Source organism: Brassica napus, chromosome A9 (genome assembly GCF_020379485.1).
Source record: "Brassica napus cultivar Da-Ae chromosome A9, Da-Ae, whole genome shotgun sequence".
NCBI lineage: Eukaryota > Viridiplantae > Streptophyta > Magnoliopsida > Brassicales > Brassicaceae > Brassica > Brassica napus.
In genome coordinates, this window is record NC_063442.1 from 4,139,375 (window position 1) to 4,615,840 (window position 476,466).

Here is a 476,466-nt window from a genome sequence, read left to right on the forward strand (position 1 = left end):
AGTCATCAGCTTTTTGTCTTTTTTTTTTTGAACACATCAGCTTTTTGTCTCTTTTGCAAATTCTCATAAAGAAGTTTTGAAACCTGTTCTTTAACGTTGATAGAAAAAAGCAAAAGTAAGAAAACACGTTCCTTGAGTATTGTGCAGTGTAATCTTACTCGGATCTGTGCTTTGTGAATGTATAAACGCCTGCTTTTTCTGGGGAAAGACAAAGTTTGGTATGGAAACAATTACTATATATGAGTATTTTGTTTTATGAGTTGTAACCAAGTTTTACTTTCAATTAGTTTGAATATACAATGAAAATAAGAACAAAGCAGAAGCTCCTCGACATTAAAATACTAGTATAGAGTTTGGTATGTCATTTGTATACCTAATCCCTCAGTATGTGTGGAAGCTGATCCTCCCGAATTTAATAGATTGACCCACCCACATAGCGGAATATCTCAAAAAAATAAATGTAATGCGTCGTTATATTGGATACGACTATTTCTTTATAATATATGGTCCAAAATTCCATTGGTCCATACCATTAAATTCTAATATTACTATTCTTGGATCAGAGAGAACCAATGATGATTTCTCACTTTTAATCATAGTTTAGTGACCAAAATGCTAATGGAAATGTGAAACAAATCAAGACTTTAATCATTATGATTCTACAGCCTGGGTGCCTCCATGATAACTTAAAAACATTTTAGAAACAACAAAAAGATTACACATTTAAAAAAAAAGTGAAATTTATACATTTACATATTCCATATACCAAATTTTAAAGCCTCCTAAACCCACCTCCCCAAAAGAAAACAAACTTGCTCTTAACACATCATCCATCCATCGATCACATTGTCATCTAAACCGAATTGCATTAATAGACATCACTACTTTAATTCTCACTTAACCGACAGTTTAAAGTAACTAAACCGGACAATCTTCCTTAACCGATAAACCTCTTCCTGGACTAGAGGCTTTGGTATGATCATCTTCTGGAAAGTAATCTAAAACGCCCCGGTTAGAAAAAAACTATTCTATCTACCCTACTCTTTTTCTCACTACCCCATCTTTTTCCCCTTTCCTCTATTACCCTTTTTCTTAATAATATTTTTATGTTATCTGTGGACCCCACTCATCATACTCGCGGACCCCGCTATATTCTAATATTTTAATATTTTGCGGACCCCTCCCCTTTTTTTATAAAATTGATATAGTAAATCTAAATTACATGTGGTCCCCATTTTTAGAAGCTCACTCTCCTTCCGTGTCTTTTTTTTATTCTCCAACCAAATTTATATTTTAATTATTTAATGATTAATTTAACTAAAAATTTAGAAATAAAAAAAATCATTTATTTTAACATAATATTTTTGTAAAAAATAAAATAACAAAATAAAACTCAAAACTAGATTTAATATATAAACGAAAATTTATATTTTAATCAAATATTAATTTCAAAAATATTTGTATATTTTAAAAAATTTCGAAAATACAAATATAATAAAAATGTATTTAAATAATATTTTAATCAAAAACTAATTTTTAAAATAATTTATAAAATATTTATAAAAAATTATAAAAAAATATTTCAAAAAACAAAAAATTAATAAAATATGTATTTCAATTATATTTTAATGAACAATTAGTTACAAAATAAATTTAATAAAATACTTATATAAATTATTGTTGTTTAAACTAAATTTTATCTCTTTTATATAAAAATTATCAAATTTAAAATAAATTATTTAATATTTATTCAAAAATTAATTTCAGAAATATCTATAAATATTATGAGAATAATATTTCAAAAATACAAATTTAATAAAATGTATTTCAATAATACTTTAACCAAGAATTAGTTTCAAAAATAAATTAAATAAAGTACGTATATAAATTATTTTTTATACTAAAATTATAAGAATAGTGGAATTTTTAAAGAAATATATAAATAAAGCTTAAAAAGAAAATTATGTATATTTCCCTAAATTTAACATTGTTTTGAGGAAAAAACATTAAAATGGTGTTAGACAATAATTTGGATTGTGTAACACGTTTTTGGTCGTTTAAAAACACCTAAACTGATGAAAACTAAAGTTTTTCTGTGTATTGGTATAAAACAAATAGGAAAATGATGTTTAAAGACGATTTTGTACATTTATGCTTATGTGCACTCTTTGGAAGCAAAATAATACACTACAGTGGTGGGAATAACACCTTCGTGATGGGTTAAAAATGTTAAATCAATGAAAATTAAAATTTTAGGAATTACTGGAATTACTAGTACGACTAAATGAACGACTAGGTACTATTGTGAACTACCTTAAACTACCTTAAAATACTTTGAATTACTATGTATTATGCATGTTTATAAGAATCTTAATTTTCGTCTTATTGTTTATTTTTAGAAGATGTATATCATATATTACGTGATAATATGTCCATATAAATGTTTATTTGTCAAATTAGACTAAAATACTCTTAATTTCTCAGTTTGATTGATAACTTCTCATTTTCATAGAAAACATTCTTATAATTCCATACTAATGTCTTGTTGAGAATGTCATAACGAGATGAATAACAGAAAATACATATTTTTTGAAATTTTTTTCTGCCAATGTGTTATATACAATCTAAAACTGTCTAAATACATAAGTATTACTAATAAATTTGTTTTTTTGATGTTGTATTACTAAAAAATGTTGTATTTTGCAAAAATATTACTATGAAGAATGAAATATTACTACTACCTTGAGTACTACTAAGTGCAAATATTCAAACATGTATTATCTCCTTTTCAACATGTTTTAGACATGCTTTTTTTATTGAAAATTTTTAACACGTTTTAGACAAATTTTTTGTCTTCTTAATCGAACCTAATAGTTCAAAATTTTGTTTTTAGCACACAATAATACCTAGTATTCTAGTAATCCAAACCTGCAACAACACAAGCAATAGTCTTATATATCATCCTACATGGATTCAACACAAGCAAAACTTACATATCATCCTACATAAGTTCAAAAGAAAAACCGAGATACATAATAAACATCCAAAATATGTTAACCCACAAATCTTTTAAGCCTTAGCCCTTGTTTTATGCCTCTTCTTTGGCTCTTTGATCTCATCGGTCTTCCTGTCGGTGAAAGGAATTTGCACCCACTGTGATGCATCAAAGACCATATAGCCAAGCTGAGCAAAAAAAAAAAGTTGGTTTAAGAATTTAGAAACAAAAGAAAGCTCTTCTGTTCGTTCCACTAAAATAACTCAGGAACATGACCAAATAAATACACAGTTAGAGAGCTTCCACCAGTAGCAAAATACGCCAAGTACATGTAACAATGTCTCTTCTCACGACATGCACTAAACATTACTGAAAACCCACAACAAAATGTTCGCAATACATGTAATCAATCTTCCATGCTTCCATAACCTCAGGACCAATTGAGAAACAAACAAGACTACTTAAACCACACTTACACAAGCATTACCTATGTTGATCACTGATCTCAATTCCCTTCACTTGTTTAGCTCGAGTGAAGAAATCTGTTATACCAAGATCAAAAATCACTCAGTAAACCAACAAAACAACACTAACAATTAATAAAAATGAAAACTTTAGGTCAACAAAGAAGGAGACTACATACTCGGGTGAGAAGAGAACGAATCAGTAATGGGAGTATCTCTATCGAGCGAAACAGAACATCTCACGCCAAGCCTTCGACTTGATAGAAATCCTCTTAACTGCCGATTGGAATGGATAAGTGAGCTAAAACTCCGATGAGCTTCTAGTTCTACACACCCATCGTTTCTCTCGTCGAATTTCAGCAACAAGTGAAGTAAGCCGCCGCCGACACTTGTTCCCCTGCTATAAGGAGAGGCCCTATGCCTCCTTCCGCGATGATAAGCTTAGTGTAGCGATCGCTATCGCGGGCAAGAGAAACGAGGGAAGTGGCAGCATTTGAGCGGTCTTCAAGGGGTCCGGTGTGGAGAAGAGCAATATGCTCCCAGATGAGGCAGATGATGGGCTCATTGGCGGCGATAGGAGGAAGACCAAGGTAACCAGCGTCACCGTGATCCCCAACGGGAGCAGAGACACAGAGGAGCCAAGAAACGTCACTGATAGAGTTCTTCAATTGAGCAGACATTTTGCGGAAGCGGCGGAGGAGATGATGGTGAAGACGTGCTTCATGATGCCTTGGCTCGACACTTGAGGACGAGGGAGAAAGCCTGCTCCAGTATCTGCTCTGTGTCATCGATGATACGGTGAGTGGGACGCTCGTACGTATAGATCAGAACTAGCGCGGGAAACCTGGCGGAGAAGACCAGCAAGCTTCTCAGTCTTCGCCTTGACCAAAAGACCAACTAGCCTCATCAGCTGCTTTCATCACCTGGTCAGACAATTGGATCGGCTTCGCTAAGATTTGCTTCATGATATCAGCCATCTCAGATCAATGGTTGGTTTTTATTGAGAACCCTCGAAACTGATTGGATCTAAAACGAGAAAGGAGAATACAAGTAAATCAATCAATATGAATGAAATTGAAGAAAGAATGAATGAATTGGAGAAGGAAATATTATTGATAGAGTTCTCTAAAATGGGATTTGAAAGTTGAATTTGAAGAAAGAAGAAGATAACGAAAAAAAGGGAAGGGATTTTGTTTTTTTTTTGTTTTTGTCTTGTGGTTTTCAATTTTTTAATAAATTAATAGGATAGGATCCGTTTTAGTTGGGTTTGGGTGGGCAATCCGTTTATCCTATGGTTGGGTCCGTAAATTAGCAAATTCATTAAACCCTTTTGTGTCATTTACTTTGGTTTGGTTAAAAAAAGAAAATAAAAAAGAAATTAGATTTATGAAGGGACATATTCGAATAAAGATGGGAGATAGTAGGGCAATATAGAATAAAGTCCTCATCTTCTTCGTCAGATTCTGAGCAGATAGATACTGAGCTCCGGCGCTCCATTGCTATCAGGATTCATCATGTAGAAAGCTTCAGAGTCACGCGACCCCACGATTCTCTCGAACTTCGCCCTCATATACATTATCTCTCCTCCACCGCCACCGCCGGACGTCTCCTCCGTCTCCGGTAAAACTCCGGCGCCCATGGAGACCATCTCGAGCGCCTTCAGAACTTTCTTCTCCTTCTCACCACACTCCCTCCTCGCCGCGAACCCGCACTTCTTCCCGTTGCAGTAAGTCCTCCACACAGGCTCCTCCACCAACCGCCGTGGACGGCGGTCACCGTCTTCTTTAGCTTCCTCTTTGGCCTTGTCGCACTCCAGAGCGATCCTCACGAGTCCCGAAGCCATCTCCTTGACGAGTCCACTGATCGGAGTAGCGAGCTCGATGAGAAACGCCGGCGGGGAAGTCGGGTCTTTCTGGACGGAGAAATGCACGTGTCCGCGGCGTGATCCGAAGAGGGTGCCCACGACCCGGGACCCGAGTCCGGAGTTGTTGTTACCGGGTCGGGCTCTGCTGAGAGAGGAGATGACTGAACGGAGACGAGAGACGGCGAAAGTCTGGAGCTTTCTTTTGGAAGAGGAAGGGTTGTGTTTGGGAACGGGTTTAGTGTTGTCGGGGAGAGGGTTACGGGAAGAAACGTCGTCGTTTTCGTCTGATCCGACTTTGGTTGTCCAGTGGAAACTGTTGTGTCTCTTGGAGGCAAAGTCATGTGTGTTTGGTTTCGCCATTGAAAGAAGCTGAAGTTTAAGGAAAGAGAGAGAGAGGGTGTGTGTGTGTGTGTGTTTATGGATGTGGTTAATGATCAAAGTAGCTGGTGTGAATTTAACTTCAGGGTTTGGTCTATTTGGTGACTCTCTCTATCTCTTTACTCTTTTCTATATCTCTCTCTCTCTCTCTCTCTTGTCGTTGTGAGTGTGTTGGTGTGAGAGAGAAGATAGATAATACATTTGACAGAGATTCGACAGTAACTTGACCCACCATCTCATCTTTGTAGAAGGTTTTGGAAAATAAAGGAGAAAAAGAGAGAAATGTAATAGTTTTTGTTTTGTGTGTAGATTTGTCTTTTACTTTTTAGTTCATTATAGGTGTCAAGTGATTCGACTTGGGATTGATTTTAGCTCCGAATAGAAAATTAGTACTCTATCCTTGGGTTCAGAGATAAAAACTTCAGAGACTGTCAAGTGAGAGAAAGTTAGAGAGTATTTTTGGGTTCCGGCGGTCGGTCGGCGCGTGAGCGTCCGTGCCGCCGCCGGAGTCTTTTCTTCCTTCAGAATAAATCACCGGTCGTTGTTTCCTCTTCTTCTCCTCCGATTTCTGTCTGTCGGAGCTCTGGTCACCCAACAATCGCGTGGTTGTGGTTCTGGAGTCACGACGCGGTTTGCGGGAAGGAGGGGATAGTTAAGTTGAGTTTTTCGGTTTCCGGGAGACGGAGGCTCTCATAGATCCGTCATCGCCGGACTTTGCATCCGCGGCGGGGAAGCTTCCTTAGTTCCGTCGTCGTCGGCTCTAGTCCCCGGGGGGTGAAGGCTTTCACAGCTTCGCGTCGCCGGATCTCGTCCCCTAGTCCTTTAGGGTTTCGTCCTTTTAGTTTATTTTTTTCTCATCGCTTAGGTTTAGGTTTGTTTGTGTTATGGCCGGAGGGAGTGAGGCTCTCCGGTGGAATCGGTTCAAGTTGCATGCGTTTGTTTCTTTGGGTGGTTGCGGTGAACTGTGTTGGGGGAGCTCTTGCCATGGCGATCGATGCTCTCCGGTTTAAGAGGCCCAAAGATGTTTGAGGTGAGGTTTGGCGGAGCTGCGGTGCTCCGTTTTGGCCGAGAGATCCGAAGGCTGGATCTCCGGCGAAGATGAGAGGTGGTGGAGATGAGTCGTCCGTGTGACACGTGCCCCTCGTCGTCGAGGATGGCAACACGTGTCCTTGCTTTGGAAAAGCTGTTCATTCGACGCGGCTGCTCTCTCTCCTGGTGGGAGATTAGGGTTTCTCAAGTTGGGCCGGAAGGTTATGGGCCCAGTTGGTTTATCGGGTTTAGTTTTAGTATGGGCTTTTATTGTAATGTTTCTGGGCTTGGCCCATATCCTTTAATATATAAAATCATATTGACGGGAAAAAAAAAAGAAAATTAGTACTCTATACACTAAAGAGGAAAATAATAAATATTTTGGTTTTGTTTTGTATGATATTTTCAACTCTACTTAATCATTGTCATGATCTTTATTGTTTCTTCCATTACCCTCACTAATACCACTCTTCTGAATACTACCATTAATCTTACAGTTTATTTGATAGCTTGCAGTATTATTAACCTGGCTTTTGAGATATACTTACTTTTGTTTATTACTAAAGAATAACTAGGATTTGTGTTTTTGTTGAATACTTTGGGAGAAACACGAGAAAATGACAAAAGAAAGGAATCAGGAGACAAAGTGTGTGTTATTGTTGTTGTTTCATTTTCGATGTGGGGTAAATCACAAAGAGCCTCATTTTGTTTTGACTCCTCCCCTTTTTGACTTCAATCTTTCATACAGTAAAAAAGTGTTTAGTACACTTATCATATACTCCTCCTTTATGTTATATATCAAAATCTTTAGTCTACATACAGCCTCTCTAATCATTTAAAGATCTAAAAGAAGTTTTCTTGTGCTCAAAAAAAAAAAAAGTTTTCAAACTGTGTACATCTATACTAGTGAGGAAGTTGAAAAATTGACGCTCGACAACTCAAATTATTTGACACATACCACCAGTTCTGTGACGCTTTATAGGCTTTTTGTATGCATCAAACACCATTTGGAACTTAAATCACGCATGCTATATGCAAACAACCAACTACAAAGCACTTTGTGTAAAATTTCATGTACCAAAGTATATTCCCATCACTTAAATCACATATATCTATAATTGCAGTATAAAAAGAGTTAAGAATAACCACATGATGGTGGTTTAGTGGTAAGCGGACTTCAAAGATATTTAGATTTGAAATAACCACACGAAACAAAATATGTGTGTTTATACGGATATGAAACCATGTTTTAGGTTTTCTCTAAATATCCAGAAAAATAATTCATCCTTGGACTACACTTTTTCTTTGAAATTAATCTGAATATTTTCATAAACGAAAGAGATCACTAGATAAAAAAAAAGAAGAAGTTAAAGATATTTATCAACAAACCACAACCATTATAGTTGCCATTAATCCAACATTAACATATACAAAAACACCTCATATAGTTAGAAGATAGGTGCCTTGGTTGCTTCTTAAGTTCTTATAAAGGAACATTCATCCCAATTAATTTTCTTTTTCTACTTCTTATTCAAGAACTTGGAGTCATTGTGCCAAAGCAGATGAATTAAATCATTGTTGTCCAAATCATTATGTTTAGCACAAAAAATCATTATGTCTAATACTATTGTGTATGGTGAATGGACTTATACAGGAAAGTTTAATGTATTTAACTATTCATGAATGATGTGTGAATTCTCATTTATCAAAATTTTCAATAGTTTCGAATCATTACAAAATATTCTCATATAAAGATTGGTGTGACATGCCATTGATGGGCATACAACATTCGACAGGCTTTGTCTTATATCGAAGAATAATAACAATCCTATAATTCAAATTGTATAATAATGTAACAAAAAATGAATATGAAGTTATATATAGTTGGTTGTAGACGTCATAAATGGAGATAGCTCCGTTGTGGTTCTCGTTGTTGTCGGGTGCAGAGTAAACCGTGGCCTGTGAACTGACACGTTACTTCCGGTGATGGTCCTAGTAACCAAGTACCTTGCCCCTTCTCCAATTCATCCGAATCACACATGACACCCTATGCTTTATATGTTTCAATGATGTCATCATTCATCAGTTCTTTAAAAAAAAAAATCATTTTAGTAAGAAAGTGGTAAAACATGTCTATTCGTAAATGTAAAAAGACAAAAACATACGAACAAATAATTGAGTAAGACTACAAAGTCACTATATCATGAAATATTTAAATATACGAAAGTGGTAACATGTCTATTATTTATTTCAAACCTCGTCGATAGTTGTTTACATGTCTAAAGTTCTGGATTTACATAAAGATACATTGACCGTACTAAGATATACGATTCAACCAATCTAATCATATCTGATCAACTGTATCACATTGAATCATCAGTGTTATAAAAATCGGTTTACACATCAACAAATCATCAGTAAATGAAACTTTTCCTCAAAATGATATTTAGAAAATCAGTCTACCATCGCATACACTTACTACCGCTAACGATTTTTTTAACATTGCTTGTTAACCAAATCACTAAACACAATCATCCATAATGTATACAAATCGTGGTTTATTAGCTTCTTATTAGTGGTACAATTACACTTAATCACTAAACACCATCCAATCTAGAAACATTAGGAATTGGATAAAACTCCCTCCGTAAACTCATTAAATCGGATCCACCATATGTACTCGGGATAGAAGTAACACAAAACAAGAAAATGCTTACTAACTACATCTGAATCACAAGTGTTTCCAGATCATAAAACACTAACTTATATTATTCTAAGACTAAGAGCATATGCATTTGCACTTACAAAGGAACGTTAAAAAGGATGCTCTTTTCATTTTTATTTTTTGCCTATCGATGATGCGAAGAAAGCCTTAAGGTTCCAATTAGCTTTGCAGACTTCTCTGGTCGGTTTCGGGATGGTCAGACTCAGGATGTTCGGTTTCAGGATGTTGCGGTTGAGGAACCGGAGCACCTCCGTTCATTCTCGCACGCGCTTCAGCAAACATACGTTGCTGCTCAGCTGCAGCTTCCTCCTCAGTCATCTGAGCTCCGCTGTTGCATTTCACACTTCTCTGTGTGTCCTGCTACATAATTTACAAACGAAAGAGAAAGTTTTATATGTTAAAAGGGTTTCTACTTCATCTTCCAAGTATCAAGAGAAGTATTATTACCATGGTTTCATACTTATGTTGCTCATAAGCAGCATAGACTTCCTCTATATATTCTCCAAAACCCAGAACCTGTTTCATTTCAAAGTTCACGTCTTTGTGCTTTTTTTTTTGTTTGGTAAAGGATGCACAAAGGAGAAGACTTTTAAACCTGTAACGCCTTGAGAACATGCTCAGGAGCAATCGTTCTTCTATCCTCTTTGTTACAAACCTCATTAGATTCTGAAGACACAAGATTTATAAACTCTGCAAAACCAAAACAAAACACAATCAAAACTCTTCCTCCAAGTAGATAGTAACAAGAAGAAGTCTATAGATCTTTATACCTACACAACACTCGATAAGAAGATCTTGAGCGTCTCTAGCAACACGAACATCAGGTGGTAACATCTCCTTTATAATCTTAGTCATCGTAGCTGAAATCAAACAACACATCGAACATATATACTCATAGTTTCTCAAGCTAATCGAGCTAGATTCACAAAGCTAGTGATCGATGAGCGTAACAGTGGAATCGAAACGCTAACCTTTAGGAAGCGAAGCGTCTTCTTTGGATTTGCCGACTATATCCATCGGATCCATTGCTTAAATCTGCAGAAATCAATCGAGCTTCAAGCTAAACCTATTCGTACACGACGGATTCGCTTATGAGGATATATAGATAGGGATGATCGGACTCACCGTAACTGAGTCGACACGGAACGAATCGCTAAATAGACGAGTCGCGGCGAGATCTTATCGGAGGCGATTAGGGTAAAACGGAGAACGCAGATGCGCGTGAGTCCCACTCGAAGGCGCGTGGAGATAGTTTTAGTGATTTAATAGAAACGGGAATTAATTTTTATAAATAAAATCGAAAACCTAAATGGGCCGAGAAATCAACCCAAACTAGGCCCATATCTTCTTCATCGTCTCCGGAGAGTCTTGAGATTCTGGGATTGGTGTTTCTCCTCGGTGGTGGAAGAGAGAGCATGGGGCTAGAGGAGGATGATTTCGTGTTTCACGGGACGCCGATAGAGCGAGAGGAAGAGATCGGTAGCCGGAAGAAGAAAGCAGTCGCGGGAGCTTCGGGAAACCTGAGAACTCTCCCTGCTTGGAAGCAAGAGGTGAATTACTTTGATTCTTCTACTCGTCTGTTTAGTTGCTGATGAACTGAGGAATCAAGCAGCGCGAGTCGCTTTGTGTCCATGATCGTTGCAGCCTGTTTCTGAGATTTTAACTTACTGTATAGGGAAGAAAGATTACTCTAGACTTTCCGGTTTACTGTAGCTGGTAGAGTACTGAGAACCGGAGATTGATTTGTAGCTGAGGTTTTGGTATTTTCTGTGTGTTTCTCTCACACATTAATGTATATATAGATTGATCATCTTTAGATTTCCACCATGATATTGTTTTACTACATTACTTGTAATAACGTCAGTTTGTATATATTGTAACGTTCTGTGGGAAGCTGCTGACTTCTGAACTTGTACATGATCCAGGTGACTGATGAAGAAGGTCGGAGAAGGTTCCATGGAGCATTTACTGGTGGATATTCTGCTGGGTATTACAATACAGTGGGGTCAAAAGAGGGTAGAGTTTTAAACTACTTGGATGTGCTTAGATTAGATTTTTTATCTGTACTTTGCTGTTTACAGTCTGAGTTGAATTTCAGGCTGGGCTCCACAGTCGTTTACGTCGTCAAGGAAGAACAGAGCTGGAGCGAGAAAGCAGAATATATCAGACTTCCTTGATGAAGATGAAAAGGCGGTATGTTTTATATTGTTTTCCTTGTTAGATTCTTTAAAGCTTTATTTCAACTCATTAGTGACTAAGCTCGTTAAAGTTTGATTACCGTGTATTGCATAATCCTGCTGTGACACTTCTCAATGGTAACATGGAAAGTGGGTAATTTTATTTTTTCTCTGTGGAAGATGTTCATTGTTTGGAACGATGTTAAGCCACTCTAATTGCCTTTGTATTTCAGGAGTTGGAGGGACAATCATTGTCTGCGAGCTCACAATTTGACACATTTGGATTTACAGCAGCCGAACATTCTCGCAAGCAAGCTGAGAAAGAACATCATGAAAGGTCCCTATATACTCTTGTGTCATATTCCTTAATGCTTTTCATGCGTTGTTGTAGCCTGATCAGAATTCAAGTGTACATCGGATTTCCCGCTCTTTCTTGTACACGTTACAATCATCTGTAGATTGCTTAGGAGCTATGTTTAAGCTGTTTTTTTTTTCAAGGCTGCTTCTTTTTGCTTTGGCATGAGCAGTGATGTTTTAGACATTGTGTGATAATCTAATTTAGATAAGAATCTAGAAGTTGCTATAACTTAAGGTTCTTTTTCTTCATTTGAGTTGGCTATGAAGTTTGTAACAATTTTTTTTTACTGTATCACAGGCCATCAGCCATTCCTGGCCCAGTGCATGACGAACTTATTGCGCCAGTTTCGGAATCAATTGGTTAGTTTTGAAAGCCTCTTTAATATTTTGGAAAACTCCACCAAGCAAGGAGATCAAAACCATGATGATAGCCTTTTTTGCTTCTCTTTATCTTCTCCAATGCATTGCTGGTGATCTCACGCATATGCTTCTTTCTTTTGTTTCAGGTGTCAAACTTTTGTTGAAGATGGGATGGCGGCGTGGTCATTCAATAAAGGATGTGCGTGCTGGTTCAGGTTTGAATTTTTTTAACATTCATCGATCCATAAATTTCATTTGTGCTCTGCTTTTTGTTTTATTGATTTTACTCTACTCCTAAATCTGTACTTTGAATTTGTTAATCCATGTTTTTAACATGTCTCTCTTTTGTACGGTGCAGATGCTCGCAGGGAAGCTAGAAAAGCATTTTTAGCCTTCTCCGCTGATGAGAATACTAAGGAATCTTCGGACTCACTGGTTTTGGAGACTGAAGTGAAAACTTCTTTGGATCCACAGATTAATGAAGATACTAAATTTTCTGAAACAACCCCTGTGAGTCAACTTTCTACTTTCTAGTTTCTCTTTGCAAACGAGCTTTATGCTGTTGATTGTAATTGCTATTGCTGTTATACATCTACAATTCATATTTTCCTTGTAATTTGCAGTCTTAGTTTCGTTTCAGAATAAATGTAGGACTGTAAATACAACTACTAATCTGCTGCAGAAGTTCTTTAGATATTACCCACAGAGACATTGATTCTGATGATTTTCTTTGTTCCTTCACTATCTGTTGCAGGTATATGTTCTCAATCCGAAGCAGGACCTGCATGGTTTAGGATATGATCCTTTTAAGCATGCTCCTGAGTTTAGAGGTATCTAGTTTGGACTTTTATGATGTTTTTGCTGTCAGAGCATTCTTGTCATTGACTTGCATTTTTTTCTGAATTACAGAAAATAAAAGATCTCGCTTGTCTGCCGGTAAGGAGGCTGGCTACAGAAAACCATTGTCAATGAAGGAAAGTCTTTTCGGACCTAACAGTAAGATCTTTTCATTCTTGACTCACCATTTATTATTCTTTCCTCTTCTTTGCTTTAAGACACGTACATCCTCTACTGCATATCTCTATGCCAGCTTTTGGTCGCTTCTAATATGGCTTGAACAATCAGCAGGAAAGATCGGTCCTGGTTTTGGCATTGGCGCACTTGAGGAGCTTGATGTCGAGGATGAAGATGTCTATGCTGGTAAGGACATAATGGCTATTTCCCTAATCATGGTTGTTCTTTGTTATATAAGCATCCGTATCTTTATGGGGTTTGAACTATTTCTCTGATTCCCAAGAAAACAAACCATTGTCGGTCAAAGTAAATTATTTTGGTTATACAAAGTGTTAATGCTACAATAATCTTTGAATTCTTTCAGGTTATGACTTTAATCAGACTTATGTCATAGAAGATGAACAGCCAGTAAGACCGCACAATGATAATACACTGAGGTTAACCTCAAAAGAGCATAACGTTCTGCCAGGTTTTGGAGCTGCTTCGAATTCTGACTACAGTGTGGAGAGGTATAACAATAGTTTTAACTCAATTTCATCACACAATTCCATGTCCACTGGAGCTCTTGCTCTCGGAAATTTCTGATTACAACTGTTTAATTTCATTTGCATGATACTCTCTCTAATTCACATCATTTTGTTTTATTTTTCTATATTTTTCTAGATTTGATCCTCCGAAAATCCCAAAGGACTTTGTGGCACGGCATAAGTTTCTTGGTCCTCGGGAGGCTGAAACTAAGCCAACTGCTGTTCCTCCTCCAGACGTTCCTCCCCCTGAAGATAAGAATCTGAAACTTCTGATCGATGGCTTTGCAACATTTGTTTCCCGCTGCGGGAAACTGTACGAGGATCTTTCTAGAGAGAAGAACGAATCAAATCAGCTGTTTGATTTTCTTCGGGGAGGTAGCGGTCAGGACTACTATGTAAGAAGACTGTGGGAGGAGCAACAAAAGCGCGGTGATCAAAGTAATCTGCAATTAGATGTTAAGGTCCCTCCAAGCGTTGAGAAAATGACTGCAGAAAAGCGTGGTAGCTTATTAGGAGAAAGGCCATTGCAGAAAAGTTTGAAAGAAACTGAAACCTCTGCTTCTTCTGGAGGATCCTTCCAGTTCCCCACCAATCTCTCTGACACATTCACCAAATCTGCTTCATCTGTAAGTAAACAACTTTACACCTTAAATAATTTTAGCCTGATCAACTTGGTATATGTGTTTCAATGAAGTGATCTGCCTTTGTTTCCGTTGCACTAACATTCTAGATCTGTTTTGCTCTTTCTCTCCTTGAAATAGCAAGAGGCAGCCGATGCTGTCAAGCCCTTCAAAGATGACCCGGCAAAACAAGAAAGATTTGAGCAGTTTCTCAAGGAGAAATACAAAGGAGGGTTACGTACAACAGATTCCAATAGTTTTAACAGGATGTCGGAATCAGCTCGTGCTCAAGAGAGGCTGGACTTTGAGGCTGCAGCTGAGGCCATTGAGAAAGGGAAAGCTTACAAGGAGGTCAGACGAGCTACTGAACGGCCTGTCGACTTTCTTGCAGGAGGGCTGCAATTTACTTCTGGTGGAACAGAGGTATGTATACACTATCTTCATTGTAGTTATTCTATGCTCATACATATGTTAAAACTTTTTATTTTAACAGCAAATTAAAGACACTGGAGTAGTAGACATGAAATCAAGTAAGACATACCCTAAAAGGGAAGAGTTCCAATGGCGTCCTGCACCTCTTCTGTGCAAACGATTTGACCTTCCTGATCCTTTCATGGGAAAGGTAAATAACTGGTTCCTTGCTTCTCCTTCCTGGAATGTTATTTAAACCGTACATTCTTTTAACACCTGAAAGGATCCCTACAAGGGTACACTATTCAAATTTCAGCGTCATGTTCCTTCTTATGCCTAAAATGTAGTGCTTGAGCCAGTCTTATACATTTTCCCTTTAATTTACAGCCCGGAACTGCTCCGCGAGCAAGAAACAAAATGGATTCTCTCATATTCTTGCCAGATACAGTTAAAGCTGTATCTGATCTACAAGAACCTAAGAAAGAGACAACAGTAGTAGAGCCAGAAGTTGAGGTACAAGTGGAGAATGTGGAGAGACCTGTTGATCTTTACAAGGTAAGAAGGGTGTCTTGGTCTGAGAAATTTTATGCCAACGTAATTTGATATTTTCAGTCGATTAATATCCGGTTATGTTCACTTGTAGGCCATTTTCTCTGATGATTCTGAAGATGATGAAGAACAACAACCTATGAATGGAAAGAGACAAGAGGGTCAAGAAAAGAAGAATGAAGCAGCTGCTGCAACCACATTAAACCGACTCATAGCTGGTGATTTTCTAGAATCTCTAGGGAAAGAACTGGGTTTCGAAGTACCTTCTGATGTCACGTACCCGGAAGGAACCAAGCCAATGGAAGAAGATAACAAGTCCAAACGCAAATCCGATGCAGCTTCTGAGAGAAGACCTGCAACGAAAGAAAAACCAGAGGAGAAGACGAGCGGCCTCAAACTCAGGTCTGAAGAAGAAACTGATACAAAAAAGAGAGAGAAGTCGCCAAGAAACTGGAGTGGTGAAGAAAAGAGTACAAAAAAGAGAGAGGAGTCGCCAAGAAACGATCTATCCTCAAGTGATTCCTCAGGAGATGAACGGAGGAGAAAACGTTCCAAGAAGGATAGACATAGAAACAATGATACAGAGAGCGATTCGTCAAGTGACTACCACAGCAGAGATAAACGAAGCTCAAGATCAAGAAGAAAGAGGAGAGAATCTTCTAGAGAGAAGAGAAGTAGCCACAAGAAGCATCATACAAAGCATTACAAGACCAATGACTCTTCTTCACGGTACAGCATGGACGAAGACCGGAAAGAGTCAAGGCTGGAGAAGCGGAGACACAGAGACTGAAACCAGATGGGAGCACACTTGCATACATTTTTATTGTGAACATTGAAACACTATAGAATTGAGTTATGCAATATCTACACTGTTTTGATGGTCAGGTTATATAGCAAATGATGAGCTTAGTTTGTATGAGCTGATTCTATTAGACTTGTACTGGATAAATCTTTAATTACATTACATACATATAAGCAGGCATCGTAGGTTTCGTCGTTAAGTCGGATTATCCATATCCTTTTAATTAATTAAACTAGTAGAACATTGAATTTTCAAAACAGTTCAAACCATTTTCTTCATGTCTAAAGCCTCTAGTGCTTCTAGAGGGTTTCGAATTAGCTAGACTGCTATGTATGAATTATGAAATATACATTTTTAAATAAATAAATAAATTAATAATGTTAGATTATAAAATTTTATTAACTCATAATTTTATCAAATTTTAAAACATTTAAAGTTCTGTTTATTAAATATTTATATTTTAAAGTAAGTGAAACATTTGATTATAATGTTGTATTGATTTAATTTTATATATTTAAATTTAATCTATATATTTCATTAGATTATTTGAAAATATTTTTTTGTATGGATGATAATAGTATGAAAGTATATGAATATATCTCTAACAAAACTTGCACCTTAACTTTTTTTTTTTTGTTGCACATATTAACTTGCACTATAAAAAAAACATGAACTGCATGATGAAATGGAGACAGTACTTGAAAATGACTAAGCTATACGACATAAAATAACTATAACCAGCACATTTTGTAAACTTAAGAGAAAAAAAATCAGCATTTGTAATATTTTCTACGACACAGCATTTTTAATCTGTATATATTAGATTAATTAACTTATGTACTTGTAATTTGAAATCATTTGATTAACAAAGTCAAATACTAACAAAAAGAATAGACCTTATACCTTTTCCTATATCACTATTCCTATATCATTATATCAATGTCTTGGCTTACCACCTATTCCGTTGGCAAGACACGTCGTCCAAGACCATCCATTGCTATGTTATCGCCGAACCTATCTGTGTATACTAGTGCTGAATTGAGTTTCAAGTACAGAGACTATCATTGATGACATATATATATACAACTATACAAGTGTTGGATTGAGTTTCAAGTACAGACACACCTTTGTTGAGTCCAAATGTGGCCATTTGTGTAACGTGTAGAAACCAGCTCAACGTTAACAACTTATAATATCATCATTTTTTTTGGATACTATGTAATCTGCATTTGTACATCTGGTAAGGATCCTGACTGTGACGTGAGCTGGATAGAGCTTCAATGGGTTCAGGTTGGTTCAGACGTAACTTGCAGAAAAGAGGCCCATTGTCCATTTCTGGAAACAAGACATTGCCTCTCCGTTACGCTAATTACATTTTGGCATACCCTTTCAAGTTTCAAAGCTGTTAACCATCACAATCTCTTTTTAATGTGTTTGGTGTCTGCTTTATTTAGCCTCGAAATTCAAGTTTATCCCTCAATATCAGTCTGAAAACGATGCATTAATTAATGTCTTTTGACTTTATAGTAGTTTGTGTTTACTTTGGTCATTCTTTTCTTATTATATGATTCACAATTTTACATTTGTATTACCATTGTTCAAGTAGGTAGGCCACTTTGATTAATTCACTAATGGTACATCATCTTGAATCGATTTCCATTTTATTTTTGTATACTTTTAAAGAAACTACACCAGCCCTAGAATTTTCTAAATCGACGAATATATTTTAAAAGTAAAATTGTGAATGTAGATAGCTAAATACGTGCAAGTTAGCATCCACCAACCCTCATGGTAAAAATACTAATAACACGAAACATTGAATTTAAAAACAAAAGAAGCCATAAAAGATATTAATCCTTGACCAAGATGTTTAGATTTTGTCAAAAAGTATCACTAGAGAGAAGAAGTTAGTTAGTGGAGTGTTTCAAATGCTAAAGAGAAACCCACCAAAGATGTGAGTACAAGTTGTCTTCATGCAAGTAAATTTGTTTGCCATTAAATATCGTCTAACATCTTAATTAATTTAAGCCTACACTAATCTTTATCTCTCTCTCTCTCTCTCTCTCTCTCTCTCTCTCTCTCTCTCTCTCTCTCTCTCTCTCTCTCTCTCTCTCTCTCTCTCTCTTCCACTTTGATGATAAGACATCTAAAACCTAACATGGAGTCTAGTCCCCATCGCTCACATCATTGTTTCGATATTCTTGAAGGAATGCCACCACAGGACGATCATTTCAACTCGTCATTTCTACAAAACCCTAACTTCCATGTCCATTTGCAGTCTATATCACCAAACTTGTCGACCCGCAGCAACAACAACCGCTCTGATCACTTAGACCCAAATGGAGAACCCTTTTGCCACAGAGAGGGTCTTGATCCAGACGAAAGAAGGGCAAGAAGAGTGGTCTCTAACCGAGAATCTGCAAGAAGGTCTCGTATGCGGAAGAAGAAGCAGATAGAAGAGCTGCAGCAACAAGTGGAGCAGCTCATGGTTTTGAATCATAACTTGTCTGAGAAAGTCATTAATTTGTTGGAAAGTAACCACCAGATCATACAAGAGAACTCACACCTGAAGGAGAAAGTCAATTCCTTTCACTTGCTCATGGCAGAAATGCTAATACCTATGAGAAATGTAGACGGCAGCATCAATGACCGCGACGCGAATCATCTCAGAGGAGAGACATCGAACCGGACCAACACTTTCTTTGGCAGGTAAAGAAAGTATCATGTTCCAATCTTCTAGTTCTTAGTGTGCTATATTATACATGTAATGTTACTACACTAGCAATTACGTATATAAAAGATACAAACAATGCAAATCTACTAGTTTCACCGAAATTGCGTATCATATTCTTGGTCTATAAAGAAAATCAAACTTTTAAGCAAAAGGTTGAATAAAACACTGTTAACACCAAAAACCAAAAAAAAGGTAACTATGGTCCTTTCCTACATCAACAATTCTTCTTCTTTGTACCGATACCTCCATTGGAGATTCTACCATGGGATTGTTATCTCTCCAGTAGCTGAAACTACACTCTTCTTCTATTAGACAGAAGCCCAAAGGAAAGTTATCAAACCAATGGCTAATAGGGTTTCATTCGATAAGATTAATAAAATACTATAAATATGATTGGTATCTGAATAAATGATGTATATTTGAGGGTTGCCATAAATCAACTCTCATTCTTCATTTTAAACATATATGTGAATTGTTACATTTTCAGGTCTTGGTGACAATTCAAGTCTTGTCTTTCCTTTATTTTTAGTTGCTTATGAATAAAAATCTCATGAGTTATTTCAATTGCTATCTTTTATTTCTATAAAAATAAAGCTCATTTGAGGATAATCTAGCCTTGTTCTGAAAGTGCTTTCATCTTCTTGATTAAGGCATTGTACAGAGATAGCCGGGTCTGCATAGAAACGCGTGCAACGCACCTGAAAGTTTTAGCCAACTAAAACCCAAAGACAAAAGTATTTCTTTGATGTTTACTTGCTTGACGTTATGGTTTCACCATCTATTGTTGTTCTCTCCTCATAAATATTCACTGAGAAAAACGAAATAAAAAATAGCATCCAATAGATGAAATTAAACGTTCATGAAATTCGAGCAAAAAAAGAAGGAAGCAATTACGTATCCTACATTGATTTTAGTGTAATCATGCTCCTAAACTGACGACAGATTGAGTTGGGCCTTACGTGAATGAGTAGCTATAGTATACAGTGCAACGTTTACCACTCTTTTGAATGTAACGAATCATATAGCCATAATGTTTCCATGATTGCAAGAACTTTCATATTCTAAAGCCATCTTATAAATCTATCCAAATCACACGTACCACAATATATTATCCAGCCAATACACACACACGCACACAAATCTACTCTGCACGGTATGTATTCGTATGTATGTTAGTATGTGTGCGTTAATGTAGCAGTAGGAGAGATGAGAGCGGTGAGATGGGCCTGATGGGCCCAAGAATCACGTGACAGATGTGTGATAGTATAACGAGCTGGGGCCTATGGGCCTTACAAGACGTTTCGATCTCAACCGACCACTGACGGCTGGACACTGAGAATTGCGATCTCGATGGTGACCTACCCACTCAACTCACTGACGCCGCGTCGTTTAGTGTTTATTTTTACATACTGTTAGTAGATCATATATAGCTTTGCCACACAAAAAATTATATAGCTTTCAGTGCTTAACATAAATCGATAGTTCATTCCTATATATTTCTCATCAGTCTACGTCTTGCATCGATAACGCCAATAATAACAAAACTCATACCGTAGGTGGCATATGACTATATGAGCGATGATCACTGGATTATACATGTCACAATAGTCGTGTTTGCAGTTTGCATTTTGCACCCGACATTTGCTTACCCACATTCGTGGTCCTTTTTGCTATTTCCATTAGAACATGTGGATCAATTAATTTAAATTTTTTAAAAATATTCGTACACCATCCAAATGTTATGAACCATGAGCTATTTCAACGGAAGGTGTAAGTTCAAATTCAATCATAGCGTGAAACATATTTCTCGATTTCAGTTCACTGTAGTTAGGTGAAAAATATAGAATGTACAAAAATAGTTGCGATTACAAGTACTAGATTTTGTACACATACTCTACATTTGCATACCCAAATAGTTTATTAACTGTAGAGGAGTACGATGACGTAGCATAATAGGAACCACTGGAACAGACTGCAGAGCTCTTTGAATCAGCAGATAAAGTGGAGTGACCGACAAGTTGACAATCCCATGTATGTGGATATCAACAACTCTTCTTTCTCAGCCCTCCACATGTGATCTAATCCTTATCAACCGCCTATATTACTTCCAGTACAAAAAAACTTGCCTCACTATTATTAGGCTAAGTTTGTTAAGCTAACACAAAAGGAAATCCAAATTAAATAACGTGTTAATTAAAACTAGAACTGGATGAAGCATTGAATTTGATTGTAATATACAAAAAAAAAATTACACGGTAAAAGAGTGAAGAACAGTTATATATAGATGATATTTAGGGATAGTAAAAGTGGTTGATGCAAAATAGGTTAATTGTGATCGATATTAGTAATTTAAAATTTTAATCAATTTGTGAATTAAGAAGGTTAAGGTAAATGCACTTGCTGCTGTAGTTTTTTTTTTTGGGTTCAAAACCTCTGTAGTAACTTAAGAACAAGTCAATCAAATCAACTATAAACTACTCTGTGGATGGTTTGATTTCTATTATGGAAAGAAAAATATTGATATTATTAATGTTTTGAGCTAAAACATTTTATGAAGTAATTTATTAGCTGTGGACTGTTATACTAATATGTCAATTGTTAAAATTACCATTCAACATTGAATTATTTGTACATCTGAAAGCGATACAAACGTTTTAATTCAGTAGTCAAACCTTAAACACACAACAACAAAGTTAGATGCTAGTATAAATTAGATGTTACAAGCAACGACTTGTCGGCTTTATTTTACACTGCCTCCACTAAAATCCTAATACAAGTCTTTGAAAACAATGAAAGTAATTTCATCAAAACCTATACAAAACTTCAAATCCCCAAAGAAGCTTCGTCAGAAAACACCTGCTTATGTCATGTTTCAATTCCACACGCAAAGTAAGATTCCAATACTTTCTTAATCACATTACAACTCATGTTGGATATATTGTGTATACATCACAAATGATTCTAGCATGTTCAAGCAACATAGTTCAATTCGATCAACGTCGTGTACGTGGACTAAGTCTGAGACACATAGAAGGGATCAGTTAGTGTGTATTTATTTTTAATTTTTGCAATTGTCAGTGTCTAAGTTGAGGACCAAATAATTTATCAGGGAATTGAAACCGATGAGTAGCTCAATCCAGATTTTTTTATATGGGATGTAAACCATGACCGAATCTCTCCTGGCTGAACAAATGATAATTTAGCTCCCGGTAAAACTTGAACCCATAATTAACGAATTTATGTCTTTTTCTAAAATCTTACAACCGAGCTATCAGTTGGTTAGTGTGCATTTTTTTTCAAAATAGTAACGAGCACAAATACAAAAGGTTAAGAATGTATTTAATTGGTAAAAATTTAGTGGACTTAGAGTAATTTTAGATCTAATGTAAAATATTACTCTAGATAAATCAACCAGTTGTACCTTCAATAATATATTTTTTATATATGTATTAACATTTCTTAAGAAAAAAGTTGAGATTTGATGTGAAAATAAGAGATGTACAAGCACTAATTTATCAATCATTGAACTTCTGATGCTACTCTTTTCTTTAAATAAAAAACAAAAATCGGAAATTTAAGAAAACAAATCGTTTTGATGCGAAAGATATTAATAACATTGTTGTAATTTAATGGGGTCAAATTTGGACATGAAGCTCCTTCTGAATTATATTCCTACGTTAGAAGATGGTAATATAATTCCTTAGTTCATAAAATATAAAATTCCTATAATTTTATGCATATTAAAAATATAATAAAAATTATAATAAATATATTATTTATTTTAGTATACATGTTTATAATTATGAATCAATAATATTGAATTATTTTAATATTTTAGTTAATATTTATTAAAAGTTTACAACTTAAAATTTTTATAAGATGTTGTGAAACAAGAAAAAAAATATTAAAAAATATCTTTTCAAAACTGAGGAAGTACAAAATATCATAAGGGCATAATGGACATTTGATTAGAACAATACCTGTTCAGACATATGAAAGATTTGTTGTCAGAGTTTCAAAAGCCGTTCCCATGCTTACTTCCTCTCTCTCTCTTTCTCTATTGTAACTTTAGAAGTTTCCTTATCCTCTCTTGAAAAATGCAAGATATTCATGATTACTCGATGACCGGAGGAGGAGGAGGAGGAGGAGGAGGAGGAAGAACAGGGAGGTTTTTCGGTGGCGGAGGAGGCGGAGATCGGAGGATGAGAGTGCATCAGAACAATATCCTTAACCATCACCAATCTCTCAAGTGTCCTCGTTGCAACTCTCTCAACACAAAGTTCTGTTACTACAACAACTACAATCACTCTCAGCCTCGACACTTTTGCAAAAACTGCCGTCGTTACTGGACCAAAGGCGGCGTCCTCCGTAACGTTCCCGTCGGAGGTGGTTGCCGTAAAGCCAAACGTTCCAAGTCTAAGCAGCCTCCGTCATCATCGTCAACTTCCACCGCCGACAAACCAATGGCACAAGACGGAGAGGAGAAACCATGCAGCAGCGAGAGCTCTTCTCTCCCCGCCGGCGCCGCCACTGCCGCTGCAGCAAAAGGCGTTATGGGCGCTGATATGCATAATATTAAACTCTACGGAAACGGGATAGAATGGTCTACGTTGCTAGGACAAGGTTCATCTGACGGTGGAGTTTTCGAGATGGGTGGTTTTACCGCGTTGTCGATTGATACGACACCGTTTGGATTCGGAGGTAATACTGTACAGCAGCAGTTTGAGGATCGAACGGCTCAGGTTGATCCCACTATGGAATTTGAACCGTTGGATTGGGGAAGTGGTGGAGGTGATCAAACACTCTTTGATCTAACCAGTACCGCTGATCATGCATACTGGAGTCACCAAGATCAGAATGATCTTACCTTCCACAATTCTGACAGCTTCTCTTCTTTTTGATCCACAAATATATTATACACATATAAGGTAAAGTTTTGAAGTATTTAATGGGTTTGAAAACGGGGTGTTTGTTATACAATATATGTGACTGGTTGTAAGAATATTCCCAAAATATAAAATATACATACCTCTTGTTTCTTAGTTTTTGGAATAGCCTATGAGTGCAAATTTTTAGATGTGGCATGGTTATAATTTTGCTTCGGTTTACTTATCGTTGTATGTTTGATAAGATCTTGATTTTCTAAGATGTTTTTCATTGATGTGTCTAATAATTAATAATTAACGTTATATCTTGATTGTGCATATAACAACTTGTATTTTGTTCCTTTGACGATTATGTAATTTTTCTTGTTTAGTTATAATATGTCGACGTTTGAGAGTGTGATCACTGATCAGGTGGTTTGATATTAATCCTCAGTAAGCCATATTATCTATAATGGTTGTTATATTAGTATTTTACAAATAAAGATCAAATATACATATTATTTTATTGAATGAGTTTTTCAATTATTTTAAAATATTTTATTAGAAATATTTTGAATAAATTATTTTAATATTTAAGATACCATTTAATATTTTTTTCTTTTCAAAAAATATTTATCTGTATTTGTGAGACACTTATATTAAAAAAGACTTATGGAATGTTGTTAGCTCTTTTTGTATAAACAATACGGAAACTCTATGTCTAGTCATATCTTATCTTTGGACACTTTATAATATCGAATTTAAAACCGAATAAAAAAAACTAAAGATTCTACCTCACAGCTTACTATTAAAGTATTAACCAATTAATAAAATTTAATTTGAACTAGTAGTCTTGGGTTTGTTGATGTAAAAGGGGAAAAGAATTTTTGAGTGAGGGATATCTTGTTCTTCAGTTGCGAATAGAAATTTTTGGGAATTGTACGCATAAACTAGAGAGAGCCGTGCCGTCGCCTTTAAACAGTTCTTGGCAAATAGACTACTAGCGATTGTGCATGGGACCAACGTTGTTAAGTGCCTGGTCTCGTAGATATTCTGAATACAGTTAAATGAAATATTTAAAAATTTAAAATTGAATATAACTCTGTAATTTGTTTTTAAAAATTTTAATTAGATTTTATAATAATATTTTTTTGTATCCCTTAAAATTTTAGGGTTGGCACGGATCTCATGCTTGACATGACATGCATTCTACATGGCTGAAGTGGATCCCATTTCCATGTCGTAATGTCAATGGCTGACGTACTTAAATCAATGGTCGGCTCGTTGTTTTCTCCAACTCCAATCGTTGCTCGAAGAAGACTTCAAATATCTTAGCCGAGAGAGAAAGAAAGAGTACGGATGGATCCTTTGTGTGTTTAAATAAAAACCGACTGTGGGCCGTTGGATTAGTAAAAGCTCTTAAACGCTTAGAATCGGAACGGTGACAGCGCGAATCAATGGTGATGATGTTGATGAGGGGTCCACATTAGGTAGGTGGTGGTCACTGTAGGGAAAAACACTTGAAGGAGAGTAGGTCCATCAAGGCATGTGCGTAAGTTGTAAAATCTCACACACAACGGGAATGTTGGGTTGGGCGGTTGGGATTGTCTGTGGGTTGGTTATGATTCCACCATGTTCCCTAATGTTTTCGCTAACAGTTTCATGATTTCTATTGTAACTTTTCATTGATCGACTCGTTTGACATAATTAGAAGATCTTTGTGCTCCTAATTTTTTTTGTTTTGGCATCTTTCTTTAGTACTATAACAGTACATTTCTCTTTCACTAATTGAAGGTTTCTCCAACCCATTCCTCAAATCTTCATGACATATAAGATTTGATCATAATACCACTCAATTCTTTTGTCTATATATCCTATCGGCTAATCCCAGACTGATAGATAAACTACCTAGGTCGAAACCCAAACTGAAATTTTCCACATAACTATAATTTTGTTTAAAAAGAAACTCGAACCTCAGAAAAAAGTTTAGCACATTTTTAGGTCTTACTAACCACCTGACCATACTACTAACCATACTACTAAAGACATCATTAGTGGGAAAAACCAACGTGGGATTCTAAAAAATTAACAGTTTTAGTATATAATTATTTTTAATATAATAAAATACTTAAGCCAATAATTTTTAAACATGTGTAGAGTTGGTTTCTTTAGAATTGGAAAGAATCTTTCAAATGAGAGATCCACTATCTTCTCTCTTAATTTTCAGTTATTTAATTTTTAAATGAGAGTTCATCAAGAGCTTGCCAATGCAAGTGCTCTAAACTTTTGTCTATTTTCACTCTTTCAACATTTTCAATCTTTCCTCCCGCCAGTAATGATCTCACTCCCGGAGCATATCAACCCTCGGTTAGGTTGTTATTATATTCACTTATATACCTAAGTAACCATACACAAAAACACATGTAACGGTTTCGATAGTTCAACTAGCATATTACCTACTATCCAAAAATAGAGAGTCGGAAAGGTCCCAAGTTAGAATACGAATTTAGCTTACTATGATCTTTGTCTCAAACTAAACAAATTGTTTCCGCATCTATTAAAATAAACAATGTTGAATAACACAATATTCTATATTACGTTGTAACATTTTCCTCATAAAAACAATTTTGGAGAATGAAAAGGTTTGGAAACACTGTTTAACATAAAAATTACAAAATAATGTTTTAGCGGTAAAGATTGTGGACTTGTGCCTTGTATATGGTACTGCATACTACAAATGACGTCTATGATGGTTACTTAGCAATAAGAGTCTTATACATACACTACACTAAAGAACTTCATGTTTAATTATGTGAAAATGTAATTAGGGACCGATTTAACAAGCCTCTTGTTTTCTTCTGTCCGTCTATGATTCTGCCACATGTGAGAGAGAGCTAATGTTGATTGATTTTGTGATTTGAAGATATCGAGCAATCACAAGTGCATATTATCGAGGAGCTGTAGGAACATTGCTTGTCTATACGAACAACGTCACAAGCGTAAACCGAGTGTCCAAGCGCACTAAAACCACCATAACCCTGCCCCTGGCAACTTCATGTTGTAATCAATGGAACATCACATTATGCAGAGAAAAACAAAGATCAAGCAGAGAAGGTAATCTAGTTGCCAGGGTTTAAAGCTAGCTTACCAAGTAAAGACCATCACCTTTATGGGTTAAAGCTACAAAATGTAGCGGCGCGCTGTTACTTAACGCTGCCATCTGTTTCTTCCCTACCGAACACCGTGTTAACAGTGGTTCAATATTATTGCATTGCTTGTTGAAACGACATTGTATTCGTGTAATATGAGAATAATAGCTCCCTAGGAACCTATATTATATATTTTTTAAACTAAGACCTTGTTATGTAGTATCGTCAAAGTTCAAACTATATAGTAATATGGATTTTGAAACATATTGCAAAGTGGACAAGTGAAAAAGCATGGAGGTATAGATATGAATTGTAATAAAAAGGCTCAGGGAATCGTCTTCCAAGGATCCGATGAGAAGAGTGAGATGTCTTACTTCTAGCACCTCTAATGGAGGATTTTGGACTATAATTTTTAGCAAAATAATATTAAGATATTTGATGGGGCTCATGGTATTTTTTTAAGGATTGGGTACTTAAAACCCTTAATTAAGGACTGATTGTTAGTGAATTCTTACACTATTTGCGGGTTTCACGACACGTGGCGATCTGCGATTGGTTCCGTTTTTAATTTTGTTTTTTTTTAAACGGACAAAAAATAATAATAAAAAATTCTAAATAGTTTACCTATGAGCCACCGAGAACACCATTGAAGGTGTTCTTATGGTCCTTTTGTTAGTTTGATAAAATACATATGAGTTCAAGTCTAAATTGTAGATTATTTGGTCTTTTCATAGCGTTTCTTTTTATCATAGACAGAGTGATACAAAAGAATCTCATAAAAGCTTATAGAGTTGTATTTTTTTTTTTAGAATCTACAGCATTGGAACCCTAAAGCTATCGGTTTTTGTTTCTTAGGAGACAAGTCATCTGGTGTAGGCATCAGGACAGGGCTCCCCATCCACTCAACTCCCAATCTGCATAACATTTTCGGTTCAGGGCACTCAGTCCAAACAAAACAAACAAAAAAACGTTGAACCCATTTTTGTTGCTATTTAAACTCACATGGGAAATGCAAACGATCCCCTTCCTTCATCTGAGTGAGTAGACCCGGTAGATTTATCAGATGCATCAATATCTTCTTCTTCCTCGTTTTTCTGCAACAAATGAACAAATTTAAATTTGAAACACTAGCACCAATAAGGAGCTTGCCTAATGGATATAACTTTAAATTATCTAATAGGTATCTAAGGAGTCATATGTTCAAGTCTTGTTAGGTAGGTCTTCTCTCAATAGGAGAGTGTATTTAAAATGGTTTGGATCTTGGCCTATTAGATGTATGGACTTACTGACCTAGAACCCACTAGTCACCCAAAAAAAAGGAAAGAAAAAACAGGAACATCTTAAAAGAAAATATTACCGGATCATGAACACCACAAGAGACATTTTCAGTTTCTTGGCATGTAGTCTTATCGGCCTGATGATATTGTTCTGTCCCTATAATCTCCAGAGAGTTATTCTTCTCTCCTTTACCTACCCCTTGGTCTCCATAAATAAGCTGTTTTAAAACAAAAAGCAATACAAATTAAAAAAAATGTGTTATACATGAAATTGATGCGTTAAAAGATTTTAAGCCAATAACAATGTACCCGACAACGAACCTTACGCTGTACCGTTCTCGGTGACTTTTCAGATGACAATTCCACCTCTTTCCTCTCTTCTTTCCCTTCTTTCACAACGTCGAAACCTCCATCCTCACGGTCGAAGCAAAAGACTATGAAGCCTGCAGGTTCTTCTGAGGCCGGTGGCTGCGGCAAGCTCAACCTCCGGTTATGAGACGACGATGTCGGAGAAACGCTGCTGCTGCCTCTTAGATGATGATGATGACGTGTCCCCGGTGGGCTTAGACTGAGCTTCCTCTCTGACCTCTTCTTCTTAATCTTCCTCTTTGTCCTCTTGAACATTAGAGTGTTGTTGTTCGTTGTGTTACTGTTGTTAGCAACTCCATCCTCCTCTACGTCTGAAACATACAATCAGTGAGATAATTTACACAATAGTTATTAAAAAGTGAAAGTAGCGATTATAGAATAAAGCGGAAGACCTATAGGAATCTTGCAAGCCAAGAAACAGGAGGCCCAATCTTTGACTCTCCAAGTAACAAGTTTTGGTATTGTCCATTGTGAAGCCATGAGTGTTTTCTTTGTGTGGAAAGAGACTTTCTCTTAGATCTTTTTCACGAGAAAATGGTTTTCTTTGTGTGTGTGTTGGGCTTTACCAAGAAAATAAATTCAGAAGGAATAAAGAGGGATTTATTATGAGGGAGAAGAGAATGATTTGAAATTTGAAAATAATACTGGGAGACAATAAATATATTGCCATGAATTGGGGAAGGGGTTACAATGTGTAACACATGAATGCATTTAATACTATTGGAATAAATGGAAATAACTTATTTTTTAGGAATTATAATAATTGGGAAATAAATGCTATCATAGTTAATATACACTGCAGAAAAAAAATTCAGTATACTTCATTTTCTCATTTTAAATCTGTAGATTTATTTCATTCAATTCCCGTGGATCAAAAAGACTGCATAACGCATGGAACGGTGGCTAGAGACATGGATGAGTTTTTGAAAGAAGATATGTACTTTAGATTACTTCTTTGTATGCACTACTACAAGTACAATGGTTAATTTCATGAGCATGCAGAAAGTAAAACAAAATTCGTGAGCCACTTAGGGACCGTGGGGTCTCATATTGAAGATGTGAGGTTTGGACTAAAAATTGATGGGCTGAAAATGTTTGGATTGTTACTAGATATTGACTTGGACTGTGGAAGCTCATTTGGTCCACTGGTTTGATCAAAAATTCAGTTCATTAATGCTTTTATACCAGGAAGTCTGAGTTTCGATTTCCGGAGAAAGCAGAATTATATAAATTAATGTGAAAACGGCTTATAAAAAAATTGCAGCATGGCGTAAAAAGTACCGTCAAGGATGAATTCGATAAGGCGGTTCAGGTGATGTAGTTAGCGTGAATCTTCATAAAACATGTAGAATTGTCGGCTGTCTAATCATATGTAATATTTTTCCAAGTTTGTAATAACATAATATATCCAACGTTAAAAAAAAAAATATTGACTTGGGCTGGATAGTCCGGCCGAACGATAGACCGGCAAATTGGTAGGTTTTAGCATGGAGTTATTTAGCTAGTTACCTTGATTCTAGAAAATATTTGTTTTTTGTAAATTCGTAAGTAATTAGAAAAGCTCTTTTCGCGATTAAGTTTCATAAATATTAAATAGCATAAAATTTGTAAAAAATAGGTTCTTGTATTAAAAATATCTTGATACAAATACAATGTGTTCTCAGAAACATTAGCCTGAAACTTGGAAAAAACTATGCAACTTGTTTCCCTACCTGTAAACATTTTGCAAATACATCCCACATCAAAGTTACTTTGCAAAGTTTAGTAAAGATTTTTTTTTCTGTCCGAAAATCTTATTTCATGATTCAGATGAGAATTATAATATTATTATACAGATTCTGAAATATAGATTATTACATAAGTAAAATATGGTTCTATATATTATAAACGATAAAAAAAAATATGATGTTTTTAAGAACATTTGATTGATTAACTTTTTGTTATCTGTTTTTTTTTCTAATTCATTTCATTCGAATGCAAATGTTGGTTAATAATATAGTGATTTTGTATTTATTCCTTTTGTATACATGTTTTAAGTACAAATTTATTTATCAAAGTTTGTTGTACTTTGTTTTGTAAATATATAATTATATATATATATTAATGTAAAAAGGTGCATGTACATCACCACTTTAAAGATGGACATGCACCTTTTTACATTAATTTATATATTGAACTTTATCAGTCATGTGAGCTTTTTAGAATTCTTACTTTCTCTCTTAACGTCGAAAATAGTGATACATAAAATTTGTTAAAGCAAGTAACTTGAACTCAGGCACTTTGCTGAACACGCACGGATTTCACCGGAGAAACCAAAACTGTAATATACAATATCCAAACTTGACATTTATTACATATATTTATTACATGATATTATATATATATATATATATAAACTGATATGGGCATTTGGATACCTGTTCGAGTTCAGATCGGATATTTCAATATTAGGGGTTTATAACCCGTTTGGTTATTTTTACATATCGGGCCGGATTCTTGTATTCTTATTTCGGGTTTGTTATTTCGGATATATAAGATTTTGAAAAACGAAATTAAATTTCTCATTACTCAAGTTTCTTATACTTAAAATTTTACAATGAACTTAACAGGCTTTTAAATTTTAATAGTTGAACTATTAATAGGTTTGAAAAAAAATGTTGAAAATAAAAAAAACACTAATTTAGTTGTTGTTTTGAGAATTTGAATCTAATTTTTGTTAATGCAAGAAACAAAAAGCTTGAGATGCATTTTAAATGAATAGTAAATCATTTTGTCCGCAATTATATGTATATTATATGATTTTGAACCATATACAATATCAATATAAATATTTTGAATAAAATAAGATAAATAAACTAGAAATATAAGGTAAAGTGTACATATGTTCGTTTATCTTCGGATCCATTTGACTTCGGATATCCAATCTCTCTTAATTCAATATTACGTAAACTATAAATTAATGCCTCAACTTCTAATTTCTACCACAAACAATATAATATGAAAGTTAAAAGATTATATATCTCTACATTTGTTACTTCTATTTCATTTTTTTTGTTTAACATGAGGATATCTCAAGCGTATGGAATAGTCGGGACTAGTCCCCACGAAATTCGTTAAGTCATTAGTTTTACAAGTAACAAAATTAGAAATTAAACTTTTACAGAAAAATAGGGTAGGGTTCTTCAGTGATTAAGTGCAAAGAGCTTTCATCGGTAATGTTGATCTTCATCTGGGATAATACTCTCCTATACAAGCTGAAGTTTGTTTTTTCAGGGATTAGCAATGCCGAGATGTAATACAACAGTCACTTTGTGTTGGAGATTTAGGATTTAGAAGCATTTTAACTGTTACAAAAAGATCCTCAGCTTAATATACTCAGTATTTTGGGTTTACAACTTTATAAAAGTGATATGTTGGTGAATTCAACTATGTTGTAAATGGGTGTGTACTTGATAAGAATTCATACATGTTTTGCTTAATGTGAACGATTTTGTTACCTTCTTGTTTTAAGCTCACTAAATTGAAATATCTAAGATATATTTATACATATATGTCGCAGCAGAATTTTGTCTTTGTCAAAATTAAAGATGGGTGTAAATTTTCTTTAAAATGTCTTTAAAGTAGGTAGACAGAAATTTTGATTCGAGTAATTTAAAAATATATTATCTTGATTTATACTAGCGTATATCATGATCATTAGTCTATAATTGGATTGTATATAAAATAATATTATGATACGTATATTCTTAGCAATGTATTAGTGTTTGTTACTTTGTTATATTAAATAAATGATTTTGTTAGCCTCATTTAGCTGGTGATAACTTTAAATACTATAAGATTTTGTTCCGATTGGACCACATTCTCAATAATATGAGGTGCATAAGGTTCAGGTTAGAGGGGGCCACAGCAAAGCACATGTATCACGACCATAGCTGATTTGGACAATCATGTTTTTAGGGAAAATTATTAAAAAAAGTAAAACTATGAGTCTATTAATTTAATTTCACTCAAAAAGAATTCGAATACTATATTGGTCATAACTAGCTAATTACTAGATTACTTCTCTTGACACTATATTTCTTCCATTTATCCATTTTTATCATTACTATATATTATCCCAAACTATATTGGGATTTTTGCAAAATTGACCTACAACTTAAAGTCAAACACAAAACTAACCTCCTTTTTTTTTGAAAATTGGTTTTGCCCTATTCACCCCACAAGTTCATATAATTTACGAAAATGCCATCAATTTTTTTTTTTTTTTTTTTTCGAAAATGACATTTTTACTCTCTCACCCTCATCATCTTCAAGTAATTACAAGATTGCCATTGTCATCAATACCACAACCACCATGAACAACCAATTTGAAGCTCTTAATGCTCCCAAAATCGATTTACCCTTCTTCTTTTTCCATTCTTGTGAACTAAACACAACATATCTCTCACTTTCTCTCCACAATGAGCTAAAAAAACCCAAGATTTTGATTCTAAAATTTTTATGGTTCATAAAGTCATAGAAGCTAACGATTATGGGTGGGTGACTTTCGTTTGTGATTCTGTGTGCTTGGAGAAGCCTTATGTATGCTAAGGAACTTATCTCACCAATTTAAGGTATGACATCGAGTTTTTTTCCAGATCTGTTCGTCAGACGACTTACTTGGGAAGTCGTCTCGCTGTAGACGACTTACCTTTCAGTCGTCTGGCAGTAGACGACTTACCTGGAAGTCGTCTGGTCAACGCAGAGGTTATTTTTGCAATTGACTTTGAAATCTGTAACCTGAGACGACTGAAAGTTAAGTCGTCTACTATTGTTTGGTTTCAAAAAAAATTCCAAAGAACCTAGACGACTTACATTTCAGTCGTCATAGGTTAGTTTTGCATTTGACTGGATAATTTCAAAAGTTTGACTTCCCCAGACGACTTACATTTCAGTCGTCTGGCGAAAATTAAAATAATAATATTTTTTTTAAAGTAAACGACTTACAATTAAGTAGTCATAGGTTAGTTTTGCAATTGAAAAAAAAAACTTCAAGATTTAATTATACACAGACGACTTATAATTCAGTCGTCCACCAGACGACTTAATTGTAAGTCGTCCAGGACTTTTTTCCGAGATTCTGGTCAAACCTCGTAAATCCTGGACGACTTACATTTCAGTCGTCTCGTGGACGACTGAATTATAAGTCGTCTGTATATAATTAAATTTTGAAGTTTTTTTTTTCAATTGCAAAACTAACCTATGACGACTTAACTGTAAGTCGTCTACTTTTAAAAAAATATTATTATTTTAATTTTCACTAGACGACTGAAATGTAAGTCGTCCAAAAAGTCAAACTTCTGAAATAATCCAGTCAAATGCAAAACTAACCTCTGACGACTGAAATGTAAGTCGTCTAGCTTTTTTGGAGTTTTTTTTTTAACCAAACAATAGTAGACGACTTAACTTTCAGTCGTCCGAAATAACAGATTTCAAAGTCAATTGCAAAAATAACCTCTGCGTTGACCAGACGACATATAGTTTAGTCGTCTAGACAACTTAGATTGAAGTCGTCCGCGTCTTCTCCACTAGTTTTTAAGTCTTCTACGTTAGTTTTTGAATAACTTGTATTTTTAAGAGTGATAAGTAACTTCAAGATATGTAAAACTCATATTTACAAAATATGTTCTCTCCCTTAGTTTTACTAAATTTGACTAAGTTTTTCAATGCAAACTTATAAAAAATATGATATGCTTTGACTAGTTACTATTATTTGTTTCCATCTCTTACCAACATTCTTGTTTATTAAGATGAGAAAAAGGCCATTGGAGTTTATTATTGCATATGAGAGATCCAAAGATAAGAAAAAGGCTATTGAAGTCTATTATTTCATTGATTTGTAAATGTGTAAACACATTGTTAGCACATTTAATACATCTTGGAAAACATTATTACTGATTTTACAAAAAATTCACAACTAAAAGAGTATACATGCAATTCACAAAACAGACCACAAACAAAACTATTATAGATCATTCATCTACAAAGACAAGCTTGGATTCCACTTGAGTAGACAAGACCAGACAACTTTTAAGAAGTCCAGACGACTTCTAAGAAGTCCAGACGACTTCCAGGAAGTTCAGACGACTTTGCCAGAAGACTTTTAGGAAGTTCAGAAGACTTCCAGACGACTTTACAGGAAGTCCAGACGACTTTTAGGAAGTCCAGACGACTTCCAGACGACTTCCAGACGACTTCCAGACGACTAACAAGTAAGTCATCCCAGAAGTCTTCCAGATCTGAAAAACCTGCATATTAAATCCAGATCTGGAAAACATGCATATTCAAAAACGTTCAAATGGCTTAAAAACAGAAAAAATGAATGGAAGATTAGATAAATCTACCTTTACAGAACACACAAAAATACATATCTAAAAATAAAAGATCTACCTTTAAATTAGTGGAAGATGAGTACCATCTAATTAAAAACCTGCAAAAAAAAAAATAGATTAGTAACAAAGACATGAGACAAAATTGAAAAATTCATATAAACTTTGGTGTTTTCAAGTCAAAGAGATTAGAGTGGGTTTGGAGAGTTTTAGTTTGGGAAAAAAGTAAGAACTTTATACAACAAGAAGTTACCAAATGAAGAAAAATCAGACATAAGAACTTACCAAAACGCTCAGAAAAATCCAGACGACTTCCTAGAAGTCCAGACGACTTCCTAGAAGTCCAGACGACTTCCTGGAAGTCCAGACGACTTCCTGGAAGTCCAGACGACTTTGTCAGAAGACTTCCAAGAAGTCCAGACGACTTCCAGACGACTTCCAGACGACTAACAGGTAAGTCGTCCCAGAAGTCTTCCAGATCTGAAAAACCTGCACATCAAATCCAGATCTGAAAAACCTGCATATCCAAAAACGTTCAAATGACTTAAAAATAGAGAAAATGAGTGGAAGATTAGATAAATCTACATTTATAGAACACACAAAAATACATATCTAAAATTAATAGATCTACCTCTAAATTAGTGGAAGATGAGTACCATTTGATTAAAAATCTGCAAAAGAGATAGATTATTAAGAAATACATGAGACAAAACTGAAAAATTCATATAAAGTTTGGTGTTTTCAAGTCAAAGAGATTAGAGAGAGGTTGGAGAGTTTTAGAATGATGAACATTAGATTTTTGTTGCAGCCATTTGAGAGGAGGAGAGAGAATGTGTAAATTTTTCTTTTTATAGGGAGACAAAAAATCCAATTAGATTAAATATTTTTGACTCAGACGACTTCCTGGACGACTTACATTTCAGTCGTCTGGTGAAGAAATTAAAACAGACGACTTACATGTAAGTCGTCCAGAAGAGTTTAATATTTTTAGCGGGAAATTAAATATTTTTGGCGGAAAACTAAAATAGAAGACTTCCCAGACGACTTACAAGTCGTCTGGACGACTAAAATATACGTCGTCCGGGTAAATTATTCAACAGACGACTGAAATATAAGTCTTTCACACCCTAAACATAACCCCTAAACTTAATTATCTAATTAAACACTTCATAAAACCAAATCAAACTTGAAAAGTGTTTACTATACACAAAAATAAACACATATAGGTGAAAACTAATTTTTGAAAAAAATATTTTAGTTTTCCAAAATCTAACCCTAACAATACATACAATACTACAACATATGTTTGCCAAACTCCTAAACCAAAGTATTTCATGATTCACTACTTTCACTCATCTATCTTCAAAACAAATCAATTTTATCATATCTTAATTTATATTAGTTAAAACTGTTTATAATTACTTGATTTTTATTTTTTACGCATCAAAATATTTTTTTACAAGATTTATAAATTATTTTTAAAATAAACTGGTACCAGACGACTTACACTTCAGTCGTCCAGACGACTTCCAACATCTCAGACGACTCAGACGATTTACTGGGGCTATATTCGTAAAAATGGCTTCTGTTTTTTTGTTTGGTCACAAGGGGCTGAGCTGTAATTTCACTAGGCTTTTAGGTTAGTTTTGCATTTGATTCAAGTTTGGGTATAGGTTTGTGATTAAAATCAAGTTGTGGGTTAGTTTTGGCAAAAACCCCAACTATATTTTGTATGATATGGTTAGATTTTTTTTTAATCAAAACCAGTTAATAGACATATGGAACATAATATATGTAGTAATTATCCCTATTATTAAAAGAGAAGTACAAATATAAATTACTCCTTAGTTTTCAAAGTTATTTACATTTGAATGCCACTGAAGTATTAAATTTACATACCTTTTAGTATTTTTATCTTTTATAGTTTAATTAATGCATTTTCCTAAAATAAAGTATAATAAATTATGTTTATTTATTTAAAAATATTTTCTATAATCTGGGTAAACAATAAATTATACTTAATCAATGTCAAAAATGTAACAAGATTTTATTATTACGGGATGGTTATTTTTTATTTTGGTATATTAACTACGTCTAAAAAACATAAAAGTGCTAGAAAAATACATAATATAAACCACAAAATTTTAAATGATATATTGAATTATTTAATCGTATAAATCAAATATAAAAATAGATAACCATTTTATTTTACATTAAAATTTTGATCCATAAAAAATACATTTGCACGAACACACGAGTTATATTTTAAAAATAGGGTTGTAACAGTTGACTGATCAAAAAATAAAATAAAATTATTCATTATAAATTCTAAAATAATCGTGTTTAGAAATATATTAAATAATTATTTAATATATAGATATAGATATTTTAAAAACATATATTACCATTTATATAAGATAAATATTTTTTTTTGCAAACCGAAAATGAATATCTGCGCGGATGCGCGGATCAAACTCTAGTACTGATTTAATATACAAAAATTTAAAGAGTAGATACATGTCATAGATCAAATATATTTATTATACAACCCAAATAACTCTAAATATGTGGATGAAGTTGTAATCTTTTCAAGCTTATCTTCGAGAACAATGTGAGTTGATCAATTTTAGATTATTTTGCTGTGAATTGGGTCTATTCATCTTAATGCATCGGGATAAAAAGCAAGCCAACTCAAACCACATGAATCTTCACGGTAGTCTTTTTATTTGTATAATATTTCCCTTATAGTTTACATATGTGCATTATAATCTCTAACTATGTAATAACTTGAGCCATGTGCGGAACACAATATTTTATGAATATTTTAAATAAAATTTTTAAGGATGAAAACAAAATTTAAGTAATAATAAAACATATGCAAAATATGTTTTAATAAATTGATCAAATGGAAATTGTAAAATATTTAGTTTTTTATCAATTCAAGTATAATACATATTTCTTAAATTTTGAAATTAAATTACTTTTATATTTTAATATGGTATATAGTTTAATTTAAACAATTTTAGAATAGATATATATATTAAATATATATATATATATATATCAAATGAAATTTTATAATCATAGGATTTTATTTGTATCTTATTATAACAAAAATTTAAACCATTGACCAAAAACAATTTCAATGTAAAACTATAATTTTTTAATTTATATTCATTTTTAAAATTTTAAGAATACATTATATACAAAATTCTAATTTTAGTTATTTAATAGTTTAATTTATTATCATAATATAAATTAAAAAAAAAAGAAGAGGATACACAAATTGTTATTAAATATTTATTATTAAAAATCATTAATAGTCATATATACTTTAGTCATATTAGTAAATTTTATAGTTGCTTTTGTTAACGAAAGAAAGAATAATATTTTCTAGATTACTAATTAATTTTATGATTAGATTAATAAAAAATATAATATATATTTAGATGGACCAACCTAATTTTTTTAAAAAAATTTAAAAATCATTATAGTAATGACACATGACAACACGCAAATGTTGTAATGCTTCTCTTTTAATATATAAGAGATAACTCAGATTCAAATATACTCTATTTTATATTTGAAATATTAATTCACAAAAGAAAATTTTCTATAAGTGCTTTTAAAAAAACAAACTGTAGGTCCGTTTGAAGTAAATATTCTCACACTTAAAACTTGGGTTTTAAAATCATAACTTCTTATTTTTTTGAAAAATGCTTATATATCATTATCAAATTCAGTTTCAGAAAAAATTGTGAATAACAAGGTTTTAAGTAATATATGATATTTACATTTTATTTATATATAATTTGAAAAAAAAATCTTGAAAGGATAATGAGTCATGTATTGCTATTAAAATCCTTTTAACCAAATCATCTAAATTTAAGTCATGTACAATTAATAAGACATATGTATAATTTAGCATGTTTATAGTTTACTGATAAATAAAATGACTTATTAATTGCGCAAATTATTATATATAAATAATATAATTAATATAATATTTTGTAAAAGAGAAATAATATTCTCGCTCCATTTTTTAATATAAGTTGTTTTACATTTATGCACATAAATTAAGAAAATCATTAATTTCTTATATTTTCTAAACAAAAACATCATTAATTATTTATCTAACCACAATTCAACCAATAGAAAAATATAAGATATATTATTATTGGTCAGACAACATTAAGTATTAATAAATTTTACATAGAAAACCGGAAACGACATATCAGTTGGAACAAAAAAGTTTCTATAAAACGACTTATATTAAAAACGGAGGGAGTAATAAAAGTTATAATAGTTTGCATGAATGAATTGCATAGAATTATTGCACACCTTTATTAATTTATATTTATCTTTTTGAACATTGTTGCACACCTTTATTGACCATTATATCTCCAAGAAATCAATCAAATTTTTACCCAAATCTCAATGATCCTTTTCTCTGAAGAAACAAAATAATACGGACAGGAGAATCAGAACAGTATCATCGGTATGCAACTCTGTGTGACTAGTGACTACGATGTCTGACAGATGCTCGACCCATCCAATTTTATAAACATTGCACTACACTCCAATGACTCAGTGGACTCTGTAAAGAAAAGAAAATAAAATAAACGTGTAATTTCAAGAGTCTAATTTCAACCATTCCTCTTGAAATATAATTTTTTTATTTCCTTTTACGTCAACTAAGTCTTAATCATATGCTGTACGTCTCTTTAGCTCTCTCTCTCTCTCTCTCTCTCTCTCTCTCTCTCTCTCTCTCTCTCTCTCTCTCTTTTAGTTATACTATATAAGAGCATCTCTACATACTATAATCTGTGCGAGAGTGAGTAAAAGTAATACGGTTCTTGTTTTAGAAATCCGATATATAATGATAACAGATTCACGTGTTCCTCGTCAAAAAAGTGTCTCAGTGAGTACAATTTTCAGGTGTCTTTTGGTTTTGATCAGACGATCTATTAAATTCTCCTAGTCAACCTCTTCAATCTCCTTTCTTCTTAATTTTACTAAAGAAAACATTGTATTAAAGAGTACTTCTTCCTTTGATAGGATCTCTAGCTGGGGTTTCACTTAGTTTTCATACTAATAATAAATAAATAAAATCAAGAATCAGAGATGGTGAGAACACCATGTTGCAAAGAAGAAGGAATAAAGAAAGGAGCCTGGACTCCTGAAGAAGATCGAAAGCTTATTGCTTATATTCAACGACATGGTGAAGGTGGATGGCGGACTCTCCCGGAAAAAGCTGGTAATTAGTAGAAAAATTATATATAATTAATTATCATATGTTTGTCTCTTAATTACATATGTACATATATGTTACAATGTGGGTACAAAATGTATACAGGATTGAAGAGATGCGGAAAGAGTTGTAGACTTAGATGGGCTAATTATCTAAGACCCGATATCAAAAGAGGAGAGTTTACTCTTGAAGAAGACGACACTATTATCAAACTTCATGCTCTTAAGGGTAACAAGTAAGAATATTTTTTTTGTTTATTACTTTATATGTACTAGTTAATTAATTAGTAATTTAGAACTATATATTATACTAATATATAAGTATTTAATCCATTTATGGAGTATAATATTTCTTATGGTGTTGAATATAATTGAAGGTGGGCCGCAATCGCAACTTATTTGGCTGGACGAACTGATAACGAGATTAAAAATTATTGGAACACAAATCTTAAAAAGCGTTTAAAGCAAAAAGGTATCGATCCAACCACTCACAAACCGATCAAGTCAACCGATCAAACCGGTATCGAACCAAAAAACCTTAAACTCAGTTCTTCCGGTTCAGCACGGGTTCTTAACCGCGTCGCAAGCAAATATGCGGTCGACTTAAACCGGGATCTTGTAACCGGAATCATCATAGGAAACTCCACAATCGTCGCCGACGTTTCACAAAACTCCGTCGACGTTGAGAATTCGACCACGACATTGCTCAACAAAACGGCAGGTCTGATGACCAATACGTCGACTTCTTCCGGTTTCTCCGACAACTGTTCTTTGTCTGATGATATCACCGAGTTCTTTAGCAACGAAGAGATCTCTGATATGTATACGAATGTGGATCATGTTGGTCTTATGGAGGAGTTAAAGGGTATGTTAAGCTACGAAAATGCCGTCCCCGGAGAGATTAAGGGTTCGCCGGAGGCTAATATAGCTGATGAAATGGAGTTTCTTGATTCTTGGAATGACGATCTGGACTTGGAGAAATTTGTGAGTTCGTTGGATTCCAGCATTGGTGTCTTTGTTTGATGAGTCAAGAGCAAAATCAATTACACGTTGGTTTTCTCTTTGATCAGTGTGAACTGTGATGGACTGTTGTATCGCCAAGTGGCGCTGTAGTAACAAGTTAATAATGAAATAATTATTTCTCGTAATTAATCTAAACTCGTTTACAATTCTTATTATCTTTGAGAAAATAAAAATAAAATTTTGAAATAATGTACATGACTTTTTATTGTTTATGACATGAGCTTAGACACGAAAAATTATCAGATCCCTTGGGGCATTTTTAACCCATAATACTATTTTGGTGTAAAAACTACACTATTTTAAAATAATTTTAGCACCAAAATATTTTTCCTTCTCCAACCATCGCACCAAAATTTACACCAAACTGTATTTTTATTTAATATTAAAATTAATATTACTTAGTATATATAATAATAAACAAAACTTGTTATGAAAATTTATTGAACAAAAATATATCATACATAATTATTTTTTTTAAATAAATATTTACAATTTTAACCTATAATAATATGAAAATAATAAATTAAAATAAATTATTTCAGTATATGTAATTATTGATTTTATATATTGATTTTATTATTTTATAATATTTATTTTGTTACTAATAATTATTAAACTAATATTTTATTAATAAAAGTAAATGAATAGTGTTTAAGATTATAAATATTAGTGCATGAACAATGTTTGGTGTTGTGAACAGTAACACACCAAATATAGTGTGATAGTGTAGCTTTACACTAAAATGATATGACTTTTGTAGTTGAGTTGGAGATGTTTCTTCACTAAAACAGTATTATACAGTTGAGTTGCAAATGATCTTACAAAATGTTTCTCTGTTTATCTTAAATTTTTAAAAGTACTTTTACAAATTTCATCTAATGTTATTTATAATTAACTTAATAGAAAATATATTTTGGTCGCATAGGGTTGACAATGCCCGCACGAGGATGGGATATTCGAACCCTGGAACATTTAATAAGAAATTTGTTTGTTTCAGATAAGCCAATATATTTAGTTGATATGAAATTAAGTATCTTTCAATAAATCATTATTAGAAAAACAACTTTCTCAAACTAACTAATTAACTAACTAATTAAGTACCCATATAATATACTGTAAATTAAAAGGTGCCTTACGAATTCAATAATAATTTTAAATACTTGTTATAAATAAGTTCCAGCTGGTTAGCTTAATTTTTTTTTTTGATAAATTCTATTGTTAATTCGATTGGTCTCAAGAGGAATGCGCTCAATGCTACAGAGTGGACTCACTATCATATTGTCTGATTCGAGTTTGGAATACATTCCAACTAATGTTAGAAGGTGAACCGATCATCTATTACGATCTACTATTAAACCACTTGAACCGAAACTCAAACTGACCAAATAATGATAATTTAGTTATCAGAGAGAATCGAACCTAGAACTTATGTAGATACACATCAGATCTTGAAAAAATTGTAATTAGAGTACCACCACTTGGTTTGGTTTGGTTTGGTTTGGTCAGATTAAAGTTACACGTAACTTTTCTCAAACAGTACCATATCTTATAGAATCTACGTGTAGGCCAATTTTTTATATGAACAGCTTAAGTTATAATATTATATATTAATCTAAATGATTCTCGAATGCTGTGTTATGCAGATGCTCGTATGAATGAGTGTATAGTGCCGTAGTAAATTATGTATATGTAAAATAATCTACAAAGATCACACATTCACGTGAATCTGCACCAAAAAGCAGTGGGAGTAGACGACCACGTTGTCTTTGTCATGTACGAATATTATATATACGGAAAAGGGGATTCACGTTTCCAGGAATATAGCAGTGTAGCAAAAGAATAATAATAAAATTGCAGCATTTCGTTATTGATCTGAATAAGACAGATAACATTACAGAACATTTGTGTGTTTCAATGTATTTATACTACCAATAATTAATTAACTTTAAGAACTTAATGCTACTAGTGTGCCATGACAGATATCTCGATCTTGGAATTATGTATATCAATCAGTGATCTATGAATAATAATTTGAAGTGTTACATTTTTCACAGACGTGAATTCACATTTTACGATTCATCAACAGAATTAGAAGATAATAAAGGATCTAAGGACTCAGAGACTCCAGTTCTAAGAGAGGGTTAGGTTTTGAAGATGAGGCACGTCCAGACTACGTATGGAGACTAAAAAAAGCTATCTATGGTTTAAAACAAGCCCCTCGCGCCTGGTTTGATAAATTCAGTAACTTTCTTCTTAACTTTGGGTTCCAGTGTAGCTTCTCAGATCCTTCTTTCTTTGTGTATCATCATGGGACATATGTCATATATCTTCTCTTGTATGTCGACGATATGTTGTTAACAGGAAACAATGATACATTGATCAGTAAGCTACTACTGAGCCTCAATACAGTGTTTCACATGAAGGATATGGGTGATGTCCACTACTTTCTTGGCATTCAAGTTCACCACACTAATGAAGGGTTGTTCTTAAACCAATCAAAGTATGCTAAGGATCTGTTATTGGCTGCGGGAATGCAGGATTGTGCCCCTATACCTACTCCGCCACCTATTAAACTACATCCGCTGCAAGGAGAAGATGAGTTGTTTCCCGAGCCTAGCTACTTCCGCAGTCTGGCCGGTAAGCTTCAATATCTCACTTTGACTCGTCCAGATTTACAGTTTTCAGTGAACTATATATGCCCGAAGATGCACATGCCGAGTGTCTCAGACTTTCAGCTCCTGAAACGAATTTTGCGATATGTTAAAGGCACAGTTGAGACGGGCATTAACATCAACAAGGCTGCACATTCAACTCTGGTCTGCTATAGTGACAGTGATTGGGCTGGATGTCAAAGCACTCGAAGATCTACTGGTGGTTTCTGCACATTCCTTGGTTCAAATATCATATCTTGGTCGGCCAAAAGACATGAAACTCTCTCAAAGTCCTCCACTTAAGCAGAGTATAGGACCATGTCTTTGGCGGCTTCTGAGGTAGCTTGGCTACAGAATTTGTTAGGCGTTTTGGGACTACAACAGACAGTAACACCACTGATGCTCTGTGACAACTTATCTGCAGTCTGTCTCAGTGCAAATCCAAGATTTCATAAGCGTACGAAACACTTTGAGGTGGACTATCATTATGTTCGGGAAAGAGTGGCTTTGAAGAAGTTGGAAGTTAAGCACATCTCTGCATCACTTCAGTTAGCAGATATCTTCACGAAGTCACTTCCTCAAGAACCGTTCTTCAAGCTCAGGTCCAAACTTGGTGTGTCAGTTCCTCTCACACTAAGTTTGAGGGGGTGTAAAGGACCTAAGGACTCAGAGACTCCAGTTCTAAGAGAGTCTTCAGTTCATCTTAATGGGCCATCGGATCAGAAGGAGAATAAGCCCATTTCAGATGACTGTATAACGGTAATGAAGACCAAATATCAGAGTCTTCAAGCACGCTCAAAGTGTGGTCAGAGTACGGCAATACCAGCTCATGGTTTCAAGACATCGAACAGATTTGATGCTCTCAACCCTTGTGCAAATGTGTGCTGACGTTTGCAAGAAGATAAGATCAAGTTTTGTGTATATAACGACAATAACGTTGTAACATTTTTCTTAAGTTGAATAAACACTAAAAGTTAAAAGGTTTTCTTCTTCTTCAATCCTTTCTCCTTCTGATCTTTAGATAATACATTAAATATATGAGAAAACTTAAGTGATATATAAAGATCTGAACCAATCTATTTACCATCAATTGTTTTAAGTTATAAACTCATTTTACTTAACATGATATCGGAACCATAATCGATATTCTGATCCATTAATATGGCCTGAAAAGTAGTATAATCATTCACTAACTGATAATCCAAAGAAAACTTAATTCTGTAAATAGTTAAAAAATATATTATTTCAGATGGAATATGATGGATTATGTCGAGATTAATGGTTATATGTACTATTTTCTCGAATAAAATATTGAAAAAATATCCACTTTCGAATTCATATAAAAATACTTAAGTGATGTATAATTAATCGAATCTATTTAACACCAATTAATTTTAGGTTAGAATCACCTAATTTAACAAAACAACTAACTGCACAATACCTAATTTAACAAAATCAACCAACCAACAAACAAAACGAACAATAGATAGCAATATTTGATCACTGCTGCAAATAGGGGTGGGCGTTCGGGTACCCGTTCGGGTTCGGATCGGATATTTCGGATTTTCGGATATTTCGGTATAGAGGTCTAGAACCCGTTCGGATATTTCTGTACTTCGGGTCGGGTTCGGGTATTTTTAGTTCGGATTCGGTTATTTCGGATCGGGTTCGGATATTTAGATTTTGAAAAAAAAATTAAAATTTTCATTTCTTAAGTTTGTTGTATTTAAAAATATAACTTTCAGTTAACTATTTTTTTATTTTTAAAAGATTGAATGGTTAATAGATTTGGACACAACATTTTAAAACTAAAAAGACATTAATTTAGTTACTTTTTTTTAATTTTGGATGTAACTTTTTGTTAATTTTTGAAATAAAAAACTTGACATGCATTTTAAGTGAGTAGCAAATCATTTTTCCGTAATTGTATGTATATCATATGAACTTAAAGTATGTGTAGTATCAATATAAATATTTTATATAAAATTAGAGATATAAACTAGAAATATAAGGTTAATTATACATATATTCGGTTATCTTCGGATATCCATTCGGGTTCGGGTATTATCCGTTCGGGTTCGGGTATCCAATCTCTCCTTATTCAATACCCGTTCGGGTATTTTGCAACTTCGGTTCGGATTTCGGTTCGGATTTTTCGGATCGGGTTCGGGTGCCACTTCGGATATCGGGTAAAGTGCCCACCCCTAGCTGCAAATCGCATTTGCAAACCGCAATTGCCAACAACAAATAACAACAAATAAACGAATAGAAGTATAGAACCATAGTTGTTAAACTCCCAGCCCATAATATATCAAGTTTGGAAGAAAACATAACTTTTTATTGAAAAATTGATTAGTCTTAGAGAAACTAGGGTGATAACCTCTTTTTAAAAACATGGGTAAAATTTTCCTAAAAACTCATATTTTCATGATTAGGTTATATTATTCTCAAATCTAGAACTATTTTATTTTAGATGAGTTGTTTTTTTTCTTTATTCTTATAATAATCTATTCCGTTTTTCATATTTTTCTTTTTATGCATGAATTTTTGTCGTATTCTTTTCTCACTACCATTGTCATGATTTATCCAGGGCCGTGTCTAATTTTTTTGGGCTTAGAAGCCAAAAAATATTTTTTTGGCCCTTAGGTATAATATTGGTAAAAATATTATGTAGTAAGAATCAAATGTGTCAACAAATTTAATAAAACCTAACCAACCAATAATTTTTCAAATTGACCCTTAAAGTATATTTAACAAAATTGACCCTGAAGCACATGTTTGATGGGCTCATACTCAAACACAGCCTTAGTTTTATCCTATTCCACAAAATAATTACTAAAATTAAAAATGAATCTTACTTTTTAAATAGAATCAACAAAATATGGTTTTCACTACAAAACACTTTGTTTTAAGACACGTCAATTATGGTTTTATATAAATCTAAAAAGTTCAAAATGGTTTGTTAGAACAATCTAAGAGTAATCTCATAACATACTATTTACTCTTTTGATAGAGCCAAAACATACCACCATTGGTATCTCAATTATTTTGATTTTTGATCTGATTTTAGATATTATGCTTTCAAGCCACTCCACTTGCTTAGGTGTGAAGTCATCCTTCTCTTTTTGAATAGTAATTAAACATGAAGCATATTTAATTTTATACCCATTTTAGGGAAATTGCACTGTATGACATCCAAAAAAATTATAATTAACTCAGTGACCAATTGCCCTATTATACCAATATACTTTATGTCTATTATGTAATAATACATTTTTACCCTTGTATACAACCGGTGTAACCTGCAGAAAGAAAATAAATATAAATTATTTTTTGTTTATTCTAGAGAAGTAAATGTGTCTTTTCTTTTGACACAAATTGTAAATGATAATAATTGTGAAAGCTCAATGCTTTCTTCTCCATTTTGTCCGCCACGGAAATCACCGAGTATATCACCGGCGACGTTTGTGGAGTACCAGCCCGATTGTGACGCCTTTGTTGGAGATGGGAGACAAAGGATTCACGGCTTCTGAACTCGGACGTAACATCTCTGTGAGTAATTTCTCGCTTCGAGATTCAACACTTCGTGAAGACCATACTTAAACACTTGTAAATTTTGATTTTGGAGCTGGTAGTTGTACTGCTTTAGTTGATCGGAGAAGATAAACATTTTTTCTAACATTATGTTCTATTCTATTTATATGCATATGGAATAGAAATATAAACTAATATGTATTATAAGTGTTCTGTTCATGTTATATAATGTGAATTAGTCTGTTACTATTTTTTTTTACCATGTACCTTTTTATTTGAGCATTCATAAAGAATGTATTATTTTGTTCCCCAATTTGTACTAACCATTCTATTTGGATTTGAGGTTTATACTTGGGTTTAGTGATTAAAATTTAGAGTTTAGTATTTGGAAGTGGGGGTTGAGGTTTGGGTTTAATGACTCTATTATGTATCCATTTGCCGATTAATAAATAATATACTATTTCGTTCTCGATATGTACTATACTATATATTTTGTTTCATTCTATTTAGGTTTGGGATCTACTTGGATTTATGGTTTAATGAGTAGGATTTAGGGTTTAGTATTTGGAAGGTGGTGGTTAAGGTTTGGGTTTAGTGACCCTATCATATATCGTTCCATTTGACGATTAATAAAAAGTGTTCTATTTTGTTCACCATTATATATTATACTATGTATTTTGTTACATTCTATTTGGGTTTGGGGTATATACTTGGGTTTATGGTCTATAATTGGGTTTAAGGATTAGTGATTATGATTTAGGGTTTAGTATTTGGAAAGTGGAGGTTGAGTTTTGGATTTAGTGATAACAGTTTAAAGTTTAGCATTCAAACTTTAGATTTAGATTTAGAGTTTATATATGAGTTTATGGATTATATTTGGTTTTAAGGTTTACTGGTTAGGGTTTAGGGTTTAGTGATTATAGTTTAGGATTTATTATTTAGATGTTTGTGGATTTGAGATCAAATTTATTATTTAGGGATTATGATATAGTTAAATATTTTATACTATTTTGATGATATGGAATATAACATTCCGATTTAATTGTGAAAAGTAAATGGAATATACTATTTATTGTAAGAGTAATTTATTTTCGTGAACAGATTTACTGAACGAAGAAACATATGAAGTAGTTACGTAAATGATGTGGATGGATTTGGTGTCTTCATTTTCAACAGTGTGCAGTAAATATTGACCATACCTTATTTTCTTCAACGTCATCTACGTGACTTATTCACCGGTTACTTGTACCAGAAGAGGGTATAACCGACTAAACTTGAGCTAAATGTTATTGACTTAATAATGTCAAAATCATTGTCATATTTTTAATTATGCTTCTAAAATTGGCTATTTGGCAAATTAACCCTTAATTTTATAACCACACAAAGTAGTAGTTAGGATTTGTCTAGGACTCGTGTAATCTTGCATTCTTATAGTTTATTATTAGACGACAATGTCATTTGTACCAGTTGGATAATTTTATGCTTTCATGTTCCTCAAAACATACATACTTAGAAGAAAAATATCACAATAAGATACTAAGTCACATTATTCATAGGCATCAACACGGATATAGATCCAAATTTAAGGCCCATTTTGCATACATGAAGAAAATCTTTATTCGTGCTATGCACTTTTCACTAAAAATTAGTTTAAGTTTTTCCATTATTCCGGGATATCCTAGATTAATAAAAAAACACAATAAAATACTATTATTACGATCTTTTAGATTTCATTTATTTTTAATTCTTTTTAGAATCATAAATTTTCATTTTCAATCCAAAATTATGGAATTACACTAAAATCACACAATCCTACAATAGTCTCACACATTTCCAGTTTAGTTGTAAAATTGAGTTATAATTTCGCATTGTTATAATAAAAAAATAAATTCCCATCGTTATAATTTTGTAATTAAACCATAATGTTAATACGTTATCTTGAAATAAAAACTACGTTATGTAATTACGAGATAACAATTTTTATAACTAACAGAAATCAGACAAAATAAGCTATGCTCAACTTGTCATGATGATGTTCTTGATTTTGTGAGCTTCATACACGAAAACCATATATACCTCGATTCGCTTTCTCTTTAAAATTCTCGCCTTCCACAACAGAGATAAACATATAACTTCTGAACCTTAGTATTAGAGAGGGGCACGATATCCTGAAGTTCTAACATATCAGGATCGTGATCCAAGTTTAAGAACCTTAATGAATGTATCACTCTCACCATTCGTATCTCTAATGCCATAAGACAATGGAAACTTCTTCTTCCAACATAATTTATCTTTTCCAAGCACCACTGCTCCACAAAAACAGTCCTTGAGACAAGTTGCTTTACACCTTTCTTCATCATAATTTGAATACCTCTTGTAATCCCCTGACGGCCAATTTGTCATCCTCAAAGTCACAAACTCGTAGAGATTTGCATCCTGGTCCGCTGCTGCTGTTTGGTTACTCTCTCGTCCACAAATTTGCATCTCAAAATCAGGTTTACAATCACCATACTCGTCATCTGGATCCACCAACAAAAACCTCTTGGGGCATTCACATCTTGGCCTATTATTATCTCCTAAAATGCATATATTATTAAACCCACAAGCTAGATTCCCAAGCTCATTAGCATCAAGATACGGTCCAAACCTCTTTGCACATATATTCTCTGGTTCAGACCAAGCCAGAGACCATCCATTATCACTATTATTAACCCCTTGCCTCTTGGGATGATAGTACTGAGAGAAAACCCCGTCGAAATGTAAAACGGCACGGTGATAAAAGTCTTTGGACGGTACTGGATCTTTATTGTTGACATAGAATCTCGTTGTATTGTCGTTCATTACTACATACATGTAGCCTGTCTCGTTGAAAACCAATCGATTCCCGGGATTATGAGGGTCTTTTGTGTTACTTGAGTAGTACGAAAAGTATACATCTGTTTCTGCTAGCGTCTCGCTGTTGAGAGTAAGAAGCTGAAGATCTCCATCGTCACCTAAACGTAGCCTGAATCTTCCTTTCTGGAAGCTAGTCTCTTTGAGGCGAGATGAGAGATTCCCTCTAACTTCAATACTCTGCATCATCATCACCATACACCCGACCATATATATGTGATGTGTACTTACAATTAGACATCTGTAGAATAGCATAAACTGAATAATATAAATTTTGTACTTATCTAACTAGGCAAAGAGCCCGTGCGATATCGCACAGGAACTCATTTTATAAATAATATATTACAATCTATAATTTATAATTTTATATGCCTGATAAAAAAATTAAATCATATAAATAATTAAATTTAATTTTGATGATTAAAATATGATTTACAAAGTATTCAAATATATATATATATATATATATATTTTTTTTATAAACCTTAATGTTCCCTTTAATCTTTTATCAAAACACATATTGCATACTTGTGTCTTCATCTTTTTTAAGTTTTTTCATACATTTTTCACATGATAGTTATCTTCAACCACTTTTTGAACAAAATGCAATTTTTTTTGCATGATATATAATTTTTTTTCCTATTTAAGACATAATATTAAAATTATTAGTTTATAATTTTAAACAATTATAATTTATATGTTGGTAATTGTTATTTTGTATATTTATCTACCTGCTTTATTTATTGAAAATGAATATTCAGAAAATTGAATATTGTAATAAATATATGTTGATTTATGTTAATATGACCGTCTCATTTATAATATTTTTTTTTAATTTTTGGGAGAGTTCTTATAAAATACCAACACTTATTATATAAACTAACACATTACTTAAATAATCTCATTTATAAATTTTTTTTTTAATTTTTTGGGAGAGTTCTTATAAAATACCAACACTTATTATATAAACAAACACATTACTTAAATAAAACCAATATTTTTTAAAGCAATCCCACTTTGAGATGAAAAGATACCTTGTTTAGATGAAAAGTTGCAACTTTAACATTATTTTTTTCACCATTTTATTATTAGTAGATTAGTAAAAATTTGATTTGAAAAATGCATGGGAGAGACTATTTATAGATTTTTTTAAAGCATATTTGAATAGTCACAACCCTTCAATATGAATAGTCACATTCTTTTAATACTTACAATTTCTCACTTTTTAAAAGATATTAGTGAATAGTCACAACTTTTAGACTATTTTTAGAAAGACACAACCTTACAACATATAACTTTTAGAAAAGACATAACCCTCTGCACATATTTTTCAAATGACAACCTTTCAACACAATTGAAGTTCACAACCTTAAGAATTAATTGGAAAAGACACAACCTTACAACATAGAACTTTTAGAAAAGACACAACCCTTTACACTATTTTTTCAAAAGACACAACCTTTCAACATAAGTGGATTCACAACCTTAGAAATTAATTGGAAAAGACACAACCTTCCAACATAATATTTTTAGAAAAGACACAACCCTTTACGCTTCTTTTTCAAAAGACACAATCTTTCAACATAAGTGGATTCACAGCCTTTGGAATTAATTGTGATTGCTATTATTAGTAGATATGATTTTTCTTTACGTTATTTATATTTTCATTAAAAAAATATTTCTAAAATGCAAACACAAACACCAATCACTGCATGCAAAATATGGAAGGAGAATTTTATGTAACCAAGTAATTAACTTAAGATGGGTTACGGTAATAGGTTCGTTTATAAAGCATACTGCCGTGAGCAAACGCGAATAACAACTTAAGAGAGAAAACACGATTGAGATTGAGGTGTATATTATTCATGTGAATGAATAATTTACAATCATTTTTACCTTTGCTATACAGTTTTAAAATTAGATATTTCTTTTTTTTAGAAAACTTTCTTATCCATTTAAAATAGTTTTTCCTAATTTTAAAATGTATACCGTTGCACTGATCATCAAGTCACTTCCAAACCAAGACATGCTTATATATAAAAAGATCAAACTCAAGAGTAAGTAAAAATTTGATCTCACAGTTGAGGTCTATGAGATATTTAAACTATATGGATTCATATCTTTATAAAGACTTACTTGACTAGGTAACAGAGTGTCGGTGGGATTAGCGAAGCTAGACCATAAAGCTACATCTGAATCTTCACTTAACAGACGTAAGTTTCCGGCGTCTGTTATTAGCCCTCGAGAAACAGAGCTCCTAGTTTGAGGAAGTGAAGAGCTCCAGAGCTGCTGACCTCCAGGGTCAGTAAGGACAAGACCACGATCTGCGGTTAGCGTAACCTTCGAACCCTCAGGGACAAGACCGGTGGTTGTGTTGACGGTTTGTGCATACCACACAATCGTCTTGTCAGGAATCTTGTCGAACCATATGGAGAGAGTGAAACCATCGTTTGGTTGAATCTTGCGGAAGCCAAAAGCAAAGTCACCAGAAGGGGAAAGCCATGAACTGGAGAATTGTTGGGATTCTGAAGCGGTCAGAGATTCTCCGACAGGAACAGATCCGCTGATGATGTTCTGAGACAAAACGACAAGTACTTGTAGTTGTAAAACAAGAACAACTTGGAGTATCCAACAAGAGATAACACCCATTTTGTTCAAGCGAAGATGTAGAGATGATAAGAGTGTTTGTTTGTTTGTGTGGTGATATGTTTGTTACCAATCAAACGTAGAAGAAGGGATAAGATGACTTTAGGGCTTTTTAATTTCTTTCTAAAAAGTCAACGAAACAAACTTTGAATAGTCAGAGAAGTCTTCTCTTGATTTATTGGCACTAAATGAAAAATATTACACATACAAATGTCTATATATATATTCAAACACATGACACCGGAGCAGTAGAGAAGGTACTATAAGGAAAAGGGTTTGGAGGATCATGAACTTGAGCCACACCATCAAGCATCTGCGTAACATGTCTCATGTTAGGTCTCATTCTTGGTTCTTCTTGTATACACCATATCCCTATTTTCACATATCTCTCTACCATCTCCATGTCGTCAATGGCATCCAAATCGTCTTGGATCAGATCATCCAACCTCCTATTTTGGTAACAATAGTATGCCCAATCAATGAGAATCACTTCGTCTTCAAGATCGACGGCTTTCTTGCAGCACACGGTTTCCAAAAGCATTACTCCGTAGCTATAAACATCTACTTTGGATGTAATGGGACTGTTCCTGAACCACTCCGGTGCGACATACCCTTTCGTGCCGCGGATGTTCGTGAGTGTATGTGTTTGGTCCATCATCAGAAGCTTTGCTAGACCGAAATCCGAAATTCGAGGGTTGTAATACTCATCTAAGAGTATGTTTTGCGGTTTTATGTCACAATGTATGATCTGCTCGCTGCATTCTTCATGTAGATACAAGATTCCACGAGCAATCCCAATCGCTATTCTTCTTCTATCTTCCCAGCTCGGTCTCGGACGCCTGAAGAGAAAACCGGCTAATGTCCCGTGAGGTATGAACTCGTATACAATCATACGGCTGTGCCCTTCGTTGCAGAAGCCAATTAGCCTCACCAGGTTCTTGTGGTGGATCTGACCAATCACTTTAACCTCATTCTTGAACTCTTTCTCGTTTTCTTGAGCAACACGGTCTAGTTTCTTGACAGCCACGGTAACTTCAGAATCATTACTAAGTTTTAAAAAACCCTTGTAGACAATCCCAAATGCTCCTCTCCCAAGCTCCTCCATGAAATCTCCGGTAGCTGCTAAGAGCTCTCCGTATGTAAAGACTCTCAGATTCAACTCAACTGCAGTAGCTACACCCATATCTCCACCTTGATTAGGTTTCTTCTTTGCCGTCTTACTCCTTCCGTACAACGCAAGGAATATGAAATTCACAAAAGCTGAAGTTCCAAGCAAAACCGAACAAGCGATGATTAACCAGTCCCTGTCTTTCCCTCTATCTTTAGCACTTGGAGCATCCGCACCGCCGCCTTTTAAAACCTTAATGAGTGTATAACTATTACGTGGATCATAGTTTTCACCATTAGGAGATCTCTGACCAAAAGACAATGGAAACCTCTTGGCCCAACATACTCTATCGTTTCCATAAACAACAGCAGAACAAAAACAATCGTCAAGACAAGCTTTTCTACAACTTTCTTCATCATAATCATTGTACACCTGGTAATCCCCGTACGGCCAGTTCGTGCGGTCAACACGAATAAGCTCATAAGTATTGTTATTACTTGGTCCACAAGTCTGCATCTCGAAATCCGCCTTGCAGTCACCATACTCATCACTAGTATCCAATAATGAGAACCGCTCTGGACACTGACATCTCGGCCTTTGTGTATCTTCCAAACTGCATATACTATTAAACCCACAAGCTACATTCCCGACAGATATATCGGAGCTACTCCGACATATATTTTCCGGCACAGCCCAAACCAGCTCCCACCCGTTACTCCCTTCCCCTTTGGAATGAGAGTATTGAGCGAAAACTCCATCGAAATGTAGAACGGCACGGAGGTAAACGTCGCTAGAAGATGCGGGGACGTCGTCTTTAATACCGAATCTTGTTTTGTCGCTTAGAAGAACATACATGTAGCCTGACTGGTTGAAAACTAACCGAGTCCCAGGATTAGGTTCCTTTGTATTGGTTTCGAAGTACTGAAAGTATACATCTCTTTCGGCTAGTGTCTTGGAGTTGAGAACCAGAAGCTGAAGGTTTCCGTCATCGCCTAGACGTAATCTAAATTTTCCTTTCTTGACACTTGTCTCCGTCAGGCGAGATGAAAGATTCATTCCAATCTCTATACTCTGCATAGTATACAATAACGAATCAGTGCGAAAACCACTAACCCTTCCCTGATATAATGTGTTTTGGTTATTTGAAGTTTTGTTTTGTTTTGCATTAGTTGGGATACAAAGCTCAGATGAAAAAAAACATAAAATTATTTTTTTATAGATAGTTTTGATATACAAAACAGTTTGGATATTTGATTATATCTGAAATATCCGAAGGAACCAAAAAATACCCGAACTGATAATAGATCTCTAAAACTAAGTATTTGAAAATCTAAAATATCCGAACCTAATTCAAAAAATACCTAAATGCGTAATAAACCTTAAAATCTAAATACTCATAAATCTAAAATACCAAACCGAATCCGAGTAGATATCCAAACTCCCACCCTTACTAATTATGGTAAAACCACTACCCTTTAGCTCTTTCAGTCACCAATGAGAATATGGACTCACCTGAGTAGGCAACAGAGTGTCTGTTGGATGATCAAAGCTTGACCACAAAGCCACGCCGGAATCTTGGCTGAACAGAGTGAATTCTCCGGCGTCGTTGATGAGCCCTCGAGAAACAGAGCTACTACTCGGAGAAAGTGAAGAACTCCAATGCTGTTGACCTCGAGGGCCAGTGAGAACCAAACCGCCATCTGCGGTTAGTGTAACCTTCGAACCAGCAGGGACAAGACCGGTGGTCGTGTTGACCGCTTGTGCGTGCCAGACGATGGTTTTGTCGGGAATCTTGTCGAACCATATGGATATTTGATTATATCTGAAAACTCGTCGACAATAAACGAAAATTACTACGCTCCCAGACACAGTAATCGAGACACCCTTTATGGCTTCCTTTTCTGGCGCCGGTGAAGGCGTTTCTCGCCGGCGCCGGGACTTACCGGCTCACCTATGCCTCCTCTTCGTAGCTATGTTCTTTTCATACCTTTTGCTCTGTGTTTCACCGTTCATAAAGCTGTTATTATGCGGTGGAGTGAAGATCCGAAGCTCTACGCGACGGAGACAGATAAGAAGATTCATAGAACCACCTCAATCGGCGTCACTTGCCCTCTGGTTGGTCTTCTCATCAGCGTCGAGTCCGGAAGCTTCCTCCATTGCTGCTGTTCAATGCGTTTCGGGTAAAAGCCCCGACGTTTTCTTTGCGGGTGACTGTCGTACATCCTTGGGCGCCAGCGCTTCCTCTGTTCAAATTTCGGTGAGGACTCCATATTCTCAAAGAAGCCCTCTCTTCCTGTCTCCGGGAACCGACGAGCTATTCCATCCACCGTTTGAGACGCCCCTTACTCCATCCGACACCAGATCTGGAAACAGCTCTTGGCTTGATCTGAAGAGTTTCAGAAGCTTCTTATCCCTCTCGTTTCCCACGATGATGATGCCTGCGTTTAGTCTCCTCCGTAGCCTGGTTGGCCGTCGACAGAGCAGTCTCGGTGATAGCTCCTTCAACGGCGGCGGCAAGTTCAGCCTAGGTTACGAGTGCATCTTGGGACTTTCAGCTGTCTTTGGGCCTCATCTACTTTTCTTTGGGGCTTGGCCCACTAAACTTATGGTAAAGGTCAGCCTTTTTACTAGTCAATTAAAAAACAGAGTCGTGGTGAGAGACACGATTATAGTATGTACGGCCTTAAACTGTTTGACTAGATTTGTAAAGATTTTCGGTGGGTTCACCGACGTCTATGATTTGTGCGCATTGCCATATATCTACTTCATGAAGAAATTATTGGTGGGTTCACCAAGTCATGTTCCATGTTCGATTTCGTTCCCATACCTCCTTTCTATGAAAGGAGATGACTTCTCGGTTTCTACGGGTAAGTGTTCCAGCTTTTACACCGTCTTGTTATCTTGTGTAGCGGTCTGTACGGGGCCTGAAGATGCAAGCGAGACTACTTCGGTTTATCTCGTTGGTGAAAACTGGGTTTCAACGTCACTTGTGACTAATTTTCGGCTGTCCGACTTTGTCGTGAAGCTCTTATCGACGCATTCAAGCTTTGCTTTGAATTCGCTGTCACCTTCTCATGAAGACCTATCTATTTTAGCTTTGTTTGCTTATGTAGTTTATGCTTTTAATCAAAGAGGATGGTTGATTCCCTCTGGTTGTACGGTTGTACCCAAAAACATTGAAGTTTAATGAAAGTAAGTCGTGTTCAAAAAAAAAAAAAAAAAAAAAAATTTGATTATATCTGAAATATCCGAAGGAACCAAAAAATACCCGAACTGATAATAGATCTCTAAAACTAAGTATTTGAAAATCTAAAATATCCGAACCTAATTCAAAAAATACCTAAATGCGTAATAAACCTTAAAATCTAAATACTCATAAATCTAAAATACCAAACCGAATCCGAGTAGATATCCAAACTCCCACCCTTACTAATTATGGTAAAACCACTACCCTTTAGCTCTTTCAGTCACCAATGAGAATATGGACTCACCTGAGTAGGCAACAGAGTGTCTGTTGGATGATCAAAGCTTGACCACAAAGCCACGCCGGAATCTTGGCTGAACAGAGTGAATTCTCCGGCGTCGTTGATGAGCCCTCGAGAAACAGAGCTACTACTCGGAGAAAGTGAAGAACTCCAATGCTGTTGACCTCGAGGGCCAGTGAGAACCAAACCGCCATCTGCGGTTAGTGTAACCTTCGAACCAGCAGGGACAAGACCGGTGGTCGTGTTGACCGCTTGTGCGTGCCAGACGATGGTTTTGTCGGGAATCTTGTCGAACCATATGGAGAGAGTGAAACCATCGTTTGGTCTTATCTTGCGGAACCCTAAAGCAAAGTCACGGGAAGGGGATCTCCATGAACTAGAGAATTGTTGGGACTCTGAAGCTGTGAGGGATTCTCCGACAAGAACGGATCCGTTGATGATGTTTTGAGACAAAACGACAGGTGTTTGTAGTTGCAGAAGAAGAAAGAGATGGATTATCGACCAAGTAAGGAATCCCATTTTGCTTAACGAATGATGGTGAGATTATGTGTGTGTTTACATATAGAGTTAGGTTTAAGTTGATTAGTTCGTTACAACAGAACGTATAAAAAGGTTAAGAAGACTTATTGATTATTTTATTCTAAGTCAATAGTCAGATCTTAAAGAGTCAATAGTAGGGGTGTTCAATCCGGATATCGGTTCGGTTTCGGTTCGGTTTTTTTTGGTTTTCGGTATTTCGGTTAGTAAAATATAACTACCATTCTAAATCCATATTTACTTCGGTTCGGTTCGGTTTATATACCGTCGGTTTATTCGGTTTTATACCAAAAAACATAATTATTTTGTTTGAGATCATATTATATAAATTTTAGAGTCATATTGTCAACATAGTCATTTATTAAAAATATATTACATGTTCAAATAAATGAACAAAAAAATAAAAATACTTCTATCATCAAATAAAATAATCAAATCTACAACTAAAATCAAAGCTTGAAATTTTGAAAATAAAAATATGAAACAAAACAGAAACATGAAAGAAAAATTTTTCCACTCTACCATATATAGTGTTCATTAAAGTCATGTTTTTTCAATTAAAAATTTTCCATTAATTATTGTCCATCAAATTTATAATCTTTATATTAATTTAGTGAAAACTAAAATAAAGCAAAAAAATCAAAAAAAAACTTAGAAAATAAGATGTCTGAATTGCGATGTATTGTTATTTAGTTATAGTTCAAGTGTTTTACAAATTAAGGTTTTTTATTACTATAAAATTATGGTAATATTTATTAACACAAATTTAACTTATGTAACAAATAGATATTCATGTATTGTCATAAAATAGATACATGTTTCTACTTTTAATCGGTTTTGTTCGGTTTATTCGGTTTAATCGGTTATATACCAAACCATATCCAAATCCTACAGTTTTTATAAAGGTATATCCATTCAGTTTATATGGTATATACCAAAACCAAACCATATTGTCTATTTCGGTTCGGTTCGGTTCGATACGGTTCGGTTTTACCATATTGAACAGCCCTAGTCAATAGTCTTTTCCTCCATACAATTCTGAAAATGTGGTCTATAGTCATTCAACGGGTAATAAACAGAGTATGTGGTTGTATGTTTATTGAGATAAGACTTATCTTCCTTGGGTTTGCCTTTAGGTGGCAAAAATGAACATTGTTTTTTTTTTTTTTTTTGAAAACTGAGTCTTTTTAAAAGAATTGAAACTCAAACTAATATGCTTTGTAGTTAGTTTTGTTAGTTCAACTGAAACATTAACAAAGCAAAATATATAAATTATAGAATAAAATAATTTTAGAAGAAAAATAAAAAAAATATATTTTAGGTTTTAACTTGGAAAATTATGGGTTTGATTGTAAGAATCTACAACCGCAGTTGTCACCAATCCTTCTTTTGATAATTAATGTTTTTCTAAATATTTGATAAAAATTAATGTTTTTCTAAATACCAAATAACAATCGGTTATTTGTAAATTGTAATATGTATGCTAAAGTTTGGTTGTTTTCTATATTTATTTGTACAACCTTTTCCTTTCTCTCAAGAATCATGATAATCATCTGTGACACGCTGTACCATGCGGTGACCACTTTAAAGGGCACCATAACGAGTTTTTTTTTTTTTTTTTGGTAAAAGCACCATAACGAGTTGATTTACAAATTACAATGAAAGCAGAGTTGAGAAATTTTGGATATAAGACTTTGTAAATTCATAAACCTATTGAGAACATTTACGAACAATATAACATTGATAATTTGCTTTCACGAATTTATGCCACAGTAAAAGGAGAAGTATCAATACATCACTCATCAGAAATCATCACAACGATATGAATATTCGTTCTTAAGACACAGTGAATCTAGTAATAGCGTACGTACGTTCTTGACATTGTAATTCCGTCATTACAAACATATATATATCAGTATTAATAAAGAGTCAAGTCACCAAAAATGCTGATACATTATGAAATTATTGAACATTAATATCATACTTAGGTAATTTTACTCATTTGAACGTAGCATCCAAGCTGGAAGAAGAGAGTTTGGTTCAATCAACGACGATGCACCGCCGTTCTCTCCCACAACTCTCTCCACAAGGCCATCTCTGCCCATTAAATAATTACGAATCAGAATCTTCCATAGCTAGAGATGTATATTACACAATTAATCATAATCTAAATGTAATTAAGAATGCTACTGAGAGGGAGAGAGAGGAAACCTGGAGGCGGTTACGCAGTACTGGGGCTGAAGAACTGAAGAATTGTTGGAGCATTGGATTAATTGTCCTTCTTGCTGACCCGTGTTCTTCTCCTTTTCCTTCTCCTTAATCTATCATTATTATAGTTTTAGTCGTTGTTAATACTACAGATGTACGAATTGCATGTTCTGTTTCATATTTACTTACTATATAAATATAATTAGTATTATATGTTCTATACAGTAAAAACATAACCACTCTGAAGTTTACAAGTATAGTTGCGTATAGTTGAATATAATACCCAGAAGTTAACAAAAGCAATATATATTTGTATGTTTTATCAAGGTTCTAAATATTAGATCAATTAATGAACCAAACTGTATAATATAGTTTTACAACTAATCGGTGTTTAGTTGGCTGTATCAAAAAGTACAAACGATTGTACTGTTAGTGCCTTTATATCTATGTTTTCAACATTGGTATTTATTAGAAATACTAATAATAAATAAATAATCACTTTCTAATGCTAAAAGGGTATTAAAAACACTACTACTAATAAATAAATAAATACAAATTAACCACTTCTATTGCTAGCATATTAGTAACCATTTAAAAAAAAAAATATTGTAGGGACTACTAAGTACTAACATACAATACAATTCTTCATGTATATCAGTATTAACCACTTCTATTGCTGATATTTTTATAAAACTTGTAGAGAATTATTTAGTAAATTAATATTTTAGAGACATATGTTCATATATATATATATATATATTCTTATGCTATAGTAATATAGTTAAAATAATCTTTAGATGTAAAATTTGGTGAGATACTGATATAACATATTATTGTAAATTATTTCATTTTCAACCTTTAGTCCCGTTTTAAATTAAATATAACCATTTAATTCAAAACTAACCTTTTTGAGAAGCGTATTATTGTGATCTTGCAAGGCCTTATCCTGATACATTTAAATGAAATAAAATATTTTTATTATTATTCTTTTTTTTTGTGGAACACAAATAAAATAAGCAAGTTATATATATAAAAATAAATTGTTTTGATGATGTATCTAATTGAGACACTTTACCTTCTTCTGGAGCGCTGATATGGATTCGAACATAGCTTGGTTCTGCAAATATTACAAATTCATTAAACAAAACTATCACAGATTTCAGCTCAAACTCATAGCCAAAAACCTCACTTTTCGATCTAAATATTTACATAGACATGTAGATGTACTAACGTTCTCGTATTACGTACCTTTCTTGACCTAATGCTCTTGATAGCAGCGTCGAGCTGATGCTCCAAGCTTTGAAGCTCCTTTATGCTCAAGGAATCAAGATCTTCCCCCATAAAATTCCTGCACATTTCAGTTTTCTGATTAGTAATTACTGATGTAACCAGTGTACTTGTAATTATGTTACCTCGCTACCTATCTGATATTACGCCAAGTTTTACCATCAATTTTCCATACAGAAAATGAACATTGTGAGGATCCAAGACACAAATAGCAAGTCTAGTTTAACTTATGTGTAATGTGTTACGATTTCTTACCATTAGGACTAACAAATTGAATAAGTTTACGTTAAACTGCGATTTGATTAAAGCACAGATTGATCTACAATCTTAATTTGACATAATGCACTTGAAGACGATATGGCACTACATATGTATTTATAATATACCTTTTATTCTTTTCAAGTACCTCAACTCTTGCCTTGAGCTTAGCATGCTCTAGAACCCAATTTTCCTACAACATTAATTGATATATGATAGAAACTAGTTACTACAAAATACACATAACTGAGCAAGACTTATGAACATAAACATCTAGAAGAAACAAAGCTTAAAACTTACACTTTGTGAAATGTCTCGGCCAACAAGTTGTTTGTCTGAATATAAATAGCGATCATATCGCTCAAGTATCCTTTCCATGCTATATTTCAGAGAAAAAACAATCAAAATACACTTCATTAATTTGATCCATGTATATCAGATTAGATTTCAAACGCGTTGTAATGTGTAACATTAATTTGTCACAAAGTGTTAGCCAAGAGCTTACATTGTTTGGTATGCTGACAAAGGATCGCTAAAAGTTAGCATATAACACAAAAATGTATATAAAACCTGGCTTTGGTGAGTCCACGAGTCATCATAGAAAATATGCGTACAAATTCAATCTCAATTACCTGACTCGGTTATCTAAGCAAACGGTATGATATATATATAATGTATATGATCGTACAAACAAATATATGTACACTTTAACTCAAAAAGATATATGTACACACTCAAAAATGCATTTATATCAGTACGAACTTACATATATGTTAGTATCCAATGGATTATAGCATATCCTTGTAAATGCTTATTCCATTGTTTCAAATCAACCTTTCTTTTGCTTTCAAATGTATGTTATTGATTAACTATATTATACACGTTATATACATATATATATTATCCTACGTGTCTGTGTGCACGTCCTTGCATACATCAAAAGAGGCAATCAAATCGTGAGTCTGTGTACTAAGTATCATAATTTCATGCTATTTTCTATACATAAACAGCTTTTTCATGCGTCCGTACGTAAAATCCCCAAAAAACCCTAATTTCTCGAGCCACTTCTTAGGGAAAAAACAAATCTACAGTAGATATGCAACACAAAGGGACAAGATTTAGATCTAGATTGAGACATACGCTTATGAAACAAATCTTACTAAAAAATCAAGAAAGCAGATGGATAAGATCGATGTGAATATATAATATAATATATGGTTTACGAATGAAACCAATAGATAATAATTACCTAGAGTCAGTGGAATATTCGAAGAGTTTGCCTTTGGAAGAGAAGACAACGAGAGCAACCTCAGCATCGCAGAGAACAGAGATCTCATGAGCTTTCTTGAGCAAACCAGACCTTCTCTTTGAGAAAGTAACTTGCCTATTGATCTTGTTCTCTATCCTCTTCAGCTGAACCCTACCCCTTCCCATCTCTCTATCTTTTCTCTCTCCTTAATCTTCAAGAACATGAGAGAGAAATGACAACCCTGAAATGACCAAAGTATATATCTCTCTTTCTTTCCTATCTCTCTCTGGGTATCTTTTGTGTTAAATTAAATATTGTTATAATTTTTGTTTTTATTTATTTATTTTTTGTGGACTTTTGTTGGGTTTCGCGTGAGTTTACAGTGGCGCAAGCGTGTGAATAGTGACATAAGTGATGTGGTATAAATACGGTATGTTGATGTGAATACATAGACGATGATATTTGGGGAAATAGAGAGAAAAGCCACATAGAGAGTGGAAAAGACCAGAGTGGGGACAAAGTTAAGGGCTGTTTGGTAAATAAACCATATGATGTATTGTCGAGTTCTCATAGGTTGTTTACTTCTGTAGTAATAACTTGTTCGTTAGTTTTGTGCCGCCCCTTTGGCTAACGTTGTTTCCGTACTGTACGGCATTTTTTCTTGCCATTGCTTTTAAGGTTAAGAAAAAACAGATCAAGAACTCGAATCTATTTTTTTTTTACGACCAAGAACTCAAATCTTAATGGGTATTAAAGGAAAAAAAATGTAATTCCTTATATGTTTCCATGCAGTAAAATTTTATATGGGCCACTAATGTTTCAATTGTAAAATTTGTTTTTGTCAAAAAATGTAAATTTTGATTAGTAATTATAATTTTTTCTTTCATGGAGAAACACAGATGATTTTATCTATTTTATCAACACTTTGCGCTGAGTACAGTTGTCGCTCATGCTTTTTTCAACATTTTGGCATTGTATTTGCAAACACGGAAATATGAAATTTTCTCTAGGCTAGCGTTGATCTTTTTGATCAACATGCATATCTACTATAAATAATCCAGTTGATATATTTACAATTTCTCTTTTGACCGAAAACTAGACTATATATGGGAAGCGAATCTTAAACGTATGATACTCCCAATAGAAAACTAAACTCCATACTATTTACCATTTCATTATCCCTCCTTTAAATAGATAGGTCTGGTATCAATAGGAAGACCCATAATATATGGATATATAGATTTCCAAAAAAAGGTAAAGATCTTTAGTGATTAATTGGTAATGCATTATAGTAGTCATTTTAATTTTGTAGGATTAACATGTAACGCTAGAGTTATCTTCTCTATCTTTTGTTTTTTGTAAGCAAACACTAGATTTATCTTATTAACAAATAATTTTGTCTGAAGATTCAACTGTTTTTTTCTTGTGGTTATTGAATAGGGAACGTGTTCCGATAAGAAGTTAACAAACCAACATCCATGTCGGTCCCGTGACTAGTATATGTCTGACTTCTTCGTGATATGCACACCATAATGGATCCAATGTGATTGATAACTGAATGAATATCAAATTATGTAAGAATTGATAACTGATCCAAGGAATCACTTTAATTATTTTTACATTACTTGCAGACTTAAATTTTGCTATTTAGCTCCTTTATCGTTGGTATTTAATTTATTGTTCGATCAGAAAAATACTATTTCTGCAAAACGTCTTTAGAAAATAATATATTAATCGGCAAATGGTACCGCCTTAGGATTGGCATAGACAAATACTCGCTCAAATCAAATGTATGTAAAAGTATTATAGACTATATAGTATATACCAAAACTGGACCACATGAACAAAAAGAAATGGACCACATTTGGGTGTTGATGAGCCCTAAACATCTAAATGGGTGGGTAGTACGTAAACATATTTGCATTCTCTGAATCGTTATTAACATAAATTTGGTTCTCTCCTTCGTACGATATATGTTTGCCCTCTTAGATCAAAACTCTGAATCTTTTTCTCTTCTCATACCTTATGTTAAGTCAACATCTCAAGAGCGCATATATTATATCGCACGTTGTCTTGTCAAACCTATATACCAATATATAGTGGACATAAACCCCAAATTGTCCATAATTAATATTTATATCAAATCATCTTTTTGTGAAATTTGAAATTTTAGACATCAATCGTTAAAAGCTTGTAATTTTTTACGAATATATGTCAACTTAGGACCATTTTAACATCACGCCTTGTCTTCTTTTTTTGGTGTGTGTGTGTGTGTGACCACACTGATCAGTACATGATATTTGGTGCGCATATGGTATGGTGATAAATGAATTTTCTTGATATTAAGAAAAGTTGATTTCATCATATAGGCCTTTTATCATAATTATAACCTTCCATCCATAGGTTTACATATGTGATATTATTATAAACATGATATTCTGAAGAAAAACAAACTTCACATTATTTTCCATTCATTTCAACGCAAATAAAAACTTCACATACTTCATATATTCCTTGCTTTGATTGCTCTTATGGAGGGTTGATAATTTTAGGGTTTAGATGCAAATACAGAATCGACAACGCACACAGATTTTTCTAAAGCATCTTCTTACTTTGTCTTATTTTGGATTAGATTCTCTGCCACACAACTAATTAGGGCTGGGCAAATAAACCGAACCCGAAAATCCGAACTGAACCCGATCCGATAAAAATGAATCCGAACCGAACTCGGACCTAAATGGATATCCGATAGAACCCGAAACATTTAAAATCACAAAAAAACCTTCTACCAAATATGATCTTAATTCTTAATATGTATCCAAAATACTTTAAGATATTATTGAACTTCTAAAATAATTATCTGTTACATCAAATGAAGATTGATGGTGGAATGTGGCGGTTGATGCCTGAAGTTTTTAGATTTTGGTTTTGTTTTTATTGAATAATGTTTCTCATTTCATGAGAACTTATTTTTTGTTTTATGATTTCATTTATATGGTTTTCTTTATATCACTAACTATGTTTATCTTTCGCTTGATTTTGAATGATCACGTTTGATGTTTTTTCTTATTTTTGAATCGATTTTACTTATGTTTTGGCTATTAAAATATGTACAAATCATGTATTTTAAATTCGAAGAACCGATTTTATTTATGTTTTAGTTACAAAATAGGTACAAATCAGGTATTTTTAAACCGAAGAACCGATTGGGACCCGAACCCGAAAGTACAATGGGTTATACCGGTTCTTTGAAGATTTACTAACCCCGACCCGAACCCGATAGAACCCGAACCGGTCCCGAACCGAACTTTTATATAACCCGAATGGGGTTGAATTTGATAAACCCGAAAAACCGAAACCCGAATGGATAAAACCGAAACCTGATTGGGACCCCGAATGCCCATGCCTACAACTAATCAAAGCCCCATATTTACGAGTCCATTATCTCTTCCTATTTTTTCTTCTTCTTTAATAACATTGTGACGCCCAATAGATTCGCAATCCAATAATTATCTTTTGTAAGTTACAGCTAAGACAAAAACATTTTGTTATTTTCCTGAAAATCTGATTGAATTTATTTCATTACAAATGATACAAGGAAGAAAACCTTGTGGCATGTTACTAGCACCAGTCCTAACCGCAAATTGATCTGCTACCCGCGCGGATTTAATCTGCTTGAAACCTTTTTTCGCTAGGGCTGGGCAAATAAACCGAACCCGAAAACCCGAATCGAATCTGACCCGATAAAAATAAATCCGAACCCGACATAAAAATCGAATGGATTTTGTTTTATGGTATTTCGGGTTATGAGTATTATCCGAACCGAACCCGAACCGAACCCGAACCGAACCCGAACCGAACCCGAACCGAACCCGAACCTAAATGGATACCCGATAGAACCCGAAACATTCAAAATTTCCAAAAAGAACTTGTACCAAACATGATCTCAATTCCTAATATGTATTCAAAATATATTGAACATCTAAAATAATTATCTATCATATGAAGGTGGCGGTTGAATGTTGAAGTTTTTAGATTTGGGTTTTATTTTTCATTGAATAATGTTTTTCATTTCATGAGAACTTGATTTTCGTTTCATGCTTTCATTTATTTGGTTTTCTTTCGATCAATAACTATGTTTACCTTTCACTTGATTTTGAATGATTACATTTGATGTTCCTTTCTTTTTTTTTGAACCGATTTTATTTATGTTTTGGTTACAAAATAGGTAGAAATCAAGTATTTTAAAACCAAAGAACCGATTTTAGTTACTTTTTGGTTACAAAGTAGATATAAATCAGGTACATTTAAATCGAAGAACCGATTGGGACCCGAACCCGAAAGTACATCGGATTATACCGGTTCTTTGAAGATTTACTAAACCCGATCCGAACCCGATAGAACCCGAATCGGTCCCGAATCGAATTTTTATATAACCCGAATGGGGCTGATTTTGATAAACCCGAAAAACCGAAACCCGATTGGACTAAACCGAAACCCGATTGAGACTCCGAGTGCCCAGGCCTATTTTTCGCAATATGTTTGTTTTTTTTATCAACGCATTTTTCGCAATATGAAAAGGAGAATTAGGTGGTATGGCTACAAAAAAAACAATATTTAGATTAGTAGCCAAATACCCTAGAATACATCGATACGGAGTGTATTTTATATAATATTACACTTCTAACCTTCAATGCAACCGGCTAAACCTGCAATTTAAATGAAAAAAAAATTATTTAAGAGAGTTAAAATTAAACGTGGTCATCAGAAAGTCACACATTTCTTCTTCTTCTTCCTAACGTCGTACATGGTTTTCATTCCACATTATTGTTATACTATACAATTTATTTTACATTTATTTTGTTATCTGAATCCTAACACCTTTATCTTTCACTTTTGTTTCTCAGGTTACAAATGAAAGATTAGGCTGCCAAGTAGATTGTTCGAAACTGGATTTGAGCCATATGGTGAATATATTCTCATTTATATGTAATAATACAATGTGTATATAAGTGGAATAGATCGTGTATACGTAAAATGGAAAGACCATTCATGTGAAATGAAATATTTGATCTTTACTATTTGTTGTATTCTATTATAATTGCATAACATAGACATTTCATGATATCATAGACATTTCATGATATTATTTGGAGTTAGCATTAACTTTTTCCATGATATAATATAAATTTTAAAAATTCATCAATATGTACTATACTATTTATCTAGTTCCATTCTATTTAGGTTGAGGGTTTATATTTGGGTTTAGGGTTTATATTTGAGTTTAGGGATTAGTGATTATGGTTTAAGGTTAATTATATAGGGGTTTATGGTAAGATTGTTATATGGTTAATTATTGAGGGGTTTAGGGTGTAGTACTTCTTCTCAAATCTATTTTTCTTTCCATTTTATATAGTATAGGTGATAGTACAAAATATTATATATTATTTTCATATTTTAATTTAATCTAAAATATTTTACATTTAGATTTGGGTTTAGGAATTCAAGTTTAGGGTTTAGTATTTCAGTCTTAAGGTGTGTTGGGTTTAGGGTTAGAGGTGGGTTGGGGTTGAATTACAAGAGTAGTTTTCATTCCATGTTAGATAAAATAGAATAATAGTTCAAAATTTATATATTTATTGTTTTTTGTTGTTTTCCTTAAAATATTGTAACTTTAAATTAAATTTAACATTTGAGTTTGAATTTAGAGACTTGAGTTTATGGTTTAGTATTTAAGTGTGCAGGTTAGGTTTAGAGTTTATAATTCTGTTTCGTATGAAGATATTTTGTTTGTTCTATCTGACGTAGTACTTTTATAAATGGAATACAACACTTACGTAGAATAGTTAACCCGTACGTAGACAATATTAAATTTCAATTTCTCTTGGACATGTGCTCTCGTCGACGTTAATCCTTGGTCCCACTGTCACTGGTAACTTAGAAAGGATAAGGACATAACCGGATAAAATGTGTATGAAATGTTATCAATTTAATAACGTCAAAATCAAAGCTATTTACTTAATGTTGACTTCAAACCTGGCTAGATAGCAAATTCACCCATATGAAAACATGAGTCTGTGTTAAAAAAAAATGTTAAAAAAAAAAGAAAACATGAGTCTTACCCGTTTGTAATCCTCCTTGAGAAATTTGGGTCAACTAAAGGCCCATTAAGTATTTTTGTAAGCAAATGTTCCTGAAAGGATCAAGCCCATCTATGGATGTTGGATTCATGATTTAGACTCAATTTTCTACGTTTTATTATCATCTTCAAGAATTTGATATTAGTTTTGAAAATTAATACAAAATTTTGATATTAGTCTTCATTGCTGAACTCTATAAAATATATAAACAAATAACATTATCATCTTTTCTTATCAGTCTACAAGTACAGAACCCAACAACTACGAACATAGAGAAAATGAGAACAAAAAAGGAACACAAGGAAGTTTGAAGTTGAAAACTATATACCATAAAAGTATGAAAAGATTAATGATCTTTGGGAAACATAAAGAATCATAAATAGCGTGTACACCACTCCACCGTTCAATCAAACCAACCCTAACCAAACCGGACACAGGATCATCGTCAGTGGCAAAACCCATCAATCTCTTACGCGGAGAAGAAGAAGAAGAAAACAAGAAGAACAGGAAGGAGCACGGAGGCGAAGACAGAGACTTCCGGTCTGAAACCACCGTTGGGAAGAAAAGGGTAAGTGTCAGGAGGCGGCATAACGCAGTTATCTCCATTAAAGTAGATCCTACGAGGAAAAGCCCATCCTTTCTCAAACGAGAACGTTGCTTGATCCTTACGGAACAGAATCTCAGACTGCACATTCCCAAGAGGCCCTGCTTCCGACAAGAAGTCATTATAGAACTTCACTCCCCACAACATAGCCGTATCATCTGCAAAAGAAACATAAAAAGAATCAACCTTTATGATCACCAAGAAGAGAGGGAAGATAAGAACAAAGTTAGTAGTTTTACTTAGTCCTGCGTAAGGAGTGAGAGACTTGTAGTTGAAACTAAAGATCTGAGTGATGTTATCGAAGTTCGGATGTTGTGCCACCATGTTCCACTGTGAGTAGTTTAAACGGTAGTTAAAGTTTGTGATCGTGATCTTCACTCGCCAATACTCTTTGTAGTTCTGCTTCACGTGCCAATGCACACGGATGGGACACAAGTGTCTCGTGCATTGCACCAGTGGCGGCAAAATAGTTCCTTTCTTGGTGGGTGGTGAGACAACAGACGCCAAGTGCGGTGTATCAGGGCTGTGTACAGAGAAAAGGTTTAGACTTTGTGGTTGAAAACAGAACAAGAAGACATAAAGTTTTAGACTTTACTCACTCGAGACAGGCGCCAGATTCTGTTTTGTTGTTTTGGCATCCGCAAGCGCAAGTTGGACATCCGACAATGGTTTCGTTGTAGAAAGAAGACAAAGAGACGCAGCAAGTGGGTGTTCTTTGAGCAAGGAACTGTGAGTATGTGCATGTAATGTTCCATGTCACTGCAGTAAGTTAAAAACAAGACGGTTAATGTTTTCTAAAATAATTTGGTTTGTAAACAAAATCTAAATTGTGTTTTATTGGTTTAAAAAAAATATATAAACTGAAATCACAAATAATTATTTCTAATTTAGTTTAACGATATTTTTAATTTAACTAAGTCTTAGTTAAAATTTGTTTTGTCAATAAATATGTTTATATTTAACACTATAATTTTGATACAATGCTAACATAAATCATTATTGATTCTTACTCATAGCTTGAGTGGTTCTGCGTGTGTCGGTGGTGACAAACTTGGTTGGTCTAACAACCTTAGCTGGACCACAAGTGTAGCCAGGACCAGGGCCCATGAGAGTGAAGTTTCTCGGCACACGGACAGTTTTATTTGTGGTTCCAGCAGCACCAACACTGATCTGAAAGGAGCTAGCTGCATTGCCAGGGTCTTGAACCCATGAGTTGAGGACACCGCCTTTGCAGCAATTAGCAATCTGCTGGTTGTAAGGAGTTCCGGGGAGCAAATCTACAACTGTTGGATCTTTCTTACAACAATGTGGTATGTTTCCTTTGTACTTTGAACAATCACCTGTTAAATACATTAATGTTAGAAATTAATTCTCATTTGCAACCAGAACTTTAGATTAATGGTATATGTTCACCTTGTTCGGTTGTTTGTGCTCCGACCATACTCCATATGACTTCTTTCTTGGCCCATTTCCAACCTAATGTCCACCCTGGAGATGGAATGTGTCTGTATTTCTGGAAGTTGAACATGGTAACCACGGCCTAGATGGAACAATTAAACAGTTCAATAATCAAAACCAACAAGCAAGGCTGATTTTTTTTTTTTTGTGGTTCTTGAACTTACAACATAGCCATCAGGAGTCCAGCTCATGACATCCCATTTCATTGTAATGTTACCTTCTGGATCAAGCGCATCATATGCTTCTGCAAATAGATTTTTAAGAATTATATACAAAAAGGTTAGAACTTTGCTCAATTAATATTAGTTTGTAGAAACCAGACATGGACCAAACTGTCTGCATAATTGACAAAAGCATGCAACATCAAGTTTTGTACTTTTTCAGAAAGTTTCTATTTTTAGATCAGAGAAACTTGAAGCTTTCTTTTTATTTCCTGTTATAAACATGATTGACTGATTAAGTAAAAAACATAGGAAGGGATTAATATGGAAATTGAAGTCATAACTTCAGGATCTGAGCTTTCACTAACTGAATTTAACAGAGTATTGTAACAGAGTACTAAAAAAAGCATATTAATACACAATTGTCATTATCTCAATCAAGTTTCAGACTAGATGATTGATAAGATCTCTCTTTAAGATGAAGAAACAGAGCCAAGTAAGCAGATCAAAGTGATAAAGTTAATAAGAAGTCACCTGTTGAAGTTATATAAGACGAAGAAATCAAGAAGACGACCAACACAGCCAAGAAACTCATTTTGGAGACTACAGAGGTGGATCTGGAGACAGAAGACTCCATGTTTGTTATTGCTCTGTTGGTCAGACAAGAACCAGAGACAAAGATTGTTCCAGATCCCTTAGATGGGTCTGGTTTGAATTTAAGACCAGACAATCTCGGAGGAAGATGCTTTGCTTGAAGGATAAGTGGACTTATAGAGAGAGAGATAGCAGCAAGATTTTTCCAGCTTTGCAAATGGGGAAGGAGAAGCACTGAAGGATATGGGATCTGGCTGGCTAGTGGCTGCTGTTGTATATTTTGAGCTGAGAATAGTGATTTGACCCTTTTACCCTTCTATCATTTGGAGTAAATGACTCGAATGATTTCCCCATTTGAAGAAATACGACGAGGCATTTAAAAACTAACTAGATTTTGACCCGCGCAGGCGCGCGGGTATATATTTTGAAAAATATGTTGATATTTGTTTTTCATGTAATTATTAGGAATTGGAAAAATGAATCCGAGGAACATAACCGATACCGATCCAAAGATATAGTACCAAACCCAAACATAAATTGATTAAATATTCTAATTATTCAAAATTTTGTTATTTAGAGAACCGAATCTGATCCGAACCGAAGTATTTGGGTATCCGAATTTATCTAAAAATAGATTTATATACTTATATATATTAATTATTTTTAGATTTAACGTATATAAAACATCAAAAATGATACTTTTAAATTGGTTTAAATACTTGAAAATATATATAGATAGTCAAAAGTAAATATCTGAAATAGTTAAAGTATACTCAAATCACCAAAAATACTTAAAATAATTATTGATTTCGTATCCAAAATTTTAAATCAAGCCAATTGATATGTTAAGCTTAAGTATTATGACATATGTTATTCAAATTTATACGTAATATATTATTTTATTTATACATTTTGAGAAATTTAAAATATATAATGATTTAAGACTTTAAAAATAATTTAAATTAGTTATCCAAACCCAAACCAAACCCGCAAAGATCCAAATCGAACTGAAACCAAAATTTAGAAACATTCTAATAAGGCTGAAATCTTTGACCCCGAAAACCCAAAATACAAACCGATCAGAACTAAACCCGTATGGGTATCCAAAAGCCCATCCCTAGTCATTATTATATATCGTATTTTATCATCATATAATTAATCATATTTTATATGTACCATCATATAAGTAATCATATAATTAATAGTATTTTATACATACCATCATATAAATAATTACATATATTATATTTTTAAAACTTAATATGAAATATGAAAACCATAATTTGAGTTGGTATTTCAAATTGGGCTTTGTATTATATTTTTCTTATATATATTGACAATATTTTTTTATAATGGTTATTGAAAAATAGTTTAGTAAAAATCCATTTTTGAATATATGTATATTTTTGAATCAATTTTTGATATAAATCAAATTTGAATTATTATTTTGATTTGAAATATGTATATAAAGTTTAAATTTTGTTTTATGGTTAGTTTAGAAAAATTTTTTTTAGGGAATTAGATTGACCCATTTTGGTATATTTTAAAAGTGGCCTAGATAACTTTCAATTTTTTTAAAAAACATAAGCCCATTACTTTTTTTCTTAATACTACTATCCTTGTTTTCAAACAAAAATATTTTTTTTTAAAAGACTGCAATCCATGTTTCCAAACACTCCAAATTTTTAAAAGTCCTATTCAAGTCTCCAAACACTCTAATTTTGTACTTGAGTTTTAATAAGATAGATTGCTAAGCTAATATTAGAAAATATTGCCGTACATTTAAAATTTGCAATAATATTTTATAGACTGACAAAATTCTTCTTTGAAAGTACGATTGTTCTGTAAAGAGTGAATCACATGTAAATGTAAACGGTACAATAATTTCTTGAATTAGAACTCTTAACCGAATAAAAAGATCTGTGGAAGTTTTGTGTATTCATAATGAGAAAAGGGCTTTAGTGTAATTGTCATGGGAAGTTAGTTTAATAACAGAAGGTATTACCGAAGACGACAGCTTTAGAGGAACGTGGGCCACTGACAGTGTTTTAGGCTGTCGGTGGAGAAAACAAAAAAACATGTAATATGCAGAATTTCGATTATTCAGTTATTATAATTATATATTTATCTATGTTTTCTAAAATTTAAACCCTTATAATTGTATTGCCAACCGAGATAAAGTAATTAATTTGTAAAATGATACTTATAGGTGGTTTACAAACTTGAAATTCATATTACTTATATTATTGAAATATTGACATTTAAATAAAACGAGTCGGCCAATATATCAATTTTTAGATGTTTTCCTAACAAACAACAATATATCAATTTAGTTTTTACAGGATCAAATGATTCTAGACCTACAATTCTTTTTTTTTGTGACCGACTCTAACGATGATACACAATTGACCATTTCATATTTTCTCCAACATGATGTTCACGTTAAGGACCTTAAAGTCTCGAAATTAGCCATTCGATGTATGAGACAATATAGAGGGTTAGTAAACAATCTTTGTCAATACGTGGAAACGATGAGACTACCACTCCAAATTATTAAATTCATATTAATACGTAAATCGCTAACCCACAAAGGGGTCTCTATTACTAAGTGTTGGTTTACTTTTGTAGTATTCATTCGTTTGTTTATTGGATGACAACTTCTATTACATTTTTCTCAAAAAAAAAAAAAAAACTTCTATTAACAATAGTTTCAAGATTCAAGACCCTCCACTTCATATTTTAACACTCAATGTCATATTCTCTTTCTTATCCATCATCTTTCAACACACATTCAATTTTTATCCACTACAATGGTCTTGTTGAATAAAATTCAACACTCTATTTTATTAATTAATAATTATTATTTTTCTATATCCAAATTAAATAAACTTAATCTCTATTTATAGATAATTTAAAAAGATAAATTTTAGTATAAGAACTAAAAATAAATTATTTAATTTATAATGAAATTAATTAGTTTTAAATAACTAAGAGAATATCAAAAATCTTTAGAAATTGACATGTGTCATCGGTGGTCTCCACTTTCTTCTTATTCAACATGTTGAATCTTTTCAACACCAATTAATCCACATCATCAAATTTCAATTTTCAACACCCTCATTGTAGGGATTCAACTGTTGAATTTTTTATTCAACACCTCCATTGTACATAGTCTTACACGGAAAAGTAAAAGTTCTTATATTGCCGACACTATCACCTACCAAGAAACTACATATTATCACTTTGTTGACAAAAAAAATACTAATCAACTTTACTCCCAAAATGTACTTTACAAACTTCATTTAGTGTTTGTGGAGAACTACATTATGGAATCATTATATGTGAATTTGTTTTATAATTCACATATGTTGTAGATAATTAATCATTATACATAATAAAAATATAGATTATATAATGATATAATTAACGATTTATCAATGTTTAAAAATCATTTAGTTTGGTTTAGTTGGTTTGAAAAAGGAAGTTTAAGATGATTAGAATGATTATTGTCTACAGGTAAGCCAAATATAGATTATAAAATGATATAATTAACTATTTATCAATGTTTTTAAAAAATCATTTAGTTTGGTTTAGTTGATTTGAAAAAGGAAGTTTAAGTTGATTAGAATGATTATTTTCTACAGGTAAGCCAAATATCCGAAATAAAGTTATTAAGCCACACCGGCTAGTTGACCAAAATATTCTTAGTCTATATTCTGAATCTTTGAAACCGGATTAGTGCCTTTCTGTTCGGTTTATATTTAACCAAGCCAAAACTGAAAACCAAAACTCCAAATAGGTTAATCATAGACTTAAGGTTGCACTTGTCTACAGGACTCTCAACATAATCTCAGCTCACAACCCTAAAATAATAACTTTTTATACCTTTTTTAGAACGGAGTCCTTTTAGAACTCATAACATAATCTCCGTCACCACAATCTCTCACAGAAAATCTTTAATGACACGGAAGAGTTTATTTGTGGTTGAAGCAAACAACGAGATTGTTACGTGGAACGCACGAATCAGCCTTTGTTACTTGTGGAACAACAGATAGATCAGTTCAGTTCTGGAATGAAGCCGTCTAGAATACACTGTAAATCAATCCAAGTAGCTAGTGTTTTTTTTTTTCGCTTAAAACATAAACCATACATGAAAAATACAAAACAACATAAAATTCTGGAGATAAACTCGCTTATGAGATTTTTTCCTTTAGATATTTGAGGTGTTCATGTTGCCTTGTGGAAGACGCAAGCAATGTTCCATGTCACTACATAAGAACAAAAACAAACAAACCAAGGTGAGTTCAAAAATCAGAATTACAGGTTTGTATATGTTGGGAAACTTACTCAAGGCACTAGTGGTTCTCTTTGAGTCAGAGGTTATAAACTTAGTCCGCATAACGTTCTTGGTCGGTCCACAAATATACTGCTGTTTAGGTGCTGTGAACATGAAGTTCACAGCCATCCGAACAGTACTGTTTGAGGTACCAGCAGCACCGACGCTGATCTGGAATGAACTTGCTAAACCGGGTTTCAAAACACCGCCTTTGCAGCAGTTTGAGATCTGCTGGTTGTAAGGAGTGCCAGGAAGCAAATCAATGACTGTTGTTTACGAACACATGATTTAGGGATATTTCCTTTGTACATGAAACAATCTCCTTGCTCTGTGGTTTGAGCACCAGCCATGCTCCATATCACCTCGTAAGCGAAAGGCCGCGAGTTCGATTTTCGCCGGGGGCTTAGAACTAGAGAGGTTTTTCGGTTTTTCATTTTTATTAGACCCAATGTGGCCTCTTCATCTTCGCGTAGGAGACAAGAATACAGTCCAAATTGGTAAAACGTTTGGGATCCAAATAAGTTTTGCATTATCTGTTACTCCTTCTGTTTTATAATATAAGATTTTAGTTTTTATATGAAAAATTGGTAAAACGAATTTTTACCTCCTTCTGTTCTCACTAACAACGAAAATATATTCCCAAGTTATCTCTTAGTTTTTATATGAAAAATTGGTAAGACGAAAGGGACAAATAAGATCTCTTAGCATTTTAATGGGTCAAATGGAAGAAAGATGATTGTCCTTGATTACTGTATATAATGGGATAACTAGATACATAAAAAACCTCTGTTTCGCTTGTAACGCATGAAGCTGTTTCATCACACGATTCATGATCATTATTACTCCCACCAAAGAAATAGATTTCAGTTTAAACAGCTTCCTCTATTAATATTTCTACTAATCTGAATTACCCGAAACTGCGATAACGTAAATAAAGATTTTTTTATTATTTTTTGTTGTAAACGTACGTACGTAAATAAAGATGCTTTTTTAGTTATGCCCACAAGCCAAGAGATGGACATACGTTTATATATATATATATATATAGGAAACTCCAAAACCTAAGCAACAAGAAATGATAGTTAAACCAAAAAACTCATATCAAAATCTAAAAAAGAAAGAAAACGATTACATATAAAAATGGAAAACCAACACTAAAACGACATCTTAATAAAGAAATACACGCTGCATCGAAAGAGCTAAAAGAGTAAATGAAAGACATAGTTGAAATACTAATTAAGCATCTCGTTTATTCTCTCCTTTTGCCTTCCTCCTGCATGCAGATTACCAAAACTTGCTACGCTTTTTAAATGCAACAAGTCTCGACATGTTTTGATCACATCGTTGCTTTTCTAAGTCGCTTTGTTCTTTCCTTTTAGTTCCTGAAGCAGGTTGCTTGATTTGCACTAGACTTGGAACATAAGAGCACGCATTTGCCCCACGTGCACACTGTATGTCTATTTCTAAACATTCTACGAGTTTCAGTTTTTTTAAGTATCCAGCCTCTCCAACAATGTTAAATGTTGTTATGGAGAGGTCTGTTACAAAACCCATGGCGACTTTATTCTCCTCCTCAACGAAGAAACCATTACATGTAATCAGAGGGGCAAGATCCGGTTCCAGCACTCTCAAGAACTTGCTCCACAACACATTTTCTGCCTCAATCTTAGTAGTAATCCATATCTCAAACTCCATTGGACCTGCTTCGTTGTGCGTAAGTAAAACCGCAAGCTTCTCTTCTCTAACACATGATAAAGTCACATAGTCACAATACCCAGCGTCAAACGGCAGACGCAGAAGAGGACCAAAACTCTCACTTGTAAAATCGAAACAGATTATGTGATCGTTAAGCACGTCTCCTTCTCTCTTCCTTTGTGAAGCAGGCCAGTAAGTGTTTCCTTTGAGACACACTCCATGGCAAAATTGTATACGCCAGTGTGGAGTGACATCAAGAGTCTTCCATGAGCTAGAGTCGAAATCATAAATCTCATACCATAAAAATTCGTCTCTGGTCGCATAGTCAACGTATCGATCTATAAACCTCAAGAATTTGTAACTACGACAAGAGCCCTTGTCCTCATATCCGAGAGCATAACTGAACATGTTATATCCATATGAGGGGCATCTACATTCTATCGACCTTGTTTGACCCCAATACGGATTCCAAACGATAACTTTGGTAGCATCATCTTTCAAGACGCATAACAATAAACCGTCACAGTGGAAAACTTTAGATATCTTTATTTGTTGGTTAAGTTTACCTTTCCACTCTACGATTGGATCTATTGTCCACGAGAAGGACCCTCATGAGATATAGATCGTAATCTATCCAGGCGACCATCATAGACTCCCCTTCCCTTATTTCACTTAGTTTATCGATGTGCATCTTTGAAAAGCTCCGACTCTTGGATAAAGTGTCCCATTGTTTGCAAGTTAATCGCACTTCTCTCATATATTTAAAGGGGATCTTTGAGAGAATCTCCTCTACCAAATTTGTTGGAAGATCGAATATCTTCGTCATTGTTTCAGTCTGCAACAATAATTTTTTTTGTTTGTCACGTTTGATCCCTTGCTCCTCAGCATCTCTATATATATATAACAATTTAATACTCCAAACCCTACAAACACTAGGAACCCAAGTAACGATTCGAGAAAAACTCTAAAATTAATAATATCACGAATATTATATTTTATTAATTTATACTTTTATTATAAATTCATTGCAAGAACGCTAGAAACTAAACCTGAAGCCCATAATGGACTTGATTAGTGGGCCTAACTGAACTTTAAGTCTTAGTGGGCCGAACAGAACATAACTGAACTGAACTGAACTGAACTAAACTAAACTCCGTACTAGTAGTTATGTTCCTTCTCACACTCTCTCTCCCCGTCTGTCGCTGTCTCTCTCGTCCTTCCTCTGTTTCTCCTGCAACAACAGATCTCTTTTTGTCCTCTCTCTCCCCCTCAGATCACTGTAAGTACAAACTACACTTCCTTCCTTCCTTCCTTCTTTCGATCTCTTCCTTTTGACTCCTTCTTAGAAACCTTAATCTCCCTCTTAATTTAAGCTTGATCTGACCCATTCCTTCATTTACTTCTCTTCTCGATTAATTTATTACAACCATTAAAGAGTTTAGTGTCGTTCTTGTAAAAATGATCTCTTTATTCACTCTAGGGTTTTGTGTTTGTGTGAGAGAGAGAGAGAGCTTACTTTCATCTAGAACAGTGAAATCTTGAACAGATCGTTGACTTTTAATCATCATTTATGTTAATTAATCGAAAGAACATATTTTTTTGTTATTGAGTGTAGATGGCACAGCAGGAAGCTAGCACTTCCCCTGGTGCTGAGGTTGTAGGCCGTGCCTTTGTGGAGCAATACTATCACATTCTTCACCAATCTCCCGGTTTAGTCCACCGGTTCTATCAAGATTCCAGCTTGTTAACCCGTCCTGATGTTACCGGTACTGTGACCACTGTCACAACTATGCAAGTGAGATTCTTCTATGCTCTTAACTTTATAAAGTCTTCAACTTTGATCTAACATTGGTTTATACTTTGAGTGTTTAGGCGATCAATGATAAGATCATGTCGTTGAACTATGAAGACTACACGGCGGAGATAGACACTGCAGATGCTCAGGAGTCTCATGAGAGAGGGGTTATTGTGTTGGTAACCGGACGCTTAACCGGGAAGGATAATGTGAGGAAGAAGTTCAGCCAAACATTCTTCTTGGCTCCACAGGACAAGGGGTACTTTGTCTTAAACGATGTGTTTCGTTTCCTTGAGGAGAAAGATGTGAGTACACAAGCCAGGTCTGTCACCATCAAGGATGTTCAGGCTCCTGTTGAACCAGGTACGGTGAAAAGATCCAAGTCCTTGTTTTTTTTTTGTTTCTTACCACAGAACACTCATTTGGTGTGTTGTCAGAAAGTGTTATTGTTAGTCATGAGGCTGAGGTTGAGCCAGAGCCAGTTGCTACTATTGAGGAGGAAGATGTTGAGAATGTGGCGGAGGTGTATGATCCTTGTGAGAAAGATGAAGGAGTTGTTGTTGACGTTGAGCCAATAGACCCTCCAGCTCAAATAATTCACAGTGAGATTCTATCAGTGTCTAATGGAGATCCTCCTACCTATGCTTCAATCGTGAGTCTTTAACTGCTTAATAACTGGTTTTCTCATTATCTTTCATTTGTTTGTAGCATGGTTCTAAAAATCGGTCTAGGCAGTTCGGTCCTAACCGAAACAACTGATATAAACGATTCAAATCGGTTTAAACTGTTCTAAATCGGTTAAAATGATTTAAATAGATCTAAATTAGTCTTGATTCGTTAAATTAAGCAATAATGTTAATAAAATTTCACAAATTCGTCTTTTTTTTTTTTTTGTATATCTAACTTTGATAATGCTCCAAAATAGTCTTATATTTAAACCCAAAAACTAAAATATCTTATATAAATGTTAAATAAATAAATAAAATCAATAATGTGTCCTCCTATTGGTAGTGAATGTTGCAAGTCTTTGTGTGATACAAACAGCTCAAACTGATGAAAAGCAGTCCAGCACCACCATCACTAGTTGCTCGGAACAAACCAAGAGCAGCAGCTCCAGTCAGAACCAACCAGAAGCCAGCTCCTCCACCTGCTGGGCATGCAGCAGCTCCCAATGATTCTTCAGGTCTTGAGAATGTTCAAAACAGTAGCAATGTTGATGTGGAAGGTCGGTAACTTCTTTGCATTTTGCTGTTTGAATAACAATCCTTGGTTATTGATATCTTCTTGGCTGTTCTGTCTACTTGTTATTACAGATGATGGTCACTCGATTTATGTCCGGAACTTACCTTTTGACACCACGCCAACACAACTTGAAGAGGTGTTCAAGAGCTTTGGTGATGTTAAGCACGAGGGGATTCAAGTCAGAAGCAATAAGGTTTTGATATATATAAATTAATCTATAATCTTCTCCAAGTGTAACTTAACTGGTTACCTTCCTTACACGTTTGTTTGTGATCTCTCTCTCAGCAGCAAGGTTTCTGTTTTGGTTTTGTGGAGTTCGAAACGTCCAGCGGAAAGCAAAGCGCGCTTGAGGCCTCACCGATTACAATTGGTGATCGTCAAGTTGTTTTGGAGGAGAAGAAAACAAACAGTCGAGGTAACAAACAAACATGAGAGAGACAAGGATGGTATAGTGAAGGAGTTTTGTTGTGTATGTGAAAGATGGTTTGTAATGTTTTGTAGGAGGTAACAATGGAGGTGGTAGAGGAAGGTACTTTGGAGGAAGAGGAAGCTTCAGGAACGAGAGTTTCAAAGGAGGACGTGGTGGTGGTGTAGGAGGAGGAGGAGGAAGAGGATGGTACGGAAGAGGTGAGTTTTCAGGTAGACCAAACCCGCGGAATGGAGGAGAAGGTTACCAGAGAGTTCCTCAAAACGGAGGTGGTGGAAGAGGAGGAGGACGTGGCGGGCCTCGCGGTGGTGGTGTTTCATCTTGAATTTGCAGCTAATGTGCACCAGCATAAGAGAGTAGTTTTAATTTTTTGTTTTTGCATTGTTTTGTTCTTCTCTTTTGGCCTTACTACTTGAGTTGAGTTTGATGTTTCAAGTCGTTTTGGCTGTTTTTTGGTGGGTTTAGTTTCTTGATATTCTTTTTTTTTTTTTGTATTTTCATCGCTTTAAATCCTTCTTTGGAGACTTTATAAACATTCAATTATCATAAGAAATCATTTAAAGAGTTCTTCCCACTCTGTGGATGTAACCCTATGACAAAACTTAGAAGATGAATGTGTGTTTTCAATATCATTGATCCCAACCATGATAAACATGGCTAACCTTTGAGTGAACTTATTAAATGCTCCCAGTCTCTTTGACTGTGAATATTTGGAAGAGAATGAGTTCTTTAGAATTGGATTACATCACAAAGAGACCAGGTGTTGCAATCTATGAAACAACATAACAGACTTAGCTACTAGAATCACAATCACTCAAATGCAGACGCTCAAACAAACGACCCAAGAGGAATAGTTCGTTGCATCCTGCATGTACCTAGTCCTAACTACATCCATATTTATATTCAAACGCAATATATATCACATTAAAGTCTGAAGCAGCTGAATAATACTAAGGAATAAAGCTTTACTCAAATTAAAGGATGTTATAACAATACAAACTGCAGAAAAGCTTATTACAAGCAAAGTTCTGAGACTTTTTTAGGCAAAACAGACTCCTAACATTGTGACACTTGAGAGCTACTGAGATGCTTAGTTCTTCTTGGAGATGTCTTGGAGCAACAATCTTGCTTCAGCTGCAAAATCAACAGGAGCCACTCCTTTGACAGTCACCCTCTGCCTCTTCTCACCATTGTACTCATTCTGAGTGACACTAATCCTGAAGACATGAGACGACCACGTTGCTTCTTTCAGCTTTGTCTGAAACTCATTAACTTCACCTCCCTGGTAAAACAGTTTAAAAACATTAAACATCACATAAGATTATCTTCAACATGGTTTTTCTTATAGGGTTTGTCTCTCCTTACCTCAGATCTTAGTTTGTTGAGTTCATCAGCTGAACATCCAATAATCTTCTCTGCTTCATCGTTGAATGATGAAAACCAAGCTTCTCCTGTTGAGTCAGAGACTTTCACCACCATTATGTACCTGACAACACCCAAAGTAGACACAAGTAAGTTGTCTGAAGAGGAAGATAAATGTGGTACCTATACCAAGTTCTTAGATTCTAACCTTAAGCTGCATTCTTCATCTTTCTTCTGGCAACCTTCACACCAGTAACCAGAGTCCATTGCTTCAGTCACTTTCTTGTTACAAGTCTTACACGCTTGGTACCACATTGTCTGGTCTGGTTTGATGAAGCTTATGTAACCCCTTGTGCTGAAAAACACAGGCTGCAACAGAAACCCAGTTTCATAATTAGTTTAAATAATTTTGCTACATGAATGGAATTAAATGTTTTAGTACCTTTTCCTCTCCTAGAGATGGGTTGCTTGTGATGTGAGAGAGGAGGACTCGGTCTGTATACATAGACCAAGATCCATTCTTAGCAAGTGGGCTCATCCCTGAGCCAATGGAAGACATGGACGCCTCCTTGCCTTCAGAATCAAACCAAGATTTCAGCTTTTTCGCCTCTGGTGATTCAGGATTTATCACCACATTGCTTCTCCTGATGGTGGACAACGAAACACCTGGAGAGAGATTGGATTACGTCAGCAAACAGATTTGGAGAGAAGTGTGTTCATGACAAAACAGTTCAAGATTACCTTGAAAGTCTCCAACTTTGAGAGACTTGATTGCAATCACAGGAGACTTATCAGCCATATCCAGAAGCTCCTGACCTACGCCAGTTGCCAGGTCGTTCCACAGAGATACCACAACGGTTTTCTTTGACTCATCAGCCAAAGTTATATCCCTCTTGGGTATCATCTCATTGTCCGTTCTCCTTCTAATACTCATGGTAGGAGAAACACTTTGAACAACTCCAATAAGATCTGTAAACAACATAGTAATGAAGTTGTTATCATCCTAAACAAATGTATAAGTAACTAGCAAGATGAAAATAACGGCTCTTACCAATAAGCTCCTTCTGATTCACGTACATACCCAACTCTTCAATGGGTACAAAGTTGAATTTCGTCTCAGGAACAAACGTTTCCTCGTTGCTAGCTTCCTCCACCTCTGAGTTTTCATTCAGTGTCATCTCGTAATCATTCTGGACTGTCTTGAACTGCTTGTTAGCAAGTTTAAGTGATCCTCTAGAGATATAATAGACCTTTCCGAGATGGAACCTGTCATAAAACTTCCTTGCAGCATCATTAAACATCGTAGCTTGAATTTGTGTTCCCTGAACCACAGCACAATAAACAGTTATGAGTAACCATACCGCATAAAAAAGTCTATAAGAAACAAGGAGAGCTTTCTTACTTCTTCATCTGTTAGTTCGACGTTGAAGACACATCCTTCTCCTTTAGCGTTCTTGTAGTTTCTCATGGTTCCCTTGTTGGTGACTCGGACTTTGATGGTCCAGCTTCCTTGATAGGGGTTCAAGGACACAAGTGGATGGACTCTTCTAGTCATGGCCATTCTTGCAGCTGGTGCAGCACTGCAAAAATAAAAATAACCCAAAGAGATTAATCACATACTCCTTTTAACAGATAACATTAAAGAAGAGTATTTGCTTACTTTCCCCTCTGTTCAGTGATTATCTGAGAAGCTGACTTGGCAACAAACTCCTGTTTCGGTTTCAACGTGATACCAGTTGAAACAACATCACTCACAGGAGAGTGATCTAGCTTCTGCCTCTTGGCCGCCTCACCACCCTCCTCCTCGTCCTTCTTACCCTCCAAGTCAATCTCACAATCAAGCGCAGACGCAACAGACTCACACTTAGTCACAAGAAAATACCTGCAAAGACGACAAAGACAAAAACAAACGTTAGCTTGAGATTTGAGTATACTATGTAAACACAAGCGGTAAAAGATTCTTACTTTGTTGATTTGCTGGAGATGTCATTAACAGTGAAATCAACGAGACGGATCAAACCCAGATTCTGAATATTCCCAGAAACGATCTCAGGTGTTAACGAAGCTGTAAACATAGCTTTGACTCTCGTCTTCCCATCGTTTGCACTAAACCTGTAAACCAAAATCAGAACATGTAAACAATCAAATCAAATAAAACCCAAAAACACACAAGCCCTAATTTGAAAATGGATTCAAAAGACGAGACTTTGTTCAAAAACCCAGATCTGTACCATGGAATCATACACGATTACGAAGCTATAATCCTATAAATCGACGAAATTGATGAACCCAGAGAACGTATCAAGCGAGTATGAACGCTAATCTAGAGTTAGAGCTACGAAGCTTACGTATAACGATTGCCGATAGGCTTGAGATCGACGACTTGAACGACGATCTCAGATCGATCGGAAGACGAATCAAAGGATGGGTTTGACAATACGGCGGAGATAGCATCTGGGGTCACCGAGTTCTGCATTCTTATCGTTTGATTTGAGCTTGAATCGAAAAATGGAGAAAACCCTAAAGGTGTGTGCTGTGTGTTGGTGTGGTGGCGATGGATTAGTTTAGAGGAAGAGGAAAGGGTTTTTGTAAAGGGAGAGAGTTTGCGCGGGAGCTATTAAATTTAATTAATTACACCCCGCGCGAGTTCTTAACTTTTTTTTATTTTTTTCCTAAAATGTTATTTTCACAGCTTTTGGCGCCTCGTTGATATCTCTAACCTGCTCAGTCAGACAGAAGGTTTAGGCCGATTTATTTTATAGTAAGACTCTGTAGTGGGCTCTTTTTTTGCCTTTCTTATTGGGCCCATTAATATTGGCCCAATGAAAAAGCTTACGCGTGTGATATTTATTTATTTACCCTTTAATTAACTGAATTTTCAACGGTCAGGATTGCATCTTCACTACATAAAACCCTTCATCGAAGGGACACAACACAAGTAGGGTTTTAGCAGAAGCAAAGAATCACAAGAGGACTGAGAGGTACTTGCTCTTCACCGTCATTTCCTTCTCATGAAACCCTTAAAGTTATAATCTTGATTCTTTTAGCTGTCTTAAAAGGTATTATTGTCTCGGATTTGAGTGATCTTGGTCAAATATAAAAGCTTTGATTGTTGTCGTCCTTGAGGAGAGTGAATAGAAATCAAATGACATGATCATTGTGGTTTACATTAGTGATTTGCCCTTAACCAAGGTTAAGTTTTGTTTCCAGGTTAGGTGTTTAAAGGCGATGGCTTTTCTGAGTAAGTTCGGAAACATATTGAAGCAGACCAATGCTAATGGTTCTTTATCAAGCCCTTCGCTTTTTCAGGCGATGAGGTGCATGTCATCTTCTAAGCTCTTTATTGGAGGTGGGTCTAGCTCTAGAAAGTGTTTAATTGTCTAGTTGTTATGCTATGTTCTTGCTAACTTTATGAAGGCTAAGGTATGGAGTATGGCATGAATGAGGATAGCTTAAGAGAAGCTTTCAGCAAATACGGTGAAGTTGTTGAAAGTAAATAACTTATCTGTTTAGTATTTTCTTGTCTATGATTTGTTAAGTTTGCCTTTTGCTAACTCTGTATCTGTGGTTTTTTTTAATACAGCGAGGGTTATTTTGGATCGTGAAACTGGTAGGTCGAGGGGGTTTGGGTTTGTTACATTCACCTCTACAGAGGCGGCCTCTAGTGCTATCCAGGCTTTGGACGGGCAGGTAGTTTCTGTTGCTGATGATTTTTGAATATTTTGAAAGAGTAGTAATAATAATGTCTTTGAGGTTTGAGGTGTCTTTGTTTTGTTCACTTTCATTGATTGTAGTATTTTACTATCTTCTTCTCTGATAAAGATTGTTCATTAATCCTCCCTCAGGATCTCCATGGCCGTATTGTTAAAGTGAATTATGCACATGATAGAGCAAGTGGCGGTGGTGGTTATGGAGGTGGTGGTTATGGAGGTGGTTATGGTGGCGGTGGAGGCTATGGAGGAGGTTCTGGCGGATATGGAGGCGGTGGTGCTGGTGGATATGGTACAAGCGGTGGGTATGGATCTAGTGGTTATGGTGAGAGTTCAACGGCAAGTGCAGCAGGTGCTGTTGGTGGCTATAATGGAAGTGGTGGTTATGGTGAAGGCTCAACTGCAAATGCAGGTGCTGTTGGTGGCTATGGTAGTGGCAATGCTTACGGTAGCAACAATGGTGGATTCGCTGGGGAGAACCAGGTTGGTGGCGACAACTCTCAGTTCAGTGGTGAGAATACTCAGTTTGGTGGTGGTGGCCAATCTGGCGGCGAGGCTCGGTTTGGAGGCATGGAGAATGGAGCGGTTGGAGATTTCGAAGATGACACTGATGTTGCCAAAAGAGCTTAAAGCAACTATCAAAATATGTTGTCAAGAGACTTGTCTTAAAAAAATTATCCATAGCTTTTCATGAATGAAACACTTTTATCTTAGAAACAATCTGCTTTTGCATAAATAATTTGTAGCTTAAGATTTGATTCAGCTTTGTTTGTGGTCTGATATGAGAGAGTTTCATCTGATTTTGCATATCTGCTACATTTAACATGTATCAGACAGACACTAATGTTGCCTCATTTTATAGATTGTGTTCTGCTTCTTCCATGAGAGATAGCATCTTCTGAGCATTCAATATAGCTTACAACCCAACAACACCACAATAAAGAGAGAACAATCTTTCTTGGCCAGTGATTTTAATATTAAACAAATAACTCAGAAACCTGAAGCTCCCAAATAATCTTAGAGAGGTTTAGAAGCAGCATTGTCTATGTAAGCCCAAGCTTCTTCTTCAGAGAGTCTTCCTCCTTCAACAAGTCCCATCACCAAAGTGTTGGCATAGGCTTTTGCAGGAGGTCTTAATGGGACCTCACCAGATGTGAACTTCTCAAGAACAGAAAGTGTGCAACTGCAAAAAAAAAAGTTATTGTGAAACCGCACAAAACAATGAAGCTGGAAGAAAGCAAAAAGGAATACTAACGTCATTGTAAGTATAGGTATGTCGGATTCTTTTCCCACACAGACAACGTTACCATACCAACCAGCCTATAAAAAATGTCAGTACACAAGCGTGACTATTACATGTTTCTCTAAAGACTATCAATCAATCAACATTTTGTGTTCTTACTTTAGCAAGTGGAATGGATCCATTGTTCTGTACTAACTGCATAGCCGCTAGATCAAAGAGAGGAGTATCAGAATCTACTTTCATGCCATTTTCCTGAAACAGAACATCGTTGAACTGCTCAAGCCTGTTCCAAGAAAACAGAAACGATTCTAATTTGGGAAGCAGCGGAACAGAAACTGAGTGGTAGTAACACATAACGTGATTCTGTAGAAACACATGTGAGTTTGATCACTGAGATTAGTCAGAGGGTTGAGGAAAGCAGATCCTCCTTCACCCCAAGTAACTGTAGATTCACGGCCAAAGAATAGCCTGTTTGGAAACGTTCCCCACGTTGTTTCCTTTGGTGGAGTTTTATCCATTGCACCAACACATGCCTTCTTCATTCCTGCCGCCTGAAAATAAACATAAACGGCTCTAGAAGTGTCAGGTAAGACCAATGTTCATGAAATCATTAGACAGTAGTAACAAGCCTTTTGTAGAAGACTAGCGATTAGTCGGACTATTAGGAGTATAGGCATTAACTAATTATTGTTATGTTTTTATATATTTTTACATTTATATAAAATATTTAGTTTTTGACTTTAACTACAAAATTATTTTATTGAAGTATCAGAACTAGAGTATACAAAACAAAATAAATTAGACAAATTTGTGGATTTGTACTATTAATACTATTGCTTAATCTTAATAGATTTTGATTAACTTAGATCATTGTAAATTTATTTTGAACGACTTAAACCGATTTAGTAAATATAAATCGGATTTTTAAAAAATCGTTTCGTGCTAAGACCGACTTTTAGATGGTTAAGACCAAAGCTAAGTCTTGACCCTTATGAAACCAAACAAGTTTACTTACTTGTCCCCCTTGAATATAGCAAAGGAACCTCGGTTTCCACATGTTGGATCCAAAAGATGCATACCAAACGTCAACCTTTGAGAGATCACTTCTCCAAGATGCAGTTTCAGAGTCTCCTGCCATGGCCATCTTAAAAGAGACGTGGCAATCTTATCTTCCAAAGGAGAACTCGCAACTCTTAAGTAGGATTCAGAGTATTTTATTCTATCTTAGAAACTAAGTGTCAACCAATCACAGCCTGACAAGTCACAGTTTACTTAGAACCAATGATTGATGATAAATCAGTACCAATTTCAGTACACTGAATAAGCTGTGTATGATCTCATTAATTTTAGCTTTGATCCACATATATTTTAGTTCCACATAGGCATATCATGTTTACATGAATTCTTTTTTACATTTTTAATGTCTTTTCTTATGCCAAAGTGTAACAATTATAAATGTTCACAATCCTTCTTAAACCCTGTGGTTTTAATAGTAACCGAATAACTCAGAAACGTGAAGCTCCATTAATATAGAGAGGCTTAGAAGCAGCATTGTCAATGTAAGCTTCAGCTTCTTCTTCAGAGAATATTCCTCCTTCAACAAGTCCCCTTATCAAAGTGTTGGCATAGGCTTTTGCAGGAGGACTTAATGGCACTTCACCAGAAGCGAACTTCTCAATAACAGAAAGTGTGCAACTGCAAACAAAAAGTTATCAGGAACCAATGAAGTTGGAAGAGAGCATTTTGCTTAAAGGAAAACTCACGTCATTGTAAGTATAGGTACGTCGCCTTCTCTTCCCAAGCAGACAACGTTTCCATACCAAGGAGCCTGTCCAAAAAAATGACAATACATGAATGTAAACGTGACTATTAATCAACATTTGGTGTTTGACTAACCAAAGCAGCTTCAAGTGGAGTGGATCCATTCTTCTCTACTAACTGCAGAGCAGTAAGGCCAAAGATTGGAGAAGCAAAATCAACATTCAAGCCGTTTTCCTGAAACAGAACATCGTTGAACTGCTCAAGACTGTTTCAAGAAAAGTTCAACCATAATAAGCAAAAAAGATCACTAAAATGACTCTAATAAAACAAGAAACTGAGATTTGTGAGTGGTAAAACACTTAACGTGATTCTGTACAGACACATGTGAGTTTGATCATTGGGATTAGTAAGGGGATTGGTGAAAGCAACACCTCCTTTACCCCAAACATTTGTAGATTCACGGCCAAAGAATAACCGGTTTGGATATGTTCCCCACGTTATTCCCTTTGGTGGACTTTTATCCATTGAACCAACACACGGCTTTGTCATTCCCTCCACCTGAAAAATAAACGTAGATGTGACAATTAAGACCGAAGCTAAGACTAGGACTCAAGGCCGTAGACGATTTAGTAAAGATTTCAATAAAAATAAAATTTTAAAAAATTTGGAGGCTATCTAATATAATTTTCTCAAAACAGAAGAGTGTTACTTACTTGTCCCCCTTGAATATAGCAAAGGAACCTTGGTTTCCACATGTTGGATCCGAAAGAGGCATACCAGACGTCAACCTTTGAAAGATCACTTCTCCAAGATCTAGAAACCTTAGTATCTCCTTGGTGGTTTTCAATGTTGAGTTTTGACATTTGATCCAGGAGTTCATGAGCGTTGTCTTTGGCTTCAGAGTTGGAGTTTGAGGTAAGGACAATCTAGAATGAACAAACAAAAGAAAATTTAGTGATGCTGAGATTCAGAGATTGGCTAAGGAAAAGAAGACCAAGCAGATAAAGGTGCATAACTGGAGTAGGAGTTTTCTGATTAGTCAGCTTCGATGGTAGTTCATCTGCAAGTGAAGGCCAATAAGCACATAGTCTCTTGCGTACCTAAACACACAAGAAACATATAAGCTTTGCCAATAAGTAACATAGGCACTATGAATGATACAGAGCCATACCGCTTGTATGACACGCCATGTGGACATGAATGGAATTGCTTCAGAAGAACCTTGAATTGGGTTGTCTTCAAGCAAAACTTGGACACAAGCAAGTGAAGACTTTGCAATTGAGTCAAGATTGTAACCTCCCTCTAATGCCATCACAATCTTTCCTTGTGCAAACTCCATCAGCTTTAAGAACATTGGTGAAACAAAACTAAATGAGGTCAATCCAAGTTTATAATACCTATCTCAAAATAAGCAGTTCACTGCAAGCACAAACCTTCTTCAACATAACTGAGTATCCATATGGTGTAACACGACAACCACCGAGTGGATCACCAATAGCTGTTAAGAGAAAGTTGACAAGGTTACACACCTCTTAACATGACATAACTTTGCTTAAACTAGACATGACTTTAGTTCGGTTTCGGTTTAGTTCGGATAGTAAAATTGAGAACTGGATAATATCTGAAAAACTTTAGGCTCCAATACGTTTCCAGTTCGGTTGTGGTTTTCGGGTAATTTCTGATACCCGTTTGGTTCTCAGTTCGGTTTTTGGTTTTAGGTTCTTGAGATATAAGATCCATTCGGATATTTATAAAACTCAGTTCGGTTTTGGTTGTTTCGGTTCCAGAAGTGTGCCTAAGCCTAGCATAAACCATATATACCTGCATCAAAGCCAGCTGATAACAAGATAATATCAGGATTAAACTCCTTAGCTACAGGAATCAAGATATGGTCCCAAGCAGCAAGATAATCCGCATCTCCACATCTTCCTTGCTCCCATGGAACGTTTATGTTGAACCCTTCACCTGGACCTTCACCAACCATGTTATATGATCCATCATCACCCCCTGGATAGAAGCCTCCATCCTCATGCCTAGCCACAAATGCTCATTTTCAGTCACTTAAATCTTAATGACAAGCAGCATGTAAACAGAGGCCACATTGTATATATATACCTATGAACAGAGAAAACTAGTACACGAGGATCTTCCCAGAACATCTTCTGGGTGCCGTTTCCGTGATGGACATCCCAATCAACAACCAGAATCTTCTTGACACCTAGATCAGGCTGCATTCAAGAAAACCAAAAGAGTTTGGGAACATAATACGCCAAAGGAACATGAATAAATAATACCATAGAGGTCCTTACTCTTTCATCTAGTAGATAACTAGCAGCGACTGCAACATTGTTGAAAAAACAGAACCCCATGGCTTCATCTGCCTCAGCATGGTGCCCTGGAGGCCTGACAATAGCAAATCCAGAGTCTAACTCTCCCTTGGCAACTTTCTCAGCCACCTATTGAATTGCAAGATCATCCAAAAAGCTCTCAACAAGTGATTTATATGCATCAAGTATTATTTACCTCTACAACAGAACCAGCTGCAAGATATGCAGCTTCAGATGTACTTCCATTAAGATATATCGAATTCACCAGTGAAGCAACCCTGTCACTCTGATAATCTTTCTTGTTTGTGCTACTCTTAACTAGATTAACATGGTCCTTTGTGTGAACCAGTTGAAGATGCGCATCTTCTGCTTTGGTACCACCAAGAACCACACATCTGTAGAATCAAAGAACAAATCTTGATGGATAAGATACACTTCCCATATGACTATGTAGTCTACCTTCCTAACGCTAATGGCTAGCTGATGGTCTTAGTTACGAGTGAGATCAAACAGAGATGGAAGGAAACAAAGAAAAGCCAGAGAAAGTTAGAAGATTTCTTCACAAACACACAAAGAGGAACATAACTCAAAACCCATAACCATCAATAAACAAAAGGTAGACACTATGTGGGCAAAGGTAGACACTTTATGAAGAGTTTTGAGTAAAAGAAATGTCTTTCATGAAACAAACAGTTCACAAAACATAACAAAACAACCAAACTTGACTAAGTTTCAGACGGGTGAAGAGGAAAGGATCAACCTTTGAGTGACTCCGGCGAGCTGAAGGTTGTCCCAGATGACTCTGATACGGTCGGGACGCTCAGGGTGAGCCTCGCCGTCAGGTGTGTCGTGTTTGCACATGGTCTCGTCGTAAACAAGACCCACCTTTCGATGTACTTTCCCATTGGATTCGGAAGGTTTCTCGGGCATGTTCATCTGAAAGAGACGTGAAAGTCTTATCTTCAGACGATCAAGGAGAGGACGTGAAGAAGGGTGAAGGAGAACTACAAACTCGGAAGATTCAAAGTACAATGTAACTTTATAATCTTTATTTACGTATTATTTTTTTTTATTCTGCCCACTTGTGATTTTATTTAAGCCTTTGATTGTGCAAGTAGTTTTGGTTTTTAGATTTTAGTTTCTTCTTCTAGATTATGGTTTTAAGATAATTTTTTTATGTAGTTTTTCTCTAAAATTTAATTGAATATTTATTTAGTTTTTTTCTTTTGTGTTTTTTAAATGTGACTTGTAGTTGTAATTAAGTCATGTAGTTTTGATAAATTTGAGATTACTAAATTAATAAATCAAAAATTTATAAATAATATATAGATTATCAAGAAAATATGTACCTTGGTTTATAAATCTTGTAAAAATAAAGAGTTAAAATTATTTTATTGATAAGTTAAAAATAAATCTTAACATAAATTATTTTTTTACATTTGAATTTAGGTGTCAAATAAACTATTTTTATTAAAATTAAATGATCTCGAAAATCATTTTATCAGTTTTTTCATATTAATGTATACATCAAGGAATACTTAAACTAAAAGAATAACTTACAATTATTCAAAAGAAACCAAGAAATTTGGACTTTAATTTTTGAGTAAAATTATATGTATTTGTTTGCAAATCTGGTTTTTTATATCTTAAGAAATTTATTTTTTAGAATTCTTGATTAGTATAGAAAATCGTTTATAGAGAAAAAAAAAACCAAAAATGGTTTAAAATTCACAAACAATCAACATCTTAATTTTTTTAGTTCTTATAATTTATATATTTTGTCAAAAAAAACATATATATATTTTGGAAGGAAAGTGAAAGAGACTTAACAACTTCAAGTCTCAACCAATCTTTATCTGAAAAGTCACATGTTACTAGGAGTCTGGGGCCAATGGTTTAGAAGCTCACAAGAAAAATAAGTAGGCTCGTGGTTAATTCACTTTGTGTAGTCTGGTATTTGGTTACATGGTTTATAAAATTTGTTTAAATTAAATTATTATTTTTGGTTTAGGTTAGATTTCGAATTTCAATGTGGTTACAGTTTTAGATAATTTTAGTTATTTCGGTTATCTCAATTTAAAATTTAGCAAACAATTTAAGAACCCACTTCATATTATAATCGAGTTTTATGTTAAAATTACTAAATGAACCGAATACATAATCTATCATATTAAAAGTTCAAATTTAAACATAATCATCTATAAAATAAATATTGCCTATATTTATAATTTATGGAAAATATCACTACATTTTTAATTATCACATATGTCATCAAGGTAAAACTATATTCAATGTATTTTGCTATTTCATTTCTAATATAGAGGAACCAATATAAATTTGATTTGCTCTAATATATTTTTTCTAAAATAGTTAAATCAAAATATAGAACAATAAATAAATGAAAAAAAATAGTAAACTCTGTTTTAGAGAAAGAATTAGAGGTGAGATGGAGTAGTTTTACTATAATATAAAAATGGATTGGGAATGTTCTAAGATTATCTTTTCCAAAATAGGGTACAAATGATGGTTTGAACTTTGAACAATATGATCTGTACGTGTTGTCTCTAGGGATTGAGCATTTAACATCAAACCAAGATGGCACAACGATTAATGATAACGAGATTAAATTGTCACATCAAACCAAGATGGTATAACTGCAAGGGATTCCAGGCAGTAAGTCTAGACTAATTTCCACAAGGTCTTCAATCAAGGTATACACGGTTATAGGCGAAAAAGTTATCAAGGTGACTCGAATCCATGGCATGCACTCCAGCTGGAATTCTATTACCACTAAACCAAAAGTTTTTGGTTTGCTAACCATAATGTTTTTGCAAAAAAAAACATATTGTTTTCTTAATAATCTGTTGTAACTGGTTTGTTGATAATGATGATGAGGAACAGAGAAGATGTCTTCTATTGATTATATATGATTTTTCTCAACGTAAACTTCGCATATGTCGAACATGTAACTTCAGTATTTTATATTTGTTTTGTATTCGGTCATAATTATATTCTCATGATTGATGAATAATAGATTTAGTCTTTCTTTTATTTCTTCATTTGGCAACCTTTAACTGAATTATTACTCAAATGATAACATACCGTGCCGTGCGGCGTTGGTCCTGTTGAATAAGCAATTTAGGAGGAAATCCCATTTTTAACAGTTGAATTAATCAATAAACTAGATTATATTTTCTAAAACGATATTCTAAAATTTACGATGAAGAAACAACGAACAACATTTGAATCCTTCCAATGTGAAAGAAAATAGCTTATACTCCAATACCTAAACTATCCTAGTTTCATATACCGATTCATATCTGTATCCGGTATATAAAAATGATCTGCACAAGACTATCTTAGAACCAGTTATTTGACAACATATATGAAACTAAGATAGTTTAGGTATATGAACCATTCAAGTGAGGCTGGTGGATCTATGTGTACGTGAAATCAGTACACCATTGGTCCATTGCTGATGAAGAGTCGCTAAAAGCAAGAGTTGAAATCTTTTCAATATGTTGATATAGATTTTTATAAAATGTAATGGTTATCAGTGTCCAAAATGTTAAAATTTGGTTTTCTTCTAAAAGATAATAACTGAGATTAGCTGTCTCTTATTAACAAAATTATTTAATTTATATTGAATAATTTGTACATGTTGTCTATAGGGATTGGGCATTTAACATAAAACCCAAATCGTACAAACGATTAATGATTACGAGATTAAATGGTATAGACCATATATTCCTGTTTATTTAACATGATGGTTTTGCTCTGATAATATTCTTTAATCGGTCTTTTGAAAATGACAATGACGAACAGAGAGAAGAAGTCTTCTAATGGTTAAATATGATTCCCCTCACGTAAACGTCGCTTATGTCTAACATGTAACTTAGTATTTATTATATATTTGTTTTGTATTCGGTGATAATTATATATTTATAGTCTCATGATTGATGAATGATATCTTTAGTCTTTCTTTTTTGGTTTCTTCATGTGTCAACCTTTTACTAAATTATTACTAAATCAAAATGCTTAAAAGCATGGTCTCAACATTTCTTAAACAATTATATTATGAAATGACAACATAACGTGGGGTGTTGAATAAGCAAATTGGGAGGAAAACAATTTTTTTTAACTTTTGAATTAATCAATGAAACTAAATTACATTTTCTAAAAAATATTCTAAAAAATTAAGATGAAGAAACAATGAACAACATTTGAATCCTTCCGATGAGAAATATAGCTCAAAAGTTCACGATTTACACCAGAAAGATATCCTTTATTAGCGACTTCCAATTCCAAGTGCTTTTATAAAGTTACAAAACTGAATTTTCAAAAATAGTCTAAAGAATTACATTCCAATATCTAAATGGATTATTTCAAACTAGTTTTTATATATGCTATATGCAAATTGAATAAAACTAAAATATAAATAAATAATCCACTTAGTTTGACATACCAATGCATATCTGTATTCGCTATATATACAAATGATCCGTCCAAAACTTTCATAGAATCAGTTATTTGACAACATATATAGCGTGAAGTCTTAATAGCATCTCCAACTTCACTCCATTTTTTCTAAAAAATAGAATAAAAATAAAAATAAAGTAAGAATTGTTTCAACCCAACTCCAAATCTTACTCCATAATAGAGTTTACTCTGTAAATAGAGTAATCTATGTTTTGTTTGTTCAACACTGCATTATAGATCACTGCATTATAGAGTGAGAAATTGAGTAGAATTTAAAATATTTTTATTTTATTTTTACTCTATTTTGAAATAAAAAAAATGGAGCATTACATTGGAGATGGTCTAAAACTTCTCTCAAAACACAACTCTTTATTACACTCTATAATCACCTATTCAAATGACTACTAGTACACCTTTTTAAGATGTTGACCTTTCAAGTCAAGTTGGCCAATAACATTGATACTGTATAGTTTTGCATTGAAGGCTTATTCAATATTTTTGCTTTATGTTGGCCAATGATATTGACTTTCTTTTTTTTTCCGTAGGGTTGCCAGATTCATGCCTCTTAAAAAACATATATGACATTTATATGTTTCATATAAACATTAAATAAATAAAAACTGTTCAAGAACACGGCTCAAATTCTAGTTGAACTTAAACTAAAAAACTGAATTTCAATTCAGTTTGGTTCGTCTGGTTTGTATCAAAATACCAGGCTGATTTAGAAGTATGTTTGGTTATAAAAATCTTGCAACAGTGGTCTTAATCTCGTTTTTTTTCAAGAAACACGAAATAAGATCATTTATATATAACATAGAGAACCAACCACACACATATATAGACTACAACTAAGCTAGACCAATGTCCTAGAGACAATAATAAGTAAGTGCACCAACAAAACCCCAAAACATTAACATCCTTAGAGCATCATCAAGAAATAATAGAATCCACTCAAAGAGATCAAGAGAAGGCGTGTGGACAGTTTGCTTGAGTACTTGAGAGAAAAGGCGCCGCTTTCTATTGAGTAATCAGGGTTAATCCCTGTCCCAGTGGCTCCTGTGCTATTGTTTCCAAAACCTCCATTGGTTGAGGTTCCTGAATAAGGACTGTTGCCACCAGGAAGTGTGGTTGTGGTTGAGCTGCCTTTTGGATTGGTTGTGCCAGGAGTCATAGTGGTGCTACCTCCAGAGCCGCTGGATAAAGACAAAAAGCGACAAATTACATCAAAGAGAGTTCCAGACAAGAAACAATCACTCTGGGAGACCCATAAATGAAGCTTGTCCTATGAAATTTATAACCAGACCAAGTCTATGATGAACTGAAAATGATCTAATGGAAGAATTTAAAATCAAATTCATATTTTCACTCTAACTAAAGAAAAGAGACAGATTCTAATAACTGAAGGGTCAAAAATATTAAAGATTAAAGACAACCATTAAGTATAATAATGCCATATCAATCATGAACACAGATATGCGTTGAGACTGCTTTCCAACAAAATATTTGAATGAATTATTATTGACATAACAAGAGTTTGGTTAAAAGCATACCTGGCACTAGTTGGGAAGGTACATCCTGAATAACCTGTATAGAAACAAAAAAGTTTTCAACAAACTCAGAAAATGTATTTAATACATTGATTATTATCCACAGAACTGAAGCTAGAAACTAGTCTTCATCAGGCATTTAGCACTAAAGGAGTCCTCAGTTCAAAAAAGCATTGACGTTTGTTTGGCATTGTGTTCTCATGTCCAAGTTCCTCAAATGTACATTGTATATCAAAGATGAATAAAATCAAGAGAGCAGTCAAATGAGGATGGTTGAGGCTAACTTGGATCAGTGTTAGTTGGAGTGGCAGTGCCACTGAAATCACAAGTGCCTGGAGCTTGACCCTTCTTTTGGAAGAAGCTATTGACTGCGTAGCTGCAATGAGACCTAACATTGTCAGGGTTAAAGCAAGGTGCCTTTGGGTGAGTGGGATTACAGTCTGCTCCATTTCCACAGGCGTAGTCTAAGGTATTCTGTAGCACTGAATCACTAATCCCTGTTTTGCACACACACCATGAGGCACCTACATAGACCAAAAATAGTAAGAGGCAACGTTTAGTGATTTAAAAGTTACCATGAGGCTCCATCTTCTTTGTTCTATGTTTAAGCCAACAAGATTTGGGAAAACTTGAAACTCTTCACGAACAGAAAGAAAAATCTTGAATTTTTTTTTCGTTATTCAAAGTACAAGCAACTAAAGAAACATGAGTCCGTCTATCAATGGCATAAGACTCAGGAACAGTAAAACCCTTGACTGCTACAAGAATCTTTTTAACTAGAGCCAAAAGGCTTCAGATAAGGGCAGTGAGAATGCTAAGAAAACTGAAGAAGAGTGGAATTTCTTACTAGAGTGGCCAGCCATGGCTAGAAGGAGAAGTGAAAGAACAAGAACAGCCATAGATGCGTTCAGACAAAATGTCACAATTGTTTCCTCTAAAGAGAAAATAATGAAGATAGAGCAAGTGGAGAAAACAGTGGGAGTGAGTGTCTGGCTACTTGTGTTGTAGAGAGATGTGTAAGATGAGAGTGTCTACTTGTTGTGTGTCGTCTTCTGTCTCTTCTCAAAACCCTCTTGAGAGCTTTTCGCATCATTAGCTCGTGTAGACTTTTGTTAAGTACGTATATGTTTTCGAGATTTAAAGAAGACACATTGTATTATTGTTGGTAAAAATCTTACATCTAGTTGCAGTCCGCATTATAAAAAAAAAGTTAATGAAACGGGACAGTGAAAGGTTTAAGAAAATTGCTAATCTTCGTCACTGTCATAAACCATGGCCATACGACGATGCGTAGGAGCTTTTCTCGGAGGAGACTCCTCCTCATCCGACTCGATCCCTTTTCTTTTCCGGCCACTTCCTCGGTCCTTCTCTGCCTGCATTCACCACAACATAACATTACAATCTGAGAATGATCCTTCTCATTACGAACAACATAACCCTTTTTTTGGTTTACTTTCCGTACCTCAGCTTCTTCATCTTCTTCTGAATATCTGTTAGCTTTTCCGTCTTCTTCCTCATCGTCTTCTTCTGCATGTTCCTCGTACTCATCTTCTGGTTCCTTGACTCTTTTACGGGAACGTGGCCTTTCCTCCTCTTCTTCCTCTTCTTCAGTCTCATACTCTGATTCCTCTCTCTCGCTCTCTGAATACTCCGCTTGACGCCTTGTCGGCCTCGCTGAACTCATTGAAGACCTCCCCGGAAAGCCTTTCTGGCTCTGATTAGGAGAAGCGGTTACACAATTATTTAATTTTATTATTTGCAATTCCGAAAAATGTGAATATGTTTTGTTTACCTTCTTGGCGCTCATAATTCTTCGTTCCCGTTGCGCTTCAGCTTCCAGATCCTCCTCATAGCCACGGTTTGAGCGGTGAGAACCATAGTGGTCTGTCTCTTCATCCTAGTTCCAGCAAACAAATTAGTCTACTTCTGTAATCTTTGATTTAGAATATGGAAAGAACACAAACCTCTTCGAGAGCATCCTCCAAGTACCCAGTGGAAAGTTGCCTCCTTGCAACAGGAAGTGGATACTTGCGCTTGATTTTCTCCCTTGCTTGACTCAGCTTTGTACTAGCCTTGAGGTTTTGGCTTTCCATCTGGTGAAAAATTTGATATTATCAAATGAGGAAAAGTCTACAACTTCAGACAATGAAATTACAATTGGTTTTTGTTGGAGCTCAGTGAAGAAGAGGTTACCCTTTCTCTCTTCTCCTTCTCCCTCTCAGGGTCAATGTCAGTGACACAGTTCTTAACTTTGAAGTCCTTCTTTTCCCTCGAGTCAAGAAGGGCTGTCAAAAGCCTATGGGAATTTGACGTTAGAGACGATGGAATAAACCTCATTTTCTTCAAAATTTTTCCTTGCGATTGAAGGATTCCCTACAACGACATCCAAATAAGGCAAGAGGTGAGAAGCTAGTAAATAGAATCATATGGGTTCTATGAAAGCATTTAGTTGATCGTTGGTTCGAGTCCTAGGAGGATGGAACAACAACAAATCTATCTGTTAACACTAAGCAGAAGGCATGGCGAATTAGCACCTTTTCATGTTTGAGTAAAAGGTGATTCTGGTCTTGTCGTGCATCTTGTTCAGTTATATCAAGAACTTCGTTTCCTATCAATAGCTGTAAGCTTCCATCTGACCACCTTACAAATCGAGCATTACTTTCACTCTGCATATGAACATAACAGGACATTAGTAGACTGCAGCAGAAGTAAGGAAAAAGTAGAACATAAATGCAATACGCAACGGACCAACCAAACAAAGACTAAAATACTCTTGTTTATAGGCAGGTTTCAAATAAATCTCTAAAGGATTAGAAAAACTGCTCAACAGAGACAATCGTAATATGTCACTCTAACCATATGAACACATGCTCGTAAGGAACAGCACAAAGGAACCTAATCTCGAATACATACTGCATCCAAGGTATGTATGTGCCTGTATTAGCATCATTGAACATATGATATCTATCAGCAAAATATTTGTAACTTTACCACGAAATGCCAGTTGATGAAATTGGTGGAGCAGAAGTACTAGCAATAGGAAACATACATAGCAGCATCACAGCTTTGACGGAAAATTTTGAAAGGGAAAAGATTTGAAGAAGTGTACACTTACATATGTTTTACCATCTCGACCCTTAACAAACCTATGGCGCACAATATTGTTAACCAGACGAATACGCGTCTTTTCTCCATCTCTCTCAAATGTGTCTTCCTCAACAAATGTCTTGGCGTCAAATGGATTTGGATCAATGCCCATGATACTGGAAACTTTTATCATGTTCATCTGAAATATATCAAAGAGAAAAAGGTCATGGGAAAAGTTCACCACATTCTTTTGATCTAAAAATGGGATTTAAGAATATAAGACTGAATAGCATTCTCCTATACAACAAATGACCCTTCATGCTAAGTAAATGCAGAAGCATGTTTCAAGGCAACATAAAGCACATATACCTTTTCGGGATCACCTGGAGGAGGGCGGAAAGGAACTTCCACTTCCAAAGGGGGGCCAACTGGTCTCTCCCTGTGCCTAACTTCAACACGCTCATCTTCTGACTCGTATCGAGGATCCTCTTCAGGGGCCATATCATCATCAAGCATCATATCGTCAGGTCTCTGATCCTTCTCAGAGCCCTCTTCATCTTCAATTGGCGATCTCTGAAAAAATCGAAATCTCAGCATGCCCACGTGCAAAGTCCTACAGTTTCTAAAAGAAAGCAAAAAAACTGGAAAAGAAACAGCCATGATGTAAACTCACAGGTTCATCAGCCTCAATGTCATTCCGAACATATTCTTCTGCATCTTCATCATCCGAAGATCCAAATACATTACGAATGTTAACGTCTGACTGCGCAACAGGAGCCTCTTGCTTCTCCTGACTAGGTGACCTACACGCCATGCCATTTTCCCATATACAACACACAAAGTGAACCACAAGAAAATTGGCGATCCAAGGAATCTCAAATACTCTTCAGTCTCAGCCACACAAAACAGCTAGAAAAGGGTGTACCTTGGACTCCTAGTCTGCTCAACCTCTTCATCTTCAGACTCATAACGCCTTTCGCCAGACCTCTCTGATCCACTCTCAACAACATCTCGTCTCCTCGTTGTAGCTACTCTCTCTTCATCTCCTTCTTCTTCTTCGCTTTCCTCACGTGGATCAGCAACATCCCCTTCCTGCGAACTCTCCTCCCTCTCACCCTCACTTTCTCCTTCACCAGGTTCTACAACGCCCTGTTCCCCGTCAGACTCAGCTTCAGGCTCACCGTGGACTTCAATCTCAGCTTCACCTTCTTCCCCAGGCTCCACCCCTCCCTCTGCCTCATCCTATTAGTGTTTTGATTCGATAAAAACGTTAAACACACAATTCAAGAAACCAAATAACACCATGGATTACAAAATCTACTCCCACATGCCATGGAATCACTCAATTAGCTATCGCAATACTCAAACATTCCAAGAAAATTCGAGAAACCAAAACAATCGTCAGGGAACGAACGAAGCCCTAGGGAGCTATTAGAGAGAGAGGGATTACGGAAGGATAGTGGGGCTGAGGATTGGACTCATGTTCGGAATCGATCTCTTCTTCTTCCTCCTCGGAGTTATCACCGAAGAGATTCTGCATCATCTCAGATCTCTTTACTTCTCCCGCCACCATCTTCGCCTGAACAGTGATCGTAATCTGAGCTCCGACGTAGGGTTAATTAACTCTTCAAGAATCAATTTTATGGAAAAAAAAAAAAAAGTAAAAAACATTAACATTAATAATACAGATAACGGGCCAGAAATATTTCACAGGCCCAATAAGAGCCCATGATCCAAAATAATAAGGGTAGTTTTGTAAATGACCACACCTTTCCTCACAAGAACTCCTCAAAAACCTAGTTTCGTTTTTTTTTATTCTTACTCCCAAAGCACAGCGCCGCCGCCAGAATCACAAGGAGGAGGAGAAGAAGAAGAAGGCGCAGCAGCAACAATGACAGGCAAGACGGTGAAGGATGTGTCTCCACACGAGTTCGTCAAGGCTTACGCTGCCCATCTCAAGCGCTCCGGAAAGGTAGAATCTCACGATTATAAGCTTTTGGCATGTATCCTTCTTTACTAGCTTGGTGTTTGGGATTAGGGTTTAGATGAGAGTGCAATGAGAGATGTTGAATTCGAAACTTGAAATTGGCCATGAAGTCTACGAATCACTGCTGTAAATTTCAGTAAAGTTTGATCCTTTTTTTGTGGGTCTCTTTACATTTGTCTCTGTGGATGAGGTTTCAGTTAGACTGTATTGGTATTGGATGCTTGTTTTGGTTTTTGGTTGGTGTATAACCATATACAATATTGTACCTTTTGATGTAGATTGAGTTGCCTGCGTGGACAGACATAGTGAAGACTGGTAAACTTAAGGAGCTTGCTCCCTATGACCCTGACTGGTACTACATCAGAGCTGGTATGCATATTCTATTCACTTATGTAATGATGGTTTGGTTGTGTCTTTTTGTTTCTGAGATTGAGAGTTGTAATCTTTTTTTTTGTGTAGCATCGATGGCGAGGAAAGTGTACCTGAGAGGTGGACTTGGAGTTGGTGCGTTCCGCAGGATCTATGGAGGAAGCAAGAGGAACGGAAGCCGTCCTCCTCATTTCTGCAAGAGCAGTGGTGGTGTTGCTCGTCACATTCTTCAGCAGCTTCAGACCATGAACATTGTCGACCTTGACACCAAGGGGTTAGTTGTTTTATCATTGTCTCTTAGTTGTTTATTAGGAATAGTAGGAACATGATTCTATTCACTTACAAGAAAGGTCAATAAAAACTTAAAATTTGCAATTTAGAGCTGCTTAAAGGTGCAATTGTGACATGAGATTGTCCATACATGACTCACTATATGAAATGTACATGGGTTTTGTTGGTAACGGCTCTTATGGGATTATAGACTAGCTAAGCTATACTTAATTCTGATGTAACCAGGGGAAGGAAGATCACATCGAGTGGTGAGAGAGATCTTGACCAAGTCGCAGGGAGGATCGCAGCTGAAGCAATCTAAATCAAAGATCATCATCACAATGGTTTATTGTCATTTCCAGAGTTTTTATGTTTTTTGAGTTTAGTTATATGGATCGAGTTGCATTTAAAATCTTGAATGGATGTAACTTCACATTTTTGTTTTGATGAGATGTTCACTTTTTTTTTCTCTTTTTAATTATCAGCGACTTTTGGCTATATATTTGAAATTATTTCTGATTTTCCTAACCTCTAAATTTACAATCACACAAATGTTTACTAATTCGTTTAAACTTTAAACTAATTCAGATTTATTTCTCATTTATTAAAAAGTTTCATTAGGAAATGAAAGATATTAAATAATATATTAATCAGAAGGCATCGTATTAATTGATCAAATTTGTTAAACTATAGGCCTTACTAATCAATCCAAATTTCGAGTTTTATTCCTGCTAATTACCGATGTGCTTTTATTACAGCAAGCAGGTATCTCTCGTTGTCTGATTGGCGTGCTTTTAATTTGCTGACGTGGTAGAATACAATTTTCAATAAGTAGCTGATAGTACAATGAAAAAGCTGACTTAAGCTAAGAAAGCTGAAAGGTTTCTTCATCGACATGGGAAAGCAATAAACATCATAGACAAAGCAGATTGTGAGATTACTTACCTACCTTTATAGCCATACCTTAGTAGAGAAGGAATGCGAGAGAGAATAGTAATCCTTTGTTCACACTTTTGCTTCATCTTAAGAACACCACAACTTGCGTCTTGTCTCCTATCTAGAAATCTACAGCGATGTCTATGGCAGAGTACTCCAAGGTCAAAACTTCGGTTTGGTGGGATATAGAGAACTGCGAGGTCCCTAAAGGATGGGATGCTCATGCGATTGCGCAGAACGTTGGTTCTTCTCTGTTGGATATGAACTACTGTGGTCCTGTCTCAATCCTTGCTTATGGTGACACCAACCTCATCCCTCACCATGTTCAGCAAGCTCTCTCTTCTACTGGTGTTGGCCTTAACCACGTCCCTGCAGGTTTTCTTTCTCATAAAACACTTCTTTGGTTTTGGTTACTGTTAGTAGTTAGTTGATGATGAATCCAAGATCTTTACTTTGAGGCTTTGACTTTGGGTTGTCTATAGTTTAACTTGTGCTCATCTAATGAGTGTGTGTTTTTGAGTTTCTGTTGCTTAGATGGTGTTGGAGTAATATATAAAGGATTTGGACTACTCTATTTACGGCCAATTGATTTTAAGTGGGAAGTCCAAAAAATTTATTAGATGATGATCCCGGGTTGATGGGTTTTGTTTATGCTATGTGGTCTTGACAGGAGTGAAAGATGCGAGTGATAAAAAGATTCTAGTTGATATGTTGCTGTGGGCTGTAGACAACCCTGCACCAGCCAACATAATGCTCATCTCCGGTGATAGGGACTTCTCCAATGCTCTTCACCAGCTAAGTATGAGGAGGTACACCATTCTTCTCGCTCAGCCTCCACGCGCCTCCGCTCCGCTTGTCGCTGCTGCCAAAAATGTATGGCTCTGGACAAGCCTAGCATCTGGAGGTCCTCCTCTTACCAGTGGTGAATCCTCTGGACCTGTCAACAATGGACACTGTAATGTCTCTCATCCAGTTTCTGAACTAGCTGGAGATAGTAAGGATCACAAAACCAGAGATAACCACGTTCTGAGAGAACCCACAAGAGAATCTGTTACTCCTTCTGATAGCTTCAGAGCACACCACTCAGATCAAAGACAGACATCTCAGGTAAACTACATGCTTACTTTCTTTTGTATCTTTTACTTAAAGATGGTTTTGTCTGAGAAAACTAAGGAAAGAAAAATAAACTGTATGGTTTTTTTTGTGCAGGCTGCGTTTGTAGCCAGTCATAAAGCTCATGCTAGTCTTTCAGCCAAACCTAGACAGGAAGCAGATGTTGTGGAACCTGTTCTGTGTACGGTTTGCCAGATCAGTTGTATCAGTAAGGAGGCATATGCAAGTCACAAGTATGGTAAAAGACACCGACACAACTTGGAGCTGCAATCAGGTAAGGTTCCGGGACAAGCTGTGTTTCCTAAGGAGGTTATGACAAGACAGAACAGAAGAATAAGAAGAAGGTCAAGGAAGGTAGGACTAGACCATATGCTGACTATGCTTGTCGTTTGTGCAATTTTGACATGCCAGAGTCAAGTTGTCTTTGACTCTCATGCTGAGTCACATAAGATTAGATGCTTGATATATTGCTGTTGGTTCAGGCACTCATTGATTCTAAGAAGGTCCAAGAGAAAGGTGTAGGAGAAAAGTTTCAACCAAGAGAAGCAATTGCACAGTCTCAGTTTCAAGAGAAGCATGTTGCAATGGTGAATCAATCAGAGGCAAGTTTTTTTGACTTTTGGTTAAAACATATATGAGAGAGTCTTAACTCGGATAAAAAACAAAGAATGAAGCCTTATGTAATAATGTGGTTGGATCAGGAGGTTGAAGAGAAAGGTGGGGGAGAAAAGTCTCGACCAGTAGAAACAATCACAGAGTCTCTGTTGCAGTCTCAAAACACTCAAGAGAACAACACCAAGTGCTTTGAGAAGCAAAGCAAAGAGCTCAGAGAGATACTATTTGGCACCTTAGAAAGCAGTGTAAAAGAAAAACTTCCAAGAACTAAAGACCAGGCAGAGACTGTTAACAAACAGCTTTTAAATGAAGAAGCAAGGTAAATATTGCTATGAAAAAAAATCATTTACCTCTAATAATATTATGAAACTTGTGTTCACAGAGAATGTTTTCATGGCATTGTCAGGCCTTTAAACCAGTCTCAAGGAGCAACTGATAATCACTTAGGGGAAGTGAAGAAGAAGCAGAAGGAGGTGATGGAACGCCGAGCAATCACACCTAGATCTAGGCTTTGTCATCATTGCGTAGTGATTTGTGATAGCCAAGGTGTTTCAACACTGGTCTGCGGTAACATATATCATTGGACAAACCACCCTTTGGTAGTCACTGACACAGCTTACTTCTTGTGTCTTTTTTTTTTAACTGATATCAACTCCCATTTGACTTTTTTTTTTACGCTTGATGTAGGCTGACTTTGTAGATGATGCTGTGTGGTGCCAAGTCTGCCAGACTAGATGCAACAGCAAGGCTGCATATGAAAATCACACCTATGGGAAAAAACATCGACAAAACTTGGAGTTGCAATCTGCCAAGAATGAAAACATGTCTAAAGGACAAGACAAGCTTTCTGAGGAGAATGCAAAGGACCAAACCGCCTTTGATTCTCACAACCATGCTGCCAAGGTCAAGGAACAAACAGATGTAAGTTTAAAGTTTTACAAACAGCCCTAAGAGTTATATATAAAATGTGTTATATATAACTCTTAGGGCTGCATAGGAGTATATACATAGTGAAACAAAGAGAAAGAAGCTAAAACTAGATTATTGCTGTAGAAGGCATTTGTTGACTCAAAGAAAAATCAAGAAGAAAGTGATCAAGGGGTACAAGAAGAAGATAAAGAGGAAGTGAAGGAGGTAAACGCACTATCCGAGAACCTAGTGCATGTTTTCAACGGACTGAATCGAGAGTCTAGAATACCCAAAGAATCGAGGTAATAAGAGCCAACAATCACTGGACTTGCGTCTAGCATTCTAGTAAAGTATCTATTAATGGTTAATATTGGTGTTACAGAGGATGTTTGGATGTAATTCCTGAGAGAGTACAAATGCCACCAGATGTGAATGTGAATGTGAACGGGAAGTTTGAAGATGAGTCCAAGCACAAACAGGAAGGTGAAAAGGAGTGTGCAGGAGGAGGTAAGGAGCATCTTGGAGAGGCTGGGAAAAGGGAAGAGAGTAAGAAGGTCCATGTTGATAACTTATGGACACGCCTTTGGTGGGGAAAGAGTTAAATATCTAAGGCTGGAATTTGAATTGATGGAAACTAATAATATGTATGTAGTACGTTAATTGTGTGAATAGCATGTGTTATGTTGGCAGCAATGTTGTGTGTGAAACCAATTACGTGAAAAAATGAATAATTGGATGAGTTATTATTATTAACATCAATTGTTCTTATATTGTTATATACCTTTCTGTCTGTATTTGTATTTGATATTACTACTGAACTTGAGTTTAATGATGTTCTTGGTCTTGGAAGGATATGCCAATTAAACTTCATATGCAAGCAAGAACCACCTCCACTCCAGCACTAGTTTTTTTTCCCCAAAGTACATAAACACACAAGGTTAACCGGAAACTGAACCGGGAAATTAAAATCTGAAACCCGGGTTTATAATGGGCCAGACATTAAGGCCCGTTTATATTGGGCCGGTGTATAATAAACCTTTTCTTTATTAAGGTGTATGAGTTGGCACATTCCACAAGAAATAGTAAACAAAACTCATTCCTCTTTCTTCTTCGATTCGATTCGTTTCTTCTTCATTCGACGCCAAAAAAAACCTAAGTGCTCTGCTGCAAACTCTTTGTTCCTCAGCGAGAAGAAAATCTATAACCAAGAGATTGGTTTCACCGATCTCTCTTTCTCTATATCTCCTCGCTGGGTACGGTACGAGCTTCTCCATAAAAAAAAAACACTTGGGATTCATATGTTTTGTTTGAAATTGCTTCTGATCTGTGTGAAATTAGGAGCCTTTGATTGATAATTCCTTGATTCGATTGATTTGTCTTGTGAGGGTATTGTTTAATTGGAGTTTTGGTGTCTTGTAGTAAAGTTAGCTGCATCACACAAAGCTGAGATTGTTGGAGGTTTGTGTTATTACATCTCAAAGATATTAGCTTTGATGTTTTCTTGTTTGTTCATATGGTTTTTGGGGTTTGTGCTATTACATCTCAAAGACTGTTAGTGTTAGTGTTAGGGGTTTTGGTGTTATCTCTCAAAGATATTGCCTTTGCTGTTTTTTTTTTAATGGTTGTGTTCACTAATTTGGTTTTGTTCTTTTTCCTTTATTGACAGGTCTGTTTAAAATCAAATCTCAATGTCGTGGAGGAGGATTCTCCATAATCACTAGGCTCTCTTACCTTCTCAATCTCATGCTCACATTCTCTTCCTTGTCTATGGCGTTTACTCTCACCTCTCAAAAGCTCTGCGTCTTTGGCCCTGTGTTGAATCCTTCTTTCCCTTACTGCATCGCCAATCACTCCTCTGCCTCCCGTTAATTCATTTACACAACTCTTGCCTCCTTCAGTCTCTACTCTCGATATTTTACTTGTGGTACCTTCTTTACACATTCCTGTGAGTCTCTACTTTAACTGAAGCTCAAGACCTATAATGATCCAAGACCAGCCTCTTGTTGTATTCTCCCTCCGGCGCAACTCTTTCAGACGCCGATCCTCCATAACCAACCTCGACGACAGAGGCTGGACTCCGCTCCACGTCAAAGCTCGAAAAGGCGATTTGAAATCCGTCAAGCAGCTGCTCGACCAAGGGTTTGATGTCAACGCTCTAGCGTGGGGACCTAAGTCGAAAGGAGTGAGCCCTCTTCACCTTGCTGCAGAGGGAGGTCATATAGAAGTCATGGATCTGCTTCTTGAGCGTGGGGCTAACATTGATGCGAGGACATGGGGCTCCTGCGGGTGGACTCCTCTCCACGCTGCGGCTAAAGAGCGGAAGAGAGAAGCTGTGAAGTTTCTGGTGGAGAATGGTGCGTTCTTGCCGGATGATATAAGTGATACGAGGTTTAATCCGCCGGTGCATTACTGTCATGGGCTGGAGTGGGCGTATGAGGAGATGAAGAAGCTTAACAGCGAGTCTTCCTCTTCTGGTGGAGACACATCTTCCAGTTCTGAGAACTGAGTCTTTGTTGCTGTGTTTTTTTTTTTCTCAGGTCTTGCCGTTGAGAAAATGTCAGAACTCAGCGTTATGGTTTGTCAGAGAATGTTATGGTTTTGTGTTTGGTTTAAAATTGCTATATGTGAAACTGCTGGTATGCTATGCATAATAAATCTTCTGTATGTGATACTTTTGTTTGTTCTGGATGAAGCAAATATGAGCACACTGGTTTTGATTTCATCTGAGTTATTATGATTCTTCTAACAGGTTTATTTACACTTGAGCAAATCAATTAATCATATCTAAAAACAGCTCAGACCGGTCGTTAAGATGCTGGTTTGAATACGGTTTACGAATCTCAAGGGGAAGAGAAGAAAATGGCTTTTATATATGTTCTTTTTTAGATCCGTTTTTTCTCTCTTTCAATGGCTTCTTCTCGCTGTGAGCTACTTGTGATCTGTGTCTTGTCTCTCTTCTTTGTTCTTGCTCACTCCAAGACGTTGAAGCGTGATGGTAAGTCTGCTGTTTCCACCTTCTGGTTTTGTCTTTTATTGGATCATTGCTTGGCTTTTCTCTCTCTCTTTAGATGTGTGAACAATGAATAGATCTGATATCTCAACCGAGTTTAAATCTGCGTTGATCCTCTCCTGCACAGTGAAAGCTTTGAATGAAATCAAAGCCTCTTTGGGATGGAGAGTGGTGTATTCATGGGTTGGTGATGATCCTTGTGGAGATGGAGACCTTCCTCCTTGGTCTGGTGTCACCTGTTCCACACAAGGAGACTATAGGGTTGTCACAGAACTGTAAGTTTCACTTTCTTCTTCTGTATCATCAACCTGATTTGCTTGAATGAATTATATAACTTAAATCTGTCTGATTTTACAGAGAAGTTTATGCAGTTTCTATTGTTGGACCTTTCCCCATTGCAGTAACAAACCTTTTGGACTTGACTAGACTGTAAGTTGCTTCCTACCACTTTTTCTTATGTGTGTCCAATGTTGAAAAAAATCGATAGACGTTAATTAGCCGATTTATAGGACATTATTGATTAGGAATGCGCCTAAACCGATTTTTAGAACACTGTGTGATTAGGTAGATTTATGTAACAACTATTTTAATATCTATATTTGCAAACGAGATAGGAGGGGCTTGAGATTTACTTAGAGCTTTTGTGTTTTGAGAAGGTTATATTGAAAATGGTTTTTGGTTTTTTATTTTATTTGGCAGCGATCTACATAACAACAAGCTGACTGGTCCAATCCCTCCACAGATTGGGAGACTAAAACGGCTCAAAGTACTGTATGTTCCTTGTGCTCTTACAGTGATATAGATGTTGTTGATCTGCCTTTTTCATTTTCACTTTTGTTTATTGTTCTGAGACTTGAATGTGAGAGAAGTGTTTTGTGTCACTAATCATTTACTTTGTTGTAACCATTAGGAACCTGAGGTGGAATAAACTACAAGATGTGATTCCCCCTGAGATTGGGGAGCTGAAGAGGCTAACACATTTGTAAGCACCTCTTGTTTAGCTTCTTGATGAGTGTTCACTTTAGTAACCATGCTTTCTTTTTTAAGGTACTTGAGCTTCAATAGCTTCAAAGGAGAGATTCCAAAAGAACTAGCTGCTCTTCCTGAGCTTCGGTATCTATATCTTCAAGAAAACCGTCTCATTGGTAGAATACCTGCTGAGCTAGGGACACTTCAGAACCTCCGCCACCTGTAAACACTCACTTCACATCTTCTACTAACAGTTTCTACTGAGACTTGGTTTCATTTTGTGTCTTCATTCTTATTCTCAGAGACGTTGGTAACAATCACTTGGTGGGAACTATAAGGGAGCTTATTCGTTTTGATGGTAGCTTCCCATCTCTTCGCAACCTGTAAGCAATCTTCTCTTCACTTCTCTTTTCAATTTGATGATACACTAAAAAATCTCTGGTCCTTTTAGATACTTGAATAATAACTATTTGAGTGGAGGCATCCCTGCTCAGCTATCTAAACTTACGAGCTTAGAGATTGTGTAAGCACTCTACACTACACATTAACCGTATTGGGACAACACTAATCTATGTTTACTTCATCTTGTAGGTACCTGTCTTACAACAAGTTCATTGGAAACATTCCTTTTGCCATTTCTCATATTCCTAAGTTGACATTCCTGTAAGTTTGTGTGTTATATACTACAATCCAAACAAAACATGCATTCTCATGGGGATCATTGTCTGAAACCAGGTATCTTGATCACAACCAGTTTACTGGGAGGATCCCGGACGCATTCTACAAGCATCCATTCCTCAAAGAAATGTGAGTTCTCATCAGCAAAGCTTCTACTTATAGTTAGAACAGTGAAACTTGAAGTGTAATAATTGAACAGTGTCTGATGTTTCTATTTGTTTCAGGTACATTGAAGGCAACATGTTCAAACAAGGTGCAAACCCAATTGGCACACACATAGTTCTAGAAGTTTCTGATTCCGATTTTGTCGTGTGATAGAAGATTCTAGGAGAATCTAGAGAGAACAAAGTCTCTGAACTACCTAGATATGGTTCCACTTTAGCCTACTTTATTACACTTTTTTGTATGGTTTTGATTCTTTGAAAATTGGAAGGAAGTAATAGACTACAAGTTATTGTATAGTTATACACATTCTGCTAAACTTTATTGAACTTATATTTATATCTTTTTATCTCTGGAAGTCTTTTTCCATACTCAAAAACAGTTTGTTTTTGTACAATCATGATACTGAGAAACTTGCAAGAAGTATATATAGATGAATGAATACTCTCTTCTCATGATACTTGAGGGCATCTCTGTATTTACCTTTGTTGTCTGTTCAGACTGTTGTGTGTAGATCTCTGCAGCCGTTTTGTTGTAGAGATCCATGTTCATCGTCTGAAGCAGAATGAACTACAACAATGAGCTCAAGATCAGTTAAAGCTGTTACTACCTATGCGATTCTTAAAGAGTCAGTGTACATGTTGGAGCAATTCTTATTTTTAAGTTGTGGTCACAAAAGTAAACAACAAGAAAAAGTGACCAAAATGTTTTATTCAATAGATAAAAAGACACTAATATACTAAATATATAAATAATAATAAAAAAATAAAAAAAATAGAATTTTTTTTCAAAAAAACAATGACCTTCTCGCAGTAGATTCTTGACAGCGAACCTTAACGCTGCTCATGAGTTTATCTGTTCCTCTCTTTTCTTTTCTAACATTCAAACTCTCTTTCCCTTCACATCAGTATTAAAATTTCCAAATAAGAAGAGAGAGTGGTCCTTGCCATGGCCATGGCCACCACAAAGACCAGTTGCCACTCTTACCAATGGAGAAACAAACTCCGTGTAAGAGAGAAGCTTCGGTGGACCTTAATAAATCTGTGTTTATAAACTAATGAAACCAATAAACACTACGTAAACATATAACAACTTAACTCGATTCTTCCAACAAAAGATACAAAAAGTGAGTGTTTCAGTTCACTATGAATCTTTGTGTAGCCAATCTATTCCTGCGTTACAACATTGTGGTTTGTTATACTTCAGGCAAGACCGTTTCTAGTCTTGAGACCAAACAGATTCTTCAGCAGATCCGCAGAGTTTGGAGGAATCTTGACTCGTCTTGGAGCCATGAAGTTAACAATCTTCTCATGAACATTATACCTGTTTCGTTTTAACACAGCAATGCATTCAGACAAAAATGTAAACTCAAAATTGTGCTAATGAATCCAATACAGAGAGATTAAAATGCTTTTTTTCCTTTACCTGATCTTTCTGCTCTTAGATGCACGACGATCCACAATCTTCCTCTTCTTTGTCTGAAACTTCTTCATCGCGTAGAAAGCAGCCTCTGCGAATGTCAAATACTGAGATTTTCAGACAACCAAAGACTCATCAAACCAATAAACAACGGTTCTTGTGATGACTATACCTGATGAAGCTGGATCAATGGTCTCAAAGAACTCCTTCAGCAACTGCTGATAGAACTCAGCATCTTCCACAAGTTCAGGGTCTCCTTCAAGTTGTTTTTCCTGAATACATGTCAGAGAATAAGTATAGAAGAAGATAATCATAAAGACTTATGATCTGGATAGAGAAAACTGTGACAACTACCTCTTGATTTGGTTCCATGGCCTCCTCAGGCACCTGTATAGAGAGGCTGATGTATTTATTGACCATTAATGGATTTATTATTTAGAAGGCAAAAACTTACAGTTCCAAAGACAGCAACAGTAGATCTTGATTGTTGCATTTGTTTAATCATTCTACTTGGATCCCTCATGTAAGAAGCAACCTGTTCACTAACGTTCTGGTTAAAGGCATGGAGCTTTCCTTTTATAGCAGCTGCACCAGTTGTGACTTGTGTTCTTCTCTGCCATTTGTCCACTGCCTTGTTTCTGAACACACACATTCTACAACATAACAAAAAAGACCGGTTTTGTGTTAAACAATGAAACATAAAACGTGTAATAAAGACAATCATGTCTTTTACCTATTTTGCATGTCAGATATTCGGTTCCATTCATCGGTATCTTCTGCATCTGATGTATTGGATTCTGAACGAGGTAAAGTAGCTTTACCATCTGCTTGTTGATCAACCGAAGGGTTCTTCTCAAACAAAGCCTGAGTAAAAAAAAGAGACAGAGAGACAAACACACTCAGAGATGCCAAGCGTATACAGTTACTGAAGAAGAATGAATAGTCTATCTAAGCATACATACCCCTTGCAACTCCAAGAGAGAATCTAACGTCTTCTTAGATGAAGCAATTAGCTCAGCGTATGCTGTTGAGACCTTCTCATCTTCCGAACAGAAAGACAATTTAACATGCTCCTGGAAAAATCATTTCATTATGTCATGATGACACAATCAAAGATGAAACAGAAGAACGAGGAGAAGAGAAAGCTTACCTGTGGCAATCTGTTTGAAGTACTAAATGGTTTTTGAAGTAAGAATCTGATCTCCAGAGTTTTGTCCCAAAGAGCCTTTTACATAGAGCACAAAAGAGAATCATCACAAACAGAGATAAACATATTACATGAATTAGTAGAGCAATGTCATACCTTCTGGTTCTTCACAGCTTGACCTTTAGCAAGGTCCTCGTTCTTATCACGCTTCAGGCTCTTCAATATATCCCTAAACCCCCCCACAAGAAGAAGCATATTAATAAATAAACCTACTTGCTACTTCTAATATGATACTAAACACTTAGGCTTCAATAAGACTAAACACTTATAGGCTTCAATAAGAATTATCTACCGTTTCTACTCACTCTCTAGATAACAATACACAGGAACACTTACTGTTCTTGAGAACGAAGCTCCTGGTACTCTTTTTCAAGCTCTTCCATTGCCGCGTCTTTATTGTCATCATCTCCTTCATCACCACTCTCTTTATCATTACCATCATCATCTTCCTCGCTATCTTCTCCTTCGTCACTCCCTCCCTCATTCATGCCATGATCTTCACTATCATCTATTCCATCAGATAAGTCATCATCTTCGCTCTCTCTTTCCACCTATAATAGCATCCTCAAACCAAATAAATTCAATTACACAGCCATCTAAATGGACTTTAACCAGACAAAAAGCAACAACTACAACAACAACAACAACAAAAGTACCTCTTGCTCTTGGTCGCTTATCTCTTCTGAATCACTTTCATAAAGTCTTGCTCTTTTGGAACTCTTTGACCCTCCACCCATTTTAAACACTCCTCCTAATGCTACAAATAAACGAAAAAAAAAAACTAAGTCAAAAGTGAATGAGCAGAATCTATTTACACAGACGCAAAAGACTAAACATAAGCTTAGAATAAGAAACGTGACGAATACGGAAACAAGACAGTGAACAACCCCAAGAAAACTAACCTTAAATCGTCGACTTCAAAGCTGTCCACGAGCAGAGGAAGAAGAAGAAGAAGTTATGAGAAGCCCTAGTGAATTTACTTAACCCGACGAACCGGTCGGTTCATTAAAATGCCGGTTTTCGAATTTAATTTACGGTTTGATAGGACTCGACTCGACTCGACTCGACTCGACCATCGAACCGGTCGGTCTGACCTGAAATTCAAAACATTTAAATCACAGTCAGGGACCATGCTTACTAATTTCCCTGCTTAATTGTTTATTAATTTTCTTTTGAGCAAACATTATTTACTTATCTCTTACTAAGCTCTTGAGCCTTTTTTTTTTCTTTTAACTCACGTTTTCTAGATTCTACTCTGAAGCTTTTTAACCTATATAAAGAGTATAATTCACCTTTTCATGTTCTCTCCATCAGAGGAAATTTAGATAAAAAATACTGATTGTTATATTACAGGGAGTTTGCTTTTATTCTAGTAAAGAAATTAGTGATTGAGACCACCCACCTGCCTTTTTAGTGTAAACTGGATCATTAGCATAATATGTCACTGTATTATTAAGATTCTCAATTCAAAGAAAACAAAACAAAACAAAACAAAACAAAACTTCTCTTGCTTTGTCTGTTTCAAGAAAACTGTAACTACTTTTATCTTTGTAATGAAATATTGTGTGCTTTAAACTAATGTATACTCGAAAACAAAGACACTTCTTCTTAATGTGAATCTGGTCAACATCTTCATTAATTTAAGCGAGTAATAAAATCATTGTTTAAAGATATTATGATATACATATTATGTCGGCAATGAAATTCTACTATAGGATTAACCAAATGTAAATTCCAATATTGGCACTGATAGTTTCTGGTATGTGACTTTACATTGATGCCAAAATAATTAAAAGAGAAAAAAATGTAACGACTAAAATAAACTCTTTGGTCCTTTGATGCATATCTTAGTGTTCTCTGATTCACATATTTGGATCTTGATCGAGTACTCATCATCTCCACCGATCTTTTGTTCCTCCTCGTTTTTGACACAGCTTTGGTAAAAAAAGAAGTTGACTATTGTGTCAAGAACCAAGAAGAGAGCGTACAAGTAAGCTATCAACGTTCCTTCAATAGCTATCGAGGTGACATCTCTATCTCCTTTGTAAAATGATCTCATTACTCTGTACCGAAACAAGGCTTCCACTCCAGCTAAGCCGAGGTTAGTAGGCAGAGCAAGAGCCAATGCTGTTGATGTTCTTCCCCGAAGCAGAAGACACGCCTTGAGAAGTGTTGTGTATCCTCCTGAGGACGAGGAAGGCGATGAAACCAAGGCTAAGTTGGAGATGACAAATGCGTTTGCGAGGATGATTGAGTAGATAATGGCTGAGGATAAGGAGAAGAGAGTGTAGAAGTTTCTTGAAGAGAAGCCAAAGGAGTCTAGGATGGTGGATGCTAAGAAGAACAGAGCAAAAGCAGAGGCGTTTGCTGAGAGGATGAAGAAAGAGTTACAAATGTAAGTTCTGAGAAGACGAAAGTAGTAAATGGAGTCATGATTGTTTGATAGGAGTTTGATGATGTAAGCTTTGGAGAAGAGGAGGAAAGTGAGGGAGAAAGGGAGAGTGAGTAAAGAGGAAGAGAGGGTTTGTGAGAGTTTAAGGCTTAAGATGTTGAAGAATTCAAGAGAAGAAGAGAAGCCAGCACCGCGGAGGAGAGTGTTTAGCTTCATGTGGATGGAGGAAGAGGAAGAGGAGAAGAAGGGCTGGGAGAGGAGGAGAGCGGTTGAGAAAGGGAGAGCAACGGCGGCTGCGGTGGTGGCACGGTGGTAGTGTTGTAGGAATGTGTGGACTGATCTTCTCATGATCTTGCTTGGATCTTCCATTGTCTTCTTCATTCTAAGTTTGTTATTTTTCTGTTGAAGAAGTGTGTTTCTTAAATGATCCACCAATTCTTGAAAGAGGTTTCTCAAATGTCCTCACTATATATAATGCTTTACATATACATTTTATATGTAATGCTTTACATATACATTTTATAATACTTTTTGCTAAATTAATTGTGGGTTGGGTGTTAGAGAAGGGAATAGATAGGCCAACCGATTTTGCCTGATTATGAGGATTTGTTTAGGCAAATTAAAATAAAATAAATCTCTCTTTTTCTTGTGAAAAGAAAAATATTAAAAGAGCAATGGTTTTTGCATGGGAGTGATCTTTCTTGTGAGTAGAATACAATGATAAATAACGTTTCCTTGTTAGTTTTAAGTAATGTTATTAGAAGAATGTAATCTAATTATTTTTGGGGGGTTTGGTTTTGATACATGTTCCTTGAAAGGGATTTGGTTTGTGATATGCTTAGGCTGTAACTGGATTTGGATGCTTACAATACACTCCATTGGATAAATACATATGTGTGTGTTGAATATATATTAAAGTGTGGGAGAGTGAGTCTACGTATTAGAAATCAATTGAAAGCTTAATGATTATAGGTTTGAGGAAACTGGAAGTCTTAGCTTTCAAGAAACTGAATCATGATAAGAACTTAAAAGAGTAAAGTAAAATTTTAAATAACTAAATTTAAAATTGAAAAAGATGGTGGTCGTTTTATGCTTTTCTCATAATGTAAACGGCTTAGAATGATTTTTGAGTGAGAAATTTCCGAACTTTTAGAATTTGTCTTAAGGCGACTTAATCATCATATGCATGTTACCAAACCTATTAAGTATGTTAACAAATAGACAAGCCTATATCATTTTATCTATTATTACGAAGATTAATGACAACTAACTTGCTTTTGAACATATGTACTAACAATTGTGTTCTTGTAACAAAATGCAATAATATGAAGTATTGTCTTATTTTTTTTTTTTTTTTTTTTTTTTTTTTTTTTTTTAATCCCACTTTATTCAAATTAAAAAGGATTGGGTTACAAGGTAAAGACAATATTTACAGGCAATTAAAGCTAACCAAGAACTCTCTAGAAAAAAGTAAACCAAGTGGCCAAAACTGAGTCTTCTCCCTGAGCGATCGTTTGAGCCCGAGCTAATGTCTTATTAATTAAGCTAATAGTTTTGTTTTAGAATAATCAATTAAATAGAATTTTCTTATAAGTGAGAAGTTATCAAACTTTGTCCAACCTCTATCATGTATTTGGTGTGCAGTCTTATTGACTTGGACTTGGTGGTTAGGGAGTTCTCCATTTGCTTGTCTCAAATTTATTATTTTCTTGGTATATAATTTTATATTCTGTAGTTTCTTATTATGATATTATGGGGAATATCCACTATTAGTATTTTTTAATCAATGGCAAATAGTAATGATTTAAGCGTGATCCATCATTATTAAGTTTCATTAGAAAACAATAACTAAACGGAAAAAAAAACTGATGCCAAAAAAAAACGAAAAAAATCTCTTGGAATATTGCAAAATTATTTCTTTCATATCTATATATAGTTTAAGTATATATTAAATGTTACAGTTATTTCTCTCAGTTACTTTAAATATGGTAAAATTAAACAGAAAGTTGTATGGTGTTGGTGTTGATGGGTTCAGTACAATTGAACATGCATTTAACAACATTACAAAATTATGGTTTGGTTAATAACCAATATGAACCCATTACCCATGCATCTTTTTTTTTTTTTGTTATTTTGTCAACACATGCATCTTTCTTACACTACCGAGAACTAGAATGGACAATATGCTACTACTGATCTAGAGTCAACGTATCTCACAGGCACACCGCACACCTTTGCTATTTATTTGTTCGATTTATTCACAACATTTTGAACTGGAATTATATCCTTGAGTTTCAGCTTTTGTTTTAATAACAAGAACTATATTTCGATCCACGCAACCGTGCGGATTTTTGTTCTCATTTATTTTTATATAAATATTTTGTTTTCAATTCTAAATTGGTATATATTATAATATTTATGTGTCTATCAATTTTTAAAACATAATAAATTTACAGTATATTTTTTTCATTGAATAGATTGTTTCAAACTTTCACATGTATTTGTAATTTCTTCTATATATATATATATTTTCAGATTATTATTTTATTATTAAAATCATAACTATATATATAAATATTAGTAAAATATTTTTTTATTTTCATATTCAAAGATATTGTAACATTTCACAAATTCAGAATTTTTTTTAAAATTAAACTTTTTACTTCGTAGATTTATATTATCGAGTAAATAATTAAACATTTAGTTTTTGTTTAATTTTTAAAATAAACTATATAGTTTAAAATTTGTTTTCATTAGTTTAAAGATAGTAAAGATTAATCATTGTTAGATAATATAATTTTTGTTATTTAAATTTTTTTTTATAATTTTAAAAGTTAACATCGATAAATATTTAAATATTTAACATATGGAGATATAGTATTACAATATTAAATTATATATATTTAATTTATATTATCTATAAATCCAATTGATCATCTATTGTTTAAATCCAATTATTGAGAGCCCAATAAAAAATTTTGGTAGACCCAAAATTTAAATGATAAGATTAGAGATTAAATATAACATGACTTTCTAGGAATATGTCCATTAAGTCTATTTTTTTAAATAAAATCATACATAAATCAAGGTTGTGACTTTTGTTTTAATATATAAGATATTCAAGGTTTATATTTTATAGTACTTTAAATCGAATTCACAACCCAACTAATTAGACATTTATTGTGAGATTAGATATATTTATTATATTTAGAATCTGTTAAGATATGTATTTCATATTGTTTATACATCGCCATCATCATTATAATTAGTAGAACAAATAACTCGTCAATCATTGTGTAAGTGTGATTTTGAATAGTGTTGTTGTACAACAATCCAAAATATTTTGACATCTAATCTACCTAATCAATTATACATTTGTGTATATATATCATCACATGTCGGTTTTTCTTTAACTCAAAATTGTGTGAAATACATATTAAGATCATAGGAAAATATAACCATAACTACAACAATCTTTCCCTTTTCCAAGAGATCGTTCGTTCTTTGTTTCATTGGTTGACATAGAGTAGTTTTTGGTTTTGGACCTAAAATATACTTATCGTATCAAAGAATTTATAATCGAATCGTCATAGGGACTATTAAACAAAGTTAACATATAGTTTAACTCGAGTTGTGTATTTTTAATTAGTCCTTGTAAACACGAGTACTTAATTAGTTATATAACTCGAATGATAACAAATGTAAAAGAGAAAATCATGTGCAACTAGACGGCTGGATTATTTACTTGTGATCTTTAAAGCTGTGGCAAAGAAATAAAACTATATACATAGATATGGCTCATTGTATGATTACGTCTTAGAGTTTATCCAAATTTAAGTTGACTTAGAAATATACTATAAGACAAATATTTCGTAGTTCAATATAGCTAATAGCTATAGTTGAAATAATTTTTTTTTTTTTTTTTTGAACTTGCTATAGTTGAAATAATTATTGAACTATAAGAGACGAACAAACACTACTTTACGAAAAGAAATACTGCATGGTTGGCACATTATATATTTATATATATATAAAAACGTACTCCACTTCTGCAACTATTTTATGCCTAGACATGGGACAGTTGGACAAATCCTTAGACGGGAAGATGATTCTCTTCAAATGTGTATATTAGGCAAACGATTCTTTAGCATCATACTCTTACTATCTTGGGCTTAAGTTTGGGTCAACCCCGTAACCCAACACCCTTACCATCAGTATGGGCTCATACGAATATACGATATCCATATTAGTTCAGTTGACTGCTATCTAAATTTATATTTAGCGTTGTGACGTAATGAGTAAAACATATAACTAATTATTTAGAAAAGTAATCATACTTGTACATAGTTAAATACCATAGTGGAGTTATCACGAATTTAGTTTAATCTTTGTGACACAAACATGGCGAATGTATTGTTAGCCTTTTCGGTATCAGAGCAATAACTCATGTTTTTCAAAGTGTGTACCAATTCCAATATACCTTTTCAGCTCTCCAGCGTCCACCATGAAATGTGAAACATAATATTCTCTCTGCAAACATATAAACTACTATTTTTGCTCAACTAAAGTTTACATAGTGTTTAGGCTGTAACTGGTAATTAGTAAAAAGAATAGTTGGGATGAAAAGATAATTATTAATAAAATTTGATAGAAATGAAATTTATATTTTATTATTTCACCACTTTTCAACCTCAAACGATTATTTAAATAAAATATTATCTTTCATTCAATGATATAAAATAATATGAAATAAAATAGTTTGTCATATAACTAATGAATATTACTAACAATATAAAAGAAATAAATACTTGTAAAGATTTTATTCCATAAGAGTATAACCCAGTTTCACCATGTATAAACCGATAAGAATATAACAGAAAAGAGCTAAACATAGCTTTCACTAATTTAAAACAAAAAGGTATGCAGTTGAACACTCTGAAAATTTTCAAAGTTATCAATTTGAAAGACAAGAGTTTGAATATTTTGTTTTAGGTTTAGCTTCTTTTTTTAACTGCTGCCTACCAATTTGATTGTAATAGTAAACTCAAAACGACTTATCCACACACACACACAATCACAAAAAAATGCTTTTGACTTAAAACTTCTTTAAATAAACAAGAAAATAATTACATAATACATACTTCAACGCACGTTATACTACCACTTACGTGCGTCCAACGAAACAAAAAAAAGAAAACATTACAAATTTTAAATAAATTATTCAACTTCATGCTAATCCTCACATTGTCTCTCCTCCTCCACCATCTCCACCACCACCGTCAACGCCCTCTCCGGAAACAATGGAGGAAGAACGTTACCGTCATCTCCTCCTCCTCCTCATTGTTTCCCTCTTCTTCATCAAAACCCATTCCTCCTTCACTCCTTCCGACAACTACCTCATCAACTGCGGCTCCTCCGCCGAGACAAAACTCCCGGACGGTCGGACTTTCAAATCCGACCAACAGTCTGTCTCCTTCCTCCAAACCGAAGAAGACATCAAAACCTCCGTCGACACCATCCCCGCCTCCTCCGACACCCTCCCTTTATACCTAACCGCCCGCATCTTCCCCGGAAAAGCAACTTACTCCTTCTACATCTCCCGCCCCGGCCGCCACTGGATCCGCCTCCACTTCTACCCTCTCCCTCACCCTCTCTACAACCTCACCGACTCCGTCTTCTCCGTCACCACCGACACAACCGTTCTCTTACACGACTTCTCGGCCACAAGTTCCTCCTCAGTCGTTTTCAAAGAGTATCTCGTCTACGCATCCGAGAAGCTCTCTTTGTATTTCAAACACCACAAAGGCTCCATAGCTTTCATCAACGCCGTGGAGATAGTCTCCGTCCCCGACGAGCTTGTCCCTGACTCTGCTTCCTCTGTTCCGCAATCTCCTGACTTCAAGGGCCTAAGCAGCTTCTCTCTCCAAGTCTCTCACCGTTTAAACATTGGAGGAGACCAAGTCTCCTCCAAGATCGATCCTCTCTCTCGCACATGGCTCTCTGACAAGCCCTACAACTCTTTCCCCCAAGGCACTCGAAACGTCACCGTCGATCCCAAGACCATAACTTACCCTGAAGGGGGAGCCACGGAGCTCATCGCTCCTAATCCGGTTTACGCATCGGCCTCAGAGATGGCCGATGCGCAAACCAGTGAGCCTAATTTTAATCTCTCGTGGAGCGCGAACGTTGACTCTGGTCATGATTATTTCATCAGGCTCCACTTTTGTGACGTTGTGAGCAAGTCTCTTAACGAACTTGTCTTCAATGTTTTCATCAACAAGTTCATCGCGATCTCTGGACTCGATCTTTCGACCAAGACCAACGCTCTAGGGACGGCTTATTACGCGGACTTCGTGCTCAACGCGTCCGCTATCACCAACGGGTCCATCCTGGTTCAGGTCGGTCCGACGCCTAACCTACAATCAGGTAAACAAAACACAGTTCACTGAAACATTGGTCTTGGCCCGCTAAATTATACTCTTTCTGTTCCTTAATATTACATATTCTAGGAAAAAAATTTGTTTTAAAAATATCCATTTTTTACATTTCCAAGACATGTTTTATTAACTAATTGTAAATTTTAAAAAAACTTAATTGCACTTATTGAATTGTTATTGGTTTAAAATTATGAAACAAAGATAAACACAAAAAAAATATGCAAATTTAATGTGTTTTATTAAAATGTGTGAAAAATCTAGAATATGTAACATTAAAAAACAAAGGGAGTAATAGTTTTTAGTAAATGTTTATAGTCTCTAAAATCTCAGATCCGGCCTTGCAGGTAAACCCAATGCGATTCTCAACGGTTTAGAGATCATGAAGCTGAACAACGCGGCCGGGAGTCTAGACGGGCTTTTCGGGGTCGATGGGAAGTACAGAGGACCGAGTATTGGGATGTCCTCTAAGAAGCTAGCCATTGCGGGTATCGGGTTCGTCATGGGTCTAACCGCTTTCTTCGGGGTTGTTGTGCTGCTTGTTAGATGGCAGAGACGTCCCAAAGACTGGCAAAAACAGAACAGTTTCTCCTCGTGGTTGCTTCCTTTGCACGCAGGACACTCGAGTTTCATGTCAAGCAAGGGCGGGTCAACAACATCGAGGAAAATGAGTATCTTCGGGTCGAAGAAAAGCAAGAGTAATGGCTTCTCTAGCTTCTTCTCAAACCAAGGGTTAGGTCGTTACTTCCCCTTCACGGAACTGCAGACCGCGACGCAGAACTTCGATGAGAAGTCTGTGATCGGTGTTGGAGGATTCGGGAAAGTGTATATCGGAGAGATAGACGGTGGGACGCAAGTGGCTATTAAAAGAGGGAACCAGAGTTCAGAGCAAGGGATCAACGAGTTTCAGACAGAGATTCAGATGCTGTCCAAACTCAGACACAGACACTTGGTCTCTCTTATAGGGTTCTGTGATGAAAACAAAGAGATGATTCTTGTCTATGAGTACATGTCAAACGGTCCTCTACGTGATCATTTATACGGCTCTAAAGAAAACGACCCTAACCCTATACCTACCTTGTCGTGGAAGCAACGTCTAGAGATTTGCATCGGCTCAGCGCGTGGACTCCACTATCTCCACACGGGTGCAGCGCAGGGGATCATCCACCGTGACGTCAAAACCACGAACATTCTCTTGGACGAGAACCTTGTCGCTAAAGTCTCAGACTTTGGACTTTCCAAAGATGCCCCTATGGAACAAGGGCATGTAAGTACAGCTGTGAAGGGTAGTTTCGGGTATTTAGATCCTGAGTACTTCAGAAGACAGCAACTCACTGACAAGTCAGATGTTTACTCGTTCGGTGTGGTGTTGTTCGAGGTTCTATGTGCTAGGCCGGTTATAAACCCACAGTTACCTAGAGAGCAAGTTAACCTAGCAGAGTATGCTATGAACTTGCATAGAAAAGGCAAGTTGGAGACAATCATTGACCCTAAGATTGTCGGAACGATTAGTAAGGGTTCCTTGAGGAAGTTTGTGGAGGCTGCAGAGAAGTGTTTGGCTGAGTATGGTGTTGATAGGCCTGGAATGGGAGATGTGTTGTGGAATCTTGAATATGCTTTGCAGCTTCAAGAAGCTTCAGCTCAAGTTGATTTGTCTGAAGATAAGAGTACAATGAATATTCAGGTGGAATTTTCCGGCGAGGCGATGCAATCTCCGCCGCATCCTTTGCTGTGACATCCCCGGTTTTTAAGTGTGATTTCTTTGTTTGTTTGTTTAGTTTGGCTTTCATAAAGATGTAGGATTCAAGAAAGCCTTTGGTTTGATTGTTTTTTTTTCTTTCTTAATTGCAGTTTCAGTTTATTTATTTCCTTTGATTTTAAGGAAATGATACTTTTTAAAATTTGTGATTTTTCTTTAAAAGACATGGGGTTGTCTTGTAGATTATGTTGTGTATAATTTTATTTCATCTTTTTAATAAGTTTCTTTGTACTGTGTGTTTGTGAGTTTTGACAATATTCTGCGTTGTGTTTTAGCATATATCTGATCATGATATGCAAGTGATAGGACCATACAATAAGTGCACTGTTGCTACTTGCTAGTCTCTCTTGTGAAGCATTGTATAATTTGATGTATGATCAGTGCATATGACTGGATAATCTCTTTGGGAAGCATTGTTTTGCTATATGATTACACAAACTCTAGAGAATAAATACATTTTGCATCAATAATTCTGATTTTAGGTACGAGCAATTTTTCATTATCTTGTTCATTCAAAACCGAGAATCCTAACCGGTGTCTTGCTACGAATAAATTTGATGTATATATTTTTATGTCTCATTGGTCAACTTGTGCGAACCAGATTCGCCTGTCAATCGTGAATACAAATTATATTAGCTCGTCGGTTACTTACTATAAAAGTTTTTTTGTTTGTTTTTATAAAAGTCTAGCCTACTTATAAATTACCTTTATCATTATGACAACTAAATTATTTGTTTCCTCAACCACTGATTAGATTACTATTTTTTTACATTATCACTATGGGTATGAATGGTGACCAGGGAACGGCGAGGAATAATGCATTCCCTAACGTTCCTGAAAAAAATCACCATTCACAAGGAATAATAATTCCCTCTCATTCCCTTTCATTCCTTTTTTTATAGAGAATTAAAGAATAAAAGTATTCCTTGTTAAAAGTGATAAGGAACGACCATTCCTTTTCATTCCTGCTATTTTATTCCCGAACATTCCTTTTTAATCTGTTCCTCTTGTTTCCCGAATGGTCACCAGTCAAACCCTATGATTCACGAATATCACATTCATTAATAAAATCCGCAACAGGTGAAACACTGATATGCTTGCATAAGAACAAGAAAACATGTACGTTTATAATTAGTTCTGCCTTCAAAAACCATTTTAACGTATTGAATAAAATAACGAAAGTCTTTTATATTCCTAAGTTTCCTCTGCGGATATTGTCAACATTTTTTTATGGTGTGGATACAACCTAATTTTGTTATGTTTTTAAGTATCTCAAATCCTTTATCAAACCTATAAGCTCTCATAAACTTTCGGAAAGTCTAGAAGGATACGGTACCATATTGTTTGCAAAATCCAACTCACACACCATTTGTAGAATCGTCTCTTTTCAAAACTTACTGAAACACAATGTTTAAATCATCTACATCTAGCATGATAGAAATGTCATAATATGAATGTTTTAATCATCTACATATAGCATGACAGAAGTTTGTCATACTTCAAATATGAATGTCTAACTCATATATATCTAGCATGATAGAAGTGACATATACTTCAAATATGATGTCAAAATCATCTACATTTAGCATGATCGGAGTGTCACATATACTTCAAATATGAATGTGTTTCATCCAATTTATCCTTTGATAAAATCATTTGTCTGAACTATATATTCCAGATTTAGAAAAAGAGAAAAAAAAATACTAAATAAAAATTTATGGATTTTTATTTATTTTTGAAAAAACAAGCGGAAACGGGAAACCATCCTAATGTTTGGCATTTAGTTTGGTCACAGATATTTATTTTTTTCCTCCCAAAATTTTCTCTATATAATAATTGATTTTGATATGGAGATGCATCTTATCTGCAATATCCACCATCAAAAATATCTTTTAAGATATTTCTCAGAAAGTGACGTGGCCTTTTCTCTATCTCTACCAAACTATCCACACCACCTTTTTCTCTGCACTTTTCCCTGCCACGTCATCTCATTCGCCTAAAAAATATCTTCCCAGTCCCCACCATTAGCTCAACGCGCACTCTCCGAGTAGCTTCCAATCTCCACCGTCCATCTTAACATCTCTTTCAACGTCTCATTACTTTTCACCACTGACAAAAAAAGAAGTCTTTCTCACTCTTCTTGTCGGAAACTCCACTCTCTATCTCTCTCTCCTCAACTCATCGCCGGCGTTGCTACGGATTCTTGATTTGAATACTTACCCGGAGAAAAGCTTTAGTCTTTTGACGTTTCCATGGCTAAACGATTAGGTTTGGGGATGAAAAGAGTAACCTTTGTCTTGTCGTGACATTAAGTGACTTTGAAGAGACAAATTAGGCGGCTTTTGTAGGGACACGGTACCGGAACCCTTGTTCTGTTTTTGGCAATGGAAGTATCATAGCACTGTCTATTGTCTGGTTTATTTTTGTGATTTTTGTATTAACTTTTTTTTTGTTAGGGAAAATTAGTTTTTGTGATTAGTTATTTTAGTGGTGGGTTTATCAGTAATCTGATGATGGATTTGAACGGTGAGTGTAAGGGAGGAGATGGGTTTATTGACAGAAGCAGAGTTAGGATTTTGCTTTGTGACAATGATTCCAAGAGCTTGGGAGATGTTTTCACCCTCCTTTCACAGTGTTCTTATCAAGGTATGCTTTACAACTGATGGTTTTTACTTTGTTATCTGCCATCAAGTTGGGATTACCACTGTAGATTGCAGATCATGGAGCTCTATAGATTTGAGTTTTTTGTTAATAGTCAAGGATTAGATTTGGTGTATACTTTAGTTCTGAATTGGATTGTTGAATTATTTGATAACTTTTTCTTTTTTTTTTCTTACAATCTGCGGCTTTATGTTCCATTTGGGGTTCTTGTTGTCTTAACCAGTTGGTTTCCTTGATCAGATGTTTTAGAGCAGACATTTTAAGTGACCTCTTTTGTTGATTTTAGTAGTTTTATATGCATATTTAGTGTCTATTGCCTTTTTTATATACTTTTTGTACAAATGAATATTGTGGATGGATGTTTTTTTGGGAACGCAGTGACATCAGTGAAGTCAGCAAGGCAGGTGATAGATGCACTAAACGCAGAGGGACCTGATATAGATATAATACTTGCGGAAATTGATCTCCCAATGGCGAAGGGTATGAAGATGCTTAGGTACATCACACGTGACAAAGATCTTCGGAGAATCCCTGTCATAAGTAAGCTTTGTACTTTATCTGCTTAAATTTCGTTTTGGCAGCATGATCATTTGCTTAAATTCTATCGAATCTTATTATAATATGCTAAGTGATGTCGAGGCAAGACGAGGTACCTGTTGTGGTGAAGTGCTTGAAGCTAGGTGCTGCTGACTACCTTGTCAAGCCTCTTCGCACCAACGAGCTTCTCAACTTGTGGACACACATGTGGAGAAGAAGACGCATGGTTTGTTTTTTGCTCCATACTTTAAGTTAAAGGACTTTATGGGGATTTGATTGTGTGTTTGTTTTTGCAGCTAGGACTTGCTGAGAAGAATATGTTCAGCTATGATTTTGATCTTGTGGGATCTGATCCAAGTGATCCAAACACAAACAGTACCAACCTCTTCTCTGATGACACTGATGATAGAAGCATTAGGTCCACCAACCCGCTGAGAGGAGGTTTAAGCCATCAGGAAAAAGAGGTGAGAAAAGTATTATGAAAGTCTTACAAGTCCTCTAAAAATAGCAAAGAGCTAATTTCTCATGCTTTTGCTGTTAGTGTCCTGCTGCTACTGGTTCTGTTGATGGCACAGCCACTTCAGCTCCTCCTCCATTAAATCATTTTCCTGGGTCTCATCATGAGCCTAATCCAGGTTATTGCTTCGCCTTGATGCAGAACTTTCTAATAGCTTTGTTGCTGTGAATGCTAATATAGTTACCGTTTCTGCAGAGAAATTTTCTTCAGTGCCAAAGAAGAGTAGATTGAAGATTGGAGAGTCCTCAGCTTTCTTCACATATGTCAAGTCTACTGTCCTGGCTACCAACTGTCAAGATCCTCCCCATGTCAATGGAAACGGCTCACTTCATCTTCACCCAGGTGTGGTTGCGGAGAAGCTTCAAGTAGTAGCCAGTGAGATGATCAACACCACCAAACAAACACGCAGAAGTAGAGAGACTGAGAAAAACTTACAGAATGGCGGCGCCACGGAACTTCATGGTAGGAGTTACCAAGAAAGGAATCAGGTTGCTGTGAACAGAAGTAAGGATTCATCTCAAGTTGCCTATCCTTACTATATGCAAGGGGTCATGAACCAAGTTATGATGCAATCAGCAGCCATGATGCCTCAGTATAGTCATCATCAACATCCTCATTACCCACCTAATCATCTCAATGGAATGACAGGAGTTCCTTATTACCACCACCATCCCATGAACACACCCTTACAGCACAATCAAATGTCACAGAATGGTCAGATGGCTATGGTTCACCATCATCCGTCATCTAACGAGGTGAGAGCGAGTAAACTTGACAGAAGAGAGGAAGCTTTGCTTAAATTTAGACGTAAAAGGAACCAAAGGTGTTTTGATAAGAAGATTAGGTATGTGAATAGGAAGAAGCTCGCTGAGAGGAGGCCGCGTGTTAAGGGTCAGTTTGTTAGGAAAATGAACGGGGTGAATGTTGACTTAAATGGGCAGCCTGACTATGATGACGAGGAAGAGGAGGAGGATGAAGAGGAAGAGGAGAATAGGGACTCATCTCCTCAGGATGATGCTCAGGGAACTTGAGAAACATTGAGAACTGAAACCTTATGTGGGTGTGGTTTAGTAAGTTGATAAACATAAGATGTGTTTGATCATGTTCACTCACATTCAGGAAGATGTGTAAACCTTTCTCTCCTTCCAGCAGCATTTCCATGAATCTTGTTTTTTACTTTGTATCCTCTTCCTTTTTAACATGTATAATAATTACTCCATGGAAAGGTAAAAGAGACTTATGTTCCATAACTTAAAGCTTCTAAGTTATCCAAAATTGAACCAAAATAAAAACTTTGATAAACTGAATACCGAACCAAACTTTATTCAGGTAAATTCGGTAAGATTTATGTTCGAAAACACGAACTATCCGAACCAAACTGCCCAAACTAACCGAATCCAGACACAAGATTGCAAATTCAGACAAAGAAACCATGTGTATATGAAGAATATAAGTCTGAAGTTACAAGTAATGTGAAACTAAAAACAGAATCAGCTAATATATTTCTACTGAACAGCAGTTATATGGAGCTATCAAGTACTGTTTACTAATGTATAACAAGCTTTCTAGCAACTAAACGGATCCCAGCTCTTTGCTGATAATCATATGGCTCCAGAGACAAGAAAGCATCAAGGACAGTTCCTGGATTCACCAAAGACTCAAGCTCCTCAGCGCTTGGGTTGCTTGAGATGAGTTTATGAGTAGTAGCAGCTCCAGGCAGCTCCCTCTGGTGTATCTCAGCTGCATAACAGTCCATTTCTCCATTTAACCCTATCGGTATACTGCAACAAACAATACAAGAACAAATAAGCAAACATAAAAACCAGCAAAAGGGAGATATAAGCATACAGTACTTACTGTATCCTTGCGGTAGGAGAGTTGAGAAACCCTTTCACCGGAATGATCACCGGGTTCCAGTCAGAACCACTGCCTGAATCAACAGATATCGTCTTTGCAGCACTGTCACACTCTTGCAATACGTTGCAGAGACTTGGACACAGATCAATCACAAAGTTCAGCTTCCTCCTCCCAGCGTTATCCATAAATTTGCCGCTGATTCCAAACCTTACTTTCAGGTCAGAACAACGGAGCTGAAGAGGTTTGTTGTCTCCAAGGACAAGCTGAGGCTTCGTTATTTGACTCCCGTGATAAAGAGGGACCTGAACAGCTTTGATGCTTGGACTAGATATCTCTCCAGGCTCCAAGAATCCTTCCTGGTCAGAGGTAATAATAGCCTTAGATGGCTGGTTTCGTTCTTCTTCCATGGGAACATCTGGTTGAAGAGTCTCGGAGGCTATCTCGTTGCTTAAAGTGCTCATATCAAAGGGATTGGTTTGAGATCCTGCTGGTGAGACGAATGAGAGAATAGGTATGGCTGTGGTGCTCTCCGCTGTCTGCTCACCAACCGGAGATGTTCTTGTATTCCTACGTCTTCTTGAACTTGTTTCTGGCGTAGTAGTAGTAACCGAGTTCTCTATAAGTTCATCTGGTAGACTTGACTCCTATTGAAAGAAACATAGCAAGTTTTCTGAATTAGCTATCAAGATAAACTATCTTGAGGAGATAAAGAGAGCGTACCAGGAATAAAACAGTGGCACAATACTTGAGAACCTCGAAATTCATTCTCACATCATCCAGACTCCTAAAGAGATACAAAGCATTAGAACTAAACAACGGTAATGCAAAAAAAAAAAAAACAAAGCCTGCGTATTTATATTACCTATGCGTTTGATTCCCAATCCCAAAGTATGTAGCCAGTGTCGCCATCTGTCCAAACAAAGCTCACATAGAAACATAATAAGCATCCATCATATCTAATTCAAGAGATAATCTCTCTCTCTAGTATCATTGTTGTTACCTTCATATCACCAGCTCTCCTCCCAAACTTTTGAGTAAGCAACACCAAGGAGTCAATGGTGCCCTTTGGCTCTGGTGGATCTCTTCCAATCTCTGCAAAAGCTTCTCTTATCCTTGGTATATCAAACCTCAATATGTTGTGACCTGCCCATACCCTTCCTACATAAGACCAAACCACTAAAACATCAACACAAAAAAAGAACAGAACTTTGTGGACTCAGAAAACAGAGACAATTAAAAAAAAACAGAGCAAACAGAGACAAAATAACATAATGGACAGTATCATCTCCTTTACATAAACCCCAAAAGAACAAAACTTTCGTATCAATTAGCAATTCAACAACATAGAGAAGATATAAAGACAAATGTTTCAAACCATTCAAACATCAACACAACTAAACATAAAGAACAAAACAGAGACAACAATAGCTCAAAACTTTGACAGTATCAATCTCCTTTTGCGGACTCATAAACCCAAAAAGAACAAAACTTTCATGTCAATTAGCAATTCAACAACACAGAGGAGTAAGAAAGACGAAAGCTTTAGACAAAACAGAGACAGTATCATCTCCTTTTGTGAACTCAGAAACCCAAAAAGAACAAAACTTTCATGTCAAGCAACAACTCAACAACACAGAGGAGAAAGAAAGAAAGAAAGAAAGTTTCAAACCATGGAGAATCTCGTAGACGTCGTCAGCGATCTCTGCAAAGGTGGGTTGCGACTTAACGTCCTCTCGTTTGATACCGTTGCAACTCACGGAGCGATCAGTGATGCGGTTGAGATTCGCGGGTCGGACGAGCTGCGTGTAGCTCCGAAGCTCGACTAGCTTCTTGGGGCAGACGAGGATGGAACCGAACTCGAGAATCTCGTGCTTTTGGCCAGCTCGAAAGGGGATTGTCGTCTCTAAGTCGAAGAAGGCGATCTCTGAGCGGTCTTCGGACGGAACCATTGGTAACGGGTCGGGTTGAAATGAGAGGAAGGTGTGGAAAGTATCGATCTTTTTTGGATTTGGGTTTGGGATTTATATACAAGAGGAGACTTAGGAAGGTGGGTTTAGTTATTTTCTTCGACCAAGTCTGTAGGTAAAGGTCACTCGTGTGATATGGGTTTGCTTTCTTGGTCGGTGTCCTGTAAAACAAACCAAGGTTTTTGTGTTAAATAAAGGTTTTTTTTTTTGAAACTAAAGTTTTAGGAAAAATATTCAAAGTTGTAAGTTCAAAGAATCTGGAAGAAGAACATTTAAAATAGGGAAATTTGCCAATATGGAACTAAATCTCTAAAGTATTGTCCCCTTAGAACTAAATTAACTTTTCACACATTTGGACAGTGACTACCCTTTTTGTATATAAAAATTCATAAGATTTTTTTTACAAAGGAAAAAAATATGGAAAAATAGTTAACTTAATATAGATAAGCATGTACATGTGAGAAAAATATTTTTGACATCAAAAGATGTTTACATAATAATTTGAAAAATTGGCTAAATGTGTTAGTTAACCATATCTGCCATCTACGGCGGTTTAGAATACGTAATCTGAAAGAAACACAATGTTCTAAGGCATGTAGGCTGCATATTATAACGGAAACGTATACAACTAGTAAGGCAGAATATGAAGTTCACGATTTCCTCTATGCTCTATATTTCTGGTAGATTTAAAACACTAAACAATGTCATCTCATCAACCGCGCTAGAAAATAAAATCTAAATCCTTCCTTATTATAAACCACGCAAGAAAATACAATCTACAACATGTCTTTGTATCTACTATAGTAGTATATAACATCCTATTTATTATTCTATTTTCTAAATTGGTAGAATGCAAGTTCTATAACGGTTAGTAAACTAAATCCGGAAATCTTGGTAAAAACGGTTATGAAATATTCTCTAAATCTTTTAAATATTTTGTTTTCCTTTTTTAATTGTTATTTTTCCTAAATTGTGGTCTTCTTCATCGTTGTCTCACGATTTCTTTTTTTTTTCTTCTTCTCTAATTTTTTCCTATCTAAACTATGGATTCACAAGAAGAGGTTGAATGGTGTGACAAAGAGAAGACCAATGGAAATGATGTGCGATTTTCTTTGGTGGATTTTGTGAAGGAGGGTCAACATTTTATTTCGAAAACGCTTTTGAAGGCAGCATTCGAAATATGTGCAATGAAACATAATTTCGACTATAAGCTTGTCAAGTCGGATAAAAAAATGTGGTACATTCGTTGCGCAGATGATGATTGCAGCTGGCGTGTTCGTGCAGAGGGGTTACCTGGTTCATCTTATTTTATCATCAAAAAGTATGTACCTCATCATTCATGTGCTGCATCCAAAAGGAAGGGTTCTGTTCGGACAGCTTCAGCAAAAACAATTGGTACTCTGGTTATGCATATGTATGAAACTGCTAAAGAAGGGCCGAGATCTAATGATATAGTCCAGTATATGCGTTCAGAACATGGACTTGAGATATCCTATTCTTTGGCATGGGATGCACGTGAGTATGCAATCAACAAAGTGAAAGGCCTTCCAGAGGAAGGCTATGAAAAAATTCCCAAATACTTGCACATGATGAGGGAAGCTAATCCAGGGTCACACACGTCTTATGAAAGGGATTCTGAAGGGCGATTCAGATTCCTCTTCATCTCCTTTGGTCAGAGTCTTCGCGGTTTCTATGTTGCAATTCGGAAAGTTATTGTTGTGGATGGGACGTTCTTGAAGAGCAAATACAAAGGGGTATTACTGGTTGCTACTGCATTAGATGGAAACTCTAATTTATATCCTATTGCATTTGGAGTTGTCGACTCAGAGAATGACCTTGCGTGGAACTGGTTTATGAGACAACTTAATGCGGTCATTGCTGACGAGCATAGTTTAGCTTTTGTGTCTGATAGGAATTCCTCGATTGCTAAAGCTATTGCTAACGTGTACCCGCAAGCTCATCACGGAATTTGCATTCACCACTTGCTGAATAATGTCGTAACATATTTTAGTGGGAAAGGTGTGGCTGGTTTGGTTGCAAAGGCTTCTAAAGCTTATCGAGCTGCTGATTTTCGTAAGCTGTTCACTGCTATTTACTCTATTAGTCCTGAAATTGGAAATTATCTAATAGAAGCCGATGTGAGGAAGTGGGCTCGTTGTCAATTCCCGGGTTACAGGTATGATATCAACACTACTAACCCTGCGGAGTCGATAAATTCTGCTTTGCGTACGCCTAGAGAGTTTCCAGTAATACCTCTAATGGACAGCATTAGGGAAATGATGACTCGATGGTTTTTCCAACGTAGAACTTTAAGTTATAAGCACTCGAAGCCACTGACCATTGCTGTGGAGAAGAAGATAGACAGAAGGATTGAGAAGGGTAAAAAGTTTAAGGTCTTCCCGATTAGCGATGACAGGTTTTTGGTTCAAGGTGACACTTTTGACTGCATGGTTGACTTGGTCAGACGCACGTGTTCTTGTGGGAAGTTTGATCTGATGAAAATCCCATGCAGGCACGCCATAAAAGCAGGCTTCAGTGTTGGAATACAAGCACACACACTCACAGACGACATATACACTACTGCGTCATGGCGCACGGCTTATGAAGAAAGCATAAATCCTATTGGTGTCCCTGAAGATGCTTGGACTGTTCCATCTCATGTGGAGCAGACGAAAGTCCTTCCTCCAGAGTCTAGACGAGCTGCAGGTAGAAGAAAGAAACGCAGATACGAGACAGCCGAAGATAAGATCCGTTCGTCACAAGGAAATCAAGGCTCTAAAGGTCGCAAATGTAGCCGATGTGGGATTCGAGGGCACGATAGGAGAACATGTGATCGAGCAATATAGGATACTCAGTTCGTTTCATGCAAGCTTTGTTTATGTTGATTTATGCAAGTTATGTTTCCGGTTTTTTTTGGGTTACTATGTTTCAGACTTTATGCAAGTTCTGTTTACGCAAGCTTTATTCATCTTGATTTATGCAAGTTATGTTTCAGAGACTATCAAAGTTATGTTTCAGCTTTGTTCATCTTGATTTATACAAGTTATGTTTCACGTTTTTTTGGATACTATGTTTCAGGGACTATGAAAATTAGGTTTTTATTGATAACGTTGTTCATAACACGACAATAAAACTGGAAATCAGATTGGTTCAATATTTGAAAATGTAACTTGAATCAGAGAACCATTACAATATCAATCACATTTGGACCAGAGACATAACAAACTGAAAAGGGTTCCTACGCAACCTACATCAAGCGAATGCTTATGGTTCATAACTTCTTCCTGCACTGTCTTCTTCATGGAAATTCTCAGATCTTCAATTTCCTCAGCAACTCTCGCCTGATGCTCAGACATCCTTTCAATCTCATCAAGCAGAGCTTCGTCCACCCACTTAAAAAGATGATTTTCTTTTTTTCTCTGTTTCAAAACACAAAACAAATCAATTGACATATAGAAGAATATGAAGTAATGAATTATCAGATTTACCTGTAAACCAATCTCACATCTGAAGAATCGTCTGTATGGGTTCTCTTCCGTTTTTGAAACATAAGTGACAATCTTCTTTCCACACCAGCATCTGGTAGGGATCGCTCCATGGTATTTCGTATTCGTCATTCTCTTTTGAGGAGAGATTTTTTAAGAACAAGTAGGAGAAAAAAACACCGCAAGATGTAGTGTTTGTGGCCGCTTTATGATCTTATATAAGCAATATAATTAGGGTTTACAATGTTTCTAATCGGATGGGCACATATGGTCAACTTGTATGTGTTTTCATTATAAAGATTTGTTTTGATTATTATGAATTTTGCAGATTACTAATGAAATCGTTTGTCTTCCTTAGTGTCATTTAGGGTATAGGGTTTGAAATCGTTTGTCTTCTTTAGTGTCATTTAAGGTATAAGGTTTAATATAGTTTTTCCTACTTTAATGCCATTTAGGGTATAGATAGGTTTAGATTTCGGTTATGTTTTGATAAGAATTAGGACAGCGCATATCAATCATTTAGGGAATAGATAGGGTTTCATATTGTCACCTAAAAAGTAAAGAGAAAGCAACTTCAAGAGTCAAATAAAACAGTGAAATAAGGTAGTAACTAAAGGAGTAAAATGGTAACTAAAAGAGTCAAATAAAATCACCAAATAACAATATACTTCCTACACAAGTCATAACAGAAAGAATTTTATTCAAGTTCCACTAGAGCACTTGAAATTGTCTTCGGGGGAGTGAATTTTGCCATCCTTTCAATAAGGACAGGATCAATAGCAGCTTCCCATAGGTCATAAGCAATCTTCTGCCGCGCTTCACGAATGTTGTTGTCATTCACCAGGGAAAAGTCCAAGCCTAGAAGATGGCATTCAATGTGCTTCAAGGCATATACTCCACAGTCACTGCTACTTTTGTTCAATAAGAAGGGCATTGAGACGTAGGAGACGGTATACTGCTTGACTTGATACTGTCGACTCTTAGAAGACTGAATGGCTTTGACAATTCTAGGGATGAGAACTGCAAATGGCTCCACTGCACCGGGGTGTCTCAGTCCCTCACAGTCAAAGACCTCTATCGACCGAGTAACAAAGTTGACGCACATAGAGATCCAGTGCTTACCAACATTTAGGGGGACATACATGCGGTTAACATCAAGATCCCACATTAGTCTTGTTCGTCCGTGTGCTGGAAGTTCGCCAATGCCGTACTGTTGTAGCAGTCCGCCCACTTTGAATTTCTTCTTGTCCTTCTTATACTCGTTGTAAGAGTTCGTAATTTGATTACTGAACAAGCATGTCATGAAGGCTACTTTATTTGGAAACCATCGCCGCAAGGAAGTCCTCTCAGTGAATAACCACATCATACCATCAATTTCCTGCATAATTTGATAAAAGACTGTAAGTTTGTGTACACAAAATAAAAAGGAACAAGGTAATAACTGACCTTATTCAGGAGCCACTCTGAAGGTCCGACGACACGAGTTACTAACTCATTTGTGAGCATAGATGGTCCAATTTTTAGTTCTCTGCATTACAAAATTCAGTATCAAAATGGTAGAATTGTTAAAAAAATTTAAAAATATCAACTTACTTGAAAGTTTTGGTCCAGTCAACAAGTTTGCCCCATGATGCCTCAGGGACAAACACTAGTGAGTAATCGGGATCATGTATCCGGTCCTCAAGTGAGTCCACGTCTTTCAGAGTAGGTGGTCTCCAATCCGCAGGCTTAAACGAAGACAGTGGAGTGGCAAAGTCAGCTGGTTCATCACCATCCAGATGTTGTGAAGGATCAAAACCTTTAACATGAGATGCTTGAGAAAGGTTTCCCATGGCTTCTTGTAAAGAGTCTTGGGTCCCCTTATCTACACATCTCGCTGATTTGGTCAAATTCTTCAAAAAATCCATCATTTCATTTTCATCAGTTTGAACATCCTGTTAATAAAAACGAGCATAACATTAATACTAAAAAGACAGTCCATAGCAAAATATAGAAAAGTACATTACAAAATAGTCAATCCCACAAGTCATCATCATTAGTTCATACAAGCCGATATATTACATATTACAATACAAGGACATTACATCAAAAGAGTCGACATAGCAAAATACACAGAGCTTCATTTTTTGGTTACCTCTCTTACTGGCCGAGGGCTACGACGAACCGGAGGAGGATCCACATTTGCAGATGCCTTGCCTTTTCCCTTTCTGCGGGAGGACCCGTACTATGAGATGATGGTCCTTGGTCTTTTCCAATTGTTGCTGAAGGAGAGAGAATCTCGGATGTGTTGCCTTTTCCCACTGTTTCCGATAGACCCTTAAGCTGAGAGACTTGTTCCTTGAGTTGAGACACCTCATTGGCAACGTTGTCAAAACGCTCATGTATGTCCTTCTGCACCACTTCCTTAAAAGAGTTGAAAGAAGCGGTGAACAAACCTTCAATGAAGGTCTTCATTTCACTAGAGACACCACTGTTGTGTTCAGCCGCACGTTGACAAAGCAGTTGTTTCTTTCGAGACTCGGCACCAGGATCAATTAGCTTGCGCTTGCCTCTTTTCGCAGTAACAGCCGGTTCCCCTGCAACTACAGTCGCTTCCTCTTGTTCTGACGGTTCTTCTGCAACATCAGCCGGTTCATCTTGTTCTGAATCAGAAAGGTCCATATGTGCAGGCAAAGACTCAACTTCCCAATCGAAATGCGTCCAGTCTTGTTTCGCATTGATCAATTCAACAATACGACCAACTCTTTCGTCCTTCTTTTCATCTTCCCTAAGGAACTCAGTATCAGCAATCACATCGAAATCACCAGTAGATGATATAAATGTGAACAGCTCTCCCTGCAAGAACAAACAAAACACTAAGCTTACATTGAACATTTATTGAACTCAATATTTAAAGAAGAAATATCAGTTACCTTATCAAAGTGGGACTCTAGGCTGGTGATATCTTGGTAGGATACTTTACCACTACCTTTCCAATTCCTACATCTCATTTTCTTCACGTTTTTTTTTATTTTTTTACCCACCATAGAACCAATGTCTGGAATTGCCTCCATAATCCATATCTGAAACGCATATGAGAATCCATCCAACACGTAGCTGTTCTTCGTATGCACATCTTCTCTTGCTCTGAGTATTGATGCAATCAGCTCATCATAAGCGCGAAGACCCCAAGGATACATCCTCAATTTCTCAAAATCCATCACCAAGCGGATGTATTCTTGAGGGATATACACTTTCCAATCCTTAGCCATGAGGAATGATTGTATAATGGACAGATACACTAACCTCACTCTGTCCACATACGACCACTCGTTACACACCTTAAGGAGCTCATCCCTTATAGTATATAAGTTGATCTTCGCATTGGTCTTCAGCGCATTAGCCCAGAACCCCTTATCATTCTTCCAGTTAATGAAGTCTACGTCGGGTTCCTCTTTGTACTTCAATCCAGTCACAGCATAAAATTCTTGCATAGAAAACCTAAGAGGCCTCTTCGCAAAAATAAACCACAGCTCGTGAAGCTTGGAAACCCTGAGCTGCTTGCACATGAAGCTGTGAATAATCTTCCCTGAGTAGATGAGGTTGTTCTCTATGATCGCCAGAAGAGGCCCGAAGACAGGGTCTTTCAAAACTTCCTCATACTCATCTTTCAGAGCCACCTTTACCGCCTTCAGAAGCGTCCTTCTACATGTGTTGTTAATCTTATCCATTTGCGTCTCAGCACCTTCTTGAAGAATGCGTTTAGGAAACTGGTGAGCCATTCCTAAAAAACATGGATTCCATAAGTTAACAGCGAACCAAATATAACCATCTCACATTTAACTAGTTTTTTACAATTCAAAACTAGTTAGAAACACAAATCAAAACAAAATATAATCAACTAGCAAAAGTGTTTTCCTCTAAAATAAAACAGAGTCAAAGCTACGCACCAAATGAATAACAAAAGACTACACACTATCGACAAATTCAATTCAAATAACAAACTCGATCCCAAAACAAGTATGTAAAATCGATGTCTAAAGCATGTCAAAGTCATTAGCTTTTTCAAGTCTATTATGAATTCTAAACCTTAGTAAAGCCGATACCAAACAAACTAGAACTCAAAATCACCTCAACAACAAGCCAATCTCACACCCCACTCAACCACATTCCGCCTCTGAAAACCATAAACTTGTTTCGATTTGTGTTTTAAACTAACTCTCTATCTAGTACAATTTGTAGTACATGCAAATAAACATAAAGAACAAACAAAAAAAAAGCAAAATCGTAAAGGGGATTTCAAAGCCTAACCTTCAAATTGTCAGAACCGAGATGAAGGAATAGCAAAAGAAAACAACTGTGAAACTAATCGTCCTTAATCGGGGAGGAGAAGCTACTCCCGAGCTTGAGCAGCTTCGATGGTCGGCGGCAGCGGAGATAAGAACGACAATCTAACCGGTGGCACTAACAGAGGAAATACGCAAGAAGGAGGAGGGAGAAGCGATGTGTCTCCTCGTTGAAGCTCTCCGACGAACCAAGAATCTCAGAGGCGGAAGGTGTCGCCGGCGAGAAAGAAATCGTCTCTCGATTGGGAAAGAGAGTCGGAGAGAACGAGATGGAGAGTTGGGAAAAAATTGCCCTATTTTTATTTAATTAAGTATTTCCTTTTTAATTCATATAGTTTTTAAAATTTTATTAACTATATTATAAAGAAAAGGACAAAATAGTAGATTCACAAAGTATTAGTTCTAAGGGGACAAGAATTAATTCTATACGGACAAGGTTAGAGAATTTAGTTCTAAGGAGACAATACTTTAGAGATTTAGTTCCATATTGGCAAATTTCCCTTTAAAATACATGATTGGTATCTGTCAAAAACAATAAGAAATTTCTACTGAGGAGATATGTTTTTCAATTAAAATGGGAACAAGATTATGAAAATCAAGTTTTTTTTTTGTCAGCATGCATGTATGTATGCTTGGGTTTCATTGATATCATTTACTTACTCTGGTCAAACAATCAAATTTAAGAGGATCTATATAAACTGAAAATGAAAAACAAAAACTCAAGCTGTATTAGCACATGTTAATAGAGATGGACGGTGTTCTAGGATATATTTAGTATGATTTATATGTGGGGTTTTACATAATTAGTTATGTAATAATTTCACCAAATTTCTGTCAAAAAGTTGGACAAAAATGTAAATATGTTGATTTTGAATTTAAATCCTGCAAAAAACTAAAGTTTATGTAATTGTTATAACGTCTTAGAATTTGTAAGAATATTTAGAATTAGATTAGTTGTTGATATTTTCCAGTGTTTCTAAAATTTAGGCACCATCAGTTCGACAAATTAGATCTAATTGAAATGAGTTTTTTTCAGAGTAATCTTTGAAAAATGTTCAGTCTAAACACCCATATAATCAGCGTTTAACTAGCATCTAGCAACTTTTTAAACATTGATATTATCTATTTTGGAAGATAGTCGGGTTTTGGAATAAATATCCCACTCTAATAAACCTATGGAGGTAAGTTTATGAAGATTTTAAGAATTCCTGCACAAAAGATGATCTAATAACCCAAACAGTAATGGGAATAAACTGATAGTATTGTACCATACAAAGCTGAGAAGATAGTTCTTACGTTGACCAGAATGCATGAATGGCTTAGGTTTCATTGTATCATTGACTTTTAAGAAGGGAAAACAATATTATTGGTCAAACAATCAAATTTAAGAGGGATTTATAATAGGAACTGAAAATGGAAAACAAAAACTCATGCTATATTGGTAGCATATGTTAATAGAGATGGATGGTGTTTTCAGGAGATATTTAGTATGATTCTTAAGTTTTCCCATTTTAAGTTTGTAATAACTTCACAAAATTTAGTTTAAGAGTTTGGACAGTGTAAATATGTTGATCCTACATTTAAATCCTTCAAAAAACTAAGTAAATGTAATTAAAGTGAAGTCTTAGAATTTGTTAGAAAATTTAGAATTAGATTATTTGTTGGTGTTATCTAGGAGTAGATATTTTTATATCCATTTGAGTTCGGTTTGGTTTGTGTTTGATTTTATCTCTGTTCTAGTATTTTTGAATTTTGGTTTGGGTCTGATTTGAAAATTTATGGCTTTTGGATACCTATTTTAAATTATGTAAGAAATTCAAAAATATAAATATATCTTAAAAGTTTTAATTTTAAAAATGAAATAATATATAAGTATAAATTTGAATAATATATATATGACAAAATAATTAATCGATTTAGATATTTGGATGGAGAATTGATAGCTATTTCCGATTTTTAAATATTTTGAGTATCTTTTTGGCTATTTGAATATTTTTAATATTATCATGTATTTTGGATAATTTTGAATATTTTCCGATACTTAGCTTTTGGATATAAGATTTAAAATAATTAAAAATTTTAAATATATAATTGTGATTCAAGTATTTTTGGGTATTCACAATATTTTGTTTCAGTAGGGTTTAGTTTCAGTTTTTCAGATATCATTTAAATTTATTCAAGTATTTTATAAGTTTCAGTTCGAGTTTAGTACCATTTTCCGAGTTGGATTTGATTTTTCAAGTTGGGCAAACCCCTTACTGATATTAACCTTAGTGCTCAGTGTGGCAGCAGCTTTCTCCCACATGGCTATGTTCCTGGCGACGTTATGTCATTTGTAACAGCTTTTCCTTTCCCAGCAACAAGGGACGTCACTGCGGCCGGAAAGCTTTTCTGACGTGTATGTATATGAAAGACTAGTATTTATTTTTATATTTATTTTAATTTTATTTATTATTAAAAGAATTTAGTTGATGATGTTCGCAAATTGGGATCGCCAATTTCTTTAAAACAACAATGGCGTTTTTGGAGGTTTTATGACGAATGGAAACTAAGGAAAATGAATACTTTGCAGTTATTTTCATGATTGTAAAGGGAAACATAGGAAAATGAATACTTTGCAGTTATTTTCGTGTTACTATCCTTTTTCATTTATCAGTGATTATATCTGATTTTTATGTTTTTATAATTGCGGATGTTTGATTGAAAACCAAACAATCTTTATTGAACAAGGAACCAAATGGTAACAAATCGATTAGCTGTTCAGTTATTAACTAATAACTAAAACTAAGCTAACCTCTAGAATCCAAACGGTTAATCGAACATCTCTTTTTCCTCTTACTACCCCACGGTGAAAGCAAACATATATTGTACATAGCTGCATCATCCATTGCTTCTGTTATTGACCTTGAACAACTGGCAATTGCAAGCATTTCTTGCTCCATTTCCTGAAAACCAGATCATTATAACAGGAGAAACAAACAAATTGAGTTTTTATACTTAAAAAACCAACAGTCTCAAGGCAGAGTTTCCAAGGGCATCAACAATTTTCACCTATTTAGTCACCAATACCCACACAATAAGGCATAACATACATAGTCGTTACCTGTGCATCTGAAGTAGGCCGCAGCATCAGAGTTGGTTGAATTTCAGCTCTTTTTGACTAATCAGTAGTGACCTTCCTGTCCTGTAGAAACTTATTGAATTATGCATGGAGTCTTAAAAGAATATGTATTGAACAGAAAAAAGAAGAAGATCAAAGCTTTAACAGAGTAGTCACACGTCATTGTGTGCTTCTTTGCTTACGTACTGACAAGCAGTTATCGATTTGCCTAGTCCTCACGTATTCCAACAGATGTAGCGGCATGCAATCAATGTCCTGTAAGAAAAGGATTTGTCAAAAGTGTAAAATACTTTCTGCAAGTCCACAAGAAGTGAGTTTTGTCAACAAAAAAGTGTATAGTTTGCGGTTTACCATAACTACAGTCGACGCCCAATTCATCAAAAAGAACGTTGCACTTGTCATATGACTCTATCCCCTTAACTGATCAATTAAAAATAAAATTGATTTTAACAACTTATCTAATAAACCTGCTGCACAATGCTAACCGGAATAAACCGAGGTAAGTATTGTACGGTGTACCATCACAAACCTGAGAAGAGTTTGACCAGAATCCAATCACTCTCCTCTCCTCCTCCAGATGTTGAAGCTTCTTCATAGACCATCAACTCACATCTACAAGCTCCAACCTTTCACCTTCAGATCGTTCTCTCAACCTCAATCTCCCTCAAAGTCACCACCTTTATTCCCTTCTTTTTCTTCGAGTCTAGCCTCCGCAATACTAAAATGCAGATCACCAGAGGAAGCAATCAAACTCTTCGAAACATCTCCAAGACTCAACCCATCAAACTCCAACGATCTCCGATCTCACTCCGCATTAATCCACGTCCTGACCCGAGCTCGGAGGTACTCGCACGCAAGGTGTTTGATAAAATGCCTCATTGAAACTCTCAAGCGCCGCCCTTACAGAGTTTTCAACGCCCTTGAGGATGTTAACAGCTCGAAGTTTAGTAACGGTGTGTTTAGTCTGTTGATTATGGAGTTTGTGGAGATGGGTTTGTTCGAAGAAGCTCTTTTTGTGAGCCGTGAGATGAGAACATCTCCTGATGTGAAAGCTTGTCTCACGGTTTTGAATGGTTTGGTTAGAAGGAGAAGGTTTGATTCTGTCTGGGTTGATTATGAGTCTATGGTCTCTCGTGGGTTGGTTCCTGATGTGTACGTTTACTCTGTTTTGTTCCAATGCTGTTTCAAGCAAGGCTTGTCCTCCAAGTTAAAGACGCTTCTTGATGAAATGACATCTAAGGAGATCAAGGCTAATGTTTATATCTATACTATATATATCCGTGATCTGTGGAGGGAGAGTAAGATGGAGGAAGCGGAGAAAGTGTTTGACTTGATGAAGAAGAAGCATAATGTTGTTCCAAACTTGTTTACTTACAGTGCAATGATTGGTGGATACTGTAAAGCTGGTAAGTTGAGACAGGCTTACACGTTGTATAAGGAGATTGTGGTTGCTGAGTTGCTACCAAACGTTGTTGTTTTCGGCGCATTGGTTGATGGTTTCTGCAAAGCTAACGAATTGGTAGCTGCGAGGAGTCTTTTAGTGCATATGGTGAAGTTTGGGGTTGATCCTAATTTGCACGTTTATAACTGTTTGATTCATGGGGAGTGTAGATCAGGGAGCTTGTCTGAAGCAATGAGATTGTGTTCCGAGATGGAAAGGTTTAGTCTTTCGCCTGATGTGTTTACTTATACTATACTCATCAATGGGCTATGTAGTAAAGATCGGTTAACAGAAGGAGATAGATTGTTTCAGAAGATGAAGAGTGAGAGGATCTTTCCTAGCTCTGTGACTTACAACTCGCTGATTCATGGGTATTGTAGAGAAGACAATATGGAAAAGGCCTTGGAGTTGTGCTCAGAGATGACAGCAAATGGCGTAGAACCGGACATTGTAACGTTTTCTACTTTGATCGATGGTTACTGCAAGTTGAGAAACATGAAAGCTGCAATGGGCTTGTACTCTGAGATGAGCATCAAAGGTATAGTTCCTGATGTTGTGACGTACACAGCTTTGATCGATGGGCAGTTCAAAGAGGCTAACGTGAAGGAAGCGCTAAAGCTGTACAGTGATATGTTGGAGGCTGGAGTCCACCCTAATGAGCACACGTTTGCTTGCCTGGTTGATGGTTTCTGGAAAGAAGGGAGAGTCTCTGATGCCATCGAGTTTTATCTGAAAAACAATCATGCATGCTGGAATCATGTGGGGTTTACATGTTTGATTCAAGGGTTATGTCAGAACGGCTACGTTCTTAGAGCTACCAGGTTGTTCTCAGACATGAGATCTGGTGGGATAACGCCGGACATGCAGAGCTATGTATCAATGCTAAAAGGTTATCTTCAAGAAAAGCGTGTTATTGACACAATGATGTTGCATTGCGACATGATCAAAACTGGTGTCTTGCCAAACCTTGTGGTGAATCAGTTCCTAGCCATGGTTTACCAAGAGAATGGATATCTAAGACCAGCTTGTTTCTTGACCAACTCTGAATCCTTTAGAAACTATCAGCTAATCTGCAAGTAAGATCTCTTTTATCTCAGAGAATTTGTGATTTTTTGGGTTCAATCTTAGGCTCTTGGCTGTAATTAATGTGTGCTGGAGAAGTGTTTGATTCTATGACATTGTACGTTTATGTTTATATCTTTTTTTCTTACAACATTTGGTAAAGTCTTGACTAATGTTGTACTATGAATCAAACCAAGTCTGTAACTAGAGTATCATTTACCTTAGGACCACTCAACGTTGCTTATTGTTGTTGTTTAAACTGTATGAAGGGTTGTTATCTTGTTGGTCATGTTGACATATTATCTAATCTCACATTTCATGATTAGTGACGAGATTGATAAAGAAGTGTTTTACTAAGCAATCACACAATTTATAAAAATAAGAATCTCATTTTATTTCAATACTTATTTGAACTTCATTTCAATTTATTTAACTAGAGTAAGATGGATGATTCATGCTTGTAGTAACCACACAAAGACGGTCACTTCTTGCTCTGTCCACTACCATGCAAATTGCTGAAGTATCCTTGAGGGTTACTCTCAAATCCACCTCTTGAGATGTAAGCACCACCTTTTGAACCCGGTGCAACCATATAACCTCCGCCGCCTCCGCTCTTTCCTCCACCGCTGCTGCTACCACCACTGCTCTTTCCTCCACCGCCTCCGCTCTTTCCTCCACTGCTGCTGCCACTTTTTCCACTCATATTTCAAATGTGATTTTGTTCAAGAACTTAGAGATTTGAGACTGTGTAAGGTAGTGGGTTTGAGCATTGGCTATTTATAGTGATATAGAGCGGGTTCAAAGCGTTGGTCAAAGGAAAATGATCCTTCCCAAGATTATTGTAGTAACTACGTTGTTTAAAACATCAAATGATTCATACCACCTCGTGAAAGTAATTGGTATCAAATTACATTTACGAAGTGGTTACCATTTATCAACGGGTTGAATGAATCTAACGGCTCTTTGAATTCGTTTTCAATACTCTTTCAGGCTTTATAGCATAGAGCCCATATAAGTATTGTGCCTAACTAGTTTTGTAGTTGCCCATTGTCGAGCTATATCTGATTGTTGTTTCTTCCGACGATTAACATATATGAATGTAATTGGTTGGAGAGTAACCCCAAGTTAAAAGCATAAAAGAGTTACTATAAATTGGTTGATTAAATTAAAGTATCATTAAATAAAACTAGTTCAGCCGATAAAAAAATACAAAATATATTTTGTAGTTTGGTTATAAATTTCAAATAACATAAAATTATTATATAATAATAGTAATATGTAAATATCTTTCGAGAAACACATCCACTAAAACACACTATACACATCATCATGCACGCATTAAACATATATTTACATGTACAGAACTATACAATTAGATTCTTTCAAAAAACATTCCTAATGAAAATGATTATAGTCATGTTATTTGCTTACACGTACCAATTTACCAATATCTAAATATATTTTTGAAACTTCCGTAAGAAAACTTTAAGTTGAGGATGAAAATTTGGAATTATATGCTTGATGTGCGACATGTATAGTCAGCCAATAAAGTTGTAAATAATTATAATATAACTATTTTGCTTAGTTAATTAGTACATAATTATTTATTTATAGATTATTTACAAAATTTTAAATTAACTAGAGCTTATAATTTATTATGTGTGCCACCATAATTCATTTTTTTGTAAATGCAGTTGCAGATAATCTACTAAATCAATAATTGTAACCAAAACGAAAATAGTTAAAGAATACTAACCAATCATTCGTGGACGATGGTGCAATTTTCATGTGAAGAATGGGATAAGAAGACCGGGAGCTTGCGGTCAAGTGGTAAGGAGTAGAACTTGGGATACCACATTTCAAGTTTGATCTATCTGCTATGCGAAACTAAATTATATTTTATTGGTTATCTTACACGGATATGGGCTACTGCATTTTAACCCATTTGAATATTCGGAAAAAGGTCTATCCGTAAACTGCACCTCTCACTTGGAGATTAGGTCTGTGCCTTTAATAGATTCGGATTTAACTCTTTTCAATTAAAAAAGAAAAAATGAGATAAGAAAATGTAGAGATATTGGAAAGAAGCGAACGACGATGCAAGTGCAAGAGAGCCATGGCACGAATAGGGTCAAATGAGTCATGATTTGGTCTTGCAAATTGCATTGCTTTGCGCCTCTTTGTAAGATCATAGAGGCATTTTTACTATTCATTATAAAAAAAAAAAGGAAAATGATTGATGGATGAGTGGGTCAAAAAGCCATTTACAAAAAACAAAAACAAAAAACAAAACTCTAAGAAAATATTATTTTCTTTTTTTTCTTTACTGGGAATTAGTAAGCGAATTAAGATATCAAATCTTGTTTCTAAGGGTTAACATTTACATAACATATAATCTAAAGTAAATGTAATATATTTTTCAATAAAAAAGAAAAGTAAATGTAATATTGACATGAGGAGCTGAAAAGTATGTATTAAATTATCAGGGTTAGCATTGTGCCGTAATGGTAGTCTTCCATTTTGGCACATAAATACCATTGTGCCGTAATGGTAATCATACTTTTTGCATGATTATCAAAGATTCCACTTTGTTTTAAGACAAAAGTTGTCTGGTTACAGTTCTAATTATCTGTTTCACCTCTTGATCTTTAGCTCTCATCTAAATTGTTTATGGACCACACAGACAAACTTTACTTGGAACGTCTTTTTCGTTGGAGTTTTCTCAATCATTATTTTGATTTTTTATTTATTTATTCTACAATAGTACTGGAAAGAAAGAAAGTTGTGGTCGGTTCGAATCCAACGAAAGATACCACCACCTTCATGCCATATAAAGTTCGAAACACTATGGTTGAATCATAAAGAAGATCATGCATGATGAAAACCACAAAAGAGTAAAAGGATTACAGCTGTAACTTCTGCTACTTGGATTCAACTTACGGTTGGGAGAAACTATTTACAATGTTTGGATTCCCGGTAAAAAAAGTGAAAACATATTTTTTTGCACAAAAAAAAATCAAAAAAGAGTATGATTGATGATTATAATGGACTTAAACTTTTAACGGAAAAAAGAAGACTATAATGATTGTTACATTGAAATAACATACGATAAACAAAACAAGCTTTATTATAAAAACATGTGTCCGCGAGGTTACCATGCATGATTCTCAATATGAGAGAAACCCTAACTTGATAAGATAACGTCCCTTATTGTATATTATACAAACCCTAAACTTGGGACTAACAACCATGATCTTGGACATATACTAAACAATCCATATAATAAAATACATACATAACTTCTTGTTCTGACAAGTTTCAAAAGTTTGAAACCTTTCTGCTTGGGCATGAAGATTCATATGAGATGCTTTCAGAGGGAATCATAATCCATGTCATGTATAAAATCAGCATGGTCAAGAAGATAATTTGACCAACCCTCGATAGTATTGTCTTGATCATCAACGCTAGTTGATGAGACTTCTTGGGACACATCGGACATAAGAAGATCATGACCATAGTTATGATTCATGTAGTGCTCCTCATTGTGGTCATCATCTCTGCCGAAATTTTCGAGAAAATGTGAGAAGTAGTCCTGATCTATACCGAGATCAGAAGTAGTATTCACCTCATGCTCAGGGTACAACGTTGTTTGGAGGAAGGGATCAAATTCAGCTAGAGTATTTATCAGGGATGCATTAGAACTATCCTCTTCATTGCGAATCTGCTCAGAGAAGCTATTGGAAAAGCTTGTATTAGCATTCAAGCTACCTTCCATGGAAGCAGACAAAGCTTCTTTCATGGAAGTGGCCTTAGCAGCAACTTTGTTCAAAAGCCTTGATGTAGAACTTGATTTCTTAAAACGTTTCTTGCGACTCAAGGAATCGTCCTCATGAACTGGTGTCCCATCTTTGCTGGTATTCTCGAAAACCGTGTTGAAACCGGAGGAAGGAGGACAAGACATGGTAGGCATTGAGCTTGACCGGGAGTATTGCTTGTCGGAACTAGATGCATCTAGGGAATGCAAATTCTCAGGTACTGTAGGGTTTGTATTAGAAGCTAGTGGCTTGTGAGTCACGGGATCAGTACCCTGTTCAATCAAACGCTTCTTGAGATGTGTGTTCCAGTAGTTTTTGATCTCATTGTCTGTTCTTCTAGGTAAATGTCTCGCTATGACCGACCACCTAAAGACATAAACAAATGAGATAATATAAGATCGAAGACCGAAAGTAAAAATAATTATATTTTAAGAAACTTTTTCATGGAAGAAACAAAATCAAAATGATGATAATTGGAGGACCCATACGCACATATATACTTACTTGTTTCCACGAGAAGCATGAAGCATGATGATAATCTGTTCCTCCTCTGAACTAAACTCGCCTCTTTTGATTTCAGGTTTTAGGTAGTTAGTCCATCGCAGTCTACAACTCTTTCCACACCTTTTCAATCCTATGAAAACACCATATTCAACACAAAACTTTCATACATCAAATACCAAACAAAACATATATGTTTTAAACTTTTACCAAAAAAATTATAATATATTTTAATAGATATTAACCAGCTTTTTGAGGAATGTCGCGCCATCCCCCTTCTCCATGTTCATGGATGTAAGAGATGAGTTTCTTGTCTTCTTCGGTGGTCCATGCCCCTTTCTTCAGCCCTTCTCCGACACAACATGGCTTTCTTGACATTTTCGATATATATGAACTCTATTACAATTTAATATAACTTCACTCAAATAACACTCAAGAAAATGAAAATGTAAAGAAAAATATACTTGCAGGAAAGTAAAATTTGATAAGATTTTTTTTCTTCTAATAAGATAAGAAAGAAATAGATCGGTTGATGAGAACTCTGATGCATCTGTATATGAAACTAATCGAGAAACGCTCTTGGGTCTCACCCACAGAGCTACTAGGCGTTTTCATGTTTTTCTCGTACACTCCAAATTTTGCAAGATTATAACACTAGGATGAGAATAGAGAAGTTCATGGAGTAAGAGCGCGTGAATTGTGATGGTTGTGAACTTAAGAGCTATAACCCTCTATATATATACACGTACGTACTCAGGCGTTAGAGTATGTTTATTGCAGGTCTTTTAGATTGAGTTTTTTAGCGTAATATAAGATACAATCTTTTATCTTTAACTAAAAAAGCTAAGAAACGTCTCTTATATCTCTTATTTAAGAGACGTCTCTTAGTTTTTTTAGTTAAAAGCTAAGAGATCGTATCTTATATTACGCTAAGAATCCCAACCTAAAAGACATGTAATAAACATGTTTTTAGAATGTTATAATAGATATTTTGGTATATTATTGATTATTTAAATTGATCAAGTTGTTAAAGCTAGCTCGTAGTAATTTTGAACAAGAAGAATTTTTTGCAAATTGATAATGTATATTACTATATCTTCGTATACGTATTAAAATTTGAGAAATTTTCTAAGATAGTCATTTTTAAGTTTTTGTCATAAAAATAGTTTTCAGTGAGAAAAATATCAAAAGAAGTTTTATTAAAGAGTAAAAATGTATTTATACCCCAGGGTTAACTAATTTAGACTTAGGGTTTAGAGTTAAGTGGTGGAGTTTTGAAGATATAGTTTCAAATTTAAAAAAAAGTTAAAATTTTCAAAATAAAAAATGATTATTTTAGTCATTTTCTTTGTTGAAAGCTCTTTTATGACAAAAACTTAAAAAAATTATTTGAGAGAATTGCTCTATTAATTTTGATGTATTTTGGTTAAGAAGTTACAATTTGGTACTAAAAGAAATATACAATTTATATCACCTAAATGTATTAGATTATTTCATATTTGTTATCATAGGACAAAACAAACTGGATTCGGTTCAGTGACATTAAAGTAAAATGTAATTCTTAGTATATAACTGAATGAAATGAAAGATCCAATTGTATTTTAATATTCCATTGTATTATGCGCAAATATTTATGTAAGTTTTCGGCATCACGTGGGTTCGAATCCCAACCATTAGAAAATTAACATTTTGGCATCGCCAGGGACAGATGATCGACACGTGGCAATACGTGACTAATCTGAATCACTTATGTGGGACTATGATATCTCTGTATAATTTAAAAATATTTATGTAAGTTTAAATATTTGGTTTATATAAAATATAATAATTAATAAATATACCAGACATTTAAAACTTAAATTTAATTTAGTAAACGCAAATGCCAAAAAACAAAATGTGTCATTAGTACTGTAGAAATAGTGAAGTGAGAAAGCGATAGACATTGTTGTTGTTTTTTTTAACAATAGAGACGTTATTGTTTTAGAAAAAAATTGATGACATTATTGTTGATCATTGAGAATTGAAGGGATATTGTAACATCACGTGTTATTTTCGACGTAGGTCCTATTTGTTTGCCACTCTTGTCATTGCTCTATTATTGTTCGTCTCTTACCACCTCACGCATATTCCCATTTCCCTTCTCTTACAATTTCATTTTTTTTTTTTTGATCTAAATATTAAAATTTATACCACTTTTCTGTTTTTTAGAGTTTACAATGTTGTGGAACACAACTTATTACAACAAGAGAAGAGAAAGAAAAGGAGACAAGAAGCAAAGAGGAAAGAAGAAAAAAACAAAGAGGAGGAGAATAATAGCAAAAGGAAACACTAACTATAGGGTGAAAAGAACCAAAAGTACAACTCAAACAAAGAAGGTGAAGGAGTAGTGGCAGATGGAAGAGACAGGGACAACAATCTGTCTCTTAACCGACGATCTACCACACAAAAGAAAGCCTCTTGAGTCAACGAAACACCTTGAAAGATATGTGCATTCCGCTCCCGCCAAAGGCTGTAGATGATGGCTTGATAAATGAGCTTCAACACTGCAACTGCACGCGGCACATGAGGGCCTTGTAGTTGCTGGCATTGGGCGACTACGTCTGGTAGCGAAGCTGGAGGAGACGCCATGTACCTGCAACAAAAACGAGACCAACCAATTTCATTTCTTAAACAAACAAGTAGCTTCTTGTTTACTTGATTCTCTTTATATATGTCTTTTACTTATTTTTTATTTTTAAAAGTGATTATATGTATGCCTCTTGGGGTTCTCAACGTAACCTTCGCATGTTAATACCATCTCCAATAGTTCACTCTAGTTTTCACTTCAAAATAGAATAATTCTATAATAAATTGAACTATACTCTTATGGTACTATATTTTACAATGAAAAATAGAGTGATGAATAAAAAACAATTTATTTTATATATAGAATAAGCTCATTTTTATTTTATTATAGAATGAAAAATAAAGTACAATTGAAGATTTTTTTATTTTAAACTCTATTTTAGAGTGGGATTGAATACGATCTAAAACCCACCTCGATGGTTGTTTTCTAAGGCTTAAATTTGTGACTGGAATACTAGATAATGTTTCATCCATGCAACTAGACATATACTAGTCGGTTTTTCTTCTTCCCTACAACTTTGGAGGGCATATGCATTTATTAAGAATTTTAATAATTTTGTGGGTCTATGTTTATATAATTATTTTTAATTTTTTTTGGAAACCCATTATAATGTTTCATTGAAATGTACCCAGAACTGAAGCTGCTGCCAACCCTGCATGTGTCCACCTTTTGACTAAGCATACTACAACGTAACTTTACCTAATATGCTGCATTAGATTTTTATCACACTAATTTATAGGTTAATATAATGTCTACGTATACAACGTAAAATTACATCACTGATTTATAGGTTAATATAATGTCTTACGTATATAATGTAAAACTACATCTGCCATCGGCGGTTTTTTGGACACGCGTTATTTCACTTCTTGGCATGAGGCTAGATGAGGAGTTTCCAGGCGATAGGAATTACAACATGTCAACATATATTTATTTGGAAAACCACACAAGCATGCCAAGACGTGTTTCTTGATTCCCCTCGTGATTCACTATTCAACTAAAAGCGTACACCAATCAAACCATATATTTATAAAAAGACGCATACCTACTATTAAGTTTGGACCAGTTTGGATTCTAATATAGAGGAGAGGAGTCTTTGGTTCTTTTTTTAAACACTGATTTATTACGAAAAAGATTGCATATAAATTCTATATATAATCGATAATTCTCTATTTCTAATAAAAATTCATGTTTGATTGCACCATTCTAAATTATCCTATAAAAATCTAGTGTTAGCTTTGACAAGAAGGCAAAGAAGCATCTGTTTTCAGTCCTTAAAAATTATAATTGTTTTCAACCATTTTTTACAACTAAATTGCATTAGCTCTACTGGAAAGATCATTGTTTTCATTACTTACAGGTGATAGGTTCAAGTTATGAAAGTTATGATCAACCGTCATTTTGTTTTTCATTAAAATAGACCCAAACTTTTATTTTTTGCTTCCAGCCCATTAAAAGACAAGATCGGTATTGTCTATGCTTAACCGATTTTACTTGCACCATACTGAAGATCCTATGTAATATTTTTCCGCTAATATACAGAATTGTTCAGTAAATTATTTTCCTAGATTCAAAATCTGAACATCCTAATGTATAAACATTATGAACCCTAAACTAAACGACTAGATTAAAATGAGTTCCACGGAGTCGTGGGTATAATCTACCAAATCATATCCCTAAGATCTGTTCTCGTTCAAGGCGATGATCCCACGAAATTCTGCACTGACAGTCTAGGTTCCTACTTCCTTCTAGTTATCTTAATGTCCATTGGGACAAAACCATTCGATGCAAGCATGTGTTTCCAAATATGTTTTTTTGCCTCTTAATCACATATAGATTCCTCAATAAGCATCTGCTGATCTCTATGAACAATGCAAACCTTAAGACTCAAAACTCATTTCAGAATGTTGTTCATTGGCTCTTATAAGCATCCATCTATTATATATTTAAAAGCAAAATAAAAATAAAAACTGAGCGTTCAACGTTTAAGAGGTCTCAACATGTCCTCTATATTTTATTTTAAGTTTATCTCGCTGACTAAAACTCATCACAATCCTTCCACAAACCATTTAACTCTTGTTGAATTTGTGACTTTTTGCTGTTGCTTCACAGTGTCGTACGAAGAATTTTAAGAACCTAAGGCAAATTTTAAAAATAAACTTATTTACAACTATAATGAAAACAATTTTGTAATATGATATATCGCTTTTACCAAATACACAAATCTAACGCTGTAAAAGAAAAAGTTTGTGCTATATTAGTCTACTATGTAGAAAAGATTTTTTTAAAAAAATAAGTCTAAACCATTAAATTATAAATTTATTTTAAATTTTAAAACCCTAAAAAATTTATATTAATCGAGAACCTAAGGCAAATAATTTTTTTAATACACTGCAAGCACGCTCTTTAACTATATTTTCTCAAAGACAATTCGTTTCACATTGCTTTTTTTTCTTTGTTAACTTTTTTAGTGACGTTTCTTATTTTTATATACTTGGACATGTTGCCTTTTGGGGATTCATTTGCCTGTTATCCACTCACTACCTCAGATATGTGTCTAGCATTTTCGACAATTTATTTGTTCCTTAATACGAATATACTTTTTGTTATACTATAAGCACCACATCACAAGAAGTTGATCTCTTTGTTTACCTTTATACCGTGATTAAAAACACTTCTTCACGACAAATAGTATAGTTTCGTTCTCAAAGCTACTACTGATTCTGAATCCGGACGTAAAATTAGGCCTTATTAATAATGTTATAAAATTGCAATTATCGGAACTCCATTAGAGCACCTCCAACCATTAGAAACTAGGTGAAATTCTAAAAAAGAAAAAAATTTAATTAAATAACTAAATTTTCTATTTTTTTTAATTCTAAAATGCTAAATACAAGACATGTTGAAGGTTAAAGTTTAGAAGTAGTTCCAAAAATACTTGTTTAGAATTTCTTTTCACTTTCTCTCCTATTTTCTTTTTTTTTTATTTCTTTATTTTTAGTGGCGGGATTCTAATTAAAAAAACCTCAAATGGAGGTGGTCTTAGGATTCTGAGTTACGGTACACAGAGGCGGACGGATGTTATTAAGCGTGATATCACGTGTCATCTACTGTTTTTATTTTTATTTTTTTTAAGTATTTGAACTAAAGGATTATTTTCCAAATAACTAAAAAAAAAAAAATTAAATTTTGGGAGAGAGAGTAGAGAGAGATAGGAAGAGAAAGTAAGAGAGAAGAGAGAATATTAGTTAGTTAGTTTATATTTATTTTTTGTTGTATATAGGATGCAATTTCCCTTGAACTAATTTGATAAAAATCTTGTAGTTGAGAGAAAAAATAGTAAAAGTGTCTCCAGTTTTATTTATTTACTTTGTTATTATTATTAGTACTGTGTCCCTGTCTATAATTGTTTCTAGATCCGCTCTTGGGTACACTTAAACTCTGTGTATTGAGAATGAAACGAACAAGATATATGTACACTCAAATGACAAATCTTATACATATGTAGGCTGATATCGTTAATTTATTTAATCTTAGTAGGGAATTGAAGTAACAAATATTTTCAAGTAATTAAGTAAATGTTATAATATCACTTCTAGTGGCTATTATAAATTTCATTTTAATATCAAAATGAGAAGTTTGTTTGAGTTACAATTTTCTAAACAACAACCTGGAGTATGTATCTAATTTAAAAGTATTGTTTGTAATAATTTTGGTTCATCATTCATTTGTCAATAAATTAATTAGATTAAAATAAAACATAAGAAGAAAAAGAATTGCTTAAAATATTTTTAATTAGGTATTACTTGTCAAAAATAAAAATACCATAATATTTAGGTTAAAGATTAAGTGATTATTGTTAAAGATTTAGTATTTAAGAGGCGAGATTGAACATATTAACTTGTATAAATATTTTATAAATTAGTTTTAAATATTAATTTAGTATTTTTATCACAAATTTAAAATAATTATAAAATGGTTATTTTTTAAAGATAAACTTAAAAGTGATATTAAATTTGTGATAAAATCGAAAAATTTATAATAATAAAATGAATTTTGTTTTTGCAAGTTGAGCTAAAGCCCAAAAGGTGAGAAACAACCACTCACTCCACAATAAAATCGAAGACGCTTTTGTTTTGGATTCTACCTTTTCATATTAAACATTTTTAAATCGGAAATATTCTTTTCCTACTTTTTATTTTGAAAGGGATTTAATGACCAAGGATCACTGGTTTCTGTTGTGCTGTCAGTGGTCAGTGGTCACAATTGTTTTTCTTCTTTTATAATGGTATTAGATAATGTTTGGGAACCATGCGCAGATTAGATATCACTCTGAAAAATAAAAAATAGACGAAATAAGTATTATATATAAATAATTAAATTAGAGCTCTTAAGTATTCATAATATATATATATATATATTATTTGTTTGGTAAAATGTTAAATAGTATTCATAATATATTATAAAGAGTATTGGAATTTATCAAATTTTGTCCTATGCAACTTCAGTTAATCCATCAATATCTGAATTATATATAACAAAATAATATTTGTGATTGCATTTCTTATTTCTATAGAAAATATGTATTTTTTTTTATCTTGGGTTAAATTATGTAAATAATACCACACATCTCTTTGTAATTCCACTGGTCAAAATATTTTTTATTAAAATAAATAAATAAAATTAAAATGAAGAATTTGATATTTTTATTTAAGGTTTTAAATCTCATTTGCAGATAAAATGTTTTAATAAATTTTCATTTGACATATTTTTTTTTCATTTGACATATTTCTATGTGTTTCTTCAAATTAGTTTATCATGCAATAAAAAAAATCTTCTAGTTTCACAAATAAACTTACGAATGAACTTATCCTTTACAAGCTAGCACATCACCAAAAGTTTTTGAAAATATTCATGTTCAAATACATCAGTTTCCGTATACAACTATGAATGAAAATCCTTTTCACAAATAGTAACGAAAGAAACGAATAAATAATTAGTCAAAAAAAAGAGAAACGAATAAATAAATAAACTTACCACTAATTTATGGAATCCCCTAATAATTTTTCTTTATTCAGTCAAAGAATGTGCTTTCTTAATGCTGTCATTTTCCTGTGCATTACGACCTGAACTAGCTATTTCGTGATTCATGAACATAATAAGATGGGAAAACATCAGAAAGAGGGACCCGTCATTTGATAAAACTCTATGATATCAATTACGACATCTTTCATAGGTAGGTATGATTTTCGAGAAAAAAAGATTTAATTAACCCAAGTTGATTATGTACATGTTTCATTAACTTTCTACAACTCTTAGTTACAAAAACATGAAATACCAGAATAATAATTGATTATGTCCTGCGAACATGTTATATCGCAGTAACACAATATGAACTGTCGATATGAAATTAAGTTCCAAAAAAAAGCTGTCGACATTATAGGCACTATTGGTGAATTTGGATTGGCTAAAGACCACACCATCAAGATCTCCTTTTGAGATGAAAACAATAAATGAAAAGCAACAAAATGATGGAAAGTGGTAACGATAGGTGCTCTCTATGGTAAGACTCATGTGGTTCTCTACTCTTTGCATTGTTAAGTAAATGTATAATTGTTTATCCTACACTAAAGTTCAGGATGACCGATGCACACCATGTCCAAAGCGAAAACCATTCTAATCAAGCTCATTTTAGTCTTAGTTGTATTTAGCCTTATTTATATTTAAGATAAAAAATTATATCTTTATAAAAAGTTAGATGAAGTTGATCATGAATATAGATAAGATTTATTTATCTGTCTAATTATTCTTTTCTGATTTACTTTACAACGAGTGAATAGTATCCAAATTGGATATTAATTAGGACAATATAAGAACTTGATAAAATGTTCGTTTCTAGATGGATGGTGATATAATCTAGTGACACAATTAATGCTATCAATAGCTTGATCACATTAGTTTTACATCTAATTTTAAGCATCAATGTTTGATGAAACTCTCCAACCTACTTTAGATTGGAAATATTTTGGCCAATGACTACATTTGATGTTAGGACACGTTATGAGCTTACCCGGTATTGTTCAACCGTCCAAATCACTACCATCTCACTTAACTATCGTTTGCAAATTAGTAATTTGGATTATTAAAATTTGAGCACATCATAAATATATTCACACAAAAGCGATCTATTCCATATTACATATTCACGTTGTATTTATTTTTAGGTTTTTGCTAAAAGCGCGTTGTTTTTCAGAGGCCTGAATCATTAGCTGAAAAGATAAAATTAAGATTCAAAACAAAAACTCATACTACAACTTGAAACACAGAGATTATCACACCACATGACTCATGAAAATCAAAAACACGTACGTACGAATTTTATAAAAACAAAGAGGTAAAGTGGGCTTTGAGATTTTCATCTGGATGACCAAATCCATCACCCTCCTTGTAAAACAAATTGATCACACGTGCAGTATTGAAGACTCGCATTACAATCTGGCGTGGCACAGTAGATAAGGCTTTAAAGAACTCGTCCATCATCATCTCATGGTGATCCTTAATTATCTTCTTCAATTCTATCACCGCTTCTTCTTGACTTACACCATGCTGCTTCATGTAACAGTTGACTCCATTTGCCCCTTCCCCTCTCTCTAACTCTTCTTCGAATGTGGTTATGTCGTTAATCAGACGAAACACAACATTAAAAGCTAGAATGACTTTAGGTCTAGAGGCGAACCACTCGTACATTATCTTCTCATCACAGTCTTCCATACCTAGAAAGCTGTAGATTGCCATATCATCCATTGCACCTGTGAAGATTCCAACCTCCATGTACTCTTCAAAGTTTGGTAGCGCGTGCCCATTTTGCTATCTCTAGATACCCTTTCTTTGTCAAGCTCTTTATCTATGTTTTTTTTTCAATATAAACATATAATATTACTATTACATCTTTTTATTATTTTTTCTACCAAAAAACTATTAACCAGGGCCGAAAATTTTGAAAAACCTTAAACATTTTCAAATTAATTTTAATAAATAAATTCTTGACAATTAGGAGTACGTCATGCATGCAACCTATGTATAAATTGCTTAAGAAAATTTTAGAGCCAAAGCGAATATTTTATCGGGTTGTGTCTAGAACCGGCCCTGCTAATAACACTTACGTACCTCATCTATAGTCGGTTGCAGACCGCCAGTTCTTCCTAGCGAGCTCATTTCACGTTCGATGTCTTGCATAATTTCCCACAAAGTTCGGAAAATAATTTGCATATAGTTCGGTAGATCTTCAATAGTTTCAATATCCCACCTAGCCATTAACTCTATATAAGACCATAGGACTAGAACGAGCTCAAAATAACATTAAAAAATATTATACCTTTGCAAGGCATCAGTAAAACTTATAACTTCAGGAAGAGTGCCATAGGCGTCATATGTATCATCAACAACCGTCATGATCATGGAGATTTTAGTGCCTATAACTCTCGCAAGGGAATATCTTGGCTCGAAGTATATACCCATCATGCCGAAATAGATCTCCACATTTCTGTCCCGAAAGGTATTAGGTAGTTTAGACGCAAGATCTAACTCTTTCCACCATCTAGAAGAAGCAGTAGTCACATATAAGGTTATTGTGATCTATATAACAAGATTAATAGTACACATATGATTTGAGGATATAGCTACAAGGACATTACGTGGTGACATCTTTGAGCTCTTTGACGTAATGCAACTGGCAGTAGCTGAAGTTGAGTTTAGCAAACTTAAGAAGATTCTCCTCGTGATCTTGTTCTTGTTCGTAAAAAGAGATATATTCTCTTGCAACTGCTATTTCTACGCAATGATATCTAGGTATGTACAATGCGTTTTGTATATGCTTAGAGAGATGTGGTTGAGTAGTACTAGTCACTGCCGCCAAGTGAGTCCTAGTGAAACTCCGTGCTTCCTCTATTATATTCTCATCTTTTGTTTTGAGATATGATGCTTGGTACAACTGCAACATCCCTCTAACATCACGAACTACACTTTCCTTGAACTTTCCATCATGTTCCCCTCTAAATCTTTCGAACACATCTACGATGAAACAAGATAAATAGCTAAAATAAGTATCCGTACAAGTGAATCAAGGAAATGGATCTAACTCTGCTTTGATCTCTAGCTCAGGGAGATTATGAATGGAAGACCCATAACTCGTTGGGTAAATTTTCTTCTACATTCTCTCTTAAATAGTAAAACTTCATCATAAAAATGAATTTGATCCAATGTATGCATGCATATATAATAGAGATTCTTTGTTTTTAAAGGACTAAATCATTATACTACAAAAACATACATTGGAGTAAAACTCATTTTGTATAATAGTGTTATATTTGTAGAAAAACATAGAGATAAATTGTAGATGGTTACCGCAAGACATTTTGTGACCATACAATCTGAAAACCTCAAACATAGTAGATATTGTTTCCAGGTCATCTTCCTTGGAAATCAAGCCTTCTAACTTCCCAAAAGCCTTGCTTAGAATCTCTTCGATTTCATCTTCGAAATAATGGGAGATCGCTAGACTGATAAGCAAGTAAATGAGACGAATTTTCTCTTTGTCACAGGTGTGAGGAGACATGAGCATATTTCTCACATACGGCTTCATAACCGATTCAATCTCATGCTCAATTGCATTGAACTCCTGCCAAGATATGATAGTAAGAAATGCATGTTAAACATAGTCAATATATTATTGTCATGTATCTTTAGTTACCATAGATAGTCTCACATGAGTAATAATGTTTATATATGTACTTACAGAACCGTCGACGGGAACAGCGAAGAGGTGATCTCCTAGAAAAGTGGGAGTAAACTGAGCCAAGGGACGAATACTCTCAAGATCGCCACCAGTAGCCATCACACAGAACAAATCTTGTTTTGTTGGTTGTCGAGAAAGCGTTTGGTTTCTAAGCAAACGGCCAGGTAAAAGAGAGAGCTTGGCCTTATGACATAGAGGGACTCTGTGAGCGCAAGGGAGAGTTTTAGGATCAAAACTCATCATCATTCTTGAAGCACGCATGTTTAGACTCTTGCCAATAACAAGATAGACACGAGACAGTGACACAATGTCAACTCTAGCTTTATGTTGTGATGATGGGATGGATGGTTGACTTTGCTTTCCACATCTCTAGTTTGCTTTAAATCGATCCCAGATCTAGTGGAGAGCCTAAACCGTATTATTAATAGCTAAACAACTACGTTTTATGGAAGTTAAGTTTATAAGAAACTTCATTTTGTATTATATTTAGGCATTATACTTCACGTCTGACATAGGGTAGATCTATGACTATGATCCTCTGATCTTAAAGGAGTGTTTTGCAACTAATGTCAGATAAGTCTTTATTAACATTTTTGACATGCAACATGTTATGGGAAAACTATTATCCATCATGTTATGGGAAAGATATATACATCGTAAATGGATTACAAAGAAAACATCACAAAAAAAAACTTATTGCTGGAAGATAAATAGTACACACATTGGTATCTTTCCATTAAAAGGAATCTCATTGCTCTTATTTGGAAAATTAAAAAGAAACATCACAACATATTTTTCAAGGCAAGAGCACAACGGACCCAGACGTTATCCTATTCTCAAGGTCTGCATGAGCATCAGCCACACGAGACAACGGATACTTATGGTTCACACGAGCCTTTATAACCCCTGAAGCAACATTAGCAAAAACCTCCCCAGCACACTCCAACAACTCATCTCGAGTTTCGTTGTACTGCATCATGGAAGGTCTTGTCAAGAAGAGCGACTTTGGAGCAAGATCAGACAACGGAACCGGGTCTGGAGATCCGGAGGATTGTCCAAAGCTCACCATGTATCCTCTGCTCTTTAAACACGCTAACGATCCCTTGAAAGTGTCTTTCCCCACCGAGTCATAAACAACATCGACTCCTTTGCCTGATGTAATGTCTTTGACCCGTGAAACAAAGTCCTCGTCCTTGTACATGATAACGTGGTGGCATCCATCTTCTTTGGCTTGAGCTGCTTTCTCATTGGTGGAGACAGTTCCAATGACGGTAGCTCCAAGCGCATTTGCCCATTGACACAGCAGAGACCCAACTCCACCAGCTGCAGCGTGGACAAGGATTGTGTGCCCACGTTCAACCTTTCCAAATACAAATAGGATTTTGAGACAATATAGTGAAGAGATCTTTATGTTCGAAGCAGATTAAATAGTGACTTTGGTTTTCGGTTCGGTAATCAGTTAGTTCAGTTTTCAATTTATTTTTAAAAATTAAATAGTCACTTTGGTTTTTCGGTTCGGTAATCAGTTAGTTCGGTTTTCAATTTATTTTTAGAAATTAAATAGTCACTTTGGTTTTTAGTTCGGTAATCATTTAGTTCGGTTTTCAATTTATTTTAAAAAATTAAATAGTGACTTTGGTTTTCGGTTCGGTGATCAGTTAGTTCAGTTCGAACTAAATTAACCAAAATTTCGAACCGAACTAACTGGAAGTACTCAAAGAATTTAACCAAAATTTTAACCCAAACCAAAAAACTTCGGTTGGTTTCAGTAAAACTTTTAAAAACCAAACTACCCAAATACCGAACCAAACTTTTCGGTTCAATTCGACGAGATTTTGGCTGAACCGAACTACCCAAATCCGCAGGCCTAGTGACTAACCTTGAAGCAACGGCGAAGGAGAAACTGTGCAGTCATACCCTTGAGCATGATTGATGCTGCAACTATAGGATCCATAGATGAAGGAACAGGAACCACTTTATCCGCAGGAAGGATCTGTTCTTCAGCATATGCACCCATTGGACTTCCAGCATAAGCAACGAGATCACCAATCTTTCTGCCAGTCAATCCTGACCCAACAGCTACCACCTCTCCAACAGCCTCCATACCTATGATCACAAATGGGCATATAAGCTAAGAGCTAAAAAGAAAAAACTTCATTTGCCTGTTTCCTAAAAGGTTGTAGAGAGCAGAACCTGGTGTGAAAGGCATAGAAGCTGGTTTGTAAACACCTTTCCTGTAGTAAACGTCAATGAAGTTAAGCCCAATGGCCTTGTTCTTAACGCGTATCTCCCCATCCTTTGGCTCTCCAACTTCAATATCTTCCCATTTCAGAACCTTCAAGTCACAAACAAGAGACCACAATGAAATACTGAGAATACAGAACAATCACAATTTAAAAAAAAAAAACAATCACAAGTTTCAACATAAAAAGCTAGCATTGCAAAATAAAATAAAATAACATGAAGCACCCTGATCAGTTTTACTATGTTCCATTGTCTGTAATAAAAAAGACTATTAGAAATTTTATGGATTTGAATTTATATTGAATCCTAAACCATTTTAAATTATAATCATAGAAGCAAAATAGAGAGACACACAATCTCAACCTAATCTGATTACAATAACCCTTTTCGACAGACAAGTTAAAAATCGAAACTTTAACTCACCTCAGGACCGCCATGCTCGTAGACTCTGATACCCTTCACCATCTTCTTCTCCGGGGGATCCTCCACCGCGACTGGACTCAGAGCTTTTACAGTAACCGTAGACAACCGAAAGCTCGATGATTCGGCGAGATTTTGACGAAAGGAGATTTTTAACGGGATTTCGTGGAAAACTCGAGAGAGTTTGGTGAGGAAGTGACAGATGTCGTGATGCTTGAAGACACGACAAGTGATGAAGAGTCAACAAAGCTGCCATCTTCTTCTACTCTTCCTCCGTTATCTTTTTATTTGCCTTTTCTCATTTTTATCCTTTAACTTTTGGTAATTACATTGTCACCATCTTACTTTTACTACACTACAAAATGCACCTTAAAAGTCTTCCAGAGAGGATCTAACCACGTGTCATCTGTGAAATCACTCAACATTTTTTATTAGTTCTGATGATTTAGATTTTGTTTTTCTTTGTGACTTTGAAACTTATTACCACTTCCTCCGTTTCTGAAAGTAATATTTTTTAGATTTTTTTCTTGTTCCACATAGATAGTTTTTTTCTATTTTTAAGGTATTTTTTTGCACTTTTGAGAAACATTAATTGAAAATATTTGAATTGATTAAATTTCATTGGTGGAAAATTATCAGAAAGTGTATAATAAAATAAAAAATATATTAAATTATAAACATTTTTTTAATAAACGTGTATACTCTAGAAAATTTTACTTTCGAAAACAAATGAAATATTATTTACTAGCAATCATGATTTCTACCAAAAAAATCCATAAAGCAAAATTAACTAAATTACAAATTAAATTTTAAATGAAGTAAAACATACAATAAATCAAAATTAATATTAAAAACAAAATCTGAATCCAATATTAATCAAAATCGAAAACTACTAAACAACTAAGGCCTTTTTTTTTTGTCACAAAAACAACTAAGGCCTTAATTTGTCAAATTATAAGGTTAGGTCACAGTTGCAAGGATAAAATAAGAGGAAGGACAACTAAACAATTATAAAATATTTAAAGGGGGAAATTGTCAAATACTTAGATTTGATTCATCTCCTGAAATCTTACACGTGGCACAACAGAACATACGAGATTATCTGTCTTTTTCTTTCCTTTTTTTTTAGTCAATAACATTTTTTTTTTCTTCTTCTCTGCTCCAGGGGGGAAATTCGAAAGGTGAAACCTTTTGATCATCTCCAGGGGGAGCGATCAATTACCCTTCTTTCATCAATCCGCTGACTCCTTTTGACTCTCCTCGTCTGTCTTTGATCGTCTCGACGAATTGGGTTTCGTTCGATTCGATCAAATCCAATAACTTTTAAAGGTTTGATTTTGATCGATTGCTCTGTTCTTCTGATCGTCGTTGATTGATTAGATGATATGGGTTTAGGGTTTATGTTCATAAAGTTATCTCCTTTTGTTTTTTTTTAAATTCAAGAAATTGATTTCATCGTTGACGATGAGAGTCAAAGTCTGGAGCTTTGTTTGTTCTGTTAAACTTGTATATGATTGGATTAAAGATGATGGCTTTAGATTATGTCTTGATGATCTTAAACAGGTTTCATTCAAGTGGGTTGCTTGAAGTAATTGGTTAATAGAGAATAATGTCTTCTCTCATCTCACAACAATGGCAGGAGAGGACTAGTGGATTCTTCTCTTCATCTGGTTAGTTGATTTTTTTTTTTTTATCTCTGTGTGTTTGTGGTTGAAAGGCGCTTACTATGTGTTTGTATTTAGGGACGAAGCTTAGGGAAGCGAGGCAATCAGCTGGTAGTTTTGTGGGAGAAGTCGCTAAAGATGCGAAAGTGAACGTTGCTGACGTTGCAGAAAGAGTTGGTTCCTTGTTCAAAAGCAGGTGGGCGATTCTTCAGCAGCCTGCAACTAGACACGCCGTGCAAGAACATCTCATAACAGCTGCTGCCACGACCGGGACACTGGTGAGAAAGGGTATCACTGAGACTAAAGAGAAGGTTTCCGTTGGAAAGATCAAAGTGGAAGAGGTATTTAACTTGTCAAACAATGTATGTTCATTTTGGAACTTCTTTGATCTTCTGTCTTCTTTTTAGGCGGCGAAAAAGACTGCGCAAAAGAGCAAGACCTTGTTGACAGATATCGAAAGATGGCAGAAGGTATATATTTGAGTTTTACATCTCATTCTAGCCTTTGGTTTGAGTTTTGGTCTCTAACTTATTGTTCTTTATAAACCTGCAGGGAGTTGCCAGCTCAGATGGTAAGATAGTGACCATTTATGTTCATTGAAAACATTGAGATAACTATCAGTTTATTAAGTCTTGGCTTGTTGGAAAAATATGGTACTTCTTACTATATAACATTGTTATTTTGCTCAGTGTTTGGTGTTGCCATTGAGGTCACTGTCCAGAGGCAGGAGTCAAGCAGGCCTATTCCATTTATACTGATGAAATGCGCTGATTATCTCATTTTAACCGGTAAGAACATTCCCAACTAATCCCTCTTGTAATACCGTTACAGTTCTAGGGGCCATAAACATTTACTAAAGACTTTAATAATAATAAAAATTCATAATTTGGAAGTTTATTTCTATGTAAATAACCTCAAAAAAATTTTAGAGGCCTCGTATAGCTCATACCTACTCATGTTGTGGTATCTCTTCTTGTCAGGACTTAATACACCGAACTTGTTCAAAACCGAAGGAGACAAAAAGTTGATACAACAATTGGTTTCTGCTTACAATCAAGGTACCAAGTTTAATCCCTGACTCTTATGGCTCAGAGAGAGTTTGTCTTAAACTAATCACTTGTTTGAACAGATCCTAGCGCGTCAATACCTGAAGGTGTGAATCCAGTTGATGTCGCCGCACTCATCAAATACTATCTTGCTAGCCTTCCAACACCACTAACTACTTTTGAGCTTTACAACGAAATCAAAGACGCAAGGTCAAGCGTAACCAGAATGAGAAAGTCACTCCAGAAGCTTTCCAGTGTCAACTACAATACACTTGAGTTCATAACAGCGTTGCTGCTTCGTGTGAGCCAGAAAGCACAACTCAACAAGATGGATTCACATAGCCTGGCTATGGAGATGGCTCCGGTGATCATGTGGCGAGAAGAGAAGAGGCCTGAGTCCTATAGGGAATACTGGAGACGCCCATCGAGGAGTCCTAAGAAGAGCATTGACTTTGAAACTGCTTCTCCATGGGACTTACTCTCAGGTAATAAAAACAATCTTTAGCTAGCTTTTATAACTTTACCATTTGAAGCAGAGTTTCATTTTTTTTATTATCTTTAATGGTTTTACAGATGAAGGAGAAGGTGTGGTAGATGCATCTTCATCGATCTCTCTGGATGATATTGTTCAAGTTGATTTTGGTGCGGTCGACGTTGTGCAGTGCCTGATTGAACATCACAATGCTATTTTCACTGATGCTGGGGAGACTGTATGGAGGTGAAGAAAACAACAGTTTTAACTAATCTTTCTCTGATGATTTGAGATTTCTCAGTTTCTGGACCAACAGCAGAAGATATCCTACCATTTTGATCTTGATAATGATTTAACTAAGTAATGGTTTCAGTAAATAAGCTTCGTTTTCATTTGGTTATTCTGTAAAACATTCATTGTTGAGACTTTCAGAAGCTGTTCAAAAATAAGTTTCATCATATATCAAAATAAAGCAATCACATGGCTAAAAAGCACGTGTAAACTTTCTCTACTTGAGAATCAAACAATATGATTCTTACCAAATGAAATGAGTTTCTTGAAATTTATAGTTTGAAACTGTGAGTGGTAAATAGCTTTTAAGATAAAGAAACCGCAGAAGTTCATGTCTGTAAATACGGACCGGGAAGCTCGTTTTGAGTATTCTGTGACATTGTTTCTTCAAACAGATACATGCCCCCCCGTTGGCCGATTTATGATTTGTTTGAATTGATCAGATCAATAGACTGGAGATTCTTTTGCCAATAAACAACATAACATATGAACATAGTTGACTTTGTATAAATTTTTGGTTAATTCTTTTTTATTGTGAATGCACGAGCGCAGAATGTTAGGAGAATTCATCAGTATATTCTCTACGATTCTATAAGATTATATCTCAAGTTGTTGCCAGTTTTTGATTATTAAAAGCATGATAAATGATCTCAAACTGTATCTAGTCCATATGTATCAAAAATTAAAATGACTAAAACTTATTTGTTCAAACTAGTCCATATGTATCAAAATGACTAAAATAAGAACACTAAAAGAGTAAATGATAATTATATCTTTCTTACAAATATGTTAAATAAATATTTAAATTAAAAAATTTCAAAATTTAATTTTACAAAAATATTTTTGGGAAAAATGATTTTTTCTTAAAAGAAATTAGGAAAATCTTACCAAATTTGTAAGATATCTTCTTGGATTTGAGTTATATGAATATTTAGAAACTATATTATTGAATAAGTATAATATCTTCTCAAAACAGAAGATATTGACAAATATGTATTTAAAATACCTTATTAAATATGTTTTTAGGAAGATGTTTATTTAAAAAAACTTTCATGAATATATCTTTTTTGTCGATGAAATATATATTTATGAATACCTTACTGAATTGCTGATAAAAAGAATATCTTACTGAATTTGAATTATACATATATTTAGTAAATTATTTTTGAATATACATAACATCTCCCTAAAATTTTAGAAAGACATTTTTGAATTTGATATCTAAATTTTATAAAAAAACTTCTATGTATATATATATTTAAATAAGCATATAAATTAAATTGAGGAAAATTTCGTACACATTTAGTAAGACCTTTCTAAATAAAATATAAGTTACATTCAAGAAGAGTAATTGCATGTTTATGAAAATATTTTAAAATTCAGGGAAAAATATTTACAAATTAAGGAAAATATTATAGATATTCAAAAATGTTCTCCTAAATCTTTTTAAGAAAACAAAATATTTCCCAATTTTTTGTTTTTGTGAAAACTCAAAAATTGAATAAAAAAATCCTTTGAAAAATGTATTTTGATTTTTTTTAATATCTACTTATTTTTATATATTTAATAAATAATTAAGAAAATTATCAATGATGAATAATTATCATTTATTTCTTTAATGGAATATAATTTGATTACTTTGATTTTTGAAGAGAAATTGATTAAAATACCCACGTTGGTTAACACTTTTTCAAAATTTTATAAAACATTTGAGTTTGGGGTTTAATAATTATGGTTTAGAATTCAATATTTAGGGGGTGTGGTTGAGTTTATAAACTTAATTTTTATACATTATTCTTAAATATTTATTAATGATTTAGGAGACTTAATTTATTTTTATCATATATTTAAGGTATTTATGAAAATAGTTATCTTTTAAGGGTAAATTTTAAAAGTAGTATCCGACTTTTCTGTAAAATTGAAATTTTCCCAATTCTGAACATTTTCTGGAATATAGTTTTTAGTATTTATAATTTTAATTGTATATTATACATGTAGGTAACTGTTATATAAAGTAGATCCCTATACTATGATGATAATGTGTTGAAAATGTAATTATTAATCTACTTATATAAACTACTAGAAATTTATTTATAATATTCCCTACAAGTACAACTCAAAACTATTGTACAAAATAAAACCTATGTCCATAATCATGCTCACAGAGAATCTAATCGTTATTGAAACACTGATGGTGTTGGCTCTGAACTTTAATTAATGGTAATAAAGAAGGTCTAGTCTCTTACATCCATTATTTTGTGAAAATAATTTGCACTGGAAACCATTTCCTAATCTTTATTTCGATGTTATTTAAATTAATAAATTTGAATATTTTATTTGTTTGACTTTGTTTATTAAAAAAAAAATGCAACATGAGGGATATACCAACGTAGATCCTTTTAAGTAAGTTTTTTTTATTTTTGAAACTTTGATAAATTTTAGATAAGTTTATTGAAACTAATCTGTGTGTATTATTTTAAGTTTTCAACGTATGAAGAAAGTTAGTTAACTATGAGCTGACTATAACAGTTATAAATGAAGGTGTTGTGGCGGCAACAACGTGCTTTCTTTGTGTCAATTCTTTCATCCTGAGACTATGTCACAAACTCACCAAACTTAGGGTTAAGTCTTCATCTTTTCCTCATGTTCTCTGTTCGAACAGAACTACTTGGTAAGTTCTGTATTGCCTGAAATCTCCATTGCTCTATTAGCGTGGACCTTCTGGGTATAGCGCAGTGAACAACATTCGTCTTTTTTTTGTTAAAGGGTTTAAAAAATGTTTCAGGTTAAGCAATGGAAGAAAAGAAAGCATCAAGCGACCTATCTCTGCCTCCTCCACCACCTCCTGTTATAGCTGTAGCCATTAATGGAAAGAAGAAGAGCAAATACCCCATCTTTTGGGCGCTTGAGAAGTTCATACCCGAAGGCTTCTCCGATTTCAAACTGCTCTATGTTCGTCCTCCCATCACTCACATCCCTACCCCAAGTAAGTTGACAACAAAGATTCAGAAAACTGTAACTTGATGCACAAGATATACGTTGTAAGAATCAGAGTCTTTCTTATTTGGTTTCAGTGGGGAATGCCATTATGATAACAGAGCTAAGACATAACATAGTATCAGCTTACCTAAAAGAAGTTGACAGGAAAACAAACGAGATGCTTCTTCCTTACAAGAAAATGTTCGAAAGCAGAAAGGCGAGGGTAGAGATTCTTGTAATGGAATCAGACGAGCCCGCAGATGCCATAGCAGAAGAGATAGCTGGAACTGGAGTCACCAAACTCGTTATAGGGACGTCTCTTCGCGGATTCTTTTCGAGAAAGATCGAAATGTCTTCCATGATCGCAACCGCGGTTCCAAGTTTCTGCACGGTGTTTGTTGTCTCAAAGGGGAGGCTAGCTTCTATGCGTCCTTCCGATTCAAACGCTAGTGTAAGCATAACATGCGAGAGAAGCAGCACCACTAGTGGCTCCACTGATAGTCCTAGAGCCCCTTCTGGTAATCTTTACTTAACAGATAGAATCTATATGAATCTTTAAACATGTAAGTTACTTACTTGCTCTGGCTCTGAAACAGAGTCCCAAGACTCTGTTTCGGAAGCGCTGTCTCTAAGCGAGGTGGTTCAAATGGATACGAGTTCTAGCGAGATGGAGCAGTCGGAAGTGTCTACAGGGAGAGGGATGGAGATTGTGCAGAGAGGTGATGAAGGGAAGAAGAGAATCAATAGGAATGAGAGCTTTGGTGCATCGTTTCCAATGGGAGTGGAGGCGTATAACGCGATGAGCTGGACTTCTAGATGGAGAGATCACGAGGAAAGGAGAGAGGTCGTGAGCTCGTCTTCAAGCAACAGCCACGAGATAGCGAACATGGATTGGAGAGCAGTGGCTCCTGAGAGTGAGAACTCTTCTTTGGGTTCTCAGCAAGCTTCTAACATGTCTGAAGGACTCTTCAGTGTTAACTCCATGACTGATAATCAGGTAAGTTCGTTGTCTTGATTCTGTTTCATCCAGAGAGAGTCTAAAGTCATCAAGTTGTCTTGATCTTGATTCTGTTACTAGAGACATAACAAGCTTTTTTGGAACTGAAACTAGTATTAGGGACAATGTCCCACGACCTATATCGTCAATTGATTTTGAGTTGGAAGCAAACCAATAGTTCATTAACTAATGAATTTTTTCTGTTTAATACTTAATCTGAGAGTTACCGTTATTTATCAAATCTGTTTTTATCTAACCGAACGCTATTGGATCACATATAACTTAACAAATAGACCTATAAAATGTAGGCGAATCTGAGCTTTGAGATAGAGAGGCTAAGAGCCGAACTGAAACATGTTGAGGAGATGCATGCCATGACTCAAACTGAGACTATCGATGCCTCGGAAAAGGTCTAAACAAAAAATTTTGAACTGCATAGACCGTGGCATTTTTTGTATTATGTTTTGTTTGGTGTTCTTATTTTGTTTTTGGTTGCAGCTAACTGATCTTAACCAGAGAAAATTCGAGGAATCAGAGAAGCTTGTGGAGCTGAAAGAAGAGGAAGAAGTAGCTAAAGATACAGCTTCAAAGGAGAAGGAAAGATACGAAGAGGCAATGAAGGAGGCAGAGAAGGTCAAAGAAAGCATGATGCATGAGGCTTTACATAGAAGAGAAGCAGAGATCAAAGGAGAACGCGATGCTAAAGAGAAAGATAAGCTCCAGGCTTCTCTCGTCTCTCCAGGGATCCAATACCAACATTACTCCTGGGAGGAACTCGCAGCTGCCACTTCTGACTTCTCTGAAGATCTCAAGATTGGTATTGGAGCCTATGGAACCGTCTACAAATGCAATCTGCATCACACCACCGGTGCTGTCAAGGTCCTTCACGCTGGAGAAACTCAGCTCTCTAAACAGTTTGATCAAGAGGTAAGAAAATTCTTACAAAACTTCTCTTAAACAACAAAAACTATTACGTTTTTTGAATTTGCAACTTAAAATTAACTGGTAATAATGAGATTAAATGGGTTCTAAAGTAAAACTAATTGGTGATAATTCGATTGATCCAAATCCGTTTTATATTAATTATATATATTATTTATTGTTTTCTTAAAGTTTCTAATGTGAGATTTTTTCTCCAACAAAAACTGACCAGAGTCTAAATGTTTTGTATCTATGTTTTGACAGCTTGAGATCTTGAGTAAGATCCGTCACCCTCACCTAGTCCTCCTCCTCGGAGCATGCCCTGAACGAGGCTGCCTCGTCTATGAGTACATGGAAAATGGAAGCTTAGATGACCGTTTGATGCTAGTCAATGACACATCTCCTATCCCTTGGTTCGAGCGTTTCAGGATTGCTTTAGAAGTAGCTTCAGCGCTTGTCTTCCTCCACAAATGCAAGCCTAGACCCATCATTCACCGCGACCTTAAACCAGGAAACATCTTGCTTGACCACAACTTCGTCAGCAAACTAGGTGATGTTGGTCTCTCCACAATGGTTAACCAAGACGACGCTGATTCTAAAATGACGGTCTTGAAGAAAACAAGCCCAGTGGGAAATCTCTGTTACATTGACCCTGAGTACCAGAGAACCGGCCTCATCTCACCAAAATCAGATGTGTATTCTCTAGGTGTTGTGATTCTTCAGCTGATTACCGCGAAACCCGCGATAGCCATTACACATATTGTGGAAGAAGCTATTGGTGATGATGCTGAGTTTATGGGACTGTTGGATGTTAAAGCTGGAGCTTGGCCTGTTAGTGAGACTCGTGAGTTAGCTGCTTTGGGACTGCGTTGTACGGAGATGAGACGCAGAGACAGACCCGACCTTAAAGATGAGATCATCCCGGCTTTGGAACGGCTTAGGAAAGTCGTCGATAAATATCAAAACTCGCTCTCTAGAACTCCGTCTGGTCCTCCATCTCACTTAATTTGCCCACTTCTCAAGGTCTGAACCTAATTTCTTGTACAACAAGAAACCTACATGGTTACTTGCGTTTCAAGAAACCTTGTTTTCTTCTTGATTTAACCTAGCTTTTTGGTATTGATTACAGGGAGTGATGAACGAGCCGTGCTTAGCTGCGGATGGTTATACTTACGAGCGTGAAGCCATAGATGACTGGCTGAGAGAGAAGGATACGTCGCCGGTGACTAACCTTCCATTGCCTAATAAGAACCTTCTTGCCAATTACACTCTTTACTCAGCAATCATGGAGTGGAAAAAATCTAATAAACAATAGTGAGAGAGAGATTCAACAACAAGCACAATCTACAATGCTCAAGTCTTCACGGTTCTTTCATGAAGCGTGCAAAATTTCTCTAGTTCAGAATCATACAATATGATCATTCTTATGAATCTTATCGAACGAAATTAGTATTTTTAATATAAGAACATCTCCAAAAGATATTCTGTAACTTCAAATATGAAGTTTTTTGCAATAAAAAAAAACTTCAAAACTTGAAGTTTTGAGGAGTGAAACTCTATATTTGAAATTTCACTGTTCAAAACTTCAAATTTGAAGTTTCATATTTTTATTTGCATTTTGGTCCATATAATCACATATCACTTTTATGATCCATAAATATTTTCTCGTTTATTTTTTTAATCCTTAAAAAAATTACATCTCATAAATATTTTAAATTTTACACATAACATTAAATAAAACTTTAAAATAAGATTTAAAATATTTTAAACTAGATTTAGACAACAATAATATACAAAAGAAACTTAACAAAAAGATTTTAAAAAGTACATGAAGACATAACTATTATACAAATTTAAATATTACAACAACACTAATAGCCAGGTAAGTTTGATCCAGAACCTTCAAAATTTTCAAATATTATCCAATTTTTTCTGTGTAACTGAAAAATGGTTGTTGTTGTTGTTGTTATTTTTGATATCTTTTTCTTGCAATTCTTCTTGTTCATATCTAATATATTCACGAATATTAATATCATCGAAAAAAAATTAGTCTTTTAGCAATATTTTATGTTTCTTTTTTACTTTTTTGTTCCGATCTAATGTATTTACAAGTATCAATATCATCTGATTTTAACAACTTTTAGCTCGTAATTTACAAAGTAAAAATAAGAAGAGCCATTTTTACTTTGAAATGAAACTAATAGATCATATATGCATTACGAAAATCATTTTATGGAATAATATGGTATTTTGTTTGAAGTTTAATATTAATTAAGTTATTTTTATTTATTTTTTTATATTTTAATAGAATATTTTATTAATTAATATTGTTGTAATATCTTTATATATGTGCTAGTTATTTACAAAAGTTATAGGGTTTCAAATTAGTTATGAAAAATATAAGGACCATGTTATAAAATATAAGTAGTTTTGAAGTTGAGTTTGAAGTTTTGATTTTGGAGAAAAACACTTTTAAATTTCAAAAATATAGAGTTTTGGAAACTTCAAAATAGAGTTTCTTTTTGGAGATGCTCTAAGTGCAAAAGTCTTGAACTTACTTTTGTAGGTTATCTATACTCTCTCCAAAAGTGTGTTTATACTTATGTTAAAAATATTTTTATCTCTTATTAATGTAAATTCTATGTGTTTTGTTAATTAGTGATTAAAAACTCTGGGTAAAATTGAATTTTTTTATTTAAATATATAATTGGAAATAAAAATGATACTTTTAATGAAACAAAATTGTAAAATATAAGAACAATTAATAATCCAACACAGGAGTGTATCTGGAACCAAAAAAACTGAACCGAACCGAAAAACAAGGTTCATATTGGGATCTTATCAGTTATCCGAGTGAATTTTATATTTCTAGAACCAAAAATCCAAATTTATATAATATAATTTATATACTTATAATATTAACTATATTTAGGTTTAAACGATCAAAAAACAAAAATATTATTTATAATTTGAAATACTCAAAAATGAAATACCAGAATAATTGTTATTTGAAATATTTAAAATTATCTGAATTATCTAAATTTTATCTGGAAATTTGAAAATCTGATATTAATCCCCAAACCCCAACTTTTTGACTTTTTTTTTAATCTAGAATTAACCAACAAAAACGAATTGAAAACATATTAGATGGTTCCTAATTTTGTTACCAAAACTGAACCAATAACTAAAATAATTAAATCTAAACCGAAGCGAATTTTCTAAATATCCGAACAGATCATAGACTTCTAGAACATAAGAACTAAAGATTCAAATCGGAATAGAACTAAAAATTGAATGCCCAGGGCTAGATGGTCTAGTGGTAGACGAAATTTCAGGAAGGTAAGTGGTCAGTTAATTCGAAGCAACCCTACAACACTACATGCCCACGCATATATAGGTTATGTTTTGGGTTTTATTTGAATATCAGAATGGAGATCTATTTGTGGGGTAATCTTAATTTGGGGATTAGTGTGAGCCATTCTATAAACTAATATGGGATGAATCTCAATTTGGAGATTACTGTAAGTACTTTAAGAAACGTTGAGAAGTTGATGTCAAACAAAAAAAGCGTCAAGAAGTTCATGTGTGGAAATACGGAACGGCAAGTTCGTTTGGAGTATTCTGAGATATTGTTTCTTTAAACAGATTTATGTCCCTCATTGGTCAATTTAGTTTCTTTCGGACTTGTCTGAATTAATCAGACAAACTTAGAATATTTGTACACACTTAGGATCTTTTCCCCAGTAAACAACATAACATAAGTATTTGAACAATATTGTTGACTTTCTGTAATTTTAATGATTATATTACACGAGCACATACAGCTAAGATTCATCGGTATATCCTCTACGATTCTTTAAGACTATTATATCTCTAGTTCGTGCAAGTTTTACTATTTATTAAAGCACGATCAAATATACATTACTACATATTTACATGTTATATTCTGTGTTATGGTAGAATAAATAATCGTAAGTATAATAAGAAAATGGTAAAAATTAAAAAAAAAAAAAAAAGACGTGACAGGCAACTAAATCCTAAGAATCTTATCCTATAATTTCAAGCTTGATCTAAAAACTCAAAACTAAGATATAAAACAAAATATAATATAGATGTCTATTAATCATGCTCACAGAGAATCAAATCGTTATTGATACAATAATGAGTTGGGTTGGTAATTAAAAAGAAGAGTGTAGTATCTTACTTTTTCTATTAATCATTACTTTTTCCCCTTTCCTGAAACACTTACATTCATTACTTTGAGAAACCATTTTCTACTTTTTTATTTCAATATAAATTAGGTTTGGTAGGTCCTTTATTCTGATATGTGTATTAATCATTACTTTTTCCCCTTTCCTGAAACACTTACATTCATTACTTTGAGAAACCATTTTTTACTTTTTATTTCAATGTAATTTAGGTTTGGTAGGTCCTTTATTCTGATATGTAAGACATAGTTACTTTGTCTTGCTTATAGAAACAATCTCAAAAGCCAGTATTGTGATAAGAAAAAAACACTAGATAATTTTATAATTTATTTGTTTTGACTTTTTTTAATTTTATAATTTATTTGTTTTGACTCTTTTTTTTATCCAAAAAAAAAACTACAACATGAGGGATATACCAACATAGATCCTTTATACGACGAAAATAAAAACAATTCTATAAAAACAAAATAAAGAAAATTTTACAGTAAAAAAAAGTCTGTATTATTATTTCAACGTATGACGAAAATTAATAACTAGTGAGCTGACTATGACAGTATAAATGGGGGTTACTTGGGGCGGGCAACAACGTGCTTGCTTGGTGTTAATGTCAAAGAAGCACCAAACTTAGGGTTCTTCATCATTGTTCTCTGCTTGAACACAACCACTAGGTAAGTTCTGTTATGTTTTGTCTTCTTGTAAGAGATTGAATGATATGATCCAACCTCGTATTATCCAGAAACCACACCAGCAATAGAGATTATCGATCTTTAACGAGCAATTCGTTCTTTTCGTAACAACCTTTCTCTCACTAGTTGATCATCCAAATTACTTCTCTCTTTAGTATATTTATAAACGATATTGAAAACAAGTAAACATTCTGGACAATACAGAGTCTTCTCTTTATTTGAATCTTTTCTGCTTATTCTTTTCCCTCGTTTTTCTTCCTTCCATTGTAAACCCACCCTACGGCTGAAACACATTTCATTTCAGACTTAGTGTTTTTTTTGTGTGTGGTAAACGGTTAAAAATAAAGGTTGAGCAGGTAAAAGCAATGGATGATAAAAAACCAGCAAGACCATTAAGCAAACACCTAGATCTACCTCCTCCTCCTCCACCATCTCCTGTTGTAGCTTTAGCCATTAATGGAAAGAAGAAGAGCAAATATGTCGTCTTTTGGGCTCTTGATAAGTTCATCCCGGAAGGCTTCTCTGATTTCAAACTGCTCTATGTTCGTCCTCCTGTCACCTACATTCCTACCCCAAGTAAGTTGTGACAAAGATTCAGAATGTTGTAACTTGCTGCACAAGTTATATATTTTGGCTTACTAAGGTGGGACTCTTTCTTCTTTGGTTTCAGTGGGGAATGCAATATCAATAACGGAGCTTAGAGATGATGTAGTATCAGCTTACAAACAAGAAGTAGATTGGAACACAAACGAGATGCTTTGTCCTTACAAGAGAATGTTTGAACGGAGAAAGGTTTGTGTGACTTGTGTCTCAAGTCTCCTTTTATTTGTTCTGTTTTCCCAAACAATCTAATCTCAAATGGTATAAAATAGGTGCAAGTAGAGATTCTGGTACTGGAATCACACGAGCCTGCAGCTGCAATAGCCAAAGAGATTTCTGAAACTGGAGTCACTAAACTCGTTATAGGAATGTCTCTTCTCGGATTCTTCTCCAGAAAGATTGATATGTCTTCCATGATAGCAACCGCGGTTCCAAGATTCTGCACCGTCTATGTTGTCTCAAAGGGGAAGCTAGCTTCTGTGCGTCCTTCAGATTCAGACGCTAGCATAAGATACGAGAGAAGCAGTACCACTAGTGGTTCCACTGATAGTCCTAGAGCCCCTTCTGGTAAGCTTTTAAGTTAGAACAGAATCTATATGAATCTTTAAACATGTCAGTTACTCTTGCTCTGGCTCTGAAACAGAGCACCCTGTTTCGGAAGCGCAATCAAGATTCTCTTCTTTACCGGAGATGAGCAGAAGCACGGTGGTTCAAATGGATACGAGTTCAAGCGAGACGGAGCAGAGCGGTAATGAAGGGAAGAAGAGTATCAATAGCAATGAGAGCTTCAGTGCATCGTTTCCAATGGGAGCAGAGGCGTATCACGCTATGAGCTGGACTTGTAAGTGGAGAGATCATGAGGACAGGAGAGAGATCATGAGCTCGTGTTCGAGCAACAACCACGAAGTGGCCAATATGGATTGGGGTTCAGTAGTTCCTGAGAACTATTCTTTTGTTTCTCATCAAGCCAGTGCCGTCCCGAAATATCCGGTGGCCTAAAGCAATATAAAAAAATGTGGCCTTTAATTTTTTTCAGAAATTTTGAATCTGGTTTATCATTACTAATTCTCTAATATGAACATACTTTTTTACATAAGAATATTTTTTGTTATATAGGAAAATTTATTGTTTTAAAAATAATTTTATGTTCTTTAAAAAAAAATTCAATTGTTTAGTAATGAAGTTGTTGCTGTAATTTTTAACCTGAACCTTCGTTAAGTTATTTTACAAATATATAAAGAACCAAAGAAATCATACAAATATATATAACAAAAATGTATATTACTAAATGTGTTCGAAATATAAAAGATCACTGAATTTAACTATAGTAAGTTACATAACAATAACTGATAGTTAAAATGAAATATAAATGGTTATAAGTTATAAATTCAGACAAATAGATTAAAATTAGTTTAGAAACAGAGACTAAGAAAGTATGAAAAACTAAAATGACTAAATATTAAATCTCGAGGTTTTAAACAATCATCTATGACCATTACACAATTTAAGATTTGTGGCCTTAAAAATATCAATTATAGATGTGGCCTAAAGCTAATGCTTTATGTGCCTTATGGCTAGGACGGGCCTGCATCAAGCTTCTAACATGTCTGATGGACTCCTCAGTATCCATTCCATGACAGGTAATCACGTAAGTTCATTGTCCAGAATCCAAGTCTAGAGTCATCGAACTGTCTGTCTTTGATATTGATTATGTTTTTCAGGAGAGATAGAACATGTTTTTGTTTGGTGCTGTCAAGTTCTCTAGACCATTAGTGGAATAGTCCAAATCCCTTATAAGAGTTTTGGTATCTTTAAATTTCTGGTGTGTGATCTCAACACGTGATATCTCTTATTTGGGACGAGTAATAAAACCATATTTACTTAGGGGGGCAAACAAGACTTTTATACCATGTCAAGTTAACTTAAAATCAATTAACGATAAGTAGATTAGCCTAAATATTTTATTAGTGTTGGTTCATTTAAACTTCCGATTTAGGATTCTGAAATCAGAATCTAATTGTGTAGGTGAATATGAGCTTTGAGATAGAGAAGCTGAGAGCTGAACTGAAACATGTTCAGGAGATGTATGCCATGGCTCAAATTGAGACCGTTGATGCCTCTAAAAAGGTTTGATCTGATTTCTATAAACCGCATAATGCATATGCTACATTTTGTGTTCTTATTTGAGTTTTGGTTGCAGCTAACTGAGCTAAACCAGCAAAGATTCGAAGAATTAGAGAATCTCGTGGAGCTGGAAGAGATGGAAGAAGAAGCTAAAGATACAGCTTCAAATGAGAAGCAAAGGTACGAAGATAAAATGAAGGAGGCAGAGAAGGTTAAAGAACTCATGATGAAAGAGGCTTTACATAGAAGAGAAGCCGAGATCAAAGCAGAACTCGATGCTAAAGAGAAAGACAAGCTCCAGGCTTCTCTCGTCACTCCGGGGATTCAGTACCAACATTACTCCTGGGAGGAACTTGCAGCTGCCACTTCTGACTTCTCTGAAGATCTCAAGATTGGAGTTGGAGCCTATGGAACCGTCTACAAATGCAACCTGCATCACACGACCGGTGCTGTAAAGGTCCTTCACGCAGGAGAAACTCAGCTCTCTAAACAGTTTGATCAAGAGGTGAGAAAATCCGGCAAAACTTCTCTTAAACGACCAAAACTGTTATGTTCTTTTATTTCTAACTTAAAACTAATTGGTAATAATTGGATTGATCCAAGTCCGTTTTATATTATATATATATATATATATATTATTTAATGTTTTCTTAAAGTTTCTAATGTGAGATTTTTTCTCCAACAAAAACCGACCAGAGTCTAAATGTTTTGTATCTATGTTTTGACAGCTTGAGATCTTGAGTAAGATCCGTCACCCTCACCTAGTCCTCCTCCTCGGAGCATGTGCTGAACGAGGCTGCCTCGTCTATGAGTACATGGAAAATGGAAGCTTAGATGACCGTTTGATGCTAGTCAATGACACATCTCCTATCCCTTGGTTCGAGCGTTTCAGGATTGCTTTAGAAGTAGCTTCAGCGCTTGTCTTCCTCCACAAATGCAAGCCTAGACCCATCATTCACCGCGACCTTAAACCAGGAAACATCTTGCTTGACCACAACTTCGTCAGCAAACTAGGCGATGTTGGTCTCTCCACAATGGTTAACCAAGATGACGCTGCTTCCAAGCTAACCGTCTTCAAGAAAACAAGTCCTGTTGGAACACTATGTTACATCGACCCTGAGTATCAGAGAACTGGAATCATCTCGCCTAAGTCAGATGTGTTTTCTCTTGGTGTTGTGATTCTTCAGCTGATAACCGCGAAACCCGCGATAGCCATTACTCATATGGTTGAAGAAGCTATTGGTGACGATGCTGAGTTTATGGGACTGTTGGATGTGAAAGCTGGTTCTTGGCCTATTAGTGAGACTCGTGAGTTAGCTGCTTTGGGACTGTGGTGTACGGAAATGAGACGCAGAGACAGACCAGACCTTAAAGATCAGATCATACCGGCTTTGGAACGGCTTAGGAAAGTCGTCGACAAAGCTCAAAAATCGATCACCAGAACTCCGTCTGGCCCTCCATCTCACTTCATTTGTCCACTTCTCAAGGTTTGAACCTAATTTCTTGTACAAGAAGAAAACCTAAATGGTTACTTGCGAATCAAGAAAACTTGATTTTTTCATGATTTAACTTAAATCTTTTGGTATTGGTTACAGGGACTGATGAACCAGCCGTGCGTAGCTGCGGATGGATACACGTACGATCGTGAAGCCATAGAGGACTGGCTGAGAGAGAAGGATACATCGCCAGTGACTAATCTTCCATTACCTAACAAGAACCTTCTTGCTAATTACACTCTTTACTCAGCAATCATGGAGTGGAAATCCAATAAACAATAGTGAGAGAGAGAGATAGAGAGAGATAGAGAGAGAGAGAGAGAGAGAGAGAGAGAGAGAGAGAGAGAGAGAGAGAGAGAGAGAGAGAGAGAGAGATTTGACACTAAGCACGATCAATTCTATCAATGTGTTTACTATGTTCTTTTTGTATGTTTTCTCTGTTATTTATTCCTTTGTCTCTTTTCCGACAATTTATCTTGTGTGCTGAGATGTAAGAATTACAACAATAGAGATGGAGAGGAAGTGTCTTTTTAAGTCTCTTGAAACTTGTTCATCTAATCAATTTTTTATTCACGCTTGTTGGACATCTCAACTGATTAATCCACCATCCTGTTTCACCCTCCCAATCTAACCATAAAGTTTGTTGATTCTGGAATGATTTAAATCTAAAAGGGCACATTCGCAGAAGTAACATGGTATATCCTTTAGGATTGGGAAAACTGGTCTTTACTAGGTTATAAAGTTTTTCTAAAGGCAAAAAAATATCGGTTTTGAAACCGTATAAATACAGTTTACATAATCAATATACAAACTCTAAAGTGGCTATTGCCTCTATCATATTTTTTTTCAGTAAGTATTATTGCTTTCTTCATGCTTTATTCGTGTTTGTTCACAACAACATGTAAACTTTGAAAACCGAAACTTGAAACCATTCTTGGACAAAAACTTGTTTTGAGAACCTGATTCTCAGTAAGACATGGGACAAGACATAAGTTCCATTATTACAAGAACTCTTTAGTACATATTTTGCAACACTTATTCACTACACTAATCTAATATTTTCTTGGCTCTATACATGATGCTTCCCATACTTAGATATTTATCTACATTAATCAAACTTAAGCATGACTAGTCCCATTAGTTTGATGAAGATGATGAATTACTAGTAGTTGTTCCTTGAGGCTCTGGTACATCGTTTCTTCTCCTCTTTCGGCAAGAATTGATCGGAGCATCATACTTACCAGCATCCAAAGGAAAGTTGAGCACAGCTTTTCTTCCCCTGAGCTTAAAAGCTGTGTAGTCATAAGCTCTTGCAGCATCAATATCAGTCTCAAATGTGCCTAGCCACATCCTAGATCCTTTCTTGGCCGGATCTCGAATCTCTGCTGCAAATTTCCCCCATGGTCTTCTTCTCACGCCTCTGTAGTGTCTCGTCTCTTCGACCCTCTTTGGTCTTTTTCGGTTTGAGACTGTCTCAGCCTCAGGTGATGTTGTAGTTGTTGATGATGATGATGATTCTGCTTCAATTTGTAGAAACTCTTGGACACAGGAATCTGGATCAAGAACCGGTGAATTAGGCTCTTGTTTAGGAACTGGGTTAAAGGGTTCTAGAGACAAGAGTCCTGTGACAAAAGCAGCATCATCAAATACAAAATCCTCCATGAAACCATCAGGGATCATCAAGTCCTCAAAGAGATGCTTGTGTATAACCTCCAAATCAGAGCTTTCCTCAAAAGTTATCATGTTTATGTTTATTTTCTTTAAGAAAACTCTGCAAGTGATATGTTTTGATCTTTCTTCTGTGTATATAAAGAAAAAAAATCCCAAACATGTGTTTGGCAGCCATGGGTGTAAGGTGTCACAAGTCTCTCTCTGTCTCTCTGGTTTACTCTGTGGACCCAAGTCTTATCCATTTATCATTTATGGAGACAAGTTAAGATCTTTTGTCAGGACTCATTCAAGTTGTGCCAACGTGATTTTGTCTCTGATGATGACTAATTCCACTAACATCTCATTTGAATCTTATAGAGTATATCCCCCCATTAGATACCCATGGTTCAAATCCTAAGTTATTTGCTTAAAATGTGATGGTTTTAAGCTTTTCAATGGTGACTATTTGGCTTACTTATCACTTCATTTGTTTTTGTTTTTGGATGTTTCAAACACAATTTATGTGTTTGCACTTACGCGATATACATTTTTATAAAGATTTCTAGTTTTGTTAAATTATTAAAGCAAACGTAAAATTTTGTTCGTATTTAACGTTTACATTTACCATTAACAAATAATTTTGATTAAATTGGTTGAGGTTGATTCGTTTTAAATATAAATGAATAACATATGACTTTTGGCCGCTAATATACATGAGTTTTTGCAGTAGTAATGACTCACAAGTTAAACTATAAATAACGAAAGATATTTTGTATTTTATTATTTGAGCAAAACATTTAGATATTATGTACGTATGATGACGACTTTCACCCAGAGGAGAGACAAATTCATCAAATTGCTTTTCTTGTAGGGTTATCTTGCTAGCTACTTGTTAGGATATGATTTGAAGCAACTTGATTTTTCATTCGTTCTACTTAATTATCTAGGGCTCCACATATATAACCAAACCTTACCCTTTTGCTCAGTTGCTTGACAATTATACTCGTAATCTAATATTATTAATATTCCTCATTTTTAACAAATATGTTATGTAATCCCTTAATTTTATATAAGATGCAAGTTTATATTGATTATATTTAAATTTATGGATGCTTTGTAGATAATCTTAGGCGGTATTATCCATTGATTAGTGTGTTCTACTATTGAAGTTTTGAATTCTAACTTTACGTCTAGATTTGTGTTTAACTAACTATTTATTGTGTTTTTTTTCTTACATTACTTACGTAGCTCCGATTTATTTGTTTCTTGTCCCAGTTGCATACTCTATTGACTACTGATATAAAAATGAATGACATTTGGTATACTGCAAAAACTCATGTATATTAGCGGCCAAAAGGCATATGAATGACATTTACTTGTCTGGCCAAGTGAAGATAGGAAGGACTAAGTGAAAAAATAGAAAATTGTATCAATCTTTTCAAAGAACCACGGTTTAGGGGTCTGGTTGTTGATGGTTCTTGGGCTTGTTTCTGAGAGTAAAAGTCGTGAACTTGGCTGGTAAACGGAGATGGGTCATCTTCGTGAAGAGCGAAATTGGAAACTTTGGTTTCCGTGAAAGCAAAATCTGTGACAAGGTGGCCAGAGCCGGTTTTGAACCCACTCTCAAGAAACAAATGCATGGGGCCTATGATTTCTCAAAAAAAAATCTGGGTCTATTTTTTCTTGTTATTAGTCTGTATTGTAAAACAAAATTTTGGAGAAATATAAAAAAGTTGTGGGTCTTATTTTAGATCGCAGAACAAAACTAAAATTTATATTATAATTTTTTAATATGAGAATGAATTAAAAAAAATTAACTAGATTATATTAAAATGTATCTACTTGAGAGATTAATGGCTTTGGGTGATGTTAGTTTCTTAGAAATTCCGGTGGATTTACCGGAATCTTTCCCTAGTGCTTATTTTCATATTTCTTCTTTGAGATGTTTTTATCTGTGGGTTCACTTGGTTCGTTTTTATTTTAATCATTTTTATCATACACTTTTTTCCTTTGGGAAGAGATGTTCTCTCGGACTCGTTACGGAGCGTTTACTTCAGCTTTCTCATCACTTTGTTCTTTTTCGTAACGGTCTCCACGGGATATGAAGGTGCAATCGAGGATCCTTCGGTAATTTTTGTAGATGAGGTATGGACCTCAACGTCACAATTCTCCAATTGTCCAACTTTGTCGTGAAGGCTCCTCCGACGCATTCAAATATCGTCTCGAATTGGATGCCATCTTTGGTTGAAAACCTATCTTGCTTAGCTTATTTATCTATTGAGTTTTGTGTATGATGGATCATTCCCTCTTAATATTGTATTGAACAATATTGAGTCTTAATGAAAGTAAGTTTGTGTTAAAAAAGAAAAACACAACTTTCTTTTACTATTTTTACAAGATACACAACTGAAATATTTTCAACTATTTTGTTATTATTTAACTTTTATGTTTGTTTGATTGAAATTAACTTTCATAAAATCTTACTTATAATACATATATCATAAAAATTGATTGGTTTAGTAATGTTATCCATCAAAAACAGCATGATCAAAAAATTTGATGGATGATTTTGTAGAATAAATATTAAAAAGCTTATTTTCCAATCTTGATAAATTTTTATTATTTTAATAAAAATAATTAAATGTTTATGATAGATTAAGTCATCTATGCATTAGCAAATCATATATATAAGTAATAAAAGGAGGATATAAGCCTTAGATAAAGTGTCTACGTAGACGAAAATAATCGGCCAATGAGAAACTATATTTTTGCCATGTCACCTCCTCTATTTGTTTTTACAAAATGATCTTTTAACTTTTTACTTAAAAAATTATAACTGAAAATATTTTTTTAGTGAAATATATTATTTATATAAATATAATTATAGAGTGTCCACGTAAAGAAAAATAATTGGCCAATGAGAAACTATATTTTTGTCATGTCATCTCCTCTATTTGTATTTACAAAATGATCCTTTAAATTTTTTACTTAAACAATTATAACCAAAAATATTTTTTTGTGAAATATATTATTTATATAAATATAATTATAGAGTGTCCACGTAGGCGAAAATAATCGGCCAATGAGAAACTATATTTTTGCCATGTCACCTCCTGCATTTGTTTTTTACAAAATGATCCTTTAACTTTTTACTTGAACAATTATAACCAAAAATATTTTTTTAGTGAAATATGTTATTTATATAAATATAATTATATTTTTTATTCACATAATAGTTTGTAAAGAAATATTTAGTGTAAATAATATCATAATTTTATAATGTACTAAAATAAATTCAGTTATTACAAATATAGAATCAATTGACAACAACTTAATTTGTCCAGCATAGGACAACAGAGAAGAGTTTTCATATCTTCTAATATTATAATATCTCACTATATTAGTGGCTAAATCAGTTTTCTCTAAGCACAAATACTCACTTCATTTTTGGAGTTTAAGCTTTTCTATCTGCTGATATTAGTAGTTTGATCCCAAAAAAAAAACGGTCGAACTGTTCATTGTAATTGGTGAAAGAAAACAAACAAAAATCAACCGAAGACTTTTAAGATATATGAAACAAAAATTGGAAATAGCAATTCTCTTCAATTAAAGAATAAGGTAATAAAATTGTAAAAATACAAAATAAAAAATAAAAAATATATACACAGAAAGAAAGATTTAGTAAAATAAAATCATAATATAATTTACATAATTGATAGTGCTCAGTTACACTAGAAAGTCTAAATTTACAACATACGCAGTTTTATTTACATCTTTAAACCTATTATCTAATTGAAATGATTCTAAAAATTTGCCACCATGAAGAGTTAGAAAATATACGATAAAATATAAATCATGACGTTAAAAATACATTATCACTGATCACTAAAAAATCATGTTAGTAGTAATAAAAATGAAATAACAATACATTTATTAAAACCTTAGAACGGCACGCAACAAGGTGTTATTAAATATACAAACTACAAATTAAATATGTTCAACGCAAACACACATAAAAATGAGACATCATATTTAGATATATTTAAATAAATAATTTTAAATATATTATATTCTTGATAATTTTAACATTACTTTAAAAAACTAAATTATTAAAAAATTAATATACAAATAAAAACTAAAGCAATATTTTGTGACGTCAAAATAATAAATGAATAAAAATATATAAAATAGATTTTAAAGACTTCTAATTCATGTAATATTACAAAATTCAAAATTTGTTTATTACAATTAATATTTTACCATTAAATATATTAAAATAATATTTTAGATCGATATTCAATTGCCAGTTTTCAACTATTACACGTAAACAAATATTATTAAGTACGCTTTTTTTTCTAAAAAGAGGTTTTATATTTTAAGTAAGTTATTGGAGTACTTTTTCTTTTCGTGAATTTATTCGAGATGAGATTTCGATCTTTTAAACTAAGATAATTTATGTTCTATACATAATTATATTTTTTTTTACATAACTCTAAAATCTCGGACTTGATTCTTCATATTTTATTAATTAATTATGTTATATATAATAGAAATACTTACTTCAAACTAAAAATATATAAAAAAATTTTAAAATTAGTTATAAATAATTTAATATGCACAGATTCACTTACAAATAAAAATGACAAATCTAACAAATTTTAATATATTATCCGCGCGTAGTGCGGAGAAAGGATCTAGTGCAATTAAAATTCTTAAAAGAATATCTCATAATATCTTAAATAAAATATCTTTTGTCTATCTTCTCCTTTTTCTTTTTACTTAAATATTCATTAAATTTTATGAATGAAATTTCTCTAATTAGTTATGCATTCATTGTATGGTTTACTTATTTTAGTTTTTATATACACAGGATAAAATATTTTTATTAGAGAAGTTTTAAAAAAATATTAAAACTACGCCTTCTTGAGATACATAATCCTTTACAATATTCCTACAAGAAGATAAAATATTTTTATAAAAATATTTTTTCATTTAACTTACTACTTAGGAATAGGAAAAACTAAAATAAGTAAACCATACAATGAATGCATAACAAATTATAGAAATTTCGTCCATAAAAATCAATGAATATCCAAGTAATAAAAGAGAAAATGAGAAGAGAGACAAAAAAATATATTTTATTTAAGATATTATGAGATATTACTTTAAGACTTTTAATTACATTTATTAATGTAAGATGGCTTACTTTATTTTAAACATTCAAATTAAATTAATTAATTAGTTTTATTAAGAGAATAATCTTATTTGATTTAGAATCCCATTTTAGATACTAGACTAATAAGATTGCTTTTATGTATATATATAGTCTCTATTGTACGTCTGTAGGAAAGACAACTATCAAATAGCAAACAAAAGCATCATTTTTTAGAAGAGTGTTACGATAATGTCATCATCACATCTTGCTATTATGTGCCTCATTATGATTTCTCTCGTTCCTCTACATCACTGTATGTACAATGCATACAATATTTTCCATTTTTGATCATTTTATCATCATAGACATTGCAACTATTCATTTCTCATTTTTAATCCTATTTTTCATATATAGTAGGAAACGCATATGGTTTAGAAATCAAGAAAAAGTGCATCGATTTCCGTCAATGGGTACCTGCATGTACGATACCTGCATCGGGTTGTTTTTGCTGTAATGACGCACCATCGGAAAAAAAATTAACGTGTTATGCTACGGAAGCAGAATGTATGGCTCGTTGCCCGAACCCAACTATTTGAGTGGCTTAAGACAGTTTAAGAAATTAGAACATACTCAGTGGAATATCTCAATAAAATTATAAAATATTATAATATAAGGATATTAATAAACTATTGTTTTGGGTATCACTATATATATACATCAGGCATCGACTTTAAAATATAGATATGATTAAGAATGCTATAAATTTATGTAAGAGAAAAAAATAAAATGATGTTTGTCATTGTGTTCAATACCATTGACAAGCTTTGAAGTTTCACATTTTCTCTTTTTATCTTTGCAATTTATCTTCTTGATCTGTTTTTTTTTTCTATTTGCAGTTTGTATTTGATATGTTCTATTTTTTAAGGATATTTTATCTTGCTTTCTTTTTCTTTTGCTAGATCGAAGAGAATTCTAAACCATAACAGATCAATGGGATAATCATGGTTTTAAGTTTCTCAATCAAAAAAAATATTTTAAGATCTTATCTCTCTTTCTAAAGCTTCCCCTACTATATAATACCATATTCCTTGTCATTCTTCTTCATACTTCCACACAATAAAGTAACGTAGAAACAAAATATCAAAATGGTTAATCATGAGTAAAGATGGCAATTAAACAAGAACCTTTATCCATCAAATTTATAAATTTTAATGGAACCCTTTGATTAGTTTCCTCGAAGCTCGTGTGCTCCGAGCAACATGGTCTAGTTTGTCTGAATCGCCACCAAGTTCTAATGTGGCGCCCGAGAAACCAGTCTGAGTTCCATCACTATCGTTGTTGATGTCTCCTTCGATCATCAATCCTTCAATCCTAGCCGCGATAGATTCTTCTCTCATCCCCAAATCCCCATCTACAAAGTTTGATCCTTGTTATAGTTACTCAGTTATAATCTTGATAAAAAAAATGCATGACACTATGAAACTGTATGACGAGATTGATAAATTAGTCTTGGTTTTTTAATTTAAATAAAGATGATTTTTGAAATGCTAACTTTTAGAAAATAAAATTATATTGTCAAAATAACATTTTAGAATACAATACTATATCAAAACATTTGATTTGTTCCTTAGAAAAGTCCTTTATTGTAACATGTAAATGCAAGTTCATTACAGACCAATTAAAATTTACCCCTTAGGTTTACAACGACCAAAGTAAAATAAAAGGGTTACAATTCACAATATATATTTTTTTCAGAAAAAATACTAAAAATAAGTACCTTTTCAGCATGACATGCAGAATTATAACTTATCTTAGTCTAGCTTTTTAATGTTAGACCCAATTTGATTATGTTAGCTTTCGAGTGAGCTTGTGGTCAATTGATAGAAAATTGTGAATTTAACAAAAAGATAAATTGCAAAGATAAAAAGAGAAAAGGTGCATTCTGTTTTTTCTTTATATTACACAAGTTTGTTATCATATGTAAGTAGATTTAAGTAGATGTATATTATGATATCCAAAACAATAATTAATTAATATCTGAATTTTATAAAATTTTAATAATTTTATTGAGATATTTCACATGAATATGTTCTAAATCTTTCAAGTTTCTTAAGCCATTCAACGAACTGGGAGCTTCTTGCAATTTGCCATACATTCTTCTTTCTTAACCCAACATTTTAATGTTTTCTCTCCTTCGACACAGCAAGCACAATATCTTCCTACTCTGGGTAAGGAACATTCTACAGGGAGGCACTGTCTTCTTTTTGCTTCTAGACCGTATGCGTCACCCACTATAAGAAAAATAGCATTTAAAAAAAAATAGAATTAATATAATAGTATATGCATAGTTACAATGTCTTTGATGATAAATAATAGAAAATAGAATATCTTTTATATATGCATCATTGCATTGTACATACACTGCTGTATAAGAACGAGAGAAATCATGATGAGGCACATGATAGTAAGATGTGACGATGCCATTATCGTAATACTCTTCTAAAAACGGTGTGTTTGTTTGCTATTTAATGGTTGTATTTTCTCGAAAGTACAATATAGACTATATATATATATAATATGAAAGAGCAACCTTATTAGTTATTAGTCTAGTATCTAAAATGGGATTCTAATCAAAGAAGATTATTATATTAATAAAAATTAATTAATTAATTTAAATGTATAAAATATATTAAGTCATTTATACATTAACAAATATGTATTTGAAAGTATTAAAGAATATCTCATAGTATTTTAAATTAAAAAATATATATCTTCTCATTTTTTATTAATTAGATATTCATTGAATTGTATGGATGAAATTGATCTACTTATTCATGCATCCATTTCATATTTCTAATTTTTTATTTAACATTTTACTTAGGAATAGGAAAAAACTAAAATAATTAAACCATAAATTAATGCATAACCAGTAAGAGTAATTTCATCTATAAAATTCAATGAATATCTAAGTAATAAAGAAAAATGAAAAAAGAAACAAAGAAAAATATTTATTTAAGATATTATGAGATATTCTGTAAGACTTTTAATTACATTTATTAATGTATACTAGAGCTTTTTCCGCGCTACGCGCGGATTATGTACTTTAAATTTGTTAAATTTATAATTTTGAACTGTATATTTTTATATTCTAGATTATATATATATATTTAGTTATTCTTGTATTGATCTGCAATAAAATTTGATCTTTGTTACTTAAACACGTCAGTAACATGTATATATTTGTCATAACAATTTACTTTTGCAATATTATCAATATTATCTTTTGCAATACACGTCACTTCTCGTTTTCTACCACTGAAATCTTTAGTAAGATTGACATGGACATTCGCAACACTATGAAAGGAAAAAGCAAAAGAAACACTTCAACTCTTCAAGCTTCTAATGTCTAAGATAGCTCTTGCACGTAAAAGCCAGTTATAGACCCACTATATTTTTTATTCTCTTTCGCCTATTTGTTGTCTCTATAGATTTGAATTTTGTATAATCCAACATATTATTATATAAATATTAACATTCATAACAAAATAAAAATAGAATAAGACTGTCCGAGTTGAGCAAAACTTTTTCTTTTGGACACTAATAATTCTCTATACATGCATATACGTATTGCTTTTCTTCGGTCTCTTCTTTAGTTTTGAATTATAGTCACTGATTTTAACTGTACATTTTCTCTTTTGGGTAGCTAAACAGAGTTGTTACTGGACCCAAACAGACTGGACGTCTTGGTGAGAGAGGATCAGGATCCTTTCCAGTGTTGCACAAGCCCCAATATGATGGTAAAGTTGGCTAGATATGCCTCGTGTTGTCCTACAGTGGTTAACATGGTGCAACCTCATTAGGTCACTGATCATGGTCTCCTATACGAAGATCATTCTGGTTTGTTACAAAGTACTCTTCTCATCCTATTGACTTCCGTTTCCAAGTAACTTCCACCCTTTTCATCAATATATTTTATAACCCTAATAAAAATTCACAATTGAGTCTGAAGTTACAAACTGTATGACGTTTAGGAAAAAAAGTACGCAATTCCATTAAGCTTAGCACGACTAACACTTATTACATATTGCCATGTAGTCCTCTTTTTTCTCTCATTTATTTACTTTTTATAATAATTTAAACGAATGCTAACACATATGACAGTATTTCTAATCTAACATAACGTTTGAGATGGGCTAAGATAACGATGCAAGAAGAGAACAGCTATATAGCAAGGTTGGTTCGGGTGGTGAAACCTATTATCAGGGTAACTATATCCCACATGTGTTCATTAGGTAGAAGACTACGGAAACGTTGAGGGAGATATAACTTAAACACTATAGTTTTGTCTGTCACCTTTTCATGTATTTAGTTAAAAGCTCGCAAACATAAAATTAGGAATGGCTGTAATGAAAGATCTCCTTCATTGTACCTGCTAAGAAACTTACTCTTAACATTTTTCCATTGTGGTTATTTGTGGGCCTCTCAGAGTTTTTAATAGATGCCCAGAGATGAACTTTTCTAGCTACCTCCACTCTATATCCTTAAGTTTAGTTTTCTGAACTCCTCTCATCCAGGTCTTTTGCAAGTATTTTGTTAGCCTCGTCAATTAAGCCAGAAGCTTAGGCTTCCTCTGACTTCTCTCACATACCTTCAAACAAAAAGAGAAGAATTTTTTTGGTCAAGTGACCCAATTAGATATCACCAACCAATATAAAGCACCATGCAAACATATTTATGAAATCCCTATGAACTATTCGCAAACGAATCCAGGAAAAACTTATGCACCAATAGTAAGGTATGATAAGACTCTTTTCTTTTATTCCATAAGTTAAAATCATAATAATAATCATGCCCATTTTGATCAGAAAACTAAATAATCCCACCCATAAGTTGAAATTATAATAACTACTCCCTCCGTTTTTTAGTATAAGTCGTTTTAGAATTGTGCAGACAAATTATGAAAATCATTAATTTTTTACATTTTCTAAACAAAAACATCATTAATTATTTACCTAACCACAAATAAACAAATAATAAAATAGAAGGTATATTATCATTGGTCATATAACATTAACTGTTAATAAATTTTACATAGAAAACCGAAAACGTCGTATAATTTGGAACATAAAAATTTCTCTAAAACGACTTATATTAAAAAAACGGAGGGAGTATAAAACAAAAGCTTTCTAAGTAGCCATCTGCTGTCTCACTATGGCTAGATATGCCTCCTGCTCTCCTACGCTTGGTGACATGGTTAGGCCTAATTATAATAGTAACTTGGCTAGATATGTTTCGTGCCTACAGTTAGTGACATGGTGCAACATCATTTGGTCATTAATCATGGTTTCCTGCAACAACATCAACAATTGCCTTCTAGAAATTCTCTTATATGTACTTAAATTAATTATTTGATGAGGTTATATGTATGGCCAAAGTCAATGATCAGTCTCGGTCAGCATCAGCATCATCTATACTAATATACTCATAAGCAGGTTGTTACACATCCTTCTCTGTGGTTCATCTTCCTCTCACCACCAACATTCCATAAAACTCATCTGTCCCTCTATTACTTTTTCTGCTTATCAAAAAACCCACGCAAGCTCTTCCACCTCTCCATTGTGACCAATAAAGCCTTTAGATATATCTCTCTTAAGAACAGTTTTTGCGCCTCATCTTGATTTTCTTGGCTAATCCCCAATGTACAATTCTCTTTCATTTACCCTGTACACCATATCAACTCGAGCACATTAGATGAGAGATGATATTATATTTTTCCAACATAGGGCAAACTTATATTCCTTATATAATCATGAGAGTCTTCAATGTAGAAACAAAGACTTCAAAAAAAAACAGTCTATTAAAACTGATTTACCTTCTGCATCCCACGCTAAGATTCAAATAGAGCTTTGACAATTCCACCGATAGATGCATTCAGCTACAAAAAAGACGCATGTGATGTCCTTAATGATCACATTCACCCCGAGACCATAATTCAACTGTAAAGCTAGAAGAAACATAAATGAATGTAAAGCTCAAGATGTACTGTTCTTGGAAACTCACCAGCCCCCACTTGTGAGCACCCATGGCAGAGAAAAGTAGCATTAAATTTGTTGTCGTTGCATGTGCGTATTTACTCTCAGCCGTGAATCATATATAAAAGTTGTCTTCCTCATAGATTCCACATCTTTGCATTTGGCACCGTTACGTTGGATTAGTGGCTGAAAATATCAAAACAAAAACAGATATCTCAAAGACAGTAATGATAATGATCATAACATTTAAAAATAAGTCAAACTATTATATTCTAGTCACCTTTTACAAATTATCAATGCAGTAAGAATACCTCAATCCTAAGAACATTAGACAATATCTAATAACCAAGGAGAGAGGCAACTCTTCTACACTGGTTTCAAGATTAAACAAAACACTACATATGTTGGAAAATCTTGTTAACTAAAGCTATGATATTCAACAGTGTAGTTAGAAGCAAAAATCAGTAAGTAACCAGCTGTCTCACGATTCCCAGAAGACGTCAAAGCTTTATCACTATTATAGACAGCTGTCTCACGATGTTAGTTATGGAATAGACAGCTTTATCACTATTATAGACAGCTTTATACACAGCTCTTGTCAATGAACTATGGAACAAACCGAGGTATAAACTGTGTTTGCCTCATGGTTATGTTTAGTCGATGACATAGTTTGTCAACTTACTCAAAAAGATGAGAAAAAATACAAAAGTAAGAACATTACCAGGCCTGGCACATATCTTTGAATTGTAGCAAGTATAGGTGCATGGCAAACTGGTGTAACCTGTTTAGACATAAGCGTACCCAATAGATTAGTTCAACAACTCAAACACATTGCCAAGGATGATCAACCAATGCAGAGGGAATAGTTTTTACTCACATGAAGAATCATAAGAACACCAATGGGAACAACTGATGCTAAGTCAATCATATTCCTGCACAGAGATTTCTTTTCATTCTCTGTTAATTCATCTCCTATTACAGACCTCCGAAGAAGCTCCATCGCAGCAACTGAATCAGATCCAAGAAGCTGAATACCACACGTCCTATCAAAAATATCACGGTAACTACGTCATGAAGTAGACTAAATGCCAAGGAACAAAGATGATCAGAAAAAAGTTGGGTGCCATGAAGGCTTGGAATAACTTTCATACTGTGATTTGATAGAGTGTTTTCTCAGTGACGTTTTCTTTCTTTGAGCTCTGAATCAACTCCACACTTTTCATGTTACTGCTTTATGTAGAAGGATCCCCAAAACTTCACTACAGAACGTGCCAAATTGATATTTACTTGTGTCGAAAATGAAAAAAACATTTTGCTAGCAAATTTTGGTTACTACTAACCTCTTCATTTAGTGACTCATATGCACTTCTTTGGACCCACTTCCAGCTATATCATTTCATTCCTTAGAAGTTCAAACCGATAGATCTCACTGGGTTCAGAATCCAAGCTATCAACGTTTTCTCTGGATCTCTCAATACATTCATCTGCCTGTTTATTGTTAAAAAGCCCAAAGATATTAACACAGCAGCTTCTCACTTGGTTAAAACCAAATTCGAAATAAGATATTGGGTGTAAGATATGCTTCAAATTAGATAAGAAATTAAAGAATACCAATAAGTTAGGATGTAGATGCAAGAAAGAACATAAGCTGAGCAAGAGAATAAAAGTGAACCTACAGCTTATAACTCAACACATAAAAAATTATAAAATAGCAGAACTTGCAACATACCTTTTGTCTTGATCTACAGAACTAATTGGATGGTTTTTTCATTCTTAGACTTCTCCTCTTCATTTTTTTTGAAGGGCATCCATTAATTACATTGGTTTAAACCCTACACAAACAAACAAAACTAATTATTAGCTTATCTGCGATGAATAAATAATTAGAGTGCAAAGAAAAAAAAAGACTTCTTTCATGGGTTATGTAAAAATGTTATTTGCTTTGCTTGTAAAGGAAAATGGTTTGGTCTGTAAAACTAATTGCAATAGGGGCGTCAACATACCTGAAGTTCGTGTTGCTCATAAAACGATCTCTCTTGCAAGATTTCTCTGAAGGTGTTTAACCTTTACAGGTTGATAGAGGCTTTTATTAGTGTTGACTGCGAAGGGGTAAGATCGATCAGAGAACTAAAAAAATCCATAAATTCGTTCTGTTCATTTGATAAACAAAGAGATATTTGACACACCTTCCCATAAATCAGCCCAAAATCGAAGCAGCCGTGTCAGACTATCTGTCTGCAGTCAGCCTTTAAGGAGAGCATCAAAAGGTTGAGTGGCGGACTGGTCTTGAACTACAACAACATAAGATGAAGACATTTTCGAAGCAGGTATCTAGGTTTGAGATAGAAGAGTATCTGAGAAGGTCTGTGAAGATTCTATCATACTCTGAACCATCTCCAAAATTTAAGAGGAATATGAACGAAGCCAAAGGAATACATGTATATGAAAAGAGATGAAGGTGAAGAGACACCAGAGACGGCAAGGTTAAAGAGTCGAAGTAAGAGAACAATGAAAACCTAATCTGAGAGGGGCTGTGATAAAACGACATAGTTTGGTTCACTTACTCATAAAACTAAAGAACCGAAAATAAAGTGGAGTCCACAATCTTAAAAAATGTTGACGTGTATAGTGACGTGGCAAAACAAACATTCGAAGAAGCTCCATCGCAGCAACTGAATCAGATCCAAGAAGCTGAATACCACACGTCCTATCAAAAATATCACGGTAACTACGTCATGAAGTAGACTAAATGCCAAGGAACAAAGATGATCAGAAAAAAGTTGGGTGCCATGAAGGCTTGGAATAACTTTCATACTGTGATTTGATAGAGTGTTTTCTCAGTGACGTTTTCTTTCTTTGAGCTCTGAATCAACTCCACACTTTTCATGTTACTGCTTTATGTAGAAGGATCCCCAAAACTTCACTACAGAACGTGCCAAATTGATATTTACTTGTGTCGAAAATGAAAAAAACATTTTGCTAGCAAATTTTGGTTACTACTAACCTCTTCATTTAGTGACTCATATGCACTTCTTTGGACCCACTTCCAGCTATATCATTTCATTCCTTAGAAGTTCAAACCGATAGATCTCACTGGGTTCAGAATCCAAGCTATCAACGTTTTCTCTGGATCTCTCAATACATTCATCTGCCTGTTTATTGTTAAAAAGCCCAAAGATATTAACACAGCAGCTTCTCACTTGGTTAAAACCAAATTCGAAATAAGATATTGGGTGTAAGATATGCTTCAAATTAGATAAGAAATTAAAGAATACCAATAAGTTAGGATGTAGATGCAAGAAAGAACATAAGCTGAGCAAGAGAATAAAAGTGAACCTACAGCTTATAACTCAACACATAAAAAATTATAAAATAGCAGAACTTGCAACATACCTTTTGTCTTGATCTACAGAACTAATTGGATGGTTTTTTCATTCTTAGACTTCTCCTCTTCATTTTTTTTGAAGGGCATCCATTAATTACATTGGTTTAAACCCTACACAAACAAACAAAACTAATTATTAGCTTATCTGCGATGAATAAATAATTAGAGTGCAAAGAAAAAAAAAGACTTCTTTCATGGGTTATGTAAAAATGTTATTTGCTTTGCTTGTAAAGGAAAATGGTTTGGTCTGTAAAACTAATTGCAATAGGGGCGTCAACATACCTGAAGTTCGTGTTGCTCATAAAACGATCTCTCTTGCAAGATTTCTCTGAAGGTGTTTAACCTTTACAGGTTGATAGAGGCTTTTATTAGTGTTGACTGCGAAGGGGTAAGATCGATCAGAGAACTAAAAAAATCCATAAATTCGTTCTGTTCATTTGATAAACAAAGAGATATTTGACACACCTTCCCATAAATCAGCCCAAAATCGAAGCAGCCGTGTCAGACTATCTGTCTGCAGTCAGCCTTTAAGGAGAGCATCAAAAGGTTGAGTGGCGGACTGGTCTTGAACTACAACAACATAAGATGAAGACATTTTCGAAGCAGGTATCTAGGTTTGAGATAGAAGAGTATCTGAGAAGGTCTGTGAAGATTCTATCATACTCTGAACCATCTCCAAAATTTAAGAGGAATATGAACGAAGCCAAAGGAATACATGTATATGAAAAGAGATGAAGGTGAAGAGACACCAGAGACGGCAAGGTTAAAGAGTCGAAGTAAGAGAACAATGAAAACCTAATCTGAGAGGGGCTGTGATAAAACGACATAGTTTGGTTCACTTACTCATAAAACTAAAGAACCGAAAATAAAGTGGAGTCCACAATCTTAAAAAATGTTGACGTGTATAGTGACGTGGCAAAACAAACATTCGAAGAAGCTCCATCGCAGCAACTGAATCAGATCCAAGAAGCTGAATACCACACGTCCTATCAAAAATATCACGGTAACTACGTCATGAAGTAGACTAAATGCCAAGGAACAAAGATGATCAGAAAAAAGTTGGGTGCCATGAAGGCTTGGAATAACTTTCATACTGTGATTTGATAGAGTGTTTTCTCAGTGACGTTTTCTTTCTTTGAGCTCTGAATCAACTCCACACTTTTCATGTTACTGCTTTATGTAGAAGGATCCCCAAAACTTCACTACAGAACGTGCCAAATTGATATTTACTTGTGTCGAAAATGAAAAAAACATTTTGCTAGCAAATTTTGGTTACTACTAACCTCTTCATTTAGTGACTCATATGCACTTCTTTGGACCCACTTCCAGCTATATCATTTCATTCCTTAGAAGTTCAAACCGATAGATCTCACTGGGTTCAGAATCCAAGCTATCAACGTTTTCTCTGGATCTCTCAATACATTCATCTGCCTGTTTATTGTTAAAAAGCCCAAAGATATTAACACAGCAGCTTCTCACTTGGTTAAAACCAAATTCGAAATAAGATATTGGGTGTAAGATATGCTTCAAATTAGATAAGAAATTAAAGAATACCAATAAGTTAGGATGTAGATGCAAGAAAGAACATAAGCTGAGCAAGAGAATAAAAGTGAACCTACAGCTTATAACTCAACACATAAAAAATTATAAAATAGCAGAACTTGCAACATACCTTTTGTCTTGATCTACAGAACTAATTGGATGGTTTTTTCATTCTTAGACTTCTCCTCTTCATTTTTTTTGAAGGGCATCCATTAATTACATTGGTTTAAACCCTACACAAACAAACAAAACTAATTATTAGCTTATCTGCGATGAATAAATAATTAGAGTGCAAAGAAAAAAAAAGACTTCTTTCATGGGTTATGTAAAAATGTTATTTGCTTTGCTTGTAAAGGAAAATGGTTTGGTCTGTAAAACTAATTGCAATAGGGGCGTCAACATACCTGAAGTTCGTGTTGCTCATAAAACGATCTCTCTTGCAAGATTTCTCTGAAGGTGTTTAACCTTTACAGGTTGATAGAGGCTTTTATTAGTGTTGACTGCGAAGGGGTAAGATCGATCAGAGAACTAAAAAAATCCATAAATTCGTTCTGTTCATTTGATAAACAAAGAGATATTTGACACACCTTCCCATAAATCAGCCCAAAATCGAAGCAGCCGTGTCAGACTATCTGTCTGCAGTCAGCCTTTAAGGAGAGCATCAAAAGGTTGAGTGGCGGACTGGTCTTGAACTACAACAACATAAGATGAAGACATTTTCGAAGCAGGTATCTAGGTTTGAGATAGAAGAGTATCTGAGAAGGTCTGTGAAGATTCTATCATACTCTGAACCATCTCCAAAATTTAAGAGGAATATGAACGAAGCCAAAGGAATACATGTATATGAAAAGAGATGAAGGTGAAGAGACACCAGAGACGGCAAGGTTAAAGAGTCGAAGTAAGAGAACAATGAAAACCTAATCTGAGAGGGGCTGTGATAAAACGACATAGTTTGGTTCACTTACTCATAAAACTAAAGAACCGAAAATAAAGTGGAGTCCACAATCTTAAAAAATGTTGACGTGTATAGTGACGTGGCAAAACAAACATTCGAAGAAGCTCCATCGCAGCAACTGAATCAGATCCAAGAAGCTGAATACCACACGTCCTATCAAAAATATCACGGTAACTACGTCATGAAGTAGACTAAATGCCAAGGAACAAAGATGATCAGAAAAAAGTTGGGTGCCATGAAGGCTTGGAATAACTTTCATACTGTGATTTGATAGAGTGTTTTCTCAGTGACGTTTTCTTTCTTTGAGCTCTGAATCAACTCCACACTTTTCATGTTACTGCTTTATGTAGAAGGATCCCCAAAACTTCACTACAGAACGTGCCAAATTGATATTTACTTGTGTCGAAAATGAAAAAAACATTTTGCTAGCAAATTTTGGTTACTACTAACCTCTTCATTTAGTGACTCATATGCACTTCTTTGGACCCACTTCCAGCTATATCATTTCATTCCTTAGAAGTTCAAACCGATAGATCTCACTGGGTTCAGAATCCAAGCTATCAACGTTTTCTCTGGATCTCTCAATACATTCATCTGCCTGTTTATTGTTAAAAAGCCCAAAGATATTAACACAGCAGCTTCTCACTTGGTTAAAACCAAATTCGAAATAAGATATTGGGTGTAAGATATGCTTCAAATTAGATAAGAAATTAAAGAATACCAATAAGTTAGGATGTAGATGCAAGAAAGAACATAAGCTGAGCAAGAGAATAAAAGTGAACCTACAGCTTATAACTCAACACATAAAAAATTATAAAATAGCAGAACTTGCAACATACCTTTTGTCTTGATCTACAGAACTAATTGGATGGTTTTTTCATTCTTAGACTTCTCCTCTTCATTTTTTTTGAAGGGCATCCATTAATTACATTGGTTTAAACCCTACACAAACAAACAAAACTAATTATTAGCTTATCTGCGATGAATAAATAATTAGAGTGCAAAGAAAAAAAAAGACTTCTTTCATGGGTTATGTAAAAATGTTATTTGCTTTGCTTGTAAAGGAAAATGGTTTGGTCTGTAAAACTAATTGCAATAGGGGCGTCAACATACCTGAAGTTCGTGTTGCTCATAAAACGATCTCTCTTGCAAGATTTCTCTGAAGGTGTTTAACCTTTACAGGTTGATAGAGGCTTTTATTAGTGTTGACTGCGAAGGGGTAAGATCGATCAGAGAACTAAAAAAATCCATAAATTCGTTCTGTTCATTTGATAAACAAAGAGATATTTGACACACCTTCCCATAAATCAGCCCAAAATCGAAGCAGCCGTGTCAGACTATCTGTCTGCAGTCAGCCTTTAAGGAGAGCATCAAAAGGTTGAGTGGCGGACTGGTCTTGAACTACAACAACATAAGATGAAGACATTTTCGAAGCAGGTATCTAGGTTTGAGATAGAAGAGTATCTGAGAAGGTCTGTGAAGATTCTATCATACTCTGAACCATCTCCAAAATTTAAGAGGAATATGAACGAAGCCAAAGGAATACATGTATATGAAAAGAGATGAAGGTGAAGAGACACCAGAGACGGCAAGGTTAAAGAGTCGAAGTAAGAGAACAATGAAAACCTAATCTGAGAGGGGCTGTGATAAAACGACATAGTTTGGTTCACTTACTCATAAAACTAAAGAACCGAAAATAAAGTGGAGTCCACAATCTTAAAAAATGTTGACGTGTATAGTGACGTGGCAAAACAAACATTCACTATTGGTTGATTTTTTATAGTGACGTGGATAGCTTTAGAGTGGAGGATATTCTCCTTTTAGTATAGTATAGATAATCTATTCTATTACATTAAAATCATGACCAATTGATAAATGTTATGTCCAACTAATTATTTTCATATAATTGAATCTAAAATTAATTCTAAGTGACGGCAGTTACATAATTTGCATTTTATTTGTAACTGGTATGACCCACTTCACTCTAATACTTTTCTTTTATCGATGTAACTGAATTATTTAACTTATTAAACAATTCTATGGTTATATTATTGAGCTTTTTAAAATTTATACACAAATATAATTACGAAGAAAAATACAAATATGAAAACTGAATTGTTTTTTTTTTAAACAAAAAATAATACTTACTCTTTCAAAGGACGGGTCAAAATCTAGTTATTATTTAATTTAAAACCCCATTTTAAATACAAGAGTAATAAGGTTGCTCTTACATATGTATATATATAGTTTCTATTGTACGTCTGTAGGTAATACAACCATGAAATAGCAAACAAATGCATCGTTTTTAGAAGAGTATTACGAAAACGTCATCATAACATCTTGCTATTTTGTGCCTCTTTATGATTCTCTCGTTCCTCTACATCAATGTATGTACAATGCAATGATGCATATTATAACAAATATTCCATTTTATCATCATAGACATTGCAACTATGCATATACTATATTTTCATTTTCCATTTTTAATCATATTTTCCTTGAGAAACGCATATAGTTTAGAGTTCAAGAGGAAGTATTTCCGTCTCCTTCCATGTTTTGGAACACGTTGTTTTTGATGTAACAACGCACCGCCGGAAAAATTACAATGTTATGTTACGCAAGCAGAATGTATAGCTCATTGCCCTAACCCAGCAAATTGAGCGGCTTAAGAAACTTCAAGAACAAGAAACATTCATACACAGGAAAAAACGTTACTTCAAAACTCTCTCTAGAAAACCCTAGCCGCCAGGGGCTTCCTCCCTTGGCCTTCTCCTCCTCTGCCATGGATTCCGGTCAGTTGACGGAGCCTGACCCTCCAGAACCTCCCGATCCACCCTCATCTCCCGTTAGAACCTCTAACAGATCTTTCTCTCCCGTCAAAGCTCTCATCCTCTGCAAATCCCATATCATCAATGGAGTTTCATTCTTGGACAGATCTGTCTTCTCCAAGAGATTTTCCATCTCATCATTCCATCTCCTGTTACTGTCCTCTGCTTCGGAATCATTCATGAGTCCAGATTTAAATATGAAGTTTTCTCAGATCTCAGTGTATTCTGCCTCTGGAGTTCTTTGGCTTTCCATCTCCTCTCTGATTTTGGTCCTAAGAAGCTCTTCTACTTCAGTCCCGGTGGCTGGTTTGTTGGTGCCTGGTTTGGGTTCCTCCAATGGCTTTATTACTGCTGAATGTAGTCTCTTTTTATGGGTTTCGTTGTCTCCCGTCGCAGTCACTGTATGTTTTACCTCACAGCTTGTCAATCTGGTGGTAGCTTCGTGCACGGGTTGCTCGGCCCTCATCACCACCTCATGCTTCATTCATCTCCCAACAATCCAGGTTGTATCTCTGAGATTTTCAAACTTATTCACTGGTGTTGTGTTGATTGTTTTGGAGTGTTGTCCTGGTCTGTCCCTAGTCTTGGTGCGGCCATTTACTGCAGTATGCTGTCTCTTTACTGCTTTATGCAGTTCTGCCTACGCTATATTGAAGTACTTTTGTATTCTGTTGTGGCAGCTTGATGGAGTTATGTCTGACATTTCAATTCCTTGGGTCTTGTTTGTCGATATTTACTGCTCTCTTTCCTCCTCTATGGAGTGTGTTCCCTTTCTAATTTCATCATCTACTTTAAGTGGTTTTGTTTCAGGAAGTAAAACGTTTAAGATTAGAGATACTTCAGATATTGAAGTTCTAATCAAAGGCTCATCAAAATGGTGTTCAATCGCCTATGTGTGTGTAGCCATTTCAAGGATTGTCAATTGTGCACTTGCTGCTGTTTCAATCTCAGGAATTATATCACTGAATGTGGTTTTTAATTCTCAAGACTTACTTTCACTTTGCAGCTTGGTTGTTGAGACTAGAGGACCTCTCCACGCCATTAGTTGTTTAAGTGTTTTGTATGCTTCTATCCTTCTTTGCTTCATTGTAATTGTTGTTTGTTTGGCCAGGATGGCTTTGTTATCATGCTCTGTAAACACTTTCTCCTTAAATGGAGAGTAAGAATCTATAAAATTTGAGGTTTGTCTAAAAAAAAAAAAAAAACTTCAAGAACATACTTGTGTGAATATCTCAATATAATTACAAAATTACAAATTATTATAATATAAAGATATTAATAAACTATTGCTTTGGGTATGACTATATATACACATCTACCATCTACTTTATAATATACATATGAATAAGAATAATACAGATTTATGTAAGAGAAAAAAAAAACAGAATGATGTTTTCATTGTGTTTAATACTATTGACAAGAAGAAACCGTGAGATACCATTGAACGATTTGACAAAGTCATTTGCAAAAAAAAATAATAATAATACTATTGACAAGCTTCAACATTCACCTTTTCATTTTTTTTTTAATATTTGCAATCTATCTCTTTGATTTGTTTCTTTTTTTTCTATTTGCAGTTTGTATTTGATATGTTCTATTTTTGTATGGATATTTTATCTTGCTATCTTTTGCTAGATCAAAGAGCAAATGCCAAATTATAACATATCAATGGGATAATCACAGTTTCAAGTTTTTTCTGTAAGCTTTTAATCAAAAAATATTTTAAGCTTTTCTCTTTCTTTCTAAAACTTCTCCTACCATATAATACCATATTCCTCTTCACTTCAGGTTTCATGTCAATTCGGATCCTGTAATTCAAATACATTGAATTTCTAAATACATAATGAACTTCGCATCCATTAATTACAATACGCAGGACTAGAGCACATACAAGAAGGGCGAACGGAACGATGTGAATGAGCGTTTTCTGCGAGAACTTGGCACGTGACTTATCCTTCTTAGTCATCTCCTCTGGTGGATTATTAGTAGGAAGGTGGTTCATCCTCTGTCTCTGGAACCTTGCCGTAGAGATAGGTGGAAATTGTACACGTTGTAACAGTAGAAGAAGAACAAACTTCATCAGTTCTCACTTGGACAAAAGCACACTACAGCAAACGAACTAAATTATCTTGTTCCTAGCGTCTTCAAGCTTCTAGAGAATCTCGGTAGGTGTTCTATCCAGCTCAACTGCTATTTTCCTCTGTAAATCTATTGGAAGTGTTGGAAACTGCTCGGCCAGTAAAGTACCATTCTCTTTATCATGAAAATTCACTGTGCATACACTGTAAGCAGCTTCGATGTCTTGAAAGTTCCAGTAGACAAGTTGTATCAGCTGTCTTAGGGGTCAACAACTCTGATGCAAGAGACCCACTTCTCTGACTCGGCTTTGGGATAGCCATGCTGCTCATCACAGAGCGGGTCTTCCTTATCCTCATGGTCCCCACCATTCTCCATCTGATGTGCACTGCATTTACCATTTTCTCCCACTCCACCGGCCTCAAAACATTCCTTTCTTGCAGCTTCACGCTCTTCTACGATAACCAACAGCTTCTTCTTGGGATGTACAACAAACCTTCTAGGCGTGTACCTCAGAGGAACCATGGTTTCGTTCAAACATGATCAGAATCTGCAGACGGTCATCTGGGTCCAGAGACAGAATACGCACAGTATTAATTATATCATATGATCCCACAGCAAGGAAGGGGGATCTTTGTCTTCCTTCAGGAACAGGCGCAATGTCCAGGCAGGCCACGTCACCTGACTTCCCGAAAGTCTCTTGATGAACTCTGTCAAACACATTCTTCTCCTTGTTGTACTCTAATTCCTCAATCCTACCGGAATCTGAGCCTACGACTATTTAATCCTTCTAAAAGTTTGTTTAAGGCTTTAAGCTCAGCAAATGGGCTCAAACACTCGCGTGAAAAAAAAATAGTATGCAGGCAGGCAGAGTTTTGGGTACATTTTGGGATCGAGCTTAGGACTTTGTCAAATCGTTCAATGGTATCTCACGGTTTCTTCTTTTCATTGTTGTTTAGATTCCTTTTGTATTTCTATCGACTTTTGAGATAATAATAATTTATGCTACTAAATGTAGAAATTACGTAATGTATCTCTAATCAAGTGTGTAATTGGTTCTTAATGTATAGATGGGCATGTAGCAGATACATTAATTGCCGTTTCTGTCTGTAAATGACCAAATATTAATAGGATAAGATTAGGAATAGTAACATGCAGCATAACTAGAGCAAGTTTTAATAGTAACAAAAATGCATAGATATGTATCGTTAATGCAAACCATAATCTTAACAAGTGAATAAAAAACTATAGTCATTTTCGAATACAAAACTGTTAAAACCGGTATGAGTTTCTAACGTATCATATTTTTCCATTTGATTATCTAAACACTCGTCTGGATACATACAAATACACTAAAGTATATCACATATTCATGCAAAGACGTTCATAAGATATGTCGACCACATAATCCATACCATATTTTAAGCATACAATACAAGACAAAGGAAGTTACATTTAAAAAGGGTACCAAACCTAATAACCTTGATATTTCACACACTTAAACTACTCCCAAAACCTTTTACGTTGGGAGTTACAAGCTTATCATCACGGATGATACTTACCACCGTGGCCCAAAGCGGCAACTTCACCATTAGAGCCACCACCACCTCCTCCAGACCGACCATTTCCGCTTCCATAACCATACCCACCACCACGTGCTCCGCCACCTCCGGAACCGTACCCATATCCGCTACCTGATCCAGATCCAGACCCATACCCATATCCGGATCCTCTTCCCCAACCCGTGGGAGATCTACCTGAGCCCGACCCGTAACCCCATCCGGATCCAGGAGCAGAACCCCAACCCCAATTGTAATCCCAGTTTGGCCCACGGCCCGACCCACTTTCGCCTTGGGTGTTTTGGCCTGGTGACATGTTACCTTTTGACCATGCTAATGGACGAGAAACAGAAGTCTTGACAGTGATTAAAAAGAACAAAACCAACAAGAGCCCTTTGATCATTTTCTTTTGTTGGTAAGTTTTTTATAGATGTTCTTCTACTTCTAAATCTTGTTTTGCTATGAAGTTATTGTAACAAAGCTTCTCGCACCATTTATATAGGCAGCAACATGAAGCATTACTGATAGACAACGGTCAGTGACAAGTGGGTTTAATAGTGTGAGATGGGACAACCCACCCTTTCTGAATTTCTTTTTTCAAAAACTTATTTTCTGAGGAAAAACAGGTAAAAAGAAGAAAAATGCATTGCAAATGTATCTCCTACACATGTTGAGCTATACATTTTTTTGGTTATATAATTTTTCACTTAAGACGTAGTTATCAACTGTAAATAGGCACCACCGCCCTAACAATATAATAAGATGATCAATCATGAAGCCACAAGCTGTCAATTTTCTCACCTTTTTGTTTTAAATATCAATTACCATAACTAACCATATGGATTATCTTTATTTTCTCAACTAAAGTCGGCATTAAAATATATGTCAAAAGGAATGATTAGATGTTTGGTATTACTGAACTACTTGAGTTTCTTTAAAGTAGAAAATATTATCTTCGACAAACCCTTTAAGACGCGTTAACGGCATTCCCATTTATATTTTTTACTAATTACGGCTTGTGGTTATGAAATGTTCTGCATTATCATCATCACTACAACAAAAATACATCCATAAAACAATGCTACAAACATCAACATCAACATCATCAATAATTGTAGAAAACCACCAGTTCATCATTACAATAAATTAGTCGAAGCCTCTATTGGATTTTGCAAGGTATATTAATTGTTCATATATCCTCTCTATTTTATGATCTCGAATTTGTCTTTGTACCACGAGAAGCCAATATATCCGCGGATTTAGTTGATTAAATGGCCTCTTAAGTCTATTGTAATGATCAGGTGGTAATGATTTGTGGTAAGTTCAGGTTTAATGAATGTCTTTTCGATCAAAATTTCAGAATGATCGAATAATGTTTACCTAGGATATTATCGATTGACTCATCGAACTCAATTGGAAACCTTCCAAACTAACATTAATTTGCTATATCAAGTTCAAAGGGTCTATACTTTTCTAAGACATAACTTAAATTCAAACACTGAAATCAAGAAACTCTTCATGCTTGTTTATGTATGATTTTATTATTAAACTATAATTCTAGTATGTTATTTATTACGTATGTAAGAGGTCATCATATGGTTTTGCTTATATTAGCTCGGTGTTTTGTAAAGTTTTTTTTTGTAAAATTGTAAAGGTATTTTTATATGATGATATCATTTCGCAAGTATGAAAAAACGTGTGTGCATAGAAACTGGATAGAATTCAAGAAGTAAAACTTAGATGCAGAGGCAATAAAACATAAATATTTAATGACACGAAAAAAATAACAGGCTAAATCAACTTTGTAGACGTCGATCGATTCATCTTGTACGTGCATCGAAAATATATTATATAAAACATATATATTAACTTAATAAATGGAACAGACATATAAATTCTTAATTTCAGTGATTTAAAATTACATTTATAGATCAAAAAGAACAATTTATTTCGTATTCTTTCTGTAATTGATATCTAGTTTTGTTACTTTCTGATGCTTATGGTTGTTTTACACTAACTGTATTTATACTTTAATGATGGTATCCACCTCATTCTACAAAATTTACACTAGTCCACAAGTTTACACTGATTTTGTTATCCCAGGCAACGATTTTGTTATCCCAGGCGAGGATTTAGTTAGCTCTATAGTAACACTCGAAGTTTTTGGATCTAAGAAATATCTAAAGGATCCTTTTTGGAATGATGGCAACTTTTAACATATTTTCAACGGTGAAGCGGTCCACACGCACAACTTCCTACGGTGGAGCAACTACCATATGCCATGTCTCTTTTAGGATATGATCGAATATTCATTTTCATAATCTATATTGTTATACATATACATAAATATAACAGACCCAAAAAATATCTGAAAGCTCACTACCTAGATTCAAACTATTGGATATTAATAGGGGTTCACATAGTGTTTCTTACAACATTCCTCCAGTTTGTTTCAAAATATCTAGAAAGTGGATTACGTATATATGATGTGAATGGATCAAGTTGTGTAGTGGAGTGAACAGGTTGGAAAATCCGGACTGATACATCCCATCTATGTAAATTTTCTTCAAAAAAATGTCTCATCGTGAATATATAAGCTTATGTGCCGACAAAAAAGTATAAGCTATGTAGAATTCATATATGCATATTAATAACAATACATGAACATTAAAAAAAATCAATACTTTTTTATATAAAATATCATATATACTTTGTTAAATAAAAAATGTAATGTATATTTAAAGTTTCGATTTAGTCCATAGGTTTCTAACAAGTTAACAACATTATGTGAACCTTACCTTTTATCACGTGCTGGACTCACTAGTCACTAGGGTCACTACTAGTTCCACCCAGATCCCCCAATATTACACAACATTACATAATGAGAACTTGATTGGCTTAAATGCAATAGATGTGAATGCATATATGAAAATCGTCCTATTGCAGTTTAAAGTTTTATTGAAACTCTACTGTAAGATGTAATCGAAGTGAGGGCTGCACCTCCCCTTGGGGATTAGTCTGGGCCTCTCCATGGGCCTGGGATACCCCCAGGTTAATCAAAAAAAAAAAAAAAAAAAAAAAAGATGTAATCGAAGTGTTAGTAGCACATTGGTAAGTACAAAGGGTTGGTTTATTGTGCCCTAGGTTCAAACTATTTTTAGTATAAAAGATTATATTTAATCAGGGTATGAATAGTGACTAAGAAATGATGGAAAATAATGCATTTTTTAAAGTTCCTAAAAAAATTATCATTCACAAAGAATATTTTTTCCTTTTCATTTCCTTTCATTTTTTTGTAGAGAAATAAAGAACAAAATTATTTTTTGCTAAATTTGAGAATGAACAACCATTTTTTTTATTCTTGCTATTTTGTTCACTTATATTTTTTTCCTATTTACTTATCAACAACTGGTTTAAGTTTATGATAAATCCAAATTTAACATGTTTACTCCAAATCTAAGAAAGATTTTAGGTCTAATCTGGGAACTCACGGTATATAAGATTAGAGCATGATTATCCACAGAAACCCATTTGTGTTTCTTAAGGATTATTTAAGTATATAAATGTACTTTAGTGGACTTAAGAACTTTACTTAAGAAATTATTCGATTTTGTGCCTCCAATGGGAGTTTCTTAATTAAGGATTCTTAAAATAAAAATCCTAACCACAACCTAACTCAAACAAGCAAGCAATCCTAACATTTTGACATGAATCTAACATATTTATTACCAAGCAAACAATCCTAACCACAACCTAACTCAGACACGTTTTCCCTAACCACAACCTAACTCAAACAAGCATTTATTAACAAGAGCAGTAAAGAAAAAAGAAAGAGTTGAAGAAGAGTAAAGTTTTGATCGATTACCTCAACTCTCAAACTCGGTGTAGTCTGTCGGAGATCATAGTCTGCTACCACGCCTTCCCTGCTGCTTTGATTGCCAAAGCCTCCTCTCAGATTAACATATTCAAACCACAGTTAAAAACAAACACTTTACACAAACCACACTCGAAAAGAACTCTAACATATTCATACTTCTACAGACACAAATCCCTATCATATACAAACTCGATCATATATATTCCAATGCATACCAGACATGAATCAGTATTTGTTCTTCAGTATTTGTTCTTCACTTCTCCGTTATTAAGCTTTTGGATTATTCCAAAATAAAAACCATATATATAAATATATATACTAGTTCACTATCACATAACCAAATGCTTGTGAGGCCATATAATAACACAACGACAACACAAGTAAGACACCGATAAGTCTTGAAACTTAAAGAAAATGAAAGAGATAAACCAAATGATACATTCCTAAACAACATGGCCACAGAATCATAAATTCAAATCCTTGAATCACTAAGAGAATGGAAACAGGAAAAATGAGCAAAATAAAACACAAAACTTTAGGAATATGATTCCCTAGTAACAAGAACAGAACAAAAAGGAGCAAACCTGCATGAAGTTGTAGCGTTCGCGACCAATGGACTCGTTCTCAGCGATAGCAAAGTAAGCAAGCATTGGGTAGTGGCCTATATAATAAGGAGTGATGTGAAAGTTAGGGTTTTTCGATCCAGAAGTCGTACCTATATTGTCTCAGAGTTGGTAGCAGCAGCCGACGAAGAAAAAGAGGGCCGGAGATGACTACCGGAGTTGCAGAGGGCGAGTCCGGTGCTGCTGGCCTGAAGACGAACTCAATCACCACCACGAGCCAAGCCTGAGTCGACAAGGATGAAGAAGACCCAAGGCGGATGTGAGACGCGACGGCGAGCTGGTAACGGAGAAGCGACGACTCTGGAGCTTCGGGACAAGATACCACCACTTGAGCTCAGCCACGGAGACGACCTGAAGACGGAGGATCGTGGAGGAGAGCTCCAACGGAGAAAACAAGAAGACGATGACCAAAGCAGAGAGAAAGAAAAAATATGGTGTTGACACGTGGTTGAAAAACCACACTTAAAACCGGTCACCAAAATACCCCATTAAGGATCGATAACAACCCTTTTCTTTTATTTTGATTTAATTAAATCATCAATTTTATCTAAGGACTCCATTAAGGATTCCCGATAATGATGGTCTTAGAGGTCTAAAACCCATTTTTTTACTGGGAACTCTTGTTTGTGTAACCGGGAACTCATGGTATATAATATTGGCACACGGCAAAAAGAAAACTACAAGTTAGATTTGGGTCAACATGTTACTTATACTAATAAGCGCAATTGTAAAAGGCCTTTGCAGCTAGGAAAACGCTTACAAAACCCACCAAAACATTTAATATAATTCGACCCGGCCCACTTATGTATTTTTTTTCTAAACACCTTTAAAGATAAACATGCATGGATTATCCATAACAAAAAAAAAAATCCCATGGAGAAAAATTATCCTGCCACCACAAGTTTTCTGAAAACGAAATTTATGTATTTAATTAAACCTACCAACACTAAAAACAAGTGTACAAAATAAACAAATACAACAACCACTAAAATCTCGCCACGTACAAAAAACCACAGTTCGTAATAGAGTGTGGTGGTCTCTCTCTCTCTCTCTCGGTCTCGATTTCTGATTTCCCACTGTACGACCAAAACTAAACCACACAGACACATAAACTAATTGATCCGCTGCTGCTGAAGACTTCGAAACCATGTCTTGTTTGGGTAGGATCTTGTCTGTTTCCCACCCACCTGATCCGTACGGTTCGCGTTTTTCAGTGTCAAAGCTGTCTTCACCAGTGAGAAACCGAAGGCTGAGATGGCGTTTCACGGCCTTGGACTCTGACTCTTCCTCTCTCGATTCTGATTCCTCCGACAAATTCGCTTCCGGGTAATCAAATTAAGCTCTTTAAACCGATGTTTTTGTTATGCCCATGAGAGAGTTGAATCAGTAAAGTTTCAGACTTTGGAGTTTAATCGTTTTTGAAGTTTCTACTTTTTGATTTTTTATTTTTTTTAATGCAGGTTTTGTATCATAGAAGGGCCTGAAACAGTACAGGACTTTGCTAAAATGCAATTACAAGAGATTCAAGATAACATTAGAAGCAGACGAAACAAGATCTTCTTGCACATGGAAGAGGTTTTATTAATTAGTTTCTATAACTGTCTTCCTCCTTTGCTAACTATCTGTTAATACACAGGTACGGAGGCTAAGAATACAACAACGGATTAGAAACACAGAACTTGGAATCATAGACGAAGAGCAAGAACATGAACTACCTAACTTCCCCTCTTTTATCCCATTCTTACCTCCTTTGGTAAGTATTTAAACACTTTCTTTAGAGGGTTTTGTGTGTTTTGTATTGATAATAAATACATGTTGATTTTGCTAGACTGCTGCCAATTTGAGAGTCTATTACGCAACTTGCTTCTCACTCATTGCTGGGATCATCCTCTTCGGTGGCCTACTAGCTCCTACTGTAAGCCCTTCTTTAAGATTGGCAATATACTTCCTCCGTTTCGAAAAGATCCATAAGAAAAAAATTGTTTCAAATAGATATTTGTTTTTTACATTTTTCATGCATTATTTAATGGTAAATTATAAACTGCAAAAAAATAATTGTGATTATTAATGTATTGTTTTTTTAATATGTGTGAAAATTTTATAATTTATATTTTTGCTTTATGTAATATAGTTTTGATTTTTAACTTCTGCAGCTAGAGCTGAAGCTAGGTATAGGAGGCACATCATACAAAGATTTCATTCAAAGCCTTCATCTACCTATGCAATTGAGGTTTAGTATCTCTCTTTATATGCATTTGCAACTTTATAGAAAGGATGCTTAACTCTTGTGTGTTCACCAGTCAAGTAGACCCAATAGTAGCGTCATTCTCTGGAGGAGCTGTTGGTGTGATCTCAGCGTTGATGGTTGTTGAAGTCAACAACGTGAAGCAGCAAGAACACAAGAGATGCAAATACTGTCTAGGAACTGGTAATGATGCTTCCTCATAATCAAGAGATACAAATACTGTTTGGTTTTAACAACGGTATCTTATATAACACAGGGTATCTAGCATGTGCTCGTTGCTCTAGCACAGGTTCTCTTGTTATATCTGAACCAGTCTCAGCTATTGCTGGAGGGAACCATTCTGTATCAACATCCAAAACCGAAAGATGTTCAAACTGTTCTGGTGCTGGAAAGGTATAAAACAACAAACCTAAAAGCTCAAAACCTAAGATGTGGATGCTAAGTTGTATGTGTGTTGTTGTTTAGGTGATGTGTCCGACATGTCTGTGCACAGGGATGGCTATGGCTAGCGAGCACGACCCTCGGATTGATCCTTTCCTTTGAATCTGCAAAACATTCCACTTCCCCCACAAAATCTATTTGTCATTGTAACTAAAAAATGGTATGTACTGATGAATAATGAGAACTGCATCCTTTCATCTGTATATGTACACACACAATGACACAAATGGAACTTATTACATAATGTTAGATTTTTCTTCGTCCTGTAACACTCCAAAAGCTCAACACTCTCCAGAATTAGAGCCAGAAACAGAAATACTCTGTTTTGTTTCTGTTTCTAGGCTATATGTGGCTTAGAGTTGAGTACTAAGGCTACTAAGCTCAAACCCCAAAATACTAAGCTCATAAGTGCCGTTCAGATATTTTTGTATAACAGTTCGGTTTCAGTTTAGGTAGGATTGGGGTAAAAACGCCTAAGCCTACTACTTGGTAGCTTAGTGAGTAAAGTTAGGTTCTAAGATGATAATCGCTTCTATGTAATACTTTTCACTAATTCTCCAGCTTACTGATGTTGACACTGTTACTTCTTCAAGCTCCAAATCTAGTTTACTTCCATGGAAACTTCATTAAAACTCATATGAAAAAGTACAGTACAATGGTTTGGTTCGGCAGGACATAACCAAATTATACAATTGAAAGAGACACAAGTCTGTATCCAAACACAGTTTAGCCCAAGGAAGGAAGAACTGGAGATTATTATTTGAAGGGACACACACAGTTAGTCCCTAGTGCCCATTCTCACAGCGGTTGTCTGAGCTCTCAAGTATATCTTGAATAAACTTAATGAAAGAGCAGAGTCCACCAAAGAAGTTATGATCAATAACACCGTTTCCATCAAGAACATGCGCAAAATCCACCAGCTTCACCTGTGGCCTCCTCTCCTCATCACCCCCTGATTCATTCTCATAAACCATCAAGACCGAGCAAGAGTTGAAATGGTAAAGCGTCTGCGTCTCAAACCAAGCCTTAAGCTCCAACAACTGCATCAAGATCCCATTAGAGCCTCCGTAAACTTCTGACGCATATGCACAGTCCGGTACCGAGTCATCAGCGAGCGAGTTCGACGACACAAACTTCCTTAGAGCCGTTCTTGCACCATCAGCTTTATACGCAAGAACAACCCTCTTGTCCGGTCTCCAAAACCCCGACTCCTGGCAGTCGAAAATCTTCAAACCCGAAACTCTAAACCCCAAAGAAACAGTGGTGGTGGCCCTATCTTTCTTGATACATTTGTTAAAATACTCTTCAGACACGTCAGGGTACCACGTCCTGGACCCAATCTTAACATCCATAACAGAAGGCTTCACGTAGCTCGAAACAACGTCTTCAAGAACCATGTGAGGAAGCTTGCCTGATCCGTCAGAGGCTTCAACGAGCTGAACGCCGTGGTACACAGGGAAGTAACCACGGATGTGGTCAGGAACGTTCTTGTTGGAGGAGAAGGACTCGTAGAACTTAGCCTCGTTTTCGCCGCGTGCGTCGCCTTGAAGCGGCTTGTAGAATCGTCCTTGGTTGTCTACGAGGGGGCCTAGCTTCCCATCTTTGGCGATGTGGCCGGCTACTTGGTGTTCAGGGACCTTGAGCATCTTTTCTGCAACGCGCACACACAGTGATCTGAAAGAGTAACAAATCATACGGCGTCGTTTTAGAGAGATTATCATATGTAACAGAGTTCCTCGAGTTCATCGAAGAAGAGGAGAAAATGAAAAAAACCGCAGAATCATACCATCAATGATAAATAAATTGAAATCTTTAAAAAGTAAAAAAGCTTATCGAAAAGTTATTTCGATTAAAATATGAATTGAATAAAAAAAAGTACGATCTTTGTTAATTGAGTAGGAGCAAGTCGAAGAGCATCCATCAAAGATTAATCAAAGAGCATTGAGGATGAAAACATTACCAAAGAAATCTCCACGGAGAGAGAATCAAACAATGAGCAAAGACGGGACAACAAGTTGTGTGTGATTGTTGTAATGAAGAAAAAAATGCTAAGCTATCTTGTCGGGAAGACAAATAATAACTGAATCAATTCTCTTTACACAAATGGTTTAAATACTAAACCGGACTCGTGATAAGAAAATTAATGTAGACCGGGTTTTAGAGAACCGGTTTGGATTTCTACTATATAAAAGAAACTAAATCATTGCTTTGTAAGCCTATCCACATGTACACAAATATTCACGACCAACCAATATGCCAAGTCATCACGAATTGGGCTTGTAATTAAAAAAAAAATTCAACAATTCACAGCCCATTAGATCCATCTCCTAGCCTACTCCCGAGACACTCTCTCATAAGCATAATCTCGTGTTCTAAACATCCCGTGTTAAATTTTTTAAACCACTCATATCTTAGAAATAGTTTAGAAAATATATTTATATAAATGTTTTTTTTGAATAATATTTAATTATAATTTTTTGTATCTTTTTAACTTTTATAATAAAAATATTGTTTTCACATAGCAACAAAATATATATAAGAATTATCTTATTTTAAATTTTTTTATAATTTTATTATATTATTTTAGAATCAAATATTTAATATTAATATAACCTATAAATTTTATATGATTAAAATAAAATTCGTTTTTAATTATATATAAAATTCATTAAGGGTATTGTTTTAATTAACACATTAGCGAATCAGTTAGAAATTAATAATAAATCAATAACCTGTCTAAAAGTCTAAAACCTAATAAATTATGACAAATAAGAAAAACTAACTGAATTTTAATATAAAATAGAAATTTAATATTATTAAAATAAAATTCATTTTTAATATATATATATATATATATATATATATATATATAATATTAATTAAGAGTATTTTTTAAATTAATAAATTAGCGACTTAGCTAAAAATAAATAATAAATCAATAATTTAGCTAAAACCTAATAAAAACATGACAAATAAGCAAATTTACTAAAATTATGGATAATATAAAATATGATTGATTCTTTAATACAAAATTAAAATAAGAGTTTTGTTAAATAAAACATAAGTTTGCCGTATCGGTGTTACAAAAAAACAATCATTAATAGTGTCGTAGGAATTATGTATTTCCCATTAACGAATAAAATTGAAGCAGAGTGTTGGAGGATAGCTCAACGTATAGACGAGATTATGGAGATTGATATGGGAGTTGAGGTAACGGACACAACTGTTCCTCTGTAAAGAAACGCTACTGTTAGACATCCTGGATAAATGAAAAAGACATATCTCGACTTGGCTTTGTGTTAATGGATGGTGACTTTCCAATACTGTTTGGAGCAAGGGCCGATATACACGCACCAAATCACCACTGCAAGCGGAAGTTGAAGGTTTACTATAGACAATGCAAGTGATACTGAAGTTTGGACACAGAGAGATGGTCTTTCAATCGACTGTGAACAACTGGTTATACTCATTCAAAAGGAGGAAGATTAGCCTGCGTTGGACTCGGAGCTCGACGAAATACAGGCTGTATCCAAAGAATTTTCTGAACTTTCTATTGCTTATATTCCTAGATCTTTAAAATTTCGTATCAATAGCCTAGCAAAAGGTGTCCGATCACGCGCATCTCAATCAGCTTTTGTAAACCCTTTTGCCTCCAAGTTGGCTAGCTCCACAAGATAGCATGAGAGTGCCAAAAAAGAGAATAAAGTTGAAAGTGAAACTAAATATCCCAATGAACAAATTTATCAGAAGTCCATATTTATGTGGATGTCTATATGGGACAAACAATTTTTTTTAGACAATTATAGAATATAGTCACGAAAATCAATCCTAAAATATATAATTTAAAAAAACTATTTAAACAAACCTTCAAAAAAATTTAATATTACACGAAATAAGAATATAAAGACCAACTATATTCTCTTCGTGTATAATGTGTTGTGGTAAGATTAAAAAAATTAACTTACTTTACAGTAAGGAAAAATTAGATTTTTAGTTCTAAATTTATAGTAAAAACATAGTAATATTTTATAAAACTAAACAATTGACATAATAGTACAAAAATATGAAAAAATCAAAATACTATTCGCGGTACACAAGGACCTAGTTGTTGTAATGAATGATATCTTTGCGGGAAGACGAATAACTGAATCAATTCGTTTATGCAAATTGGTCGGAATATTAAACCGGACTTGTGATAAGGAAATTAATCTAAACCGGGTTTTAGAGAAAACCGGTTTGATTATTTTATTTTTAATTCGGAAACCGGTTTGAGTATATAGGGATTAATCATCTGATGATCTTTTAAAATTGGCCGTCATCTTCAACCTCCGTCTGGCGAAATTAGGGTTTAGGTAATGATTCCTACTTCGATTGCGTTCGTTGATTATCGATTTAATTCAATCATCCATAGTTCTGGGTTTTTGAAAAAAAACTAACTTTCGAGCTCATTTTACATATATGTATCTTCTTTATATTCCAGAATCTGTGGAAGCTTTGCTGATATCAATCAAATGGGTCGTTTCAAAAACGTAAGTGGAAACACTTCTTTGATGATTTTCTCTGTATTTACTGTGTTTTCTAACACTTAGTGATGATATTAGAATAAGAAGGGTAGGGTCAATGTGAAGCCTATTGCGATGAAGAAGAACAATCAACCGAATGTTGATCACGTCACTGGTGACAAGATCCCAAAAAGCTTCGTCTTTTCGAGGACGAAGCTTCCCGCCTCTGTCAAACAGCTTCAGATGGATTTGAGGAAGCTCATGCTTCCCTACACTGCTCTCAGTTTAAAGGTAAAGGGTTGTTTTAATATATGTTTGGAGGGTTTGTGATTTGAGTGACCATTTACTGATGCAAAAGTTGTTAACCTTCGCAGGAGAAGAAGAGGAACACTTTAAGAGACTTTTTGAATGTATCTGGTCCAATGGGTGTGACTCATTTCCTTATGCTGAAGAAGACAGCGTCTGCGTTGTCTCTGAGAGTAGCGAGAACCCCTCAAGGTCCTACTCTAACGTTCAAGATTCATCAGTACTCGTTGGCTTCGGATATAGCTCAGTCTCAGCTTCGGCCTAGATGTCCTCCAGATCTTTTCAAGAACCCCCCATTGGTAATCAATCTCAATCTCTCTTAGTTACTTCCGGTTTTGTTTTGCTAACAGTTGAGAGTGTTGTCTTTGTTTAGATTGTACTTTCTGGATTTGGTACTCAAGAGCTGCATCTGAAGCTAGCAACGATCATGTTTCAGAACATATTCCCAGCTATTGATATCAACACTGTAAGTTAAGTTTGTTTGTGCTTTTTATTATTACTGGTTGTAAACTTGTTTTCAGCTAATTTGATTGGGAAATAATATGTCTGGCAGGTCAAGCTCTCCACATGCCAGAGATTAGTACTCTTGAACTACAACAAAGACACAAAACTCATTGATTTTCGGCATTATTCCATAAGACTTCAGCCTGTAGGAGTGTCTCGTAGGCTCAGAAAGTTTGTGGAAAAGCATGAGGTTCCTGATCTTAGGAATCTGCAGGATGTTAGTGATTTTGTCACCAAGTAAGGATCTCATTTGATTCCAGTGTGAAATGAATTATTGTGATTGTTTGGTGGATTTAATTTTCCAGGGCTGGGTATGGATCAGAGAGTGAAGGAGATGAAGAAGGGGCTACAGTGACATTATCATCTGATATAGGCAGAGTTAATAGGGGGTCCACAAAGAGTGCTGTGAAACTGCAAGAGATTGGACCGAGGATGACAATGCAGCTGGTTAAAGTGGAGGAAGGGTTGTGTTCAGGAGGAATCATATTTGATGAATCTGGTAAATGCTAATCTTATCATCCCCCACATTGTGTTTTTTTTTTTTTGTTAAATCTTGGCTACCACAGGATGAATCATCTGATTTTTTGGGTTTATATGGGTTTGTTTCAGAAAATGGGGATGAAAAGATAGCGAAGAAGAAGCAAAATGAAGATATTGAAGAAGAAGGTGAAGAGGGTAGTGAAGAAGAAGAAGAAGGTGAAGAGGGTAGTGAAGAAGAGATGGATGAAGATCTTGAATAATTGAGACTTGGGAAAAGCAAGTTTTGTTCTGTGTGTTACACTATAACTATGTGTGCCTTTAGATTGAGACTTGAGATAAAGCAAGTTTTGTTCTTTGAATCTCTTAAGTAGATAAAGCAAGTTTTGTTCAAAAAAAAAAAAAAAAAAGACATCTATTGTCGGGCTAAATATACACGGTTAGACTCTACTTGGTCGTTTAAAACGAAAATACGTTTAAAATCACTAAATTGGTGACGTTTGAATAATTTAAAATAAACTTGACTTATGGTACCCTCAAATGTTTATATATGTAGCGAGTTAATTGCACAACGTGTGTAAGCAGGTAATGTACAAAAGCAGAAAGTGCAATGTGATCTTCTTTTTTTTGTCATTATTTTTTTTTGCTAAAGCATGATGTGATCATCTTTTCTCTATGTCATTGATCTTCTTTTATCAATCTGATGTGATCATCTTTTCTCTATGCTTTGAATCTCCAAGTGCAATGTGATCAATCTGATGTATTTCCGTTTCGAATTAATATGTCTCGTATCCACATAAATGCTTTCTAATTGTTTGAAATAAGTGCAAGGAAGAAAAAAAATGCTTGCAAACTATAAACTCATTTTGAAAGATCTGTGTATGATGGATGCTGTGTTGAACACTGAACAGATGTCTATTCAACTCGAATGAATCTACAAATATCAAATGTTTCCTCTCCAAATTTAGTGGAAAGTAAACGATAAAAATAAGTTTTCAGCGATGACCGATAACAGTTGATCCGAAACACAGCACAATTCTATCTTAATATGCTACAGCAGAAAACACAAATAAAATCAAAAACAACATAAAAGAAAATCTTATCTTTCCTTTCAAACACTGTTCTTCTCAATTCTAAAACACTTCCTTCTAATTATCACGTCTCGGTTGCCTTTTGCGGGGAGCAGCAGCGGTTTCTTCCTTCTTCTCCGACTCATCTCCACTCTTTGAGCTCTCTCCTACTTCTGGTTTCTTCTTCTCCACACTCGCCGCCGCCGACGCCTATACCAAACCATTTTCATTTATTTAGCTTTCACGTGTCCCATACTCTTTACAAAATACAAAATACAACAGCAACAAAAATGCCATAAAATTTACCTTTTTGCCACCGAAGATAAGCTTGATGAAGAGCGAGAAGAATACTATAACAATGGAGACTAGGACACCAATGGTTAAGTTTGGTTGTTCCTCAGCTTTCTCAATCAATTCCTACAAAAACGACAAAATCTCTTTAGGTCTGAGTCATCATCATAACAATGCAACATGGATTGAACGAGGGAGGAGAAACTTACTGTGGTCTTGGACTTGTAGGCACTTAGGAAGGAAATGTCTGCAACCTTGTTCAACAGATCGAACACAACCTTCTGCAACCCATCATTCACATATGTAAGTATTTATTCAAGAAGCCATATGTATATATTAGTAGAAGTTTGATTCAGTTGGAAAATCAATTTACCTGGTAGCTCTTAAGACCATCTGCAGATTCAGCAGCCTTCTCTTCCTCCTTTTGTTTCTCTTTCTCAACATCGAACTTAGGCTTCCACGTTGTCTGTCTGTAACTCTCAGCGACCTTCTCGTCTTTCGCTATCAAAATGTTGTCAAACAAGATACCGTCTTGCATCGTCCAGATCTCTATACCGATAGCTGCAATGGGCTCGTAGTCAGGTCTGTCTAGCTCAAAGTAGTCAGGGTTAGGGATGTCTCTGGGCTTCCAGATTCCTTTGTAAGCAGGGTTATCAATCATAGGTGCACTCCACTTGCCCTTGTAAGCTGGGTTCTTCTTCATGGGTCTCTTCCATTCACCGCATCCTGGTGCTGCTTCACACTTGGGGTTGTCAATCTTTGGTGCCTCCCACATACCATCTTCCTCATCGTCCCAGTCTTCAGGTTTGGTCGCCTCTGGGTCGTCCACCTCCTCAGGCTCATCATCTAACCATCCTTCGGGCTTCTCAGCTTCGTCGTCTTCTATCTCCATGGGTGCATCCTCGTCCCAGTCCTCAGGCTTCACGGCGTTAGGGTCAGGAATCTTGGCTCTCTCATCCCAGTCTTCTGGTTTCTTGTCTTCAGGGTCAGGGATGGTCTTGTCAGGGATCAAAGCAGGCTCAAAGTCTTCTCCAGAGAGTAAGTTGGCCTTCTTCTTCTCCTCTCCATCAACCAAAATCCTAACCTCGTTGTCTGGCTTCAAGATGGCGGTGTAGACATGGGAAAGCTTGTCATAAGGAACAGAGGGAGGGAACTTGAGGTGGTGCTCAACGTACTCGCCGCTCTTGGGGTTCTTGTGCTTCAAAATGAAATGAACTTTGTTCGTAGCTCCACACTTGTCGGGTCCAAACATGATAGAGTAAGGAGATTCACTATCGAATCCCTCAGGTGTCCATCCAGCTTCTTGAGGACGGAGGTACTTCAAGTAAGCACCACCACACTCAAGCCCTTCCTGGAAACGAACCTCGTACTGAAGAACAATGGTTCCGTCCTTGAGGTTTAGTGGCTCGTCGAGAACTTTCACTATACCGTACTTACGAGCCTTCTCGCTTACTAGAAGTCCATAATCATCATGTCCCTCACTCTTCTCATGCTTCCACACACCTGAAAACAAATAAAAGTGGTCTTAACAAAGAAGCTTCAACGAAAAGTGGGAGAATCATCAGCAACAAACACCTCAGGTTCAACAAAAACACACAAACACATGCATGCTCTAATGCCTTGGCAATATCTGTGTATAAAGAGCAAAACTATTACTACTACTAAGTCAGATTTTGCATTATAAGATCAAACATTCAACATCATAACGTGAGATAACGAATTACACTACTACTAAGTCAAGATTTGATTCCTCTATATGTTGCCTGCAACACATTACAACTCAGCTGATTCAAACTTCACATCAACATTCTCGATTTGATTCCTCTATACGTTGAGTGCAACACATCACAACTCAGCTGATTCAAACTTCAATCAACACTCTCAGATTTGATTCCTCTATACGTATAGATCGTTCACATTCCTAATCAAGACGCAGATCGGAACAACACCATACCAAACAGTGAGAGTGTAGAGATATACAACAATACCTTCGTAATCGCCATTCTTCGAAACGATCCAACGGCCATCAAATGCCTCATCGAACGATTCATACAACACCTGAACAAGAAAAAAACGAAACTCAGATCTAAAATCTTCAGATCTACCGAGAAAATCGAAATTACCGTTTGATCGTCGCAGTAGCAAAGCTTCTGGAGCGAAACGAAAGCTAAGATAAGCAAAACGGCGGAGAATAGCTGCCGGTCTCTCATCATCGGGAATCTTAACGGTGGCTCGCCGGAGAGTAGATCGGAGAAAGAGTAGAGAGGATTGTAATTTTCGAGAAAACTCTGAATAATAATTATATATTCAATTCCCGTAGACCCGGTTGAGTACTGGAGTGTGTCAATCTGTTGTTTCCACCAATGAAACGGTTCGCCACGCGATGGTGGCCAATTATAAGGCGCCACGTCGATTAAAATGAGCTCACCTACGTGTGTAGTTTACACGTGCGCATTACGGCTAGTTTAAGATAGTTATTGGGCTGGGCCTACCAAAGAACTTGAGAGTCTGCAATTCAAAATTTTTATAATTGCCCTATTGAGCTAAATTGGGCTTTTGTTTGGTAATTTAATTTAGTTTTTGTTTACTTATTATTTGTGTTTCAAAAACAAAAAAAGAAATTTAATCGGCAATTCTACATTTCTACTACCTCAATTATGTATGCTTTATAAGAACTAGAGATTTTTTCCGCGCTTCGCGCGGATTGTGTTTTATAAATTTATTTTATTTATAATATTATTTGTCAGTTTTTTCTTTTACATTAACTTTTTGTTTTTTTCAATGTTAGTTTTTCTTAATTTAAATTTATATGTTTATAGTTTTTCATTTTTCTTGTTGTAGATGGAGAATTATATTTTTTATTGATGGTTTTTTGTATATGACATAAACTTTTTGAAATTTTAAAATAATGTTATATATAGTACGATTAACACATTAAAGAAGAAAAACATATTCAGGCACATTTTACACAGGTTTTATATGCATAATTTTAAGCATTATATATGTATATATTATAAGTTTGAAACATGTAAATGCTTTATAAAGCTAAATACTTGTTCTGAGTTTACATAACTTATCGAAAGTTTTATCTCTTTTTAAATTCAAATCACAGAAAAAAATATCAAAAAATCAGTATAGATGGTTTTTTGGGCTTTTAAATCAACACTAAAAAATTACATGAATCAGATAACAACAGTTTTATAAACAACTGGATAAAATTTGACCGAGCCAAAGATTTTCACACAATATGTTCTTCTTCAAATTGCGAAGAGCCTATAGACACAAGAAAAAAAATCATAATTTTTTTCACTTATATAACATTTTTCTCCTTTACACACAGAGTTTATTACACTGCTATAAGCAATGGAAAACTCTATTTATATAAGATTCACATCTATGCATTTTGACAAAGAAGAATTTTAGCCATCTTTAGTTTCGGAATGGACCAACTTCAGTCATATACACTATATTTTCTCTATGATTCAAATCTTACAATTTTAATATATGTGCAGATTTCCATGTGAAAAAGCACGCACACCATATATCATTCAACCTATATTACTTTTCCAAAGTAAACACTATAATCCTCGTTTGGTTAATTCCACAAACTAATCTCTTTGGATCAGTTTACTAAAAAATATGGATACTAATGTCAGAAAATAATATAAACACTATCAACAACAAATATTGGCACAAGACTATTTGGTTCAAGGAACATATTCCACGTAATGCGTTTATATCATGGCTGGCTTTGCAGAGAAGACTGCCAACCAAGGATCGCTTGAGGCGTTGGGGGTTAAATGTCTCAGGAACGTGCGTCCTTTGTAATCTGGAAATAGAGACTCACCATCATCTTTTCTTTGAGTGCTCTTTCTCTCGCTTGATATGGGAGCATTTTACTGCTGAAGTTTGGATTTCTACTCCGGCTGATCTATACTCTATTGCAGCCTGGATCATCAACCTCGCGTCAACGCAGATGCGCATGCTACTCCAGTCATCAAGCTCTACTTTCAGTCAACCATCTACCTGCTGTGGAAAAAGCGTAATGCTCGTGTGTTCACAGCTGTCTCCTCACCTTCATCAGTCATCCTTGCCTCTCTCGACCGTATGATGCGTAACCGTCTCCTCTCTTACCCGGCAAGTTCTTCTTTCTCCTCTTCTCTACTTCTTTTTATCTTTCTTGTATAAGACCTCCTTAAGGCTTCTTTACCTTGATTTGTTGTTGGTTGTTTTTGTTTCCTTGTTGTAATAAGTTGTTTAAAAACAACAGTGTAATCTTTCAGAAAATGATAATCTTAGCATCTTACCCAAAAAAAACAGCAAATATTGACTTATTTATGTGAATATATATTTTATTTTAAATTATTTTAGTGGATGAAGAAAACACCATAATTTGTACAACAAATTTTCTTAGATTCACCTCATCATACTCACCATTTTACCATTTTAATTACATAATTTTACATGAGATTCTTCACCCTCCCGGTTATTTTCTCTTTATTTGTAATTACAATATAAAGTTATAAAATATATATATTATAAATTAATTATTTATTTACTTTTGAAGTCTAACGATTAAAAATAGAACATAATTCAATACAGATATATGATTCTATTAATAAATTAGCAGTTACAAATTTAAAATTTTTAGAAATATCAAAAGTCGTATGTTAGTTAATTATCTTCTAAATGATGTTTATTTCTAATTATTTTTGGATGAGAATATTTTCGCTGAGGTGGATAGTCTCAAAAGCCTTGAATTTAGTCCCTTTTATATAGTAGGATATACATGTATATTATCACTTTAAAAATTCTTAAATCGACAATTCTACATTTCTACTACCACTTGCCTGGTCGTTACGTTGCTCTTACCAATCTCGCCATACATTAAATTTGTACGTCAAATAATTCACGAGAATTGAGCTTGCCCACTTCATTGTTTCGCCATGCATAAAACGTAACGTACATCTTTCTCTCAACATGCAGTTATTTTAATACTAAACGTCTACTATAATTAGTTTTCGTGAGGCTAAACTACCGAATAGAAAATGGGTGTATTCCCTGGATTTGGTAGCTGGATCAACCAGAACAGTCAACAGCCTCTTAAGGTCAGCTTCATATCCATCAATCATAGGACCCGAAGATGTCAAATATATATAAACACATTTTATTCTGTTTGTTGCGTAGGCCGAGTCCAAGAGATCTGAAAATGTCGACTCAGAGGAAGACGATTTTAATTATCCTGATAAGGTCTACTATGATTTAAAGGAGGCGCAGAAGCAAGCAGATCTTTGGCATGAAGCAGAGAAGAAGCATCCATGGCATAATGCATCTCCTAAGATCAAGGTATAAGAGAAATATCACCCCAAACAAAATACAATGCCCATATCTTTTTTAGCCTTGGTAGAATCAAGAACAAAGATCCTTACAAAATTTCTTATGTTTTTAATGTTTGAAGGTGACACATGAAAATGGTTTTTACCATATGAACATAGAATTGACCGTAGGCCTGCCTCCTTATTTTCTCTACAACTTTTTGATTGATCCAGGAAGTGGTGCATTTCGCGATTTGCGCAAACGGCGCAACCTTATGGTTTCTTTTCTAATCATTAAAAGATTTCAATGTGGTATATATTAAATCCAGCAATAATACTTGAGACTAAGATTTTCTTTTATGAAGGAAAACAAATCAAGAAAGATTTTGTTTGAGAATGGTCCGAGGCAAATGATGAGGATGGAGAAATCTGTGGCTTGTAATGTATTTGGGGTGTATATACCTATCTCGATGAATCTAATCGTCGATGAAAACAGAAAAGATCTTATGGTAAAAAGAGCTTCTCTCACAAGAAACAACCACTTTTGTTTTTGTATTGGTGGAACCTAACTCAGGTAATTTCTCTTTTGCTTATTGTGGACAGACACAATATAAGAAAGAGAAAGTAAGATTTATGAAAGCATTCGAGGGTAACTACAAAGTGGAGCCTATATTTGTAGATAAAGAACGTTTGTGCAAAAAGAGGATACCAATGACTCAAGAAGAGTATAAAAAATGCAGTGGTGGCCAAGGAAAGCTTGCGTCAAAACTGACAATAGACCAATACTATCAGCCATATCCTCCTTTCAATCTACCGCCGCTTTCTTGGTTCATCCGTGGGATGACCATCAAAACCTCTAAATCTCTGCTTGCTCAGGTTCAGGACACGTCTATTGCAATGCGAACGGCTACACCAATGCCAGAGGAGACAGCAAGTAACAAACATGAAAAACACTAGAGCCTAAATGAACATACACAAATACATGTTTTAAAAATTAATAATATTCTCAAAAGTATAAGAATGCAATCAAACAAACAAAAAATAAACAAAATAAACAAAATATGTTAATTTGTTAAATAAGAAAATATATAATAATAAAATTTAAATTCAGTTTTAAAATATATAAATATATTTTAGCGTGTAAAAAAGGGATATCAAATATTATATTATACTAAATTTTAAAAATTATTTATCTTCGAGAATTCGGAAGCAAACACTAACCTCAATGAACATGGCTTCTTAATTACTTTTTCTCTTGATTAAAATCTCTATAATATTATTTGAGAAGTCAGTTTTTTATGTGTCGCTCTCACGTTAATTCTCACGATGGTTGATTACACTAATACCCTTAATGAATTAACTTACATTTAAAATACTATTATTTATTATTTTATTTAGTTTCCTTTTAAAAAAATTCTGAAAAATATACACATATAATAAAAAGGAAATTTTTTTATAAAGTTAAAATAAAAGAATTGAAAAACGAAAAATATATGTATATATAATATGATTTCATAAAAAAGGAAAGTTCACAAAATAATAATATTACATTTAAAAAATATTTTTAAATAACATAAAATATACTTTTGAACTAATAAAATAATTTCTTTATATCTATATTTTCTTAGATGAAATGTATAAATTTCTATATAATGTGATTTCATTAAAAATAATTTACACAGATAATCTTGATATTAGAAACATAAATGTTATTTATTTTAAATCATAATTTTAAAAATACAAAAAAAAATAAAAGTAATAAAATGTTTTTTATATACCTGTATATATTTAGATAATTACATAAAATAATTAAGTAACATAAACTGATATATGTTTAATTGTCTAAAATATTTTATAATTAGTATTATGGAAATGGTTTATTTATTTTTCATAAATTTAGTTGACTATAATATCTTTCAATTACAACAAAAAATATCGACAAACTACATTTTACTTATATAATATTATTTTAAAATACAATCACAATTTCTTTACTGCTTATTTTTAAGAGTTTCATAAATTTAGTTGACTATAATATCTTTCAATTACAACAAAAAAATATCAATAAATTATATTTTACTTATATAACATTATTTTTAAATACAATCACAATTTTTTTACTGCTTATTTTTAAGAGATATTAAAAAAAACTAAAAATATTTTTTTTAAAGAAACATCGTTTGATCAAATAGTTAAAAAATAGTTTAGCGAGGTAGATATATTATATTTTATCATTATTAAAGTTATTAATTTATGTAATTTGGAATCAGACATTTTAGTTTATTTTTTATTTCATGCTAAGCACAATGTATCTTAAGTTATACATAATCTTCATGAAATATATTTACATATCTTAGATAACAACCACGTAAATGCAAAAAAGAAATTAATCAAAAATTTAATATATAGAATAAAAAATATTACAGTTGAATTCTTATATGCAATATAATTTACCTAAATGATAACTAAATCGACTAAAAAACAACAAAACCGATTAGATATAACATATATAAAATCATATGTATAATTAAAGTAATATAATATTATTAATATAAATGATGCATATAAATTATAAATTAGTTTAAAATTAAAAGTAAATAGCAATCAATTTTTATAATATATTTACTTTATAAATATTTATACCCGTGCATGAGCACGGGAAAACCACCTAGTACATATAAAATGAAAAGTCTCCATCCGGGTGTAAGTTTGTGTAGTCTGATTGTATTGTTCTTGGGTTGCTTAGTGTTTCATCTGAGTTTTATGTTCGTAATGCTGTTTTCTTTTTGGATTAAGATCTATTTTGCTTTGTGTCTTATTAGAAGTCAGTGTAAGTTTGGTTTGTTTCTGGAGAATGTATGTATTCTTCCTGTTTAGTTTCTGAGATTGTCCTTTCATCCCCCAGCTATGTATTCCTTCATGTTTCAGTTTAATGAAAAAACCAGATAACCAAAAAAAAAAAAAATCTCCATCCAATCAAATTAAAATATTTTTGCAAAATTTTACCTATGAACGATAAATAAGCATATAGTAGGATAATTATTAATAAATCGTTTACGGAATTCAAAACCAAGATTGCATGATATAAAAGTATTATTAAATCTTTGAACAAACTATTGGACTAAAATGGATTCCACAATCTTGTTTTGTTTATATGAAAGGAAGAAAACATCTCCTATAACTTTTTATGAAGTTATATAACATTTTTGCCTTAATGGTACAAAACCTCAACGGGAATGTTGAAATTGCATTAACCTCAAAGCTATTGAGAAGCTGCGAAACTGCGAAGTGAGATCACAGCTGCACGGAGCAGAAGAATCAAACATCTAACTATGTTTCCTAATATGTATATGGAGCTTTCGTTTATTCATATCAATTGTTTCTTGATGCTGAATCACATTGAAAGGTCAAGCGACTAGATCGACTTCATCACGTTGAGGGTAAACCACATCGAGTCTCATCATACTCTTGTACTGGTCAGGCACCGGTGCACCACCTTGCACACACAACTCCACAACCGCAGGAGCTTTCCCATAAAACCTCTGCAAGCTATTGTCAAGAGCAGAAGAATCTGGATCCCGAACATGCCAAACATAGTTTGGACCGACCACGTCGTCAATAGTCGCTTCTTGCCACGCGTGCATTCCGTCTCGCATCTGATGTTTTGTCGCTTTACACATCTTCACTTTGTGTCCCTTTGGACCCACTTGAATCTCTGGACAGTAACCACATGTCCACACTTTGTATCTCTCCATCAGTTTCTTGACCCCTGTGACCATTTCAAACCATGAGTCCATCGTCTCAACGCTTAACTCCTTCAAGCTCTTCTTCTCTGTACTGTAATGATAATCTTCTTGTAAAGGTGTAGCCGTAGTAGTAGAATTAGTAACTGCGGTTTCTGAGTTCCCGTTGTTGACTTCCTCGAAATCTACGATCCGTCCTTCGATGCTGTAAACAGGTTTGGATCTTCGCTTCGCTGGGAACTTATCGATGTCCACGCCTGCCTGTATGCATAGCTCAAGAACCGCAGAGATCTTAGGGACGGCGAACCTCTCGTCGTGGATAACTCGCGGTTTGACAGCACGGTCATAGAGGTGGAAACATTTTGGGAACAATACGACGTCGCTAGCTCTTCCTCTTTTCCATACATGAGTCGCACTTCTTGAACCGCTCCCGGGGCCAATGCAAGTCCTTATTCCATGACCTTCCTTACCAATGTGAACCTCAGAGCAGAATCTGAGAACAAAGAACCCTCTTAACTCCCGGAATTTAAACTCCAAAACTAGATAAAACCGACTAAAGTCTGTGATTTCATTTTAAACACACATTACTATAACATAAAACATGCAAATGCAACAAATGCATTGAGGCTAACTCTGTTGTTTCAGCTCAAGAACAAGAATACCACATCACACAGATACAAGAACTTCGATATTACAATCTCATATAGATACATAACCTAAAGATCCATTCACGATCTCGTGAATCAAAGAGACTCATCACGCCTCTCTCACAACTCTCATCTCTCTTATTCATATACTTACCAAGACCTCTAATAGAAGACACTCTGCGTGAAACAGAGACTTCTCTGACTACACTATACTTACCAAGACTTCTAATAGAAGACACTCTGCGTGAAACAGAGACTTCTCTTACTACTCTCTCTCACTACCTATCAGCTAACTCAGTTGTTTCATCTCAAGAATCAAAATGTATCTGTTCCAATCAAGTAAACCACAACAAACTAATCACAGCTCCAAGTTCTTTCTTCAAGGATCAAACTGAGCAATAACAGACTATATGAATCCACAATCTAAAGCTAAAACTGATTGCAATCTCTCATTAGATGATTCAGATTAGTATAGTAGTAACCTGCAGCGATGAACATGAACATGGTGATGGATGATTGCAGAGAGGCCAGAGAGTAACGAGGCGCGGCAACGGTGAACTCTGCGAGCCACGTGGACGAGCTCCGGCACGAGCAAACCGTTATCCGGCGGATCTTCGAGTACTCGACAGGGCTGCGATCTCCTGAGCTCTTTCTCCTCCTTGGCGCGGCGAATCAGCTCCTTCATCGGAGTGGGATAAGGCTTCCTCTCCGATTTATCCTTCCGAGGCTTGGGCACGTCGGCGTAGAGAGGATCGGCTTCATCATCGTCATCGTCGGTGGCTTTTGAGTAGGGGAAGTCGAGATTGGTTAGGGGTTTGATGGAAGAAGATGAGAAGAAACGCGTTTTGCTGATTATGGAGAGTGAGATTTGCGTGATCCGCTTTCTTCTCTGCATGTTTCTACAATAACTTTTTGTGTACTGATAATCTCAAATGGATAAAAGATGCATACAAGGTGTTCGATGAAATTCCCCCAATGCTCGATTTAGGAGCATGAGCATTTGGTCTTTTATTTGTTTTGTTTTAGTTGTTCGGGTATATAGACATTAAGAACTAGGCATGCGGGGTTGGGATGGTAGTGTTTCGGTTCGGATAGTTCGGTTTGACTAAAATTTTGCCAACCGTAAAAAAAATCGGTTCGCTTTAGTATTCGAGTAGTTCAGTTTTTTTTTAATTTAGCCGAAGTTTTTTGGTTTTGATTATGTTTTGGTTAAAATTTTGAGTAAAATTGGTTAAATTCGGGTAATTTCGGTTAGTTTAGTTAATTTGATTCAAAATTTGGTTAGTTTAGTTCAAAATTTTAAGTAATTTTGGGTAGTTTGATTCCGGATTTTGGTCAGTTCGTTTTGAAATTTGCTTAACAAAATATATATAAAACATTTTTAATATTGTTCTATTTTTGCGTTACATAGTGAAAACGTGACATTGGTCGAGATTTGGAGAAAGATTTAACTAACAAGTTTGGTTAAAAAAAAGATTTAACTAAGAAGTTAATGTTCTATCAGAGACCAAAGATGTACTAGATATATATATTCAGTAGGCCCATCTTTTGTTGGGCTTTTGAGCCCGAACACTTACGGTCACGTAACAACCTCTTTAATCAGCAAAATGTCTATCAAGATTGTTTAGAGATTTAGATAATTGGCAAGGTTCGTTTTGCATTTTCGGGACCGGGAGATTCATTCCACGTGATTTACGATTTTTCAGAAAAAGACTTAAGATGTTATTTTAAACGAACTGCTACGTTATTATTTATCGAAGAGACTTTTTTTTTTGACAAAGATATCGAAGAGACATTGAATTAAATAATATTGTGTGGGTCTGAAGAAATTCATATGGAGAGGTTATGATGAAGATCCCCACTAGAGTGTGAAGTTTCAAATGATGCATGAATGTTTACCCAGATACATAGTGTGTGAAATGCATGGTTTGACCACGTTTCTTTCTTATTTTGCTTTTACATAGCCAAACAAAACTTAGAAAATTCGACGACTATGGGTAAACATAAACTCATACATATAAACTAATAACAACAAATCATTTGTTTAGAATTATAAAAACGTGTGTTCTGGTTAATTCCACAACATGTGGGTTTATATTTATGAAAGCATCTAAAATATGTATAAGTTCAAAATATAGTGGCTATTTTCAAATTTAACAAAATATACAATCTTTTACGGCACAAAATATACAATTATATAATTCAGGGTTAAAACGTTTGATGCTAAGGCCAGGATTTCGAGTTTTTTTTTTGCATAACAAGGATTTCGAGTTTCAAATTTAAACTTAATCATTAATGGTTTGTTTCACTCGGATTTGGATTAAATGACACCTTAAACAACGTCTTTGATCATTAAAATGGTAAATACAGTATAGTGTTAATTAATCATGGATAAAGCGATACGCTATCGATGAAACTTGCATCTAAATCTTTAAATATGATAACGTGGATAAGTAATCATAGTTGTATAGTATAGTTTGGAGTATAATTGTATTTTAATTGTAACTCGAGTTCAAGTTTATGGCGACTATTTAAATACTACAATAAGCCGACAACATTGAAGCACTGTCGGTCGGGAAGAGTCCGTATTTACACTATGATTTACAGATAGTTAAGAAAATTATTCTTCTCGTATTTTTTTTATAATTTGACCCGATCAAATACATATGATTGATATATTTAATCAAAAGGCTGATGGATGACAACGGTTAGAGATAATGAAATATGTTATTACTAATTGACTTGTTAGTGTGGAAGTTCTCTCCGGTGGAGCCATCGGATTAATTTAACACTGAAGATAATCTATATTTTAATTATCCTATGATTTTAAGTCCATTTGACGTACATGGTCGGCTAAAGTTATGTGTTTTGTCTGTCTTTATGTAGAAATTTATGAGTCTTTCGAAGAAAAAACATATATAATGGTCTTGGTATTATGTTTGAATCGCATAATTCTATGTTTTATATGATAAAATGTAGGGTGATTTACAAGTACTAAATAATTTAACAAAAATAACACTGTGCTTTTACATTGACTACAATCAAAAGATAGCACTATACTTTATTTCCTTACCATTCTAGAAAATCATTTTACAGAAACAATTAAACTAACGGCAATCCGTTGCAAACGATAATACATGTGATTAAAGATGCAGGTAGGTAGGGTGCTTTATATGGATGGACCGTTTTAAAGTCAGTGTTTTGTTTTTTCTTCCAGCTTTAATATATGATACTCACTTTTTCTTCGATATAGATAAAAATGACACATTAACAAAAATTATAACTCAATTATTACAATTAGTTGAAGAAGGAATAATATAGTAGAAGATAATCCTCTAATATAATACAAGAGAAACGTTAAACATGACGTCGTCATCTGCAGTGAGGCCTTGACCGTTTCCTCGCCTAAACGACTCTCACGCAACATGCTTGACTAGATGAACCGAACTCAATAGGGAGCAGGTTTAAAAAGGGAAGAGAAAACAAGAAAAACGAGTAATTCTGTCTGGCCGACCTGTGAGAACCACTTGCGTTTGAAAGGGGTCTGCTCTCACGACATGGCGTATGATCGATAGTGTAATACCCCGATCCATCAATGTCAGTGGGTTCTTACGCCCGTTCCTTTAACCCGCCAATCTCACCATCCATGCAACGGTTGAAAGTTGAAACATTAATTTCGAAAATTCTAAAGATTTGTTTGCTATATTTTCAATCATATCATATTTCTTTCAATTTTGGTTTCAATGGTGTGATATCGTAAATCATTTTTCAATAAATTATTTAATATTTCAGTATTTCAACTCAACTATGAATCTTTACAATTATATGTGCATAAGTGATTAAAAATAATCATCTTTTTTTCTGATAAATCCTACCGGCTGACTCGAATCTTCTAAATTTTCAACATATCCTATCCATCCTATTTAAATCAACGTGAAATCAATCATATTAAATACAACATCCGTTCTTTAAAGATACATATTCTAAAAAACCTGAAAGAGAGTCTGTCGTGGACTACACATTCCACTCGGATGTTAGGTACGTGTCTTTAATAGACTCTGGTTTAACCTTTTTTTTTTATAAAAAAAAATGTTTCCTGGTTAAAATTTATTTAAATCAGAACACTTAAGCGCTGAAATGATTTTTATATGTTCCAATAAAAAAAAACGTTCCATTTTCAAGACTGTTTATTAAAAAAATAGTATAGAAATAGTTTATAAATTAGTTAATCAACGTATATTAATACTTTGGAATAAGCAGAGAAAGTTAGGGACGGTCCGTAGGTTAGGGTTCAAAGAGGGGAGAGATTAGGGGAGAGGAAGCATGAGAGAGTGACCCATTATTGAATTTGTGCTCCTTAATCTGGCAACACGTATAGGTCCCATGTGTAATCACTTCGCATCATTTAAATAAATAAATAAATACGCACAACGAAACACAGCCTACCATTAATTAAGTTATCTTTTTTTTGATCAAACACAGCCTACCATTAATTAAGTTATCTTGTATTACAAAATTATATGCTCCCCGCCCCTTTACTATGCAAATTCAACAACCACTCTGTTTATTTTAAAACTAATCATGTGTAAAGGACTAAAGGTTAACCCGAGAACATCTTGTCACGGGTTGGTAATGACAGATTAACAGTGTTACGGAATGATTCCTTTTCTTTTTGCCAGCAAATAATTCAATTAAATATTTTCTGTTGCAATGGGTTTCTACAGTAGAAAGTGACATGATATTTTTTAAAAAACTTTGATGTTATTCTACCGCATACGGAAACTCAAATTATGCCGTATAGTTTTGATAATTGAGGAATACAGTTTGACATAATCACAGATACCAACTTATTTTTTTTGGTGGGGGGGGGGGGATAAAATGTCAAATTCCAAAACAGTTTTGCTCAATAATCAGAAAGACAACAACAAAATGTAGCACATTTTGCTCGTTTTCCATCAACCATATTTCTCCAACTTGCATCATGGACCGATCATCAAGAACATATGAACAAAAAACAAATAAAAAATAGATGGTTACATGGATTTACTTTACACAATCAGTGTCAGAAATTTGACAATAAAGGAAACATTCACGTGTATGTGTGAGCATGTACTACTATTACAACCATCTCGATAGTTGCTAAATCAGGTAATATAAACTACAAAGAATTTTAATATTATTTGTATTTTTAACTTCGAATTTACGTGTTACTCACTTATCTTTTAACCAGTTTTGATAATGTACCATTTTCTTTTCCCAGCCTGTGTTTAATATAGCACTAATTGTAGGTCTATCTATCACAATGTGTATATCCAGGTAATGTTCCAAAATTTTATACAAAATACATAGTTTATTTTAGGAAAATAGATATACATGACGTTAAAAATATGTGATTTTTTTCTTTTAATTGGAAGAGGTGAATTAGCTTTTTATACCCTTTGTTAATGGTATCGAAAAGGTTATGTACGTTTAAGACTCCATTATGTGAAAATAACTTTTTTTTTCCTAAAATCCTAAAGAAAAAGAAATTTGATAAGAAATTGTCATAAATAGCACATTCATAGTACCACTTTTCATGTTTACACTAACCACTTTTACCCTCAATTTTAATGAAGGGTAAAAGACAATTATACTCTTAGGGTTAACTAATCTAGACTTAGGGTTTAGAGTTAAGAGGTGGGGTAAGGTTTTTGGAATGTGAAATTTAGGATTATTAATAAATATATAAATAAATACTAAAAAAAATATAAAAAAATTAAAAAAATAGTTTCAAACATAATTTTCTTTTTTCAAAAAGAAATTTAAAAGAAAAATAAAAACAAATTCGAAAAAAATAAATAAAATAATTTATAAAAAAGTTGGAATTTGAAAAAGTATAATTCGAAAACATATATTTTTTTTATTTTTTTTTATTTTTTTTATTTTTTTTTATTTACAAGGGTATAAGAGTCTTTTGCCACTTAATAAAAAATATATTTTTGAAAATGTCTCCTTAGTGGTGGTAAAAATGAAAAGTGGTACCATGAAAGTGGTAAACATGTAATTTTCCCAAATTTGATCCTCTTTTAATCTTAACAAAATAAGATTGTTTCCTTTCAAATTCTGACCAAATAGAATTGTAAAAGTAATTTTTTACTTATAAAATTTAATGATAAATATGATACTGAAAATATTTAATTAAAAATACTAGTAATAAATACATGGCGGTCTTGAACATACACTAGTAAAATATTGACTATATCTAAAAATTTAAGAAAATTATATATATATATATATATATACATAATACATATATATATATATATATATATATATATATATCTTTTTTCAAAAAAGATGTTTACTAAATTATTTACATAGACTCCAAAATTTAGGACGACCATAAATAAATTTATATGCATAAATTAGAGAAAAAAAATGATTTTCCTTTTTGTTGGACAAAGATTCCTACTCTTGTTGCGTTCAGACCACACATCTACCAAGTGCCATACCAACACGTGATTTTTCTCCTTCCAAATTTTCGTCCGTGTCTGTTTATCATATCGTTTTCTCCACATACTGCCTGTAATACATGTTCGAAAAGAAACATTGTTTTGATTTCATATTTATCCTGGTTATTATTATCATATATTTTCGGCCTTATATACATATATATAAACATTCTTTGGCAGTGCCGTGCCAATCTTCTCAAGGGCCCGAGGCAAATACGATGACTTAGCATTAGATTTTCACTATAAAAATTATTTATAATCAAAATATTAATTATATTGTAATATAATATAAAATACTATCGAAAAATAAAATAAAATAACATTAAAATGATTATGGTATTTAAATGATTTCACTTTTCATTTTTTATAAAGCATTTTCTTTTTCTTTTTTTTTAGATATGTTCAAATTATAAGAAAAAAAAAACAAAAAGCATTCTAATTTATATATGTTAAAATAGGATAAAGTATGCTAACCATCAACATTCACACCACTAAATTTAACAAATAAATTATTTTAAATAGAAATATAATTTTTTGGTAGAAACAAATTTGAGAAAACAAAATTAACTAAAAAACTTGAACTTGAGCAAATAAAAGGTTATTTTCTTTTATATAATCTTAACAAAAAACTATTTTTTTGTAATTTTTTGGTTTTGAGTTAAGTAGAAAACATAAGTTTAAACAATTTTTAAGGATTTTCTTAAAAATTTAGGGTCCTAATTTTTGTAAATTATGTGGGGGCCTAAGGCTAATGCCTTTTTGCTAACACTATAGGCACGCCTCTGTTCTTTGGTCAATTCTAATCATGATTCATGCTTTACGTGATGCTAACAATTAAACAGATATAGTTTATAGTAGCGTCGGTCGATAACAAACAACAAAAGACAACGTGATTTAGCTACTATGTCATGCATTACATTAAAAATCGGAATGTTTGGTTAAATTTTTGAAGTGATTAATGTTAAAAAAAAAGAATATGGCATTTAAAAACTGAATGCAGGGAAAAAAGAGCGAGGTTAAATATTGGACAATTATCTCAAATAGACATTTTTAAATTTTTGTCACAAAATAGATCTCAATAACCAAAATGATCAAAAAAAGTTTTATTTTTTAATTTTTTTTTTAAAAATTTGAAATCTCATCCCCAAAACCTCCAAAATACACTCATTAACTCTAAACCCTAATATTTAAATTAATGTATAAGTGTATATTTACTTCTTTTGATAAACATTTAAATTTATTTTGGTCATTTTTTATTTTTAATGTCTATATTTGTGACAAAAAAAATTTTAGGTATCATAGAGAATTTTTCTTAAATGTTTTCTAATAGTCTTGGATGCTACAGTTATAATACTCCATACATTCCATAATATAAAATGTTTTGCATAAATCACTTTTTTTTAATGATCCCCTAATTAGGTATGAAGTTGAGGGTATATATATAATTAATGTTAATATGACTCCCGTTGGTATATCGAATTGTCGATTATATAGATGGAATATCACTAGTTACATAGTTTCACTAGGTGAAATAATAGTATGGCATGGCTGCATGTCGGCAAACCACATGCATGACGAATGGCTCGTTTCTTACCTAAACCAAATGAATTCTATCAGTCGTGGTTTGTATTCGAACAAACACGTTTTTAAGAGAATTCGAACAAACTGTAAATGAACTTAGTTACAAAAGAAACTTTAAATGAACTTGTTACGCAAAAGTACAAAACGTCAATTGTACAAACTCACGTTCAATTATTGTTTCCAATTAGACGCCACTTTCAATTATTGTTTCAATTAGACGTCGATTATATAGTTGCAGCTCATATAATTTTGACAATCCTTTTTTATTTTGGTATTATGTAACTTTTAACCTAATTAAGAAAAAACACAATAACGAAACGTCTTTGTTTTCCATAAAAAGAAAAGCACGGTAGAGATTAAACTATGAGTGATTCACGAGAACAAAATTCCTGAAAGCGCATGATAGCCTGAAGAACGTAGAAAATGACACCCAAAATATCTAAAGAATACTAAAACGCGCTTCCCTTGTGCCATGTAGCCAGAGGCGTGCCTACAGTGTATTGAAAAAGGCATTCGCCTTAGGCCCCCGATTAATATAAATTTTTTTAGGGCCCCAAAATTTAAAATAAATTTATAATCTAATGGTTTAGGCTTATTTTTAAAAAAACCATTTCCACATAGTAGACTAATATACATAAACTTATTCTTTTACAGGATTAGATTTGTGTATTTGGTGAAAACGATATATCATATTACAAAATTGTTTTCATTATAGTTTTAAATAAGTTTATTTTTAAAATTTGCCTTAGGCCCCTGAAACTCTTCGCACGGCACTGCATGTAGCTAGTATTAACTTCTCTCTACGTCCACCCAGACCTGCCTGTTCACAGCACGACAAAGCCACTTACCTATAAAAACACAACACCTTTCCCATTGACGTTGTCTTTACACAAACACCGTTATCTCTTCAAAACCAATAAAAAGCCAACGTGTGCGCAAGACGTGTTGACGCCGTTAGTCCTTGTAACAAATTAAAGCAGCCTTTATATTTCGTGCTAATCTATATCACTACCATCTAGACATTAGTTTCTACTTTTAATCATCCCTCTCCAAGTTTCAACCAATGGTTTTAATGGGTCTTTGCCTCTTTGGGGTCAAAAGAGAAGATTAATTTTTCAACTACGTGTTTTACAAGTTACTGCTTATGGTAATGATTTCGATATTACTTAACCTACCATAGCAAGCAAATAGATATAGTTTTTTTTGGTATTTATTTTGATTTATCTTACAAAACAATTTTCTTTTCATTAAAAGGTTGTATATATTACCATATAGATGTGTTGAGCTAAAAAAAAACATACATATTTATTTGTTTTTTTTTCTAAATATATTTTAGAGCTGTAATTTTTTTTAAATTTAAATTTTATTAGTTAGTGTTCACATTTTTCTTTCGCTATGATCTATATATGTCAAATGAATTAGCAGCTTTTATCTAGAGCTAAACAGTTTTAAATAGGATAAAGTATTTGTTACTAAATATTTTCTACTCTTATAATAATAATAACAATAAGGGAGGGACGACAATAATATCGTGACTTGTCTATCGCTTTGTGAGGTCGCGGACCCTGGTCCCCCGGAAATGGTTACAACCGGGAATAGCCGGTGTGTGGGAGAATAGTAACCGGTGACTGCCGGTTTTTGACTACTCTTGGTTAAGCCTCTGGTCGCCTCAGACCCAGAAAAGAAAAAGATAAGAAAACACACAGAAAAAAAAGAAGAGAGAGAAAGTAGAGAGATAAGAAGAGTAAAAAGGTATAGCTTCGCTTCTCGCCGGTGTTCAAGCGTCTGTAACTCCCGATAAACGAGCAGAGGAAGACGAAGACGAGTGAACGAGAGAGCACACGGAGCTGCCGTATCTCTAAATCGAGGTTTGATTCTAGGGTTTCATCTTCTCTGTTAGCTCTATTAGGTAATAATGTAAAAGAAGCTAAACGAGTGGCGATGATTGTGTTTGTTGCAGTTATAGAGACGGAAGGATTCTGAGATTTTTCTTGTTGATTTCGTCTTCTTCGTTGGGTAGATGAAACAGATCTGAGGTGTATGACGAGTTCTGAGGCCTTAAACGTCGCCGTTTCCGGCGAGGGGCAAAAAGGTCATTCTAGCCGTGTTGGTGAGAGTCCTCCGTTTCTGACTTTTTTTTTGTTCTTAGCTTTGTTTTTGGTTATAGAGACTGACTTTTGTTTTTTAAATTTGTTGTTAGTGGATGCTGAAGCTGCTCTGTATAGAGAGCTGTGGCACGCTTGTGCTGGTCCGCTCGTGACGGTTCCTAGACAAGATGATAGAGTCTTCTACTTCCCTCAGGGTCACATCGAGCAGGTGAGGTTTCAGAGATTTCGTCTCTTTTCTAAATTCTTGTGACTTTAATGATTTTGTCGTTTTGTTGATGGTTAGGTGGAGGCATCGACTAACCAAGCAGCTGAGCAGCAGATGCCTCTCTATGATCTTCCATCTAAGATCCTTTGTCGTGTTATTAATGTTGATTTAAAGGTAGCCTTCGCTTGAAAGTTTGCTTTTTGAGTCTTGAATTGTCAGCTTATGATGTGGTTTTACAGGCAGAGGTTGATAGCGACGAGGTTTATGCGCAGATTACTCTTCTTCCCGAAGCTATTGTGAGTTGTGTGTTTTCTTAGTGTTTCTTGGGTTTTGAGTGGAGTATAGGTTGATGATTGTTTCTGTTTTTTTTTTCTTGCAGCAAGACGAGAATGTGATTGAGAAAGAGGCGCCGCCTCCTCCGCCACCGAGGTTTCAGGTGCACTCGTTCTGCAAAACCTTGACTGCGTCTGACACAAGTACGCATGGTGGATTTTCTGTGCTGAGGCGGCATGCGGATGAATGTCTCCCACCCCTGGTTGGTGTTTCACTTGCTTCTTATTTGTATTGAAACATATTTGACTTCATTTTAGTGTTTAATTCATCCTTTTGTCTTCTCTCAGGATATGTCACGCCAGCCTCCTACTCAAGAGTTAGTTGCAAAAGATTTGCATGCAAATGAGTGGCGTTTCAGACATATTTTCAGAGGTATCTTAGCTTCTTTTTTATTTCTGTTACTTCAGACTTCTGTGTCATCTTCTTGTGTGTTGATGTATGTGATTCTGTTGTTACCAGGTCAACCACGAAGGCATTTGCTTCAGAGTGGATGGAGCGTGTTTGTTAGCTCCAAGAGGCTGGTTGCAGGAGATGCATTTATATTTCTAAGGTTTGTGGATTTTTAAGCTCATTATGTTCTTGACTACATTTGTATCTTTTTGTTCGTTGATGTCAAATTTCTAATTCTTCTGTAGGGGTGAGAATGGAGAATTACGTGTGGGTGTAAGGCGTGCAATGCGACAACAGGGAAATGTGTCATCTTCTGTAATATCGAGCCACAGCATGCATCTTGGAGTATTGGCCACCGCATGGCACGCCATTTCTACAGGAACCATGTTTTCTGTCTATTATAAGCCAAGGTTTGTTTTGGTTTAGCTAACTTCACAGCTTTGATCCTTTACTGTTTTGTTTATGTTCGATGTCTGCGAGTTACTTACTAAATGGTCATGCATTGTGCAGGACAAGCCCATCTGAGTTTATTGTTCCGTTTGATCAGTATATGGAGTCTGTGAAAAATAACTACTCCATAGGCATGAGATTTAAAATGAGATTTGAAGGCGAAGAGGCTCCTGAGCAGAGGTAAAAAAAATACTGTTTTTGAGTATCTATATCTGATTCTGTTGAAGGCGAACCTCACAGATTGTATTGATTTATATTAGGTTCACTGGCACAATTGTTGGGATTGAAGACTCTGACCCCACGAGGTGGGCAAAATCAAAGTGGAGATCCCTCAAGGTAGATGACCTATATTGTAGGCAAGATCTAGACACTATTCTTACAGTGAATGAAGGCTAAATGTTTAATTTTCTTGCAGGTGAGATGGGATGAGACTTCTAGTATTCCTCGCCCTGATAGGGTATCTCCGTGGAAGTTGGAGCCAGCACTTGCTCCTCCGGCTTTGAGTCCTGTTCCCATGCCCAGGCCAAAGAGGCCCAGATCCAACATAGCTCCTTCATCTCCCGACTCTTCCATGCTCATAAGAGAAGGTAAAGTCTCCGTTAGTGCGTCTGACTATATTAGTGTGTGAAAATTACTCATTTGAAGTGGAAGACTAATACATTGTCCACTCAACAGGCTCAGCCATGGGAAACAAGGACCCTTTACCAGCAAGTGGACTTTCAAGGGTCTTGCAAGGTCAAGAACACCCGACCTTGAGAACGAAACATACTGAGACTGTAGAGTGCGATGCTCCTGAGAGTTCTGTTGTGTGGCAATCCTCAGCTGATGATGACAAGGTTGATGTGGTTTCGGCTTCAGCTTCGGCTTCTAGAAGATATGAGAACTGGATGTCCTCTGGCAGACATGATTCTGCTTACACGGATTTGCTTTCTGGCTTTGGGGCGAACGTAGATCCATCACCCGGTCAACAGATACCTTTTTATGACCATTCATCACAACCTTCTGTGGCCGCAAATAAATTCATTGGTGATCGGGATGGCAAGTTTGATTATTTTGCTAACCAGTGGCAGATGATGCACTCTGGCCTTTCCCTGACGTTACATGAATCTCCTAAGATCCCTGCGGCATCTGATACCTCTTTTCAAGGTGGGCGAGGCAATGCCAAATATGGAGAATATCCGGTGCTTCATTCTCTGACGACTGAGAACGCTGGTGGTAACTGGCCAATACGTCCACGTGCTGTGAATTATTTCGAGGAAGCGGTTCAAGCTCATGCGCAAGCTCAGGCTAGGGAGCATGTAACAAAACGACCAAAGATGGTAGAGGAGACGGCAAAGTCAAGAGATGGGAACTGCAGGCTTTTTGGCATTCCTCTGGTCAACAATGTGAATGGGACAGATTCAACTATGTCTCCGAGAAACAACTTCAATGATACTGCGGGGCTTACGCAGATGACATCTCCAAAGGTTCAGGATCTTTCTGAACAGTCTAAAGGGTCGAAATCAACTAATGATCAACGTGAACAAGGAAGACCATTTCAAGCTAATCATCATCCCCATCCGAAGGACGTTCATACTAAAACGCATTCAAGTAGGAGTTGCACAAAGGTGAGAGTTCTTTTGCTATCATTCCACACAAAAAGTATGAGCTTGTAGGAACCCTTGAAGCAAATCTTGACTAACAAAACTACACATTGGTTTTATTTTGCAAAGGTTCAGAAGCAGGGGATTGCACTTGGCCGGTCAGTGGATCTCTCAAAGTTCCAGAACTACGAAGAGTTGATAGCTGAATTGGATAGGATGTTTGAGTTCAACGGAGAGTTGATGGCTCCGAAGAAGGATTGGCTGATAGTTTACACAGATGATGAGAATGATATGATGCTTGTTGGAGACGATCCTTGGCAGTAAGATTTTGCAGTTTTTCTTTATGTCATTGTAATATGATGTGTTATTCAATTTTAACACTTGACACAATTTTATTTATTCGCAGGGAGTTTTGTGGGATGGTTCGTAAAATCTCCATATACACGAAAGAGGAAGTGAGGAAGATGAACCCGGGAACTCTAAGCTGTAGGAGCGAGGAAGAAGCAGTTGTTGGGGAAGGATCGGATCCAAAGGACGCCAAGTCTGCATCGAATCCTTCACTGTCAAGCGCCGGACACTCATAAACTAAAAAAAGACAAGACCCTGTTGCTACAAGCCGAGGTATGTTTATATACATATGTGTTCACAGGTTACTAGAGAGACAATGAGACAAGTTCATATGATTACCATACAAATAATATTTGGTATTTTTGTAACGCAGGGGAAGAGAGGTAGGAACAGAAATCAAGAAGAGTTTAATAGTGGAGACTGGAGAGTAAAAAGAGATTATGGAGGGGGAGGGGGGTTATTAAGTAATGGTATTAAAAATGCAATTTTTGAAGTATTTTGTTGGGCACTTAGGTTATTAGCATCTTCCACCATCCTAATATCTAATAATAATCAAATATAAATATATATATTTTATTAAGTAAACAAAAATGGTTAGAGGTATTATATGGTAGAATATGGGAAGGGTCTTTTTTATAATTAGAAAAGATGGTGAGAAGTTGTAGATGGAGGCGCTGGGTTTCGGTTCTTTGCTTAATATGTATTTCTTGTTTCATCAAATGATTACTTAAAAGTCTTTTATTGTTTATATATTAATCTCAATGTACATAAGTTTTTAAGATTTTACCTCTTTTTGAGTATTCGGATTAGTTATTAATATTATGAGTGTTTAATCTGAGTTTCGGTTAGTTCAACTAAGATAAAGAACAGGGGTTGTGTAACTTCTTTGGCACGCAAACTAAATTTGTTAGATTGCAGTGTAATTTACACATCCAGTGTTATATATTTTTCTCCTTGATAAGAAACGAAGAATGCATCCTTGATTTATCGATCTGGTTCCTATTCAATCGATCCGAAGCTCTTCATCCGTAGTAACCAGGACCTCCAACGCCCAAACTATGTTCTGCAACAGCTGTGTAGTACTAATACTGTACATGAACAGATCTCTTGTAGCCACTAGTCTCGTTAGAGATCTCAAGCCTCTGTTTAGGCGCGCTCTGTGACAGGACTTTAGCTTTTTAATACATGTAGTTCGGGTTATTCTCTGTACTTCTCAAACCCAACAGAGATTCTTGTCTTTTACTCGGAGACTCATTGTTTCTATCTGAACGTAACGGTTTGGGATGATGACGAGGCTTCCAAGTACCCACTTCTTGAATCTTATCTTCGTCTTCCATAAAGATGATATCAGCGTTTGAAACGCAACGTTTGTGGAGAGAACGCGGAGAAGAAGATGAAGAAGGGAAGAGTAGAGCGGTTGAGGAGTGAAAGGAACGAGAGGCTCGAGCACGAGCTTGAGCTTGGAGACGAACTAACATCTGCATCCTATCCTTCGAAGCATATCTGAAGTTTGCTTTCTCAATTCTCACTATGTATCCTCTCACTAAAGCTTGAAGCTTCACTATGTATCCCTCCTCGCCTGATTTTTGTCCACAGTAAACCAAAAAAAAAAAAAAAAAATTCAGACAATAAAGCCAACTCGACATAGGTTTTAATTCTTTGTTGAGGTTTGTGTTTGTGTGTTAGGGCTTATAAATTCAATAAACCGCTATAAATTAATAATTAATAAATTAATGATCTGTATAAATTAATAAATTTCGCCAGTCTTAACTTAGACCGGCTAAAAAATTGACACGAATCGATAAAATAATAATTTTTTTTAATAAAATTTTATGTAAATATATGGTCCCATTAAAATTATAAATTAATAGTTTATATGTATACATATTTTATATAAGTAAAAACCTATTATTATATTGTTTGTTTTATATTCACAACGAAATTATTTTTATATTTTCTTAACAATTAATATATTTTTGATGAGATTTAGTAATATTATATCTAAAACTACATTTAAATTCTATGTAATATATATATATATATATTATATACACCGAATAGTATAATAAATTAATATAAATGTCAAATTTCAAAGAATAACAATTAATGTCTATATACTAAAATCAAATATATTTTTTATCTTAAAATAAATATATTTTACAATCAAAATTTTAAATAAGGAAACTTTTGTAAATTAATATATCTATAAATTAATAGAATTTTAAAGTTTCAACTTTATTAATTTATAGAAGTTCTACTATATTTCATGTGAACAAAAAACAATCTTATGTATCATCAACCTTTTTATTTGGTCATGCAATACATGTTTTCAAGTGAGTTTCTCTCCACTATCCCGCATCCACTCAAACTCACACAATTATGTTTTATATATTACAAAAGCTCCAATAACACTCAATATTTGTTCAAAGCTTTTATCAAAAGAAATTGTTCAGAGTAAATTTCAAAATGGTTTGTTAGGTCTCACAGAATGCAGAGGAAGCATTACAGGGGACTCTCGAACCCTCAGTGTCTTCACGGGATCGGGATTGTGCCTTCCCCGAGGTGGATGGAGCTGACGGGTAGAGATTTGAAGTTCACTATCCCACCTGACGCTAGCGACTTCGGCTCGAGAGGCAGCCTCACGTGTCGCTGAACAACGCCAAGAAGATAACTTAACGGTTCGGGATTGCATTTGAACAACAACGCTTCTTTCAGCAGTAATGGTGACTCATCAGATCAATCTCCAGGACATGGAGTAGGAGGAAGCAATGTTAGTAAGAAGAGGAAAGAGTTTTTATCTCCTGGAAGCAGCGAAGAAGAATGTTGCTTGACTGGTGAACAACGTTGAGACCCAGCCCTGGTTGGGTAAAGGACTTCACTGGGAGGGGAGGAGTGGAGGAAGAACACGAGGTTAGGGTTTGTCTACGGCCACAACACCACCTCAGAGGAGCAGGCGAGCTTAAGTTGACGTGATGAAACATGTTTTTATGTACTTTGTAGAAGCCATTTGTATACAATGTTGGGAAATAAGCATAAGCAGAGTGTCCTAATTGTAACATTTTTAAATTTACTTTTGGTCCGTGTGTAATTTTTGTCTCTTTGTTTTTTTTCTATGTATGGTTTATAAATTTCAATCTTAAAAGATTACAGTAGTTGATGATTTCAGTAGCATTATTTTTTGAAAAAGCAAAATTGTTTTTTTTTTTTTTTTTTGATAACTCTGGTATCTGGGCAGCCACATTCCCAACTATCCCCCCGAAAGGGGTCCAGCGCCCCAACGGAAGGGATGTTAAATCCGTTGTGGCCAAGACTCGAACCCGGGTGGCGGGCAGTACAGCTGTACCTCCTTTACCACCAAGCTACGAGCGCAAAATTGTTTTTTGGCATAAAAGAGGAAGAAAATTGTTTAAACGAAAATAAGGCGTGAGTTTATCAACTTAGGCCTTACTCAATTTATTCATATACCTTCGCAGCTTGGAAGAATCATTTTGAAGCAACTCAATTTGTTTATAGGTAGGAATCGAGCCACAAACTCATGTGCTGATCTATTAGCTAGGAAGTCAATTAATTCTAAAAATCTATGGAGTGTGTTCCATATTTGTCCGAGATTTTTAATCTCCAATGTAATGACAGATCAATCAATATAATGAACACAAAGATAGGAAAAGCCAAAACGTTTACTTATCTATCATAGCTGGACAGAACATCCAGAGAATCCATAGTTCAAAAAAGTTGAAACAAAAAAAATAGCACAACGGACCAATCAAAAAGGCCCAACACAAAAAGTACTTTAAAGAGATTTAATAATAATGAGAGATAAGAGAGACGTCAAGAATCAAGAGATTAGTCGACCTCTTCGATCTTAGGGCCAGCACCGCCAGAGGCAGGAGGAGCATCATCATCGTCCATCCCAGCGGCTTCACCACCAGCTCCTTGGTACATCTTGGCAATGATTGGGTTGCAGATGCTCTCCAACTCCTTCATCTTGTCTTCAAACTCATCAGCCTCACCCAGCTGATTGTTCTCCAGCCACTGAATCGCCTGCTCAATAGAGTCCTCGATCTTCTTCTTGTCCGCAGCCGGTAGCTTCTCACCAATCTTGTCGTCCTGGATGGTGTTCCTCATGTTGTAGGCGTAGTTCTCGAGCGCGTTCTTGGCTTCCACCTTCTTCTTGTGCTCCTCATCCTCAGACTTGTACTTCTCAGCCTCTTGAACCATCTTCTCGATATCGTCCTTGGACAAACGACCCTTGTCGTTGGTGATGGTGATCTTGTTCTTCTGTCCGGTGGTCTTGTCCTCAGCAGAGACGTTGAGGATACCGTTGGCGTCAATGTCGAAGCAGACAGTGATCTGAGGGACACCACGTGGAGCTGGAGGGATTCCAGAGAGCTCAAACTTTCCCAAGAGGTTGTTGTCCTTGGTCCTCGCTCTCTCCCCTTCAAACACCTGGATCAACACACCTGGCTGGTTGTCAGAGTAGGTCGAGAACACTTGCTCCTTCTTTGTCGGAATGGTTGTGTTCCTCGCGATCAAAGTGGTCATCACACCACCGGCCGTCTCAAGACCGAGTGAGAGAGGAGTGACATCAAGCAAGAGAAGATCTTGCACCTTCTCGTTCCCTTCACCACTGAGAATAGCTCCCTGGACTGCAGCACCGTAAGCAACAGCCTCATCCGGGTTGATAGACTTGCAAAGCTCCTTCCCGTTAAAAAAATCCTGAAGCAACTGCTGAACCTTGGGAATACGAGTGGATCCACCAACAAGAACAACATCATGCACACTGCTCTTATCCATCTTAGCATCACGGAGACACTTCTCCACAGGCTCCATACACTTCCTAAATAAATCCATATTGAGCTCCTCGAACCTAGCACGGGTCAGCGCAGAGTAGAAATCAATACCCTCAAAGAGAGAGTCAATCTCAATAGTGGTCTGAGCAGTGGAGGAAAGAGTCCTCTTCGCTCTCTCACACGCCGTCCTCAACCTCCTGAGAGCTCTCGGGTTTCCAGTAATATCCTTCTTGCTCTTCCTCTTAAACTCCTGAACAAAGTGGTTCACCATTCTATTGTCAAAGTCCTCACCACCAAGATGAGTATCTCCAGCCGTAGCCTTAACCTCAAAGATCCCTTCCTCAATAGTCAAAAGCGAGACATCAAAAGTACCACCACCAAGATCAAAGATCAACACGTTCTTCTCGCCAACGCTTGTCGCCTTCTTGTCAAGACCGTAGGCTATAGCCGCAGCGGTGGGCTCGTTGATGATACGCATAACGTTCAGACCAGCAATGACGCCAGCGTCCTTTGTAGCTTGACGCTGAGAGTCGTTGAAGTAGGCGGGGACAGTGACGACTGCGTTCTTGATGGTGACGCCGAGGTAAGCCTCTGCAATCTCGCGCATCTTGATGAGGACCATTGAGGATATCTCCTCGGCCGCAAACTGCTTCTCCTCGCCCTTGTAGTTGACGACGATCATTGGCTTCTCCGCAGGTCCGGCGATGATCTTGAACGGCCACAGCTTCATGTCGCTCTGTACAGAGCTGTCGCTGAAACGACGACCTATCAACCTCTTAGCATCTGCCACGTGCACAACAACAATTAAAATTAATTCGAATTAATTTAACAAGATCAACCTCTTAGCATCTGACACGTACACACAACAACAATCAATAACCGCATCAGATAAATTCGAATTAACTTAACAAGATCAACCTCTTAGCAACTGCCACGTACACACAATAACCGCATCAAATAAATTCGAATTAATTTAACAAGAATCAACACGTCATCTACTGATAGAATCAATAACCGAATCATGAAAGCAATTACGAGTAAGACAAATTCGAATTAATTAATTAATAAAATAATAGAAACGTACCGAAGACGGTGTTGATAGGGTTCATGGCGACTTGGTTCTTAGCGGCGTCACCGATGAGCCTCTCGGAGTCGGTGAAAGCGACGTAAGAAGGGGTGGTCCTGTTACCTTGATCATTAGCGATGATCTCAACGCGGTCGTGTTGCCATACTCCGACGCAAGAGTAGGTCGTACCGAGATCGATACCGATCGCTGGACCTTCTCCTTTACCAGACATTATATTAATAATCGGCAAGAATGAGAGCTACAGAGAAGAAGTAAGAGGGCGGCGGCGGCTAGGTTTTGAGATTTGTAACAACTAGGAAGAATGAGATTTGCTTATATAGGACTTTAGGGACGGGTTCGAGAATGTTCGATGGCTGTGAGGTTAATGGGCCGAGCTAGCTTTACTTATGGGTTTTAGTGTTGGCAGAATGGGCCGAGCTATCTATACTTGTGGGTTTTAGTGTTGGGGGAGTGCGTGTGTTTTTTTCTCTTCGGGTGAGTATTATACTATTATTCAATGTTCTTCCTAAATATGCTGATTGTAATTTTCCTTATTTGAAAAAAGAAAGAAAGACCAAAATAGCACTAAATCAAGTTTTTGTTCTCAAACTAGCATTTAAGGCCAAAAGTCACAAAAATAGCACTCAAGGGGTGGGGTTTAGGGTTTAGAATTTAGAGTTTAGGGTTTAGAGTTTAGGTTTTAGGGTTTAGAGTTGAGAAGTGAGGTTTTGGAGATAAGATTTCAAATTTTAAAAAATAAAAAAATTTAAATTTTTCAAAAGTTAAAATGCTATTTTGGTCATTTTAGTTTTTGAGTGCTATTTTTGTGATATAAACTTAAAAAGTGCTATTTTAGAGATTTGCCCTTTGAAAAACTCAGCGAATGTTTATTTTCTTTTCTCTTGACCCAAATAAAATGTACTTTTTCCATTTGTTTTAAAAATTTACATAACAGTATTTGAAACAAGTAACTCGCATGATTAAAAAAAAATTGAATGATGAAAAGTCTTTTATTTATTCATAAAAAAATACATTGTCAAAGATACTACTGGCGAAACATGTCGACTCTATGGAATGCTAAAGACATGTTTGATTCCAACACATAAATAACTATTTTGTAGTAAGAAACCAAAATACAAAAACCTCATTCAAATTTTGGATCAGCCACCACAAAATGGTAAGCAATGACCAGTATGAAGATGAAAATGCCGAGAAAATTGGCAACGAATCTGAAGTCCTAATCGTCAAACATCTGTAACATCACAACGATCAACAATCAGAAAATTAAAATCACACATGAACTCTACTACACTAGACGAGAAGGAGAGCAAATAATCCAGATCGACCAAAGGTGTTGTGTGATTGTATGGTTAAGGTGATTGTTTAATTATTTTAATAATCCACATACAGAAAAATCTGAATTTTTATTATATGGATAAGGTGATTGTTTAATTATTTTAATAGTTTAAATTTAAACAAACATTATAGAAGATACACTAATTTTTATTAAATCTTTTCAAAATCATTAATTGTCATATATATGTTAGCCACATTAGGCAATTCTGTAAATTTTATTTTAAAAAATAATAAAGAACATTAATAATAAATTTATGGTTAGTTTAATAAAAGTTTATTATATAATTAGATGGACCAACATATTTCTCTAAGGATTCTAAGAATTATTCTATTAATGATACATGGATACAAAAAAAATTGTAATGTTTCTCAATCCCCTAGACTATATTTGAGAAGTGATTTGTATATGTGTCATAACTACATTAACTTTCACAAAAAATGATGACATGGCTTAAAAGAAATATGATCTGGCATAAATCTAATTGTGACATGTAAAATTTACTATATTTAGATTTATGTTTTTGGTAAGATTTCTTAAATATAATAATAATGATTTTCTATATACAGATTTATATTTTTGGAAAAGTTTCATAATATAGTAATAACTAATAAATTTTATATCAAAAATATTTTTTCTCAGTAAATATTTATTTTGGTAAGATTTTATGATACCTAATAACTTTTTTATATCTATTAAAATAATATGTTTTTATAGATAAATAATAATTACGAATATTAAAATTTTACATCAATATATGAATCATATTTTTATTATTAAAATAAGTGTAGTTTAAAATATATTTTATCAACGTATATAAGTTATTTTTATTTAATGTATATATTATTAGAAATAATTTATATATTTACAAATAGACATATTTAAAAATGGTAAATAAATAAAGAATAATATAATAAAGTAACTTTATAATTTCAATTATTTTTATCAAAAGTTAAGTAATGCAAAATTAAAGGGTCAAAGTAAACTTGAATAAATCAAACTAAAAACAGTTACATTATGGTTTTGTTTTTTAAACTAATAAAAGTAAAATAGAAAATTAGAAAATTTTATTTATATATAACATTTTTAAATATTTTATATCTGCGCATAGTGCAGGAAAACTCCTAGTGAACATATAGAGGATAAGATATATAATGGTGCATATAACATGTGTAAATCTATCAACCAAGTTAGCCATCTTAAAATTGTTAAAATATGATCTTAGATAATTGACCAAATCTAAAAGATACCATCCATTAGTGTATCTTACCAGAAATTTGTTTTTTTTAGTTGTAAGACATGACGAAGTTATTGATCACTCTGGCATTATTATATCATATCATGTATCACGTTTGGACGACTAAAGCTAAAACAAATCCTCCAAATTGTACCTGAATAAATGAGAGTGAACATAACGGGTTGTTGGATTATAAAATCATCTAAACTCTTAAAAAGAGCCACGACCATTTTAAAACAAATATATTTTATGTTACTTTTATAACGTTTCATGCGCCACTATGTGCATATGAAAACACAATAGATGCTTAGACCATGATTAACCCGGGATTTTTAGAATGAGGTTCTTAGTAGAAGTTAAGAACTTCATTCTAAAAATTTCGGGTTAATCATGGTCTTACATTGTGTTCAAAAAAAAAAAAAAAAAAAAAAAAAAAAAAAAAAAAAATCATGGTCTTACATTATATAATAAACGTTGGGATCACTTTCAGCCGTTCTTGACAATATAAGCCTCTAGAATTGGGACTGCTTTTGTAGAATATGGACCGATGTGACTTTGCCAAATTTCATTTTAACAGTTGGTCCTCGCTCCTATCGATTACTCATTTTCCGCACGCCATTGACAATATTAGAGATTCCCATTATTTTCATCTTCAATTATTTTCTAGTCTCACACCATACTTCCTAATCCAATTGCACATCAACACGATATAGGCAGACAAATCTAAACATCTAAATAAAAAGAAAAGCATTAGTGATACTTTTGAATTTTGAAAATAGTAATTTGATGATGTGTTATTCACCATCTTACGCCTCGCCACCTTAACTACAGTTTTGTTACGAGAAACTCAAAATATTATTCTCTTTGTTCTTAAATATCTATTCTATTAAAACAGCAGTGTGACCTATTGATAAATGTTATGTCCAACCATTTATTTTTTTTATTTAAAAAACTTATATATATATTAATTTCTTTTGTTCAACTGAATCTAAAGACAATTGGATAACCGTAACTACTTTTACTAATCTAAATACTCCATTTCGTGACATTCAATTTAGTGTAATCCCACAATACACGGGATCCACTTCTTTTCACTACACATTATTTGACATTTTCAGATATTAATAATTGTTTTTTCATTTTGTTTATTATACCAAATGCACATGGCATTGGGTAAATAACAGTTACAGTAAATTGCATATTGGAGTCTATAACAAACACATTAACTATTTGATTGAGGAAGTAGTACAGATATATAATCTATTAAACCCTCCATCACAATAATTTATAAACTTCTATAAGAATTAGATTTTTGAAAATATCTTAATTTTCTATGACAACAATATTTTAAATTTCAATATCTTATATTTGAGTTATTATATATATTTTCAAGACGTGTATAACAAACACATTAATTTGTTATATTAATAATTTATAAAAAATTCTTTTTAACTAATACAAAACAATTTAAAAACTTGGTTTTAATTTTAGTTTGTTATAAATAAATTAAAACAAATATGAGACACACCAAATAAATGAATTATTCTATTTTGATTGTTATACAATTATTTTTATATAAAATATAAATTGATTATAAAATATTGAAAACATAAATAAAATTTTTATATGAATATACGTTATTTCGTAAAATAAAAATTTTACAAATCAACTCAGTATATATTAAAATGAAATATAAAAAGTTAACTAATATTAAATTAATTAGTGGTGGAATGGGTTATTAATAAAATTTAATTTTTAAAGAAATTGTCAAAAATATCAATTTTCATGTTTAGGCTAACCACTTTTACTCTCACTTTTAATAAATGGTAAACGACATTTATAATCCTATGGTTAGCTAATCTAGACTTAGGGTTTAGAGTTGAGGGGTGGTGTAGGGTCTTAAAAATGTGAAATTTAGGATTCTAATACATATATAAATAAACACTTAAAAAATATAAAAAATATAAAAAAATTTCAAAATAGTTTCAAACATAAAAAAAAAATCTAAAGAAAGTTAAAAAAAACATTTATTAAAAGTTCGAATTTGAAAAAGTATAATTCGAAATTATATATATATATATATTTAAATAATTATCTATAAGAGTCTTTCGCTACTTAATGAAGAATGCATTTTTGAAAATGTCCTTTTAATGGTGGTAAAAATGAATAATAGTACCATGAAAATGGTAAACATGAATATTTTCCTAATTTTTATGACCAAAGGTTTTATAGGTTATTTCAGTAAACATGCAAACTATTTATCAAGTATGAAAATGAGCAGACATAACATATTAACACATTTCTATTAAAAAAATTGAACCAATACAAGAGCGTTAAAAAATAAATTAAAAATTTACTATTTTAAACCATTAAAACAAAACGAAAACTAAAATAAGACGAGTATCTATATACAAATTAAGCGCAAAACATGTAAAAATTTAAAAATAATTATGTAGAAAAATGATTATGTACTTCACTAAACACAAATATGATTACAAAAGAACACAAATATAAAAATTACACATTTCAAAAAAAATTATTTACAGATCTTTTTTAGCTCGTGGGCTTTTTTGAAAAAAAATACATTATTGGTTAGGCTTTCGAAGTTATTATATATCAATACTATTAAAACAGAAATGTGATCTATTGATATATATGTGGTCCAATTATTTTAATACAATTAATAAAACTTCTTATTAATCATTTAAGATAGATATTATACAAAGAAAAACGTATATATGACTAAAAAACAAATATAAAAATTAAATTTTAACAAAAATGTAAAACGAAAAATATACCCGCCCTTTTAAGGGCGGGTCAAAATCTAGTAAAATGTTTAAAAAAATTGATGTTTTAATATATAAAATGTTTTCAACTTTCTATGTAATTTTTACTTTATTAAAAAAACTGTGTAACCAATCATATTTAATCATTTATTTTGTAATTGATTGAATACAATTATTTTATAGTTTTAATGGTACTTTTTAGATGAAAAAAAATAATTTTCTTAATATGTGTTTTTTCCTAAACATTCTATATTTAGGAACAGCGGAAGTATATCATTATCTCATTTATTGTGTCAATAATCACATTTAGTAGTGTATATCATTCATAAATGGTTCGTTATGTTTTTGATTGAAGTACTTATCATTGGTTAGATGAATCAGATCCACCATCTGCTTTGTGTCTATTTGGCTAGATGTTTCCTTTTCACTTTTATTTTTCAAGGTTTTTACAACGTGCTTACGCTATTGCTGAAAGGATCAAGAATATGAACACGAGACTTTGCTACGCATTTATCCCTACATGGAAATTCAGTAAGATGCTATATATAGGAGAAATACATCTTTCTTTGATAATAAGTTTATTTCTTCAAATTATCATAACGCATGGGCTTGCTCTCCCGTCTTCATTGATTTCTGATAAAATTTATATTTAATAGCAAAATAGATGGTTGAACAATATTGATTAATTACGTAAATTCCTAAATCGTAAGCTTTCCTCAAATGTTGTGACTAGTATGATAGGAACAGACAACTGATAAGATGAATGGTTCGTTTTAAAAAATATGAATAATAGATTTGAAAAGACGTTGACAAATACCAAAATATTGGTAACACTGGTAAACCACTTGCTTTAAATTAAGGAGAGTTATTGTAATTTGAGAATTTTGAAAGTGATGAGGTTAATAAAGTAATCAAAAAGGTAGTTGGAGCGTTGGCTTTTGTGGAGTAATATAACTTTCGTGACATTCAACGGCGGGCTACTTTGGAAGACTACGTTCCATGACCTTCAGTTAGCTAATTATACTATTACACATCATAACCTGTTAACGTACATTTAGTTTTATAGAAATAAAATAGCATATACAAAATATATTCAATATTTTCCACCAAGAGTGTTGGCTGATGTAGACACAAAACTATTCTAAAAGAACCAAACAAGATAAACTCATAATAAATGTATAATCTCCTTCTTGACCAAAAGTATAATCTCCTTTAGTGAGTCACTACCGTTACCTGTGCTACAAGAGACCAAGTCTCAAACCCAACCAACACAACACAGCACAACACATAACCCCTTAGCAGTAAAGACGAAAGTACCCTAACCTATGTCACCAATATAAATAAACCCACTCGATCGCATGTCAAACACCCAATATATACTCAAAACTGTTAGAAAACTCCAATTACAGCTTGATATAACTAAAAGACATGGGGGGTTCAAGAAAAGCCTCTTCAGACATCACTGCTTGGTGTTCTGCTGTTGTGTTGCTGTCTTTAATACTTTTGTTATCTGTTCGAGAGAATAACGCTTCTAATGATTCGGTCAGAGGGTTTCAGTTCTCAGATAAACCTTGTGAAGAAATCTACATCGTCGGAGAAGGAGAAACGCTTCACACCATCGGAGATAAATGCGGCGACCCGTTTATAGTTGAGCGAAACCCGCATATACATGACCCGGATGATGTCTTTCCCGGTCTTGTTCTCAGGATCGCACCTTTTTACTTCTCTAGAAAAGTTTAATATATATACAAAAACGTTTTTGCTTCTTTTAATTTTGTTTGAACCATACTTTTTTCCTTTTGTAAGTATGTGTGTATTTATGTAAATATTAAAGAAATTTTATAACATATACAGATATTTGAACGAAACAGAGCGAAAGCAGAGCATACCACGAGGACTTAACATGATAATTTAGAAATATTTTAGGTGTGAATGATATTAGTGATACTTTCTGTGCGTTGAATCATACAATAAGTAAAAGCCGAATACCAGCATCAGCCAGAGGGTCCACGTCATCTAATTTAATCAGCCAATGAGGTAAGATTATTTGTCCACGTCACATCAGTCTGAGCTACGTTTTTTAGTTTGTGATATGATGGGCCTATAAGCCCACACCGATTGAGTATTGGAGCCGCGTCACATTCAGTTTGGGGTTCGTTATTGTCTTTGTCATACGATGGCCTCATAAGCCCAAACCGCTTGAGAATAAGAGCCGCTGAATCATATCGGTGAAACAGCTCGAACCCTAATCATATGTTGAGTCTTCTCCCTTCGACGACATACGCTTCGTCGTTACCGCTTCTCCACTAATCGTCGTTCAATCGACACGCAATTAAGTCTCTGTGCAATCAATCATCCGAGAATCGCATTTATGGATTCCTTTCGACTTCTTTCATCTGAGATCCTTTCTTCATCTGAGTTCTTTTATAGCGATCTTCTCAGCTCTATTTTATCTCAAATTAAAACAACAATTCTCTCAAGCGATGAAATCCAGCAGCAACACCTCTGTTTCCGGCGATCTTATCTCCAAGAAACGAAACGGCAAAGGAAGTGTCTCTTCCGCTGAGCCGATCAACCGTACCGACCAACCCCGTGACTCTTCCGCCAAGGCTGTCTCTGTCGTTTCCATGTCGAAAAAGTCAAACGGCAAGGCTGTTCTGTGCTCTGACGTGCCGATGCGACATATCGGCGGAACCGGTGTTTCCTCCGCCAAAACCCATGAAGTGATGTTCTTCAAAGATGTCAGATTTGGTCCACAAGAAGGCGAGCTAAGGTTTCGTCTGATCCATTTTTGGGAGGCTCGGAACCCAATTAAGAAGGTGCTTATTGGTATAGAGATGCTACTTATTGATGAACAGGTGTATTCCGACATCTCTGTTCGCTTTTTTTTAGTTGTGCTTGGTCGATAAGTTTACTCATAGACGTTACTTTCTTTATTCCAGGGTACTGTGATCCAAGGGTTCATCCCCCCAGGAAGGATTGACACCTATTTGCCACACATGATCGCCGGTTCCATTTACAGACTCACTAATTTTTATGGGTCTAGGAGCAAGACTGTGTACCGGGTTGCTGAACCAATCGTGGCCATCACTTTCTCATGGACCTCTGTCCTCTCTGTTTTTGAGGACAGTTCGGTTCATTTTCCTGAGGACCGGTTCCGATTCAATGGGTATGAAGAGTTTGAAGCAGGCTGTGACCTCGGAGGGGATCTTTATGGTAAGCTATCAACTTCTTTATTGTTTGTCACAGGTTTTGGTTTGAATAGTGTTATGTTTTAGTCTTATTTGTTTATACTTGAATTTATGGGTTGACATTGGTTTGATTTGGCTGATATTAAGCTTCGGTCTTATCTTTTTAGACTGGAATTTATGGTTTTTATTGTTTGTCATTGGTTTTGGTTCGTATAATGTTATGTTTTAGTCTTATCTGTTTAGACTGAGTTTAAGCTCTATTCTTTTTTTTTATTGCAGATTACGTTGGTCACATCAAACTGGTGGGTGAGCAGGCTCTGACTGCCGGTCTTGTGCTTGATGAAGTCGAGATAGCTTCCTCACGGCGTCTTATGGTTCATGTCCAGACACATGAGTAAGTTCTACTCAGAGTTTTCAATCTATGCATATATCATTTCGCTTATCACATGTGTTTCGGTTTGTTGCAGTGGTCATGTGATGAAGCTATACCTATGGGACAAGGCTGCTACGGACTTTTGTGAGAAGTTTAAAGCGAATGGAAACACTCCGAGTGTTATTTTGGTGACTACTGTAAACCCAAAACGGTTTGGAGGTTATTATTACCAGAATTCTGCTTATATGGTTTAGAGATGTAATTAGGATGCTTGAGTAACTTGAATTAGACGCATTATGTGTTGAGTAATCAGTTTTTAAAAAAAAATTATGATGTAGTAGTTTATTTTTGTATGTTATGCTAACATTTGTTGTTATGCAGGCGCTCTAACACTCTCCTCCCTATCATCCTCCCGTGTGTTTCTCGACTTGGACGTTCAACCAACCAGAGATTACATGACTTGGTAAGCACTCCTTTGTTGATCAAGCATTGTAGCTTTATCTGACATTAATTTAATTTTTTGCTGATCATTTTCAGGTTGGGATCAAACACAGATGTTGCCAACAGGGTTAATCCCGACATTGTGACCAAGGCAGAGACGGTTACAATAGGAGATCTTTTCTCTTACATCAAGCATGAAGGATCAAAGGTACAATAATTCATACTTTAGCACATTCTTGCACTGGTCTTAGTTGTTTATACTATTTTATATTACTATTACGCAAGGTTGCTTGGTTTGAGTGCACAGCCACCATTGATGATGTTGTGCATGGTTCTCCATGGTATTATATTTCATGCGGTGGGTGCAAGACGAAGGCGACAAAGGGGCATACTACGCTCATGTGTAAAAAATGTGGGAAAGCTGAAGTTACCGGTGTTGCAGAGTAAGAGTTATAGTTTTGTAAACTCACATGTTTTGGCACTCATTGTCACTGTTCCTCTGTCACAGGTATCTTACGAAGCTCTCTGTCTATGACAAAAATGACCATGGGTTTTTTGTGCTTCTCGGTGACGCTGGGCGTGAGTTGACTGGGAAGCCAGCATCAGAATTGGTTGAGAGATACTTTGAGGTGATTGTAAACATGTCTTCCATACAGCTTACGAAATGCATTCTCATAAGGTTTTTTTTTTATTAATGATAGGCCAATGAAAGCGTAGGAGATGATCACATGGTTCCGGTGCCACAGGCTCTAATTGATACCATTGGGCAAACTCGCACTTTCATTGTGAAGGTTTCAAAACACAATTTGGAAGGCAAGACCCGATCTTTGACTGTTACAAAGGTGCTCCCTCTTGAAGCTGCAGCAGCTGATGGCAACTTAGAAGAAAATGTGATTGCTTCTGCTGTCGAGGAGACCTTACAGATGGGCAAGCGTGTGAATGGTTCTTCCAGTGAGCATGAGGGATCCACAGATGCAGCGGTGAAAAGGAGTTTTGATGGGGATGAGTCAGAAGAAGCTAAGCGTGCCAAATGTGGCTAGCAAGTTTTAAAGGCTGAATTGGTTTGCTAATAGACTATGCTTTATTCCATATCACTTTCAGACGTTGTTTTATTTTATTCACTTTCAGACTTTGCTTTGTTTTGTTTCACTTTCAGACTTTGTCTTTGCAGTATTTTATCTATCTTGGTATTATTATCTTTTGGTTATACTTTGGATGATCACCTATCGATTTAGGTTATAATTCACTTCTAGACTTTGCTTTGTTTTCTTTCACTTTCAGACATTGTCTTTGCAGTATTTTATGTGTATCATCATTTATTGTATTATCATATTTTGTTTATAAATTGGAGGATCACTCAATTTAGGTTAGAGAATCACCTATCGATCCATTATATAAGTTTTTACAAATTTTATCAAATTTTCATGCTTTTCTCTATTCCATCTCCATTTTAAGCTGTTTAATAATTAACTTAAGAACAATGGAAATATGATACTAAACAATACTACAAAGTTGTAATATTTCTACACAATAGAAATGACTAATATATCTGCATATGTGTGATGGAATATACCCAAAGTATCCTTACGTAATATATAAACATGGAATCATTCATATTGAATTTCTTAAAAGTTTCACATCTTTATATTAAATAAATAACTACAAAATAATAATTACCAAATAGATTATAGCTCCAAATTAAATAAAATTTTTGCAAACACATGATGAACAAAAAAAAATGATATAATAAAATAATAGAAAACTATTACTATTTTCATAAATAAAGTATTTGAATTTTTAATAAATTTTTTAACATGATCGCTACAGTCTTAATAGAAACTTAGCTATGTTTACATATAAAATAAAAACTAATGATATTCCTAACAAAATTTTTATAATTTTCCAGAATCATTTCACTCTAATTTATCCCAAAAAAAAATGATAAAGATGGATGGTGATAGTGGTTAGCCAATTAATTGTATAAACACATCAACTACATTTATAACTAATTTTTAGAAAGAAATCAAAACTCACACAATTTTATCAATACACATAAAGCATTTCAAAAGGCGAATAAGAAATCATGTAAAAGCATGCATCAAAGAGTGACTTTAACTTATGCATCATTCGGATTATTATTCTTTTTTCTACCGGACTTGATGCCTAGATTTATTTACATTTTAAAGAATTTTGTCATTGTTTTTTTTTAATCTCTATTTTTATATAAAATCTAAAACTCAACTTCTGTCTTTTAATCTTTGCTAAGCAATTTAAATATGTAAAGAATAAATTAAAAGACATAATCCGCGCGTAGCGCGGACACTGGAACTAGTTGTAAATAAAAAGAAAGTCACAATTATGTAGCTGGTTTAGGTTAATCGGCGGGTGGTTACTGGTCTTTTCTTTTTTTATGTGCACAGGTGGTTACTGTTTTCAACATGGCGAATCAATTAGATTTATTCGGTTCTGACTTCTGAGTGAACTTCTGGTCATCGGTTTGTGCCAGTTTTATAAAACGAAATAACTTAAATGGGATTATTTTGCGCCTACCCCATTAAAAGACCTTCAGACTGTATATAAAAACAAAACCCAAATTCATTTTTGATAGTCAGAAAGCTTGACATCATGAGATGTTTTTCTCAAGTTGTTTGGGCTTGACATCATGAGATGTTTTTTTCTTAAGTTACTTGGGCTTTAAAATGATTTTAGTTATTTTGTTTCTTGAGATTTATAGGAAAAAAAGGATTTTGAATCAGATTTGGAGATTTGTCGGTCAGTTCTTACGAGTTGTTATCAGCTCTTGATGGCAATTTCTTTAAGAAGTTATGATGAAACCATATGTAAATCGAAAACCATAAGTATAGGATGTCTCTTAACGTAGAACGCAAGGAACATGAGCAGCAACTACACTGGGAGATCAAGCAAATCACTACACAACCTGCAAAACAAGAAGTGAGAATGAGATTTGGATGACTTTGTAACGGATCAGTCAAATGACTTGCACAGTTTTCGGCTCTTCATAAAAGCACAAATCAGAGATCACATTCTTGTCGAAACGATCCGTTTTCGCCTTATGGGATATTCATGGAATACGCCCTTGAAAAAGGATATGCCATTATTAATTCTTATTCCAAAATTTCCACTTTCACAATCACATGATTCTACATTTTTGATTGTCAAGGAAAACAAAAATCGTTCTAGTACTCGCTACACATGAAACCATGATTATGTTACATGTGGGCATGTGTGAATGTATGCATATGAAAGTTCAAATGCTTCGTTAGTAAAAACATACCTTTGAAGTTTGAACCTGGGTGGGTTTAAATATCCCTCCCCTTGAATGGCTTCATCATGAAGCAACATAATGATATACATGAGAAACAGCATCATCAAAAGGCAACACTTCGAAAAAAAGAAAATGGGGATGGATATCCATGGAATAACCCATCAAAGCATCTCTTCTATTCTCTCAATCACTCAAATGCTAAAAAATCACCATTATTTTATTAGAAAACTTATATATATATATATATATATACTGAACCCATGAGACCAAGAGTAACCAAGCAACCTTCTCTCATAGGACAAAAAGAAGAAGAAGGCACAATGGAGCTAGGAGGAGAAAGTTAACCATAAGAGGAGCAGTAATAGGGCATCTTTCTATTGGCACGAGACAGTGAGATGTGCTCTTTTTTTGTGTGTGTTCATGGCTACTTGGCTCTGTCACTTGCCAAAGGAGAGTTGCCCTGTCACTGCTTCCGCTTAAATACAATCTGCAAACCTGTTTCTACATAAGAACTCAGATTGATAGATGCAACGAGTAAGTTTTCAATCTACTCTTTTTCCTTTTGCTCAGCTGCTAACAAACAAAGACTATTATGAGTAGTACAAAAGCCTTCCCGCATAAAAAAGGCTACGGAACTTTTTCCTAATCTTGATTAGTGAGCTTTTAAGAGTATAATAAATATGTATACTGATTGACTGTTACAGATGGTTAGCCTCCAGCTACATATTTGTGAGTCACTCTCCCTGTTTTAGTGGCACATTGCATCTTTCACATAAATATTCCATTTCATCAACGATCTAAAACCATTATTCTCACATATTAATAAACAATAATAATTATGTTCAGATAACATGCGTCCATTATCTACTCCATTGATGTGCTCATCCGTAACCGATGCCCAAGTTCAAAGAGTAAAACCACTCCCTTTCTTCGGAGATCAATGCTCTGGTTATCTGGTTCATATCATTGATTCAGTCAACACTAAAGCTCACCTCTCTACTCAAGATATCCATCGGGGGATGGTTCACTTCCCTTCTATTCTCTGTTTGGTTGAAAATTAGTTCAAAAATGATCTTTGGTATGTAATATGGGCTGTATTAGACACTATGGGCAAGACCCAGACCACTTGAGCTTGACGGGGCTTATTTATTTCTCATGCAATTCAATAAAAAGACTGTAGCAAAAACTTGAGACTTTTTACAAACTAGAACAGCATAAATATCCAAACTAGAAATCAGAAACTAAATTGACGAAAAAGATTATTATTTAATGCTCTAAATGATTCAGTAAGGAACAGTTGTCGAACAGGTTAAACCAATAAGTACAAGACACGTGACGAAGCACTGACACTGTACGATGATGTCGATGGCCATTTTGATACTGATTCTTTTTGGCGTGCTCCTCCTTTCGATACTGTTCTTCCTCTCTTACTGTCCTAAGATTAATAATAAAAAGAGGCAAAAAATGTACTAATTTTTAAAACAATAACCACTAAGATAGTGACAAATGCAGTCTCTCGAGTTCCTATGCTTCTCTTGTTTATCAAAGTTCATCAGTTTCGTTTCAATATTTAATGAGAATATCTCAAGGTATTGTAAAATTTACCATGTATAAGTTAACGTCTTTAGATTAAGTTTGTATAAAGATTTCAATTTCTTTCTTCTCTACATTGATGTGCTGTTTCTTTTGTATACATATTTATCTTTTTATGACTTCCTGTATTTTACATTGAATTTGAGAGTATACATGTTTTTTGTATAAGGAGATCTAGTAACATGTTTGTGTTCGGTAAATTCTAAAAAATCTTTACCCATTAAAACCAAAAAAAAAAGAAGAAGTAAATAGTAATTCACCCACTTTAATTTGTATCTTTAGAGTAAAGCTAAAAGAATTTGTACCAAGTATCCATAAATAATTATAGGGGTCCTGCAACACTAAAAAATAGAGGAATAAACGACTTATGTTCAAAGAATCAAAGATGCTGCAAGCAAAGTCGTGTCTACTTTGAAGAGAATGGCACTGGTTTTGGACTTTCCTATAACAAGTAAACCTAGAAGTAAATCTAATTAACAAAGGTTTTAAACCGATGAGGTTACTTTTTGTCTAGGCAAGAATGCTCATGCAAGAAACCTTAGAAGTTAGCACATCAGAAAAGGAATCAAATACATAGCTTCATATATTTTCACGTAATTTTAAAGTTCAGTAAACTCTCTTAAGTAAATGTAACTCGTCCTTAATTTCCAAGTGTTTTGTTCTCTAGTAACCATGACATAGTAAATGTTCAAACACGAACCATTATTTTATTTTATTTTTATCTTTCTCACAATTCCTCACCCTCTCCCGAAATTTTCTGTATTAGTGGAAACTTTTCAGATATTCGTCTTCTTTCTATCATCGTATTTTTTGCCAAAACAGGGTAAATAATACTTTTTTTTCCTATCGACTATAAGGCACCCATATGGATCTTTCCTAATGCTTAATATAATCTATATGTTAATCGTTATATATTTCGTACGGCCATTATTCTAATGTAACTTACTGTCCCTCCTCGTAACAAGGTGGCTCCGCCACTGGCCAGTAGGGGTGGGCACTTTACCCGATATCCGAAGTGGCACCCGAACCCGATCCGAAAAAACCGAACCGAAATCCGAACCGAAGTAGCAAAATACCCGAACGGGTATTGAATAAGGAGAGATTGGATACCCGAACCCGAACGGATAATACCCGAACCCGAATGGATATCCGAAGATAACCGAACATATGTATAATTAACCTTATGTTTCTAGTTTATATCTCTCATTTTATATAAAATATTTATATTGATACTACACATAATTTAAGTTCATATGATATACATACAATTCCGGAAAAAATGATTTGCTACTCACTTAAAATGCATGTCAAGTTTTTTATTTCAAAAATTAACAAAAAGTTATATCCAAAATTAAAAAAAAAATAACTAAATTAGTGCCTTTTTAGTTTTAAAATGTTATGTCCAAATCTATTAACCATTCAATCTATTAAAAATAAAAAATTAGTTAACTAAAAGTTATATTTTAGAATACAATAAACTTGAGAAATGAAAATTTTAATATTTTTTTTCAAAATCTAAATATCCGAACCCGATCCGAAATAACCGAATCCGAACTAAAAATACCCGAACCCGACCCGAAGTACAGAAATACCCGAACGGGTTCTAGACCTCTATACCGAAATACCCGAAAATCCGAAATACCCGATCCGAACCCGAACGGGTACCCGAACGCCCACCCCTACTGGCCAGGATCGTCTTTTTCTGAAGTATATTTTTGTCTTTGACTAAATTTTTCTGAAGTATATATATTTGTCAATAGTTGAAATACTATAACAGCTGGTACACAACTATAATCGTTACTCCTTACTTCAACCATAACTTTTTTTTCTCAAAATATTGTTAATCATCATAGTTTTTCTGAGTAGCTTGAGGAAGAAATATCTGATAGAAAGTTTCTAAATATTTCGCAGTTTCCTTAGAAGGCATGAAAATATTAGAGGACATTACGTATTTATCTATCTATACTATTATTTCTATTATTTGCGAAGTAATTTTTCGCATTCGAGATTTCACGTTAAAAGTTAGACAAACTAAATACATAGTTATTTTTAATGAATAATTAAATTTATTTTAATATAATTTTAATACAATTAACAGTAACATGAATTAATTATAACAAAAATATTCAAAACAAATTAATAAAAATTGACAAAACAATTAATGTATATTGTATTATTATCCATAATAATAATATTTTCAGTAGATAAAATTTTGAACACATATTAATTAAGAATTCTGAAATAAAAAAATTTATTAAATAGTCTCGATAATTATAAGTTTATATATTAGCTATGCTTTGATAAACATAGTTCAAGATCATGATAATTAATGAAAACAATTTAAAAGGAAAAACACAACCAAAATTGTACATAAAGAGATTTCTAAGATATTTACATAACAAATAATATAGATATATATATGCTTTAGTGAAAGACTGCATCATATATAAATAGTTTTATGTTAAATTTGTTATTGATTTTGTAAGTATATGACAATAAATTATTTTGTTGGTCTATAAATTAAAAATGTATTTATTAATAAATATTAGTAAGATATGGCAAAAATATAAACCACTCAAAAGAAAATCTGGCTGGTTTTTTCTAAGAAATAGAAAACAAGAATTATCTTTGCACAAAAGAAAAAAGAATTATCATGTTTCTTTTTGTGGCATCCAATTATTCTGATATATGGTGAGGAGAAGATATGGACAGAACATATATATATATTCTACACTTAATTTTATTATTACCAAGAACACAAATAAAAATAAGAATAACATCATTTTATTGTGGCCCATACCAAAAGAAATCAAATAAAAAATCAAGAAACTTGCCCTTTCCTTCTCTCACAGACCATTCTAGGGTTCCTAAAAATCCACACTTACCTTTTTCTCTTTCCCTTTTTGTCGAATTTCAGCTCTTTTTTCTCTTCATCAGTTTGATTTTCCTTTGAATCTATCAACAAATCTCTCACAATGATCATTTCCAAAGAAAATTTTGATTAAACATTAAATTTTCTTCGCTGCTACCTTACCTCTTCTTTAGTTTCTCTGCCGACACTTAAACTTTCTCTTGGGTGAGATCTCTCTCTCTTTCTCTCTTTTATGACTATGTTAATCCGTCACTGGCTGGTTTAGGGTTCCAATCTTTACAGATCTTGTGGCCGAACCAAAAAAAGTTCAAAGAGGAGAAATGGTGAGAGGAAAGATAGAGATGAAAAAAATAGAAAACGCGACGAGTAGACAAGTGACTTTCTCAAAAAGAAGAAATGGTTTGTTGAAGAAAGCTTATGAGCTCTCCGTACTCTGCGATGCTCAAGTCTCTCTCATCGTCTTCTCTCAGAGAGGAAGGCTATACGAATTCTCTAGCTCTGAGTATGCTTCTTTAATTCTCTTCTCAATTCTTTTATTTACTTTTATTACTGTTTTGTACTATTATTTTGTCAATTAGGCATGTGTCTAGTCTGAATTTTTCTGAATCATGGCAATTGACTAAATCTACTACCTTAGATTTTGTTACTTGATGAGATTAGATCCTTGTCTGAATCCTAAACATTTTATTTTCTCTCCCCTATTAATACAACGTATTTTCTATGGTTCAATATTCACTTGGTGAGGAAGCTAGACAAACTCCTTTTCCTGATCTACCTGAACTTTTCATATAAACTATGTGTGTGTCTAGGGTTTCAAAAAATTTCTTGAAAGTGTGAACAAAAAAAAACATAGGAACTAGCTTTAAATGGAATCAAACTATAATCTAGATGATTATTTAGTGTGATCCGTACCAACTTGCATATTTTTTAACCCATTGGTCTATTGATAATGAAAATAAGTTTTACTTTTTCATGCCCCTAGTTAGGTTTGTGTACTATCGTTTTTGGTTTTCGTTATGTCTTTGTTTGGGCTCCACTTTTGTAGGCATGATAATTATATGTGCTCTTCTCCATTTGATTAAGGTGTTCTTGCATACTATTTCGCAGTCTGTGTATAGAGCATGTATACTTTATAATCAAGAAGAAACCAATCAAAGCTTGACCAAAAGAAATAATCTAATCTTATACTGTAATCAAAGATAGATCTAAGTAGATAAGGCATGTGATCGTTTTTCTATGATAGTATATTTTTCAAATTATATGTTAACAAATGGATAATATGATTCTAGATTCAATTTTTTTGATTTATGGAAAATTTTGCAAAAACAGTTTGAAATAACTTAATAAAGGAGAAATTATAAGAAGAGCCATTATGCATTCATGTGGCATGGGTTTAATAGTTACCTGCATATAGAGTATTATTACCAATAGCCAAAAGACATTGTACTACAACTTGTAGCTAGGGCGTTAGGTAAATCTTTACTAGAAAAGGTAGATTTTTAGGTTTCGTTGCCACACGTGTTATCTTAAAAATCAGATGTAGTAGATTTAATTAGAGATTAAACACAGAAACAATGAAGATACATGAATTCTAATTTCTAAAAAGATGTCTATGTTTTGATCACCAGCATGCAGAATACGATCGAACGTTACCACACGTACAGAAACGATCATGAAACCAGCAACCAGTACTCAGAAATGTACATCCAGGTTTGTTACCAATTTTTTCTTCTTTTCTTTTATCTAGATATTATTTTTTACCTCTCTTTTATGTAGATGGTATATTTTGGCTGATGTCCTAGATTTTTTTTTTTTTTGGAGCAACATGATGTTGATACTTTTGCTGACTTTTCTCTTGCCTACCAAACCAAAATCTTGAAAGATATGTTAGCACTAGGTACAATGTGGAACATTTGAAACGATTTTTAAATGATGATGTTCAACAGTTTGTATTCGCCATATACTCAAAGATGTTTTTACTTTCTTTTGCGTCCTATTATTTCGTTTTGTGGGCGTAATGTAGCAATTGAAGCAAGAAGCAAGCCACATGATCGCAAAGATTGAACTCCTTGAGTTTCACAAGCGGTATAATGCCTTAGCCTTTTTTTTCCACCATCTCTTAGATTGAACTTTAAATTTAAACACCAAATAAAACAGAAGAAATCAAAGCTTTCATTTGTGGTTAACGTTTGCATTTATATATAGTTTACAAAGTATTTTATGAAAACACTACGAAATGTTTTATGTAAAAGATGTGATGTTTATACAATATATAAATGATCTTGTAAAAGCAAATGCAACAATTGCTTTAGAAACAATCATGGAAACCTAGCCTTAATAGCGCCATTAATGTATTATATTTGTTAACGAAGTTGTCTTGTTGGCGAATTTAAGAATTACTCTTTACTAAATGCCCTATTATTGGTACAAAACCCTTGACATATATATATGTTGAGTTGAATTAATATATTTAGACTTAACTGATTGTAACATATTTCACAACTAGTCTGGATTTTATAAGAAATCAAAATTTCTATTAAAAATACTCATCATACTACGCAAGTTACAATCTGCAGTGGGGGAATATGAATCCAAGAAAAGCTATATGTGATATCATATAAAAGAACTACTAAGGAGTTTTTAACAAAATTATGCAGTCGTTAACTCCCTTTTGCGTTTGTATAGGAAGCTATTGGGTCAAGAACTTTCTTCTTGTTCTCTACAAGAACTTCAAGAAATTGATAGTCAACTTCAAAGAAGTTTGGGCGAGGTTAGAGCAAGAAAGGTATATATTTCATCTATTTTAATATTTATGACGATGCTATCTTGCGAAAATATACAGGTACAATTTGAGATTAATATTTTCCCATCTTAACCGTCTAGCAAATTATTGTCTTCATTTAGATACGAACTTGAACACGGAATTTTTGCAGTGGTTTGGCGACATATGTTAATAAATTAACATCGATCCAGCAGACTTATGTGCAATTTCTATATTAGTGTTTTGTATCATGGAAATGAAAATAGTTGGAATTTTTGTAGGCCCAGATGTTCAAGGAGCAGTTGGAGAAGCTAAAAGCAAAGGTACAATCCTATTTACTATATTAATAATGTGTATATATAGTTTTGTTTATTAGCATTATATATATTAAGGGTGAGATAATGTATCTTCGTTTCAGGAAAAACAACTGTTAGAAGAGAATGTCCAGTTACATCAAAAGGTAATTGATCTCCTTTCCCTCTAGACATAGTGTTGTATACTGGTAATCATACAATGCAACTTAAAATTACATATCTTATCCTTATGAATTAAAATGCTGAAAATATTATCTAATTACCTCTATTTTTTTGGAAAATTTAATTTCAAGTGTTTCTTTTTGTAGATTTTGTTTCAAATTGGTTATTTTTCTTAAGCTTATTATGTGATGGAGTATATTTTTGTTTTCAAGGATTTCAAGGAAAAGCGAGATTTTCACTTAGTTATGCTTACAATTAGTTCAAATGAAAAAAAAATGATATATATTATTTTGGATACCAAATTCATTAATTTCATCATCCTTTTCCTTGAGACAAATTCATAATACAATTTTTGTGTGGTTGATGAAATTACAATCTCTGTTATGAACAGAATGTTATAGATCCATGGAGAGGGTCGATTGATCAACAAAAGAAATTCAGAGTTATAGACCTGAATTTGTAAGTAGCCAGAAAATATCGCAAACAACATTATATTGTATGTTTATTCAACCATGCAAACTTTAAAATTCTTCGTAAATCATGAAGAATGATTTGTAATATTATCTTATGATTGTAGTTCTTATACAGTTAATAAGACAATACTACCTATAATCAAATTTTCTTACTTTAATTTTTCTTACTGTAGTGAACTCTTTGATTAATCAAGGTTTTGTTGTTCTAAAAAGAGATTTATCTTTGAAAATAAATAAGTTTATCATATTAATTTTTAAAAAGTATTTTCTAATTTTTTTTTTTATAATAAATCTTAAGTTTTTGTATAAAGTTTACAATCTTATTGATTTCATGATGTTCTCAAAATTGTTTTTGATATAAAAATTGCAAAACAAATATTTCCCAACAACAAAAGATTTAGTCTATACTAAATAAAAGAAATAATATGGGGTTTATGTTAGTATCCACCTCAACTAAAAAAAACTGTTCTTAAATAATATCATTTAATAATACCATTTGATTATATATGTTGGTATCTGCCTAAGAGGTATTTGAAAGACTTTTGACATAAGTTTTTAAAATTATTGAGATTTTTTATTAAAATATTTTATTTAGATAAAAAAAGCTTCTAGCTTTCTACCATAATTTGCCATCTCAACCTTCTGATTTCTGCTTCATTTTGAACCAAATATTGACAAACCAGATATTATATCAACTACTATTATTAAGTTTGGCCTTATCAGTTGACAAAAAAAAGTTCGGCCTTATCAATGGGCTCAATTTAAACAGGCCGAACGTTGAGTGTTCAATTCTGCCATTTTTACAAAAACGACGTTAATGTGGGAGAAACCGCAATTAAACCTACTTAAAAGATTCTACATCTTGATTAACTGACGAATTAAAAAAGGTAGAGAGAAGGTAGAGAGAAGAAAGTAGATCTAGATCTGAAAGTTTTTCCAGCTCCGGTGGCTCTCATAGCACCGGAGCTGTGCCCTCCTTGCTTTGTTTGTTTCTCCTTGTAGTTGTCTTTCCGTTTGTCTTCTATCAAAGCCGAATCACGCGACGGTTTCTCTGTAACGGTGGTGACCCTCCTTTGCAGTGTTCCGGTGTGTTTCAGCTCTGTTTAGTCGTCGCTCTATGGTGGTTTTAGGCTTCTTTCCGATCTGGTTCAGGTTTGAGGTAGAGGAGGGAGGACTTGTGGAGTGTGTTTTGGAGTCTTCAGATCTGGTTTGTCTGGTTTTGAGGCTCATCTTTTGGGATGTTCTCTTGGTATGGTGGTTCTCTGGTGTTTGTCGAGAAGTCACTATTCTCCTCTGTTTCGTCCTAATGAGATAGGCCTTTTGGTAGTTTGGCGTTTGTCATATCTCTGATTTCAGCAACGGTGTAAGTGATGGTGTGTTGGTGGCGTGGTTGAGTGTGGTGAGCAGAACAAGCCTATTGTTCTTCAGAAGCTTCAGGGTTCTTGTCACTTCTTCATCTCTCAGTTTTGAAAGAGTCCTTCTCGCGGCATTTTAATAAATGTGCGTTCCAGTTATTCTTATGATTCTCTCATTTCTTGGTAGCTTCAGGGAAGCAGTATAAGGAAGATAGAGCTTTAGGATTCCCGATGAAGGTTCGCTGGAGAAGGGGGCTTTAGTATTAGGTGTTGGTTTCCTCTTGTTTTGAAGTTTCGTGATAGGTGTTTTGGTTCTGGCTTGGTACTGTGAACTGAGGGTTCAGGTATGTTTGGTCTGGTGTTGTTGTGTTGGCCAATGCATCGCTTATTCTCTCTTGTGCTTGTTTGGTTCTTGGCAAGAGTGCCGGCAATTCTATGATTGGTCGACTTGCTGCTATTCACCTTCTTAAGGTTTGTCTACGGATTTGGATTTAGAAGTGTAGTTTTATCTAAGTGATTGGTCTAGTGTTTCTTTGTGTTGCCTTTTGTTTGGGCTTGAGTCTCCCTTGTATGGGCTATGGTTCCGGGGATGTTAATCGTTTCCGCCGGCTGTTGGACGTTACTTTGTATGTTTTTTATTTCATCAATAAAATTAAGACGAAAAAAAAAAGATTCTACACCTCCCTCCATCTGACAGTCTGACACTATATGAAGACTTGAAATAGGGTCGAGCATCTTGCACTAGATGTATTAAACACAAAATGTAATTAAAGGGAATTTAAGCAATATACAAGATAGATGAATCAATCTATTTATCATCAACTTTGTATCTAATACACCTAGTGCCAGATGTCTGCCCTATTTCAAGTATATATCTCAAGTATTTTCATACAATTTACCAACAGAACATTTAATCCCCACGAACTGGGCAGTCAATATAATATTTGCAAGAGAGATGGGGTTAACTATTTTATATGAACATCATTTAATAGATTTTTGGTCAAGCCTATCAACATCCTGATTTTTTTAATGGTAGCAAAAATAGATCCTACAGTCCTCACCATGTGACCTGTTCTTATCTTATATTTTTGCTGCTTATTTTGAATTTCCGGCCTAACGGTCGATAGTTTAGCTGGACAATCGACACACAAGCTATGACAAGTATAATATGCTTTTTTTTGGATCAACTTTTTTTTTTGATCAACGACAAGTATAATATGCTCATATGAGATTTATAATATACACACAAACAAATATCTAAATAAAGCGACATTTAATGTACGTACGTACGTAAACCTTTTGGAACGATAGTTTATTTTTATACATTGTAAAATTTGGATATAATTCAGAATATTAGGGTTGAGATATCCCTGGCCTTTTGCTTAATTGTGGCGAATATTTAATCTGAAACAGTAAGTTATAAATGTCAATTTAAGATGATAAAAGAAATTTTTGTTGATGATATAAGTTTGTAACTGTCATACGAGTTTTGTAATGATTTAAATTCCACAATGAAGTTTGTATGTCTAAAATCTAAATGAAAGAACTAACATTAGCAAAAGTTAGATATATATATATATATATATCAAACTATTCACCATGCATTATACATGCATGAGCGGTGTGACTGCCGCTGGTGTCTTCATTACGACAGATGTAGCTTCAGTCTTCACGTAAATGTCTCGGGTCCATGCAAACTATATCTTTCGTATTGTCTTTTTACAACTTTACAAGGTTCTCTTCTCCTTTCCACTTTTCTTTTATTTCTTTCCTCTTTAAAATATATATATATATATATATATATATATATGCTTCAAAAAAATATTCTACTTACGTTCCTTAACCTAATTATTTTGAACAATCGTCAGAATTATTTAAGGTCTCTGATGCACGAAATCTCAGGGCAACATAACAAAGATACATGAGATTCCTCTTGAAATATACGTACGTTTTTGTATTCATCGTCAACGTCATAATCGTGAAAGGCTTTTTGAAAAGTTGTTGCTTCATGGCTGTATGATAATTTTTTTTATTATTAATTTGGATGCTTTCGGTTTTACCATATAGTGTCAATAGATTTAACAAATTAAGAAACATCAGGTCGAACCAGTGGCGAAGCGAGGGCTTAGGGTGTGTGGGCACGTGCACCCACGATTATATTAAAATTCGAAATTTTATAAGGTAAAATATCAAAGTTTCGTTAGCTCTTATGGTAAAAAGAAGCTTGTGTACCCTTGATTTCACAGGTTCGATCCTTGTCTAATGTATTTTTATCTTTTTAACATCAATAGTGCACCCATTACTTCAATGGTCTGGATTCGCCCCTGGGTCGAACAAAAGATGAGATAAATCGAGTCAAATATATATCCAGACTGGCTTTATAAACAAAATTCGAACAACAAATAGTTCTATGCCCAAAATGTTTCTTGTCACAAGAGTCAAGACCCAAATAAAAGTATAAGCTGCTTTAGGATGGGTGTATAGTATTTTTTAAACGAATACGACTATCCGAATCTATCTACGAAATTAATTCAAATATTTCCCATAGACCCTTGATTGTTAATATTTTCAAGTTTCAAAAACATATAATATTCAAAAAACTCATGAATACTACTATTCTTTAGTCTACCATACCATATGCAAAATGTTGGAATACACGGGGGACAAAAACATCTGAAATCGACAGATCTATCTAACCAGCACCATACCAGTCCACACCACTCCACATTTTTAAAAACATTATTTTATTTTAGGTTATTAACGGCTACAAAATAATTTGAAAATTAATATAATCAAAATCTATACAAATAAAAGCCAATCAATAGCCGCCATGTGGAATACGTTTACCCACGTGGATACCTCAATCTCCTCTCGCGAAACAAAGAGGACGAGTCGTGGTGGGCCCCAGGGTATCTCGTCACGTGAACTCCCCACGTGCCACTGACATCATCGTTTCTCCTAAACGGCGCCGTTTTCGCTCCACGTGTCGTAGTAATCCGTCGTCGTTTCAGCCACGAGGGCTTCGAAGATTCCTCTCTCGAGCTCCCTCACGATTCCTTCGCCTTCAAACGCCAGCTCCGACCGTGTCGCCGTCTCCGGGAAATCTCCGGCCACTAGAACATCAACATCTTCGAGACCCAATGCGCGTTTGGCGATTGGTGAAACGTGCGTTTGCGATTGGCTCTGAAAAGTTGGGAACTTTGATGATGATGCTCTGTTTCTCGACGATGAATCTTTGTTCTTGATGGTGTGAAGAGCATTTTCGTTGTTACTTGTTGCTGGTGATCGAGCAAACGGCTTCTCTTGCATTGTATGTGGCGGCTTCGCTAATCTCGACTCAAAGTTCTCAGCTTTCTTACGTTTCTTCCCAGACTTGCTCTGTTTTTCGCCTTGCTCTGTTCCTTGTAGCTCTTCTTGCACTGTTCGTAACCTGGGCCCGTCTCGAACCTTGGGAGCAACGTTTGTAATCTTAGAAGCTTTCTTGGGCTCGTGAACCTCACGTGCTCGTTGTTCTTTGTTTGTAATATCAGTTCCCATTCTTCTTCTCCGGCTAACGTTCTCCTTCAGCTGCATCACTATCTTCCTCGCGTAATCTCGAGGACTCCGGTTCTCTTTATCCTCCACGTGTAGTGAAGAACGTTGGTGTTGGTAAGAGTTGACGTCGACGGATCTTGATAAGTTTCTTGGACTTCCAACTTAAAACCAATTGGTAATTAGTGGATTGATCCAAGTCTCTTATATATTACTCAAGTCCCTTTCATATATTCGATGTGGGATCTTCTCTCCAACGTGTAGTGAAGAACGTTGGTGTTGGTAAGAGTTGACGTCGACGGATCTTCTTCCGAGTGAAATCCTCGGCGTCTCGGGAAGAGAACGTGTGCCTCCGTCGACAGAGTTTCTTTGGAGAGAGTAGTGTCTGTGTTTGTTGATGTGAGAAGAAGAAGAAGATGGAGTAGGAGATGATGTGTAGTTGTCAGGAACAAGATCAAGACCCATGAGCCTAGCGACCAAAGTTGGTGTCTTTACACTCGGAGAGTAAGATTCAGTGGCTGTAAGAGACGATGATGATGATGATGATGATCTTGCTTGTGGTTTGGTCTTGATTTTAATACCCATCTGCAGTTTATGAATAAAGGAAGAAACTTTTGAGGAAACCAAGAAGATAACAAAACATAGTGAATTTTAAAAATAATAGTTACTTACAGATATATTGAGGTTTCCATCTTTTCGTTTAGGTGAAAATAGAGTCTCTTCCACATCTACACCTGAGTTTGATTTTAAAGCGAGAATGTAAGTAATGTTATGTAGAGATTTTAGAAGTGGAAAGTGGAGAGAAGGTGGGTTACCTTTGGGGAGATGAAGATGGTGATGGTTAATGGGGAACTGTAAATGTTGCAAGTCGAAAATGTTAAAGACACCACTCATGCATCCCGCCGCCGTTGGGGTGTCTCCGGCGGGGGAGGAGGACGGTGGAGTTGCTTTGATGTCCTTCTTTGACTTGCTTGTGGATTTCTTCTTGCCTCCTACACCGAGCCAAGACCAGTCTCTTCCCATTTTTTTTTCGTTTTAAGAGGGTTTGGCTATGTTGTTTGTTTGTTGGTATGGTTTGTGACTTGTGGAAGAAGGAGCAATATGGAGTGGGGGAAATGTTTTTTTATATGAGATTGGTTAAAATATTACATAGCTGAGAGAAAGTGGATCCATGAAACCGTATAAATAAATATTATCTTTCTGTTTGTATCCATTTTGATAGGGTGGGTGGCTTTCTTCTTTTCCCTTCGTAGGCTTTTTAATCTGAACAAGTTTGTCAAATGTAAAATCAATTAATATTTTGAAAAAGATGAAGAAATGGCTCCTTGTAATTAAAATAAGGATAACGTTTTTGGTTAGAAAAGGGCAAGTAAGAGGGGGCCTGCTGGTTTTGGCTTCTCTAGAATATATATACGTTTGGTATGATGTCGATATCGCACAATGTAATATTGTCTATATAATGTCCTTGTTCTGTTTTTGGATAAAACACATCTCGAGTTATTTTCTATATATATTCAAGAGTTTGTTTTATAAATATATCATGGGAGATAAGCAGAAGTTTGCCTGAATGCAACATAAAATGGTTTTTGGAATATAAGATAGGTTTAATGTCGTAGTGCTTGTTCTATTAGAGAAAAATATGCCCCAAATATTCAAGAAGAGATTAGTGTTACTATAATTATTTAGTTTGGAGAGAGGGAGATGCGTCATGCACACTTTGTATAGCTTATAATTTGAAAGAGAATCTAAACCTTATGTTTGTTCTCTGTTGACAACGACAATGACAAAGATTTGTATGTTGCATCAGTGTCGAAGTTTGAAAAAAAAAGAATCAGTGTATAGGAAAAGCAAAACATAATAATATATCATTAGTTGTTATCGCTCTCACTATCACCTGTTACTATCATGATGAAAACAACAACTGAACAAGACCCTCATTTACAATAACTTACACATTGTGGAGCTTATATTTTCTAATATGTACCGTGTTTTTACAACTATTAGATAAAGTATTCTTTCACAAGATAGAGATTAAGACCTATAAACACAACGATAACATTGTTCTCGAAAAAAACACATAACGATAACATGGAGATATCCGAATAATATACCAATTATTCATACTAGTATAGTTACACTCTGTGTAAGACTCACAATAACACTACTTGTATATCTAAACAACTAGTCATTTAGAAAGAAAAAAACTACTGAAAAGCTCAGATTACAATAAGATTCGTACACAAGCTACACGGTGGTGTTACCGAACAACGAGGGGATCTTCAACCGTGACCCTTGTGTTGACGTCTTGATCCTCCTTTCAAATTTGATCTGGCCTAAAACTTTTATTTGACTTCCTTTCTCCCACTTCAATACTATACACTAACCATTAAACAAGTACGATCTGATCTTCCTTAGATTGTATGTATATAAAGTAAAAGAACTTCAGCTAGCCGTGAAAGTTCAATAACATTTAACCTATATATGTAGGCACATGTCACATATATTTAAAACGATGGCATTATGTACAATGTAAATTCATAAATGAAGGGAAAACTGGACCATAAGGTCAATAACATAATTATATTTAAGTGAATGTGGCCAATACAGATCACATGAATTTTTTATGGTATGGTCATAGTACAATCCAAATTAAAACTGTCCTTATAATTTAAGCAAAACTAAAAAACAAATAAGATAAGGACGCGTTTTATAAGATTGTGTTAAAACAAACAAAGGGAGGAGGTATAGAAGAACCAGTGCGATGACTTGTGTCTCCAGTCTAGCTCATACTAATTAAGAAAGATCCCAGTTACATTTCTGGACTTTTGTTCCATACAACCACCTTTCAACTTGGCTATCACCTATAACTAAAAGGGACCACATCCAACTTTATATAATAGATGTATGGACCAGTTTATGATATGGTTTTTGTCAAGATTCCAAGTAGTAATTACAATTCAAATCTCATCAGTTTATTGGTTTTATTTACTTACTTATTCATCCAACATATAGAGTATTATAATAAATTATCTAAAGTTTTCGGTAGACGCAACCTTAATTCCAGAGTTAATTATTAAAAGACATACAATGATTGCTAGCAATACCGTATTTTTAACTAAATGCGAGTGAGTGAGTTGAAAATTTGGTAAGATTGAAAACATACTGAAAATACGTTGTAAATGTTGAAGATCGTGTAAAAACTTCAAATTTGAAGTTTTGAAATTTATATTTGGAGAGCAAAAAACTCTATATTTGAAATTATAGTTTTTTCAGAAAAAAAATGTTGAAGATCGTGTCCTTGAAATTGAGATGCATCAACATCTACAAACTCTAGTGAAGCTGAATTGTTTAGAGGAAACATCATCGCTTTTGCCGGACAAATTGGTCTTGATTTTTTTCCTTAATATCCATATTAATGAAATACATTATATATATTTATCGAAAAAATAGTTTAAGATGACGTAAACAGGATAGGAGGTCGACCTTCCCGCCAGCGTTGACAAAGTCTTTGGGGGAGGATTGACTAAAATAAGTTCGTAAACAGTAATTTGGGGAGCTAACTTTATAAACAAGCTCATGGATTTGGACTGTAAAGTTTATAGGTCCAAATGACGTTAGAAAGATATGTAATAAAAAAAAAAGTCTAGATATCGTCTCAGGAGATGTATGAGCCTACATATGAAGAACTTTCTAGTCATTCAAAAAGCTCACAGGTAAATAGACTCAAAGAGACCATTTGCATGCGCATGTTGGAACGTTGGAATGTCCCGGACACAGGTTAAGTTGTGTGTCCCATGCAAGGAGTTTCAAATGAGAAGCCTACGAGAGATGTTTAACAGTTTAAGACAAGCCTCTTGGGCCTCTAAACGTTTGGGCCTATAGAATAAGTTTATTTTCGATTTTTTTTTATTTTTTAAATGTTACAGTGCAGCAAAAGAAGAAATGAACTTCCCGATGGAAGCAAATAAAGGTTTACGCTTAGACGGATCTCCGATCTCCGCACCGTGAACATCGCCGTCGTTAAACACCTCCACCACCTCCACTCCCTTCCTCTTCATCAGCTTCGCCACGTCCCTCTGCCGGTCCACCATCGGATCCTCCTCCCCTCCAACCACCATCACCTTCCATCTCAACCCTCCGATCTTCTCCAAACCCCCCGATCCATCTCCCACCGTCGGATTCGAATACTCGTGATCCCGATCAGCGCCGACGGGAAGACTCAGATCCCAGAACACGTCGGAGACGATCGGCGGACAAACCTGATCGTTCGCAAGCCTGATCTCAGATCCGCTTCTCTCCTCGCCGCCGAAGAACGGATGGTGTAGAATCATCCCGCGGATCTGCAACGGACTCAGATCCGATGCGGCGGCGGAGGATCGCATCCCGACGTTGTACGCCAAGTTCCCGCCGGCGCTGGTCCCCATGAGGAAGACGTTGGAGAGATCGGCGCGAGACTTGATCCACTCGTCTTCGGAGTTTCTGATCCACTCCAGCGCCTCCGCGCCGTCGTCGTACGCCGCCGGGAGCCTGTGCTCGGGAGCGAGACGGTAGGAAGGCGACGCGACGATCGCGTTGATGTCGCGCGCCATGTCGGAGCAGAAGCCGTGGAAGACTTGGAGGTCGACGCTGCAGAGGACGAATCCTCCGCCGTGGAAGTAGACGACGAGCGGGAGTTTTTGAGAGGGAACGGCGTCGTTTAGGGTGGAGGAGGGAGCGTAGAGACGCATCCACGTGGACTTTGACTTGTTGATGGAGATGTCTTTGGACACGACGGCGGTTTGTGGGGAGGGATCAGGTGTGGCTGGGGTGCATGGGAATTTCGTGAGGTCGCGGGTGATGGAGCCATCTGGGTTCTTTACGATGTTGAGATATGCGTAAGGATCAGAGATTGTAGTTGGTTCGGACATGTTTAGTCGATGGGTTATGTTATGTCTGAACTAAATCACTAATGACTCTTTTCAGTCTCGTCTTTATATAATGGCAATGCTGAAAAAAAATTGTAATTAGAAAAAAAGGTAGCAACAGCTGTTGAAGGTAATATTGTATAATTTCATCATGAATGCACGTCTTATATTTTAATTAAAAAACTGACAAGAAGCCTTTTTGTTTTGTTAAATGCAAACTAACAACTTAACAAGTGACTATAAGTTTTGAGCTAACTATGAAATCATTTTTAAACGCAAATTGAAATTTAACGATTAACTCAATTACCCATTGTAATATTTTAGTTAATGCAACTCAAGTAGAGAATAAAATACTCAACCACTACAATCCTCAAGCACATCGACATTCCAAGTGGTGAGAAAACGTAAACTTTTGTTCTCTTTAGTGCATTTAACAAAAGGCATTTCTTAATTCACAAGTCTTGTTAATACATCTCTTTCATAGAGATAGTAACTTACACAATCAAGAAAGCTTAGATTAACGTATAATAATACCTGTGTTTTTTTTCCAGCTATTATTTTTTAAAAATAGAAAAGTGGCAAAATATAGAAACGCAAACGCATATATCATAGTTTAGTTTATTGATTATTGTCAAAAAAAAAAAAATAATAGAAACGCAAACCCACAAAATGACGTTCATCATACATTTTGTTCTTAAGAAGACATTCAAAGTAACGAACTCAGCACACATCATCCATTGATATATAGATATCTTGAGAATGAAACAAAAACTATAGCTTTAGGAAAAAGCAATACTCTATATTGAAAGAAATTGTATCATCATTGTCATTAAAATTACACAAAACTGAAAGGGGAACACAAGAGCTCCCCTCTTAAGTTGTTCATAGAAAGATAAAACAAAAAAAACACACATAAACACTATTATAAAGTAGAGAAACTTCCAGAGCAAGATGAAAGTATAAGAGTTTTTGATTAGGTGTTGGTGTTAAAGTTTTTCACCATCGCTGGCCTCCTCCACCACCACGACCACGACCAAATCTACCTCCTCTGCCGCGATTATTAAACCCTTGGCCACCTTGGCGGCCAAATCTTCCTCTTGGCATTGGCTCTCTCTCTTGAAGCTTAGGCAACTCCTTAACAATCTCCAAGCTCACACTAGCAGTCTTTTGCGCAGCTGACATGAACTGGTCTACATCCGATTGTGCAACATCGAAAACCGCACCTTGTCCATCTGCCGTTAGAGTAAACCCTTCAATCGTATTAACCTTGTCTTCTGGTAAGATTCTCTTTAGTGCACCAAATACAAATCTGCACAAACCACAATCCCCTTTAGTATTCTCTTTTTTAATGTTTAGCAAAAACTACACAAGCATGGTAAGAGAAGAGGAGCTTACGATGGAGTGTAAATGGGTTTCCCTGCTTCAAAAAGTAGTGTGACATGGTTCTCCAATGATGATAGAAGTGACCTCTTCTTTATCTCAGTGAAGCCCTGCACAATCATTCAAAACTCTTTAGTACTTTGCTTCAAAACAACATTAAGATAAGAATGTGAGGACTCATGAGAGACCTACCGCGGTTTTCGCAAGAGCTTTTGCAAGGAGTACTTCTGCTGATACACCAGAACTCTCCAACAGTTCCTTGGCAGCAGCCATAAACGCAGGAACCACACTGTCACAGACTTGCGTGATCTTCTCCGCAGCTTCCATACCAACAGCTCTGGCGATATCATTAGGCTGAGGCGCAGAAACGTGCTCGAATTTGATACCGGCTTGTTTCTCAATCCTAGATACTCCAGACTTTCTAGAATCGTATAGCATAACCGCTACTCCAGTGTTGCCAGCTCTTCCTGTTCGGCCTGAACGATGGATGTAATCTTCAACATCACGTGGAGGCTCACACTACAAGAGAATCAAAAAATCATGTTAATCGTTGCATTAAACAAGAAGGATTAGAGATTGATGATGTCTGCCACTGACCTGGATGATTAGCTGCACGTCATTGATGTCTAGACCACGAGCAGCAACGTTTGTAGCAACCAACGTCGAGAACTTGCCCTTTCTAAATCCAGCAAGAGTAATCTACAATCACAGGATTCATCATTAGCTTTGCCTGAGCGATTCAGTAGGATAAAAAACGTATAATAACCACATACCTCACGCTGTGATTGTTGGATGTCACCGTGCAAAGCTCTTGCACCAGGCAAGAGACCAGAAAGCTCGGAAGCTTGGTCTTTAGTCTCAGTGAAAATGATTGTACTACCTCCACTGAAGAATAATAATTTGGATTAGAGACTTTAAACTATTAAATGATTATTAAAGTAGTAAACTGTTTACCTGCTGTATAAGCTGATGATGTCAGGAATCAAACGAGACATGGCTTGCTTACTGCAGGGAAGAGCAATGTGTCTAACGCTGTTACTAGCCTTCATTTTATCATTACCAACAAGATCAATAGTCTTCTTGTCTTGTTTAAGAAACCTAGCAGCAATCTGGTAGTAGCAAGAGAGATTCAAAAGGTTAACTAACTCATGATAAAGAGTAAAAATTGAAAAAGTTGAAAAGGGACTTACGGTTTGAACCCACGAAGGCAATGTAGCACTGAAGAGAAGCGTCTGAACTTTCTTAGGATCCTCAACCTTCCCTGAAAGATTAGACCAACCAACAGAGTTAGTTGCTTCATATCAGAAAAAAAAAACAAAAAAAAAACACAATTACATTACCTAATATAAGTTCAACATCATCAACGAATCCCATTCTCAACATCTCATCAGCTTCATCAAGAACACGGAATTGTAGATAAGTCAAGTCAAGGTTTCTCCTTTCAATATGATCCTACAATGAATAAATCAAATACAATTTCAACAGACCACCACACAAAACAAAAAAAAAAACAATTATGACATACCTTGATACGACCAGGGGTCCCAACTACAATGTCCACACCTCTCTTTAGTTTATGCTCTTGAGGTGCGTATGGATCGCCTCCATAGACACAGCAAGCAGCTAGCCCAACTGCTCCTCCGTATGCCTCAAAGTCAGCAAACACCTACACAGTAACACCATACCATCAATAAAAAATCATTTGAAACTGCTAGGAGGTAACTAGATACGCGAACTAGGCATTAATGAATTGTAAAATTATTTAAACATTAGATACAGAAAAAAAACCAGCAAACACCTGCAAAGTAACACAATACCATCAATAAAAAATCATTTGAAATTGCTAGGAGGTAAATTAGATAGGAGAACTAGGCATTAATGAATTGTAAAATTATTTAAAAAAAATTAGATATAGAAAAAAAATATCAGACAAATTTTTGGACTTATACTAAACCTTGTTAGAGTTGATTTACAACTATTTAGATCAAATTAGACCAATTTTAAATTGTTTTAAACGATTTGAATTGCTTAAAAAATTGTTTAAAGTATAACCAAATTTTAGAACATTGAATAACATCTCAAAAAAATTTATTACCTGCTTGGCCAATTCTCTGGTCGGTAAAAGAACCAAAACACTAGGAGGCCTGCCGTAACCATTCTTCCTCTTGCTCTTCGCAGGCCCATTGATCAATGACTCCAATATAGGCAACACGAAAGCCAATGTCTTACCCTGCACCACACCACACACGATCAGTAAAGCCACAAACTTTTGAAACTCTTCACACCAAACAAAACATAAAGTACCAAACTTTTTACCTGACCAGTACGAGCCCTTCCGACCAAATCAGCACCATCAAGAACCATATCAAAAGTAGTAGCTTGAATCGGGAAGAGAGCTTCGATGCCCTTCTCCTTAAGCTTGGCCTTCAAGGGATCAGAGATACGAAAGTTCGAGACGGCGTTAGGGTTATCGACTTTGACATCTTCAACAACACTTAGCTTCACCTTCTTGCTGCTCTTCTTCTCCGGCTCTTCCTCGGACTCGTCAATAGACTTGCGCTTCTTCTTACTCTTCTTCTCTTCTCCATCGGAGTCTGAGAGCTTCAGCTTCTTTCCTTTCTTCTTTGAGTCCTGCTCTGGGGTTGTGGTTTCCAAATCTATCTTCTTCTTCATCTTCTTCTCTTCTTTCTTCTTGTCGGATAGAGCTAAGGAAGGCATTGGAATCTCTCCTGCTTCTGTCTGAGAGATAGAGGCGGTGAAGAGAAGCAGGGAGAGGTAGAGAGGAGGAGACAAGTGTAGGGTTTGTGTTTAGCTTTATAGTTTTTAGAGTTGCCGTTGAGGCGCCGTTGATCAAAAACCCTAATGAAACTTTGCAATCTCGTCCGTTCAGTTTAGGTCTAGTGACTTGCCGTTTTCTTATTGGTAAGTAACAATGCGTGTCGGCATCGATTTTCTTGATAGGCCAATACTTATATTTTTGTATTAATAAATTATGTATCTCATAATTAAAATTGATCTAATTATATGTTTTTACGTCATAGTTTTTATTTTGATCTTAAATTCTTATAAACCGCAATAATTATTTAAAATATAAAATATTATAATAATAATAAACAAGGGAAAATCATATATATTTGTATAGTAATATAATGCTGTAATATTTTAAGAATATATAAATTTTTATTTATCTATAATATCATATATCATAATGTTTATATTATATATATATATTGTTTTATTTTATAAATGCTTAAACAACATGTGGATTTGACTGAACGTTCTAGATGTTGAATCACTGTCCACTTGCCACATTCTTGAAACACTGGTTTATAGGGAATATATTCCAATTTTAGTTTCGGTTTGGCATGACATAACAAGATCTCCACCTGGTTTGAAACCAAATTGAAATCTCAAACAAAATCAATTTGGTTTCTTGCTCGATTTTAACAAATACTATATTGTTGATGAATGCAGAAAATCTATAATGAATACTCTGTTTATATCTACACACTCTGTAAATTAGCAGTAGTAACTTCATCATAGCATTATAACAGATCAGAGGAAAATCTCCATAATCCTCCTAATATGTTCACAGAAGACCGACATTAAAACCACCATAACACCTTACAAGAACAATATTAAACCAGCGACAATAAACCCTACTACTACGAGCACGATTCTTTCGAGACCAATGGCGCCTAAGACACTCGAATCCGACGCGCTCTTGCAGTAATTGAAACCATACCATACACTCTCAGGGACGAGCGTGTTATAAGGGAAGGTGACATCCGATTTGGAGCCATGGCTATGTATCTTTACACTCTCTGGGATCCAACCATCTGGACCAGACCTGTAGAGATACACGTAGCATAGTTGGTATGTGCATGGTCCGTTTATCTCAAACGTGTCGGATGAACACTGCTCAAACGTCTTTATAGATGGATCGTCAAGCCTCGGTGCATATATCTGACTCCAAGGAAACAAAACCAGAGCTGTGAGTTCCAAGGAAACAAAACCAGAGCTGTGAGTTCCGTAGAACCAAAGCTAAAAGTGGACACCAACTAGACCGGTTCAAGACAAAATCGAATGAAACATTCGCCTACGGCCCCAAAATTTTTGAAAAAACATTATATAGACATAGACTTCCAAATTTGTAAAAAAAGAAAAATTATTGAAATTTTAACTAAATTGTTTACAGTCTCCAAAATATCAGGGACCAGCCTTGACACCAAAGCTAAATTGCATGATTCGAGGAACTGTAGTTGATAGATTTCATCCAGACAAGTGAAACTGTTATAAGTAACAACACCAAGAAACTGACTTGGCCATGCTTCTAATGTCTGAAACATTCAAAATGTATCCCTAAACCCTAATTTGATAAACCAAGTCAAAATTCAAAAAAATATCATCAAACCTGGTTTCCGTATGCATCGCCGAAAGCGATGCTGATTTGATCGCGGGTGTACCTCGACGACGAACAGCTCGTCGAGATGATCACTCTGTAAGAGCAACTAGTCCCTAGTTTCTGCAATCATCGAGCAAAATTTCACACACACACATACCAAGAAAACCATTAACGGAAGTTCACACGGAGAGGGGTGATGAAAGAGGGACGAACCTGGATGAGGCTGACGTTGAAAGATTCAGCGGCGTGAGGCTCCAGGACTTTGGATTCGGAGACAGAGAGGGAGACGAAGCAGAGGAGGAGAGTGAAGAGACGTGTTGACACCATTGTTGTGCTTCTCGAAATCGCTCGGGGAGAGAGAGAGAGAGTCGAAAGTAAAGAGGGGAAGCGAAACAGTAATCGAGAAGTATCGAACCATTTTCGTAACGAACCAGGTTATACCGGGAGAAATTTAAAACTAATTTTAATTTCGGTTTGGTTCCAACCGAGTACAGGAAACCGAATTAATTTAAATTCTCTTATTTTTATTGTAGAAACTGATTAGAGATTAAACAAGTACAAGTATCATAAACTACACCATAGTAGTATTCATTGTACAAAAGTGAAGTAAATTTAATATTTTTTTAAAAAAAGTTATATAAAATGGTTATGCGAAGTTATCTAGTAATTTCTACCAAGAACATGTTCATGAGTTTGTCTTTTTCAAAAAAAAAGTTCATGAGTTAGTTAAAGTCTTTAATCTTCTGAGTTAATAAATAATAGCTTACATAACATATGACCACACAACAACAAAAAATCAATGAAATATATTTCTCAGCATATATCTAAACAAAAACAAGCGTACACGTTTCTATGTATAGAGACATAGGAATGCGTGTGTATAAATCAACATGATAAGAACATCTTCAAGGTGAAGATTAAGCAATGATCTTCAAGGTGAAGATTAAGCCATGATTAAGCTCCCTGCAATTTTCTGTGAATCGAATTTGCTGCATAAATCCAGGCCCCTGTTCAAATAATATTATCAATGGTGTGTGATATCTGTTTTGGCCTGTTGTTGTTTTTTTTAACTATTGTATAGCTTTAGTAGATTGCATTTTAGTTACCTGTTAATATATGTCCTGCAAGACTTTTGAGTTCCATATTTGATGCTAGTTACTTCGCCGAGTCCTTCTTTGCTTGGTCTCTGTCAAGAAAAGGAAGAGATTGGAATATGGTCAACATTTTTATACAATGGGACTTCTTATGAGTTTAGAAGAGAGTTAAGTTACAACCTTTGAGTCTAGAGGGAAAATCTTAGATTCATACACTTGGCAGTGTATCTTCCCGCTGTGGTTTCCTTTGGCTCTCCTACCTTTTAATAGCCTGCAGAGAACGGGCGTGAGAACGTTCTTGGGAAAATGGACTCTAGAAACTAGATTAGACTAGGCTAAACAAGGAAAGTAGATTTATGGAGTTTCAAAGCTATGCACTAACGTTCTGGAGTTAGTAGCTTCTTTCTCTTGTATGGCATTAATCTTAGCCTGCAATGTGAGACATCATTTAAAAGAACATTTGAAAGATAGATTTATATGTTGGATGTGAAACTTACATTTGAAGAGCGTTCCTTTGCTCTCAGTGATGTTCTTAAACCAAATGCCTGATGCAGAAAATTATGTTAACACATGAGGGATGATAAGATCTTTCAGACTTGTAGATGTGGGAATATTAGTTATACCTTAAGATCTTGAGACCGTACAGTATTACTTTTAGGCAGAGGTGCTGAAGAAGGTTCATGATTAATCTGCAAAGGAACCCAAAACATTAGTTATTGTTTTCTAACTACACCTTCTGAGAATGTGGTAATGAAGAAACTACGATTGAAAAAAACTACATTTTTGTTGGTAGTGTTTATTTTAGGTGAAGTGATCCTTGATTTTGCATTCTGCTTGATTTCTGAGTTAACCTTAGACCTGAAACATCAAAACATGTTATAAGGAAGCCAAAACAGTCTTCTTGACGAGCCTAAGCCTGGATTCTGAGTACCTGTGTCTTTCAGATCTTTCTGCAGTTCTGAGTTTCGGTTCCTTAGGAACAGTGAGTTTAGATCTTCTGTTGGAGTTAATTTGATCCATCTTAGCTTCCAGTTTTTGCGTTTTGGTGTCTTGGTTTTGCAACTTAGAGACTAAGATTGGAGATAAGTTATCACCAAACTTTGCTAATGACCTCTGACATCTAAAACACCAAAAACTATTTGTTAAAGCCAAAAGAAAGAAAAAAAAACTCACATTAATGGCTTCCTCATTGGTGTACCTTGTCAAAAGTTGAACGGAGTAAACGTCTAATGGTTTATTCTGCCTTGCAAGCAAAGAAACAGTAGGTCTTGTTAAAGTTGAGCTACTACTCGATTTTGTTTTTGATTTCGGTTTTGTCTTGGAGACATCTTTAACCGTTTGGTTATAATATATGAACCCTGAACAACAAGTTAAACATGAGGTCTCTGAAAACATTTATGCAGAAACCAAGATAAAAAAAATCATTACCATTGTATTTATCTTTTGGATTAAGACCGGTATCCACAGGCTTAGTTTTTGAGCTGGTGTTTGTAATTTGCTTAACTGGAAGTGGCTCAAGTTTCCAATTAAACTTTGGGCTAAAAGCTGAGATAATTAAAAAAAAATCATAATTAATATTATTACCGAACTGTAAGAGAGAGAGAAACAAAAAGACAAATGTTTGTAATAAACAGAATCTTTGCCCTAACGTGTGTCTTACGCGAAGGAGGGTAGTTTCCCGCGGATTCGAACCAGAACTCGATTTCATCTGTCTCGGAATCAAGCTCTGGTCTGGAGAAATCGTAGAAACGAGGTGCATCGAATTCGAAATCAATGTCGAACTCCTCCAACGAAAAACACGGAACCATGATTAAGCCGACGAAATCGGAGAGGGAAAGAGTTTCACATTCAACAGAATTACAAAAGAATCGTGAGATGCTCTTCTCCTCTCCCTCTCTCTCCTTCCTAGTCGAATGAATTTCCAGAAAATTAGGGGAGAGAGAAGGATTGGAGATGACGAGAGAGGGAGGAAGAAGGTAACGGCCAACGGCCCTTATTCAGTTGGCGTGGATTCTATCTACAGCTCACAAATTCTGTATTTTCAGTTTGGTTCTCTAGTTTTTAAGTTCCACCAAAATATCTAATATGTTTTAATACGTCGAATGTAACACCAACTGATGTTTCTATCCAAAGTATTTTTCATTCACTACAATCTTAAACTTTAAATGAAGAAAGATATTTTCGTAAATAAGAATCGTTGCATTCGTGAAAAATAAAATGGAAAGTTGATATAAGGATGAAAATTATAAATCAAAAAGATAAGGGGAAGAAACATAAATATACAAAAGCAGCGTTCTCCCAACGATCTTCGGTTGTCTTTAAGAACTCTCTCAATCTCTTATATACCTCGTCTCCGATATTTTTGCTACACGTTTAATCCATTTTCCAGGAAATTTTCTATAGAAAATTTTGAAATTAAGGTTTCCCATTTCAGACATAGAAATGAATCTTACCCTAACATTTGCTAGTTCATTTTGATATAATCGAAACTTCCAGAACATGTTATTATTTCAGAAACAAACTATCTTCATATGATTGAATAAGATGGCGATTGAGGAAGAACATTGAATGTTATTTGGTTTTGTAAAATATATTTTCTGCAGAGTTTGGAGATAATAATGTCCAAAACTCAAATCGAATCATTTTCTGCATCTCTTCTGCAAGAACTTGAGGTTTGTTGTTTCTTCAGCTCCAAGAAACCGCCTTTTCCCTCTTCTTTTTGAAATATAGAACCGTTTCGATGATGTGGTTCTGTTTCTAATACAGATTATATGGGACGAGGTTGGAGAAACCAAAACCGAAAGAGAAAAGATTTTGAATGAGATTGAAGACGAATGCAGAAACATTTATATTGGTAAAATCGAAAAGGTTAAAGAGGAGAGGAGTCGGCTAAGACAAGACATTGTTGACTCAGAAGCAAGAGTTATTGATATATGTTCTGTAATGGAAGAGCCATCAGGTCCTGGAAGACAACAACAATCTGATCAATGTGGAAGAAATTTGAAAGAAGAGTTAGGAAAGATTCTTCTGAAACTTGAAGATATGGAAAAGAGAAAATCAGAGAGGAAAAATCAGTTTATTCAAGTGATCGAATTGAAGATATAAAATGTGTAAGAGATGAGATTAATGGTGAATCTGATGAGACTTGTTCATCTGATTTTCCGGTTGATGAATCCGATTTATCTCTTAGAAAGCTTGAAGAGTTACATAGAGAGCTTTACACACTTCAAGAACAGAAGGTTTCCTAAACTTAACCAACTACTTTTTTTTACTTTGATTTAATTTCTTGATCAAGAGGTTAATATTTTGAGGTGTTTTTTTGGCTCAGAGGAACCGGATGAAACAGATTCAAGATCATCTAAGAACTCTGGAATCGCTTTGTTCGGTTCTTGGTTTGAATTTTCGAGAAACTGTTACCAAGATTCACCCAAGTTTAGTAGAATCTGAAGGGTCAAGAAGTATAAGTAATACAACACTTGACAAGTTAGCTTCATCAGTGAACCAATGGCACGAAACAAAGATACAAAGAATGCAAGAAGTCAGTTTAATGTTTACAAACTTTTTTTTAGTATCTTACAACTTTGCTCTTTGTTCTTTACATATAATCCATATTATTGATTGCAGCTTCAAAATCTTGTGACCACAATGCTTGAGTTTTGGAATTTAATGGATACACCAGCAGAAGAACAACAAAAGTTCATGAGTATTTCATGTAATATAGCTGCTACTGCTTCTGAAATAACCAAACCTAATAGCCTTTCCACAGATTTGCTTGAAGAGGTAGGTACATTCACATTAGCTTTAACTAATTTTAATCTTTTTAAAAACCTTTTTTGCTGATTGATTGTTTAATGCTTAAAAGGTTAAAGCCGAGCTATGTCGGCTAGAGGAGTTAAAATGGAGCAAAATGAAAGAACTTGTTTTAAAGAAGAGGTCAGAACTTGAAGAGATATGCAAAAGAACACACATTGTTCTTGAAGAACAAGATATCGCGGTGGAGAATGTAATTAAAGCCATTGAATCAGGAGACGTGAACCCTGAAAATATACTAGAACATATCGAGTATCGAGCTGGGAAAGTGAAAGAGGAAGCTTTAAGCAGAAAAGAGATTCTTGAAAAAACTGAAAAATGGTTGAATGCTTGTGAGGAAGAGACTTGGCTTGAAGAGTATAATCAGGTTTGTCTCTTTTATAACCATCCATGGTCTTTCACATTTTGTGGTTAGTTATGGATTTTTTATGATTTGTATAGGATGAAAACCGGTACAATGCTGGAAAAGGATCTCACTTAATCCTCAAACGTGCAGAGAAAGCTAGAGCACTCGTTAATAAACTTCCAGGTTTCATATAGATGATACCAAGAAAGTTTTTCAGATTGTTATCTTTGGGACTCCTTAACTAATTGAAAACTTCTTTATTCTTCTTAGCTATGGCTGAAGCATTAGTTTCCAAGATTACAATATGGGAATCAGAGAAAGAAGCTGAGTTTCTATTTGATGGTGTATGAGTTATCTTTTTCTGTCACACAAAGTCCTCTCTTAGCATGCATAATTGATCTATTCATCTGATTTTCTACATTCAGAATCGTCTACTTTCAATGTTAGAAGAGTATACAGAACTCAAAGAAGAGAAAGAACAAGAACGTCGCAGGAGAAGAGTATTTTTAGCTAACACTCTTTTGCATCAATACACTTCTATGAGTAACCAAACGTAATGCTTGTTGGGTTTTGGTTGTTTATAGGAACTGAAGAAACTTCAAGGTCAAGTTACACCAGAACAAGACAAAGGAACCCCTACTAAGCATCAAAGCGCGAAAAAGAGTCTTAAAGTATCAACTAACAAGAGATTTGGATCATCTCCTCAAACTCCTCGATCTGATTCTCCTCATTCAGCAAAATCTTTTACATCTCAATCACGCCATGCCTGAAAATATGGAGCAACAACTTAAAAGTAGTCTTTTTAGTTCACTTTTATTCAACTAAAAAGAATCTATAGGAGTGATTACATGAAGACACCTCAACTATGTTCTTAACAACACCATATAAACAAAAGAGATCAGAAAGAGAGAGTTGTCTAGAAACTAAGTCATCAGCTTTTTTTGTTGGTAATATGTTATGATAAGTCACCACTTTTGTTAAACCCTTCGGTATGCTTAAAGACTTGCTAACTTATTAAGAGAGTCTGACAAATGAAAGGAATCTGAATGATTATTGGATCATTTCATTTGTGTTATGTCATGTACTCCAAGTGTGTACAGACACTGTGTCGCGGAAAGTAGATTTGACTTTGACCGACAAAATGTACTTGCTGCAAAAATCAGTGTCGATTCTTTATCCAAAGACTACTTCTTCTTTTTTTGAGAATTTATTTCTAAGTACGTGAAACAAAATCCTTGCGTAAGTGAATCAAAAGATTTAGCTTATCTTGAAAATTAATTGGTCTTAGTATATTTTCAAAGCAAATTTCGTTGGTCAACGTTACTAAAAGTGATTTACAAAGGATATTGTCAGAACACGGTATTTTTTATTTTTTTGAAATTTTCACTTAACTTTTTTTTTTTTTTGCAGTTTCGTTTTATTTAATTAGACATATTAATTTTCCAAGACGGACGTGGATCTTTCTCTAAACCAAAATTAATAGATTGATTTTATAACTATTATATCATCGATATTAGAATAATATTAAATGAAACAACTGTCTACATGATATTTTTAGTATATAGTATTATTTCTTTCTCCTACAATTTTCCATTTTATTTATTTACTTCCTTTTTCCTTTGCAAAAATATATTATATCTTTCTGTTATGAAAAATTTGGGGGATATTGCATCTAATTTCTGAGAGATTTTTACTTTGCTAATTTCCGGTGAGATCAAGAGGTTAATCACCCACTGAGAAAGCTTTTGCATTTTTCTGCTATAGTGTTAGTTTCAGCTCCATAACTGTTGAAAGGTAAGAAACCAAATCTAAAAACGGTAACCAATTTTTTTCTTCTGGTTTAATCTTTGATCCCAGCTATTTCATCCATCTTTATATCTAGTTAATTTTGTCTGAAAAAAAAACAAAGGAAAACAAAAGAAATATTTGCTTCTTCATCTTCTTCCTCTATCTCTCTAAGTTTCTTTCTCTTCATCTTTGTTGAATTTAGCATTCACGGGCAAAATTGTTCTGCTATTTTTTTGGTAATTTGAGACTTTAAAAATGGAGGAGAAAGGTGGAATGAGTCCAAGTGGGGTCATCACAGTTAAGGGAGATGAAACTTTGGCACCAAGAACAGAGTTTCAACAAAACCCTAGCTTTCTTCCATCTGTGAGACCCACGACGGTGGTACCTCCTCTCCCTCCGGCTCCAGCCACTGTGACTCCTGGCTCAGCCGCTGCAGCGCCTCCGCCATCAATCTCTAGCGCAGGGACAGATCTGACAAAGAAGAAGAGAGGGAGGCCGAGAAAATACGCTCCAGATGGTAGTCTGAACCCTAGGGCTTCGAGACCAACTCTGTCTCCGACTCCAATCTCATCTTCCATTCCATTCTCTGGAGATTATCATCATCATTCTCATTGGAAACGAGGAAAGGCTCATCAGCAACCTGTTGAATTCATCAAGAGATCTAACAAGTTTGAGTATGAAAGCAGCCCAGGTAAACTTTGCAGTCTAGTCGTGTGTGTTTTAATCTTTTGCATTGGTTTTAGTGAGATAGATCTGATCTGGAGTTTTGAGTTATGTGTTGATGTGATTTAATGTGAATTTTTTGAGATGTTGGGAAGTGGGACCAAACATAACTGGGCACCCTTTTGTCTGAAGAAGGTACAAAGAGACCAGTTAGAAGACAGAGAAAGAGATCTGATGATGCTGATTGAACAAACATAAAATAAAAATACAAAAAAGATTTAAAACAAAGAGAGAATAATCTCTTGTTGTCTCTTCATCTTTAGAAGATAAAGAGTGTCTAGTCGTGTTAATTGTTAATTTGTTAGCATAGATCTTAAGGTTTCTAATCAGCTTGGTTAATTCTGTTTTAATTATTGTTATGGATAGTTATAGACAAGGATGATCAAGTTGGCTAGTTGAGAATTAGAGTTTATTAATTATCTGATTAGTCAAAGTCAATATCATCAAAACTCTGTTTTATCTATTTGTAGCTCCTCCTCCTGCTGGGCTATCATGCTATATGGGTGCAAATTTTACAACACATCAGTTTACTGTCAATGCTGGTGAGGTAATAAATTTCCCAAAACATGATTTTTTCTTTGGTAATGGATTATGTGTATCATTGTTTTGAGAATATATATTTTCTTTTAATCAGGATGTAACGATGAAAGTTATGCCGTATTCACAAGGTTCTCGAGCTATATGCATTCTTTCTGCTACTGGTACCATCTCCAATGTCACACTTCGTCAACCTACCACTTCAGGAGGCACTCTTACATATGAGGTAACCTAATTAACACTATATTTTTGGTTCTTGATGAGATTTTTGGCGGTTCTTGAATTAGTTTGTTATCTTGTCTTAGGGTCGATTTGAGATACTTTCTCTATCTGGTTCCTTTATGCCTACTGAAAACTGTGGAACCAAAGGTCGGTCCGGTGGTATGAGCATTTCTTTAGCCGGACCAAATGGTAAAATAATCGGCGGTGGCCTTGCTGGTATGCTCATAGCAGCTGGTCCTGTCCAGGTAACAGAATCTTGATTATCTAATAAATTAAAAACATATTTAATAATTCCATTGTGATTATAATTTGTGACAGGTGATAATGGGAAGTTTCATTGTGATGCATCAAGCAGAACAAACACATAAGAAGAAGCCTCGAATCATGGAGGCTTGTCCTCCTCCACCACAACCACAACAACAACCTCCAACTTTCACTATCACCACTGTGAATTCCACTTCTCCTGCGGTGGCCACCGTAGAGGAGCCAAAACAACAAACCTACGGTGGTGGTGGTACAATGAGACCGTTGTCTCAAATGCCTTCTTCTTTCCACAACGATAGTATCACAACGACCTATCATGGATATGGGAATATGAACACTGGTGCTACTAATTATAAAGAAGAAGATGACTATGAAAATGGTGGGGATGATGATTCCGGCGATACTAGGAGCCTATCTAATAGTGGTTGAGCAATCCTAGGACTTTCTTTTGTAGGAAGTAAGATACCTTTAAGGTCAAAAGTGTTTCAGCTATTCTTTTCTTTGCTTTTAGAGGGTTGTTTCAGGTGTGAGGCTTTTTCTAAAAAATTCTTCTTACTGTGTGTTTTTCTAGGGTATTTGTTTTTGTGATCGGTTTAGCTTAATTATGTTGAAATCGTCGATTAAATTATGTTTTATGGTTGCGGTTATTGAGATTAAAATTTACTATTTTGCATATGACATAGTTCTAACCAATTTTATATTCTACATAATTTTTGATTTAGTCAAAATAACACTCGAAATCTATAAAAAGTTCCAATGGTCTCTTTGGCCGTCCTTGTTCTGATAACACTGGTTTTTATTGGGAGATCTAGAAGATCGATCCAATCCAATATTCAATATTAAGATATACATCAATATATTAGAATATGAAGTTTATCATTATCTATTATATACTATTCCATATTAGTTTAGGAAATTAGTTTGATTTATTCTCTATATAAACTATGCATCTTGTAACATTATTTTCATGAGAGTCTAATATAATTCTTCCATAAACACTTTTGTGTTCTTTACTCTCATCAATTTGTCATGGTATCAGAGCAAGAACAAAACTAAAAACATCAAAAACATCCTTATTCTCGTGTTGTCTTGCAAAATCGCAGAACAATCACTTCTCATTCAAAAACTTTTTTATTCACGACTTGAAGAAGAAGATTTTTATTCAATCATAGTCTTGGTTGTCTTTGCAAAATCGCAAATCATCAAACTTATTCTCTATTCTTTTGTTTCTCAATTTGAAGCAAGGAAAATTCATTCAACAATTCAAATTCATTCATCAACTTTCGTATGGCTATTAGCTCACGAAGATTCAGATTTCTTGACGGCAGTCTACCGGCAGCCGATTCACCCTACCGTGAAGATTGCAAAGCAAACAATCATCTCATTGTAGGATGGATAAAACAAATATTCGAACCAAAACTCAGATCATCTATCTCTGCTTGCAAAATCGCAAGCTATGGGACATTCATCAAGCTTCTGCAACGATTAGCGCATGAGCTACTTTTACCACCTATTTTGAAGATTGTTCAATCTCATACGTGTTACCACGTATGAGCTTGAGGGAGGGTATTGGGAGATCTAGAAGATCGATCCAATCCAATATTCAATATTAAGATATACATCAATATATTAGAATAGGAAGTTTATCATCTATCTTATTAAAACTCAAGTACAAAATTGGAGTGTTTGGAGACTTGAATAGGACTTTTAAAAATTTGGAGTGTTTGGAAACATGGATTGCAGTCTTTTAAAAAAAAATATTTTTGTTTGAAAACAAGGATAGTAGTATTAAGAAAAAAAGTAATGGGCTTATGTTTTTTTAAAAAAATTGAAAGTTATCTAGGCCACTTTTAAAATATACCAAAATAGGTCAATCTAATTCCCTAAAATTTTTTTTTCTAAACTAACCATAAAACAAAATTTAAACTTTATATACATATTTCAAATCAAAATAATAATTCAAATTTGATTTATATCAAAAATTGATTCAAAAATATACATATATTCAAAAATAGATTTTTACTAAACTATTTTTCAATAACCATTATAAAAAAATATTGTCAATATATATAAGAAAAATATAATACAAAGCCCAATTTGAAATACCAACTCAAATTATGGTTTTCATATTTCATATTAAGTTTTAAAAATATAATATATGCAATTATTTATATGATGGTATGTATAAAATACTATTAATTATATGATTACTTATATGATGGTACATATAAAATACGATTAATTATATGATGATAAAATACGATATATAATAATGACTAGAGATGGGCTTTTGGATACCCATACGGGTTTAGTTCTGATCGGTTTGTATTTTGGGTTTTCGGGGTCAAAGATTTCAGCCTTATTAGAATGTTTCTAAATTTTTGTTTGAGTTCGATTTGGATCTTTGCGGGTTTGGTTTGGGTTTGGATAACTAATTTAAATTATTTTTAAAGTCTTAAATCATTATATATTTTAAATTTCTCAAAATGTATAAATAAAATAATATATTACGTATAAATTTGAATAACATATGTTATAATACTTAAGCTTAACATATCAATTGGCTTGATTTAAAATTTTGGATACGAAATAAATAATTATTTTAAGTATTTTTGGTGATTTGAGTATACTTTAACTATTTCAGATATTTACTTTTGACTATCTATATATATTTTCAAGTATTTAAACCAATTTAAAAGTATCATTTTTGATGTTTTATATACGTTAAATCTAAAAATAATTAATATATATAAGTATATAAATCTATTTTTAGATAAATTTGGATACCCAAATACTTCGGTTCGGATCAGATTCGGTTCTCTAAATAACAAAATTTTGAATAATTAGAATATTTAATCAATTTATGTTTGGGTTTGGTATTATATCTTTGGATCGGTATCGGTTATGTTCCTCGGATTCATTTTTCCAAATCCTAATAATTACATGAAAAACAAATATCAACATATTTTTTAAAATATACACCCGCGCGCCTGCGCGGGTCAAAATCTAGTTATCTATTATATACTATTCCATATTAGTTTAGGAAATTAGTTTGATTTATTCTCTATATAAACTATGCATCTTGTAACATTATTTTCATGAGAGTCTAATATAATTTTTCCATAAACACTTTTGTGTTTTTTACTCTCATCAATTTGTCAGTTTTGCTTCGGGTGATGTTATGAGCAAGTTGGGTCCGAGGGAAGTCGCCATGGTTAAGGAAATGAATGAGTAGGATGAAATTATAAAAGAGATACGAGCAAGATAATAGGCATAGTAGTTTCAAAAAAAAAAGATAATAGGCATAGCAGGGCTTCATTAAACAAAGAATGATGGAGAGTCAAAGTCGAAACTATTTTTTTTATCTCTAAGGTGAATGGCAAGATGCATAGCTTTTGTTTTTGGTCTAGCTCTTATATTATCAGTGGCGCAACCTATGAGGTTTAAATAATCTTAAGACCCAAACATTTCAGAATCTATGAGGTTCAATTAACGGCCCAAACATTTTAGAATTATATTCACTAAATTCTGATTCTAATGTTTTATGTTCTATAATTATATTAAAAACTCTGATAATATACAAAAAATATAAAAAAGGTTTTTTGTGTATAGGAGTCTAGGACGTTCAAAATTACTTATCAAAGGTTCTACAATGTTTGTGAAGCCTTCCATTAAGTTTTGTGGACTTTAAAAATCATAAAGCTGTGATAATTTAGAAAACAAACTAAAATTAATTTAAAAGAACTTTTGAGTTATTTTAATTTGGGAAATTTGCCAAAACGGAATAAAAACATAGCATGGTTGTCCATTCGCTATAATACCATCATTAAGTTGTCTCTTTAGTATAATTTATTTCATAATACCAAAACTAACCTTTGATTAATCAAATTAAATACATTAAACACAATTTAAAAGCTTAACTGAACTTTAAATAGTTAAATAAAAAGGAAAACAATTTTTTAATTTAAAAGTTTTATTTTTTATTAAAAAGTTTAATAAAACTAAAAAGTTCAGAAACGTTTTAATTTTTTTATAAAAACAAAACTATGTCAAACGTTTTTATAATGTTTAGTTAATGTTTTATTAAAAACTTTCTTATAAAGTTTTATTTTTATTTTTATAAAGTTTATTTTTATTAAAGTTTATTAAAAACGTTTTACAAAGTTTTATTTTTATTTTTCTACAAACGTTTTAAAACGTTAAATTAAAAAAGTTTATTTTTTTTATTAAAAGGTTTAACAAAAAAAGAAAGAACGTTTTTTAAAAAAAGTTTAATAAAAAGGAAAAAACATTTTTGACAAGGTAAATCGACCTATACACATTTTAAGAAAGTTATAATATTTGCTTAACAGAAATTTTCTTAATTTTCGCAAAAAAACATGTTTTCTTATCCGTAGAAGACACCTTCTACACTGTGTAGAACAATGACAAAAGTTGAGAATGCAATTTCTACTTCATGTAGACGTCCGAGTAGTGTTTAGATTTCACATTCCAAGAATTTTAGAATATTTCATAAAAGTAGAAACTGCATTACGGAGAAAAGTAGATATATTTACAATTAGTAAAATTCGCATTCCCCATATTTAGAATTTTAATTAAAAGTAGATTGTTTGTTCTAAAAAAAAGTAGACGAACTTGTATAATCTAAAATTCGTTTTCTACTAATTCATTTTCTGTAGAAGACAAAAACTAATTTTAGTAGAACATAATTTAAAATTTTTATTTATTAAGTTTTTTATTTTGTGTATATGAGTGTTTTATTAATTGCTTATATTTTAATAATTTTTTTGATTCATGAAATTATTTATTTTATTAAGTTTCACAAATATAAAAGATAAAATAGAGACAAAATAGATAAAAATGGTTTTATACTAAATGGACAACCATGCTATTTTTTGGTCTGTTTTGACAATTTTCTCTTTTAATTTTTACGTTCAAGTAGTATTAAAAACTAAAAAGACAAAGGAGCCACCCATCAAATTCACCCATGATAGTTAAAAAAGACCTTAATAAAAGATGATGTCTCCTGGAAGGTTGAAGCAGAATCTGTAGCCACTCACTGTTCTCTATCGTTGTCTCCTCCTCAATGTTATCCCAATCCCACGTTCTCTTTATTTTTATTTTCTTAGTTTGCTATTTTAATTAGGAATTCATGTTTTTGTATCCCAGTCTTTAAATTGGTTACTGCCATTTACAATATTCAAGATTTTGTTATATTTTTCAATATCTATCTATATATATAAAGAAATGTTCGTCTCTCTCCCGTGAAGCCACGTCATCAATTCGTGCGTTCTGGGAGTGACACGTGTCCCATTTTATATTTAGAGCCAAAATAAATGAATGCAGTTAAGGGTAATTGAACCCAGCACCTCTAGCACTGGTAATTTCTCTTAGAACCACTAGGCTAAAGTCACTTTATAAATATATGGCCGCGAAAATACTTATTATCGTATCAGCTGGAAGCCAATGCTTCTTCTGCTTGTGGCCAGGGCCGACTCTGAACTGACGTCAAGATGAAGATTGTGAAGTTAAAAACTTTGCTCAAAACATTTTGCAATGTTTCCAACATTTATAACTTGATGCATATAATATATATCAAAATACATTTGTTGTACACGCTTTTATTAGTTTTGCTTTTAAAAGAAGGTATTTACAGTTATAAATGTTTTGTGCCAGTGAAGTAATGGTTGAAAAATCTCTATACATATGTCATTTTAAAATAACACCCAACTTCTATATATAGCCACTACATATGTCCATGTTATATTCTAGACTAAATATTTTCTCTTTTAAAAATATAGAAAACAATTTTTTTAGTCTACAAGCAAATGTTGTAGAACAAGTATGCATTATACAAAATAATATATATTTAAAATCCATACACAAAAACATAAAAGTTGTTATAGGCCTCTTTCTGACACATGCACACTCCACTATGAATAAGAATTAAAAAAAACAGTATTGTCATCAAACTTTATCACAAATCCACATTTGTACATCTATAATTATGAGTTGGACAATTAGTTAATTTGATACAATACCAAAGCAAGAATAATCGAAAAACAACTATACCACCGCATACTAATAAGTAACACATAACAGATAACCAAATTCTTGAATCTTAAAACAAATTTCAACTCGAGCATTTAGTGAATATCAAATTAACTAATATTCCGCCCGTAGGGCGGGCCGACCCTAGTTATATATATTCTGGTGATTCGATTTTGGTTCGTATATAAGAAAATCTATGAAGACTTTTCTGAGATATGTCGTAATGACCATCCCGCGCATTCATGTCTATGTCTACTGTTTTAAAATGTTTTTAGGGTAAATCCTCAAAATTGTTTTTTTTTTTGCTAAAAAAAAATCATCTATAATTATTGCAGTGCATGCATCGAGCTCCAATTATAAGGACATACAACACATATTGTTATTTAACTTCAAATACCATATTTCAAATATTATTTTTATTGGTAAATTTGAAATTTTTATTTATTATATTTAGTGCAAAATATTGTGGTCCAAGTGCAACTCGAAGAAGATAATATTAGTTGATATGAAATTTTAGATTTTTGAAACAGTTCAAAATCTTTCCGGGCACTGGACCAGTTCGGTCTGGCCAAATTTATTTCCAATACCCTTATCTTGATAAGGTGTAAAGCAATAATAATGACAGATGCATGAAACTAGTTCAAGTGGAATAAGACATTATACTTTGAAGTATCTTCATCAATTGCAAGAACATGTCTCAATAAACCCAAAACTATTCTAACATTTTTTCTGAATCATATCTATCACCATGGGACACTATGGCTCCTTGTGTCTTTCGATTCAACACATCCTTCACGACCTTTCTGTAACTGATCTCATTAGTAGCAATCACCAGTTTGATATCTCTACTTCAAAGTACATGCAATTCTATTGATCATATATATGTTTCCACTAAAATTTGATTATGAATGGTTGCTACAACACGACGAATTGTAACCATTTAATTTATATGATATTATAAAGTATGTTTCAGCATTAATATAGCTTAACATTATTTCTCAGTCTTGGTTAGCACAATGATTAATGCATAGTTAGATTAAGTGTATATGAAGCTTCATGGAAACCCGTACGAGAGAGGACGGTCACTAGATTGTACAATCAATAACTTAATTATATACATCAATTAATCTAAACCGTACGTTCTCATTAATTTTGTAAAATCGAGAATCTAATCTTGTAAGAAAAACTGTAGGTTTGTTGCCAGAACAAACATGGACCCATGTTCTATATGTCCCTAAGATGTGTTTCAATCTTAATTCACTTCTTTGTTGCACTATATTTTACAACTTTCATTTTATATATTTAATCTCATTGAGATCTCCGTTGCCTCTGCTGCACTAGACATTACAGCTCATTGATCCTTATAATTCAAATTCTGTTTTTCTTTCTAATTTTTTGTTAAATTAATTGTATTTGGGTATAATACGCGTTGAAATCATCTAAACAGATAAATATAAATGATATTATATGAATATTAATTTAAAGTTTTGTTCCTAAAGATGCATGTTAGCATGTTCAAACATCCAGATGAATGACTAACATTTAAGCCATTATTGCTTTTAGAGCGTTCTTATGTTGCCTTTGTTTAAGTTACAATATTTTTTCCATGTAAACAGGTGTATTTACTTAGAACAATCATTACCATAAACTAATGCGTTTTTGAAACATATATAACAACAAAAATTTTAAAATCGTCAGTATTATTGCATGTGGTTTCCTTTTCCTATCACGTATATCTTGGGACAAAAATATTTCTAGTTGCGATTAAGAATTGAGATCGATGCACGTTGCCAAAGTGGGTATTAATTATTAAACGCCACTAAAAACAACCTTTGAACATAGTCTAATTCCATTTAGAGATCATAAGGAAAAGGAACATTAACAATGACAATAGCTGATTAATCTCTCGACAATGAGACAACCTGATTTTTAATATATCTGTGTATAAGATAATACCATATTATATACGCATGTTGAATACTATTACAACTTGACCAAATTTGTTCTCTTCTCCGTCCTTATATTTATATCAAAAGAAAAGATTCATGGAACTGGACCAGCCTGTTTGAATCTTATCCTGTTCACAAATCTCCCCATATATAAATAAAGACCCTTCACCAAAACCATCATCAACCACTTTGAAACTTCCTAAGCAAGAGATTGAGAGAAACCCGATTTTATTTCTAAGAAAATGGCTTTTTGGTCTGCTGAGAATGCTACTAAAGCCTATCTTAGTACATTGAAAACGGTAAGAAATTACTTCTTTGTATATTCGAAAAAATTATAAGATCTCTCTAAGCCTAATTTAATTGGGTTTTGTTTAAAATATGAAATGGATCGAGTTTTTTTCTTCTTAATTTAATGTCACATTTTGACATATATGTGCATTTTCCAGGATCAAAGATCAAAAGAACCGAACGTGGCTGAGTTCATATCAGCTCTAGCCGCCGGAAACAACGCGAGAAAGATCGCCGTGGCTTGTGCCGGAGCAGCAAACACTGACATACTCGTTGCCCTGATCGCTGCCGCAAATCAAACGCGTGGTCAAGTGGTATGTGTTTTACGTGGCATCGAAGAACTGATCATATCCAAGAAAATGTTGGAACCATCAGAGATTCATCATATTCACTTCGTAGTGGGAGAATCTAGCGACAACAATTTAATCAATGATCATTTCGGTGAAGCTGATTTCGTCCTCGTGGATTGTAACCTTGAGAACCACCAAGATATCGTTACAAAGATCGTTAATCACCATGAAGAAAACGCAAGAAGTGACGGTGGAAGCGGTGTGGCGGTTGTGGTAGGTTATAACGCGTTTTCGAGAGGATCTTGGAGGTTTAGCGATGGGAGGAAAACACAATTTTTACCTATAGGTGGAGGGTTGCTTGTGACGAGGGTGAACGATAATGGTAATTATAATCAGCAGATGATGATGAACAAGAACAATCACCATCATCGTCACCATGACCGTGTAAGAAAGAGTCATTGGGTGGTGAAAGTTGATAAGTGTACAGGAGAGGAGCATGTGTTTAGGGTTAGGGTTCCACGAGGAGAAGCCATTATTGAAGCTTAATTTAAAGCTTATACATATTATTGGGCACGTTAGAGCAAAAGTCACCTCTGTGATGGTTCAGACGAGTGAGAGTTAGTAAGAAGAATAGTTATTTGTATAAGTAATTAAAAGGAGTTTTGATTGGTGTTGGAGTGTTTTGTTTGTATGAAGTTTTATTTATTTAAGACTTCTTTTTCTTGGAAGTGTGAATATGAAGAGTCGTGTTTCGTTTTTAATTTCTTTTGAATTTTGGAATTTGCTTTTGTCATTTCTTAAGCATGTGTACACACAGAGGGATTCTTCATATTTTGGATGGTTAGCAAATAAAAAATGCACATCCGCGAAGATGGCATCTGAAACTAAAACAATGAAATTAGAACATTTAGTTAATTATGGTGTATTTTACATATATGCAAGCAAATGTATTTTTATATTTCGTTTACAATATCTTCAAACTAGATGTAGATGTATATGTACTATATATATATATATATATATGTATATATATATATATATATGTGTGTCAGTATGCTTATGCTCTCATCTCGCCTAACGAGATATATGCTCATTGCTTTTCTTTTTTTGTGCAACCAGATATATGCTCATTGCTTAAAACCATCATAACAACATTTTTAGATTGATGTTTAATGCTTATCAATTTACTTTTATAAGTCATAGATTTCAATTTAGGCGTGTACACAAACTAGGGGGCATTCAATATTTTCTAATAGAATAAAAACAAGTTAAGAGTTAGGGGTCACTATATATTGACAAACAATGATCCGTTTGCATGCATTGTCACAATCTGCAAGACAATGATCAATCACGAACGACACATTACCCATAACCTTTCCTCTATCCCCATGACCACCCCATTTCGTCTATCCTTCCCCACTGTAAAAGAAAATGATTTACACTCATTTATACTACTTTCGTTCCACAATAAGTTCACTGTTGCTATTTAGTTTTATATTTGTTGTAACAATATCAGTCTATATTTTATTGCAGATTTTAAACGGAATACACATTATATTCCTGCCATTTCAGATTGTTAATTGGAAAATTTTTATGTGTAATAATGAAAAGTATAACAAAATTTTGTGTGAAAAAATTAAATATTATTTATAATAAAACAGATGTAGTATATATAAAAGTTCAATCAAATCAAAATGAATTTAACAAAACATCATCATTAATTGAAACCTCTTAGTCAAGTAGTTTGACCAAAAAATTAACTAATGATTTTGGACTAAGAGTTTGAGGTTTAATTTTCGATAACAAAATGTTATATATCAATGAAAATAAGCTTACAAAAATTAATGGTGTAGTTAAAGTAAAATTATTTATCATAATTCTAAAAATAAAATATCACACAAAAATAATACAAATAAATTTCATATAGTAGAATTTCATGTTAAAAAGTTATTTTCTAAGTGTTCTCATTATTTATGATAATATTTATTGATATTTACATGACAAGAAACACCAAAACCAACTTCAGTGAATATATATGCAAGATTTTTTTTTTGGAACACACATATATGCAATATTACATTAAGTAATTTAAAAGAAAAACAATTGTTTGTTGACAAAAAGGTTGTTGTAATGAATTGGGCCACATGTCGATGGAAAATGAATTGGGCTACATAGGCACAGACCATATAGTAGTTTCAAGAAGATTAAGAGACCCACGTCAAAAGCCCAATAATTTTCTTCAATAGTAAACAGGATGATTCACTGAGAAAACCTGCCAGTTTTTGAGAGCGACAACCGTTACAATAAAATTATTCATTCATTACAAGCACCAATTAACCCATCTAAAAATCTCAAACACATATGTATTTACCAAAAAAAAAAAAATTTGGTTAACATTGACTAGACTGTTTTTTGTAAAGACACCTATATGACTTGACATTACAATACAACTTGATATTTCAGATCACGTGGTACTGCTTCTACGAAATTTAGGATAAACATTGTGATATTTTGGGAGCAGACACAATGATATGTGGCCAAAATGGAAATCTTGAAGATAACAATAGCCACATGCACTATTTAATTACGACTACAAGGACAATTAGAATATTAAATGTTTGGGGAGTTACGTCCACAATTTGGTTTCAACGATCGATCGACATCTTTTAATCCTTTAATTGATTTTTGTAGTAATAAAAAACCTGTAATTGTTTTTATAAAGAAATACATTTGTGTTTCATATTGCAATTACAAGTTGTAACAAAGCATTTCATAAAAAAGGTCTTACTGAATTCAAATACATCATTAATAAATAATAAACACAAACGTAATTACACTTAAATAATCTAGACCTACCATTTAAAACGATAAGTCAGGACCATTGGATAGTATCAAGTGTCGACTCCATTTGAATCTGAAAGAGACCACGAATTACCCATAGTGGTATACTAGATCATTCCAAATGTGATTAATGCTTTGTTCCAAATGTGATTAATTAAACAATTTAATATGTTTGTCTCAAAACTACAAACTCCTTACGCACAATCAGTGTCTTAGACGTATGTTGCTTTCACATGTTAGATACTTCTTTTTTTCTCTTCCATTTTCCTTTATAAAACAAAATATCTTCATTCATGCAACCAAATTCCCACTTGCATATTAAATAATTGTGCTTAAATAATATCATCTTTTTTTTTTTTGCAAATATCATATAATTTCTCTATATAAAACGTCAGTTACATAGAACACTTCAACACATATATATCATCACAACCATAATATCATAAAGATCATAACATATATTTTAAAGAGATGGCTGAATCTTTTAGAGCTACTAATCACTTCCTCACATCTCTTCTCATAACCGTAGCCATAACCATAACCACATTCAAGTCGGTCCATACAACAGCAACAAACACAGAGTTCGTAAAATCATCATGCACAGTCACAACATACCCAAGACTCTGTGTCGCTTCACTCTCAACTCATGCCAGTCTCATCCAAACCAGCCCCAAGCTCATGGCTCACGCTGCTCTCAACATCACATTAGCGTCAGCTAAAGCCACATCAGTAATGATGGTGCGTCTCTCAAGTAGTAGCCAGCTCAAGCCGAGAGAAGTCTCGGCCATGAGAGTCTGCGTGGAGGAGTTAGGTGACACGTTGGATGAGCTTCGAAAATCGATTGGTGAGATGGGTCAGCTAAGTGGCTCGAGCTATGAGGTATACATGAGTGATATTCAGACATGGGTTAGTGCGGCTCTGACAGATGAGAACACGTGCACCGACGGATTTGGAGGAGATGACATGAATGGGAAGGTTAAGATTTTTGTTAGAGAAAGGATTTTGGTTATTGCTCATTTAACGAGTAATGCTTTAGCTTTGATTAATCACTTTGCTTCTATTCATGGTTAGAGAGACTGAAATATTTTTAGTTTATTTTTATTGAAAGTTTCTGTTTGATTTTGTGTGTATAAAATATATTCAAAGTATGTATTCGTCTGTGTATAATAATAATTCAATGTGTGTGTTCTTACGATTACTGAATCAATAAGTACCAAATAAAGTGTTTCCTGAAAATTAAAAAAATGATTTTTTTAAATATTTTCCAACAAAATATCTATACTTTTTAATTTTGTCAACAATAGTTATATAGATGCATCATTTTCATAGTTATGTAGAAAAAAAAAACACTTTCCAGTTAAGATACTAATTCAGTTCATTCAAATATCTTCCACTAGTGTTTTTGAAGTTGTACATTACATTGATCTTAATCAACATAGACTAGTATACATGCATGTACATAGAAAAAAAATATAATTCATGAAGAATCAATATGATAACAAAAATGCATTATTGTTCAAGTATTGTTTACAATAAAAATTTATTTTATTAAATTTTTATATATACATTTATGCTTTACTTGAAATAATACTATAAAGTATTAGGAAACTCACGTGAAGAAAAGTGTCTTTTTCTCCCACTTTTGTTGAATAATGGCAGACCAACTGCTTACGGTTGTTAGATTTTACACATGGAATCTGTCTTACACAATTCACACTCAGTACAGTATTAGTATCTTTTCAGGTTCAGAATTTTTGTTTTTAAATGATAAATGTAATTTACTATACTACAACACATTTGCAAGCACTTTACAATAAAATGCTGATTCGGGTTAAGCATTTTCAACAAACCAGGTTTAGTACAATTCAAAAAAGATCTCCCAGACTGAACCACAATACCAAACAAAGCACGAGCGTCTCTAAACTTCTTCTCTTCACACAAAATATAAATCAACCAGGTGTGACTAACGAGGCCAAAAATCAAGCCATGTCTTTAACTACTTTAATTGCTTCCATGGTCAATCTAGAGTAACAGAGAGACTTATATAAGATTAACCGGCAGAAGCATTCTTGTTATCTCACAGAGAGTATCTAACATCCCAACAGCTTCATCCAAGTGACCATGACCGCACAATCCCTTAAACAATCTCTTGCAACACCAAATCCTTAAACCACTTCCTCTCGCTTTGACTTATTCAAAAATATAAAGATACGCCTCAAGATACAAAGCTCATCAACTACTAAGCTACAAGCGTTGTTACTAGGAACATAACTAGAAGCTAGCACTCTATCTAAATCTGCTCTGGCCTCATCAAATCTCCTTAACTTAACCAAACAAAGAACCATTGTGTTCAAAACCGACGAGTCAGGAACATTACCGTTTCTTTGTTTCTTTCTAAATGTGCTTGGTACACTTGGTCGGTTTAATGCGTACTTGATCGAATCGGTACACTTGGTCGAATCACTTTTAGGAATCTAAACCGGTTTTATTATTACAAATCGAACCGTTACTAAGCTGTTAATAAAATACTGTAATAACTTTATTTCAATCCGTGACACGTTAATAGTTGCAATCTATACTATACTAAAAGGGAGATATAAACCCCTCTTAGAGTGTCCACATCAGCATATATAATCATCCAATCAGAGAGTCCGAAGTTGCCACGTCATCTCATTTATTTTTTCGTAAAAAATGAAAAAAAAATGCAAAGGACAGGATCGAACCCGGGTTAGTATGACATAAATATAGAGCATATACCGCTAAGCCATTGAAACTTTCTTGAACACATATACAAGAATCACTAAATATGTAATCACAAACTCTTATGTACATTTACAATAATATGAATTCAACTTTCAAGACTTCGATATTTTGTTTTGTAAAAAAAATAAGAAAGTGACTAAGCTAATATATTCTTTGAAAGTGTGAGAACATTGACAAATATGAAAAAGCATAGATTTTTATTTTCGTGACAAAGTTAAGACTTTTGTAAAAGTAAGTTTACATAAGCTTGCTTTCCCCGATTCTATATACACAAGATTCTATATACACAAATAAATATAATATAACAACATAAGCTTGCTTTCCCCGATTCATATGAAAACTTTTTAAGTTATCCACCAAAGCAAATTAATTAAATCAATCAAATTGTTAGAATACAACAAATTAATATATAATTTTATTTTAAATTAAATTATTTAAAAGTGTATTTTCATTAAAAATAAAATAATAAAAAAAGTAAAACTGATTTGATGGTAATTTTTATGACATATATATATATATATTATGTGAAAGAAATATAAGCTTAATATGGAAAAAAATCTTAAATACAAAAAATCCTAAAATTAACAAAAAAACTAATAAAAATTAAACTATGATATCAATTGAAAGCTTTTTAGACAATATTAATAAAATATTTAAACGATAATTAGACAAATTTAATTTTTTTTGCCAGCCAAAAGTGTATTATTAATTAGCATCAGTTATTTCAAGATGTTTAAGAAATGATGGACTTAAATGATATATGAACTATGAATAGTAGTACTTTGTAAAGCTGACTTAGATAACACATCTCCACATCATTTTCAATCCTTTTTGATGCCTAAATTCAATTTCTTCAGAGCAGTTATTCTACAAAAAGATTGTATGAGATATTGTTTTGATATTCAGATTTGTTTCTTGAATGTTAAGAAGATTGATAACTGTAAAAATATCTCCTTCGAATATTATATGTCTATAACCGAATCTCCAACATGAGACAACTTTGTTTAAAAAGTAAATAATTTTATTTTGCTTATATTATATAATAAATATATATTATTTACTGATAATAAAAATATAATTATTCATCTATCACAAATATCTATGCAAATATGTGAATCAAGTACTACAATCAAACAACATAATGATTTCCACAAAGAAAATTTAAAAAATATATTTATGTTATGTAGTCTTATTTTATATTCTTTAAATAATGTAATACAATATTATACATTATTTTTTTAGAATTGAGAAATACATATATATCAGTTAGACAAATTAAGCAATAATTAGACAATTTTGACTCTTTTTTTGCCAGCCAAAAGTTTATTATTAATTAGCATCAGTTATTTCAAGATGTTTAAGAAAATATGGACAAAAAATAGGATGGACATAAATGATATATGAATTATGAATAGTACTTTGTAAAACTGACTTAGATAACACATATGCACATCCATTTTCAGTCCTTTTTGATGCCTAAATTCAATTTGTTCAGAGCAGTTATTCCACAAAGAGATCGTATGAGATATTGTTTTGATATTCAAATTTGTTTCTTGACTGTTAAGAAGATTGATAACTGTAAAATGTCTCATTTGAATATGATATGTCTATAACCGAGTCCCTACATCAGACAAGTTTGTTTTAAAAGAATATAATTTTATTTTTCTTATATTATATAATAAATATATATTATTTACTGATAATAAAAATATAGTTATTCATAAATCACATAAATATCTATGCAAATATGTGAATCAAGTACTACAATCAAACAACATAATGATTTTCACAAAGAAAATTTAAAAAATATATTTATGTTATGTAGTCTTATTTTATATTCTTTAAATAATGTAATACAGTATTATACATTATATTTTTTTAGAATTGAGAAATACATATAATATCTTATCCGCGCGTAGCGCGGTTAAAAAATCTAGTTACAATAAAATCTCTATTTGAATCAACAATATTGATTAATTTATCAAATATTAATTTTTAAATATTTACTGTATATTTTCATTTTTCAATAATATCTACCAACTAGAACTTTTATCTTTTTACCAAAAGAGGTAACTACAAATATATCTTAGTTTACTTCTTAGAAAATGTGTATGAGAGTTATAGAAACTGTCTGATTTGAGAACATAATTAATACATCGATTCCATATTAAATTAAGTACAATAATTCCTGTCCTTTATTTGTTCTAATTTCATATATAGTCATATGATTAATAGCTATACGTATCATTATTATTAAGCGTATGATATTTTCTAAAATAAGAGAATAAGAAAATTATAAGAAAAATGAGGGAGTTCTCCATAATAATTTAGAATTATAGGCAGGAATGATGACAAGTTGTGAAGGAAACGTATTCACAAAGTGCCAATATATGAAGCAATAAAAGTAAAAGAGGTGTGAATATTTTGGCAATTATTTACACTTGAGTTGATTTTTTAGGGATAATTATACTCTCTTTATTTTATTATAAGTGTTGTTTTAGGTTTTGGCACACGGATTATGGAAACAATTAATTTTGTACATTTTATGTAAAAAAATATTATTAATTATATATCTAACCATATTTCAACCAATAGAAAAATATATTTTGCATAAAATTAATAAATTTTGCATTGAAAATCGAAAACAATACTTATTTTGTAACAAATTTTTTTTTTCTAAAACGACACTTAATATAAAACGGAGGAAGTATTATTTACGACTCTTGTGCACGGGTAATTTTAGCATCTACTTTCTTGTAACTAAAGACAGACACTTTGATTGGTTTAAAGCTTACAAACAAAATAAAAACATAGCAACGTTACGAAAATGCTGCAATAATGCTCTTCATTTATGTTACTCGTTGCATGTCAATAATATGATTATTGAATAAAAGTCAATAATATCATGCCAACATTGCATTGCAAGAAAAGGTTTAATCAGTACACTAGAATAAAGGGTCAATCATGTCTAAGTCTTACTCTTAACACACTCTTGAAGATCTAAATTTTCTATTATATATTAATATATTATGATTTGCTTTAACAAGACAAAATCAAACTCTAGTCCCTATGATTTAATTTGTATGTTTGTTGTCGTCATACCCTTATAATTAAGCTTATATGACCATGAATACATTTTGATGGTGGAATTCCGCAACTCAACAATCAACCAATCATGAAATAATAGAAATTCACACGTCATCATCTGTTCTCTTCTTCTTTTGATTTTCTTTCGAATATGTAATTATAAATGCTCGCCACTAATTAATCTTCCAAGCATTTATTCTACGTAAAATTCAACGAGAACAGTCTACTTTCCACCGTTCTGGTCTTCTTATACTCGTTCGATTGTTCAAACGCGCGAATTCATCAAACAATATACTAACTCCTCTCTGTCTGCAAAATCATAACCATTAACCAATATATAATTATTATCGCTCTGGTCTCTATCAAAACTTGCTCTGTTTTATTTCTACACTTATCACTAGAGAGAAGAGAAAATGACATGATGAACCAAAAGAGAAAATAAAATAAGTGGTTGTATTATACTCTTGCAACAATTCAAATCCATACATGTGCCATGTCATGTATATGAGGTATCATCCAATAGAATGATAGTAGGTTACACTAAGGCCCACTTATTAGACCGGAAAAGAAAGGTAGTTCGTTGGCCATGGACTTGACAGTGGCTAGGACCACGTCGGCCTCAGATCCAATCATATACTTGCAAGTAGGACCAGCCCAGCGGCTTCAGCTACAAGATGATTTGGCGTGACTTTACCGGTTAGGATCAAACCAATTTAACCGATTGCTCTTCAAGCTGCTTTGGGCAAAGAAAACGTGTGATATGATGGTTTTGTTTATATAATTATCACTTTTTCAGTTTCCTGAATGTAAAACTTATTAATGTGATTAGTACAGTCGGTTTGTGGGTCTCCTGACTCTCATCATCCAATGAGATAATCTAAATGTTTATTTTGGATACAAATATACAATCAACCGTACTTGTTGATCGTGTGAAATGGTTCTCTAGAGCAAAATGTTATGCTCGAAAAAATTACTGGAAATGTTTCATACAGAGCCAATCATTCAAACTCATCGTTTAAGCTCTACTATTTTATTTTATAGTATGCATGGATGTGTCTACTATATATATATACTGTACAATGTAAACAGGGCCGGCTTACAAGGGGGGACAAGCGGTGCGACCGTCCCGGGTCCGAGTCCGTGTCCCTCCGTGTAATGATAAATAAGGGGTCCAATTTTTTATAAATCTATATTTTTATATATAAAAAAAATTATAAATACAATAAATAAAATTGAAAAGGGCCCAAAATTATTTGATATGTATATAGTTTTATTTTCATTACAAAATATACAAAATATTATGGATTAAATTTTAAAAATATTTTAAACATTATCTCTATATAAATTTTAGAGAGTAAAATTTTTTTTTTTTGCCCTAGGGCCTCTAGAAGTGTTGAGCCGGCCCTGAATGTAAAATACACCCCAGTAAATGAGTTAGCCATCCATATAGTGTAATATGTACGTATTACTCACGAAGATAAAGTGTTAATGTATATATGTAAAAAGATACTAAAATGATATAGAGATTGCAGGAATAATCATAGTGTTTGTAAGTGGAGAGTTGAAGATAGAAAGCGTACTGCTGAACCACCTTTTTATTTTATTTTTACATAAATAGAAATTTCGCAGACATATGAGAAAAAGAAAAAAATGCCATCAAAAAGAAAACAAGAGAAAGTCTAGCATTAGGTCATAATAATTCACCATAAAATCTAATGATCTATATGATCCTGTAATTTCTATGATCATTGCTTTATTCGAGATTTAATCTATCAACCCCTGAACGTAAGAGTGTATGACGTCTTTAACAATTAAAAACTCGGTTAAGTTTTTGTCAAGCACACTGTATATAGTTATGTTGGGCGAAACTAAGAACCTCTCCTCATCGAATGAGGACTCAGTTGCGTGGTATTGATTCATCTGAATTCGATGTACCGCTACAAAAGAAAATTTTGTTTTGTTGATTGAAATCACGAATTAAAAGACCAACGTGGTATGAGTATACGAACTGGGCCAGCACCGAAGGCGATAAGGAGCTTTTTCATCGCGATGATGTTCCCTGTGTTATTACGTAACCACTCATGTCAAGCCACGTTATTTTATTACTGAATTTCTTTATTTATCTTACTGTTTTTTTTCTTGAATCACATTTTCCCCCTTATAATATCACATATAAAAAGTGAAAACTTATGCAACACTTCTTCAGGTAGAGAAAGAGGAAGACAGTGATAGCTTTTTTTTTGGTAGGAGGCAGGAGACATGAGTCTCCTACTTTTTATTCAAAAACTAGAAACCAAATTACAAGCAAATTTGCTGAGGTCTAGACACCCCATGACAATCCTCCAACAAAACAGAAACAACATTTTCTGGAACAACCTCAAATAAATGAAAACCAAAAGGTAAAGAAAACGCATAGTTAGCTAATTCATCTGCTAGATGATTAGCCTCTCTATATATGTGAGAAATTTTGACTGACCAGTCTCTTGATATGAAGCCATAGCACAGACGTACTAGGAATGACAGAGGATTCGAATCTTGGATCCCTGTCTTGAGAAAGCCCACAACGCTTTCAGAGTCAACCTCCACTTCCACTTTACGAAATCCACGATCACAAGCGATACACAGTCCATAGTATACTCCCCACAATTCCGCCAAAGTAGCTGAACAAATGCCAATGTTAAGCGCAAAACCTCCCTGCCACATCCCGCTCTCATCTCTCACAACCCCACCAGCCGTAGCAAAACCAGAATGCCCTCTAGACGCTCCATCGGTATTCAGTTTAACCCAACCATTAACGGGTCTCAACCATGATATATATTTCTCCACACGTTCTCGGGCTACCACGTGCTTTCTAAGCTTCACATTAGCACTTATCACCTCCTGAGCTTTATCTTTCAGGAATTGAACTCTATCTCGACATTTTCCTTCCTCACCAAAGACGTAACCACATCTCCATTTCCAACACCACCAAACTGTTAGAGCAAAAAGCGTAGGCCATAAGTCTCTCTGTTCCGACGTCTTCCTCCCTAGATTCTCAAACATCCATTCCATAAGAGTTTGGTTAAAGAATCTTGGTTGTTTAGATGGTGGGACCGTTCGCGTCCATAACCCCGAAGCTGCAGGACAATCGCGAAGAACGTGAAGAATAGTTTCCTCGCCGCCTTTGCACAATGGACACACACTATTCTCAGTCATGTGTCTACGTTTGCGTTCCATATTTGTCATGATAGCTTGATGCGCTACCAGCCATAAGAAGACTCGGACCCGTTCTGGAGCAATAACACGCCATATCTGACTATAAAACTCCTCCATATTCGGTCTCAGCTCAGCATCTCTAGTCAGAGAGGCATAAGCAGACGTCACCGTAAAAGATCCATCTTTGCTTCCTCCCCACGACATTCTATCTTTTGCTCCAGTGACCTCATCCACTACTACGGAGGCCAGTCGTAGACGATTTTCAATTGACATATATGGTTCAATCCTTTGAAGTGACCAACCATTACCACTCTGCCAAAGATCACGAACCCTTAGTTCCAATATCTCTTCAGGGACATCAGCCACACTCAACTCAGCCAATGATTCATTTAGCAGCCAATTGTCCTTCCAAAAACGGACCCGGCGACCGTCTCCAATAACCCAAGATAGCCCTGGCACTACAACCTCCCGGAGACTCAGCACCACACTCCTCCAGGTCGGGGACCAAGTTCCCTTAACTATCAACCATGATGGATCTTCTACCTCGCCTACTTTGAATTTATGTCGCAGTATCTTAACCCATAAGCCCTCCTGCGTATTCAATAACCTCCAGCCCAACTTTGCTAACAGAGCAATATTCATTTCTTTCGCTAACCGTATTCCAAGTCCCCCTTCAGTCTTTGGTTTACAGATTTTTTCCCAAGAAACGAGATGCTGTTTTCTGTTGCCCTCACTACTTCCCCAGATAAAGGATCTTGCAATCTTGTCTAACCGATCCAAAGTAGCTATCGGGAGGGCGATCGTACTCATAGTATGTATAGGGATAGATGAAAGAACAGACTTAGTAAGCGTTATTCTCCCCGCTAAGCTCAAGAATCTCCTCTTCCATCCAGCAAGTTTGGAAGAAACCTTTTCAATTACTCCCCCAAAAGTCTCCTTATTAATCCTCTTCTGCAAGATAGGCATTCCCAAGTACTTGCCCAACTCTTTAGTTCCCTTTATACCGCTCTCACTGCTTATCAAGTTTGCTAAATCCCGATGCACGTTCTCAGAGAAAAAGATCAGGGACTTTTCAAGACTAACTTTCTGTCCAGAGGCTCCACAAAACCTCTCAAGAACTTTGCGAATCACCTTAATCTGCGATACTGAGGCTTCTGCAAACAGGATGAGATCATCCGCAAAACATACATGTGATAGTGCTGCCCCCCCCCCCCTCGAGAGCTTAATCGGTTTCCACTCTTTATTGGCAACTGCAAACTCAATTTGATGACACAATCTCTCCATACAAAGAACAAATAAGTATGGTGACAGTGGATCACCCTGTCGAAGTCCACGTTGAGGTGTGAAAGCTTTTGTCTTCTCTCCATTCCACAGTAAACTCATTCCCGGGTTCATAACACATTGCATAATCCATCGAATCCACATCTCAGGTAGCTTCGCTGCCCTGAGAGTATCTTCTAAAAAGTCCCATCTGATTCGATCATATGCTTTCTCAAGGTCTAGCTTAAGGAGCATCCAGCCTCTGCGTCCCTTCTTCCTTCTCATTGAGTGAACAGCTTCCTGGACCACCACAATGTTATCAGTGCTAAGTCTGCCTGGGATGAAACTAGCTTGCGCTGGACCAATAAGGTTGGGCATAAGTTTCTTCAATCTCAGCACCATCGCTTTTGTTATTGTCTTGAACAGAACGTTACATAAACTGATAGGTCTGAATTGCATAATCCTCTCTGGCTTGAGCACTTTTGGTATTAGAACTAGCATTGCATCATTCATACCCGTGGCAAGGACTCCCGTCTCAAAGAACTCCAGCCCACATCTGGTTACCGACTCCCCTACTACCTCCCATGAATCTTGGTAAAAGATAGGTTGGAAACCATCTGGTCCTGGGGCCTTGAACTTCCCCATAGATCGAACCGACGTTTCAATCTCCTTTGCCAAGAACGGCTTCTCCAAAATCTCCTTCTCATCCCTTGTAAGTTCAGTGAAACCTTGCTGAGGAAGTTTCTCTGTTACCAAACTAATATCCTCTGTTGAGTAAAGTCGTTTATAATATGCCATTGCCAGCTTTTCCAACTCTTCCGACTGTTCTATCCAATGACCATCTTCATCTTTCAACATTTCGATTCTATTCCTCTTTCTCCGCACAACTGTACTTGTATGATAGTAATTTGTATTCCTATCACCAAGTACTATCCATTTCTCCCGCGACTTTTGATACCAAAGAACCTCCTCCTGCTCAAGAACAACATCCAATTCCTTCTGAACTGCAGCTTCTCTTAATAACAAATCATCCGTTGGATCCCTCTCCAATCTCTCCTGTACTTCCTTAAGATCTTCAAATAGTTTCTCCTTACGGTATCTCACATCTCCGAAGATCTCTTTATTCCATTTCTGAAGCTTCACTTTCAATGATACAAGAGCATCAGGCGTGCGTAAGTCTCCATTCCAAGATGCCAACAGTAACTCCTTAAAACCCTCGTGTTTAAGCCATGCCGCTTCAAATCTAAAGGGTCTCCTCCGCGGGTTACTTCGTCGCTCTGGCTCTAGTTGCACATAGAGAGGTCTATGATCTGATGCTAGAAACGGAAGATGGGTAACTACTGCTTCCTGCCGTCTTACTCGTGTTTGAGCACTGCACAATACTCTATCTAAACGTTTCGCCACAAGATTCATAGTCTCTTTACCTCGTCTCCACGTAAATGTATCTCCTCTGAACCCCATATCTACCAGAGCTAGCTCATTTAACCACTCTCCAAAGGCTAGAGAATCCGGTGAAAGCCTACCATTTCCCCCAGATCTCTCATCCAACCTCAAAATAGTATTAAAATCTTCACCTATCAAAAGCGGTTCATCGATAGTTTCCACCACTCTCTTTAATTGACCCCACAATCCACTCCTGCGACTCACTGTGGGGGCAGCGTAAACAGCTATTAAATTGATCACCTCCAACCCAATCTCCACACGTGCGTGAACAAATTGTTCTGATGATTCCATGATCTGTAGGCTCCCAGCTTGACTTCTCCACAACAGCCAAATACCCCCTCTTTGACCAACAGCATCAACACAAAAAGAATTGTCAAAGCCTAAGCTTTGGCAGATCTTCATCGCTTTCTCCCCTCCCGCATGGGTTTCAAACAGCGCAAGGAAATCAGTCTTGAACTTCTTCAGAATATACCTAATGGAACGTCTGAAGTTAGGTTTATTTGCCCCCCGGCAATTCCAGAATATACAATTCATCATCATCTTAGTACTGATTATGACCAGTTGAACTACCGGGGTACCCCGTCATGCGAGAGTCAAGCTCCCTTCATCTCCCTGCGAGTTGGACACCGCAGTAATCTGTCTTTGCTCCGTTTCACTGATGTTGCTCTCCATTGGATTATCCAGAGCTTCATCTCGTAACTGCAAAGGTCTGGGGGTAAAACCACTTCCTTCCACCACCTCTCTAAACGCACCACCGGCTCTCCCTACTTCAGCTTTCTCCACTCGCAATCTTTTTCCCGACTCCGATAGACTGATCTCTCCTTTCGTCGGGCCAAAAATCAAACCTCTAGTGGGCCTATTACTTAACTTTTTGGGTTTTCCTCTCGCTCCCTCTGCCATTTTCTTATTTCCGGCCCATTTCTCCTTATGACCCACTTTTGAAAGATTCATTAAATTCGTTCTCCCGCCAAAGACTAGAGATTCCTTCCCTCGCAAGGTTTCCTCCTCTTTGGTATTTTCAATATTCGAATCTTGATTCTCCTTATTTTCCTCACCAGACCCCATAACTTCCCGTGATACACTCAGATCCGTATCCATCTCCAAACTGCCATATTTGTTAGACAACGAAATATTCCCGGTTTCCTTGCTTCGTGGGGTCCCCTGGGGTTTCCGGTTTGCCTCCCCACTGGTTTCACCGATCACGTTCTCCACCGGTCGAGGCATCATCTGTGTTCCTCTCCTTGGAATTCTTGCCGGAATAAACCCATCTTCCTGCACTGCCTTATCTTGTCTTGTGGTAGGTCTAGTACTTGGTTGTGATGCTACCTGTATATTCAGGTTAGCCACTCTTTCCGCAATAATCCTCGGACATCCATGAACCAAGTGACCATAAATTCCACACTTTGAGCAAATATTAGACAGACCTTCATAAGCTACAAAATATCTCTCCCCATTGATTAGAACAGTCCCTTTTAGAGGCTTGGCGAGGTTCACTTCCACACAAATTCTCGCAAACCTTGCTCTTTCAACGTTCAAAGTGGTGAGATCCACTCGAATTGGCGTGCCCAACCCTTTTGCAATCCCCATGAGAATCGACCGATGATAAAAATTCACTGGGATATTAGCCAATCTGATCCAAACCGGTGTCGTCACAATATCATCCTTTAAGGGATCAAACTCCGGCGACCAAGCCCGTACCATGAGGTAACTACCAAAAGCCCTCCATGGACCACCCGTCAACGCCGTCAAGTACTCATCTTCCCTTTCGAAACGAATCATGAAGAATTGTCGGGGTAGATCCATTACGTACATTGCTCCTTTTGGGTTCCATAGCTCCCGTAGTTTCTTACTTAAGGCCGAAATCGCGACATTCCTTCCCAAAACCCTAACCACCATACACTGCTTCCACATCCCATTCATCGCTTCCAGCACCTCCTGCTCTATCGTGATGGATGGTTCACCGTCTTCTCCATCCGGAAACTCCACTCTGAGCCTCTCTGTCACAAACAAATCATCAATCAAAATCTCGGGTACTGGCATACCCCCTCCATTCGTGCCCGCAACCTTTGATGCATACGAAGCCCCCCATCTGGTGGCTCTCCTGGTGGTCTCGCTCTCTCTCCCACATCCATCATGGTCGCATCTTGGCCTCCCAAATCTGGGCCCCTCTCGTTGCCGCACAAAACCCTAGAGTCGCTCTCCATATCACTTTTAATTTAATAATATAGTAAAGACTTAAATGTGAAGACAGTGATAGCTTAGTTATAATTAAAGACCCCCAAAATCCAAATAGATTCTTGTTAATAAAGTATGAGAGAAAAACACATAAATTAAAATGAGGACATTTCCTTTTGCATCATGAGAGTTTTTGTCTCTATTTACATTTATATGCCTATAAATATGTGTAAATATAAGCCTAGAGAATCCGCCATTATCGGAATACTCTTAAGTCTTTCATGACCTCAACATAAACAAGACAAGACGCTTTTGTCTTTTTGTCTAAAATCTACGAAGAACCAAAAGGAGGAAAAATTGAATATTCTGATACATCTTGCAAATAAGAAGAAGACTCGAGTAAGTTTATTTCCGTATAGAGAACCATTTGTGATTTATAACTCTCGTGATGTGATCAAATCTTATATAGTATATCAAAAATGTTTAACCTTCGTACGAGATCTTGAGTTATAAGTACAACTATTTTCTTCTTTTTCAGAAAAGTACAACTATTTTCTTAGACAACTACAGTGGGTTTCTCCTCCTTTTAATGGAAAAGTTTGTATCCTTATATTTCACGTATGACATTTTTAATGTTGTTCATGGTTATTTTTCGTCCCTTTAGTGACATTTTCATCACATGTAGAGTCAAATAGGAAAGAAATAAAAGATAGGAAGTAATTATTGTTTCATTCACTAAGATTATGGAAAGTTAACTACTAGTTTGAAACCATGCATACTATGATTCTTGTTTTTTTCTTTTTAACATTTATGTGTGGAAATTCAATCTAGATATTATGAGTATATCAAATGTAACATTTTTTTCATAATGAAATGATACTTTACCCATCTTTACGTGTGTGGAAAAGGAAGATACATCTCTATGTAAACTTATTTGAATACTTACTTTAGTTACATGCAAATCTTTACCGATGATAAATAAAGTATATGTTACAAATTGCCACATTGCAGAAAGAAAAAGATCAAATGGAGAGTCTCTCACACATTCCTCCCGGCTATCGATTCCATCCGACCGATGAAGAACTCGTAGACTATTATCTTAAGAATAAAGTTGCATTCCCTGGAATGCAAGTTGATGTTATCAAAGATGTTGATCTCTACAAAATCGAGCCATGGGACATCCAAGGTATGTGTGTCCTTGCATGGTAACATACTAGTTGTTAAGGTTCAGATGTTTCTAATTCATATAATTAATTGATAATATATATGCATTGCATTGCCTCGTGTTCTTTATATGTTAGATATTAATTCACATTTTGTTACATTCGGTAATGTCTTTTTTAATATGCAGAGTTATGTGGAAGAGGGGCAGGAGAAGAGAGGGAATGGTATTTCTTTAGCTACAAGGACAAGAAGTATCCAACAGGGACACGGACAAATAGAGCAACAGGTTCGGGATTTTGGAAAGCAACAGGTCGAGACAAGGCCATATACTCGAAGCAAGAGCTTGTAGGAATGAGGAAAACACTTGTGTTTTACAAAGGCCGTGCCCCAAATGGTCAAAAGTCCGATTGGATAATGCATGAATATCGTCTTGAGACCGATGAAAATGGACCCCTTCATGAGGAAGGATGGGTAGTTTGTCGCGCTTTCAAGAAGAAACTAACAACTATAAATAACAACAATCCACAAACAATGATGGGATCATCATCAGGGCAAGACTCTAATTGGTTCAGGCAGCAAATGGATGTTGCTAATGGTAATTACTACCATTTTCCTGATCTAGAGAGTCCAATAATGTTTCAAGGCTCATCATCATTACATGATAATGATAATAACCATTATGGTGTTGTACTAAGCAATAACCACGAAGCACCAAGCGCATTAATGCAACGAGATGATGAAGGTGATCATGGTCATATTATTACTAATGATGATGCTCATATGATCATGATGAACACAAATACTAATCATCATCATCAACCAGAACTACCCAATGATGATCATAATGATCAACTTATGGACTGGCAAACTCTTGACAAGCTTGTTGCTTCTCAGCTAATCTTGAGCCAAGAAGAGGAAGAAGTTAACCAAGATCCTCCATCTAATAATGTTTCGAATGAAACATATAATCATCTCTCTGAAGAGAAACCATCTTTCTCTTGGGCTCAAAATACACACACGTAAAACATGTGTGTAAATCGGAAGGCATATATGATATATATAATTAATTAATTGAGGGTCATCATGCTTGCTAATTATATTTTATACCAAACTGTTTTTATTTATTTATTATGTTACTTTTGTGTCAACCGGTGTAACTTTAGTTTATAAAATATATAAACACAACGTTTTTTTATAAGATTGTAAGAATAATGACACAAGCAGAATCAAAACATATGCAATCTGATAAAACTGAGACTACAAGTTTGGGAACACAAAGGGATAACACATGAACTGCTAAACACACAACACACTAAAGAAGACACAATAGACAAGACTTGAGAGATGTGTCTAATACACAGACACACCCGCTATTTTTCTCTCTTCATAACAGTCAAGAGTCTCAAAAAACTTGGGCAAACTAAAGAAGGCTAATTAGTTATGTTAGTTACAAAAAAAAATAAAAATAAAGAGGCTAATTAATTATTGCCAGCCACAAAGGGCTCAGTTAAAAGGCCTAACGTAATTTCACTAAGCCCATCTAAAACACTTTGAATGATTGGGCCTCACAAACCCATTACACATTTAGGGTTTTTGTTCTAAAGTCTTTAATATTTAAAGGTTAAAAGTTATTTTCGTTGCTTTCATCGCCGCCTTCGTCGTTGTCGTCGTCCCGCAAGTTTCTTTCACTTTTGAATTTTGAAAACATGGCGTATGCTGCAATGAAGCCCACGAAGGCTGGTTTGGAAGAGCCACTCGAGCAGATTCACAAGATCAGGATCACTCTCTCCTCCAAGAACGTCAAGAACCTCGAGAAAGGTGTGTTTTAAAATCTCTTCCTTTTGACTTTGATGATCTTAATCGTCTCATTTTAGCAACTACCGACTTGATGATCTTAAAATAGTAGGGTTCATACTATTTTAAGAAACCTTGTAGATGAATCAATATAAAAGAGTTTAGTGTTTAGTTTAATTCGAACAGTGAAGTAGTGTGTGTTTGATGTCCTTATTGTTGTTTGGGTGTGTAGTGTGTGCTGATTTGGTTCGTGGAGCAAAAGACAAGAGACTCAGAACTAAGGGACCAGTGAGAATGCCCACCAAGGTTCTTAAGATCACTACCCGTAAAGCTCCTTGTGGTGAAGGTATATAAAACTCCCAGATCTTCCATTAGTGTGGTTAGACTTATAACATGCGTGATTAAGCATAATCCCTTTTACTAAGAAACTTCAACACTGTTTTTTATTTTTTTGTAACAGGAACCAACACGTGGGACAGATTCGAATTGAGGGTTCACAAGCGAGTGATTGATCTCTTCAGCTCTCCTGATGTGGTGAAGCAAATCACTTCCATCACCATTGAACCTGGTGTTGAGGTCGAGGTCACCATCGCCGACTCTTAGATTTCTTTTTTTTTTTCTGCAAAAGACAATCTCTTACACTTCTTGTCTCTTGGGGTTGAACTGGTGTTAACCAATGTTTTGTTGTAGTGAAGCTTAGCTCCTGTGTTTTCTTAGTTAAAGGAGATTTTGTTTTATCCAGCCTTCATTTTCATCTATCAAAGGATTTGATCATATTGTTTTGTTACGTTTCTCTGCACCAAATTTTAGATTTAATTCGTTGTTAAATGCAAGTTAAAAGTTCATCTTCTGAATCTCCTGCCTCTACCACCACCACGCCCGACTCTTCTTACTCGTCCACCATGTCCATTGCCGTTATAACCAGGAGTCTTCATGTTTTCAGGCAACGGGAGGATATGATCAACGCACTTCCTGTAGCTAAAATCATCAGCAGAATCATCTTCCCTAACCAGAAAGAAGCACCTGCTTTTCCACATCGGGTGTGTTCTCACTTGGAAAGCTTTGATCTCTCCCCCCCAATCTTCGCGTCAGGCTCAGAATGCCCCTTCCTTCTTGATCAGATCTAGCAACACCATGTGCTGAAAAAATGAGCAACCAAAAACATAACTCAGTCCAACAAGTTGAGTTAGAAACTGTAATATTATAATTTTAACCACACTAAGACCCCAAAAAGGTTTGTAATTCCAAACACAAGCCACTATGAAACATGATGCTCTCTTACAAGTACCTAAACACATTACATAATCTTATATCCACAGTCATTATAAACAATCAATAAAAAGAGACGAGATAGTTTCTATAAAAATCACAACTTTGATCATAGAAAATTGATAAATCCTTGCATAACCCAATATACTCAATCAAAAAAATCTTATTGAAAAACTGAAACTTTACAATTAAAAAGAACAAAGAAAAAAGAGGAGTCAAACCACTCATATGCCAGCATTAAGCATGCCCGTTAGCTGTCCGAATTAGGTTCGGCTGGTTCGGATTTCTTATACTATGCTCATAAATCTAATTTGATTGAGATTTTTTTTTTTTTTTGAAAGAATGTTAAATTTATTCAAATAAAACAACATTTTGTACAAACTAATGCATGTGAAAACTAGAGTAGTTTGAATGTTTTAAAAGCAGAAAATAAAGATAATTTTATATTCTCTTGTCTCGAACCAAGCCGCCATTGCTCGGGTCAAGTGCTTCCCACCTTTTCCTAGTAAAGAACTGATTCTATTTCGAGTTTGTTTGTCAATGAATTTGACTAAAATCCATGGAGTGGAGGCTTCTGAACCGTGCCATGCTTTCTACCATTCCTCTCCATCCAAATCGTGTGACTCGCAACTTGGAAAACATACCGCATCAAAAACAGTTTGTATGTGGTAATTTTTGAATTAGTTTAGATTCATTTTTACGGATTTGTGGATTCGATTCAGTTATAATAAATGTGCAAAATCATTTATTTTATATTAAATAACTAATAAAATGGAATAAAAATATCTAAAATATATATAATTAAATATTTGTTAAATGACTTAAAATAGTTTAATATAATGCAAAATAACAAAAAAAAAGCTATGAAATCTCTAAAATACTACTCCTTCTGTTCCTGAAAGTATGATTTTTTAGATTTATTTTTTGTTCCAAAATGATAGATTTTTAAAAATTTAAAGGTACTTTTAGTAGTTAATGTTGAAAAGTTGTATACTTTTAAAAAATATTAATTGAAAGTATTTGAATTGGTTGAATATTATTGGTTTATATTTATTAGAAAATGTATAGTAAAATAAATAATAAATTCAATTGTAAAAAAATAATTATTTTCTTAATATGCGTGAGTACTCTAGAAAATCTTTATTTCGGGAACAGAGGGAATATAAAATATCTAAATGACCTTGACATGTGTACAAAAATAATAAATTTAACTAATTTGACATATTTTCTGATCATAGTTTGGATTTCGGTTCGGATTAATGCAAAAATTCCTAACTCTAATACTCCGTCCGGATAATTTTTATAACAGTTATTAAATTTCAGATTTGGGGTTTGGTTTCAGCTTAGATTTTGGATTTGGTTTAAAGCACCCAAGCCTAGCCACTTAGCCAGCATAGAGGATTTTGACATTAGATTAAAGGAAAATTCTTCTTCCCTAAAAAACAAAACAATATCATCATGCTACTAGACTCTGCAACACAGCTCAATCTACACACATCCTGAAACATTAGTCCAGTTTTATCCGAAAGCTTTTGCTTATTATACCACAGAAAGGGACTTTAAACAACTAGTCCGGTTTTAATCGACGAAGTTAATGTACGAGATAAGGAAGACAAAGAAGTCAACGATTAAGCTTTAACCTTAAAGTGGAGAGAGTGCGAAAATAACTATAATCGAAAATGAGATGCTTCGGTGGCTAACGCATACTCATGACTCTTCACAAGTCACAAGTCTCATAACCAGCTTGCTCACTGTGTTCACAGGCACAAGTCAAGCCCTTCACATGTTAGCATTTAATACTCTTTTTCTTTTACATAATTCTTTTTTTTTTATCAAAACATAATTCTTGTTTCTTATTCGTATATTTTCAAAGTTCCTTCCACCACTAGTTTTTTGCCTCCTTCATTTATTGTACGCATGTTGTATACAGTATAGATACAAAGTTCTTCCCGGCTCTTGATTTACTAAAATTTATTAACAAGCCTAGTGGGTTATAAATTGGACACTAGTAACTCAGTGATGTCAGCACAAATTATGAAACTAATGTCTTTGTTGCTTGATTTTATATTTCTATCACATTAAGTTTGAACATTATTTGTCGGATGCTGGATATACATTGCTTATTTTGATTTTAAAAATACTCAAATGCTTCTCAAACTTAGTCATAACTTTTATGAAAAGAGCAAAAACATCGTTTATGAAATCTTATTACAATCTCTGTAATCTTCATTAATCGATTTTGTTCTTAATCGATATTGTAGTACTTTTCAAAAAAGGAATATTATGCTTTTATTTATTTAAAAAAATCTATAATCTATTATTGATATTATTCGTTTATTTTTAGGTGAACTGAATAATATTCATGTCAACTGAAAATCTACATTATCAGATAGTCGTCAAAACATTATCACAATTACAATATAATTAAAAAAATTTAATGTAGTCATAATGTTTGAATAACTCCAGTAGGTGGATTCTTTATATTACCATTTAATGACATTTTGTCTCAGGGATTATGATTGATTTGAAAGGACAAAATGATAATAGTAGGTTGTTGTATCTCCGTTCAGATACAAAACATTAAGGTTTGCGTAAAGAATGATGTTCATTAGATTTTCAAGTAAAAAGTTACTTTAAAGTTTAAACTCAAAATTTCCATTAGTGAAGTAAAAAATTAGAAAACGAAATCAATATAGAAAGTTGAATTTTGTGTAAAAAAAGGTTGAATTTTGTGCGTGTAAAGTTATACAATATATCAATGATTCCTTATATACATTATAAGAAGATTTGAAAAACCAGAAACTGTGAAAGACATTTGTATATATGAGCCATAAAGTACAAAACACATTCATTAATAAATTAGATGGGTACACGTACACCCTTTGTGTTACGTTCTGAAGATACAATTAAAAAGAAAAATAGATTATATCACCAAAAGGGGAAAAGAGTGTTGTAGAGCTAAAAGCTCCTAAAGACTCTAAAACCCTAATGCAATTATAAGCATACATATTATAGGTTAATACTTATAACTAATTAACTCTCATATTCTAGAAATATCCCACTTGATTTAGTTCTAGCACATCGCTTCTTGTCCTTCTAACGACATGGCAACCATATTCTCATCAAATAACCATTTCTCAAACAAAGATAAAGATCCTTGCGATATCAAACCAGGGTCTTGCTCCATTGTTATCACCGGTTTGCTCTCTTGGTCATGGAAGAAGCTTGTCTCCTGAGTCAAATTATGAGTTTCTTCCATGGAATTGAAGCTAAAGAAAGACTGTTCAAACCCTTCTCCGCCTTCTTCGGTAGCTGCTGAAACAAGTGGTCCGGTCTCTGAAACCGGTGATGATGAGGATGTTAGAGTTAATGATTTTGGTGTGTCTTTCATGAAATCTTGAAGCAACCGAGCGATATTCTCAGCACTTGACGCATATACCCCTGATAGGCATTGAGTAGTAGTGGTGATTGTGGTGGTGGTAGAGGAAGAAGAAGAGAAGCTAGGGATGTTTTGTGGTATGATTGACAATGATGATGATGGAGAAAATTTTGATGATGGTTTTTTGTCTAAAGATAAAGCCTCACATAGAGCTTGCTTTGCCATGTTGATATCTGTCTGAAGTCTTCTCTCCCATTGACCTTTGTTTGAGCTGTGATGTTGCTTTTGTGAAATAGTGTGTGATGAAGTGAAGCCATCATTATCTTCTTCACCAGATTCATTGATCTTCTTGAGTTTCTTCTTCAAATGAGTGTTCCAATAGTTCTTTATATCATTGTCTGTCCTTTCTGGAAGGTATGATGCGATGGCTGCCCATCTATACACAGAGAATAACATATTTAGATCTATTATATACTCTAAGGTAGTTTTTGGACATATATGGATCATGTGCATGTATGTACCTGTTGCCTAAAAGGGCTTGAAGATGAACAATCATCTTTTCTTCATGCTCAGTAAAATTTCCACGCTTAATACCGGGTCGAAGATAATTAGTCCATCTTAATCTGCAGCTCTTGCTACATCTTCTCAGACCTAAAACACCAAGTTAACAAATATTTCAACTCAATAACTCAAGGAAAACGGATAAAATGGTAACTAGAGATGTGTGGACAAACGAGTCGATGAAATAACTTAGGCTATTTATGACACTCGTATTTAATTCATACCAACCAAGGCAGAGAATATATAAATTTAAACCTCTAAATAAATTTTAAAATGAAAAAAAAACGTAAATTAAAAGTTCAACTAAACAAACAAACTAGTTTGTGATCAAGAAACTACAAAGACAAACCTGTGTTAGTAGGGACAGCTCTCCAGTTTCCAGGACCATGTTCTTGGATATAAGAAACTAAGATGATGTCTTCCTCTGGTGTCCATGGCCCTTTCTTCACTCCAGTCTTTTCACAACAAGGTGGTCTTCCCATTTGTCCTTTCTATACGAAAATATATAGCTAGCTTAGGGCAAGAAATTATCCCTTTTAAAGGGTTTTGATAAAGCTTATAGAACAAAATCTTAAACTTCGTGGTTTTCTTTTAGAAAGGTTTCAGAAAGTTTTGAGGATTAAGACAAAGAAAGTCCAAGGGTTTCGTTTTGTCTGAAGAATTGGAGAGAGCTGAAGGTTATATTTATAGAAAAGTGAGAAAGATAGATGAGAGAGAGAGAGAGAGCCGAAGAGCTAATTAGTAAGTAATTAATAAATTAATGGAAGAAAAGCAACAATAATGAAGGGGCCTGGCTTTGGCTTTGCTTTCAAAGAGTCAACATGGACAGCAAAATGCATTTACTCTCTTTCTCTCCAAAGTCCAAAGTCAGCCTCCTGCTCCTATCCTCCTATCTCTCTCCACACGGTTTCAAACAGAAATATTTGTTTTGCCGTTTACTTATGCCAAAAAAAAAACTAAATAAATGTAATATACTTGGACCGGTGCCTGAAACTCGAAACTCAAAAACTACATAATTTTTTGCATTTTTTATCATCTACAACTTTCGCATATACTCCAGATGGTCAAATGAACTATAAAACGACAGGAACAAAAATACAAAACACTAGTACTAGACATCATCTAAGTAATTTTTTTTAAAAATTTGGATAAAAGTAATAAAGTTTAGTTATATGTTTTCTTAAGATTAATATCAGAATTTATTATTAAACTTTAATAACCAAACTAAAACATTGACATACACAAAAAACAGATCATGGCAACCTATAATAATCTCGACTGATTAATTAGTTACTTATGTTAACTGTGAAATACTTTTTCGATGAATATGAGCTAGTTATTTTTGTTAGCCACTGAGTTGTAAATCTCTTCTAGGCGTATATTTATATCATACATACATGATACATGAATGTGATATCCATATCAACGTACGTAGATTTAGAAAATTCTAAATGTTCATGTATGTATGTATGTTTGTATGTATGTATGTATGTATGTATGTATGTATGTATGTATGTGTCTGTGTATATGAATATATCTCAGTTTGTACATTCAGAACCGTGTGGTGCTGATAAATGCTTGAAGTATGAGATAAAGGAGGTGGCACCGAAAGAAGACAAAATAAATCAGAGAAAAAGTCTAATATTTCGTTATTGCTTGTAATTTCATTATTGATCAGATAAATATAAATAGCTTATAATAGAGGGTGGGCTTCTTTTGTTACCAAAATTTAAGTTCTGTGGCTTAATAAATACTCCATCTATTTCATATTAAGTAGTATCGTTTTAGACTTATGCACACGGATTAATGAAACAATTAATTTTGCATGTTTTCTATATAAAAACACAATTACCTATACACCTAACCATATTTCAACCAATAGAAAAATTAATAACAGAATAAAATTAATAAATTTTGCATTGAAAACCGAAAACGACACTTATTTTGTAACAATTTTTTTCTCTAAAACGACACTTAATATGAAACATAGGGAGTATATTTCTGAATTTCCACTGCTAAAACTAGATCTGGTTTGTGGTGGCAGTAATTTCTGGTTCAGGTATGTGGTTACGATTATGCGTATCATTTCGGTTATTGACGTATTGAGATTCCGATACTCTTACGGATTCAATTCTGGTCCTATCCTATATCTCATTGGTTTTGTCGGATATGGATGAACGATTACGGAGAGTCTCTGCTTTGGTTCGTGACAAGAATGTTATTTCTGGTTCTCATGTGAAGATCCAAATGATTTTAGTTGTGTTACGATGTGACTGGATCCAATGGAAGTACCATCTTAATGTTGTGCAAGCTTTGAGGTCTCTGCCAAAATGGTTATTTGGATAGAAAATCATTTCAAGTCTACAAACAAGAATTCTTGACTTATTTTTATCCGTAATTTGAAGACTGGCCCATTTTTCTCAGCTTATGTTTTAGTAATCTATCATTTCGATTTTTTCATATCTATGTAGTTTTATATGAATTGTATTTTTCGCCGACTTATGGTTCCAGAAAAATGTGTTTCTTTCCGGCATATATAAAAAAATTTATGTTTTCAATATAATCCAACATATGACAAAAAGATTAATATATTGAAATCACATTTCTAATATTTTAGCGCGAAGTATTTAATTTAGAAGGAAATATAGTTTTTGATATAGAACTTTTTTTAATGTGATATTGCACAAGAAGAAATAGGAAAAAGGAAAGTTTGTTTGTTTCTCTACCTGATACAATTATAATTTTTGAAATTTACAATTGACATAAAGAAAAGGTGCTATCCAAAGTGTTTTAACATTAAACTAAGATTTGCATGATGAGATGTACATCTTGTAACCAGCATAAAAGAGTGCATATATTTTTTTTTGTCAGCAATATAAAAATAATCACATAGATTCTGTAAATCAAAATGGGCAATTCTGTAATCATATGGACAACAAATGATGATTGCTTCCTTGCAATGCGTGCAAGAATGTCGCTGTTGAATTCTGCGTACGTAGTATACGAATGAGCTCTGAGTTGTTGAAACTTATCTTCAAGACTTTTATGTCTTCTAAATAGCTTGCAAAAGCTGACCATTATTCTAGTTTCAAAAAACCATTTTTACCAACTGAAAAAAATCTTTTGCAAAGTAACAGTAAATTGTTTTAGATTCCTCGTACAAAAAAGAGTGCATATACATATATACATTTAATTAATTTAAATATTTTTTACAGAATATTCAATGTTTTCCATTTTTTAGCAACTTACACCACGCAGCCCTAATTAAATGTCACCTCCTTTTATGAATAGATCCATTGAATTGTCGACGCCTCTAAAGTCCATAACTTAGAGCATCTCCAAAAGACACTATATAACTTCAAATATGAAATTTTTTGCTCTCCAAAAGGAAACTTCAAAACTTCAAATTTGAATTTTTGAGGAGTGAAACTCTATATTTAAAGTTTCACTATTCAAAACTTCAAATTTGAAGTTTCATATTTTTATTTGCATTTTGGTCCCTATAATCACACATCACATTTATGATTCACATATATTTTTCTCGTTTATTGTTTTAATCTTTAAAAAAATTATATCTCATAAATATTTTAAATTTTGTTTACAGGTTTTAAATTTTACACATAAAATTAAAATAAACTTTAAAATAAGATTTAAAATATTTTAAGTTAGATTTAGACAACAATAATATACAAAAAAACTTAACAAAAAGATTTTAAAAAATTACATGAAGACATAAATATTACACAAATTTAAATATTACAACAACACTAATAGTCAGGTAAGTTTGATCCGGAACATTCAAATTTTCAAATCTTGTCCATTTTTTTTTTGTGTAACTGAAGATGTTTGTTGTTGTTGTTTTTGATGTCTTTTTCGTTCAATTCTTTCTTGTTCTTATCGAATATATTCACGAGTATTAATATCATCGAAAATAAATTAATTTTTAGCAATATTTTATGCTTCTCTTTTACTTTCTTGTTCCGATCTAATGTATTTACTTTTTTTTTTTTGAAAGAATTTTAAATTTATTCAAAAAAAACCTTGGTACAGAGTTTCACTGCTACTTTTTTTACAAACTCATCACATAACTCAAACTACAAAATTCTCAACTAAAGACAAGCTGCCTCATTTAAATCCTTGCAAACCATAGCTCCATGGTCTTCTCATGCTTCCCACCTACAGTCTTTCGAAGTGAAGTAACTCTATTTCTCACAATTTTGTCCAATCGGTTAATCAGACAAGCTGCTGGTTGAGGACGTTCTCCTACTCTCCTGATATTCCTCTCATGCCAGATAGCATAAATCACCACTTGAAAGCAGTATCTCATCAAAAAATTAATGCTTCTCCCTTGATTCCCATTTGAAATAAACCGGATTACACTGCCCCATTGATGGATCCTTCCCATGCCTGCCAGACTCCTCACCGTACCATTCCAAACTTCTTTAGAATAGGGACATTCAAAAAAGAGATGATCCCTTGTTTCAATATCCGTATTACACAGCCAACAGGTGGAGATAGCTTGCGGGTTCCAACGAAGCATTCTATCACCCGTTGCTAGTCTGTTATGAGCAGCTAGCCAAGCTATAAAAGAGAATTTTGGTGTAGCCTCAGTAAACCAAATTCCTTTAGACCAAAAGACTGTTGGAGACTTACATCTAATCAGGTTCCAAGTTTGGGATGTAACAAACCCTTCTTTGAACTCCCCATTTTCCCTCTTCCATAGACAAACATCCTCCAACTGATTAAGCCCCCGACTCTTCAGTCTAGTAATCGATCTAATGTATTTACAAGTATCAATATTACCCGATTTTAACAACTTTTAGCTCGTAATCTACAAAATAAAAAAATAGGAGAGTCATTTTTACTTTAAAATGCACTAATATATCATATATGCATTACAAAAATCATTTTATGAAATAATATGGTATTTTGTTTGAAGTTTAATATTAATTAAGTTATTTTTATTTAAATTTTAATATTTAATATAATATTTTATTAATTAATATTGGTGTAATATGTTTATATATGTGCTCGTTATTTACAAAAGTTTTATGAATTCAAATTAGTTATGAAAAATATAACGACCATATTATAAAATATAAATAGTTTTGAAGTTGAGTTTAAAGTTTTGCTTTTCTCCAAAAGCATATTTAAACTTCAAATATAGAGTTTGGAAACTTCAAGATAGAGTTTTTTTTTGGAGATGCTCTATGGGGGTAATATATATATATGATTTTTTTTGTTAGTATAAGATGTGTGTAAATTCTCATTAAAAAGATATTGGAAATTCTCGCTAGGAAATATATTGGCTAATTCATTAGAAAATAAATTACTGAGCAAAGGCAAAACTAAGAAAAAATATTTTGATGAATCCAAATATCTACAAGAAACAAGGGGAATGTTGGAGCACGTCGTGGCTGCGTGCATTGAGCTTCTAAAATTATTATTTCTTCCGACGTGCATTGAGCTTCTAAAATGAATAGAAAACTATATTCACATATATATGATATGTATGCACTTTAGTACTAAGCTATGAAGTTATGATTCCACAAAAATAAAGAAAAGCAATTTGGTTGAAAAATTCCATAAATACCACGTTCTTTGGGATGCAACGCCCATACCTTTTAATTTACTCATCTTCGGGGTTCACATATTAAGTTTACTTTGACTATATGCCACATAGATGCCTACTTATATACTACTTTATTCATCAATATTAATTATTTGTAGAGCTGTATTAACTATAGAGGCATATGTTATCGAATATCTTTTACATGTAGTAATTAATAAACTAGTGGAAATTTTAAGAGTTTTTTTTTTGTATTGCTAACTGAAATTATTAGAATTCCCGTTAAAATAAACAATTTTCTAAGTTACGACCACATAATAATTACACACGATCAAGGACATAACATTACGTTTTCGTTGTAAATAAAATTAAAGTTAAGTAAAAAGATAATTTATTACCGATGAAAAGGTGCATTATGAACTTTTGAGACTATTAATATAAGGAGAAACAGTACTGACTATGTATAGTATAACGGATACAAAGGAATAAATTAATTTCAGAATACAACTAATGCAAGTATGAGCACATATAGTGCAATCACATTGCAGAAAAAAAGACACCGTGATAAAAGTCTGAATATGACTGAAGAAAAATAGATGAGTCTACATACAATATGTGAAGGAGATATGCAACCATCGTATCTCAACCCAGTCCATGGAAGCTTAATTACAAAGAGGTTCTGAGTCTTTGGTGTACAACTTAAACTACATAGCGCTAAGAACATATATTTTCTACTTGAAGTCAATTTTTTGTTCGTTTTTTTTTTCTGTAAATTGATGCAGTTATTATAAAATACTTTTTTGGTTTGAATTTAATTTAAAATTCATCTAAAACAGTATCAAAAAAATGAGAAAGCTATATTTGCAGTAATATTATTATATATATCAGCCCATAACTTTTTTTTAATCAGCCCATAACTTAATTTATAATAAACTAGTCGACCAACGGTAATACGTTAGTCACTTCATCTTCGAGCATGGAAACTTTTTTTTTCGAGCTTGAAATTTGTGTTGATATTTGTTTGTTTTTTCTACAATCAGTTTGCTTGAAATCCTGCGATGTTTCCTATAGTTTCCAGAAGATTAATATGGGTAAACAAGTCAACGACTAGGGTCGTCTTTTGGATGCAGACAAACTTTGGATCGTATCTCATTTAATACGCTGTTCTAGCTAAATACTTGGTAGGTTACCTTAGGGTTTAAAATATAACTTAGGGTTTTAAATTAACCCAAAATTTAAGGGTTGAATGTGACTGTAACTACACGTGCCAGCATCCAAAGAGAAATATCAGGAAAGTTTCATTTAAAAGTGAACAATAACATAAAGTATTGGACCCATATCGTATAATTAACGGTGATTGATAATTTGATTTAGTAAAAATCATAGGTCTTCAAGAGTATATATATCCGAGGCATTAATTTTTAAAAATAGTAAGTATAAAGGATTGAGAAATATGTTATGTTTATATAATAAGTTAACTAGTTGATGTCCCGCACCTTGTGCGGATTAATATATCTGTACATCTAACAATTTTTAATTCTATTTTTTATAAGATAATAATAATTGAATTAGATAGAAATTTTAAATTTTAATTCAGATATATTAATATACTTATATATAAATTTTATAATAATATGTATTTGATCAATATTTTCAGTAAAAAATCAGAGAAATTGGCTATAATATTAGTTATTAAAATTATAAATAAGAGAAAAGTAATGATGATATTATCGGTATATATTATTAATATCTTTTATTAATTAAATGTCGTAAATATCATGTTTATTATATATTATAATATTTTTTTAGAAAATATTAGTATATATATCGGTAAAATAGGTTCATGTTTATCATGATTTTAAATATCATGATAAATATATAGATATCAAAATATTAAAAAATTAATAATAATATTAATTAAACTAATGATTTATCTTAAAATCATGGAAAATATGACAAATAAGCAAATTAACTAAAATTATGGAGAATGTGACAAATAAGCCAAATCAATTCATAAATAATAGAATAGATAGACAACTAATTAGAATGTCACAAGGATATTTTTACTTTAGCAAAAATAATGCTTCTACATACCACCGCCTATTTTGAGAGCTAGAGAACTTTTTCTAGTCGTCATTAATTACATAACCATAATTATTTTTGACCGGTTCAAAGTGTAAGACATACACAAATCTAAGAAAGTATTAAACTTTCAATCCAACTTGTATCCTCTGATTTTTAAACGGCATCGATATCCTGTTTTAAGATTGCATAAGTCAAAATCATTAATAGCTTCGTATTTTTGGCAATTTTGAAATGCAAATAGAATGTTTTCATGAATATAAATAAATAATATATTTACTTAATTTATGTTACGTAAAATTTTATGTTACATTAAATTGTATGTTACATAGCTTACGATACCTCATTGAATAATTATTAGTAAGACTTTTTGTAGAACTTTTAGTAAAAAGATTGTTGTGCATGTTTGATAACAAAAAATTATTGTGCGTGTATGACTAGAATCTCAATACACATGGGTTTCTAACTATTGGGTTTAGCTATGACACTAAGCCTCTGCCAACATAAACTTATTTAATTTTAAGAACAAACTCAACGAATCGTATATAATCTGATCTACTAAATCTTTTAATCAACCCAAACATTTTGACTTAACATGTCTGGACTGTCTTCTAAAGTATATGTTGTCCGTTTCCTTAGGGTATTAGAAACCATCATTTTCAGAGTTTCGATGTCGGCTTGTGAAGATCGACCACGTAAGTCGTCAATTGCATGTTGTCCATTTATATATTTTTAAACAAAATCATAATATTATAGGTACGAACGAATTGTAAGGAAGAATCTATGCAATGATCCAGACTAGTTAGGATAGATTTTGAATTAGTTTTCAAATATATGGATACGGTAAAGTATTAATAACCCATCTATTCTCTATAAGAAACTAGAAATTAACTCATAGGTGAGAATTTTATAGTTGTCTGGGTACTTAATTAAAACTAGATTTTGATCCGCGTTTAGAAAGCGCGGGTTTGTTTTCAAAATTAAATATTTTCTTAATATGAATTTCTATATAAAATCGTGTAAAATTCTAAACACATTTATGTGGAATCGTGAACCGAACCATATCAAACTGAAACACACACAAAACCCAAAATAAAATGAATTTTATAAATAACCGTATTGATTATATATCTGGGGAGCCGAATAACTGAAACCGAATAGAAAATCAAATGGATGCCTGAATTTTAAAGTACAAATTATATACCTACAAATAATAAATTATATTTAATTTCTAAATAACCAAATATCCTAAAATTACAATTTATAAACCAAATTACCTGTAAAGCTTAATAACCCAAAATTTTATTCATAATATTTCAAAATTATCCAGATTATCTGATATTTTTATTCGAACAAACCGAATTACCCGATATTTAAACTGAAAACTCTAAATTATCTAGCAATTTTTATCTACAAACCTGAAATTACTTGAAAAACAAAATTAAGCCGGAACAGAATTGAGCCCATTTTTGAGATATTAGCCGGATTCAAACTATGTTACCGAACCAAAGCAAAACCTTAATAACCCAACTAAAACCAAACTGAACTTTGTAAATACATGAACAGTTTCAAAATTTCTAAAACCAAACATTAAAAACCAACTGATATGTTTCCACCAAATTTAGATTTAATGAAAACCTATAAATTAAAAATCAGATAAAATTCAAAAACTCGCCATCAACATATGAACCGACACATGTTGTCCAGATTAAAACCCATAAAAACATTAAAACACTTTTTAAATTGACTAAACTTCTCATGTATTTTATAATAATACATAAAACTAAATAAAATATTCGATTTGTTCAGGTAAAAACTCAGAAAAATCTGATAACACCTTTTTAAAAAATTATTAAACTTTTTATATATTTTATAATAATACATAAAACTAAATAAACTATTTGATTTGTCTTATGAAGTACATGTATATGAAATCAGATTATAGTTTAGAAATATATGAAATAGGGTTTAGGATATATGGCTTAAAAGTTTATGGAAATTTGGTTTAGGGTATAGGGTTTGATTTATACTGAAAATATGATAAAAAATCTCTAGAAAATATGTATTTGAACAAATAAATAGATTCAAGAAAATACATGAAAATGGTAAGAGTCAAACGAGTAAATAATATATGGTTTATGGTATAAGGATTTGGTTTGTATTTGGTAATATGCATACTACCATTGAACATATTTTGTAAGTTCATACGCACATTTTTTTTAAAAATAGCCTACCAACTAATTTCATCACGACGGGTAGTATTTTGATTTTATATATGTTTGGTTATATAAGGTCGAAAATATGTATATTCCATATTATTCATTTATTTTAACTTTTTCCTCACGTAATGAAGTGAATATTAATGCACTTAAAATATTACGATGTGTAAAAGAATATGTTAGATTCAAAAATATCGGATGATGGCAGTTGGAGTTTCCATTTTAACAATATTGATAATTTTGATTAACTAAGGTAAATATAAAATAAGACATATTAAGATCCTATTGAATAGGTCCAACAACTTTGTTTAAGTAGATTTTTTCAGAATGTTTCTTTTTTAATAGTATAGACGAGAGAATTGTCTAATTTTTTTTGTTTTTTTTTTCTTATGGGAAAAGACTGTTGCTTAATATATATCCTTTGAATATATTTCGGGTAAAACTGGTTAATCTATTTCGGGTAAAACTGGTTAATCTATTTGACGGGGATTGCAAGGGCTATAAGAAGTGCAAATATTAACTGGTGTGTCATTTCAGAAGGCTATGAATCAATGTATGAATGTGAGGTGGCTTGGCTTTTTTCTTCGCTAAATTGGACTAGACAATTCTTTATGTATTATCAGAAATTACCTCGAAATATGAACTTCTCTCTTTTTGGATGACTATAAATTAAATTCGGAATCCAAAAGCTTGTACATCTTCTAATGGCGAAATTCAGATCATGTTAAACTATAACTATATTCAGAAGAACAGACATTTTCTAGCAAAATTGAATTCATAACCTTTTAATTTTTTACTAAGTGATCTAAAAATGTTATCCACTATATCAACTCTTTATTGTATGTAATGCCCTTTCCGAAAGAAAAAAAAAACTCGGTTGCCGAATAAGAGATTTTGTCACTAAAAGCATTTCTAATGGAGATTTTTAATTTAGGAGTTCTAAAAATACATATATGTGTATATATATATATATACATTGTTATGTGTATAATTGCGAGGTTCTAAACTTTACGGAAAACTCAATCTAAAATATTTTTGTGGAGTATTTTGGGTTATGTTTTTCGTAAAGTTTAAAACTCTGCAATTATGTACATATATATGTTTTTAGTACTCTTAAGCTAAAACTTCGATGCCCTAGAGCTTTTCCAACGTTCGTATTCGAACACCTAAACATTCTTAAAACTTCGAAACCATTCCATCACTCATTGCACACCGAGCGATTGACATTTTACAATCCTCTTTGATTGCACTACCCACTAATCTATTGACGTGGAAGCATGCACACATGTACGGTAGAGATCAGAACACCTTGCCTTCTCCAGATATGGAAAGCGACGATCTTGGACAGGACATGCTTCGCACATTACGACAGAACAAATTACTCAAAAGGTGTTAGGTATGTTATGGGCCCACCTTAAAAGCAATATTTTATCGTATTGCTACTCTGTGGTCCCAATTTCTAATTAGCTCTCTGCCACATGTCGATGGTAGAACGAATATCACAACAATGATTTCAAAGGTAAGAAATCTGCCAATTCGAATTCGCTCAATACTATAATGGGCGGTGTATTATTTAATTGTATTTTAAATTTAGTTACTAAGTGTACTTTTTATGTGAATTACAAATTATTGTCGATTGAGTCATTTTATAATTATTATGAAGAGGCATTTTGTACGGGACCATACGCTCTTGATATGTATCATACGTGATAGAATTTTGAACGTGGCATGATATTAGAGGGGGTTCATAGTTGGCTATATATATTTGCAGTTACGAGCTTGATGATTGTAAGTCAACTATCATTTGAATTTGTTCACATTATGGAGATAGTAAAAATTCATATTTATATTATACACGTAAAAACTCGTTAGGGTTTGACTACTTATTAAGTGAGTTGACGTACTTTGAGTAGCCTATGGTTTGTATAGCAAATATGTTTCGAGGTAGACTGCTTATATACCCCCTTTACACATATGATGATAATTTTGGCTCAATAATAATAGATCAAGTCTATCTCTTTTATACTTTCTAGAAAAAGAAAAGTGGATATATGTTTTGGTTGTGGTTGGGCTCTGCTACTAGTACTACTACTCTATATTCAAAACGTTTATACATTTCTATTTAGTAATTACGAGTTATATAATCATTAAATATTATTTACAGTGACTAATCTTACTGTATATATACATATATTTATTCTCATTTCATAAAATATTAACACATACTAAAAATGATCAAAGTATATACACATGCATTAGTAAACACCATGTATAGTATTAATCTAACACATCTCCGTTCATAAAGTATGATTTTAATTTTTTTTAACACATATTATAAAAAAACATCAAACATATCCTTTTAATTCATATATCATTTTAAGAGCTGCACCATTAAAACTAAAATTATTATTATATTATATATCTTTCGAAATATTAAAATAATTTTTCAGGTAAATATATCATCGAATTCATATCTTACAATGTAAGATCAAATTATCAAAAGTAGTTTAAAGTTGGGAGAATTCTAATTTTACCACAAACTTAATATCATTTTTTAAATTTATTTCTAAAAATGACTATTTATAAATATCCTAAATTTGTGATTAAAAATATTAAACTAACACTCCTAAATCATTTATAAATGTTTAAGAATTATTTATAGAAGTTTATAAACTCAATCTCACCTCATAAATACTAAACTCTAAACAATAATCACTAAACTATAAACCCAAATGCTATGATATTTTTGAAAATTGGTATCCAGTTAATGGCCTTTAAAGTAATTTCTCTTTAGAGTTGAATAATATCTATTAATAAATATGTATCAGTTTGTTCACTGTAAATTAGTTTTTTTTTTTTTTTTTTTTTTGACATCACTGTAAATTAGTTTAGAGTTGAAAAATTATAAAACCTAGCATAGTATCAATATTCAATTACACACTGTCTAAGTGGATACAAAAATCGGTATCTCTTACAAAATAGTTCCATCTGCCGAGTCCAAAACTAGTTCTATCCGGGGGCAGACACTGGTAAGGGAAGGGTGTGGCATGGGTCCCACCCTAATTTTTCTTTCAAAGTTTTTTTTGGGTATAATATTTGTTAAATATCTTTAATTTAATTTGTTATTGCATTATGGAGCTTTTTGATATATGGTGTTTTATACATCTTGTATATATGCTTTTAAATTGGTTTTCAAGTCTTTATCGAGTCTTCCTAGTCCTTTTGGAGTCATTACAGGTCTGGAGTTGCATTGGATGGGAGATGGATCAGCTGGAACAAAAGAGACAGAAAACAATGCAATTTGGTGGTTTTCACGCAGAACAGTCTTGATGACTGTTCCGGATAGCGGAGCAACCCAAGTGACTGTTCCGAGTGAGTGTTCCAGCGGCAGAGATTTTTTAGGAAACTACAATCATTACGGGATTTGCCCTAATTATCCCTATTTTCTCTCCCAGCCGCCTGTGGCTTTGATATATCATATTTTCGGTTTCTTTTTATCATACTACGCTATTCTAGACAGAAGAAAACCATTGGAGACTTTTGTGCTTTTGGATTGTAAAGGGAGAAGGCTCCATCTCTCTCACCATAGAGAAGATTATCCTGAACCCTCTTTCTATCTCTTTTATTTACATGAAGTCTTATTCAGAATTGATCTCTGTGTTTTCTCTGTTCATGGCTGAGTAGTCAACTTGCTTAGTCTAGGGTGTTCGGGTGTTAGATCCGTGAGTTAAACATAGATAAGTGAAACCATTGATTGTCTTCATTCATAACTATTCTTAATGCTTGCATTAATCTGGCCGCTTAATGTTAGATCCTAGGTTTAACCTGTTCATTAACCGTGTAATAGGTTGCTAGATCTGTTATGAATGAGCCTAGCATCCCTAATCAGCGAAAGTAGATATTAGGGTGTTTGGTGAACCTATCGGACTTGATCTTTATTGCTTGCTGTCGCATCTTGATCCAAACGAGAGTTTAGGTATCAAGATCGATCAGCATAGGGGGCAGTTCCACGACAGTGGGCTGTTCTACTTGAGTGATCCGAGTTCTAGACTTGCTCTTAATTAAACTTGAATAATTGTTTGGCTCACACTTGCTTAACACCCGACCAAACCACCCTAGGCTAGCATTTTAATCATCTGAAATCTTTAATTAATCTTTTTACTTGCTTGTTACGAAATCAACTTTAAAACCCCCATATTGTTTTAGCTTGATATTGATCTCATAAAGGTAAAGTGTAATAGTTGGTCTCTGTGGATTCGATCCTAAAGTGCTACATCGACATACCATTCGATTGTGGTAGTGTGCACATTAGGTTATTTGGTGTGCGTATACACGTAATATCAAATTGGCGCCGTTGCCGGGGACCATCTTTTTACCTTTATTTTTCGGTTATTTATTTAGTCTAAGACCTCTAACTTGCCTTATCCATTTTGTTTCAGCTAATGTTCCAGGTGCATGACCAGTAGACATACTCGGAGAAACGCACAAGGAGAGTTAGCTACATTTACCAACCAGGAGCTAGCAAGGTTAGAAAGAACAAATCGTCAACAGCCAAGGCAAACCGACACCACTATGGGTGATCACGCCAATCAAGAGCAACTCACTGCTCAGTTGCAACAGATGCAACAACAGATGCTTCAAATGCAGCAGACCATCCAAGCTCAGCAGGATGCTGCTGAACAGGCTGCTCTCGCGCGGCAGGAACAACAGGCGCAGACTGTTCCAATCGGGCAGAGAAACCTTCCTTGCAACATCCCTACTACGCGCTCTGCCATTGTCCCTCCACCCTGCACCAGGCAGGACTTCGAGATCAAGCCTTCTTTGATTGGTCTAGTACAGAGAAAGGTGTTATCTGGTCTCTCTACAGAAATTCCAATGGAGCATATTGAGAGCTTCGAAAAAGTCTGCAGTTTCACTCGCGCGAATGGTGTTCCACCAGATTACATCAGGTGCATGTTATTCCCATTCTCTCTTGATGGAAAAGCTGCACGGTGGTTGAACTCTCTCCCTACCGGCTCTCTCACTTCATGGGAACAGGTTCGATCAGCGTTCCTCAGCCATTTCTACTCTAAGGCGAGAACAGCTGCATTGAGGAACAAGATCACCTCCTTCAGACAGATCACTGGTGAGCTTTTCTGCGACGCATGGGAGCGCTTCAATGACTATCGCAGAGAATGTCCTCACCATGGATTTGATGATGATTACCTCCTGGATATTTTCTATGATGGAGTGGACTCGAAATACCAAGGTGCTCTGAACTCTGCGAGCAATGGAGACTTCATGACTCAAACTACTGATGGAGCGTTTAAGCTGATTGAGAACATGGCTGCTAGCTCAGCTAATAAGAAAGAGGAGAGTGATTGCTCCATGAAAGGAAACAGTTCTGACGCCCAGAAAATAGATGAGTTGACTGCCAAGGTTGATCAGCTACTGAAAAACAACCAAGGGCACGTCTTCAGCATGGAACAACCTACGACCGGGCATATTCAGAACCAGAACCAGCGACAACCGCAGAGCAATCCGCATGCTGTTCCAGCTACCGGGAACAGTCAACCAGATGAGCTGAAGGGTCTGGGTATGATGATGCAACAGCTGTTGCAGGGTCAGCAGGTTCAGGCCAAGGCGTTGAATCAGGCAACCACGGAAATAGACACCAGGATGGGCAACATGTTCACTGAGCTGAATAACAAGTATGACAATCTTGCGATCCACATAAGAAAGATCGATGTTCAGCTTGCTCAAACAGCTGAGAGTGTCAAGAGGCAACAAGAGACGCTTCCTGGAAGAACTGATAAAAATCCTAGGACTGAGCACTGTAATGCAATAGAGCAGCCGTTTGCTGAGACTGCTCCAGGCGCAGAAAAGAGAGCAGAGCAGTCTGCTAGCTCTGGAGTTACTGCTCCTAGCGAACCTGCTGAGACTCCACCATCTCGAGTCTATGTTCCCAAGGTTCCCTATCCAATTCCACCTAGACATCTGATGGATCCCATTAGTGAAGAGCAGCTGATAGGTTTTAACAAGATGGTGAGAAGGCTTCCTAAAGAACTTGCATTCGAAGATGCTCTGCAAATTCGTCCATTGCTCCAGTTCTTTAAACACTGTAGAGAGACTCAAGAGGAGATCAAGGTCCTCTATATCAAAGCACTGTCTACACCAGCATTGAAGGTATTGCCTAAGGTTGATGATCCTGGAAAGTTTGTTTTCCCATGCTCCATCGCAGGAACAACCTTCAAGGATGCTCTGTGTGACTCTGGTTCTTGTGTGAATCTCGTCTCAAAGGCTATTGTAGACGATTTGGGTATTGCTGATATTGAGCGTTCTCAGCTGACCCTGACCTTTGCAAACTCTTCCAGAGCAGTCCCATATGGAACCATCCGCAGCCTTCATGTTCAAGTAGGGGAATGCATTGTTCCTGCTGAGTTTCAAGTTGTTGAGATGAACAAGGATCATGAGATGCCTTTGATATTTGGAAGGACATTCATGGCTACTGTTGGAGCAACCATCGATATGCCCAACAAGAGAGTCTGCTTCTCCAACATCAACAAGAAAATTTTCTACAAGGCTGTACCCACCAGATCTTCCTCATCACACGCTTCTTGCATCTCAGTGTTTGATGTAGAAAAGCTGAAGGTTGTTCCAGAGAAGGAGCATGGTGATAAGGGTGAGAGCAGGCTGTTCTCTGATGAAGATCCTAGCATTGATCCTACTAAATTCAGAGGGAATTCAAGGGTGAAACAGAAAGTCCAGAAGAAAAGGGTCAAGGGAGATCCTACAATGACTTTGATACCTCTCAAGTGTGATGGAAACTCCATTGAGTATGAGGTAAAGTGCAAGGGTACCTCTAAACCTTTCTCTAAAGTCAGAGCTATTCTCACACATGAGCTGAAGGAGAAAGGGAAAGCTGTTGTGAAAGGGTTGTTGAGCAGAGTTCTGGAGCTGAACATGTCTGATTGTGGAGCTTGTTTTGGAACAAGCCCTCATGCTCAACCCGACTGATCCAGTCACCAAGTCAAGCTAGAGACTTAAACCAAGCGCTTGGTGGGAGGCAACCCACTGGTAAGTGTCATTAACATTAGGATTTTCTTTTTACTTATTTTTGTTTTTAGTTTGTTGAGTCTCAGGTCATAAATCAGAAAATCCGAGACCCTTGACTGGAGCAAGCAGTTGGCTGCTCTCATTCCAGAGCATCCTTTACCGGAGCAACCGCGTCTTGCTCTGTCAGGCTGCTCCGCGCCAGGTAAGTATCTCGAAAAAAAAAAAAAAAAAATTATTCTTGTTTTCTCCTTCTCTCTGATTTATTTTCACACCAGGGACGTTGTGAAGTAAGTCTGGGGGAGGGTTTTCGTCGTTTACTAACTCGTTTCTTTCTTTTGTTTTTCTTTTGGGTCAATTTGAGTCAGTTTTTATTGAGTCAGTCAAAACTTTGTGGGAATTAGGACCTTATTATGTGTTGATCACTGACCACCTTGTGCTTTAGTTATCTTATTCAGTGACCTTAGCAGTGGCGAAAGACACACATGTGGACCTGGAACACCCTGACATATCTCACTTGATTCTCCAGAAGTTCTCAGCCGATCAGGTTACACTGGGTAGACTTAACTCCACCTTACTTGAACCTAATCTTGACTGAAATTCTTCTTGTTATGGGCATTAGATCAGGGAAACGAGAACACACTCAGGACTTCTTATCCTTTTTATCCATCTTGCTGATCCTGAGTGGCTAGCTCATCTTTAGCTAGTTCCCACCCTGCACCTTAGCCTTTATTCCACCTTCATGCATTTGTTTTTCAGTGTCATATGTGCAGATATGTGCAAAAAGGTCGGAGAGGAAAGGATCAACGCAGCCTCCTACTCGTTACTGCTGCAGAAATTATGTCAGAACGGAGAACAAGCAGATAATGGGAGCAACCGCTTTATAACCAATGAACTGCGCAAGAGCAGGGGTGGAGAGCCAGAATGGTCGCGAAATCAGAACCACCAGTGGCACTCAGAACGATCATGTGTTACCTCCTTCTTCGTCACATCACCATATCAGTCTTCAAAAAAAAAAAAAAAAAAAAAAAAAAAAACGAGATTAATGTGATGGAGAAGGAGAAGAAAGAAAAGAAACATGGAGCCACTGGAAAGGTCGAGCAAGAAGTTGGTACCAAGTATTGAAGAGTGTGTAGAGGAAAGTGGAAAGCAGAACAATCAGTTGCCTGTTCCGTCATCAGAACAGTCGCACCAGATAGAGCAAAAACGAGTAGAGGCTGTGGACATCAATGGATCTATCCTCTCTTGCCATTTTGTGTGATATCCTGCATCCTCTTCAATGAAATGGTAGCCCCTAAACACTCTTAACTCCACCATTAAATAGCCTATTCCACACCTAGACCGTCTACCCTGAATGATGCCTGTGATGAGAAGCTCACGCTACTCTTAAATGAATGTAGGGAGTTCTGTCTCGATAGTGTTGCTTTTTCAGGTTTGAGATGAAGAGTATGGAGCCGATTTTTGAACAGCAGTCAGTGGGGTTCCGGTAAGGGTGTGTTGTCCTAGTTTCTCTGCTTGTATGGTTCAGAGATTCGTGGTTAAAGTATGGTTGCTGAGAATAGGAGAGTTCCCACACTTTCAAACCTTTCTCCCTGTTCTTGATACTTGACATTGTTTGAGGACAAACAAGGATCTAAGTCTGGGGGAATTGATATATGGTGTTTTCTCTGTTCATGGCTGAGTAGTCAACTTGCTTAGTCTAGGGTGTTCGGGTGTTAGATCCGTGAGTTAAACATAAATAAGTGAAACCATTGATTGTCTTCATTCATAACTATTCTTAATGCTTGCATTAATCTGGCCGCTTAATGTTAGATCCTAGGTTTAACCTGTTCATTAACCGTGTAATAGGTTGCTAGATCTGTTATGAATGAGCCTAGCATCCCTAATCAGCGAAAGTAGATATTAGGGTGTTTGGTGAACCTATCGGACTTGATCTTTATTGCTTGCTATCGCATCTTGATCCAAACGAGAGTTTAGGTATCAAGATAGATCAGCATAGGGGGCAGTTCCACGACAGTGGGCTGTTCTACTTGAGTGATCCGAGTTCTAGACTTGCTCTTAATTAAACTTGAATAATTGTTTGGCTCACACTTGCTTAACACCCGACCAAACCACCCTAGGCTAGCATTTTAATCATCTGAAATCTTTAATTAATCTTTTTACTTGCTTGTTACGAAATCAACTTTAAAACCCCCATATTGTTTTAGCTTGATATTGATCCCATAAAGGTAAAGTGTAATAGTTGGTCTCTGTGGATTCGATCCTAAAGTGCTACATCGACATACCATTCGATTGTGGTAGTGTGCACATTAGGTTATTTGGTGTGCGTATACACGTAATATCAAATTGACATTGTTTGAGGACAAACAAGGATCTAAGTCTGGGGGAATTGATATATGGTGTTTTATACATCTTGTATATATGCTTTTAAATTGGTTTTCAAGTCTTTATCGAGTCTTCCTAGTCCTTTTGGAGTCATTACAGGTCTGGAGTTGCATTGGATGGGAGATGGATCAGCTGGAACAAAAGAGGCAGAAAACAATGCAATTTGGTGGTTTTCACGCAGAACAGTCTTGATGACTGTTCCGGATAGCGGAGCAACCCAAGTGACTGTTCCGAGTGAGTGTTCCAGCGGCAGAGATTTTTTAGGAAACTACAATCATTACGGGATTTGCCCTAATTATCCCTATTTTCTCTCCCAGCCGCCTGTGGCTTTGATATATCATATTTTCGGTTTCTTTTTATCATACTACGCTATTCTAGACAGAAGAAAACCATTGGAGACTTTTGTGCTTTTGGATTGTAAAGGGAGAAGGCTCCATCTCTCTCACCATAGAGAAGATTATCCTGAACCCTCTTTCTATCTCTTTTATTTACATGAAGTCTTATTCAGAATTGATCTCTGTGTTTTCTCTGTTCATGGCTGAGTAGTCAACTTGCTTAGTCTAGGGTGTTCGGGTGTTAGATCCGTGAGTTAAACATAGATAAGTGAAACCATTGATTGTCTTCATTCATAACTATTCTTAATGCTTGCATTAATCTGGCCGCTTAATGTTAGATCCTAGGTTTAACCTGTTCATTAACCGTGTAATAGGTTGCTAGATCTGTTATGAATGAGCCTAGCATCCCTAATCAGCGAAAGTAGATATTAGGGTGTTTGGTGAACCTATCGGACTTGATCTTTATTGCTTGCTGTCGCATCTTGATCCAAACGAGAGTTTAGGTATCAAGATCGATCAGCATAGGGGGCAGTTCCACGACAGTGGGCTGTTCTACTTGAGTGATCCGAGTTCTAGACTTGCTCTTAATTAAACTTGAATAATTGTTTGGCTCACACTTGCTTAACACCCGACCAAACCACCCTAGGCTAGCATTTTAATCATCTGAAATCTTTAATTAATCTTTTTACTTGCTTGTTACGAAATCAACTTTAAAACCCCCATATTGTTTTAGCTTGATATTGATCCCATAAAGGTAAAGTGTAATAGTTGGTCTCTGTGGATTCGATCCTAAAGTGCTACATCGACATACCATTCGATTGTGGTAGTGTGCACATTAGGTTATTTGGTGTGCGTATACACGTAATATCACTTTTACTAAGACAATTCTTTCAAATATTTTTTTAAAAGTTTTTGTCACAAAATAACATTCAAGAAATAAAATGATCAAAATAGTTCATTTTTATTTAAAATTTAAAATTTTGATTTTTAATTTTTTCAAATTTGAAACTCTATTCCCATATTCTACCAATTAACTCTAAACTCTAAGTATAGATTAGTTAATCATAGGATAAAAATATATTTTTATCTTTTAATAAAACTTATTTTGTCACATTTTCTTCATTGATGGCTATTTTGTGAAAATAAATTAAAAATGATTATCCAAAGGATTTTTTTTTTACTTTAGATATACTTATACTAACTATTTATAACATTTTGTGTCTCATATTTTCTAAGCTTCCGGGTCTCCCCTGGTTCTATAAATCCATATCCAGAATACTGAAACAAGTAGATATAAGATTCATTGTCGCAAATGATATATTGATAATAATGTCTTACATTGAAAAGAAAAACAAAGAAATATCACACTTTGGGTTGATCTTCAAACAACTAGCAAATGTGCAAAATTTATTGAGCTGAATTCAAAAATTGCAAAAGAGAAACTACACGCACTTTCATTCTTTTTGCTATGAAATACTTTTCTTGTATGTACACCAATAGCAATAAAACAAAAAGTTTGTCATGATAGTTAGGAGAAGTACGTTTATTGGCTTATTCTCAATGAGGATGGTCGGACTTAATATGGTAGCTACATTCGGTAAGATGTGATCCACCAATTATCAACACATAATATTGGGACCATAGTATAGCTACAGTATAATCATATGCAAAACTTCGTACTCGTTTTTTAAAACTTATATTATGTGCCTACTTCATAGAGATCCATAACTCTGATCGATAATTCTAATGTCTTTTATTTCTCTTGCATTCTTTGTCAGTCTCTTCTAATTTTGTTCGATATGACTAAAGTTTACAAGCGATCTAGCTTGTAAGCAAATGGTCGACGCTTAGATTATCGCTAAATATTCATATGACATATAATCAGTTCATATAATAAGTTAGAACTAACAAATACATATCAACAGGAATGTAAGATTATATATTGGCGTACAAGTTAAGGTCTGGTCGCTACTAGTTAGTAGTTAATATATAGTTTCATTTGTTGCTTTTAAGAGTTACCATAATCTCACAAGATAATTTAATGTGCTAAATAAAATTGTATCAAATTATGGAAACAAAACGTGACATTAGGCAACATGGTCCAGTTTGCACAGACCAGAAAAAAATAATGAAGGACGGGTAAAAAGTTAAGTAATCATTGTACTAAGCAATAGTATCGTGGTAAGGGTTGACTATAAGACTAAAATTTTCGTCATTGATTGGATCTGATTCATGACGATAGATATGAAGTTGTTGTCACTTGGCCAAAAGAAAATAAATCATGCTTTATGTTTCATTAGAAAATTTGCAGTTAAAGTAGTCCTTAATATGTGTTTCAAAAAAAAAAAAAAAAACTAGTCCTTAATATTGATTTTCTAAAGGATAAGTAGGATTTCGGTCGGTCCATTTACTCCGATTAATGAAAAGAAAAAAAATATCATTGTACTAATCGGCCTATCTGTGTACCAACTTGTGTAATTAATTTACGCCACATTAAACTAATTCAAGCCAAACAAAACCGAACCAAACCAAATAACAGCTAAACCAGTTGAACCAGTGGTACAGAATCCGACCCGAACAAACTCGGGTTGAGCCCATGAAACAAAGCCCAAATCACGAAACAAATGGGTTTCACCGTCGTTCGGCGGCACCTCGAGCTCCGTCTCTCTCTCAGGTTAGCTTCATCGATACTCATCCGATTCGAAAGAGAGAAACTTTCAGCGAGACTAATCATGAACACTCGCAGATAGTTTTAGAGCCTTAGACAATGTCGGCTCGGCAAGGGCATATACAGTTAGCTATTTGTCAAGCTCAGAGAAGCTAAGCAAGCGGGAGAGGCGGCTTAACCCTCACAAGCTCATCGAGACAACTCCAATCTGGAACCGCAGAGGCACTAAAGCCAATCATATAGATCTTCAGAGTTGGTGCCATCTCGCTAGTGTCGTTGTTCCTTAATGGTTACAAGAGCCTTGTGCTTTATGCACCTTCTTGTATTGATTGTTTTTTGTTTGATTATTGATTTACTGTATCGGTACTCACTAGGACCGGTTTACTATTGTCCCTTCAAAATATTATGAGCGTATCACAACAGTGCCGACAACTATGTATATGTATTTGATCAAGAACAGGATCATGTCTAGAAAAGTAGAAAGGTTAGGCTTTCTCTCGTTGCGGATTTTAGAGACGCTTTTCTGCAAGCAGTGTAGAAAACCAAGCCCCAATGAACGACCACGTTGCGTCCTCCCATAGCAGTGCACACTCGCCAAGTTGCGACACACACCCTATCAGACTATGTATAGACAATGTGAATGTTAACGTAAAATAACTGCTAGATTTTGAGGCTATAAACAATTTACTAAGAATTTATATAATTTTTTATATTTTGGTAGACCGTAAATCAATGTTTCATTGACCTATACTCATGATCGATCCTACTAAAATATCAGAAACAGATAAGAGGAAGACCAGAACTTTGAGATGCTCTTGAACCTCATCAGAGATTTAGCAGGCAAACATATACATCACATACGTTCATATGTTATTATTATAATATTTTTATTATATCTTGTAGTTGAAGAAGAAAACAGAAATACATTATTTTTCAATCCAACGTAGTGCTAAAACGGATGGTGTATCAAGGTGTCTTGCAAAGTATATCCCATCAAGTTTGGCCGTCCATATACGTATCTGACCACATCGAGGGATAAGTCTGGGTCCTGCTTTGTACATTTGAACGTCAAAAACAAACTTATTGTTAGGTCCTTGCCTTAACAAACAATTCCATGTTGTTAAATTAGGGATCTCGTCATGGAATGCGATCACATATGGAGTAGCATTGAAGGCCATGTTTTTGATGCCTAAATCATCCTTGTTGGAATAACAATGGTACTCCAGATTTCTACCAGGACCGAGTTCGTTATGAATCACAACACGGTTCTTTACGCAAGCTTCTTGTGACCTAAAGTATGTAACTGTAACTAATATAAAAAGTATGAGGTGTTTCATTTTTTTTCTTTTTATCTAAATGATCACGACTGGTGTAACAAAGGCATATTAACTTGTAGTATTTATATTTTTTTTTTTCTGTGGAAGATCTTTTCGGTTAAAATAATAAATACCATTATACTTTATTAGTAAAGATTTTTCTTGACTAAACTTTATTAGTTAAGTTTTTTTCTTGACTAAACTTTTTAGTAAAGTTTTCTTTTGACTAAACTTTATTAATAGAGTTTTTTTTACAAATATGTGTTGACCATGTATTTCAAGATCTTCTCTTAAAACAAGTTTGATAAGTTGTTATGTATATTTTTATTTCAATATCTCTCTTTAAACAAGTTTTAAGATATATTTACCATATTTTTAACACATTTTTGTTTTGTTATTCTTAACTTAACTTTCTTTTTATATTTCATTTTATGTTTATAATAAAGTAAAAAAAATTATAAACACAAACTTTGACATCTGGCACATATTCTTTCTTTAAAATTACCTTTTTGAAAATTTTATTACAATGTAAGTTTTTATGTTTTTGTTTAATTTTTCTTATAGTTTTCTACGTTTCGTAGTTTTGTTATTAATTTAATAAATGCCTACATATTTTCATTTTATGTAATCTACATTTGTTAGATTGATACTTTTAAGCTTTTGATATTGAAAAGGTCCAGTGGCCATTTAAAGTATGTTCATTCTTTTATATCTCAAAATGAGTATCTCATAAATGTAATAATAATAATTTACATAATTAAGTTAAATATTTAAATTTGAAATATAAAAGAAAATTAAACCAATTAGAAAGTTACATATACAGGATATGGGTATTTCTATTTTTTGGACTATCTCAAAACTATTTCTATTTCTCTCTCTTTCTTCTCTCTTTTTATTTGAATTTCTTCTTAAATAAAAATAGAAAATACATTATTTTTATTCCAACGGATGTTGTTAGGCGTAGATCCTCATATAGCATGTAGTATTATCGGTTGTTGAATCGTCTATGTAATCTTTTTCATAATTGTAATATCATAATAAATCAGCGTTAAAAACATTGGAAATGGATAAGACAATACCAGAGCTATGAGATGTTCTTGAACCTCATCAGAGATTTAGCAGACAAACATTATATCACATAAACTTATATGTTATTATAATATTTTGATATAGCTTATAGTTTCCTGAAAAAAGAAATACATTATGCTTTACCCCAGGTTCCAGAGTAGTGCTAAAACGGGTGGTGTATCAAGGCTTCTTGAAAAGTATATCCCATCAAGTTTGGCCGTCCATCCACGTATCTGGCCACACATAGGAATAAATCTATGTCCTGCTCTGTATACTTCAACTTTATAAAAATATTCCATGTTAGCTCCATGCTTTAACATACAATCCCATGTTGTTATCAAAAACCAATCATCATGGAACTCGATGACATAAGGAGTAGCATTGAAGTTTAAGTTCTTGACGCCTAAATCATTGTTTACGGAATAACAATGGAACTCGAGAGGTCTACCAGGACCGAGTTCGTTATGAAGTAGAACACGATTTTTTACGCAAGCTTCATGTGGCTTAAAGTATGCAGTAACTAATATAAAAAGTACGAGGTGATTCATTTGATCTAAATGATTATGAGTGGACTACACAGGCATTGTTGTGTAGTATTTATAAATAAAAAATTCTGTGAAAGGCTTTTTATTTAAACTACTAAATAATATATTACCTTATTATTTAATTTCTTTCACAAATATGTCTTGACCATATCATTTTTAATCGTGTTTCAAGATTCTCTCTTAAAATAAGTCTGACAAGTTGATAAGTATCTTTTTAAGTCTTGTTTTTCTTAGAAAAATAATATTTTAAAGATTTTTTCTTAAACAAGTTTTAAGATTTAAAAAAAAGTTTTAAGATTTACCATGTGGAACCAATATCTATATATAAAGTTAACTTTTTATCTTCTTATAATAATTGACATGAAGGTTTGATGACACGTGTCTCATACGAATTATTTTATATATATTATGTTCTTTTTCTTTTAAATTATTGCAATTTGTTCAATACTTTCTAATCGTGCACTATTTCAACTTTTTCACACTAACCATAATTATATGAAGTTTGAGAATCTATTTTATTGGTCATTAAAATTCAAGAAGAATAAAAGCATATATAAATATTATAAAAATATTTTAAATATTTATTTTATTAAACCATTGATGCAAAGTCCTGTTCTTGTAGCCTTGTAGACCCGTGAGACTTTTCCAACTCGATTCCTTGCCATGCTTGTGGTACTAAGACCCAATACTCCGAGTTTGTCATCTTAAAATATATGAACATGTAACAATATTACAGACGACTATGTATTGATCACGAACAGGATCGTGTCTCAAAAAGTATGCAAACTAAAAATATTCTTCTTGAACAAAAGTGTTGGATTTAAGAGCGGGTTACGGGTAGGGTTATGCTTTGTTTCATATCGGGATTATAGATAAATATTCCTCCACAAACAATGTACAAAACCCAGCCCCCAAGAACAACCATGTTCCAAAATGTTAAAATGACTTTAAAATAAAGAAAAATTTCAAAAAAAAAATTTATGTTTAAATAATAAGAAAACAAGTATAGTAAGTTTAATATAATATAACCATGAAAAAACAAATTAAAACTAAAATAATAACAAAATAATCACATTAATGGTCTAATTGGTTTTCTCGCTACTGCCCGCAAACACAACTTTTGCGGTTGGTAAAGGTTGTTGGCATTTTGCAACAATCACAAAACATATAATCGTTTCAAACCGCTCCAAATCTCTTAAAATGAAAAGTTGGTTCGCATTCGCAGTTGCGGACGGTTGCAGATGGATAAATAAATATAAAAATATTTCTAAAAATATATTAAAATTGAAAGATTATAGTTATATATATATATATTATTATATTTAAATTTAAATTCACTAGTAATATCACAATTTATTTTATATAAAATTTAAACAAATAATGTTCATTATAATTGTTTAAACATTAATATGAATATACAGTATATAAATATAAATAAATATATAAGCGAAACAAAATATTCTTTCAAAAGTTATAATATAAATCATCAAAACTAATTTTGAAATTATAAATTTCATCTAAATAAAAATTAAAATATAAATATAATAATTTATTAATTATACTATGTCAACTAAGTTATAACCCGAACCTTGTGCTGGATGAACATTATATATATATATATATATATCATTTTATATTTTACATATTATGAAATAAAAATACATATTGAATAATTAAAAGGACATTAATTATTACATCTATAATTAAATTGGTGCGAACATATAAATAAATTTTATTAATCCAAACAACATTTTTTTTATTTGATATAGTATATAATTAAATATAAATGATATTTACATACATATATAGTATATTTTATATTAGTATCTATTAAATGATGCTTTCTATTCATATGGCTTTTTTTTATCATTTGTATATTTTATAACAAAAACTATAAAGTGCTGATAACAAAATTTTTATTGTGGGATTAATAGTTTTAGTATTTTATATTTTTAAAAAATTAAACTGTCAATATTTGTTCAAAGCTTCTATCAAAAAAAAATTGTTGAAAGTAATTTTATAAATTAAAATATTTTTATATGGTTTCTACTTATATAATTTTTTAATCATTTGAATCTTGTCATAACAAAAATATTTAAACTGTGGATCACAAAATTTGAATGTGAGACTTTTAACAGTTTTAGTAATTTATTGTAATTTTTTAAAAATTTAAAATATAACATAAACGGAAAAATCTAATTTTTATTATATGTTTAATATGGTTGTTTAATTTATTTTATTAGTTTATAATTAAAAAATATGATAGAAGATACAATAATTTTATCAGATATTTATTATTTAAAATCATTAATTGTCATATATACTTTAGCCACATTAGGCAATTCCGTAACTTTTATTTAAGTAAATAAGAAGAACATTAATAATGAATTTATGGTTAGTTTATTTTTTTTGATCAACATGGTTACTTTAAGAAAAAAAGTTTATAATATATTTAGATAGATCAACTTATTTCTCTAAGGATTCTAAGAATCATTTTGGGGATGACACGTGGCTACCAAAAAATATTGTAATGCTTCTCAAATAATATATAAGAGATAATCATTATATTTTATCACAATAGTATGTTTTAAATATTTTATAATGTTATTGTGTTAATGTTGATAATTTCTTATTGAACCGCTACAATATCTCTTAATCAACCAGTCACAAATTTTCTAAATTTTCCGCAAAGGCACCAATTTATAACCGATGTACCAGTCGTATAAATTGTTTAATAACACTAGAAACCGCATCACCCACATCCACAAACTCCTGCAATCACACCCACAACCAATACATTTTAATCATTCAGCCCTTAAGTTGAATATATAACTTTATTCTGATGTAACATACAAAAACATAAAAATAATTGGTGAAAAAAATTCTTACCAAATTTGGTAATTTTCATAGTAGACTTCTCTGGAAGTCTTTTTGCAGAAGTCTTCTCCAAAAGTTTTCTGAAGAAGTCTTCTCCAAAGGTCTTCTGAAGAAGTCTGCTAATGTTGACCCAAAAAAAGAAGTCGGCTAATGAAGTTTGAAGGTCGATATTGTCCTTAGAATTTGAAAACATGCATATCCAAAACATTAAAATGGCTTCAAAGCAGAAAAAACTTCAGAAATGTATTTTTTTATGTTGAAATAATACATAAAACAATCATGTTAGTTTAAATCTACAGTTTTTCAAATCTAACATATAAACACACACAAAAATCGATATCTAAAATTTATAGATCTACATTTAAAGTAGTGGAAGATGAAAACCATAAATGAAAAACCTGCAAAAAACAAGATAAAGTAGTAAGAAAGACATGAGAGAAATAGATGAGAAATTGATTTAAAGTTTGTTGTCTTCGAGTTAAAAAGACTAGACAGAGGTTGGAGAATTTTAGAGTGAGAAACATTATATTTTTGTTGTAGTTATTTGAGAAGAAGATAGAGAATGTGTAAAAAACATTATATAAGGAGGCCAAAATTCTAACTAGGATAAATATTTTTGGTTCAGAGCTTCTAGAGAAGTCTTCTAGATCCTAAATTTAATATTCATCCCGTAAGACTTCCCAAGAACTTTTCTAATGCATCATATGTTAGAAAAATTTCTAAGAAGTCTTTTAAACCTTTAAATCAAATAACTAATTAAATAACAACAAACAATTCATTAACCATAATATCAACTTATAAAATATGTAATATATACAAAATTAAACACATATATGTCAGATTTATTTTATTTTTAAAAGAATTTAGATTCTATAATCTAACCCTAAAAGTACAAACAATAATACGTTACCAAACCCTAAACCAAGGACAATCTTGACTTACAACCTCTATTCCTTCAAATATGTTGAAACCAATTTAATTTTAGAAAATATTAATTTACATCATTTAGAATTACATGATTTCAATTTATTTTTCATCTATTTTTGAATAAATTTTATAAATGACTTTGCATGGTTATAATCGTAAAAGTGATGACAAGTTTTTTGTTTGATCATTAAGATATATTTGTAATTTCACTACCGTTTTAGATTACTTTTGCATTTGATGGAATTTGGAATATACTTTTGCTTTTAAAATAAAGTATTAAATCATTTTTGGAAAATTTCCCATTAAATAATGTATCAAGTTTTAAAATTTTGTTTATATAATTTATTTCTAAAAGTTTATCCAATTTTGTAAAAAACATTTTTGAAGTTTCTCATTCAGCATATTTTAAAATTTTAACATAATTTAATTAATTTTTCTACTGTTTAATTATTTTTTTATACTTCTGAGAATAAAGAGTTTCTAATTGGAACCTAAGTTTCCAAGTGCATGATGTTTGTATCAATAAAGTATAAAGTATGAAGTAAAAACTCGAATTAGTGTTAAGCTTACCAAACCAGTGGTCAATTATTCCTTTGATTATAACCTTTCTCATATCATTATTTTAGCTCTCCACTGAACCCAGTACACACATGGTGGTCTATCAGACTCATGTATAGACGATGTGGGGATGTGACCATAAGATAACAGTAGCTAAAACATCGGGAATGGATAAAACAAAACCAGAGCTATGAGACGTTCTTGAACCTCATCAGAGATTTATCAGACAAACATATACTATATCACATAAACTCATATATTACTATAATATTTTGATATAGCTTATAGTTTCCTGAAAAAATAGAAAAACTTTATTATTTATTCCAACGTAGTGCTAAAACGGGTGGTGTATCAAGGTTTCTTGAAAATTATATCCCATTAAGTTTGGCCGTACATACACGTATCTGGCCACATATATTGATAATTCTGTCTGGAAGAGAGAAGGACTTACATGGACTTTCGCGGGATCATCACCTCTGATCAACGAAAATGGAACCCTGGTGGTTCGGTCGGCTTCTAGGGCAGTGGAACTAGAGATCCCTGATCTCAGAGTTTTCACTGATTGCACAACGCTCCTTAGAGAAATCACCTGCAAATCGCAGAGAAAGGAGATTCTCGGAGTTGTAACAGATATCCGATCAATCTTTACTGTTTTCGCCGCTATCTTCTTCTTTCATGTTTCGAGATCAGAAAACAAACGCGTCTCTTCGCCAGTCTGTATTAAACTTGGGCTAAGACATGTTTCCTTTTGGGCTTCTTAATATAATTTCAGTGACAAATAAGGGAATAATTCTGTCTCCTGCTTTGTATACTTCAATTTCATAAAAATATTCCATGTTTGCTCCTTGCCATAACAAACATTTCCATGCTGTCACATGAATTACTTCGTCACGGAATGCGATGATATATGGAGAGGCATTGAAGGCTAAGTGTTTGATTTCCTAAATTATCTTTGAGCGAAACACAATGGAACTTGAGAAGTTTACCAGACCGAGTTATGAAGTTCAACACGATTTTTTTTTTTGCAAGCTTCATTTAGTGTAAAGTATGTAGTAACTAATACTCCCTCCGTTTTTTAATATAAGTCGTTTTACAGCTATGCACGCAGATTAAGAAAATCATTAACTTTTTATATTTTCTAAACAAAAACATCATTAATTATTTACCTAACCACAATTCAACCAATAGAAAAATAGAAGATATATTACCATTGGTCATACAACATTAACTATTAATAAATTTTACATAGAAAACCGAAAACGACATATAATTTGGAACAAAAAAGTTTCTCTAAAACGACTTATATTAAAAAAACGGAGGGAGTATAAAAAGTACGAGGTGTTTCATTTTTTTATCTAAATGATTATAAGTGGAGTACAGAGGCATTAATGTGTAGTATTTATTAAAAAAATTATGTGAAAGGTCTTTTTAAACTACTAAATAATATCTTACCTTATTAGTAAATTTCTTTTACAAATATGTTTTGCCCTTATCTTTTTAAATCTTGTCTTCTTAGTTTCAAAAATTTCTCTTAAAAGAAGTTTGACAAGTGGGTAAGTATCTTTTCAAATCTCGTTTTTTAAGAAAATAATGTTATACGATTTTATATTAACCAAATTTTATCTTTAAAATTTTTCTTATGATTTACCATGTGTAAGCAAAATAAGATATAACCCCATTGAAGCAAAGGGGATGATTGGTAAGTGTTGTAGCTTTATATTTTTTGCTGTAGAATTTAATCTGTAGTTTTTCTTGCTGTAGCTTTCCTTGCTGTAGATTTCTAAAGCACTAATTTTTTGCTCTGGAAATAAAGCTCTCTACAGCCATATTTTAATTTTTCAGAAATTTTTTTGCTGTGAGTTTTTTAAGGAAAACAAAGCTCGATTGGTTGACATATATAGCTGTAGACTAAATTTTGGCTGTCCAGAGCATATACAGCCCTAACCAATCATCCCCAAAGTCCTATTCTTGTAGGCACGTGAGGCTGTTCAAACTCGATTATTTACCACGAGCCTCCTGCTTGTAGTACTAAGATCCAATGGTCTGAGTTTATCCTCTCAAAATATATGAACATGTAACAACATTGTAAACTACTATGTATTGATCGAGAACAGGATCGTGTCTCAAAAAGTAAATGCAAACTAAAACTATTCTTCTTGAACAAAAACGTTTGATTTGAGAGCGGGTTACGGGTAGGGTTATGCTTTGTTTCATATCGGGATTATAGATAAAAAGGTTTCTCCGCAAATAGTGTATAAAGCCAGCCCCGAAGAACAACCATCTTGCGTCCTTCCATCCCTGGCAGACCCCGGCTCAAATAATTAACGAGCCTTGTACTGAAAAAAAAAAACTTGTTTTAAAATTATAGTTACGTTAAATGTATATTTGAAAATTAGGTAAGACCATAAAATTTGCCAAAAAGAAAAAGGAAACCAGTGCATTGTAAGCACATGCTATAAGCCGGACTGACCCATTGTCATCTAGCAGTGCAGACTTGTTGGGGTTATCGCAGCCCTCCACTGAACCAGTACACACAATGTAGTCTATCAAACTCATGCATAGACGTTGTGAGAATTGCTAAACTATTGGAAGCAAATAAGACAAGACCAGAGCTTTGCGACACTCTTGAACCTCATCAGCGATTTAACATGCGTTTCATATATATATCAAATAAACTCATATGTTACTATAATATTTTGATATATCTTATCATGTGACAAAAAAGATCTTAGTCTTCATAAATATTGGCTAGAGTTTTCAAAGATATAAAATACATTATTTTTTCTTCCAACGAAGTGCTAAAACGGATGGTATACTAAGTTTTCTTGTAAAGTATATTCCATCAAAGTCTGGTCGTCCATACACGCAGCTGACCACATCGAGGGAAAAGTCTATCTCCCTCGTTGTATACTTCAACGTCATAATAATATTCCAGGTGAGTTCCTTGCCTAAAAGAACAATTCCATTTTGTTGCATTATATAGCTCTTCATGGAATTTGATGATATATGAAGATTTGTAATTCAAGGTTTGTATGCCTAAGTCATCGTGATTGGAAGAACAATGGAGTTCGAGATTTCTACCAACACCGAGGTCGTTCTGAATTAAGACACGGTTTTTTACGCAAGCTTTATTTGGCCTAAAACATGTAATGATAAGTAACATAAAAAGTATGAGGTGTTTCATTTTTCTTTGGATCCGAATGTGAGTAACAAAAGCAATAATGTGTAGTATATTTATATTATATGTTTTGTGTGTGTAAAATCTTTTCGTTTATAGTACTAACTAAAGTTTTTACCAAAAAAAAAACATAAATTTTGACAAGTTGTTAGGTGTCTTTTTTAAATCTTGCTTTTTTAGAGAAATTAATATTTCAAGATTTTCTCTTAAAATAAGTATTGAGATTTACCATGTGTCTTTTGTTTTATTTTATTTCTACTTTTTCTCTCTCTTTTGTTATTCTTAATTCAATGATTAATTTTTATGTTTGTATTTTTTTGGTGTTATGATAAAATAGCATTCTGTAAATACAACACAAACTTCGTCAATTTTTGTATTTGCCTTATGTAGGAAAATAAGACTTCTTTGTGCTCTTTCTTCTTTGTCAAGAGATTCAAAACTTATTTTCTTTAATCAAACCTTTTAGATGTTTTTTAATTTTTTGCTTCGCAATATGGTTAATTCAATTAACGGTAAATTAATATAACCTTCTTTGAAACTTTAATAAATAGTATAGCAAATTTTATAAAGGAAAAAAACTATTAAAAAACTTGTGTCTGTTATTCAAAAAGTGTCTTTAAACACAATCAAAGCGTTAGTTAAACAAATAAAAGAAACAAAACAAAACAAGACATATCTTAGTGGATGTCATGTTCTCTGTGTTTTTTTCTTTTATCTGATCGATAAATTTCAGTAGGCCTACTTGACATCCTATACCGACTTTTTCTCACTAGAAACAACACAATTATTTTATCAAAAACTTTATATCACAAAATTATTGCTATCTCGTTTTCTGAAGTATGTAACACGCCTGACTTGTCTCCCATCGGCAATTATCATTACCGTCCTCCTCTGCGATGGGTGGAACTAAGAAGAAATGGTTCTCCTTCCACCAACGATCAGCATCCGCCACCACTACAACTGTACCGCAACACAAACACGACGAAACTCCACCTGAGTTTCTCTGTCCCATAACAGGATTCCTCATGTCCGATCCTGTAGTTGTCCCATCTGGTCAAACCTTCGAGCGTCTCTCCGTTCAAGTCTGTCGTAACGTAGGATACGTACCGGATCTTCTCGATGGAACCCGACCCGATTTCTCCACCGTCATCCCCAACCTCGCCATGAAGTCCACCATCTTCAGCTGGTGCGACAGGAATAAAGTTGACCATCCTCGTCCTCCTGACTCTGCCTACGTCGAAAACGTGGTTCGTGCCCGCATGAATAAAGATCCGCAGAGCCGCCGGATTGGGACACAGCCAAGTAAAACATTAGTCTCTAATTTTTATTTTTTTTGAAAATTATGTACATAAAAATATTGACGATTTTATTAAAAATGTTTTTTTTTTGGTTTGTTTTATTAAATGTTTATAGCCTCCAAAATTTCAGGTTCGGCTCTGGGTGATCCGGAGCCTGAGATTCTCCCTCCCGTGGCTGAGAATTCACCTTCAGATTACGATGCTGTAATGGAGGCGATACGAGCACGTTCCAAGAACTCACTGTCGCCGTCTCCGTCGCCGACAACATCACTTGAGTCAGTTACAGTCGGGCAGAGTCCATACCACCCGACACGAGCCGTTAGTATGTTCTCTTCTTCTTCCACTACTTCATCAGGAGTTTATATCGGAGCTGAAAGTCCGAACGCTATCTCTTTCTCGTCCTCCGACTACTCTTCTTCTTCCTCGATGTCGCCAGAAGAAGAAGAGATCTTCAACAAACTGAGAACCGCCGACATTTTCGACCACGAGCAAGGTCTCATCCTGCTAAGGAAGATGACAAGAACAAGCGAGGAACTTCGAGTTTCGCTCTGTACAGACCGTATCCTCTCTTTCCTCCGATCACTTCTCGTTTCACGTTACAACCTCGTTCAGACAAACGCGGCAGCTTCTCTAGTCAACCTCTCGCTCGAGAAACAAAACAAAGTGAAGATCGTACGTTCAGGCTTCGTTCCCTTATTAATCGACGTGCTTAAATCGGGAACAACGGAGGCTCAGGAGCACGTCGCCGGAGTTTTGTTTAGTTTAGCGTTGGAGGATGAGAACAAAATGGTGATCGGAGTTCTCGGCGCGGTGGAGCCTCTCCTCCATGCGTTACGTTCTTCGGAGAGCGAAAGAGCGCGTCAAGACGCGGCTCTTGCGTTGTATCACTTATCGTTGGTTCCTAGTAACAGGACTAGGCTGGTTAGAGCGGGTGCGGTGGCGACTCTGCTTTCGATGGTTAGGTCCGGTGAGTCCACGAGTAGGATACTTTTGGTGCTTTGTAACCTCGCGGCGTGTCCTGACGGAAAAGGAGCAATGCTGGAGGGTAACGCGGTGGCCATTCTGGTGGGGAAGCTAAGAGAAGGTGGTGGAGAAGATTCTGAGGCGGCGCGTGAGAATTGTGTGGCGGTTTTGTTGACGCTTTGTCAAGGGAATTTGAGGTTTAGGGGGTTGGCGAGTGAGGTGGGAGCTGAGGAAGTGTTGAAGGAAGTGGAGGAGAGAGGGAATGGGCGAGTGAAGGAGAATGCGGCGAAGATTCTGCAGGCGATGAGAGGAGGAAGCGGTGGAGGTAGTGCGTTTGGAGAAAATGGGGAGGCGCGTGAGTGGAACCGTATGCTTGAAGCGTCTGGGTTGAGTCGAACTCAGTTTCAAGGAGGACAAAACGGGGGTTTCGCCTGTTCTTCCCAGTTCTAGCTTTTTTTGTTTTTGTTTTTGGCTTTGATTGGTGACATGAGTTACCATTGATTAAGTTTGAGTTAAGGGTGTAATTCAAAAATGTTACCATTCATGAGTTACTTTTATTTTTTTGAGTTAGTGTTCGAGTTACAATGTATTATATATGAGTTACAATTTTGAGTTAATCCTTTGAAAAAATTGATAACTCAAGTCTTAACTCAACATCAAACAAAATGCCATGTATTAGAAGTTGAATTAGTTTTTTTTTTTGGTTTTAAGTCAGTTATCATACGGTTACTTTTTGAACTTTCACATTTAAAAAAAATGCATTCATAGTTGTCTCACGTGAAACATTTATTTTATATAGATGTTTACTAGTTAGTCCATTTATAAACTATTAGTTCTATTTAAACTATCTAAGATTATTTCTATAATTTAATTGCTAAATCTATTTGGTAACTAAAGGTTTTTACATACATTAAATTATATGTAAATGTTGTCCCAAGAAAAAAGTTGTCAAAAAAATGTATATGTAAATATATATGTACATTTTGGTAGAAGATTTACATAATTATATTACTTTATTTCCTTAATTTTAGTTTAATTTAATTTACTTAGTTTAATATATTTTAAATTTAATCAATTTTATAATAAATTTAATTATTATTTATAATTTTTTTGTTAACATGTTAAGTTATTATTACTGATATTTATATTTTATATATATATATATATATATATATACTGCAATTTATACATCAAAAACGTTACCAGTCAATAAGTAAAAAAAATTGTAACTCATATTTTTTCTGCGAATTCACAACATAAATCTACAGTTTCTACCACATAGTTTCTACTTCGAGTTACATCAAGTTATAATTTTTATTGTAAATCAACTTTAAATCAACATGTCACCAATCGGAGCCTTTGTTTTTGTTTTGATTATCTTCGCTCTTTTTTCTTTATCCTTTTTGATAAAAATGTTTTTTTTGTTTGATTGATTGATATCAATGGGTGTAAATTATCAATTTGCGCGAAATGTAATAATACGTGATTATTGTTTCTATGTTGTTTAATACTAGAAGCGAAATGTCCATTTGTCTGTAAAGAGAGACTAATGCTTTTGCATTGTTAAATAATCACTTAAGGTTTATCTTGTTTGATAGTTAACACCTTGTTCGAAAACTCATAGATGGTTAAGTATTGATAAGTTAATATTTAGTTCCGAGTATGTACTAAATTTTTAAAAATGATTACAAATTACTAAAATTATTTCATCTCATCTTATACATTAATTGAGAAGTCATTTAAATGATGTTTGCTTATGTTTCGTTCATATTATATATAAGGCACTATTAGATTTTTTTTATGTTTTTAAAGCACACACATGATTTATAAATCACTTGTCAAGATTATGAAATTATTTATAAACTTCTTCAAAACATTTTTTCTTTACAAAATCATTTTATTAGAGTTTTAACTGATTTATAAAATTTATATAGGTTTATAAATTCATTTGTAGGATTTATAAAATTTTATAAACTCGTTTGAAAATGTTTCTTAATCTAATAAAACATTGGCTTTAGGTCCCTAATTTTTCGAAAAAATACATAGACATAGAGGTCTTTAAAAAAAATTGAGAAAATTGTTTTTTAGAGCAAAAAAATGATAACTATGTCCCTTTAGACTAATTTCATATACTTTGTATTTCATTAGACTAATTATTTTTAAAATGGCAGTAATGCCTTTAAATTTGTAATTTTTTATTTTTTCATTATTTTTTTTTATAAAAAAAATTAATTTTTTTCAAAATATGAAAGTGAATAATCCCAAATATTTTGTTTCCGTATTTTTAGGAACTGATTTCTTATCCGTAGAATATAGCTAATCTGTAGAAGTTGATTTCTACAGGTTTTTAGAATTATAGTAATATGTAGATTTTGATTTCTACATGTTTTAGATTTACAGTAAATCTGTAGAAGTCGGTTTCTACGTGTTGTAGATTTATATTAATGTGTAGATTTTGATTTCTAAAAATTTTAGATCAGTAGGTTAAGCGCGGAATGTGTGTTTTAAATATTTTTAGATTCAATGAAAAAAGTGGATTTTGTTTTTTACTTCGTAGAATGTCATTTCTACTTTATTTTAAACATAATCTAAAATTTATGATTTAAACATTTTTAGAACTAAGAAAAATACCACTAAGTTTCTATTGGTATTTTATCAAAAGTTACTATTTTTTCAATTCTTTTTGGTTTGTAAAACTATTTATTAAATTTATTTTCAAAAATGTTAAAGGATGTTATGGGTAATGACACAAAATAGATATTAGTCTAAAGGGACATAGTTATCATTTTTTTGCTTTAAAAAAACAATTTTCCCAAAAAAATTTAACCCCCAAATTTGTAAAAAAAAAATTAGTTGAGATCTTAAATAAATTTTCTGTGGACCCCTAAATCTCAGGCAGCCCATGGCTCACGTTTCTACAAGAATAGGATTTTGCTTCAATGGGGGTTATATCTTTTGTTGCTTCTACATGGTAAACCTTAAAACTTGTTTAAGATAAAATATTATAACATTGTTTTCTAAAAAAACGAGATTTAAAAAGATTCTTAGTAAATTGTCAAACTTGTTTTACGAGAAAATCTTTGAAACTAAGAAAGACAAGATTTAAAAAGATACGGTCAAAACATATTTGTAAAACAAATTTACTAATAAGGTAAGATATTATTTAGTACTTTAAATAGAAAGACCTTTCACACAAATTTCTTTTAATAAATACTGCACATTAATGCATTTATACTCCACTCATAATCATTTAGACAAAAAAAAATGAAATACCTCGTACTTTTTATATTAGTTACTACATACTGTAGGCTACATGAAGCTTGCAAAAAAAAATCGCGTTATACTTCATAACGAACTTGGTCCTGGTAGACTTCTCCAGTTCCATTGTGTTTCCAATGACGATGATTTAGGTACACAAACCTTAGCCTGCAATGTTTTTCCATATATCATCTCATTCCATGATGAATTACTTCGTGTAACAAGATGGACATGTTTGTTAAGGCAATGAGCTAACATGGAATATTTCTATCAAATTCAAGCATACAAAGCAGGAGATAGATTTATCCCTAAATGTGGCCAGATTCGTGTATGGACGGCCAAACTTGATGGGATATACTTTTAGAGAAACCTTGATACACCACCCGTTTAAGCACTATACTGGAATAAAACGACGGAATAAAAAAAACGTATTTCTATCTTCTCAGAAAACTGTAAGCATATATCAAAAATATTATATTAACAATTGAGTTTTTGTGATATATATGTTTGTCTTTCAAATCTCTGATGAGGTTTTAAAAACGTGTCATAGTTTTGGTATTGTCATATCCATTCTTGATGTTTTAGCAACCGTTATCTTATGGTCACATCCCCACATTGTCTATACATGATTCTGATAATGTGTACAGGGTTTAGTGGAGAGCTGAAATAATGATATGATAAAGGTATAATCCAAGGATTACTCGACCACTGGTTTGGTAAGCTTGACACGAGTTCGACTTTTTACTTCATTCTTTATTGATAAGAATGAAAACATCATGTACTTAGAAACTTAGGTTATTCATTAAGGGTAACACTAATTTTAACCACTATAACTTTTAACGTGAGAGTATAATAATATTTAAACATGTTAAACTAACTAATATTAATTTATTTAAAATAATAAATATTTATGAATAATTATTTTAATTTATATATATTAATGAATTGAAAATATATAGATAATTATAATAAAATAAAGTTTTAATTAAATTTAATCTGTATTTTATTATAATAATTAGTTTAGTTATTCATATTTATTATTTTTGTTAATAAATTAAATAATATATCAATTTTTTAAAAATATATATAATTTATTTCTTAAATTTTATCCAATTGTGTAAATAAATATTTGATTTTTTTATTCACCATATTATAAAATTTTAAATAATTTAATTAATTTTCTAAAGTTTAGTTAATCTTTCCACGATATCGAGAATAAAGTTTTGAAAATCGGAATCTAAGTTTCCAAGTGCATGATGCTATCATTCTTATCAATATAGTATGAAGTAAAAACTTGAATTGGTTTCAAGCTTACCAAACCAGTAGTCAAGTATTCCTTTGATTATAACCTTTCTCATATCATTATTCAGCTGTCCACTGATCCCAGTACTCAGTACTACACACACGAGGGCTTTCAGGCTCACGTATAGACAATGTAAGGATGTGACAATATATAAGATAACGGTTGCTAAAACATCGGGAATGGATGAGTCAATACCAGATATATGAGACCTTTCTAAACCTCATAAGAGATTTAGCAGACAAACATTTATATCACATAAAGTCATATGTTATTATAATATTTTGATTTTTCTTTTTGATAAAGGGTTTATTATAATAAAAAAGCTTCAAAAATAAATTTTTTATGTTTAAGTAATAAGAAAACAATTACAATATTTTGATATAGCTTATAGTTTCATGAAAGAAATAGAATTACATTATGCTTTATTCCAGCGTAGTGCTAAAACGGGTGGTGTATCAAGGTTTCTTGAAAAGTATATCCCATCAAGTTTGGCCGTCCATACACGTATCTGGCCACATTTAGGGATAAAATTATATCCTGCTCTGTATACTTCAACTTTATAAGAATATTCCTTGTTAGCTCCTTGCCTTAACAAACAAATCCATGCTGTTCTAATAATCACATCGTCATGGAACTCGATGACATATGGAGGAGCATTGAAGTTTAAGTTCTTGACGCCTAAATCATCGTGTAGAGAATAACAATGGAACTCGAGAATTCTACCCGGACCGAGTTCGTTATGAAGTAGAACACGATTTTTCTCGCAGGCTTCGTGTAGCCTAAAGTATGTAGTTACTAATATAAAAAGTATGAGGTGTTTCATTTTTTTTAAATCTAAATGATTATGAGTGGAGTACAAAGACATTATTGTGTAGTCTTTATAAAATTTTTTTTTTGTGAAAGATCTTTTTATTTTAAACTACCAAATAATATCTTACCTTTTTAGTAAATTTCTGTTACAAATATGTTTTGACCATATAATTTTAATTTATTTCAAGATTTTCTCTTTAAATAAGTTTGACTAGTTGGAAAGTATCTCTTAAGTCTTGTTTTTCTTAGAAAAATAATATTTTAAATATTTTCTCTTAAACAAGTTTTAAGGTTTAACCTGTGGAAGCAAAATAATATAGAGAATAAAACTAGTTTAACCCTTATTTATCTGTTAATTTAACTCTAATTTTATTTTAATTATTAGTTTGTATTTCATACCTAATTTACCATTATTTTTTTTTGTTAACAAAAAAATAATAATGAAAATACCATTAATAAATTTTCGGAATATTTATGATTTTGCCACAGACAGACTTATTTTGTTTATGTTTTATGTAGTCACAAACTTAAATATATTTTTCTTTAGCCACAGATTTATTTAAATATCTACGTACTTAATAAAATTTCTACAGACTTGTTATAACAAAGGTTATTAAACTCGTTTATAATGCTGCCATTAGTGGATTGGCAAAATCGTTTGAGCCATTATAGAAACTCCAAGTCCAAGTTGTCTACTGGTCGACCACAAGCTTGTTGACTTCCAGTGGCTGATATGTTTCCCGTTAAGACAACAATTCTAAAGTGATGTACATATGTTGAAGGTTAATATTAGCGCACATGATGTCATGATCTATATCTCAAGCAAAAGTGTACTCTATCGGGTTTTTTTATCTGATGTTTTAGATTTGTTCACATATTTAAAAAATATTTGATTTAGTATATTTTCTAAAAAATAATTACTAGCTAACTATAGTTCAACTTCTATCTGATTTAACATATATCTAGTAAATTGGATCTGGAAACTAGAAAGATGTGTGGACGAGAGAGAAAGACACAATAATAAAAAAGTTTAAAACATAAAACGTGCGTGCTTTATCGTTTGGTCAAAGCCAGACAGTTCGTGTGAAGATGTCAGAGGACAACAAGCTCTGAACTATTCTACGAACATTCCGTGTATACAACAGGATCCATTAAACAGATTTGATCAACCAGTCCTGTTTATTGCCAAATTGAATACAGACAAGAGGAAGGCCGAGTACTGAAACCAAAATTGTAGTTAAAACTATTTAATAGCATGTACAAGTGGACAGCAGCGGAGCCACCTTAGATCCAGGGGTGTCAAGTGACCCATATGAAATCTACAAAATTAATTTAGTTAAAACTATTTAATTACATTGTTAAATAATTCGATACTATTTTTGAACAGGGTCCAAAATAAAAATGAGACGGCCCTGATTAAGAATATTTATTGGACTCGACTCACAAAAGTGAGCACTTCTCAATACTCCTACCCAGCTCAACAGCAGTGTTCTCGTGGACTATAAACTATTGATCGTTTTGGTAATATAAATTTTTTAAAGTTGTGAAAAGTCTCTACAAGTAGTAGTCGTGTATACTTATGATGAATTGTCAAATTTTCAGTTTAAAATTGCTTAAACTATTACTGCGTAAGGTAAGTTCAAAAAGAAAAACTGTTACTGGGTATATTTTGCAGTTTTTATACTTCACTAGTGCACAGTGTATTATTACTGGTTCATTCAAGTTTGTGTTTGATCATGGGATAAGGTCTTTGTGAACTAAAATTTTAAAAAGTATGTTTAGTTGAGAGTCTTGAGACTAGTTTGTGCTTGCCCCTTGACTGCATGCTTGGATATTAAAAATATAGTATAAAGGGGATTTGCACTAGATAGCAAAAATATAGGAGATAATTAGGTAGATGGGTAAGACACTGTACCTTTTTAGGTAATACCAAGACAGTCCTTATTTCCACAGGAAAAGCAAAGTACAGTATCTGTTACACGTCAGACGTGATTACTTAAAACAGACGGTTGCATACAAAAAGTGTCAATAATGCAAAGAATTAAGACTTTCTTTTTTTTTTATGCAAAAAAAAACAAAGGGATCTGTAATAATATTATTCCCCGAATCGGTCTCAATTCCCAGTTCCTCCAAACAACCTACGGGAGTAGGTGAGTACGAGTACGACAAGTAGCATCGGTCTCATCCTCAAATCATGTGGATTCCGAGTCACCGCCATTAAAATTGGTATCTTTTCTCTCCTTATTACAACAACCTTTGTCGTTTCTTTCATGTGTGTAATAACGAACATGTGTTCTGTTTCTTATGTTTTCTTCAAGCAAAGTTTGTTTCTTTTCTTTCATTTTTGCTTTTGATTTTTTTTCTCCCAATGAAAAAAAAAGTTTCAGATTCAATTTCCAAATGTTGGCAAATCTCAGCCATTACTCATCTCCACCGGGTTCACCTAACGAAGTCCCTGTAAGTCGACAAAAATAGTATTCAGACAATTATACTCGAATCTGGTTTCTATATTTTGTACATGGTTTTTATGTATATACTCAAATCCGGTTTCTATTAGTTGTACCGGGTTTTTATGTATAGGCAACTACGGTTTCTCCTCTTCGAAAATATCTTATCCTCACCGAAAATATCTTCTCCTCTTCTCTTCACTTCTCCTCTCTAAAAATATCTTACAACTCTTCTCTCACCAATTTGGAAAAATATAACCGATTTTGTACATTTATTTACTTTTTCAATAGGTTCAAAAATAAAACTAATAAATAGTCATAACTTCCGGTTGCAGGTTACTTGTAAAATATATCAAAACTCTTCTCTCTTTAATTTTTATAGATACATCCGGTTGCAATAACTAATATCATAGTTTTAAAAGAATGTAGCCGGTTTTGCTAAGTGTATTGCGTTTTGAATACAAATTTAATTATTTGCGAACAACCCGGGTAGCAGGTAACGAGGAAGGTGTGGGTAAAGGAGATAATTGGCAACTCATGGAAAAATTGTCATGGTTCGCCAATTATTAAAAAGTTTACATAGATTTGCAATTACCACGCTGAATTTTGATTTCTAGCTAAATAGGCGTAGTATAAAATAACTAAGACAAACTCATTTCCTTTGTTTGCTATTTTGGTTCTTCAAGTCAGATGTTTATGTATGTATATAAAAAGTATACTGAATCATATAAATCAAATCAATTCGTAGACGCTGCTTTATGGAGCAAACAACTAGGTCCTCTCCACGTGTTTCAGACAAATCAATATGATCAAAAACTGAAAATATTTCACATCTTCTAGTTGGCAAATTTTTTCAGATCAAACATTAACATACTTTTGTTTGTTTGTTCCACTTGGAAAGACAATCATAGGACAAGACCTTATGACTGGGGCATAAACTAGTGTTATCCATAGGCTACTTTTGTAACCTATAGAAAGCTAATTGATTCATATACCATGTGACAATAAGAACACGGATGAATCATGGGAACTTGAACATGCTTTTGTATGGATCATTATTGCAGTTTTCCGCATGCTTTATGATTTCTTGGTCCAGCTCTAATAATACTTCTACGTACATCCTTAAAACTTTTTGTATATATTTTAGTATATTTAACCGAAATAGACTTTTTCATAAAATAAATTTTGTAAAAATCAATTATTCTACGTTAAATTTCACAAAAAATGTTTAAAGTGTGGCCAAATTTTAAGGTCAATATATATTTGTAGTCGCACAATCAAATGAATATATGGCCTTGTGATGGATTCTTTAGTTTGATTTTCTGTGAATGGTTTTTTTGAGGGGACTAGTTGATCTTTGTGTTCGTGACCTGGATGTTAAAGTTAGGTTTCATTTTGTCTAATCAAAGTTGTTGGAAGATAAATTTAAATTGGATACAAAAATACTCATACTACTAGTAATCCGCAGAGTGGTACGCATCATGTTAAATGAATTTCGCACCTTCCTCCAAGAATTTTCTAATTGCTTTAGCTATTTATATATGAATATCTCCCTTGGAACAGGTGAAAGAAGAAGTTGAATTGGCTCTTGCAAAGCACTAACAGGCATCAAGTGGTAAACCTTCTTTCCAAAATACATATTGATTACTCCGGTTTGAGTTTAATCACCTTGGAGGGTTATGGTTTTGTGTCAAATCTTCACAACACTGCAGAATGTAGTGGCCAGTACAGTGATATTGTTGACATGGAAGTTACTCCACAAGGTTTATATGAAGACTTCAGTCTCTGAAATATATGTGTAGGCCGGTTCGGTGCAGCCTGACTATTTACTGGGTTTTTCTTGGTCCAGTTTAGAAATCAGGAAGCCTCCGGATCTATACCTGTATAGACCGGACCTCAAACCGAGATTTAAATTTGACACCCTTAATTTTCGACTTAACATGACCATTACACCACACGTTGTTCACGTGTCATGCTAATTAAATTATCAGCTACACTAATGAAAACAAGTACAAAGAGCTTTCATGCTTTGATTTGATAACATTGGTTCACCAAATATGCATATAAAATGTTAAAATGTTAGTTGAACCACCCTGGGTTACGTATGACAAAGAAGCCCATCATATTAAGTTACTTTTGCTTGATTTGCACATATAGATGTTTGAAAGTTACAAGTCCTATGTTCTATATTGTCTACATTTGTACCCATAGTTTGATATGTTGTCGACATTCAATCAATTTATGATATTGAGAGGTATGCACTTTCGTAAAAAGAAATATTATTTCTACCACAACCATTTAAAATTAAAAAATTAATGTATTGAAAGCTAAATAAACAATATGAATCTAATATTCATAAACTATTAAATAATATATAATTATCATAATTCGATAATCAGAATAACATAAGAAATTTAATAATTTTCACTGATGTTTTGACATGTTATTGATTTTACAACATTGCATTTAAATATTTGACATATGTATTTATTTTATTTTTGATAGTTAGATTTAGGTAGGAGTGTCAAAATGAATTATCTCGCTCAATTCAGCTCAACTCACAGTGAACTCGGATATTTCATGAGCTAACTCAGCTCAGCTCATCTATTATATGAGCTTCAATATGTATACTCGAACTCAGATCATCTAGATCATGAGTTAAATGAGTTAACTATCGATCAAATATAAAAAAATAAAAATTATAAAAATAAATTGTAAAATAAAATAATTTTCATAATATTATTTAAAATTACTCCAAAACATAATATAGTTTAAAATTAATCTAAAAATATATTTCCCATAAGATTTTTGAGATGATTCATGTTCAAAATCTTCATTTATTCAAATCATAAGTATATTCGTCGTGAGAGTCTTAGGAATATTTTTTTTTAGATTTTAATTCTAAAGATATATTATATGAGGATTGATATAAATATTCTTTTACATTTTTATATATTTATAAATTTTTGGTTTTGCATTTTAATTTAGAAGATAAATATGATTAATATAGAAACTATCTTTTCTGACATAAAAAAATATAAGTCATATATATATATATATTAAGTACAAAAACGACTAAGCTCATGAGTTAGCTCATGACCATTAAAGATCGTTCATATAACTCGTGATTTAATTTAAACTCAATCATTAAGCTTATTTATTAAATGAGCCTAAAAACAAAGATCATGCTCATGAAAAATCAAGCTGAGCTGAGCCAACTCACGAGCTAACTCGCTCAACTCAGCTCAGCTTGCAGTGAGTTCGGATATTTCATGAGCTAACTGAGCTCAACTCATTTATTATATGAGCTTCAATATGTAAACTCGAACTCAGATCATCTAGATCATGAATTAAATGAGCCAACTCGCAATCAAATATTTTAAAAAATAATTTATAAAAATAAATTACAAAATAAATTACAAAATAAAATATTTTTCATAATATAATTTAAAATTAATCCAAAACACTAATATTACATAAGAAAAATAGAAGTCATATATATAAAAAATATAAAGGCGAGCAAACTCATGAGTTAGCTCATAATCATTAAAGATTGCTCATATAACTCGTGATCTAATTTAAGCTCGATCATTAAACTTATTTATTAAATTAACCTAAAAACCGAGATCATGTTCATAAAAAATCAAGATGAGCTGAGTTAGCTAACGAGCACTCATTTTGACACCCCTAAGATTATGTTATAGTACGTTTTCATAGTCGGGTTAACCAACTTCTCATCATATAATATCAGATTTCAAATCAAACACATTTCTGTCTATCGAAATGATATTATGATGTTAGCAATATATCACTTAATACTTCAAGATACATAGTCAGCTGATTCACTAATTAGTTTTGAGTATCTTACTTTTGTAAAAAATGTGTTGTATGGTGACGTCTTAAACATGACCATGACCATAAGATTAGATTAGTTTTACAATAATTACTGTAACTAAGATAACCATATTACACATGAATCAAGTAGACCAACGGGAAACACTATACTTCTAAACACTAAACCTTCAATTCCATTAAATACGTCATTTAGGAAAACAAGGCGGATCATTCTTAAACACACATCATCGTGTCCCCCCCTAGCGTGATTATTTAGACACCTGAAGAAACGGCACCGTTTCAGGTCTTCTTCATCATCACCTCTCCAAAATTAAAACGGTATAAAGACAGAACACAAAGACACACGTAAACAAACTGTAAAAACAAAAGTAAACTGATCACCGAGTCAAAGCTTTACGTCCCGACCGAACACCATCTAGTTCTTAAAACTACATCTTAATTTACACTAAATGCCACTGTCTCCGCCGCATCACTGATCCTCAACCTTCGCCGGAAAATACTAAAAACGGTCGGAAAATGGAGAAAAGTTCGAAACAAAAGATGTCGGAGCTGTTAACAAAGCTCGGTGATCGAGACACGTTCACAATGGCGGCGAAAGAGCTAGACTTGATGGCAAGAAACATTGATCCCACCTCCGGGAATCTCCAGTCGTTCATCTCCGTCGTCCTCTCCGCCGACGCCGGAGATAAACCGGCGGTTCGCAAGCATTGCATCCATCTCCTCGCGGTTCTATCCGTCTCTATCCCTCCGAACTCTCTCTCTCCTCACCTCTCCAAGATCCTATCTCGCGTCACGCGCCGCCTCCGCGATCCGGACTCATCCGTCCGGTCGGCCTGCGTCGCGGCGGTGTCGGCGATCGCGTCCCGGACGACGAAGCCTCCTTTCGGTTCCGCGTTCGTGAAGCCGCTGTCGGAGGCGCTTTTCACGGAGCAGGAGGTGAACGCGCAGATCGGAGCGGGGCTTTGTCTCGCGGCGGCGATCGACGCGGCGGAGGATCCGGATCCGGTTCGGTTAGGAACAACACTTTTGCCTAGGCTTGAGAAGCTGGTGAAGTGTAATGCTTTTAAGGCCAAACCGGCCGGAGTTGTTGTGATCGGAAGTGTGATTGGTGCTGGTGGTGTTTCCGGAGCCGCCGGTGGATTGAAAGGGTTGGTGGATTGTTTAGTTAGTGTCTTGAGTAGTGAAGATTGGGCGGCGAGGAAAGCAGCGGCTGAAGCTTTGGGGAGGTTGGCCACGGTGGAGAGGAATGGCTTAGGAGAGTTTAAGGCCAAGTGTTTGAAGATCTTTGAAAGCAAGAGATACGACAAGGTTTGGTCTTAAATCTGATGAGTTTAGGTTTGTCTTGATCGCAAGTTTCAATCTCTGATGTTGTTTAGGTGAAAACTGTGAGAGAGGTGATGAATGAGATGATGGAGGCTTGGACTCAAGTCCCAGATTTGTCAGAGGAGGCTTCTCCACCAAGATCTAATGCTTCTTCTAAAGGTAATCTTCCTCCACATTGGATCTTGGCTAAATTAGGAAACTTTTTGTTGTTTAGTACATACTATTCTTGGTTAAGATTCGTATGTCTATAACCCTTCAGGCTCTGGAGTTGCATCAACACCTGCTAAATCAAGAACTCGTGAGGTTAATAGATCGACTCCACCGGGGAGCTCAATCGCCACCGTGGCGAGGAGACGGACTAATGTAAGAAGTAGTGATCAGAAGAAAACAAGTTCAGTACCATCACATACTAAATTGAATGTAAGGAGGAGACTGGAGTTGAATGCTGGAGGAGGAGCTAGTGTTCTCTGTGGTGAGCCTCTTGAAGAAGAACATCATCACCATAATGAAAATACAAAAGAAGCTGACCATTCTAATCATGAGAAGATGCAGTCTCTTACTGGTGATCATGTCTTGTCTGAAAACCAGAATAGTAGTAATAACTGCAAAGGGCTTGAAGATATGTCTCTGATCCGTAGTCAGCTTGTTCAGATTGAGCAACAACAATCCAATCTAATGGACCTCCTCCAGGTTTGTTTCTACAAAGCGGAAGTGACACCATGATGATAATCTCTGAAACTCATTTTGTGTTTTATTTCATTAGAGATTTGTAGGAAGCTCACAACATGGAATGATTAGTCTGGAAACTCGAGTTCAGGGCCTAGAGATTGCGTTGGATGAGATATCTTATGACTTGGCGGTTTCAAATGGGAGAATGAGTAACGGTTCAAGCAGAAACAACTGTTGTCTTATACCTCCTGGAAGTTTCATTCGATCCAAGTTCTGGAAGAAACCAGATTCTATGTATTCAGCATCGAGGCTGGTCACTTACAGAAACAGAAATGCACAAACCATGTGGATGCAAAACTCTACGCAGAGGTTTAATGGTCCTGCAGGATTTATAGTCAACCCATTAGCTGAAATTCGACCAGATAATGGATCTGCAGGTATGTTCAATGTTCTTTTGCTGAAACAGTTCTGTGTTTAGTACTATAACATAATCAAGAAACACTTCTTTGATTCTTTTTCAGGTATGCCTCACAATTAAAGGAAGAAGAGAGACAAAACCTTCAAACAGACTTAGAAACCACTGTGTATGAATATGGTGATTCATACTGGTTACTAAGTTATATAAATATTACTACTGCTCTAAGTTCACAGCCATTTTCTGTTTCTTTTTTTCTTGAAAATATGTTCTACTAAAATCCTTGAAATTTTTTTAGATTATGTAGCTGGCCTAACTTGTGTAAATTCACGGGTTGAATAATTGAACTAGTTGGCAACTGTTTTTCTTGCTCTACTTTGGAAAGAAAATGGATTTATTTGATCCTTTTGTTGAATTAATTATTGCCTACACTATTGCCCTACTGGTTTTTGTGTAATAAAGGGACTTCATGCGCATTCCAATAGTTTAGTAGTTCTAAGAAGTAAAAAAGGAAAACTTTACATTATAACTGATTCTGAAATTTTTGTATTGTAGTACATGTTTGAGTATGGGCAATCAAACAAAGATAAACAAAACATAATGCTCAAGCAGTGGTGATCATGTGACTCTAGAGTAAAAGACTACTTATGGGGATTAAGATAAGACACTATATTGGCTGAGTGAAAATGTTAGCACATGATTACTGTTTTGCATGTTAATTCGACATAAAGTAAAAAACAAAAGAGGTATCAAGTTAAAAGTGAAAGCAAAAGATACCACATCACATCAACCAGAGTTGTTTTTTCTTTTTCTTTCTAAGGACTGAAACATTCAAGTTCTTGTTGTTGCCAATCTGCTTGCTTGTCCTACTAAAAATGTACATATTTTTTATTAGTCTAATCTAAATTTGAATGTCCGCTTAAATTTTGGTTAGTAACGTAACAAATTGAACAATTGAGTTGATGTTATCAGGAGTAATTAACTGGAAAACTATAGGCCTTGATAATAATACTCTGCAAGTGCAAGGTAAAACCGAAAAGAAAACAAATCGATGCTTTTGTATATGATCCCACTCAAAATCATACCAATCCTTGAAGGGAGATCCCTTCTGTTTTCTCTCTCAAACAATGGAACAAACGGTTCAACACGAGAAAGAACTTGATGTATATAAAAGAATCTTTATGAACAACTAAAAAACAGTAAAACAATGCAGATAAAAACATGAAATCTCTTTCACCTTTTCAAAATAATAACCATCAAAAGGGGTCTATGCAAAAATTGACCTTCTTTAATGGCTCTTCTCCACTCTTTTTTTTTACTTTCTTTTCTTTCTGTATTTCTCATCATCTTTATGATACAGGAGCAACAAGATTCAACTCAAGAGGCTTCAAAGCTGCCTGAACAAGTTCTTGAACAGTACGGTTACGGCGACAAACATCTGAAAGTTCCTCCGCGTGTCCTATCAGAGAATTCACATCTGCTCCATAAGTGACATCGGATAACGCTTGTAAGAACTTGGCAGACTCGGTCTCTGTCACAGCTGTTCTAGGTATCAGGCTAACGCTTTCCTTAGCCCAACCCACTGCTTGTGAACCGTATGTTCTGGTCAAAGCTAGCAGCGTGTATGTTACCTAAAACCAAAACCCAAAAACAAAAGAAACAGCGTTTCAAATACCATACACATCACTCATCATACAAGAAAGATAGCGACTCCTGAAGTTACCGTATCTAGCCGAGAACTGGGAAGTGCTCCTGCTAGGGATGAGATCAAGATTCTGGTGATTGTTGCTCCCCTGGGGATCATGACACTGTCCCTGATTCGTACAAACTGTTCTTCATTCACAGACTTCTCCAGGTCAAAAACGTCGGATAAAAAGGTCAATATCGAGTGGCAGGCCTCTCTGGAAAACATGTTCAGACATTTAGTTAACATCAATGTCAAAACCTTCAAAGTGGAAAACAGCTTATGATGAACAAAATAAAAACCTGTGCTGCACTGTCATTCCAATAATTGCGCAATCTACAATTGGTGAAAATATAGGAGAAGGAATAAACAAATGTGGACAGTAGCGCAGACATCTCGACGCCAACAAAAAGCAATCATCAGCTATGTCTGGTCTAGCAGTGACTTCCTGTAAGAATGTAAAGCGAATCAGACACCACAGAGATTATATCCTACTAAGTGAAGTCATCAACCTTGATACTTGTCATTAGACATGTCGTGTGTGCAAAGAGTGATTCAATCAGATTCTTCAAGTAGTCAGCACAAGATGGGTCTGAACCAAAAATCTGCAAATCCCAAAAAGATTTAGATTCTCTAAAGTTTTCTCTAAGCATTCCATTGATTGAAAATAAGACAAATTACCTTTATAACTTCACTGGAGAGATACAGAAAGCATGGCTGATGATGCTGCTGATAATGGAATTGAATTTTTGCCAGCATTTCCCCAATTGTGTTAATTATGTATCTTCCAGAAGTACGTACCTACAAACATCATTACGACCATTGTCTTCTCTTAGTGAAGTATCCTCTATCAAAATTCTCATCCAAATAAAACTTTTAAAAACGATGGTGTGAAGCTTACAGCATATTTGCATGCTCTGCATAGAGATTCCATTGTCCTCATGTCCCAAGGACGACTGCAATAAAACCATTTTAAAGTAAGGAGCTACATAGAAAGCTTGTTGAAGAATATGTATTAATCATCAAGTGCGTCTAGAAACACTCACGCATCAAAAATTACTCTGAAGATAGCCCAATGCTTATTTATCTCAGCAGCAACAGCTTCAGGGTGGTTCACATACCTAGGGTCGAAGCATCTGTTAGCAAGTCTAAACAAAACATACGGAGTTACATTGCCTTATTGAAAGACTATACTAACCTGAACAGGAAGGCAAACCGGTCAATATGAACAGTTAATTCCCGGGCATGCTTCTTGTCCAAATCTTCTTTTGCCGCTTCCTGATTCACAGATTTACAGTTCCCTTCATTATAAGCCTATTAATCTATCAAACAACCGTGTAAAAAGTCAAGATAGCGAACCTCTAGAGGAGAAGCGACTGAAAAACATAATTTCTCAAGTGCACTCCTGGCCTGATCTAAAGGAAGTTCTGTAACAACCATTCTGTAGAAACAAAATCTCAGAGATGTTAATAACACACAAATGAGGAGACATAATCAATCCATCATTCAGTTTACTACATACCCTAAAGCTTCAACGAGATTGAGTGAATCCTCTGCAGATACTTTGTAACCACCCCCGCCATTAATTGCCATACAATAGATTGTATATAAATCTTCAAAATATCCGCAAAGATTTTTCCGGCAATCTGCAGTGAGGAGTCATATAAACAGGTTCAGATATTTTCAAGGAACCAACAAGAGAGTACACTATTTTCTTTCTCTCTGGTGAAGAGATGAGGGAAATAATATATTGATTAACAACTAACAAGCAATCCGAATTTAAAATACATTAGCTGTTAGATAGTTATAACTTATATGTTTAGTGTGAGTACGGTTTCACACCAATAGCATGAAAAGTAACTTGTTAACAAGTAGTTTGTTAATGGCAGTTGACATCAAACGAGACTGGAAAACACAACTCAGTTAAGGGAAAGCATACATCAAAATTCCAAATACTTGTCAGTGTTGCAATGTACCCTATACACGCTAGCAATTCAGTAGAGTCGAAGTCAGATCCATTAGCGTAGTAGGTTCCAGTCAGACCTTTCAACTAGCTGCCATCTTTGAAGCAGAGCTCAGTAGGCACAATGCAACTGAGTTTTTTTTTTTTACAGATGTCGGAACTTCACAATTCCTAAGAGAAAACTACCAACCAGAATTTAGTTTGCAAGTGAAAAAAGCTGCAAGTATGAATTTTCCTGAATCTGTGTAGTCCAACTAAACTAAAATCTAAAAGGCAACCCTGGAAGAACGATATTTATAAAATGAGAGCGGGTTCAATCTATAACCATCAGATAGCCGATGTAATCATCAATGCTAAAACCAAAATTTATTTTTATCGTCATGGTCAGGAAGCAACAAAGAGATTAGACAGGCGGTTTTGTTGTATATGTATACTCATTATATTGTCAATGTTATGCTTAGAAAAAGGAGAAGGTAGACTTGTCAAGTTTGCAAGAGGGAATACAATACCGTCACAAATATGTCTAAAAGCCAAAGCTGCAGCTGCTGCACAATCTTCAGATGTCCCCATTCCACTCATTAGAATTCTAATGATCGACGGCAATATTGAAACGCTAGCTGGCGCAGCATTAAGCCATTTTGAATAAGCCCCAACAAGTAAGCATGCTGAAATCAAATAGGGAAAGAGATGTATCATCATCAACGACAAGGTTTCAGACACGTTTGCTATTCAACTAAAAAAACTTTAGCATCTCGGAAAGTTTCTTCACAGTATAAGCTAGTACTTTCCACCAAGCAGCTTTTCAGCTTATATATATTTTATCTGAGAAAAAAGCCTAATCACCTGTCTGAAGCAGTTGCGCTTGCTGGGGAAGATTTTGAAGCAAGGCCATCACCTGAAAATGGAATGTATTGAAGAAATGAAATTTCAATGAATGATACACAGATAGGGCAGAGTAGAATCAACGTAAAGTTGTTTCATAACTCTAAACAACAATTTGATGGGGGGAAAGATCTACAAGCCTACTGTAGCATAAAAACTAAACGGGAAACACATATTCCACAGAAGTAACAAACTAATAAAAATTGGCAGCAGCAGCAGCTTCACATATGAACATGAACATGGAGGAACTATCCCTAATACACACCTGGGGCATGACTTCAGCTTCAACAGCTGAAACATAGTTTGATATTGCCCAAATACAGAACAAGATAGCTTCTGCTGGACGCCATTCTTGAAAATTATTTCCTGTCTGAGCATTGGCCTGTGTACATTTCGCAAACGTCAACTTCAAACAATGTACATAATGCAAGTGTGTGGTGGAGTGATAATCCAAATCGTGTTCACGTCTTTCTAATTTTACCTCTACAATATTTGATCCAATATCTCCCTATGTACATACTTTATATGCTGATAGAAAAAATATCACGCTTGATAATAATATACTACAAAACAAACCTCAAGAAGCTTCATATAGAGAATCTTAAGAGTTGTATCACCTCCCAGGATTAATGCAGCGTCAATTAATACATCTGCAACAGCTGGCAATATAAAACATTCCGTCAGTATAAGCAACGTTCCAGCTAAATAGAATGAGAAAGGAGGAAATTCAGGCAGTCAGAGATTATCCAGCATGGCACACATCAAAAATTGTAAAAAGAATACGTCAATCAATACAGACACGAAGAGGTACAGCACCCTGCGCAAATGGAGTGACTAAAAGAACCACAAAACCTCGGAAAAACACAATACTCTATCAGCTTCAGGAAACAAGTAGAAAGAATGGGAAACAAGGGAGAAAAAAAACTATAAGCAATCAGGAAAAATCCATTCAAAAAGTCCTGACGGATACAATTCTTCCTCCCTTATATCTAGAGAACTACATAGTATAAATCTAGTAGAGAATTTGATCTATGGAATTTTGATCCATGTTACAAGACATGCGGCCATAATTACCATATCTAGTCTGCTTGAATTCCTTAAGGTCCTCATACGAGAGGCCTTGATAATCTTCAGGATACTGAACTCTGAAGCCAACCTGTCAAGAAAACCAGTTTATATGTATAAACCCACAAAAACTGCAGAGCACACAAGAAGCCATCTAATTTGCTGTTTTCCACAAAAAGCCACCCGTGCATCAGAAATCAATCGATGCTTGAGGAGTATCTGATGACAGACTCACCAAAGATACGAGGCTCTCATAGGCTGGTCGGAAGATATGCTGTCTTCGGTTTCTCTCAGCTTCAATAGATGCTTCACTACCCAAGGAACTATAAGAATCCCTGACAGAGTAAAATCACGCTCTCAGAATATGACACTAGAAGCCCCCAGCAAACATAGACGAGGATGATGTTACCTCTTTGTCAACGTAAGTTGAAGACTGTGCCAAAAGTTGAACGTCATAGAGGCTATATCAAATTCTGGGTGCGAAGTAACTTCCAGCAGAGCATGCACAATAACCATCGATTCATCTGAACCTAGATGTCAGAAAGAGTACCTTAACATATTAAACATTTAAACTACCAACTAAAGGATTAAGAGTACCAAAAGCGATCAAGATACATGAAAGGGAACACTTAAAATAACATGGCAGAGTAGTAGAAATGAGGCTGTATACCTGTAGCGATCAACTCAACATATGAATCGCCTACGTCAGCGAATAATCGACCAATAGCTTTGACATCTTCTTCGTCCTGAAAGTGAAACAAAGGTAGGCAACCCATTAGCATCCTATTACTGAAGGCATTGGATAGCATTTGCCTTTAATGGAATCCATGAGCAACAAAATAAATAGTTGTTCAATCCGCATACTAATTGAACAGGAAATATGTGAAATAACAAAGCCTAATATCAAGCAGATTTATCCATCAGGCTGCCTATATTAATAGAAAAGGTTAACAGGATCATAACAAACCTTTGAAGAATCTCTTAGATGGGCTTTAAGACTCAAAATCTGAGGCACAATAACTTGAATCAAGGGTGTTTGCGCAGAAATACCACCAGAGCTTGGTGATGCCGTGTAATGTATCAGTTCAGATATAACTGCAAAGTTGAAAATGAAGTTTATTAATAAATAGTCAAGTTATTTGTCCAGAAAATGTTATTTGAAGTATCCCAAAGACTCAAAGGCCTATGTGTAAGTATACCATTTACAGATGCCTCTGAGAGTGGATCAGAGTTCAAACTTGAGAGAGCTGCATGCACCAATGGATGACAGGCAAGAACTGCTCCAGGAATCCTGAAAAAAAAACAATCCGAGAGTTTACCAGCATATACTTCAGTCAGTACCATCGTTGCTAAGTTAAATATGGGTGAAATATAGGACGGCTAGCTAGTAGCAACCAACAATGATGGACCAGATGAGCTTAGCTTTGTCTCTAAGAGATTCTATTAAGAACAGAAAAATGTTAACCAAATTGAAAGAAAAACAGACACAAAAAGAAAGAGCATACCCATGCCTAAGACGGAGCCAAGAAGCAAATGCCTCAAGAACCTGAATTCCAAAATCAGAAAAAAAAAATAACTGACAATAAGTGACCCCTTTCAACACTAGCTGATCCAACACACAGGCAGAAAAACTAATCCTACTCTTAAATTCAGACATACATGGTTACAATCAAGCTTTTACATGGAACTTGCCACGTTTTACAAGTGAATGAGAAACAAAAGATGATTTTAACAAACCATATCAATGGAACTATGGGTCTATGGCACAACTCTATTAAGAAAAAGATAAGCTCTGACCTGTTCCTTAAGTTCGGTTATATTCAAACATGCTGTTAATATACTAAGTGCAGCTTCCATTTGAGAAGTAAGCTCATTCTCAAATTGACGTCGTCGATCCGGACGGGCAGCTATTTTGTAGTTAAACGTTTCCTGGTCATAGCAAGAAGGGCAATAAAAATCAAGACACCATATATTAACCATCGAAGTGAAGTTAAAATTACAATTAAATGTTAGCCGCCACAATAAAATAGTGTCCCTAAAGGAAATCAAGTTAATCAACCGGAAAGGTAGCCATTATGGATTCTTCTTTCAATTACAAATCTCAACATTTTCTGCTAATAAGGCCATCCAGGAAACGACAAGCTGTTCAACTACCACTTAAGGGATTAGAATAAGAGTTATAGCAACGTAAGATTCATATGTGGACATGCTAACAGTAAGAAGGTACAGAATATTCTCGGAATACATTATCAACCTTAAGCTTAGTTCTACTCAGTTTGAGATCAACAGTATCAGCATAGCTAAGAAGTAAGCATTTCCAAAAACCAAAATAAGGCTTTCCTAGCCGGCTACATTAATTCATTTTCATCATACAGAGATGAACAAAATTAACAAAAGAATGCAAAATACTCTACCTCGGGTAGAACTGTCAAGAGTTCCAAGAAGCCAGGCACATATTCAGGATGCATATTCATCTCATCCCTGAGCCAGCTAACTATACCACTATCTCCCCAATCTGCCGCAGGAACGTGCACCGCCAAGGCAGCAACAGCAATACTAATCTACAATATAAGATAATTCAGCTCAAAGTGTCAAAGAGTTTTGACGCACCACAACAACTGCACACATGCGCATAATGGAGAAAGATTCTTGAAGCTTACCTGGGTCCTGACTTTAGGGGGCCCTTTGTGAAACTTTTTTAATAATGTCTGCACTTGAGAAAATAGTGACAGTCAAACTATGCCAAAAACACTGAGAAAGTACTTATCCAATACCAAGAGTACATGTTGGCAAAACACTAGTGTAACTGAGTTTTCCTATTATCTCATTGTTCAAAATCAATACATAACTATTCAGAAACTCTATAACTCATTAATATTTACTCAAAGAACAAAGACTTACCGTTAATGATTCCCGTAGCTTCTGAAAAGCACCAGGTGGTAGTTCCTCAAAATCTCTTTGAACCTTTGAGTAAGAAAACCAGATGTCAACAGTCTCCAAAAATTGCATACAGAGAGAGAACTAAAAGTGTGGATTACCTTGCTTCTAAGGGTCTGAGAACAAAAAATCAAAGTTTCCAAATTGCTGGAAGAATCATGAAGTAAATTATCCGCAACCTATAATAATAACACACAGTCAGATACCTTGCACAACTGTTCCACCAAAAAACACTTCCTCTTCTCAAAATCAACAATCATTGGTCAAAAAGGCTATCAGAAGTACTGAATAAAAACTTAGCAAATCGTTTCTCTAACAAGACAGATCTGTTCATACGACCTACACATACTTCTACACAATAATGCGACATTAAACTATATTCACAGTGTTCAAACATCATTCGAGCTTCCAGCTAGGCACAAAACAAGCAAAATCGAGGATACATAACACATAAAGGATGAAACTTTATGGACCTATCAACCAATCAAGACTCTAGCAAAAGCAAGGAACGAAGAATCAATCGAACCCAGAACAATCCAAAAAAAAAAACTCGCCTGCCAAGCATCGAGAGTTCCTTGGAAGTTTTGGAGCCAGCGATCAGCTTGAACACGCACTGTATCATCCGGGTGATGATACAGTGCGTTTAGGGCTTCTTTGACCGCCTTCTCATGCTCCATCGCTCAAAATCAGAAAGACCCAATTGGAAAAAAGGTTCCCTCTTTTGTCGTCAAAAGGGTTTCTTTTGGCGCCCCTCAGCTTGAGTAAGCTAGAGAGAGATCGAAAGTTTCTGACTTTGATCTGAATGAGGATGAAGAAGAGACAATCTCAGCCGTTGGATCTATTTACTTTGAAGTCAAATTCTTCGGACCAGTAACCAAACCTGAAAATAATTTAACCAGATTTAGAACCTATGAATATAATATTTAGTATATATAGGTCCATAAATTCTATAGAAAATATTAATCAAAACATTGATAATTTCATTTTAATTATCTTCTATCCTATAATATAATACAAAAATAATTAAAACTTTAAAAAATACATGAAATGATAAGCTAGATTATTTTCACTAGAAATCGATTAGAATGCAAAATTAATTGGAACAGAATCAATAAGTTGTAATTTAAATTTGGAATCAACTGCCTCGAAACTGTAGCTTGTAAAAAACTTTATAAAATAGTTAAAAACTTGAACAAGTATAATGGTGAAAGTTCAAAAATTTTAATTTTTTTGAAAATAGTATCTAAATATATTTTAGATAAGAAATAAAAATAATTATCTAATTGAAATTCAAAATTTTACATTTGGTAATTAAACTCGGTTCGGAACTTATTGAATGGTTCACCAGTTTCTGGTTTTTATAGGTTTGATATGGTTTTCAGCTAGTTTGATCTCTTTTGGGTTGTATCATCAAACCCAATCTGGCTATGGTTCACTGTTGAATCCAGTTTGGTCCAGTTTTAAAGACACTGATTGTAACAAACGCATACATGATATGTTGATAACATAATAAGATTGTACAAGGTCAAGATATGAGATCTCTGTTACCGAATCACTTTGACAATACAACAGTGTTGTTTTTTTATAAAGTGTTAATCTCCCTGCTCACCACCCTTCAATTCTATCTTTCTGATATAACAATACAGGTGATTTTAACAGCAAAATGATAAAAACATACATAGTAAAAAGATAAAAGGTTGCATTCATTTTTTTTACTGCCTACAAGAACACAACCATTAAAGAAGAGATGTTTTTTTTATGTGGTTCGGTTAAAGCTCCCATCAACCTGCATATGAAGCCACTCTGGATGAGATCCCCGGGACTCATTGGCTTCTTGTTGCTCATATATATTTCGATGGAGGTCTATCGGTAAAGTCCCCAGCTGTAAAGGCAACAACAACACCAAGGATAGCTTATAGGTTTAACTAGTTTATTAATCAAGAACCTAATGAATGATTGATCATAAAGGGGGACTACTTACATCTCCTGTTGGAAAAACACCTATTGTTGGACCAGTACTTGGACCAGAGTTAACCACTTCTAGCTTCATTGACAGAAACTGTATACACAGAAACTGTCAATATTACAACATTGTAACAGAGAGGAAGTAATGATTTTTGTTATTACCTCAACTTGCCGCTGCAATGACTGAATATAGTTGATAATCTCATCGAGCACAAGTGCTTTTCCTATTATCTGAAATCAAACGTAAATATAATGTTCAAAGGCTAGAGGTTGTTGTATAACAACAGAAACATCATGAGCAAGACAGAGAAACAAGTATACCTTATTACATCCCGGGATTATATCTTGAAGAGCCGTCATCTTCTCACTGATCTTTTCTCTCCTAGCCTATCAAAAGACCAGTTTTTAATAACTGTTTCTTTTGTGTAAACAATATGGTTTAAGCAGAAGAAGAAACTTACTCGCTCAGCTAGACTATGCCGGTCAGTAGCTTGTCCCCTTCTTGCTCTGACATGGATATAATCCTTTGGTGGCTCAGGTTTGTTCTTCTGTTCAGTTGCTTTGCTTCCACCACCTGAACTCGTTTCACCTTCAGGTTTCATTGACCCATCTCCATTCCCACTTTCAGATCCACAAAGTTTCCTTTTCTTTTCCCCAGAGTCTTTCTATTACAGAAGCAAAACAGATAGAAAGAGTTAAGATCCTAAGTCAACACACTTCACCAATGAAAATGAGAAAGTCTCAAGCTCAAATCCAACTCAGTCAAAAAGTCAATGAACTAATCATTGATCCCTAAATGGCTAAATCAAATACTCTGCTCTAACTAGTTTGTTCTTTGTGGATCATATTCACCAAGCTGAGGATCAAGATTCAACCTTTAGTTACAGATTCAATTACTCTAGATCTAACAACACCTCATCTATGAAAATGAGAGTCTCAAGCTGAATCCAATTAAGTCATAAAGTCAACGAACAAGACATATAACCTATAAACTCATCACTGATCTATAAACCAAAGACTGTGCTTTGACTAGTTTAGCTTTTGTGGATCAAGATTCAAACTTTGGTTACAGATTCAAATACTCTAAGAACACTTTGGTTACAGATTCAAATACCCAATCCAGCTCAGTAAAAAAAAAGTCAATGGACAAGACATCAAACCAATAAACTAATCACTGATCCCTAAACCAAACACTGAGCTTTGACTAGTTTAGTGGATCATATTGGATCAAAAGATTCGAACTTTGGTTACAGATTCAACCAGATCAACACTAACAACCACATTCAAGTCATCACAGAACCGAACAAATCTCACCACTTCATTACCGCTGCTGCTTAAAGAAACCATCTTCGAAGATTCGTCCTCCTCCGAGTTCAAAGCTCGAGCCTTTCTCCCTCCCCAGCCTGCAGTCAAGTCCGTGACCGTAGATTCCTCCGCCGCCGCAGCAGCAGCAGCAGCCGTAGAGACGTCTTTATCAGAGGGAGTGGAATTGACAGCTAAACGTAGACCGGAGCGAACGGCGTCGTTGACAGGGAAGGGCCAAATCTCGGAGAGAGTGTAAGAGGAAGGATTCGCTGGAGAGAAGGATGAATCGTTCACCAGTGAAGGATCCATAAGGGTTGACTCAGATTCAGACAGAACCAGGATCCGAGAAGTGAGGAAAGAAGTGTTAGTTTATAGGGTTGTGTGTGTATGAGTTGGAGAGAGAGAGAGAGAGAGAGAGAGTAGAAGAAGAAGGAAGTGAGGTTTTGGTTTTGTTGTTTGATCTATTTTGTGTGAATGATTAATATGGGCCTTTCTCACAAAAGCCCATTATGTTAAAGGCCCATATAATAGAAGAAAAAGTTTTATCACAAAAAAGAAACACTTTGATCATGATTTGTTTTCATTGTTTATTAAGTTGGTTCTAATAGCTGGATAATCTTTGCCTAGATTGCTTTTATCGTTGTTTGTTTAGTGTTAAAAAGAAAAAACCTAAAAGTTTCCCATGTCAAAACAAGTTCAAATATAAACATACCAAAACAAGTAATCAAGAAGACAAATTCTGTAATAGCTAATCACACTATATCATGTTACATAGAAAAAGCGAATCACACTATCATGTCAATTGTAAAAGTCCTCTGAAAAATGTCAATTGGCCACAAATTTATCATCTGAATATAAAAAGAACATTATAAAGATCATATCAACAATAAAGTAAAAAAAACAGTATGTTTAATTTTTGATGATAAAACTTTCATAAACCAAATTCCCAGCTCTAACCAGCATTTTCTCTTTTTACTAATTATAAAACAGACATCTTCAAATAAATGCATAAACAACTTTGCACATCCATTGTGCAAATTAAGGCTACTCAATTGTGATGATCTTTTTTTCAATAGTAGTAAAAAATTTAAGGTATTAATAATCATTGTCCAAGTGCCCAAATTTTATTTTAAATATAAAATAACTATCAACAATGTTACTGTTTGAACTCGAGTCTTTTGAGTTTTAATCAATTGTGTTCTCACGCATAACATTCAATCGAATTTGATAGGTATTTATAGGAAAACGTTGACGATGAGTGTGTGATTAGCCACCAAGTTAAAACGCTTGCCCACCAAGCTAAATCGTATACAACAATGTAACCAGATTTCTAAAGATATCATCATCTCAAATTAGATCTGAGCATAGTACACGATATTAAGAAAACGAAGTGTAAAATTGGCTCATGTTATATCTTCATCAAAAATCAAAGACTTCCATTAGATCTAAAAGAAAAAAAACAGTATGTAAATAGACATCCAATTCAAAATGATATTTAGATTATGAACTAATACTCAAAATTTGGAAAGTATTTATTCAACTTGTTGTTTGAAATAATTTGATTTTTTATGAATTTGTAGATGATTTAGGTGAATTTGGGAATTTAATATGACTTTGTTACATTACCCTAGAATTTCATTTAAACCATGAAATTTGAATTTTTATTTTTTAACTATGAAAATCTACTTATACACTTAAAGCAACTTATTTTTTTTATAACAATGAATTTCAAAGTATTTTATGAAATGACAAATTTAATTTTAAAGTGTTTTCTAAAATTTACGCTTAAATAAAAGTAATTTATCATTTTAATATAAATCATTTCAAACTTCTATATGAATAGACCCTACCTAGTTCATAATACTGTCGTTAGAGTAATGTCTAAATTTATTATCACACATGAAGCTCGACTCAGTTTCCCATTAAAACATACGTTGGTTTTATCATCTGATCTATAAGTTTATAGTATGTGCTCTTGGTGTGCTTTAAGCAACAGTTGCTTTCGTCCACCAGAAGATGCTGCGGATCATAATTTCCTTCTGACCAGACCTTTGAGAAAATCGAAACTGTAGTTGAACAGAAAATTACCCCATATGTCAGTTTCAATCCATCAACCGATTCAATTTTTTTTGGGTCAAAACACGCTTAGAGTCAGAAGTTTTACCTATTGCCATCAGGGTGAAGCTCATACATTTGATTGTCATCTCCAATGGCCAGCAGGTAGCCCGAAGATGTCAACCCTGGAAACATAAGAGAGATTCCAAAGTTTTGTGTTGATAATGTTTCAAGAAAGCGTTTAAGAACCAATAATTGTAAAGCCATCATGACTACGTTAGGAATCCTACCTGAATAGTCACAACCTTTTGAACAACTTTGTCCTCAATTCTATCTTCAAACCACTTTTTGCTTGCTGCACAGTAAAGTTTATATTCACAAACCTTAACGTTGAGTATACTAAGAGAATCATATAGTGTAGCTCAGGCTTTACAAAACTATAACTAATTAGTGATATAAGCAACAATATTTATTTCTTTACTTTAAAAGGTTTAGTCTATTGCAGGCAATTACCAAAGTATCTAATCATGTAGTCAAATAAAACAAAAGCCATTCCAGCCAAGAAAACATGCTACATAACTGCACATGCTAATTAAAGAAGCTGAACTCTTTAGTGTAGGTTAGTGACAAATCAGCTGAGCAAATCATTAAAATCAATTCAGATTAAGATAATATAAACCCTTCACTGACAACAACCAAACAGAAAATGCAACTGAAGACATAACAGTCACCTGTGAAGCCATGTCCTGTAGTAAAGCTCCTCGATTTAAATCCCTTTACTGACAACAACCAAACAGAAAATGCAACTGAAGACATAACAGTCACCTGTGAAGCCATGTCCTGTATTAAAGCTCCTCGAGAGATTTAAATCCTGTAAAGTGCATTGCAATAAAAGAGTGATTATACAGTGACTATACGGGCTCCAACCTTGCTAATAAACCTACAGTTTCCCGTACTCTCTTCTTATGTAAATTACTAATCAATAGAGAAAACTTTGGGGATACTCTAAAAGTGACAAAGATGCTCACAAAGAGGCAGATGACTGAAGATTTTAAGTCTTTACCTCTGCGCGCATGAGTAGATCAAATAACGTTTCAAACGTATCAAAGAAGGCACCAAGAAGTTCTTCTTTTTAAATAGATCTGACATGGGAGACAGATCTTTCAGTACTGCATTCAAGCATGTGGTTGGTTGCTCGTTGTCCACATTCAGTCCAACACCTATGAGAGGAATAAGTAAAAAAAGGAACAAGACTAGAGATCACATAATCATTACTTCTAAAAGAGTAATGTCTATTACCAGCACTGACATCGAACTTCTTTGATCGGTACGTTGAGGCAAAACGCCTCCAATCTTAAGGCTATTCAAGTATATATCATTTCGCCACTTTATCTTAACGTCAGTGTAAGGCAACCCCTGTAGTGAAGATCAAGTTAGATATAAGTTCTGATCAAAAAGGATCCAGGAAAACATCTAAAAAAGGATTACTTATAATCACCTTCTTGTCACAAACAGACTTCACTGCCTCTGTCACAGCAAGACCTACCACATACTGAATCAAAGGGACAGTTCGACCATCTTCTATTTCTAGAGTAAAAGAAAACATAAGGCAACCCTTTGGAGACTCCCACACATTCTTTGATCTGCCTGCATTCACACGGTTTCAGATTTATGTTTTGCAATTCTATTCAGGAAAAATTGCTTGTTGATCAGACACAAGAGAATATTAGAGCTGAGAGAATGGCGGCTGAAAGATGGCAAAGGGTTTCAGATATAGAGGAGAAGCTTCTGAAACAGAGATCGAAACTTCATTGGCTGCAAGTAGGAGATCACAACAACAAAGCTTTCCACTACGCAGCCAAGATTAGAGAAACAAAAAATTCTATCAGAGAAATCAGGTGTCCATCTGGTAATGTGGTTACTTCACAGGAAGAAATCAAGGCGGAAGCGGAAAGATTCTTCAATGAATTTCTCGAGGCAACCACAAGATATACAGGACAAAACAGTTGAGCAGCTTCAAGATACTGTCCCTTTCAGATGTAGTGATGAGGAAAGATCTATGCTCACGAAACCGGTTTTGGAGGAAGAGATTCGAGAGGTGATCTTTCATATGCCAAGTAATAAAGCCCAGGGCCCGATGGTTATACAACAGAATTCTTCAAAGCGTCTTGGAGCATCATAGGAAAAGACCTAACGATTGCAGTCCAGTCCTTCTTCCAGAAAGGTTTTCTTACCGAAGGGTTTGAACGCTACTATCCTAGCCCTCATACCTAAGAAAGAAGCCGCTACAGAAATGAAAGACTACAGACCCATTTCATGTTGCATCCTCTATAAGGTGATCTCCAAAATAATTGCAAACATGCTGAAAGCTACTCTTCCTCAGTGTATCTCTCCGAATCAGTCTACGTTTGTAAAGGATAGGCTTCTTGTCGAGAATCTGCTTCTAGCAACAGGAAAATAAAAGACTATCACAAGGAGGATGTCTCTCCTCGATGTGCCTTAAAGATAGACATTGCAAAGGATTTCGACTCTGTTCACTGGAGCTTCCTTCTCAACACTCTGCGAGCTCTAAACATACCTGAGGAGTTTGTACACTGGATAGAGTTGTGTGTCTGCACAGCTTCGTCCTCTGTTCAGGTTAATGGTGAGTTAGCCAGTTTTTTTCAGAGCAAAAGGGGTCTCCGCCAGGAATGTGCCTTATCTTCTTATCTGTTTCATATGCATCAATTTTTTTATCACAAATGCTTGACAAAGCTGCAGAGAAGAACCTATTTGGCTACCACCCTCACTGCAAGAACATCCTCTTGACGCACCTGTGTTTTGCAGATGACTTAATGGTCTTCACAGACGGGACAAAGAGATCAGTTGAGGGCGTCTTAAGAATCTTTGAGGAATTCGCAACAATGTCAGGGTTGAAGATCAGCCTTGAGAAGTCCAATAAAACTCTCTAAATAGATTAGTAATTTAATGTGTTGATAATAGTTGAAATAATATTGGACTACAAGGTTAAAACTTACAAGAATTGAAAATTTTAAAACGAGTTTGAATATCATTTAGTTAAGTTATTATTTTCATTATTTAGCCTGAATAATATGTTACAATGAAAATACCCAAATTTAAGTGTTTAAACATATAAGCATTGTTTAATTGCTGCTAAAACATATTAAACCTTACATATTTAAACATACAAAAAATAATGAGAAAAAACTACATAGTATGTTTAAACATATTACATATTCAAACAACAAAAAACAGAGTATGTTTCCCCTCATATATTATATATCCTACATAGTTTATATACATATAAAATTTCTGCAATATTTTATATTCACACAATAAAATTAATTGTAAAATTTAAAAAGTAATTATCCGCGTGTAGCGCGGAAAACGATCTAGTAACAAAATTAAATCAGAGGTTATACAAAATTACAACTATTTTCTAAGACAAAATTAAATCAGAGGTTATACGAAATTACAACTTTTTCTAAAACGATAATACACATTAATGATAGAAATTAGCTGTTTAGTTTGTTTGACTCTTTAATATTTCTTAGTTAGGGCATTTGAATCAGCAAAAAGCATCACAACAGATTCTTGATGACTTGTGTATTATAACTTGTTATCAAGCAGATTTGATTTGGACACTTAAGAATAATGAGGTTATAGAAATTACGACTATTTTCTAAGACAATGATGCACAATAATAATAGAATTAGCTGTTTAGTTGGTTTGACTCTTTCAAAATTTCTTAGTCAAACCAACTAAGAAATTTGAAAGAGTCAAAACAAATTGAAATTGTGATGACTTCAAACCAACTACGTTTTGATGACATAATCTCGACTAAACGGCTAAATAGCTAATTCTTGATGACTATTACAGACTAAATAGTCTTGGTGACTATTAAAGACTAAACAACTAAATAATCTTGATGACATAGTCTTGACTACGTTTTGATAGGATTAGCTGTTTAGTTAGTTTGACTCTTTAATAGTCATCAAAACTATGTTTTGAATCAGCAAAAAGTCATCACAACATAGTTTTGATGACTTGTGTATTGTAAGCGCAGATTTGTTTTGACCATTTAAGAATAATGAGGTTATAATAAATATCTGGTGATCTGAATGGGGCGGCAGAGAAGGAACGGGCAAGGGTTGGGATAGAGAGAGTTGTTACTTGGGCAATAAGAGAAGAAACTTGTGCAGTCATGGTAGACACTTAGGCAGTCAGGGTAGACACTTGAGCACTGAGATTAGACTGCAGGAGAGGAGCTACAAGAGCTTGCTTGGTCACACCTTAACCGGAGAGAAAAAATAAGTATTATTAACACAACCAAATAAATATCAAATTGAAATATATTCAGCTGTTTAGGTAAGTTTACGAAGCAAAAGACCACTTTTGCTAACACAAACCACAAACGTTAATATCAAACGAAAATTTATGCTCAACAATTTGGGTAGTTACAAGCATTAGTTAAATGATATCATTATGAACAGTCAATGTTTTTTTTTTAACACTGAATACTTCATTGATAAGTTCCAAAACGGAAACCAGTTGAAGGCAAAAGCCATTACATCAACAAAAGGACAAAGTAAAGATAAAAGCAAAGATACCAGTAGGTACCATAAATTAAAAAGCAGGCAACACAGTCACCAAACATCGAGAAAACCTTCAAAGAAAGCACCTGAACTCAAGAGATACCCGATAAGCACCAGGAGCGATTGCTAGGGTAATTCAGCATCATGATCAAGCACCCGCTGAAGCCAAAGAGGCCCATTCCTGGTTGTGTAGGACAATGTCAATCAATGATATAATGCAACAACATTATAAGCTCCTATTAAGTGAATCAATGATATAACATGTATATTAAATTTCACATTGACTATTCAGCTGTTTAGGTAAGTTTACGAAGCAAAAGACCACTTTTGTTAACACAAACCACAAATGAATGCTCAACAGTTTGGCTAGTTACAAGCATTAGTTAAATGATATCATTATGAACAGTCTATGTCATTCAATGATATAATGCAACAACATTATAAGATCATATTAAGTGAATCAATAATATAACATGTATATTAAATTTCACATTGACTATTCAGCTGTATAGGTAAGTTTACGAAGCAAAATACCACTTTTGTTAACACAAACCACAAACAAATGAAAATGAATGCTCAACAGTTTGGGTAATTACAAGCTTTGATTAAATGATATCATTATGAATAGCCTCAATCAATGATATAATGCAACAACATTATAAGCTCCTATTAAGTGAATCAATGATATAACATGTCTATTAAATTTCACATTGACTAACCTTGAGCATATAGCTGATCAGCAGGAATTGTAGCACCATGAAGGGCAAAGTAGATAGATCCTACAGATATTGATAGAATTTTGAAAGACATAAAATATATAAATTAGACACAGTACTTAAAAATAAACAGTACATGGAGCAGACCCTTGAGCTCCGAAGGATCCATGAACAGAAATATTGTATAAATCCAATTTAACAATAAGACTTTAATATCAATAACAAATTATACAAAATCAAAAATACCTTCATAAATAACCGCATAATAAACTCAATGGTAAAACAAATGTTATTTCAAAATCAAAATAATGTTATTTAAAAAAAATGTGATGTTAGGAAAAACTTGTACATCATTAGGTCAAATTCAAAACATGATTTTAACGATAAAAATAAGAATTAGAGGTGGCCAACAAACAAAAGAAAAGAATATGCATAGATAGTTTTTTTGAAAAACAAATTTTATTGGAATTAACAAGCTCAGTTTAGTTAGTCATTATAGGCTACATATCACCAAAACTAACACATCATATACTTGCAAATGAAAGAAAAAAAACTTGATTTATATCAAAAGATAAAATAAAAATGTGTAACCAAAACATATATAGGCTAAATATCACCAGAACTAACACATCATTACTGATTTTATTTTCAATAAACATTGAAGGCAGATACAGTATTTATATAGAAGAGGAGAAAACGGCAAAACGATGCGCCAAACGATAAAAAGAGCCAAATCAACAGCAAACAAAATTTCAGGCGGAAATGCAAATGATAAAGGTGTCAAAATGAATAAACCAACTCAAACCAGCCTATAACATATGAACCAAACCATGTATGGATTTATGAATGAACCCAGCTCATTTACTTAATGAATTGGATCAATCCATTTTTTATTTAAATTATTTTGATAATGGTTTTAATGAATTGACTCATTAGTAGAAGTCATTAGTATTAGCACTCAATTAAAGTAAGTAATAGTTATATTAATTTCTGAATGATAATACCATTAACACTATCTAAAATATGTTTATGATTATGTAAATTTTGAAGTAACAAAAGTAAATCTGATGAAATTAACTAATGTAAATAAGTATTAAAAAATACTAAAACATAAGATCAAAACAAAATATGTTTCATTAAAAGCAACATTATATGAAATTTAGAGTGTTCGACCACTTTATTTGGACTTGAGAACCATCTCCCCTTCGACGTCATCAAACATCAACATAAAACAAAATTCATTAGATCAAAATAGCTTATAGCTACTAAACGAATATATATTTAACATAAAACAAATCAATAGCTATAAGCAATTAATGCAAGGCAAGGTTCCAATGTCGTTCTAAGAATATTAAGAGATATACAAATCAAATTTCATAAACTTCACTAGTTTTACGTTTAAGAGTGTTTACAACTCACAAATCATTTTGCGTCATCCTGTGAACCGTTGTGATCAAGAAGCTACTGATGTAACTCGAAACTCCTCCTCCTACGTAAAAGATAGAACCAGCAAAACTCCTCATGTTCTCAGGGAACTGCTTGTAGTAAAACTCCATCTGCCCAATAGCTCCAAATGCGTCGGCTATACCAGCAAGTACAAGCTGCGGAATCAGCCACATAGCCGACATTGAGGAGATTTCTCCCTTCCGTGGCGCTAAACCGAGTGTCGGTTTAGTTAGTGCTAAAGTTCTCCTACGCTCCTCGACGAAACCAGAGACAATTAAGCTTAACAAGGCGAAGAAAATCCCGGCTCCGATTCTTTGCAAGAGCGTTATACCCGTCTCTATACCGGTTATACGTTTAAATGTAGGAACCAATACACGGTCATAAAATATGATGAAGAGGGTCATGCCAGTCATCAAGAAGACAACATAGGTGGCTGCCGGGATCATGAAACCTCCGGAGCCTAGGCGACGATCACTCTGGAGAGCTTGGAAGACAGGATAAGTCATTTGTTGCGCGATGGTTAAGTAGTAAATCGATGAAGCAAACCATATAGGAAGCACTCTCATGATGCACTTCACTTCTTCAACTTGTTGCATTGTACATAGATTCCATGGATTCACAGGCTTACCATCAGCCTCCAACTTGTCTTCAGGAGTCAAGATCGCCGCCTTGTCGAGAAACCTGCCGAGTATGAATCTCTCTCAGTAAACATAAAGCATCAAAAAAGACAAACCTAGACTAGTTTTAGGTGCGTTGATAAACAATGTTTTTACTGAATCTTTTTGAGTTTTTTATTGAGTCAAAAGTATATATATATATCAACTATAGATGCAGTCATTGTAAAAATGTTTTGATATGAATAAATTTAACATTCATTCAAAAAAAAATATATATATATATCCAGCCTAAACGTTGCTTTTTTACCAGTTTAAAATTGTGTGTTTACCTGAATTGTTCGGTGTATTTGAGCTTGGCATTTGCGTATTTTGATGGGTAGTAGTTGTAAAGGTTCAGCCAAGGCTGTTTCACTGACTTTAACCTGTGTTTCTTGATAGCAGCCGTTATAACATGAGCTACACTAGCCAATGGACTACCTGAGGCTTCGATCTTAACATACAACTAGCACCCGCAAAGAAAATCACGGAGGCCAAGAACATTAGAACAACCGGGATGGTTAAACCGATGGTCCAACTGACATTAGACTGGACATAGACAACTACTGTCAAAGACAAGATCTGGGCGAAAGTGAAGGTGAAGAAGTACCAGTTGAAGAAACTATCAATCCCTCTCTTCCCTGACCCGCTCTTCGGGTTAAACTGATCAGCTCCGAAAGCTAGATTGCACGGTCTAATCCCTCCTGCTCCCACGACAAGAATCCCAAGACCCATCAGTAAAAACGCTATCTGGCCACCACTTGGCCCGATACACGAGCTCGCTGTGCCGCATGGAGCTGGATGTAGTTGTGGCACTGCAGCAGTCAATAGTATCGCAAGTGATCCCTACAAAACAAGAACCAGATTTTTTTTTAGGTTATAAACCAAGATTGCCTGTAGAGGAAGAAAGAGTTATGAGGGGATGGATCTTTACAAGAAAACAGGCGAGGACCGCAACGTTAAGAGTCTTGTATCGACCGAAGTAAGTGTCGCAAAGGAAAGCAGCGACGAAAGTTCCGAAGTTGACTGTGCCAGCAAAGGCATTGATGATTGTTGCAGCTGTGACACTCTTCATGTTGAAGACAGAAGTTAAATAAACCAGAAGGTTTGATAGTGTTCCAATGATCCCAAGCTTCTCAAATGTCTCATTTCCTGTGGTAACAACAACAAAAATTAACCAAGATCATAAGACTTCAATATTATGACTAAGTGAAAACTTAAGACAACAAAACGACAAAAGATGTAAAGTAGAGATTGAATGATAAACTGTTAACTTGTATTCATTGAAACTCTTTACAACAATATATATACACGAGAATGACCGACCACAATATCCTATATCTTCTTGTAGTTATCTCTAACAACATAGGTCTATCATTATCTTAATGAAGCTTATCTATAGGTAATCCTAATCACAATAGGATTCCCTAATACTCCCCCTCAAGTTGGAGCATGAAGATCTTGAATGCCCAACTTGGACGATAGAAACTCAAACTGAGAACGCCCCAAAGCTTTGGTTAAAATGTCAGCAATCTGATCCTTGCTGCGGACGTATGTAGTAGAGATAAGACGATCTTTAATGGCATCGCGCACCCTGTGACAGTCTCTTTCAATATGTTTGGTACGCTCATGAAAGACAGGGTTAGCGGCTATATGAATCGCTGCTTTACTATCACAGAAGAAAGGAACTGGTTTGTCAACTTGAACGCCAAGCTCTTTCATCAAAGGAACGATCCATTTCATCTCTTTCGTGGCTGCGGCCATTGCACGATATTCTGCTTCAGCAGAAGAATCTGAAACTGTTTTCTGCTTCTTAGTTTTCCACGAAATAGGATTCCCTCCAAGAAGCACAACATAAGAACTTAAGGACCGTCGCGTGAGTGGACATGTACTCCAGTCTGCGTCGACATATACTGAGAGTTCGAGATTGCTATCTGAACGTAAAAGTATCCCTTGTCCAGGACAGCCTTTGAGAAACCGAACCACACGAAGAGCAGCTTCCCAATGCACCACATGCGGTGCCTTCATAAACTGAGATAATAAGTGAATTGCATAACAGAGTTCAGGACGCGTTATTGATAAATACACAAGACGTCCTACGAGACGTCTATACTTCTTTGGGTCTGAGAACAGCGGTCCTTTGTCTGCTGCCAAATGATGATTCTGCTCAACCGGGATAGACACAGGTTTAGCTCCAAGTAAGCCACAATCCGCAATAATGTCCAACGCATATTTTCTTTGAGAGAGGAAGATTCCTTCATCTGATCTTGCCACCTCGATCCCCAAGAAGTATTTTAACTTGCCTAGGTCCTTCATACGAAAACAATCACCTAAATAGGTCTTGAACTTCTCTAGTAACCCGAGATCATTACTTGCGAGGACCAAATCATCAACATACACTAGAACTCGAACATCTTTCGTTCCTTTAGTATATGTGAATAAAGAATAATCTGAATATGACTGTACAAAGCCAAACTCAATTAGCGCCTTGGATAACTTTGCAAACCAGCAACGAGGCGCTTGCTTCAAACCATATATAGCTTTACGAAGCCTACAAACTTTGCGTGGATCCTCATGAGTAAAACCAGGTGGTAAGCACATATAAACTTCCTCTTCTAGATCACCATGTAAGAAAGCGTTGTGAACATCCATTTGATGAGCTTCCCAACCCTTTGCTGCAACAAGACTTAATAAGCTTCGAACTGTCGCCATTTTGACAACCGGAGCAAATGTTTCACCATAATCATCACCTGCGATCTGTCTGTTTCCACATCCAACCAGACGAGACTTATGTCTTTCAATGGTGCCGTCTGCGTTGTATTTGATCCTGTGTACCCATTTGGAGCCTGTAAAGTAGAGATTGAATGATAAACTGTTAACTTGTATTCATTGAAACTCTTTACAACAATATATATACACGAGAATGACCGACCACAATATCCTATATCTTCTTGTAGTTATCTCTAACAACATAGGTCTATCATTATCTTAATGAAGCTTATCTATAGGTAATCCTAATCACAATAGGATTCCCTAATAAAAGAAATAGTTTCCAAAAGAAGAAAGTTTTTTTTAACACCAGTAAGAAGAAAGTTTGTAGAGCACGGTAACTGATAATATTATTGCGTTACGAATGATGAAAGGAATGGAATGACTTTCCAGCCTCTATAAACGACTTTGGTCTCCTGACATCTTCTTTAACAGAATCAACGGCCGTAACAGAGCCATCGTACATGGCGGAGGAAAGTTTTTGGTGATCCATAGACTCGACTTCGAGAGACTTTCTCTCCATTTTGTAGTAATTACTACTACTAAAGTAATAGTTAAATTTGTATTTTCTTTACTTTTGTATGTTATTGTTGTCTCAAAGGCCAATGACTATGTTTTTCATCTTGGACCTGACCCTATTTACAGTGTTAAGAATAAGGAAGATGGTGGAGACTGGAGACAGTCCTGGGTGGAGCTGTCGGAATCTGGACAGATTGGTAATTTATGAATATGGCCGTGAAAGAGACATGTGTTAGTGATTATAATATTTAATAGTATAATACATGCGTCTTGCGCGGAATGAGATTAAAATTATATTATTAAATAAATAAATAAAATTACACACATAAATATATATATAGTTTTTAACTTACATAATAATATGAGTATGAATGACATAATTGATTAGATGCTTGGTGGTGCGATAAGACTCACATGAGTATGTGATTTTAAAACCGGATCGATCCAGTGATTGGGCCAGGTTCGATCATGAACCGATCACGTATTCAGATTGGATCTAACAATGGGTTTGACCATGAAGCTGTCAAATAGTCGGATTGGATCTCTAAGTTATTGAATTTTATAAAAACGATTAAAATTATCAAAAATAAGAAAATATTTTATATTTGTAATATTTTATATTTTTTTATTTTGTCATTAATATTTAACATTTGATTTCTATTTATATTTTTATTGTATCATATTTACTAATTTTACTTTTAAATTTTTATATCTAAAAAATATTGAACCAAATTATTGAACCAGATTTGACATGGTCAAATCATATTGAACCGCAACTCAAATAAACTCTGGTCCAGCTTCGAGTTGGTTTTAAAAATATTGCATTTAGTATAAAACACTATAAGAATACTTAAAGAGGTGAGATATTATAATGAAATGTTTGTAAATATAAAAATTATTCTAGATATTAATAGGCATAAATAAAAAACGTTCCTACAAATGTTAGTATGTTGTTATAGGATGTACATTAATTAACTTATGTTTTATGTATAGATATGGAGAAATGTCATAAGTCATTCTAAGTTAAAATTTCAGACAAATATTTCTTCTTCTAAAAATTCAAAAATTTTGTCTCAAGCTTTTTGCCAGTCTTGTTTCTACTTCTTTCTTTTTTTTTGCTTCTAGTCTTCTAAAACCTAGGACCGGTTCTCCTTAAAATCTTTATCTCAAAACTGCATCACATCTCTGTATATTCTTTAAGTGAATGGAAATTTCAGTGTGAGAAAAAAAATATGTATCAATATTACGGTTAGTCGGTTAGTTCTTAAAAAAAAGAATATTACCGTTGCATAAAATTCGTTGCAAGTGAAAGTGATTAATTACCACTCTAACATTAATGAGGACAATTAATTTATATGTAAGGATGATGGCATTTTAACACCACCATCTGGCTTATTGATTATGCACCAATCAGTGGATGACACTATCACATGCAAGCATTGTTACAGTAATCCTCAAAAAAAAAAGTTTCTGATAATACCTTTACAAGCTTAGTAAAGCCCAACATAAACATATCAATGAACAAATAGGCCCATACAAGACAACCCAGAGTACTGCAGCCAATGAGATCAGATGCAACTCTAACGCCACTAAGTCAGCATAAAGTTAAATGTCGATAAAAAATAGGACGGCTAGTCAGTAACAATCAACAATAGTGTAGTCAATTATCTTTGTCTAAGAAACTTTTGGAGGCTAATGAGTGTTCGAGCCTCTATCACACTACATTTAAACATTTTCATAATTTATAGGGCCGGCCTAAAAGCAGTAGCCTTTTTTCGGGTGTAACAGGGATGATTAAAATTCGGGGTCGGATAAGTGACGAACAAACGATTCAGGATCTGATAAGTTATATAACCATATGAACAACGTTTAATTCATTAGAGAGAAACGAATCGGCAAAACCAATATTTTTACGTTTTAAATGGACCTCATAAACCAATTTAATATTTTAATATTAAACAAGAGTTACAATTAAAACTTCCGATACAAACTGATTGCGTACAAACAGAAGTAAAAAAAATTATGAAAGTGGAATCTTCATTCTTCAGCTGGCAAATTCAATGATAGCACCGACGGGAACTGCAATTTCACAACTGTAAGACACTTCAATCATGCTACGGTCTAGGAAGAAAATGGTACCACCGTGGTACAAATTGACAATGCCACCAATCATAAAAACTACTGGGGAAAAGCGAGAGAGCAAAGGACGAACAAGTCACAGTTAAATTTTAGAAACACAATGCACAGTCAACGCCCGATTACCAACACCACCATCTGGGGGAAGATTTTTAAAAGTCAACATTTTAACCGGCCTGATTGACGGCTTCACATATTGTATTAACCGCATTGGTCTTACAAACTTCAAAAAAATTTCTAATTGAAAAGTTATATCCATGCAACTGAATAAAACATATGTGTCAATACAATATAAGCTTCAGAAATATGTTGAGATGAAGAATTGGACTAGATTCGTTGACCAAATAAGTCTCGCTCAAAGGCTATCGGTAAGAAGGTCCACAATTAATTTTAAATTTTTGTTTCATTAGCTCAAACGAAGCATATTAATTGGTTGTTTATTCTTGGAGCTGAAGTTTAAACTATAGTATAGATATTTTATAACAAGCTTTACAGCATTAGTAAGCACAATAGTAAACATATAGAACTAATCCAAACTCAAATAGTCTGAAAACAATATAAATATATAGTCTCTCTGTTTCATATTAAATGTCACTTTATATTTATGCAAAATTAGATGTTTCTAATTTTGTATATTTTCTATATAAAACATCATTACTCATCATCTAACCATATTTCAACCAATAGAAAAATAAACTGGAAAATAAAATTAATAAAATCTGCATTGAAATGGTAAAACGACAATTATTTTGCAACAAAAAAAATTTCTGCAACGACACTTAATATGAAACGGATGGAATATTATTTAATGTATTTCGTAAGAGAGTAATAACTAAGAAGTACTATTTAGATTTACTTAGAACACTTGGGCCTCACTTGACGAGAATTCCCACCTATGAAAAAGTCAAAAAGAACATCAGTAACAAAAATAAAGAATAATGAGGCTATTAATGTAAATAATAAATAACATGGTTGTGATCGGAAGAGAGATGTAGCAGAGAGGGAACAGACAAGGGTAGGGGCAGAGGAGATAGAAACCGGAACAAAACAGAGTTTTAATAACAAAACAGATTAGATGTTTTAATATAAACACAAAAGATTATAAGTTTAAATGGAATTTATACTAAAGAAAGACCTTAAGCAGATAAGTTCGATAGCTGGGAAGTGAGAGTATATACCTGAGCAGTGACGTCAAGTGGTGGGAGAGATGGAGCAGAAACTGAGGAAAAGGCAAAATTAATTGCTATTCTCAAATTAAGTAATGTTGGGGATAGTTGGATATGAATTAGAAACACACTTGGTCGTGAAGCAGAGGCAGTTCCGCTGCGAACAAAGTCATTTCCGCCGATAAGTTGAGAGGCACACTTGCTCGTGATATTAAAAGGTCTCGACACTGAAACCATTCAACAATCTTTACAACAAAAGAGCCCATAAACCATTTCATTGTATCTCTGCTTGAAACATAGATACAAATTATGCATATGTAACCATCAAATTCCTAAGTAGTAATTTTTGGTGGCTTTGTTTCATTATTTTAGTTTGTTATGTTGTATGGTGACGAAATACAATATTAGAAACATAATGTGTAACATACAATAGAAGCGTAGAGAGAACTCATGAACCGTCTCAATATATCTGTGCTTGACACGTCCATACAAATTATGCATATGTAACTAGTAAATGCCTAAGTAGTAGTATTTTTGGTGGCTATGTTGCATGGTGAGTAAAAACAGTAATAGAAACATAATGCTTAAAATACAAGACGATTTCTTTTTATTTTGCAAATACATGTGATGTTATAATCTCCCTTTTCTCCACATTGATAGAAAGAAAGAGATGTGATCAAACATATTAACCAGAAAATAAAATAAAAAGGAGCCACAGGAAGTATATCATTACATCGTTTCTCCATGGCTTATTCCAAGAAAATCCAAAGAGTGTAGACTTAAAGTCCAAAAGAAGTGAAATATGATCATCAGACTTTGTTCTTGTCTTGTTCTTTGATGATATCTCCACTGGTTTCATAACTTGTCTCTTCATCATCACTTCCTTTGTACCTATACCATCTTGCCATCACCAAGAAGTAAGCAAAATTAACTGCCAAGATTCCAGCTAACAAGAAATAGAAGTAATCCAATCTCCCTTTGTTCAAATCCTCAGCTAACCAATTACCACCCGCCGAGTTCTGCGTCATCCTGTGAACCGTTGTGATCAAGAAGCTACTGATGTAACTCGAAACTCCTGCTCCTACGTAAAAGATAGAACCAGCGAAACTCCTCATGTTCTCAGGGAACTGCTTGTAGTAAAACTCCATCTGTCCAATAGCTCCAAACGCGTCGGCTATACCAGCAAGTACAAGCTGCGGAATCAGCCACATAGCCGACATTGAGGAGATTTCTCCCTTCCGTGGCGCTAAACCGAGTGTCGGTTGAGTTAGTGCTAAAGTTCTCCTACGTTCCTCGACGAAACCAGAGACAATTAAGCTTAAAAAGGCGAAAAAAATCCCGGCTCCAATTCTTTGCAAGAGCGTTATACCCGTCTCTATACCGGTTATTCGTTTAAATGTAGGAACCAAGACACGGTCATAAAATATGATGAAGAGGGTCATGCCAGTCATCAAGAAGACAACATAGGTGGCTGCCGGGATCATGAAACCTCCGGACCCTAGGCGACGATCACTCTGGAGAGCTTGGAAGACAGGATAAGTCATTTGTTGCGCCATGGTTAAGTAGTAGATCGATGAAGCAAACCATATAGGAAGCACTCTCATGATGCACTTCACTTCTTCAACTTGTTGCATTGTACATAGATTCCACGGATTCACAGGCTTACCATCAGCCTCCAACTTGTCTTCAGGAGTCAAGATCGCCGCCTTGTCGAGAAACCTGCCGAGTAAGAATCTCTCTCAGTAAACATAAAGCATCAAAAAAAGACATTGTATAAGTATATATATATCAACTATAGATGCAGTCATTGTAAAAAAGTTTTGATATGAATAATTTTAACATTCATTCACTCAAAAAAAAAAAAATATATATATATATAACGGTGTTTTTTTACCGGTTTAAAAGTGTGTGTTTACCTGAATTGTTGGGTGTATTTGAGCTTGGCGTTTGCGTATTTTGATGGGTAGTAGTTGTAAAGGTTCAGCCAAGGCTGTTCCACTGGCTCTAACCTGTGTTTCTTGATAGAAGCCGTTATAACATGAGCTATGCTAGCCAATGGACTACCTGAGGCTTCGATCTTAACATACAACTTAGCACCCGCAAAGAAAATCACGGAGGCCAAGAACATTAGAACAACCGGGATGGTTAAACCGATGGTCCAACTGACATTAGACTGGACATAGACAACTACTGTCAGAGACAAGATCTGGGCGAAAGTGAAGGTAAAGAAGTACCAGTTGAAGAAACTATCAATCCCTCTCTTCCCTGACCCGCTCTTCGGATTAAACTGATCAGCTCCGAAAGCTAGATTGCACGGTCTAATCCCTCCTGCTCCCACGACAAGAATTCCAAGACCCATCAGTAGAAACGCTATCTGGCCACCACTTGGCCCGATACACGAGCTCGCTGTGCCGCATGGGACTGGATGTAGTTGTGGGACTGCAGCAGTCAATAGTATCGCAAGTGATCCCTACAAAACAAGAACCAGATTTTTTTTTTTAGGTTATAAACCAATATTGCCTGTAGAGGAAGAAAGAGTTATGAGGGGATGGATCTTTACAAGAAAACAGGCGAGGACCGCAACGGTAAGAGTCTTGTATCGACCGAAGTAAGTGTCGCAAAGGAAAGCAGCGACGAAAGTTCCGAAGTTGACTGTGCCAGCAAAGGCAGTGATGATTGTTGCAGCTGTGACACTCTTCATGTTGAAGACAGAAGTTAAATAAACCAGAAGGTTTGATAGTGTTCCAATGATCCCAAGCTTCTCAAATGTCTCATTTCCTGGTGGTAACAACAACAAAGATTAACCAAGATCATAAGACTTCAATATTATGACTAAGTGAAAACTTAAGACAACAAAACGACAAAAGAAATAGTTTCCAAAAGAAGAAAGTTTTTTTTAACATTAAAAAGAAGAAAGTTTATAGAGCACGGTAAATGATAATATTATTGCGTTACCAATGATGTAAGGCATGACTTTCCAGCCTCTATAAACGACTTTGGTCTCCTGAACATCTTCTTTAACAGAATCAACGGCCGTAACAGAGCCATCGTACACGGCGGAGGAAAGTTTTTGGTGATCCATAGACTCGACTTCTAGAGACTTTCTCTCCATTTTGTAGTAATTACTACTACTAAAGTAACCGTTAAATTTGTACTTTCTGTATTTTTGTATGTTATTGTTGTCTCAAAGGCCAATGACTATGTTTTTCATCTTGGACCTGACTCTATTTATAGTGTTAAGAAAAAAGAAGATGGTGGAGACAGTCCTGGGTGGAGCTGTTGGAATCTGGACAAATTGGTAATTTAATAATATGGCCGTGAAAGAGACATGTGTTAGTGATTACAATATTTATTTTTCAATTAATTAATTAAACTAAACTTTATTTTTCTTTTTCTTCCAAAACTAAACTTTAAAGAAAAAAAATCAGAAAATCCATTGAAATCTAGATTCCAATAGAAGTGCTATGGCCCCATCACAAAGCAACTCTAATAACAGCATGTTCCTATAAATGTTAGCTTATGTTGTTATAGGATGTACATTAACAGCATGTTCCGCAAAATGCCCTCAGAAGAAGAAAGCGGATCCTCCTGGTAGAAAAACGCGCAAGGGAAAATCTAGAGACAAGCAGATTTGGAGAGAGGTCGGCAGCTCGGGTGTTAAGGCAAAACATCTTTCGCTCGATGGCCAGAACACCTCCCCGCCGGGGCTCGCAGATTTGGCTAGGCAGTCAGCGCAAGAAGAGCCAATTGCGCAAGCGGAAGGAACTGAGCAGGGGGTGCATCCAGTTTTGCTAGGTAAGAAGCAGGTTCAGAGTGTGCAGGAAGTGCTACCTAGTGACTCTAAGCTGGGATCATCTACAGATTTAGCGTTGGGAGAATCCAGTACCACACCATACTACCTCAGATCTATGAGGCTAAAGAGCCGCTATGGTGCTTCTCACTCCTCTCAATCTGACATCCAGCCGGACTCCTCTGATGTCGAATCCTCGGACTCAGAATTGGAGGAAGGGGAGCTAAGTAAGCACGACCTGGATTTGGGTTTTCAGGTAGTAAGGAATAAGAAGAAATTTTCAGGTCTGAAATACTCAGGCCAAAAGGGTGACCGGGGCAGGGGCCCCAAACTCAATTAAATAATGTCGACGGACCTTTTTTGTTGGAATGTACGCGGGTTAAATAAGTTTTCTCACCGCAGCGGATTAAGAAAATGGATCAGGAAATATTCTTCTCTTTTTGGCGGCATCCTTGAGACTCACGTGAAGCAACTCAAGATGAATAAGTTTGTGTCGCAAATTTTTCCGGGGTGGTTTACTGAGGACAACTATGGTTTCTCTCCTCTTGGGAAAATATGGCTTCTCTGGCATCCCTCCCTGGTGGTTACTATTATCTCTAAGTCACTCCAGATGATCACTGCTGAAGTGACCTGGCCTTCTTCTACACCAGCTAAGGTGTTTATCTCGGTAGTTTACGCATCAAACGACCCTGTGGACAGGTCTCTTCTCTGGGCGGAGATCACGGCCATGGCGGATGATATGGCTATGAGCACAAAGCCTTGGCTGATCTTGGGTGATTTCAATCAAATCAGGGACCCATCTGAACACTCTTTGCTCCCAACTTTAAATATGGATAAGCGAATTAGAGAATTTAATCTCTGCCTATCTGATGCAAACTTGGATGATCTTAATTTCAGGGGTACAACATTCACATGGTGGAACAAGAGGAAGGCGAGTCCCTTGGCTAAGAAGCTAGATAGGAGCTTGGTGAATGATGAATGGTATTCGGTCTTCCCTTCATCGGTTGCGTTTGTGGGCAGGCCGGATTTCTCTGACCACGCTGTCATATCCATCACGTTGGAGCCCGACAGACGGAGAACTAAAAAGCCTTTCCGTTTCTACAACTTCCTCTTTCAGAACCCGGAGTTTCTCTCTACTATTTGCATCAGCTGGTTCTCGTATAACATTACGGGTTCAGCAATGTTTAGGGTATCAAAGAAGTTGAAGCTGTTGAAAAATGTTATTAGAGAGTTTAGCCGTCAAAACTACTCGGGCATTGAGATGAAAACGGCTCTGGCTCATGAGAAACTCCTCCATGCGCAATCTGCTATGCTATCTCTCCCCTCATCCTCTAACGCTGCTACCGAGCTTCAGGCTCAACATGAGTGGGAAGAATTGGCATCAGCTGAGACAGCTTTCTTCTACCAAAGAACAAGCATCAACTGGCTATCTCTTGGGGATGGAAATTCTAGTCTATTTCATCGGTATGCAGCCTCCCGGCTGGCTCAAAATCATATTCATTTCCTTACTGCACCTAACGGGGAGGAAATTACCTCTCAATCGGGTATCCAACAGCTATGCGTGGATTACTTTGGGGACCTCCTTGGGGGCCCGGTTGCGGATCCTTTATTCATACAAAGCGACATGGATATTCTCTTCGACTTCAAGTGCTCAGCAAGTCAAGTGGCTAGTTTCGAGAAGGATTTCTCTGCTGAGGATGTTAGGAATGCGTTCTTTTCCCTTTCTAAGAATAAGTCGGCTGGGCCTGACGGATATTCAGCAGAATTCTTCACATCTGCGTGGGTGGTTGTGGGTCCGGAAGTAACTGCAGCGGTTCTAGAATTCTTTCGTTCAGGGAAGCTTCTCAAGCAGTGGAACTGTGCAAACCTGGTTCTCATTCCCAAGAAGCTGAATGCTTCACTGACAACGGACTTTAGGCCAATATCTTGTCTAAATACGGTTTATAAAGTCATCTCTAAGCTCCTGGCTACAAGGCTTAAGGATATTCTCCCGCTTATGATCTCTAAAGCTCAGTCCGCTTTCCTCCCAGGGAGACTCTTAGCTGAGAATGTCCTGCTCGCAACAGACCTCGTCAATGGCTACACCACCCATGCGTTATCACCGAGAGGCATGTTAAAGGTTGATCTTAGGAAGGCGTTTGACAGCGTCCGTTGGGATTTCATCATTGCTGCTCTTCGAGCCATTGCCATTCCTGAAAGTTATATTAGCCTTATATCAGAATGCATGTCTACGGCTTCCTTCTCTGTCTGTGTGAATGGCGCTACTGGAGGTTTCTTCAAGAGTACAAAAGGCATTAGGCAGGGTGATCCCCTCTCACCTTACTTGTTCGTTCTATCTATGGAATGCCTCTCTAGGTTGCTCCTCTCTCGTTATGAGTCGGGGATTATTGGGTATCACCCTAGAACGGAACAGCTGAGGATCTCTCACCTCATGTTTGCTGATGACGTCATGGTGTTCTTCGACGGCACGAGTAACAGCCTGCATGGAATAGCGGAATGCCTCGATGACTTTGCTTCCTGGTCCGGCCTTCATATGAATACTAATAAGACCGAGCTCTTCACTTCAGGAGTTGACCAAGTTGAATCAGCGGCTATTGCTAGCTACGGATTCTCTTCGGGTCAATTCCCTATAAGGTATCTCGGTCTTCCTCTCATAAGCAGGAAGCTAAAGATTTCAGAATATACTCCCTTGTTGCTGAATATCACCTCGAAAATTCAATCTTGGACTGCTAAGATCCTCTCATTCGCTGGAAGGCTGCAGTTGCTGAGGACTGTGATCTTCGGTCTCGTCTCCTTTTGGCTCTCTGCTTTCATTATCCCCAAAGGCTGCATTAAAAGCATCGAGTCCCTGTGCTCCCAGTTCCTTTGGTCTGGTAACCATGAGAAGAGAGGAGTTGCCAAGATAGCTTGGCAGACAGTGTGTCTCCCCAAGCAAGAAGGTGGGCTGGGACTTAGGAGCTTCTCTGTTTGGAATCAAGTCCTATGCCTAAAGTTCATTTGGTTGCTTCTGTCTAAAGCTCCGTCTCTTTGGGTGGACTGGCACTGGAGTATCCACTTACAGAATAAGTCTTTCTGGACCATCCAAGCCTCACAAACGGATTCTTGGACCTGGAAAAAGTTGCTAGATCTCCGACCCTTAGCGATTCAGTTCTGTCAATCCAACCTGGGAAATGGAAGGACTACTAGCTTTTGGTTTGATGTCTGGACGCCATTTGGCCAGTTAATCGAGTACATAGGTCCTTCGGGTCCGAGAGCATTGACGATTAGAAAGGAGGCAGTTGTTGCTGATGCAATCAGACAGAATGTTTGGAAACTCCCACATCCTAGAGCACAAAAGGAAGTTGATCTTCATGTCTATCTTACAACTATTACCTTGCCTTTAGCTCCTGATAAAGTAGATGAGTATGAATGGATTGTGGCTGATTGTCCTTCTCGTAGTTTCAGGTCATCTACAACGTGGGAGATGCTGAGGCCGAGGGAGGAGGAAAAAGACTGGGTAGACGTCGTCTGGTTCAAAGGAGGAATTCCTAAACATGCATTCACGATGTGGGTTGCGAATTACGACAGGCTGCCAACACGGGCGAGGCTCGCGGCCTGGGGTCTACCGATAGCACCAGCGTGCCCCTTCTGTACGCGATATGATGAAACGAGAGACCATCTTATGCTTACCTGCGCGTATAGCTATGAAGTTTGGTCCGAGGTGATGAGAAGATGCCAACCCCCGCCATCAATGATCACGACTTGGTCGGAGCTACTCTCTTGGATACGTTCCTCCCGTTCAAAGAGCCTCACACTCTTGAGGAAAATTGCAGGCCAAACAGCTATCTTTCATCTATGGAAACAGAGGAACAACCTCATTCATAATCAAGCTTCTTTATCGAGCGCAACTGTTTTCCATGGTATCGACAGAGAGGTGCGAAACATCATCTCAGCTAGGAGACAAAGGAAGCCTTTCAAAAGCCTCATGCAAATGTGGCTGAGATAGACTCCTCTGTTTAGTGATATTTGCCTTTGTTCCATCTTGTTTTAATTTTTTTGCCTTGATGGTTTCAGAACTAAGATCTTCTTGTAAAATCTTTTGCTCATTTATATGATTTTTACAGTTTAGCAAAAAAAAAAAAACTTATGCTTTATTTATATAAATGGAGAAATGTCATAAGTCGTTCTAGTTAAAATTTCAGATAAATATTTTTTCTTCTAAAAATTCGAAATGGGTCAAGCTTTTTGTCAGTTTTGTTTCTACATTATTTTGATTTTATACTTCTTATTCAAAAAATACACATTACAGTAGAAAACACAAATCATAATAAATTTAAAATTATATTTAACCAAATCTGAAAATTATTATAAAACAAACTATGCAGATCTGCTCTATTCTTCTAATGATATTTTAAACATCAAAAATCATAAAATAGTTTTGTTCATATTTAAGATGAGTTTTTACTGTTTCTATTTTTCTCTCCAAAAATATATTATTTCTAAAAGTATATTATTCTATCTATTTTAAATCAACTAACTTTAGATCCCTAGATGCTTAAGCACCAATATCACTTAGGTAATGTACTCTCACTCGCTTTTGACCAAAAGAAGGTAATGTACTACTCTCTTAATGGCTAGATTGATCGATTATATCTGAAACAGTATCATTACCTGAATAAAAAGATAATGCGAGCAGAATTGATCATCGTGACGTTTTCTTTGTATGCATTACAATTTATATGAAAATGATGTTTCTAGGTCGAAATCCTTTTTTTCATCAAGGCCTACATGTATTATGTATACCGATTTTTTTTACTGGTAATGCGGGTTTACGGCTGAACCGAATAGGTCTTTTCATTCAAACCTAGTCAACTAATTCAACCATGTTATTATATTTTGTTTCTTTGGTCGCACCTCGTAAACTAATATTAAACTGAAGTTGGTCATTTGATCGAGTTTTGTAACTTTTTCTTCTTTTTTTTACTAAACTGTAAAGCTAGCTATTCTTATACTTCTGACCAAAGAAAGGTTGTCTTCAGCAAGAGAAAACCTACTGACTCCGAAGAAATTGGTCCGTTCTAAAAGTTATATCTAAAACTTTTTTTTGATAACTGAGTGTCATGATCCCATTAAAGTGGTCCAAACTAAAGACCGAACGACCAAAAACTTAGTTTACGCTGGTATCACCGTGAACGATCTTCGGTCTCGGATGCTAAAGTTTTACATGTAAATTTCTCAGTGGTCGGAATTCGAACCCGGATGACGGAACTCACAGCCGTGAACCCTTTACCACCAGAGTTAGAAACTCCAGTTGTTATAACTAAAACTTGCATTTCGAGTTGAAAAAAATGAATGATATTCACGTTTCTTTTTGTACACATTCGAACGCATACGCATGCATGTAAGAAACAAACGTAGTTAACACCACGAGGCATGAGTTAGATACGTATAAGCGTTGAAAACTTCAGTCGTTTAAAGACTCTTAATTAATTAGTAGTATTAGTTACGTAGTTAACACCACGACTACACGAGACATGAGGTTCTGTTTGATCAAAAATATACGTACCATGAGGTTTTTTTCTTTTGTTGAATTGTTTTTTTTTTACATTTTTTTCTTTGCCACCTTCTTGATTTGTTTCATTATTATAAGTTTCACTCACCAAAAAAACTATTGTCAGATTAATTTCATTTGGCAACATGATTTTGTGGACGATTTCTATGAAAATAATTGAGCTGGATCATTTAAAATTCTGGTGACGTACGCAACAATTATTCATATCCCTGTTGAATTGTGTTGTGCGATCACTACAAGCTCCAACTTATTTGTAGATACGATTCAAGGAAAATAGTTATGAAAATATAATAATCTTACTAAATCCATTTTAGTTCGATTTCAAAATTTGTAGTTCGAAAAGTCTGGAACATTAAATTATTGGACCACGTAGTTAAAATTTAAAGCAATTTTTATTTTAGAACACAAATACATTTTTTTATCCCAGCGAACACAAACACTTTTCAATTGTTTTTTTTTTCAGAATATACATGGCAGTTCATAAAAAAGGTTTTGGACCAAAACTCATAACCTCTCATCTTAAAGTTACAAATGTAATATTATTTTCTGTTAAGTGTTAGTCTATTAAACTTTGCTTGTAGTATTTTCTAATTGAGTAACAATATCTCACATTTTATAAGATTATATAACAAAGAAAAACGAAATAAATATTGGGACCAAAAATATTAGAATGAATAGACGAAGACTGACGTGTTTACAATAATCTGAAGAGACACCAAAACATTGTAAAAGAAAATCCACAAGAGTCAACCATCATGCTCATTACGTTCAGATACCTTCCCGGACTTTTTTCGTCTAAGGCCATTCTCAGGTGGTCAATGATGGAAAAGTGTAAAACATTATTCTTATATATGTAGTATATATATTTTATCGTGTGTTTTATATAATTATCTATCTATAATTTCAGATCTGTAGATGAAGGGAATCGCAATGAAAATCACTACACCATGGCAGCAACTGACAACTTGTTTTCTTTTTGTCATCTGAATTTCATTAAGTTAAAGAAGACACCAGATTACAAACTTACAAACCATACAGCAAGTTCATAGAGAACCTCTCGAGACTAGAGGTAGTGTAAACACATTTTTCTGGAGACAGGACGGTGATCAAAAGAACGATCCTGGAACACACAAGACCCATATACACACTAAAATATAAGAGAGAGTAAGAGGGAAAACAAAAGAGAGAATAAGAAATAACACAATTACCTGAATGGTATATCAAAACATAGACCAAGAAAATGGTATATGAATATTCAAGAGTTAGAACTAAACTTAGCTAATAATTTATTAATTGTACGGTTGGAATTTTGATCAAATATAAGTTTCATACTTATACATCATTTCTTCTGTAAGTCTTAAACAATTTTTGAATAACATAATGTATGTAGTGTTCCAGTAGACTATAGTCATTTGGTGGGCAAAAAAAAAAACTCCATATATTGGGACAATAGTCATTTTGGATATATCATATATTTGAACTTAATCCTTATAGTGTTCCAATAGACTATAGTCATTTGAACTAAATTATATATTTCTATGAAGTATACAGTTTTACATGTTTTAGTGGGACTACAAAGAGTTATCTGGTTTACCTTTTAGAGGATAATCAACATAATAAAAACGTATCAAAAGTTCATAAAAAAAATTATTAAAACGTTGACTATTAGTCGACCATATTTTTATTTAGTTTTAGCGGTTCACAAAATTCCTCCGATTTTTAATTATGCTATGATTTACTAAGAAAACGATACTAAAAGAAAAAAAAAAAAAAAGAAAACGATACTATGCTATAGTTTGTTCAAAAAAAACATTTGTTCAAAAAAAAAACGATACTATGCTATAGTTGTCCAGATCTTCTACTAGTAGAACAAGAAAACAAATCTATTATAAAAAAAATATAATCATACCACAAGGTCTAGAAAGAAGAAACACATAGAATGGTTAAAGAGGCTGTGATCTGATTAAACTTTTTTGCACAGTAATGATGAAACTCCATTTCAATTTTAAGTGGATATCAGCCTTTTCGTGATTGCTTTTTCAATCATCAATCTTTTTCGTGGGAAACACTAATCATAATGTGATCACTTCCCAACTATACTGGGTTATGTTATAGCATCTCCAAAAACACTCTATATTTTGAATATTTTGAAGACAATACTCATAATGAATAACTTTAACATATCTTATACTTCATACAGTACTTTTAGTAAAATTGTAGCCATTTATTTTGTTTCGTTATGTATAATTCATTACATTAACGTAGAAATATTATTTGTTTCCCCCATTTAATTTACAATAAATGTTGTATTGATAATTAATAAGGTATATAAATAAGGCATGTGAGATATTATGCAAAATTTTCTAATATGATCGCCCTAAATAAAATATCACTTCAAACGAAACATAAATAATATAAACTAATTGAAAACCTAAAACAAAGATAACTATAGTTTAAGAACATTATGAGAGAAAGATGTACAATTTTCATCTTTATATATATTGTCAACCACCGGCCTTACAAGCATGGAAATTATCATCAACACCATCGAGCTCTGAAATCTTTCATGTATCAAGTATTTATACTAATATGGACTTTCTCTTTTGGAGAAAGAATGGAATTCTGGAGCCAGAAGATGATAGAGACCTTTATCCTTGGATAATTTGGTATATCTGGAAAGCCAGGATGAAAAGTTGTTTAGAGGCATAAACAGAGATCTATTGGAGCTAGTCAGGTATGAAGAGAGTGAGTGTCAAGCTTGGTTTAATGCAAGAGACTATGTACCGGTTCCGCCAAAATTGGTACAGAATATTGAAGAACCACAAATCTTAAGCTTGAGTAATATTTGCATGGTGGATGGCTCATGGACCTCTACAGTTCAATTTAGTGGAATGGAATGGGTCTGAAAGGATGCAATGGGGAAGATACAACTCATGGGGTCAAGGAACTTGCGGAGAAGGGAGACAGCGTTACACTCATAACTGGAAGCGCTAAAGTGGGCAATGGAGAGCATGATACAACACTCCACCTGTCAAAGGTTTGGGACGGATTGTAAGGACCTGATTGCGATGACAGAGCAGCCCCAAGATTGGCCCAACTTCTCAACCGAGCTGGAAAACATTCAAACTCTTCGGTTGTGTTTTTCAGACTTCAACATCACCTACTTTCCAAGGGTGCAGAATGAGATCGCAGATGCGTTAGCTAAAAGTGCACGTTCTTTTCATAGATCATTATGTTTTATTGGTTGTTCTATTCCGGTTTGGCTTCTCAGACCACCTCAAGTTTGAGTAATAGAAAAACCGTTTGCTGTCAAAAAATATATATATATATATATATATATATATATATATATATATATATATATATATATATATATATATATATATATATATATTGTCAACCAATTCATCATATATTTTCATAGGATCCTCTCTTATAGAAGGCGGAAAATAAGTTTATATATGTTAGCATCAAATCAAAATGTATCAACACGTACTGAAAAACAAATAAAAGAGAAACGCAGAGGATACATAGATCAAAACAACGCTTCTTAGTTCTTAACCTTACCCCCAACGATGAAAAGATTATAACAACTATGATAAAAAAAAACTATGATCAGTGCAATAAAATTGGTGTCAGCTTCAGGTAATGCACACCAAAGATCCGATCAGTATTGTTTTCACCTGCCACTATAAATATAGCTAATTCACTATACGCTATAGAAAACGCAATACAAATTCTAATATAAGAATACTTAAAAACATGCAATTAGTTGGCAGAAAAGCAGCTAATCAACATTAAACCAAAAAAATAAGTAAATTACTGCATTTTATTTTAGATTTTATTTTTGTGTTGGAAAGATTGATGTTTTAGAGTATAACTAATGTAACTATTTTTAAAATTTAAACATAAGTTAAAATTTAAAAATATGAGTGTTGAAAATTTATTGGTAAAACAAAAAGTAATAAACAAAAAATGTATTTTTAAAAAATATGTGTAAAATCTTAAACATTAATCTTTTAAATACATAGGAAGTAACATATTATATAATAGTACACATTAATATGTATACGTATTTGTATTTATACGTATATGCATATGATCACGTGAAACACATTATAAATGCAGTAAACGCGCATAGGTCCATTCGAATTTACTTTGTAGTTAATTATGACGACGAATATTTAATTAAGTTAGCAAATGATAGTTGGGTAATTAAAACCAGAAAGTGGGAGGAAGAGGATCAAAATGCGTCAGGTTTTAGCAATACAAATGGTAAGGGAGAGAAGTGCGTGTCGTTTTCACCATTCCACTAAATTGATTCCTGGTCAATTATTCCAAAAGCAAGTGCGATTACCATTACCGAACGGCCAATGCGTTGCGGTCACCTTTTCACAATTTTCTTCCCGCTCAATGCTGTTATACAGAACTATAGATATGTACCTCTTCAAACAATATTACGTTGTCTATGAAGATGCAAGTGGAGCTTGTAGATGTTAATGGTCTTCCGTGACTAACTAGACGACGAAGTCACTGATGCTGGATACATTAGTCGTTACTACATAAGGCATGCGGAGTGGTGGGTTACCATGTGGATGCAAGAGATGCTGAGATGGAGAAGGATAAACTGGAGGTTTATATCTTGACGTAGTCGTTGAAGTAGTTGCTGAGGCAGTGTGTGTCAGAGAGTGAACCAGGAGGCATGCGGAGTGGTAGAGACCATGTGGACGCAAGAGGCTGAGCTGGCGTGGGATAAACTTGAGGAGCAAGTTTATACCGTGGAGAAAAAGGCAAGAGATAAACTTGGAGAGCAAGTTTATGTCTTGAGGAATAAGTACATTTCAAGAAAAGGAAAGTGTACTTATTGATATGGAAGTTGTCCATATTCATGTTCCGTGGAGACTAGGGTTTCAGGAACGTGGAGATCACTATAAAAGAGCTATGGAGTCGTCTGTATTCCATAAGACACTGGCTATTATTATAGAGGAAGAGTGAAAATTCCTTAGGGATGTTCTTGGGTCGTGCTGAAGCAGATGCTGAAGTACTGACGGGAAAGAGACATGTTTGGGTAGATTAGGAATCTGTCAGTAACGTGTGTTAGGGTGTTAACACTGACGTGTAAAAGCTGATAAGCAAGTCTTGTAATAGATTGTTTAGGTGATTTCTAATAAAGCATAGTTGGTTGTTTGTATCCATTTTGTCTCTTGATTTATCTTCTGCATTACTCAATTGTGGTGTCATCTTTGCACTAACAGTCTATGCAGAGCTCTTTTTAGGGATAAGTTACAACTAACGAAAGATTCGTTTATGGTCTCCAAAATATTAAAAGTTAATAGGCATAGATAACTTGGCTTTCAAATGGTTAAAAATATATATTTACTGTGTGTTTAAAACCACGTATATCGACCTACCCTGGATCTGTATATGTTTAGGGTGACATTTAATTACTTTTATGATGACAAGTTTGGATTACTATATTTTCGCACGAGAAAGACTTAATGAGCGGATTTGCTTTTCTCTGAAGAAATGGTTTTGGAGATGACCTAAAAAATTGGTGTTAAAAACGTAAAGACTAGAATAAGTTTAACAAAAATAAAAAATAAACGTAAAGAATAGGTTTGTTATGGCAAAATGTAATCGAACCTTCGACATGTACTTCTCAGCTGCAACTTTATGATAAAGTCGTAGTTTGCCAGTTTCAATAGTACGTTTCTAAAACTGCCCAATCAGGCAATCGCTCCTCGGTTCTTTTTTTCATATTTAATTTGTTTGAGGTATTTTGTTTCTAAATATTTTTTTTGTTAAAGGGTTTAAAAAATATGTAATTATGCATCGATGAAAAATATATATACATAAATGGTATTGCAACCGAAGTGTGTAACCAAGTTGTCAAGTACAATACCCTTAAGTTAGAGTTCTACTAAAAATTATAAATATTAATAATATAAATTTTGCCAACTCTATAATAGGTCCAATGAAGTTTGCGAATATATGAGTAAAGATAGGATATATAATTGGAAGCAAGATCAGATGATTCGATTTTGAAATGCACAGACATAAGATGTGCGGTCTACATAATCAACAAACCCAAAACTAGTGAGAAACCCTTACTATGCGACAACAAAAAAATATTGAACCTCTGTAATACGGGTGAGAGATGTTCCTGGTAAGAGAATATGTATTTCTCATCTAATGTAGAATCACACCAGCCTAGAAAATATCTCATAAACATTCCAAAAACACAATGAATACACTAACAAAATGCTCGTTAGGCCCCATATGACACGGTCTACTCCGGCCAAATAAGACTCGAAACTATCCACGGGTTTAATATCTCCTATAGAATTTATTGATAACGAAGTTGGCTTCTAGAGATAATGCTGTTGACAGAGAGTATATTTGTCCATATCTTGATTGATACTCTTGAATATGAGAGTGTCACTAAAGATATATACGAACATGATCGCAAATGATGAGCAGTAAGTGGAAGTTAAGAGCCACATCATCAAAGACAATGTCTTCTAAAAAGTAAATTTTCCGTTTCGTATCACTTCGACTAGTCCTTGAAAAAACAAAAGGCTCTTTTTTTGTTGACCAGTACAAAGATGAAGTTGAAAACATACATATGAAAAACATTCAGTTTTATTTACGTTGTTTTGATTTGGCATACATATGAAAGTGCCAAAATATAAAGTTTGATCTTCAAAAAAAAAAAAAAAAAAAAAAAAATATAAAGTTTGGTTCAGACCGCCGATAAGATAAAACCGGTTTGGACATAGCGAAGCAAAACATTAGTTATGGATCCTCAAATTTTTAAGAGTAAAAATGCATAGTCATATATAAGCCCACCCAAAATCTCACGACTAACTCTGACAGCCGGACCAAGATTGGTTTCAGTTTTGGTTGGTGTAATATTGGTTTAGTCATGGACTGTGTATATATGGTTTGAATTGGGTACAAAAAAACTTGGGAATGTAAAAACATTTGACTAATGTAGATGTGAAGAATATGGATAAAGTGGAGATAAATCATAATCCGGCTTCTACAGCATTGCTCGAGACATATATGTAGAGCATATTCGAGTTAGCAATCAGAAAAAAAAAAATCAAAAATCTTAAACACTCAATGTCTCGACCATATCAATGATACACCATCCATTATCCTTCCATAGTTTCCTTAGTTTTTTATTTGACAAAGGGCTTTAGTTTCCTTAGCTAGAATAATTAAATCTTTAAATAACTTGTTTACTTTAAACACTGTACATTTTTTCTTACAAAAGCACACATTTATCTTATATATTAAACCAGAAGTCACAACCTTGATTCATGTGTGATTTTTTTAAAAATGGACCTAATGGACATATTCCTAGAAATTCATTTTACATTTAATCTCTAATCTTATCATTTAACTTTTGGGTCTACCAAAAAATTTTATTGGGCTATCAATAATTAGATTTAAATAATAGATGATCCATTGAAACTTTAGATATTATAAATTAAATAGATATAATTTAATGTTGTAATACTATACCTTCATATATTAAATATTTAAATATTTGTTGATGTTAACTTTTAAAATTATAAAAAAAAAAATTTAAATAACAAAAATTATATTATCTAACAACGATTAATCTTTACTGCCTTAAACAATGAAAACAAATTTTAAACTATATAGTTTATTTTAAAAATTAAACAAAAACTAAATGTTTAATTATTTACTCGATAGATTTCGATAATATAAATCTATGAAGCGAAAAGTTTAATTATTTAAAAACTTTCTAAATTTGTGAAATGTTACAATATTTTTGAATATGACAATAAAATAATATTTTACTAATCTTTATATATATAGTTACGATTTTAATAATGAAATAATAATCTGAAAATAATAATCTAAGAATATATATATAGAAAAAGATACAAATACATGTGAAAGTTTGACACAATCTATTCAATAAAAAAATATACCGTAAACTTATTATGTTTTAAAAATTGATAGACACATATATATCATAATATATATCAATTTAGAATTAAAAAACAAAAATCCGCGCGGTTAACCGTGCGGGTCGAGATCTAGTTCATTTATTAATGCAACTGTTAATTTTATTCGAGAACATAGTATAAGTATGTACTATGCTTCTAATTCTTGTCTAATGATATATTTGAAAGTAGGTGAGATATAAAAAAGATTATCTTATGAAAACAAATTGGTTGTTTTTTGTTTGTAAATCACCATTTTAGAATTGCGCGTTGATAAGATTCTTGGTTTTATGGTATTTAAATTTTGTTATGCTTATCTAAATTGCAATATATTTTAGAGATAAGTTTTATTAGACCGACGGACGACTGCTATACACGAACAATGGATGGGGTCCTATCAAATCACCCATTCAAAATTCTTGAAACACGTTTAAGATTATTAGTGGTATTGCTAATTGCTATTAGCAAATGCCCTAGTTTAGTAGTAACAATAATGATCATGTTGTATTGTCACACCATCCATTCAAAATCTCTAAAATCATACATTATTAAGATTATTACTGATACTGCTAATTTGCTATTAGTAAGTGCCATGGTATAGTAATAAAAAAAAAAAAAACAAACGAACATGTTCTTGATTCCATTAAGTGATGGATGATGATATATGTTATGGGAATCACTTCCTCTTTCACTTTGTTTAGTATCTTGAATTCTTTTTGAAAGCCGAAAAGCGCGTTTATTTTGTCTTCCCATTCAATTAATAGAATAAAAGAGCTTATCACGTTAATGTTTTTATTTTCCTAATATTCTGATTCTTGCTCTATATTGGCCTTCTGAAAAATCAAGAACCACATGAATATCACCACTTTTCAATAATTTAATTTACTTTCTCTAAAGATGAATCCACATGTCGAGTTATAATAACTATGGTGTTGTATAGTGCCAACGCCATTAAAAATGGTCAAACAACTCTTATGCTTCGTTGCCTTCATTGGTCCAGTTTAAAAAGAACAAATTCTTAAACGACTAATAATTATTATCCATCAAAGCAAAAGTAAATTTTGTTTAATCACAATGGAAGCAATATTTACATTTTAGAAATGCTTATACATTTCACGTGTAAGCACTTTGAGAGGCTCACAATCGATTTGAACAATTGCATCAAACGAGCGCAGTATATTAGTATTTAGGGTTTTGAACTCGTTTTTCTAGTTTTGTTTATTTATCCTGTCGCTTTACATTTGTTCCAATTGAAAATATGGTCAACGAGATATTGATGTTCTAACATAACTCGTACTTGTGTGACAAATAGAACAAATACAACTTGTACTTGTTAGAAGAAATTAAAGTCTGATGTGTTAGTCTTCGAATGTGAGCGTCACTTACATGTGTTTGAATATTTCCAACTAAATTGCATGTCTATTGTTATTAGCAACAACTTTAAATTAACGCAAAATGTAGAACAAAAGAACCAACTACAGTAAACATATAAAAAGTTATAAAATAGAATATGCTTGAAACTGGACAATTACGCATATTGAGATAAAAAATAATCACAATTGGAGTTAGTAGTTGGTAATAGCAGCAGGAAGGTCTATTCAAAATCATTTGGCAAAATATAATTATGACCATAAACAAAGTATCAATTTTTTTTGTCAACAAAGTATCAATTACTCTTATGTGTAATGCGTTTCATTAATATTGATTCCAAAATTTGCCTGAAGAATAAAATAAACAAAAAGAAGAATTAAGGATTACAAATCAATATTGAAAATCATGAACCGATTGTTTTGAGTGGAGAACTTTTATTTATGATATAAAAAGAACAATTGATGTCAAATCATACTATACTCCATTTTTCTTATTCTAGAGAGTATATGTTACTATGAATTTGTAAGGTTTTGGTACCAGAAAACAGTTAAATGATCTCTTTCAATATTTAAATTGATTAAAACAAATTATTCTATAACAAAAATATTTCAACTGTTATTAATGATTGATATTGTTTACTCTGCACAAAAATTGCTTAGGCTGGATCAGCTTTATTGGTGATATAAAAATTGTTTTGCAAAACATAAATAAAGTACTGAAGAAATAAAGTTAAAGATTGAAGAACAATCATATTTAGTAAATTAGAGTTTGCTTATGATCAATTTAATTTTTCGAAAAAACATGGTACAATCTAACCAAATTATTTTCCTTACATGATGATCTGTTTATCTTTCATGTTGCCATGTTGGTCCAAAATTTCAATTGGATAATTTAAAATGGGTTTGTATACTAACAACTGGTCCAAACGTTTAGTCAAATTGGAACTCAAACATCTTTCAAACCCAACTATATACTATATATGAGAATCCAACTAATAATTTTAAAGCCCAACTAATAATTTTAAAGCCCAAACTAAGAATTTCACATAAATAGTTTGATCAAGTGATTCAAAACTTCAAAAGAAAAATAGTTTTGGGTAAATTTAAATTCGTCTTTTTCAAACATGTTCTCCCCTTTGCCAACAAGGAAAATTCATGTGCTATAGTCCATAATCATTAATATATGTTTGTAAACCTTTAATTATTGTATGAATGAAACAGAAAATCCACAACGTCCCGGTTTTGGTCTAACCGGTCAACAAAAGACCAATCATCTTTCATGGTTTAGCTATCTGTGATCAATGCAAGTGTTAAAATAGTCTGTAGATTTGGTCAAGATGACTCGGACAAAACATTTGTTTCAATGCAGATCTCTCAGACAAAAGTAAATACAAGAAAGTTTTCATAACTTTTCACTCGCTCACTCGCGTCTTAAATTCACTTCTATAAACTAAATCACTTTCATTGACTCATCGCCCGACTATTAATCATTAGCGAGTAGACTTCACAAACTGTACTCGCGAGTGTTTTGATTTACAAACTCTATCTACTCTCTCTCTTCTCTTTGGTCTGCACATCTCTCCAAGAAGTAGAGATTTTTTCAAAAATCTCTGCTTTCACTTAGCTCAAGAAGAAGAGGGAAGAACCAAAAAAAAATAAAAGATTAAAATTTAAAAAAAATTATTTTTAGGAAAAAACAAAAGTTAAGATTTTTCATCATGAAGTAGTCCTCACATCCTCGAGTGAGGGCACTCCTTTGGGGGATAAAGTTCTCGTCTTTATACTTTATTGACTACTCTTCTCCATCAAATCGAACTTAATAATCTCCTTTTCACTTGAAATCAGAGAAATGGGTATCTTGAATTGGGTCTTCTCAGTAGTTTCTGCAGCTACAACCCTTTTCGTTTCATGCTCTTCTGCTCTCACTCTCGATGGTTAGTGTATACTCTCTCTCTAAAGTCTCTGGCTTTTGTCGTGGTTTATTAGTAATGTAATGAAATTTGGAGGTTTGAATCTTGAAGGGTTTGCTCTTCTGGAGTTGAAAAGTGGATGGAATGATACTAAGAACTCTCTAGAGAACTGGAGAGATTCAGATGAGTCTCCTTGTTCTTGGACTGGTGTCTCATGTAACCCTCAAGACCAAAGAGTTGTTTCAGTGTAACAACTGCTCTCTCTTGTCTTTTTTCACATTCTCAATCTTTAGCTTCTTTCTTTGAATCTGCATTGTTTATTTTGATGCAGAAACTTACCTTACATGCAACTAAGAGGGATCATATCTCCTAGCATTGGGAAACTCAGTAGACTGCAGAGGCTGTGAGTGATGCTTCTTTGTTTTTTATTGCTAAAGTTTCTGTCTTTTAATCCAAGTTTGGTTGGAGTTATGTAGAGCACTTCATCAGAACAGCTTACATGGGACTATTCCTAATGAAATCACCAATTGCACTGAGCTCAGAGCTGTGTAAGTCATATTGGTCTCTAACATCTTTAGTAATGTTTGGACATGGACATTGGTGTATATCTGATTTGAACTTGCTTTCAGTTACTTAAGGGCTAACTATCTTCAAGGCGAGATTCCACCAAACATAGGCAACCTCACTTTCCTTACTATCTTGTAAGATTCATAATTATTTTTTCGGTTTTTTCGATGTTTTCATGTTTGATCATTTCAACGGATTGTGATGTTTCCAGGGATGTATCAAGCAATACACTGAAGGGTGCTATTCCTTCCTCTATTAGCCGTCTTACACGTCTACGCTCCTTGTAAGTAGAGAACAAAGTCTCAGCCTTTTAGATGTAACTGTTGAAACATGTTCTTGAACTCTTTGTTTGATTCAGGAACATGTCAACCAACTTCTTCTCCGGGGAGATACCTGATATAGGAGTTCTCAGAAGATTTGGAGCTGATTCGTGAGTTTTTACATGATCAAGAACTTTCAGACAAAAGTCTTGTGCTAATGTTTTGTGTCTGAATGGTTAGATTCACTGGTAACTTGGATCTTTGCGGCCGCCAGATTCACAAGCCATGTAGATCATCAATGGGGTTTCCTGTTGTTCTTCCTCATGCAGAAAGTGATGATGAATCAGGCAAGTTCTTGTTATTGAAACACACTCATTCTCTTCCTTTTGTCTTAAACTTTCTATTTTTGGAATGTTCACAGATTCTCCAAAGAGGTCATCACATTTGATCAAAGGAATCTTGATAGGAGCCATGTCTACAATGGCTATTGCATTCATTGTGATCTTTGTGTTCCTATGGGTTTGGATGCTCTCAAAGAAGGAAAGAAAAGTAAAGAAGTACACAGAAGTCAAGAAACAGAAGGAACCTTGTGAGACAAGTAAGAAGCTGATCACATTCCATGGAGATCTTCCTTACTCCTCAACCGAGCTGATTGAGAAGCTGGAGTCTCTTGATGAAGAAGACATCGTTGGTTCAGGAGGGTTTGGGACGGTTTATAGAATGGTTATGAATGATCTTGGAACGTTTGCTGTCAAGAAGATAGATAGGAGTAGACAAGGATCAGATAGGGTTTTTGAGCGAGAGGTTGAGATTTTGGGGAGTGTCAAGCATATCAATCTAGTGAACATGCGTGGTTACTGCCGCTTACCAACTTCAAGACTTCTCATCTATGATTATCTCACTGTGGGGAGCTTAGACGATCTTCTCCATGGTAAATGCACTTATACATATCTTTCATATGGTTTAGGCCTTTGATTCATATTGATGTTTGTTTTGGTTTCTTGATCTCACAAGAACGATCTCAAGAAGATGGTTTGTTGAATTGGAACGCACGGTTGAGAGTTGCACTAGGTTCCGCGAGGGGTCTGGCTTATTTGCACCATGATTGTAGCCCTAAGATAGTTCACCGCGACATAAAGTCAAGCAATATTCTACTCAATGATAAGCTAGAGCCTAGAGTCTCTGACTTTGGTCTTGCAAAGCTTCTTGTTGACGAAGAGGCTCATGTTACAACTGTAGTAGCTGGCACTTTTGGTTATCTTGCTCCAGGTACTGTTCTTTGATGAATCTTGGACAACAAGTAATTTGTTAAGTTTCTAACCTTCTTGCGGAAACAGAGTATTTGCAGAATGGTAGAGCGACTGAGAAGTCTGATGTCTACAGCTTTGGGGTTCTTCTGCTTGAGCTTGTTACAGGAAAAAGACCAACAGACACTACATTTGTTAATAGAGGGTTAAACGTTGTCGGATGGGTAAGAAAAATAAGCTCAGATCATCGGCTTTGATCCAACAAGAACTGTTCTGTTTCTAATGAAATATTGTTTCTATCAGATGAACACTTTGCTGAAGGAGGATAGGTTAGAGGATGTAATGGACAAGAGATGTGTTGGCGTAGATGAAGACTCTGTGGAGGTGTTGATTGAGATAGCTGCGAGGTGTACAGCTGCTAATGCGGAAGACAGACCGGCTATGAACCAGGTGGTTCAGTTGCTTGAGCAAGAAGTTATGTCGCCATCTTCTGCTACTGCAATAGATTACTATGATGATTCTCATTCTGATTACTGTTAGGGTTTAAAGATGGTGTAAGATTTTACTGAGGTGCATTGTGCTTGTGCACTTTTAAGGTTATGTAACGAAATGTTACATTTGAAGCAGAAGATGTTTAACCTATTTAGTGGACTACATTTTTATTGTAAGAATCTATAAAAAAAATTCTAATAAACATGAATGTAACTATTTGAGAAATTCCTTTTTTTTTAGAAATTCCGTAAGATTGTCTTTTTAGTTTATTTTCATAAAATAGTTTTTAATGAAAAAAATGAAAAAATAAATTTTATTAAAGAGTTTTTTATCTAGTATTAATTAATATAGAATTAGAGTTTAGATAAGAGATAAAGTTTTGAGGATACAGTTTTGAATTTTAAAAAATAAAAAAATAAATATTAAAAAACTCAAAATAAAAAAGGGTTATATTAGTCTTTCTTTTAAATCTATTTTTGTGATAAAAACTTAAAAACAGTTATTTAAAAAAATTGTCGTAAATATTTTGTGTTAATATATTGGTCTTTGTGAGCATAATAATTGTTTTTGATCTTATGAGACTAAAATGCATAGATTTAATTAAAGAAAAATGTATTAGACTCGAGTCACTCAACAAAGTTTTGATTTTTATTTTCTAGAATTTTTTAATGTTATCATCTCTGAAGAATGACCTTTCGTTTAATGGTAGAGTCTTCTGCGTCCATCTTTAAGCCCCATCACCCTCCTAAAAGGCCAACGCTTTTTTTGTCCCATTCGCTTCGCTAGTTGCTCACACACGTTCATACAAAGATAAAATAATTCCTCTCGAGTGACCAGAAAATTGTCTACCGTTAACACGAGACGCAATAGTATTACGTATTGATCATATGATATCGCATTTACATAGAGTATAGAGAGACCATTATAATCAAAGTAATGGACCTAATTAATGCTCCTCTAATGAAAATTCAATTCACATAGCGGTTGGAGATTTCATAAGCCAGTTTGGACTTTAGTTTGAGATCCTATATTATGAGAATTATATATTAAGAGAAACCTATATTTTTTTGCATGAATTAATTGCAAACTGTACTCTGCAATTATTAATAGTAAAATTTACGCCCATGACGGTGAACTCATTTTAAGAAAAAAAAAATGGCGGTGAACTCATTAATACTGCTATATATATACAGGGAATTAAAAGGCACTATGACAAAAAAGAAAAAAAAACAAAGTCGACTAGCATGCACATGATCAAGCTTAAAATTTTAGCGATATAACAAACATAAAAAAAAAATTGATTTAAAATTAGTTATATAAATTTATTTAAGTGCTGGTTCTGATGAGTACTTCGTGATAATTATAGTTAGCATATTTTCTAAATTAAAATCGATCTCCATCGCTCTCGGATAGATTTGTGATTAGGTACGTAAGTATTTGCTAATCTAGTATCTATATAATATGCACATATGTGCTGCGTGCGTATATAAAAGAGATGCTAATCGCTTGTCCTTCTCTTATTGGTGAAGGGGGGCAAAGACGAAGAGTATTTTAGCCTTTCTTGTGATACTTTTAGATTTTGAGCGGTCTTATCTTGTTCTACACCTTACCTTTTACCATGTCTACCGTTCCGGTAAGGCCACCACCTCCTCCGGCTGGTTTACATCTTCGTCGGAACGCCTCTTCAACGACGGCTTCGAGATCTGCGGCAATGGTTGCTGCGGTTTCGAGCAGGCATTTTCTTGGGTTCTTTACTTATAATAGATGCTTTGAGTTTAAATCCTTGAGCCAAATGAGGTATCCGGCTTTTTTGAGCCGTCGGCAGCGAGTAACCACGGTGGTGGCTTCAGCGGGAAACTTGACGGCTCCGTCGTCGTGGGAGTCTTGGAAGCCAGATAAGACGGCGGTGGCGACGCCTCTATTGCTGAGTGATGTCATCTGGCCGGCAGCTGGTATGTGGATTATTTAAGGAACTTTTATATGCTAATGACTAATTAAGATTATCATTTGTTTTGTCAAATGATATTGAGATTATAAGTTTCACTAATGCGTTTTTGTTCGTAAATCAGAAGAACTACAACTGGCGATTAGGGTATAAAAGTTGAGAACAAACAAAGTTAATTAATTAACTAATTAAAAAGTCAGATGTGGTACACAAAAAAAATATAAAATTAAAAAAAAGACGAGGAGAGATTAAAAAAATTGGATATAGAGAGAGAGATGGTGTCTCTTCCTAGTTCCTACGGCCAATGGTCGTTTATGACCTGTCTTTAGAGTGTGACAATTTTGTCGAATTTACCTTGAAATTAGGGTATGGTTTTTCATGACAAACGTGAAGAAATAAGCGTAAGCAAGAAATTTAGATATATTTTAATTGGTTGGGGAAAATATTATCTGTATAAGACAGAAAATAATTGTGTTTTCAGATAAATATATCCAAAGATTATGTGATTGTTAATTACAGTTTATACTTGAATCGTAATAGATATATATATATATATAGATATATGTGTATATATAGTCAAACTGATGTTTGTGTCATGAGAATCCTAGTTAGTGTTTTTCTTTACCTATGCTGACACTAGATTCCTATTATTCAAAGGTTATGTATAGCTGACTTCTTCCAACAAGTATGAAATCATATTCTTATGTGTGTGTGTGTCAGCTAGCATTATATTTACCCATCTCTGGTTTGAACTAAGTCTGACTTTCAATGAAATTCCAATTAAAAAAACAGATGATTCAACTAATTAAGTCTCTACTAGACATATAATCCGCCCATTTACTAGGAAAATTAGCAATTGGTTGATGAAAAATACAACAAAATGTTATTTTCTGAAATTACCGTGTCTGTATCTATAACAAAGAAAAAAGTATCTATAAAAAGAAAAATGGAGTTACAATATTTTTTATAAAAGTTATTCGTCTCTTAAATTTTAATCTTCTTTGTAAATAGGAGCGTTTGCGGCAATGGCAATATTGGGAAGAATTGATCACATTTTATCTCCAAAAGGAATTTCAATGTCAGTGGCACCACTTGGCGCCGTCTCCGCCATTCTTTTCATCACTCCATCTGCTCCTGCTGCTCGGGTAATCTTTAAACCCCTTTTACATATATATATAGGTAGCTATATAAACATAACAAGCGGTTGAACACAAACGCTTCTTTGCCAAAATGTAAACACCAAAGTAAGCTTTAACTAGGGTTTGAACGTGTACAATCAACAAAATCAGTGAGGAATCGCTATAGTGGAAAGTAGAACGTAGTTCTATCACATCGACAAACTAGTTGAAAAAATTTCCTCAAATGCTGTTCTCGTGCTTTCACTTTTCTAAGGAATAAAAAAACTAAAGAGGTCCAATATATTTTCTTTCTGACTATTGAAGATAACAACTTCCACCTAATATTTACTTTCATGTATCAAGTCACAACCTAGGTGTGCCATCACATCATGCTAAAATAGTAAAATAGGAAAGAGATGGCATCACATCATTTTTAAATAGCAACTTTGAATGCTAGTAGTAGTTATGTCATTCTATTATATTATTACTTAACTAATTAATTGATGAATGTCTTGTTTTCTTTACATTTTTCAGAAATACAACATGTTTTTGGCTCAAATAGGTTGTGCTGCCATTGGAGTGGTAGCGTTCTCCGTCTTTGGACCAGGCTGGCTTGCCAGGAGCGTCGCACTCGCCGCTTCCATAGCTTTTATGGTCATTGCTCGAGCCAACCATCCTCCTGGTAAACTATATTGTCTCATTATTTTTTGCCAAAAATAAATGATTTCTACTTTCTTAAGTTTTAATAGAGCGCGCGGTCTTAATTAAGTTGTGTTCTCTAATTCATTTTACTAATAAATAAACAAAAATTACAGCGGCGAGCTTACCATTAATGTTCATAGATGGAGCGAAGTTCCATCACTTGAATTTTTGGTACGCATTGGTCCCAGGTGCGGCTGCTTGTGTCATTCTCTGCCTTCTCGTAAGCTTTCTAGCTCTTTTATTTTCTCTAAATTTACTGTAAAAAAGTATGCATATATTATGCTTAGTCTTTAGTGATAATAGTTTTCCACTAACATGATACAATTTCTTCTTTTTTTGCAGCAATCGATCGTATGTTACATGAAGGATAATCTAAAATTTTGATTAATTGTCAAGCAACATATACGATCAAATGATATATATATATATATATAATAGTAGTAATAATGTACAAATATACACACATTGATGGGAATCTTGTGAAGATATTTGATTCGTGTGTACACTTGATTTGAATGTATGTAAATGACTATATATATATAGTACGTTCGTTCAGCATATGTAATTCTCTGTTTTTCTCTCCCTTTTGCATGTTATCAGTTTTCTTCTTGTTGTTTCGCATAAAACTATTTGGTTCATGAAAATTATAGAAACAAATGTACTGTGTTCCACCATTAAGTAAAATTAATTCGGATATATATAGACATACGCTAGGAACTTGAGAGGAAGATAATTTCAGTCCCACTAGAGTGCTGTAGATATACATTGGAGGTTATGTTTATTTGACACTATATGTAGGAGGGTTAATTAAACTGAGCATTAATGTTGTGGGAAGGAAGATGGAGAATACGGTGGGCATAAAAGCAAGTGAGGCGATGTACAAACCGGACATAAGCTTGGATGTGTTGGTCCTGGGCGCCACCATTGATGATGATATGACGATAGTTAAACTATTATCCATTGGGGATGAAGATCATTGGTTGTCAAAGTAGAGCTTGGAGATTTACAATGGTTAACCAAATTGATAGAATGCTGAGGAACTGAAGGAGATTTATTCCCTTGACATGTCGCCTCTTTTTTTCGGCCATTAATTCACTTTGTTCATTACTATATATGGAATCAACGGATGATAAATTGGTAACTATAATCCTAAGCAGACTTCTCTAGCCTAAGTTTGCATACGTCATTTCAATGACATCATATAAACATTTGAATAATCAATCTTATACTTACATAAAGGAAAATAATTGAACAGACAAGTTCATCACCTCGTGAGTGACATGGAAGAAGATAACTGCTAACATATTTTTCATTCAGGGTTATACGTTTCTAAATACTAATACCACTTGAATTAAAATGGAAGATTTATCATTTGGCCATTAAAATATAAGCATTCCTGGTTTAGTGGCTATTACGCTCCTTCTTAGATCAATGATGTTTTTGATTTAACTAAACTTTATAACATTTTTGGCTCTAAGAGCACCATTAACCGGGGTCCTTAAGAGGGTTTTTAAAAATAATGAGGCATTTAATTAAATCAAAATTAAAGAAAATTGCTGTTATCGATCCTTAATATAGGATTTCTGTGACCGATTACAAAGGGGATTTCTAAGCCACGTGTCAGCAAACTAAATAATGAGGGTTTTTTTTTTCTCTCTCCTCTTCTCTTTCGTGCCTCGTCTTCTCTGTCTCCTCTTGTGTTCTCCGCGGGAAGACGATGGCTTTTTGTTCTCTCCTTCACACCTACAAGGTTCAAACGAAACCTTAAACTCCATCTCACTTCGTTAGGCCTCCTCTCTACCCGATAAATCTCTCTCTGTCTCCTTCTCCGTGGATCTCTCATTCGATCGGATGATCTCTCTCCTCCGTTGAGTTTCAGAACTTCTCTGTGGAGATCGATGGCCACATCCGCTCGAAAGTGAGTTTGATTGTATTTTTGAATTGGTTGGAGCTTGATTTAATAAAAGTGTTCTTTCTTGCAGTAAACCAAATGTAAATGTGGGAACAATTGGGAATGTAGAACATGGGAATACTACTTTAACTGCTGCAATCATAAAGGTGATTCCTTTTTTTTACATTGATGAGAGTTTTTTAATTGGGAGAACCTCTTTTTTTTTTTTCTTAAGTTGAGATATGGATTCTACTTATTGTTTAGGTTCTTGCTGAAGAGGAAAAAGCTAAAGCTATTGCCTTTGATGAAATTGATAAAGCTCTCCAAGCCAATGCTTTTGCTCTAGACTGATTCGGATGGTCAATCTATGTTAAGATTTGATCTCGGCATGATCTTAATCGCAACCGATGAGTTCTCAGCGGGAAATAAACTTGGACAAGGTGGATTTGGATCATCTGTCTACAAGGTATGAACTTTTCATTGTAAAATATGTTTTCAAAACATCTATATTTTTTGATGATGAACACAAACGTTGGATACTTACTTGGGATGTGAGGTGTAGAATCATAGCAGGAGTTGCAAGAGGGCTTCTTTATCTCCATGAAGATTCTCAACTGAGGATTATTCATCGAGACTTAAAGGCTAGTATAGTTCTCTTAGACGCTGAGATGAACCCTAAAGTTGCAGACTTTGGGATGGCCAGGTTGTTTAACATGCATGAAACTCGTGGAAGTGGTCTTCTGGTCTTGTTATATTGTGTCACGTTAGTCTCGTGGTCTAATTTTGTTGTTTGTAGTGTCACGGAAGTCCTCGTCTTTGGTTTCGCAGATTTGTTTCATAAGCTACTTCGAGTTCTTACAGTGTCTGTTTTTCTCTTTTGCCAGGCTCATGTGCATGTTTGAGAGTTCTCAGTTCAAAGAAAACTTCTCCTTGTTTCAGCAACTAGTTGCAGATGGTGTCTTTGGGACATTATCACCATCTTCTGTTTCCTCTGTATCAAAGCTTGAAGAGTTTAAGACACTTGCAAAGCTTGCTTTATCTGACCCTAACAAATCCCGTTTATTGGAAAGCTATCAGATGCTCAAGGTTAACGTCATGTGCTCTTCTTGAACACACATAGTTTTCTAGTCTTGCGGCTTTGTTCACGTGAAACATTGCTTCAGGAACAGAGAAAAGAGATTTAAGACTCTGTTAATACAACATCAAGGGCCTCAAACCTGAATCTATCTGGTATTTCTCAGAACAAAGACTTAATATAAAATGTGGCCAAAAGAAATTTTCTGCATTAGAAATTGCTATCATTTGCCGGTACATAATATAAAAAAATGGAAAGGGTTTTATGTAAGGGGACTTTTTGGCGGTCATATACTATCTTTTTGTTAATACTACTAAACTTGGAGAACAAGAAAGTTGCGTTTCCTTCTAAGACTTTTTCTTGTGCTCAAAGATGAGATTCACGAGAACGTATTTCATAGTATTATGATACAATATGCATAAATATTTGAGTAAGTAATATTTCAATTATGCATAAATTTTTGTAGAACCCCTAATTAAGAAACTCCCAATAAAGCATAAAATCTATGGGTTTCTTAACTAAATTTCTTAACTAACTTTTATCCTTAAACTAATCACTAAGAAACCCAAATGGGGTTATAGCAATAATCATGCTCTAATGTAATCATACAAAAAAAAATTTGTTTTTTCTCCAAGAATAATTAAAAAATACTAATAATTTTCCCGTATATAACTATATATACACTCTCGACGGGACCCAATTTTTAAAGCGTACAATCTTTTTTTTTCTCTAACGTTTTCAGACAAGACTCTCCAACCTCCGAAATGCAGACGAGCCGGTTACTCTCTTACTCCCCCAACTCTCCTAGTTTCGACAGCTTTTCCTCCGCCGTAGACCTCGCCGCAATCGCCGCCGGAGTCGTCCAGGAACTCAGAGACCAGGAGCAACAATTCGACTTCCACCGCGACGACGACAATGACTTCGAGTTCGCCTTCGACTGTCCAAGCCGCAGGTGTTCCCACCCCATAGCCACCGCCGACGAGATTTTCTACAACGGTAAGATCCGTCCGTCGAATCCGTACGGTGGTGGAACTGGAAATGCTCCGGTGTCTCCGCCTACGAGTACTCTTCCACGACGCCATAGACCGGCGCTTAGAAAGTTAATGAGCGAGGAGCGAGACAGAACGTCGGATTCTTCCTCGGAGGCGGAGGAGGATCTCACCGGCGTTTCGCCGGAGAGTTACTGCGTGTGGACACCAAAAGGCGGTGACGACGATCTCCAAGAACTCTCGTTACAGAGCAAGATCAAAAGCAATAAACGATGGAAGATGCGGAATCTTCTTTACGTGAGAAGCAGCAGCGAAGGGAACGGTGAAACCAACTCTGATCACAGAGAAGAAGAAGAAGAAGAACCGTCGTCCTCGGTGGTCGGAGAGAAAAGCGAAGAGACGAAACGACAGACGTTTGGGCCGTTTAATAAGGATATGATGGGAATATTGAAAAATTTTAATGGGCTTAGTCGTCATTTACGGCCTTTTTAAAAGGTGACGTGGCTCTTTCGTGAAAGAGACAACCACATCGAAGACGCGGACTTTTAAGTGGCCTTCGGTTTCTTTTTGACTTTTTATTTTCTCTCTCAAACTTTTTCTTTTGGTTTCTGAGAAAATCTCGAGTGTTAATTAGGCGAGAAAGGGCATGTTTTGAATTTTTTTATAGTATGAACCTCGATGTGTCGGTTTGGATTAGGTAAAGTTTTGGTGGTTTGATGGTTGTGAACTTGTAATGGAGACTATGGTTTTATACATTTTATTCCAACACATATATAAATAACTAAGTTCAAAGTCGATTTTTAGAAATTCTGATTTAAAAATAACATTTCGTACTAAACATAATTTAGATCCAAAACACAATGAAATCAATCTCTTGCCCTACAAATAAATCACCACATACTTTGGTTAAACATAATTCAGACTACTTCATGTATCATGTATATTCAGAACTTGGATGAATGTTTCATGTTTCTTTTGTTTAGACACAGAAGAGTGTGGTCCTTTGACGTGTGGATTCGAATGTAGCTTTTTTATAAATATAGATACCGATTTATTAATTTGGATTAGAAAACACTTTAGGTGGATATTGTAGGAAAGTTTGGTTTGCCTTGAGATCTTGTTCAAGTTTCTATAAAGGGAGTTATGTGTTCATATTGTTGATTGCGTAACTCGAGTTATCTCAACCGCATACAAAACGTGTATTCGGAAAAGACTAGGTCAATTCTATAGTAGTCGCCGTCGATTCATTATATAATTGAAGTTGATCTTTGGTGTCTACTGGCTAGGTTTAAAACATGTTCAGTGGAGTCCACAACGAAATTAACATTTTGGAATATTTTTGAAACTGTATAATACATTTCGCTTTACATGTTTAATGCTTACTACAGTGGGTTTCACATTTTCACTGTTGGTAGTTCTTGTAGCATTGGTAACATTTGTACGGTTTGGATGATTATCAACTAAACATCTTACCATCCTAACTAATTCAACATATTAAGCATCTCTTAGATTCTCACTATAACAACTCTTATTGCTTCATATATAATCAAAATACAATCTCAAGTATAGCCTACAACTCGTGCATGTGTCTTTTAGGAAACGCAGTAGAGCCTCAGATAAGTTGATACTTGATAACACCAAATCACGTTTTGAAAAGAATGACTTGAAAATTACGATTAATGATAACTCGCAAGCTTTTTTTATCATACACACCGCCCAGTTGTTATCCTAGTATACTTATTAATAATAATACCTACATAAAGAACATCATCATTTCAAAATAACAAGCAAGTTGTTCGAAATCGCATTTTACCAAACAAATTATTAATCCAATGCGAAGATATGTTTCATATATGATTTGCAACTTAAAATTATTCGTAATGATTTTAGCGGTGGGAGTAGGTCAATGCACTCTTTATTCCTACTCTAAGATGAAATGATCGTTGATTAGTTCTCTTAATCCAAGTTTATCCTCTTAAATTATTAAAATATGATAAGAAAGAAAATAAATAACTATTGATGAAAACAATAATCCAACTTAATGTTTCAAATAAGTTGACGTTAAAATTTTACACCTATCAAAAATAGTTAATATTTATTATATTTTCGACAGAATTACTGTTTTCAAAATTTTACGTGAAAACGTAGGGTATGAATGGTGACCAGGAAACAGCGAGGAATAATGCATTCCCTAACGTTTCTGAAAAAAATCATCATTCACAAGGAATAATAATTCCCTCTCATTCCCTTTCATTCCTTTTTTTGTAGAGAATTAAAGAACAAAAGTATTCCTTGTTAAAAGTGATAAGGAACAACCATTCCTTTTCATTCCTGCTATTTTATTCCCGAACATTCCTTTTTAATCCGTTCCTCTTGTTTTCCGAATGGTCACCAGTCAGATCCGTAATGTTATTGGGTGTTTTTAACCAATAAAAAAATTACAATTAAAATAAAACCGACAGAGTAATGTCCCATTTGGGTTTTTAATTTCGGGTTGGCTTGTTTGGATCACTTATATATTAAGTACAACTTAGAACAGATAATCCTTTGCCAAAATGGTGTTAAAGTAAATACATTCTGCACTAAACTTCTTACAACATTTCTTAATCACTTCCACTAATCAATATCCCTCCAACAACTATGTATCAGGCAGGAACTGGCCTTGCACCAGAAGAAAGCTGTACATTAGCAGCGTACTCACGCGCCCACAAGTCATAGTGAACAATCTCCTCAAGAGACGGCGATGATACCAACTCGTTTCTATGTTTATCACATGTTAACTCCACTACCTTGAAGATATCCAAGTAGCTTATCCTGCAAACAAAAGAATGTGTAAATAAAAACAATGTGATTCGTTTTCAACAACAATTGAGATGACACTTACTTCTCATCAATGAACATTTCAACGGCTTTCTCGTTAGCTGCACTGAGAACTCCAGTCATCGTACCACCAGCTCGTCCAGCAGCATAAGCAAGATCCATTGATGGGTATTTTACATTGTCTGGTTTCTTGAATGTCAAGGAACCAAGTCTGCCAAAAAAGTCACAAATCTTAAACCAACAAATTGTTTGGAGATTTTGTTTTTGGTGGTGATTAAAAATCTTGAAACCAAGCTTAAACACTTGATTAAACTGAGGAAATGTTTATAAATTGTGGTAAGCTTACTTGCATAGGTCAAGTCTTGGCCAAGTTACTTCAGAACAAGGAACCCTATCAGGCCAAGACATGGTGTAGAGAATCGGTAAACGCATATCAGGCCATCCTAATTGAGCAAGCACAGATGAATCCTATGGAACAAAACAATTACATATATATGTTAATAGATTCTTTATTTCTGAAACCAGAAGATGAAAATGCAGTTTCTTCTAGAAGCAAGACCTGTGTTTCAATCATGGAGTGAATGATGCTCTGAGGATGAATGACTATCTCTATATCGTCATACTCAGCCCCAAACAAATAATGAGCTTCAATGACCTCAAGACCCTGGTTTCAAGCAACTCACATCTTACACCTTGATCAAAGGCAAGTATTAGTTTGAGAAAGCAAATGATTTTAACCTTGTTGAAAAGCGTAGCTGAGTCCACTGTGATTTTCTTTCCCATGTTCCAGTTAGGATGCTTCAATGCATCTGCTACTTTAACTTCCTTGAGTTTTTCAACAGGCCAATCTCTATAAACCAACATCCAGTGTAAATAACTTCCATTACCAAACGAGAATGACTAACAAACAAATCTTATCCAAAGAGAACAAACCTGAAAGCTCCACCAGAAGCAGTCAAGATTATCTTGCGCAGAGCGCCTTCAGGCAAGCCTTGAATACACTAGAGAACAACATAAAAGAATAAGAAAAGTTCGCCCAGTGTTCTAAAAATCGGTCTAGGTGTTAAAAAAAATCAGTAATCCCTTATAGAGCACCTAATTGCCACCTAAAGATTTCTTGAACATTGATATTATCGCCTGAGATAGTATGGCAATCACCAGAATCATATTTTGATACCTGGAATATAGCTGAATGTTCTGAATCTGCTGGAAGGATCTTAACATTATGTTTGTTGGCGAGTGGAAGCACAAAAGGACCACCTGCTATTAATGTCTCTTTGTTAGCAAGAGCAATGTCTTTGCCAGCTTCAATTGCAGCAACAGTTGGCTGCATGAAAATAAACAATCATCTTCTAACATTCATACTCATATGCTCTAGTAAAAATACAATGGAGTATATATGTATACCTTTAGTCCAGCGCAGCCTACTATTCCGGTAACAACAGTTACAGCGTCTGGGTGGCGAGCAACCTGTTGATGAATTTTAAGCAAAAAAAAAAAATCAATGAGGATCTAAAAAACAAACTATGATCAGAACTTTTAAAGAGTGCACAAACCTCAATTACTCCTTGCTCTCCAGGGATAATCTCAGGTTTATAGTCCAAATCAGCTAAAGCCTCTTTGAGCTCATTGAGTAATGACTCGTTTCTAACTGCAACCAATGCTGGTTTAAATCTCTTTACCTGCATTCAGAAGAGTGTCACAGAGCTATAAGATAGATGTTTCTCGAGCTCATTTGCTAAGCATCTAGTTTACAATATCTTGCTTATGATAATTACAAAACTGAGAGATAAAAACTGATTCCTGGAAGTCTAAATGATGACTTGGGGAGAGTTGATTACTTGTAAACGGATGCATGATGCTTATGTACCTGATCAGCAAGGAGAGTAACATTGGAACCAGCAGCTAAAGCCACAACTCTAAATTTGTCAGGATTCTCAGCCACAATGTCCAATGTCTGCATATAAACAAAAAAAAACAAGAGTCTGTAAGTTCTTATCCATGAGAATGATTCAAAAAAAACAACTAATTCAGTATCATCATAATGAAGTATATCTTGGAGGCATGAAAAATATATAAATGCCTAGTCATCTCAAACATAATCTACTGTCTGGTCATACTCAATAACTACAAAACAATGCCTTAATCCAAGCGATGGAGCTAAAATGATAAATAAAACAAAGAACCTGAGTGCCAATGGAACCAGTAGACCCAACGATGGAGATGGGTTTAGGCCCATCCCAAGATTGACGAGGCAACTCAGGAACAGCTCTCCCAGGCCATGCTGGAGGAGGAGGTTGCTGCACTGAACACTTGACTCCTTTTCCAAAACCTCTCCGTTGATTCCTCTTCCTCAAACTAAACCCACCTGTGACAACTCCCAAAGATGTAAACTTTCATCCTCCCACAACTTAACTTAACCCAAAAGTGTCAAACTTTCAGAGCTAAATCTCACAACTAGTGTTTAAAATCGAAAATTTTTACAGAGAATTTGAGTTAACGAAAACTAATGAAAGACTGAAGCTTTTTTGGAATGCAAACCTGGGAGTTTGGGGGTTGGATTGAACCTGGAGGAGGTATCCAAGAAGGAAGAAAGAGATTTGGAATCAGCTGGAGAGAGTGAGGTAAGCGTCATCATCAGTCCTTTTTTTTTTTAAAGATCGAATATTTCTCACTTGTTTTTTTTTTATTCTAAACTCGATGATGAGAGAAGAAGAAGTATAGTTTGGAAGAAAGATGATAAGAAGAAGAATGCAATCTGAATGGTTACACGTTCAGATTTTTTTCCTTTTGTGATTTCGTTTGACGTTATTATGCTCAGATCCATCAACCTCTATCAAGGTAACGACACGACACGTTCTCAATGGTGTTACATTTATAAATGATCCCATTTTTAAAATTTACATTATAAAAAGAGTATCCTAAAAATAGTGTTATGATGACCTATTTAGAACATCTAATCTCTTTATATTAACTGAAAAAAAAAGCATCATCATAGTTATATAAGAAAATGACAAAGTAAAGGTGGTAGGTTTGTGTTTCAAATAAAAAAGTGGTAGGTTTATGTTTTGTGATTCACACACATGTCATCTTCAATCACTTAGTTATGTATTGATCTTTGATTATAGGTATAAAAACAAATTCTAAGACCAGTAGCTGGGAAAGTGTTTTGCTCATTGCATGCTGCGATCTAGTCCTGCGATTTCGGTTTTCCAAAACCGAACCGAACCGTTGGTTTTCGGTTAACCGAAATTTTAAAAACCATCTCCGAGAGTAACCGAATTATATTTCGGTTCGGTTCGGTTTTCGGTTATTTTTGGTTTTCACCTAAATTTTCAAAAATAATCGATTTTTATGATTTTCGGTTAATTTTGGTGTAGATTTTAAAAAAAAAATCGAATTTTTCGGTTAAATTCAGTTATTTTCGGTTTGGATTTTCGGTTATTTACTGTTAATTTCGGTTATTTTCGGTTTTTCCGAAAAAAAAATCAAAAAACCGAACCGAACTGAAAACCAAATTATTTTTAAAATCGTACAAACCAACCGATCTCGAAAACATAACCGAACCGAAAATGTCGGGTTCGGTTTGGTTCGGGCAAAGTCGCAGGGCTACTGCGATCCAAGAAGAGCGGATCAATTATATAGTTTTACTTGATTACGGGTTAATCTGCTAATTCGTAACAATTAATCTATTCTATTAAAAGAGAAACATTCTGAAAAAAATCTACCTATACAAGGTTATTGCACCCTTTCATTTAAGTAACACTTATTTGGTCTTACCATCTATTAGCCCAATAACAAATTATAACAAATTATAACCGTATGTTTAGCTAACTATTATAACCGTATGTTTACCTAACTATATTTATTTCGCCACATATAAACCACTAATATACCAACTTTATATTTGACAGACCAAAACATGTTCTACACGATAAAGTAGAACACAATACATGTTATACACAAGACACTAATACACTATTATATGGTTCATTCATTGAGTAAATGATTACGTTATTCATCGATTTGTACAATGATAATATCATTTTAGACCCAAACGACAAGATGTAAATACTCTCATTCAATTGAGAGAGCAGATTATACTACTAACCTTAACACTACAAGAAAACGTAAGTTTAACGAGGATAATTAACGAGGAAAAATAATCCTCGTAAAAGTACGTTGATTTTACGAGGAAAGTACGTGGAAAAAGAGAAGCATCGTTATTTCGTCGTAAGGTAACGACAAAACAATTTCGTCGTAAAGACGATGTAAATTGACGTGGCTTTTACGAGGAAACACTATTTCCTTGTAAATACCACGTAAACTTCGCGAGTTCTTTACGACGAAATACTTTACGTGTACTTAACGAGGAAATTTTGAATCCACCAACTTGGTAGGTAGCTCACGTTTTTTTTGGCCATCCAATTAATTTTCGTTGTAATTTCACACGAGGCTATACTTTTCACACATATGAGTATGGTAGACAGCGGACGACCAGTAACTATGGAATATGTGTGAAAGGGGAAATAGATTTCTACGGGATCTTGACGGAGATTATTGAAGTCGAATTTCCAGGGATATTGAAGCTGAAATGCGTCCTCTTCCAATGTGAATGGTTCGATTCCGTCGTCACAGAGGTGTTCGGTCTAACAAATTCGGTATAGTTGATGTCAACGGTGGACGAAGGTACAACAAATTCGAGCCTTTCATCTTAGCTTCACAAGCAGACCAAGTTAGCTTCCTTCCATACCCTCGAATGAGAGATTCGGGTATAAATTGGTTAGCTGTGATCAAAGTTACACCTCGAGGACGAATTATCAGTGGAGAAGAACCACCATTGCAAGAAGAACAGATAAATGAAGTCGAGGAACCTGAACAAGAAATTGATGACATCCTTCTCATTGATCCGCATAATCACGAGTACGAAGATCTTACCGACGATGCCACAGACGAAGCTGTTAAAGACGAGTTTAATGAAAATAATGATGTTTCTAGTGATGACGAGAATGTTGATGTATCCGATTGATGTATTTGATTTTATGTAGTTTGTTTTATGAATAAGATAATGTGGGAGTTTGATTTATGAATAAGGTAATGTGAAAGTTTATTTTAATTATGAATATGGACTTGTGGTTTGGGGTTTGGAATATTTTATAAATAGGGTTTGAGGTGAAAGAATAGATTGAGGTTCAAGGGTAGATGGGTTTGGGGTTTGGAATATATGAAGTAGAAGATAAGGAAGATGGGGTTTGGGGTTTCGGATTTTAGGGATTTATACGTAATACTCGTTAATTCCTCGTAAGCCAAAATCGTCGTAAGGTTGTCGTAAGGCCACGAGGAGTTTACGACGAAATTTAAAAAAATAAAGAAAGCGGGGCACGCTAATTCCACGCAAGCCAAAATCGTCGTAAGGTTGTCGTAAGGCCACGAGGAGTTTACGACGAAATTAAAAAAAATAAAGAAAGCGGGGCACGCTAATTCCACGTAAGACTCTCTGAGTGAATGAAAATAAGTAATTGTGGTTTGGAATGAAAATAAAGATAGGGTTTGGAATATATGAAGTAGAAGATAAGGAATATGGGGTTTGGGGTTTGGGGTTTCGGGTTTTAGGGATTTAAATGGAATACTCGTTAATTCCTCGTATGTTAACGTCGAACTTACGACGAATTCCTCGTAAATACCACGTAGGACAGATTCGTCGTAAATACCACGTAGGACAGATTCGTCGTAAATACCACGTAGGACAGATTCGTCGTAAATACCACGTAGGACAGATTCGTCGTAAATACCACGTAGGAGAGATTCGTCGTAAATACCACGTAAAGTAAATGATGAACGCGGCCCACTTTAATTCCACGTAGGACGGAATCGTCGTAAACACCTCGTAACCAAAATCGTCGTAAACACCTCGTACCGTAAAAACTAGAAAAAAAAAGAAGAAAAAATATACTGGATTTACATGTGGCAAGACTTCCAGCAATTATATTACTTAAGTCTCACCAACATAAATTCCAATATCTTCTTCTCTTCCTTTTTTTTCAAATTTTTATAATTTGAATAGGATTGGATTTGAGAGTATGAAGTGAGATAGGGTGTGATTTGGGAGTTTGGGTGTGGGTTGAGAAGGAGAGTTACGGGTATATATTTATAGGGAAGCTTTCCTCGGTAATTCCACGTAAGCAAAATCATCGTAACGTCCTCGTACCTAAAAAACACGGGCCTTTGTAATTTCTCGTAACTTCCTCGTATAATAAAACGCGGGCCTTTGTAATCTCTCGCTGTTTCGTCGTAAAAAAAAACACGGGCCTCTGTAATTCGTCGTAAAATTACGAGGAATTTGCGACGGAATGTAATCTTATATATACACCCCGAGCGCTCACTCTTTCTTTCCTCTCTACTTCCTCTCCACTTCCTCCCTGTTTCGTTGCAATGGTAAGCCTCTCTAATTCCTCTCTAATTTGGTTAGTTTAGGTAGGTTAGGCGGTTAGTATAGGGAATTTAGATAAGTTTACGGATCTTATGTTATTTAGTGTTGATTAGGTGGATAATGTTGGAAAATATACTGTTGACGGAAATTTAAAAAATTAAATTTTTTTCTCAGGTTCGAAAAGGTAGACTTACTGCCCATTACAGAGAGATGTTCGGTGAGCCAGGTAGTCACCAACCGACGACTCACATGCCGAGGCGGACGTAACGGCGAGGAGTGATGAATTCTACCGGGCGATTAACGACCCTTAGTTCTTTTTAATTTCGGTTCTTGTATTATGAATTCAAAACTTATTTATATATAAAATATTTTGGTTTTGATTTTTTTAGAATTTTAATTTTATTAATAATTTAAATAATTTTTTTAATTATATTTTTTATTTCTGTAAAATAATGAAACAAAGTAATTTCGTAGCTATTTTGCGACTTCTTTACGTGGAAGCTTAACGAGGTTTTTACGAGGAAATGTTTACAAGGAAATGACGTGGAAAATTCACGTGGTCTTTACGAGGAAAGCTATCAAGATATTTACGTTTACTTTACGAGTATTTACTTTCGAGTTATTTACGTGGCTTTAACGAGGAATGGCTTTCGAGGTATTTACGAGGAAATTTAGTGACGTCCTTACGTGGAAGCTTTACGTGGTCTTTACGACGAAATATTCTTCTTCGCTTTTACGACGAAATTATTTCCTCGCTACGCTACGACGAATTAGCGAGGATATATGCGTTACGACAAACGTATAACGACGAAACGGGTTTCCTCGCTAATTCCTCGTAACACTGCTTTCACGACGAAATCACGAGGAAAACTGCCCTCGTAAAACTTGTGTTTTCTTGTAGTGTAATGAAATAACACATTCATTCTCAATCTGCCAAAACATTAGTGCTTAAATAGTTATATATCCAGTCCATCTTTTATTATTTCATTCTCATCTATCAAAGTTAAAGTCTGTCTTTAAGAAATCGGATAAATTTTATAATAACCACGTTTTCCTCACTATTGTTAGAATATGTTACCAAATATTGTTACTAATTTTAAAAAGGATTTAATCATTATTTTATTAATTTACGAATTTTGTATTAACGACCATCTATACTATTAAAGCATGATCCTTTTTTTTACCTTAGCATGTTCTTTTTTTTTACTAACATTGCATGTTTCATTAAGTGCAATCAACTAATATTAATAACACATTTATATTGGGCTATTTTTTTTGGATCCAGCCCACATCAGATCTCTCTTGAGCCATTTGGACCGATTAAAAAATCAGATCCAATTCTCACATTTTTTTTCTTTGGAGCCATTGAGTCGAAGTTCAAAAATTTTTTTTCAACTATTCTTAATTATTATTTTTTTTCTTTTCTTATATAATTTAAGCATTCATTAAAAAATTGAGTTTTTCATTGAAAAGTATAAATCTTTATTAAAAGTATATAATTTTTTTATTAAAATATTAACCAGATAATAAAATTAATTTATCAGAGTTATACCAACTTAATTCATTAAAGAAATAAAGTTTAATTTTTTAAACATAAATAGTCATTTAAAATGAAATACGATAAATATAAAAAAAAAATTTAAGTCTTTTATAAAATAAAACACAAATATATAAAAATGTGACATTTACTAAATATTTATCAATTAAAAAAAAAAACCGCGCTTTAAAAGCGCGGATCAAAAATCTAGTTATTCTTAAAAGTATATAAGAAATGTTTTCGAGGCCCATCTGATCTGAGGCCCATTAAGTCTCAGGCCTCTCGATATGAGCAACGCCTCGATGATTAATCATCATCATCATCGCCTTTTTGTTTTATTGTTCTTCTTCTCTGGAGAGGAGAAGATCGCTTCTCACATCACTCGTCTCTTCTTCTTTGTCACTTGTGATTTGGATTCGCTGAAGGTCGGTGAGCTGCTGCTGCTGCTATGGCAACTCATCAGCAGACCCATGAAAACCCCTCGATTTCAGGTTCGATCCCACGAAAACTATTTATAATTGAACGAGTTACTAAAGTGTCTAAACCCTAGAAAAGGTTGAGCCTTTCTTGTGTTGTTGTTACAGAGGCTACGAATGAAGTTAGCGAAACTGCAAAGCTGGAGTCTGTGTTTAAGAACTCTGAACCGATACGGGAGGATCAGGTTGAGAACGCTATCAAGTTCCTTTCTCATCCGAGAGTTAGAGGGTCTCCTGTGATTCACAGAAGATCGTTTCTTGAGAGGAAAGGTCTCACCAAGGAAGAGATTGACGAAGCTTTCCGCCGTGTCCCTGTAAAAGCTCTCTCTCTTCTTTACTGCTTCTTGTTGTTTTGATCATATGGAATTATTATTTTTTACCTTTGTAAATATCTTGATCATGTAGGATCCATCACCAAGTGAGCAGACAGCTGTTACCAGTCAAGGTACATAAGCCTGAGGCTGAGACATATATGTTCCTTTGATGACTTGATTGGAGGTGTGTTTATGATATTCTTATGTTACGAACAGATGGACAGCAAGCGGTGCAAGGGCAGATACAAGCCGTGCAGCATGCTCCTGCTCCCGTTGTTATGATTCCGCCTCCAAGTTTGCGCTCTCGCTTTCGCTGGTACCATGCTGTTCTTGCTGTTGGAGTATTAGCCGCTTCTGGTGCTGGAACTGCTGTTTTTGTCAAGGTACCGTTGATCTCAAACCCCTCTGTTATGTCCATTTATATGCAGAGTGTTAAGATGATTGTGTAAGGAATAAGATGGTTAGGCCATAACACATTTGTAATTCATTGTTTCATTCTCCATTTTGACTAGGGTGTTGGAAAGCTGTTTATTAGACCACCAATACATTTCTATCTGGATTATTAGGGTGTTGGAAAGCTGTTTCTTCCTTTCTGAAATTTACTGATTCCTCTATGTGGAGTGCAAGTTTGTAGTATTAGTTTCCTTGTACAAAATCAAGATCGTACTGAAGTCAGATTCGTTTTTGTTTCAGAGATCTCTTATCCCAAGATTAAAATCGTGGGTCCGTAAGATTATGTCGGAAGAAGAAAATGATCCTCTGGAGAAAGCTGATGCAAAACCTAGCTTAGCTGAAGAAGCAGTAGCTACAGCCAAAGCTGCTTCGGCGGCTGCTTCTGATGTAGCCAGGGTTAGTCAGGAAATGATGAAAACCAAGAGTGAAGGTAGATGTTAGTTCTTCTTTCTTTCTTTCTGTAACTACTTCTACTCTTGTTTCTTCCTTTCCCACTGAAACCAAATTTGTGCATTGTTTCTTGCTGTCAGAGAGGAAGAATTTTGAGGAGTTGATGCAACTCTTAGGCGTCCAAGTACAAGAAATGAAGTCCTTGAGCAATAATATCCGTTATCTCGAAAGTAAGTGTTCAAGCTTTTTTGTATTCTCCAGACTCATATCTTAATTTTGAAAAAGTTACAACTTAATTCCTATCAAGAGCCATATAGGTTCTAGTTGCCTCTGGTTGATCTTAAGAGCCACTGTCAAAGCTTCTTGATCTAAAGAGTAATCCTCTGTTTTTACTTCTTACTTTCAGGGAACTCCAACAACCTCCCCAAAGTTTATTCAGCTAACCAAGAGGTCTATAGTGGTTTGGTCAAAACTCCGGCAGAAAGGGTGAGTTTGGTCGAAGTGTTTTGCAATAATCTTTGATGCATAGAGTAAATGATCCACAAACAGAAATAAAACCCAAAACAACTTTTTTATTGAGCATGAGTGAATAGAAAGAGAATCTGAAACCAAAAACACCCCAAAGAGAAGAATGATCTCCACTTGAACTTGATGTAGTCTCTTTTGGTAACATTTTAGAACACGTTGATATGTGATGCAGAGACCCTATGCAAATGGCAGCAACGTTGATTATGACACGCGTTCAGGTTACCCCCTCTCTCTGGCTCGGTGTGCATTTTGTTCTTTAGCATTTTATTAGATTGGTTCTCTCTAACTAATTAATAATAGCAGCACGGTCTACTTCTCCTCCTGCACCACCAGCTGATTCTTCTCAGCCCCCTCATCCAAAGTCATACATGGATGTAATGTTCTGAAACCTATAAAGTTCGCTGCAGACTCATGCGGTTTATAATGAATCTTTACTAACCTTCGTAACATTGTGTTGAAAACTGGTTATGTTGCAGATAATGTCTATGATCCAGAGAGGAGAGAAGCCTTCAAACATTCGGGTAAAATAAATACCAGTTTCTTTTTTTTTTTGCACCATTTTTGGACTCACCTTATAGTTCTCTGTGACATAATGATCTCACTTTCACTGAAACACAGGAGATTAACGACATGCCACCCAATCCAAACCAACAGCTACCAAATCCTCGCATCGCTCCTAAAGCTAAGGTACAAACTTAATTTTGATCTAAAACAAACACTCTTTGTGATGAATCTTGGTCTGATTTGATTACACATGATCTCTTACTATTATCAGCCATGGGACTATGGTCAACCGCCTCAAGACGAGAGTTCCAAAGGTCCATGGTGGCAACAGAAGAACCCTAGATCTGCTGATTTCGGTTATGAGACAACAACGGCACGTTCCATCGGTATCCGAAACGAAACAAGTACAACGGAACCAGCAGCTATCCAGAAGCAGCGATCATGGGTTCCTCCGCAACCACCTCCAGTTGTTATGCCAGAAGCAGCCGAGGCCATTCGCCGTCCTAAGCCACAAGCTAAGATAGACCAGGAAGTAGTAGCTGCTGCTAGTGATGACCAGTCAGGTGTGAGCGACGAGTTGCAGAAGGTCACTAAGTTCTCTGAATCTGGTGGCGATGGATCAGGAAGATTGGAGATCACAGAGATTCAAGAGGAAACAGAACATCAACATATCGGACAAGAAGGGAACTAGGAAACTCAAATACTTAATGATGTTTGCTTGTAAGAAACTTATACGTACGTACCTTAATTTAATGATAGTTATAAATCAAACCCTTGTTACACAATTAAAGCTCAGTCATTGTGGTTGCTTACCTTATTAAGTATATTGAAACTTTTATCACACAAGGAGCAGCAAGAATCATTACGTGCTAGTTTCTTATGGTTCTTTTACAGCTTCCATAAATGTTACTCCCTATTAATAATAGACTTTCTAGAAAAAACGTTTGTGTCAGAAAGATATTTTTTATGTTTTTTATGAAAAAATTGTAAATTTTAAAAAAATTAATTGATTTTACTGAGTTACTATTGGTTAAAAGTTATTGAAAATTACAGAAAACGATACATTTATTATGATAGTTTAATGTGTTTTTTTAATATGCGTGAAAATACTAAAAAGTCTATCTTTTAAGAACGGAGGAGTACAAAATAATCTAATAAAACTACTATAACTGTAACAAATTACGTAGATTCAACTTGCCAAAATTATAATCATTTCAGTTTCCAACCAACAAAAAAAAAAGTGACATCCTTTTCTTTCTTCCTACTCAAGAAAAGCTTACAACTTCGGGGCTTCCTCGTTCTTCATTTTTGTATCTTCATTAGCATCTCTTCTGATTCTAATTCTTAACCTAACGATGAAGCTGGACACTACCATCCATAGCTGCAAGTGTCAAGCTCGGTCAAGCTGGATTTCAGCATTAGTAAACCGCTTTTCTTTATCTCCATCTTCATCGTTCCAGTTCGTTGTTTTATAGTAAGTTGCGTATAATATAAGTTGTACTAATCCGGATAGGGATCCAAGGCCATTTGGTATCTGTTTTTCATGAAACAGACCAATATATTAGCGCCTATAAAAAGATATAACAATTGAGTTGAACATATTATAGGGGTGAAAAAGGAAGTTTACCAAAATATATGGGTCGAATTTAAGACATGCATAAATGACCCAAACGACTCCGTTCATGAAGCTGGCTAGTGACAGGAAGAACGGCATGTACTTCACGCTCTTTGTCTTTATCACAAGTCTCTGTTGCACGTTAATTAAACACATTAAATGTTAGTTCACAAGACAACAAAGAAGAAGAAAACAATGATAGAAACCGTTTCTTGGCATATCCGTGATTAGTCTAGACTATTGTAGTCGTGTTCATGAGTATTCTAACTCTAGCTCATTCATGCTAGTATGTTGGTTTCAAATCTTCTGTATGATCTCATTAGTCAAATCATTAACAAGTTAGAGTGATCGCACTTTGGATACAAGAATAGTTAATATTATAGAGAAATGAATAAGAATAATAGCTTACCATGACGGTTAGAGGAGAAGCATACATGATAACATTGAAAACAATGCACATGATCCCAATAAGCATAGACCTTTGTTTTGTTGTATGCAAACAGTACAATGTGCAGAAGATCACCACTGACATGAATATCAACTCAACCACCATAGCTATTGTGATCTTTCTCTGTATAAAAATCAAATACGCTTATTAGAAACCATTATCAGTAATGAATCTAACTCACACCTGAAAGTTAGTTCTAGAGTAGATGACCGTTATAACTCATGATGTAAGACATCTAATAAGGATCTCAAATCTTTCTTGGTTACAAAAAAAGAGCATTAACGTGCATGCATGCGTATTCACATTAAGGAACTAGAAACTTACGCGGATAGCTGAGGTAGCGAAGATGAAGAAGATAGTGACATAAACGAGTTCCATGAAAAGACCAGTTCCATTAATGGTAACGACGAGGAGACTATCGGGATGGACAAAAGGAAGTCCATAAAAACTCCACATCATGCAGTTTAAAACCGTGGCTAGGTACGGATCTGGCTTAAACTCCGACACTGACTTCATCTTCCATATCTTTATCATCGTTGGTCTGCATAGTTTTCACATATAGTATATAAAATATATTTCATTGCATGTAATGGTTTATGACAACATGCAGAAACAAAGAATATCTAATACAGTATGTGCTTACATTGGAGAGCAGAACAAGCCGAAAGAGATCACGTTTCCTGAACATATATATGATAACCCAAAAAACTATCAATAAAGTTAATAATTAATTACTTATTTTTCATTAATTAGCGAGGTTTGTTTTGTTGATTGCACTATGAAATGTATGTTTGATTAATTTTTGTGAGGACTTACCGATTATTCCAACGATCGTCCGGGCAGTGTGGGCGTCCGTCATGTTGCTATGTATCTTGAAGAAGTCCTGTCTTTTAAAGATTTTTCTATTCTTTTTCGATGATGTTTCAATCTTCTTTATATATTTTCTTTAGTGTCTTGCTTTTTTTTATATGTTTCTGATATGTGATCAGTTTGTTTGTTTGATGAAACAACTCTTTTCTGGTATGTTTCTTGGTTCTGTTTTTTTATTTTCTTTTAGTATTTGAATTATTTTTTGGGTTCTGTTTTATCAACAAACGGTAAGAATTGGAGTTTAATAGCAAGTCTGTGAGTCAGTAGAGTATGAGTCGGTAGAGTAACTAATGCGTGACAAGTGTTAACAATATGAACCATGAAGCCGTTTGGGTACCCCATGCATGAGCAACATCCGGCTCTTCATTTGCATTCAATTGTTCCTGAAGCATAGTTTCATATCATATTATACTGCTGCCGTTGTCCAAAAAAAAAAAATACTGCTGCCATTTTTATTATTTCACTTTCTGTTACAATTTGTTTTGTTAAATTTTGTCAGCAAGACATTGGTTCTACATGATAATGAAATCAGTTGCAATTCTATCATCTTTATAGTTTTGTTTTTCTCAACCTTTGGTTAATCATTAATTCATAGCCTGAGACTTATAACTAAGTTAGATAGCCCGATGAAAATGAAGTCATGTATTATGTTTCATTAGAAAATTAGAGGTCAGATTAGTCGTCAGTAATATCTTCCTTAGGACATTACTTAACTTTGATCCAGATAACCCGTGATTAAGGAAAAAAAAGTTAGCCTCGTGAGTTAACTTATTTTGGAACAAAAGTAGAGAAGAGTATAAATTTTCTTCCGTTCATATGCGGGTTGGAACGTCCCGGGCACATCAGATCCAATACAAACTTGATGTTCAACTAAAGAAAATCCAATGCGGCCCATATTGAATTGAGGTATGTTAATAGTTTTATATGATTATCGGTTATGAAAAATGTGATTGATCGTCTAATTGGTTGTGCTGATAAGTTTTTGAAGGCGTTTAATATAGAGATGTTTATTTTCGTTATAAAAAACATTTAAAACCTTGGCTCCCATTGTCCCTTTGTAACTTTTGAGGCTTTTCTTTTTAGAGGATTTCATGTTAATTACGTCATTGGTCTTCTGCGTATGGCCTTTTTCTTTTGTATAATGAATCATATGATATATAGAACTGCATGATTAAACAAAACTTGTAAAACTGTGTTTTGAATATGAGAAGGTATTTGTATATTACATTTTATAGTTTAATTATAACTAGTTTAATTTCGCAGTTTTCGTTTCATTAAGTATGTTTATTTGACATATTAAATCCATGCTTTGTCATTTTATTGTATTATTAGTCAGCAATTTCTTATATATATATTTTTGGAAGTGTTGGTGGGAATGACTTGTAAAATACTGAAATAAAATACATTTTTCAACTAGCTAGAGAGTAACAAGCCCCGTGGTCCTCCTTGTGAACAACACCTCTCTAATTAACAGACTTTTGCATTTTCATATTCATGGTGGTTGCGTCGATATATAGAGTCGTAGGTATTACTCCAACAATTAACTTATCTTTATATATTTATATAACTTTGTTAATCATTGAGCTACGGCTTTTGGTAGATGTCCTTACAAGGTTTTGATCCCCAACTTCCATCTATAAATCAAAAAAAAAAAACATCCATCTATAAATCATTATATATATAAACACATGTGATATCGATTAACAGCACTTTTATTTTCTAAAGCATAACTGTACAATCTGTATCTATTAACAAACAAAAATGAATTATTTGGTAAGAATGTTCGATATATAAAAGTTGCTATGATTCTTTTGTGATTCTTGAATTTTTGTTGCTGGTTGTTGCCAACGAACTCTTGTTGGTCGAGTTTACATTATATTATGGAGTAAATTCCATGATAAAGTTTTTGAAAATATACAGGTCCACATAAAAGGCCAGGCCATTTTCTACAAGTATAAATAAAATAACAAATATTATATAAACAGTTGCATACCATACTATTTTTCTATTTTAATTATAAACATTAATTTATAATAATAGTCAAGTAGCATGATAAACATATTTTTATAACAGAAAAAAAAACTGATAAATCTTTTCGTATAATGTATTTGTTGAAATGCTGGTTTCAGTGATTTTCTATGGAGCTGTTTTGTTTAATGATAAAACATCCTAAAATTCTATATAAAACTCATAATAAGCTAGAACATCCACATTAGGAGTATTTTAAAGGATCATCCAATGAGAACAAAAGAAAAATATTGAAAAAGAAGGAAAATGGTGTGGAAATGCTAGAAAAGTTTTTTAAATTAGATATGTAATATTTTTCTTTTTGAGAAGCCCATCTTCACATGTCATAATGATTTAGATTTTTTTTAAATAAATAGATAATCAAATTTTAATTAAAAAACCAATGTTGTATTTGGGTTGATACTTATAAGAGTATCTCACCATTGAAGAAGTTTTTATGCTCTATAGTCTATACTATTTCACATGGCATATCCGAGAGAAACACAAAAATAACAAAAACATGTATTCAACAGTACATGTTAGTGCATGCACATATGATATGAATGACATCATCAGCCATCTTGACTTGTCACTATTGCTCAACGTGACTATTATTAAAGACTGCATAGTAAATGGTTATTACCGTGGCGTAATAATATGTATTGTAACAACTGGTGTTGTGTCATTAACTCAAGAAGCAAAAGATGGATGCTCATCATGTGAGTTCACCACCGCTCCTTCAAAACAAAGCCAACAAACACCCATTTAAACACATTTATATTTAATTATCTCACTCCTCTCATATTAAAGTAATCATCACCTCACTTTTATCTCTCTCTCTCTGTTTTATTCTTGTGAATGTGTTGTAGAGAAGAAGAATGGCTTCAAGTGCTTCAAAGTTCATCAAATGTGTAACTGTTGGTGATGGTGCCGTTGGTAAAACCTGTATGCTCATCTGCTACACCAGCAACAAGTTCCCTACTGTGAGTAGTTCGTTAACTACACCTCTCTCTCTCTGAAATTTTGATCAAGAATCTCATCTGGGTTTCTCAGATTCACTTGAAAGTTCCAATCTTTTACTGAAAATCTTTCTGGGTTTGTCAAATTTTAGCTTCCCTATTGCTTAAAGGTTCTTAGAATTCATCTTTGTAATTCAAAGTTAGCTCCTTTTTATAGGGATTATGCATGAACTAAGATCCAGCTTTGTGTTTCTCCTAACAACATCTGGATTCTTCAGAATGTTCTTGAAAGTTTCAATCTTTTACTGAAAATCTTTCTGGGTTTGTCAAATTTTAGCTTCCTATTGCTTAAAGGTTCTTAGAATTCATCTGTGTGATTCAAAGTTAGCTCCTTTACTAGGGGGATTATGCATGAACTATGATCCAGATATTTGTGTTCTCTTTCTCCTAACAATCTTTCTTTAGAGTTGATTTATGCAAAACTGTGAATTGGTTGTAAACAGGACTATGTACCAACGGTTTTTGACAACTTTAGTGCAAACGTTGTAGTTGAAGGAACTACTGTGAACTTAGGGCTATGGGATACTGCTGGTAACCAACATTTCTTTTCTTTTGATTGATTTGAGATATTGTTGCATAGACCAAGATCCTGTTTGGGTTGTGTTTTGTTTTGCAGGGCAAGAAGACTATAACAGATTAAGGCCTTTAAGTTACAGAGGAGCAGATGTTTTCGTCTTGTCTTTCTCATTGGTCAGCCGAGCTAGCTATGAAAATGTTTTTAAAAAGGTTTTGTTTCATGCATCTCTCTTTGAACTCAATAAGACTTGTAACAATGTCAAGTCATTTCTAATGTTATGTATGACTTCTTCTTGTTGAGTCTCAGTGGATCCCTGAACTCCAACACTTTGCTCCAGGAGTTCCATTAGTTCTTGTCGGTACCAAATTGGGTAAGAAACTGATGAGCATTTGCCTCTGCATTGTTTCAGATATGTTGCATGTATTATTGATTCTTAGTTACTACATCAAAATGTAGATCTCCGTGAGGATAAGCATTATCTGGCTGACCATCCTGGACTATCCCCTGTAACTACTGCACAGGTTTGATCTCAGTAGATTTCAGTAGCTTTGTGTGTGTATGAGTTAAACGTTTTGGGGTGACAGGGAGAGGAATTGCGTAAGCTAATTGGTGCAACATATTACATTGAATGTAGCTCAAAAACTCAACAGGTATATAACAGATTCATTTACATTGACTCGAGCTGCATAGTCTTAGACAACTCTTGAGCGTTGAGAGTTTACATTTTGCAGAATGTCAAAGCAGTTTTTGATTCGGCAATCAAGGAAGTGATCAAACCGGTGGTTAAACAGAAGGACAAGACCAAGAAAAAGAAGAAGCAACAGTCGAATCACCACGGGTGTTTATCGTGAGTGTATACACAATAAACCTTCATAGACTTCTGCTTCTAGATTCCTTTGAAAAAGACACTGACTTCACCTCTTTGTTTTTGGACAGAAACGTTTTGTGTGGGAGGATAGTGACCCGGCATTGATGATAACCCAAACTCTGTCTGATGTTTTGTATTCCACTTTTGAGTTTGTATGATAAATGAGAGACATTATATATATATATATATATAGTCAATCATAGTCAATCAATAGTTTACATGGAAGAGAGAGATAGAGAGCTTTTACTATTATTGTCAAACTCAATTATGTTTTATTTGTTTCAAACCTGTCACTGCAATATATATCATCAGCCATTTTGTTGCAACAGAGAGTAAAAGTGTTCACTTGTTCGACACACAACTACCACAAGTAGAACAATCTAGAAAAGAGTTCTGACTATATAATACAAACCATGGCAAATTTTAATCTCTCAGTCTCATATACCAACAATGCTTCAAGGACCATCACCATCATTTTTCTTTCTTACAGCAGAACTTTATAAAAAAAACATAAACTAAACACTCTCGTCTTGCCTTTTGGTCCAGATACATAGATGTTAGACAAGGCAAAGAGTAGTGTGTTGTTTTTAAAAAGATCACCTGGTAAAACTCTGGGAGATGAGAGCAAATAAACAAAGCGATGATGATGATGGTCTTGGTTTATCTATCTGAGAGTTTTATAAGCCATGCCTGTGAAAAACAGAAACTGTTTGGAGGTGTATCTACACGAATGATTGTAAAACAGAGGGGTCAGATTTTCTTTTTTTTCCTAAGAAACTGTCCTTTGTGGCGTGCTGTCTGCTTTTATCTTCAGAGTACCTAGAGCGAACAAGAGGAATACGAAACAACGTCAGAGAACGAGAGAGAAACAAACATGAGACAACATAAGGTGAAAGAAGAGAGTAAAAATATGCTTACAGCCTTAGTGCAACGGCCTACAAAGAAATTCACAGGTTTGTTATTTGCCATAACGATTACTTATATCCTCCTCCATCCCACCCACCGTCTGGTTCCTTCCTCTTGAGAGTACCACCTGACATTTGATACATTCTTGCTTCGTCTCTCAAAGGTAAAGAGCCAGAGGAAGATAGTTGTCTTTGTACGAGTGCTGCTTCATCAGTTTCATGCCCTCCTGGTCCAGAGTTCAAGTCAAGACCAGATCTAAACCATTTTGCATTGTTGCTGCTGTCCGAAACTCCACCATTGCTACTACCGTTTGGGAGATTAACAACATACGGCCTTGGGTAATTAGAAGGGATGGCAACTCCTGGACCCAATATTTGAGAGTTGACAGGAGGGAAGCATAGCCTGCCACTTGATGAAGAGTCCATGTATGGTGTTGAAGCACCTGAAAAATTTGCTGAGGAAAGAGGAAAGCTGGAACCAAAAGGGAACCCAGGATACTGAAATGCTGATGGTGGGAATGAAACTGCTGGAGAAGACAGTAAAACAGGGCCTCTGCACATATCAGGTGTATATGATGAAACTTCAGATGTTGGACCCACCATTCTCTGCGGTCCACTGCCTCGTTCAGGCAATACTTGAGGAATACTCATTGCTGAATAATTGTTAACAGCAGGAAACCAAGATGAGAAGCCAGGCCTTATTCCACTGATCACTGGCTGTGCACTTCGGGAATTTTGACTAAAACCCAGAGATGACTCAACAACGTTAACATCATCAACAGCAGGTCCATCGTTTAAATCAAAATCCCTACTACCACCAGAAGATAAGTTTGTCTGTTGAAAAGTTGAATTCACCCGATGACCACTGCTTACTGTATGATTATTCATATCGGCTGGATCATCAAGTCTGTTTAGATCAAGATCCAGTACACCAGAGGGATTTGTGGGATTGGCAAATCTTTGGGAAGGCAGCTCTTCAAGAACTCTTTCATCCGGTACATTTAGGTCGAAGTCCAAGAGTGTCTTTGTTTGCTTGCCAGCGGTTGTAGAAGCATCACAGGAAGCCACCTCTTGGACTTTTCTTGGCTCAGCTGGTCTGAAGGCGCTAGTGGCAGCAGATCCTCTCCACCCAACAGCTGGTTTATTTCTCAACAGATCATCACGCGGAACAAAAGCACCCTTTGCAGCAGCAGCAACTGTAATGGATGCAGGAGGTCGACTGGTTTGTAAAGGAGTAGATGTCAAAGACAACGATCCAGAGAAGTTACTTGAATTCTCCTTTCGTGTGTCATCCCCATTGAAAGCTTCATTTAGGTCAAATTTAACTCCGGCTTCCAGCTCTGACCCTGCTAAAGCTGAAACTGAAGGGACATCTTTGGCAACAGAGGTACATTCCTCTGTTTCATGCCCATCAGCACATGTTGTCGTGGCGCACTGTTTTCCGACTTCAGCACTCTTTAGAGACGCCTCCACATGCTCAACTTCAATCTTAGTTACAGATGAGTCCAGATGAGCTGTCACAGGTTTGTTCTTTTTATCTGTTTGGTTCACATGATTAATCCCTATGTCGATCTTTTCTGCAGCCACTCCCTTGGAGAACCCAGACGAAACTTTTACATCTTCACCCGTTTCTTTAACCAACTCGGAACTCAAGACTACCGGGGGTTTCTGCTCTTTCTTGTTATCATCGACTACATCAGAGTGCGAATTTGCAACAGCCAAGGAATCTACTTTGGGACATAATACGATGGCTTTACATTCAGCTGGCGCAGAAGTTTCCACTGATGTACAAGCAGCCTTTCGATCGTTAGCTGTTCCACCACAATCATTATCATCAGACAATTTCTCTGGCATCGATCTATCAACATTTTCAGTACTCCTATCCTTGGCAAACTCTGACAAAACTGAAACCACTTCACCCATTTTATTAACTAGCTCAGAACTTAATATCACCTTTGGTTTATCTTCCACCTGAGCACCACCAGCAGCCTCCAAGTGTGAATCTTCAGCAGTCAAAGAATCTGCATTTTGACTTATGCCAATGGTTTTACATATACGTAGGGCAGAGTTTCCTGTCCTCATCACTGTATCTGCCACTCGATCTGTCTCTGATATCTCATCAGTCTTTAGGTCACTAACTACCCCACTATCACCATCATCAGAAATGTTTCCCCCAATGCCTGATGTGTGCCCAGCGGTTGGGGCAATATCATCTGAATTTTCATTGCTTTCTAGGCACTGATCCACCAATCTTTGCAACTCTTCGATTTCTGAATCGGAGTTCTCATCAAGATCTCCCGGCTTAGAATCATTTTCATTCTCTACAACGGCCAACTGCTCGCCACTACTACTGACATGTTCAACAATGGTGAGATTCACATTATCCGCTTGCTCGCTAGGCAAGCCATCCAAAGAATCTGAAACCCGAGATACCGAGGGTGATGCAACAGGGGATTTGGACATTTCATCAGCAGCAACAGTAGCTAGAAGATTCATTCCAACATCATCTGCACCAGCCACACATGCATTCGCCTCAGAGTCCCTGACACAACTTTCAATCAAAGCATTCATTAAGCTGTGTGATTCACCATGCCCTTTTTCAGTTTTGACATCATCTCCCGAGGTAGGAGACGTGGGCTTGACAATATCTTCTATTTTACTAGACTCATTAACAGCCTTCTCGTGCTCACCACCACGTTCACCACATTTAGGCAGCTTAACCAACAACTTATTGCTACAACCTTCAGCTTTCTCAAAAGTTACAGTTCTTTGTGATGAGATGCTCCTGCTCAGCCCACCTTCTGCGTGGACTGCAACAGTATTTTTTTGCTGCCCAACGTTAGCAACAGCAACACCTGTTCCAGGTGATGGGGCTGATCTAGTAGAACTTGGAGAGGTGGTTGCAGACTTCACGCTGTTATCTGAAATACCGGACACGGACTTAAAAGGATGTAGATGAGACACTGATGTCTTGGTTGCATCAAAGGATACAACTGAGTGTCTACTGCCATGGGAAACTTCAGACTGACGAGGTCTTCCAGGCTTGGCATCCATTTCTGCCTCAACACGTTTCTTCCATGTATCAACCAAGCTCCTTGCCTTTTTCCCAATTTCTGAGTTCTTATGTGATCGCAATCGATTAACAGACTTCCCAATGTTGCAAGTCTGAAGAGCATTGAGATTCACAGGCAGCTTGTCAAGAGCACGTAGTAAAATCAAAAGAAACTCGTCCACTGATCTATCATTTTCTTTGGGACTGCTCCCATCCCCAATTTTCCTTCTATGAACCTCCTGTAGCCACTCATCAAAAACAGATAAACCCCTCAGCTGGACGAAACGACTGAGACAGTCAAACTTGTCTGTTGCTGCTACAGCACTTGCAAGAATGGACCGCCCAATCAAATCTGTCTTCTTCTCATTCTTCTCAGGTAGCATGAGCTGTACCAATTTCTCAACCCCTTCAGAATCCACTAGCCTCCCTCTCTCAGTAATTTTTGCAATCTCAGACTTCAAACTGCTTTCTTTTCTTACAAAACCAGAACCGCTATCATCACCTCGGCTCGGACGTTCCCTTTTCACAGATTCAGAACCCTGATCACCACGCTCTCTCTTCCTTCCCTTGCCCTGTGAAGAAGAGGAGCTACTGTTCTGCATACCTTCTGTTCCTGTTTTCACTTGAGATGTTGTTAACATAGGAGAACAACCACACTGCTGTAAACTCTTACACAATAACTTATCTACTTCTTGTTGACGTTCCTGCATTAAAAAAAAAAAAGACTTGTCAAAACCAGAGAAGAAACATAATTGGATAACGAATTTTAATCACTCACTCACTCACATCGATATAATCTTGATCAGTGAGCCACCAAATAGACTCATTCATAACATCATAAACCCTCCAGCAAACAAACGAAGAGATTCCAGATGGGAGTTCAACGCCTCTGGGAAGAAAGGTAACTTTACACGGATGAAGCAAAGACGCAGCAGGTATCTCATCCTCGTGAAAGGAGTAAAAGATCTCGTTAGGCTGAGCCTCCAAAGGACGCCCTTCCCAAGCTTCAACTCACCGGGTCGATACAGCCAATTCACACGAACCTTAAAGCTACCTCCTCCTTCTCGTTCCGGAACCAGCAAACGGATCAAACCAATGAACGGTGGACAATCCTGAGGCGGCTTGAACAGAGCACAGTCACCAACACTAATCCTCCTCCCGTCCTGCACTAACCATCATCAAAATCAAAACTTTAAATCAAATCGGAACCAATCAAAAGCCAATTGAGACGAATCAAGTTACCTTAGAGAAGGAAGAAGGTGAAGAGAGAGAGAGAGACGAAGAAGAAGAAGCGGTTGAGATTAGACGCGAAGGAGGTCTAAGCATAAGCAGACGACGATGACCTTTCTTCCTCCCATGCATAGCCGTCTCTCATTTTTTCCCCTTTCGAATCAAAACAAACACAATTTCGTCTTCCTTTTCAGAATTGGTTTGCGATTAAAAAAAACCCTAAAATTGAGATTAAAAGAAGAAGATGCGATTCCTTAGGGATTGATTTTTGAAATCGAGTACCTGATCCAATCAACCCGCGAAGATCCAACAGCGAGAAGAAGAAGAAACCCCCGTAGAGTGCGAGACACGAATCGAAAGCACGCCCTTGTTTGTTTTTTCGATCCAGCGAAGAAGAAGAAGAAGAAGAAGAAGAAGAAGAAAAAAATAAAATCGAGAGAGAGAGAGAGAGAGACGAAGGCAAAAGGGGGGTACTACGAGTCGGGGCAGTTCGGGCATGTGTTTCGGGCAGCGTTTTTATTTATTTTGTTTTTGGTTTTCTGGTGACATTTGAGTGTGTTTTTCTTTTCTCCCCCCTTTTTATAGCTCTTTTTGATTTTTCTAATTTTTTCCTAAATTTAAAACAAAACGAACTTCGTGATTTAAAAAAAAAGTTATTTGGGTTAAACACAAAAAAAAGTCTGATCATTTATAAAAATCAAACGAAATTTAGGATCATTTTTAATCAACAAACTCAAAAATAAATGTGAGTACTTTATAAAATAAAATTAGAGAAATGATCTGCTCATTTTGTTTCATATAGTGTATTTTAAAAAATGTTCTCGCGTATTTAAAATTTAATTAGAAACTCTATTTTATCCGTTGACACACTTTTTTATTTATTTAATACACTAATACAATAAGGTTAAAAATGAACATTTATTTAAATTTTGTATTGAAAATAAAAAACGACACACTTTTTGAAATAAAAATAAAACTCTAAACACACTTTTTAAGAAACTGGGAAGTATTATCTAATATTTATAGAAGAAAATATAACATTCATCTAAAAATAGAAAAAAAAATATAACATATTGGAGTAAAATCTTCATTTTCTGTATCTTTAGATATGTGCACATTCTCTTGCCAAGAAGATAAGAAATATTGAAATTTTCTTTTTTCCATGTAGATCAGATCTGGTCTGAGAGAGAGTCTCTTTGGAACGTATCAGCCATGACTAATACTTATCTTATAAAATAAGTGTCGTAAAAAAATGGAGTAAAATTCCTATGTATTTGAAAAATTCTATTTTTAGTGGAAAAAAACTAGAAGAGAGATTATCTATATAGCAAGCAAACTAAAATTATAAGCATGAATAAGTTGTTTCCACAAGTTTACAAAACCGATCAGTTTATATAATAATTTTGTGATTTGATCCAGTTTATTCTGGCTGATTACGGTTTGAATGTGGTGACCTACCCTCCACAACAAGTTATGTTTGGTTATGATTTTTATGCGAGGATCTTTTGGTTACATTGTACAGTGTCAAATCACTGTCATCAAAGTACAAGTCAATCATTGTCTCTCTTTGACACAGACATTAACTTTTTGTACAATGAGACTCGGAAGCTATTTGAGTAGCTTCCAGTGACATTTGGCTTCTTCACTCACCGATTGCTCCTAAACATGTTCTTCACAAGGCACAGAATATGTAGAACATCTCAAGATTTTGAGACGGTAATGTTAGCTACTTGAAGGTTCCATAATTGCATAGGTGACAAGACCAGTCAAAACTGGCAATTGGAGATGGTGCAAATGATGTTGGAATGCTTGGGATCAGTGGAGTGGAAGCAATGCAGGTTCTTTAAGGAATCTCAGAACAACCATTTGCACGGTTTTGTCTCAAGGTATAATGAAACATTCAAATCAAAAAGAGCTGCGTAGTTTGCTGTATAGTGGAGTTTCTTAACCCAAAGTCTTGCTTTGTTTGCTGTAACTGTTCCCTATATTGTACCAGGAAGTGGTACAAAATCTCCCCTTTGGTTGTTACATGGCTTCTGCAGCACAGTAATCATTTTCTTCCTCTGCAAAACCTCTCTTGAATCCCAAGCTTTCAACCACCAAGGGAAAACCGCAGGGGAGAGAGAGATTTTTGGAGGAACTATGTACACATGTGGGTTGTGAGTTAGCAGATGGTACAATCAGTTACTACCTGTTATTGCAATATATGAGCCATTTTGTTATAACAGAGACTAAAAGTTCTGAAATGTGGATTCAACCATAACTAACCACAAGTAAAAAAATCTACAAAAGAGTTGCTGCTGACTATATAATACACAAACCATGTCAGATTTTACCAGTCTCATACCAACAATGACCATCATTTTTTCTTTTACAGCAGAGCTCCAAAAAAAAAGAGAAAAAAAAACATAAACTAAACACTCGCTTGCATCTCTAAAAGAGATAAGGAACTAAGTTAGCGTCTGCTTTTATCTTCAAGAGTACCTAAGAGCCAACAAAGATGAATTAGAACACAGTCAGCGAGAGATAATATAAAGAAAGAAACAGAAGATGCTAGAGCTGAAAGAAGAGAGTAAAAATATGCTTACATGCTTAGTGCAACGGCCTACAAAGAGATTCTGAGGTTTGTTATTGCCAAGAGGGTTGCTTGTATCCATCCCATCCACCACTGTCTGGTTCCTTCCTCTTGAGAGTACCACCAAACATTTGATACATTCTTGCTTCATCTTTCAAGGGTAAAGAACCAGAGGAAGATAGCTGTCTTTGTACAAGTGCTGCTTCATCTCTGCCATCAGTTTCATGCCCTCCTGGTCCAGAGTTCAAGTCAAGACCAGATCTCAACCATTTTGCATTGTTGCTGTCCGAAACTCCACCATTGCTGTTTGGGAGATTAACGACATAAGGCCTTGGGTAGTTAGAAGGGATGGCAACTCCTGGACCCAATATTTGAGAGTTGACAGGAGGGAAGCATAGCCTGCCACTTGATGAAGAGTCCATGTATGGTGTTGAAGCACCTGAAAAATTTGCTGAGGAAAGAGGAAAGCTGGAACCAAAAGGAAACCCAGGATACTGAAATGCTGATGGTGGGAATGAAACTGCTGGAGAAGACAGTAAAACAGGGCCTCTGTACATATCAGGTGTATATGATGAAACTTCAGATGTTGGACCAACCATTCTCTGCGGTCCATTGCCACGTTCAGGCAAGACTTGAGGAATGCTCATTGCTGAATAATTGTTAACAGCAGGAAACCAAGATGAGAAGCCAGGCCTTATTCCACTGATCATTGGCTGTGCACTTCGGGAATTTTGACTAAAACCCAGAGATGACTCACAACGTTAACATCATCAACAGCAGGTCCATCGTTTAAATCAAAATCCCTACTACCACCAGAAGATAAGTTTGTCTGTTGAAAAGTTGAATTCACCCGATGACCACTGCTTACTGTATGATTATTCATATCGGCTGGATCATCAAGTCTGTTTAGATCAAGATCCAGTACACCAGAGGGATTGGCAAATCTTTGGGAAGACAGCTCTTCAAGAACTCTTTCATCCGGTACATTTAGGTCGAAGTCGAAGAATGTCTTTGTTTGCTTGCCAGCAGTTGTCGAAGCATCACAGGAAGCCACATTATTCATGTTTAGTGGCACCTCTTGGACTTTTCTTGGCTCAGGTGGCCGGAAGGCACTAGTGGCAGCAGATCCTCTCCAGCCAACAGTTGCTTTATTTCTCAACAGATCATCAGGCGGAACAAATGCACCTTTTGCAGCAGCAGCAACTGTAACGGATGCAGGAAGTAGACTGGGCTGTAAAGGAGTAGGTGTTAAAGATAATGATCCAGAGAAGTTATTTGAATTCCCATCTCGTGTATCATCCCCACTGAAACCTTCATTTAGATCAAATTCAACTCTGGCTTCTAGCTCTGACCCTGCTGAAGCTGAAGCTGAAGCTGAACTGAAGGAACATCTTTGGCAACAGAGGTACATTCCTCGGCTTCATCCCCATCATCACATGTTGTCGTGGCGCACCGTTTTCCGACTTCAGCACTCTTTAGAGACGCCTCTACATGCTCAACTTCACCGTTAGTTAAAGATGAGTACAGATGCGCTGTCACAGGCTTGCTCTGTTTATCTGTCTGGTTCACATGATTAATCCCCACGTCCATCTTTTCTGCAGCTATGCCCTTGGGGAGCTCGGACGAAACAGTTACATCTTCAGCCGTTTCTTTATCCAACTCAGAACTCAAGACTACCGGGGGTTTATGCTCTTCCTTGTTATCAGAGTGTGAATTTGCAACAACCAAGGATTCTACTTTGGGACATAATACGATGGCTTTACATTCAGCTGGCGCAGAAGTTTCCACTGATGTACAAGCAGCCTTTCGATCGTTAGCTGTTCCACCACAATCATTATCATCAGACAATTTCTCTGGCATCGATCTATCAACATTTTCAGTACTCCTATCCTTGGCAAACTCTGACAAAACTGAAACCACTTCACCCATTTTATTAACTAGCTCAGAACTTAATATCACCTTTGGTTTATCTTCCACCTGAGCACCACCAGCAGCCTCCAAATGTGAATCTTCAGCAGTCAAAGAATCCTCATTTTGACTTTTGCCAACGGTTTTACATTTACGTAAGGCAGAGTTTCCTGTCCTCATCACTGTATCTGCCACTCCATCTGTCTCTGATATCTCTTCAGTCTTTACGTCAGCAACTACCCGACTATCACCATCATCAGAAATGTTTCCCCTAATGCCTGATGTGTGCCCAGCGGTTGGGGCAACATCATCTGAATTTTCATTGCTTTCTAGGCACTGATCCACCAATCTTTGCAACTCTTCCATTTCTGAATCAGAGGGCTTAGAATCATTCACATTCACTACAGAGGCCAACTGCTCGCCACTACTACCGACATGTTCAACAATGGTGGGATCCTTGGCAAGAGCTTCAGCTTGCTCGTTAGGCAAGCCTGTTGTATGGTTCTCTGAAATATCATTCATCAAGGAATCTGAAACCAGGGATACCGCGGGTGATGCAACAGGGGATTTGGAAATTTCATCAGCAGCAGCAGAAGCTAGAAGATTCATTCCAACGTCATCCACACCAGCCTCACATGCATTTGCCTCAGAGTCCCTGACACAACTTTCAATCAAGGCATTCATTGAGCTGTGTGATCCACTATCCCCTTTTCCAGTTTTCACAACATCTCCTAAGGTAGGAGACGTGGGTTTGATAATATCTTCTATTTTACTAGACCCATCAAGGCTAAAATTAGGTCGATTTGTATCATTGTTCTCTGAAGGAACAGGTGATGGAGCCCTGCTACTACCAGCTGCATGATCCTCAAAGGAACCTCCACTAAAACTCTGTGCCGGACTGCGACCACGTTTTGGCAGCTTAACAATTAACTTGTTACTGCAACCTTCAGCCATAGGTATGTCAGGAGTCTTTTCAGTTGCTGTTCTTTGTGATGAGAAGCTCCTGCTCAGCCCAACTTCCCTATGGACTGCACCAGTATCTCTTTGTTGCCCATCATTAACGACAGCTACACCTGTTCCAAGTGATGGTGCTGATCTAGTAGAACTTGGAGATGTGGTTGCAGACTTCATGTTGTTATCTGACGGTATTATGACAGACACGGACTTAGATGGATGTTGATGAGATGCTGATGCCCTGGCTGCATCAGCAGATACACCTGAATGTCTACCGCCATGAGAAACTTCAGACTGACGATATCTTCCAGGCCAAGATGCACCCTGATTAGATCCCGACTTGGCATCCATTTCTGCCTCAACACGTTTCTTCCATGTATCAACCAAGCTCCTTGCCTTTTTCCCGATTTCCGAGTTCTTATGTGATCGCAAATGGTTAACAGACTTTCCAATGTTGCAAGTCTGAAGAGCATTGAGATTCACAGGCAGCTTATCAAGAGCACGCAGCAAGATCAAAAGAAAATCGTCCACTGATCTACCATTGTCTTTGGGACTGCTCCCATCCCCAATTTTCCCTTTATGAACTTCCTGTAGCCACTCATCAAAAACAGGTAATCCCCTCAGCTGGACAAAACGACTGAGGCAATCAAACTTGTCTGTTGCTGCTACAACGCTTGCAAGAATGGACCGCCCAATCAAATCTGTTTTCTTCTCATTCTTCTCAGGCAGCATGAGCTGTACCAATTTCTCAACCCCTTCAGAATCCACTAGCCTCCCTCTCTCAGTAATTTTTGCAATCTCAGATTTCAAACTGCTTTCTGTTCTTACAAAACCAGAACCACCATCATCAATCCGACTTGGGCGTTCTCTTTTCACAGATTCAGAACCCTGATCACCACGCTCTCTCTTCCTTCCTTTACCCTGTGAAGAAGAAGAGCTGCTGTTCTGCATACCTTCTGTTCCCGTTTTCGCTTGAGATGTTGTCGGACTATTCGTTGACTTAGGAGAACGACCACCCTGCTGTAATGTCATCTTGGAACGAGTCTTACGCAATAAGTTATCTACTTCTTGTTGACGTTCCTGCACAAAGAAACAAAAAAAAGGGTTGTCAAAACCAGAGAAGAAACAGAAGAGAACAACAATTGGATAATAATGATTACGATCTCACTCACATCGATATAATCTTGATCAGTGAGCCACCAAATAGACTCATTCATAACATCATAAACCCTCCAGCAAACAAACGAAGAGATTCCAGATGCGAGTTCAACGCCTTTGGGAAGAAAGGTAACTTTACACGGATGAAGCAAAGACGCAGCAGGTATCTCATCCTCGTGAAAGGAATAAAAGATCTCGTTAGGCTGAGCCTCCAAAAGGACGCCCTTCCCAAGCTTCAACTCACCGGGTCGGTACAGCCAATTCACACGAACCTTAAAGCTGCCTCCTCCTTCTCGTTCCGGAACGAGCAAACGGATCAAACCAATGAACGGTGGACAATCCTGAGGCGGCTTAAACAGAGCACAGTCACCAACACTAATCCTCCTCCCGTCCTGCAATAACCATCATCAAAATCAAAACTTTAAATCCAATTGAACCAATCAAATCCGAAAACATCAAAAAAATCTCGACTTTAATCCAATTGAACCAATCTTCAAGCAATCAAGTTGGAAAAGGGAGAATTGATTACCTTAGAGAAGGAAGAAGGTGAAGAGAGAGATAGAGAGGAAGAACCACCAGAAGCCTCCAAGCTTGAAATTAGACGCGAAGGAGGTCTAAACATAAGCCGACGATGACCTTTCTTCCTATCCTCAGAAAGCCCCCTCCCATGCATAGACGACGTCTCTCATTTTTTTTTCCCCTTTTTCAAAATACACAATTCGATTCGATTGAAAACCCTAATTAATCGAAGAAGAAGAAGATACGATTACGATTCCTTTTTTTAAATTCAAGTACCTGATCCGCGAATATCTAACCACGAGAAGAACGATTAATCCGTTGAGAGGCGGAGACCGAAGAACGCGAATCGAAAGCCGCCTTTGATTTTTTTTTTTTTTTTTCGATCCAGCGAGCGAGAGAAAGAGAGAGAAGAGAGAGAGAGAGTTTTTTTTTTTATCAACGAGAAGAAAAAAAAATAGAATCGAGAGAGAGGGGGGATTACTACTTTGGAAGGAGTCGGGCAGTTCGGGCATGAGTTTCGGGCAGCGTTTTGTTTATTTTTTTTACTTTTTTTCAGGTGACATTTGAGAGATTTTGGATGGTTTTTTCACCCTTTTAATAGCTCTTTTGACTTTCTTTTCTTTTCTTAAATTAAAAACATAATAAAATCCGTGATTTGTTAAAATTTTATTTAGATTTAAACAAAAAAAAATCTAAAGTTTTCTGAGAACAAAGATAAGATCATACCAATCCACTTTTTTTAGAAATCGAAAATTTATAAAATAAATGTGAGTTTCTTTCGAATATTTTTTAAAATAGATAAATATTACCCTTGTTTTTTTTTGGTGAACGCCAAAACCAGTGGTTGCGGCAGAAAATTTGAACTATCACCACGGCAAAACACATCCCAGCATGCATTCATGAAACAACATCAGCTTGCTTTTCTTGACTTGTGGTTGATTGCGAGAGGTGAAAGAAACGATGATTTTTTCAGCGTCAACTGGTTCCCAAATTTTATTTTCAGCGGTTTACTAGCGATTATTTTAATTCTCCGCTCGGTCAAATTTGCTTTCGTTGTACCTATAATTTTTTATTGCAGTCGATGGTTTTGGCGTTCACCAAAAAATATGGGTATTATATTATCCACCATTTATATAAAATAATATAATATTTTATATAAATAGAAAGAAATATAACAGTTCTATATTTTAGTGGAACATATTCAAATAAATGTGAATTACACTCCAATGTTTTGTTTGAAATAGATAAATTTTATACTATCCAACATTTATAGAAGAAAATATAGTATTTCTCTGTAAATCAAGAGAAATGTAACATTCTTCTTATGTATATGAATGTTGCTATGTTTTAGCGGACAAAAATAGAAGTGAATTGTTATTTTTGTTAGAAAATATGTATATTTTTATAGCAAGTTGATTTTTAAAAAATTAATAATAATTAATAAAGTGTATGTTAAAGTTTGCAAAACCCGATCAATTTATATAATAACAATTGTGAGTTGTTCCGGTTATTCTGGCCGATTCCGGTTCGAATGCCCTGACCTACCCCCGACAATAAGTAATTTTATTATATGCTAGTAATGTGAATTCTTGTCGTTACATTGTCCAGTGTCAAATCACTATCAACAAGTACAAGTGACCAATCATTTGTCTCTCTTGACACAAACATTTAACTTTTCACAATGAGATCTTAATACACTACAGAAGCCATTTGAGCGAGTCGATTGTCTTCTTCACCCACCGATTGCTCCTAGACATGTTCTTCACAGAGCACAGAATATGCAAGTGTATCAATCAAGGTTTCCTAATTTTGAACCGAAGAAAAAAAGAGATCAGAAATGAAGCATATAGTCGCCTAAACACATGCTTTCATCGAAATTTAATGTTTTGCATCTTTAATAAAACTCATCGAACTCATGACTAAATTGGCTCTTGAGCCACATCGTTGCTTACAAGCGTTGTAACATCATGCAAGAGTAGCCATTATGCACTGCTTTGGGAGTTACGCAACTGCCGAATACCTCAACCAGACTTGAGCTGACAGCATCATCATGATGAACCAGAGGTACAGTCATCAGAACACAACACACGTATTCTTCAATTCTTGAGCCGCAAGTGTATTTATTGCCATTGACGTTAAGAGTGTTATATGCATGTTTAATTTGGTCTATGCCTTAAACCAAAATGTAATGAGGTATAAGAGTATTCGATTAACTTGCTAATCATTGTGATTTTGAGTTACATAATCATATGATCTGAAAGTTGTAAACTGCTTTTTTCTCCATTTTAAGAGTCTTTGAACTAACTCTTGACGTTTCTTGTTTTCAACGAGTTTATATTTGGGGTTGATAAACTAGTATTAATGGGCCGGATAGCCGGGTCTTAAGAAATTTGAATGGCCCAGATAGCCCAGTCTTACCAAACATGGGCCTGCTCCGGTTCAAAACAAAAGTACCTTTCTCTGTTTTTCTTGTTTTCTATATCAAAAGCACCTTTCGGTTAGACAGGTACAGGTTAAAGATGTGTACTTTTATTACTCAGACCGACGTTTCCTTAGCTTAAAAAGAAAATATTTAGCTTTTTGTAACCATGGAAGGTCAAAAGATATAGCTATGCCACACTTATACATCACGTCAAATTACATGATTACAATACAACTTTTTTATTTGGTATGGGGAAGAGAACAGAGAAGACTGGAGCAGGCTGGCTCGTACATCTAAACCAACCATGAGCCAGCGTCTGTCGACATCCTAATTAGAATTATCAAAACTATAGTACTGTACATTTGTGTAAAACACTTAGCAGCATATTTACCGGATTAATTAGCACAAACGAGTATAGAAAACCATATTTACAACAAACAACTACCAGTAAAACTAAAAGAACATCAACAATGGTAGTGTTGATGGTTCTATAATCTGTCAAATGATACATCTGTGTGAATTTTCGTACTATAAAAGTAAAAAACATGGACTCTCAATTTTTGTTTAGTAAAATATTTTAGTTAGTTTAATTTTAGATATATATATATAAATTAACATATAAAATGATAACGTTTACATTTTTCAGTATTGCTTCTTTTTGCACAAACATTTTACAGTATTGTTAGTTTGAAATTTTACTGCGATGCGATGCTGAAATGAAAAATGTTTATTAACCACTTCGTTTTAGGCATTATTTGGATGATATTGTAAATCTAAAAATATTATGGGGTAAAAGCAGAGGCACATGAGAGTTAGGGGTATTGTGTAGTTTCCAAAAGTAAGCTTCTCTCTCGTCCCATGTGCTCCCCCTCCCACTGTCCCCACTTTTTCCTTTTTCGATTAAATCAAATTAGTTAATTTCTATCTTCTTTTTTTTTTTCCGTCATAATGTTTTCATTTTCATTGAAAAGGGCAAGGCCCAAACAAACCCGAACTACAAACGGGCCCAAAACAAACCGGGCCAACTAACACCAAGAAGAAAAACCCTTAGCCTAAACAACCTGGACCTTAAGCCCATACCCAAACCAAGGGTAGGGAACCCTAATTACCGCGCCTCACCGAACGTCGACGGCGCCACCCAAGCCTCAACTTGCCACCGCACAAACGCCATGTCGCATGGGGACAAACATCGGAGAGCATCATTCCATCGCGCTCTCATCCGAATCCCATGACGACCGGGCCAAACACTCACCAAACACGATCAGCGTAGACTCATCAGAACCGTCTACCATTGACCAAACCACCACCGACATACCGAGTCGTTTCAGGTGAGAGATCAAGAGGCGGAAGAAATATGAAGCTTTGATTATCTGACTACACCGAGAAAGAAAAGCAGAGACAAACTAGAGAGACTGAAACGACAAGAAAAAAACAAAGCCGAGAAGAGCGGTACTAACTGAGTTACCGCCTTCCGGAAGCAGGAGCCGGCGATGACGGTGCTAACAGAGCCACCGTCTCCCAGAAACAAAGGCCGGCGGTCGTAGAGCTGAGAGAGCCTCTACTCCCCGGGATCTAAACCTGAACTCATGAGCCGTCTGCCGCTTCGATTAACCGTTCTTCACCCCTCACCCCGACTCCAGAGAAAACAGCATCGCCGCCGTCGGGAAGACCGTACGCGCCGATCCCTTCTTGGCGCGATACCCTCACCCAGAGCCGTCAGCATATCGGGGGGGGTCGGTAGATCGAAAACCACATCGGAAATCCTTGACTTGACCGGAAAAAATAGAGCCACCGACGCCGGCACGCGCGCGGACGCGCGCCACCGGACGTCGGGGGCGACGACACTTTCTCTCTCGACACTTTCTCTCTCTTCCTGTAACTTTTAAGTTAATTTCTATTTCATCTTTTTCTTTTGTCGGCTTTTAATTTCTTATCACACTTTTGTTTTTTTATCTATTCTCTCTATCACACTTTCTACACCTATTTTGACTGGGTTCACATTCACAATAATAATAAGTCAATAACACAATCCTCTATATATTATTTGAAAAGCATTGCAACATTTTTTTGTAATCACGTGTCATCACTAGAATGATTCTTAGAATCTTTAGAGAAATAGGTTGGTCCATTTAAATATATAAAAGATTTTTATTAAGCCACAATAAATATATTATTAATGTGATTCATTATTTTCTTAAATAAAATTACGGAATTGCCTAATGTAGCTAAAGTATATATGACAATTAATGATTTTGAATAATAAAGATTTGATAAAATAAGTGTATATTATAATTATATTTGTTTAATTAGAAGCTATTAAAATAAATTAAACAATCATAGTAACCATATAATAAAATTAAAAAAATTTTTATATTATATTTTGAATTTTTAAAACGAGTATAAATTACTAAAACTGTTACAAGTTTCACATTCAAATTTTGTGATCTATGATTTAAAACTTTTGTTATGACATGATACAAATAATTGAAAAATAATATAAGTTGAAAGTCTCATTAATAAGTATCAAAAATAAAAGATATATAAATATATGTATCATTTTAAATTAAATTATATGCCATATAAAATACATAAATATCGTAATTTTGAAATTTACTTTGAACATTTTTTTGACAAAAGATTTGAAAAATTATTGACAACTTAATTTTTTAAAATATTATAAATTATTTAAACCATTATTTCCACAGTGAAAATTTTGTTATCACTATTTAGACTTTTTGCTATAACAGATACAAATGATAAAAAAATATGAGCAAAAAGCATCATCTAATAAATATTAATATTAACATATACCATATATATGTTACTATCATTTAAATTTGAATATATATCATATCAAATAAAAAAAATCTTTTTTCGATTTATTAAATTTATTTATATGTTCGCACCAATTTAATTATATAAGTAGTAGATAATGACTTTTTAATTATTCAATATATTTATTATTTCATAATATGCTATAACATATAATATATAAAATAATTTATATATATAATGTTCATCCCGCGCAAGGCGCGGATCTTAACCTAGTAATAATAATAATAGAAACTCAGAATTATTTTTTTGTTTTCAATGAAACTCAGAATATTTGCATCAGTTGATAGTATCAAGTATCAACATTGACAACAACTTCTGAGTGTCCAATCTCAATGATTATGTGGTCATGCTCCATAAATTACATGAAAAGTCCCTCTTACGAATATACTCATTGGCTTAAATACTTTATTTGTTTTCAGTACTGCTAAAATACTTAATTCACTAATTAGTGATTTAATTACTATACTTGTATAATGTTTCAAGCCAGATTCTCAATCACGTGCAAAATTCCTTACAAAACAATATATAGCTGCTTAGCCATCAATTAATTACGGAGTTTACATATCAATGTACGTGTCGGATATTCAAACTTAATTAGTTAGTACATTCTTGACCTATTTTTTTTTTTAAATAGTTAGTACATTTATATGACTGACGTAAATGAATGCATATCTGATTTCAAGATTTCAGTGTTGTGTTTGCCTTAAAGGCTCGCATGGATAACGTGTGTTCAAGAAAATTTCATGAGCTTTTGAATGTTCGTATCTTGAGT

General features: G+C 34.7%; 73 protein-coding genes, 4 long non-coding RNA genes, 2 other non-coding genes and 10 pseudogenes across 114 annotated transcripts; 41 read left to right on the forward strand and 48 right to left on the reverse strand.

Moving 5' to 3' along the window:
• Positions 1 to 682: 682 nt before the first annotated feature.
• On the reverse strand, positions 683 to 5,920 carry LOC106366055 (protein MIZU-KUSSEI 1-like). The gene is made up of 2 exons (XM_048739449.1): positions 4,908 to 5,920; positions 683 to 983 (listed from the first exon to the last, which is right to left on the reverse strand). The coding sequence occupies exon 1, from the start codon at positions 5,681 to 5,683 to the stop codon at positions 4,916 to 4,918; it is 768 nt and encodes a 255-aa protein (XP_048595406.1). The 5' UTR covers positions 5,684 to 5,920; the 3' UTR covers positions 683 to 983; positions 4,908 to 4,915.
• A 3,351-nt stretch (positions 5,921 to 9,271) lies between these two features.
• Positions 9,272 to 10,728, reverse strand: LOC106366058 (protein Dr1 homolog). Of its 2 annotated transcripts, none has more exons than XM_013805611.3 (6): positions 10,581 to 10,728; positions 10,427 to 10,490; positions 10,226 to 10,315; positions 10,051 to 10,145; positions 9,903 to 9,971; positions 9,272 to 9,812 (listed from the first exon to the last, which is right to left on the reverse strand). In XM_013805611.3, exons 2-6 carry the CDS (start codon positions 10,479 to 10,481, stop codon positions 9,615 to 9,617), a joined length of 507 nt encoding a protein of 168 aa, XP_013661065.1. In that variant the 5' UTR covers positions 10,482 to 10,490; positions 10,581 to 10,728; the 3' UTR covers positions 9,272 to 9,614. The 2 variants fall into 2 exon arrangements, with proteins under 2 accessions (XP_013661065.1, XP_013661064.1); XM_013805610.3 differs by having other exon boundaries at positions 9,272 to 9,815; positions 10,581 to 10,725.
• Positions 10,729 to 10,753: 25 nt separating this feature from the next.
• LOC106366057 (G patch domain-containing protein TGH-like) lies at positions 10,754 to 16,452 on the forward strand. 2 transcript variants are annotated; one of them, XM_013805608.3, is made up of 16 exons: positions 10,754 to 11,005; positions 11,381 to 11,471; positions 11,554 to 11,648; positions 11,866 to 11,969; positions 12,288 to 12,349; positions 12,496 to 12,564; positions 12,708 to 12,859; positions 13,104 to 13,179; positions 13,259 to 13,345; positions 13,475 to 13,549; positions 13,728 to 13,872; positions 14,027 to 14,516; positions 14,652 to 14,933; positions 15,004 to 15,132; positions 15,309 to 15,476; positions 15,565 to 16,452. In XM_013805608.3, the coding sequence occupies exons 1-16, from the start codon at positions 10,871 to 10,873 to the stop codon at positions 16,258 to 16,260; spliced, it is 2,856 nt and encodes a 951-aa protein (XP_013661062.2). In that variant the 5' UTR covers positions 10,754 to 10,870; the 3' UTR covers positions 16,261 to 16,452. The 2 variants fall into 2 exon arrangements, with proteins under 2 accessions (XP_013661062.2, XP_013661063.2); XM_013805609.3 differs by having other exon boundaries at positions 13,478 to 13,549.
• A 112-nt stretch (positions 16,453 to 16,564) lies between these two features.
• On the forward strand, positions 16,565 to 20,068 carry LOC106364084 (basic leucine zipper 43-like). The gene is made up of 2 exons (XM_013803724.3): positions 16,565 to 18,981; positions 19,657 to 20,068. The coding sequence occupies exons 1-2, from the start codon at positions 18,407 to 18,409 to the stop codon at positions 19,685 to 19,687; spliced, it is 606 nt and encodes a 201-aa protein (XP_013659178.2). The 5' UTR covers positions 16,565 to 18,406; the 3' UTR covers positions 19,688 to 20,068.
• A 2,887-nt stretch (positions 20,069 to 22,955) lies between these two features.
• LOC106366060 (dof zinc finger protein DOF5.4-like) lies at positions 22,956 to 25,601 on the forward strand. Its single transcript, XM_048739450.1, has 2 exons — positions 22,956 to 23,934; positions 25,044 to 25,601. Exon 1 carries the CDS (start codon positions 23,104 to 23,106, stop codon positions 23,905 to 23,907), a length of 804 nt encoding a protein of 267 aa, XP_048595407.1. The 5' UTR covers positions 22,956 to 23,103; the 3' UTR covers positions 23,908 to 23,934; positions 25,044 to 25,601.
• Positions 25,602 to 27,714: 2,113 nt separating this feature from the next.
• On the reverse strand, positions 27,715 to 29,635 carry LOC106364085 (protein BREAKING OF ASYMMETRY IN THE STOMATAL LINEAGE). Its single transcript, XM_013803725.3, has 5 exons — positions 29,059 to 29,635; positions 28,619 to 28,977; positions 28,378 to 28,515; positions 28,023 to 28,114; positions 27,715 to 27,934 (listed from the first exon to the last, which is right to left on the reverse strand). Exons 1-5 carry the CDS (start codon positions 29,144 to 29,146, stop codon positions 27,826 to 27,828), a joined length of 786 nt encoding a protein of 261 aa, XP_013659179.1. The 5' UTR covers positions 29,147 to 29,635; the 3' UTR covers positions 27,715 to 27,825.
• Positions 29,636 to 39,798: 10,163 nt separating this feature from the next.
• Positions 39,799 to 41,432, forward strand: LOC106364086 (transcription factor MYB34). 3 transcript variants are annotated; one of them, XM_013803728.3, is made up of 4 exons: positions 39,799 to 39,955; positions 40,093 to 40,291; positions 40,391 to 40,520; positions 40,662 to 41,432. In XM_013803728.3, the coding sequence occupies exons 2-4, from the start codon at positions 40,159 to 40,161 to the stop codon at positions 41,305 to 41,307; spliced, it is 909 nt and encodes a 302-aa protein (XP_013659182.1). In that variant the 5' UTR covers positions 39,799 to 39,955; positions 40,093 to 40,158; the 3' UTR covers positions 41,308 to 41,432. The 3 variants fall into 3 exon arrangements, with proteins under 3 accessions (XP_013659182.1, XP_013659181.1, XP_013659180.1); XM_013803727.3 differs by having other exon boundaries at positions 39,819 to 39,972; XM_013803726.3 differs by having other exon boundaries at positions 39,829 to 40,291.
• Positions 41,433 to 43,733: 2,301 nt separating this feature from the next.
• On the forward strand, positions 43,734 to 44,261 carry LOC106362684 (uncharacterized mitochondrial protein AtMg00810-like). The gene has a single exon (XM_013802548.2). The coding sequence runs from the start codon at positions 43,734 to 43,736 to the stop codon at positions 44,259 to 44,261; it is 528 nt and encodes a 175-aa protein (XP_013658002.2).
• A 5,108-nt stretch (positions 44,262 to 49,369) lies between these two features.
• On the reverse strand, positions 49,370 to 53,117 carry LOC106366062 (G-type lectin S-receptor-like serine/threonine-protein kinase RLK1). The gene is made up of 2 exons (XM_013805612.3): positions 52,521 to 53,117; positions 49,370 to 50,564 (listed from the first exon to the last, which is right to left on the reverse strand). Exons 1-2 carry the CDS (start codon positions 53,031 to 53,033, stop codon positions 49,677 to 49,679), a joined length of 1,401 nt encoding a protein of 466 aa, XP_013661066.1. The 5' UTR covers positions 53,034 to 53,117; the 3' UTR covers positions 49,370 to 49,676.
• A 64-nt stretch (positions 53,118 to 53,181) lies between these two features.
• Positions 53,182 to 58,157, reverse strand: LOC106366061 (annotated as a pseudogene).
• Positions 58,158 to 59,933: 1,776 nt separating this feature from the next.
• On the reverse strand, positions 59,934 to 63,448 carry LOC106366064 (agamous-like MADS-box protein AGL8). Its single transcript, XM_013805616.3, has 8 exons — positions 63,163 to 63,448; positions 62,214 to 62,292; positions 62,042 to 62,106; positions 61,617 to 61,716; positions 61,444 to 61,485; positions 61,273 to 61,314; positions 60,372 to 60,481; positions 59,934 to 60,257 (listed from the first exon to the last, which is right to left on the reverse strand). The coding sequence occupies exons 1-8, from the start codon at positions 63,345 to 63,347 to the stop codon at positions 60,155 to 60,157; spliced, it is 726 nt and encodes a 241-aa protein (XP_013661070.1). The 5' UTR covers positions 63,348 to 63,448; the 3' UTR covers positions 59,934 to 60,154.
• A 6,055-nt stretch (positions 63,449 to 69,503) lies between these two features.
• On the reverse strand, positions 69,504 to 72,383 carry LOC106366063 (protein COBRA). The gene is made up of 8 exons (XM_013805615.3): positions 72,249 to 72,383; positions 72,060 to 72,212; positions 71,529 to 71,608; positions 71,320 to 71,446; positions 70,917 to 71,246; positions 70,506 to 70,665; positions 70,146 to 70,429; positions 69,504 to 70,064 (listed from the first exon to the last, which is right to left on the reverse strand). Exons 2-8 carry the CDS (start codon positions 72,160 to 72,162, stop codon positions 69,772 to 69,774), a joined length of 1,377 nt encoding a protein of 458 aa, XP_013661069.1. The 5' UTR covers positions 72,163 to 72,212; positions 72,249 to 72,383; the 3' UTR covers positions 69,504 to 69,771.
• Positions 72,384 to 76,218: 3,835 nt separating this feature from the next.
• Positions 76,219 to 77,306, reverse strand: LOC106362686 (annotated as a pseudogene).
• Positions 77,307 to 77,414: 108 nt separating this feature from the next.
• Positions 77,415 to 79,078, reverse strand: LOC106364089 (annotated as a pseudogene).
• Positions 79,079 to 79,290: 212 nt separating this feature from the next.
• LOC106366065 (nuclear transport factor 2) lies at positions 79,291 to 82,181 on the forward strand. Of its 3 annotated transcripts, none has more exons than XM_013805617.3 (8): positions 79,291 to 79,429; positions 79,766 to 79,945; positions 80,023 to 80,308; positions 80,383 to 80,597; positions 80,990 to 81,170; positions 81,259 to 81,380; positions 81,473 to 81,602; positions 81,689 to 82,181. In XM_013805617.3, exons 2-8 carry the CDS (start codon positions 79,766 to 79,768, stop codon positions 81,937 to 81,939), a joined length of 1,365 nt encoding a protein of 454 aa, XP_013661071.1. In that variant the 5' UTR covers positions 79,291 to 79,429; the 3' UTR covers positions 81,940 to 82,181. The 3 variants fall into 3 exon arrangements, with proteins under 3 accessions (XP_013661071.1, XP_013661073.1, XP_013661072.1); XM_013805619.3 differs by having other exon boundaries at positions 81,476 to 81,602; XM_013805618.3 differs by having other exon boundaries at positions 79,335 to 79,429; positions 79,761 to 79,945.
• Positions 82,182 to 82,559: 378 nt separating this feature from the next.
• On the reverse strand, positions 82,560 to 85,569 carry LOC106366066 (replication protein A 70 kDa DNA-binding subunit D-like). Of its 2 annotated transcripts, none has more exons than XM_048739455.1 (10): positions 85,325 to 85,569; positions 84,942 to 85,088; positions 84,637 to 84,858; positions 84,382 to 84,556; positions 84,028 to 84,298; positions 83,718 to 83,945; positions 83,419 to 83,642; positions 83,185 to 83,345; positions 82,980 to 83,100; positions 82,560 to 82,896 (listed from the first exon to the last, which is right to left on the reverse strand). In XM_048739455.1, exons 1-10 carry the CDS (start codon positions 85,450 to 85,452, stop codon positions 82,705 to 82,707), a joined length of 1,869 nt encoding a protein of 622 aa, XP_048595412.1. In that variant the 5' UTR covers positions 85,453 to 85,569; the 3' UTR covers positions 82,560 to 82,704. The 2 variants fall into 2 exon arrangements, with proteins under 2 accessions (XP_048595412.1, XP_013661074.2); XM_013805620.3 differs by having other exon boundaries at positions 84,379 to 84,556.
• A 287-nt stretch (positions 85,570 to 85,856) lies between these two features.
• On the forward strand, positions 85,857 to 87,568 carry LOC106366069 (glycine-rich RNA-binding protein 3, mitochondrial). Of its 3 annotated transcripts, none has more exons than XM_013805627.3 (5): positions 85,857 to 85,957; positions 86,187 to 86,325; positions 86,400 to 86,468; positions 86,560 to 86,666; positions 86,822 to 87,568. In XM_013805627.3, the coding sequence occupies exons 2-5, from the start codon at positions 86,205 to 86,207 to the stop codon at positions 87,314 to 87,316; spliced, it is 792 nt and encodes a 263-aa protein (XP_013661081.1). In that variant the 5' UTR covers positions 85,857 to 85,957; positions 86,187 to 86,204; the 3' UTR covers positions 87,317 to 87,568. The 3 variants fall into 3 exon arrangements, with proteins under 3 accessions (XP_013661081.1, XP_013661083.1, XP_013661082.1); XM_013805629.3 differs by having other exon boundaries at positions 85,903 to 85,957; positions 86,192 to 86,325; XM_013805628.3 differs by having other exon boundaries at positions 85,914 to 86,035.
• On the reverse strand, positions 87,514 to 93,048 carry LOC106366067 (histone deacetylase 5-like). Of its 8 annotated transcripts, none has more exons than XM_048739453.1 (13): positions 92,778 to 93,047; positions 92,214 to 92,412; positions 92,000 to 92,146; positions 91,806 to 91,918; positions 91,512 to 91,723; positions 91,124 to 91,188; positions 90,862 to 91,032; positions 90,707 to 90,790; positions 90,404 to 90,616; positions 88,287 to 88,480; positions 88,089 to 88,212; positions 87,942 to 88,006; positions 87,514 to 87,844 (listed from the first exon to the last, which is right to left on the reverse strand). In XM_048739453.1, exons 1-13 carry the CDS (start codon positions 92,951 to 92,953, stop codon positions 87,820 to 87,822), a joined length of 1,788 nt encoding a protein of 595 aa, XP_048595410.1. In that variant the 5' UTR covers positions 92,954 to 93,047; the 3' UTR covers positions 87,514 to 87,819. The 8 variants fall into 8 exon arrangements, with proteins under 8 accessions (XP_048595410.1, XP_048595409.1, XP_013661076.1 ...); XM_048739452.1 differs by lacking the exon at positions 88,287 to 88,480 and adding an exon at positions 90,055 to 90,248; XM_013805622.3 differs by lacking the exons at positions 87,942 to 88,006; positions 88,089 to 88,212; positions 88,287 to 88,480 and adding exons at positions 89,693 to 89,757; positions 89,826 to 89,955; positions 90,055 to 90,248 and having other exon boundaries at positions 87,514 to 87,869; positions 92,778 to 93,045.
• A 4,165-nt stretch (positions 93,049 to 97,213) lies between these two features.
• On the reverse strand, positions 97,214 to 99,141 carry LOC106366071 (PLASMODESMATA CALLOSE-BINDING PROTEIN 1). The gene is made up of 4 exons (XM_013805631.3): positions 98,891 to 99,141; positions 98,328 to 98,567; positions 98,047 to 98,080; positions 97,214 to 97,689 (listed from the first exon to the last, which is right to left on the reverse strand). The coding sequence occupies exons 1-4, from the start codon at positions 98,940 to 98,942 to the stop codon at positions 97,416 to 97,418; spliced, it is 600 nt and encodes a 199-aa protein (XP_013661085.1). The 5' UTR covers positions 98,943 to 99,141; the 3' UTR covers positions 97,214 to 97,415.
• Positions 99,142 to 99,179: 38 nt separating this feature from the next.
• LOC106366070 (protein LEO1 homolog) lies at positions 99,180 to 102,805 on the reverse strand. Of its 2 annotated transcripts, none has more exons than XM_022692331.2 (11): positions 102,581 to 102,805; positions 102,056 to 102,372; positions 101,804 to 101,933; positions 101,500 to 101,703; positions 101,159 to 101,329; positions 100,578 to 100,709; positions 100,237 to 100,416; positions 100,008 to 100,136; positions 99,836 to 99,940; positions 99,506 to 99,751; positions 99,180 to 99,416 (listed from the first exon to the last, which is right to left on the reverse strand). In XM_022692331.2, exons 1-11 carry the CDS (start codon positions 102,701 to 102,703, stop codon positions 99,291 to 99,293), a joined length of 1,863 nt encoding a protein of 620 aa, XP_022548052.1. In that variant the 5' UTR covers positions 102,704 to 102,805; the 3' UTR covers positions 99,180 to 99,290. The 2 variants fall into 2 exon arrangements, with proteins under 2 accessions (XP_022548052.1, XP_013661084.1); XM_013805630.3 differs by having other exon boundaries at positions 99,506 to 99,757.
• A 69-nt stretch (positions 102,806 to 102,874) lies between these two features.
• On the forward strand, positions 102,875 to 104,277 carry LOC106366072 (40S ribosomal protein S19-3). The gene is made up of 4 exons (XM_013805632.3): positions 102,875 to 103,102; positions 103,396 to 103,486; positions 103,577 to 103,760; positions 104,003 to 104,277. Exons 1-4 carry the CDS (start codon positions 102,890 to 102,892, stop codon positions 104,076 to 104,078), a joined length of 564 nt encoding a protein of 187 aa, XP_013661086.2. The 5' UTR covers positions 102,875 to 102,889; the 3' UTR covers positions 104,079 to 104,277.
• A 331-nt stretch (positions 104,278 to 104,608) lies between these two features.
• LOC106366073 (meiosis regulator and mRNA stability factor 1) lies at positions 104,609 to 108,161 on the forward strand. 2 transcript variants are annotated; one of them, XM_013805634.3, is made up of 9 exons: positions 104,609 to 105,067; positions 105,363 to 105,799; positions 105,902 to 106,159; positions 106,288 to 106,407; positions 106,507 to 106,739; positions 106,827 to 107,019; positions 107,108 to 107,341; positions 107,477 to 107,631; positions 107,712 to 108,161. In XM_013805634.3, exons 1-9 carry the CDS (start codon positions 104,830 to 104,832, stop codon positions 107,929 to 107,931), a joined length of 2,088 nt encoding a protein of 695 aa, XP_013661088.2. In that variant the 5' UTR covers positions 104,609 to 104,829; the 3' UTR covers positions 107,932 to 108,161. The 2 variants fall into 2 exon arrangements, with proteins under 2 accessions (XP_013661088.2, XP_013661087.2); XM_013805633.3 differs by having other exon boundaries at positions 104,610 to 105,067; positions 107,474 to 107,631.
• Positions 108,162 to 108,373: 212 nt separating this feature from the next.
• LOC106366075 (phytochrome-interacting ankyrin-repeat protein 2) lies at positions 108,374 to 110,051 on the forward strand. 4 transcript variants are annotated; one of them, XM_022692332.2, is made up of 3 exons: positions 108,394 to 108,582; positions 108,749 to 108,787; positions 108,996 to 110,051. In XM_022692332.2, the coding sequence occupies exon 3, from the start codon at positions 109,311 to 109,313 to the stop codon at positions 109,833 to 109,835; it is 525 nt and encodes a 174-aa protein (XP_022548053.1). In that variant the 5' UTR covers positions 108,394 to 108,582; positions 108,749 to 108,787; positions 108,996 to 109,310; the 3' UTR covers positions 109,836 to 110,051. The 4 variants fall into 4 exon arrangements, with proteins under 4 accessions (XP_013661089.1, XP_013661091.1, XP_022548053.1 ...); XM_013805636.3 differs by having other exon boundaries at positions 108,395 to 108,587; XM_013805635.2 differs by lacking the exon at positions 108,749 to 108,787 and having other exon boundaries at positions 108,374 to 108,587.
• An 84-nt stretch (positions 110,052 to 110,135) lies between these two features.
• On the forward strand, positions 110,136 to 112,499 carry LOC106366077 (probable leucine-rich repeat receptor-like protein kinase At1g35710). Its single transcript, XM_013805640.3, has 11 exons — positions 110,136 to 110,324; positions 110,467 to 110,614; positions 110,697 to 110,768; positions 111,039 to 111,110; positions 111,250 to 111,321; positions 111,387 to 111,530; positions 111,611 to 111,691; positions 111,760 to 111,831; positions 111,900 to 111,971; positions 112,044 to 112,115; positions 112,211 to 112,499. The coding sequence occupies exons 1-11, from the start codon at positions 110,237 to 110,239 to the stop codon at positions 112,299 to 112,301; spliced, it is 984 nt and encodes a 327-aa protein (XP_013661094.2). The 5' UTR covers positions 110,136 to 110,236; the 3' UTR covers positions 112,302 to 112,499.
• A 707-nt stretch (positions 112,500 to 113,206) lies between these two features.
• LOC106366076 (putative uncharacterized protein DDB_G0270496) lies at positions 113,207 to 115,781 on the reverse strand. The gene is made up of 12 exons (XM_013805638.3): positions 115,677 to 115,781; positions 115,431 to 115,531; positions 115,111 to 115,325; positions 114,871 to 114,943; positions 114,718 to 114,792; positions 114,530 to 114,640; positions 114,301 to 114,431; positions 114,022 to 114,220; positions 113,922 to 113,954; positions 113,740 to 113,839; positions 113,574 to 113,658; positions 113,207 to 113,471 (listed from the first exon to the last, which is right to left on the reverse strand). The coding sequence occupies exons 2-12, from the start codon at positions 115,509 to 115,511 to the stop codon at positions 113,351 to 113,353; spliced, it is 1,224 nt and encodes a 407-aa protein (XP_013661092.1). The 5' UTR covers positions 115,512 to 115,531; positions 115,677 to 115,781; the 3' UTR covers positions 113,207 to 113,350.
• Positions 115,782 to 116,409: 628 nt separating this feature from the next.
• On the reverse strand, positions 116,410 to 117,626 carry BNAA09G05670D. Its single transcript, XM_013803731.3, has one exon. The coding sequence runs from the start codon at positions 117,545 to 117,547 to the stop codon at positions 116,588 to 116,590; it is 960 nt and encodes a 319-aa protein (XP_013659185.1). The 5' UTR covers positions 117,548 to 117,626; the 3' UTR covers positions 116,410 to 116,587.
• Positions 117,627 to 121,283: 3,657 nt separating this feature from the next.
• On the forward strand, positions 121,284 to 125,590 carry LOC106379877 (probable receptor-like protein kinase At5g61350). The gene is made up of 2 exons (XM_013819729.3): positions 121,284 to 123,592; positions 123,948 to 125,590. The coding sequence occupies exons 1-2, from the start codon at positions 122,467 to 122,469 to the stop codon at positions 125,333 to 125,335; spliced, it is 2,514 nt and encodes an 837-aa protein (XP_013675183.2). The 5' UTR covers positions 121,284 to 122,466; the 3' UTR covers positions 125,336 to 125,590.
• A 1,890-nt stretch (positions 125,591 to 127,480) lies between these two features.
• On the forward strand, positions 127,481 to 130,324 carry LOC125577741 (two-component response regulator-like APRR1). 2 transcript variants are annotated; one of them, XM_048739458.1, is made up of 6 exons: positions 127,481 to 128,005; positions 128,399 to 128,560; positions 128,650 to 128,783; positions 128,854 to 129,021; positions 129,099 to 129,192; positions 129,285 to 130,324. In XM_048739458.1, the coding sequence occupies exons 1-6, from the start codon at positions 127,870 to 127,872 to the stop codon at positions 130,103 to 130,105; spliced, it is 1,515 nt and encodes a 504-aa protein (XP_048595415.1). In that variant the 5' UTR covers positions 127,481 to 127,869; the 3' UTR covers positions 130,106 to 130,324. The 2 variants fall into 2 exon arrangements, with proteins under 2 accessions (XP_048595415.1, XP_048595414.1); XM_048739457.1 differs by having other exon boundaries at positions 127,484 to 128,005; positions 129,270 to 130,324.
• A 166-nt stretch (positions 130,325 to 130,490) lies between these two features.
• Positions 130,491 to 133,011, reverse strand: LOC125577742 (protein NEN2-like). The gene is made up of 6 exons (XM_048739459.1): positions 132,601 to 133,011; positions 131,932 to 132,089; positions 131,794 to 131,840; positions 131,652 to 131,715; positions 130,932 to 131,575; positions 130,491 to 130,855 (listed from the first exon to the last, which is right to left on the reverse strand). Exons 1-6 carry the CDS (start codon positions 132,878 to 132,880, stop codon positions 130,621 to 130,623), a joined length of 1,428 nt encoding a protein of 475 aa, XP_048595416.1. The 5' UTR covers positions 132,881 to 133,011; the 3' UTR covers positions 130,491 to 130,620.
• A 930-nt stretch (positions 133,012 to 133,941) lies between these two features.
• LOC125577988 lies at positions 133,942 to 135,744 on the forward strand. The gene has a single exon (XM_048740211.1). It carries the CDS (start codon positions 133,942 to 133,944, stop codon positions 135,742 to 135,744), a length of 1,803 nt encoding a protein of 600 aa, XP_048596168.1.
• Positions 135,745 to 136,092: 348 nt separating this feature from the next.
• Positions 136,093 to 136,515, reverse strand: LOC125577989 (uncharacterized protein At4g04775-like). The gene is made up of 2 exons (XM_048740213.1): positions 136,387 to 136,515; positions 136,093 to 136,317 (listed from the first exon to the last, which is right to left on the reverse strand). Exons 1-2 carry the CDS (start codon positions 136,513 to 136,515, stop codon positions 136,093 to 136,095), a joined length of 354 nt encoding a protein of 117 aa, XP_048596170.1.
• Positions 136,516 to 137,080: 565 nt separating this feature from the next.
• LOC106368709 lies at positions 137,081 to 141,746 on the reverse strand. The gene is made up of 6 exons (XM_048740214.1): positions 140,674 to 141,746; positions 139,296 to 140,146; positions 138,580 to 139,218; positions 137,977 to 138,317; positions 137,830 to 137,911; positions 137,081 to 137,761 (listed from the first exon to the last, which is right to left on the reverse strand). The coding sequence occupies exons 2-6, from the start codon at positions 140,142 to 140,144 to the stop codon at positions 137,081 to 137,083; spliced, it is 2,592 nt and encodes an 863-aa protein (XP_048596171.1). The 5' UTR covers positions 140,145 to 140,146; positions 140,674 to 141,746.
• Positions 141,747 to 144,157: 2,411 nt separating this feature from the next.
• Positions 144,158 to 147,956, forward strand: LOC125577743 (pentatricopeptide repeat-containing protein At5g61400-like). Of its 2 annotated transcripts, none has more exons than XM_048739460.1 (2): positions 144,158 to 146,346; positions 146,770 to 147,956. In XM_048739460.1, exons 1-2 carry the CDS (start codon positions 144,407 to 144,409, stop codon positions 146,849 to 146,851), a joined length of 2,022 nt encoding a protein of 673 aa, XP_048595417.1. In that variant the 5' UTR covers positions 144,158 to 144,406; the 3' UTR covers positions 146,852 to 147,956. The 2 variants fall into 2 exon arrangements, with proteins under 2 accessions (XP_048595417.1, XP_048595418.1); XM_048739461.1 differs by having other exon boundaries at positions 144,213 to 146,346; positions 146,797 to 147,956.
• Positions 147,957 to 149,441: 1,485 nt separating this feature from the next.
• Positions 149,442 to 151,366, reverse strand: LOC125577744 (transcription factor MYB28-like). 2 transcript variants are annotated; one of them, XM_048739463.1, is made up of 4 exons: positions 150,894 to 151,366; positions 150,652 to 150,781; positions 149,958 to 150,513; positions 149,442 to 149,889 (listed from the first exon to the last, which is right to left on the reverse strand). In XM_048739463.1, the coding sequence occupies exons 1-4, from the start codon at positions 151,024 to 151,026 to the stop codon at positions 149,884 to 149,886; spliced, it is 825 nt and encodes a 274-aa protein (XP_048595420.1). In that variant the 5' UTR covers positions 151,027 to 151,366; the 3' UTR covers positions 149,442 to 149,883. The 2 variants fall into 2 exon arrangements, with proteins under 2 accessions (XP_048595420.1, XP_048595419.1); XM_048739462.1 differs by having other exon boundaries at positions 149,442 to 150,513.
• A 4,855-nt stretch (positions 151,367 to 156,221) lies between these two features.
• LOC106364091 lies at positions 156,222 to 162,503 on the reverse strand (annotated as a pseudogene).
• Positions 162,504 to 162,747: 244 nt separating this feature from the next.
• LOC106366078 lies at positions 162,748 to 165,003 on the reverse strand (annotated as a pseudogene).
• An 814-nt stretch (positions 165,004 to 165,817) lies between these two features.
• LOC106366079 (uncharacterized Rho GTPase-activating protein At5g61530) lies at positions 165,818 to 168,374 on the forward strand. Its single transcript, XM_013805642.2, has 9 exons — positions 165,818 to 166,061; positions 166,296 to 166,402; positions 166,475 to 166,737; positions 166,804 to 166,866; positions 166,949 to 166,967; positions 167,086 to 167,184; positions 167,377 to 167,454; positions 167,526 to 167,927; positions 168,016 to 168,374. The coding sequence occupies exons 2-9, from the start codon at positions 166,342 to 166,344 to the stop codon at positions 168,162 to 168,164; spliced, it is 1,134 nt and encodes a 377-aa protein (XP_013661096.1). The 5' UTR covers positions 165,818 to 166,061; positions 166,296 to 166,341; the 3' UTR covers positions 168,165 to 168,374.
• A 221-nt stretch (positions 168,375 to 168,595) lies between these two features.
• Positions 168,596 to 177,033, forward strand: LOC106380066 (U-box domain-containing protein 52-like). The gene is made up of 7 exons (XM_048739464.1): positions 168,596 to 171,191; positions 171,280 to 171,702; positions 171,781 to 172,181; positions 172,490 to 172,591; positions 172,680 to 173,108; positions 173,367 to 174,125; positions 174,232 to 177,033. Exons 1-7 carry the CDS (start codon positions 170,999 to 171,001, stop codon positions 174,415 to 174,417), a joined length of 2,493 nt encoding a protein of 830 aa, XP_048595421.1. The 5' UTR covers positions 168,596 to 170,998; the 3' UTR covers positions 174,418 to 177,033.
• A 1,328-nt stretch (positions 177,034 to 178,361) lies between these two features.
• Positions 178,362 to 179,595, forward strand: LOC106364093 (U-box domain-containing protein 52-like). Its single transcript, XM_013803734.2, has 4 exons — positions 178,362 to 178,572; positions 178,667 to 178,788; positions 178,869 to 179,163; positions 179,240 to 179,595. Exons 1-4 carry the CDS (start codon positions 178,362 to 178,364, stop codon positions 179,593 to 179,595), a joined length of 984 nt encoding a protein of 327 aa, XP_013659188.2.
• Positions 179,596 to 180,603: 1,008 nt separating this feature from the next.
• LOC111210599 (U-box domain-containing protein 52-like) lies at positions 180,604 to 182,532 on the forward strand. The gene is made up of 2 exons (XM_048739465.1): positions 180,604 to 181,225; positions 181,449 to 182,532. Exons 1-2 carry the CDS (start codon positions 180,668 to 180,670, stop codon positions 182,211 to 182,213), a joined length of 1,323 nt encoding a protein of 440 aa, XP_048595422.1. The 5' UTR covers positions 180,604 to 180,667; the 3' UTR covers positions 182,214 to 182,532.
• A 661-nt stretch (positions 182,533 to 183,193) lies between these two features.
• LOC106379879 (ethylene-responsive transcription factor ERF107) lies at positions 183,194 to 184,093 on the reverse strand. The gene has a single exon (XM_013819732.3). It carries the CDS (start codon positions 183,957 to 183,959, stop codon positions 183,354 to 183,356), a length of 606 nt encoding a protein of 201 aa, XP_013675186.2. The 5' UTR covers positions 183,960 to 184,093; the 3' UTR covers positions 183,194 to 183,353.
• Positions 184,094 to 188,578: 4,485 nt separating this feature from the next.
• LOC111200476 lies at positions 188,579 to 189,856 on the forward strand. Its single transcript, XR_002654122.2, has 2 exons — positions 188,579 to 189,334; positions 189,436 to 189,856. It is a non-coding gene; the product is annotated as an uncharacterized LOC111200476 (long non-coding RNA).
• A 1,191-nt stretch (positions 189,857 to 191,047) lies between these two features.
• Positions 191,048 to 192,417, reverse strand: LOC125577746. The gene is made up of 2 exons (XR_007316133.1): positions 191,442 to 192,417; positions 191,048 to 191,312 (listed from the first exon to the last, which is right to left on the reverse strand). It is a non-coding gene; the product is annotated as an uncharacterized LOC125577746 (long non-coding RNA).
• A 1,917-nt stretch (positions 192,418 to 194,334) lies between these two features.
• Positions 194,335 to 202,703, reverse strand: LOC125577745. Its single transcript, XR_007316132.1, has 25 exons — positions 202,232 to 202,703; positions 202,049 to 202,144; positions 201,775 to 201,877; positions 201,386 to 201,533; positions 201,197 to 201,304; positions 200,568 to 201,088; positions 200,385 to 200,480; positions 200,111 to 200,213; positions 199,722 to 199,869; positions 199,533 to 199,640; positions 198,904 to 199,424; positions 198,721 to 198,816; positions 198,447 to 198,549; positions 198,058 to 198,205; positions 197,869 to 197,976; positions 197,240 to 197,760; positions 197,057 to 197,152; positions 196,783 to 196,885; positions 196,394 to 196,541; positions 196,205 to 196,312; positions 195,931 to 196,096; positions 195,775 to 195,834; positions 195,082 to 195,239; positions 194,894 to 194,956; positions 194,335 to 194,742 (listed from the first exon to the last, which is right to left on the reverse strand). It is a non-coding gene; the product is annotated as an uncharacterized LOC125577745 (long non-coding RNA).
• A 4,420-nt stretch (positions 202,704 to 207,123) lies between these two features.
• LOC106366081 (putative glycine-rich cell wall structural protein 1) lies at positions 207,124 to 207,916 on the reverse strand. The gene has a single exon (XM_013805644.3). The coding sequence runs from the start codon at positions 207,799 to 207,801 to the stop codon at positions 207,385 to 207,387; it is 417 nt and encodes a 138-aa protein (XP_013661098.1). The 5' UTR covers positions 207,802 to 207,916; the 3' UTR covers positions 207,124 to 207,384.
• Positions 207,917 to 210,495: 2,579 nt separating this feature from the next.
• LOC106364094 lies at positions 210,496 to 212,502 on the reverse strand. Its single transcript, XR_001273107.3, has 3 exons — positions 212,053 to 212,502; positions 211,860 to 211,936; positions 210,496 to 211,343 (listed from the first exon to the last, which is right to left on the reverse strand). It is a non-coding gene; the product is annotated as an uncharacterized LOC106364094 (long non-coding RNA).
• A 359-nt stretch (positions 212,503 to 212,861) lies between these two features.
• BNAA09G05780D (protein ORANGE, chloroplastic) lies at positions 212,862 to 214,848 on the forward strand. The gene is made up of 8 exons (XM_013805646.1): positions 212,862 to 213,224; positions 213,359 to 213,473; positions 213,535 to 213,651; positions 213,727 to 213,813; positions 214,052 to 214,128; positions 214,199 to 214,326; positions 214,400 to 214,536; positions 214,609 to 214,848. Exons 1-8 carry the CDS (start codon positions 213,046 to 213,048, stop codon positions 214,684 to 214,686), a joined length of 918 nt encoding a protein of 305 aa, XP_013661100.1. The 5' UTR covers positions 212,862 to 213,045; the 3' UTR covers positions 214,687 to 214,848.
• Positions 214,849 to 215,189: 341 nt separating this feature from the next.
• Positions 215,190 to 216,745, reverse strand: LOC106366083 (inositol polyphosphate multikinase beta). 3 transcript variants are annotated; one of them, XM_013805647.3, is made up of 2 exons: positions 216,545 to 216,745; positions 215,190 to 216,258 (listed from the first exon to the last, which is right to left on the reverse strand). In XM_013805647.3, the coding sequence occupies exon 2, from the start codon at positions 216,228 to 216,230 to the stop codon at positions 215,370 to 215,372; it is 861 nt and encodes a 286-aa protein (XP_013661101.1). In that variant the 5' UTR covers positions 216,231 to 216,258; positions 216,545 to 216,745; the 3' UTR covers positions 215,190 to 215,369. The 3 variants fall into 3 exon arrangements, with proteins under 3 accessions (XP_013661101.1, XP_048595424.1, XP_048595423.1); XM_048739467.1 differs by having other exon boundaries at positions 215,190 to 216,235; positions 216,545 to 216,661; XM_048739466.1 differs by lacking the exon at positions 216,545 to 216,745 and adding an exon at positions 216,371 to 216,522.
• Positions 216,746 to 218,878: 2,133 nt separating this feature from the next.
• LOC106366084 (peter Pan-like protein) lies at positions 218,879 to 220,735 on the forward strand. The gene is made up of 8 exons (XM_013805649.3): positions 218,879 to 218,936; positions 219,065 to 219,113; positions 219,186 to 219,377; positions 219,461 to 219,691; positions 219,766 to 219,858; positions 219,946 to 220,133; positions 220,202 to 220,395; positions 220,506 to 220,735. The coding sequence occupies exons 2-8, from the start codon at positions 219,096 to 219,098 to the stop codon at positions 220,634 to 220,636; spliced, it is 1,047 nt and encodes a 348-aa protein (XP_013661103.2). The 5' UTR covers positions 218,879 to 218,936; positions 219,065 to 219,095; the 3' UTR covers positions 220,637 to 220,735.
• Positions 220,736 to 221,269: 534 nt separating this feature from the next.
• Positions 221,270 to 224,105, reverse strand: LOC106366085 (calnexin homolog 1-like). Its single transcript, XM_048739468.1, has 6 exons — positions 223,858 to 224,105; positions 223,723 to 223,792; positions 222,108 to 223,237; positions 221,944 to 222,015; positions 221,750 to 221,860; positions 221,270 to 221,653 (listed from the first exon to the last, which is right to left on the reverse strand). Exons 1-6 carry the CDS (start codon positions 223,945 to 223,947, stop codon positions 221,522 to 221,524), a joined length of 1,605 nt encoding a protein of 534 aa, XP_048595425.1. The 5' UTR covers positions 223,948 to 224,105; the 3' UTR covers positions 221,270 to 221,521.
• Positions 224,106 to 226,707: 2,602 nt separating this feature from the next.
• LOC106362688 lies at positions 226,708 to 228,084 on the forward strand. The gene is made up of 5 exons (XM_022691681.1): positions 226,708 to 226,842; positions 226,922 to 227,080; positions 227,193 to 227,327; positions 227,415 to 227,558; positions 227,653 to 228,084. The coding sequence occupies exons 1-5, from the start codon at positions 226,783 to 226,785 to the stop codon at positions 228,004 to 228,006; spliced, it is 852 nt and encodes a 283-aa protein (XP_022547402.1). The 5' UTR covers positions 226,708 to 226,782; the 3' UTR covers positions 228,007 to 228,084.
• Positions 228,085 to 230,124: 2,040 nt separating this feature from the next.
• Positions 230,125 to 232,470, reverse strand: LOC106366086 (APO protein 3, mitochondrial-like). The gene is made up of 2 exons (XM_048739469.1): positions 231,922 to 232,470; positions 230,125 to 231,285 (listed from the first exon to the last, which is right to left on the reverse strand). The coding sequence occupies exons 1-2, from the start codon at positions 232,332 to 232,334 to the stop codon at positions 230,457 to 230,459; spliced, it is 1,242 nt and encodes a 413-aa protein (XP_048595426.1). The 5' UTR covers positions 232,335 to 232,470; the 3' UTR covers positions 230,125 to 230,456.
• Positions 232,471 to 241,136: 8,666 nt separating this feature from the next.
• Positions 241,137 to 245,714, forward strand: LOC106366087 (auxin response factor 2-like). Its single transcript, XM_013805650.3, has 16 exons — positions 241,137 to 241,379; positions 241,472 to 241,621; positions 241,712 to 241,827; positions 241,903 to 241,998; positions 242,064 to 242,120; positions 242,204 to 242,359; positions 242,445 to 242,529; positions 242,617 to 242,707; positions 242,793 to 242,957; positions 243,058 to 243,177; positions 243,258 to 243,333; positions 243,413 to 243,584; positions 243,673 to 244,604; positions 244,710 to 244,900; positions 244,987 to 245,201; positions 245,302 to 245,714. Exons 2-15 carry the CDS (start codon positions 241,552 to 241,554, stop codon positions 245,162 to 245,164), a joined length of 2,505 nt encoding a protein of 834 aa, XP_013661104.1. The 5' UTR covers positions 241,137 to 241,379; positions 241,472 to 241,551; the 3' UTR covers positions 245,165 to 245,201; positions 245,302 to 245,714.
• Positions 245,715 to 248,587: 2,873 nt separating this feature from the next.
• Positions 248,588 to 251,111, reverse strand: LOC106366090 (heat shock 70 kDa protein 1-like). The gene is made up of 2 exons (XM_013805652.3): positions 250,803 to 251,111; positions 248,588 to 250,501 (listed from the first exon to the last, which is right to left on the reverse strand). Exons 1-2 carry the CDS (start codon positions 251,014 to 251,016, stop codon positions 248,772 to 248,774), a joined length of 1,944 nt encoding a protein of 647 aa, XP_013661106.1. The 5' UTR covers positions 251,017 to 251,111; the 3' UTR covers positions 248,588 to 248,771.
• A 188-nt stretch (positions 251,112 to 251,299) lies between these two features.
• Positions 251,300 to 252,045, reverse strand: LOC125577747 (annotated as a pseudogene).
• A 5,304-nt stretch (positions 252,046 to 257,349) lies between these two features.
• BNAA09G05880D lies at positions 257,350 to 258,029 on the forward strand. The gene has a single exon (XM_013805653.3). It carries the CDS (start codon positions 257,590 to 257,592, stop codon positions 257,899 to 257,901), a length of 312 nt encoding a protein of 103 aa, XP_013661107.1. The 5' UTR covers positions 257,350 to 257,589; the 3' UTR covers positions 257,902 to 258,029.
• Positions 258,030 to 258,644: 615 nt separating this feature from the next.
• Positions 258,645 to 261,206, forward strand: LOC106362689. The gene is made up of 9 exons (XM_048740215.1): positions 258,645 to 259,019; positions 259,104 to 259,377; positions 259,632 to 259,746; positions 259,820 to 259,944; positions 260,107 to 260,188; positions 260,263 to 260,374; positions 260,452 to 260,609; positions 260,675 to 260,795; positions 260,868 to 261,206. The coding sequence occupies exons 1-9, from the start codon at positions 258,645 to 258,647 to the stop codon at positions 261,204 to 261,206; spliced, it is 1,701 nt and encodes a 566-aa protein (XP_048596172.1).
• A 6,565-nt stretch (positions 261,207 to 267,771) lies between these two features.
• On the forward strand, positions 267,772 to 273,654 carry LOC111209706 (MADS-box protein AGL42-like). Of its 4 annotated transcripts, XM_048739470.1 has the most exons (8): positions 267,799 to 268,121; positions 268,200 to 268,419; positions 269,546 to 269,627; positions 269,941 to 270,002; positions 270,603 to 270,702; positions 270,960 to 271,001; positions 271,097 to 271,138; positions 271,546 to 273,654. In XM_048739470.1, the coding sequence occupies exons 2-8, from the start codon at positions 268,238 to 268,240 to the stop codon at positions 271,615 to 271,617; spliced, it is 582 nt and encodes a 193-aa protein (XP_048595427.1). In that variant the 5' UTR covers positions 267,799 to 268,121; positions 268,200 to 268,237; the 3' UTR covers positions 271,618 to 273,654. The 4 variants fall into 4 exon arrangements, 3 of the variants coding, with proteins under 3 accessions (XP_048595429.1, XP_048595428.1, XP_048595427.1); XR_007316134.1 differs by lacking the exon at positions 269,941 to 270,002 and having other exon boundaries at positions 267,781 to 268,121; positions 271,546 to 271,634; XM_048739471.1 differs by having other exon boundaries at positions 267,793 to 268,419.
• Positions 273,655 to 275,709: 2,055 nt separating this feature from the next.
• Positions 275,710 to 278,008, reverse strand: LOC111200885. Of its 2 annotated transcripts, none has more exons than XM_048739474.1 (4): positions 277,329 to 278,008; positions 277,186 to 277,247; positions 276,790 to 277,098; positions 275,710 to 276,624 (listed from the first exon to the last, which is right to left on the reverse strand). In XM_048739474.1, exons 1-4 carry the CDS (start codon positions 277,534 to 277,536, stop codon positions 275,941 to 275,943), a joined length of 1,263 nt encoding a protein of 420 aa, XP_048595431.1. In that variant the 5' UTR covers positions 277,537 to 278,008; the 3' UTR covers positions 275,710 to 275,940. The 2 variants fall into 2 exon arrangements, with proteins under 2 accessions (XP_048595431.1, XP_048595430.1); XM_048739473.1 differs by having other exon boundaries at positions 275,710 to 276,652; positions 276,818 to 277,098; positions 277,329 to 278,007.
• Positions 278,009 to 280,392: 2,384 nt separating this feature from the next.
• LOC125577748 (probable carboxylesterase 120) lies at positions 280,393 to 281,610 on the reverse strand. Its single transcript, XM_048739478.1, has one exon. It carries the CDS (start codon positions 281,418 to 281,420, stop codon positions 280,434 to 280,436), a length of 987 nt encoding a protein of 328 aa, XP_048595435.1. The 5' UTR covers positions 281,421 to 281,610; the 3' UTR covers positions 280,393 to 280,433.
• A 585-nt stretch (positions 281,611 to 282,195) lies between these two features.
• Positions 282,196 to 285,596, reverse strand: LOC106366098 (DEAD-box ATP-dependent RNA helicase 7-like). Its single transcript, XM_013805657.2, has 11 exons — positions 285,114 to 285,596; positions 284,893 to 285,027; positions 284,323 to 284,463; positions 284,138 to 284,249; positions 283,988 to 284,058; positions 283,752 to 283,906; positions 283,571 to 283,682; positions 283,395 to 283,496; positions 282,990 to 283,316; positions 282,813 to 282,907; positions 282,196 to 282,726 (listed from the first exon to the last, which is right to left on the reverse strand). Exons 1-11 carry the CDS (start codon positions 285,513 to 285,515, stop codon positions 282,414 to 282,416), a joined length of 1,965 nt encoding a protein of 654 aa, XP_013661111.1. The 5' UTR covers positions 285,516 to 285,596; the 3' UTR covers positions 282,196 to 282,413.
• Positions 285,597 to 286,316: 720 nt separating this feature from the next.
• On the reverse strand, positions 286,317 to 287,635 carry BNAA09G05940D. The gene is made up of 3 exons (XR_007316135.1): positions 287,416 to 287,635; positions 287,212 to 287,322; positions 286,317 to 286,763 (listed from the first exon to the last, which is right to left on the reverse strand). It is a non-coding gene; the product is annotated as an embryo-specific protein ATS3B (transcript).
• Positions 287,636 to 287,924: 289 nt separating this feature from the next.
• Positions 287,925 to 290,254, reverse strand: LOC111200477. The gene is made up of 11 exons (XM_022691682.2): positions 289,957 to 290,254; positions 289,725 to 289,841; positions 289,495 to 289,654; positions 289,228 to 289,416; positions 289,076 to 289,154; positions 288,920 to 288,985; positions 288,794 to 288,841; positions 288,679 to 288,725; positions 288,477 to 288,567; positions 288,309 to 288,388; positions 287,925 to 288,209 (listed from the first exon to the last, which is right to left on the reverse strand). Exons 1-11 carry the CDS (start codon positions 290,102 to 290,104, stop codon positions 288,146 to 288,148), a joined length of 1,089 nt encoding a protein of 362 aa, XP_022547403.1. The 5' UTR covers positions 290,105 to 290,254; the 3' UTR covers positions 287,925 to 288,145.
• A 575-nt stretch (positions 290,255 to 290,829) lies between these two features.
• LOC106362692 lies at positions 290,830 to 293,222 on the forward strand (annotated as a pseudogene).
• A 700-nt stretch (positions 293,223 to 293,922) lies between these two features.
• On the forward strand, positions 293,923 to 296,661 carry LOC106364096 (AT-hook motif nuclear-localized protein 6-like). 2 transcript variants are annotated; one of them, XM_048739476.1, is made up of 6 exons: positions 293,923 to 294,246; positions 294,487 to 294,931; positions 295,434 to 295,510; positions 295,598 to 295,726; positions 295,806 to 295,967; positions 296,041 to 296,661. In XM_048739476.1, exons 2-6 carry the CDS (start codon positions 294,496 to 294,498, stop codon positions 296,413 to 296,415), a joined length of 1,179 nt encoding a protein of 392 aa, XP_048595433.1. In that variant the 5' UTR covers positions 293,923 to 294,246; positions 294,487 to 294,495; the 3' UTR covers positions 296,416 to 296,661. The 2 variants fall into 2 exon arrangements, with proteins under 2 accessions (XP_048595433.1, XP_048595434.1); XM_048739477.1 differs by having other exon boundaries at positions 293,925 to 294,246; positions 294,443 to 294,931.
• Positions 296,662 to 304,006: 7,345 nt separating this feature from the next.
• BNAA09G06020D lies at positions 304,007 to 305,325 on the forward strand. The gene is made up of 2 exons (XM_013805659.3): positions 304,007 to 304,285; positions 304,433 to 305,325. The coding sequence occupies exons 1-2, from the start codon at positions 304,229 to 304,231 to the stop codon at positions 305,108 to 305,110; spliced, it is 735 nt and encodes a 244-aa protein (XP_013661113.2). The 5' UTR covers positions 304,007 to 304,228; the 3' UTR covers positions 305,111 to 305,325.
• A 2,432-nt stretch (positions 305,326 to 307,757) lies between these two features.
• On the forward strand, positions 307,758 to 308,600 carry LOC106366102 (21 kDa protein). The gene has a single exon (XM_013805660.3). The coding sequence runs from the start codon at positions 307,877 to 307,879 to the stop codon at positions 308,474 to 308,476; it is 600 nt and encodes a 199-aa protein (XP_013661114.1). The 5' UTR covers positions 307,758 to 307,876; the 3' UTR covers positions 308,477 to 308,600.
• An 11,135-nt stretch (positions 308,601 to 319,735) lies between these two features.
• Positions 319,736 to 321,193, reverse strand: LOC125577990. Its single transcript, XM_048740216.1, has one exon. The coding sequence runs from the start codon at positions 321,191 to 321,193 to the stop codon at positions 319,736 to 319,738; it is 1,458 nt and encodes a 485-aa protein (XP_048596173.1).
• Positions 321,194 to 321,588: 395 nt separating this feature from the next.
• On the forward strand, positions 321,589 to 323,687 carry LOC106364098 (NAC domain-containing protein 101). 2 transcript variants are annotated; one of them, XM_013803738.3, is made up of 3 exons: positions 321,589 to 321,727; positions 322,340 to 322,514; positions 322,680 to 323,687. In XM_013803738.3, the coding sequence occupies exons 2-3, from the start codon at positions 322,355 to 322,357 to the stop codon at positions 323,513 to 323,515; spliced, it is 996 nt and encodes a 331-aa protein (XP_013659192.2). In that variant the 5' UTR covers positions 321,589 to 321,727; positions 322,340 to 322,354; the 3' UTR covers positions 323,516 to 323,687. The 2 variants fall into 2 exon arrangements, with proteins under 2 accessions (XP_013659192.2, XP_048595436.1); XM_048739479.1 differs by lacking the exon at positions 321,589 to 321,727 and having other exon boundaries at positions 322,316 to 322,514.
• A 428-nt stretch (positions 323,688 to 324,115) lies between these two features.
• On the forward strand, positions 324,116 to 325,060 carry LOC106366103 (40S ribosomal protein S20-2). The gene is made up of 3 exons (XM_013805661.3): positions 324,116 to 324,310; positions 324,519 to 324,632; positions 324,747 to 325,060. The coding sequence occupies exons 1-3, from the start codon at positions 324,199 to 324,201 to the stop codon at positions 324,887 to 324,889; spliced, it is 369 nt and encodes a 122-aa protein (XP_013661115.1). The 5' UTR covers positions 324,116 to 324,198; the 3' UTR covers positions 324,890 to 325,060.
• Positions 325,061 to 328,391: 3,331 nt separating this feature from the next.
• Positions 328,392 to 330,212, reverse strand: LOC106366105 (transcription factor MYB96). Its single transcript, XM_013805662.3, has 3 exons — positions 329,845 to 330,212; positions 329,456 to 329,585; positions 328,392 to 329,370 (listed from the first exon to the last, which is right to left on the reverse strand). Exons 1-3 carry the CDS (start codon positions 329,975 to 329,977, stop codon positions 328,629 to 328,631), a joined length of 1,005 nt encoding a protein of 334 aa, XP_013661116.2. The 5' UTR covers positions 329,978 to 330,212; the 3' UTR covers positions 328,392 to 328,628.
• Positions 330,213 to 344,450: 14,238 nt separating this feature from the next.
• Positions 344,451 to 344,557, reverse strand: LOC125578714. Its single transcript, XR_007316797.1, has one exon. It is a non-coding gene; the product is annotated as a small nucleolar RNA R71 (small nucleolar RNA).
• An 18,443-nt stretch (positions 344,558 to 363,000) lies between these two features.
• LOC106366156 (U-box domain-containing protein 41) lies at positions 363,001 to 365,085 on the forward strand. Of its 2 annotated transcripts, none has more exons than XM_013805719.3 (2): positions 363,001 to 363,556; positions 363,668 to 365,085. In XM_013805719.3, the coding sequence occupies exons 1-2, from the start codon at positions 363,151 to 363,153 to the stop codon at positions 364,963 to 364,965; spliced, it is 1,704 nt and encodes a 567-aa protein (XP_013661173.2). In that variant the 5' UTR covers positions 363,001 to 363,150; the 3' UTR covers positions 364,966 to 365,085. The 2 variants fall into 2 exon arrangements, with proteins under 2 accessions (XP_013661173.2, XP_013661174.2); XM_013805720.3 differs by having other exon boundaries at positions 363,005 to 363,556; positions 363,683 to 365,085.
• An 11,152-nt stretch (positions 365,086 to 376,237) lies between these two features.
• LOC106366157 (TORTIFOLIA1-like protein 3) lies at positions 376,238 to 379,010 on the forward strand. Its single transcript, XM_048739480.1, has 5 exons — positions 376,238 to 377,496; positions 377,565 to 377,670; positions 377,771 to 378,201; positions 378,275 to 378,617; positions 378,702 to 379,010. The coding sequence occupies exons 1-5, from the start codon at positions 376,705 to 376,707 to the stop codon at positions 378,716 to 378,718; spliced, it is 1,689 nt and encodes a 562-aa protein (XP_048595437.1). The 5' UTR covers positions 376,238 to 376,704; the 3' UTR covers positions 378,719 to 379,010.
• Positions 379,011 to 379,622: 612 nt separating this feature from the next.
• LOC106366158 (transportin MOS14) lies at positions 379,623 to 387,936 on the reverse strand. The gene is made up of 27 exons (XM_013805722.3): positions 387,681 to 387,936; positions 387,228 to 387,305; positions 387,091 to 387,153; positions 386,850 to 386,897; positions 386,604 to 386,750; positions 385,987 to 386,118; positions 385,695 to 385,735; positions 385,389 to 385,480; positions 385,157 to 385,284; positions 384,860 to 384,935; positions 384,599 to 384,719; positions 384,425 to 384,524; positions 384,199 to 384,280; positions 383,701 to 383,783; positions 383,390 to 383,506; positions 383,086 to 383,137; positions 382,752 to 382,907; positions 381,802 to 381,925; positions 381,639 to 381,720; positions 381,478 to 381,557; positions 381,326 to 381,400; positions 381,181 to 381,235; positions 380,961 to 381,080; positions 380,792 to 380,884; positions 380,582 to 380,727; positions 380,319 to 380,496; positions 379,623 to 380,226 (listed from the first exon to the last, which is right to left on the reverse strand). The coding sequence occupies exons 1-27, from the start codon at positions 387,801 to 387,803 to the stop codon at positions 379,945 to 379,947; spliced, it is 2,874 nt and encodes a 957-aa protein (XP_013661176.2). The 5' UTR covers positions 387,804 to 387,936; the 3' UTR covers positions 379,623 to 379,944.
• A 705-nt stretch (positions 387,937 to 388,641) lies between these two features.
• On the reverse strand, positions 388,642 to 390,817 carry LOC106366159 (transcription factor bHLH79). The gene is made up of 6 exons (XM_013805723.3): positions 390,406 to 390,817; positions 389,553 to 389,756; positions 389,413 to 389,478; positions 389,254 to 389,322; positions 389,108 to 389,185; positions 388,642 to 389,008 (listed from the first exon to the last, which is right to left on the reverse strand). The coding sequence occupies exons 1-6, from the start codon at positions 390,703 to 390,705 to the stop codon at positions 388,883 to 388,885; spliced, it is 843 nt and encodes a 280-aa protein (XP_013661177.2). The 5' UTR covers positions 390,706 to 390,817; the 3' UTR covers positions 388,642 to 388,882.
• A 2,842-nt stretch (positions 390,818 to 393,659) lies between these two features.
• Positions 393,660 to 397,931, reverse strand: LOC106362713 (biotin--protein ligase 2-like). Its single transcript, XM_048740217.1, has 5 exons — positions 397,910 to 397,931; positions 397,766 to 397,825; positions 393,950 to 394,098; positions 393,751 to 393,867; positions 393,660 to 393,671 (listed from the first exon to the last, which is right to left on the reverse strand). The coding sequence occupies exons 1-5, from the start codon at positions 397,929 to 397,931 to the stop codon at positions 393,660 to 393,662; spliced, it is 360 nt and encodes a 119-aa protein (XP_048596174.1).
• Positions 395,033 to 401,032, reverse strand: LOC106362714 (annotated as a pseudogene).
• Positions 401,033 to 407,032: 6,000 nt separating this feature from the next.
• Positions 407,033 to 409,663, reverse strand: LOC106366160 (protein NRT1/ PTR FAMILY 2.11-like). Of its 2 annotated transcripts, XR_002654372.2 has the most exons (5): positions 409,407 to 409,663; positions 409,012 to 409,229; positions 408,368 to 408,921; positions 407,185 to 408,170; positions 407,033 to 407,097 (listed from the first exon to the last, which is right to left on the reverse strand). XR_002654372.2 is itself a non-coding variant. In XM_013805724.3 (4 exons), the coding sequence occupies exons 1-4, from the start codon at positions 409,561 to 409,563 to the stop codon at positions 407,261 to 407,263; spliced, it is 1,839 nt and encodes a 612-aa protein (XP_013661178.2). In that variant the 5' UTR covers positions 409,564 to 409,663; the 3' UTR covers positions 407,033 to 407,260. The 2 variants fall into 2 exon arrangements, 1 of the variants encoding a protein (XP_013661178.2); XM_013805724.3 differs by having other exon boundaries at positions 407,033 to 408,170.
• A 17,016-nt stretch (positions 409,664 to 426,679) lies between these two features.
• On the forward strand, positions 426,680 to 429,836 carry LOC106366163 (LRR receptor-like serine/threonine-protein kinase FEI 1). The gene is made up of 12 exons (XM_013805726.3): positions 426,680 to 427,078; positions 427,166 to 427,301; positions 427,386 to 427,457; positions 427,531 to 427,602; positions 427,684 to 427,755; positions 427,833 to 427,904; positions 427,980 to 428,051; positions 428,122 to 428,228; positions 428,303 to 428,812; positions 428,896 to 429,150; positions 429,219 to 429,352; positions 429,432 to 429,836. The coding sequence occupies exons 1-12, from the start codon at positions 426,994 to 426,996 to the stop codon at positions 429,666 to 429,668; spliced, it is 1,824 nt and encodes a 607-aa protein (XP_013661180.2). The 5' UTR covers positions 426,680 to 426,993; the 3' UTR covers positions 429,669 to 429,836.
• A 632-nt stretch (positions 429,837 to 430,468) lies between these two features.
• LOC106404529 lies at positions 430,469 to 433,943 on the forward strand. 2 transcript variants are annotated; one of them, XM_048739481.1, is made up of 6 exons: positions 430,469 to 431,045; positions 431,150 to 431,572; positions 432,577 to 432,710; positions 433,218 to 433,365; positions 433,499 to 433,605; positions 433,728 to 433,943. In XM_048739481.1, the coding sequence occupies exons 2-6, from the start codon at positions 431,239 to 431,241 to the stop codon at positions 433,767 to 433,769; spliced, it is 765 nt and encodes a 254-aa protein (XP_048595438.1). In that variant the 5' UTR covers positions 430,469 to 431,045; positions 431,150 to 431,238; the 3' UTR covers positions 433,770 to 433,943. The 2 variants fall into 2 exon arrangements, with proteins under 2 accessions (XP_048595438.1, XP_048595439.1); XM_048739482.1 differs by lacking the exon at positions 430,469 to 431,045 and having other exon boundaries at positions 431,123 to 431,572.
• A 234-nt stretch (positions 433,944 to 434,177) lies between these two features.
• LOC125577749 (cysteine-rich receptor-like protein kinase 44) lies at positions 434,178 to 436,695 on the forward strand. Its single transcript, XM_048739483.1, has 5 exons — positions 434,178 to 435,303; positions 435,368 to 435,443; positions 435,541 to 435,742; positions 435,839 to 435,979; positions 436,161 to 436,695. Exons 3-5 carry the CDS (start codon positions 435,684 to 435,686, stop codon positions 436,384 to 436,386), a joined length of 426 nt encoding a protein of 141 aa, XP_048595440.1. The 5' UTR covers positions 434,178 to 435,303; positions 435,368 to 435,443; positions 435,541 to 435,683; the 3' UTR covers positions 436,387 to 436,695.
• Positions 436,696 to 437,032: 337 nt separating this feature from the next.
• Positions 437,033 to 438,147, forward strand: LOC106404720. Its single transcript, XM_013845405.3, has one exon. The coding sequence runs from the start codon at positions 437,116 to 437,118 to the stop codon at positions 437,830 to 437,832; it is 717 nt and encodes a 238-aa protein (XP_013700859.2). The 5' UTR covers positions 437,033 to 437,115; the 3' UTR covers positions 437,833 to 438,147.
• Positions 438,148 to 439,859: 1,712 nt separating this feature from the next.
• On the reverse strand, positions 439,860 to 442,993 carry LOC106366165 (1-deoxy-D-xylulose 5-phosphate reductoisomerase, chloroplastic). The gene is made up of 12 exons (XM_013805729.3): positions 442,702 to 442,993; positions 442,347 to 442,528; positions 442,031 to 442,117; positions 441,717 to 441,842; positions 441,568 to 441,630; positions 441,338 to 441,487; positions 441,094 to 441,161; positions 440,899 to 441,010; positions 440,720 to 440,824; positions 440,507 to 440,628; positions 440,225 to 440,371; positions 439,860 to 440,154 (listed from the first exon to the last, which is right to left on the reverse strand). The coding sequence occupies exons 1-12, from the start codon at positions 442,796 to 442,798 to the stop codon at positions 439,986 to 439,988; spliced, it is 1,428 nt and encodes a 475-aa protein (XP_013661183.2). The 5' UTR covers positions 442,799 to 442,993; the 3' UTR covers positions 439,860 to 439,985.
• Positions 442,994 to 448,417: 5,424 nt separating this feature from the next.
• LOC125577750 (peroxisomal membrane protein PEX14-like) lies at positions 448,418 to 451,633 on the forward strand. The gene is made up of 12 exons (XM_048739484.1): positions 448,418 to 448,618; positions 448,712 to 448,917; positions 449,009 to 449,048; positions 449,134 to 449,300; positions 449,611 to 449,800; positions 449,901 to 449,990; positions 450,167 to 450,246; positions 450,461 to 450,506; positions 450,592 to 450,662; positions 450,765 to 450,809; positions 450,907 to 450,975; positions 451,064 to 451,633. Exons 1-12 carry the CDS (start codon positions 448,576 to 448,578, stop codon positions 451,481 to 451,483), a joined length of 1,467 nt encoding a protein of 488 aa, XP_048595441.1. The 5' UTR covers positions 448,418 to 448,575; the 3' UTR covers positions 451,484 to 451,633.
• A 296-nt stretch (positions 451,634 to 451,929) lies between these two features.
• On the reverse strand, positions 451,930 to 453,908 carry LOC106406501 (bidirectional sugar transporter SWEET5). The gene is made up of 6 exons (XM_048739485.1): positions 453,672 to 453,908; positions 453,499 to 453,535; positions 453,180 to 453,396; positions 452,817 to 452,978; positions 452,420 to 452,539; positions 451,930 to 452,326 (listed from the first exon to the last, which is right to left on the reverse strand). Exons 1-6 carry the CDS (start codon positions 453,712 to 453,714, stop codon positions 452,183 to 452,185), a joined length of 723 nt encoding a protein of 240 aa, XP_048595442.1. The 5' UTR covers positions 453,715 to 453,908; the 3' UTR covers positions 451,930 to 452,182.
• A 2,530-nt stretch (positions 453,909 to 456,438) lies between these two features.
• LOC106399200 (rac-like GTP-binding protein ARAC10) lies at positions 456,439 to 458,464 on the forward strand. The gene is made up of 8 exons (XM_013839674.3): positions 456,439 to 456,715; positions 457,195 to 457,282; positions 457,368 to 457,477; positions 457,575 to 457,638; positions 457,725 to 457,789; positions 457,853 to 457,918; positions 458,000 to 458,115; positions 458,205 to 458,464. The coding sequence occupies exons 1-8, from the start codon at positions 456,611 to 456,613 to the stop codon at positions 458,239 to 458,241; spliced, it is 651 nt and encodes a 216-aa protein (XP_013695128.2). The 5' UTR covers positions 456,439 to 456,610; the 3' UTR covers positions 458,242 to 458,464.
• A 441-nt stretch (positions 458,465 to 458,905) lies between these two features.
• On the reverse strand, positions 458,906 to 463,853 carry LOC106399199 (annotated as a pseudogene).
• Positions 463,854 to 465,555: 1,702 nt separating this feature from the next.
• Positions 465,556 to 470,875, reverse strand: LOC106366169 (annotated as a pseudogene).
• Positions 470,876 to 476,466: the final 5,591 nt, after the last annotated feature.

Excerpts from the sequence above, each read along its gene's own strand:
- LOC106366058 (XM_013805610.3), bottom strand. The coding sequence starts at position 10,481 with ATGGATCCGATGGATATAGTCGGCAAATCCAAAGAAGACGCTTCGCTT. Across the intron at positions 10,146-10,225 it reads TCTTATCGAGTGTTGTGTAG|AGTTTATAAATCTTGTGTCT; the intron begins GTATAAAGATCT and ends TTGGTTTTGCAG. Across the intron at positions 9,972-10,050 it reads ATGTTCTCAAGGCGTTACAG|GTTCTGGGTTTTGGAGAATA; the intron begins GTTTAAAAGTCT and ends GAAATGAAACAG.
- LOC106366071 (XM_013805631.3), bottom strand. The coding sequence starts at position 98,942 with ATGGCTGTTCTTGTTCTTTCACTTCTCCTTCTAGCCATGGCTGGCCAC. Across the intron at positions 98,568-98,890 it reads AGCCATGGCTGGCCACTCTA|GTGCCTCATGGTGTGTGTGC; the intron begins GTAAGAAATTCC and ends TGGTCTATGTAG. Across the intron at positions 97,690-98,046 it reads ACCTTCCCAACTAGTGCCAG|CGGCTCTGGAGGTAGCACCA; the intron begins GTATGCTTTTAA and ends GTCTTTATCCAG.
- LOC125577748 (XM_048739478.1), bottom strand. The coding sequence starts at position 281,420 with ATGTCCGAACCAACTACAATCTCTGATCCTTACGCATATCTCAACATC.
- LOC106362684 (XM_013802548.2), top strand. The coding sequence starts at position 43,734 with ATGGGTGATGTCCACTACTTTCTTGGCATTCAAGTTCACCACACTAAT.
- LOC106366086 (XM_048739469.1), bottom strand. The coding sequence starts at position 232,334 with ATGCAGAGAAGAAAGCGGATCACGCAAATCTCACTCTCCATAATCAGC. Across the intron at positions 231,286-231,921 it reads GTTCATGTTCATCGCTGCAG|ATTCTGCTCTGAGGTTCACA; the intron begins GTTACTACTATA and ends CTTTGTTCTCAG.
- LOC106404529 (XM_048739481.1), top strand. The coding sequence starts at position 431,239 with ATGTCTACCGTTCCGGTAAGGCCACCACCTCCTCCGGCTGGTTTACAT. Across the intron at positions 433,366-433,498 it reads TCGAGCCAACCATCCTCCTG|CGGCGAGCTTACCATTAATG; the intron begins GTAAACTATATT and ends CAAAAATTACAG. Across the intron at positions 433,606-433,727 it reads GTGTCATTCTCTGCCTTCTC|CAATCGATCGTATGTTACAT; the intron begins GTAAGCTTTCTA and ends CTTTTTTTGCAG.
- LOC106366079 (XM_013805642.2), top strand. The coding sequence starts at position 166,342 with ATGTCTTCTCTCATCTCACAACAATGGCAGGAGAGGACTAGTGGATTC. Across the intron at positions 166,738-166,803 it reads GAAAGATCAAAGTGGAAGAG|GCGGCGAAAAAGACTGCGCA; the intron begins GTATTTAACTTG and ends TCTTCTTTTTAG. Across the intron at positions 167,185-167,376 it reads TGATTATCTCATTTTAACCG|GACTTAATACACCGAACTTG; the intron begins GTAAGAACATTC and ends TCTTCTTGTCAG.
- LOC125577990 (XM_048740216.1), bottom strand. The coding sequence starts at position 321,193 with ATGCCAGTACCCGAGATTTTGATTGATGATTTGTTTGTGACAGAGAGG.
- LOC106366076 (XM_013805638.3), bottom strand. The coding sequence starts at position 115,511 with ATGGGTGGAGGGTCAAAGAGTTCCAAAAGAGCAAGACTTTATGAAAGT. Across the intron at positions 115,326-115,430 it reads TAAGCGACCAAGAGCAAGAG|GTGGAAAGAGAGAGCGAAGA; the intron begins GTACTTTTGTTG and ends ATGCTATTATAG. Across the intron at positions 114,432-114,529 it reads CTCTCTTGGAGTTGCAAGGG|GCTTTGTTTGAGAAGAACCC; the intron begins GTATGTATGCTT and ends TTTTTTACTCAG.
- BNAA09G06020D (XM_013805659.3), top strand. The coding sequence starts at position 304,229 with ATGGCTTTTTGGTCTGCTGAGAATGCTACTAAAGCCTATCTTAGTACA. Across the intron at positions 304,286-304,432 it reads ATCTTAGTACATTGAAAACG|GATCAAAGATCAAAAGAACC; the intron begins GTAAGAAATTAC and ends TGCATTTTCCAG.
- LOC106366055 (XM_048739449.1), bottom strand. The coding sequence starts at position 5,683 with ATGGCGAAACCAAACACACATGACTTTGCCTCCAAGAGACACAACAGT.
- LOC106366160 (XM_013805724.3), bottom strand. The coding sequence starts at position 409,563 with ATGGAGAGAAAGTCTCTAGAAGTCGAGTCTATGGATCACCAAAAACTT. Across the intron at positions 408,922-409,011 it reads CGGTCCTCGCCTGTTTTCTT|GGATCACTTGCGATACTATT; the intron begins GTAAAGATCCAT and ends CTTGTTTTGTAG. Across the intron at positions 408,171-408,367 it reads AAATACACCCAACAATTCAG|GTTTCTCGACAAGGCGGCGA; the intron begins GTAAACACACAC and ends CTTACTCGGCAG.
- LOC106366090 (XM_013805652.3), bottom strand. The coding sequence starts at position 251,016 with ATGTCTGGTAAAGGAGAAGGTCCAGCGATCGGTATCGATCTCGGTACG. Across the intron at positions 250,502-250,802 it reads CCCTATCAACACCGTCTTCG|ATGCTAAGAGGTTGATAGGT; the intron begins GTACGTTTCTAT and ends TGCACGTGGCAG.
- LOC106364096 (XM_048739476.1), top strand. The coding sequence starts at position 294,496 with ATGGAGGAGAAAGGTGGAATGAGTCCAAGTGGGGTCATCACAGTTAAG. Across the intron at positions 294,932-295,433 it reads TGAGTATGAAAGCAGCCCAG|CTCCTCCTCCTGCTGGGCTA; the intron begins GTAAACTTTGCA and ends ATCTATTTGTAG. Across the intron at positions 295,727-295,805 it reads GAGGCACTCTTACATATGAG|GGTCGATTTGAGATACTTTC; the intron begins GTAACCTAATTA and ends ATCTTGTCTTAG.
- LOC111210599 (XM_048739465.1), top strand. The coding sequence starts at position 180,668 with ATGTTCAGGAGATGTATGCCATGGCTCAAATTGAGACCGTTGATGCCT. Across the intron at positions 181,226-181,448 it reads CTAAACAGTTTGATCAAGAG|CTTGAGATCTTGAGTAAGAT; the intron begins GTGAGAAAATCC and ends ATGTTTTGACAG.
- LOC106366157 (XM_048739480.1), top strand. The coding sequence starts at position 376,705 with ATGGAGAAAAGTTCGAAACAAAAGATGTCGGAGCTGTTAACAAAGCTC. Across the intron at positions 377,671-377,770 it reads ATCTAATGCTTCTTCTAAAG|GCTCTGGAGTTGCATCAACA; the intron begins GTAATCTTCCTC and ends ATAACCCTTCAG. Across the intron at positions 378,202-378,274 it reads ATCTAATGGACCTCCTCCAG|AGATTTGTAGGAAGCTCACA; the intron begins GTTTGTTTCTAC and ends TTATTTCATTAG.
- LOC106366083 (XM_013805647.3), bottom strand. The coding sequence starts at position 216,230 with ATGCTCAAGGTCCCTGAACACCAAGTAGCCGGCCACATCGCCAAAGAT.
- LOC125577750 (XM_048739484.1), top strand. The coding sequence starts at position 448,576 with ATGGCAACTCATCAGCAGACCCATGAAAACCCCTCGATTTCAG. Across the intron at positions 448,918-449,008 it reads AAGCTTTCCGCCGTGTCCCT|GATCCATCACCAAGTGAGCA; the intron begins GTAAAAGCTCTC and ends TTGATCATGTAG. Across the intron at positions 450,810-450,906 it reads AGAAGCCTTCAAACATTCGG|GAGATTAACGACATGCCACC; the intron begins GTAAAATAAATA and ends ACTGAAACACAG.
- LOC106364085 (XM_013803725.3), bottom strand. The coding sequence starts at position 29,146 with ATGGCTTCACAATGGACAATACCAAAACTTGTTACTTGGAGAGTCAAA. Across the intron at positions 28,978-29,058 it reads GGCTTGCAAGATTCCTATAG|ACGTAGAGGAGGATGGAGTT; the intron begins GTCTTCCGCTTT and ends TGTATGTTTCAG. Across the intron at positions 28,115-28,377 it reads CTTGTGGTGTTCATGATCCG|AAAAACGAGGAAGAAGAAGA; the intron begins GTAATATTTTCT and ends CATTTGTTGCAG.
- LOC111209706 (XM_048739471.1), top strand. The coding sequence starts at position 268,238 with ATGGTGAGAGGAAAGATAGAGATGAAAAAAATAGAAAACGCGACGAGT. Across the intron at positions 270,703-270,959 it reads GCGAGGTTAGAGCAAGAAAG|GCCCAGATGTTCAAGGAGCA; the intron begins GTATATATTTCA and ends GAATTTTTGTAG. Across the intron at positions 271,002-271,096 it reads TGGAGAAGCTAAAAGCAAAG|GAAAAACAACTGTTAGAAGA; the intron begins GTACAATCCTAT and ends TCTTCGTTTCAG.
- LOC106362689 (XM_048740215.1), top strand. The coding sequence starts at position 258,645 with ATGAAATCCAGCAGCAACACCTCTGTTTCCGGCGATCTTATCTCCAAG. Across the intron at positions 260,189-260,262 it reads ACCAGAGATTACATGACTTG|GTTGGGATCAAACACAGATG; the intron begins GTAAGCACTCCT and ends GATCATTTTCAG. Across the intron at positions 260,610-260,674 it reads GAAGTTACCGGTGTTGCAGA|GTATCTTACGAAGCTCTCTG; the intron begins GTAAGAGTTATA and ends CCTCTGTCACAG.
- LOC106366065 (XM_013805617.3), top strand. The coding sequence starts at position 79,766 with ATGGCACAGCAGGAAGCTAGCACTTCCCCTGGTGCTGAGGTTGTAGGC. Across the intron at positions 79,946-80,022 it reads CCACTGTCACAACTATGCAA|GCGATCAATGATAAGATCAT; the intron begins GTGAGATTCTTC and ends TTGAGTGTTTAG. Across the intron at positions 81,171-81,258 it reads TAGCAATGTTGATGTGGAAG|ATGATGGTCACTCGATTTAT; the intron begins GTCGGTAACTTC and ends TTGTTATTACAG.
- LOC106366067 (XM_013805621.2), bottom strand. The coding sequence starts at position 92,953 with ATGAACATGCCCGAGAAACCTTCCGAATCCAATGGGAAAGTACATCGA. Across the intron at positions 91,189-91,511 it reads ATCAGCTGGCTTTGATGCAG|CTATTGGTGATCCACTCGGT; the intron begins GTATATATGGTT and ends TTCTCTTAACAG. Across the intron at positions 89,758-89,825 it reads CTCCACTTGAAGCTGCTTTG|GCTCCTTGGTATGGAAACGT; the intron begins GTTAGTCAAACA and ends TTTTTTGGACAG.
- LOC106406501 (XM_048739485.1), bottom strand. The coding sequence starts at position 453,714 with ATGACGGACGCCCACACTGCCCGGACGATCGTTGGAATAATCG. Across the intron at positions 453,397-453,498 it reads GGCTTGTTCTGCTCTCCAAT|ACCAACGATGATAAAGATAT; the intron begins GTAAGCACATAC and ends AAAACTATGCAG. Across the intron at positions 452,327-452,419 it reads AATTCGACCCATATATTTTG|ATACCAAATGGCCTTGGATC; the intron begins GTAAACTTCCTT and ends CATGAAAAACAG.
- LOC125577749 (XM_048739483.1), top strand. The coding sequence starts at position 435,684 with ATGAGTTCTCAGCGGGAAATAAACTTGGACAAGGTGGATTTGGATCAT. Across the intron at positions 435,743-435,838 it reads TTGGATCATCTGTCTACAAG|AATCATAGCAGGAGTTGCAA; the intron begins GTATGAACTTTT and ends TGTGAGGTGTAG. Across the intron at positions 435,980-436,160 it reads GCAGACTTTGGGATGGCCAG|GCTCATGTGCATGTTTGAGA; the intron begins GTTGTTTAACAT and ends CTCTTTTGCCAG.
- LOC106364093 (XM_013803734.2), top strand. The coding sequence starts at position 178,362 with ATGGATGATAAAAAACCAGCAAGACCATTAAGCAAACACCTAGATCTA. Across the intron at positions 178,573-178,666 it reads CACCTACATTCCTACCCCAA|TGGGGAATGCAATATCAATA; the intron begins GTAAGTTGTGAC and ends CTTTGGTTTCAG. Across the intron at positions 178,789-178,868 it reads GAATGTTTGAACGGAGAAAG|GTGCAAGTAGAGATTCTGGT; the intron begins GTTTGTGTGACT and ends GGTATAAAATAG.
- LOC106366060 (XM_048739450.1), top strand. The coding sequence starts at position 23,104 with ATGCAAGATATTCATGATTACTCGATGACCGGAGGAGGAGGAGGAGGA.
- LOC125577988 (XM_048740211.1), top strand. The coding sequence starts at position 133,942 with ATGGATTCACAAGAAGAGGTTGAATGGTGTGACAAAGAGAAGACCAAT.
- LOC106366063 (XM_013805615.3), bottom strand. The coding sequence starts at position 72,162 with ATGGAGTCTTCTGTCTCCAGATCCACCTCTGTAGTCTCCAAAATGAGT. Across the intron at positions 71,609-72,059 it reads GTCTTATATAACTTCAACAG|AAGCATATGATGCGCTTGAT; the intron begins GTGACTTCTTAT and ends ATCTATTTGCAG. Across the intron at positions 71,447-71,528 it reads GGACTCCTGATGGCTATGTT|GCCGTGGTTACCATGTTCAA; the intron begins GTAAGTTCAAGA and ends TGTTCCATCTAG.
- LOC106366066 (XM_013805620.3), bottom strand. The coding sequence starts at position 85,452 with ATGCAGAACTCGGTGACCCCAGATGCTATCTCCGCCGTATTGTCAAAC. Across the intron at positions 83,643-83,717 it reads CAAAGTTGGAGACTTTCAAG|GTGTTTCGTTGTCCACCATC; the intron begins GTAATCTTGAAC and ends ATCTCTCTCCAG. Across the intron at positions 83,346-83,418 it reads CATCTCTAGGAGAGGAAAAG|CCTGTGTTTTTCAGCACAAG; the intron begins GTACTAAAACAT and ends TTTCTGTTGCAG.
- LOC106366064 (XM_013805616.3), bottom strand. The coding sequence starts at position 63,347 with ATGGGAAGGGGTAGGGTTCAGCTGAAGAGGATAGAGAACAAGATCAAT. Across the intron at positions 62,107-62,213 it reads GCCGAGACATTTCACAAAGT|GAAAATTGGGTTCTAGAGCA; the intron begins GTAAGTTTTAAG and ends TTAATGTTGTAG. Across the intron at positions 61,486-61,616 it reads AGAGCATTAGGTCAAGAAAG|AACCAAGCTATGTTCGAATC; the intron begins GTACGTAATACG and ends TAATATTTGCAG.
- LOC106366098 (XM_013805657.2), bottom strand. The coding sequence starts at position 285,515 with ATGCCTTCCTTAGCTCTATCCGACAAGAAGAAAGAAGAGAAGAAGATG. Across the intron at positions 285,028-285,113 it reads GAAGGGCTCGTACTGGTCAG|GGTAAGACATTGGCTTTCGT; the intron begins GTAAAAAGTTTG and ends GGTGTGGTGCAG. Across the intron at positions 282,727-282,812 it reads AAACCCATTTACACTCCATC|ATTTGTATTTGGTGCACTAA; the intron begins GTAAGCTCCTCT and ends TGGTTTGTGCAG.
- LOC106366163 (XM_013805726.3), top strand. The coding sequence starts at position 426,994 with ATGGGTATCTTGAATTGGGTCTTCTCAGTAGTTTCTGCAGCTACAACC. Across the intron at positions 427,603-427,683 it reads TGCACTGAGCTCAGAGCTGT|TTACTTAAGGGCTAACTATC; the intron begins GTAAGTCATATT and ends ACTTGCTTTCAG. Across the intron at positions 428,229-428,302 it reads AGAAAGTGATGATGAATCAG|ATTCTCCAAAGAGGTCATCA; the intron begins GCAAGTTCTTGT and ends GAATGTTCACAG.
- LOC106362688 (XM_022691681.1), top strand. The coding sequence starts at position 226,783 with ATGGGTGTATTCCCTGGATTTGGTAGCTGGATCAACCAGAACAGTCAA. Across the intron at positions 226,843-226,921 it reads ACAGTCAACAGCCTCTTAAG|GCCGAGTCCAAGAGATCTGA; the intron begins GTCAGCTTCATA and ends TTTGTTGCGTAG. Across the intron at positions 227,081-227,192 it reads ATGCATCTCCTAAGATCAAG|GTGACACATGAAAATGGTTT; the intron begins GTATAAGAGAAA and ends TAATGTTTGAAG.
- LOC125577741 (XM_048739457.1), top strand. The coding sequence starts at position 127,870 with ATGATGGATTTGAACGGTGAGTGTAAGGGAGGAGATGGGTTTATTGAC. Across the intron at positions 128,784-128,853 it reads TGTGGAGAAGAAGACGCATG|CTAGGACTTGCTGAGAAGAA; the intron begins GTTTGTTTTTTG and ends TTGTTTTTGCAG. Across the intron at positions 129,022-129,098 it reads TAAGCCATCAGGAAAAAGAG|TGTCCTGCTGCTACTGGTTC; the intron begins GTGAGAAAAGTA and ends TTTTGCTGTTAG.
- LOC106366077 (XM_013805640.3), top strand. The coding sequence starts at position 110,237 with ATGGCTTCTTCTCGCTGTGAGCTACTTGTGATCTGTGTCTTGTCTCTC. Across the intron at positions 110,615-110,696 it reads TATAGGGTTGTCACAGAACT|AGAAGTTTATGCAGTTTCTA; the intron begins GTAAGTTTCACT and ends CTGATTTTACAG. Across the intron at positions 111,531-111,610 it reads CTTCAGAACCTCCGCCACCT|AGACGTTGGTAACAATCACT; the intron begins GTAAACACTCAC and ends TCTTATTCTCAG.
- LOC106366069 (XM_013805627.3), top strand. The coding sequence starts at position 86,205 with ATGGCTTTTCTGAGTAAGTTCGGAAACATATTGAAGCAGACCAATGCT. Across the intron at positions 86,469-86,559 it reads ATACGGTGAAGTTGTTGAAA|CGAGGGTTATTTTGGATCGT; the intron begins GTAAATAACTTA and ends TTTTTAATACAG. Across the intron at positions 86,667-86,821 it reads TCCAGGCTTTGGACGGGCAG|GATCTCCATGGCCGTATTGT; the intron begins GTAGTTTCTGTT and ends ATCCTCCCTCAG.
- LOC125577744 (XM_048739462.1), bottom strand. The coding sequence starts at position 151,026 with ATGTCAAGAAAGCCATGTTGTGTCGGAGAAGGGCTGAAGAAAGGGGCA. Across the intron at positions 150,782-150,893 it reads CGACATTCCTCAAAAAGCTG|GATTGAAAAGGTGTGGAAAG; the intron begins GTTAATATCTAT and ends GTGTTTTCATAG. Across the intron at positions 150,514-150,651 it reads CATGCTTCTCGTGGAAACAA|GTGGTCGGTCATAGCGAGAC; the intron begins GTAAGTATATAT and ends TTATGTCTTTAG.
- LOC106364086 (XM_013803728.3), top strand. The coding sequence starts at position 40,159 with ATGGTGAGAACACCATGTTGCAAAGAAGAAGGAATAAAGAAAGGAGCC. Across the intron at positions 40,292-40,390 it reads GACTCTCCCGGAAAAAGCTG|GATTGAAGAGATGCGGAAAG; the intron begins GTAATTAGTAGA and ends AAATGTATACAG. Across the intron at positions 40,521-40,661 it reads CATGCTCTTAAGGGTAACAA|GTGGGCCGCAATCGCAACTT; the intron begins GTAAGAATATTT and ends ATATAATTGAAG.
- LOC106366072 (XM_013805632.3), top strand. The coding sequence starts at position 102,890 with ATGACCACACCTTTCCTCACAAGAACTCCTCAAAAACCTAGTTTCGTT. Across the intron at positions 103,103-103,395 it reads ATCTCAAGCGCTCCGGAAAG|ATTGAGTTGCCTGCGTGGAC; the intron begins GTAGAATCTCAC and ends CTTTTGATGTAG. Across the intron at positions 103,487-103,576 it reads CTGGTACTACATCAGAGCTG|CATCGATGGCGAGGAAAGTG; the intron begins GTATGCATATTC and ends TTTTTTGTGTAG.
- LOC106404720 (XM_013845405.3), top strand. The coding sequence starts at position 437,116 with ATGCAGACGAGCCGGTTACTCTCTTACTCCCCCAACTCTCCTAGTTTC.
- LOC106366062 (XM_013805612.3), bottom strand. The coding sequence starts at position 53,033 with ATGGGTGTTATCTCTTGTTGGATACTCCAAGTTGTTCTTGTTTTACAA. Across the intron at positions 50,565-52,520 it reads ACACTCTGTTACCTAGTCAA|AGTATTGAAGTTAGAGGGAA; the intron begins GTAAGTCTTTAT and ends ATGATGATGCAG.
- LOC106366084 (XM_013805649.3), top strand. Across the intron at positions 219,692-219,765 it reads TTTTCAAGAACCCCCCATTG|ATTGTACTTTCTGGATTTGG; the intron begins GTAATCAATCTC and ends GTCTTTGTTTAG. Across the intron at positions 219,859-219,945 it reads CAGCTATTGATATCAACACT|GTCAAGCTCTCCACATGCCA; the intron begins GTAAGTTAAGTT and ends TATGTCTGGCAG.
- LOC106366070 (XM_013805630.3), bottom strand. The coding sequence starts at position 102,703 with ATGGTGGCGGGAGAAGTAAAGAGATCTGAGATGATGCAGAATCTCTTC. Across the intron at positions 100,137-100,236 it reads AGAAGGAGAAGAGAGAAAGG|ATGGAAAGCCAAAACCTCAA; the intron begins GTAACCTCTTCT and ends ATTTTTCACCAG. Across the intron at positions 99,758-99,835 it reads GAATTATGAGCGCCAAGAAG|AGCCAGAAAGGCTTTCCGGG; the intron begins GTAAACAAAACA and ends TCTCCTAATCAG.
- LOC106366156 (XM_013805719.3), top strand. The coding sequence starts at position 363,151 with ATGGGTGGAACTAAGAAGAAATGGTTCTCCTTCCACCAACGATCAGCA. Across the intron at positions 363,557-363,667 it reads CCGGATTGGGACACAGCCAA|CCTCCAAAATTTCAGGTTCG; the intron begins GTAAAACATTAG and ends AAATGTTTATAG.
- LOC106379877 (XM_013819729.3), top strand. The coding sequence starts at position 122,467 with ATGGAGGAAGAACGTTACCGTCATCTCCTCCTCCTCCTCATTGTTTCC. Across the intron at positions 123,593-123,947 it reads GACGCCTAACCTACAATCAG|GTAAACCCAATGCGATTCTC; the intron begins GTAAACAAAACA and ends CCGGCCTTGCAG.
- LOC125577989 (XM_048740213.1), bottom strand. The coding sequence starts at position 136,515 with ATGACGAATACGAAATACCATGGAGCGATCCCTACCAGATGCTGGTGT. Across the intron at positions 136,318-136,386 it reads GATGTGAGATTGGTTTACAG|AGAAAAAAAGAAAATCATCT; the intron begins GTAAATCTGATA and ends GTTTTGAAACAG.
- LOC106366073 (XM_013805633.3), top strand. The coding sequence starts at position 104,830 with ATGTCTATGGCAGAGTACTCCAAGGTCAAAACTTCGGTTTGGTGGGAT. Across the intron at positions 106,408-106,506 it reads CAATGGTGAATCAATCAGAG|GAGGTTGAAGAGAAAGGTGG; the intron begins GCAAGTTTTTTT and ends TGGTTGGATCAG. Across the intron at positions 107,342-107,473 it reads AGGTCAAGGAACAAACAGAT|AAGGCATTTGTTGACTCAAA; the intron begins GTAAGTTTAAAG and ends TTATTGCTGTAG.
- LOC125577743 (XM_048739460.1), top strand. The coding sequence starts at position 144,407 with ATGTTGAAGCTTCTTCATAGACCATCAACTCACATCTACAAGCTCCAA. Across the intron at positions 146,347-146,769 it reads AACTATCAGCTAATCTGCAA|AGTAAGATGGATGATTCATG; the intron begins GTAAGATCTCTT and ends TTATTTAACTAG.
- LOC106366102 (XM_013805660.3), top strand. The coding sequence starts at position 307,877 with ATGGCTGAATCTTTTAGAGCTACTAATCACTTCCTCACATCTCTTCTC.
- LOC106366103 (XM_013805661.3), top strand. The coding sequence starts at position 324,199 with ATGGCGTATGCTGCAATGAAGCCCACGAAGGCTGGTTTGGAAGAGCCA. Across the intron at positions 324,311-324,518 it reads CGTCAAGAACCTCGAGAAAG|TGTGTGCTGATTTGGTTCGT; the intron begins GTGTGTTTTAAA and ends TTGGGTGTGTAG. Across the intron at positions 324,633-324,746 it reads TAAAGCTCCTTGTGGTGAAG|GAACCAACACGTGGGACAGA; the intron begins GTATATAAAACT and ends TTTTTGTAACAG.
- LOC106366105 (XM_013805662.3), bottom strand. The coding sequence starts at position 329,977 with ATGGGAAGACCACCTTGTTGTGAAAAGACTGGAGTGAAGAAAGGGCCA. Across the intron at positions 329,586-329,844 it reads AGCTGTCCCTACTAACACAG|GTCTGAGAAGATGTAGCAAG; the intron begins GTTTGTCTTTGT and ends TTGGTGTTTTAG. Across the intron at positions 329,371-329,455 it reads CAAGCCCTTTTAGGCAACAG|ATGGGCAGCCATCGCATCAT; the intron begins GTACATACATGC and ends CTCTGTGTATAG.
- LOC106366159 (XM_013805723.3), bottom strand. The coding sequence starts at position 390,705 with ATGGATCCTTCACTGGTGAACGATTCATCCTTCTCTCCAGCGAATCCT. Across the intron at positions 389,757-390,405 it reads GCAGCAGCGGTAATGAAGTG|AAAGACTCTGGGGAAAAGAA; the intron begins GTGAGATTTGTT and ends CTTCTGTAATAG. Across the intron at positions 389,323-389,412 it reads TAATCCCGGGATGTAATAAG|ATAATAGGAAAAGCACTTGT; the intron begins GTATACTTGTTT and ends GTTTGATTTCAG.
- LOC111200885 (XM_048739474.1), bottom strand. The coding sequence starts at position 277,536 with ATGGGAAGAGACTGGTCTTGGCTCGGTGTAGGAGGCAAGAAGAAATCC. Across the intron at positions 277,248-277,328 it reads CCATCTTCATCTCCCCAAAG|GTGTAGATGTGGAAGAGACT; the intron begins GTAACCCACCTT and ends AATCAAACTCAG. Across the intron at positions 277,099-277,185 it reads ATGGAAACCTCAATATATCT|ATGGGTATTAAAATCAAGAC; the intron begins GTAAGTAACTAT and ends CATAAACTGCAG.
- LOC106380066 (XM_048739464.1), top strand. The coding sequence starts at position 170,999 with ATGGAAGAAAAGAAAGCATCAAGCGACCTATCTCTGCCTCCTCCACCA. Across the intron at positions 172,182-172,489 it reads ACTCCATGACTGATAATCAG|GCGAATCTGAGCTTTGAGAT; the intron begins GTAAGTTCGTTG and ends TATAAAATGTAG. Across the intron at positions 172,592-172,679 it reads CTATCGATGCCTCGGAAAAG|CTAACTGATCTTAACCAGAG; the intron begins GTCTAAACAAAA and ends TTTTGGTTGCAG.
- LOC106364084 (XM_013803724.3), top strand. The coding sequence starts at position 18,407 with ATGATAAGACATCTAAAACCTAACATGGAGTCTAGTCCCCATCGCTCA. Across the intron at positions 18,982-19,656 it reads ACCAACACTTTCTTTGGCAG|GCATTGTACAGAGATAGCCG; the intron begins GTAAAGAAAGTA and ends TTCTTGATTAAG.
- LOC106366081 (XM_013805644.3), bottom strand. The coding sequence starts at position 207,801 with ATGATCAAAGGGCTCTTGTTGGTTTTGTTCTTTTTAATCACTGTCAAG.
- LOC106362713 (XM_048740217.1), bottom strand. The coding sequence starts at position 397,931 with ATGGATCCTTCGGAGCTCAAGG. Across the intron at positions 397,826-397,909 it reads GGATCCTTCGGAGCTCAAGG|GATCTATCTACTTTGCCCTT; the intron begins GTCTGCTCCATG and ends CAATATCTGTAG. Across the intron at positions 393,868-393,949 it reads AGTCTGTTTGTGACAAGAAG|GGGTTGCCTTACACTGACGT; the intron begins GTGATTATAAGT and ends TCTTCACTACAG.
- BNAA09G05780D (XM_013805646.1), top strand. The coding sequence starts at position 213,046 with ATGTCTTGTTTGGGTAGGATCTTGTCTGTTTCCCACCCACCTGATCCG. Across the intron at positions 213,474-213,534 it reads TCTTCTTGCACATGGAAGAG|GTACGGAGGCTAAGAATACA; the intron begins GTTTTATTAATT and ends GTTAATACACAG. Across the intron at positions 214,537-214,608 it reads ACTGTTCTGGTGCTGGAAAG|GTGATGTGTCCGACATGTCT; the intron begins GTATAAAACAAC and ends GTTGTTGTTTAG.
- LOC106366075 (XM_013805635.2), top strand. The coding sequence starts at position 109,311 with ATGATCCAAGACCAGCCTCTTGTTGTATTCTCCCTCCGGCGCAACTCT.
- BNAA09G05670D (XM_013803731.3), bottom strand. The coding sequence starts at position 117,547 with ATGAAGAAGACAATGGAAGATCCAAGCAAGATCATGAGAAGATCAGTC.
- LOC106366085 (XM_048739468.1), bottom strand. The coding sequence starts at position 223,947 with ATGATGAGAGACCGGCAGCTATTCTCCGCCGTTTTGCTTATCTTAGCT. Across the intron at positions 223,238-223,722 it reads GAAGAATGGCGATTACGAAG|GTGTGTGGAAGCATGAGAAG; the intron begins GTATTGTTGTAT and ends ATTTGTTTTCAG. Across the intron at positions 221,861-221,943 it reads CCTACAAGTCCAAGACCACA|GAATTGATTGAGAAAGCTGA; the intron begins GTAAGTTTCTCC and ends TCGTTTTTGTAG.
- LOC106364098 (XM_048739479.1), top strand. The coding sequence starts at position 322,316 with ATGTTACAAATTGCCACATTGCAGAAAGAAAAAGATCAAATGGAGAGT. Across the intron at positions 322,515-322,679 it reads CGAGCCATGGGACATCCAAG|AGTTATGTGGAAGAGGGGCA; the intron begins GTATGTGTGTCC and ends TTTAATATGCAG.
- LOC106399200 (XM_013839674.3), top strand. The coding sequence starts at position 456,611 with ATGGCTTCAAGTGCTTCAAAGTTCATCAAATGTGTAACTGTTGGTGAT. Across the intron at positions 457,639-457,724 it reads TCTTGTCGGTACCAAATTGG|ATCTCCGTGAGGATAAGCAT; the intron begins GTAAGAAACTGA and ends ATCAAAATGTAG. Across the intron at positions 457,919-457,999 it reads GTAGCTCAAAAACTCAACAG|AATGTCAAAGCAGTTTTTGA; the intron begins GTATATAACAGA and ends TACATTTTGCAG.
- LOC111200477 (XM_022691682.2), bottom strand. The coding sequence starts at position 290,104 with ATGGTTCCGTGTTTTTCGTTGGAGGAGTTCGACATTGATTTCGAATTC. Across the intron at positions 289,155-289,227 it reads GAAAGATCTGAAAGACACAG|GTCTAAGGTTAACTCAGAAA; the intron begins GTACTCAGAATC and ends TTGATGTTTCAG. Across the intron at positions 288,986-289,075 it reads TAAACACTACCAACAAAAAT|ATTAATCATGAACCTTCTTC; the intron begins GTAGTTTTTTTC and ends GTTCCTTTGCAG.
- LOC106366165 (XM_013805729.3), bottom strand. The coding sequence starts at position 442,798 with ATGATGACGCTTACCTCACTCTCTCCAGCTGATTCCAAATCTCTTTCT. Across the intron at positions 442,118-442,346 it reads CTGGTTCCATTGGCACTCAG|ACATTGGACATTGTGGCTGA; the intron begins GTTCTTTGTTTT and ends GTTTATATGCAG. Across the intron at positions 441,843-442,030 it reads TTACTCTCCTTGCTGATCAG|GTAAAGAGATTTAAACCAGC; the intron begins GTACATAAGCAT and ends TTCTGAATGCAG.
- LOC106366057 (XM_013805608.3), top strand. The coding sequence starts at position 10,871 with ATGGGGCTAGAGGAGGATGATTTCGTGTTTCACGGGACGCCGATAGAG. Across the intron at positions 12,565-12,707 it reads GGATGTGCGTGCTGGTTCAG|ATGCTCGCAGGGAAGCTAGA; the intron begins GTTTGAATTTTT and ends TGTACGGTGCAG. Across the intron at positions 14,934-15,003 it reads TTACTTCTGGTGGAACAGAG|CAAATTAAAGACACTGGAGT; the intron begins GTATGTATACAC and ends TTATTTTAACAG.
- LOC125577742 (XM_048739459.1), bottom strand. The coding sequence starts at position 132,880 with ATGGTTCCGTCCGAAGACCGCTCAGAGATCGCCTTCTTCGACTTAGAG. Across the intron at positions 131,716-131,793 it reads ATTGGGAATCAAACGCATAG|GAGTCTGGATGATGTGAGAA; the intron begins GTAATATAAATA and ends GTATCTCTTTAG. Across the intron at positions 131,576-131,651 it reads GTGCCACTGTTTTATTCCTG|GAGTCAAGTCTACCAGATGA; the intron begins GTACGCTCTCTT and ends TTCTTTCAATAG.
- LOC106379879 (XM_013819732.3), bottom strand. The coding sequence starts at position 183,959 with ATGATAACTTTTGAGGAAAGCTCTGATTTGGAGGTTATACACAAGCAT.
- LOC106366087 (XM_013805650.3), top strand. The coding sequence starts at position 241,552 with ATGACGAGTTCTGAGGCCTTAAACGTCGCCGTTTCCGGCGAGGGGCAA. Across the intron at positions 243,178-243,257 it reads GAAGAGGCTCCTGAGCAGAG|GTTCACTGGCACAATTGTTG; the intron begins GTAAAAAAAATA and ends GATTTATATTAG. Across the intron at positions 244,605-244,709 it reads CAAGTAGGAGTTGCACAAAG|GTTCAGAAGCAGGGGATTGC; the intron begins GTGAGAGTTCTT and ends TATTTTGCAAAG.
- LOC106366158 (XM_013805722.3), bottom strand. The coding sequence starts at position 387,803 with ATGGAGCATGAGAAGGCGGTCAAAGAAGCCCTAAACGCACTGTATCAT. Across the intron at positions 383,507-383,700 it reads TCTATATGAAGCTTCTTGAG|GCCAATGCTCAGACAGGAAA; the intron begins GTTTGTTTTGTA and ends AAATGTACACAG. Across the intron at positions 381,721-381,801 it reads AATCTCGTTGAAGCTTTAGG|AATGGTTGTTACAGAACTTC; the intron begins GTATGTAGTAAA and ends TTGTTTCTACAG.
- LOC106368709 (XM_048740214.1), bottom strand. The coding sequence starts at position 140,144 with ATGGCTCACCAGTTTCCTAAACGCATTCTTCAAGAAGGTGCTGAGACG. Across the intron at positions 138,318-138,579 it reads CTCCCGCAGAAAGGGAAAAG|GATGTTCAAACTGATGAAAA; the intron begins GCAAGGCATCTG and ends TTTTATTAACAG. Across the intron at positions 137,912-137,976 it reads GACTGGACCAAAACTTTCAA|AGAACTAAAAATTGGACCAT; the intron begins GTAAGTTGATAT and ends TTTGTAATGCAG.
- BNAA09G05880D (XM_013805653.3), top strand. The coding sequence starts at position 257,590 with ATGGGGGGTTCAAGAAAAGCCTCTTCAGACATCACTGCTTGGTGTTCT.